At 34.7% G+C, this 552,006-nt stretch overlaps 15 protein-coding genes and 2 pseudogenes across 44 annotated transcripts; 6 read left to right on the forward strand and 11 right to left on the reverse strand.

Annotated features, from left to right (window-relative positions):
- Nucleotides 1–9,124: 9,124 nt before the first annotated feature.
- Nucleotides 9,125–36,364, reverse strand: LOC143244130 (xibalbin-1-like). Of its 2 annotated transcripts, none has more exons than XM_076488260.1 (4): nt 36,277–36,364; nt 13,063–13,155; nt 12,741–12,801; nt 9,125–11,419 (listed from the first exon to the last, which is right to left on the reverse strand). In XM_076488260.1, the coding sequence occupies exons 2-4, from the start codon at nt 13,142–13,144 to the stop codon at nt 11,281–11,283; spliced, it is 282 nt and encodes a 93-aa protein (XP_076344375.1). In that variant the 5' UTR covers nt 13,145–13,155; nt 36,277–36,364; the 3' UTR covers nt 9,125–11,280. The 2 variants fall into 2 exon arrangements, with proteins under 2 accessions (XP_076344375.1, XP_076344374.1); XM_076488259.1 differs by lacking the exon at nt 36,277–36,364 and adding an exon at nt 23,646–23,795.
- Nucleotides 36,365–68,251: 31,887 nt separating this feature from the next.
- Nucleotides 68,252–78,583, forward strand: LOC143244128 (xibalbin-1-like). The gene is made up of 4 exons (XM_076488258.1): nt 68,252–68,405; nt 75,350–75,458; nt 77,391–77,439; nt 78,239–78,583. The coding sequence occupies exons 1-4, from the start codon at nt 68,358–68,360 to the stop codon at nt 78,366–78,368; spliced, it is 336 nt and encodes a 111-aa protein (XP_076344373.1). The 5' UTR covers nt 68,252–68,357; the 3' UTR covers nt 78,369–78,583.
- Nucleotides 78,584–87,839: 9,256 nt separating this feature from the next.
- On the reverse strand, nt 87,840–109,146 carry LOC143244131 (intraflagellar transport protein 22 homolog). The gene is made up of 6 exons (XM_076488261.1): nt 109,007–109,146; nt 106,608–106,690; nt 102,563–102,652; nt 96,573–96,671; nt 92,460–92,560; nt 87,840–91,547 (listed from the first exon to the last, which is right to left on the reverse strand). Exons 1-6 carry the CDS (start codon nt 109,043–109,045, stop codon nt 91,381–91,383), a joined length of 579 nt encoding a protein of 192 aa, XP_076344376.1. The 5' UTR covers nt 109,046–109,146; the 3' UTR covers nt 87,840–91,380.
- Nucleotides 109,147–111,401: 2,255 nt separating this feature from the next.
- LOC143244132 (lumican-like) lies at nt 111,402–120,202 on the forward strand. The gene is made up of 4 exons (XM_076488263.1): nt 111,402–111,528; nt 112,944–113,635; nt 116,945–117,093; nt 119,612–120,202. Exons 2-4 carry the CDS (start codon nt 112,971–112,973, stop codon nt 119,752–119,754), a joined length of 957 nt encoding a protein of 318 aa, XP_076344378.1. The 5' UTR covers nt 111,402–111,528; nt 112,944–112,970; the 3' UTR covers nt 119,755–120,202.
- A 330-nt stretch (nt 120,203–120,532) lies between these two features.
- Polr2J (DNA-directed RNA polymerase II subunit RPB11) lies at nt 120,533–131,522 on the reverse strand. The gene is made up of 4 exons (XM_076488264.1): nt 131,318–131,522; nt 126,322–126,411; nt 124,984–125,158; nt 120,533–120,680 (listed from the first exon to the last, which is right to left on the reverse strand). The coding sequence occupies exons 1-4, from the start codon at nt 131,368–131,370 to the stop codon at nt 120,645–120,647; spliced, it is 354 nt and encodes a 117-aa protein (XP_076344379.1). The 5' UTR covers nt 131,371–131,522; the 3' UTR covers nt 120,533–120,644.
- Nucleotides 131,523–139,841: 8,319 nt separating this feature from the next.
- LOC143244134 (uncharacterized) lies at nt 139,842–182,909 on the reverse strand. 2 transcript variants are annotated; one of them, XR_013024908.1, is made up of 3 exons: nt 182,361–182,909; nt 146,101–148,745; nt 139,842–141,695 (listed from the first exon to the last, which is right to left on the reverse strand). XR_013024908.1 is itself a non-coding variant. In XM_076488265.1 (2 exons), exon 2 carries the CDS (start codon nt 148,581–148,583, stop codon nt 146,658–146,660), a length of 1,926 nt encoding a protein of 641 aa, XP_076344380.1. In that variant the 5' UTR covers nt 148,584–148,745; nt 182,361–182,909; the 3' UTR covers nt 139,842–146,657. The 2 variants fall into 2 exon arrangements, 1 of the variants encoding a protein (XP_076344380.1); XM_076488265.1 differs by having other exon boundaries at nt 139,842–148,745.
- Nucleotides 182,910–189,421: 6,512 nt separating this feature from the next.
- LOC143244136 (potassium channel subfamily K member 18-like) lies at nt 189,422–220,065 on the reverse strand. The gene is made up of 2 exons (XM_076488268.1): nt 219,152–220,065; nt 189,422–190,885 (listed from the first exon to the last, which is right to left on the reverse strand). Exons 1-2 carry the CDS (start codon nt 219,573–219,575, stop codon nt 189,849–189,851), a joined length of 1,461 nt encoding a protein of 486 aa, XP_076344383.1. The 5' UTR covers nt 219,576–220,065; the 3' UTR covers nt 189,422–189,848.
- Nucleotides 220,066–229,373: 9,308 nt separating this feature from the next.
- LOC143244138 (flotillin-2-like) lies at nt 229,374–263,531 on the reverse strand. The gene is given in 10 exon segments (XM_076488269.1): nt 229,374–232,471; nt 237,068–237,214; nt 239,424–239,607; nt 240,931–240,983; nt 240,985–241,146; nt 242,610–242,729; nt 243,007–243,239; nt 245,543–245,757; nt 253,551–253,632; nt 263,038–263,531. Coding segments are annotated over 10 exon segments (1,275 nt in total). The 5' UTR covers nt 263,087–263,531; the 3' UTR covers nt 229,374–232,441.
- Nucleotides 263,532–271,577: 8,046 nt separating this feature from the next.
- LOC143235900 (uncharacterized) lies at nt 271,578–275,022 on the forward strand. Its single transcript, XM_076474117.1, has 2 exons — nt 271,578–271,724; nt 274,131–275,022. The coding sequence occupies exons 1-2, from the start codon at nt 271,713–271,715 to the stop codon at nt 274,527–274,529; spliced, it is 411 nt and encodes a 136-aa protein (XP_076330232.1). The 5' UTR covers nt 271,578–271,712; the 3' UTR covers nt 274,530–275,022.
- A 1,602-nt stretch (nt 275,023–276,624) lies between these two features.
- On the reverse strand, nt 276,625–385,413 carry LOC143244139 (uncharacterized). Of its 13 annotated transcripts, none has more exons than XM_076488281.1 (13): nt 385,010–385,413; nt 349,007–349,168; nt 307,330–307,375; nt 302,514–304,098; nt 301,426–301,805; nt 298,319–298,515; nt 294,652–294,708; nt 294,322–294,420; nt 290,349–290,520; nt 288,779–288,850; nt 281,276–281,359; nt 280,638–280,932; nt 276,625–278,526 (listed from the first exon to the last, which is right to left on the reverse strand). In XM_076488281.1, the coding sequence occupies exons 1-12, from the start codon at nt 385,265–385,267 to the stop codon at nt 280,646–280,648; spliced, it is 3,399 nt and encodes a 1,132-aa protein (XP_076344396.1). In that variant the 5' UTR covers nt 385,268–385,413; the 3' UTR covers nt 276,625–278,526; nt 280,638–280,645. The 13 variants fall into 13 exon arrangements, with proteins under 13 accessions (XP_076344396.1, XP_076344386.1, XP_076344389.1 ...); XM_076488271.1 differs by having other exon boundaries at nt 280,650–280,932; nt 290,349–290,517; nt 385,010–385,409; XM_076488274.1 differs by having other exon boundaries at nt 280,650–280,932; nt 290,349–290,517; nt 294,661–294,708; nt 385,010–385,408.
- A 67,919-nt stretch (nt 385,414–453,332) lies between these two features.
- On the forward strand, nt 453,333–454,643 carry LOC143245523 (sorting nexin-4 pseudogene; annotated as a pseudogene).
- A 5,091-nt stretch (nt 454,644–459,734) lies between these two features.
- Nucleotides 459,735–491,944, reverse strand: LOC143244135 (amyloid protein-binding protein 2-like). 6 transcript variants are annotated; one of them, XR_013024912.1, is made up of 16 exons: nt 491,832–491,888; nt 491,314–491,529; nt 487,484–487,572; nt 484,914–485,065; nt 484,342–484,465; nt 482,821–482,989; nt 481,688–481,744; nt 480,562–480,594; nt 478,462–478,529; nt 477,740–477,845; nt 476,258–476,382; nt 473,805–473,890; nt 471,129–471,319; nt 469,305–469,470; nt 462,762–465,388; nt 460,051–462,370 (listed from the first exon to the last, which is right to left on the reverse strand). XR_013024912.1 is itself a non-coding variant. In XM_076488267.1 (15 exons), the coding sequence occupies exons 2-15, from the start codon at nt 491,446–491,448 to the stop codon at nt 465,150–465,152; spliced, it is 1,740 nt and encodes a 579-aa protein (XP_076344382.1). In that variant the 5' UTR covers nt 491,449–491,466; nt 491,832–491,944; the 3' UTR covers nt 459,735–465,149. The 6 variants fall into 6 exon arrangements, 2 of the variants coding, with proteins under 2 accessions (XP_076344382.1, XP_076344381.1); XR_013024911.1 differs by having other exon boundaries at nt 460,051–462,695; XR_013024910.1 differs by having other exon boundaries at nt 460,051–461,864; nt 461,990–465,388.
- A 2,556-nt stretch (nt 491,945–494,500) lies between these two features.
- LOC143244141 (general transcription factor II-I repeat domain-containing protein 2B pseudogene) lies at nt 494,501–515,004 on the forward strand (annotated as a pseudogene). Of its 6 annotated transcripts, none has more exons than XR_013024919.1 (6): nt 494,501–494,549; nt 496,009–496,162; nt 496,469–496,613; nt 498,125–498,236; nt 499,087–499,429; nt 514,990–515,004. The product of XR_013024919.1 is annotated as a general transcription factor II-I repeat domain-containing protein 2B pseudogene, transcript variant X6 (transcript). The 6 variants fall into 6 exon arrangements; XR_013024917.1 differs by lacking the exon at nt 514,990–515,004 and adding an exon at nt 503,772–505,326; XR_013024918.1 differs by lacking the exon at nt 514,990–515,004 and adding an exon at nt 503,870–505,326.
- On the reverse strand, nt 506,437–520,234 carry LOC143244140 (rhomboid-related protein 2-like). Of its 5 annotated transcripts, none has more exons than XM_076488285.1 (9): nt 520,015–520,234; nt 517,817–517,929; nt 517,362–517,385; nt 516,092–516,262; nt 514,981–515,151; nt 514,387–514,529; nt 514,136–514,248; nt 510,897–510,997; nt 506,437–510,011 (listed from the first exon to the last, which is right to left on the reverse strand). In XM_076488285.1, exons 1-9 carry the CDS (start codon nt 520,097–520,099, stop codon nt 509,697–509,699), a joined length of 1,236 nt encoding a protein of 411 aa, XP_076344400.1. In that variant the 5' UTR covers nt 520,100–520,234; the 3' UTR covers nt 506,437–509,696. The 5 variants fall into 5 exon arrangements, with proteins under 5 accessions (XP_076344400.1, XP_076344403.1, XP_076344401.1 ...); XM_076488288.1 differs by having other exon boundaries at nt 520,040–520,186; XM_076488286.1 differs by having other exon boundaries at nt 519,890–520,027.
- Nucleotides 520,235–522,988: 2,754 nt separating this feature from the next.
- On the reverse strand, nt 522,989–534,544 carry LOC143244145 (mediator of RNA polymerase II transcription subunit 19-like). Its single transcript, XM_076488295.1, has 6 exons — nt 534,160–534,544; nt 532,107–532,263; nt 531,436–531,535; nt 526,919–527,027; nt 526,226–526,329; nt 522,989–525,626 (listed from the first exon to the last, which is right to left on the reverse strand). The coding sequence occupies exons 1-6, from the start codon at nt 534,341–534,343 to the stop codon at nt 525,561–525,563; spliced, it is 720 nt and encodes a 239-aa protein (XP_076344410.1). The 5' UTR covers nt 534,344–534,544; the 3' UTR covers nt 522,989–525,560.
- A 1,385-nt stretch (nt 534,545–535,929) lies between these two features.
- LOC143244143 (glutathione S-transferase theta-1-like) lies at nt 535,930–541,889 on the forward strand. The gene is made up of 4 exons (XM_076488291.1): nt 535,930–536,127; nt 538,548–538,635; nt 539,897–540,047; nt 541,387–541,889. Exons 1-4 carry the CDS (start codon nt 536,013–536,015, stop codon nt 541,711–541,713), a joined length of 681 nt encoding a protein of 226 aa, XP_076344406.1. The 5' UTR covers nt 535,930–536,012; the 3' UTR covers nt 541,714–541,889.
- Nucleotides 541,890–549,372: 7,483 nt separating this feature from the next.
- LOC143245524 (zinc finger MYM-type protein 1-like) lies at nt 549,373–550,606 on the reverse strand. Its single transcript, XM_076491887.1, has 3 exons — nt 550,205–550,606; nt 549,814–549,894; nt 549,373–549,558 (listed from the first exon to the last, which is right to left on the reverse strand). Exons 1-3 carry the CDS (start codon nt 550,604–550,606, stop codon nt 549,373–549,375), a joined length of 669 nt encoding a protein of 222 aa, XP_076348002.1.
- Between the last annotated feature and the right edge of the window lie 1,400 nt (nt 550,607–552,006).

The following is a 552,006-nucleotide window of genomic DNA, read 5'->3' on the forward strand; positions in this document are numbered from 1 at the left end:
TACATACGATCAATAGAAAGCCAAGGTTTACATTTCTCAAGTGACGTACTGTATAATATTGTGTTCTGAACAGAAAATCGTCAGTTTCACTCAGAGCATAATCTCGGTTCCTATGAGAAAGTTAACGAATAGATTGAATGAATTTGTAATGGTCCTCGTCGTGATTTAAGGAAATAAAGTTACAGGGGAAAAAAAATCACATTTTATTTAGACACCATAAATAATTAAAGTAATAAAACAAGAAAATATTTTAAATCGGTTATTAACTGACAATACATGACTTCTACACATTGACAAAAAAATATGTGTGATGTCATCACACATACACTAGTGTATAAAAAATGGGACATTTAAAAATGTATTTTTAGTCATAAATAATAAACTAAAATAATAAAACAAAAACATTTAATTCACTCATTTATTGACAATACATAACATGTACAGATTGAAGACACCTTATAATATTGTGACTTTACATGTGTATTCAGCGTTTTAGGCGTTAGTTATTATGAGTGTATACCAGCTGACACCACGAAGAAAATCTATCACAGTCTTGTGGTTATCCCATCAGTAAGTCTATGGATTTACAACGCTAAAATTAGGGGTTCGATTCCCCTCGTTGGACACAGTAGATAGCCAGATGTGGCTTTGCTATAAGAAAACACACACACACATCGAGTAGCACATAAGTTACGAAGTTCTTTTAGCTGCACGTGGCGTCAACGAACTGTTCATTGAGGTGGGTGACCAATAGCATTGTCCCCCCTTAAAGGAGTGATAAGTCTTCGGATTTACAACGCTAAAATGAGGGGTTCTATTCTCCTCGATGTACACAGTAGATAGCCCGATATGGTTTTGCTATAAGAAAACACACACGTCAATAGTATAATAGTGTATAGCTGATTTAAAATATTTATTGTTTTATTACTTTAATTATTTACGGTATTTAAATGTGACTTTACTTCCTGGATTCGTGGCATACTTTTTGCGTGGTGTCAGTTGAAATATTCGTCTTAATCACCAACCTAAGAAACGTTAAATATACATATCATGCCACAATATTTTATAAGGTATTTTTGTTTTATTATTTTTATCATTTATGGTATTTAAATAAAATGGGACTTTTTTTCCAAGCCAAAACTGTGATTTTTTTATCGATTTCACGTGCTCTACGTTTGTTTGTTTTTGAATTTCATACAAAGCTACACAAGGGCTATCTGCGCTAGTCGTACCTAATTTAGCAGTGTGAGACTAGAGGGAAGGCAGCTAGTCATCATGACCCACCGCTAACTCTTGGGCTACTCTTTTACTGGCGAAATGTGGGATTGACCGTCACATTATAATGCCTCCACGTCTGAAAGACCGAGCATGTTTAGTGCAACGGGGATGTTCTTTGTTACTGGATAACATGAAACTGTCGTTGTGTTTGGTTATTTTATATTGTGGTTGCTATATAAAATTAAAGGAATATTCTATAATTGCAGAAAAAATATTGTTACTGTCAATAAGCTCAGATTTGTTGCTGTCAAGAATAGATACAAGAGGTTTAACCACTTTCCAACACATATTTTGTGGCTTTGTTATAGTAGGCTAAAGATATTATTTAAAAGTCCACGTGAAAATAACCGAAACAACGTTTAATTAGTACTTGTATCGGTAGTTGTGACGTTTTCTAAATTAATTATTACGTAAAATATATTTTGTTTTAAAATTAATGAAATATGTCTTAATCATTTTTTAATATCTTGATCTTAATTGGTAATGATATATTTTCTCTATGTTCTGCTACCCGTGGGTGCATAGCGCCATCTAGTAGAGATTATGCAGTTTTATAAAAATCCAAAATTACATTTGTCCTGTATTACACTCCAAAGTTCTTTATATAAATAAATTCAGGAAACTGTTTGGTAAACTTCTTGGTCCCATCTTTACCCTCAATAGGTCAACACTAGCGTATAATTAAAAAAATAATGAATAGAGCTGAACCCATTGATTCTGTTTTTAATCTACCTTCGTTTGGTGATTTTAAACGCTGGATATAAACATACTTTGTTTTATTTTTTGCAAAAACTGGCATTCGGTGTTCACCAACTAAGCTTTGTTGTTAATAATTCAATATTTGTTAACAATAAACCTTCCTGTTACTAAACGCTTCAATGTTTATCAACAATAAGCTTTACTGTTAATAAGCATTAATATACCTAGACCTAGATTTACTGTCACCAAGACACATATATAATACTAAACAATAAACAATTTCTACACGTACGTGTGTGTTTGTGTTTTCTTATAGCAAAGCCACATTGGGCTTTCTGCTGAGCTCACCAAGTGGAATCGAACCCTCAGAGCTCTAAAAATGTTTCCTTTCAAGACGATTTGTTTGTTTGTTTGTTGAGAATTTCGCGCAAAGCTACTTGAGGGCCATCCCAAATTTAGAAGTGTAAGACTAGAGAAAAGGCAACTAGTCACCACCACCCACCACCAACTCTTTTACCAGCGAATAGTGGGATTGACCATCACATTATAACGCTCACACAGCTAAAAGGGCGAACTTGTTTGGCGCGACGGGGATGCGAACCCGCGACGCTCAGATTATAAGTCGCACGCCTTAACCCACTTGGTTAAGACGACATTGTAGATAAATGTGGGTATTTGTTGAAATGCTTTGTAGAAAGAAGTAAAATGTAGAATTAAGGTATTATTCGTTTCTGTGTACTTAAAAAGAATAATATTGAATATAGAAATGTCCTTTTCTAAATTATCCTTAAAAGTACAGTCCCTGACATACCGTGAAACATCATTGTGACCTCTTCCGAAATGTTGAGCCCCGGCATGGCCAGGTGGTTAAGGCACTCGACTTGTAATTTGAAGGTCGCGGGTTCAAATTCTTGTCACACCAAACATGTTCGCCTTTTCAGCCGTGTGGGCATTATAGTGTTACGATCAATCCCAATATTCGTTGGTAAAAGAGTAGCCCAAAAGTTGGCGGTGGGTGATGATAACTAGCTGCTTTCCCTCTAGTCTTACACTACTAACTTAGGGACGGCTAGCGCAGAAAGCGCTCATGTAGATTTGTGTGAAATTAAAAAAACAAACAAAGTATTTTAAAAAAACAAGATGTTTCAAATAACAGTTTAATTCACGGACATCTTTCGCAAGGATTTAAGGGGACAAATTCCATAGTTCTGAGGATACTACACCTTTGTTTTTTTAATTCGTTCTCGAAAGAATTCAAAGTGAGAATTTAAACCTAAACTTTGACTAGATATTTAAAGTTACTTCACATCTGGTTTTGAATTTCAGAATCTGTTCAACTTCAAAGAAAAAAATGCAAGATGACGAAACACCACATAGAACAAAATATTAACATTTTTTATTAAAGTAATGTTTCTTAAATTTAACAATAAAATGAATTTTAGCTAATCGGCGTGTATGATCTTTGTAATAACTGAATGGTATTTAAATGTTAAAGGTACAGAACAAATCTGGCTTCGATAAAAAGTGGTAAAGAATAAATAATTGGTTTATGCCAAATAGTTTTCTCCTGTCTCTGTGGGAGTTTGTTACGTTTTTTGAAATTTGGATTCCAAACTCCTAAACCTAAAAACTATATTCAGTTTTACAGTCTTTACATTTAGTGTTAGAAATATCATTATAAATATAATGATACAATAATTACAATATATAAAAAATATATTGTAATAGCTCACTAGATGGGGCCACAATATTAAGCTTGAAATATTGCGTATTCAATAAAAAGTTGTAAGCTATATTTTTAATACCTTAGGGCCAGGCATGGCCAGGTGGGTTAAAGCGTTCGACTCGTAATCTGAGGGTCGCGGGTTCGAATCTCCGTTGCACCAAACATGCTCGCCCTTTCATCCTTGGAGTCGTTATAATATTACGGTCAATCCCACTATTCATTGGTAAAAGAGTAGACCAAGAGTTGACGGTGGGTGGTGATGACTAGCTCCTTCCCTCTAGTCTTACATTGATAAATTAGATACAGATAGCGCAGATAACTTTCAAGTAGCTTTGCGCGAAATTCAAAAACAAACAATTAATACCTTAGATTTAGATGTTTGTTAAGCCACAAGAGCATGAAAAAGGACTTAAACAGAATGAAACCAGCTAGATTGGTGTAAAAAGTTGCTGATTGATAATCGAGTCTGTTGTGTGAATTTGTTTAGCGCCATAAATTTTGGGTTCTTGTTTCAAAGAAGTACATAAGTTATTAAGAAAACAGAATATGTTAGCAAGTTAAATGACAAGTGTTATTTCTGATATTAGACCTATCGCTTGGTTATTGTTAGCTTTTTTGAGAAACGTAATATCTCTAGAATTTTGAACTAAAGAAATAAAAAGCTTTCATTAATTGGACTGGGCTTTACATTAGTTTTTACTGAACAATAAAAAAAGATCCCGATAAATGATAGAAACCACTACAACAAAAAATGTTCTTGTTATAACGCGTTACGTATGTGGTTTTTGTTTCGATGTTATTGATGGCGTTCTCGATTTCCATTTTAACGTTGTATTTGGATACCGTAACGTTATTGAATGTACTACCACAAACATACTTTCATTTTATTTTCTTTCTTAGTAGTTTCCGATGGTAAAAAAATATCAGTTGACTGAAGCTTTATTGCTAAGTCAATATAATTAAAAATAAATCAGTAATAAATGTACATCTTTTTTTTACGAAATTTAGATTCAGGTCAAAATAATTCCTTGAATTTTGCTTAGATTAATCAAAGACGATTACTTAGATTTTTTCAACTAAGGAAGTGATTGGTGTAGTTTTGTTGTAGGCTGAGAAAATAGCTGGTAACGCAAGGACATTTTTTCAACTGTTTTCACTACCTATATTTATACAAAATCTTTCGCGTACGTTAGATATTTTACGTGTTGCACAAAACGAGATCTGCTTCCTCAGCTCTATAAAGCTGTTTTCTCCACAGTTTTCGCTAGGTTTGTTGGTGGAAATATCTGGGAAAACCTCAACAAAGGTTACTTGCCACTGTAAGGTGGCTAACTGCTGTTCCTGTCTAAACATGAACACTTCTCCAGTGTTTTGTGCAGAATAGACAGAGTCCACCAAGACGCTGAACACAACATCTTCGTGGCCGAACACTAATGACAGGCGACTCCTTCGTGCATTGTGTTGTGTTTTTTCTTGGTTAACAAATTAAAATCTTTATCAGTGTAAACACCATACTCTACGTCACGATATAAAAGATTGTTTAGTGCATATATTATTAATTTATTTATTTTGTGAGTGAATATTTTATTATTGTTTAGTTTTGTTCATATCAAGAAAGTTAGAAGCAATTATTTTAAAGTAAATGTTATGATGAGTTTAATTACGTGTTTGTAACACATTGATATCGAGATTATCGAACGTCACGTGAAATGCAAGTAATAAACATAAAAAGAGTGTAAGAGGAGGAAGAAAAGTAGCCAAAGTCATAAAGAAATGTAAGGAGTAAAGTATTCCGAAATGAATTTGTCCAAAGAAAAGTTGAGTTGACATGCGAGTGATAAATGCAATGGTTGTTATATTTAGAGTAAAATTAAGGGTGTTGAAAGAGCTAAGAAGGATAATTTAATTCAGCTAAAATAGTTCAAAACTAATAGAAGTAGTCTCGGTGGATTTTAACAAAAGTGGACAGGCTATTCTCAGAAGTACAAAGAGAGAAATAGGATCAGGCAAGTTTAAAAATATAGGATACAACCGTAGTAACTTGATGAAACTTAAGTGAATTATGATCGGATAGTTTGAAGATATTAACAGAGAAAAATAGTTTGGCTTGTCGACTGAAATTCTGAAACAACTGAATAGGCCTAAGTGGGGTACTTGTACATAATTTTCCCAGTAACGTAATTCTTGATCCCAATGTTAGTTAGAATATCTTCAACGTCATTATCGTTACACCTGTTTATGGATCAAATAAGTAAAAATTTAAGAATGAGTTATCGACTAAACTACTACAAAAGGATGTTTCTCTAACACCTGATATGTTTCTGGGGAAATTCTGCATAAGTACCCTAAATGGAAGTTTGATAGTAAGAAACGATATAATGTTTATGGTATACCTGTAGTAATAGTGTAAAGAATTAGTTGTACATGTGTTTAACTAGTTCCAAGTATATATTGTTTTGAAAGCAAGTGACGTGAGAGCTGTTCAGAAATACCAGACAGACAGGGCAGACGAGAAATTGCACGAAGGAATTTTGCTACAGAAAAGTCAAATGTCGTAGGAGTTGAAAGGCCTAACAATTAATATAGGCCTAATGGTGTATGTATTAGAGTGAAGCCAGCAGTGTGTTAAAAGATAGACAGCGTTTTTCGCGAAAGAAAGTTCCAAAGTAATTGAACTAGCCTCAGGGCACTTCGACACTACCCAAACGAACGTTTTTTTTAAAAACAATACACCTCAAGCGATCAGTTTGTAAATACTAGACTCTTCCTAGAGAGAAGTAAATGAATAAATGTCCTAGCAATAAGAAGTGGGTGTACTTCGAACGTGAGTATATAGTAAACGTGAAGGTCTTTCTACACCTTCCAGTTATAAGTGATTACACATCATCTCACAAGTAAGAGGCAAATATACGTTATATTATTTAAGTTATAAATAGGTAAGTACAATATTCTATAAACGGAAGGTATATAAACACCGTATTCTTTTTGTAACAAGTGGCTAAACACCGTATTATTTATGTGAGAAACAGCTAAACTAAGAGGTAAGTAGATGTCATATTCATTAAGTCAGAAATGGATAAATACCATATTATTTAAGTGAGAAGGGTATAAACACAAGTAAGGGATAGTGTACGTCATATTCATTAAGTTATAAACAGATAAAACACCGTATTATTTAAGTGATACGTAGATACCTTAAGTTTTGAGAGAGGGGGTATATAAACATATTATTCGAGTGAGAGATAAATACCACACTGTTTAAGTGAGAATGATGTGCAATTTCGAGCAAACTGCTGTTGCGCATGCCTAGGTTGAAACATTACATATCATTGATTGATAAGTACAGAAGTAATATATTTGCACATCTTGTAAATATATTATTTTGACCTTATCCTGTTTGTCTTTATTAAACTATTGATATTCCATTGAATACTTACTTATTTAACGTTTTAAATTCATAACCGTAGTATAACCCGCTTCACAAATAAATCTTGCTGTTTTTTGTCTTGGTTAACTACTGTTTTCTTCAAGACCCTCCCACTCCCTTTGATTTTCACGTTATTCTTTATTCTGCCATATTGAGGGGGTGTTTCTAGATTTTAGGGTCTTTCTTAGAATCTGAGGACACGTAGAAAGATGGGTTATTTATTGTACAGTTTAACTTAGTCACTTCCATAGAACACTTAAGGTTGAAATAAACTTCCAGTTTTTATTACCAGATGGAGTTTTGGCTACACTATTAGATGAGTGACGTTAATTAGAAGCTGGAACGTTTATTTTGTGAAGTTGTGTACGTTAAAATTTTACTAGAGGAAGATGATGACGATAATATAAAAGATTGTTTATTTACTTGTCCCAGAGTTCTCTGTTAGAATACTGTTCACAATGAGCCAAGCCCCCCTCAGCCCCCTAATATTGTTACCTACGTATATTAATAAAATATAGAAAACAGAATCGTCTTTGTTGCTTAACAATTAACATCAGAGACATAGATCTGTAGAACTCAACGTCTTCATTAAGACGGAAGTATGTGCCATGCGGAACATAGCAACCTACTGAATGCACTGAAACTTGTACGCTGTATTGCCGCTCCCTGTGTAATGCGATTCTATCTTGAACTTTGACAAAGATTAGACAACCAAATTGATTTCAAATTACAACGGATCATCAGGGATTTTATTTGATAAACTAAAGGTTTCACAGGTATTTACCCATTAATTTCATTTATCTTTTATTGAAAAGTAAAACATAGCATGCATGTATAAGTGTATTGTGTATAGGTCAAAACTATGAAGCATTTAGCCGGTGTTGTGTCCTCTGTGATATCATTTTGCATTGTATATCAGCCATTCAAAATTGTAATGATGATTGTGGCATACACTTAAAATTGTAACTTACAATCCAATTAATGTTATACTTATGATTAGATAATAACCTTACATGTTAACTAACCAAATATTTCTAAACAATTCTAGAATGAATTTTTAAATTGTCATTGGGCTATTTAGAAGTGCCTAATTTAATGTAATGTAGTAGTTACATTATTGTAACAGGTGCTTGTCACACTTATGATAATAAGAACAATATCACAATCACAGTTTGGCCTGTATGAATAATGTGAACTTATGAAGAAACCAGCCTTTCTGTGAAGGTTAACTGCAATTTAGACATTTTATTTTGGTGCTACTATGACCATTCAATATCCAGGCCGCGGGTTTGCTTTGTTCGAGCATGCGATTCCTGCCTCGAACGCCTTAAGCGTATGATCAATGAGCCGCTGACCATGGTGGACGCTCTGCTGCCAATCACCAGAACAGGCGCATTGTTTTGAAGTAATATTGACTGTAAACACAACATGATGAAAGATAGTGAGTCTGATAGTGACCTTACTTTCCTCAGAGTGTATTAATGGGATAATTCGTTTCTGCTATGTAAACTATATCTTCATGTTATATTTCTTTTGATTTGTAGCTTTACTTTTAATTGTAATTACATGTTCAATCTAAGCTAATCTTGATTTTCTTTATTATGTATTACCTTGGGTGGAATTTAGGTGAGCTTCCTCTTTTTCATAAACAGATTATTTCTAATTTGTAATAATGAATTATTAATCAGAGTATGAGTTTCCAATGAAAACTGCATTGAAAACGCAGTTCAAAATAGCACACCTTTTTGAAATGTACCTTGGTATTTACATTATTATAATTTACCATCTATACTTCATTTCATGTTGGTTGCATTTTGGGAAGCCCCTCCACAGTTTACCTCATCCCCCCCTGGGGCCGCCACTGACTGTTCACTAAAAAAACTACATTAAGGTTATTGATGTATGGAAATCGGGTTTACAAGAACTGAAATTATGCAGCAGTGATAATTTACATGTTAGTCGTGGCTTTTAGAATACCAAAACTATTAACGTCGTTCCATGCTCCATACCACGTGTTTATTGAATCACCAAGCAGTTGAGATGTACAAAGACAATATTAAAGAACAAATTCGAAAGAACAGGATTGAACAATATTTTACTCGGAATACAAAGTGTTAAATAATTGTAATACGACAATACAGAATTGTACATCAGTGCACAATAGGTAAATTCGAATGCAAAGTTTGTTATTGTGTAGCAACAACGCGCTGGTATTCTTTGATAGATTGTTTAGGCAGGGTATTCATGATGAAACTTTTTATAATGGACGGTGACTGCCTGTTATGTATACACAAGTGTAGAGGACGACGTTTCGAAAGTCTTCCGCCTTTCCTCTTCAAGTCCAAAGACGAAAGACTTTCGAAACGTCGTCCTCTACACTTGTATATACACAACAGACAGTTGCCGTCCATTCTAAAATGTTTCAGCAACGCGCTGGGTTCGTAAGAAATAGGCCTAAATGTTTAATTACAAAAACAATAGTAACTAAGAATATGCGGGATTTTCACACGGTCGTTTACTTTTACTGTTTATTTTCAGAAATATAGATGGTTAATAAATAGGTTTGTTCAAGTTTTGAAAGTGTTTAGGTTTTACCCGTATAATTCGCAATCCCTCTTTTGTCGATATGTTTGTATGCCTCACGGTAACGTTATTTTAGTCATCTACACTACTCGCATTTAAAAGTTGTTATAGTAATATTTATAAACAAGACTATTAAAGATAATTACTAACTACATGATAAAAAAACAACTAAAATGGAATTCTAAGAAATACAGTGGGACTCTATATTGCAGAATATCTATAATAGATGGCGCTTTACTAACGTGAATATTTCAGCACTTAAATAATTGCTAACTGATCGATTCATAACTTGAAATAAGTACTGTTCTTCTACTTATTGTTTAATCGACCGTTAAAATACTAATTTCTCTGCCTAGAACCGTATGAAAAATTTTACTAGTGTGTGGTTTGGCCGATTTCTTTTAACCTGAACTGTTGGAAACAAAACATATTTTAACACCCACACTGTTGGCGTAAATTACAGCAAGAACAGTGTGCTCGTGTAACGGGTTGAAGGTGAACATAACTCTTCCTATCTAAATACCTGCCACGGTTAAAATGTATATCACTGTGGGAAGGTTTCACTCTTATGTTAACACACTTGTTGTCTGTACTTTATATTTAAATATGTTTTAAATTTTTGTTTTAAAATTAAATTGTTGTGATATAAGTCAATAAGAACATTTAAAATTTACAATTAAGTCATTGGCCAATGGGAACATTTATAAACGACTGTCAATTAAAAATCAAGCCAATTAGACATTTAAAATTGACAGCCATTAGGATTAAACCAATCAGAACGTTTATAATTGACTGGTCAAGCAAAATATATAAAATTGACAGAAATTAATATAATATGATAAGGTTATTAAAAACACATTATTATTATTAGTGGTAGTAGTAATAGTATTGAGTGTAAGAACAGGAAACGTTGATTAAATATCTAATTATACACACACTCACAGTATCTCGTCGAATCTCAAGGTTAATCGTTAAGTTACCATTTGTACATAGTGTAAATAACTCTTATAAAAACAAGCCTCAAGTCTCCAACAATGACATCAGTTTTGCCTTTATTTTGTAAATATTAATTATTGGCAATTATTTTGTATTATTTAACTTGATCTGCGTATAATGTAACGCATGATATTTAAAAAACACTGTTTTAGTAGACAGTGACGCGATAGATTAGTCGACTTTATTTTTCTTAATAATAGTAATAACTGAAGTTTTGTAAATTACTAATTTTGTTAACTTGTTATTTCTTGGTTATTACAATGGAACCATTTGAACTTGTAGTTTAATACAACCCTGCTTTCACTAGTTACTCGGAGCTTAGCATTTTAATTTTTTAATCGTGGGATGTTAGTAAATATGAACTACAAACCTTGAAAGCTACCTGTGATAGGGTCTATACACTGGTGAGTGATAATATAGAAATAAAGACAAAAGTTTCGACCGCTAACAATTAAACATAACGGTCACTAATGTTCACAACAACTGCTTATGGTTCAGGCAAACAACTAAAACTGAGTTCAGAGAGCACCAGATAGGGGCGCCACTAAAAACAACAGAAATAGCAAAGAAATTATTTGCCCCATCCTTGAAACAGGCCTTGTCTTTGGCAGCGACAGTTAGTGCCCCAAAGGTTACATCGACAAGAAGACCCGCCACAGCAAGAATGGGGACGGTTGTCACAGCTTCCACTTCTGGGAATACAGCTTCTCCTGAAAAAACAAAATCGTTTGTTTTGTTTTTACATTAAAAAAAACATTTAGTTTTGTAAAACATTATTAAAAGATAAGTGAATCAAAATCTTGTTTTGGGAGAGAAATTATCAGAAAAATAAGATATCGCGTGAAATTATTTAGACTGTCTTTTCGACCAGTTGTTTTGTTAACTGTTATATAATACTAAATTGAAATAAGCCAGAAACTCCATTTAGAAACCCAAGCGTGACCGCCCTGTTGTATAATGTAACGGATTGGAAGTCCGAGGATGTCAGGTTGGAGATGCGGTGCTCTTAAAGTTTCGTATGTTTAGTCGTGGGTGCTTTATAAGAAAGGAAAAAAGTCATTCGATTCAGACTTGTTGACTCAGGTGACGTGGACTGATTTTGTTTTTCTCTTACTTGATGTTCAGAATTAGGAAAAATTGTGTGAAACCTAGAGGTCTCTGATCTGTTTTTTTATATTCCAGTGTGTGTTTAATACCATTTAGGAGAACAAATAAACATTATAGACAAAGTAATTGTTCAAGAAGGCCTTAGGGATTGTTGGTATCATTGTTTGTTTTTTGAATTTCGCACAAAGCTACTCGAGGGCTATCTGCACTAGCCATCCCTAATTTAGCAGTGTAAGACTAGAGGGAAGGCAGCTAGTCATCACCACCCACCGCCAACTCTTGGGCTACTCTTTTACCAACGAATAGTCGGATTGACTGTAACATTATAACGCCCCCACGACTGAAAGGGCGAGCATGTTTGGCGCGACGGGGATGCGAACCCGCGACCCTCAGATTACGTGTCGCACGCCTTAACACGCTTGGCCATGCCGGGCAGTATCATTGTTGGTATTGTTGATGGCGTTTTTTTTTTGCATTGTTAGATATATTGTTGATTGTTTTGTTAAACAGATTTTTTATGAAAAGCTTAGAATCGTAATAAGAAAAACTTTAACACAGCTCTACAAACATAAGTTTGTTTTAATAACCCTGACTCACACTCTTTCCCCTGCACTACCATCAAAATGAAAGGGAACACTAGGCACTTTTTTGGGAGGAACTGTTTTCTCTAGCTTGTTAAACTACGACCAGTTCTTTTAACCAAAATCTCTACAAAATGACATTTATAGGTTTGCTTATAATGTTGGCAAATATATTTCAACTTTAACAAAATATAGTGGTTTGTCCAGTACAGTCAGATGTAATTTTGTTTTTAATTACTTCAAGATGTTTGTTTTGGTGCATCGCAAAGAAAACACTTTCGTATGACCTGATAACAGATAGTTACATGAACTAATTCTAAACTAAAATAGTCGAATTCTTTACTTGTCTGCGTAGGGCAAGACGTCCTGAATTCGATCTCTGTACGACTCCAGCTTGTTCTCCTCTGTAAAGATATAAGAAAACTGGTTAACGTTATCGGAGCAGATCTTCTTACTTTAAAAAAACATAAGAAAGGCAAATGATGAGACATACCTATTACTGTATGTTAGATGTCAGTGTTTTAATTAACTTACGATTAAGTAAAATATAGTAATGTGAACTTTGAAATATTAGTTTTAGCAACTTTTAAATGTTTACTACTATCGGAAACCTGTATTTACCTTAAGGAAAAGACAGTTAGGTCTAAAATAGAGATAAATATTACCATCAAGGGAGTAAGGCGTGACAACGACTGTTTCTGCCACGAGGAGAACTCCCAAAATAAAGCTCAGGACTAAGCAATTCATGACGTCAGATTCTGTGGGCGAAATAAGTTCAAAATATTTAAGGTTAAAAACGTTCATGTGAACTTGTGATCAGAGCAAGGTTACCTACTTAGATCAAAAATAAAACTACACTTTTATGTATACAGCTAATTAAATATCCTGTTCTCACTTATGCGCCCACCAGTGGCACAGCTTTATGTCTGCGGACTTACAACACTGAAAGCCAGGTTTCGATACCCGTATTAGGCAGAGCACCGATAGTCATTTGTATAGCTTTGTGCTTAATTACAAAACAAGCTTAATTATGAATGTTAGGATATAGTTTTATCAGTTGGGTACTCTCAGTATTAACATTTCCGTCCATAATCCCAGCAAGGTTAATACACTTATAAACTAAGAAATGAGTTGCGAATCTTTTATACGTAAGTAATCACTTGGTAAAATAAATGAAGTCGCTGCTAATTCCAGAATATACAGATAATTATTTAAATTGACTGTGGTTGATATATAACGGGTTGTATTTTTTGTCTTGTTAATTCTTACGATGACATTTCTTCTATTTTCTGAGATCTTAAAAACGATTAAAGAACTGCATTTCATTGGAATAAAATTCGAAAAAATCCCATAATTTAGCCTGTCGCTTTTAAAGTTCTATTAACTTAAATTTCAAAAAATTGTGTTTGCTGGTTTGGTTTCATGCAAAGCTGCTGCACAATAGACTATCTGCACAGATCGAACCCTAAATTATGATGTTACATTACCGCGAGTTACTGAAGGACATTTTGAAAATACGTTCATAACTTTAGATTACAAAATTAAACAACTCTCTTCTTCAACTTGCGCACAACAATAATATTCTCACAAATATAAGCGTCTTGTACACAGTAATTTGCTACGAACATTACAGATTACTAAGAACTAACTACAATTTACAGGAAACGAAACTTAATGAAATCTATATTGCATGTCTTGTTCTAAACTTCCATTTACCAATTGCAGTCACTTTTAAAGTAAATCCATAAAAAGTCAGGCCTTCCTTTCTCCGCGCACGCACACATAGACACCGAGAGTCGGGAAACAGTTTTGTCCACAACGGCTTCTTAAACCTATGTTATTGCAGAAGCTCCTAATGTCGTGGATGGGTGTTGCCTATTAATTCATTATAAAAGTATCAAATCCCAACTATTCGCTTAAAGTAGACCAAGTGTTGTTGATTAGCTATTTTCCCTACTTTAACTTAAGAACAGTTAGATCAGTATTTTTCTAAGATATTAAAAAAAATTACTTCAATTTTTATGTGTATTAACCTCTACCCTTTGAAGGTTTATGGTACTGAAAATCGGGATTCGATACCAGTAATGCACACAGCGGAGATACACCAATGTAGTTAAAAGCGGCCTCACCTTATAAGAATGGACATATATGTAACTGTCTTATGTACGTGTCCGAAATAATACATAAAATGTGACGCCACGAACAAACATCCATTAAAAAATCTCAAACGTTGGGTATTCAGTACAATTATAAAAAGTACTGTATGTACAACAACTATTTCTTTATTACAGAACACAACTATCACCAAGACTGTACGTGAGGGTTTCATTATATCTTTTTGATGAAATTTGTAAATGTAGGACTAAAAATTGAAGTTCTTAAGAACAGCTTTTTTTTTCAATAAAGATGGCACTTTTAATATATTACAACATTGCAGCTTCTATCAGTATGATCCGAACACTTTTCTCGTTCTTTCCAGAAAAATCCTTTTGTTTTTAAGTTTTGTCAATGAATTTTGTATATTACGATTAGTAATTACTAGCACAAACAACTGCTCTTAGGGCATCATATCTGCTAGTAATACTAATATATAGCAAACAAAATGGTTAATTACAGGTAAGTCACGTGACATCTGCTTCACGAAAGACTTCTTTAAACCAATAAGCTAAACTTTCCAACACTATGGTTCAGTTAGGTCTTGTCATACGGAATGAACTGTTTGAATTAATTAATTAGCCAGGAATGTTAATTGGCATGACTGATTTGCTAATCTCGTAGATTAAACTGAACAGTCAATCGCTTCGAACGACCGTTTCACGTAGCCAAATTATGTTTAGCACAAGTTTCAGTCTTTGTTCTAAACTTGGCTCGGAAATTGTTTTCATACTTTTAGTTGGATTTTCATCTGCAAGTTACATTAAATAACATTTGGCATAAAGCGTTACTATTAACTTAAATTCCCGTGAAACAGTCTTAGCACAACGAAATATTTGTTCCGTCAAATAATGTTTGAGTGTTATATGGAAACAATTTTCCCATCTACACCAGTTCAAATAAACTTATAGTTCACCAGAACTCCTTATCTTTAGAGTTGTCTAGTTTTTAATTTAACATATCATATTTTATAGTAATATTTGGTATGTATAACGTCTGATCATAACATTCTTTACTGAGTTTGTACTTGATTCTTCTAACATTTTTGGTTTTTTATCAAAAAAGCAATCACACTATTTATGATGAGAGTTTTTTGTTTTGTTTTTTACACATCTTTTGCTATACGTTTGGTTACACTAAAACTGCTAAATAAACAAGGATGTATAATACATTCAAATAAACCCTGAGAACCCTAAAAGCGAACTTTTTCGAATTTATTCCTCTTGTTTAAAAAAAACATAGATACAAGTATATTCTCCCTTTCTGTTTTTCTAACAACAATAAAAAACAACAAAAACTACTGATGCAAAGAGACAGTCAGAAAACGTTCACGCACCTAGTGACAAGCACTCCCATTACGCGCCCGCAGTCGACTCCATTAGTTTTTTACCGCTCGTGGCGCCGAATAAAACATTTCGTTCTGATGTACTTCAGGGGTTTGGAAACACGCCAGGCAACCCTTCTCATGGAAAAAGCCACAAGAAAACATTCAAGCAAATAAAAGTAATATTGACTGGAAAACTTCAAGATGATGTATTTAGTCTGCTTATCTCGGCAACACAGTTGAATTTTTTTAACATTCTTCCTTAAAGTTGTGAAATTAAAAACGAAAGTAGTTCTTATGATAAACGTGTCTCTCACATTAATGGACAGTTTAGTTTGTTCTAGATCAAAATAAAAGTAAAATGGATGTCTAATACCTTACCCCTGGTTCTGTTATTCGTGTAAGAGAATTGGAGTCTATTACTAAACTTTGTTTAGTACATCAGCCATTTTTTCTTTGTATATATACATATAAATACGCCATTCTCTATATGGTGCACACAACTCCATTCACACTTATTTTGTTTTCATCTCCAGTTGTGACAACCAATACATGTCCTTTCTTATAACACGTTTGAAATTTGATGTACCTGGAGTGATACTTGTATTTTGAACAAAAGAACATTGATGTAAACTTACTTATCTTTAGCATCAGCATATCCACATTAATGTTGCAATAAATTGGTACAACACCAAATCTCTAGCAACAAGATGTGAACACAGATGCACTCCAAATTTTGGAAGTTTTTAAAGCTACTAATAGAAGAACGTTGGGTAGAATAGGGACTACTAATAGAGGTCGCGAATAAGATTATAGGGTCTGCAAATAGAGGTCAAGGATAAGGATGTAGCCTACTAACAGAAAAAAAAAAAGAACCGTTTAGACTACAAACAGAAGACGCTGAGAAGAAAACGGAATACTAACAATGCACAATAAACCAATTCAACTTTATAGAATCTATTAAGTTCTATTTACAGGCAGACTCGTATCAAGTACAGACCGACAATGTTGTTAACCTGAGATGTAATGATTGTAAGTACTGAGTTGGTTTAACTTTTATTTTATGATAGTGTACTTTTACAAAACTGATTAGAGGAGTTAGTTACCTTTTGATCAGAAATTGTAAAATGATGTTTGGAATATTCTTAGTATAAGTTTATAAAACGTCAATGACAACTACATATGTTTTATACTATTGTATAACAAGGCATTTCAACTTTAGCATGTGATCAGTGTGAGATTACACCGCACAGCACGTGTGTAGCACATGGTTGTTATTGCTTTAATTCCAGGTACCAATTTAATATGCTAGAGAGCAGTGATTCTCAACCTGTGTGCCACGAGTGATTGACAGGTGTGTCGCGGTGTTTTTGCAACACATTAAACTTTTGTGGGATTTTACAAGCAAGTCGAACACATCAGTTAATAAAAGCTAGTATAGAGACACTCTGAAACCTTCCAAAAAACATACGATGGTTTTCATTAAACTCGATCACTGAGTAGTTCATACTTAAATTTTATTCTCGACTGTAACGGTTCGACTGTTAGTTTAATTGTGGCGCAACAAGCGCTTCGTACGTCATAAATGATGCATCAAACTATCAAACTGCTTTCTGGAACACGTTCTCATTCTGCGATAAGCTACAGCTACTACACTGTAGATAGGAATTTTGTGTCAACTGCAGAACTTCGTGCTTATCGTGTATGAATTGGCTTTATCATTTATCCATGGAAAAATATTTAAGTCTGGTGCTGCAAAGAGAATGTGTTGAATCAAAAGCAAGGAATCGGACGAAAGTACAAAAACGAATACATCAATTACGGTTTTATCGCTTTGGAATCGGAACATTGTCAATTACCGTTCTGCCTACTCTGCAATGCAGCTTTATCGAACGAGGCGCTTGTTCCTAGTAAACTGAAGAGACACTTGGAAACAAAACATTCAGTTGCGAAGGATAAACCAAAAGATTGCTTCGAGAATCTCTCGGCTCAACAACATGAACAATCAAGGAAGCTTGTGAACTACATGAAGCTGTCTGATAAAGGATTGATTGCAAGTTATAAGGTTGCTCAATTGTTGGCAAAGCGCAAGAAAGTGCAAACAGAGTCCGAATCGGTCATTGCGCCAGCGTTAGCAGTGATCGTTGAAACTATGCTTGGAACAGATGGCGCCAAAAATGTTGAGCAAGTTCCACTATCCAATGACACAATTTCACACAGAATTGTAGACTTATCGTTGGATTTGAAGGATCAAGTTTGCGAACACTTCGAAGCGCCTGAAATTGAATAGTCTCTGTTATGGTCTCTTCAAGTTGATGAATCTACTGACGTTAGTGGAAAAGCTCAAATTCTGGCTTTTGTTCGATACATAAAAGATGGAAAAATCGTAAACGAATACTTATTTTGCAAAGATTTAAGTACTGCGAAAGGCCAAGACATTTTCGAGTTGGCGAATGAAAACATTTTGCTCTTCAAATTACACTGGAATAACTGTCAGCGTTTGCAACGATGACTGTCCTTCAATGTAAGGAAAAAAGAAGGGATTCGTCACTCTGGTGCGCCAACAAAATCCAAACATTAGGATTGTTCACTGCATGATTTACAGAGGCGCTCGCATCCAAATCTTTGCCGAAAGATTTGCAGTCTGTTATGAATCAAGTTATTCAAGTGGTAAATTTCATCAAGTCTCGGCCACTTCAATCTAGACTTTTCTCTTCTCTGAGGTGATGGATTCGAACTACAGAAAGCTACTGTATCACACTGAAGTTCGATGGCTTTCGAAAGGAAAGGTGTTAAAACGTCTTGTCCAACTAAAAACTGAAGTAATTTCTTTCTTGGAGGTTGAGGAAATAGGTTTTGAATTTTCTTTTCATGATGAAGTCTGGTGGCTGAAGGTTCAATTTCTCTCCGACTTGTTTGACAAATTAAATTATCTGAACTTAAGTCTCCAAGGACCATCTGAAAACATTATTACTGCAGTCCAAACTGAAGGCCTTCGATGAAAAGGTGACGCTGTGGAAGAATAAGATCTCGAAAGGAGTCCTGGATTGTTTTCCTTCTGTTAACGAATGTCCGTCAAAGAAGAAAATTGTCCCTCAAATTTTGAACACATTAAGCGACCTACGGTCCGCACTAAAACATTACTTCCCGTCACTTGCTGTCGGCAAATATAACTGGGTGACCTATCCATTCGGAATCAACGAGACAACAAATCTTACAACTGAGGAGGAAGAACAGCTCATTGATTTACGAAACGACAAATTTTATCAGTCATTGTTTCTCGAAAAGAGCTTGGATTCGTTTTGGATCTGAATTAATAATTCATATCCTGCAATCAGTTCAAAAGCAGTTGAAGTTCTGCTTTCATTTGCATCTTCGTGGTTTTGCGAAATTGGATTTTCAGCATTGACTGAAATAAAAGCCAGAAAGAGAGAGAGGCTTCTTACAATCAATGATGAAATGCGAGCTTGTTTATCTACGTTAGAGCCTTGCTTCAATTTGATTTGCTCTCGGAAGCAGGCACAAGCGTCACATTGAAAACGTATGTAAAAATAAAATTTAGATTTTTTTGTGCTATACCACAAAATCGTTAAAAAGCCTTAGAACGACACTCACGGCCAAAGCAAGCGATAGTATTGTCAATGTGCAGATGACATAAATATCGCTTACTCTGGCCGTGATTTTCATTATAAGGCTTTTAACGCTTGCCGTATAACGTGTATCTAAAAAAAATCGTTAAGGCTTTCCAGGTATGCCGTGAAAATTTTCAGGTTGTCGTAGTCAGCCGCAAGTCAGAAAAGGTTGAGAACCACTGCTATATAGGAAAGAGCTTTCGAGAAGTTTGTCGCCAAACATAAGTAATAGCTATCAAGTAAGTACCAATATATATAATCTTGTGTTTTTCCTTGGATGGTAACGGTCATGAGCTTGCTGCTTTACTGATTCGCGTTAATAGAAACCCATTTTCACCGTTTACGTTCCAGAATATTTTAAAATGGATTAGTTTGTTTCTTCAGGTTATTAATGGCTTTTTGGCTGATTTTGATAAACATTCTATGTTAATCTATAACAGTTTAAATCACCTCGCTGTCTGATGGTTATAAACAACAGCATCAGTAATTATCTCTAACTTTATGACAGGTTTTAGCTATGTACAAGAAAGATGAATGTTCATCGACAGCTGAACTGAGACAGTTTTTACTACCTTACACAAAATTAAGTGGACTGTAAAGATGTTTTAAAACTGGGAAACAAGTTCACATCTCACTAGTCTCTCACACACTCCTTCAGTCCTATATATACCTCAGAACTGAGATAATGTTAGAGTAAATATTGAAGAACTTATGTTCAGATTGGAGCTTATATATTCTACTGCGAAAAATTATCTCCACTTGTTTTAGAGGTTTTTTGGGATGGGCTACCTTTAGAATGTGTTTCTATTTCCAGTGCTATAAGTATTGATACCTTGACTAACTAGAACTCTATAGACATTTTAGAACTATTAACACATCTCTACTAACTAGCACTTTGTAGATAATTAATAACATAGCTCGAGTAGCTAGCACTTTGCAAACCGCGCTTGTCCTACTATTTATTGTGCTTATACTGAAAGTCCCAGGATTCATGGTTCGTTCCCACAGAACCACTATCCAGATAATGCTGACTTGGTGCGTCGTATAAGTTACAATTAAATCGTACTTTTCGGTTACATAATATTAACTCGAGGATAGTGATAGGTACAATTATTTTGAGATTAGGAACGGATATTTGTCTAATTCATCTCAAAAAATTTGATCGAAAGAAAATAACAGCATCTTATTAGTACCGCCTTCTTGTGGCGTGTAATACGAAGCTTACATAGACATTGAAGAGTAGTTTATGTTCTACACCCTGTTGACAACTACCCGCCTTAGAGACGAGAAGTTTCTACCCTCTTGACAGAATAAGTAACAAAAGGTTGACGAAATAAATTAGTAGTATCGGCCATTTTAGCTGATGTTTAATAAGTCAACTCTTAAGAGAACATCGCTAATGAGTCACCATGGCTACAACCTGTAGCTCCTGATGAATCACCGTGGTTACTAGCTGTAAATACCTAATGCATCACTGGAGTTATAAATTGCAGCTTCTAGTAAGATAGGTCATGTGTACCGTTGAAAAGACAAATAACGCGTGATATGGGTCGTGTATGTAGTTCAGTGGAAGAAAAACTTACTTATTTTATAAGTTCAAAGGACAAAACAAGTTTTCTATACTCTTTGAAACTTAGCAACCGTTTGGGAATTCACAGTTGATTACTAACCAACTTGACACTGTTTAACTTAACCGTTCGTTTCATTTTAAGAGTTCAAAACGTTGTTTTGTTGTCCGATAAAGAAGCAATGAAAGAATGTTAAGTCTTTGAACTTGTTGATTCTCAATTAATGCTTTCTATGAAAACATCAATAATTGGTCCCACCTGTTTCACGATTATTCCGAAATGTATACTTTTTGCAGCTTACATTACTACGCCCACTTCTTCCAAACAAATAGGAAACAGCATATGTAAACCACTAACCTCACCTGCGTAATTTGTGCCAATAAAATAAATATCTACAGTTGGAGAATGTTAAGACTTCCCGAGAATCAGAACAAACATAATCTAATTAATAGAAATAGCGGAGTTTTTGTACTTAATTTTACTCGAGATACAGATGAAATAGTTTGCACTAGAAGTGACGTCTAGAACAAATAAATGTTTGTAAATTGTAACGTAACTTGCACTTGTTATCGCGAAAAATGGATTCTTTTGTGACATTTGAAGAACGCTATCTAATAGCATCCAGCACAACGCGAGGGTTATAACACAGATAATAGTGCTATGTTCTATATCTTAACACAGTACAAGTCCAACAAATATAGCAAAGAAAAATATATTTATTATATTGTACTTTGTCGTTAGACATCACTGTGGAAATTACTACACTTACATAATACAACATCTATATAACATGAAAAATATTACGACTGTATAACACAACAGAAATATTGCATCTAAATAGTACAACACAAAATACTATGCCTATCTAACACAATGTAGGAATAATATTACGTCTAGATTACACAACACAAAATACTACGTCTATATGACACATGAAAATACGTTTCTATAACACATTGGAGATACCGAGTCTATATAACACAATACAAAAATACTAAGTGCATATGACATAACATGAGAAACAACTCTTTTATTTGTACTAGGATAGTTCAAATATATTGATTGCTAAATTAGCATAGACGCTAAAACCTTCTGTGTTCATGCAGTGTATTGATTATACATGACACAACCAATCAGCTAATAGTAGCGTCACTTTCACCTTTTATATCTGAAGATTAGAGTAGTTTCATTGGCATATTACGCAGTTATTAAGTATTTCTTTTAAATTAATAATAAAATTGCATAAGAGAAACAGAACAACAAAGACGGATCTTTATAACAAATTATTGAAACTGGTTAAAACTAAGTCTCTTTCACAAAGGAAATACTTTAACTCGTATTTCGATTCTCGCTTCTAAATATACCCAAGTTTCGGCTAGAGAGTGTCAGTAGATTGTCCCCGACGTAACTACATAAATTCGCAAACTATCCTATCCGTAAAAAAACTGTTCTACGGTCAATAGAGCTAAGATATGGACACTTCTATCGTAACGTAGCAAAAATAACACTAAGGTGTTATAAGTACAATGAGTTAAAACACTATCCCATCTTAACAGTACCTACAACTACAAAGTATATCATCCTATAATCAGTGTAGCAACAATAACTTTTTCTCCTATCCCTGAATGCAGCCAATGTTAATACTGATATCATAAATACAGCGAAAATAATATTTCATTGTAAATAAAACCAAACTAGTAACTCTTCCATATCCTATACAGAAGATTATCTCGTTGTTTCCTCTTCTGGCCTCTTTAAGATGACTTTTATCAAGACGTTTCACCATACGGCTTCTTCATAGTTATTATCGAAACTACTCTTATGTTACAAAGACTCAATGTCGGTTCTCGTATGTTTTGTTCCCCGGCGGGACAAAGTTAAATTTATAGATTTGGTTCGATTCCCGCAGCGGATATAATAAATACCGCAGTGATGCTTTTCTTTAGACAAACGGTAACTGTTAAAAGAAAAACAGTGCAAGTAATATTTATAGTTTTGTGGCTCACCCCGGAAACTAATCGGTGAATGGGATGGCTTATAACGTTAAAAACTGGATTTTTGATAGCCATGGTTGGCATAGTACATATAGCTTTGTTTATTTCTGATTGTTAAGCACTAAGCTACATTAAGTTTTGAACTTCCATAGACTTTAAAGAAAGGCTGAATCACGTTGAACGCGTAAAGAAGTTTATTAGACGCTTGTAGAAGAGTTTATATATAATATATCGTTATCGGTTATCGTTATAAGTTATCGGTTATATATATATATAACCATGTTTAACACAAGCAGCATAATATAATCAAATTCTTACTGTTAACACGCTTTTAACAGGTTTACCAACAGGCTCGTGTCGCTGATATTAAGGTTTCGATATCTGTAGTGACAGGCCATTATGTAACTTTGTAATTAGTAAAAGGAAATCAAAATCTAAGAAGTTCTATTAAACGAAAGTCTTATCGTTAAAGTAACTACTTGTTGTATTGTCTAACATTGAATGACTTTATGGGAAGGTGTAAGGTAACGTGTTATTTTGAAAGTTAGTACTTTCTTTGACAAGAGACCTACTCACTCTTTATGACGTAGAGGTGGGTGACAGTTCTTCTAACTGGAGGATTTCAGCCTTTGGACAGTCTCGTCACGTCGGCGTTAAGTGTCACCGCTGGTCTATGAAAAGTGGAGAGTTTCTCTATTTTATACTGTTGTCGCCAGGGTATCATTCCTTCTGCGCATGTTTGAGATAGCCAATCGATAGAACTTTCATTGTTGCCCCTATCTAAAAGTGAATATTCGTGTTTATTGGCACAAATTTCACTGCATTGTCTCATTCCGTTCTATCTCGGTGTTTAATAATATTCATACCAGTGCACTTCTAGTCTCTATTTACTGGTAAACCTAACATGTTGGCAAAACTTAGTGTTTCATAGCCAATCATTTGTTATCACTTAATGATAATATTTTACTCGTTTAAGTATACATTGAAGTATAACATTTTAATTGAAGTAGTAAGAATTTAAGATGAAATAATTCACTAAAGAGTATTGATTGAAGCTACGAAAAAAGTTACAGTAAACAAACGTACTGTAGCATAAACACTGAAACTACGAAACTAATTAAAATGAAGAAAAACGTGGTGACGAGAAGCTAAGACAGTGGTTAGAAAGAAAATAAACAGTTTGAAATGCTATTGTATAGTGATATATGTATATTTAGCAAACCAAATGAAACCGTGAAAACTGTATCGCTGCTAACATCAGGAATGCGTTTCTGCTTATGTTGAAAGCTAACTCTATAACTACGTTGTGCACTTATTTGACGATCCCCGCTAGTACAGCGGTAAGTCTACAACGCTAAAATCAGGGGTTTGATTCCTATCGGTGGACTCAGCAGATAGCTCGATGTGGCTTTGCTATAAGAACATGCACACACATACACACACTTCTTTGAGAAGAAAAACTGTTTTATGTTCAAGTAACGACCTAACACCCATCAAGAACCAAACCTATATCTACAAATGAAATATAATTTTAAAAATCTTAGTAAAAAAAAAAGTAGGTAAATGATCCATGAAACCTGTTTTATCACTGACCGTTTGATCAAGTCCCCAGTGGCACACCAGTATGTTTTCCGACTTACAATGCAAGAAACCGGGTTTCGATATCAATTGTGGGCAGAGCCCCAATAGCCCATTCTAAAACCTTGTGCTTATTTGCAAATAAACAATTATTTGATCATCATATATCTCTATTACAGATAGGTTATCTGTTATCTGCCCCTTACGGGTATGGAAACCCGGTTTCTAACATTGTACGTCCGCAGACATGCCATTGGGAGATCTCTGTTAAAGGCGAATGTACATTTGAAATAAGCTTTAGGTTTGTTTGTTTTTATCTTTTAAATTATTCACGATGTTCGAGTAGTTATTAAATGAAGTCATAAGGATTTAGGTATCAACCCGGAGAAATAAATTATACTTGAAACATTTGGATATTAAATATTGTATATAATAATAATAATAATAATAATATATTGCAAAATGAAATGTCGATACATCCTCTCAACTAAATCTTTATGGGTCTGTAATACAAGTTACGATGCCTCTTTGAGCACCATTTTTCTTCATAGAATTTTTTGATGTTTTAGTGAATAATCTTGTATTAAGAATGTTGTTGAAAGCTTCATTTGTAAGTGTAATAGAAGTAATAACCTATTGCAAAACAATTATGAATAATAACTTGAGTGAAAACGTTTTTATTCAACGCTGTTTTGAAGTTTTCGAATCTGTTTTTATTTATAAAAGCCTATAGTGAAATAAATGTTTCTTTTAAAATGCTTCGTAGAAGTTCTCTTGGATACATAATATAGAACATTATCTTTCCTATTAAAGCAAGCATAAACGTGTTTTGTTATACATATATAAATATTCATAGGACTATGAGTATACCAGTCAGTGTGGGGCATATTAATTAACCAAAGCAAAAAGTGTAAAATAATTAATATCCTATGAGAGAAAAATAAAGAAAAATCGAGCAATTCGAAAAGTGGTCGGGCGTACTGTCTGGATAGGAAAGCCGAAAAGCAAACACTAATTTGATATATCGAAGAAATGTATAAGATATTTCTCAAGTCTCAAACGTTCTCTGTTTGCACAAATAATAGATTTTTTTAATATGAAAATCTAGTTCCCAGAAGACTCGGTAGACATGATATGGTTGTGTTATGTAGCCCTGCCAGCTGAGTGGACTTGATGATTATGATGTTGTTGTGTACGAAAAGGTGGTGGCAGTAAGGGTGCTTTCTGTTATCCGCTTTCAACACCCAACTCTTAATATCCTTCCATACAGTTTCATGCTGTGAAGTAATTGATGGTTACTGGACGCAGAAGTATCTAACGAGATTAAGTTGTAAGATCACGGGTCAAAGTTGGAAGAGGGTATAACTCAAACAGCACTTTATATCAACGTTATGATGGTTGTAGTATAGACTTTATCTTGTAGTACTGCTATAGTAGCGGCCATTTATTTTCATTGCATCCCATTGTAGAGTATTAGCGCACTCTAAGAGATAAAAGATGTTTGTGTACGTTACAGAAAAAACACAAATAAACAGACTAGATTCACTTTAAAACCAATTTTAAACTTTTGATATGCTTCTTAATCAAGTAGATGTGAGAAAAAAATGATTAAAAACCTGGAACTGTTTCACTTTAATTGTGTTTTTTGTTTAGTATAAGAATGTGGCGTCATCTATGATGTAATTTATGTTAAAAAATTAATACTCATTAGCAGCGGTAATAGGGTGAGCGGTTGTGAGCTCCCCATTAACTTGCTAGTTGTTCCAGTCTATCATCCCACAAAGTTTGGTTGAGATTGGCTCAGCGATCCAGTAGTTCGATAATGAGCAAACAGACTGATACACACATTGACCTTTATATACATTGATTCTTTAAATATAGGAAAACAACACGAGTAGAGCAAAGCGAAACAGCGGTTAGACTTTTTTTATATACTTCAAACAGAGGAAAAAACGACAGTTTGTTGGACTTTTTTCTTTCCTACAATTTTGTTTTTAAATAAAGGAAAAACAACACAAGAACGAGAATATAAACCAGCGGTGTCTTAGACTTCCTATTCGTACAAACATACTTCAAATAGATAAAAAACAAAATTCGACTCTCGCTTTGTTTAACGTATTTCTCTGAAGTATGAGTAAACCTCGATTCTGTTGGCACTTCACGTACTCAAAGCCAACACTTGTTAATTCAAGACAGGTTGAAGATCGAATCTTGAAACTAGACGAAAGACTGTAAATGATATCTGATTTCCTTGTTCTTTATGACAGTATTTTTATGCATATCTGTGTATTCGGTTGATTGATTTATTGATTATTTTGAATTAAGCACAAAGCTACACAATGGGCTATCTGTGCTCTGCCCACCACGGGTATTGAAACCCGATTTTTCGCAGTATGAGTCCGAAGACACACCGCTGTGATGCCTGGGGAGACCTTTGTGTTCGGCCTTCTTATTCGTATTAATATTTAAATTTCACTTTTCTATTTCACAGCAAAATACTTAGAGCATGATTTGTGTGGGCGGTGAGGTGGAAGATGTGTGGAATAAAAAGTTATAAACTTAGAATTACGTCAGTCAACCTTTTGTTATTGTTTTCTATGAACATGTAAGCCTAACAATAACATAAATGCCATTTCAGACCTTTGCTAATGCATTAAAATGTATTCCAAAGTAATTATATCCGATTTACAGCCATATGTTCACTTAAATGTAAAACAGATTTACAATGCGAATAATCTGTATTGGATAGCCATAGTTGACACAGCAGAGATAGCTCATTTTGTAGCTTTGCGCTTAAAAGAAACAAACCATTTTAATTGTGTTGAAAATGCGAAATATTTGCCTAAACTCTAGTTTTAAGAATAGAAAATAAGAGTACTTCTAGTTGAATATTCTTATGTTAGTTATTTCATATTCAAAATAGAGTGCAAATTTCAAGATGTTTTTAAAAATGATGCCTCTGTAAGATTTCCTTTTGTACTGGACATTACGCCACTGAAATGAAAGCAACAATGTTTCACATATAAAAACTGTCATAAATAAATAGTTCCATACATAATTATTTCTGAGAAACCAACTCAACTGTCTCATGAATACATCGAAATTAAAATATCACAAAAGATACATTTACGTTTAACATGTAACAGATTACTAATAGTCAGATTTAAACACAAATAAACAGACTAGATTCACTTTACAACCAATTTTAAACTTTCGATATGCTTCTTAATCAAGTAGATGTGAGAAAAAATGATTAAAAACCTGGAACTGTTTCAGTTTACTAGACTTTAGAAACTCCAAAACTTTACAAATAAATAAACGAAGAAAACAGTCTGGGAATACAATAACCGTTTCGACACCCAGTTTCATGTCTCTTATTAGACTTCAAGGACTTTGATCTATATTTATTTTTCGAAAAACGTCACAGTGGACAATTTCTGTGTATATTGCGCGGAATCGAAACCTGTATTTTAACTTTGAAGGTATGTAAAATTATCTCTCACAGAGATCTTTGAAGACTAAAATGGACGCATTAATCCACCAAAACTAGTTTCTAGTCTTCGTACCATTATTTTGTTCCAAAAGATTGTTTCATTGAGTAATGTACATCGTATTATGTATGTTACACCACATTAACAGTCTCACTGTAGAGGTTCTCCAACAATTACCATTCTTCCATGATAATCATTATGAACCGGAACTTTAAAAAAGACAAAGCCTAGATTAAATGAAGTATTTACATCAAAATCTTAAATTTTCTCTTCACCATTGAGAATAAAAGCACGTAATAATTACGTACCACGGCACGTGTTAATTGTACACCTTGGCATGTGTTAATTGTTTCACAGTACGTGTTGATGCTGCGCTACAGTACGTATTAACCTGTTTAGAGTTTACTGTTGCGAAAAATGTGTCATTAAAGATATTTTAGAATAGTGAGAAATAACACTATTCATATACAAAAGTACCTTAGATATGGTGTTTACAGGCACTAGGTGTTGTTATTGACAATCGATAGCGGCTCCTGGACAATTTGAAATCCATCTTAAGTTATGCAAACTGCTTGTGGCTTCCACGCGCTCAGCTTTCAAAGACACTCCAGCTACATATCATGAGGCCGAGCGAATTCTATCCATGAATAGACAGGAAATAAAACTGGCACTGAAAATTATTGGAGCTCTGATTTTTCTTCCTTATTTTTAAGAAAAGGAAAAGGCTTTGCGTTAACACGAATATTGGATGAATTGAGAAATATCCGACAGACAATATATCATATAATAGATATATTTACCTCAATTCGTACTTCGATAGACATGTTCACTACATCCTGCATCAGGTGAGTCTAGTGAGAAAGAATTTAAACTATATTAAGTGTTTGTCATCAGACTCTACTCAGACAAAAGGAACCCAAATTACGGATAAAACAGGGAAACTAGTAATGAGTCTGTCAGACGCCACTGGTGGGCTTGAAAATCGCTACTGTTCGATCCGTATCTATATCTTCACAGGTGTACACTCTGGAAAACCAAGTTAAGATATGTGTAAAGTTCTTCTGCTCTCGTATAAAAATTTAAATCTTGCTGAAATAAGACTACAATGCACTTTGTTACTGAATCTTCGCTCTACTCTGGTTTTATTGTTGAGGGAAATCACGAAGTGCGTCTCGTATGACATGATTATTGTTTGTGTTTAGGTATTTCGTCTACAATAAGATTTGTTTTGTTCATTCATATATGTGGTAGGTGTTCCAAAATTTCAACTAACAGACTTGAAGGAAACCAGCTATCATTTGCAATATCTTTTAAAAAGTGGCTCTTTCACATAATTCTTGGTTTAGTCAGCTTTATCTGGTCTTGCTATTGAAGTACTTATGAAGGTGGTAAGGGTGTACCACACCCTTTTAGTCGTGCCGGCGTTTTAATGTGACGGTCAATAAGATTCGTCAGTAAAAAAAAGTAACCCAAGAGTTGGCGGTGAGTGTTGATGACTAGCTGTCTTCCCTCTAGTCTTACACTGCTGAGTTAGGGACGACTAGCGCAGATAGTCCTCGTGAAGCTTGGTGCGAAGTTCAAACTAATCATAATGATAATATTCTTTGTCTTGTCAACTGAGGACCAGTGACGACATACAAAACGTCACCAATCAGTTCAGTTGTTCCGGCATTGTTTTATTTTCTTTTGAAAGGTAACATACTGGAAAACCTTGGTTTGTCTCTCAAGAAAGTAAAAACAGCTGACTTGCTGGGCCTTCTGAAAGCTCTTCAAGAAAGGCCACACTCTGAACCTCAACCACGCCTCTTATTTCTGGTAAGCCTAACTTGTCGCATGCTACAAATTAAAACTTAATATCGCGCGTCAGTTTTCTGTTTAATGCTGCGCTGGGTTATAGAGTATATTTTAATTAGACAGCTCTCGAGCCCACTAATCTTTCCTATTTTACCAAAACTATAAATTACGATATTAACAAAGTCAATACATTTTCAAACGTGTAATATCAAACTGAATAATTTATAATCTCATTATATCAGTGGTTATCCTAGCTAGGATAGAAACACTATTGATGAATGCAGTGTTACTAATAATACCGATAACAATAGTTACGAAAATGGTTTTAAATATTTCATGCCATATTTGACTTATCCTCTAGGTGTTTCTACTCTACTAAGTGGAATTATTTTATAGTTGAGCTTAACTTATTCCCGCTAGGGGTGTTTACTCTTAATAAATATAAGAATACTGCAAACTTCAGTCCAACCTCTAGCGTCACTCTTTTTAAGAGCAATTGATACTTAAGAGAATGAAGAGTTCCTTACTATATGCTGTGGAAGTCATATAATGTATATGTTCTCCTCCTGACTGATTGTGGAAAGCTTTCTTAAAGATGATATAGATACTCTGTGATTCCTATCCTCTGTTCGTGTCTCGCACAATGCAACGTTCAGAATGACGCCATTAGTAAGGTACTGTATTATGGATTGTCTCAGAAGTTCATCTTAAGTGTTAAGCTCCTCTTACAAGTGTCAATCGAGTAGATTTATTTCTAACCTTATGGAATACTTAAACAAGTTTCTTTTGAAGAAAGACTGTCACTTTAAGTACTACTGAAACCACGACAAAATTAGATTTTGTAATGAATATACTATAAACTTCAAGACAGGAATCTATTTCAGAGTGAAGATTTGTTTAGCTACAGAAACTTTAAATAACGAAAATATTTCTGTTGCAACGTTATATGGTAGGCCACGCATACCTTATTCAAATGGATTAATTTTTATAACTTAAAGAAAATTTGGTATTGTAAAAAGTTAGAGTAACAATCATTGATTTCATATTGTCCTGTATCAAAACATCGGGGCCCGGCATGGCCTAGCGCGTTAAGGCGTGCGACTCGTAATCTGAGGGTCGCGGGTTCGCGCCCGAGTCGCGCCAAACATGCTCGCCCTCCCAGCCGTGGGGGCGTTATAATGTGACGGTCAATCCCACCATTCGTTGGTAAAAGAGTAGCCCAAGAGTTGGCGGTGGGTGGTGATGACTAGCTGCCTTCCCTCTAGTCTTACACTGCTAAATTAGGGACGGCTAGCACAGATAGCCCTCGAGTCGCTTTGTGCGAAATTCCAAACAACAACAACAACAACAACAATCAAAACATGTCCGTGTAATAAAAGCGCAGATAGCCCTCGTGTAGCTTTGCGCGGAATTCAAAACGAACAAAAACAAAATCAGTATAATTTCTAGTAAAGTGATAGTTGATATCTGTAGGTCTCGACATTGGTCTCTTTATGAAAGTTGACATCTTTATTATTATTACAATAGTAGTTTCTAACACGTCGGCTTCGTCGTTACTGTTGTTACGGTGCTAGTTTCTAACACGTCGGCTTCGTCGTTTCTGTTGTTACTTTACTGTCTATAAATATTGCTGTATTAAACTTGTTACTTCACGATTTGTTCTCGTGTTATCGTTAGTATTTCACGAACTCTCCTCTTGTATATATGTTTGGTCTTTTAATGTATAAAACAAATAACTTTCGACTTTGAAGGTTCTGGACGGTTCCCTCTCGGTATCAGTCGACTGAGAAATGATTCTCCAAGTGACTAACACTGATTATTAAAATAGTCTTGTCACCATCCGATTATTGTTTAAGAAGCCGTACATCTGGTAAACATAAAATAAGTATCGATATAACTGTATTTGTAAATCATAGTAGTTTCAGAACACAGAACACTTTCTATGTTGGTTATAGTTTATACAACATTTTGTTGTTGTAGTTTGAGGTGCTTCATCAAAGTTGAACGTATGTGTTTAAAGCTGCTGATTTCGACATGTTTCATGTTGAACATTTTGTACATTAATGGAAAAATAAAATGTTTGGAATTATTTGATAAAACTATTTTACAGTAGAATACACTGCACAACAATTTTTTTGAAAAGTTTTGCTTCCTGAAAAGTGTTTTTTGCTGATTGTGACAGGTACCTTGTGGGTATGCACGAATATACTTTTGGTTTTGCTTGATCACGTAGGAACTCTGAGAAATACAGCTAATTGTTTAAAGGCAATAACGTATTTAATTGCGTTTATGTTTCTAATACGCTATTAACTTCAACATAATTGTTTTGCTCGTGATTTTCGTTTGTATTCAACGTCCGGTACATCACGTTGCAGTGTCCAACAGTAGTCAGCAAGCATTGACGGATTCCAGTTGCCCTGATATCGTTTTTTCCATTGTAGCAATGTCCTCGTGAAACCTTTCACCGTGTTCGTCACTGACAGCACCGAGATTTGAGGGGAAGAAGTCCAAGTGTGAGTGGAGGAAATGAATCTTGAGTCATATGTTGAAATTTATTGTTTTGTATGCTTTGAGAAGTTTGTCTATCAGCTAAATGTAATGTGGAGCTCTGTAATTGCCAAGAAAATTGTCAACAAAGTTTGTGAAGGCTTTCCAGGCAATCTTTTCCAGCCCAACTAACAGATCTTTGAACCGCTTGTCACTCGTAACATGTCTGATCTGATGGCCAACAAAAATGAAATCAATAAACAAAGAAGGCGAAGGTTTTCGTTATTTAAGATAGATGTTCCCAAATTTCACGAAAGTCCCAATTTTATGTGAAGAGGAGGCAAAAAAATCTTTGCCGGGTTGATAAGCGGTTCATGTGCCACATTTTTCTGTCCTAGAACTAACTTTTTATGGAGTGGCCAGCTCTGTCTAGAATAATGTGACTCTTTGGCACGACTGTCCCATTCACAGATGAAACAACAGTACTTTGTATAGCCGAGCTGCAGTCCCAGTAACAGAACAACGACTTCCAGATCTCCACAGATATTCCAGTTGTACTTACTGTACTGGATGTGCTTCAGCAACATTTCCATGTTCTCGTAGGTTTCATGTGTGCTGCATAGCCAATAGGTATTGAAGGGTGAACGTTGTCATTGTGTAACAGAACAGCTTTTAGGCTTAACATTGAATCAATAAAGAGACGCTACTCTTGCGGGTTATAGTCACAGCCCAAAGCAGAGAACAATCCTTCGGTGTCAACACAGAAACACTGTCAACTTGTGCAAAGAATTTAGTTATATCATCTTTGTGGCTTCGAAAAACGGTAATTTTCGTACCTGGTGACAGCAAACACCATTCCTGTAGTCCCGAACCCAGCAGATCGTTTAATTCTGACTGTGTTATGAGATGTGGATCGACTGAGGAGCACAGTTCAAACTCCGGATCAATGTCACTGCCAGTTCCCTGCATTGCAGTTTCTTCATCTGGTTCGTCTGAGGTTTATTCCTCTGGTGGTTTCGGAATTGGAAGACTGACTAATGTGTCTGGTTTCTCTACCAAAAACAAGTCAGTTGAATACCCTAATCTGCCTTCAGCAATGAGACTCGTGCCACATGACGACAAATAGAAGTAACAGTCCGTCACATGGTCTTTTGTTCTCGCCATATCATCGGGACGGCAAACAGCATTGTCTTTTGAGTGCTTCTGAGCCAAGCTCTGAGACAAACAGCACATGCCACACAACAAATGTGAGGCGCCCATTCCTGGTCTTGATCACCAATTTTACAGCCAAAGTACAGATGATATGCTTTATTTACAAGAGCAGTCATAGAGCGTCTTTGATGAACAAGCGTATACTCGTCGCAAATATAGCAAAATCATGAATGTATCGCGGCTATTACAACATTGACGAGACATATTGACCGACACCAATCGATCTATAAATCGTCTATAACATCTAACATACTTGTTACAGTGCTACTGAGGCAATGCTACATTCCGAAACAATACGTACACACTATAAGGTTTATATTAATCCAGTGAGCAGCATCTGTGTATGCAAGCCACTTTTATAGCCTGCTGAGACAGCGTCAAGCTGGTTCCGGCCTGCTCGGGCTGCATACTTTGACAGAACAGCTTCCAACTTGGCCTGATTTCATGCCTGGACATGCTCAGACTGCACAAAATATTGTTTATTTTGGACACAAATATAAGAAAAAAAAACATGACAAAACTGAAGATTTCAATGAAACTGTACGTTATGGGCAAATATGGTTGTGATTTTCGTGATCAGCAGCCAAAAATCTATAAGGAACACCCAACAATGTTCAAGAAACAAAAACTGTTGTGCAGTCATATCATTATGGTGCTTTCTATGATATTGACAATTATATATCTTTTGTTCAGCTGTTGTTGAAAATGCCAATCACAATACCCGAAAGTGTTTATTTGTGAGAGATCTGTGGTATCATGAAAGCATGCGGTAACACCAGCGCCTAGTTTAGTATCTGTTTAAATACATGAAGGAAGTCGAGATAAACAAACTGATGTAAAGGTTTCGTACCAGAGAATTAAGACAGTACACTGTACTTAATACGATAAAAGTTGTTCCGGTTTCAACTCTAATCTGATCCTTGCCACACTGGGTTTAACACATTAAACTGACCCTTTCCACTTCGGTTTCAGCACATCAAACTGATTTTGGTCACACCGGTTTTAACCCGTTAACTTAAGTTTGTTTGCGCGATTCTAACGCGTTAAATTAATTTTCGCCACATCGGTTTTAATACGTTAAATGATAGACGCTCGCTGCTGTACTCACCTCGACACTATTCGTCTAGATAGGATCAGAAACTGGACTTCAAATACACTAGTTTGTTAAGTAGGTCTACCTATTTTACTTTGCCTTTGTAAACAATTTACTGGAGATATTTAAGAGAGAGAGAATGTAAATAATCTTTATATTGAATGTTAACAATGAAAGATCGTCTGTGATCAACCAGACGTGTAATAACCCAGACCAATAGTTCGGGTTGCTGTTGACATTTGTCATCAGGATAAACTTCTGTTAATGGAACTGCGGAAGTAAAATCCATGTGACAGTAGGAGAAACATCAGTCACAAAGAAATCGATTTAAAAAAATCACCGAGAGATAGAGAGTGGGATAGATGTCTGAATCATACAGCTGTCTAATCAATTCCTTCATCGGGCCTGACTGTTTTTCTGTGCCCAGAGATAAATAAAAAATACTTCGCATACCAGAAAGTCATTCTAATGCAATTGATTTTACTTTCTGTCATATTCATACTTATCAGATAGAGTTAACTGGAGCATTTGATACGACATTGGTAAGTTTTGGGTCCAGTATCTTTCAAGTATATATCCTAAAGTTGCGAAGAAATTGACACAATTAAGTTTATCGAAGTGGAATGAGAGCAATAAAAACTACAGGTAGCGTTGCTAAAGAGCTGGGGGCCTACGTGATGTAGGCACGTGGTAGTGTAATAGATGTCACATGGCTTTAAATGTTAACGACTATGTTCATCGAGTAGGTATTTAAATTACTAACAGAATGTTAGTATTACATAGCTATGAAACTGTGTTTCGTATTTCAGGTAGTGTTTCATACCAAGTTGTGAAACTTGTATGTCAGGTAATGTTCCATATGAAACTGTGAAATCGTTGCTTTATTTTGGATAAATATAATGCTTTGAAATGCTATGCAGGTGTTCATATAATGTTGACTAGCGCTATACGTTTGTTCATATAATCTAACAAATGCTATACGAATGGATATTTTTTTTCATATAAACTACATAAGGTCTGGTGTCGTTTTCATAAATTGCACTGTATCCTGTTTAGTATCGACTTTCATCAAGACTTCGCCAAATATTGATAAGAAGAATCCTAATTAGAACCAATTGGCCTTAGGACCAATGATGTTTTTAGAACTTAAGAATAGTCCCATGAAAGTTTACATAATATATTTTTAGTGAGTTCATACATCAGATGTTTTTTGTTCTACTTTTCTACAGGTAAATATCAAATGGAATACATTTAGCTATTACCAACACACGAATACAATGTTGTATGATTTATCACACAAGTACCAGATGGTATGACTTACCATCATATAACTACAAGATTGTATAACTTATTAAACATCTACAAGAAATTCTCTTCCCACCAAATCGAAAACGTATTTACTCACATAGAATATTTTTATCACCTAAAAAGTGGAGTTTGAAGCTCTGTCAGCTGTCGTTAGTTCGTTTAGTGGCTAGGCTCTCTGTATAATGCTACACTTTAACGAAACTAATTGAACTAGTATAATGTTAAACGAAATCGATATACTTACAAAACTTACTAGGGTAGCATTCTGTGAGTGACCAGCTTGTCAAGGTGTATGAATCTTGTGATGAGTGAACAGCTTGTCAATTAGTGTGAATCACACTAACGTATGAATGATTTTATAAGCGGCCTATCTATAACGTGTTTATTTGCTTTAGACGTCTTTAAACGACATTGATATTGTTGTTCTAACTAAAAGCACTTTCTCCAAACAGCTTAAAGACTTTAAAGTCTAACTTCCTCATCTCTGTCACGCACAGAAACGCTGCTTCAGACATATATGTAATCAATGTGTACCATAGTAAAGATGAAAACCCTTTCGTTTTAATGCTCTAACTTGGTAGACGTTTTCTGGAACTTTAAGCTGATCATCATCTATCTATCGCATCAACTGGTAAAAACACAGTAAAAGTCTAGAAATTCTTTAGCGTTCAGCTAATGGTATTTTTATCCTTTCAAATTATGTATAAAATTACGATAAAGGTATATAACTTTTACCGTTTCCTTAGTGGGGATTAAAAAGCACAGTAAAAAAAAAGTTTTCTGAGCTATGTGTAACATCTCGCAAAATATATTGGTTTCTACATTTTCGTGTCTTTCACTTCGTTTCATTACATGTAATTCTCGAACGATCTGTACCACATCTGTCTAAACCCAACGTTAAAACGAAGTTTCTGATATTGATAAGATGTTAAATGTGTTTTTTACCCTCTTGTTTCCTGGTACTTAATAGCAGGCATGCGGTTGAGGGAATGCTAATTACGTGTTTTGAAGGCGACACCAGTAATTTTCTTTATTGGCCTAAAAACTAGATCCGTTCGTTTACACGAAAGTGTATTTGAGTGTATTAAAAAGTTATTTTTCTCTTAAAGCAACATTGTTCAATGCTCACAGCTACATTGTTCAAAACTTACAATAACGCAAGGTAACACTGACCATTCTTGTGACCAAGAAATGTTTTTCTACTTCGTAACAACTCACTTAGAGCTAGTTATTGAAAGAAGCATTAACGTTACACGGTAAAAGAAGCCATATTCTATCGCAGAAAAAGTAATGACTACCTCTTCATACCTAAGTTGTTATTTTTCCTTTCCCGATAGTAAACGATGAGAAAAAACTGATTTTACTCAATTTACCAATCGTGAATATAATCTTCAAATATATAAAGTATGAATGTGTGCCTCTCTCTATGGTTCTGTTCGTATGCACGGCCACATCTTTAAAGTTGCAAACTCCAAACACGATATGGCCGTAAATAGTGGCCAAAGTGACCAATGTAACAGTTTTTGACAAATAGTACGACCAGTAAGTACTAAGCGAAAATGGTGTGATGTTTTCGGTAATGTGTGATCAAGAGAGCTATGATATATTTCTTCTCTATATGAAGATTTCTAACCGTTCTATCCAAGATTTGAAACTACTACAAAACTTCGTCCAGCTTTCATTTGCTTCTATTCTAATCTCTTCGTCACTCTTCATAGCAGGACCAAAAATGCGGTGTACAAAGAAACTTCACAGTACATCAGTATATTAGAATGTGAATAAAGAATCAAATCACTTAGTCATTTTCAACCAAGCAACGTCGAGTATTCTGGTATTAAAAATGAAGAAAAAATAGCTCTTTGAAATTCAGTTCTCTTCAAACAGCATCACTTCATTATTTGCTGAAAGTCGTTGACGTGAACAGAAATGGAAATTTCTTAGCACAAAATGATATTTTTGGTTCTACCTGAAGACCACATTATCTAACTGTAAGTGAAATGACATATTTGACATAAATATACCGCATTTTCTCTCTTCCCTCGTCTGTAATATGATTTCAAGTTTTATCTTGTGTTCCGTTTGAAGTCCGGATAACAAAGGCAACGGATGCAACTCTCTGAATACGAATGTGAGTCTGTGACGTAAATTTTAAGGAGCGACGTGTACCAACTGTAGCATTGAATTTTTTGTTGATGGTTTTTGGCGCTCAAAGAAATTGTAAAAAGGAAACTGCTTTCCTGTTAGTTTTCGTTGGAGATTCTCAGCGAAAGCGTGTCCATCCTTTTGCCGAGCTATGCGTGTTTTGATGGTAAAAGTTTTGAGCTTCTACAGGAGAAAATTAGAAAGTTAAAATTACTCTTTCAATTAAAGGAATTTAAGAAAAGTTGAATATGTTATACTAAAACGATTTTTGAGTCTCACCACGTCGTTAGAGTACACGTCAATCATTAACATGATTTTCTGGCCTAAAATGTGACATCACTGGCATGGTCTCAAAACGTTATGTACAGTATACATAAATAAACAGGTGGATGGAGAATCGAATAGAAAGATAAGTAAATAAAAATGTTCCCATTAACATAACGGAATAGAACAAGCCTAGTGTAATAATTTTAATACGTCTCTGTGTGTGTACTGTACGTGTGTAATATCTATCTACACTTACACGTCTTCTTTGTAGTATCTATATTACCTTCCACGTCATCTTATGTTTGTTAGGACATCTTTTTATAAAACTATCACTGTTTATCCCTGTGTATTCGAGAACCATCTTCTCTTACAACAGGACAAAACGAGGATTTTATCAAACTGACAGACACAAACCTACTGTCCTGTAGTAAGGTATTTAATAATTACAACGGAAGGTCTTACGCCAGACGGCTACTCTGTCATATAGCTCAATTTTCTGTTTTTTTGTATATTGATATAGATATCGACGTGTAGCGTTTATTTCATCATAACGATAGAATTTATGCAAAGTAGACGTTCGTTTCTTTGTTACTTAACACGTTCTAGTTAAAATGTAATCTTTACTCTTGAAAACGTAATACAAGTGTGTTTGGATATATACGTATGTATATGTCAGTTTAGTGTATGTACAATTGAGATGTGTTAAAGGTGAACTATGCAACTAGGCCTCTCCAAAGCTTGAATTTAAATAGGATTATAATAAGTTGTTTTGTTTTTTTTCGTCGTGACTGGTAATAACTGAAATGATGTGCTATCGTTTCGAAGATATACAGAAGCCCCCTAGTGGCTCAACGGCGAGTCTGAGGGCTTAAACCTGGTTTCTAAACTCCTGGTGGGCACAACACAGGTTGGACTTGTAAAGCTTTATGTTTAGTAACAAACGAAGTTTCAGATCTCTCACGTCTTTTCTCTTTAATTATTTTCTCCACATTTCTTCAAGAGAAAATTTCGCGCATCAATTAAGATTTTTTGTTTTTTCAACTTTTGGCCCACGAACGTTTAGCCACCAGTTCAGCCAGCTACAGACTGTCAGTATTTCACTACATTTGTTCAAATATGGAACTTCAAACTGTCAGTTTTTTCATAATTAAAATTGTATTAGGTAGGTTAGTTTACAATGCAAATATTTTTCTGTTATCTAGGGCCCGGCACGGCCAGGTGGTTAAGGCACTCGACTCCTACTCTGAGGGTGGCGGGTTCGAACTCCCGTCACACCAAACAGACTCGCTCTTTCAGCCTGGGGGTTATAATGTGATGGTCAATCCGATTATTTGGTAAAAATGTATCCCACGAATTGGAGGTGGATGATGATTAGCTGCCCTCCCTGTAGTCTTACACCACTAAATTAGGGATGCCTAGCGCAGATAGCCCTCGTGTATCTTTGCGCGAAATTAAAACTAAACCATTCTCTGGTAATTAATTTTATTTTTATCGCGAGTATATCTGCTCTGAACATTTGAAATTTATATTTTCCCACAGGCAGTGTATACATTTATCTTAAGTGAAGAAGAAAAATAGGTTCCTTGAAATTGGACTGACTTTTGGTTTGTTTGTTTTTTTAATTTTGCGCAAAGCTACACGAGGGCTCTCTGCGCTGTCTGTCTATAATTTAGTAGTGTAAAACTAGAAGGAAGGCAGCTAGTCATCACGACCCACCGTGAACTATTAGGCTAGTCTCTTACCGTCACATTATAATGCCCCCACGGCTGAAAGGGCGAGCATGTTTGGTGTGTCAAGCGCCTTAACCATCTGGTTTTGCAGGGCCCTGACTCTTGGACTTTCAGAAATGTTTTCAGTAAGAAACGTAGATTTATTTAATTTTTTTGTCTCTGTGCAATATGTTGTATCCCCAATTTTCTCGTAGTTGGATAAAAGACGTAATATCATTTTCACTTTACAAACATCTCAGTATTGTCATAATCAAATCTATTTCGAAATTTTCGTTTTTGCTTGTAAGATATAATGATCAAGATTTTAATTCACATCAGCGTAAGGATAAGGAGTGAAAAAAAGGTCCTCTTTATAGTTCAAATCATCGATAAGAGATAGTAGGAGCAGCAACACTAACCTTAAACCAGTTGTAACGTAAGAAAACCTACAGATACTGTACATGAACAACTCTGACCAGGCCTAACTGTAAACCAGTTGTAACCGAAAACGGATATAAAAAAACTACAAAATATATAAAACGTTTTTACTCCTTAATCTATATTTTAGCATCTATTTTATTTAATAAATGACGTTTGTAACAGATTACTAGGATGTTTTGTGTTCAGATGAAAAAATTACCGCTACGACTACTAGAGGGCACTATGCCACTAGTGTACATGATTGTAGAGAAATATCAAACAACCTAACAGTTCAGTATCATTAAGCTGTCGCATCCCTCGAATAACTATGTTAATAAAATTTCGTGAATAATAAATGTATTCAGCATTCTCTACTGAATTGCTTTTTTGTTTTCTTAGATGATTATTTTACATCTGTGTGTATTGTGTTTCTCCACAAGAGTGGTTTGTTTGGTAGCCATTACATTTTTCTTCGCCATTCCTACCTTGTACCGTTTTTTTTAAAGGTTCTTTATTTTCAGGTGGTTTTTATACAAGATTATTTTGACTGAATAAAAAAATATTCATTTCGTTTACTTTAATCAATCCCATTTCCCTGATGAAAAGAGACAATAACATTTCTGACGAACCATGGTTTTTGCTCTCACGGTACACAGTTTTAATCAGATGACAAAAGTGCAAAGTCAACAAAACTTCGTTTGTCAGGTTACTTCTTGTTTCCATATTAGAGGCTAGATTTCCATTTTTATATTCTCACAAACACTAAATTCGTGGAGTAATCTCTGAAGCTGGTTTGTTTTGGTAACAATTCACGTCTAGTTACGACACACCACAAGTTGTTATTATAATAAAGAATAAGTGAAAAAAAAATTTAATTCAGGAAACTTCGAAAGAGGAAGTTAATAATATATTTTTTATATTTGTCAAAATTCTTATTAAGCTTTTCTGTTCTAAACTTATGAGCTATCGACGTTGAAGAACTACTGAGCCAACGAATTGTTTTTATTACATTGATAAAATATCAAGACATTTTTAGATCTTCCGTAAGAAAAGTCGCTTTTTATATATTTAGGTGTTTCTTTTTGTCTTGTATGTTCCCAAGACTTCATCTGGGGCTAATATTTGTATGATGTTTATATGTTCGTGAGATTGCTAAATTTTTCGTTCACTAAAGGGGTGAGATATTATCTTTTTATCCTCGTTTTGTTGTTTTTCTAGTGTTCTTATCTATAGGATTGGCATGCACAGGTTGACTATCAGGTAACGTATCCTTACACACTTCATTATGATATAAATTATTACATTCTATATAGTGACTTAACAAACCCCACACTCTTATTCTTTCTGAAAACCTTTTTCCCACGAGAAAGTACATGATATACCCTAATTAGATGACCTCGGACTTCCCAACGGTTGGAACTTGTGGCAAAGAATTTCAACTTGTTCATTACAAGTCAATCCACTTAACTATTAAACGTGAACTAGTTTTTCAGGCCACATTAACAAAATAAAATAATAAACGTTCTTCCGTAACTATAAAGCATAACAGTACATGAAGTGTCAAATTTCCGAGAGAGTAATCACGTCAGCACCAAAGCTTGATTCAGATTTAATATGGTGCCTTTTACTCCTCATGAAATACCAAAAATCATTGCATTTTTGAGCAAAGTACTAAAAATTTAATGCATTGTAATATCTGTAAAAATAAACTAATAATTTGTCTTTTTTTTCCATCTGCTAGTAACGTTCTAACATGTCGTAGGTTTCTCTTAATGCTAATACAATTACCTTACGCTTTATCACCTTTGGTTTAGCTTTATTAAGATAAATGTTTTCCCTCTTTTTTTTCTTAAACAGCAGTTTTAAATTTCTGATGACTCGACTTTCCTACATCACCATTATAGGACATACATTAGTTGCTTAATTAGCCAACTCGTGGATCCACCTCATCTGCATTAGCAGAGCTTTTTAGCTTCTTCTAGTGACTTCCTTTATCATCCACTAGGTGCAGTTACTCTCGGCATCAGATAGTTATGAGAACCATGCTGTCTGATAAATATTACATACACGATCTTAAGCTAGGAAAAACAAATAAACAGATTTCTCTTTTATCCAAGTGACAGCTAAAAACTAAAGTTTTTATAAATTTTCGTGAGCTAGTAAAGATCACTATTTTTTGGGGGGAGACAGAAGTGATATTTGAAAAATTAATTCCATATATTTTTCTTAGTAGATGAGCTGTAGCCATAAAGCAAAAGGAACAGATACTATAAGACGGATATAGGTGAGAGGCGTTGACAGTATCTACACTGGAACGAGGTTTGTTTGTTTTGAATTTCGCACAAAACGACACGAGGGCTATCTGCTCTAGCCGTCCCTAATTTAGCAGTGTAAGACTAGAGGGAAGGTAACTAGTCATCACCATCCACCAATTCTTGGGCTACTTTTTTACCAACGAATAGTGGGATTGACGTCACATTATAACGTCCGCTCGGCTGAAAAGGCAAGCTTGTTTGGTGTGGCGGGGATTTGAACCTGTGACCAAGAAGGATAATTTCCCATGTTCTCCATTTATGGAAGCGTTGCTAACATAAAAATTAAAAACATTGCATAAAACATTTCTGACAAGCAAGAACAGATACTATTAACAATACCAAAATTCTGGTTTTGAAAACCTATTGTTACCCGAGTGAACAAACAAGGAAAGAACTGATATCATATGATAAAAAAGATACTATTTGGGACGTAGTTTTGGAGTTCACAGTTTAAATGAGCAGAAAATGAATTGTTTCTTACAACATGGTTCACATCTTCCTGACTGGTCTTGTATAGCCCCGCACAAAGGAAGAGAGGAAAGTGTTTACAGAATTTACTTCTACAACGTAGTTTAAATTATACAACTTTCATGTGGGTTTATGTCTTTATAATGAGTTTTTGTAGTTTAATTATTTTAAATTACAAGTTAACCAGGGTTGGTTTTCACACTAAATAATTTACTCAAATTTACATTGACACGTCTAATATTGTTTGTTTCTTTGAATTTTGTCCTTAATTTAGCAATGTAAGACTAAAGGGAAAGCAGCTAGTCATAACCAGCCACCGAAAACTTTTGGGTTACTCTTTTACCAATGAAAAGTAGAATTTACCGTCATATTATAAAGCCCCCACAGCTAAAAGGATGAGCATGTTTGGTTTAAGAAGTATTCGAACCCGCGACCCTCAGATTATGAGTCGAGTGTCCTAACTAGCTGGCCATGCTGGGCCTATCTAATATTGTAAAGTTGACTTCTAACATGACAACTAAAAACAAAGACGTAAAGAAAACATGTCATTTGACTGTCGAAAGATTGGTATAAAATATTGATTCTGCCTTTATAAAGTTGTCGAACCAAGTAGTCAATACTTGAACATAATTATTGATCAGTTATTATTTTAATAACTGCTTATTAATTTGTATCTATCTCGAGTAGTTGTTGTCTTCAGGTAAATTCACACTTTTAATGGCAGAACAGCCACTAAAACTGTTTTTGAACAGTGTTAATAAATCATATTACACAAACACTTTACATTTGATTTATGCAGCTATTTAGAGAACAAACTGTATTTGGAAAGGCAATTTTTTATCGTGCTATAATGGATCTTGCTTATATAATACTTGAAACACTTTTTTTATCACGCGATGTGCAATTCTCAATTTCGCGAAATTTTTATCCTGTATTTACGTAAATTTGTAATAGGGTCACGATTTTTCCGGTTTCACCTCCGTTTCCTGTCGCAGAGAACTTTTTCTCCATTCTCAGGGTACAGATATAGCTTCATGAATACGTCACGTGCGGATCTAATGCACTTGGGTCACGGGTAATCGGTTAATGCTATTAACGTTTTTTTTCTTTTATACCCTTGCATAGATTGTCTTTCTCTTGTTTGTTAATCTTCGATGAATGCAGTGTTCTAAAACATTTAATGTTATGTTTATTTCAGTTTTAAAATACAAGTTACTACTGCTTTATATTGAACAATATGAAAAAAGGCTTGAAACTGAAAAGATTTTGCTCAAGTAAATGAAGTAATTTAAGCCAATATTCAAAGTTTTAAAACACATCTTTAAAAAGACTTAACCAATATTTGATAGTTGTTTAGTTGTATAGTTAAATATTTAAAACCTGATATAGATTTAGATGTATACACAATTTAAATTTTCTTGGATTCTTTAACAACGTATAATTAGATAGATTTGATAGCTTTTTCACAAATTAAGAGATATTGCTTCTTTATGGAGGGTTCCAGTACCCTGTAGTCCTGGAATAAGGTTAAGAACATTTTTCTTATACCTTAAATATTCTAAAATTCACTACAACAATTAAAGAGGAAGAGAGAAACTAGACGGATCCTAAGTTCTGAGTTATGTTAAATACAAAGCTACACAATGGGTTATCTTTCTACTGCACAATGGGTTATCTTTCTACTGCTCAATGCGAATTTTAAAACCCAATTTTTAGCGTTAATATTTAGTAATCATTTTAAAATAACTCTACAAATAAAAGCATTTGTGAAGATATGGTTTTCGCATATACAGCATGTTTGATATTGTCCAAACTAAAAAAATATCTAATCAGTCTTCTCACTATAATGGATATATTTCAATCATGAAAGCCTTTTTCTTTTCAAATTATCTAAATCGATTTGAAATAACAAAATTTATATTGTAGAGTATGGTATACTGATCTTAGTTAATTCATCTCATATGTAAACTTATCTATAAATAATTTTATGACAGAACATTTCATTCTTCTCATAGTAACCTGTGATGGTTTCACAATAATGGTATAAAACTCCATTTGTTGTTGTTTTCCTTGTTAAGGTGGTTGTTTTTTTATTATCCTCTGTATCACTATTCTTCGTTGGTAGATTTTTTTTCTTTTAATTTCGTAGACTTTAATGACTTTTCGCAACTACTGTTTTGATATTTAAAGTGAAAGTACTTATATCTACCAAACTGACTAAGAACCATATCACCAGTAGTGGTGGTATCACTTAAGATACTTCAAACATTCGGTTACTGACATGTTATAAAACACGATTTGACAGTCAGTTCACTATTATATTCAGAGAGTTGGACAAAGCCTTTATGGCAGCGAGTAATATTGACAGACTCCCTACCCTCTGGGCAATAACTGAAGACACAAGACAGCTATACATCTTAACATCTAAACGACTCTGGTTTGCATGTGCAAATTTGTTAAAAACTTCATTTCATACTTGAAATATACAAATATCACAAGAGGTAAACAATGATGAAAGTTAGGCACCACAATCCAGTATAAGATACCTCATATAGTCAAGGTAATTTTACGTTTCCATTTATCATAACGATATTGTTGAAATAAATAATATTGTCTTTAGGCTATACTCCCAGACAGGTTAGCATGCGCATAATGCAGGCACTATTGTTGACCCCATTCCAACCTAAAAATGTTTTTAAGTCACACTTAAATACTCACTTTTTTTATTATTAACTCTAGCAGCTGTTGTTACTAAAACTGTATAGTGTGTACTTCCAGGCTTCGGTCCACTGTAAAATATAGGTGTTGAACTGTATAAAAAATGTGTATGTGTTTATAGAAGAGAAATGCCATTACTGTAGAAATAATAAAGTTGTTTTCATTGCTGTAAGTAAACTGTGTGCCCACGTAACTGAAACATCCAGTGGATCTCAGGTTTCTTTCATCACTACATCCAAGAACTTGTGCATACTTTCATGTAATAAACAGCTGTAATGTTATTTTTAAATTGTAAAACGACGTTATTTTCAAGTTATATTACTAAACTTCAGTTGTTGTTTTTGTTGAATGTCATTCAAAGATACATAAGGGTTATCTCCGCTTGTCGTCCCTAAATTTGAAGTTATATAGACTACAAGGAAGGCTTTGTCACTACCACTCACCGCTAACTATTGGGCCATAGCATACCTTAAAGTTCAGCTGATGTTTTTGACTTATGTTATAATAACTGAACTCACCACCAGTTTCAACACAAGTTAGTGTTCATTTTATACATAAATGTAAACTAAAGCTAAAGTACTTTCTTTATCAACATTATGCGGTAAGTACAAGTAAGATCGAGCCACGTAGTGGGGAAATCACTTCAAATTCCACATTGTTCCCCTACTTCTGGTGCCCCCTGGCGAGAAGTTAAGGATGTTTATTGTGTGCAAATTAAATGCTTTTAAACGCTTACGTAGCGATTGATTTGTTTTGAATTTCGCACAAAGCTACAGTCTAATTTAGCAATGTAAGACTAGAGGGAAGGCAATTAGTCACTAACACCCACCGCCAACTCTTGGGCTACTCTTTTACCAACGAATAGTGGGGTTGGTCGTCACATTATTACGCTCGCACAGCTGAAAGGGCGAGTATGTTTGGAACCCGCGACCCGTAGATTACGAGTCGAGTGCCTTAACCACCTGGTCATGCCGGGCCCTAACGTAAGGAAAAAGTGAAATACGTTGAATTAAAAAAAAATGTATTGCTCCGGATTGACAAGACTCGGTTTGTTTTAATTGTAAATCTTTGATTAATTAACTGGTGCATAAATTAGATTCAGTCTCTTTTGTACAGACAGTATTAAGAACTTTGAGTGACAGCGAGGTAGAAAACAACCTAAACTTGTAAAGAATGTCTTAAATGTGTTTTAAGTCCTTAAAATCGATCACAAGGAAAGCGAGTGTAAATTTGATTTACAGATTAATTACGAAATATTATAAAAGCAACAATTAAAGAGAACCTTGCAATTTTCTTTTAAACGGATCATTATATTTTCAGTTTATCTTAAAAACTTATAAAAATATTATACCAAACAAAAACTGCGTTGAAAGTGTTTTTTGTAAAATCGGACACCTTTATCGTGAATTTGGTGTAACGCCGCGTCTTGAAGTAACCATTTCTGTTTGGTGTATTTTTTTCTTTCCACTCACTGATTCGTATTAGTAAACACGATATGGTTTCACTTGTGACAATTACAGTTTGTGTAGTATGTGAAAGGAGAGCCTTAAGCATTTTACGAAAACATAAGTTTGTTTCAAGGGGAAGTAAGAACACTGTTATAAAGTTTGTTACACACATCACCAACACTACATGCTAGTTTATAAATGTATAATAGTATTCATGACCGACGGAGTACATTTTACTGTGTGTCTTGTAGTTTTATCCCATCCCGAACTTTTTCTCTTAATAACTTTAGAAAAGGAAATTCTAAAGGCTTCGGACATCCGAATGGCAGGTCGAATCTTTTTGTGAGTCCATTATTTAATAAGTTCATGGTTTGATACCACTTAGATTGCAAAACACGTTTTCACTGAAACTGTGAAGTTAACCGACAGAACTCCACAAAAGCATGGTGGAATTTTGTAATGATCAAAATTTTCCTACAGAAAGAAATAGTTCTAGAAATAACAACGCTTCTCATACTGTTTCCTGTTCATTAGTTTATCTGTTTTTTGTGTTTTTAATGAAAAAAAGTTATTATATTCCAGGCTGGGAAAGAATATATCACAATTAGATTACTTTCATATAATATTCATTTCTTTATGCTGTAAAATAAGAAACAATGATTACATATAATTTTAAACGGTTTATTTATATTATCTAACGTAGCTTTATAAGTAGGACTGACGTCAATTTCGTTGCATTCTTAAGGCCACATGAGGTTCGAGGATCGAAACGGCCCCGATGAACCTATCATATACTTTGATCACAGTCTGCCTCCCCAGTGGAATATCTGCATACTCACATCGCTAAAAACCGAGTTTCAATATCCGTGGTGGGCAGAGCACCAGGTAGATCATTGTGTAGCTTTGTACTTAATTCTAAACAAACACAATCAAAACGAAAGATTAGTTACGTGAAGTTTAATACTAAATATCTATATTGTTATTATGCGTACTTTCTTCTATTAATCGTACAAATAAAAACGAAATCACTTTACAATACTTCGCTCTGTGTTAGAGTTCTAGATAACTAGTCGGGTTCAAGTCTGTCCAACAAAATGTTTACCACACTTTTTTAAGTTGTGTGTGCGTCAGTCCCTTGGTGTGACAGGTGGGTAGCACGGTGTTGCTGACTGCAATAAATTAAATATGTAGACCATTAAACGCAGCTGTTCACCCCACAACGTACATGTAATTGTTGTTATTTTATGCTACAGCCCATTACGTCACATTTCGAAGCAACGCAAACAAACATTCCGTGGTTATAAACCGAGTATTTTAACAAACAAATTTACGATGACAATAACAAGATAAGTTTCTAGAAATTAATTCGTGGTCATTAAATAAAGAGAAATGAACAATAATCGCGTTAGTGAAACATGTCCGTAATTTGTCTTCACTTTTAAAACCACGTACGTTGAACTGCACGTAACTTGTTTTGTTACTGAAAAGTGCAAGGTGACTGACAAATGCTTTTGTTTCTGACAATAAATTTTAACATTTCTGGAATGTCACAGGAGGAACAGTTGACATATGGAATGCATTATTAAGTGAAAACAGATAAGACACTAGTTAAAAACTAATTTTATAGTTTGTAGTACTGCTAAAACTTTACTCACCTGGCAGCGTTTAACATGCGTATTCAGTGAGGTGATTGTAATAATTATACATTTCTCACAGAGAGAACTAGCTTTCTGTGAAGCTGTTGATATGATAAAGAACCATGGAAACAATGTTTTACAGGTCAGCTAGACTTGTTGGCTAGTAGATAAGTGAAGAGTTTCACTGCTTCATTAACAAGGGAAAAAAATGTGTCATTATTTGAATTCTGAAGTCTTTAATTAGTCGCTATTGAAATGAACGTGTTAAGGAGCATTCTACAAGAGTATCTTTAATCTTTGAAGTTCTTTGTCAATATTAGTCCTAAGCTTTTTCGAACACTAAATGGTACTACATGGTTTGTTTTGAATTTCGCGCAGAACTACAAGAAAGCTATCTGCGCTAGCCGTCCCTAATTTAGCAATGAAAGACTAGAGGGAAGACAGCTAGTTATCATCATCTACCTCTAGATCTCGGGTTACTCTTTTAGCAACGAATGGTGGGATTGACCATCACATTATAACACTATGAGAAAGTTATATTAGCGACTTTAATTGGAGGAGCCTGAAACGAAGTGTGCAGTCTATTCTGTAGATGAGCCAGAATTATACAGATTTTTAATTTCTTTAGCAGTTTGGTAAGATGTGTTTGTACAAATAAATATAGTTTATCTGTACTTTTTGTAACCTAATGATTCTGTTCAATGTCATATGACAGCCACTTCTTCCATTTACAGTAGATACTGGTAGGACATTTGGTTCTTCAAGAGAAACATCTCGATGGTTTCCGTAGACTACTCAGTCGAAGAAACGCTTCAATAAATTTTTACCACATGATTTATAATTTAAATAAGACAGTCAATGTAAGAATTGGTTACTGCTTAATCTAGAATTAAAATAATCCAGCCGATCAATAGCAGGTTTTTTACGTCATGTTGTATGATTAAAATAAGTCAGCCAACCAATATCAAATTTTTTTACAATGCATTTCTCAAAGGATAAACCAACTGAAAATTAACAAACTCGGAAACTTTCCGAGAAAAAAATATAACATCATTAATAGAAGCTGGGAATAGCATATGATCTTCTTTCTAGGAATGATGTGTACTTTTTTACGACCCATTTAAAATAAATATATATTCTTCATTTCTGGTGCTTAAAATTCATAGTTCAAGATAATAAGGGTCACAAGAAGTGTCATTCAAGCTTGTAATGTCGATTCTGTTTTATACAACTTTTATCAGATGAACGTTTCAAGTGTCTTGCTGGCTACATAAATTAGATGATCAGATTTATTTTATTTTTAATATAAAATATAACGTTTGACATAATACCCAAGAAAACAGTCCACTTACACTCCCACCAACCTTATGTGTATTATTGTAAAGGAAATTACGTCTAGAGTGTTTTATCCTGCACATTTGTTTCCTTTTGGAGACTGTCCGTTCATTTATCTGATTAATAATAAACGGAAAGTCAGTACTGTAAAGATAGAAGACAAGAAGTATCTAAGTGTAACTTTTCTGAATTACTTCAGAATGGTGAATAATAAATGATTACCAGAAAACAGATAAAAAGTACACAAGGACAGATCTGTTTCGCTGTCACTGTTGGTATAATAGCATTAACTTAGCCCTCAGATTTTCTGAACTATACTAGGCTGGTTTTTCTTTCGATACATTATTTATTGTTATTATTTTAGCGTTGTACTCGTTTTGATATAGATCAAGTATGGTGTGCTTCAAACATGACTCTCTTACGACAGATCTTTTTGCAATGGAAACTACGCTGCAGAACAATTTGTCAATATGCATGGACATCAGGTAGAGTATCACGTGTTGTGGCTTTGTGGTGGACAGTGAAGATGTAGAAAAACTCCGAAATATTTTAGTATAACATAATCTCTGTGAAAGCAAGGAAAGCGAACTAAAAATGACTAAATGGAATTTGATTTTACCACACTGCACATCTACATTGGAAGTGATATGGAAAGCAAATTCGAGAAATTCCAGAACCATGAAAAATAGTCATTAGGTGGTGTAAGTAACCAAGAAAAATTTCGAAATGACTAAAGGATAACTTTATCTTATTTTTAGGATCACGTCGTATTGCCTCTAATTTTAAAATTATTGACTTTAGCCTAAAATAAATTTTAAGACTAATTTAAATAATTTGAAATTAACTGGTTCTAAAAAGAAGTGTGTGAAAAGAAACAAATAATACAGAAAACAGGTAGAACAGGAACGAACTGAAACAAGTCTTATGTGAGGAATGGGTTAGTAAATGAATAAACTGTAGGTGGCAGCACTTCACACAAGTGATATTAGAAGTGACACTGTAATGTTCCTGGCTCTTGAGATGGATGAAAAGCGAAGACTGGAAGAGGAGGAGGAGGGGTGATAAACAGGAAAGTTGTGAGCTAGTTCAAGAAACTTTGATTTCAAAGAAATCATTGGTTTCTTATCATTGTAATATGCTAGATACAGAGATAACGTTATCAGCGTTATTTAATAAGGATGAGAGCATCGCTGACGTGTCAGTCACGATAGTTAAGCGTCTAATTGGCTGGAATAAACCCATCTTTGCAACTATATGGCATTTACTGTCTCGAAAACTTGACTCTCTCTTATCTGATCTTTAACATTCAAGGGCTGTCCTGTACTAACGACTTGGTTGACAGAGAGTAACTTAAGAGGATAAAAACTGATGTATTTAACAAACCTGAAACGCGTAAGGTATATGTAGATATGTAATATTACTGATGTTGGTGTTAAAGTAATCTTTGTGTAGACACTAATTTGCAAGCAAGCAGCTTATAAGATGGTGTTTATAATATACAGATCATATCACAACTAACTTATTAATTCTAACCACAGACCACGATAATACTTATCGTGAACTTTGACCTTTACATACGTGTAGTTTTGGTTTGCACTCACTTCACTTTGTTTTAAAGACAATTAGCAAATAACGAACATTCGGACAAACAGGCTGGTTCCCTTACCAGATGGCGTTTCGATCTACTTTATGCTTCTTTTCTGAGAGCAAATAATCAGTGGAGTTAGTTATATTTCTGAACCTTGTGTAACCATGAAGTTCTGATCTCTAATCTCAAGCTTGTAGAGATAAATTTGTATTCATGGGCTGATGACCTTCAATATCGGGTTTATATAGGTAGATTTATATCTGTGGGCTGTCGATCTATAATCTCAGGTTTATATAGATAATGTAGACGTATTTTTCTTCATGGTTGTATTACTTTCAAAACGTTTGGTCAGTGCATGGGTCCTCCCCTGCTTATTTAGGGTGTTCACCAAGCAGAGCAGTTTGAAAGGTTTCTCTTTTGTTGTATAGACATTTAAAATGAGCCAGCTTCTACTGTCATGTCCAGTGTACACATCGACAAAATTAACGTCTTCAACCACAAACATTCTTACATAAACGATTTAGTTGTTGTAAGAAACAGAAAATACTACCGGAAAAAACTGTCTCCATCGACCGAGATAAAACAATTTTAAAGGATCCTGGTAATGAGAGTAGAAAAACAAAGAACTTAAAATTACATTAAACTTTAGAAAACATTTGACGTAAGCCTAACTAAAATAGATTAGAAGCACAGATACACACACAATATTGTATCATAAGAATCGGAGAGTGAAAGTTATTTGTATCGCACATTATCTTAGGTGTATGTCTGTTTCTACCGAGATGTATCGCGCATCCTCTTAGATGTATGTGTGTTTCTATCAGGAGGACAGGTCAACATCTTTTCTCCCAGTATCATCATCTCACATTGATGTAGGAAAGATTTCTAAATTATCTTCACTATGCTCCCACAACCACGATAGTTTGTTTCTGCCACTCCCACTAAAAACAACAAAAAAGATAGGTCTTTGGCTACCTATCACCAAAATGTCAGTTAACTCATCCGTACGGAATTAAAACAAATCTTAATTAGCAATATACTAGAAGAAACTCCTCTTGAGTACTAAATCCTGTCTTGCTAACAAACCAATAGACCCAGATGACATGTTATTTATTCCTAATATATTGGTTCAATAACTTTTATTATTAGATCGAGCATGATGCTGTCGTCTCGGAAGGAGGAATGTAGGGAGTGTTTTTGTTTTTTAAATCGAAGACGAAAGCAAAAATCTATGTCCAAAGAAAAAAAGTAGATGTGTACTCTTCAATCTGCAACCTCATTTCCGGGTTAGTTCTATCTTTAAATCCATGAGTAGCTTCTAGAAATTAAATTTCCGTTCTGTAAGTTCTCGCCAGTAAACCTAAACATAATCTTTTCGACCTTGACGGCAATTACAGAAAAACTATTATTAACTGGTACATAGACATTTCTTTTGGTTTTGCTGTCAGAGTCTAAATATATAGCGTTACGTTGTCTGTGTCATAATTGAAAATATAAACAGAAAAACACATGAAAACATAGCCTTAAATACACAGTTAATACGGAAATATTTATTGACTTCAGGAACACAGTCCAACACATCAAAATGTGTTGGTTTGGAGAAACTCAAAGAATGTAGCTAGCACATAACCAAGTACTACTTTCCAAAACTAAAAGTAAACAGTTTACGCATAAAAAGTATTGATTTGGAGGAAATCAAAACACAATTAACATATCAAATATTAACTTTAAGGGACTGAAAGTACACAGATAACACATAAATGTGTTTAACTTTAAGGTACTGAAACTACGTAGTTAGCACATAGCAAAAGTGCGAATGCCTGAAATTCTGTTAGTACAAATGTTCTTAAATCAAATAACAACCGTTTATTTGTCCAAATTATACATTATTATTGTTACATAATAAACAACCAGGACTTATTATCCACGATCAGATACAAATAACAAAACAAACGTCGTCTTGCAATAACTTTCGTGATCATTTCTTCACACGTGAAGAAGGAAAATCATTGTAGGAAAACATTGTAATTATCTCCGAGCTTCTATTAAAATAAAACTAGTTTTCTAACCGTAATTGCCTAACAATTAAGAAAGAAGAAAAAGTGTTAAACCACCATGTTGATGAACAACAATTACTTCAATACATATAGATCACTAACTTGATACGCGTGTAGCGAGGCTAAAGGGAAATAAAACAAAAGTCTTCAGTGAAGGCTTTACGTGAAATATACTTGTCTGTCCCTCGTGATGACAGCTGTAAGCCCATTGAGAGAGGTAGGTCTTCTAGCTAATGCAATTACCAGCTCTGCTAGCCAAACGTTCTTCGACTTAGAACACTTAAGTAACGTGGAAGTGGGTGAGGGGTCGTTTCCACCAAAACGATATTCCCCGAAACCAGGATCAATAACCCATTCTTTAAACTACATCCTGCTATACTCCGTAATAAGGGTGACAAACCAGAAAATAACAACACCAGAAATTTTATTCTACTATTATGTTGAAGAGTTGCTAATGGAGAGGCATAGCAGCTTCTCCTCCTGTCCTTTCTTATTACAAGAGTTCAAGAAATCTACTGTTACAGATGTCGATTTGTAAAGGTTTATTAAAACACTGTTTCTTGCTGTAGATTATATTGAGGTAAAAATAAAAGATGAAACATTACAAGATGTGCAACAGAAGTTGCTAAAAACAAATATAAACACACTACGACAGTCGAAGATCACATGTTCCATGAAAGCACAAAATTAGCATGAAAAAATATTGAATTCCAAAGACTGATAGTGCACAGTTTATACATAAAAATATTACCTTCTATACGCTAAAAACACACAGTTAAAGAAAGTCGAGTTTTTGTTAATAGTTGATCACGTAATACAACAGCTGCACCACTACAGTTTTTGTTTAGACGATAACGTAATACCTACAACAGTTAGGTACACAGCATACACTATTTCTGGATGATGCGAATTTATTTTCTAATCAAACTGTTGTTTCATGTTTTAAATGACATGTTCGTGTACAGGCATTACTATTAGTGCGCATGCTAACCAAAACATTGAAAAATTGTAATTTTTATGTGAAAAAAACCCTTTAAGAAAATGTTTCTATTTCTTCAAGATGTTGCAAGTCCAGCCACTTTCTGGTTTAATTTCCTCCTCTAACGAAACGTTGATTATTGACGACATACATTGTGACAGGCATTCAAATTGAATCGGCTTTCAAAGGGTTGATTTGTTTTGAATTTCGCGCAAAGCGACACCAGGGATATCTGCGCTAGCCGTCTCTAATTTAGAAGTGTAACACTAGAGGGGAGAGAGCTAGTCGTCACCACACATCGTCAACGAATAGTGGGATTGATTGTCACATTATAATTCCTCCGCGGCTTATAGGGAGAATATGTTTAGTCGGACGGAGATTCGAACCTGTGACACTCGGTTTACGAGTTTAGTGCCCCAGCTACTTGACCATGTGGGGTCGTCTTTCAAAGTGAGCCCTATTATTTTCCCATAATCATAAACTGAGTAGGGAGAGTTCTCCCACCCCTAACGTGACCACGACCGTTTAAAAAGTTCTACACTTTATAATTTTCCTTCAGCTTGTAGCACACTTCTATAAGTTACGAAGGATTTCCCTGTCAGAGCTATAGTGCTTTGTAAAAGAATCAACATTTTCCATGTTATAGAGAAAGCATTTGTTACAAGCTTTATATATACAGTTTGTTTATTATTGGACAAATCCAGTTTATTCCTCATTAACAACAGAAGAGAAGAAAATCAGAAAATCACTTTGAAGTTAGTATAACTGATGACGAATAGTTTCTGGAAGTGATAGTGATGCATTATATGGGCGTATAATTTGTAGTTCTGGTGCTGGTGTATTATATGGACGCTTATTTTATAGTGCTGGTGTATTACAGGGATATCTATATTTTTTATCATATTTGGTTTTCTCTATAATTCAGTTCAAGTTTATTGTGTATAACAAACACTTTATTCTAATCTTCAAATTCCAACTTTTTTCAAACCACTTCGTGTTCTGTTGGTTGGTTGTTATCATAAATGATAGCACTTGCAATACAGTACGTAACTATTTCCACGTTTTTAAGGTGCTAGAGAAAGCTTTTCTTCTTAGTTGATAGCTTAGTGATTAGCGTATCGAGCTGCGGAAAGGAAAGTTCGAGTTCCTACTACGACGCCGCTGAACACGTTCGTCGCTCTTAACAATAAATGCTTTATAAGAGTAATAATCAATACCTTAATTCGGTTAAAAAAACTCAAAGTCCTTGTGGCGGCAGGTGTTATAATCTTGTCTTCATTCAGGTAAGTAGTTCAAAATTAGGGTTAGCTAAACCCGAATCCTAGGTGTCACTACCTTTCCGTTTACTACAAGTGATTCATAAGGTGCTTTTCATATTCTCAGTACCAACACTGTTCTCTTAAATTAATGCACATACATTTTAAAATGTCAACACATGGTTTAAGTTTTATTTCCACAGAAAATACATCGTTTGCTCATAAACAACACGAGTAAACAGATAAGTATTCCCTTTACATCCGGTAAATTTTACGGGATAATCCTAAAATATCCAGGTGTCTTAATTAATTAAAACCTTAAAATATTTGAGAGAATTTCTGTTTATGTACAGAGAAGTTAATTAAATTTATTTTATATATATACTTTAGTTTGAAGAAAATCTCCCATGCAAATAAAATTAATATTAAGTGAACTATATTTTAAGACATTTTAAACATTTTTGCTAGTATGAAAAATTCATATTTTATGTTTCGTATAATGTTATGTACTTAGTACTTGCATATAGTAAAATGTCGGGGGTGAAGGTTTGGTATGGCCAGGTGGTTAAAGCACTCGACTCTTAATCTGAGGATCGTGGGTTCGAATCCTCGTCAAACCAAATATACTCACCCTTTCAGCCGTGTGGCTGTTATGTGACGGTTAATTCACTTACATTGGTAAAAGAGTAATCCAAGAGTTGGCGGTGGATGGTGATAACTAGCTCCCTTCCCTCTAGTCTTACACTGTTAAATTAGGGACGGATAGCGCAGATAACTCTTATGTAGCTTTGCGCGAAATTCAAACAAAACCAAGTGAAGATGAACTCGACACAGGTTCAATATTATATTTTTTCTTTATTTCTACATAGTTACAGTGGGTTGGAGTTATAAAGCTAAACTTCGAGGCTCGATTCCTGTGCAGATATTTATATATTTAAGTTTCTCAGTAAATCAGCGATAAGTTTACGGATTTACAATGCTTAATTCCCCACGTTTGTCGAACGTGCAGATAGCCTATTCTGTAGTTTTACGCTACAAAAAACACAACACGGGTTACGGCCCTAGCGTATTTTAATGTCATTAATCTGTTTGATTCCCATCTTTAATATTTTAAAATATAATCTGTGCTCGTCTTCTAGAACAGATTTAATAAATTCGTTAACTTATAAAAGTAGCCCGCGGAATTCTGGGTATTAGTTTTCCGTGTTTGGAACGAACCTCTAAATGTTAAAGTCAATTAGCATTATTTACAAACACAAGTCCTATTCGCTGTACACGCATTTTCTCTACAACAGAAAGGCCATTAAAGGAATTCTAAATTATATTCTTAGCTAATGGTATTTTGACTAGCGTGTAAAAGGGATATTAAACGAGTAAGGTTTAATATATAATAAAGTTTATAATATACTTAAAACGACCATCTGAAAGACAAATTGCAATGTTTATGTTTCGGACAAGTTAACAAGTGCCAGATATGCCAAGAAACAACTGTTCAATTTAGGAGAGAGCGAAGTTAGCATCTGTTGTACAACCGAGAATTACATGATGGGAGAGATAGGCCTTTTAATAATAATAATACACTAATTACGTGCCTCGTATACAAGATTAATGAACAGACGAAATTACGGTTCTGGTGGTTATTCTAGTATTAAATACCTGATAAAACAAAGTGTGTATTACTATAATACGCTTTATTCTGTTCAAAAGGTTTAAATAACTGGAAAACATTGTACAAAACGAGAAGTCCGTAAACTGTTAAACAAAGTCATAGAAACATTGTATTTACGTAGCACTTATGGTGTTAGAAAAACATGTATGATTAAACATCATTAAAGACAAAAATAAGAAACGTTAAAACACAATATTTAACGTGATAAACCGTTGAATCACTAGAAAGAATGTGTATAAGTAAGCGGATGTTCACATTTATGGATCTGGTTATGAAATACAAAAATACTGTACATATTAACAAGAGATTGTTTTCATACTGAAGTTGGATCTGTGGTAGAGTTCTGGATTTAAGGGCTCCTGACTCGGGTTCCAATCTGTGCGAAACCACAAAATATTTCACCTCCAGTGTGCGTAATAAGAGTAACTATTAGTCTACTGACGGCTCTGCTGGATTATCTAATGTGGTTGCTCTACTTTTATTTTTACTTACGTATGATACATAGAATATTTAATTGGTTGTTTTTTGACGCTTTCGTGTAATGTATTGAACGATCTAAAAGAGTGACGTCTCGCGCTTGAGACACAAACAGTTCAACTTGTGTGTTTACATTATATAAATCCCCGGACACCTGTATCTATACATAACGTCATTTTTACATTAAAAGATCGCATTTATGTGCAGGAACGTGAAAAATGTCTTCAGTAAAGCGTGATTTCAATAATTTCTTTTAACATAAATAACAGCTTTTAGACAGCGCCCTTAACTACTGAGTAACCCTAATTCTCGAAACTAAGAACATAAAATCCAACTTTAAGAGTTTAAGAAGATTCGTCCCTACGATTTAAAGTGCTTTCTGATCAAAATACGTTTTGTCATTTTTTTAAATCGGTGTACAGAGTAAAACAATGTTATGAAATGGTATGTCATTAGATGGTTTTTTTCGAGTATTCAGTAAAAATAATGGCATTTGCAGTTCGCGTAAATATTTTTTTTCAACAATGCTTGCTGTAGTCTACGTTCACTGATAGAACTAACTTTACAAACAACGTTTGAGTAGAAACTCCAAAACTCGTGTTTTTCCTTAACATAAAAATAAGCTTACTTGGAGAATTTCCTCGATGACTAGCTTACTAACTGAACCACTGATAAACTCGCAACCTTACATTGAACTGAATATCTCATTAGCTTAATAATTAACTGATTTTGGTATTTATATAAAATCTAATTTTCTATGTTATACAAGAAACTTACAGATTCTACAAAGGTCTTAAATTTTAAGAAATTTTTAGCTATTTAATTTCGAGTCCTGCACGTCACAATTCATGCTGACTCTCTTGCACATGTTCCTCTTCTAATGATGTAACAAGTTTACAAATTGCAATTTTAAGACTTAGCTTCGAGTGGCTAAATAGATGTTCTCAGAGTAATTCAACTGAACTTCAACGTTTTGCGGAACTGTTTTTAAATTTCTCATATTTCACATACGTGTGTGTGTGTGTATGTGATACATTTTGTTGACCAACTGACCAGTAGAATTAAATTCAAAGACTTTTCAACATCTTGTTCAGACTTTATGAACATTCAACTAATAGACCAAATAACAAGTTGTTATGTATGTTCTACATCATTGCTCCGAGTACAAAGTGGACCAAGCAAGTCTTTATGTCCATTCTACATCATTGCTCCGAGTACAAAGTGGACCATACAATAAGTCGTTAGGTCTGTTCTACATCATTGTTTCGAGTACGAAGTGGACCAAACAAGTCTTTATGTCTGTTCTACATCATTGTTTCGAGTACAAAGTGGACCAAACAAGTCTTTATGTCTGTTCTACATCATTGTTTCGAGTACAAAGTGGACCAAACAAGTCTTTATGTCTGTTCTACATCATTGTTCCGAGTACAAAGTGGACCAAACAAGTCTTTATGTCTGTTCTACATCATTGCTCCGAGTACAAAGTGGACCACACAACAAGTTATCATGTCTGTTCTACATCATTGTTCTGAGTGTAAAGTGAACCATACAACAATTTGTTATGTCGGTTCTACATCATTGCTCCGAGTACAAAGTGGACCACACAACAAGTTATCATGTCTGTTCTACATCATTGTTCCGAGTGCAAAGTGAACCATACAACAATTTATGTCGCTTCTACGTCATTGCTCCGAGTACAAAGTAGACTGGACAAGAAGTTCTCATAAGGTTTCAGACTGTTATTCGTTCTTCACGAAAACTGCAATTCCAATCTAATGGTCTCTTGTATCTTTTGTGACGTTAAAGTTTCTCATGGTTTGAAGCTATAAATAAAATACCTAATATTTTCAGTTTAGTTTATTTCCTTGTTTAGTCAATTATTCCAAACTTTCAATTACTGTGATAGCCATGAAAATTAACATTGTTTCCTTCAAAGCCAAATACGCGAGACACGTATTAAATCATCCATGGCTTCCGTTTGTTCATCAACACGTAAGCATGAATAAGAATGATTATGTTGAGCTGTCGAGAATAATAACAGTACGTTATGAAAGTTTACAAAGCTTCGCTCTAATCAAACCAGTAGAGAAAATTTGTGACATCCAAATTAGTTTAGTTACGACAGCAAATGACGCAGTCGTTTCTATTTTTGGTTGAGTAATATCTTTTGTGAAGTATACTGAAATATGTTCTAAGTATTGTAACGGTGACTCAGTGGTCTGTGAAGAAAGTGTTTACGATTTTTTAAACACAGAAACAAACCCTCACTGATTAACGTGTCCTACCCATTAAATAACATTTATGCAACTATTTAACAGATATAAAAGTGTATTTAGGGTATTCCATGATAAAGAATATCCCTGAACCAAGAATTATACAAGTAACGTCACCACTCGTATTCAACTTCTAATATCCTACAAAGAGAACCAGATATTTCTGTTAAGCCTAAAACGTGGATATGTTGTTATAATGAAAGTGATTTTATCAAAAGCTGCTACCTAGAAAGGTTAAATCTATAACTACGTTATATAATCCTAGTTACGTTAATTTTAATGTATTAATTTATAGTTAATAGCCTGGTTATTCTTTTGTAACCTAGCGGTCATAGTATGCTTTTAAGTCTCAGTGGACTGGTTATATTCCATACTTCCGGTGTATTAGATATATCCCCAACTTCTAGTTGAATTAATAAGTGATACTTACAATAAGGTAATTGTAGAATAAAATCTAACAGTTTTGGTTTTCATTTAATACTAGTGTCGATCTCCTTCAAACTGTCACGTGGACATAGCGTGAAATCAGTAGCATTCTGTTCAAAGAAGCTGTATTGATTCTGTGTATTTAGGGTGATTTTATCTAAGTACGCCCGTTTCAAGAAAAACAAAGCATTTAAATAAATGGCTTTTCTGATAGTTTACTTTAGAAATTGCAAAATAATTAATTTCGTTAACCCAGTAAATTGGGAATTTGGTTTAGTGCATATATGTTAGGAAGTAATTAGAAACTGCGTGTTATTTAATTTAAACAATATATAAAACAAATAACAAAAAAGTCCTGAAACGGCTTTTACTATTCGTTGTTACGGATTACCAGCCTTTTCCAAGCTGGCACAGAATAATTTTCATTAACCATAAGACATAAGTGTAAGGACTATAACGTATTTAACATTGTATTTTTTATCTAGATAATGAATGCAATGTTAAAATATATAATTAACCTAACACTGATGATTGATGACAAGTTTAATTTTACTGTTTATTGTTTAAACTTAGTCCTGAAACAATAAATTCAGAATGCCCGTTTCGGACCGTAGTCTAGTGAAAACATTTCAAGTCACTAGGTTTATTGAATGAACGTTTACATGTTTTATGAACTTAGCGCGAAGCTACACAAGGGCTATCTGAGCTAGCCGTCCCTAATTTAGCAGCTAGTCATCACCATCCACCGCCCAACTTTTGGGCTACTATTTTACCCACGAATAGTAGGATTGACCGCACATTATAACGCACCAACGGCTGAAATAATGAGTATGTTTGGTGTCCCGGGGATTTGAACCTGCGACCCTCAAATTACGAGCCGAGCGCCATAATCACCTAGCCCTGAACGACCGAACATGTTTTCTCCTATTTCGATAAGAGAGGTATAGATGTTTCAATTAAATGTCACATAAATCACAAATAGTTAAATTCACTATTGTATTAAAAGGAACAGGATTAAATATTGTTGAGGGACACAGAAATTGATTAAACACACGGTTAATGTGAAAAACTGTGTGCCAAACTATACAGAAAACAAACTAGTTTTTAATTAAAAACTCTAAACTTTATAACAATTTTTAAAGAACTTTCCGGAGAAAAGTAATTTGTTTTTAATGTGAATTTTTCTTTGTCATGTCTGGTAAAGAACGTGTGATTAATAGTTTTCTAATAAAATCAAGTTAACTTGGTTAGCCTACGATACTATCAAAGTTTTTATGGGCGATTTTCACATTTTTCCTAATGTTTAAGCAAGTAGTTCTAAATATATTTAAATTTAAACGACGCTAAAGTTTTTAAAATGTGCGGTATTAGAAAATATACGCTATTATTTATCACTTCTGTAAATCACTTGTAATATTCCTGACCAATTATGTAAATGAACTGTAATAATCGGTCTGTCATTAAAAGAACTAATTTTCAAAGTTTTCAGATTCAATAAACTAACTGTAGTATTGTATCAGTTGTATATTATTTTCGGATTCAGTAAACTAACTGTAGTATTATATTAATTGTCTATTATTTTCATATTCAATAAAATAACTGTAGTATTGTAATAGGTTTCTACTATTTTCAGATTCAGTAAAATAACTGTGATATTATATTAGTTTTCTGCTATTTTCAGATTCAGTTAACTAACTGTAGTACTATGCTAGTTGTCAATTATTTTCAGGTTCAGTAAACTAACTGCAGTATTGTATTAGTTGTTTATTATTTTCAGATTCAGTAAACTAACCTTTTAGAAACTGGCTATTTTTGTGTTGTTTGAGACATAAACGTGAGAGTGTACAGAGAATGACGCAATATATATATGAGGTCTGTATGAGAAAATATTTTTTTCAAACGTTTTGTCGCTGCCGAAAAGAATAGTTAAGCTAACAAAAGAGAGCTTTGTTCATTCGTTCACGAGTGAAGTAAAACTGGGACAATTACCACGAGAGGGCTCTAGTGCAATATTTACGGGAATTTTCTAAAATGAATAAAAATATTTTCTTCTCGAAAACTAGTGTTTCATATTTAATTAGTTACTGTATTAACGAATTCATGCAAGATGAAACATACATTCTTTGTACAGCTGTTCAACCTTTTATATCCGCACGTGTAATGTGAAATTATTCTTATTGTGGAACGTTTATTAAACAGATGAGAACCTGACTGTTACATGCACAGACATTTACTTATATACAGTAAAAGCAAATAAACACAGACCTACTCATTCAAATTTTGATTTTAAATAATTGCCAACGATTCTAGTAGTGTTTGTAGCTAATTGAAGTGATTGCTAAGTTTTAGTCACATACACACCTACAGTCATGTGAAAAAGTTAGGATACCCTATGAAAGCCTGTGTATTTTTGTAAAATTTTTGGATATATAGATTTTTAATCTCAATGTTAACAATACTGAGAGACTATAGGAATATAACTAAACAATTAAAACTGAAGAAAAGACTTTAAGATCTTCTGTAAATGTAATTCTACAAAAATGCATATTCTAACTGAAGAAAAAGTTAGGACACCATACCCACTAATAGCTAGTGTTACCCCCTTTGGCTGAAATAACTGCAGTGAGACGCTTCTTGTAGCCATCTACCAGTCTCTGACATCGGTATGAAGAAGGTTTGCCCCACTCCTCAATGCAGAATTATTTAAGCTGTGAGATGTTTGAGGGGTTACTTGCATGTACAGCCCGTTTCAAGTCACCCCACAGCATCTCGATGGTATTAAGATCTGGGCTTTGACTTGGCCATTTCAGGACTCTCAATTTCTTAGTTTTCAGCCAGTCATTGGTGGATTTACTGGTATGTTTTGGGTCATTGTCGTGTTGCAGGGTCCAGTTCCGCTTCAGCTTTAATTGTCGTACAGATGGTCTCACATGATCCTCAAGCACCCTCTGATACACAGTAGAATCCATGGTGGATTTTATGATTGTGAGCTGTCCAGGTCCTGCTGCAGCAAAGCAGCCCCGAACCATAACACTTCCACCTCCATGCTTCACAGTTGGTATGAGGTTCTTTTTCTGGAATGCTGTATTTGGTTTACGCCAAACATGTCTTCTGTTCTGATGTCCAAATAATTCAAATTTGGACTCATCTGTCCAAAGAACATTATTCCAGAAGTCCTGGTCGTTGTCTACATTCTCTCTAACAAACTTCAGTCTGGCCTTGATGTTTCTCTTAGAGAGCAAATGTTTTCTCCTTGCACACCTCCCATGCAAGTTAAACTTGTGCAGTCTCTTTCTGATTGTAGAGGCATGCACTTTCATATTAACAGTAGTCAGAGCCTGCTGTAGGTTTTGTGATGACATGCTAGAGTGTTTGAAGACCTCTTTTAGCATCTTGCGGTCCGCTCTCGGGGTGAACTTACTTGGACGACCAGACCTGGGCATGTTGGCAGTTGTTTTGAAAGCCCTCCACTTGTTGACTGTTTTCCGGAATGAAATGGCTCACTTCAAAATCTTTTGAGATCTTTTTAAATCCCTTACCAGACTCATAAGCTGTTACAATTTTCTTTCTGAAGGCCTCAGACAGCTCTTTTGCTCTCACCATGGTGCTCACTCTCACTTCAACAGTCAGGAGCACACCAAACTAAATGTCTGAGGTTTAAATATGGCAAGCCTCATTCAAAATACTGAGTAACGATCTTCTAATCATGTGCACCTGGGTGATACACCTGTGTGTGAGTTGAGCCATTTTAAGTGGGAATATATGTGGTGGTGTCCTCACTTTTTCCTCAGTTAGAATATGCATTTTTGTAGAATTACATTGAAAAGTCTTTTCTTCAGTTTTAATTGTTTAGTTATATTCCTATAATCTCTCGGTATTATTGTTAAAATTGAGATTAAATATCTATATATCCAAAAATGTTACAAAAATACACAGGCTTTCATAGGGTATCCTAACTTTTTCACATGACTGTAGGTGTGTATGTGACTAAAACTTAGCAATCACTTCAATTAGCTACAAACACTACTAGAATCGTTGGCAATTATTTAAAATTATAATTTGAATGAGTAGGTCTGTGTTTATTTGCTTTTACAGTAAAGCCTCATTTTAAATTCTTTTTCAAACCAAACGTGTAAAATTAAACGTTTTGTAGTAAAAAAACAATTTGTTTGTTTGGTTTGACTTTCGCGCAAAGCTACCTAAGGACTATCTGCGTTAGCCGTCCCTAATTTAGCAGTGTAAGACTAGAGGGAAAGCAGCTAATCATCACCACCCACCGCCAACTCTTGCGCTACTCTTTTACCAAAGAATAGTGGGATTGACTGTCACGTTATAACGACCCCACGGCTGAAAGGACGAGCATGTTTGGCGTGACGGCGATGAAAAAACGAGAGATATTTTTCAGCTTTGAGGTGAGCAACACTTTAAGTACAGATGTCTAGACTGATCACACTTCATATATCTTCCATAAGTAACGTGGTTGAAACACAAAATTCACCATCACCAACTTTAACATTGCAAAACTTCTCACTGTATTGATTTTTTTCTTAAAGATTAATGACTCCCCAGTGATGGGGAGAACATAAACAACTCATTTTGTAGCTTTATGCTTAACAAAGATTTTTTATTGTTTTTAATTCAGCGCAATGCTACTCAATGGCTATCAGCGCTAGCCGTCTCTAATTTAGTAGTGTAAGATTAGAGGGAAAGTAGCTAGTCATCACCCTCCACCGCCAACTCTTGGGCTACTCTTTTACCATCGAATAGTGGAATTGACAGTCACATTATGACAGTCCCCACTGCGAGCATGATCGATTTGAGAGGGATTTAAACCCACGACCCTTAGATTACGAGTCGAGCGCCCTGACCACCTGGCCATGTCGAGGCCTTTAACAAAACTGAACTCGGAAATGAATACAATAAGTTAAACCGTTTTTAGTTCACCTTTTGATATATATATACTCTTCAAAAAAAGAAACACAAAAGGGATATTTTTGTTATTTTAGAGAGAAATATATGTAATAACGTTACAAGCTCAGAGTATGTGACGTTACACGTGTTAAGGCACTGATTGTCAGACCAAAATGACAATAAAAGTTGTGTACTTTGAAAACGGAGGAAAACATCGGATTTTTCACCAAAACGCATGCGTGTCCAATGAATTTGTTTGAGAGATCTGCATGTTCTGCAAGTGCAACATGTGCAAAATCCCTATAAAAGTGACGGGTTCTCGGTTTCCATAGCTCAGTGTTAAGCCACCGACACGCAATACAGTTACGCCAAGACTGAAGCACAACGCAACAACGCCATTGGTCGCTTGGAAGCAGGCGAATCTCGATCAGATGTTGCCAGAGCTGTGAATGTCCACCCAAGCACCATCACAAGGCTATGGAATCGTCACCAACAACATGGATCAACTCGTGACCGTCCACGATCTGGCAGACCTCGTGTGACCACGTCCGCACAAGATCGCTACATCCGGTTACGTCACCTTCGGGATAGGACCACCACTGCGACGTCTACTGCCTCAACCATACCAGGGCTGCGTAGGATATCCGATCAGACCGTACGCAACCGTCGACGAGATTCTTAGGCCACATGTGCAACCCATCATGGTGAACGTCAACGACGTTTTTCAACATGACAATGCCCGTCCTCACACAGCCCGACTCACCAGTGTCTTCTTGAGACACCACAACATCAACATTCTTCCCTGGCCCTCCAGATCACCAGATTTAAACCCCATCGAACATCTTTGGGACGAGTTGGACCGACGTCTGCGACGGCGACAACCTCAACCTCAGACTCTACCTCAGCTTGCAGCAGCTTTGCAGGCTGAGTGGACAGCCATTCCACGTGATGTGATTTGTCATCTCATTGCTTCCATGGGCAGGAGATGCCAAGCAGTTATTGATGCTCACGGGGGGCATACTCGTAATTGACGTTAAACTTCACCAAGTGAGTGTGGACTTCGCCTTTGCAGACTTTGGATGTTCAGCAGTGAATGTGCAAAGTTTCACACGTGTCATACAGAACTACCCGGAATAAACTTGTTAACAATATGTCTCAAATTTTGCCTTTTGCGTTTCTTTTTTTGAAGAGTATATATATATATATTTGGAATATAAACCAAGTGTATTGTATTTCGAAAGATTTTAGTCTTATTTGTCATTAACTATGCAGAGAGTCTTCAGAATTATAATAAAACAACTGATGAGACATCTCTTTTAAGTCGTTTAAATTCTTTGTAGATAAAAATGTTCAGTAAATGTTTGTTTTTTAAATTACAAATACACTGCTCGTGATATCTGTGTGTTTCCATAGTAGACCTGAAAACATTGTTTCAACTCTCGCTAGCAATGTTTATATTAGGATATCTACAGCCTGTGCTTGAGGACTGAGAAACAGATTAATTCCACAGTTAATTCTCTCAATCAGTGTTACTAACAGTGGTACTAAACTTTTTTAAAAAGGGGACGTTTATGAATTAACAAGCAACATTACCCGTCCCCATTGACCAGAAAATTTAATTTAATCTATTAATCTAAATTACTTTGTGAATTTTAAAATAGTTCGTTGTGTTGTTCTCTTGGTTTCTCTCAGAGCCACTTGTACCGAAAATCTACATTTTTATTAAGTTACATCACATTTTAAAATATGAATAATAGTGTGATTATTTATAACAATTTAGGGTAGAATATCATGTTTGTGAAATAAAATACGGTATCAACATTATTCATGTCTGTTCTCCAGTCATTTCTAAAGTGAGTGTTGAGCTTTGACTGTGGGCAAAGCTTTTCAAACGGGAGACAGACAAACGTTTGGTCAAACACCAGGGTTCGTAATATATATGTACGTATACCCTTGACTCTTGTCTTAGTCAACATAATAAAGTAATGGTTTCTTTCACTAAGAGTTTCAATAGGTCGTGAGTAACTATAACATAGCTTTTACTTCAGTGTTTAACTAGTTATCTATCCAGTCGCTGATTCCATATTTTTAATTTGTAGGTGTAATTTACGGTTGTAGTGTGAGGGTAATATTAAATAAGCATAGAACTGGTGGCTCAGCAGCCGTCACTAAAAAGTGGGCATGCGTCAATGTTATCAACCAATATAAAACGAGGACAGGTTTTACTGTGATGATTCGTCAATACCACCAGCTAGTGGCAAAACGTGAGGGCATCAAAGTAAGTACATTGTGACCTTTAACCCTAAAGTTATATGTACAAATTAGAATTGAAACCAGTATTGTAAAGAAATTTTCACTTTTTAATTACTTTTAATTTGTAGTTATGGGTTAGTTTGGATTGTAGTTATGGACGATTTTAGTTTATAGTTATGGGTTTGTTTCGGTTGTGATAATAAACTACTTTAGGTTGTAGTTACGGATTAGTTTAGGTTGTGGTTATTGATTAGGTGAAGGTCTGTTTTTAGCAGATATTTTCAAACGTAAAATCAAATTAAACGTTTTTTGTTGTTGTTGTTTTGTTATAACTTTAAGTTCCATTTCTTACCGAACCTATTATTAAACCTAACGCTTTCCAGGAAACCAAATGAACATTCAAAACTATATTTATTTAGACTTTGACCAATTTAGTATATTTTCAGGACATGTTTTTTTCTTTTTTCGTACAGTACTAATCACGAGGAAATTGATTAGCAAAATCTTATTTGTGACGTAGAAAACTTCAAGAAAAATCGTTAACAGAATAACACTGATCAGTTTTATCAGAAGAGCAGTACTACTACAAATGTTCTGATTGGTTTTATCAAAACATCAGTACTACTACAAATGTTCTGATCAGTCTTATCAAAACATCAGTGCTACTAGAAATGTTCTGATCAGTTTTATCAGAACACCAGTACTACTACAAATGTTCTGATCAGTCTTATCAAAACATCAGTGCTACTAGAAATGTTCTGATCAGTCTTATCAAAACATCAGTGCTACTAGAAATGTTCTGATCAGTTTTATCAGAACACCAGTGCTAGTACAAATTTTCTAGTTACTTCTATCAAAACACCAGTGCTACAACAAATCTTGTGATCACTTTTATCAGAATACCAGTGCTAGTACAAATGTTCGAATCACTTTTATCAGAACATCAGTGCTAGTAAAAATGTTTGGATCAGTTTTATAAGAACATCAGTGCTAGTACAATTGTTTGGATCAGTTTTATAAGAACATCAGTGCTAGTTCCAATGTTTGGATCAGTTTTACAATAACATAAGTGTTAGTACAAATGTTCGGATCAGTTTTATCAGAACACCACTGCTAGTATAAATCTTCGGATCAATTTTATCAGAACACCAGTACTACTATAAATGTTCTGATCAGTCTTATCAAAACATCAGTGCTAGTACAAATGTTAGGATCAGTCTTATCAGGACAACATTGCTACTACAAATGTTCTTATCACTTTTATCAAAACACCAGTGATAATACAAATGTTGTGATCACTTTTATCAGAAATCAGTGCTAGTACAAGTGTTCTGATCACTTTTATCAAAACGCCAGTGCTAGTACAAGTGTTCTGATCACTTTTATCGGAAGACCAGTGCTACTAAAAATGTTCGGATCAATGTTATCAGAACACCAGTGCTAGTACAAATAATGTTTGGATAAGTTTTATCAGAATATCAGTGCCAGTACAAATGTTTTGATGAGTTTTATCAGAACACCAGTGCTGGTACAAATGTCGGCAAAATACTCTGTTTTTAATATTCACTGGCTCTTTAACTTTTTTTTTCAAATCAACAAAACTTTCCAAGAGTTCTAGTGTATCAACCTTACTTATCACAAAGTATAAAACTTTGACACCAGGGTTCACAGTCTGTACAACTATCATTAATATACTGCACAAAAATCTGCCCCACGTATCCCCTGGTGGATCACTGCGATAAGTTTGAGAAATTATAAAAGATGAACTCCGTGATTCGAATCCACGTGTTGGACAGGACACAGACAACCCTTTGTGGACTGTAAAAACAACAAAAATCTACCCCACGAACTTCCACATTTTTTTGAAAGATTAGAAGAAATTTGACAACCAATATTTCTGATTTCACATTTTAGTTGCAACAGCAACATTTTAAATAGTATGTTGTATATACGTATTGTTGTTGTAAATGTAACAACATGCGGGATCTAATCTCGTCTTTAATGCAATGGTCAATCACTCACTGTTCGTTGGTAAAAGCGTATACTCAACCATAAGTTGGCAGTAGGTGATGTTGATTTCTCTCTAACCTCAGAGTGTTAAATTAAGGACGGCTAGCGCTGATAGCCCTCGTGTAGCTTTGTGAAACAAATATTTAATATTTTTATTCTAAACATTGAATCAATTGAAAACGATTCATCCGCTTTTATTTTTATCTCTTCAGTTTATCGTAGTCCTAGCGGTAGGATTCCAAATAATAAACTGTAAGGGCAGAGTTTAACTGTTGTTGTCTGTATGGTTACGGTAGAATTGAAATGGTTTTCTGGTGGGATACGGTGGAACCAGGTGGTTTTCTGTTGGAACATAGTAGATATAGAATATTGAGAATTGTGAGATATGTTAAAACTAAGGTAGTTTTCTGGTGAAATACGGTGGAACTAGCATAAATTTCTGGTGGGATACGGTAGAACTAGAATGATTTTCCGGTGGGATACGGTGGAACCAGGTGTTTTTCTGGTGAGATACGATGGAACCCTACGGTTTTGTGATGGAACCCTACGGTTTTGTGGTGATGGAACCCTACGGTTTTGTGGTGGGATACGGTGGAACCAGGTGTTTTTCTGGTGAGATACGATGGAACCCTACGGTTTTGTGGTGGGATACGATGGAACTATGATGTTTAACAGATCGTCAACAAATGAGCTGTGGAAACAAATACAGCAGTTAATCGTTCTGGAAAACATGGTTGGCCTACAAGACAATGTAAACATGGTTCCCTTACACAATTTCTTGTTATGTTTTCTTTCAGAAGAGCTAATATAAAACTCGAATTTTGTTTCTCTGTTCACATGTAACATCCACGTGTACAAAACCTCCAGCGACTTTTCTAACAAGTTTCATCCAAATCAACACTATCTTTATGGAACAATGATGCTCTTTGTTGTTCCAGTCAGTAAATGTATTCCCTCTATTATCTTGATATAGCTCCGCTCACTGACGACAGTAATCTAAACTGATTGGAACCACAGAGACAAGGAACCCTGGGATCGTGCTCTAATAGCTTTCGACAATATAAAATAATGATAAGGGGGGGAAACTCTTCAGAGAGTGCATTCAGTGTGTGTCACTAAGGCACAAAATAACTTGATTGGGTTTCAAGTAAACGATATATATAAGGTAAAGTATTCAACAAGCTTTTAAGTTTTGACGAAGTTAATTATTCTGTTCAACTCTTGTCCACATGGTTTTATAGGTGACTTTATTTTTCAACCTTGCTTTTGAAAGCTCTTATGGCTAATGTGTCTGCTTCAATATCAACATGCAATCTTCTGTTTTCTGGTTTCTTGCAGCTCCATTTGTCTCGTCTTTTATCGGTCGTATATAATTTGTCTTAAAACTAACATCGATAAACCAACCATTTTGTTTCCTCACAGGTTCATCAGTTTCTGTTTCTCCCATGCTTTAGAAATGTGCTCGGTTACAGTAACTAAAATATATTCAAGTGTTCAGTATTATTAACTCCATTAAAAATTATTTCTATCAGTTCGTAACACTATTTAAAATTAATTCTCTAAACTCATAACATCGTTAAAATTTGTTCGTACCACTTTTTAAAACTATTATTATATCTTCACTGCACCAATTAAATATTTTCTATTAGTTTTGTAACACACTAAGCTAATTTTTAAATTCGTTATATCATGTTGACGTGCTCTAAATTTGAGAACACAGCCATCTAGATATCTACCTTCATAGGCTATTTAGGTAGCTATCTTTATAGGCTGCTTAGGTGAAACCTTTCTAAGAAACAAATGGACAGCAACTGATGCCTTTAGACCGACATTTGTAGAGAAAGTCCTGAATGAAACATCTTCCTTTAACATCTGTGTTATGTTTGAAGACTAGTCCTTCAAGCGACACGCTGAATAATCAGTTGCTGCCCGTTTCGCCTTACTTCGAACGAGCTACTTCTCCAAGCTTCGTCTTCGTTTCGATTTTGTTTTTATTTGCAAAAACTCACCTGTCACCGTAGAAACTAGTGAATCAGTTCAAACAAGAAATATACCGTGAACCATAAAGTGGCCTTCAGATTTTATTTTAAAAAGTGTATAACTTTAAGTAGTGTAAAATACGGTTCTATATTAACTCTTACCTGCCGAGTTACTTCACTCATTGACAGGTGGTAAAAAATGTTTAAAACATTGCTGCATCCAAGAGCTCTAAGGTGACCAAACAACTTGTGCCCAACAGGGAACTTACAAAGATGTCTATAAAACCTTTCATCCACGGGTTTTCAGCCAGCACCATTAAAACCGGTTTAAACAACATTCGCCGAAAAAGTGTTTCAGTTATTATTATCACCCATATCGTTATGCAAGTGCTGATCGATAAACACATTTATAAGCACAACGAGTACGTGTGCTGTTGCATATTCGTGACAGTACATTAATAATGCATCTGAAATAGTTTAAGATGACGTCTTTATTTGTATATCTCTCAGTAATTTAATTTTTTTCCTCCTAATCTCATATAAAATAAAAAAAATTATGGACTTTATTGTGATTTGTTTATTTATTGTATTTCGCTCCAAACTACTCTAGCAAACCCTAATTTTAAAGTAATAGTATAAGGAAGGTGGCTAGTCAACAATATCTGCCGCCAGTTCTTGGCTACTCTTTTACCAACCTTAATAGGATTCACCATCAATTTATAACACTATCACGGCTGAAAGGACGACCATGTTCGCTGATGGAAGTTGAAGTCGCGACCCACAAATTGCGAGAGTTCTAACCACTAGATGACGTTGTTATGTGTCTTGTATGATGTAAACTTCCAAATTTCGAATAACTAAAACACTTTTGGAAGAATGACACATTGAGTTTTATACAGGAAATCTTTTCTCAGGCCACCTATTTCAAATCTAAGTCTACTGAAAAGATTAAACTTCGAATTCTAGCAAGAGCCAGTAAATTAAATAAAGATTTTTTTAAATTTTTGATATTATTCAGTTTAGACTGTCATATTTTTGTGAAATAAATTGCACTAGGCATCATTGTTCAATATCAAATAGTCGGAAGCCAGGCTTGGCCTATCGATAAAGTTGTGGATAGTGAATCCAAGAATCCAACAGTTTATCGGCTGTTGTTGAGAAAACGATTCTGTGATTTGGGTCTTTTGGTACTCTATCTGGTGGATCTAAAGTTTTAAAAATATATTTAAACCATAATTTGAACACTTAGTTACTAATGATAAAAACCTTGCTGTTTACTTTTTATTATACAGACCCCTAGTGGTTCGGCGAGCAGTCTATAGGGTCTGGCTCTAAAATTTGAGTTTCGGTGTCCGAAATGCACAGAGCACATACAGACTATTGTGTAGCTTTGTGCTTAACAACAACCAGATTTTATTGTATTTCGTGTATTTTGCTCTTTAAAGGAAAGGAGAGAAATACATAGCGTTGTAAGTCTGTAAGATTCCCGCTGACTCACCAAAGGGCGTAAACAGTTTTCTAAGCGTGAATTATCATTTATTTACAGGCAACTGTGAAAGGACAACATAGGTTTATGGAAATGCTTCTTTAGTATTTTTGGATAGCGCAGAAATCTGGCGTAGAACATTGTAAATTATCTCAATCGAACACTGGTAACCTTGAAAGCTTACTAAGTGTGTTAAGCCTAACAAGAATGGTGTATAAATTTAAGAATATATAAATTAATTTTAATTAAAATGTCAGTAGCGTTGAAACCTCAATAACTGTGGGAAGTCAAATTAGATGAATGATTAATTCTAATAAACATTGTTGGAATCAGACAACAAGGTTTGTTAACATGGCAACAAGCAATTAAGGAATAATCTAATTTATTGGCTAAAATGCACAACTCTGGTCGTTTTATACGTGTTTAGAGGTTATAATGAAAATTATATAGCTTCAAATTAGTTTTGACTCTTAAGCTTTCTCTCCATGGGTGAGCTATAGAATTAAGGGTTAATTAAATCTCTCTATTAGATCAGACAGCACGTGCACGGTATCAGGTGGGCCCTTTGTAGCGTTCATGCAAAAGTTTGGAACAAATGAGCTATTAAATGATTGATTTATTGAAGTTTGATGGGTCTGGCATGGCCTGGTGATTAGTTGCGCTGGGATCTAAACTCGTTTCCGAAAGCCTGTGCCCTCTTAGCTTTAGAGAGTCACCATTATTTGTTGGTATAAAGTAGTTTTAAGTGTCTGTGGATGATGTTTACTGTCTGCCTTCCATTTAAGCTACCACTTCCAAATTAATAACGACTAGCACAGATAGCTCTCGAAATTCAGCAGACAAACAAAATAGGTTTTCTGTGCTCTGTCTATTACGGGGAATCGAACCTTAGACTTTTGCTTTTTTCACAGTTTGTGTTTCTGCATCAACACAGTTTGATTCTTGTTAATCAAGTTGTTTTAGATGCCTGCAATTCGTGTGAGTACAATTAATTTTTCAGTGGCTGATGTTTTATACCGAAACGAAGTTAACGTTCAGGTTATTAATACAAATATTTTAAAACAAATTCAAATTATAGATGGAGCTGAAAAGTTACGAAGTATTATCAAAATTGGTGTGGTAAGTGATTATTACAATGTTTGAAAATCAGTCTGTCAAGTTTGGCCAAGATGTATAGTAGTCATTGATTCTAAGTTCGATACGCGATTTTGCTGAGAACACTATATAAACGTGACATTCAGTCCCATTGTTTGACTGAAAGAGAGGACAAAGTAGCCACATCAGATGTTACTGGCTGGTTGCCCTCTTTCAAATCAGTTGTTTCTTTCCTTGTTAACTAACGTTAATTTTTACAGGTACTGAGTTTTATCTGCTCCTCATATTTTAGTGTTTCTTCCCTTGTTATCTAACGTTTATTTGTACAGGTACCGAGTTGTATCTGCATCTCATATTTTCAGTGTTTCATCCCTTGTTAACTACTGTTTGTTTTAACAGATTCCGAGTTCTTTTTGTTCTTTTGGTACAATGTTCACCAAACCCGTTGCTGTTACAGTGCTTCTTATAGGAGTTATGGTTGTCATGGTGACGACTTATTCCATTTCCGGTAAGCAAAAACAAAGAAAATTAATCCTACATATTAGGTGTTTCTTTTCATGAATCCCATGTTTGTTCCTCTCTTATTAACATAATTCACTTTAATATGTAGTACTCGAACACTGATCTGTAAAATTAAGTTTATAAATATTGTTTTACAAATATCATTAAATGTTAACTTAGTTTTTAAACAGCCAGTTGGTATTTTATGCGTGAAGCTGATTTTTAGATGTCATACTTATGTTTCTTTTTATGTCTAATATTCTATTTTGACCAGTTTCTTAAATTATTAAGAGACCGCATTTGTAAACAAATTTAAAACTTTACAGGTAAAAATATAAATTGGCAAACTACTGCTGTACATCTTGATGTAATAATTGTCGTATTTCCTGGCATCCAAGACGCACCCACATTTTTATTAGTTAATTTTGAAGGAAAAAAAACTAAATATAAGAATAAGCTCGCACCACTTCCACCAATCTTACCAAGATGTTTCGTGGATTGTTTGGTGACTTATGGCACATACATCCTCTTGCCTACTTCTCGTTTTTTGTGAGTTATATGCTTATCATATCTACCTTTGAAAGTGTATACCTTATATTACCACTGAAATATTTATAGTATGTCAACCAGACAAGTAAACCTCAAATTATCCACAATATCTTGTTCATTGAAAAACAGTTGATTTAGAATATTCTAGTGAAACAGTCCTGGAACTTTACATAGTTGTTAAAGCTTATATTGCCAAGTCCTGCCATGAGCTATCTGACGACCGTGAATTGCACAAAAGTACATGGGCGCTGCGCCCAGCAAATTAACTAGTATGTTTTTTATATGAAATAGCACGAATAGGCATTCTCCAAGTGTTTGAGTCATGCAGCAAATTAATGTAATTTACGACTACTAGCCTTATCTTGGTGAATCTTTAACCTACAGAACCAGTATTTTTGTATTATACAAAGGGCACAAAACGTTGGTCTGAAAGCAAGCAATAATCATGAATCCCTTCAAAAAGTTTTGCAACAAAAGATGTACCGCTTTTGAAGAACAATTTCACACATTGCCGGTAGAAAATATCAAAATACATGTGCGACACCACGCACTGTCATTTTCTCCTGCTAGGTATCGTTCATACCATTTTCAGTAGTTGGTCTTCTCTTTCTATATATATGTCATGGAAGCAGCTTGTTGCATGTGGCTTGTATCACTTTTCCAGGCAGAAAACCTGCTTGACTATTTTGCTTTTGCTACTGAACTATCACCTCTTACAAGACTTCACACTTTGCTTACCAGCGTAGAATACGACTTGTTGCAGACTTTTTTTCCTGGTTGGTCCTGGTGCATCTAGTCGATCAGTTTTCCTTTGTTTCTAATGCCATTTTGTAAAACGTATTTCCCAGTCATAGAAATTTTAAATACCTAAACTTAATACATCTTAATGATCTGAAATTGTGAATATTTTGTGTATAAATGTTACATATCTTTCAATTTTCGATGTCATCACCCTAAGTATGTAAACAATAACAGTATGTAGTTACGATATGTATTGTTCCATCGTGACTTAATATCGGCTGGGGTTATCACAAAATTATTTGCATATACAAAATCATTTTAACATAAAGTATTCAAACAGCCTTCTGTTTGCTGACTAAAATTCCTTCTTTTATAAACAATCTATTCATCATTTGCTCTATATTTTCATGATTATTACGCTGTTAATTTGAAAACTTCATATTATCGTGTGCGAATTGGAAACAACTAATAACAACAGAATGCAAGACAGTACAGCCAATGTTAAGTGAACAAAATAAGATTTATTATTCAATTTGTGAGATTTTACTTTAGAAATAAACTACGTTTTTTTATTAACAAAGTAACGAAATCACGTCTTTAAAGTTACACAAGCCACGCCTACCAGTTCACTTCCTTTCTTGTTTTACAGATGATGACTACGATAGAAACTTGGCTCGATTCTTATACTACACAAGAAAGTAAGTTTTAAAGGAAGATATAATGAAAGTTGGTCATATTAGTTGACTACTATACAAAGATATTTCGAGGAAAATACGTTTTTAAAAACCGTATATATGTCATTCCCGTGCTTGATGTGCATTCATTTCTGAACAATCTTTAATCATTTTATGGAGCTTAAAGCTGAACGAAACTGAAATATTAAATTCCTTGATCAATTACCGTAGTTCTTTAGAATGAGAGTTTATCTATAGGATGGTGCAAAGTAAAAATAAAATTTAACGTGTTTTGTGTTCATGTTACAGAATATGTAAAGAACAAGTGATAGAAATACGATAGTATCTAACACATCCACAATCAAAATTAAACTCCTTTAACCAGAAATACTCCTATAATAGTAAACTCCGTTGGCCACAAATTCTCCCTTAATACAAATGTTCCTAGAACCAGAAATACTCCCTTAATAGTGGGCCCGGCATGGCCAGGTGGTTAAGGCATTCGAGTCATAATCTGAGGGTCGCGGGTTCGCATCCCCGTCGCGCCAAACGCCCTTTCAGCCGTGGGTGCGTTATAACGTGACAGTCAATTCCACTGTTTGTTTGTAAAAGAGTAACCCAAGAGTTTGGCGATGGGTGATGAGGAATAGCTGCTTTCCCTCTAGTCTTCCACTACTAAATTATGGACGGTTAACGCAGATATCCCTCGTGTAGCTTTACGCTAAATTCAAAACAAACCATCAGGTCTTACCATATGTTCTACCCTGGTAGATTGACGACATGGAAAACTTTTGTTTGTTTGTTTGTTTGTTGTAATTTTCAGGAGAATCTGTGTTAGGAGAGGAGGCAGCTGTGACGAGAGACCCGACGACTGTTGCTTTCAGTCCTCATGTCGTTGTAACCTCTGGGGGACCAACTGTCGCTGTATGCGTAGAGGACTTTTCCAGGGATAAAGCCAATTCTTTGGATGTTCCATTTCACAGACAGGATGACTTGTCGATTGTTCCCGAATTAACCTTCTTATTAGTTATAATATTGACATTTGTCTTGTAGTGCTTTTACATTTCTGTTTCACTTTATCTTGGTAATTAACTGTAACTGAATATATTTACTTCTAATCCATAACTTGGTAGTTGGTATTTGAAAATAAATCCATCCGAGATCACAATGATGTTTTTACTTAATCTTACCAAAACCATTTCTTCTGCTGTTTGCTTTTGATAAATAAGACACTTGCTGATGGCAAAGAAATAGTTTAATGTAGTTTAAATTGTAAAGAGAAATAACTTACACAAACACGAGCCTTCAAATACTGATATTACAACAAAGACTAGAGAGGCTACAATTACTTCTAAAATAAGTGAATTAAAAACTTGAACTAAAAAAAAGACTCTGAATGCCTACTTAATGAAAATTTTGTGAAGCAAACAATTTATTTCTCTTCTGATATAAGTAACACAAACCTAAGCCATACTTTACAATACACATTACATGACCAACACCTACTGTGACATACGTAATACAGACCTAAACCCTACACTAGCAGGACAGTTGTAACTCAACATATGGTACCGAAACACTTATGTAGCAGGACAAGTATGATTCAACATACAGTACTGACACTCTTACGTAGCAGGATAGGTGTGATTCAACATACAGTACTGACACTCTTACGTAGCAGGATAGGTGTGATTCAACATACAGTACTGACACTCTTACGTAGCAGGATAGGTGTGATTCAACATACAGTACTGACACTCCTACGTAGCAGGATAGGTGTGATTCAACATGCAGTACCGACACACTTACGTAGCAGGATAGATATGGCTCAACATACAGTACCGACACACTTACACAGCAGGACAGGTATGGCTCAACATACAGTACCGACACTTTTGTAGCAGGACAGGTGTGACTCAACATACTGTACCGACACTTGTGTAGCAGGACAGGTGTGACTCAACATACTGTACCGACACTTTTGTAGCAGGACAGGTATGACTCAACATACTGTACCGACACTTGTGTAGCAGGACAGGTGTGACTCAACATACTGTACTGACACTTGTGTAGCAGGACAGGTGTGACTCAACATACTGTACCGATGCACTTATGTAGCAGGACAGGTGTGACTCAACATACTGTACCGACACTTGTGTAGCAGGACAGGTGTGACTCAACATACTGTACCGACACTTGTGTAGCAGGACAGGTGTGACTCAACATACTGTACCGACACTTTTGTAGCAGGACAGGTATGACTCAACATACTGTACCGATGCACTTATGTAGCAGGACAGGTGTGACTCAACATACTGTACCGACACTTGTGTAGCAGGACAGGTGTGACTCAACATACTGTACCGATGCACTTATGTAGCAGGACAGGTGTGACTCAACATACTGTACCGACACTTGTGTAGCAGGACAGGTGTGACTCAACATACTGTACCGACACTTGTGTAGCAGAACAGGTGTGACTCAACATACTGTACCGACACTTGTGTAGCAGGACAGGTGTGACTCAACATACTGTACCGACACTTGTGTAGCAGGACAGGTGTGACTCAACATACTGTACCGACACTTGTGTAGCAGGACAGGTGTGACTCAACATACTGTACCGACACTTGTGTAGCAGGACAGGTGTGACTCAACATACTGTACCGACACTTGTGTAGCAGGACAGGTGTGACTCAACATACTGTACCGACACTTTTGTAGCAGGACAGGTATGACTCAACATACTGTACCGATGCACTTATGTAGCAGGACAGGTGTGACTCAACATACTGTACCGACACTTGTGTAGCAGGACAGGTGTGACTCAACATACTGTACCGATGCACTTATGTAGCAGACGTCACGTAACGTTCGATGACGAGAAACCCACTTGAAGTAAAAATGTATTCTCAAGACGGCTGGTGTGGATATTGAAATAAAGTACAGAACAATGTTTCGAACTTTTGAGGTCATCTTTAGGTTAACAAAGATAGTTTGCAACTGACCGTTGCCGGGCACGTCTGGACTTCTGTTGTTCACCGCTTTAACTACATCAGTTCGTTAAGTGTCTACTTTCTCTTAACTCATTTATGTAACCCATACAACTGATAATCAGATGAGGTAACCATAGCAACTAGAACCTTCTTACAAGACTATTAACAGTATTATTAAATAGTGTTATCTGTTCTATCCACACATCTGATAGGATGATATTTTTCGTCATTAATGACACATTAAGTTTCACTGCTTCAAGAGTTATTGCCGTAACATTGAATCTTTCGCACAAAGCTCTCCGCCGATGGCTATCTGTAGAATCAGAAATAGAAAGTATGGAGCCCGGGAACTCCGGTTTTATTCAGGGGAACTAAGATAAAATAAAAGTGATGTTGTTATTGTATCCAGTAAATCTGTCGTTCCAATCTTATCTTTAATACGCTGGTCAGAGAAGCAGGCTCACAGTTGTACTGTTGTTATATTTTCTACGCTTACTTTAAATTATCACCCAAGTATTAAAAGCATATGAATGTCTGTTGGTGTTTGGGTAAGAAAAGTTCATGCCCTGGAGGGTCAGGTTCTCTATGACCTCTTCCTCCTCCCCGTACTTGTGTTCTTGACGGATTGGTATTTATAACTGTAGAACTGAATATTATTTTGATCCTTTTCAGGGCAATGTCCATGTATTGTGGCTCATATATAGTGATTATTTTAGTCTATCAGCAGAATGTCAAGTTTGTTGGTGCCATTTTATTTTTTTATTTTTTAATACATATACATATGTATGCATATATATTTTTATTATTTATTATTATTGTTATTATTAGTATTTAATATATATTTATTTATTTATTTTTATATTTAAAATATAAGTTAACTGGTGTGTTTTTCTTATAGCAAAGCCACATAGAGCTATCTGCTCAGCCCACCGAGGGGAATCGAACCACTGATTTTAGCGTTGTAAATCCGGAGACATACCGCTGTACTAGCGGGGGGCAAGTTAAGTGGGAAGAGATATTTAGGACTAGCTTCATCATGTATGAGGTACCTGTCTAGTTCGCATAGTAATTCGTTTTTCATCCAATTCTTATTAAAGTACATTATTGTACTATGTAGGAGTCTATCTGATATGGTTGGTATGTTCGAGTATTTGTGAATGAACTGAGATGATATAGTTCTTGGAACTCTATATGCAGTTGTGAGGAGTGTGTTTTGGATTCTTTGTAGTTTGGTTTTAATTATTTTATTGCTTACAGTTATCCATGCTGGAGCTGCATAATCTATTACAGGTCTAATATATGTTTTATAGATTTTTAGTATGTTATCTGTAGATGCTCCACTGTTTTTACCAGTTAGACTCCTAGCATAGTTAGTTTTTCGCCAGACTTTAATTTTAATTTCGTTCACATGATTGATCCACGTTAGTTTTGAATCATAGGTCAGACCTAAAAAGTTTGCCGATGGGGCAATCTGGAGTAGAGTGCCATTCATATATAATTCTGGCTGTTGTATTTTGTGTTTTGTCAATTTCGTAAAGACTATGAGTTGTGTTTTTGCTGTGTTTATTTTATTCTATATTTTTGACAGTATTCACTTATTCTATTTAGTTGCGGTTGTATGTTAGTGGCTGCTATCGTGGGTGTTGCGGCACTTTTCCAGACTGCCACATCATCTGCGAACTGTGAAGAGAATCCATGATTGGGATCCCTCAGTGGCATATTGTTTACATAATGATGAAGAGTATAGGGCTAACCACCCCTCTCTGAGGGACACCAGCTTCAGGAGTAAAGTATTCAGGAAATGTTCCTTCAACATTTACTCTACACTTTCTATTTTACGAAAAGTTAGATAACCAGCGAATAATTCCTCACGGTAGTTCCATTTCATTCATTCGGAACCTTAGACCATCGTGCCATACAGTGTCGAATGCTTTCTCGATATCAAGGAAGCAAGCGACAGTACATTCTTTTTTATTGAAGCTATCTATTATGGTTTCGGTTAATCTGATTAGGTGGTCTGTTGTTTGTCTAAATTTCCTGAATCCATTTTGTTCTTTTGGTAATTTTGATGTTATCTCCAAGAATGTGGAAAGTTTATTACTGATTATTCTTTCAAGAATTTTGCCTACACAGCTGGTCAGGCTGATTGGTCGGTGGCTATTAGGTTTATTTGCTGGCTTTCCTTCCTTATGGAACATTAATACATTTGCAAGCTTCCAAGTAACTGGCCTGGCATGGCCAAGCGCGTAAGGCGTGCGACTCGTAATTCGCGGGTTCGCGCCCGCGTCGCGTTAAACATGCTCGCCCTTCCAGCCGTGGGGGCGTATAAAGTTACGGTCAATCCCACTTTTCGTTGGTAAAAGAGTAGCCCAAGAGTTGGCGGTGGGTGGTGATGACCAGCTGCCTTCCCTCTAGTCTTACACTACTAAATTAGGGACGGCTAGCACAGATAGCCCTCGAGTAGCTTTGTACGAAATTCCAAAACAAACAAACAATCAATCCAAGTAACTGGGATGTATCCTGAGGATAGAGATAGATTAAAAAGTGAATTTAGGTGGTTAAACAATTTCGGAGTGCCCTTTTTTAGAAGAATAGCTTGTATTTCATCTTCACCTGGTGCTTTGTTTTTTATTGTTTCGAGTAATTCTTGAAGGGATATTTCATTTGTTAGTAACGTGCTTGCGTAATCTGCGTCGGAACTTGTATTTGTATGAGTTATGTTTATTGGAAATATTGGTTCAAATTGATGTTTATTGTTTAATATGTGATTAGTGACTTTATTGTAGAAATATGTATTCATATCTGGATCAGTGTGAGTTTTTAAAGTATTTTGAAGTTGATCTTTGAAAGCTTCGGCTATTTCTTTATTTGTGTGTGCTATAATATTATTATGTTGAAGTGAAGGATATTTCTTTGTGTCTGTATTTTCATTGCTGAGTCTTTTAAGATGTGACCAGAATTTTTTCGGGTCAGTTTTATCATTTAGTTTTGAGCAGTAGTTGTCCCATTTAAAAGCATAACCAAGTCGGGCCTAGTAATTTAAATCCCGGCATTAGTCAAGTATTCTAATGCCCAGTGCTGACCTCTATAGTAGAATTAAACTAATATACTTTAAACTAATTTATACGTGTTAACGATTTAATCAAATTTCACACAAAAAATTACCGAAATAATTCCAACTACCAAAAGGAATTTTTGTTTTTTTTATGCGACATGAATTTGACGAAGTTATTTTTGTCCCAGTTTCTTGATGCTATTATTGTCGTCAGTTTTTAGTGTTATCTCCAGTTTTTAACGGTGTTATCTTCATTTTTGTTGTTGTTCTTGTCTCTAATGTTTTGATGAAATTATCTGCAGTTTCTTGTTTCCAGTATTTTGGTAATATTGTTTCTAGTTTCTTGGTGTTGTTGTCTCCAGTATTTTGGTGAAATTATCTCCAGTTTTTTGGTGGTGTTCTCTCTGGTACTTGGGCGAGATTATCTACAATTTCTTGATGGTCCTCTCCTAACGACAACGTTTTAGTTTCACTAGTAAACTCAAAGTTGTGAAATCAGACCCGAAAGTTTGTGTTCTGTCACACTTTTACCGTTTCTAATCCATTTGTTTGTTCTAAAAATGGTTTCTTTATTAATCTTACCACAATGTTCCTCCATTATGTATGTGTGTGCGTTAGCATCCACCCCACAGAGTTGGCTGTATCGATTATACGATAGCTGGAAACTGTCCGACGGTGTACAGGAATTATTGTTTTGGGATTTTTGCCCAAGATAGGGGATAAAACACCCTGAAATAGAGTACATTTGTATTTTTATAGACTTTTGGCTTTGAATTTAAAGATACAAGTTCTTAAGCAGTTAAATGATTCAATTATTGCCTTACATGAAGCAGGGCATATAATTAAAATCTAGTTAGATCATTAGGGATTTAATAACAAAAAAGATAGAAGGAGACATTATCTAACATTGTCCTTTGAAGAAAGGAGACATTACCTAACATTGTCTTTTATATAGTTTTTGTTTCCTTCACCTAGTTTTCATTGAACTAAGTGAAGGTCACCCCCAGCCAACTGTGGGCTTCTACTCTTGTGCCTATATGCGCTTGTTTTCGATAGGACGAGAAAAGGTGTAGACTTTCTATTCAAAAAAAGTTTATTTCCCTATATCTCAATATGTTTCATAAATTTTCTTTTGTTATTAAACAAAAAGCTAGACAATGGGTTATTTATCTCCTGTGAACAGCCGGCATCAAAACCCAATTTTTAGTGTTATAAGACCTGTCCACCGCTCAACCAAAGGGGAAGATTTTTGTGAGATTTTTTAAAAAAACGATATCTCGTGAGTTTCAGCTGCATTTAATAATAAGTTAATATGCATAATTATATACTGACTTTTCTCTGTGCTGAAATACCTTTATTTTACTAAATTACGAGCTTTTTGAATGTTCGGTTGTTTCCCGATGAATTCTCGGGTGATAGGGTCGTAACAAAAATAAAATTATTTTAACGTAGAGAAAATGTCCGTGTATATTTGTTTGTTTTTGAATTTCGCACAAAGCTACACGAGGGCTAACTGCGCTAGTCGTCCCTAATTTAACAGTGTAAGACTAGAGGGAAGGCAGCTAGTCATCACCACCCCCGGCCAATTCTGGGGCTACTCTTTTACCAACGAATATTGGGATTGGCGATCATATTATAACGCCCCCATAGCTGAAATAGCGAGCATATTTGGTGTAATGGAGATTCGAACCCACAACCCTCGGATTACGAGTCGAGTGTCTCAACCACCGGGCCATGTGTACAATTATACATATTAATTTACCTATGTTGTGCCAGTCACCATTACACAAATAAAGACTGGACCATAGTCCAGTTTACCACTTGCTATTCAGTTAAAACGGTTTCAAGATATTCAACCCTTCATCAACAACGCTGGACAAGAACTATATGTTACATATGTATGTGTCTTATGTTTTTCACTTGTTACTGTGAACTCGGCCTATTATTCTTGCCTCTGGCTTATCAGAAGCTATTCTTTATGTATGTGATTCACCAGTCGCGTGGCTGCAAGATGGTAACTTCTCCAAACGACGACATGGTTTAGAAAACTGCTAAAATGAATTATGTTATTCATGTCTACATTAACAGACGGGTAAATTAAATAATTCCACTATCATATCCATAAAGAAATAGTTAGTACTTTTAGAAATAAATGTAGGCCATTTGTTTAACACTAATAGCGGATTTTAATAGTGCAGTTTAAATAACTGATTTTTCCCTTCATTTTCGAACGATCAGGTGTTGACATAAAAGTTTTGAAGAAAAATGTTTATCCAAGTATAATAGTTTTCTGCAAAAACCTTGTACAACGTAATTTGCGTACCTTCTTGGATTAATAAGTATTTAATTAAATCAAATCTCAATTTTAAACAATGCAAAAAACTAATGGTATATTGATAATATAAGTTACTTTGAATTTTTAAAGTTCCGGTTGGAAAGAGCAGGATATAGTTTTAACAAATACCACGTAACTTGAAAGCTAAAGGTGTTATAAATTATTTGCGTTATTTTACAAGTTGCAAAATCAGATACTAGATGGCACTCTGAAAGTTTTTCTCTTAATAGATAAGGTGTCGTAAAGTTAATCATTGTAATCATAGGTTTCCATGTAGGAGTTTGAATGGAAAACTAACTCTTGTTTTAATTTACTAAACATTGTAGTTACTTATTTTTTTTTATGTGGAGCTATAGTAGTACGGTTAGTTACCGTTGTCCCACCAGAGCATTACTACTAGTCAATATATACTTTTGGATAGCAGGTCTTAAAAACTGTAATTCAAGTGAGGGCACCCGTTTTTGCAAGAAACTCGTAGTTTTATTGAGAAGTATTATTCTCTCTTTATGTTCATGGTTATATATCTTGTGCTATATTATTACAAACAATGTATATACTAGTGTAGCCCCAATTTTTGAATATATCAACACTGACGAAGTCTTTGCTCAAAACGTAAAAATATAACAAAAAGAATGAGTGTAACTGTTCTTAGAAAGCAAATAATTCAGATTTCTAACTTTTTTAAGTAGGCATAAACAACATTAATATAATTACACTATTTAGTAGTGACAATTTCTTATTTGAAAACAAACAAGTAACATATATACTTTTTGTATTTTTAACTTGTTTAACATCTCCATCTTCAAGTATCAAATCTACCCACACTGTGGATGCAAGACATTCATGTTTCGTGCCTAAATGAAACAATACACGTGAGAAACACGCAGAAAACCTGGTGCAGATTCAAGAACGGTTTTTAAAAGAAACGATCCTTATAAAATGGCAATTCGAGGTTTACTGAAACTTACAGAACTAAAATTGTTCGCTGGTCTCACGTTATTTTGTAAAATCTGTTGCAGATACACAGAATCAATATTCAGAACTGTTCATATCACTACACAATATTCAACAGCTTCCTACTTATCCACTATCAATGCTAATTAAAAAAAACAGTCATAACGGAGTCACTAAGTTTGTAGTGTTTGAAGAAAGTTTTAGTTTGTTAGCTTTTTAATTTTGTGCAAAGCTACATATCTGCGCTATGATTTCCTAATTGATAAATGAAAGACTAGAGGGTAGGCAAATAGTTATTGTCACCCACCACCAACTCTTATACTATTATTTAACCAATGAATAGGGGGATTTACTGTAACATTATAATACTACCACAGCTGAAAGGGTTAGCATGTTTGGTTGGACATAGAATTGAACTCAAAACCCACCTGGCCATGCTGGGCCTATTTGGAGAGAGAGAGAGAGAAAACACCAATACAAAAAATACTTCCAACTACAAAGTTTTGTAGATAATATACTTTTTAACACACTTACTTACCAGAATGACTAGCATTCAGAAATACTGTAGTGCTAGGAACAATGCAAGTATTGGTGAAAAAACTCTTTTGTAAGTTTTTATACATTAATGTATAATAATAAATTCATTACTCATTATGAGTTTTTACTTCAATTTTTCCACACTTTTAAATAAAGTAAATATATTATCAAACTTTTATTTATTGTTTGATTATTTAGAATTTCCTGCAAAGCTACACAAGGACTATCTGCCATCCCTAGTTTATCAGTGTAAGACTATAGGGAAGGCAGCTAATCAACTCCACCCACCGCTAATTCTTGGACTACTCTTTTACCAACAAATAGTGGGACTGAGTGTAACTTTATAACACCCTCATGGCTGAAAGAGCGAGCATGTTTGATTTAACAGGGATTCAAACTTGTTACCCTCAGATTAAGAATCAAGTGCCATAATTGACTGGCCATGCAGGGCCATAACTTTTACTTTAAAAAAGTACTTATTGTATCTATAATATAATGTTTTTTTTGCCACTTATGTGTTTTTAACTTTATTCACCCACACATATTAGTACTCTAATCTTTATTTCAAACCTTTCATATTAAATTTCTATTTTGTTATTTACAAAAGTAACTGTAATGCTTGCAAACACAAAACCTAACAACATTAATTATAAAGTGTATGATACACAAATAATATAGTCTTCAATTATTGTTTTTGCAATTAAATAAATATTTATTTTGCTAAACCTTTCTCTCAAATTAGTTTAAATGAAATATCTATAAAACTTTAATCAAACAGTAAGTTTTTACATCTCAGAAATGTTTGCATTTCTTTAACAAAACATGCCTATTCCACAAGTTTTAAAGAAAATATAGACACTAATAAATAAATCTTAGCCATTAGAAAAAATGCTACATATAATTCTTTCCACTTACAAAAACAGTCTTGTGACATCAGAACAACTTCACAATTAATTCTTTGTTGATTATTCTAAACAGACAATATTTCTACATCAAGTTGCATATTCTAAAGATGACAAATAGAATGTTTAAGTGAAACTAGGTCAAAAAATATTAAACATCAACTACTCAGAGCTAAAAATCTCTCATCTTTTCCTACTTTTTTCTCAAACAAACCCTGAGGCATTTAAGACAGACTCCAGCTGCGAGTTGTTTTTTATCAAAAAGAGAACAATATTAAAACATACAGAACACTTAATCAAAGATTCCTTTATTTCAGTCATATTGCAACTGGTCCATGTCCTCAAGTTTATATTACTCAAACATCCATATAAATATAATAATACTGTCTGTCATATGTCCATATAACTACTTATCTATATAAATATAACAGTACTATCTTGTTGTATGTACATGTAACTACTTATCTGTATAAATATAATAATACTCTATTGTATATCAATATAAATGTAACAATAGTGTCACTTGTATGTCCATGTGTCTACTTATCTATATAAATATAACAGTACTGTCTGTTGTTTGTCCATGTAACTACTTATCTATATAAATATAATAATACTCTATTGTATGTCAATATAAATATAACAATAGTGTCACTTGTATGTCCATGTAACTACTTATCTATATAAATATAACAGTACTGTCTGTTGTATGTCCATGTAACTACTTGCAGGGATGGTTCATTAAGTCCCTAAAGGGGATACATACACATTTGTAGTTTTTATGGGTGTTTTTTTACCACTACGTTGTCCCCTGTTGATGGATCTTCATCAAATCTGACATGAAGGTTTGTTTGGTCCATGCAGAGATGCATGTAAAGTTGTAGTCTCATATGTTTGTGGTTTTTCAGTTTTCATGGGCATTTTTTGATTTTTTTACAATTCCATATAAGGAAAGCAACTTTCCATGTCCCCAGATAACCTTCTTCATCAAGGCCAGGCACAGAAAGGTGGTTAGACCACTTGACTCACAATCTGAGGATCACAGGTTTGTCACCCCAAACATGCTTGCCCTTTCAGCCATGAAGGCATTGTAATGTGACAATCAATCCCACTATATATTCATTGGTAAAAGAGTAGCCCAAAAGTCAGCAGTGGATGATGATGAATACCTGTCTTCCCTCTAGTCTTACACTACTAAATTAGGGACGGCTAGTGCAGATAACCCTCGTGCAGCTTTGCATGAAATTCAAAAACAAACATACAAACCTTTCATCAATAATGAAATTAAATAAAATCCACCCAGAGGACAGGTTCTCCAGCTAGTTTTAAATATCTACCAAGCTTCTTTTATATGAAATGTATTTTGGTCAGTAAAAAAATTTTAAAATTAAGGAAAATAAGTTAGTTAGGAATGTCTCTTGATAGTTCCTGTAGGTTCTTTGCAGTGAGTTACACTGATTCAAACGTGGCATTGATGTTCAGTGAACAACAGATAATCTTACACGTGTTTTGTAACAAAGTCCATAAAAGTCTAACACTAAGTGACAAGAAGTGTCGCAAGAGGCCTAAATTCTTTGCCATATCTTTTATGTGTGAACTTTCATGTTTAGTTGTGGAAATGTAAATATGCACTTCAGTTTTATTGTCTATTACAGTTAAAAGGTAAACTAGTTTTGAATGCAGAGACAGTTAACAGAAGAGGTCTTAAGCTGGAAATCTTAAATATCAGACATATTTATCTAAGCCTAATGACACTATTATGTAATATATTAGTAGCCACATAAATCAGTCTCCAATTTTCCAGAAGATAATGAAATAACTGTGGCTACAAAGATTCCAAGAATGAACTTAATATTAGCTCAGGCCAACAACAGACTGACTGATAGTGTATCAGACTGAACAGCTAAGGGTCAGTGGTTTACATTTTATTAAAATTAAAAAAAAAATACAAAATTATAAATGCTCCTCAGCTGTAGGCCATGGATGCATTATAAGAATGACAATCAAATCCAACTATATAGTGAGACAAGAGTTGATGGTGTCTGGCACTGACCTGCTGCTTTCTCTCTAATTTGTCTGTTCAAAATTAAAGATGGCTTGTGTATTTTGCTCTAGTTTAAGGTTATGCAAAATAAAAAATAAAAACAACCAAACTTCAAATGAATAATAGTATGGATTGTGAAAAAACAGTTTGAAGAACTATGGTAAACACACTTCTAACAGTAAATATAAACCTGTGTTCCAAAAAGTGAGGTAAACAAACACATTTCTAACAGAAAATAAAAATCTGTGCATTCCAAGAACCAAGATAAAATTAATTTATGATGGTTATCCAACTTTATTGTCTAACCTACTTATATCTCAGTATCAATTAGCTAGTTACCAGAACAGATCCACATAAAGCAGTTGCCACTAGTGGTGATGACAGCTGCCTAGGCTGGATGTATATTATCAAAGGTAGTGTTGTTGTATTACACTACGTAATGATAAGGCAAAGGACCACTTAACATTATGGCATGTATAATAACATACAGAAAGCTGCAATATGTTACATATATTGATAATTTAAAATTTTCTCAAAAATAAACTGACAACATCTGGATGTGTCATAAGTGGAACAACAGCATCAATTCTGGTAACTGCAGTTTTAAACCAAATTTTTTACATGTTTGATAATGTTTCACTTGGATTTTACAAAGCACAAAAGTATATTCTATTATATTTATAAAACATATATAAAAGTGACTGCTGTGTGTCTCATAGCAAAGCCACAGTGGATTATCTGCTGTGTCCACCAAGGGGAGATTTGAAACCCTGCTTTTAGCATTGTAAATTTGACGACTTAAATGTTTACACCAGGGGACATATATAAATGAAAGTAAAAACATTTCAGCATTTTTAATATTCAATAATTATTTTCTGCTCTGACTTCATGTATTTAAATATTAAATTTCAGCACATACTTCAAAATTATTTACCGTTACACGTCTCTTCAGTTTTCTTGTAATCCATTCTGGGCTTCTTTCAGAAACATCAAAGTCGTGGTCTTAGACTTTCTACATAAAGGCTTTGGTTGAAATAATTAAAATGTGTGCTATGTCAGTTGTCGTAAAATAAACTCTTACACAACCATCTCAAGAAAGTAAAAATTATAAAAATTAGATGACAATAGTCCTTGAACTTCCTTCACAAGTCCCGTGAATAGTGATTCATTATATTGAGTTCTTCCTGGTCCCGTCTGTCACTAATGTTATTTAACAATCGCTGAAGAAAAGTGGTGAATTCTTGTCTCACAAACTCAGCATTGTCTTCAATATTTGACTGAACCCAAGAGACTCGAGTAAAGAGGCTGGCTGATTTGAACACAAGAAATTGATACAATAAATGTTCCCAATACTCAAAACAAAAGATAAGCATATTAATAATAATAAAGATCTACACAGTTTATCTCACAAATACTTTACTGAGTTATACAGATGTTTATACTGACTGTCATAATAGCATTTTCTTTGGAATGATGCAAGCTACAATGTTATACTAATAGCAGGTAATGAATCCTTTAGAAATTTCAACCAAAAAGTCGCTTTTTAAGAACGTAATAAAGCTTGATATCTACATACATGTTTTGGGTGACTATAAGCCTAAACTGCATGGTAACTTTTATATTCACATTTTCCAGACGAGTTCTTACTGTGGATTAATTCTAGAAAATGCAAGCTTCACAAATTTAATAAAAACCTAAAAGTATATCTTCCAGGAGTCAATTCAAACCAAACTCATTACAGATGCTTCTGTATTTATTTACTTTTAACCTAGGGTAATTCTGCTATTCACAAAGTTCACATCGAACAGTTTCTAATATCACATAAATCAAATATCTACATTGAACATTAAGATGTTTTTACAACTTCCAGTAGATTTCTGTGTGCATAAAGTAGCACCAGGTAAGAAATACTCCTACTTTCTACAGTTTAACTTCCTAGAATTGTCACTATAAATAAAAATGATTAACTTTGTTACTCTTAGAGTACGCTCCTCCAAACCTTATAGTTCATATGGTAGCTCTCAACTGCCCCTCCGAAACTTGTCGTTCATATCGTAGCTCTCAACTGCCGCTCCACACTTTGTTGTTCATACAGTAGTTCTTAGCTGTCCCTCAAAACCTTGTCGTTTATATAGTAGCTCTTAACTGCCCCTTCAAACCTTGTGGTTCACATGGTAGATCTTAACTTAAACATATTAGCAAACCAAAAGTTTCAACTTACATAGCTGAGAAGAATGACCACGCGGTCTACCAGGTTGCTGACGACAAAACACAACACAATGGCTGTCTTTCAAACCCTGTCCTTGAACAAAATGTGAATACCTGAAACAAAAAAAATATCTTCAACTACACAACAAAACAAGTACACTAATGATGAACTCAGAAATCAATTTAATCTTTATAACTGAATTTGATAAAAAACAACACTACTATATTATTATCACCCATTACTTACACAACATGCCTGTATCGTCAGGATAAACAACAACAATACTATACATCTTATCCATTACTTTCACAACATACCTGTATTGTTAGGATAAACAACAACAGTACTATACATCTTATAATTTATTACTTACCCAACCTGCCTATATTGTTAGGATAAATAACAACAATACTATGCATCTTATCATCCATTACTTACACAACATGCTGGTACTGTCAGGACAAACAACAACAATACTATACATCTTATCCATTACTTTCACAACATACCTTTATTGTTAGGATAAATAGCAACATTACTATACACCTTATAATTTATTACTTACCCAACCTGCCTATATTGTTAGGATAAATAATAAGAACACTATACATGTTATCATCCATTACCTACACAACATGCCTGTATTGTTAAGATAAATAACAATACTCTACATCTTATCATCCACTACTTATGCAACAAGCCAGTATTGTTAGTATAAATAACAACAATACTATACATTATTATCTATTACTTACACAACATGCTGGTACTGTTAGGATAAACAACAATACTATACATCTTATCATCCATTACTTACACAACATGCTGGTACTGTCAGGACAAACAACAACAATACTATACATCTTATCCATTACTTTCACAACATACCTTTATTGTTAGGATAAATAGCAACATTACTATACATCTTATAATTTATTACTTACCCAACCTGCCTATATTGTTAGGATAAATAATAAGAACACTATATATGTTATCATCCATTACCTACACAACATGCATGTATTGTTAAGATAAATAACGGTACTCTACATCTTATCATCCATTACTTATGCAACAAGCCAGTATTGTTAGTATAAATAACAACAATACTATACATTATTATCTATTACTTACACAACATGCCGGTACTGTTAGGATAAATAACAATACTATACATCTTATCATCCATTACTTTCACAACATGCCTATATTGTTAGGATAAATAACAACAATACTATGCATCTTATCATCCATTACTTACACAACATGCTGGTACTGTCAGGATAAACAACAACAATACTATACATCTTATCCATTACTTTCACAACATACCTTTATTGTTAGGATAAATAGCAACATTACTATACATCTTATAATTTATTACTTACCCAACCTGCCTATATTGTTAGGATAAATAATAAGAATACTATACATGTTATCATCCATTACCTACACAACATGCCTGTATTGTTAAGATAAATAACGATACTCTACATCTTATCATCCATTACTTATGCAACAAGCCAGTATTGTTAGTATAAATAACAACAATACTATACATTATTATCTATTACTTACACAACATGCTGGTACTGTTAGGATAAACAACAACAATACTATACATCTTATCATCCATTACTTACACAACATGCTGGTACTGTTAGGATAAACAACAACACTATTCATCTTATCATCCATTACTTTCACAACATGCCTATATTGTTAGGATAAATAACAACAGTACTATACATCTTATAATTTAATACTTACCCAACCTGCCTATATTGTTAGGATAAATAATAAGAACACTATATATGTTATCATCCATTACCTACACAACATGCCTGTATTGTTAAGATAAATAACGATACTCTACATCTTATCATCCATTACTTATGCAACAAGCCAGTATTGTTAGTATAAATAACAACAATACTATACATTATTATCTATTACTTACACAACATGCTGGTACTGTTAGGATAAACAACAACAATACTATACATCTTATCCATTACTTTCACAACATACCTTTATTGTTAGGATAAATAGCAACATTACTATACATCTTATAATTTATTACTTACCCAACCTGCCTATATTGTTAGGATAAATAATAAGAACACTATATATGTTATCATCCATTACTTACACAACATGCTGGTACTGTCAGGATAAACAACAACAATACTATACATCTTATCCATTACTTTCACAACATACCTTTATTGTTAGGATAAATAGCAACATTACTATACATCTTATAATTTATTACTTACCCAACCTGCCTATATTGTTAGGATAAATAATAAGAACACTATATATGTTATCATCCATTACCTACACAACATGCATGTATTGTTAAGATAAATAACGGTACTCTACATCTTATCATCCATTACTTATGCAACAAGCCAGTATTGTTAGTATAAATAACAACAATACTATACATTATTATCTATTACTTACACAACATACTGTTAGGATAAATAACAATACTATACATCTTATCATCCATTACTTTCACAACATGCCTATATTGTTAGGATAAATAACAACAATACTATGCATCTTATCATCCATTACTTACACAACATGCTGGTACTGTCAGGATAAACAACAACAATACTATACATCTTATCCATTACTTTCACAACATACCTTTATTGTTAGGATAAATAGCAACATTACTATACATCTTATAATTTATTACTTACCCAACCTGCCTATATTGTTAGGATAAATAATAAGAATACTATACATGTTATCATCCATTACCTACACAACATGCCTGTATTGTTAAGATAAATAACGATACTCTACATCTTATCATCCATTACTTATGCAACAAGCCAGTATTGTTAGTATAAATAACAACAATACTATACATTATTATCTATTACTTACACAACATGCTGGTACTGTTAGGATAAACAACAACAATACTATACATCTTATCATCCATTACTTACACAACATGCTGGTACTGTTAGGATAAACAACAACACTATTCATCTTATCATCCATTACTTTCACAACATGCCTATATTGTTAGGATAAATAACAACAGTACTATACATCTTATAATTTAATACTTACCCAACCTGCCTATATTGTTAGGATAAATAATAAGAATACTATACATGTTATCATCCATTACTTACACAACATGCCTGTACTGTTAGGATAAATAACAGTACTATACATCTTATCATCCATTACGTTCTCAACATGTCTGTATTGTTAGGATAAATAAGAACAATTCTCTGCATCTTATTATCGATTAGTCTAGGAGAACATGAATACATAATATACTAAAGCATGCCATTAGTGAAGTAAATCTTTCCTTGACTTATGTATCCTACTGTACTTACATCAACAAAGTTAACAGAAAATTGTCTTTAAAAACTGTACGAGTTGATTACGAAAAATTAAATACATAATTCTGAAAAACAGCTTAGTTCATATTGTGGTAATTTATGTTTTTGCATCTTCTGAAGATACAGGACTTAAACAGGATATCATGCACATGTCAGGCAAATGGTTTACTTACTGATTTAAAAGATTAAACTACAAGCAAACATTGGATAAGTTTTCCCAACAAATTCACAGAATCTTATTAATATTAATAGATACATTTGTTAATTATAAAATACAATGACTTCAGACTCACTAATAAGTCACTAGTGGGTATAATACATGTGTAATTAAACTAAATGTGCTAATAAAATCAACTTAATCAATGTGTATCAGCCTGTACATCTTTAGTTTAGAGATGTAGACACAAATTTACAGGGAGACAGGAGGGTGCTCCACTGGAAGGTGCAAAAATATACCCACTTAAAAACAGATTGTAATTTTCACTGAAATGTGCATTCTAATTGTATCTGAAGCTTATATTACAGGTTTTAAATATGTTTTATACACACATGGGTGTACTATAGAGAGTATGGTTATCCACACAACATCACCTGAAATAGATGGAGGGTACATTCTATTACCAGTCTCTAATGAAAAGCTTCAGAAATTAATTTAAGGCAGTGGTGTAGTTGAAAGTGCTGTAAATCTGCATTTACACATTTCTCACTTATTTCTTTACAACAGCTAAGGTAAAGAATGACTCACCACATATCCATTTCATTCTGTATATTCCTCATGTCTGGATTATAGACAAAAATTATTCCATTGGCATCTTTAAGCAATGCAGGCCAACAGACTTCATATCTATTTGTAGAAATAGAAAAACAAGAGCACTTCTGATTATTCAACATTCCAAAGTATATGGAAAAGGTTTGTACCATAATGTAACGTTCTGGAACAACGTGGAACCTATTGGTCCACCTTGACTATTCCATCCTCTAAACTGAACTAATACTATTAATAAGAAAATTTAACATATAAAACTTATTCATATTGTTATCAAGCTTCCTCATAAACACATTTAAATTTACTGTATCTAACAACATCTGTTAGAAGTACAAAACTGTCTTAGCTGAAGACACAGTTTGTCCCCTATGCCAACATTCTCACTATTAAATATTATAAAAAGATAATGCATCAGTACTATCATTTCACTTTAATCACTTTAATCAAACCCCTAACTCTTTGTTTTATTAGACAAAAAAATCTGAGAGATCTTAACCATTTATAATATGACAACACTCTGTCCAAGGCACCATTCTAGTAACTCTTCTCAGAATCCTTTCAAACATGTCAATGTCCTTCCTAAGGTAAGAAGTCCAAGACTGAACACAATATTCCAAATGTAGCCTAACCACTGACCTATACAATGTAATTATAACCTCTTTAAACTTGTATTCAATATTTCTGTAGATACAACCTAAACTCCTATTTGCCCTACTACTAGCAACTGCACACCACTTGGATGACTTCAGAGACTGATGAACCATTACACCAAGACCCTTGCCTTCATGGCACTGTTAAGGTTATTTCCATTCAAATTATACTTATAATTAAAATTAGTATAACCCACATAGAACATCTTGCATTTATCGTAATTAAAATTCATCTACCATTTATTTGCCCTACTCGATATCCTTTTATAAATCAGTAATATCCTCTTCACAGCCAGCAACACCAAAAACCTTGATATCATCAGCAAACTCAACTAATCTATTGACCATTCCTTCATCTATGTCAGTGATATAAATAAACAAAGAGCAAAGGTCCTAAGATTGAGCCCTGAGGTACCCCACATGAAACAGGTACATGACATTTTACTGGTATACTAACAAAATATTTCCTAGCACAGTGAATGACTTTAGTCTCAAAACTTACAGTGAACTAATAAACTATAGCTCTAAACTAACATAAAACAAAATTGAATAATAAATTAGTTGAATAATTTGCTGAGAAAAACTGCTATAATTATAAAGTAAATACAAACATTATTATTTATGTTTGTACAAGTAAACATTTCATGATGTCATTTTCATCTTCATGGCTTTTTCACATGATAATGGATGCTTTTATAATACTCTAATATAATTCATATAGAAGCAGAAAACCTTAAAATAAGATAGTTAATTCCTGCATCCCTTTGTTAGCTGATAAAACGTGCAGTCATTTACTAAGACAGTAAAATGATGACAGCAGAATGTTATAGAAACCTTGTGACATTAATCTAGTTTACCAGAACTCCATTTGTAACAACCCTCTGCTTTCTTACATCCAATCACTTCTATCCAATTTGCTAACTTATTCCCCCCACACATACAGACAATTTTTCACAAGTGTTTTATGTGGCACCTTGTCAAATGTTTTCTGAAAATCTGGATACACCAAATGTACATCTTTATCCTCAACTATGAAACCATGTTAACTATCCAATAAAGTTCTAACCTTTGTTAAATTACTTTACAAAAACATCTTTTAACAAACTTTCCAAAACTATTCCCACAACTGATGCAAGACTAATAGGTCTATAATTGTTGGGACAATTTTTTTTACCAGTTCTCTTGAAAAGAGGAGTTCCATTAGCCATCTTCCAATCCTCTGGCACCTGCCCACTAGTTAAGGATTTAGAAAACAATAGTAAAAAGTGTCTTGCATATCTGATCTTAAAACTCCTTCAAAACCCTTGGGCAAAATATTATCTGACCCATGGTTCTCATCATTCTTTGAACTCTCAATTTTTTTCTGAACCAGCTCAGAACTAATTCACTCAGCTTATTTCCATTTATCAGCTATTCAAGATGCTTAATACTGCTTAAACCAACCAAATAAAAATTAAATTTAATAACCCAACCACTTCATAATCATCAGATACCAGTGTTCTTTTATCATCCCTCCAGGGTTCTACCCTCATTCTAACATAATGTTTACCATTAATGTGCTTACAGAAATCCTTACTGTTAATGTTTACATTTTCAGACAACCTTTTCTCATACATCATTTTTGATGTCCTAATTTCCTGTTTCACCAACTTTTTTTCATCTTCTTGTAAACCTCCCATCATAGCATCCAATTTAATGATCTAGTAACAAATCAAGTAACTCATGTACTATTAAAATCACTTTATACAATGATGCTTAGATCATATCTCAAGTAAAAACCTGCTATTACACCCACAAGATATCAGGGAAGCATATATCCTTTACTTTTACTGTAGTGCTGTAATTATGGACACAATAATTTATCTGAAAAGTCCATAAATACAAACAACTAACAGTTATACAACATAAAAATAAATTTATGAGACAAATTAATGTCTCATATTAATATCATCCTTATCACCACATAAAAAGTCAGGTAGACTACATTTAGTACAGTGTAGCCCTAGACAATACGATTGTCAGGTAGATTAACTGTAGTACACGGTAAAAGCTGACTGCTGATTATCCATGAAATCCAATCAGAAAATATAATATTTTAGTAGCTTCATATCAAACTTGTCACACCTAATAATGCAAGTCTTAAAAATGCAAATAGCAAAGAAATATCACAGTTGGAAGGAGCACACAGGAAAGTTAGTTCAGACATACCAATAGAAAGCATCAGTTGGAAGGATCACACAGGAAAGTTAATTCAGACTTATCAATAGAAAGCATCAGTTGGAAGGATCACACAGGAAAGTTAATTCAGACTTATCAATAGAAAGCATCAGTTGGAAGGATCACACAGGAAAGTTAATTCAGACTTATCAATAGAAAGCATCAGTTGGAAGGAGCACACAGGAAAGTTAATTCAGACTTATCAATAGAAAGCATCAGTTGGAAGGATCACACAGGAAAGTTAATTCAGACTTATCAATAGAAAGCATCAGTTGGAAGGATCACACAGGAAAGTTAATTCAGACTTATCAATAGAAAGCATCAGTTGGAAGGATCACACAGGAAAGTTAATTCAGACTTATCAATAGAAAGCATCAGTTGGAAGGATCACACAGGAAAGTTAATTCAGACTTATCAATAGAAAGCATCAGTTGGAAGGATCACACAGGAAAGTTAATTCAGACTTATCAATAGAAAGTATCAGTTGGAAGGAGCACACAGGAAAGTTAGTTCAGACATACCAATAGAAAGCATCAGTTGGAAGGATCACACAGGAAAGTTAATTCAGACTTATCAATAGAAAGCATCAGTTGGAAGGAGCACACAGGAAAGTTAATTCAGACTTATCAATAGAAAGCATCAGTTGGAAGGATCACACAGGAAAGTTAATTCAGACTTATCAATAGAAAGCATCAGTTGGAAGGATCACACAGGAAAGTTAATTCAGACTTATCAATAGAAAGCATCAGTTGGAAGGATCACACAGGAAAGTTAATTCAGACTTATCAATAGAAAGCATCAGTTGGAAGGATCACACAGGAAAGTTAATTCAGACTTATCAATAGAAAGCATCAGTTGGAAGGATCACACAGGAAAGTTAATTCAGACTTATCAATAGAAAGCATCAGTTGGAAGGATCACACAGGAAAGTTAATTCAGACTTATCAATAGAAAGCATGTTCTATTAGTTGTCTCTTTTTTTTTTCTTTACTTCAATATCAACTAATTTGGGGCAGTCAGTATTTTTGTAAAGTCTAGAATATTTTCACATGAGTAACTGGCCAAATTGGCCACCATATGGGATGAACATGTTCAATAACAGTGGTTCAAACACACGACATGCAAGTTATAAAACAAGTTCCTTAATCACTAGACTCTCTATACTGTACAACTAAACTTTTCTATTTGAAACAGAACAATTAAAACAAGAGCCAGCAACCCAAAACATGAGAATAGATTTTGTGTAGCACACTAATTCACAGAAGAAAAAAATATACAAAAAATATTATTTCACTAAAAGGTAAACATCATTAATTTACAACTACTACTTTATTAAAGTGTTAATAAACCTTACTTATATATTATTAGAAACTACTAATTAGATTATCACACAATATGCCTTATTTACATATTATTAGAAACTACTAGTGAGATTATCACACACATATACCTTATTTACATATTATTAGAAACTACTAGTGAGATTATCACACACATATACCTTATTTATATATTATTAGAAACTACTAGTGAGATTATCACACACATATACCTTATTTACATATTATTAGAAACTACTAATTAGATTATCACACACATATACCTTATTTACATATTATTAGAAACTACTAATTAGATTATCACACACATATACCTTATTTATATATTATTAGAAACTACTAATTAGATTATCACACAATATGCCTTATTTACATATTATTAGAAACTACTAGTGAGATTATCACACACATATACCTTATTTACATATTATTAGAAACTACTAGTGAGATTATCACACACATATACCTTATTTATATATTATTAGAAACTACTAGTGAGATTATCACACACATATACCTTATTTACATATTATTAGAAACTACTAATTAGATTATCACACACATATACCTTATTTACATATTATTAGAAACTACTAATTAGATTATCACACACATATACCTTATTTATATATTATTAGAAACTACTAATTAGATTATCACACACATATACCTTATTTACATATTATTAGAAACTACTAATTAGATTATCACACACATATACCTTATTTATATATTATTAGAAACTACTAGTGAGATTATCACACACATATACCTTATTTATATATTATTAGAAACTACTAGTGAGATTATCACACACATATACCTTATTTACATATTATTAGAAACTACTAATTAGATTATCACACACATATACCTTATTTATATATTATTAGAAACTACTAATTAGATTATCACACACATACCTTATTTATATATTATTAGAAACTACTAATTAGATTATCACACACATATATACCTTATTCATATATTATTAGAAACTACTAATTAGATTATCACACACATATACCTTATTTACATATTATTAGAAACTACTAATTAGATTATCACACACATATACCTTATTTATATATTATTAGAAACTACTAGTGAGATTATCACACACATATACCTTATTTATATATTATTAGAAACTACTAGTGAGATTATCACACACATATACCTTATTTATATATTATTAGAAACTACTAATTAGATTATCACACACATATACCTTATTTATATATTATTAGAAACTACTAGTGAGATTATCACACACATATACCTTATTTACATATTATTAGAAACTACTAATTAGATTATCACACACATATACCTTATTTACATATTATTAGAAACTACTAATTAGATTATCACACACATATACCTTATTTACATATTATTAAAAACTACTAATTAGATTATCACACACATATACCTTATTTATATATTATTAGAAACTACTAGTGAGATTATCACACACATATACCTTATTTACATATTATTAGAAACTACTAATTAGATTATCACACACATATACCTTATTTATATATTATTAGAAACTACTAATTAGATTATCACACACATATATACCTTATTTAAATACTATTAGAAACTACTAATTAGATTAGTCACACATCATAAATTATAATATTGTAACCTAAATTTAAACAGAACAATGTTGGAATACACAAAGGGTCTTAAAGTTTGAATGTTGGTCAATGACATCCTACAGAAAAATGCTGACAACTATATTAAAGCTTACTTCTGATCTCCACTGCAGTCCCACAGTTCAACTTCCGCCTTCACATTCTTCCCTCCGATGTTGATAGGATCACTTTCAAACTCCAATATGCTAACATGAACATTTCAAACTATCATTATGTTCATCAAACAGAAAACTACTTTTTACATATGAGATAAAAGTAGATGTAACTAATTTATGATAAAATTAACAACACTGGGATTCTGAGTTTTACATATAACATAAAGTAGGAAAGAAAACTAATTTCACTGTATCATTTTGTCAGAGGTAAGTAGTTCTAAATTATGTCAAAAACAAGGACCTTCATTTCACTGTATCATACTGTTGAAGGTATGTACTTCTAAATTATATTACAAACAAGGACTTTTATTTCATTATATTATATTGCTAAAGGTATGTACTTCTAAATTATATTAAAAAAAGGGCTTTTATTTCATTGTATTATATTGCTAAAGGTGTGTACTTCTAAATTATATTAAAAACAAGGGCTTTTATTTCATTGTATCATATTGTTAAAGATATGTACTTCGAAATTATATTATAAACAGCTTTTATTTCATTGTATCATATTGTTAAAGGTATGTATTTCTAAATTATACACTGCTGGCCAAAATCTTAAGGCCAATAAACATAAAAAAAAAATATGCATTTCGCATTGTTAGACTCAATTACTTATTTGAGCAGAGCTTTGAAAGATGAAAATAAGAAGGGAAAATAAAAATAAAAACTTTTTAGCATTTAATAGGGAAATTGTGAATGCTATGAAATTAGCCTAAATATTAGCTGGTCAAAAGTTTAAGACCATACTAAAAAGAAGTCCTAAACAGGGTAGGAAATGCCCAAAAAGAGGTCTCAGTAGTAAGTTGCACATCCGTCATTGGGAATAACTGCAAACATTAGCTTTGGCATGGTTGATATAAGCGTTTGCAGAAGGCTGGATGGAATGTTATTCCAAGTGGTGAAGGTGCCTCCACGAAGGTCATGCACTGTTTGGAATTAATGTCAATTTCTATAGACGTCCCTTGCCATCCACCCCCAAACATTTTCAATGGGGTTCAGTTCAGGCTAACACACTGGATGGTCCAAAAGAATCACGTTATTCACCATGAAAAAGTCCTTTGTCCTGCAGGCATTGTGGACTGCAGTGTTGTCCTGCTGAAAGATCCAGTCATTTCCACACAAGAGAGGGCCCTTCAGTCAATAAGGATACTCTCTACAACATGCCAATGTAGCCAGCTGCTGTTTGATGCCCTTGTATAACCTGAAGCTCCATTGTTTCATGGCAGGAGAAAGCACCCCAGATCATGATGGAAACTCCTCCATGTCAGGTATAAAATGTCTCTGGTGAGATATCCTTATTGTGGCAGTAATGTTGGAAACCATCTGGACCATCCAGGTTACATTTTTCTCATCAGAGAACAAAACCTTCTTCCACTTTTCTATGTCCCAGGTTTGATGCTTCTCAGCAAAGGATAACCGAACTGTTTCGTGGTGTGGAAGGAGGCATGGCCTTTGAAGACGCTTACAGTTTTTAAAGCCCTTCTCTCATAGATGCCATCTTATTGTTCTTGAGCTGCATTCTGCATCCATAAGGGTCTTAATCTGGTTTGACAATCAGCTGGTGTCTTGCCAGACAACCCGTTAAATCATCCTGTTCAACACCGGCAAAATTTTCTTGGGCCAACCACTTGAAATTCTCGTTCCGTATCCCTCAGGGTCTTTTAAGAAATTTTCAACAGTAGTTTTACTACGCCCAATCTCACCAGCAATGGCACGTTGAGAGAGACCTTGCTTTTGCAGCTCAACAATTCTGCCATGTTCAAACTCTGTCAACTCTTTAGCCTTTGCCATGTTTTTACCCAATATAACACAGGAGATGTCAGTGGGAGATGTTGATAACGCTAATGCTTGAACACAAATGACTATATTTCGTTATGTGTTTGCAGATTAATGCTTCATTTCAGTATGGTCTTAAACTTTTGACCAGCTAGTATTCAGGCTAATTTCATAGTGTTCACATTTTCCCTATTAAATGCTAAAAACGTTTTTTATTTTTATTTTCCCTTTTCTTATTTTCATCTTTGAAATCTCTACTCAAATAAGTGGTTGAGTCTAACAATGCAAGATACATATTTTTTCTTTATGTTCATTGGCCTTAAGATTTTGGCCAGCAGTGTATTAAAAGCAAGGACTTTTATTTCATCATATCATATTGTTATATGTATGTACTTCTAAGTTGTGTTATAAACAAGAGCTTTTATTTCATTGTATCTTGTTGTTATATGTATGTACTTCTAAATTGTATTAAAAACAAGGGCTTTCATTTCATCATATCATACTGTTATAGGTATGTACTTCTAAATTGTATTAAAAACAAGGGCTTTCATTTCATCATATCATACTGTTATAGGTATGTACTGTACTTTAAATTAGATTAAAAACAAGGGCTTTCATTTCATTATATCATACTGTTATAGATAAGTACTCATGTACTTCTAAACTATATTATAAACAAGGGATTTTATTTCATTGTATCATATTGTTATAGATGTATACTTTACATTATATTAAAAACAAGGAATTTATCATTTCTCTAATAAGACCTTTCTACTCACCAGTCTAGAACTTATACTGATCTTTCCATAATTTATCTGTGTGGCTTGTAATTACTTATTCAGAACCTTTTTACTTAGTTTCAGAAAAACATTCTCCAATACTGTTAAACAACCATTATAAAACTCAAAAACACTCTGAAACATGGAATGTTTCTTATAACCAGAATCTTTATGTTTTAAGCAGGTTAACATACTTATAATATAAGCAACTAACAGTTACACAAAACAAAAAAAATGTACATTTAGATACAAATATATATAGCATGTCTATGACATACAGTATCTATTTATAAGGTCATACATACACCTACCCAAAATATACTTGTGATGTTTATGAAATATCTGGTTCATTTTCTTCTATTTCAATAAAAACTGACAGAAGCAAAGCTACACTCTCTTCTGATGAATATATTGTAAAGATCCATGAAGTACAATTTATTTAAGCAGCAACTGAGCATAATATTAACAAAATCATCTTTAACTAGTTTAAAGAGATCCCAAACTGGTTATTTGTTTTGAGTGTTGTGGTGTTAGAAATATTATAATAAAACATACAGAATGTTTAGTATCTCACTTCAAAATGATATTACCAAAAAACTGAAACTTAAATTATTATCTTTTAAACTTAAGATTACTTTCCTATATTAAGGTATTTCATATTGTATAATACAGTTTTAAAACAACACTTCATTAAACAAGCAAGCACTTTAGGGTAGCTCTGAGCTCACACAATCCTATTAATAATACAATCAACTGTTTATTTTCACAAAAACTTTAAATTTCACTTTAAAATTATTAATGCATTTCAATAACAGTTATCCTCACCCCCCAAAGTTATAATTTTCCTGTACTGAAATGTATTTCGCACAGGTACTTACCTCCACTCACAAGATTAGCTATTCTTATTTAGTGCTGACCTCTATATGCAAACATTTTCTTTTCTTTTATTAATATATCTTCAGACACTGATAAGACATTTACAAAACATTGTGAACATACCTTAGAAAGGTTTACAGGCCTCCTTAAACTTAATGTGCAAGTTTGAAATTTTATCTTTCTCTTACAACAATAAGTCAAAACAGTTATCTTTTAGATCCAGATTTCTTTTTTAGCATCATTTAAGAAGAAACATTATCTTTCATCCACCACTCACAGTCAATACCTTATCTTTCTTTTTCTCATATCCAATAATCTTAATTAGCAAAATAAATCAAGTTTTCCAAGGTTTCAAAATAACCAAACATTTTTAAACTGAAACAGACTATAAGTACAGAGATCATAAGTGAATCCATCCAGTGCGTATATCAAAACATTTGAAACAAAATACATTTTAAACTGACATTTTTAGTTTTTAGAATCACCATAAACAATAAGGTTCATTGGAAATGTTAGAGTAAATTTCACCCAACTTTACTATAAGCTAATCTTACCGAACTCCTTGGGTTGGTCTGTAGTCACCAGAAGAGCTTTCAGTTGCTTCGGCCAAAAAATTACACAATAGACTCTTTCCACCCTGTTAAAGTAATCATAAAAAATAAAGTATACATCATATCCATACTTTTTTCTTCAGCATTGACACACTAACAACATTATCACATTCCATTTGTTAAAAGATATATCAACTATTTCAGGTACACCATGATTTATTTTACAGTAAAGATCAAGAATCACTCCATGCCTAGATCATCTTTGAGACTGAGCACCTGTCACATTTCTTCAGCAGTTTATTTGTTTTTATAACAAGGAGCAACACTTTGAGTTAATTAAAAAGGAATGACACGGGTATTAGTTTAATACAAAAATACACTACCCTATAACACAAATACTTTCAAAAGTTGGACCATTCTTATTCAGGGGCAAAATGAACCAAAAAAGATCTACCTTTTGAAATCACTCAGGGTATCGTATTTTTGTGTTAAACTGGTTTCTTAAAGTTAAGTGTATTACTATCACTAAGACTATTAAATACACATCTGGCTTTTTCTTAGACCTAGTGGAGAAAATCAAAAATTAATGCTTTAAGTTCCAGAAGTTTAAACTGATGCATACAATAGCAGGTTTATAGAACTATAGCATAACAAAAGGGCTGTTAAAAGATATTAGGAAATCCAAAAAAACCTGGAAGAAACAGTTGACTGATAATATTCAATGATTTTTTTCTAAAATATGTAAGCAAAACATCAAAATGTGGGCTGAGCTCTTAAAGAATGCTGATGGTTATGTGTTAGGTGAAAACTATGATATGACCAAGATTTTAAACCTCCATGTTTGTGTGTGTTAGCGATAATTCTAAATCTGAAAATTCTAGAGAAAATAACAGAGACCTAGATCAAATCAGTACTACTCCTTTGGTGGTAAACAGAAAGATGAAGAGACTAAAAATATATAGCACTGGGACCAAGAAGTTTTTTTTTTTTTGGTGTTTAATGGGAGGTCAAAAATAAAACACTGAAGCCTCTTTCTTACATTTCTTTAGTTCAACAAAGAGTGGACTGTATAATTGCTAATTTTACTCCTACTTTTAAAGAAGTTACTCTAAGCATTACAGACCACTTTTAATGTTACTTTTGTAGCAAACAAAGTTTTAAAGAATCTTATAAAGAATTTTACAGTATAATGTACTGAAATTTTGCATCATCAAGCATGGTTTCACTGAAGTGAAATCACTCCATACTAATCTGTTATCTAGATAATAGAAATGTTATAGCCTTGATGTCCTTGGATTTTCAAAAAATGTTTGATAAGGTTCAACCTAAAAGATCAGCTAAGAATAAGAAAACCTACACTGTTGTGAACTGAGAAAAGACTGGTAACTTGTATTATAAGAAGGCTGGATGAAATAAAGTAAAAATATGTTAGTAGCATGGGTGGGGTTCAAAGTGTAAATGCCATGAACTATCATATTTGCTTGATATATATTTAATGTCACAAACATTCATCTTATCCCACACTTCTGATCTGGCAACAGTTTGTGGCAAACACTAGATACAATATACATGGATACTAATGAAAACTGTAGCTTGATTTTAGAAGCCGTGGAATCTGAAGATGATTATAAAAGAATGTTTAACATCAATCTTAAGACACAAATCATTACCTATCACTCTAATCTGTCTTTGAATCAGAATACCTGTGTAAAGTTGGACAGATATTCAATATTGAGTTGGCACGATATTCACAAATTCAGATAAAAAATATAATAAATGCAACAAAATAATACAAACATGTTCTATATTTCAGCACTCATAGTGCAGAATCTGAGTGTTGTGCCACCCGACACTAAATAACATTGAATACATCTGCCACAGCTCTATAAACCTCATGTACCACTGGATTCTCAACATCGCCCTTATAAGCGTAACAAAATTCAAAGTTTTGTCTCTCACAATGCAAATTCCTAGTGACTTGTTACTCTTAATTCAATAGCACTGCATAGCCCTGCCATAGTCATATAAAGCCCACATGGCACTAGGAGAGTATGCCACTTGGTTTATGCTACATTTGTTATATTTTCGATCTTAATTTATGATTATAATGCCAGATCTGTCCAACTTCAAACAGGTAATAAGAGTGACGTCATCAGTTCACACATTTTTTAAATGCAAATACTTTTGTGATACATGTAATATCCTATTTACATCATACTTCTACATTTGACGAAAAGCTTGCCATATTTCGTTTAAATACACGTATTAAAAACAAAATTATCATTCTATACTAATTTTTATTTTAAAATTTAAGCAGCAGGCTACACCATACACGACATATACAGAAATTGAATAAATTGTTTGGTGACTTTTATTTTTCGTACTTGCACTAATATTCTTACCTCACAAGGTCCAATGGCAAGTATCTTCACTTTAAACATTGTATTATATTACTTTACAATTTTATTTTGAGTATTTCTAGCTGAAAAAACGTTTCAGACCTAAAATACCAATGCTAACGTTTATGGAATGCATACGCCCTCTATCGTTAGATTCACATAGTAAATAAACGAAAGTTTAGAAGTACAATAATATAAAAAAAGAGTTTCAATTGTTAGTAAAACAAAAATATATTAAATAATGTAATAAAAAAATGTGGAAAATGAATGAAGGGAAATAAGTGAAAAATTATATTAATACACTGTAAAAATCTTATCAAACATTTTACTATGACCACCGGTATTTTGAAAGAATAATATAAACTGATTTTCTTTGACCTAAGGCGGCCTGGCATGGCCAATCGCGTAAGGCGTGCGACTCGTAATCCGAGGGTCGCGGGTTCGCGCCCGCGTCGCTCTAAACATGCTCGCCCTCCCAGCCGTGGGGGTATATAATGTGATGGTCAATCCCACTATTCGTTGGTAAAAGAGTAGCCCAAGAGTTGGGGTGGTTGGTGATGACTAGCTGCCTTCCCTCTAGTCTTACACTGCTAAATTAGGGACGGCTAGTGCAGATAACCCTCGTGTAGCTTTGCGCGAAATTTAAAACGAACCACTTTGTTACTTTTGTGACAAGCTATCGTTTTTAACCAAATAAAATAAAATCAATAAAAGAAATTATGTTATCACTAACAATAAAGGCCCGGCATGGCCAGGTGGGTTAAGGCACTCGATGGCCCGGCATGGCCAAGCCTGTTAAGGCGTGCGACTCATAATCTGAGGGTCGCGGGTTCGTATCCCCGTCGCGCTAAACATGCTCGCCCTTTCAGCTGTGGGGGTGTTATAATGTGATGGTCAATCCCACTATTCGTTGGTAAAAGAGTAGCCCAAGAGTTGGCGGTGGGTGGTGATGACTAGCTGCCTTCCCTCTAGTCTTACACTGCAAAATTAGAAACGGCTAGCACAGATAGCCCTCGAGTAGCTTTGTGCGAAATTCCAAAACAACAACAACAACAATTGATCTAACGCATGTATGAAGCACTGAATATATGTTATTCATTAAGCCAAGTTTTCTAACAGCTGTGGTAAAAACTAGTAAGGCTAATACGGCTGAAAATTATAAATATGAGTTCCAGTTCCCTGATGTATATGAAATATAGATTGCTTATTGTGTACCATTCCATTGTAAACAAACAATTAGAAATGACAAAGCTATAAATACAATTTGTAAAATTCAGCACCCTCTAATCCAACAATAATCAATAATATACAACTGAGTCAAGCCGAATATAAACGCTTAATTATTTAGATTAGATAAATAACGTTTACCGAATTAAACTAAAAAAACTAAAATATGTTAACCAAAGTGTTCATTTGTAATTATATTTTTACTATTTAGTATTCGATTATTTTACTATTCATATCAAAAAATTTATGTTCGTCAGAAATGTTTAATAAATCAAATTCGTTTAAATCAGAAAAAAAGATATAAATAAGAAATCCGATAGAACATTTCAAAAGTTGATTGTTGTAATAATATCAAAAGTTTCCAAAATAGTCTTCATTGATTATACACTTAAACATTAGCTAATTGAAAAAAAAAAAAATTAAAATCAGGTGTGGCTCGTATATTCTAGGTTCAGAAAGGGTTTTTTTTATTTTCGTTAGGAAGCTCTTTAAATATATTTCTCGTTTTTCCCTCCACATCCTTTTCAGATGCTTTTCTCCCATGAAGGCTGAATTTTAAATTCTAACACAAAATTAATATCCTATATGTTGATTATTCTCATAATATGGTGTTGTATTAAGCTTTCCTTTACACTGTTTTATTTTTGACTTCTAAAAGATCCTGTACCAGTGGCATAGCGATAAGTTTGGAGACTTACAACACTAAAATCCAGGTTTCGATACCCATGGTGGGTAGAGCATATAGCCCATTGTATAGCTCTGAACTTAATCACAAATAAACTAAAAAACAAAAGGCATTAATTTTGTTTTGAGCGTAATAGTTTTAGCTGAAACTAAGAAACAATGAGCAAATAATTATTAAATAACGTTCATAAGAAATAATCGATGTTCTGAATGAGTGCAGACTCTTATCAATTAACTTATCTGCAAAGAGGAAGAAGTTAAATATACTCCTTCCTATAGTGACTTTAGAGGCAAAGAAGTTTTATGTTTGTTAGTTTCTCTGTTTGTTTTTTGAAGGAGCCCTTTACCTTGTAATAATGTGTTTTAAAATAGTAACGTTATATGATTAAATGTATAATGTCTTAGATAAATTGATACACAATACTTAAGATATATATATATATATATATATACAATATTTTTTGTTACTTCACGGATTTCTTATCGTATCAGTCGAACATCTGTTGTCCTCATCAAACTTTCTCAGTGAACTATCTACGTATGCAGAAATTTGTCAGTATATTAACTGGGTTTGTGCAGCCACGTTCTAAGATACCCCTATACTTCAGATTGAGGTAAGTTACTTTTAAACTTTGTGAACGTACAAAGGGCAGACATACTCCACACTCAGAAACACACAAATAAACCCGCTCCCCTTTCAAACACACGCACGCAGGGCTAATTCTGGTAGAATAAAACATGGCGTTTATCAACTATCCCCTTTCTTATTTGTTTTAAAGTGTTATATAATTTGTTTGTTGTTATACACAATACTACACTGTGCCCACAGCAACTATTAAACCCTGATTTTAAACGTTGCAGTCTTAGAAGCTAACCACTAACACAGTTTTTTTTTTTATCATCAAACACACCCATTTTATCTTTGTAGTTACAAGCATTGCCATTCGTATAGTAACCTTTGCTATTTATATTTCGTTTGAAAACTTTAAAAAATGTACATTCTATCAAAGAAGAATTATATTTAAAACAAACACAATGGTTTTCAACACGAGCAAAAAACAATCACCTTCAGGAGTCTTTTACGGAAAAAGTCTCACATCAGATACCCTCTCGACAATAATCAAAAATAGAACTGTGACGTCAGTCGTGCAACAAGTTCAGTATGACGTTACGGTGTTAATGTTCGGTCAAAGAGGAATGAAAACAGAAACACTTCCAACATTTTGAATTGTTGGATACAAATATGCATCTTTGAAAACAGTTTTAATCTATATACCCACTATAAACACACATATCAACGCTAAGATTTAAAGTAAGGTTACCTGTCATTTTCGTATCGACCAGGATTTGCTTTAAATATTGGTTTTATAACCAACTTTGTTTTAACTTCTTTGTATATACATTTTGTCAACAATGAAAGCAAGTTGAATATATTGCATACACAACTAATTTTGACTTGGATTCTACAAACTTATTATTAATGTTTGTTTAACTTAAAGACACACTATTTTTCACCCGTAATTTAACTCTAAACAGAACAAGTAGAAAATTACATGCTTCTCTCCAAACAATCTCATTTTACCATCTGGTGACAAAGTTCTAAACAGTAAATTATATTAGTTAAATTATTTAACAGACGATTTTTAGTAATTAGGTCATCGCTTCATTCATGGTTTGTATCACTTATAATTTTTTTTATTTCTCTAAAATGTTTTGTATTTTACACAGCGTACATTTAGTTTTGACATTTGTGTTCTTCCACACATCAAATTAAAATGTTCCATTTAAATCAGATTAATATATTTTCATGCATGACATTTAACCTTACAACGAAAAAAGTTTATTGCTAACCAAACAATACTTTGCCATTTTTACCCACTGTTTATAAAGTACTTCGATTTAGTAAGTGGTGTAGATGCGATTTATCGTTTGACAGTACACAATGTAAGACTATAAAAAGTAGTTAAATTTGATTTCTGCACTTTACGTATTTTGTTGTTTATTAACGTCTCTCACTTTGTGTTTACAGCGGTTAAAATCACGTGCAATAAGAAGAATGAAATGTCTGAGTCTCTTTCTCTCTGCCATATTGGGATTATCTCTTACAAAGGTAGGGGCGAATCCCTGCCCGCCTCCAGAAGAGATATTTCCATGTACCTGTGAGCCTGGGTCGACAGGCTATCCAGTAATTCGCTGTAATAAATTAAAGAATATCACACAACTTGGGTGGTTATCTACAATCTCCAAAGGTCAAGCTGTAGAAAAATTGATCATTTCTAACTCTTCTTTGCTAGGCCCGATTCCGGGTGATATTTTTAAAGGAATTACACTTTCGGCTTTGCTCCTAGAGAGAACTAACGTGTCAAAGATAGGGTCGGCGGAAGTACCTGCATTCCAAGGCCAGCAGGGTTCTATAGTGGACATTTTGATATTTGCAGTTGGTCAAGTGGTGAATGTTACTTTCGCAAATATGCAAAAACTTGAGTATTTCTCAATGTCAGGATGCGCTATCTCGAACTTAGGACCTCACTGGTTCCTTGAAGGACTGGAAAATATGAAAGATCTCTCTCTTTATGATAATGGTATTGAGTCAATTGGCAATCAAGCGTTCTCAAAGCTGACGGGTTTGGAGTTTCTGGATCTTTCCTACAATCAAATCAGAGATGTTCAGAGGCGGATCCTCCCATGGCCTGCCTCTCATCTCTACTTTATAGAATTAAGGTAAGTGTTATCATATTTCATCAATTATCTTTTTCATTCACATCTTTGAATATCAGTATTCTTCTTAAAACAGCCGTCAATTATGTTAAGATCACACCCGGCAATTATTTCTATTGTTTTATAAATAGTCAAAGTTTTATTTTACGAATTTTTAATGAGAAGTAGTATGAATGTAAATGAAACGTTCAGCTCCAAATTTATAATATTTTAGTTCGATGAAATATGAGTGTTCATCTTTTAATATTTTATTTATTTATTTTTACTTTAAAATAACTTTGAAAAATAAATACAAGTAACATGAGGCTAAAGTAATCACAGCTAAAAAAATCTTATTTATAAAGGAAAAATGAGACTAAGTCCTATAACCTAAGCATTTTTTTTTTCAGGGACAAACTAAAAGAGTTTACTATGTATAATGTCGAAAAACACATTTAAGACACTTTATATAAACAACATAACGTTTTATATACTTCCAGTTCAAAGATAACAGGATAACACGCACACAATTATATTTTCTTAACAAATAAGAACATGTTGACAAAAACTGGGATTGCTTGTTGAAATTTTGCGTATGTTTGTTTGTTTTGAATTTCGCACAAAGCTATTCGAGGGCTATCTGTGCTAGCCGTCCCTAATGTAGCAGTGTAAGACTAGATTGTTTTTTGGAATTTCGCACAAAGCTACTCGAGGGCTATCTGTGCTAGCCGTCCCTAATTTAGCAGTGTAAGACCAGAGGGAAGGCAGCTAGTCATCACCACCCACCGCCAACTCTTGGGCTACTCTTTTACCAACGAATAGTGGGATTGACCGTCACATTATACGCCCCCACGGCTGGGAGGGCGAACATGTTTGGCGCGACCGGGATGCGAACCCGCGACCCTCAGATTACGATTCGCACGTCTTAACACGCTTGGCCATGCCGGGCCGAAATTTCGCGTAAAGCTAGCGCTAGTCTTTTCTAATTTTAAAGTGATAGATAGAATGAGAAACAGTTAATTAACGTCACTCAGTGCCAACTGTTAACAAATGAAAATCAGTATTAACATAATAACTCCACCATTGAAGAAAAGTCAGAAATATACACAAATAATTTGATCAAGTGAATCACCCTAACCCTAACTATCAGAATGAGGTTTTGTTGTACAAAACAAATATTACTTTCTTTCCCATATATTTCAGAAATTGGTCAAACGCCATATTGTTGAATTTCTTAAATTAACCTTGGGCTAAACATGACACAATGGTTAACGTGTCCACGCTTTAAATTCAATGATTCATGGTTCTCGGTGTCATGCCACAAAAACGAACCCTGCTATTCGTGACCATGAATGCCACTGTAAAAAAAAACTGTTCGACAAGCAAGAGTAGATTAATATTTGGCGGTGGGCACTGTTAAATAGCTGTTTTTCCTCTAGGCTATTAGTTCAAAATTAGAAATACTGTGTGCAGAGTCCCTTTGTAATTTTGTGCAAAATGTGAAAGAAACCAGCCAAATTAGACGAAATATATTTGCTTTTTGAATTGTTTTATGAATACGGATTGTTGATTGCATTATATTAAAAATGATTTTGAATAGGTAAAACAGAAAGTCACGTAACACTTACAACTGATATAAATGCTTAGTGGAAACAAATGTATCAGAACTGAATTTTGACATTACTTGGCGTTTATTAAGTAGTGTGATGCTGCCGAAAACTGATCATTTATAGGAAAAGTATCCAACTGCCCTTTCTGTTGTCTATTATTCACGCAATCAGATTATAGAAGTGTGTTTAGGTCAGAGATTTATAATGAACTTTGCACATTACTAATTTTTATAGTGGAAACTTTGTTGCAGGACTATTTTCATAATGCACATTCATCAGATAGAGCATGACCAGACAGGGCAACATGAACTATAATGATGTAGGGAGGCTTAAACACTGTTGTAACATAACATACTCAACCCTCTGCATTCAAATGGTAAACACAACCTAAAATACAATATAAATCTGAAAGCAACGTATCATTAGTCTTGTGTTACGTAAACTCTCCGATAAACATAATCTTTCAATTCACAATAGAGGTGCTAATACAACAAAACGTATTGTAATATCACACTAATTAACAAAGTAGGCTTTGTCGCCTAAACAGTTAAACTTAGAAAGGCCTGGAATCAAACGCGCAATTGATGTAACTTGTGCTTCAGACAAATCTTTATATTGATGTAACGTTGTTCTTTCACTAGCGAGTTCTTTTAAATTATTTGGTGTATATAATTCAAAGTCCAGCCGAAGTAACGATGATAAATTATTTGGTTCCTTTTCCAATGCTTCTAAAACAGTGGTTCTTAACCTGGGTTCAATTGAAACCCAGGGGTTTGGTGAGTCAGTCTCAGGTGTTCGGCGGAGGTCAAGACTGTGTGTGTGTCCGTTCCGTTCACCCCACTTGTATGATTAGTGACGTCATGCTCCACTTAGCCATCATTGGCTGCAGCTGATCACGTCACATCACTTGGCCTTAATATCTGTGCTACAGGGAACTTTGTGCGCTTAGCAGTCGACTTGTGACTGTAGTAATCGTACGTCATTTATGATTTTTTCCCTAATCTTTCAATCCCTTCATACTAACTATATCGAGCAAAAACAGAAAGTGGTCGGACGAATACGTACAATATAGATTCAGGTGTATAATGGAACATGATGGGAGACAGCATCCTCCATGCATGATTTTCAATGCCAAGTTGAGCAATTCTAGTCTTGCACCAGCAACACAAGAACACAACGCTTGCTGAACTCAAGGTAAAGAGAGCCAGATTCGATGAAAAGGCTACTAATGGGCCAGCAAAGAATGATGCGAAGCTATTATCACATTTAATGTGTTGCCGTATCATAGTCAAACAGCAAGAAAAATAAATGAAAGCATACATTATATTTAATTTGGTTAAGAACGATAGCTTGTCACAAAAGTAACAAAGTGGTTCGTTTTAAATTTCGCGCAAAGCTACACGAGGGTTATCTGCACTAGCCGTCCCTAATTTAGCAGTGTAAGACTAGAGGGAAGGCAGCTAGTCATCACCACCCACCGCCAACTCTTGGGCTACTCTTTTACCAACGAATAGTGGGATTGACCATCACATTATAACACCCCCACAGCTGAAAGGGCGAGCATGTTTAGCGCGACGGGGATGCGAACCCGCGACCCTCAGATTACGAGTCGCACGCCTTAACACGATTGGCCATGCCGGGCCCTCGAGTGCCTTAACCCACCTGGCCATGTCGGGCCTTTATTGTTAGTGATAACATAATTTCTTTTATCGATTTTATTTAGCGACAACAAAATTCAACATCTACCAAACGACTTTTTCATCGAAATGCCAAATTTGCGAGAAGTATACCTAGCTGGGAACGAGATTACTACGTTGCCAGAAGCCACATGGTCGAAGGTGTGGAAGAAATTAGTAGCAGTTTGGTTGGAAGGTTGGTTTGCTTAATTAAAGAATTTAACCAGTATAAAAGCCAGTATCTGCCATTTTACTCTTAATTTCTCGAAATCAGAGGAATTATAAAGTCAAAATGTATTTATCCAACTAGAATAGTCCGATTGCTGTGTACCTGTTATGAATTTTGGGACGGAGGTGCCATGAAACCTTGTAAGTGTAGTGAGTGTTGGTATAATAAGCCTACAGTAAAGATATGGTGTGGGATCTCTCAGCCTAGAGTCAAATGCATAAGATTTATCACGAAAGTAAAAATGTATATTAAATTTTAAACTTAAATAATTTTTGAATTAAGCTATGTTCGTTATATCATTAACGTTTTAATAAAAAAACAAACTCTTTAATCAACGGAGACTCTAGGAAATTAACAAATATTTTTTCAAATTTTCTTGTATGTACATTTCATTTTATACTTTCAGTACTGACAACAGTATTAGTTTGTACTTTTAACATGAATACCACATATCTGTATTAACAAATTTATTTAAACTTAGTACAAATTACTTTTATTTATAACTCTTACAAATATATATACAATGCTGACCAAAATCTTAAGGCCAATAAACATAAAGAAAAAATATGCATTTTGCGTTGTTAGACTCAACCACTTATTTGAGTAGAGCTTCGAAAGATGAAAATAAGAAAAGGGAAAATAAAAATAAAAAAGTTTTCTTAGCATTTAATAGGGAAAATGTGAACACTATGAAACTACTCTAAATACTAGTTGGTCAAAAGTTTAAGACCATACTGAAACGAAGCGTTAATCGGTAAACACGTAACGAAATTTAAGAGAGAAAAGCTTTAAAAACCATAAACGTGTTCAAAGGTCATGCCTCCTTCCACACCACGAAACAGCTCGGTTAAATTTTGCTGAGAATCATCAAACATGGGACGTAGAAAAGAAGGTTTTGTTCTCTGATGAGAAAAAAATTTAACCTGGATGGTTCAGATGGCTTCCAAGGTTACTGGTACGATAAGGATGTCCCACTGGAGACATTTTCTACACGACACAGTGGAGGAGGTTCCATCATGATTTGGAGTACTTTCTCCTTCCATGGAACAATGGAGCTTCAGGTTATAGAGGGGCGTCAAACAGCAGCTGGCTACATTGGCATGTTGGAGACAGCATCCTTATCGACTGAAGGCCCTCGCTTGTGTGGAAATGGCAGGATCTTTCAGCAGGACAATGCTGCAATCTACAATGCTTGCAAGACAAAGGACTTTTTCATGGCAAATAACGTGATTCTTTTGGACCATCCAGCGTGTTCCCCCAATCTGAACCCCATTGAAAATGTTTGGAGGTGGATGGCAAGGGAAGTGTATAGAAATGGACGTCAATCCCAACAATGCATGATCTTCGTGAAGCCATCTTCACCACTTGGATTAACATTCCAACATGCCAAAGAGAATATTTGCAGTTATTCGCAATGACGGCCGTGCAACTCACTACTGATACCTCTTGTTGGGCATTTCCTACCCTTTTTAGGACTTCTTTTGTTATGGTCTTAAACTTTTGACCAGCTAGTATTTAGGCTAATTTCATAGTGTTCACATTTTCTCTATTAAATGCTAAAAAAGTTTTTTATTTTCCTTTTCTTATTTTCATCTTTCGAAACTCTACTCAAATAAGTGATTGAGTCTAACAACGGAAAATTAATATTTTTTCTTTATGTTTATTGGCCTTAAGATTTTGGCCAGCAGTATATGTATATAAATATAATACAAATAGATTATGCCGTTGTTGCTAAGCAACATTACATAAAAGCCATTGTTGGACCGTAGTGTTACCAAAACAACTGGCTTTTCTATATATTTATTAATATAACCGATTTTTACCAATAATTATTCCATGAATACACCACGAATTCATTTGATGAATGATCTTAACTTTGATTCACAAAGGAACTTATCGACGTTTGACTGTACTTTTCTACCCCTTTCTTGATTAAGCTTTATTTCGAAAAAAAAAATGAGCAAGGAATCTTACACATCAGTTGTTTACTTGGTGTCTGTTTTTATCCCAATACAAATACGAAAATCAGCGGATAAGAATTCTCTGATTTTAATATTTTCAAATCTTGTTTCTCAACATAGAAAAACTGGGTATACTGGCAAGAAAACATTTGGGCTTGTTGGTCAAATACTCTACTTCATGAACGACTCCTGCTATTCGCTCAGTTACTCTTTACGCTGATCAATCTGAGCTTCCACTATGAAAGGTATCTGTGACCACATTGAACAATCTTCCATCGTTAACACTAAGTGTTGAAGCCTTCCGAAGTGAGAAATCAAGTCAAAAAACTTTTTATCTAACCTTAACCTTCTCTTTGGTGCTTACCTATACGTCCCCAAAATAACGTATTAAATTTCCCTAAATGAACGATATTTGTTTCAGCCTTGTTCATCACTTAGTGCTACAAGTTTCGGTTGTGAGAAATTTTCTGCTAATTCTAATGGTTTCTATGATAGCATGTTACCAATATTTCCTTTCTCTTTAGGCAATCCTTTGATCTGTGACAACAGAATCGCCTGGATTTACAAACGGGATTTCCCCGATGACTTCTGGGGTGAGTGTACAGGGTCTGGACGTCTAGATGGGAAGCAACTTCAAGATCTTACCTTAAAGGACCTGGTACACTAAGTGGTATCATTCATGATAGAAGCTTCTGTTTCAGTGTTTCACAGAGCCAGTGTTTCAACAGACATCAACCACAACAGATTCACAGAGTCAGTGTTTCAACAGACATCAACCACAACAGAGATTCAGAGTCAGTGTTTCAATGGACATCAAACCACAACACTTTTTTTGGGGGAAGGGGGGGAAGTACCATTAAAAGCTTCAAGTTGAAAAAAAGGATGTTATTGTAATTTTAATAGAAATTTACGTTAATCTCTAATAAAAGTGTAGAAAATATATCAGATTCATTATTTACTCACATTTTTGTATGATTAACTGCATAATAGTGTTCCATACTGGAAAACATACATTCTTCAAAAAACAAACAAAGGAAACATACCCACGCAGGTTCTTTGATAAAGCACTGAATTATGTTAAAAGGACTATCAGCAATAAAATAATCAATATGTAAGTAGGCTATATACAATAAACTTTGTGAAAAAGGAAAATATCTCCAAAACTTCAATTAAAATCTGACACAATAACATAAACAAAGTATCACCCAGGCAGTCATCTTAATCTATAGTTGTCTTGGTTTAAAAGAAATATTATTTGACACTGGGACTAGATGTGATCTTGTCTTGTTAGTTCAAGAAAATAATTAAACTCTTAAAACTTGTTTTGGTATTACACGTATCTGTTTCATCATTGTTAACGTGAATATACACTTTATAAATAAGTTATTTTATTGCTTTATTTCCATAAACATGTATGAAAGTTGTTTCTTAAAACTATCTGAAAGTAATGTTATAATGTTTTTATTGCATTATATCAAAATATATTTAACAGTTAGGACACTGTCAAGTATTTCATGACAATATAATAACACCAAATGATGGACAAGATTCTTTGCCTCAATCAGGACACTCCTGTCTGTCTCTCACAGCTTCCTGAGTAAATTAAAAGTACCTCATTAGTAAAACACTATTTTATGTGAAGAAAGTTTAGGCTCGAGGTAAGAATAACTACATATGGGTTATAAGTACTGATTTTTATAAACTGACTTTCTGCTTCAAAATTATAATTACTACAGGCATTGAACATTTTGTTTATATTAATTTATTACATCATCTAAATATTCTGAAAGAGGAATTTGTCCTAGTAAACAGAGAAAATAAAAACAATAATATATATTTACTGAATATATTGTAAACTATCATGTAATCACAGCTTAATTGTTTGTATTTTGAGCATTAAATTAAAATATATACTATGAATAGATTCAATGTGTTAAATAATGTGGAGCATGTGCTACAAACTGATATATGTTTTAAGGATTGATGCAAACCAATATGCCTCTTGCCATTTTTGAAATAACAGACTAGGGGATGAAACATACAATTCAGTCACAGCACTAAATCCCAACTCTTGTCTGACCAACTTCACTGACACTATAAAGAGTACCCAAGCTCAAGGAGACATCACCTGTAACCACAAACCATCTCACAATCAGAGCAGGTCAATACTAAGGCTACACCTAGCTTAAAATGAGATATAATTCTGGAACCCACATGTGAAAGGAAAGGTGAATATGTCACAGCACATTTCCCACGTTCAGTACGGATGAAACCTTTCTCACAATACCAGGGCTCACCAGGCTGGCTGGGACATGACCAGAGATAGAAGTGGTCTAATTACTATACACTGCTGGCTAAAACCTTAAGGCCAATAAACATAAAGAAAAAATATGCATTTTGCATTGTTAGACTCAACCACTTATTTGAGTAAAGCTTCAAAAGATGAAAATAAGAAAAGGAATATAAAAAACTTTTTTAGCATTTAATAGGAAAATGTAAACACTATGAAATTAGCCTAAATACTAGCTGGTTAAAAGTTTAAGACCATACCAAAAAGAAGTCCTAAACAGGGTAGGATATCCCCAGCAAGAGGTCTCAGTAGTGTATTGCACAGCTGTCATTGCGAATAACTGCAAATATTCGCTTTGGCATGATCGATATAAGCGTTTGCAGAAGAGCTGGTTGGAATGTTATTCCAAGTGGTGAAGATGCCTTCACAAAAATCATGCACTGTTTGGAATTAATGTCAATTTCTATAGACGTCCCTTGCCATCCACCCCAAAACATTTTCAATGTGGTTTAGTTCAGACTAACATGCTGGATGGTCCAAAAGAGTCATGTTATTCACCATGAAAACATCCTTTGTCCTACCGGCATTGTGGATTGCAGCATTGTCCTGCTAAAAGATCCAGTCATTTTCACACAAGTGAGGGCCTTCAATCAATAAGGATGCTGTCTCCAACATGCCAATGTAGGCAGCTGCTATCTGATACCCTTGTATAACCTGAAGCTCCATTGCTCCATGGAAGGAGAAAGTATCCCAGATCATGATGGAACTTCCTCCACTGTGTCGTGTAGAAAATGTCTCAGGTGGGGCATCCTTATCGTACCAGTAACAATGGAAGCCATCTGGACCATCCAGGTTAAATTTTTTCTCAACAGAGAACAAAACCTTCTTCCACTTTTCTACATCCCATGTTTGGTGCTTCTCAGCAAAACTTAACCAAGCTGTTTCGTGGTGTGGAAGGAGGTATGGCCTGTCAAGACATTTATGGTTTTTAAAGCGCTTCTCTCGTAGATGCCGTCTTATTGTTGTTGAGCTGCATTCTGCATCCATAAGGACCTTAATCTGGTTCAACGATCGGCTGGTGTCTTGGTGGGCAACCCATCAAATTCTCCTGCTCAAAGCTGGTGAAATTTTATGGGCTGACCACTTGAAATTCTTGTTCCGTATCCCTCAGGGTCTTTTAAGAAATTTACAACAGCAATGGCACGTCGAGAGAAACCTTACTTTTGCAGCTTGACATTTCTGCCACATTCAAATTCTGTCAACTCTTTAGCCTTTGACATATTTGTTCCCAATGTAACACAGGATATGTCAGTGGGAGATGTTGACAATGCTAATGCTTGAACACAAATGACTAAATTTCATTACGTGTTTACAGGTTAACGCTTCAATTCAGTATGTCTTAAACTTTTGACCAGCTAGTATTTAGGCTAATTTCATGGTGTTCACAGTTTCCCTGTTAAATGCTAAAAAAGTTTTTTATTTTTATTTTCCCTTTTCTTATTTTCATCTTTCGAAGCTCTACTCAAATAAGTGGTTGAGTCTAACAATGCAAGATACATATTTTTTCTTTATGTTCATTGGCCTTAAGATTTTGGCCAGCAGTGTATACATTCAGGATCTAAAACTGTTACGGTGTGAACCTGACTAAGTAATGGAATACAATTATTAACATTTTTATTTAAGTGATTTAAAAGTCATATTTTTAATATTATAATTATAAACACAAAATTAATTATTTTATTTTCCATACTAATATTTATATTCATTATTATTTGAATCAACTCTACAGTCATTCTGAAGAATTAACAAACCAGGAAGCTAGTCCTAATATTAAGATTGCAAGTACACATCTGACATTATATTTGTTGGACTTTACAATAAGCTTGTTTCAATTCAACTGTCCTTTATCAACTAAAACTGAAAAACACCTTTAATGTATTATTATAAATTCCACTTGTTTCTATTGATTTGTCAAGATGCCAAAGATCTGTGCTTAAATTATTATTAAACAACAAGTCATTTAAGTGACCAGGAACCAAAGCTATGTTAGGCCTTTTCCAAAATTGTTTGTGAAACCTGTTAATGACTGATTTTATGTTGATGATGCCCTTAAACATTTTGTTTGTAACATAGTAATGTTCCATTGTCTCAAGTTTTAGTTAGGCCTTGACAAGCTAATTCTGTTTAACCTTGAAAAGGAAATTACATTATAAGGAAAAAAAATTCCATTGTTTTCTCCACAATGTGAATCTAAAATTGACTATGTTCTTAAACAGACAAGATATACAATCAATTTTAGAGAAAGAATGAACTAACAGAAGTAAATCTCTTTACATTTTGGTAAACTGACATTATGATTTAGGATACGTGAAACATGGTATATTTTAAAACTGATTTACATTTTAATAGAATCTGCTGTTTTAGAAATTACATGAGTAGAACTTAATTAAAAACAAGAGTCAGGACAACATTTAACATTTACTTCTACTTACACCACTCACACAATATCCAACAGAACATGTGTCAATGGAAACATTTTGAATAAAACCCTTCATGTTTTTACCTATATGATATTGACATAAATACACAGGACATATCAAACAAATTTAATGTATGTTGTTTTTTATTTCACCATGACAACAAGAAATCTGAAAATTTTGAATATGATTCAGGGTCTTACTAATGATCACAATGAAATTGTTAACACATTCTAGCAACCACATGTGTACTTTATAACACATGTTAATAAACTTAGGACTTCTACATAAAACAGCAATTCATATGAACTTGGTACCAGACTTACCTTAAACCTTTCTTCCAAGAGTTATAATTCACTAATAACATCAATAATAATATTAGTAAATGTTTATTGATACCACATTTACCTTAAACCTTTCTTCTAGGAGTGATAACTAACTAATAACATCTATAATAATATTAGTAAATGTTTATTGATACTACATTTACCTTAAACCTTTCTTCTAGGAGTGATAACTCACTAATAACATCTATAATAATATTAGTAAATGTTTATTGATACTACACCAACCTTAAACCTTTCTTCTAGGAGTGATAACTCACTAATAATAATAATATTAGTAAATGTTTATTGATACTACATTTACCTTAAACCTTTCTTCTAGGAGTGATAACTAACTAATAACATCTATAATAATATTAGTAAATGTTTATTGATACTACACCTACCATAAACCTTTCTTCTAGGAGTGATAACTAACTAATAACATCTATAATAATATTAGTAAATGTTTATTGATACTACATTTACCTTAAACCTTTCTTCTAGGAGTGATAACTCACTAATAACATCTATAATAATATTAGTAAATGTTTATTGATACTACACCTACCATAAACCTTTCTTCTAGAAGTGATAACTTACTAATAATAATATAAGTAAATGTTTATTGATACCACATTTACCTTAAACCTTTCTTCTAGGAGTGATAACTAACTAATAACATCTAATAATATTAGTAAATGTTTATTGATACCACATTTACCTTAAACCTTTCTTCTAGGAGTGATAACTCACTAATAACACCTACAATAATATTAGTAAATGTTTATTGATACTACACCTACCTTAAACCTTTCTTCTAGGAGTGATAACTCACTAATAAGATCTGTAATAGCATTAGTAAATGCTTCTTGGGGGGAATATTCTGGAGTTGTTTGTACTCTTAGTAAAAACTTGTGTTCCAGGGGATGTGGAATTTTATATCCTGCAAACAAGACCTTTGGATCTTTCAAAAGCTGGCTAGAGAGAAATGAAAATGATAAATTATGGTCTGATATAAAATAATTTAATTGTGAAGTAATGAAAGTTATGAACTATCCACTTACACAGAGAGCTCAATAGTACCATAGAGATTTGATATCAGAGTCAATGTCTATCACTTGTATTAAAATGTTGCTATGAAAACTGTTATTCCTTTGATCCTACATAGTAATCTGTCATTCCAGTTTGGCAAATACACAAGGACTGTAAACAGCTGTCACTAAAGAGTCTGCATCAACTGTTAGCAAGCTCTTTTTTAGCTCGTATCATGGCTGTTCTTCAGTGCCAGTGTTACGGTGTCTAAACGTGAAGAACTGTTTTCTGAAATCTATTCTTCACTTCTGTCAAGTATTTGCACTTAAATGTTGTTCTGTTTTTAAAAATAATATACAACTTCTGTTGCATAGTATTTTAATAAACCATTTTGTTCTCCCACTAAAAAACACAATTTACAGTTAATACTGAAGTAAAGAAACTGAAGGTAAAAGGCTTTAAAGAATTAGTTGCAAGTTATTTAAAACACAAAGTACAAACAATGGAGTTAAACAGAATATTAGCACAAAAAATAAATATTCACATTATGGCTTCACATTCCAGAATGTAAGTTCAAAGATAAAACCAACATCACACCTGACAAGTGACTGATACAGTCTATGAAATATGCATCATCAACTGGGAAAACATATTAAAATTTATCTTTAAACCTGGAACTAATTACTTACATTCATGCATTCATTAAATATTATGTTAATATTTGTATTAACACTTACACTAATATTTGTGTTAATGCTTATGTTAATATTTGTATTACCACTTACACTAATATTTGTGTTAAAGCTCATGTTAATATTTGCATTAATACTTACACTGGTTCTTATGTAATATTTAGATGAATACTTAAATACCTAATACTTACGTTAATACCTACACTAATACTTACACTAAAACCTAAGTTAATACACCAATATTTAAGTTAATACCTACACTAATACGTTAATACCAACACCAATACCTATGTTAATATCTACACCAATACTTACATTAACACCTAAGTTAATACTTACACCAATACTTAAATTAATATAAATTAATACCTACACTAATACATCAATACTTATGTTAATACCTACTCTAATACTTACGCTCTAATCATGTTGCCAAGAGTGTGATCTTCTTTGTTCACTGTGAAAATAGCAGCATTTGGAACCTTCGTGTCTTTTTCTATAGTAATTCTGGAAATGTTTTTATAATGTGTATAAGTTGTTTAAAAATTAAAACATCAGAAAGATCTCTATTATAAGGAAGACAAATGGTGATACAGTTATGATACACAGTATTTGTATGTTTATATATATTTATGATACATAGTATTTGTATGTTTATATACAGTTATGATACCCAGTATTTGTATGTTTATATATATTTATGATACATAGTATTTGTATGTTTATATACAGTTATGATACACAGTATTTGTATGTTTATATATATTTATGATACATAGTATTTGTATGTTTATATACAGTTATGATACACAGTATTTGTATGTTTATATACAGTTATGATACACAGTATTTGTATGTTTATATATATTTATGATACATAGTATTTGTATGTTTATATACAGTTATGATACACAGTATTTGTATGTTTATATATATTTATGATACATAGTATTTGTATGTTTATATACAGTTATGATACACAGTATTTGTATGTTTATATACAGTTGCAATACATAATTAAGACTACATTGAATATACATGTGGAACAGTTTTTATAAATAATAGCACTACTTCCCTTTTAAACTTAAATAAGAGACCATACTTTTACTGTTTATAAACATTTCATTCAGATTGTATCTGGTGTGGTACAAAGTACTTAATAATCAGTTGATCTAACAATAATGAAATGTTTCATGTGTGTCACCACTAATTTTGATTAATTTACAGAAGGCATACAACAAACCATCTAACTTGGGTCAGAAAATCATAATAATATTAGTTTCATGTGAAACTCTTAATAATTGTATGCAAGGTATAATTAAACATCTGGAAAGAGTATAAAATAAAATGCTATATTTAAGATGTGTGATAAATACTAAAACAATATTATAACAATGTACCTAAGCAATAATGTCAAACTGTTTATTTCATATTTTTGGGAGACTGTAAAATGGATATATTACTGCTGCTGTCTAATTACCATATATCACTGTTATATCTTCATAACTTTCTCGAGTAATTACTAAGAATAATGTTAAAGCTCCAATTTTATCTGTTAAGAAACAGAAAGTTTGCTGAAGAAATCCATTGATATAAATAAAAACAAGTTATATTCCTTAAAGAGGAGACTACAGGTTATCTTATACCTGTGATCCATATAAGCAAAAAAAATATTGTCTTAAGTGTGTCAGTGAGTGTTGCCAACTGGTTGCCCTTCCTTTAGTCAGTAGTTCAAAATTAGTGACAGTGACTGGTAGCCATATTAAGTTTGCTATAACAAAGACAAAGTAAGCAAGTTTGGTGGCAACCCTTGACTGCTTGAATAGTAGATGTAATACAGTAATAATTGAAAACCCTAATTCTGACTAGTTAATTATTTTTGTGACAATTTATTTAATCATAATTTTGTTTAACTGGTCAGGAATACTTGAAAATGCTAATTTCAATTACATAACCATAATTTTTGTGACACTAATCAATATAATTGTTTCTCATAAGTAACTGATCAAATCCATCAGTTCTAGTAAGGCATGATTATGATAACAGAAATGTGATGTACTTTATACCTTTGGCCAATTAATTTATCTGTCACATAGAATATTTATATGTGCATATTGTTACATTTAAGCTACTTGAAGTATAGTGTTTTACTTTGAATTGGAAAACATTTTAACACTAATTAAGGACCAAAAATTAAAAAACAAATTTTGTGGCTGCATGAAAAAGTTGGAAAAAAACTTTTAAGGTTACACCTGAGTTTTATATTTACTGTTCTTGTTACAAAATACAGTTGTTTAGACCTGAGTGATCAGGAAGTTATCAACTAATTAATCTCTGAGCTCCTTAACCATTTCTTTCAGTTAATCTATTATTGTCATGGGACTTAGACACTTGGGAAAAGGAAATTAGTAATAATTGGAAAAAATTAATTTTCACCAGTTGACAATATTTTGTACACCCTGACACACTAAGTCAAGCAACCATAAAATAATAGGAAATCATAATACCAATATTTTGATTATTTGAATAGTTAGAATCATCTAAAACAGCAACACTTAGGGTCAATAATTTATTTGGTTATTTTTGTGAAAGTGAGTTAATCACACAGCTGTAGTGTTACCTTGACCTAAGCCTTCCAGTCACTCAGCCTGATATGCTGGGTATCAAGACAGTAGCAAGGAAACTTATGATCAAATTAAGTGTTCCACTCTTATGTTTGTGGGAAAACAAAGCATCAGGTTTATTTTTATCACTGCAACATCCTAAAAGAAATATTTCTTTTAAACCTTTTTTAATGTAACATTTACTTCACCTTACAAAAAAAAACAATGAATATTTCTACAAAAATGTAACTTGAAGCAGATGGATATGGCTAGGTTTTAGAATAGATATTAATGTTCCTATTAAAGTTAAAAACTCTGTTAAGTTTCATATCTTAAATAACATTAAAAAAAAAAGTCATAAACACATTTAAAGGAATGTGAAACAATGAATTACTCAGCCAGACCGATATCTTAAATGAAAAATTATCAAAGACATACAGGAAATAAGCTGTTGGACCTGTGAGGGAAGGGTGAATCATTTGATAGAGATGAGCTTGACTTACTCTTTCTGTACAACTGAGTCAAAGTGAATATGTAAAAAATATTTTACAATGTTATGTTCAAAATTCATTAAATAACTTTACTATCAATGTGTCAACAAACACTGCATGAAAGCATGTTAATAATTTAAACTTTCATGTTATTTAACTTTTTAATAGTAAACAAATCCCAAACTTCATTATTATCTCCAAAGTGATACGTCCAAGCTCCAGTTTCTCCTTCACTACAAACTTTTGTAACTTCTAAGTAAGGTTGCTCCAGTTTCCAACCAATTGGAAACACAAACTATAGATAATTACAATCATCTTTATTTCCTAAGATATAAATAAATTTGTCAAACTAACCAAGATGAAGCCTGCCCCTGAATTTAGACATTTTTTACTAATCAACATTACAAGAGCCAGATTCTTGTTTACTTAGAACTTATGACTTTTCATTCATATTTTTCCTCATATCAACCATTAGGATACAAGAACTTATGAATTTATGTTTCAGATTTGATGTTTTGTACTGTAACAATTTTTTTTAACCCATTTATAACTTATTTAGACAGCACACTAGTTTTAGAGCATTCCATTTTAGTGCTTAATATATTTTCTGTGTTGTAAAATGCACATTTAAAAACACATTAATATTTCTTTGACACCCAAGTTTGTGAAACCAAACAAGGTTCAGGAATGAATGATAAATATTTATACTCAAATACAAACAAACTCAAGTAATTTGCATATACTACAAATTCTTGTTTTTTATGTGGATTTATCCATTGTCAAACACTTTTTTTAACAAATAGAAATAAATTTTAAAATTATAAACTTCTCAGCTTAGCCTAACAACACTCATAAAATGTCTAAAATTACACAAGTACGTAACATGATATTATATCGTGCTACATCAATTCCACAGGAAACAGCTCATGGGCCTCAACTTTAAGTTGTTGTTTTTGACATGAGACACAGATTATAAACTGAAACTGTTAAGTACTAAGAACTTAATACTACAGCCTGTGTAGAAGAAAAAATGTCAATATTCATTTTATTACAGATTTTCCAGCTGTACATTCATGATTTGTCTATAGTTAATGTAGAGAAAAATAGATATAAGCTATAACATTTTACAAAACAAACAACAACAAACACCTCTGATTTTAACTTAGAAGAATCTAGAGGTTATACAAATGGAAAATGAAAACTGCAAGATGAAAATGATATTTATTTTTAGCAAGGATATCAGGTTTCACTCAGACTGCTCAAAAAAGCCTTTGGATATACACAAATCTTCAGGAAAAATTATATATTAAGAATTCTTGTAACAGTTAGTAAAATTCTAAGATTATAGATAATAGGACTAAAATGAATAGGTTCAGGGCTTTAGTTAAGATGGAACACCATGAGATATGAAAGTTAGTAGAAGTAGGCTATATTTAGTTTTTGTTACTTATTTTGAGCAAAATAAAGGAAACAAATAATGAGAAGAAAAATGAAGATTTATAGGTTTTAACAGTTTATTTAGGAAGGTGCAATGTCATAAACAAAAGCAATTTTGGATTCACCAAAAGAAAACCTTGCCATACCAAACTGTTTTCTTTTCATAAATACTACATATTACTTCAAGAAAAAGCATGACTTCATGGGTAGAGATCAGAGGAAAACTGCTATAATAAGTCAGGATGGAAAGTTGTCTCACCATTATAGGATAAAAACCTCTTTACTCTCTCAAAAAGACAACAGAGAAAACAAAATTTACAATGTTTAAACAAATACCTGTGCGACCAATAAGATAAAAACTGATTTCTTTGTGATATGTTTAGAAGATAAGAGACGTTTAACTTTTGGAACAGATAAGCTAAATAAAGATTTAAAAAATAGGCTAATAGGATGACTTGCAAATAATTTTCTTGTTTATTTTTATTAAGCACAATGCTACATAACGGGTTATCTTGTGCTGTGTCCACTGCTGTTACATAAATCCAATTTTTTGAGTGATAAGGCCTTCCACAAACCACTGAGACACCAGTGTATGTGACTCATGTCATGGAGCGATTTGCACAAAGCAATACGGGAGCGTAGCACATTCGATTTAAGACAGATTTACGAAAACTAACAATTTTCTCTAAAATAAATGAAAATGGGTGTGGAATTTGCTTTCAAACGTAGTTCTGTGTTTAGAACTCCAAGACCTAAGAAAGCTTGCAAACGATTTTTAAGTGAAATTATATTTATAAATAAGCCCGAGGCTGGCAATACATTATCTTCGTCTTTTGAGTGAAACGCACGTATCGCAGAAAATCAAAACATTAAATAACTTACTTTTTTTCTCCTTCGAACAAAAGAAATGACTCAAATGTAGGAGGTGCGTTCATTTTCTAACAAATACTTTAAAATTTATTCACTCCTGAGATCCTCACAAATCTTTTCTCTCCATACGTGATAAAAATACAATCAAACCCAGTTTCGTACTCTTCCCTAGCGCAACCTAACGCTAAATTGAAGGTGTATAAAATCGTTGAATAATTTGGAACAACAAATTGTCGATTTTTAGTTTGTTTATTTTCTTCAAAGAAGATAAGCATCAAACAGTGAAAATTTAATCCTGGGATAAACCATATTACAAATCAGCTTTTTTTATCCTTTCCAACATCCTATTTCTAGACTAACTTCCAATTATTCAGTTTCATCTGATAGGACATTGAAGTGCTATATATTTTAGTTTATATTTAAAGTTTATTTAATTCATAATTAAAATTTCTAATGCTCTATTTTAACCTGATATTTAAAAAAAAAGAAATATTTGGGGGTGTTTCCAATAAATATTTCAAAGACACCAGAAATAGTTACTCAGTTTACTAGATATAAAAACTATAATTACTTTTGTCACTTCTCGTTGCCTTGGAATATTACTCTGAAGAAAAAGGAGCATGTTTTGTGTGTTAGTGATAAATTTGTTTTATATTAGGTGATCTTATAAAACTTTAACATAAATAGAACTATGTTTTGTGTCTGTTATCACTAGCATAAGATAAATTAGTGTGTATATAATGTACTGTATGTTAGAATACTCATTACAATATTTAAAGTTGATATAAATAATTGGCCAGGTGGTCAAGGCACTCGACTCGTAATCTGAGGATTGTGGGTTCGAAGCCCTGTCACTCCAAAGACGCTCGCCCTTTCAGCCGTGGATCGTTATAATGTTTCGATCAATCCCACTATTCGTTAATAAAAGAGTAGCCCAAGAGTTGGGGGTTGGTGGTGATGGCTAGCTGCCTTCCCTCTAGAATTCCAATGCTAAATTAGGGACGGCTAGCGCAGATAACTCTCATTTAGTTTTGCGTGAAATTCCAAACAAACTAATAAAAATAATTGTTCGTTTTTAATTTCGCGTAAAGTTACTCGAGGAGCATGTTTGGTGTGACGGCAGTTCGAACCCTCGACCTTCGGATTACGAGTCGAGTGCCTTAAACCACCTGGCTATGCCCGGATCTCTCGGAGAGTTGATTCTATTCGACAACAACTACGTAGTGATTGATTCTTTTAGATTTACACGCCAGTTTAGATCTATGTGCATTTAAAGAGGAATTTTTGCTCTACGAGCACGTCTCCTGATAACATGAGTGTTGTTTTTGTTCGAAAAATAATTGTTTTTCTTCACAGAAAATTGAAATTTGTTGTCCAGTCTCTTTTCTCAATTCAGACAGATTATAATTCATTTTCTGCCGAACCTCTTGTTAGAGTAGGCATTCTTTTTTATCCTTGGGAAAATAATTAATTTTAAATACTACATAGATATACCTTATCTTCACATATAATGCAGTAGGCCGAAATAATGTTTGATTTGTAGCGATTTCCCACAAGTGATATCTGAAAAATAAATAAAAGGTTTGGAGGTTTCTACGCATAAATTTTTTTTCTTACTATTTATGGTTTGCTTTTTGTCAAGAGCAAAGCTACATGGTGACTTATCGGTCTTTACCTACCATGGTTATCGAAATTCTATTATTAGAATTACAAGTCCAATGGCTTACCGCTAATTCACTGGGGGTTAATATATTTAAACGAAACCAATCTCAGTTTTGTGGACGACAGTTCGTGCTCTATGGATTTTTACCTTAAAAATTTAATTAATTATTATTTTGCTTACCAACACAATTTTTCTTTGGCAGGCATTTAAAATTTTATAGTTGTTTGTGTGTTAAAAACCTGGTAAAGAAGTAAAGAATCTCAACGTTTGTTTGTTGCCAAGTCTGAAGTTGCACAAAAGGCTATCTGTGTTCTACCTACTGCGGGTTTGAAGTCAGATTTTTAGTGTTATAAGCCCTCACACTTACCTGTAAGAACTCAAATCATAATCAAACGGTTGACAAAGGGAGGAGGATGGGTGCTCAGTAATTAATGCACTACTGAGGTAAGGGTTTATGGTTCTTGCTACTTTGTAATAATTGTCTGTACGGTGGAGACTGGGTGGCTAATAAGGGCAAAAATTAAGAGTGGCTCTTAACAACACAATCTCTACTGTGGTGTTATTTTTCAAATTTTAAGCTTTTTTAGGGGTGATTACCATGCCCATAACTGGCTGCAGATAGTGAACAGTAGTAGATGTTCAGACGTTGTGGGTTAAAGCAGTTATTCTCAACTGGGTAAATGGCTCACCCAGAGGTTAATGAGATTAGGATGTATTTGAATGAAAATAACAGGATGAATGAAAATGATTAATTATACAACAAATTCAAGAACTAAAAACAAATCACTGACTGTCATTATTCATTCTAATTTTAGTTTGATAAATTCATTTATGTTTTGTTATATTTGTGGTTTATTTAATTCATAATAAATATTTTTACATGTTAATTTCACACTTTTATGTCTTTTTCTACGAATTGGGGCGAAAGGGCTATTGTGAAAAAATGATATTGGAAAAGGTTGAGAAGCACCCAATACCCAATCCGTGACAGCTGTCTCGTGATTCTTTTTTCTTTCTTTTTTTTTGTATCTGGTAGATATAATATCCTCGTCGCTTTATAGTGCTATGACTGGAGACATGTTCCTTTAAAACTTATACCTTTTATACTTTGCTAGCAAATACTATGGTTTTTAATAGCTTTATTTAAATTATTAATAATTTGTATAAAGATGAAATCTGTTATTATAGCCATTAACAACTGATGCAATTTATAGTATTTACTTAAACCTATTCTATTTGTCCATTTCTGTTAAAGTACTAATTTATCTCCCTTTTATCTTTTCAACTCTCTTTAACATTTATTTGTCTAGTTGTCTAGATAACTGTTCATAAGGAACTTCAATATGCTACATCAACGGATGGAAAAATTATTTGCAATAGCTACGGATTAACAACTTATTTTTTTATAAAGATATACCATTGTGTGAAATCAATAATCTAATTTATTTATTAACTTGTGATATGTGTGGGTTAGAATATACAGAACAAAATTCTAATTTTACACATCTAAAAATTAATAGTTTGTTTGTTTTGAAGTTGAGCAAGAAGCTACACCACGGGTACTTAAGTTCACTGACATATAGCTGTATTACTGAGGGGCCTAAAATAATATGCATACATCGCAAACTAACAAGGGTTTTCCACATTCTCTCCAAATACATATTTTTAACAAACACCCATTTGCCAGTGTAAAAGTACTATTTAAAAAGTTACAATAATAATTTACTAACGGAACAAGACTGTTTTAATTCAAAAGAACAAATTCTTTACTTACACGGATTAAAGCAGGATTCTAAAAAAATGCCAATCTTCAAACAGGACTACTTCTATTAGACATTTATCTCAAATAGACATTTGTAATATATATATAAAAAGTTATTTATTTTCTTACTTATGCGTGGATTTAAACTTCAGTTTTGACGGGCCCGGCATGGCCAGGCGTGGTTAGGCGTGCGACTCGTGACCTGGTGTCCAAGGCACTCGGATCGTAATCTAAAGGTCGCGGGTTCGCATCCCGGTCACGCCAAACATGCTCGCCCTTTCAGCCGTGGGGGCGTTATAATGTGACGGTCAATCCCACTATTCGTTGGTAAAAGAGCAGCCCAAGAGTTGGCTGTGGGTGGTGATGACTAGCTGCCTTCCCTCTAGTCTTACACTGCTAAATTAGGGACGGCTAGCACAGATAGCCCTCGAGTAGCTTTGTGCGAAATTCCAAAACAATCAGTTTTGATACATTTACTAATATTTTATGTTTAAATGGCACAAAAGGTAAAACGTTAATCAAAATGTGAATTACATTTTGAATTAAAAACATTAGTATTAAAGATCTTACTTTGGGTTTAATTAAGAATAAATTGGAATTATTTTTCCAAGATATAAGCTCACGAACAGGGTAAAAAAGTCGTATACAGTGATAAGTCTAAAATATAAAATTAACGATGGTTTATTTTTCTCATCTAATCCACAGAAGTATTCAACATTAAATATTTCCTGTTAAGTTGCTACAACTTAATTTTCACTATCCAACATAACCTCTACATTTTCAAGCATGAAACATTTATTCAAGGCCTTATTCCTGAATAACCTGATAATCTACTTTATAATTGATAATTTTAGTGATTCATTTAATAATCATATCATTACAAGTTGTTTAGAAATATTAAAGATCAAGATTTAAAAATAATTTTGGAATTAAATGGTTTAAATAACCAAAAATTTAAATATTAAAGCTTATTTTCCTCGTTGTGTGTTTTTTAATGGAATTATTTCTTCTTAATTATACAAATTAATTGTATACATTTTATAAATATACTGCATTTACGTAAATGGAAAGTAAACGTTTCTTCTATTATTTCTAAAATAATTTTTCATTACTTCTATTGATAAACTTTGTAATTTTGGTTTTATATGTAGAAAAAAAAAACAATGCGCAAATTCCAATTAACGAAATGAAAACAACTGAAACATTTGCAAAAGCACATTAAATCATATTGCTAATATTAAAAGGCCATAAAATGGAATGTAAATATTTATTTTACATACTTCGATTTACCAGTTCGGCCCGGCATGGCCATGTGGGTTAATGCGTTGGACTCGTAATCTGAGGAGCGCAGGTTCGAATCCCTGTCGCACCAAACATGCTCGCCCTTTCAGCCTTGGGGGCGTTATAATGTGACGGTCAATCCCAATATTCTTTGGTAAAAGAGTAGCCCAAGAGTTGGCGGTGGTTGGTGATGACGAACTGCCTTCCCTCCAGTTTTACGCTGCTAAATTATGGACGACTAGTGCAGATAGTCTTGGTGTATCTTTGCGCGAAATTTAAAAAAACAAACAATTTATCATTTTTGTATACAATTCCGAAAATACTTGATTAGACTTTACTTTTACAGGAAACGGTGCATTTAACAATATTTGATAAAGAAACCAACAAGAATTTAACTTTCCCATCCTTGTGCTACTTACTTACCCCACATAGTGTAGTTCGGTATGTCTTAATAAACGAAATAATTACTTCGAGCTAAAAACATAATTGACAGTAATAACATTTCATTATAGTGTTCAAAGGATAGCAATTAAATTAAAAATTGTTAAAATATAAATCTTTTTCAAAGGAAATAGTTATCTTATTTCTATCTTGTGATCCTGAGGGATCGCTAGCATTTCAATGATATCTAAAGTCTATAAAGACTAGCTTTAAATGTTATTTCAAAAGTTACTTCCAGGGTGTGCCGGACCGGAATGGCCAACCGCAAGTACTGTACTTGTTTCAGCTTGCCTGGTTTATATATGAATGAGGTTTACAAGGGAGGATGATGGGTTAGTGCAGTTAATACTGCACTACTGAGGTAGGTGGTTTATGGTTCTTGCTACTTCCTAATAATTGTCTCAACCGTGGAGATTTGGTGTCTAATAAGGGCAGAAAGTAACGGCGTTGTATAACAACAAAATTTCTATTAAGATTTTCAAATCTTAAACCTTGTAGGAGTGACTACCACGCCCATAACTGGGTGGGCAAAGTGAACTGTAGTAGATGTTGAAACGTTATTGGGTGTACCACCGAACACATAACCTCTAAATGATCTATGATAGCTACCTCGTCATTCATTTGTTTTTGTTAAACTGTATCTGGTAGATGGAATACCTCCTAATGCTTTTAGGTGCTATTACCTTGAACATTTTCACTCAACAGTCATGCCTTTTGAATTGTTTTAAAATATTATGATTTTAGTTTTATTCAAATTTAAATTAGTTCCAATTTGTTTTAATTAATAGTTTGCTGTGAATATTGATTTTCATATGAATCTTCATCATTGTTATATATAGTGTTGGCTTATCCCCTATATAACAATTGGTACAATTTACAATAGTAAATCTAATTATTTACTAATTTCATCTTAAAGATCAAGAAATTAAACGCAAACATTACCTTTATTTCATGTTAAGGATTTTTCTTGCCTAACTAACTAACGGGATTTTCTCGTCGATAACGAGAACTAAAATTTTCTATTCAAATATTTTTAACTTCAGTTTTTAAAGGAGTTTCGGAGAAAAGCAAAACTTTTTAAAGTGTTTATTGTTCACTATTTTTTTATTGACTGTAAAACTCGCACAGTGTTCTAGATGCGTATCTTTACTGGTGCAGATAATAGTCACTTCGATAAATGTTAGGCTAAATAAAATAAATGAATCAATGCGACTGAAAAATAAGTTTAATCCCACATATGGTTTGAAAAACAGGGCAGTATAGAACTGTCTTAGTTAGTGGGTACTCCAAAGCTTTAAATACGAAAACAACAACAACAACTATAAGCCAGAATACATATATTATTCCCCATTATCTTAAATATGTAGCACTGCCCAGAAATAATGTTTTAGTTTTAACCCTTCTCTAAACACATTGTCGAATTTCGCGCAAAGCCACGGGTGGAATATTTGCACTAGCTATTCCTGCTCGAACACTCAACACCACCCATCGCCAACTTTTCAGATCGAATTATGGAATATGACTGTCATTCCTACGACACACGCATTCCCCCAAATTGCGAATAACGGAACCTCATATCCCTAAATACTGGACACTGCACCCTCCACTTCCTTTTCATTAATATTACTTGAAGGCGTACATATTTATAAAACAATAACGAAACATTACACTATGCAACTCTTTGATAGTATATGTTATTTCTTAATTGTTTATGTTGTAAAAATACAGAAAATGGCCATTATTCCCTTCAAACTTTGCTTTTCTGACTTAGGTTAATTTCTAAATTTCATTATCCATTTTCCCTGTAAAAACGAGCAAATTTGCACATTTTTATTTACAGAAGATCTGAATAAAACAACAAATGAATCAAGATTAACATGTATTTATACTAGTTATACAAGAATGAATAAAAATGTTTAGCAGCGAGTAGTTTTTCGAGATTTGCGACTGTAGTGTAAATCAGCCCCCAAATATCGTCTCCCATCATATTTTCGTTGTACGCTCCTTGGTAGCGGCGTTCAAAGTCCAGTATATTTTGGTGGAAGCACTTACCTTGCTCCTTTGAGTATGCTTCCATGTTCTCCTTGAATTTATCAAGACGAGCATCCAGGATATGGAGTTTCAGGGACATCCTGCAGCCCATTTTTCCTTAGTATTCACAGGATCCTCAACCAGTTTCACATCATTTTCAGCCTTGTGATTGCCCAAGAAGCCCCAAACCACGTGACAAAGCTGCCTCAAGCTTTTGTTTCCTTCCAACTGAGCTTCTTGGAGAATTCTTTGCACTCCGGGATCTTCATTTGTGGTCCAACGAAGACACCAGCTTTGATCTTTGCCTGACAGCTTAGGGAAGAAGTCTGGAAGGTACTTGAAGGCTGCAGACTCATTATCAAGAGCTGTGACAAATTGTTTATAAGACCCAATTTTATGTGCAATGGTAGGAACACCTTCTGGAGGTCCACTAGTGGCTCACACCTGACACTGTGCCTCCCCACAGAGAACTCGGTTCGTTGTGGCCAGTGCTTCCTGATGTAGTGCACTGAGGTGACCTTGCTGTCCCAAAGGCAAAGGTAACAGGGAAACTTGGTAAAGCCTCCTTAGAAAGACCCATCAGGAATGCCACCATTTTGAAGTCTCTGATAACATCCCAGCCATACTCATCATACTTCAAAGCAAATATTGTTCGTCTTACTTTCTAGTTTCTTACAGTGCGCGCAGATAAAATGACGTGCCCAGGATTTGTCTTGATGCCCGACTGGCATGCCGAAATATGCCTTGTAGGCTTAAGATATTTTAGCATATGCTGTCAGAGTACATTTTCGCTCTTGCCTTGATAAATTGACCACATACATAGTAGAATGTGTATGGAGAATGCTTGCAGCTTCTTGATGACATCTCTGATAAAGTCAGAAGTGGTGAGCCCGTGTGTGTGTGTGTGTGTGTGTGTATATAGTATTATATATATATATATAATAAAAAATATATTATATATAATAATATATAATAAAAAAATAATTATATAATATATTATATAATAAAAAATTCTCGTAAGTTTTACAATATTCGAGAAAGTTATTGAAAATTCTCTATCAGCTACTCAGCACTGAATCTATCTGGAATATTCTGGAAAATGGGGAAATTTGAAATGTTTATTACCCAAGTCGCAAAAGCAAAGTTTGAAGAGAAAAATAGGTCTTTTTTATTTACTTTAGGCTTAAGCAATTGGGAAATAATACTTTCTGCCAAGGAACAAGAAAAAGTAAATTTGTTACATAGTGTTATCTGTATCACAATTTTCGTTTCATTAATATAAGGGAATTAATATTTCATTAGATGACACTTAAAGAAACCCGTATAACTAATGAAATTAAAGCAAAGCAACTCGCGATATGATAAAGAACTTTTATTATCCATTTTCTTTACAAAGCGTGGAAAGTCAGCAATCCAGATTAGAAACAAATAAATATTACAAAAAATCTCCAACAAGCAAGAAAAACAATGAAATAATATGCTCAGTGAATATGGCCATCTACTCGTTGGTAAACATTTTCGTTAGATGAAAGGAAATGCACTCGTCCAAATAAAACAATTTAAACCCAAGAGTTTATGTAAGTATTCTCTAAAGAAATATCTTAATTTTTGTTGTATATAACATTTATTACCGTGCTTTAGGATAAAAACAAACAAAATTAAATGCTTTTCAATCTAGTTTCATAGAAGTTATGGTCACGTTTATTTTAAAATACAATCACTTAAAACTGTAAATTAAAACAATACAATTTTCGAACTAGATATTACAAACGTTCTCCGACCCGACTTGTGCTAAACCTAAAATATCTTTCGTAAATATAACACTTAAAACATTTTAATAAATGGCAACATTGAAACAAAAATATCTAAGAACTAAACTGCTTTTTCTCTGCTAACTCAATGGTTACATTTCAAGCATAAAAACACCAGCAATATAAAATTACATAGCATAGCGTCTGACGCATGCGCTATAACAGACTAATATACAAGCTAAACCACAAAACTATTGTTTGCTCGTGACAATATCGAACAGTGCTCGCTAATAATTAGTTTTCAGCGAAATGTTACGCGAATTTTTAAGTTACCGGTTTCTGAAACAAACAAATGAAAAACGATGAAAATGCAGCCAATATTTATCACCATAAACAGATGAAAACAACAACAAAACACACGCTCCCTAAATATAAAAGAGGGAGGTTCTTACGTCCAATGAGCGTGATAGAACATATATCACAGACTGTATTTGGAAATTGTTTTTCTTGCTGAAACACCTATTTACATGTCTAATTATATCGTTGTTTCACAATATTCACACCAGTCGCTTCTACATAACTACTTTCGTCAGCCCCAGTGCTGAGAACCACCCGATTCAGCAGTGAGAACTTAAATGTTATCCAGACAAGAAAGATAACTACGGCAAAAAAAAAAGTGTTCGTTTTGTTTGAAGCACTGTTGGCCTAATTTGCTGTGTCCACCACAGGGATCGAAACCCTAAATCCTCGCGTTATTAAAGTTTTGTGGTTAGTTTGTATTGGTTAACATATTTTACATGGTATAACCATGTTTTCAACAAACACGTAAACATCGAAAAACGAACAGAAGTGACTACAATCGGTTTTGCTTCTTGGATAGGAACCATTTAAAAAGTTCAGTGCTTTTCACAAAATAAAGTACGATTACCTTTAAAAGAGTAAAGGAATATAAACAAAGCAATATTATGTATATATGTATATGCAGGAAAACTTTCTACTCAGATCATTAATAAAATAAATCATCCGAGATTCAATACAGAAAACATGTTGGCTTTTTTCCTATGATACATTCAAACACTTAACTAAAACTCTACTTGGTTTAATATGAAGTTTCTTCTTTACATGGTATTGTAGTAGTTTCAGCATGCCTGAGGATGGCATGAGCTTTAGAAGACGCGTGGTGCTGAAACACGAGCAAATTCTTACACAAAAACTTATTAAAAGTTCTAGTTGGCTGTTGCAATGATCCGGTTACTGTTCTAAGAAGTCCATCTCGTGCATACTTGTGCAGTTTAAACGGGTTTTATCAATTAAAGTTCAATGTGGATTGTACGAAAAAGAGACCTAGGAACTCTTGTCACCTCTTTACAACCTTACCACGTGTAAGTGTCATTGATACCTTACACTTGGAGATTCCAAACTATTTTGAAAATCGGCAAGATTCGTGGTAAGTAGTGCCACCTGTCGAGTTATAAGACAAGTATGAAATAAATTGAAGTTAAATAATGTATCGAAAATCATTTTTCTTAAAAGATCGTAAACATTCACGATTGACTTATCTAGGGGTTTTAAAGGTAATGCACAACATAAATTAGAATGGATTTTAAAAACTCTAAAAAACATTGCAATTATGAGTTAGAAATTGCAGGTTTGTACCTAGGATGCAAAGCTTATGAATCAAAACAAACAACATACAGTAGTGAGATCAGTAAAAACGCTGCCCCCCACACTCTTGAGATGTTCTATACAACCTGGTGTGAGTTACTCGACTTAAAAGTATGTGGGCTAACAGTTTATAACCCTAGCTGCAGGAACCATTCAGCACCTTAAAATTAATTTGTTTTATAACACTTGTAGTAATATGTAATTCAGCTCGTCAGTCAACAATGTACTGATTATAAATTAACTGTTTCTACACTAATAACCTGCTATATGAATGAATAAACAAGATTGACAATGAACTGTGCTTACAATACATCCATTCGTTATCATCTCGAATCACAGACAGCTGTTAGCTTTAAACAAATTACCTTTATTCACATTAACATAATGTAACTTTCTTAAATTAAAAGGTTCCATATGTATGATCAATTAATCCTTATCAATTGTCTTTGGGCATTTTGACAATTTAGAGAAATCAAGGGCACTAGGCAAAAAGAAAAGTTCAAAAAGCTTTCTAATTAAGTTTACATTAAAGTTTTACAAAACAAAACTAAGGTTTTTCCTCAACATAGGTACTAGGTTTCCATACACAAACATACATGAACATGCACATGTCATATATTACAATGCCTCCTGAATACAATTACTATATGGTCACTTGGAAAAATGTGTGAATGTTACAAAGCTTGTCAAATTATCAAACAGGGAATCTGGTGTCAAGCCTTTCTAAGTTTTTAATGTCCTTTCTAACACTGATATTAAAGCAAACACTGTGTAATTAAAATTGATAAGGTATTCCTGTATTAACACTGTCACATTTCAAATGTGGTAAATTCTAGTAACATTTAACCCATAACTCTACACAAGTTTCTACCACACACTGTTCACTTAACTTGGTTTTTCATCTTAAATTTACCAGTTTGCATCAAAACTTTTCAAATGATATTCTTTGGACTTAAGTTTATGTTAAAAGTATGATGAAGCCTATTTAAAACCCAAACAAACAAACAGCATTATAATTAAATAACGTTGATAGCATTTAAGTACCTTCAAACATCCAGAACATAAAATTCAAACAAGTATATTAAACTAAAGCTACAGCCTATAATAGCAGAAAGAATAACAAATATTTAGCTAATTCTTGTCACAATAAGACCATCTTACACACACACACACACACACACACACACACACACACACACACACATTACAGAGAGGAGAGGATGACATTTTAATCAATTACTCTGAAGGTTGGTTGGTTAAAGTTACAATAAGATTGTCTTATGAATGTATGCTATTGGATTAATTATTCCTACATTTAGTATCATACTAAATAACCAAAAAAAAAAACACTAAGACAACACAAAGTCACCATTTATGTTTGTCTGAAATTTTGACCAGTGGATAGTTTTGATACTGAAAGGAATTACCATCACAAAAGATAACTTAGATTTCAAAAGTACAAGAATATAATATACACAAGAACCAACTGAACCATAAGGGATACTTAATATCCATGCACATGACACTTTGTAACATCAGCATAATCTAAGATTTAGTCATTTTAAACCTATCAGATTAATCAATCCACTAACTTTAACCACCTGTTGAGTAAAACCTGAACTTCTAAATAACATGAATTTATTCCAAAACCACTAAAACATGTTAAAATTGAAGACATTTTAGATTTTGTAGTGCACCTTTTCAATTGCTCACAACAGTTTATTACAATAAAAAATCATTTGCAATATTAATGTTTTCTCTAAATGACAGATCTAGAATTTTATTTTTCAATTTAAACATTTTGGATAACAGTAAATTTTACAAATGCCTTTGAGATACACACAATTATTTGTTCTAATATAGCTATTTTCGGTTTCTAAATACAATTATGTCTACTATAAAAAATCTAACCTAGAATGTTTTCAAACAATGTACAAGATTTTAATCATAAATCATGTTTCATTAGAGTTAAAATCTTACAAATCAATCTTAATAAAATATAAAATTCTGAGAAAATACACACCGTTAAACTAGCTATATGTTATCTGAGAATAATAAATTATTTTAACTTGAGTTCACATTCAGTTTCACTACCATACTATACCATGGTAACTTTCAATAATAGACTTGGGTTTTAAATGAAAAATTAAACAATTCTTGAATGGTATCATAATATGTAAAGAATTACATCAGATAAGTTCCAGTCCAAAAACAACTGCAGATAACAGCAGTCCCCACTTAGCCTTGCATACATTTTCTCCTCAGTTCACTTAAAAGAGCATATAATTAGGCTTAGTGAAATTTTATGGTCCAAATTTTGTGACTGAAGGGGAAGTTTTTCTTCTTTACTACTGAAGTACTTAAGATCTTATTCCAAGTTTATTTTCTATACTGACAGATTTCATTTCTTGTTAATTCATTAGATTTCACTTAGAAAGCTTTGAGATAGTTTTTTTTTAATAATAATAATAATATAGTTTGACCTTTCAGGTACTTAGCATTCAGGTTTAGTGGAAATAATCCATTAAATACATGGCAATTCAGTAATATTTCAGGTTCTCCCTAACACCCATACACAAACTTACTTGGTAATGTGCAACAAAACAGGTGCAAATTCAAATACTAACACAAACTAAATTCTAACAGCAACAAAAACACTGACAAAACCTGCAGCTAGAATAACATCACACAGAATTAAAATGAAAGTTTATCACCTGTGTTTGTGTATCATCTAAATGTATGATCAATTTTCTTGCACTTGTCTAATTCATTCTTCTATCTTGGTGTTTTTTTTTTGTTGTTTTTACAAGGTTACTTCAACAGTTTGTTTTTTCCTGCTTTCCTAGTTTTACTTGTATAAAGACTCAGTTTTCTATGGAATATTTAGTGCTTGATTGCAATTATGACGACTACAAAATTCGTATGTTTAGCAAACTTCTCACAGGATGAAATATACTATAGAAGTTCTAATTTGTAAGTGCTATGTTTGAGATTCTGTAAAAACATACCTTAGAAGAGTGTGCTGCCTAGAAATAATATATATAGGTAAATGATAAGGTGAAACCTTACAAAGATTGATAACAATTTAGTAGCTCAAGTTAAATGAAATTCATAATCTCTTCAAACAAAATTTGTTGTATATTTAAACTCTAGTAATGTCAAAACATAAGAAACAATAGTCTTGTACTCCATACACAATTATATGCCAACTTACAGTAAAAACAAAGTGTGCATCAACCAAAAACTATGTTTTTAAGTATAGAAAAATCATTGTTTATGTGAGAGCAGTTTCATGATGCACTTCTCACCCAGTTTCATGATTGTTAATCTTAATTTATAATAAAAAAACAACAGACAAAATATGTTTAACCCCCACCCCTTCTTTGAAAAACATTTAACAAAAGACTTAGAATGGAGTGAAAACTTTTTCAACAAAAACATTCTTTCAATGTTTGAACTATTTCTCTCATTTATCATTCAAACTTAAACTTTCATAAAAACATAACATTAATTGACTAAAAACATTTTCTCTCTGTCTTCGGTTCCTTCATAAGGAACAAACAACAAAAAATTGCATCTGTAGAATATTCTTTATATACAAATAAAGCTGACACCATCTTCCAAACATACAAGTACTTGTGCAAAATTTACAACATACTAAGTGTTGTTCTGAAGGTGCCAGACACTGATACTTTGTAAAGAAATCTTTTAACAGCACCACTTTAAAGTTAATCCAGGAACCTTCATTTTCAAAACTGAAGTGAACAGGCCATAATCTCATCTAACAGCTGCCATGTTCAACAGAAAGGGATTGGATAATAAGTACATATACAAATGCTTGTTTCACAAACACTAAAATGTTTCATTATGTACACGCATATAGTTGGACTACCAAGGGCTTGAAAATAATTTTCTTGGCCACTGGCAAGTATTTGTCAGTTTCTCTTAAAGTGCAAACCATGCTAGAAAACATTATCTTAACATTTTCTTTCTTTGTAAACGTGTAGACTTCCCTTTTTTTTTTTCATTAATTTTAAACTACAGTTTACAAGTGGGCTGAATTATCAAATGACAAAAAAATGCCAGTAACCCTTGATGGTCAATGGCTAAATACTAGAACTCAGTGGGTTTTTTTAACAGCTTTCCACACCTAATTTTGAGCCCTGCCACTAACTATTAAAAAAGTCTTATTCCTTCTCACCGGTTTCCAAAATCACCACTCTTGTTGCAGTGACCAAAGAGTTCCAGTTGCTGAAGCCTAAAGTAGGAATCCAGGTAATATATGTACCACGTCTTCTCTACACTCAAGTCTTGTTACGTTATCACAGTTCAAACAAAAGCACCACTGTCTGCATCCTGAAAGATTTCCTATCAATGAAACACAAAACCATTCCGTATCAAATAACTGTACATGGGCACAAGTTGCAACAGTAAACATTTCATTATCACCATTTAGAGTTTACAAAGAACAAAGTCCTGCTGTGTAGTGATGAAAAACCAAAGTTCCTCATGGAAAAGTATACTGTGTACAGTTCACTTTTCTAGGAATGACATCACCTTGGGTAAGATGAAGTAACTATAAAACTTCTAAACTCTGGTAGATTTGATTGTGACATATCTAGGTTAGGATGATTGTGAATACACCTATTAAGTTAACCAACAGATGAATTCTCCACAGCACACTTGAATTATTTATTTTAGAAACCACTGACATACTAACTAGCATCTTTACTACAAAATAATGCTAAGTTAGTTTTTTCAATCAAGCAACTGGGAAAAGTCTGGGCTAGTCGATGAGTGAAAATGGTCATCTGATATGTGATGGCCTGACAACCCAGGAGTGCTGGTGTTATGTTTATCATCAGAAAGAGGGCTTCCTAAGGTATGATGATGAGCCATTGCATTTGAGCTGAGAAGAGCAAGACGAGAAAGAGGAGTGGGGTGCTGAGTGTAGGAACTCATGGATGATGGGGCCTGGAAGCTACTATAATGTCTCTGGTAGCCATGAGAGAGCCACCTTGGGGAATGAGCCAGTGGAGCTGGAACTGGGGTGGGCGGAGCAGAGTAGAAGGGCCGACTCTCTTGTTCAGAGAATTGTAGCTGACCGGGAGTGCCACAAGGAGATGGACTTTTTACATGCCCCATCTGAGAATTGTTGACAGGGGGACTATGCATCGTCGGGTGAATCATACATTCTGAATGGGGTGCAAGAGTTGGAGATGGCTGGTGGGGGTACACTGAAGATGATGGGTGACTCAACATGCTGGGGGGTGATGGGCTAGAAACAGACGATGGCTGAGTAGATGAGGGAGTTCTATGGATCCCTCCTAAAGACAAGTTTGCAGATACCTGAGGAAGAGGAGAACTGCGAGGAGGAACTGATTGGGAATGTGATTCCGGTGTTGCTTTTGGAACATTTTGAAAGGGGCTAGGAGTAGGCCTTGGTGGACCATTTTGAGATTGAGAGGATTTGCCAAGATTGATAGGGTTAAGAGAAGGAGTATGGGTTTGAGGAGACCCATGAGCAGGTGGAGCTGAAGAAGATTCATGAAGCGAAAAAGATGAAAACTGGTTTATGTTAGATCTGGAGCTGTGAAGCATTGGACGAGGTCCAACAGGACAGGAACGTGAACCACCTCGAGAACCATAACGACGAGAAGGCAGCTGACCAGTGTGACGTTGCATGTGAGTTTTCAAGTTTCCCTTTTGCGAAAAAGTTTTTCCGCACATAGTGCAAGGAAAGCGGTCATCCTTGTTGTGGGTTCTTACATGGGTGTGCATATTTCCACGCTGAGAAAAGCATTTTCCACAAACTCCACATGCAAATGGCTTTTCTTTGGTATGCACACTCCGTACATGTGTCTTCAAATTTCCTTTCTGGGTAAAGCATTTACCACAGGAATCACATGAAAATTCCTTCTCTCCTGTGTGAATCTTCATGTGTGTATCAACATTGCCCTTTTGAGTAAAGCTTTTACCACAAACCTGGCAGGAGTAAGGTTTCTCTCCTGTGTGAATCATCATGTGGGTCTTCAGATTTCCCTTCTGAGTGAAGTACTTGTGACAAACAGGACACAAAAACTGTTTGGTTGGTGCTGGCCGAGGCCGACGGGGTTGGTGTTGGTCCATCTGGGAGTCAACATGATTTGCCTGACATCTTACAGGCATAGAAGGTGGGGGTGGTGGTGGTGGAGGAGGAGGAGGTGGTGGAAGAAGAGCAAGAGGAGCCTGCTGAGGATGGCTGGAGTTTTGTGCAGTCAAAGTAGGTGACTGTGAAGTTGTTGGTAACTGCTTACGTTCAGGTGGAGCACTCAATGGTCGGCTGATACTAGGGTGAGTAGACATGTTACATGAGGTGCTACTACTGCAGGCTCCATCAGACTTCAGACTGCTATAAAGAGAGAAATACTGCTGGCAAACCTCGCATGGGTAAGGTTTATCCTTAGCATCTGGGTGGGGGCACTTTTGTGAATGCTCGTTAAATGATGACATTTTTTCTATGTAGCTGGACGCTGCAGCTAATTGAGAAATGCCTGTTCCAAAATGAAGAGGGTTTTTCTTAAGAAAGAGGTCAGTTAAACTAGCCTGGTATCCAGGAGGCCAACTTTTGTGACTAAGAGATGTTGGAGTCACCCAAGGATATGTACTATTCTGCATGGTACTAGTAGGAGGGTTGCTGTTCATGAAATCCAGGATTTTTGAAAATTATAGGTTACTATGTAATGGTAAATGAATGATGAATCTTCAGGTTTGTTCTGTGGCCTGTTCAGTCTTTAAAATATTGTGATCTGCATCTATCTTGTGGTTTACCGATATCCAGTCATCCAACATGATCAAGGTCGTAACCTGCAAAAAGTCCATAAAACTTTTGTCACAAAATGTTGCAGATTTTGATGTACACTGTTAAAAATGCATTTTTCTTCCTATTATTGCAGACCTTGTTATTGCATAGCTACTGGTTACACTATGTTAATACTAAGCTACAAAACTTGAAAGCCAACCACCTGTAACTATTCTACAATTGCGTTAAAAATTCTTCTAGTAAACAAATAATATAACTTTGAATTATGAATTCTTGTTTAAAATCTTCTGTTAAAACCACTAATGTTGAACATGTTTTTACTTTACCCTTTGTCATTAACTAATTATATTTTGCTTTTAAAAAAGTCTAAAGTTTACCCTTCCCAAAATTGAAAATGTATTTCTGATAGATATTCATTACTCTCACTTCCAGCTCTAATTCAGTACTGCCCTCTATATGCAAACTTTCTTGCTTCCCACTAGCTTTTAGGCTCCCACCTGATTTCCCATGACAGTCCTGCACTGTTACATCTAAATGAGTATGCACCTTTCTGACATAAAACTGCAACACCTCCTTCTATCACTATGCCACCAAATAGCACAGCAGTATGTCTGTCGTTGGTTGATTTGGTGTTTTATGGCACAAAGCAACTAAGCTATCTGTGCCAAACATCTGGTAAAAAGTTAGTAAAATTCATAAAAGGAAATTAAGGTAAAACAAAAAAACATTAAAACAAATCTTTACATCTAGTCTACAGCAGTAAGAGAAAAACTACAGTAATACAAGTTCTAAAGGACTTTCTATATCATAACTTGCCACGAAGATTAACAAGCAATCTCGAAAAACACCATTGGTAACTTGAAGTGGGCCTTTCCAGTCTTGGCCATTTTCAGAAAGTAAAAAGTTTCACAACTTGTAGCAAAACTTTAATTATAGCTCACTAGGATGACTAACAGGTAGTTCAAACCGCAGCGTTTTCACCTGAAGATGGCCTTTCCAGTCCTAGTTTCGAGCTATTTGACATTACGGCCATCTTCTAATTTAAAATCGAACTAGATGTACTTTGATTCTAAAAAGGTCTAATGCATAAATTAAACCTATATAGCATTAAAAAAATTAATAGCCTTTAAAACCTAAAATTAATTCCAAGGTGGACAGTGCCACCATCATCAATAACACTGTCTAATGGTACAGATAAACCTTGGGACAGAACATGTTTAAAATGTTGCCATTATTGAGAGTCATAACGACAGCAAGACAGTAAAATGTGGCTTATTGTGACCTGAGTGTTACACAGACAACATATTGGTGAATCAGTCCCAGATAAAATAATTATTATTTAAAAACTTGTGACCAATGCATAGTCTTCTTAGAACAACTTCCTCTTTCCAATCCTTATGGTAGCAAAATGGCCAGAGTCCAATAGAAAGTTTTATTTGGAAAAGCTTGTTTTCACATTGCTCACTCAAAGTCAACTGGCACGGAGTTGAGCCTTGAATACAGAACCATACTCCATGTATGGAACAGGCATAGCAGTGATAGTGCCAGAGCAGATGGATTTAGCTACTGTGTCAGCGAGCTCTTTCCCATGAATACTAATGTGGCCCGGTATCCAGAAAAACTGGACAGAAGTAGATGTTAAAGAGAAATGGGCTAGTCAGTTTTAAATATCAGCAAGAACAGGGTGTGAACTAACGTGAAGCAATTCCAGGGCCAGTTGAAAACTTAGCAAATCAGTATAAATAGTGTGATTTTAAAACTGGTTAGCTTATATGTGATCCAGGGCAAGAAAAATGGTGTACAGCTCAGCAGTGATCACAGAAGCCGCAGAGGGATTCTGTGCACACCACTGAACCCCAACAAACCATGGCAGAGCCCACACAGTTCACTTATTTCAAACCATCTATATAAATAGGAATGGAAGGATGGTTTGAAAGATGTTCAGCAAATACCAGATAGTATTTCCAGTCGGGAGTGTCTGATTTTCTCAGATGACTTTAAGATAAGTCACATTTGGGGACTGTAAGAAGCCATGGTGGGATGGGCTGACCAGTGGATACAGCAATGTTATCCAAGGATAGGCCCCATTCATCCAACTGCACCTGAATAAGAAGGCCAAAAGGAGCAATGGCAGATCGTCTGTGCTGGACAAGAATGAACCACCGAGGAAGGAAAACACCACTCCAGGTGGGATGCTTTGGTAAGGAACAAAGTTTCAAAGCATATAGTAAAGACAGTTGCAAATGGCAGAAATGCAAAGAAGGTTCATGAAACTCTATGTATAAGCTCAGAACTAGGGAAGTGTGGAAAGCCCCAGTGCAGAGCCAAAGTCCTTGATGATAAATACGCTCTAGCATCTTTAAGGCCGATGGTCTGGCAGAGTCACAGACCAGTGATCCATAGTCGAGTTTCAATCGAATAAGAGCATGTCTTTAGCATAGAACATCAATCCACTCCCAAAGTGGTGGAAGAGAGGACACGGAGGATGTTCAGTACTCTTGTACATTTGACCCATAGCTGCTTGACGTGTGGTATAAAGGTCAGCTTACAGTCAAAGATAAGCCCCAAGAATCTGGTCTCAGGGACCACAGGCAGCACAACTTTACCGATACGGAGATCAGGATCAGGGTGAATACCCCATCGATGGCAAAAGAGCATGCAAACAGTTTTAGAGAGAGAAAAGTTAAAGCCATTTGCTGTGGTCCACTTCAGTAAACAACTGAGGGCAGTCTGTAGCTGCCTCTCAATATACATGTTTGACTGACATGAGATGTGAGAGTCGTTGACATAGTCCATTTGCAACAGTAAGAGGGAGTTGTTCAGTGATGCCATTAATCTTTATACTGCAAAGTATGACCCTCAAAATACAGCCCTGAGGGACCCCAAGTTTGTGTGGAAAACAATGAAAGTGTTGAACCCACATGAACTTAGAATCTCTTGTTCATTAATAAAATTTGAATAAAAATGAGCAAATATATATGGAGGTCTTGCAAAATGCCATACCTCCATGTTGTATCATAAGCCTTCTTAATATCAAAGAATACTGATACAAGATGTTGTCATTTGAGAAAGGCTTCTCTGATTGATGTTTGAAATTGAATTAAGTGGTCCATGGTGGACCACTGTTGTCAGAACACACACTGGGTGGGTGAGAGAAGGTTGATTCTAGGAAACAAACAAGACAAGCATTAACAATCTCCTCTGAGGTCTTATAGAGACAGCTTGCCAAAGCAATTCAACAGTAGTTTGAAGGAATCTTGGGATCCTTCCCAGGCTTAGAGAAAGGTAGTGGCACCAGGCATCAGGAAAACATTCTCCTGCCAGATCCATTTAAAAACAATCAGAAGAATAGCAAGAGAAGCAGAAAATAGATTGCACAGCATTTCATAGTCTACATCATCAGGTCTGACCGATGTACTGCCAAATCAATGAAGGGCCAGTTTGAGTTCCACCAGTGCAAAGGGATGATTACAGTCAGACAATCAGCTTGAAAGGAAAGAGGTGATCTCTCTACCCAAGTCTTGTTAGCTAAGAAGGTGGAGGAAGAAGTGCTAAATACCCAGCAAAAGCTTTCACCTAGAGTATTGGTGATGCACCGGGTACCAGCTATTTCCTGGCCCTTAGAGAGCAAGAATTATATTACCCACTGACCTTTCAAATCTTGTCCAATATGACTTTGGAAATGGGGGTAGAAGATACACCAGTTGTGAACTAATCCAAGATTCTTTTTGGCTTTAACATCTTACCCACCAAACATGTGCACGAGCCTGGTGGAAAACTATGAGGTGCGATAGTGTGAGATACCACACGAAAAGTATATCAGGCCTGTTTTTGAGCCTTCCATGCCATGTGAAAGGCAGGATTCCACCACGGATGAGGATATCGTGAAGAATATCTTTGTTTTAAAAATACACTGAGCAGCTGCTTGTATAATACAGTCAGTTACTGCTGCCATACAGTTATCTATTGATGGCTTACAGATGATGTAAAGATTAAGTTCTGCAAGAGCAATGAAAGAGGGCCAGTTTGCCTGATCCAGGTTCCACAGAGGCATGTGGGTCAGGTTACATCGACCATGGCCAGTCTTTCTCAAAATTATAGTAAAATAATCACTACCAGTTTATGGTCAATCCTCCAAGAAAAATGGGAAAATAGTGAATGAGAGCAGAACAAGAGACCAATAGCAATAAAGGACTGACTAGGTGCATGAAAATAAGTATAACAGAACTGCTATTGAAAAGAGAAAAGTTATGATCAGAGAGCATATGCTCAACAGAGGGACCCCTCCTATCAATATCAGCACATCCCAAGAGGGATGATGTCTATCAAAGTCCCCCAGGATTAAAAAGGGAGAAGGCAACTGTTCAATGAGAGCATCAAGGTCTGATTGATTACTGGTCTCTCCAGATGACAGGTAGAGAGAACAAACAGTGATGATACAATCCAAGGAAACACTGATGGCTACGGCTTCTAAGGGTGTATTGAGTGGCAAAGACAGGATGGGCACCTGCTGATCAAGCAATAGTGCCACCCCGTCATTTCTGTACATTGAAACCTGCCAAAAGGTGACTGTATCAGCAGGTTTTGGAAATCTTTCCTGAAAGGAAAGGCATGCAAGATAGTAGGAAGCAATCAGTGTTTTGACGTCATCCAGATTAGAGCTTAAACCTTGACAGTTCCATCATATCAAGGTGGCCATTTTTATTTGTGTGCAAGCAAATTGGGTGGAGAACCCTTCTGTTTTCATCCATGTCTTTCTTCTAGGGAGGTCTATTGACTTCCAAGGGTCTGGCTCTGGGTTGTTTGGGCAGGTCTTTGCTGTTGGAAAAGGATTCCAGCAACTAAGGACATAAACAAATGATCGTTTTGCATCATGGGGTGGGAGAAAAAGATGTATGTAAGGAAATGCCCAAACCCAGAACCAAAGGAAACGGATCTTGGGATTTCCAGTAATGTATGTTAGGGAAAGAGATGGGTGGTGAAGTTTATTCATCAACTTCATTAACCATGGAAGTCAAAAGACTTTTCATTTGGAGGCACAGAGATCTGTCTGCACTCCCATTAGAGTAGTGGAACAAAGTGCAGCAGCATATGTCCAATATAAAGTGGTGGACAGCAACCTTCGAGCCTCAGGGTAAGTAATGTTTTGGATTGATTTTAAATGCTACACATCTCTTACTTCCAACCATTTAGGGCAAAAACAAAAGTAGGATGGGTAACTGCCATTCAACTGATGTAATGAGGGTCTGTTTTACACTCGTAGGTATTGTGGTCCTTGCCACCACAATGAGCACATCAAGGAACCATGACATGATGTCTTCGAGTAACCAAACAGCTAACACTGGAAACATCTGAAAGAGTTTGCAATGTATAGCTATACCCTGCAATTAAGGTAACCTGCCTTGATGGTGGTAGGTGGACATGGTGATGTAAATGTCAGAATGAGAACACTGGTTAGCATCATAATTCCATCTTTGTGAGTGGAGGTACATCTCGCTGCAGAAACTCTTTGGGTAGAGAAACCAGCGAGAATCTCTGACTCTGGGATGTTCTTCAAATCCCTCTGAACAATAACTCTTTGAATAAATATCAAACACTTAAATGAGGTTAAAAATATTAATGGCCCATAAAAAAACTAAAAACTTTATCAGACAGTGTCACCATCACCAATAACACTGTCCAATGTTACACACAAACCCTGGGACAGAACATGTTTAAAATAGTGCTGTCGTTGAGAGTCGTAACGATGGCAAGAAAGTAAAATGTGGCTTACGGTGATTTGAGTGTAACACAAATTATACACTGGTGCATTAGTTCCAGATAAAAGAAAATGATGAGTTAAAAAACTGTGACCAATGCGTAGTCTAGTTAGAACAACTTCCTCCTTCCGAACCTTACAGAAGCTAGATGGCCAAAGCCCAATTCATGGTTTTATTTGAAAAAGCTTGTCACGTTGCTCACACCAAGTGGACTGCCAGGTGGTACGGAGCCGAGCCTTGAATACAGGACCATAGTCCACGTACGGAATAGGCACAGTGGTGATAGTGCCAGAGCAGATAGATTTAGCTGCCATGTCTGCAAGTGCATTCCTGCAAATACCAACGTGGCCTGGTATCCAGACAAACTGGATAAAAGTAGATGTTAATGAAAAATTGGCCAGTCTGTTTTGAATATCAGCGAGAACAGGGTGTGAGTCAACGGGAAGTGATTCCAAGGCCAGCAGAGAACTGACGGAGTCAGTATAAATAGTGTAGTCGGAGTACTGATCAGCTTCAATATGATCTAGGGCAAGAGATATGGTATGCAGTTCAGCAGTAAACACAGAAGCTGTAGAGGGTATTCTGCACGTAACCACCGAATCACAAGAAACCATGGCAGAGCCCACAGAATTACCTGATTTGAAACCATCTGTATAAATTGTAATGGAATGGTTGTTCGAAAGATGTTCAGTAAATAAAAGACAGTACTTCCAATTGGGAGTATCTGCCTTGTTCAGAAGATTTAAAGAAAGGTCACATTTGGGGGCTGTAATAAGCCATGGGTGGGATGGGCTGATCAGTGGATTCTGCAATGTTATCCAAGGACTGACCCAATTTATCCAATTGTGCCTGGATGCAAAGGCCAAAAGGAGCAATGGCAGACCATCTGTTCTGAAAAAGTAAGACCCACTGAGGAAGGAAAACGCAACTCTAAGTGAGATGCTTTGGTAAGGAGCGAAGTTTTGAAGAATACAGTAAAGACAGTAGCAAATGGCGTTGGTGCAGAGAAGGTTTGTGAGATTCCACGTATAAGCTCTGAACTGGGGAGATGCAGAAAGCCCCAGTGCAGAGTCAAAGTCCTTGATGATGAATGAGGTTCAGCATCTTTAAGGCTGAGGGGTGGCAGAGCCACAGACCATTGATCCATAGTCGAGTTTTGAATGAATAAGAGTACGATATCTTTAACATAGAACATCGGTCCGCTCCCCCAACTGGCACTAGAGAGGACACGGAGGATGTTCAGTGCTCTTGTGCATTTGACCCGTAGCTGCTTTAAGTGTAATATAAAGGTCAGCTTGCAGTTAAAGATAAGCCGCAAGAACTGGGTCTCGGGGACCACTGGCATTGAAACTTCACAGATACGGAGTTCAGGATCAGGGTAAATACCCTGTTGGCGACAAAAGTGCATGTAAACGGTTTTAGAGTGAAACATTAAAGCAGTTCGCCATAGTCCTCTTAGTACACGATTGAGGGCAGTTTGTAGTTGTCGCTCAATATATCTCATGTTCGATGACTGACACAACATGTGAAATTCGTCGACATAGAGCCTGTTTGCAACAGTGAGAGGGAGTTGTTCAATGATGGTATTTATCTTTATACTGAGAAGTGACACTCAAAACACAGCCCTGAGGGACCAAGTTCCTGTACAAAAGAACAGGAAAGTGTCGAACCCACACGAACATGGGTAAATGGCCACTTAACCCATATATATATATATATATATATATGGAGGTATTGCAAAATGTCATACCTCCATGTTGTGTCATAAGCCTTCTCAATGTCAAAGGATATTGAAACAAGATGTTGGCGTTTGAGAAAGGCTTCTCTGATTGATGTTTCAAGTCTAATTAGGTGGTCTGTGGTAAGAATGCTGTTGTCGGAACCCACACTGGGTGGGCGAGAAAAGGTTGATTCGAGGAACCTAACAAGACTAGCATTAACCATCTTCTCTAAGGTTTGCAGAGACAGCTCGTCAAAGCAACTGGAGGGTAGTTTGAAGGAATCTTGGGATCCTTCCCAGGTTTAAAGAAAGGTAAGATAATAGCCTAGTGCCAGGCATCAGCAAAAACATTCTCTTGCCAGATCTGGTTAAAAACAATTAGAAGAAAATCAAGAGAAGCAGGAGAGAGATAACGCAGCACGTCATAGTGTAAACCATCAGGTCCAACAGATGTACTGCCAGACCGACGAAGGGCCATTTTCAGTTCCAATAATGTAAAGAGACAATTATAGTCAAAGACACAGTCAATTCGAAAGGAAAGAGGTGAACGCTCTGCCCGAGTCTTGATGGCCAAGAAGGTGAATGAACAAGCAGAAGTGCTAGATACCCAGCAGTATAGAGTATTGGTGATGCTCTGGACATCAGCTACCTCATGGCCATCAGAGAGTAAGATGGAGAGAAGGACAGAATTGTAGTGCCCACTGACCTTTCAAAGCCTGTCCCATAAGACCTTGGAACTGGTGGTAGATAATATGCTAGTTGTGAACTTAATCCAAGATTCCTTCTGGCTTTGACGTCTTACCAACCTGGCATGTGCACAGGCCCATTGGAAAGTGATGTGGTTCGAAAGTGTGGGATATCTACGGAAAGTATCCCAGGCCTGTTTTTGAGCCTTCCGTGCCAAGTGGCAAGCAGGATTCCACCACGAACGAGGATATCATGGAAAAGTGTCGAGGTTTTAGGAATACACAGCGGCTTGTATAATACAGACAGTTACCGCTGCCACACAGTCATCTATTGATGGCTGATTCACAATGGCAGGATCAAGTTCTGCGAGAGCAGTGAAAGTGGACCAGTGTGCCTGATCCAGCTTCCACCTGGGCATGCAGGTAGGGTGGCATCGACCATGGCCAGTCTCTCTCAAAACTATAGAAAAATAAACACTGCCTAGGAGATTGTCAACCCTCCATGAAAAATGGGAGGATAATGAAGGGGAGCAAATTGAGAAATCAATAGCAGTAAAGGACTGACTAGGTGTATGGAAACAAGTAGAAAAACCAGTATTGAAAAGATATAGGTTGTGATCAGACAGCATACGTTTCACAGAGCAACCCCTCCTATCAATATCATCACTTCCCCACAGGGGATGATGTTTATCAAAGTCCCCCAGGATGAAAAAGGGAGATGGCAACTGCTCAATAAAAGCATCAAGGTCTGATTGATTATATGTCTCTCCAAGCAACAGGTAGAGAGAACAAACAGTGATGGTATGACCCAAAAAAACACAGATGGCTACTGCCTCCAAGGGTGTATCAAGTGGCAAAGACACAGTGGCCACATGCTGAGCAACCAACAGTGCCACCCCTCCATGCACTCATCCATCACACAGCCTATAATTTCTGTACAAAGAAAACCACCAAAAGATGACTATACTGGCAGATTTCAGAAATGTTTCCTGTAAGAAAAGACACAGGATGGTAGGAAGCAATCAGTGTTTTGATGTCATCCAGATTAGAACGTAAACCTCAACAGTTCCATTGTATCAAAGTGGCCATTTTTAATGACAGGTAGGCGAAGAGGCTGGAGAACCTTTCTGTTTATGACCACGTCTTTTTTCCTTACTGTCCCTATTCGGAGGAGGTCTATCAACCTCCATGGATGCTGCCCTGGGTTGATTGGGCAGGTCTTTGTTGGAAGGGGATTCCAGTGACTGAGGATGCTAACAAATGATTGTTTTGCATTGTGGGGTGGGAGAAGAAGATGTATCAGAAGAAATGCCTGTATTTGAAACCAAAGGATGTGGATCTTGAGATTTGTTGGAATGTGTGGAAGGAACTGAGATGGGTGTAGAAGTCGATTCATCAACCTTTTTCACCATGGAGGTCAAAAAGCTTTTCATTTGTTTTGAAAACAATTCTCTTGGAGGCACAGAGATCTGTCTGCACTCCCACTGTAGTTGCAGAATGAAGTGCAGCAGCATATGTCCAAGATGGAGTGGCAAACAGCAATTTCCAAGCCTCAGGATAACTGATGTTATGAGTCGTTTTCAAACGCTGCACCTCTTTTTCCTCCAACCATTTTGGGCAAGAATGAAAGTAGGAAGGGTGGGAACCATTGCAGTTGACACAATGTGGGTCTGTGTGACACTCATAGGCATCGTGGTCCTTGCCACCACAATGACCACATGTCAGGGAACCACGACAGGACGTCTTTTAGTGGCTGAACCTCTGACACTTGAAACATCGAAGAGGGTTTGGAATGTACGGTCATACCCTGCAAATTAGATTGATTGATTGATTTAGTGTTTTATGGCACAAAGTAGCGAGGCTATCTGCGCCAGACATTCTGTAAAAATGTAAAAAAATAAATAAAAAATAAATGTAGTAATAGACATAAATGGAAATGAAGGTAAAACAAAGTATAAAACCAATGTTGACACCTAGTCTACAATGTTAAGATAGAAGGCAGAGTATAAGAAGTTGTAAGGTATTTACTCTAGCAAAAAGGTAATGATCATAACCCACCAGGAAGACTAACAGGTAAGTTCAAGAAACACCATCAGTCACCTGAAGTTGGCCTTTCCAGTCCTGGTTCTGGGTTATGTCATAGCAGCTATTATCAAAATGTAAAAGAATAAAAGTTTTAAAAGACACTACGCAAAATCGTAATAATGAGTAACCAAATGTCCAGTAAAAAGATAGTCAAGTAAATGGAGTAAAATTTGTAAAAGTAATTGAAGATAAAAGCAAAACGACAATTAAAACGGAAAATGGTGTAAAAACCAATGTTGACATCCAGTCAACAAAGTTGTAAAGGACTACCTGTAGCAGAATGGTAATGATCATAACCAGCCAGGAAGACTAACAGGTAAGTATAAAAACCACCGTCAGTCACCTGAAGTTGGTCTTTCCAGTCCTGGTTCCGGGTTATGAGTCAATATGGCCAGTACTAAAAAGTAAAGTAGTAAAAGTGCGAAATGATATGCAGCAAAAGTATAATAACAATTTGCCAGGACGACTAACGAGTAGTTCAAACAGTAGCGTTAGTCACCTGAAGTTGGCCTTTCCAGTCCTGGTGTCGAGTTATTTAATGTTCTGGCCATTGTCCAATGTCAAATTGAATGAGAGAGATTAAAACTGTAAAAAAGGAACCACAATTAAAAAAGGGGTAATGAATAAATATGCAACACTTAAATGAGATTAAAAAGATTAATGGCCCTTAAAAAATTAAAAACATTATCAAGGTGGACAGAGTCACCATCACCAATAACTGTCCAATGTTACAGACTGACCCTGGGAAAAAATGTTTAAAATATTGCCGTCGTTGAGAATTGTAACGATGGCAAGAAAGTAAAGCGTGGCTGATAGTGATTTGAGTGTTACACAAACTACACATTGGTGCATCAGTTCCAGATAAAATAAAATGATGAGTTAAAAACTGTGACCAATGCGTAGCCTAGTGAGAACAACTTCCTCCTTCTGAACTTTACGAAAGATAGATGGCCAAAGTCCAATTTTGGGTTTGATTTGAAAAAGTTTGTTGTTGCGTTGCTCACTCCAAGTGGACTGCCAGCTGGCATGGAGCCAAGCCTTGAAGACAACACCATAGTCCATGTACGGAATAGGCATAGGGGTGATGGTGCTGAAGCAGACATATTTAGCTGCCATGTCTGCAAGCTCGTTCCCGCGAATACCAACATGGCCTGTATCCAGAAAAACTAGATTGAAGTAGCTGCCAATGAGAAATGGGCCAGTTGGTTTTGAATATCAGCGAGAATAGGATGTGAGCTAACGTGTAGCGATTCCAAAGCAAGTATAGAACTAAGCGAATCAGTATAAATAGTGCAGTTGGAGTACTGCTCAGCTGAAATATGATCCAGGGCAAGAGATATGGCATACAGTTCAGCAGTGAACACAGAAGCTGTAGAAGGGATTCTGCGTGCAACTACTGACCCATAGCAAACCATAGCAGAGCCCACTGAATTACCTGATTTGGAACCATCTGTATAAATGGGAACTGAATGATTGTTTGAAAGATATTCATTGAATAAAAGACAGTACTTCCAATCTGGAGTATCTGACTTTTTTAGGTGACTTAAAGAAAGGTCACATTTGGGGACTGTAATAAGCCATGGTGGGATGGGCCGACCTGTGGAATCTGCAGTGTTATCCAAGGACAGACCCAATTCATCCAATTGCACCCGGATGCGAAGGCCAAACTGAGCAATGGCAGATCATCTGCTCTGAAAGAGTATGGCCCACCGAGGAAGGAAAACACAATCCCAGGTTGGATGCTTTGGTAAGGAACGAAGTTTTGAAGTATATTGTAAAGATAGTTGCAAACGGCAAAGTTGTAGAGAAGGTTCATGAGATTCAATGTATATACTTTGAACTGGAGAGGTACAGAAAGCCCCAGTGCAGAGTCAAAGTCCTTGGTGATGAATGGGGTCCAGCATCTTTAAGGCCGAGGGTCTGGCAGAGCCACAGACCATTGATCCATAATCGAGTTTCGATCTAATAAGAGCACGATATACCTTTAACATTGAACACCTATCTGCCCCCCAACTGGTAGAAGAGAGAACACTGAGGATGTTCAGTGCTCTTGTGCATTTGACCTGAAGCTGCTTTAAGTGTGGTATAAAGGTCAGTTTACGATCAAAGATAAGCCCCAAGAACTTGGTCTCCGGGACCACTGGCAGCAAAACTTCACCGATATGAAGTTCAGGTTCAGGGTGAATACCCCGTCGACGGCAAAAGTGCATGCATACAGTTTTGGAGAGAGAGAAATTAAAGCCGTTCGCCAGAGTCCACGTCCGTACACAATTGAGGGCAGTTTGTAGTTGCCGCTCAATATATCTCATGTTTGACGACTAACATGAGATGTGAAAGTCGTCGACATACAGCCCATTCGCAACAGTGACAGGGAGTTGTTCAGTGATGGCATTTATCTTTATACTGAAGAGTGTAACACTCAATACACAGCCTTGAGGGACTCCAAGTTCCTGTACAAAAGAACGGGAAAGTGTCGAAACCACACGAACTTGGAATCTCCTGTCCATTAAAAATTTTTTAATAAACATGGGTAGATGGCCACGTAACCCATATGTATGGAGGTCTCGCAAAATACCGTACCTCCATGTAGTGTCATAAGCCTTCTCAATGTTAAAGAATATTGATACAAGATGTTGGCAGTTGAGAAAGGCTTCTCTGATAGATGTTTCAAGACTAATTAGGTGGTCTGTGGTGGAGTGCTGTCGACGGAACCCACACTGGGTGGGCGAGAGAAGGTTGTTTGATTCAAGGAACCAAACAAGACGAGCATTAACCATCCTTTCTAATGTCTTACAGAGACAGCTCATCAAAGCAATTGGACGGTAGTTTGAAGGAATTTTGTGATCTTTCCCTGGCTCAGAGAAAGGTCAAATAATAGCCTGGTGCCAGCCATCAGGAGAAACATTCTCCTGCCAGATCCAGTTGAAAACAATCAGAAGGACATCAAGAGAAGCAGGAGATAGATGGTGCAGCATGTCATAATGAATATCATCAGGTCCAACAGACGTACTGGCAGACCGATGAAGGGCCATTTTTACTTCCACCAGGGTAAAGGGACAATTATAGTCAAAGAAACAGTCAGTTCAAAAGGAAAGAGGTGATCGCTCTGCCCGAGTCTTGATGGCCAGGAAGGTGGAGGAACAAGAAGTGCGAGATACCCGGCAAAAGCTTTCACCTAGAGTGTTAGCGATGTTCCGAACATCAGTCACCTCCTGACCATCAGAGAGTAAGATCGAGAGGGGGACAGAATTGTAGTGCCCATTAACCTTTCGAATCCTGTCCCATATGGTCTTGGAACTGGTGGTAGAAGATATGCTGGTTGTGAACTTAATCCAAGATTCCTTCTGGCTTTGCCGTCTTACCCACTTAGCATGTGCACGGGCCCGTTGGAAAGCAACCCGGTTTGAAAGTGTGGGATATCTACGAAAAGTATCCCAGGCCCGCTTTTGAGCCTTCCGTGCTAAGTGGCAAGCAGGATTCCACCATGGACGAGGATATCGTGGAAAACGTGTCCAGGTTTTAGGAATACACTGAGCAGCTGCATGTGTAATACAGTCACTTACCGCTGCTACACAGTCATCTATTGATGGCTGATTTACGATGGCAGGAGTTAGTGCTGCGAGAGCAGTGAAAGTGGACCAGTCTGCCTGATCCAGCTTCCACTGGGGCACGCGGGTAGGGTGGCATCGACCACGGCCAGTCTCTCTCAAAAGGATCGGAAAATGATCACTGCCTAGTGGATTACTGTCAACCCTTCATGAAAAATGGGAGAATAATGAAGGGGAGCAAACTGAGAGATCAATAGCAGTAAAGGACTGACTAGGTGCATGAAAATAAGTATAACAGAACTGCTATTGAAAAGAGAAAGGTTATGATCAGAGAGCATCTGCTCTACAGATCGGCCCCTCCCATCAATAATAGCACATCCCAAGAGGGGATAATATCCATTAAAATCCCCTAGGATTAGAAATGGAGATGGCAACTGTTCAATGAGAGCATCAAGATCTGATTGATCATATGTCTCCAAGGGACAGGTACAGAGAACAAACAGTGATGGTATGACCCAAGGACACATGGATGGCTTCGGCCTCAAAGGGTGTGTTGAGTGACAAAGACAGGGTGGGCACGTGTTGATCAACCAACAGTGCCACCCCTCTATGTACTCGACCATCAGACAACCTGTCATTTCTGTACAGAGAAAACTGCCAAATGGAGACAGTATCAGCAGTTTTGAGAAATGTTTCTTGTAAAGAAAGACTTACAGGATGGTAGGAAGTAATCAGTGTTTTGATATCATCCAGATTAGAACGTAAACCTCAACAGTTCCATTGTATCAAGGTGGCCATTTTTAAGAACGGGTAGGTGAAGTGGCTGGAGAACCCTTCGGTTTATGACCACATCTTTTTTCTTTACTGTCTTTAGTCGGAGGAGGTCTATCAACCTCCATGGATCATGCTCTGGGTCGGGTGGGCAGGTTTTTGTTATTGGAAGGGGAATCCAGTGACTGAGGATGCGAACGAATAATTGTTTTGTCTCTTGTGGTGGGAGAAAAAGATGTATTAGAAGAAATGCCTGTATTTGAAACTGAAGGATGTGGATCTTGAGGTTTGTTGGAAAGTATGGGAGGAACAGAGATGGGTGTGGAAGTCGATTCATCAACCTTTTTAACCACGGAGGTCAAAAGGCTTTTCATTTCTTTTGAAAACGATTCTCTTGGAGGCACAGAGAGATCTGTCTGCACTCCCACTGTAGTGGTGGAAAGAAGTGCAGCAGCATAGGTCCGAGATAGAGTTGTGGACAGCAATTTCCAAGCCTCAGGATAACTAATGTTATGTGTCGTTTTCAAACGCTGAACCTCTTTTTCTTCCAACCATTTTGGGCAAGAATGAAAGTAAGAGGGGTGAGAACCATTGCAGTTTACGCAATGTGGGTTCATGTCACAGTTATAGGCATTGTGGTCCTTGCCTCCACAACGAGCACATGTCAGGGAACCACGACAAGATGTCTTTGAGTGGCCGAATCTCTGACATTGGAAACATCGAAGAGGGTTTGGTATGTATGGTCGAACCCTGCAAATGAGATAACCTGCCTTGATGGTGGCAGGTGCACGTGGTGAAGTAAATGTTAAAACGAGGGTATTTGTTGGCAGTGTAACTCCATCTTTGCGAGTGGAGATGCGCCTCACTGCAGAAACTCCTTGAGTGGAGAGACCAGCGAGAATCTCTGACTCGGGAACGTTCTTCAAATCCCCCTCTTGGGCAGGTCTTTGCTGTTGGAAGGGGATTTCAGTGACTGAGGACGTGAACGAATGATTTTTTTGCATCTTGGGGTGGGAGAAGATATATCTGAGGAAATGCCTGCACCTGGAATCAAAGGATGTGAATCTTTGGGTTTGTTGGAATGTATGTAAGGGACAGAGATAGGTGTTGAAGTTGATTCATCAACTGTTTTAACCATGGAGGTCAAAAGACTTTTCATTTGTTTGGAGAATGATTCTTTTGGAGGCACAGAGAGGTCTGTTTGCACTCCCACTGTAGTTGTGGAATGAAGTGCAGCAGCATACGACTGAGATGAGTTGGTGGACAACAGTTTTCAAGCCTCAGGATAAGTAATGTTATGAATTGTAACATCAATAGATATATCCCCACTGGCCTTTGAATGCAAGAGGAGTTCACTGAGTTGAGATGTGGATGTTTCCACCAATGTGTCACCAGATCAAAGCTTATTTACTAACTTTGGAGAGCCAGCAAGTCCTTCTAGTCCCTTCTCAATGAAATGGGAGACATTTGCCCTAAACGTTTGTTTGAAAGTGAATGCAATATAAGAAAATGAGGTACAACAGGTGGGACAGATGGTGAGGTTTCCTGCTCAGGATCTTCAAGACATAGTCATTTACCTATAGACTATTTTTTCACTATTTTATTAAGATTTTTAATTGGAGTATTCATAATAAAGAAAGAAATTTCAATGCCCACTGACCCCACCCACCATGGAGCCCTATGAGAGAATGCACTACAATGTCATACAAGGACACTGCAGCAATGCCAGGGTTTCATGAGCACTATACCCCAACACCAGCATCAGATACAATCTCCACAATACCTGTTGAGAACATCCAACACTGGTGCTTGGTTGACCCTAGCCCGAGTTGACCAGCTGACTGATCCAAGGGTCACCACCCCTAGGCAACTCGCCTACAGGAATTCAAGGCCAAAGTAGTGTGTTAGGGTTGGGCACATCAACCACCAGGATCTTCTCCTCCCCTTCATGGGTTGCCATACACAGCAAACAAGTGGGTGGATATTTAAATCCCAGAAGAGGTAAACTGAAAGAACAAAACCTTCCCTGAGAGGTCACCTCACCACATACAGGAAATCACACCGAGGGGTCTTATGCATATAATGTGGCTATAGCATGCAAGATTATAATGAATGGTTCAATTCCAATTCAAAATTGGGTGATGCTGGAAATTTGGTTTCTAGGCTATTTTGAGAGGAGGGTCCTAACAATATCCATCTCAAGCTCAGTGAGACAGGATAGGAAAGTATCTGCCCTGCAACCAAGCAAAGACTTGTGTCAGCTGGTTCTGTATCAATCCAGCACCAGACCAACTGGGAATACAATTTCCAGGCAGCACTAGGATGGAGTAATACCAACCAGAGGGTGAACTGTACTAAACAGACAGAATGCCTTTGCCATATTTTCTGTGTGAAATTGGTCACACTGTAGAGGCAAATTGCATGGTCCATCACCCCAATGGCTAAGAACTCTTGAGTGCCAAGTTCTCCCATGCTCTACTAGAAGAATGGGGTTGAAATAACGTTGGAGTGCAGAGTAGTACATTGAGTAGCCATAAAAACCCTATTTTTAAAAGCAGGCCAAAACTAGGTTTTAAACTAGGATGGGTAGGAATCCCATACCTACTTTATTCATGATATTCCATGGGTCAGTATTGTCTGAATTGTTTAGGAAAATTAGCAGTATTGGATATTTTGAAAAGTCTTGTGGAACAACCCATCTCACTGGCAAGTGCTGTAGCAGGCCCGAATGGCCCTACCCTGTGCAGATTCTGGTTAGCCACACTTTTGCAGGCAACACATGCCACTGAGTCTGATCCCAATAAAGGACTAGAATTCTCTGTCCAAAGAAGGTATAAGAAAACGACACATAGTTGGAGATAGTACAATGTGTGAAAAACAGTGTGGGATAACAACGTGAGAAGATATCCACATGCCAGCTCAAGCAATCTCCTTCAGCATAGGGGTGAACAGCTGGAAATGTCATTGTTCTCCATTCAGTAAAAGTAATATTAGAAAGATCATGAGTTGATACAGAATCTTGTGGAAGGAAGGTGCAAGATCAGAAATTACAAAAGCCACACCAAATAACAATGGATCACATGAACAGAATAGAGGAAGCAACCAAGATCCATGCTGGAATAAAGGTGAGATAATGAAAGCGAGATGGAGTAAACAAACTATCCCACTCATGAATGAGATATTTTAGGGAAAAACTGCAATCTAGATAGAAACAAATACAGTTGTGATGGAATAGAATGAGAGAAGAATTAATGGCATACAGATCACAATGCTAAAAACCACAAGCAAATTGGAAAAAACAAGTAAACTTTAAAGGACAGGTGGTACAAGGAACAAAACCAAATGTTCAAATGGAGGTTCGGTAAGAACATGGAGAACAAAATTAAGGCTGAGTCAGATAGGCTAGAAGGAGGGAGAGGTTGATAGACATGCAAAAAATGAAAGAGCAGACAAAGTAAGGAATGAGGAGAAAAACCTGGCTGACATGGTAAAATCAGAACGTAGCCTGGGAAAGTTGTTCAGTAAGTAGCAATAATTGATATAGATAAGCCACAGGAAGAATTGACAGTTGAAGAATGGAAAGTTTAGAAGGATCAGTGTAGAGACCACCAGCAATAAGTATGCCACTTCTGCTTATAAACTTCTATGGAGAACAGGTTAACAGAATGAGACAGCAGAAAGAAGAATGAAGTTGGAAGGTTCAAAAGAGGCAACCATGACTAGGCCAATTAATAGGGTGCTACCAAAAGAATTTAATAGTGAGTGTTTGCCACAAATACAGGAGAGAAAATTAAGGAAAAACAAATACAGTCCTGACCAAACACATCCACTGCAAAAAGATGAAGAGCAGGAGTTCAGAATAAGAGAAGTTTCACACTGTTTAAGTAGAAAATGCATCAATATGAGGGGTGCTCAGACAAGAATAAAACCATTGAAAAACAAATGAATTGAGGGATCACTCTGTGGGTAGTATCTGATTGGGTTTTCAAAAACAATCCACAACAAGATAGAGGGCACTCAAAACATAGCAGGTCATAAGAAAAACTCATAGAGAATGAAACAAAGAAGGACAGGAGATTAGAAACAGTGATTTACATTGTCCAAATGGATTATTACCAATACATATACCCAAATACAACTGTATATAAATGTTTAAAGGCCTAACAAGAGAAAGAGGAATATCCTCCATAGTATTGGATCTGTCAAGCTACCAGGTTAGATCATTACAGAGAAAGAAAAGATGGACAAGAGATTCTGAGAAAGGTTCCACTGGTCATGTCTACTATAAAAAATCTTGTAACATCCAACAATCAGCCATAAAGGAAATCCATAGATCCACAAATTGAGATGTGTTCTCATTGTTCCTGAGCCCAGAGGACAACCACTAGTGAAACTGTCAACACAAAAGCTTATGTACAAAGAAATGAGATGAGTTAACATGAAGGATGGGAAACCACAACTGGCAAAGAAGGAGCTTGAGAGAAATAGGACAGAAGGGGAGACAAGAAAAAAAATGTAGGTGAATGGCTTTTAGCCCATAACTCCAAAAATCTTGTGCCCCCCAAAAACACTACCGTGAAGACAAAGGTTCCTGAGATAATGGAGAGATTAATACAGCTGGACAAAAAGTAGGAACCATGCCAAAGAATAATAATACACCAATGTAGATGAAAAAGATTATAAGAATCCACTGAAAAACCCTCAAAGAAACAGTGGATTGTTTCAAAAATAATGTAGGAAAGTTAATGTATGTAGGCCTGTAAAAGGTGCACTGAAGAGAAAAAAACTATAGTTTGGGAGTCCAAGAAATTGGCTTCAGCTTGACCATAAGTCAAGGCATAAGTTAATCAGATTATGAGATCAAGACATGCTGGATCAGAGTGAAATGGAGACAAAAGATCTTCAGTACAGACTTGCACATCAATGGAAGTAGGAAAAAATAATACCCTGAAGCAAGGAAATAATAATAAAAATAGGAGAGGGAGAGAAGATAGCATCCATAAAAATCCATGTCAAGAAAAGATGCAGACAAACAGCACTGAACAAAGTGTTGGTAAAAGCAGGAGAAAGGATGTCTGTTAGCTTCAGAAACAGGAACAATTCAAGATTCCATTACCTGCCCCCAATAAAAACTCGACACTGTCACTGTTTCCTTAGATTGAACCACACCTTGATATTCAACACTAGAAAGAGTAGAAATCACCTTTGTTTCGTAATTAGTGACATGAAAATTATGATCCACAAAGTTTGCAGATGCAGCCAAAGTCTTCAAAACCAAAAAAAGCAACAATTCCACAATAAAGGGGTTTTAGATATCTTGTACAAAATATGTATGTTAAGAAATCTCCAAGCAAATAGAGTAAAGGTTGCAACACACAATAGAGAAATGATTACTGAATAAACAGTACAGAGGGTGCCAGCTGCAACAGGCAGTTTCACACTCCTATTGGTTAGAGGGATGTCAAATACTCCTGCAAACACAAGTTTAGATGGAAAATTTAACACTAGTGATGACAAAAAGGTTTGCAGATAGCATGTAGCACTAAATCAGAGAAAACTACATGCGAGAGGTTGCAGATCATATTGGAAGTGCACCTTCTGCTTCGTTAGGTTAAAAATAAATCCTTAAATGATGATAGAAGTTGGATAATGGCCAACTTATTTAAAATAAGAGTTTTCAAAAGTTTACAGTACTACAGAATCCAAAACTAAATAAAATCTGATGGCTGTATTTGATAAGAAAATTGATCATGAAAAAGAGTTTATTAACAAAAACAATGAATCATAATATTCTACGTTTACGCAAAATTAAACTTTCAACCCAAACAAGCCGTTTTTGTATATATATTTCTCTACAAGTGGGTTTTCTCAACATCACTGAAAATTAAACTTCTTGTTATTAAAAGGACTCCTGAATGAAGGTTTACAATGATATATTATTCATACATCTAAATCCACCACTAATGAAGCTGACAATATCCTATAAACAAAGGAACTTTTGATATCAAATTTCTACAATACACAAGTTTTCATTAGTATAACATTCTTTTGGCCAAAATCAAACCTGTACTAAAAATCTACAATTACAGAATTCTTTACTTGCACAAAATCAGCTCTGGCATTCTTTACACTATCACCATACAACTTCCTATTTCCCCTTCCCAATGGCTCTTTCACTCTCCACAAGTGAAACTATTTGTTTGCTTGTAGTATGAGCACAAAGCTACACAACAGGATATCTGTGCTGTACACAGTGTCCTGTATTATAAGGCTGCAGACATACTGCTATGCCACATTTGAAAAATGCATATAATAAATACACATTTCAGAATACCACTTTTAGCAGTCTCTATACAATATTAGACATAGATACTGTGATTTCCTAGATGAATTACACCACCTACAACTTATCGAGGGGAATCAACCTCAAAACTAGGCTAAAATTATTGATTTAATCAATTCTGGAAAGAGAAGAACTTAAGTAAGTAATGTTTAAGTTGTCATTACTAGGCTAGAAAATCATGACACAGTCAGTGGAGCAAATTAAAATGTCAAGCCACAACAAACTAATTACTGAAAAATAAAACATTTTTGTACTCCAAATGTGCCAAATTAGGTTTATATATTTGAGTAAGATGGAATGATTCCTTTGTTAAAAAAAAAACACAAAGCTAATTAACAGTGTTCAAGAAAAGTGACATGAGTAAGCCAACAAAGTTACATGAAGGCATAAAAAAAACAAACTTGCATACATTACATGAATATTGTCTAAATCATACAAATGTTAGGTTCATAGCACTTTATAGGTTATTCAAAATCTTAACATAATTACTAAGGATAATTTTAATTATCTAAACTTTGAATGAAAAAGCCTTACAAACACTAGTAAATTAAGCAATTACCATTAAATTAATAAGCAGATTCTGTATAATTAAAGTGGATGTTTTGTCTGTGGTAAAAGTGTAGCTTGTGTAACATTTCACTGTATTGTAACAGTTATATATTTTATACAGTTCTAATTGCATCATATTTACACAAGTCACACCCTCTAACATCCAGCCCCATAATGACAGAGTTCTTTAAACATACTATTTGTTTTTTGTTTCACAACCTTTGACTGCTTTTCTTGCATGACAGCTGAAACTTAAATTCTGCCAGAAAATTGATATCCTATAAGTTGATTATTCTGAAAATACAGTCTTGTATTACGTTTTCCTTCATGCTGTTATTTTTAAGGTATTTCTTATCAATCACCTTAAAACTCCTGATATTGTATTATTTTACAAACACAAAAGTATAGAAAGAAAATCCATTATTTTACTATTGGCTTAGAGGAAGTTTTGTTCATAGTGGCAGAAAGGTACTTCTGCAGACTTACAATGCTAGAAAGCTGGTTTCAATACCCATCTTGGGCAGAGCAAATATATCCCATTGTATAGCTTTGTGCTTAATTTAAAAAGAAACAAACTAACATCTAACTCTCTGCAAGTTGTGCTGTTGACACTGTTTACAAGAAGGGGAAACAGTTTAGCAACACCATTTCCATTTCAACAAAATAAGTACTTCTTATCAACTATTTTATTCCACAATAAGTGTTCCTACATCAACCCACAAAACAGCATTGATTAGGGGAAAGTTCTTTATCAAATAACTTGTCAAAAAAGAATTAAAAAATGGCTCACAGGAACTTAAAATAAGACACCTTTGAAACTTACAGCCAGCAATGTTTCTCTTGCTTAGGTCTTGCATATATTACAAAAAAAACATTCTCGTGTGAAATTACAAGGTATACTAAAGAATGTTTCTTACAACATACAAAGAAACTGGAAACAATTTCCTCTTAAACATAATGTCCTCTAGTAGGTCAGTGTTAAATTTGTGGATTTACAATGCTACAATCCTGGGTTAATGGTTGCCCACACTAGACAAAACACAGCTCATAGCAACATTTATGTTTAAGACCCTACATTCAATATCTACTTAGCAGAAAATTAATTTGTCATATGTGAACAGTCTTTAATAAAATACTAATTACTTTTTATATTCTTCATACTGCATCACTATTTGTGAAAGCATTTTCTTAAGTCACTAACTTAAATTTGACTTTTTTCTTATAACATCACCACACCATCAGGTTAAAGTCAATTTTTATCTTATCCTTTACTTTTTCATGCAGTTTTTTAAAAGGCGACATTGAGTGTAAAATGTTGCATCCACTAAGCATATTAATTTACATACTAAATGTAGTTTAACCACTAACAGCTAGAGTTCACTGATGTTTTTTTCTATTTCCTCAAACTTCTGGCTATAAGCCAAGAAACTTGCAGCGTGTGTCATGAAATGTGACATCATATATCTGCTAACCAATCGCAGGACTGAAATACCTCTACACATCTTACAATTGTCAATTTGCTATAGCACCAGACCAACTTCAGTCACTAGATATGTTTTTACCAATCTTCATCTTGTGTCAAAAATGTCAATGTATGTTTAAAACCTCACCTACACAATATATAATAGCTCCCAACATTCTAGATCATACTGGATGGAATAAAAATATTCATAAATAAATTAAAGCATGTTCTGTATTGTATGGCATGTTCTAACCAGAATCTAGTAAACAAGGAATATGACCAGGTCTCAAAATGATGTCACAATTGTACAGAAAGCAGTGCAATTTACATTCTATGGAAAATTAGCTGGAAAGTATTTTTATCATGACTTATGATCAAAACCCTTCAAAAACATAAACCATCACCAAAGCAATAACATGATAGTTTCTTTTAAACTAAAGTTTGAGGTAATGTACCTAGATAAGCTGTAGTATTTTGTAACCTTCCTCTAGGGTACTGTTTGTTGTAATGCACCTAGAGAAGCTGCATTTTTTAAGTATTTATGTAATGTATCTAGATAGTGTTTTAGATCCCAGTAACACAGGCTCTGAAAAATCCAGAGTGCCAAGTCACCATGGCGACTACAAATTTCATTATTTTCTCCCATTTCCTTCATGTGTACTACTGTGATAAGTAAAACTTTAACCTAGGACACTTCTGGACTCATGTTCTTTGAGTCTGAAGCCTTCCATTTCCTGGAACAAGTAGTAGTGAAGTTATGTTAGGTTTACCAAAAGGCCTTTGATTATCACTGTCAGTGTTGCAGTTGTGAGTAGATAATACATATTCTGAAAAGTTTGTCATGTTTCTTTCATTCAATGATAGAATCCACCTAATTATATTTATTTAGCTTGCTATTTTAATAATTTTATATACTGAACCTACGTTTTTGGTCGTAAAAATGTATGTCTTGTACCATAACCACACAACCAACTCAATACATGTTCCATAACTTTCTTACATCAGACCTGGCTCCCAGATCTGAAAACATCTATCTAGGCCTGCTGTGATGTAAGGTATGTAAACAAGCTGTAGTGTTTTAGATCCTGGAAGGACAACAATATTCATAAGTAAAACATCTGTGCTGTTCTTTACTAGACAACACACCTTCCCTCCCCTACATCAAAGTAAGTTCAAAAGACAGCTGCTATAACAGAAAAAATATGGGTAATCCTCTCATTTATATACCTGATGATTTCAATGTGTTCATCCCCCCTTTACACAAGGGTGAGATTCAACAGAAATACAAAAAAATATATAATAATTCTATAGACATAGAGGAGGGATAAGCGACACTCTACAGATGCACTCTGAACTCGACAGTGACCCGCTCTGTAGACCCGCAGCGGGGCATCTACACTGAACTCGACAGTGACACAGAAGGATGGCTATATTCAATACCTATGTGTCTTCTTTAAAACAGCCTCAAATTTGATAAACAGACAACCATCACATTCCAAAGCAACTAATTCAGCATATAATCTCCCTCTACACCAGATCAATAAATAAATAAACATCCTCCAACAGCAGACTGAAAAAAAATCCAGTTATCAGTGAAAAATTCAAGAGAAAACCATCTCTCCCTTTACCAGACTGACATAATAAATAAACATCCTACTAAGATAACAAGGTAACAGACTAAACATCCAGTCATCAATGAAACATTCAACAGGAAGACTGAAAAGAAACAATGAAAATAAGCCATGGAGTTACATTTAAGCTATGTATTAATTTACGGCTAGAAATAGGCAAATACGATTATTCAAGCTCATACACAGAGAGAGGAAAGAAAGCAATTTAATATATTTTTTAAACCACCTTAAAACAACCATCACAGAACTAGAGCTACAAGTAATAAAAATGGTTTATAATTTATCCCAGAAAAAAAAAGTCCTCAAACTGATTTTGCCAAGATTTCTTTTTGGGACTGTGTGTGTACATGTACACATACCTGTATTACAGAGTTGTTCTGTATAACTATGCTATGAAGTAAAGTACTTTGAGAATTACCTCAAACATGTCTAGTTGACACAGAAGAATACTTTTGGAAGCAGAACTGCAAAAATAACTTTTGTCAACTATATTTTGAAGGGTTTCATGAAACAAATGTACAAAACATTACCAACCAGCTGTAGAAACTGTCAGGATCTTGATGAAGGGCTTCATGTAAAAGATGCAAGACAGGTAATGAAGAATGTGGGTAAGAAAAGGCACAGATGGGAAAACTGAACACTAGTATGTTACTAGAGACAGATGCTCCCTTCCTTCCAATAGGTGGAAAGGACTTAAGAATTTGAGAATAAAAAATAGAATGACCACAAGCCATGGCAAAGGAATCCTAGAGTTGGAGGATGAGGGCCTTGAGTGGGAATGAAGCTGATCCAGGAATGACAAGTATGTTTGGAAAAGAAAGAAAACCAAACAAGCATCAGGGTTAGATATGTTGTATGGAAGAAGTGGAATCAAAAGACACAGAAGAAAAGTAATAAAAAATCTGAATAATTAAATCCACAAAGATGTGTAGAAAGATCATTAGAGCTTAGGGTAAACTCAGGAGGTGAAGAGAGCTGATGAAACAGCCACTGTCCTCACTGTCAGATTCAGGAAAAAAATGTATTTTAAATGAGGCAAGAAAGGAATAAAAAATTCCACATCACAATGAACTGTAGTCTTATGTCTTTCACAGCCAATGAGTCTCCAAGTGAGTACAGAAAAAGTATGGGCAGAGTTAGCAACATTGCCAGAACCTCAGAAGGATTGGTTGATTTAGTGTTTTATGGCACAAAGCAGCTAGGCAATCTGTGCCAAACATTCTGTAAAAAGGTAAAACTAAAGTAAGTGTAGTAAAATTCATAAAAGGAGATGAAGGTAAAACAAAACAGCATTTAAAAACATAAATAGCATAAAACCAATGTTGATATCTAATCTACGATGTTAAGAGAGAAACCACAGCAAGGAAAGTTGTAAAGGACTTTCTGTAGCATAATAGTAATTATCATAACCTGCCAGGAAGACCAACAGGAAAGTACAAGAACCACTGTCAGTCATCTGAAGTTGGCCTTTCCAGTCCTGGTTCCTGGTTATGTGTCATTACAGCCATTATCAAAAAGTAAAGTAATAAAAGTTTTAAAAGACATGAAGCAAAATTGTAATAATAACTCGCCAGGATGACTAACGAGTAGTTAAAATGGACAGTTCAAACAGCAGCGTTAGTCACATGAAGTTGGCCTTTCCAGTCCTGGTTTCAAGTTTAATGCTATGGCCATTTTCTAATTTCAAATCAAACCAGAGATATTGTGATTCTTAAAATGGAAGCACAATAAAAAAGGCTTAATGAATAAATATAAAACACTTAAATGAGGTTAAAAATATTAATGGCCATTAAAAAACTAAAAAATTTATCAAGGTTGACAGTGTCACCATCACCAATAACACTGTCCAATGTTACACACAAACCCTGGGACAGAACATGTTTAAAATGGTGCCATTACTGAGAAGCAAGAAAGTAAAATGTGCCTTATGGTGATTTGAGTGTTACATAGACTACACACTGGTGCATCAGTTTCAGATGAAAGAAAACGATGAGTTAAAAACTGTGACCAATACGTAGTCTACTCAGAACAACTTCCTTATTCCGATCCTTAGGGAAGCAAGACGGCCAAAATCCAATATAGGGTTTAATTTGGAAAAGCTTGTTTTTGCATGCTCACTCCAAGTGAACTGCCAGCTGGCATGGAGCTGAGCCTTGAATACAGGACCATAGTCCATGTATGGAATAACCGCTGCAGAGATAGTGCCAGAGCAGATTGATTTAGCTGCCGTGTCTGCAAGCTCATTCCAGGGAATACCAATGTGGCCTGGTATCCAGAAAAACTGGAGAGAAGTAGATGTTAATGAGAAATGGGCCAGTTGGTTTTGAATATCAGCAAGAACAGGGTGTGAAGCAATTCCAGAGCCAGTAGAGAACTAAGCAAGTCAGTATAAGCAGTGCAGTTAGAGTACTGCTTAGCTTCAATATGATCCAGGGCAAGAGAAACGGCATACAGTTCAGCAGTGAACACAGAAGCTGTAGAGGGGATTCTGCGTGCAAACACTGAAATGCAACAAACCATTGCAGAGCCCACAGAGCCACCTGATTTGGAACCATCTGTATACATTGGAAAGGAAAGATTGTTCAAAAGATGTTCAGTGAATAAAAGATGGTACTTCTAATCGGGAGTATCTGCTCTTCTCAGATGACTTAAGGAAAGGTCACATTTGGGGACTGTAATAAGCCATGGTGGGATGTCCAAGGACAGACCCAATTCATCCAACTGCACCTGGATGCAAAGGCCAAAAGGAGCAATGGCAGATCATCTGCTCTGAAAGAGTATGTCCCACCGAGGAAGGAAAACACAATCCCAGGTTGGATGCTTTGGTAAGGAACGAAGTTTCGAAGAACATAGTAAAGACAGTTGCAGGCGACAAAGGTTCATGAGACTCTACATATAAGCTCTGACCTGGGGAGGTGCAGAAAGCCCTAGTGCAGAGTCGAAGTCCAATTGATGAATGGGGTCCAACATCTTTAGGGCCAAGGGTCTGGCAACTGTTCAATGAGATCATCAAGGTCTGATTGATCAAATGTATCTCCAGGTGACAGGTAGAGAGAACAAAAAGTAATGGTATAACCCAAGACAACACGAATGGCTACGGTCTCCAAGGGTGTGTTGAGTGACAAGGACAGGGTGGACACATGCTGATCAACCAACAGTGCCACCCCTCCATGTACTCATCCATCACACAGCCTGTCATTTCTATACAGAGTAAAATGCCGAAAGGTGAGTGTATCGGCAAGTTTCAGAAATGTTTCCTGTAAGGAAAGACATACAGGATGGTAGGAAGCAACCAGGTTTTGATGTCATCCAGATTAGATCGTAAACCTCGACAGTTCCAATGTATCAAGGAGGTCATTTTTAATGATGTGTCAGCAAATGGGCTGGAGAACCCTTTTGTTTACAACAACATCTTTTTGCTTTACTGTCCTTATTTGAGGGAGGTCTATTGACCTCCATGGATCCTGCCCTGCATTGATTAGGCAGGTCTTTGTTGTTGGAAGGGGATTCCAGTGACTGAGGACACAGACAAATGACTGCTTTGCATCTTGGAGTGAGAGAAAAAGATGTATCCAAAAAAATGCCTGTACCAGGAACCAAAGGATATGGATCTTGGGGTTTGTTGGAATGTGTGGGAGGAACAGAGATGGGTGTAGAAGTTCATTCATCAACTTCTTTAATCGTGGAGGTCAAAAGGCTTTTCTTTTGTTTTGAGAATGATTCTCTTGGAGGCACAGAGAGATCTGTCTGCACTCCCACTGTAGTTGTGGAGCAAAGTGCAGCAGCATATGTCCAAGATGAAGTAGCGGACATAAATTTTCAAGCCTCAGGATAAGTAATGTTATGAGTTTTTTTCAAGCACTGCACATCTTTTTCCTCCAACCATTTTGGGCTAGAACGAAAGTAGGAAGGGTGCGAACCATCGCAGTTGACAGAATGTGGGTCCATGTCACATTCATAGGCATCGTGGTCCTTGCCACCACAACGAGCACATGTTGGGGAACCACGACATGATGTCTTTGAGTGGCCGAACCTCTGACTTTGGAAACATCAGAGAGGGTTTTGAATGCATGGCCGTACCCTGCAAATTAGATAACCTGCCTTGATGGTCGCAGGTGCACATGGTGATGTAAATGTCAAAACAAGAATATCTGTCGACAGTGAAACTCCATCTTTGCGAGTGGAGATGCACCCCACTGCAGAAACTCCTTGAGTGGCGAAACCAGCGAGAATCCCCAACTCGGGGATGTTATTCAAATCCCTCTCAACAATAACTCCTCGTGATGAATTCAAAGTAGCATGAGGTGTAACCTCAATAGGTATATCCCCAACTGCCTTTGAATTCAAGAGAAGTTCACTATGTTGGGATGTAGATGTTTCAACCAATATGTCTCCAGATCAAAGCTTCTTTACTGACTTTGGACAGCCAGCAAGTCCCTCCAGTTCCTCCTGAATAAAAAAGGGGGACAATTGCCCTAAAGGTTTTTCTGAAAGAGAATGTAATATAAGAAAATAAGGTATGTGTGTTACAGATGTTGAAGATTGCTGCTCAGAGTCTTCAAGACATGGTCACTTACCTATTGACTGTTTTTTCACTATTTTATCTAAATTTTTTGAAGGAGGATCCACAGGAAAAAAGAAAAATTTCGGTGCCCACTGACCCCACCCCACCATGGAGCCCTACGAGGGAACGCACTACAATGTCATGCAAGGACAATGCAGCAACACCAGGGTTTCATGAGCACTATACCCAAACACCAGCATCAGGCACAATGTCCACAACACCAGTTGAGAACTTCCAACACTGGAACTTGGTTGACTCCAGCCAAAGAGGACCAACCGATTGATCCAAGGGGAGGCCACCCAAAGGCCACCCATCTACAGGAATTCAAGGCCAAAGTGGTGTGTTAGGGTTGGACCCCTCAACCACTAGGATTCTCTCCTCCCCTTCACGGGTCACCACATCACATAAGTTTACTTGTGTGCTAATACCTTTTTGTGTGGTAGATAGCATAAACTAGTCCCAGACTTAAACATCATATAGGTAACACAACTGTCAGTGCTAGTAATATGGTGAATAAAACAATGTCTGTGTGTACAGGTACTATCCTGTGACAATTAATAGCAAGAAATCAACTCGGCACCAACAGGTCAAGGTTTAAAACAATTAATAGCAAGAAATCAACTTGAAACTGACAGGTCAAAGTGTAGAAAAGTATTGCTCTTGTGAACTAAAAGAAAAGAACGTACTTCATGTGAAGTAAGATTACAAAGTCAGAAGAATTAATTTTCTCCACTACACACACACATTTCTTTCTCAAATAGGGCTTAAGCTCATGAAAGCTATGCAACATTACAACAGAAAGTTAAGAGTACAAACACACAGCTTCTTCCCCCCCTCCCACTTCCTTCATTTATCAGTTCAGTTGATCACCCACCATGCTAAAAGCAGTATCATCACGTGGTTTCCGAAGTTTCACCATTAGCCAATCAAATCACTTAGACACTACATGTGTATCCATGTGCTCTCAAATCAGTATATGCCAAACTATATAACACACAATGAATAATAAAAGTCTGTATCAAAACCAAAAGAGTGGACAGTATATTCTACTGAAAGTTCTATATATGTATCTATATAGTCATATCTCATACAGTCCTGTTGAATCTGCAGTCACACCTCACGCAATCTGACGGACGTATCTTGCAGTCAATATACATACACTGTGTAACACCGAGAAGTGCAGAAAAGATGACTTAAGAAAAAATATATAAAAATCTACAATCAAAAGTGTTAAAATAATTACTGCTGGTCTAATTATTCTTACATAACTTTTGTTTGGAACACAAGTCTATTAAATTATTTCTGCCCAATAAGTCACTGTTGCATAACAAAAACATTTTCATACCAAACAGAAATGTTAAAAATTAAACATCTCCAAAGATCAGTGCCATGTTCTAACCACAACATTTCAGACATGAAAAAAAAGTTCCCAATTACAGCACAGCTGAAGAACAAATACACCCCCAATATATTATAATGTATAAAACTAGGGTAAATTTAAACTGTATCAAAAAATTCTAACATTCAATACAAAATGTTATTAAAACAATTGCTTTATGAATTTGTACACACATCTTCAAACATAATCAAAACCTAGTTAGGGTTACTCTTCACAATAAGTCATTATACAACATTTACCAAGTAAGAAACAAATAAAACTACAATGTGATTTTTACTCAAGTTACACAATGCATTGGAATATACTATACTCTAAATAATAATGAATCTTGAAAAATAGTGATACTAAAAAAATAAATGAACAGGATGAGAAACAAACATCGAAAATCTTTCTAACACAAATGTGTCAAGACAAAAAAATATATGATGTAAAGCTGTTACAAAAACAAAAGTAGAAAAATGAAAATATCTTATTACACATGCCAATTTTTCCTACATAATATAAAATTTACAAAGCATTTGGTTCTGAATCTTCTTTGCCCATAGGATATGTTCCAGATTTAACAAGAGCATCGAATAAATTAGATTTCAAACTTGCTGTCATGATTCCAAAAGACTGTAGATCTTGATATTCACTGATACATTTATTGTATTAAATAAACAGGAATGAACAAGCAGTTGCTGCAAGTATTTTGTAACAAAAAGACAACCTATGACAGACTGCTTCGAAAGATGTACCTTTCTTCATCAGAATCAAATTGATGATGAAAGCACTCGTTATAGGGTTTTGTATTATGTTAAACTGACCTTCTGAACCTACATGTTTTACTAACATCAAGAATTGTGTTGCAGCCATTTTACTGTAAGAGTCTGTGAACTTTAACATACGGTAATGTAAAGAACTAGTCAGTTAATTCTGTTACCAATGAGCATTGACAAAAGTGTTTGTCTTGCAAAATCATTAATTACTTGAAATTATGATTAAATCAAATAATCTTGCAAAAACAAACAACCACTTAAAATTGGCATTTCTCTTTATTACTGATCTCAATCATTCCAACTACACAAATCTCAAGTGATAATAATTCATAAGTCTAACAATCAGCTATCAAATTCTACTAATCATCCACTAGAATGTACCGTGCAGATGAAAATAACAAATGGCTACAGATACTTCATAGTCTGTAACTGACAGTGGCAAAATAAGGGGCTACAGATACTTCCTAATGTTTCTAATCGAGAGTAGCAAGACAAGAAGCTATGGATACTTCCTAAAGTCTCTAATAAACAGTGGCAAGACAAGGGGCTACAAATACTTAATAATGTCTCTAATTGACAGTGGCAAGACAAGGGACTACAAATGCTTCCTAATGTCTCAAATTGACAGTGGCAAGACAAGGGGCTACAAATACATCCTAAAGTCTCTAATGAACAGTGGCAAGACAAGGGGCCATGGTTACTTCCTAAAGTCTCTAACTAACAGTGGCAAAAAGTAAATGTTTCATTATCATCTACTGAAAATCACAGAGGTTAACATGTCAAATGCCAGCCTCAATAGTTGTTCAATATAATATTTATTTGACACCAGAGTATTCAACTATTCATTTTATCCTACACTGCTGATTTAGTGACAGAGTAACTACAGCATACATAGATATGAAAACACCTGCAGTTTTTTTATAAAGTTTTTAAAACTACAGAAGCTACATGATGAACAAAAGCATCTTTAGTTTTCAGATAATCACCACCATGCTCACAGACTTGTCAGAGTACAAGTTGCACATAAAAAATACAAACACCTTTACAACTTATCTGATTTTGCATATGGTAATAGATTCCTACATTTTATTAACAGCTTGCTACATTTTGTGGAGATGCACTTGGTAAATTCATAATTACAGTCAATATTCTTTCTCTAATACAGAGTCAGTCTGATCAACAAAGCCCATACATGTAGGTCTTAATGTTGAAATAAACATGATAACACTGTTAATGAAACATAAGATGCCACAGTTTTTATACACCAGCCTCTTTGTTGTTTTCTATTAGAACACAGATGCAAGAATAAACTTTGGTTAAAAAATGTTCATATCTTCATAGTTATTAAATAACCTTCTATCACTATGAACCTTCATGTTCTTACATAACCTCAGCAACCATTCCTACCTAAATTTTCTATTTGTATGTGTTAAAAATTCTGTGTTATCAATAATTTATTATATATAATTTAATAATTACTAATCTTTTTAGATTATTTTTTATATGGAAATATATCAACAGAAATATTTTGAGTGTTATATTACTACAAACATTTAAAAGTACAAAGTGGATTTAAATTTTTACTTTTGTCAGGGTGGGTGTAAAAGGATAGTCTTGAAAAACCCAATGTTTGGTTGCATTACTGTAGTTTCGAATGTCACTGATTATTTTTCAAAGTGGTCATAAGATTGTCAAATATTTTCAGTTTTGTATGAACAGTGCTATACAATATAAATATTATGAAAGAACAAAAAATTATAAAAATTAACTGGAAAAATGTCATCAACATAGTATTTTTAAAAAGTCATATTATACTTTTATTACGCTAACAACTATAACTTCACACGTAAAAAATACTTTAGCTTTCAAAGTTTCATAACCAATATTATAACTACCGCATAAGTATACTTTAGTTCCACATTCCTAGTCCTAAAAAGTAAATTTGAATACATATATAGCATAGGTCGCCCTCGATTCTAATCGATTAACTGACATTAACACAGTTAAATTTACTTTCAATCACATGAAATATTAGCGTTTTCATGCATATTTCGCACACACTACGACCAAATACAGAACTAGATTGGTCTACACTAGATTAGTCTTTTCATGTATAATTAAGGTTAAGCCTAACAATAATCGTAGGTCTATTGTAGCATAATCAAATTTATATTCAGATCTAAGTAGTAAAGGCGAAAGTTTAAGCTTGTAAAATCTAAACAGAAATGCTACCTCCAACCTAACTTAAGATTTATATTCTATGCTTATTATACATCTGTTGTAATTAATGTTTAATAATGATATATTAAAATTTTATAATTTGTTTGAAATGTGGTAAATTGAATGCTAATTATATTATTAAATACAGTGAAGATTTCCCTTACTTGCCAAACAACCCTAACGTTACGTCGGTTAAGCGGTCATTACAGACCAGAAGTTGCGTTGTAGACCCAAAAATCAGAAAAAATTCTTCCTAAATACGCAGTCAACAAGCTGAACCATCTTAAATTGTGGCGCGGAAAATTTCATTTAATTTATTACCGCAATCGAGCAGTAATATACTAATAGTAGCTTCCTAGCTGCCGCTAGTCTTACGTGGACTATTAAAAACCAAAATGGTGAAACTTCCCAAACGTGCCACAATGACAGCTCAAAATCGCTCGAATAAAGATAGAGGCCTTCGTCTCGTCTCATCCGATGAATACCACATCAAGTAAAAAAAACAAAAAACTTTTCCAGACATATAAAAAAAAAGTCGTCGCTGCTCCGCAGTCTTCTTGATAGAGGCTTGTGTTTGGCCATGGTTAGGCGAGTGTCAGAAATTTCTGTTTTCCTATAAACGTATTAATAGTTCATTATTATTATACAATAAATCCAATTATCTCTTATTTTATGTAAATAATGATTAATGCCGTATAATAATGAATAATGTTACAAAATATAAATGACTTCAGGAATTTTCGTGTCCTTCAAGAAATGTCGCTCAAACTGAAAGCTCCGCCTTGTTTACATTACAATGCTTCCATCTTGCGGTGGAGATCAAATTTGTGAAAATAATAAAGTACTTTTCTCATTGTAGTAGTGAAACTATTTTGAAGGTATTTTTTATTTCAAAGGTATATCTTTTATTTAATGCATAGTAATAATTACAATAATTTAGAGCAAAATTTAACCTTTTGCACTTGAAAAAAGTATCTACTATCATCAAAAGGTATCTACTAAATGATAACTACGCTTTCATGATAATTCTTATGTATGGAGAAGTTGATAAAAATGTATTTTCACCTGTTGCTAGTATTTTTTAAACACTCTTCACTTTACAACATTTATTTGATACTATATTCTTCATTTTTGATTTAAAAAGTCAACAGGTGGCACTAACATACTCTATCTAAGGAATAAGTCTATATTTTAGCGTGTTTTTTCTTTTCTTTCTTTTTCTCGATATTCACACAAAGCTGTTCAAGAGATATCTGCAATAGCTCTCCACAAATTATAACTGGCATATTAGAGATGAGGCAGCTGGATAGGCAGTTGAACAACGATTGGTCAACTGAATAATGGAGTATGATCATCACTTTTATAAAACACCCACGATTCCAACTTGCATCGTGTAATTTATTTATTTTGGGGGAAATGGGACGCGAATTTCAGATCCACAGATTCATTTTCCAACACCTTATTATTTAGGCTACGATCGTCTCCTTCATTCAAGCGGTTCTCTGTGTTAAAATCCTCAGTTATTTCAGTTGAAATATATTAAAAAATAAGGGTATAATGTGTAATTATTCTATTTATTATTTCATATAAACATCTTATTTTTCATATCGCGAACACTTGTTTTAAAATCCTAAGTGTAATTTCATCAATACACTTTAATATTCAATAAGATCAGAGAACAATTAAACCACGTAAGAATTATTATCGACTGCATGAAATAATTCTGAAAAAAAGAAAGGATAGCAAGCACTTGGCAGTTAGTTAAACTTGGTTATGATATTTCTTAAAGTGCTTTTCCACACTACAAGAAGCTTGTTTGTTTGTTTTAGAATTTCGCACAAAGCTACTCGAGGGCTATCTGTACTAGCCGTCCCTAATTTAGCAGTGTAAGACTAGAGGGAAGGCAGCTAGTCATCACCACCCACCGCCAACTCTTGGGCTACTCTTTTACCAACGAAAAGTGGGATTGACCGTAACTATATACGCCCCCACGGCTGGAAGGGCGAGCATGTTTAGCGCGACGCGGGCGCGAACCCACGACCCTCGGATTACGAGTCGCACGCCTTACGCGCTTGGCCATGCCAGGCCCACTACACGAACCATATTTGTGAAAAATGTTATGGATTTTAATTGGAAAGCGTTGACAACAAAACCATATTAAGTTTTAATAAAAATATGTTTCGGCGTCAATTAATTAATTGGTTGAAATATTTTCATCAACGGTTAAAAAACATGTAAAAATGTATCTTGCAAGTAGTGTAAAAACGTCATTTGATATCTACATTTTAAAATCTAATCGTTAATTCTATTTCTCTTGAAATCACACAATATCAAAAAACAAAAAACGGCGATAAATCAAATGGTGAGAATACGAATAATTCCTACTTACACGATTTTAAGTTAAATGTAGTTTTATGTATTAATCAGTCAATACTACACGATCCAATGGAAAACTTATACATTGATATTTTATAAAGTGCTGCAAATATACAGCGAAATTATTTTTGTTTGCACAATGTTTTGCATTCACTCTCTTCATAAGAATCTGTTAACGATAAATCGTGTAGTAGGGTTAACTAGAAAAATTGGAGATGTGTAATCCGTTGTTTATAACGGCGAGTGCCGGTCCGGCATGGCCAGGTGGTTAAGGCACTCGACTCATAATCCGTGGGTCGCGGGTTTGAGTCCCCGTCACACCAGACATGCTCGCACTTTTAGCCGTGGGGTCGTTATAATGTGACGGTCAATCCCACTATGCGTTGGTAAAAGAGTAGCCCAAGAGTTGACGGTGAGTGGTGATGACTAGCTGCCTTCCCTCTAGTCTTAAACTACTAAATTAGTAACAGCTAGCTCAGATAGCACTCATTTAGTTTTGCGCGAAATTCAAACCAAACCAAATCAATCTATGAAAGCATTCAATATTTACACGTTTTTCCCAATTGAAATCTAAGCAGACAGACACAGGACCTCTTTTATTCAATTATGGAGTCACGTCGCAATATGATTTATTTGTGCTCAGTACAGATAAAGTGGAAATGTATCAAACTCTGAACCATTGATTATAGAATAAGCACGCAGCAGACAGCAACTAATTTACTTTTTATTTTATTATTACAGCAATGTGCAAATGTACTAGAGCACATTATCATTTTATGAGATTCACACACAAAATAGTTATTGATTTACTACTAAAAGAAGCAAATTAAGCATACGAATAAAAACTGTTTGTTTGATGTTAATAATTAGCATTGCCATCAGTAAGAGATTAACCTTTTTTTGTGTGTGTGCTTATTTTCTGAATCTGTAAGATAATCTACTTATATATTATTAATGGTTGAGGTTCCAACTTGTCGAGATCTTGTTACATGTTAGTTTGGCACAATGTTTCGATCTAATGACACCAACTTCTAATCTACTGAACTCCGGTTCCATGTTTAATCCATTTCTAGCTTTTATAAATTTGCTGGAGTAAGGTTGTTATCAATATATTAATAGAATGTTTCCACAATGACTCCACGTTGTTTTATTCCTAACTGAATCAATTAACGGTTAATATATGTATAGATACAGGGGTGTGTGTAGTAAATAAATGTATGTAATCATGATCCGTAAATTTTGTCGTGTTCTGAGAATGATTTAATATATTTAGAAATAGATTAGGGACGAATATGAACGAGACAGTTCACTAAAATTGGTACGTGTGTATGTTTTTCTCATAGCAAAGCCACATCCGGCTATCTGCTGAGCCCACGGAGTAGAATCGAACCCCTGATTGGAGCGTTGCAAGTCCGTCGACTTACTGCTGTACTAGCGGGAGGGCAACTAAAATTGGTAAAAATACAGTAAACAATCAAATGAATGTGAGCACATACACAATAGTTATTGTCCGAAATAATCACAATATCTCTGTATTCTATCGAAAACCAACCTACCACTTACGTTTATTTTCGGATTTGTGTTGAAAAGTGGTATAAAAAATACTGCATACACCAATATGGCATGTGACAGATTTACTATTATATATTTATTTTAATATCGATGTTTCAGTGAATATATATTTAGAAATGCGTGTAATTTATAGTTAAACCTGTACTGCGAAATTCTTGCGTATTTATTAAAGTTGTAGTGTAAGAATCAGCAGTCATATGTGTATGTAAATGCCAGTGTTGTGGTTCAAGCCGAAATTTCTAGAATCTCGCACAACGCTCATATAAGGTAATTAACCAATGCTCCAGGAGTTAGTCCATATTATTGATTTGCTACATTTGATATACTATAAACCTCGACAGCTATAACTGCAATTAACGATTATTAATAAAAAAACTTCAAATATTTGACCAGGAACATTTATAGATTTTAAACATTACGAACTGTTTAACTTCAGTGGATTAACATCGGCCTTCGTATTTTTACGAAGAAATCATATAACTTCAGTGGTGAAAACCTCGCGTGTGATCAGCCTAGAACTAACTAGTTTCCCTTTGAGTGAATTGTACTGATATCAACTCGAAATTAATTCACTCATTGTGAACGATCAATAAGAAATCAAGAAAGTTCCAGATCAGATAGAAGACTCAATATTGTTTGTAAATTTGCAAAACTTTTGTATATAAATAATAATTGGTTATTAATTCTTATTATAAATTGTATTATTGTTTATGTATTAAAATATATTTGTATCAAGAAAGAAAACTGTGAGTATCAATCTTATTGGCAAATATCGTAAATTTGATACTTGTGGACATTTAATTAACTTCTCAATTTAAACCATCATTTATCTCAGTTTGATTTTAGTTTATTGAATTTTGCGCAAAGCTACACGTGAGCTATCTGCGTTAGCCATTCCTAATTTAGCAGCGTAAGACTAGAGGGAAGAGAGCTATTCATCACCACCCACCGCCAACTCTTTTACCAACGAATTATAACGCCTCAAACTGAGTTGGCCTGGCAAGGCCAGGTGGTTAAGACACTCGACTCGTAATCCGAGAGTCGCAGGTTCGAATCACCGTTACATCAGACATGCTCGCCCTTTCAGCCGTGGGGTCGTTATAATGTTTCGGTCAATCCCACTGTTCGTTAGTAAAAGAGTAGCCCAAGAGTTGACGGTGGGTGGTGATGACTAGCTGCTTTCCCTCTAGTCTTACACTGCTACATTAGGGACGGCTGGTGGTGGTATCCCTCGTGTAGGTTTGCGCGAAATTCAAAACAAACAAACAAAACTTCCGTAAGTTCTATTTAAGACCCAGTCGGTTAGGAGAGGCTAGAACAAAAACTAAATTTTATAAGTGATTCTCATAAGGCTGATGTCAAGCTATAACACTTACAATTACACACCTGATTTCAAAAAAATCACGTTGACCTAATGCATTCGAAACGTTTCGCGACCTCAAACTGAACACAGTCTGTTGAACACACCGAAACGAGGAAACACTTTCACTGTAACGTTTATTAATTTTTACTTTTACAGTTTCAAATGTGAGTTCTTGAAGAACAAATGTAAGATATACAAAAGTAACAATACCGTTTCATGTTGTGTTTGGTTGCTGGATAATGCCACTCGAGGACTATCTGCGGTAGTCGTCCTAAATTTTTAAATGATAGATAATAGAGAGCACAACTAGTCAACACCAGTTACCGCCAGTCTAGCGAATTTATTTTGTAATCAATATTAATATTATATAATTCTATATGTTTAATAAGAAAAATAACCCTATTGCTTTTGTAATTACACATAAAATCTGTTTTTTGGGTCTAAGTTATCATAACATAGTGCTTTAGCCATGAGGATACAAATTTCTGAATATATTAACAAAATTGTTCTATTTGTTTCAGAACAAAGCCACATTGAGCCATTTACTATGTATGCTGCAGGAAACTGGACCTTAAATATTAGGGTAGTAACTTCGCAGTCTTACTATTGTACCAAAGGGGTGATATAAACAAAAAGAGCTAAAAAGTCACTTATCTCATTGTGACAATCCACCAGAAACCTCCTTCTTGAAGGACACGTTGAATCTTCTTTTGACAACGAGTACAAGAAAGAGGAATGCTTTACCAATACCCATAACAGTTGTGTTAAAAATAGCGTTAAGAAGGTTTCAGTATATATTGTCGTCTTGACAACAAATATACATTTGATAAATTTAAAATATTTCTATAATTCGCGTGAGAATGTAAAGATTTGTAGACATGAAAATGAACATTCAGATAAAAACTTTGAAAGAAATACAACTTCAACAATACAATTCGTGTTGTATGGGTATTGTTACTTGGAAGACGAAAACCAGATGTACTTGTATATATTAGTTATTGTAATAATAATTGTGTGTGTGGGTGTTTTTTTTTATAGCAAAGCCACATCGGGCCATCTGCTGAGCCCACCGAGGGGAATCGAACGCCTGATTTTAGCGTTGTAAATCCGTAGACTTACCGCTGTACTAGCGGAGTGCGAAAGAATAAGGAAAACATTGTATTGTACTGTTACTTGGAAAATGAAAACCAGTTGTATTTATATACTATTTATTGAAATAATAAGAAAATATTTGTATTTTATGGGATAATATACTATTGTGACTTGGAAAAAAAAACATTTGTTTTTAATATTATTTATTGAAATAATGAAGAAAGATTTGTATTGTACGAGATCATATGCTATTGTTATTTAGGAAACGAAAACCAGTTGTATATTGTTTATTGAAATAATGAGGAAAGATTTATGTTGTATAGGATCACATACTATTGTTACTTGCAAACAAAAACCAGCTTTTTTATTATTTATTGAAATAATGAAGAAATATTTGTTATATAGGATCATATACTATTGTTATTAGAAAACAAAAATATTTGCTCTTAACATAACCCCCCGCTAGTACAGCGGTAAGTCTACGGATTTACAACGCTAAAATCAGGGGTTCGATTTCCCTCGGTGGGCTCAGCAGATAGCCCGATGTGGCTTTGTTATAAGAAAAAACGCAAAAAAAATACGCTTTTAACATTTATTGAAATAATAAGGAAAGATTTGTGTTGATGGAATCATATTGTTACTTTAAAATAAAAACCAGTTTTTGTATTATCTCGAAGTAGCGAGGAATGATGTTATATCACGTTACATACTAATGTTCCTACACAGGTTATCTTTGAGAATGATTAATCCTAGCTTTTGTAGAGGCTGCTTATCTCTATGGATTTTATACTATGATCTAAAATATCACATATACAAACGTAGGAGATTTCTCTTTACTGAAAGTTGTTACTTAAAGAATAAAACACGTAACTTCCACATCAACGTTTTTCTTCAACATTGTTTCGTTTTTAACAAGATACAAAACCATCAAACATTTCAGGAGATACTTTTACAAGTTGGGCTTCTCGAGATCATGTTACCATGATTATAGTACTGGGTAAGTTACCTTTCTTTGTCTTAGTTCAAGATGGACAGGTTTACTGACTTTTTTCCACGTTATGCAAACTTGACCTGTTCGACAGATGACTTGCAGATTCAGAGAATTTCGTCTTGCTACGTTTTCCCATTTTTCGCGTCTCACATACATATATGTCAGATTAAGTCTTTTGTACAGGCTGGTAGGGGACGCTAGGTGACTATAGTAAGACCTCGGGAAGACGTTACAGTGTTGCCAGGTATTAGTGATGTTTTAGTTGTCATCCTCGTTGTCCGAAAGTATCCCAATCCTCCGACCAATACACTTGACAGACTTTGTAAATTCTTCCTGAACCAAATTGAAGGACATTGCTAAGAGGGCCATGCCGAACAGCAAGTAGAGGGCGCACAAACCTAAGGTTAGTTGGGCGTCTTCAGAGAGTACTGCTGTCCCAGGAACTAGATCCCCAAATCCGATTGTCGTTAAGGTGATAAAGCAGAAGTAGGAGCTGTCCAAGAAATTCCAGTCTTCCCAGATGGTGAATAGAAAAGCACCACCACAGATGTAGCCAATAACAATGGCAGAACACAACCAGATAGGCACACTCACTTCTTCTTCATTCCCATTTTCTTCAGAGTCACACTCGTTTTCTTCTTCTTCAACGTCGAACTCTAGTGTATCTTCCTGTCTTCCCCAGTTACACTGTTCTGGCTGATGCAGGTTTCCCCGAGGAAGGTTATATGAGGAATCCAGATGCCCTATGGAAGGGTGAGCGAGGTCAACTGGTATGTCTTCTCTGCTGTGAATAACGTATTTGTTGGAAATCACAGGGTTCCGGCAAGGAGTCAGTTGATTCTGGTATAGTGCTCGCTGGGTTGAGGTGACGTTTGTGGGAGCAGAGTATTGAGGAGATCCAGCAGTCACGGAAGACGGAGATGCAGGAACAGTTGGGGAGCTAAGGGGTGACGTGGGACTACGGGAGTCACTATCGGACATAACGGTACCCGGGGCGGTGTAGTAGCTGCTCCGACTGAGTGTGTCCAGATGAGTTTCCTGTGTGGTTTTACTGATATCTCTAAGTGGACTCCGACCCGACAAATAACGACTTCTATGTCGGAAGGATGATCGCGATTTCTTCTGTGGCTTAATGCAAAGATAGCAGCACACCTTCCAGTAGATGAACTTGAAGGAGTGGGCCATGGCGTCTCCAATGTTAGACAGGCATAACAGCATCAGCGGAATACCCACAATGGCGTAAATAAGAGTAATCAGCTTTCCCCATGGGGTCTTTGGGGCAATGTTGCCGTAACCTGAATGAAAAATACAAAAATATAAATAACTTCATGATAACCAACGAGTTGATCGATTATTACCTAAATATTAAAAAAACTGTGTCTCAATATTCAAAGTAGTGTAAAAAATATACTATAATGATGCACGTGGTTTTAATCCTAAATATCATAGTTGATTTATAATAATCACCACTCCTGACACACACATCTTTGATGTAGCCACAAGAGAGACAGCGCCCCTGGTAGCTAAGGCATAATGTGTTGTTATTTAACATTTACTATTGATCATGTTCATACCAATGGAGTGTAGTTATAGGCGTGGTAGCATCGCTAAACCACTAGTGGCTTAGCAGTAAGTCTAAAAGATTATAATGCTAAAAATTGGGTTTCGATGCCCATGGCGGGCACAACACATGTAACTCATCGTTTAACAAACATACGTGTAGGTTAACTTCCACAGGGCCTATTAGTTCCAAAGGAACCGTGAAAATTTGCATTTTGAAATGCCAAAGTTGAAACTGTGGATTATATATTCTGCAACGCAAAAAAAGATTTAATGGTAGGGGCAGCAAAATTAGCCCCAGAGTCCTTTAAAGTACCTTATGAAACCGGTTCAGATACTGCATTGCACAATAGTCAATACAAAGAACCAATCAACTTGTGTGAAACACTCATAAAAAAAAAAAGCAAGACTGACTAGGAAGTTTAACTCCATTACTGATGGTATTTTGTGTTGATGTAATTTATATGTCACAAGACGCGTTGCAACCAATTTGGTACATAAGAGATTGAACAAACGTGCTTAAAAATCCGATGGGGTCAAATGGACCATTAGATGAATTATAGGGGTAAAGTCACAGCTTTAATACTTTTTTTTCTGTTTACATATTAACTTGGTGGATTAAGATCGCTGTCCTTAAGTTTTGCTTATGGCCACAAGGTGGTGAAGCAACAGTTGTAAGGGAGCATTGAAATAAGTGTATAAAAAACAGTCTAGAAACTGAAGAAAATATTAAAATGTCTTTATACAAACCGGGCCCGGCATGGCCAAGCGCGTTATGGCGTGCGACTCGTAATCCGAGGGTCACGGGTTCGCATCCCCGTCGCGCCAAACATGCTCGCCTTTTGAACCGTGGGGGCGTAACAATGTGACGGTCAATCCCACTATTCGTTGGTAAAAGAGTAGCCCAAGAGGTGGCGGTGGGTGGTGATGACTAGCTGCCTTCCCTCTAGTCTTACACTGCAAAATTAGGGACGGCTAGCACAGATAGCGCTCGAGTAACTTTGTGCGAAATTCAAACAAACAAACAAACTTTATACAAACCATACGCATGTCCGATAAAATCTGGAACTTTGTTTATTTGGTAGCAAATACAAATCTACTGAATAGGTTACTTATGCTATACCTATTGCATGTATCGAAATTTGATTTTTAAATTATAAGCTCTCATACTTATCTCTGAGCTACTGGCGGACCAAAGCCTAAAAGAGTTGTAGAAAAAGAAATTTTTAAAAATTCCTAAGAATATAAGTTATCAGAAAAATACAAATTTCCATAATTTTGGCCCAATCTCTACTTTCCTTTTTTTTTTTTTTACTCCGTCGACTTCTTATGATTTTTAATTATTATTTTTTTTTAATTTCATGCAAGATAAGGTCCTTCTTCAATGTAACTTAGTACATGCGCAGTAGAGTGAAATGTTTCTTTTGTATTAAGTAATTTCCAATACAAAATGGTAGTGATTTGACCGGTTGAATCTGATGAGTTTTTAGCTACTTATTATGTGGACTAAATATTCTAGCCGAAACTGTTCTGCGCAGAGAATCACTAACTATCAGATGAGGACCAGGGTTGCCAGATTGGCCTTTTTATGACCAACTTCAAGATATTTGGCCTTTTCCCACCGTGTTTGGTCATGAAAATTTAGGTATATCCTTTTTTTCATATTTTGGTCAAATATTTTTGAGTAACGTTTGGTCAATCTTATTTTGTTTGTGTTTTTGTTCGTTTATTTATATATATATACCTCTACGACGGCCCGGCATGGCCAGGTGCTTAAAGCACACGAATCGTAATCTGAAGGTCGCGGGTTCGCATCCCCGTCGCGCTAAACATGCTCGCCCTTTCAGCTGTGGGGGTGTTATAATGTGACGGTCAATCCCACTATTTGCTGGTAAAAGAGTAGCCCAAGAGTTGGCGGTAAGTGGTGATGACTAGCTTCCTTCCATATAGTCTTGCCCTGCTAAATTAGGGACGACTAGCGCAGATAGCTTTGCGCGAAACTTAATGATAAACAATAACGGCTATTAATCACTTTCAGCAAAATAATGAAAAAAACAACATGGAAAGGTAGTGTGTTTGGCAGCATTATACACACCGGACTGAATGTACTTAATTAATAAAAAATGTGGTTGGTGTTTCATTACAGGAAGATTTAAAATAAAAAGTTAAAGGTGAGAAGTTTCCTTTACTCATTATTACTTATTACTTATTATCCAAACACATTTATGCCTAGTAGTAAAATTTCTTTGTGAAAACCTGGATATTAGATCAGCATTTTTGGATTAGTTCCACCACCATCGGCAACAGCACAGTCCATTTATGATGCATTAAAAACTGAATTGAGTAAATATTATATGAATTTAGAAAACTGCATTGGATTCGCGAGCGATGAGCCTGTTTCTATGGTTGGAAAGAAAAATTCTGTCTTGATTCTAATAAAAGAGGTAGTACCATTCAGCAAATAAATTCATTTGCCACTCATTGACACTGAACATTCAACAGGCGTTTGCAAAACTTCTATCTAGTGTTGGAGTCCTCATAACTGAGATTCCACTCTGGTTTTCCAATAGTGATTTAAATAGAGAATTGTATAAATCTATATTTGAAGCACTTAATGCTCAATATGAATCTGAAAATAGCTATCGAGCATTCCTGCCATTTCAAAAGGCTTCTAAGATTAGATGGCTTGTCAGAAGGAAAGTCATGCTGTCAGAAGGAAAGTCATGCTTACTATTTTACTTAACTGGTATGAGCGTAAAGCTTATTTTCAGCATCAAAATACTGCGGCCGCCCTGATACAAAGTACAAAGCCTGAATTTTGAAAGAAATCCTGTATAATGACATAAATTATTTTAATTTTGTGTTTGCTATACCAATTGTAAAACAATTTGAAACTGTAAATGCAATGTTTCAAGTCACTTATATGAATTCTCATACTCTCTCTAATGAGTTGATGTTACTCAAAAAACACTATTTAACGAACTTGACAATCTTGATAGAAGTGAAGAGGATTTAAAACAAATTGATTATGGGGCCAAAATGAATCAAGAAGTTGAAGCTTATCTAAATAAACTGAAAGATGGCCCATACGAACGTAAAGTTGTTGAGGTTAAAAGAGGATATAGAATGTTTGGCCCAACTATTGGGCTACTCTTTTATCAACAAATAGTGGGATTGACCATCATATTATAACGCCCCCACGGCTGAAAGGGGCGAGCATGTTTAGTGTGACGGGGATTTGAACCCGCGACCCTCAGATTACGAGTCGGATGCCTTAACCACCTGGCCATGTCGGGCCTCTAGAATGTTAATTATTGAAGCAACAAGTAAGTAAACAAGACATTACTTGACTTAGCTGAATTTTTCAGAAATCTTTTATTGCCTAATTCCCACTTCCTATTGAGTCAAACAGCAAAAAGTAATTTTAATGACCTACCTAAGTTGTATTTACATGCTGATAATTTAGATGGAATCGAACAGCAATATAGGAAAGTTAATTTAATTGACTGGCGACAAGAAAATATTTTTTGGGAACAATAAAATTAAAAAAAATACTGTACAACTTTAGATGGGTGTCTCTAAGCACTGTAACTTTAGGCAGCTGTCAACTTATGCATTAATTTCCTTGGTAATGCTGTTATTGAAAAAAATCTTTTATTTGACGACTGCCGTCAAAACAAAACCAAGAAATATAATTCAAATTAATTTCCTGTGTGTAGTCATTAGAATTAGATCCCATCAAATGTGTTATGAGGATGTGGTGAATGATTATAAAACTATCATTCCCAGTAATAAGTTTGCTATTTCCAAACAAAACGAATAACTTGCCTTACAGGAAGAAGAAAATGAAGACTTAACCATTTTCTTGTAATCTGAGATGTTATTTTAATTCTCAGTATATTTTAATTTTATTTTAACTTTTTTATTATATATTATAATAAATTTAATAAAGTATATTTTAAAGTTCGATTTTTGTTTTATAGTATTGTTTTGTATAGAGTTTAGGAGTTGCCCTTTTTAAACCATTAATTTGGTCATAAATCTCCCGAACCCTGATGTTGGCTTAATATTCTCATGCTAAGATGATGGACGTTGTAATTTATGCTTGTGACAATGAGGGCTTTTGTTTTAAATTATAAGAGGAAGAATAAGCGCGAACACTAAAAAATAAATGTTATAATAGGAATAAGTAGTACGTTATTGACACAAAGTTAATATTTTCAGGCTGAACAGTAATTTAAGGATTTGCATGGCTAAAATCAGTTTTGGAGTTAAGCCTAAGTAGTGTTAACTATTCCGTTGATGTTTAATAATCATTCCTTATTTTTCAACCTGTGAGTTACCAGATGGTGCATCTCACTATTGAAATATTCAAAATCTCACCGGTATGTTTCTTTAAGGCATTTTACGATAGAAATAGAGAAAAAGCTGTACGGATGTTCTAAACACGCTAGTGTTTAAAAAACACTTGTTCAACACATGGGAATTATCGTAGCAATAGTATGCCTTATCTATTTTTAAGTTATTTTATGTGGTGGGTTTTAAAATAGTTTTTCACCATCTTCTGTTATAATAAATAGCCTCAACCCAGAATCTGAGGAAGTTCTTACGCTATACAATACTACAAAAATGTAGCTTTAGTTTTCTTTAAAAACAAAACAAAACAAAAACAAGCACTCGTTTATATACGAATACTGTAAATTTGGAGTTTTTTTCACGTATTAGTTTTTGAAGTATTATGGTACATGACGTTAGTTTTATTGTTCATAATTTTTGCTAATATTAAATGAAGAGCTCACAAGTTTTTACGAATGGATCTTAACAGCAAAATTGCTAGAAATTAATTTATAGTAAAAACTAACATTTACGAAAGCAAAAGAACCAAATGCCCAACATTTTATCTCCACCTAGCGAACACTGTTGTTTATCTACAAGTAACTTAAAGAGACGTAGCTAGGGTAGGACAGGATGGGGATTTAGTTACACAGGACGTAGTCGGAAGAGAGTGCTAAGCCTGCTATTCAATAATTTATGCAGAACTATAAATAGTGGATTATTTGTTTGTTTCTGAATTTCGCGCAAAGCTACCCGAGGGTTATGTGCTCTAGCCGTCCCTAATTTAGCAGTGTAAGACTAGAGGAAAGGCAGCTAGTCATCACCACCCACCGCCAACTCTTGGGCTACTCTTTTACCAACGAATAGTGGGATTGACTATCACATTATAATGCCTTACGGCTGAAAAGGCGAGCATGTTTGGGGTTACGGGGATTCGAACTCAGATTACGAGTCGAGTGCCTTAACCACCTGGCCATGCTGGGCCTATCTACAAGTAATCGATACTATATTATCTATAAATAACACTGGGGAACACTTTTTCAGTAACTTTGAGTTGCATTGGATATTTTAACTGATTCTGAAGGAGTTTTAGGCGCTGATTTCAAATCTGAAATTAGTTTTTCTCTACAAGCTCTAGTTTGTATGCAATTTGAGGTTAATGAAATTGTACAAATGTGAACTTGCGTAAACCATGTATAAGCATTTTCACGTCCATATATATAGATAGCTTCTAATATTTTGATCATTCTTCTTTTGTTTCATGGCTTCCAAAAATAGATATCATTGCAGAAACAATCCTGATGCCTTCTGCTACATATGTGGATGCTACACACTCAATCGTCAGAGACGTAACATATCCTCGTTCGTCAAGCGTGCCTACAAGGCATATTTTGAAGTTCATCTTGGTGATCAAGACAAGTAATGGGCTCCTCATGTTGTGTGCCACAATTGTGAGGAAATGCTTCGAGACTGGACCAAAGGAAAACGCAATGGTCTGCCTTTTGGTGTTCCAATGATTGGCGCAAACCCACCAACCATGTAACTGACTGTTATTTCTGCATGGTAAACACAACGGGTGTTGGGAAGAAAAACCGACATAAAAGATTACGTATCCGAACATTCCCTCAGCTATTCGGTCTGCTCCGCACTCTGAAGAAGTTCCTGTTCCAGTTTTCAAAGGCTTGCCTTCATTGGACGATAAAGACATTGGACATGATACAAGCGAACAAGACAGTTGTGACAGTGAATTGTCAGAAAGTGTACACAATCGGAGAACTGTTCTTCAGACACTGAACCTTTCCCCGTCCCCAAGCCTCTTCCCAAGGCTGAACTGAATGATTTAATGCGGGATTTAGGTCTTTCAAATAAAAATGTCAAATTGCATAAAATCTGTAGCTTGCAGACAAAAACCGACTTCAGATTTGAAATCAACACACTCAAATTGACTATAGAAAGGTCTTTTTTTAAATGCAACAAAATGAGTGTTCCCCAGTGTAATCGATACTATTTGTTATCTACAAGTAAACGCCATTCCGAATATCTAATATTATTTTGTTTTTATTAAAAGTGTTCCCAAAATATTGTTGTTGTTTTTTAATTTCGCACAAAGCTATCTGTGCTAGCCGTCCCGGGCCCGGCATGACCAAGCGCGTTAAGGCGTGCGACTCGTAATCTGAGGGTCGCGGGTTCGCGCGTGAGTCGCGACAAACATGCTCGCCCTACCAGCCGTGGGGGCGTTATAATGTAAGAGTCAATCCCACTATTCGTTGGTAAAAGAGTAGCCCAAGAGTTGGTGGTGGGGGGTGATGACTAGCTGCCTTTCCTCTAGTCTTACACTGCTAAATTAGGGACGGCTAGCACAGATAGCCCTCGAGTAGCTTTGTGCGAAATTCCAAAAACAAACAAACTAGCCGTCCCTAATTTAGCAGTGTAATACAAGAGGGAAGGCACCTAGTCATCACCACCCACCGCCAACTCTTGGGCTACTCTTTTACCAACGAATAGTGGGATGGACTGAAACATTATAACGCCCCCACGGCTGAAAGAGCGAGCATGTTTGGCGCGACGTGGATGCGAACCCGCGACCCTCAAATTACGAGTCGCACGCCTTAACACGTTTGGCCATGCCGGGTCTGAATATTATTAAAAATATATATCATAATACACTCCATGTGAAACAGAACTTTCTTTTTCTTTTCTTTTTTTGCATGTGTGTTAGAGTATACCTTTCTTCAAACTTGTGTATTTTAAATACCTTAACACTCCTAATATTGAATGAATGTTTTTATATATTGATTATCATCTATTAAATTGTAATGTAGGTCTTGTATTTTCGTTTGGCATAAGTTAGCTAAATAAACACACACAGTACCGAATAAATTATGTTTTAAATCGCTGATTACGATAAAGAGAATTTAAGTGCAAAATATTAAAAAAGTATCTTTTTTAAGGAGCGAACCATTTTTCTCTGAAATCACCCAGTCAATACATCGAGGTGAGTTAGCTAAGAATTACACTTCTAACAATTGTAACTCTTCCCTATTAAGTGATTAACTGTTTCACTGTTTTCTGTGCTAATTGCCTCATTCTTTTGTGTCATTCAACAGCGTTAAAATAGTTTCTTGAGCTCTATTAGTCGTAGTAACTTCTAAAAATTGCTTAGGGCAAGCATAACATGTCTACTTCAAAGTAATGTGCAACGTGAGTTATGTGTAATTTCAAACATTGCACACATTTCCGAACAAAGTTAAATGTTACTGTTTTCGTATGTTAGTTTGATGTTAAAAAAGAAAAAGGCACCCAAATACTTTCACGGTTCTTTCATGTTTTAATTACAGCACAAAATCAAAGTACTAGTAAGAGTGTGTCGAATTAGTCTCGGAACATTTTACAGCGAATATCTTCTGCTGATGTTGGCAAGATTTGTCGGAATACTGCCATGGAAGATTGTGGTCACGCTGAAACGTGGACACGAGATGAAATGACAGCGAGCTTATTATCACGAGATCAGGGCAGTCTGCGAACAAACAAATGTGCGATTTTCTTCTGTGTTATTCCTTTATCACTCCTACGATACTTTACACACAAATATCAACTCTTGTTTCACACTGCCTAAAATACACTCGACTACGGCAGTTCCACTAGAAACAAACAAAGAGCTGGAAAAATCTATTTTTAACGGGGAAAGGGAAAAGTAGTTCACGAGCTCCCCACTGATATACCTCCAGCTGATAGCCGAACTTCGACCCACTAGATTAACACCAATCGTTAGATAGACAGAAGAAGAATTTGCTCTAATAATCTTCACTGCTCACGATCCAACATCTACTTTCGTGATGGTATCAAGAATATGCACACAAGGTACGGAAATGTGTCAAGGAACACCAGGCTGAGAACCAAAACGTGTCAAGAAACAAGATGCATGGTACTGAGACGTGTCGAGAACTGTAAGTGTAATAAAACTAGAGGTGGCATACGAAAACGTAGATTACAGGTTGATTACATAAACTCCAAAACAAATTTCTAAAGACCTGCTATTGTGTCTTTTCTTGTCAACATACCTTGTTGTTTAACCCACGTTAATCCTATAAATAAATACATAGATATTTCAGCTCAGTCACTCCTTCCTTATAAAATGTATTGTTGAACACAAAGAAATTCATAAAATTATTTCAGTTTGGACCTGGCGTGGTCTAAGGATTAGCATGACTGGATTGTGAATCCTGTGAGTCATGGTTCGCGTCCCTTTCTCGAAAACTTCGCTCCAAACTTTAAGAGCCATGGGTAGCCTATAAGAGCGACAGTCAAAATTCACTCTTCGGTCAGACGTGAGTATTTCAAGAGTTGACGCTGGACACTGCCAATAGGTGTCTTTGCTCAAGTCTACCATTTCGAATTTAGAAAAGACTATGCGAAATTAGTTCTATTTAAACGCACAGCATTCTTCACGGCTCCGTTCCTCTGAATTATCTATTAATAAACATCCTCCCAATCGCTTCCAATCTCTGTCATTTATTTTGTGAACGTTACTCATTGAAAAAAAAAAATTCCTTTATATATAGGCTCATTAGTCTTCGGTGAGTTCCTTCTCCTGGAAATTCTTCTAACAATTTATTGTCAGTGTGTTTAAATTATTTGCAAATTGCTAGTGGCCAATAAAACAGAATTCCTTTCGACCGCATTTGGAATACTCCGCTGTTTATCTAACACTGTTTTGTTTTGTAAGATCACAATAACTGGTGAATAAAATATTTACCGAGCTGCGACATCTAGATTTCAGTAAAACAACTATTTATTTCAATATTCAGTATCTCAACCTCGTAACGACTATTGCAGGAAAAAGAAAACTTAACAATAATTATAATTATAGCAATAAATTTGCCAATTTTATTAATTACGTTTAACAATTAATGCTTAGAAGCACTTTCCTAAAGTTTCTTTAAATTAACTGCAAAACCACTACTCGAGGGCTATTCGTGCCAGTCGTTCCTAATTTTAATGCGATGGATTAGAGAGAATACCTTTAGTAAACGTCACCCACCACCACCTTTCGGGGTGCTTGTTAACAACACAATTAATGGGATTGACTGTTAGTTATAACACTTCATGCCTGAAATGCGACCATTTTCGGGAACAAGATTCGAACCCCTGACCTGCAGATTGCGAGTCGAGTGTCTAACCAGCAGACAAAGTCGAAGAAACTGTCATATTAATTTACTTGATTAGCAGATAAAATTTAATCCTGTTGTGATAAAACCGTACTATACCTCCTTATGTTATACTGTCATAGATGGCGTTCAAAAATTCCAATAATTCACGAGATCTATCCTCAAGATAATGGCTGATAAAGAGAGGAAATCAGACGAAGGGAAGTGTCGGTTTGTTGTTTTTAAAAACAGCAATTAGAAGAATGTTGGTGGAATTCTGTCTTCTCTTCAAACGAGTTACATCCAACGAAACAACATGAAGCACGCACTACAACAACACTGTTACTATTCGCGAGACACACATGATGAAACGCCAGTAGTTTTACATGTAGTCTTGTAAATGACACTGATGTAATGATAAAGATGGTATTTCTAGCCTTAGTTGAGATCCGATTGTTAACTCTAGCAAAGTAAACGCTAAATTTAAACTAGAAGATCGCTAAAACAGGACGAGGCCTCATTGTTTCGGAAATAAAATTAACTGAAAAAGCAAAAGGTGGAGAAAACTTACACGTACCTTTGGTTGGGGAGAATTTTGAAAAATGCTGTTAGACTGGACCAAGCAGTAGAATTGTACATCCGGGACTCATGTAGAGTTCTTTAGTCGTCGTGAGTAGATATTTTTGTAAAATAAAACGTTTCGAATCTTAATAACAAAATTATTTGAAGACAATCGGTAAATTTGTGTCATTATTCACAGTCTTTAATTTAACGAAAACTAAGCGAAAATATATAAAGTAAGCTTACGTAAGTCGCTAAATCTCTAAATTTATCTATCCCTCTAAACACACAGCCATGACAAGATGAGTACTTGTTGTGTGGTACAAAAATATCTCCATTTACCTAAACCCATGTTAATATACCAGTAAGCCCGGTCACTATACAATCCATCTTAAAACACACAGAACTTTACAGCATCCTTCTAGGGTTAGGTACTACCACTGTTTCCTGTAAGACCGTATTTTAGAAGTGGGGCTTACAGCATCATTCTCGGGTTAGGTTCTACCACTGTTTCCTGTAAGCCCGTATCCTAGAAGTGGGACTTACAGCGCCCTTCTAGGGTTAGGTGCTACCTCTGTTTCTTGTAAGACAGTATCCTAGAAATGGGACTTACAACCTCCTTCTAGGGTTATGTACTACCACTGTTTCCTGTAAGACCTTATCCTAGAAGTGGGACGTACAACCTCCTTCTAGAGTTAGGTACTACCACTGTTTCCTGTAAGACCTTATCCTAGAAGTGGGACGTACAACCTCCTTCTAGAGTTAGGTACTACCAGTGTTTCCTGTAAGACCTTATCCTGGAAGTGGGACGTAGAACCTCCTTCTAGAGTTAGGTACTACCAGTGTTTCCTGTAAGACCTTATCCTGTAAGTGGGACGTACAGCATCCTTCTAGGGTTAGGTACTATCACTGTTTCCTGTAAGACCGTATCCTAGAAGTGGGACTTACAATGTTTTCCATTCACTCATTCCATTTTATCTATTTATTATTTGTCAGTTGTTATTTTTGCAATAAGTGACAGAAACATTACTTGTTCTGGATTGTATAATAAATGTTTAGTTCACTAGGCTATACATACCGGATCTGAAAAACGTGAATCACTACGATACAACCAAGGACACCTGATCTTTCACTTCCCTCTTCCATTGCACAAACCAGAGAGAATACAGCTTGAAATGTCACAACAAATAAAACATGTTCACTATCAAATATTCCACCTTGTAGTGGAACATCAACCTCTCTCTTCAGGTGGTACTTACATGCTACAAATCAGGTTTAGATATCACACAGTGGACACAGTAAATGTAATACATTATGTAGCTTTACGTTTAACAATTAATAAACTTTTAAATTGATGCACTAAGCGCTTGTAGATATGTTTTCACTGCTTTACTCCTCTGCCAAGCACGATTACACTAAAAACGATTCAGGGGTCAGCTAGTTTTTATAAATCCTTATTGCTTTGAAATGGTACAAGATATTTAGGAAAGGATTAAAGGAAACTAAGTATGCTTCTTGAAAGTTTAAAGTAAACCTGCTAATATATGTGCCATAAGTAATTTGAGAATTGCTTAATGAACTCTGAAAGTTTTACTTTATGTAGGAATATAAACACACAACTTAACGACCTGCACATTAAGGTGCAAGTTAAAATGATAAACAAAAGGTCGTTAGAAAACCACGCATATATTATCTGTAACAATTAAAGATCAACCCAGCAGGGGTATCTTTAAATCGACCGGACGTTTCATGTGCTACCGCTCAAAATACTAAATGTGGACGGCCTACTCCCAAATTCAAAGCCAGGAAATCTTCTGTAGTATATATAAAAGCACGTACAACCTAACCTCTTCTCACACACATATATCTGTGTGTGTTGTCGTACTACATGGTATGTGTATATGTGTCTTGGGTAAACGTTTGATAGCGGTTTTTAACTTCATTGAAACTCCATGAAAATTGTTAACTTTATTAAAATATATGTAATTTAGAATTTATCAGCTCCTCGGTCAGCCATATTAAATATTCTCAGTTTGACACAATGCAAGAATGCATTTAAACTGTAATATAGAACAAAGGTCAAACTGAGACTTTGGGGTACGAAGAACAAGGGTCATGGAGGTCTGGTTCTCAGTGGATTTTGAGGGGTTAACATATATTTTGGCTACCGTCCCAAATATTTCGAAACATTATAAAAGGTGTTTCGGTTCGAGAGACTCCAATTCCTCTGTTCCTGCGGAGTTTACGTAAGCTAGAACTTTCTTCACGTGGGGGAAAACCATATCACTCGCTAGACGTCATTTTGCACACGTAGTTTCGGACAGAGACTCTGTTGGTTGATTGATTTGGTGTTTTATGGCGCAAAGCACCTAGGCTATCTGCGCGAAACATCCGATAAAAAGTTAAAGAAAATTTATTAAAATTCATAAAAGGAAATTAAGGTAAAACAAAATAAAGTTTAAAAAAAACATAAATAACATAAAACCAATATTTACATCTAGTCTACAACGTTAAGAGAAAAACTACAGTAATAAAAGTTGTAATGGACTTTCTGTAGCATAATTGTAGTTATCATAACTCGCCAGGAAGACTAATGGGTAAGTACAAAAACCACCGTCAGTCACCTGAAGTTGGCCTTTCCAGTCCTGGTTCCATCTTACTTGACGTGATGGCTATTTTCAAAAAGTAAAGTAATCAAAGTTTTAAAAGACATGTAGCAAAATTTTAATAATAACTCGCTATGATGACTAACGGGTAGTTCAAACAGCAGCGTTAGTCAACTGAAGTTGGCCTTTCCAATCATGGTTTCGAGTTATTTGATGTTACGGCTATTTTTCAATTTCAAATCGAACTAAATGCACTGTGATTCTTAAAAAGGAATCACATTAAAAAAGGTCTAATGGAGAAATTAAAAAACTTAAATGGCATTAAAAAGATTAATGACCTTTAAAAAACTAAAAACATTACCAAGGTGGGCAGTGTCACCATCACCAATAACTGTCTAACATTATGGACAAACCTTGGGACAGAACATGTTTAAAATGGTGCCATCGTTACGACTCTCAAGTAAAATGTGGTTTATCGTGACCTGAGTGTTACACAGACTACATATAAATGCATCAGTTCCAGATAAAAGAAAAGGATGAACAAGTTAGAAGTCTAGTTAGAACAACTTCCTCTTTCCAATCCTTATGGAAGCAAGACGGCCAAAGTCCAATATAGGGTTTTATTTGGAAAAGCTTGTTTTCACGTTGCTCACTCCTGATCGTCTGCCAGCTGGCACGGAGACGAGCCTTGAATACAGGACCTTAGTCCATGCATGGAACAGGCACAACAGTTACAGTGCCAGAGCAGATAGGTTTAGTTGTGGTGTCAGCGAGCTCGTTCCCATGAATACCAACGTGGCCCGGTATCCAAAAAAAAATGGATAGAAGTATATGTTGACGAAAAATGGGCCAGTCGGTTTTGAATATCAGCAAGAATAAGATGTGAACTAGCATGAAGCGATTCCAGAGCCAGTAGAGAACTAAGCAAGTCAGTATAAGTAGTGCAGTTGGAGTACTGCTTAGCTTCAATATGATCCAGGGCAAGAGAAATGGCGTACAGTTCAGCAGTGAACACAGAAGCCACAGAGGGAATTCTGCTCACAACCATTGAAACATAACAAACCATGGCAGAGCCCACACAGTCATCTGATTTCGAACCACCTGTATAAATGGGAATAGAATGATGGTTCGAAAGATGTTCAGCAAATAACAGACAGTATTTCCAATGCAGAGTGTCTGCTTTTCTCATGCGACTTAAATATAGGTCACATTAGAGGACTGTAAGAAGTCATGGTGGGATGGGCTGACTAGTGGATACAACAATGTTATCCAAAGACAGACCCAATTTATCCAACTGCACCTGTATACGCAGGCCAAAAGGACCAATGAGAGATCGTCTGTTTCGCAAAAGTATGGTCTACCAAGGAAAGAAAACACAACCCCAGGTGGGATGCTTTGGTAAAGGAACAAAGTTTAGAAGCATATAGTAAAGACAGTTGCAAACGGCAGAGGTGCAAAGAAGGTTCATGAGATTAGGTATAAGCTCTGAACTGGGGAAGTGCTGAAAGCTCCAGTGCAAAGCCAAAGTCCTAGATAATGAATGGGGTCCAGCATCTTCAAGGTCAAGGTTCTGGCAGAATCATAGACCAATTATCCATAATCGAGTTTTGATCGAATAAGAGCACTATATACGTCTTTAGCAAATAACATCGATCCACTCCCCAAGTGGTGGAAGAGAGGACACGGAGGATGTTCAGTGCTCTTGTACATTTGACCCATAGCTGCTTGATGTGTGGTATAAAAGTCAGCTATGGTCAAAGATAAGCCCAAAGAACTTTGTCTTAGGGACCACAGGCAACACAACTTCACCAATACAGAGTTCAGGATCAAGGTGAATACCCAGTTGGCGGCAAAAGTGCGTGCAAAAGGTTTTAGAGAGAGAGAAGTTAAAGCTGTTTGCTGTGGTCCACTTCAATAAATGACTGAGGGCAGTCTGTAGCTGCTGCTCAATATACCTCAATGTTCTTGTAGAAAATAAATAGAAAGTGTCGAACCCATACGAACTTGGAATTTCCTGTCCCTTGAAAAATTAATAAAAATGGGCAAATGGCCACGTAACCCACATATATGGAGGTCTCGCAAAATTCCATACCTCTATGTTGTATCATAAGACTTCTCAATTACAAGAATATTGATACAAGATGTTGTATGAGAAAAGACTTTTCTGATTGATGTTTCAAGTTGAATAAGGTGGTCTAATATGGAGCGCTGTCATTGGAACCCACACTGAGTGAGTGAGAGGAGGTTGTTTAATTCGAAGAACAAAACAAAACGAGCATTAACCATCCTTTCTAAGGTCTTACAGAGACAGCTTGTTAATGCAATTGGATGGTAGTTTGAAGGAATCTAGGAATCCTTTCCAGACTTAGATAAAGGTAGGATATTAGCCTGGCACAGGCATCAGGAGAAACATTCTCCTGCCAGATCTGGTTAAAAACAATCAGAAGAAGAGCAAGAGAAGCAGGAGATAGATGGTGCAGCATTTTATAATGTATATCATCAGGTCCAACTGATGTACTGCCAGACCAACGAAGAGCCAGTTTGAGTTCCACCAGTGTAAAGGGACGATTATAGTCATAGAGACAATCAGCTCGAAAGGAAAAAGGTGATTGCTCTGCCTGAGTCTTGATGGCTAAGAAAGTGGAGGAAGAAGCAGAAGTGCTAGATACCAGGCAAAAGCTTTCACATAGAGTATCGGCGATGCTCAGGGTATCAGCGACTTCCTGGCCATCATGCAGCAAGATCGAGAGGGAAACAGAATTACATTGCACACTGACCTTTCTAATCTTGTCATATATGACTTTGGAACCGGTAGTAGAAAATATACTGGTTGTGAACTTAATCCAAGATTTCTTCTGGCTTTGACATCTTACCCACCGAGCATGTGCACGGGCCTGCTGGAAAGCAATGCACTTCGAGATCGTGGGATATCTACAGAAAGTATTCCAGGCCTGTTTTTTGAGCCTTCCATGCTACATGGCAGGTAGGATTCCACAACGGTCAAGGATATCGTGCAAAACCTATCGAGGAGTTAGGAATACATTGAGCAGCTGCTTGTATAATACAGTCAGTTACTGCTGCCACACAGTCAGTCGTCTATTGATGGCTAACAGACGATGGCAGAATCGAGTTCTGCAAAAGCAGTGAAAGAGGACCAGTTTACGTGATCCAGCTTCCACCGGGGCACGTGGGTCGGGTGGCATCGACCACGGCCAGTATCTCTCAAAATTATAGGAAAATAATCACTGCCTCGTGGATTATTACCAACCCTCTATGAGAATTGGGAGAACAATGAAGGGGAGCAAATTGAGAAATCAATAGCAGTAAAGGACTGACTAGGTTCATAGAAATAAGTAAAAGAACCAGTATTGAAAAGAGAAAGGTTGTGATCAGAGATCATACGCTCTACAGAGCAACCCTCCTATCAATATCAGCACTTCCCCAGATGGGATAATGTCCATTAAAGTCCTCTAGGATGAAAAAGGGAGATGGCAACTGTTCAATGAGAGCATCAAGGTCTGATTGATCATATGTCTCTCCATATGGTATGACCCAAGGAAACACTGATGGCTACAGCCTCCAAGGGTGTGTCAAGTGGCAAAGACAAGGTGGGCACATGCTGATCAATCAACATCGCCACTCCTCCATGCACTTGTCCATCACACAGCCCGTCATTTTTGAACAAAGAAAACCGCCGAAAGGTGACTGTATTGGCAAGTTTCAGAAATGTTTCCTGTAAGGAAAGGCATACAGGATTGTAGGGAACAATCAATGTTTTGATGTCATCCAGATTAGAATGTAAACCTTGATAGTTCGACTGTATCAAGGTAACCATTTTTATTTATGTGGTGGCAAACTGAGTGGAGAACCCTTCTGTTTACGACCACGTCTTTTTTCTTCACTGTCTTTATTCAAGGGAGGTTTATCGACCTCCATGGATCCTGCCCTGGGTTGATTGGGCAGGACTTTGCTGTTGGAAGAGGATTTCAGCGACTGAGGACGTAAACGAATGAGCGTTTTGCATCTTGATGTGGGAGAAGATGTACCTGAGAAAATGCCCGTATCCAGAACCAAAGGAAGTGGATCTTGAGATTTGCTGGAATGTATGTGATGGACAGAGATGGGTATTGAAGTTGATTTGTCAACTTTTTTAACCATGGAGATCAAAAGATTTTTCATTTGTTTTAGGAATGATTCTTTTGGAGGCACAGAGATCCATGTGCACTCACACTCTAATAGTGGAATGAAGTGCAGCAGCATCGTTTTGCATCTTGATGTGGAAGAAGATGTACCTGAGGAAGTGCCCGTACCCAGAACCAAAGGAAGTGAATCTTGGGATTTGCTGGAATATATGTGATGGACAGATATGGGTATTGAAGTTAATTCATCAACTTTTTAATCATGGAGGTCAAAAGACATGTCATTTGTTTTGAGAACGATTCTTTTGGAGGCACAGAGAGATCCATCTGCTACCCTGCTGTAGTAGTGGAATGAATAGAGAAGCAATGGACAGCAATTTTCGAGCCTCAGGATAAGTAATGTTACGAATCATTTTCAAAATGCTGCACCTCTTTTTCTTCCAACCATTTAGGGCAAGAACGAAAGTAGAATGGGTGAGTGCCACTGCAATTGACACAATGAGGGTCCGTTTCACGCTCATAGGCATCATGGCCCTTGCCTCTGCAACAAGCACACGTCAAGGAACCACAACATGACGTCTTTAAGTGACCAAACTGCTGACTCTGGGAATATTGGAGAGGGTTTGGAATGCATGGCCATACCCTGCAATTAAGATAACCTGTCTTGATGGTGGCAGGTAAATATGGTGATGTAAATGTCAGAATGAAGATATTGGTCGACATCATTATTCCATCTTTGCGAGATACGTCTCACTGTAAAAACTTCTTGAGTGGAGAAACCATCGAGAATCTCTGATTCGTGGATATTCTTCAAATCCCTCTCAACGATAACTCCTCGTGATGAATTAAAAGTAACACGAGGTGTCGCCTCAATAGGTATTTCCCCAATTGCCTTTGAATGCAAGAGAAGTTCACTGCATACAGATGTGGATGTTTCCATCAATATGTCACAAGAGCAAAGCTTCTTTAGTGACTTTGGAGAGCCAGCAAGTCCCTCTAGTCCCTTCCAAATGAAAAATGGGAGACATTTGCCTTAGAGGTTTGTTTGAAAGAGAATGTAGGATAAGAAAATGAGGTACAACAGGTGTTATAAATGTTAAAGATTGCTGAATCTTCAAGACATGGTTGTTTACCTATGGACTGTTTTTCACTATTTTATTTAAGTTTATAACTTAAATCCATAACACAAAAAGGAAATTTCGGTGCCCATTGACCCCACCCACCATGGAGCCCTATGAGGGGATGCACTACAATGTCAAACAAGGACATTGTAGCAACGCCAGAGTTTCGTGAGCACTATACCCAAACACCAGCATCAGGCACAATGTCCCCAACACCTGTTGAGAACATCCAACAATGGTACTTAGTTGACTATAGCCCAAGTGGACCAGCCAATTGACCCAAGGGGGCCACTCCAAGGCCACCCGTCTACAGGAATTCAAGGTCAAAGTGGTGTGTTAGGGTTGGACCCCTGAACCATCAAGATCCTCTCCTCCCCTTCACGGATTGCCACGCACGGCAAACACGTAGGTGGATGTTTAGATCCCAGAGTAGGTAAGCTGAAATAACAGAACCTTCCCTGGGAGGTCCCCTCACCACGTACAGGATATCACACTGAGGGGGAACAAAAGGTGCACGTGCTGCAAGATGTATCACACCCAAATATTGCCATCCCATGTTAAATATCTTTCAATACCCGTATAAAAAACCATCTCACATTTCGTGTCCTGCTGTTTATAGACCAACATCAATCCATCAAAAACAATTCATTCTTTAGACAAAATGAATTGTTTATATTGAAGTTACACAATGGGCTATTTGAGCTGTGTCAAACAGGGGTATCGAAATCAGAGTTTCAGCGTTATACGATATAGAAATACAACTAGGAATTCTAAAGAATGAATATTACAGATTGACAAATAGAGTATGCACGTGTCCAAAAACATTTCTAATATTTTTACTGGGAGTTTGAAGCTACAATAGAAAAAGCAATGTAGCAATTAAAAGAAACATCATTTTGCAAGTTATCTTGACGAAAAAAAATTTCAGGAACAACCTGAGAACATCCTACGTGTAATTGCTATCTGCCAGAGATAGGAAAAAACAAAAACAAGAGCTTAGGCTTAGCAATCAATTATAAAGGCAAACAGATTACAACCGCGCCTGTTCCGTTCCTGAAGTCGCAGATAGCCCTCGTGTAGCTTTGCGCGAAATTCTAAAACAAACAAGCTGTTCCTAAAGACAGATGTTTTCACCTAAATAATTACTGATGTTTTGGTTAAGCCTATCTTACCTACGAAAGCTAAAAACTATGTACAAAAAAAAGTTTCGGTAGTTATAACGACGATGTTGATGGCTTTTCCTTCTACTTTCTGTAGTAACTGAATCTCTAAAGACCAGAATACTTTGAAAAAATTTTATTTCCTTTGTAGTTGGGGAAGAACTTGTTTATTTTGAGGTTGGAAAGGCACTATTCTAAATAAAATGTTAAGTTGATTTCTGTCAAAAAAACATTAACCACAAAAACACACACGAGCACACTAAATGTTAACCCTAACACAGTCGGAAGTATTAGTTATTCTATTGATTGTTCTTCTTAAACCACTGACGGTTTTAATAACAAAATATATGTTTATAAACCCAATGAATAAAACAACCAAGATTTCCTGATGTCATGGTGTAGAAACTAAAAGATGATTTTAAAAATAATTGAAGTTTTAAAAGCTTGTGTCGAGTGGTGGCCTTCTCGTCACTAAGATATTGCGAGACGAACAGAGTGTACAAAGCTTTGATATATTTGTTGTTTTACCTAATAAACGGTAAAAAAACATGCGTACAGTTTTTTCCTGTAAAAGACACGATCTATAAGATTATCGAACACTTTTAAGACACGGGAAAAAATCAACAAAGATTCGACCTGATAAGTTCATCGTCAGATCAATTGTTTTGCGTTTTAAGTAAAAATGTTAATAACCGTATCATCCGTCTCCACTCTACATCTTCCATCGACAACATGAAATATGCGGTTTGTTTCAGTGCAATGCTAAACAACAGACTATCTACGATCCGTCCTCCATAGGGAATCTAACTGCGAATTTTGGCGTTATAAGTCCTTACATTCAACGCAGACCCACTGGTACACTCAGATATTTCTAAGTTTAACTACAGTATTTTTTAAAGTGTCCTTACAAGAGTTATCTCATTTGTTGTGGACCTTTTATTGTAAAGCACAGTCATATTTGCTTGTCTGCTGTTTAATTACGGAAAATCGAACCCCGAATTTTAGCAGTACAAGTCCTTAAACTCACACGGAGGGGCGTCGTTGTTACTACACATAATATTTACAATAGCTGAAGACCAGCAGATACAATCAAAACCAAAACTAAAATTCCACATGTAGGAGCAAGTGAGAAGCGCCGTGAACACCACAGTTTAATCGATTTCTTTAGTAATATACCTTTCGGAAGAATACACAGATAAGAGAAGTATATTACTTGTAAAGAGAGACATTACAATCAAAGAATTACTAAATAAAATGCTGTGAAGAAGTTATAACATCGATAGACTTAGTTACGTGAAAAGTGACACAGACTGAACACGATTACAAAAACTATACAAAAAGTCCATATACTTATTACGCTACATAACTCGACGGGATAATATATACCTGTTGACACATACTTTTTAAAATAATATCACTGAATATGTTATGGATTTACCTCTCACATAACGATTTCAGTAATCCAATTTTTAGCCAAGACAGACGTCACAACGCCTATTAAATGTTTGATTTTTGAACTTTGGCGCGCGCCGTTACACAATAACTATCTATGCAGAGAGACAACAATATGAATACCTCAACTCTTGTCTGATCCAATAATGAGATTTTATCTTCATTCGTTACAGCGCATCCGAGGACCTAAAAGTACAGAACAGGTTTTTGCGACAACCGGACGCGAACCATGAGCCCATAGATTCGCGTTAGTAGACAAATCTTAAACAACAAATTATTCTTCCCCTTGATGATTACAACAAACTCTTCAAGTGACTCTAACGACAGTGTAAAGATTAACTAAACAATGAAATTATCCAAGTGACCATGATGATTGTGTAAAGATTAACTAAACAATGAAATCATCCAAGTGACCATGAAGACTGTGTAAAGATTAACTAAACAATGAAATCATCCAAGTGACCATGAAGACTGTGTAAAGATTAACTAAACAATGAAATCATCCAAGTAAAGATTAACTAAACAATGAAATCATCCAAGTGACCATGAAGACTGTGTAAAGATTAACTAAACAATGAAATCATCCAAGTGACCATGATGACTGTATAAACTAAACAATGAAATCATCCAAGTGACCATGAGGACTGTATAAAGATTAACTAAACAATGAAATCATCCAAATGTCCATTGGGGCTATGTAAAAATTTACGTGCCACATCTCACGTGTTTTTAAGAGTATAGATTTTTATTTAATTAGTCTTCTGAATTTGAGTTTCTTAATTAACCGATTATTTCCACTGTTGCATTGATTTACCACATATGGAAATGGAATCTGATTTCGATCATATAGCAGGACATGTAATTTAAAAATACCAAATTGCAAAGCCCTCTGCTTATGCAATTATACAGGATTTAAACACAAGTATCCAACTCCTATTAAGCAAAATTATTTTTTTAGATTTTATTCGATTATCAAACAACTCTAAATTTAGATCTAGCCATGAGGTGGAACGTGCATTTCAGGTCTTCTAAACTGTTCAACTGTCCTGAAGACTACTCAAACGACATAACACACGGACTCAAAATCTTTTCTGTGAAGCTGACTTGACAGAACATTAATGTACAAGAACTTATTACGTCATTTACATCAGCAGTTCTTTTCGAAGAAAGAAGATAACAGTAAAAATAGTCTCTTCTGCCCATCTTGAGAGTCTTCGGTTGTATCACAATACCATCTGTCAGCATGTTGTTTAGGATAAAATGATCCAGAGAATTTAATTTTCAATGTCTGAAGGATGTTTTTTTTTTATTAGTGTTCACCATTAAATCAGAATTTATTAATTTATTAAGCTTTACGCTTCGTAAGTTTGTGGACTTTTGGATGAATAAACTAATATTTTTGTATCGCGATTCTCTCAGTTTAAGAGGTTTAAAATCGTCCTCTATCGAAGTTTTATTTATTTATTTACCTATGAAAATGGAAAAACGAAACTTTCTTCTCCCTCTACGATATGATACATTATTAGATGTAACTGTTACAAAAAACTTGCAATGGTCAATAGCGTTGAAAATTATGCAATAATAAGTGGTCCCCTTTGATTAGCCTAAAACATACATTCGCCGTGATGGTGATAAAGGTGTAATTTTGTTTGCCCGAGCAACTTATATGTATTTAAGAGCACCATCCGGTCACGAAAAACCAACCCTTCTCAGCATCGCGCCAAATTTCGAAACATTATGTCCGAGAAGAAATTGATTCTTAGAAATAAACTACTTAACTTTACTATTCAGAATTGTTTTTTTAGATTTGAAATCCATGATGTATGAAAAAAGATACAGCTGTAATAGCAGTAATGATCTTAAGAGGTTTCAGTGTTCCCATATCCTCCGAAATCAATATTATACACTTTGCTTTCTTCTAATCTAATGTGATTTTGACATCTCTTCTTTCTCCACTTTCATCATCATTTCTTCACTTCCAGTTAACATAATTGACTTTATTCAAGCATGCATCCAAAGATAAGTGGTATCTATAAACATTATATTCTCTTTCTATGTTTATGTTCCTGTAAGACATCTTACATATGCCACTTTGTTTCATTTTAATCAGAAGCAGCAGCTTTCTTACATTGTATTTTTGGATTACACTTACGTAATCTGGTGCCTCCAATTATTTTCTTAGCTCTGACATTTTTTTCCCTAAATTAGGGCTACTTTTTCGCAATCGGGAGTCTTTAAAACAGTTTTTTGAGAAGTTAGCTGATGAATAAGTGAGGCTGACATTCGACTGATGGCACCAAAAACGTTCTTTAAGAATGGAAGAGGTAAAGTACGCGATTTTTTTTCTTGTGATTAATGATCGTGAAAGTAAATGAATTTTCAGAACATTTTTTTTCTTCCAGAAACACAAATAAATTTTTTACCTCTTTTCTGGTATTTGAGTTTCAGAAGTTTACAGAATACTATATGTTGTATAACAACAACTGTTTTGTTTTAAATTATACTTATAGTAGAAGACGCTTTCTGGATTTCGGAATTATAGGCCTAGTCAACTTTCATGGCTTTTAGGAACGTATGATTGGTTTGGTTTGGTTTGTTTTGAATTTCGCACAAACCTCCAGGAGAGCTATCTGTGCTAGCCGTCCTTAATTTAGCAGTGTAAGGCTAGAGGGAAGGCAACTAGTCGTAACTATCCACCGCCAACTCTTGAGCTACTCTTTACCTACGAATATTGACGAATATTGGGATTGACCGTCACATTATAACACCCCGACGGCTAAAAGGGCGAGCATGTTTGGTGTGATGGGGATTCGAATCCGCGACCCTCATATTACGAGTCAAGCGCCTTAACCACCTGGCCAGGAATGTATAGACAGTAAGATTTCAGGGTTATATGCTCTTAGGCTTGACGGTGCCGCTTTTGAGCAGGCAACTGTGGAAGTCGAATTATAACTTAAATTCGGCGTCCGAGTTAATTGCTAAAGCAATAAGACTGTTCATGGGATTTCTTATTTCAAATAAACAACTGTATTTTGCTATGTACAAGCCTCCAGAAGGCACTAGAATGTAGCAAGATAAAGATATATATACACAACTTTTTTTCATTTACCATTCGTTAAATAAATGTTATATCAAATAACAGTCGTTTAGCAAGTGTGGTAGAATAAGGCAGACAAAACACTCGACGCCAACTCTTATCCAAGCTCAGTGAAACACAATTGTTACTTACTACCCTAAAGTCCAGAAGACGATGTTTTTCGTATGTGTTTGTTTGTTTATTGGTAACGAAACGCGAACTAAGACTCATATCTGTCACGCCAACATTAGGCCACGCTTGGACCCATTTGTAAATCAACAACTGAAAAATAGAAAGTAAACTTAGTCCTGAAAGTGTGTAGGGCAACTTCTTGCCCTTACAAGAATAGTTCTATCAACCATCATTCTTTCCAGAATAAATAAAATAAGACTAATTTGTGATTAAACACACTTGAAATAAAAATGGATCTCAGAACGGCTGGTATGGGTATTAACACGTTTCGACCTGAAGATGACCTAGGAAAGTCGAAAATTTGTTCTCTGCTTATCAATAAAAGTGTTCATACCCGAACTAGCTGTTCTGAGATACACATACTAAAACTGAACGTGGGAATAAATATCTGGACGTATCCCCCCCTCACATTTCAACCACGTCATTTTATTTGTTTGTTACTAACCCCAAAGCTATACAATGAGTTATTTGCGCTGTATCCACCACGGTTATCTAAACCAGATTTTTATCGTTTTAAGTCCACAGACTTACCGCTGAGCCACTAGGGTGATCTTGTCTTGATTGTGTGAGTTACTTGATTTACTGAACGTTTAATCTTTCACCAGATCATGTTATCTGGTCATTCCTTGATCACGTGACGCTTTCTTCCACTTTAGACTGCCTACATGGTATTACGATAACGTGATTTTCGTTTTATAAGTACGAAAGAGGAATATTGTACTTCTAAACAGGGTGACCATAAACCCATCTGAAACTGACAGGCGTTTTTCAGAAGGAAAAAAGTATAGGACGATGAAACAAGGCTTACCCCAGGAACTCAGAATTAAGTTTGATTTGTTAGGTTTAGATCAAAGTCACATGGGGCTGTCTTCTGTGTCCACATCGGGAAATCAAACCCCAGATTTTGTCATTGTAAGTACGTTGACTTACCGCTGTCCCACCAGAGGACTACTCAGTAATAAACATAGAAACTTATAGCACTAAAATTCAAGATTCGATCCCGGTGGCAGGAATAACACAGATAACCCAGTGCACAACTCTGCGCTTAAAACAAACAAGTGAAATTTGGGGGAAAGATCATAAAATAAAAAGTAAAGAATATCTAAGATAAATGCAGAAACACAAACACGAAATATCAAAATAAATATTAAAAGATTTATAAAGGATCCAAGTAGATGGAATGTCAAAATGTTAAAAGCAGGAAACACGCTACCTACATTTAAACAATGTTATGAAAGAAAGGGGAAGTTTGGAAATAACAGAAGTTTACGAACTGAGGATTTGACAGTAACAAACATAGTTCTGGTTTCACATCGAGACAGTGGCTATGAAAAGACACAGTTTACTGATACTACGAATGAAAGATAAGTAAGCCTGGCAGACATATGGGCCCACCTGCTGGGATCCATCAGATAACGTTAACAGTTTGTTTTTTCCAAGCTTTCTTCCACCTTCATGGAAACCCGTCGTCACCCACACTTGTACTTTACATATGCAGCGTCTTGTTGAGCAGACGTAAACTAATCAGGCTTTGAAACGTTACAAAAAAGAAGTTCCAACACAGATGTGAAACAGAGAACGAATAGCACGTTAGTGACGAAAGGAAAATCGGCCCGCTTCGAGACATAAAAAAACACGAACTTGGCATAAATCAAAATTTCAAGTCTTTGGTCATGAAATATTGAGATAAATGTTTCGTTTTAATACACTAACCAAGAAAGGTAACCTCATTTATACACGACTTATTTCGATATTTTATCAGCTAAAAATTTAAATCGGTCACTAAAATACTGAACTAGATGTGTGTGTGTGTGTTTTCTTATAGCAAAAGCCACATCAGGTTATCTGCTGAGTCCACCTAATTTTAGTGTTGTAAATCCGTAGACTTACTGCTGTACCAGCGTGGGTCACTAGAATGGTTTTGGAATTTCGCGCAAAGCTACTCGAGGGCTTTCTGCGCTACCCATCCATAATTTAGCAGTGTAAGACTAGAGGGAAGGCAGCTAGTTATCACCACCCACCGCCAACTCTTGGGCTACTCTTTTACCAACGAATAGTGGGATTGACCGTCACATTATACGCCCCCACGGCTGGGAGGGCGAGCATGTTTAGCGAGACGCGGGCGCGAACCCGCGACCCTCGGATTACGAGTCGCACGCCTTACGCGCTTGGCCATGCCAGGCGGGTCACTAGATGGGTAAGAATTACCTAAAAACTATTTTTATATATTATGCGACACTTAAACAAAAGTAGCCACATTCATCTCGTACATATTTTGTGTGAATAGGATTTTAATCGTTTTCGCCTATTCAACAATCTTAAAGAACTGCCTTTCGATTTTCGTATGATTAACGTTCCCTGGTGGAACAACAGTGAGCTTGGGGACCTATAACACCAAAAATCGGGGTTCGATCCCTACATCAAATGCGGTCCAAATGATTGATAATTCCTGATGGATCAACAGTAAACTTGAGTGGTAATAACGCTAGAAATGTGGGTTCGCTCCCTGAGGTGGCCAAAGTATACATAGTCCATTGCATTGAACGTCAAAAAAAATATTAACGAAGTGAACCCACGACACAGAACAAACTCCTCTCTGTCTGCGGTTGATGTTTATTTTATTTTGTCAACCTTGAATCGCTGATAAAACTAATCTGTCACCGACAAGGGAAGGTCGGAATGTTAAAAACCATTTAAGTTAGCACTTACAATTACTGTACTTCTTCTCACAAGAACTCAAAAACTAGCTAAACTTACGTGATCAACTACGTATCAACTTCAGCATGGGCGCAGAATACAGATGGTTGAGCACGTTGAGTCGAGTGTGATTCCACCGAATATTGAGCAGTTAGAGGGAAGGGTAATTAACTTATAGCGCTTTTTAATAAACGAACAAAATTTTCATACGCTCAAAGCTGTTGTGGTAAGATCGATTAACTTGGCGATAGGGACTGTAACGACGTGGTAAGGCTCCAAAATAGTTTTAATACGAGATTTTCAAATTCTCTATGGACGGTATTTTTGGCCATGAATCCTCACTTGTTAAAGATAAGTTATTTTTTATCGCCAACATTGAGACGGAGCCACTATTATGATTTCATCTACATAGAACTGAGGATTTTGGTGAAGTTCGTTGAAAAGATGTAGTGCGGGAAACACAAGTGTTCGTTCAGGCCGGTATTCTAAAGCTGAGTACGTCTCACATCGTGCAGTTGGCGACTGGTGTGACACTAGTTTAGTGTCAGTACAGAGTAGGCCCAAGTGAAACGTCAGAGTGTCGACAAATCATATGTTGACACGTCATGCCTCCCGCAGATTCACGAAACATCTCGTGAACCTGACACTCCGTGTGAATAAGTTACCAACTTAAAAAAAAATACATCATTTCAGATTTTAAAATATTAAAGGTAACCGCAAGATCTACATTCTTCCCAGAAACGTGGGGAAGAGGGGACGTGACACCTGACTTATGAGATGTCACAAGAAGACAGTAACAGAATATGAGCAAACTACTGTTCAATGTGAACTTCGATTACATCATAAATATTAAGATTAGGCGTTAGCGGAACTCCACGAAGGACTACCAGCCTTTGCCAGCACACGAACCGTTTTTGTTGTTCTTCCGGGTTCGAATCCCCATCGCACCAAACATGTTCGCCCTTTCAGCCGTGGGGATGTTATGATGAAGTTACGGTCAATTCCACTATTCGTAGATAAACGAGTAGCCCAAGAGTTGGCGGTGGGTGGTGATGACTAGCTGCCTTCCCTCCATTCTTACACTGCTAAATTAAGGACGGCTAGCGCAGATAGTCCTCGGGTAGCTTTGCGCGAATTAAAAAAAAATTTCTTCCTACCACACCGAAACACCCTGCTTTAAAGTCCACTCCAAGCAAAAGTAATCGAAAATGGAACTGAGGGGAACATTAATATCCCCGACACTCCAACTGGTATAGCTTCTTCCCTCCAAAACTAAATGTTTGTCACGTTAAAAAAAGGAATTCTCGAACTCGATGGAGAAATAAATAAAGAAAACTATGAAGAGGGGAAAAGCAGTCCATGAAACATAACTACAGTCCACATTCAACACAATTACAGTAACCATGATCTTTTTCTCTGTAAGACTCGTGACGTACTAGATACCCGACAAACAACAGAATTACGAACAATTCGGTGTGTGATCAGTTAACCCTAATACTAGCACAAACAACTCACCTATAGTTGTTATTACAATGATTGAGTACAACAAGGCACCAGAGAATGACCACTGAAGAGGAGGATCATCTTGGCCATCATAACCTTCTTTCCTGACGGCTCGGACAAGGGTCACCTCGAAGTTTCTGAGGGCGGCTGCCGCCCGCTCTGTCCAGTTGATCTCGTATAGGACGCTACTTTCGGCCGTGATGTCCCACAAGGCTTGCACCACGGCTGTCCGCTCGGCACGCATTTCTTCTCGCTTGGCGCGTTCGTTATAGGCTTCTAAAGCTTCGAAAGTGAAAGCTCCCATGATCGTGTAGCCCACTACCAGCCCGCACAGTCCGATGTGCGAGAAAAGAAAAGTTGTTCCTGCTCGACAGTAGTAGCGACACTTAGCACAGCGGGTCTGTTCCCCTCCCATTGTTCTGTACGATAATGTCATCGATCACTCACAGTATCTCTTCACATTAACTGTTTACACATTTGTCCTCGACAAAAGCTTGTAGTATATAAGGAATCACAATGACACAACGAGAACTATCCCACCAAAAAATTGTAACACGTCACAAGCTTTACAATACTATACATGATCAACAAGGGTTAATACTCTGGGATCTTACAACTGAGTTTTAACGATAAAACCATATAAAATTTGTTGTGCCATTCACTAGACTCCTGTTTAAGAGAAACATGGTTTTGGCTGTAGTTGGTTAACTGATTTTAACATCGAAGCGACAGGTTTCTTGCTGCAAATGTGTCTTCAGGGTCCTGGCTTCAACAAACTTTCAGACGACTTCAGAACTCCAGGAAACTCATATAGTGAAACTTCTTCTATTCCTCCACGTGCGCTTGCGCCACCCTCCACTCTCCCTCTCGGTATAAATAAATAGTAGTAGAACGAGACTATTCAGTTTTGGTACTTGGACTAAGACGCACGCGACACGTCATCACGTGCCAGTGCGGTAATGAGTTTGGAAATTGTGCACGTCGGGTTATTATTTACGGTTAGGGCCCGGAAGACAGCACGTATTACAGACTGACGTTATGAGAGAATAAAGACACCGATGGAAGTTTCCTTCCGTTGATTAAACTAGTCGCCGTCCATAATGCTAATGTGATTCGGGTTTATAGACAACCAACTTCCGTCCTGGCAGGAAATATTACCTGAGTAGCTAGCTGTCCAACGAGAAACGCAACAGAAGAAATAGACGTACCTGACACATTTATGTCCGTGTGTGTACAGAGGACACGACTATGTGTCTGCACAAACTTGATTCTGAGAAACTTTCCTTATCCTAGCGAGTAACCCCCACGTTGGAGTGATTAAACCCTTGTAGATGGCTATTTATAGGTGAGCTTTCGTTTCTCTCTCGTGTACTACATTAAAACAAAATATACCATAGCTCACTTAGAACTTTTAAGACTACTAACTCAATTACAAACTTGTTCAGGTCCAACATAGAACTATTTTCAAAAAAATTAAAATTAACCAATAAAACATAAAAAGCTATTGTGATTACAAGTTTACGTTGTTTGATATTAAAACAGTCTCCACTATGAAGCATAGTAAACACGTAAACTGTTCAATATTTAAACAAGGTCTCCACTATGAAACATAGTAAACACGTAAACTGTTCAATATTTAAACAAGGTCTCCACTAGGAAACATAGTAAACACGTAAACTGTTCAATATTTAAACAAGGTCTCCACTAGGAAACATAGTAAACACGTAAACTGTTCAATATTTAAACAAGGTCTCCACTAGGAAACATTGTAAACACGTAAACTGTTCAATATTTAAACAAGGTCTCCACTAGGAAACATTGTAAACACGTAAACTGTTCAATATTTAAATGACAAAGTCTACACTATGAAACATAGTAAACACAAACTGAATAATATTTAAACAACAGTCTCCACTATGAAACATAGTAAACACAAACTGAATAATAATTAAACAACACTGAATAGTATTTAAACAACAAATTCTCCACTATGAAACACAGTAATCATGGCTCAATTTATTTCTTGAGCACACAAGCTGGAAAGAACAATTTGATGTAATTTACACACAATATAATCATATAACACATGCTGTGTGTTTAATTGCATCTTTAGAACCTAACACTGATGAGTAATTAATAATAGCTTTAATAATAATAATGTAACGGAAATGTCCTCTTAACGTAGTCAATAACATTAAACAATAATGTCTCCCACATTAGGTATGTTTTAATATTTTGATTTTAATAATACCTTGTATGCTTCATTCGTATTCCTGAGCAAGCTTAATAAAATTGTATCCAAGTAATAACAGCAGTGTATTATAATACAAATAAACAGTCTTTATTACATCGTAACACTTAAGCCTAACTTACAATGAGGTGAGAGGCAGAACCACCTTCACTTTTTCACAGTGGTAATGAAACTTTTTCTGATGCATTTTCTCTAACAGAAACCGAATTTTTTTTTAAGAAAAGATAACTTGGATGCCTAATCTATTCTCTAATTTATTGCAGGAGACTAGTTTTGCCAAAGGTACGGCTCATCAAAGACTGAGGGAAGAGCGAGGTAAACAAAGATGTTACTTGTGGTGAGTACAGTGGTATACATCTAAACTGAAACTTTCAATAGTCAAAAAGTTATTGTTACGATAGTTTTTATAGCAGTTTTGATATTTTATGTTGTAAATAAAATAGCTACAGAACCCACCCACTCCTCATTTTAAACAAAATTAATACCACAAATATAATAGTATGTTCATTGTAATACAAACCAAAACAATTATTTTTAGAGGGATATCTAAAACTGGTAAATTACTCGAGAAAACATGTGAGAAACAACAACTATGCACAAAAAATCTTTGTACACCTTGTGTGGAAAGACCACTTTCATGGTTCTGTCAATTTTAAAATGCATCAATACATCACATTGTTAGAGATTACCACCACCAAAAACAAAACTATTAACCAGGAGGCCTTAATTTTAAAAAAATCCAAATAAAAATTCTGATTATTGTCTTTGACAACTCCCCCCAAGTTGGAAAACAGCAAGTTAACAGACTAACAACAATAAAATCTGTGGTGGACAGAGTACAGACAATGTACTATGTAGTTTTTCACTAAAACATGACTAACAAATATACATAATTGATTTTGTAAATTGGTTCAGTCAAACCTATAATATCAGGGGGAGTACTCCTTACAACTCCTCCCTACATCAAAATTTTCAAAAGGCTCCGTCTATGACAGAGATGATAAAAATGTCAAATATTAATCTATATTATACACATAGGCCCAAACCTAGCAATCACTATGTACTTAAAAAAATACCAAAATTTATAAAGTCAATTAGTGTTTTAGTTTTTTCAATCACATTAATACTTTTAAAAAATTAAAAGAAAATAAACTTGCAAACTAGCTAGATATTACAGAACAGAGACAGGTTTCAGTTAATGTAATTTCTAAAAAGAAACCTTTTTCTACAGCAAGTTTCAAACTCGTGTAAGAGCTGGATTCAGTGACACAGACTTTTATATTGGTAGTTAGGCCCTTGTTAATAAACAAGCTCAAATAGAGGGTCTTTTGTCTTCTGTACTCCTACTTCCAAGAACAGTAATTTAATCTAATACAATCATTCTTTATACCAAACACTTCCAATTCCAGAAATAGAATCCTCTTTTCTTCATACTCCCCAACTTCAAGTATGACCCTTTATGCCCTGTACTCCCACACTTCAACAATGGCATCTTAACATTGTAGAATGACCCTTTATGCTCTGTACTCTCACACTTCAACAATGGCATCTTAACATTGTAGAATGACCCTTTATGCCCTGTACTCTCACACTTCAACAATGGCATCTTAACATTGTAGAATGACCCTTTATGCCCTATACTCAACCAGAGGTCAATAAGACACATAACCAATTTCATTACACATATGCAGTATTTTCTGACCAAGTCTTCTGGCCAAATCCTAAGAGAAAACAGAAATCACATTTGAAATAAGATTCAACGAAAGACAGACAATCCACTAATAATTATTTTTCTTGATTTAAGCGTGGATTTTGTGCCTACATTTTTTATTCAATAGAAAGAAAATTTTTATTTTTTGGAACATTGGTCTTTAGCTTCAACCTTTTAACCTCAATGTCAGCCAAGGCAGGATGACCTGTTAAAGTGTAACTAAAATCTGTCATTTAGAACTCGAGTTATTGTGCAGGATGAAGATATCTGACCATTCGCTGTTAAGCACAAAGCAGCCAAATGGATTATCTCTGCTGTGGTTGTCACAGATATTGAAATCTAGTTTTTATTAATATTATAAGCCTTTAGACATACTGATGAACCACTTCAGAGCAAATGTAAATGTCAACACATGAACGGAAAATGTCATTGTAATGTCCCCAAAAATTTTTCAGTCATGGATGGTGTGAAAAATGTAATTCTTATAACCTGTGCAATATTTACCATTCATTATTTGTGCTTTATGAAAATAAGGATAAAAAAACAATTTGCACATGATAGATACCTTGTCAGTCACATCAGACAGAAACTACATGATTCACATTCAAATAACCAACAAATTAATTTATAATCAACAAAAATGTCTACAGAAGAAAACATAAATCCTGAGTGTGTTTGCATTTTATTAAAGACATGAAAGATATTTCATAAAGATAAACTATGACACCAACAGTTAGTAACAATTATGTTATGAGACAATAATATATGTGAACTTACATTTTATACATGTTTCACAAACTCTGTATGTACCGAGTACATACCACCAGTTTCCAAACTGGCCATGTTCATGATGATGCCAAGCTAGAAGTCATTCCTTTTTTTTGAAACTAGAGCAAAAAAATGACACATAAAACATGTAGCCTGATTTTGTGACTGAAAGACTTGGTTAGTGACATTAAAACCTATGATTATTTTTAATGACTTTCATTCTACCTTATATATATAATACCAATAAATATAGTCTGGCCTAGCTCAAAGCCAAAGTAGCTCATAATATGTTTCACCTTTATGTGCAAGGAAAATATTGTTATATGTTTACTTTACATACAGGGACAATACTGTCACACATATATTTTACATACAATACTATTACTGTCCCATATAATAGATAATTCTTGCATTAATTTAATACCTGAAAATACTGAATACTGAAATAAAATACAGTAATCTTATCTCCACAGTTAAATCTGTACTGTTATCAGTTGTATGATTATATATAATAATAGTCAAAATGTTTATATAATTGAGGCTAAGTCAACTGCTTTTATTCAAATGATGCTTTAGTGAAATTATAATTCAAGTCCACCTTTTGAAAGTGCTCTAGTTATAGGGTTTTTATTCATTTCTATCATGACTTCTTGAACCTACATGTTTTTATAACATCATGGATGTACCACCACGTGAGAAACATCAACTCATTTTAGGTAAATATAATCTTTTATTTCCTAACACAGACATTTTAGGTGATCCAATGCTTAAGTACCTACATGATCACTTAACCTTTATTAATGGACACCACATCATGACAAAATCCATCACTGGAGCTAAAATAAATGATGTCATAGCTATGAATCGTCCAATTTTTTATAATAATTTACTTTGATACCAACGACCTGAAACAATCTAATAAGACTTCTGAGGACTGTTTCTCAGAACTTTAAAACACAATACCACATATTTTCAGCCTCAGACCACACATTAAACTAATTACTTCTAGTTTAATATATAGACATGTGAACAGACACACTTTCACTGATTACAACACAGTAATTAAACAACTGGAAAACAAAATTCAACATTTTAATGAATTAACCAAACACCTATGTAGACTTAACCCCAACTTGCCTTCATTACCTACATAGACTTAATACCACTCACTAATTTTCTTGCACAAGATGGACTTCAACTTTTCTGGTATTTTTACCCTGGTCTCAAACTTCAAGTACTTTATTTACTGTAACAGTCTTCCACTCATGTCTTCCTCTTCTAAATCATCTCCTATTCCTACTTCTAATCGTTATATTCAGTAAGTTATGTATATAGAACAACTTAACCCCTTATAAAAAGATATATGTACAAGTCTTAACATGTGCTACCAAATCACACCATTCAGAATAATGAATATGTTAAAAAACATATGATAAAAGTAGCCAGAACTGACATTTCTTCTTACAGCATGTTTTTTGGACAAAATGGTCAGAGTGAAAGTTGTTAGATTTTGAAGTGTCCACTTCTCCTTCAAACCTATTAGCAATAGTGGGGCACCTTATGAGATAAACCTATTGAATTTACTGGGGCACTTTATGAGAATTAAGACTTCTATAGCTTACATGTGTGAGGATTGCTTTGTTGCCACCATGTGCTAAGCTTCATGTCACTGATAGGAGAGAGGACTAAAGTTTTTAAGACAGCTTGGTCACTATGTGTTACACTTGGTGTTACTGATAGAAGACAGGATTAAAGATGTCAAAACAGCTTGGTTACCATGTGTTATACTTGATGTTATTGAGCAAAAAGAGGACTAGATATGTTATGACAGCTTGGTTACTATGTGTTATACCTGGTTATTGGTTGAACAGAGGACTAAAGATATTAAAACAGCTCAGTTACCACGTGTTATACCTGGTCATTGATCAAAGAAAGGACTAAAGATATTAAGACAGTTTGGTTACCATGTGTTATACCTGGTTAATGGTTGAACAGAGGACTAAATATGTTAAGACAGCAAAGTTACCATATGCTACACCTGATGTTACTCATCAAAGAGAGGACTAACGATGTTAAGAAAATTTGGCCACCAGGAGTTACACATTTCAACTGGTGCCATATTTCTTCTTGCCTTTAGTTCTGAAATGAGATTTTTGTTTTTAAAGCTCTTAATGAACAATTAAACCTGAAACATACCACAAGTGGATTCAGTTGTATTGCCAATTGTCTCTCCAGTAAAAATGAGCAAAACTTTCACTAGTAAAGCATCAAAAGTCTAACAGACTCTGATAAAAAATATTAATGGTTGTAATCAACTCATTTGTTAATATAAATAGCATTTCAACCACTAGTACATCTGTTGTATCCCAGCCAGCCTGGAGAGCCCTGGTATTGAGTAAAAGACCTCATTGGTACTGGTTATATAATATACAGTGTGGTTCACATGTTATTATACATCCACTTTGTCTTCTTTACTTTTACTTGGGTGTTTTTGTTAATAATTATTAATTTGAAGGTAGTATTGTTTCCTAATAAAAGTCTGCAACAAAACATTAACGAAATAACTTGTGTCCCTGATGTACAACTAAGACAGGTGATTCAAAGTTTGTGTAAACTGGCAATACAAAAAAACAAAGATAAGAAAAACTGGTGACCTTAGTACTAACATCACTACTTACCTTAGAGGATATCATGACCTGTTACATAGGAATCAGTCCATGGCCATATGTTGGCTAAGTATAGCAAAAAAAACAAAACAACTAATTGAATAATCTGAAAACTCACAACAATGTGTTAACTGTGTTCTCAACCTGAAAATACATGGGAAGTGATTAAAATTAGGATTAAATGTATGTTTAAAGCTTTTAATAAAAACAGGTGGATTAGAAAATAAGACTTGAGAAATTAAGTGATGTATGAGGCCTATGAATAGCATTCAGAGAATGTAGGATATCATTAATTACTTTGTCATACGACACTAATATTAGGCTTATTATATCTTTTAACACTATGTTCTTCATTCAGTACCTGAGGGTTTGTTAATAAGGGTATATAACAGTTTTTCAACTAGGCTGTGTTCCTAGATCCATTACAAATAACATATTTCACTGAACTCTGATTTAAATAGGATGTAACTAATGTCCAATGACAGATATGATTAATTCTAATCATGCTTTGCCAACTTAAAAAGGGCATTCACACCTTACAACAAGAGATACAGCTGAGTGAAGAAGACAGGTTTAATATTCTCTGTCTCCTTCACCCAGCTAAACATATTAAAGTTTGTGATTTTAAGTCAACAAGCCAGGAACAACCTCAGCATGATTTATGTAACTGGCTGTTGTCAAGTGTTGCTCTTGAGCTAATTGCCCAGTAAGTTTATTTTTGACTTAAAATCATAAATTATACCAAAACTGTCACCAGAGATTTTCATCTGGAATGGACTACATAAGTACTTCTCAGTTTTCCTACAAATTGTAACAACCACTAAAGTCTTGGGGTAACATTTGAGCTTAACTTGCTAAATTTGAGTCCCAGTAAAGATTTTAAATACATTTACAATAACATGAAGTTGTAGACAGAAGTACTGTGTGTGAGGTGTGATGTTAATGTATTAAAGTCTGCCAGTATATTAATGTACTTACACTTTTAACAGAAAAAAACATACCATCCCCTCTGGTGGTTCTAATGCTTAGTTTCTCTGTTCCAAACAAAATTGATTTATTGGTCTTAGACAATTCCCTCCTTTGGAATATTATCTCAAATTTTTGTAATGTCATTTTCTGTAGATGATCCAACTAATGATGGCCAGTCAGAGCCAAATCTCCCTAAATATATCTATCATAATTACAAATAGCATACTCATTTACCTTTAACTTTCTCTGCATAACTTGCACAACTATACGATTTTCAGACAGATGTCTCTCTACTCCAGCAATATTTATTTCATACTTTATTCAACCATTAAGAGTTTTCTCCACTGATCACATCACTTGGTGTTAGACAGGATATAACTCATCTGTTGTCCTGTCAGTCTCATTGGACTGAAATGAAAATAAACTAGAAAAACAAATAGAAGTTGGAAAATACAAAGTCTTAATGTTCTCAGAACATATTGCCATTGAATTAACTGTCAACAAAACAGGGAAGAAAGTTACATAATTAGATGCAGGTATGAAAGTCAATTTGTTATCTTACCTTGGATATTCCATTCACAATTTCTATACACTAGAACAACACATACTGTTTGTTTGTTGAATTTTGTGCAATGTTACTCGAGGTAATTCTGCACTGACTATCCCTAAGTTAAAAAAATGATAGACTAGAAAATAGAAAGCTTGTTAAAAACATCCACCACCAACTCTTGGGCTCCATTCTGTGCAACAGAAAGTGGAAGTGATCATTACATTATAACACCACCACAGCTGAATGGGTAAGCATTTTCACTGATGGGATTCGAACCTGTGTTCCCAAAACTCCAAGCTGAGCAACCTAACCATCAGGCCAACAAGGATGTACTGCTGTGATTTTCCTTTTGTTCCCTAATAACTTTTCTTCCCCATCTGGAGTTTTTTTTTTTATAGATTGAGTATTAGAGTAAGACACAAACCTGTGTATTGTAGGTACAAAAATATAAAATACAATTCAACAGAATGGATGACACACTTGGCTAGAATTTTTATTGTTCATATTCATATAATAAGAAATATATCATAAGAAGCAGATTTTCTTTTTCATGGCAGATTATCTTAACTTTCAACATAACTACCAAGTGATGGTCAAAGTTAACTACTTGAAAATAATATGATGTTCATTTTTCCACATGGTTACCAGATTGACCAACTTGAAACTGATATTTGTGCTCATTTTTCCACATGGTTACCAGGTTGGCCTACTTGAAACCGATATTTGTGCTCATTTTTCCACATGGTTACCAGGTTGGCCTACTTGAAACCGATATTTGTGCTCATTTTTCCACATGGTTACCAGGTTGGCCTACTTGAAACCGATATTTGTGCTCATTTTTCCAAGTGGTTACCAGATTGACCAACTTGAAACTGATATTTGTGCTCATTTTTCCACATGGTTACCAGATTGACCAACTTGAAACTGATATTTGTGCTCATTTTTCCACATGGTTACCAGGTTGGCCTACTTGAAACAGATATTTGTGCTCATTTTTCCAAGTGGCTACCAGGTTGGCCTACTTGAAACAGATACTGTGCTAATTTTTCCAAGTGGCAACCAGGTACTGATGAAAGTGATATGGTGCAAGATTCTTTATTCGATATGAGTAACCTGTTTCAAAAATGTAAGAAGACAAAACAAAAATGTGTACTGTTATTTCTTAACAATTCCATTCTTCTGTAGCAGCAGTCAAATGTTTTTCACCACAAGAAAACCAATGAACAAATCTTTAATCCTGTATTAATATTACTTAAGGAGTCCATAAATTGAAACTGTATTATGTACTAAATATTAAAACACAGTAAGTAAAATCAGTGTAAGATCCAAAATGTTTATTAAAACGATGAAGCAATGACACTGCCAAATATTTCACAGTTATAGATACATATAATAAAAAGGTTGAATTCAAGCATACACTGTGTTGAATGTAGTGTAGCACAAATTTTAAATACCTGTAAAATCACACAGAAGTTAAGACTAGCACAAAACATAAATCATATTCTCTGAAAATTAAAAACCAACAATTAGACGTACATCTGCTCAAGGAAACAATTTACATGCAACGATATGAATATAACCAAAAACATGGAATTCTACCTGACACTATAGTTATCAGATTAATATTTATTTATCATTCAATTAATACTTGTATTAACACTTAATGTGATAGAAACATCTCATCCTGAAGCAAGAAAAAGCTGTTATGAATAAATTACTTTGTGTGAAACTCCCCTTGGGGTTTTAATTCAGAGAAAATGGATGTTCCATGTAAATACAACCTGTTAGAGTAGACAATAAACTGTCTTGTAATTTAAATATTTATCTACATTGCATTCTAAATGAGTTGATATAAAGAATTCTCTTTAGACAAATTTAACAAAAATAACCAAAGTTTGTCATACACACACAATATGAAATAGCTCCCTGAACAACTTGGACATCTGTATTTCTTGTTTGTTTCCTCAGCAATCAGACAAACAGTATACAAAAACTACAACAAAAAACACCATTAAATATTAACCACTTATTTGTTACAACACCTTTTTTTGGACAACTAAGTTTATGTCATGTGTACAAAAATTACCTTTTCAGTGTATAAATCTGTTTGATATTCATAGGTACAAAACCATGAAAAGAAATTCTCACTGGATATAACTTCTAATTTGTACTAGTTGATTAAAGACTGAGAGCATTCAACAAATAGCATTTTTGGAGTAGACTGTAAGCCAATCAGTAAGGATTACAACTTTGAGACTATCAGAATCAATGAAATCTGACTCAAAATTTACCAATATAAAACTTATTATTTGACAAAAGTTAAAACAACTGTGCTGTTTAAAACACTGACATAAACTTTTAAGCCTAAAAGAAATTCTAAGAATAATTTTCCAACACTGATATACATGCAATAACACACAAATTTGAACCATAAAATTGTTCGAGTCAAAACTTCCATTTTTTTCCCCTTTTTCTCACAAACTTCTTTATTATGTAAATATACTTGGTTTGAAGTTAAGCTAGGTGCAAAACATAAGTGTGTGTGTATAACTGGCTGAAAAAAAGAGGTACAATTAATAACATTATAATTTTTTTAATTAATAACAAAAGAAGTATTGGAAGTAAATCACAAGATCTATTGAAAGAAAGAGATCTTTCTTAAATGAGTAACAGTTGGTGAACAAGAAAAGTTCAAAATAGTAGATTATTCTTTGATAGATTATATATTCAGCAGTTTAGCTGCAAGTTAATAATAATTATATTATGCTAAATGTTCTAAACTTACAGTTAAAAGAAAGACTAAAATGGTCTTACTGGTGGGAAGAGGTAACACATAATTAAAACAAGTTTATCTAGTCTGAGGCAAACAAATAAACCTTGGTCATAAGAACTGTTTGTGGCATTTTAATTACATGCCAAAAAAATATATTACTTTTAAAAAGGCCTGGTATGGTCTCAATTTAAAAGTTAAAACTATTATATTTTGGTTCTTTTATTTGTTGTTGTTTTTTCAGCATTTTATTTTCAAATGTTAATTGTTTTAGCTAAATAGTTTCTCAGTTTGTTTGTCCCAGACAAAGCAGCACTCTTGCTTTAATCATGAATTATCGTCATTGTTTTATTTTTATTCTATTTTTTTACTTTCAGCACATATTTCTGGATTAATTCAATAGAAGCAAAGAAGTTTATGAAATACATATAAATAAAACCCAACATTTAGAAACATCTTGTGTTTCCGATACAAAATGAGAAAAAAATTTAGATTTTTGAAACTGTTAACTGCATAAAAAAACTCACGTGAGCATTAACTCTCAATGAGCAGTTTTTTGGTTTTGTTTTTCTAATTTCCAGAGCATTTTAGGTTCATAGAGCATATGGTTTCATGTGAAAAAAAATATACAGATGATTACAAGTTTAAAATGTAGTTTCCTTTAAATAACATACTGCAAAATCAAATACTGAAATATTCAAGTACAATAACAACGAATAATATTTATACAGTTATATCTACTAAAGTAAAATTACAAAAACTCAGAAAAAAAACATTATAATAAATGGCCTTTCACTCAACTAGATTGTTTCTCTGAAATATTTGTAGTATACATGTCCATTAACCAAGATATTAAAAAGAAATATAAATTGATAGAATACATATATATATCTTTTGTTTGGTAAAATATTCTAAATAAGAAAGAAACATTTTGAGATATAAATAGAAATAATCTCCATATATTCCTCAGAAATATTTTGAAAATTTGAGTGAATCCAGTAACACTTTTGAGTAAAAATGTAAGATACAATTAATACTATTAAAAATCAGGATTTCCATACAACAAAAAATTCCTTTTCCTCAAAACTTACTTCTAGGTCATGTGACCTAGTTATTGATAAGCCAGGTTAAGTCTAATAAGGCCTGCTGTGGTGAAGGTTTATGGATATTTTAACATTGACTTATCACCCTATATTCTGTGTCTTTTCATCAACAAAAAACTATTTAGTAGTTGAAATTCTATTCTCACAATGCTGTGTATGTTTCAAAAGAAGTAGCTGTAAGAATAATAAAACTGTAAAAATAACAAAAAAAAACAACATTACTGTGGACTGGCCTTAAACTAATAAAGATGACATGCACTACAATATAACACAAGATATTCCATCTTCTAGCTGCTAGGATATGACAGAGGCACTGCGTTAAATATGGCAGCATTTTGAAGTAAACAGTTTTGTACCATTCTGTGGCAATCAAAGTGGTGAAAACTTTTGCAAGTTACTTATTTTTCCTGGTTTTATTGACCAGTATGACAAACCAAATTAACACTTGACAGAACATCAACATCAGACTAATAAAACCTTTGCTAGTGCACGAGGTTTGATCGACGTGTGTGGATCATTTTGCACCCGGTATCTTTGACAATACCTGAAAAGAAAGAAAACAAACTCACTCATCAAGAAAATGCATAATTTTATTTGGAACATTTTTTCATAACTTAGTTCTTTCCTCTCTTACCGAGGTTACTGTACCAGTATGATACTGTAAGTTTGCTGTCTTAACGAGGTTACTGTACCAGTATGATACTGTAACTCTGCTGTCTTAACGAGGTTACTGTACCAGTATGATACTGTAACTCTGCTGTCTTAACGAGGTTACTGTACCAGTATGATACTGTAACTCTGCTGTCTTAACGAGGTTACTGTACCAGTATGATACTGTAACTCTGCTGTCTTAACGAGGTTACTGTACCAGTATGATACTGTAACTCTGCTGTCTTAATGAGGTTACTGTACCAGTATGATACTGTAACTTTGCTGTCTTAATGAGGTTACTGTACCAATATGATACTGTAACTTTGCTGTCTCAAGGAGGTTACTGTACCTGTATGCTACTATAACTCACTATGCTGTCTTAATGAAGTTACTAATGAGATATTATCAACACCTTCGTAAAACAACAAAACTACTGTTTCTTGAGGGCTAAGATTGTTTGTTTGTTTTGAATTTCGCACAAAGCTACTCAAAGGCTTTCTGCACTACCCATCCATAATTTAGCAGTGTAAGACTAGAGGGAAGGCAGCTAGTCCTCACCACCCACCGCCAACTCTTGGGCTACTCTTTTACCAATGAATAGTGGGATTGACCATCACATTATAACGCCCCACGGCTGAAAGGGTGAGCATGTTTGATGCCACGGGGATTCGAACCTGCGATCCTCAGATTACGAGTCGAACGCCTTAACACGCTTAGCCATGCCAGGCCTTAGGGCTAAGAATAATAAACAAAACTACTGTTTCTTCAGGGCTAAGATTAGTAAACGAAACTACTGTTTCTTTAGGGCTAAGAAGAGTAAACGAAACTACTGTTTCTTCAGGGCTAAGAATAGTAAACAAAACTCTATATGCTCTCTAGTACAATTTGGGGCATATTATTTTCTCTACACTTTTAACACATGTTCCAGTGATTAAAATTACAGAGCAGTTAACATATATATTTGGTATTTCATGAAATACTTAGATGTCATATACAAGAGTTTATAACTTTAATGACTAGACCAGTTTAGTACATGTTGATCATTTCATGATATATTGAGGTAATGTTTGTATGAATCAAATTACTAATCATTTATAAGCAAAGTCTCATAAAAGGCATAAATGTAATTTGTTAATTTTCATGGCCAAAAAAAAGGGGACGGCAAAATTACACGAGTATTGACTGTTCTCTTGTGGGCCTAATATTCCTGGGCCCCACAGTTTGACTGTCCCTTCTATAATATAACTTATGAGACAGTAAATAGTTTTGGAATCTGTGACATTTAATATGTTTAGGGGAAAAAAATGTTTTTACTCTTTTAAAAGAAGGTCAAAACGTTGATCTCTACTTTATTTTAATAAAAGTTTTAATACCCATACCAGCCATCATGAGATACATCTTTGAAAACAGTTTCAAAATCATGTTACCTACATGGCAGCTTTTACCAGTTCATGTGCATTTCTGTCCATTTTAAGTTCCACCTAAATGATTTCACATAAAAATAAAGTTGAATAAAATAAAAATAGTTATTTCTTCAAAAAAAAAAGAGAAAAATAGTACTGAACACCCCTCCTAAATGTTTTTATCAGTGAATTACAACAAATGAGGTGGATGGCCAATTGTCATCCTTGTTTAAATTTTCAAATGGCAATTGCCATTAAAACAATTGAAAACCAACAGACAAACAGATTATTCAGTGAATTAACTATAAACTTCTTGTACAGATCTCATCCTTTATATAGAACACTAACAGAGCTCCCAAGAGCTAGAGTGATGTATGAATAAATGTTGAAGTTGGAAAGAAACGTCCAGACTATAGACCAATAAGAATAATATCAACTAACAATTATTTCATGTCAGTGTATCTCCTGTGATCTGTACAGTTCAGGTCCATGTCTGGACGTTTCTTTCCAAAGTAGTGGTACTGTATGAACAGCTGTTGTTATTTATTTCATTGAATAATGAAACCTTCAGCAAAAGAGACAATTTAGAAAACATATAATTGTGTGGAGAGGGATAAACAAAAATTATATGTTGTACATCATTAACTAGTGTTTTAGTAGTAAGTTTTTAATTTTCTTTATAAATAACCGTGGAAAAATAAAGCAAGGTTTAGATTTGACCATGATAATAAAAATACAACTTTTAAAGTTAGAACTGAAAAACTACTGCCAAGATAAAACCAATGAGAAACCCTCTTCATTAGAGACATTAGTTTTACTTAGATAAAAACTTAAATATTCTCTCTAAGAGGAGAAGTAAACAATAATATGTTGTATCAAAAGTGTTTTAAAAAAGATGTAAACCTGAGTCACAGCCAGACTGAGTGAAATGCACAACTAGTTAAACCTAAGTCACAGCCAAGACTGAGTGAAATATACAACTAGTTAAACCTAAGTCACAGCCAAGACTGAGTGAAATGTACAACTCACTAAATGTGAGTCACAGCCAAGACTGAGTGAAATGTACAACTCACTAAATGCGAGTCACAGCAAGGCTGAGTGAAATGTACAACACATTAAATGTGAGTGATGTTTTTACACACACCAAGGTGAGTTATTAAACAGTTGTTAAATAGAGCTAAATAACCTAAATATACTCTTCAAAACAAGAAATGCAAAAGGGATGCTTTTGTTATTTTAAAGAGAAATATATGTAATAACGTTACAAGCTCAGAGTATGTGATGTTACACGTGTTAAGGCACTGATTGTCAGACCAAAATGACAATAAAAGTTGTGTACTTTGAAAACGGAGGAAAACATCAGATTTTTCACCAAAACGCATGCGTGTCCAATAAATTTGTTTGAGAAATCTGCATGTTCTGCAAATGCAACATGTGCAAAATCCCTATAAAAGTGACGGGTTCTTGGTTTCCATAGCTCAGTGTTAAGCTACCGACACGCAATACAGTTACGCCAAGACTGACTGCAGCACAACGCAACAACGCCATTGGTCGTATGGAAATAGACAAATCTCGATCAGATGTTGCCAGAGCTGTGAATGTCCACCCAAGCACCATCACAAGGCTATGGAATCGTCACCAACAACATGGATCAACTCGTGACCGTCCACGATCTGGCAAACCTCGTGTGACCACGCCCGCACAAGTTCGCAACATCCGGTTATGTCACCTTCGGGATAGGACCACCACTGCGATGTCTACTGCCTCAACCATACCAGGGCTGCGTAGGATTTCAGATCAGACCATACGCAACCATCTATGAGATGCAGGAATCTGACCTCGACGTCCAGTCAGAGGCGTCATCCTAACCCAGTAACATCGTCAAGCACGGCTGTAGTGGACTCGGGCACATCAGGTATGGCCTCATCGATGATGGAGGCATGTTTGGTTCAGCGACGAATCACGTTTTATGCTTCGTAGGCAGGATGGAAGGACCCGTGTTTAACCTTCGCCGATGTGAACGTTTTGCAACAAACTGTGTGCAGGATGTTGACAGATTTGGTGGTGGCAGCATCATGATGTGGGCTGCCATCACCTACAATGCCAGAACAGACCTTTTGCACATTCGAGGAAATCTTACAGCTCAACGATATGTCGACAAGATTCTTAGGCCCCATGTGCAACCCATCATGGTGAATGTCAATGATGTTTTTCAACATGACAACGCCCGTCCTCACACAGCCCGACTCACCACTGTCTTCTTGAGACACCACAACATCAACGTTCTTCCATGGCCCTCCAGATTTAAACCCCATCAAACATCTTTGGGACGAGTTGGACCGACGTCTGCGACGGCGACAACCTAAACCGCAGACTCTACCTCAGCTTGAAGCAGCTTTGCAGGCTGAGTGGACAGCCATTCCACAGGATATGATTCGTCATCTCATCGCTTCCATGGGCAGGAAATGCCAAGCAGTTATTGATGCTCACGGGGAGCATACTCATAATTGACTTTGAGTGACGTTAAACTTCACCAAGTGAGTGTGGACTTCGCCTTTGCAGACTTTGGATGTTCAGCAGTGAATGTGCAAAGTTTCACACATGTTATACAGAACTACCTGGAATAAACTTGTTAACAATTTGTCTCATATTTTGCCTTTTGCTTTTCTTTTTTTGAAGAGTATATATTGTTACACACACACACACACCATAGTGAGTTATTAAACAATTATGTAGAGATAAATAAACTAAATATATTGTGTCACATACACACAGTGGGTACTTATTATACAGTTTTACTGTACAGCTAAATAAACTAAATATTCTGTGCCACACACTTATTTTGTTTTTATCTTTTAAAATACTTCACCTTGCCTAACGAAACAAGTCCTGGCAAATTTGAGATAGTGTATAAACACAGATACTATTACAGTTACATAACGATTAGTGCTCCTATAACATATAACTACCAAAATTATCTGATAAATGTATCATAAAAAAATACCATACTTCCTAAAACGAGATATTTACAATACTTTTCAAAGTTATAGATATACACACACTAATGCGGTAGTGTTCTCACTTACCTTAGATAAATCCACTCCTGTAAGAGCATGGACAGCTGGAGGAACCTGGCTGACCAATCTGTTTACTTCGGACACTGCTCCATCACTCCCACTGACCAGAACAATCTCGTCAGTTTTACTGAGTGGAGCTGAAATTTCTGCTGCAACCTGAAGATAACATTTACAGATAAGTAAACATATCTACAGATCTATGTAGATTGAGTACTACCATTTTTTGATAGACTGTTTAGGTAGATTATTCATGATGAAATGTAGCTGAATAAACAGCAACTGTCTGTTGTTGAAACAAGTGCAAAGGATGACATTTCATAAGTCTTCTGTCTTCAGGTGCACGTGTGCGTGAGTCTTTATAGTATTTTGGTGGACTGTGGAGGACCTGTTATAATTAGTTGGTTTATCCCTGTTTCTGATTGGTTGAGAGACTTCTTGTGGGTTCAACCAATGGCAACCTCCAGTATGGAATCTATATTTAGTAAAGATTTTATTGTGTTAATGTAAAGGAATCCTTTGATTTTTATTTTCTTCCCAAATTTCTCTCTGTCAAACATTCAACTTTTTTTCCCAGTTTGTTTCCAGTTAGCATGTTGTGTTTGGCAATGGCTGAATTTTGTCTTGTACTATCTTTGTTCTTTTATTCTTGTCTTAACACAAAAAAACCTTCACTAAACAAAGATTACAGATTACAGGTGATTAACCTGTGGCTACCATTGGTTGAATTTACAGAAAGTCTTTCCACCAATGGAAAACAGGGATAAACCAGCCAATCATCTATTGTAAACACACCAGTAGTGCATTTTAAAAAATGTCCAAAATCTTAAGTTTTATTCAGAAAATTTTGGACCTGGTACATGGTATTTTAGAAGCTGTCACAGAAGTTTCTTTCTATCATCCTGTATCAACACTTCTTGTCTATCCTTAAACAAAGCTCCAACAAGCATGTAGACTCCAATTTTATTCAAATTGCCAATGTTGTATTGTTTAAGTTATAGGTATAAAGCTATGATATAAGATATAATGCTATGTTATTATGAGAGAGTAGTAGTTTAAGGTGGTATTAAACTGTCTTGCACCATTTTAAAGGAACCAAATTTACAAATCTCCTTGTACTGCTGGTAACCTTGGTTCACCATAAGACAAGTAGTTTGTCCAACATTATCATTTTAAACGTTTATTTGGTTAACAGTCACCCTTTCCATAAAGACATTCATTCAGTCCTACTGTCAAATTACAGTGAAACAACTATTAAGTGATATAAGAGAAGACGTTAGTTTCATGTTAAACCAACAGATGGCATCACATACAATCCTTGCTAAGAGGCACATTAAACAAAGGAGAATATAATGATACAGAAAATTGCTTAGTGACTATTGAAATATAAACTGAATGTATATTTCACTCTTTCTTAGTTTTTAGATTTTCTCTCTTTTCTTTGTGCAAATCATACACTAACTTTAAAACAAGAAGTTTATTCAGTAAAGGGTACTTTAGTGGAATATTTTATACTGCAAAAAACAAAATGAGAGTAAGTAAGTTACAGATTTGTTACAATGTAGTGTTAGTTTCAGACAGCTATATTCTCATAACTCCTACTGGTAAGTCAAATAAAACCACAAGAACATTCAAGTGAATCTTCCTTTTATGCAAGATGTGTGAATCAGTGTAAACACTTCCATGAGCGATTGGTTTTGCACTACAATCAGTTTAGATATATTACCAAGTTAAAATGTTTGAAAATAGTTTTTGGCAAAAGTTTATGGAAATCATGCAGAATTATACAGAAATTTATCAGAACTCAAATAACTACATAAAGTCTATAACATTTTTCAAACTCTAACATTGAATTTAACTTAATGCAGAAAAAAAAATGAAAATGAAATCGAGAGACAGAGGTAGTGATACTTTAAGAGTAAAGTAATCAATTTGTATGACAAAAACATCAGCTAAACTTTGAATATTTACATGAAAAACAGTAGTTTTAAAAGAAAGATAAAAGAAACATTTTTTTTCAAATCATGAAATTTAATTTTAGCATCTAAATTATAGAGTGCATGCATACAAATACAAGTTCATTAAATTGTCTGTTATTTCTAACTGGATAAAACTTATCATTGCTAAGAAACATTTAGATATAATAAGTCCAAATTATCCAAAATTCGTTATGGCGAGAAACTCACTTGGAGTAAAAATGTATCTCAGGACAGCCGATATGGGTATTAAAATAAAGCAGAGAGCAACGTTTCGACAATCTTAGGTCATCTTCAGATCAAAACGTTGTTCTCTGCTTTATTAGTAAAAGTGTTAATACCCATACCAGCCATCCCGAGATGCAAATAATTCAAAAGTTAAGAAAACATACCTTTGGTAGAGCTTCCAGTACAATACTCATAACAGCAGCATCACCATACTGCTTATAAGCTGCTGCCTTCATCCTCATTCTTTCTGCTTCTGCTTTACCAACTGCTTCTATTGCATAACCCTCAGAAGCACCAATCATCTTAATCCTTTCTGCCTCTGCTCGAGCAACCTCCACTGTTTGAGTCCTGACCATAAATATTTTTTTCACTGTTATTCAAAAAGATTTCAGTTTTGTTCTGGATTTTTCTTCCAAATAAAAGTGTCTATTCCAAAGTCAACAGTTTATAACTGACTGTATATCAATATAGATATCTATCTATATATATGTGTCTGAAATAAATAATATAATGTTGTGCCACCTATTTAATGGTACCTCAAGCAAAAGTTCATAAAGTATTTTCAAGTTTAGTATATTAGCAATTTAGACTATTAGAAGAATAAGTACAGCATGTGCAACAACCATTTCTTTATCACAGAACATAACTTTAAATAAAAGAACTCTGCTCACAGCAAGAACACAACTTTCACCAAGACGGTATGTGAGGGTTTGATCATGTCTTTACTGATGTCATTTTTAAACATACTACTAAGAAACCAGAGATCTTAAAAAAAAAACTATTTTTTTAATAAAGAGTACCACTCTTAATGTAATGTATAAAAACATTATAGTTTATATCAGCAAATTCCAAACAGTTTTTCCATGCAGAACTTTTCAGAAAAATCCTATTTTTTAAACAAAATGTTAATTTTTAAGTTTTTCAAAGTGGTGCAAATACTACAATTAATAATTACTAGCACAAATAGTGATCTATGAGGTAGCATTTCTGCTAGTTCTTTATAAAGTAGCATTTACTACAAGAAAAGCTGTAAATATGGCATAAAATAAAAAACATTTAAAAGTCCATTCTTGTTACCACTACCTTTTCATTTCTATACTACCTAGTTTTTTTTGTTTGCTTGAAAGTCAATTTGTTGAAAATATTATATGTAATATCTAAATAATCAATTTACATCAAAAATTACTGATAACATGACTGGAAATTCATTAAATTTTCAAAAAAATGTTTATGGAAAGCTACACAAAGACTATCTGCACCACCTATCTGTACTTTTGAGCTTACAGACTAAATTGAGGAACCAATTTTTGCAGCAACTGGACACAAACCATGGGCCCATGGATTCAAGTCCAACATGCTAACCACTAGACTACATCTGTCCATCTAAAAAAAGAGGTGTGTTTTCAATAACAAATGATATTAATATTTGGCACATTTGAGATTTAACTTTCAAGAATTTCACTTTTCACTTGATGCGACACACTTGACATTTAATCAAGGTTTCAAAAGCAAAAGTATTTCATGTATTACACTTGTCTCATGTGGTCATTCTAGATCTATTACAACTTTTAGATTCTGGTATAATTAATCATTCTAAAAATAAACAAAATCTTTCTTTACAGCAGAACATTAACCAGTACACCCCACACACTATGTTACCGTTGAACATACCGTTTACCCTGAGCCAACATCTCTACTTTGTAAGCCTCTGCCTCTGCAGGTAACCATTACAGTAGCCGTTAGTTCTTTCTCTTTCCTCTGAATCTCCTTTTCTTCCACAGAGATCTGCTTCCTTCGTTCAACAATATCAATCTCAATTTCCTCGTTTCTTATCTTTTGCTTCATTTTAGCTGCTTGTAGTTCATATGCCAGCTGAGCCTCTGCTTTCTAAATAACAATAAAAACCACTTGATATTATCAACATAAAATTGATAAAGAAAATGGAGAAGAAAAAATAGAACAATGCAAACTAATAAAATAAACATGTCTATCTTTTATTATTCCTGGTTCCTCAACAATGTATCTATTTTAAAGTGGTTAATTTAAAAGTCTAACTAATGTTATTAACCTAACAACTCGTGTATAATGCCACAAAGATACGTGAACTTCAGATTACATAATTTAACAATTACTTTGAGTCAACAACAGTCCTTATTAATGACACATTACTTACTCAGATTCTCTAAGTTTTTTCTGAAGATTAAAAAAAAAAAAAAGCCTCATAAGTCAGTGAAAGGCTTAATCTATGTCCATTCTTACTATATAAATCAAAAGCATACAATCAGTAAATGTTTTTTCAACCTGATTATAAGTAGAGATGTCACCAAGACTGAATGGACAGGACCAAGAATCAATCTGTTGAAATCAAAGCCAATATTTATATGATCAACCTCATAACACTTCTGAAGAAACACAAGAACCACAATTATAACTGTTCTGTTGATTATAAGGTTGTCCACATAAAAATTATATTGATCTCAATGTTTCTCTAGTCTCTTGAGTAAACGGTAAGGTTTTCACTTTGTGTGCCACTTTAGCTGTTCTATACACAGTAAAAGTGTTCTTTTGGATTTCCATGTTGTGTAGATAAAATCACGTGGTTTTGTAATTCTACTGATATAATAATTACAAATGATTATAAGAGATTTAGAAAAAATGGCTACAAATAAGTTATTTAAGAAAGAAATGGATTAGATCAACAAAAGGGTAGAAAATAACTATAAGAGAAGTAAACAATAATGGTATAGCACATAAGAAAAGGCAGAAAAAAATTCAAAATAGTTACAAAAAATAAAGATGAAAAGCAGAGAAATTTGATGTTGAGATAAATGGAAACAAATATTGAAAACTGATAAGTAAGAGAAAGAAGGGAAGTGAGAGACGTCTGCACAACATGGACGAAAAGACGTTTTGATAGAACAAAGAAAAATAACTGGTCAAGGATAGGAAACAAAATGAAATGATGGCTTAAAGAAAACAGAGTAAGGATGTAGGAGATAAGAGAGATTAATATAAGAATAGAGAAGAAGGAGAAAAAGAGAAATTTTGCAGAAAGATGAAGATGAAGAAACTAGTGGTAAAGAAGATGAAAGAGAAGAAACATTATAACAGCATGACTTAACATAATGTTCAAATTTACATTAAACAAATGTTTCAATAATTTACTTGTTTATTACAGTATTTAACTGGCAGTTTTATTAATCTCTTTGATAAAATATAGCAGCTATATTCTACAATGTAAAAAGTAGAATAAATGTGATCCAATTTCACAAGTAACTACCAACATGATCATATTACTAACAATCCACAGAGCTTCACACTTTGACATGTTTATGAAATATTTTTCGCACCTTTGTGTTCACTTCTCCATCAAAATTGTTCTTCTGTAGTTGATAAAGACGGTGAGAATCTTCTATCTTCGTGTTGGCCCCGTATTTAACATCCATTGCAGACTTCTCACATTCAGCTTCCTGTGCAGAGACACATACATCATTCAAGTATGTCTGTGATCGTTTCAAGATTTAAATTACTTATGTCACACATCCACATTTTTATGAATATTTTGGGTAATCAGTAATTATGTTGCAGTGAAAGTTTGGTTCTGTAAGTATACAAAAACATGAAAGTACCTCAGGCTGCTAGAGGTTTCCTCTTATCAAGTTAAAAACATTTTAACAAGTACTCTACAGAACCATGTTTTGTTAGTTACTATCTTTTAATTGCTAAACATTTTTGTAACACAGTTACTTGTATTCCTGCATCTCTCTCTGCTTGAGCAACTCCAATATCTGCATCTCTTTTCACTGCTGCAGTTCGTGACTTCCCAAGAGACTCAAGATACTCGACTCGATCAAAAACATCCTTGATGGTAAAACTGAGAATTTCAATGCCCATTCTACCAATATCTGGAGCTGCAACCTCTCTCACAAGAGAAGCAAACTGATCTCGATCCCGGTACACTTCTTCCACTGATAAAGTACCTGGAAAATAGAAATTCCATTTTAAATTCTCATAGACTGAAAACTAAATCATTCTCAGAAATATCTCCATGTAGAATCTTCATTAGAACAGATCATATGCAATAATGTTTATTTCAAGAATGTAACTAATTTTATAATAATTATGTCAGTCACTGGAACAATTACAATAAATTATTAGTTTGTTTTGTAATTTTTACACAAAGATACTCAAGAACTACCTGTATGTAGTTGTCCCTAACTTTGAACTTGATAGACTAGAAAGAAAGATAGTTTGCCAACAGCAGCCACCATCACTATTCCTGACCAACTAAACAGTGGGATTTGACCATCATCCTCACAGTGAACCCAACACCATCACATCTTGGGCAACTCTTGACTGACTAAACAGTGGAATTTGACTATCATTCTTACATTGCACCCAGAATTAGGAAAATGATTTTATAGCCACAGGATGCAAAGCATGAACCCTTAGATTCACACTCTAACCATGTCCAGCTTCTTTCCATCAGGACAATAACACAAATAAAATGGTTCCTTTTTCATTTATTTCACATGCACTCACACACTGATGGAGCTATATCACAAATATAACATTATTGTAATTATTAAGAACTACTGCTTAAAAATATACCAACCAGATGAGAACATAATTATACATTATAGAAACTGGTCAAGATTAGTAACCCAATTCAACAGAAAATTATAAGCTATATACATTAAACTGCATTGAATCACCAACTGGGTACCCTGGTTATTAATTCATGAAGTTAAGAGAACACATAGGTTCCAAAAACAAAAAGCAACTTTAAAAGACAGAACTGAACTGGAAATGATACTGTTTTATTAATGATCACCAAAATCCCAGTAATAATGTTATAAGGCTTGTCTATCTCAAGAGCTTTGAGGTTCCTTCTGTATCCAAATCACACTCTATGCCAGCAAAGAAAAGTTTGTTAACCAAACCAAAGTAAGCGTTTCACCAATGATGTGTGGTTTGCCCTGCTTTGCGATCAAGTACGCAACTTCGTACGATGCCGTGAGGATCAGTTTGTTGATGGGTACAAAGCCGAGAACAGGCAAAGTAGCCTTTTCATAGAACCTGGCTCTTTTTACCTTGAATTAAGCAAGCGTTGTGTTCTTGTATTTCCCATCTCCATGCAGCTTTAAGGAGCGTTCTCTTAGTTTTGCCAGTGCTAGACTAGAATTGCTCAACTTGGCATTGTAAATCATGCATTGAGGACGCTGACTCCCATCATGTTCCGTTATACACGTGAATCCATATTGTACATATTCACCCAACCACTTTCTGTTTTTGCTCGACATAGTATGAAGGGATTGAAAGATTAGGAAAAAAGTCACAAATGACGAACGATTACTACAGTCACAAGTCGACTGCTAAGAGCACAAAGATCCCTGTAGCATAGATATTAAGGCCAGGTGATGTGGCGTGATCAGCTGCAGCCAATGATGGCCAAGTGGAACATGACGAGTGGGGTGAACGGAACGGACACACACATAGTGTGTGTGTCTTGACCTCCACTGAACCCCTGAGAGTGACTCACTGAACTTCTGGGGTTCAATTGAACCCAGGTTAAGAACCACTGGTATACATTATTAATGGAACATTTAAGGGTTGAAACTTTGTAGAATGGAACATCGTCCTCTACACTTGTGTCTCCACAACACGCAGTTGCCGTCCATTCTACAAAGTTTCATCACAAATACTCTGCCTAAACAACCTATCAAAGAATTAAAGGGTTCTTTAAATAAATTCCAATTGTCGTAAAAAAAACAGCTACTAGGCTGCTAAAACTTTTCTTACTAGGAAACAGGACTAAAAATAGCCATAGAATCTTCTTTACAACTTCACATATTAAAGGAATGACCAATACTCAGAATGAAGAACAAGTTGAGAGTTTCTTTTAATATTTATTTTGACAGTTTTTATAAACCTGCCATAATTTATAGTTTCATATGTGACACTGTTGGAAACTTAAGTTGCAAGACAAGGGTTTCCATCAAACCTTGGTATAAAAACTAATTCACACACATGACACTTTTGGAAACTTGTTTCAAGATTAGGGTTTCTATCAAACATTGGTACAATAAATAAATCACACATACTACTTGTAATTTATGAATTTGTAAGAAATTAAAAGTGCAATAAAAATTATTCAGATTTTAAAAGAAATCTGAAGAGTAAAATATCTCAGACTTCAATGTCTCCTGATAAGCATTTAACAAAGTAAAATACTGTGTATATAACAAGTCCTATATACCAACTGAAGTTGCGATAAACTTACCAAGGATAGCCCGCAAGTGCCCCTCTAAAGTCTGCAAGATGACACACTGGATGTGATCAACATTTTTCCCCAAAAATTGCTCAGCTGCTGTTGAAAGGAATTCCTTTTCTGTCATGACCTTACACTGGGCAACACCTGTAACTGTAAGTGGAACACCTTGGGCAGTTTCAACATGTTCACATCGAGGGGTCAAGGTCATGACCTCCAAACTCAACCTGCATAGAATCACATAAACCAATAATAATGTTGATTTTATATATTTTCATACAAGGAACATTTATGTATATATATATGTTTTTAACTAATTTTTAGCATAAAATTTGTGGTGGGTTCCTTTTTGAAATTATTTAATGAACATCAGTGGTAAATTTTTCTTTCATTGTGTAAACATATCATGAGTAAAAACAACACTATTTTATTGATATAATGAAAGAAAAAATCTTTATTAAAAATTATTTAGTGGTAGACCAATGACAATGTGTATACAAATCACAGATTGGGTGTTTCTTCAGTGGTGGGCCAATCTTAAAACCTAAATAAATTACAGATTGTATTTTAACTTCCTTAAGGAAGTAAAGTGTGGTTCAATTTAACACAATTGTGATCAAACGAAATTCCCGAAGGAATAACAACAGCGTGCATTCGTTTATTACCATACACCAACAGGCGAATAACTAATAATAAAACTCAGCTTTTGTCATGTGACTGTTTTAAACACTGGTAGAGCTCAGTTACACCTTTACACTTTAGAATAATGCTCTTCTTCTGATGTTTTGAGCGGATGCGGATGCTATACTTCCTAACCGAGACAAGTGTGAAACGCGATACCCGCATATTGCAGTTTACACCAAATTCGTTCGTTTAACAAATTTTCTTTCGCGATAAAATATAACAACACGTACGTTCAGTTTAAAATATCTACAGAAAGAAAAGGTTCAACTTGAATGGAAGCAGATCTTCTGGCCATAAAAATAATTTAACGATGAACTCATTCTAGTAAAAGAAAACGCTGTTGTATTTTATCAACAACGAGGCGAAGACGCGTGCACACGAAGACGGGCTTCGCCGTACATGTACATCTTATGAGGCTTAGTTTGACACATTTCACTGAACCGAAATAAACCAGGACAGGGAGCAGCTTTGATCTTATAGCTTTTTTTAACGATTTTGTTTTTTTCGTCCACTGTTTGGGTCCCTACCATGATCGTAACGAGCAGTGTGGAAGCAGAGGTCATATCTTCGATATTTTTTTGTCTTGCTTGTTTCACTAATACATGTAATTACATCGTTACCTTAAATCCCCAATGAAACCATCATAAATTATACGTATATTAGCTCTGTTTACGGTGATGCCCCCTCCGAGAAAAGAAATGAAATATTCATTGTTAAACGAGTTATAAATCAATGTTACACAATCTGTTAGAATTACACTCTTATCAATGTTACACTATCACAAATTGTGTTAAGACAGTTTTTATCAGTTGTACACTTCTTGTATTCCACCACCGTGCACAAAATAAACAAGTTTTATGATGTACAACCAATAAAAACATGAGCGAACTTTAAAAACGTAGTTGTAATTTTTTAAAACAATACTAAAAAGCACGTGTTTTGTGTCAGGGACTTGAACTGTACAATAATCTGTTAACGATACAAATAATTTACTAACGGAAACAACTCTATAGAACAAACCAGAATAAATAAACTTAGAATTATAATTCTAATATGACGTTAAATATTTTCGAGCGGCCTATGTTGGTAACTTCAACAACCTTATTAAGAATGATTGGTTTGGTTTGTTTCGAATTTCGCGCAAAGCTGCACGAAGGCTATCTGCGCTAGCCGTCCCTAATTAAGCAGTGTAAGACTAGAGGGAAGGCAGCTAGTTTTCACCACCCACCACCCACTCTTGGGATACACTTTTACCAATGAATATTGGAATTGACCGTAACTTTGTAACGCCCCATGGCTGAAAGGGCGAGCATGTATGGTGTGACGGGGATTCTAACCCGCTGTTCTTTGGGACTTGTAATGTAACTTTGCAAAGTAAAAATAGAGATATTCTTTTTCCAGCATGAATCCAGTTTCTAGCGATTCCTACACGGAATGGTGAAATAACAGCTACACTGTCGCACGTTTTCAGTGTCTTCACTCGTTAATACTAAGGTTTGAGGTAGTTATGTTTATATACGTAAGTAAATTATCATAAAGGTAAACGATGCTATACCACAATTTTGTCAGTTTCACTCGCAATCTAAAGATTATTTAAGTTAAACTTAAATTGAACATCACATCAGTGACCGGACTTACTAAAATTCAGTTCATTTCATGAGGGCAAAGGGAACATATTAGGGTTATTTCTTTGTGTGTGCGCGTGCGCAAATATTCGATTTGCAACAAGCAAGTGAATGACAATTTCACGCCGAGTTTTTCAAATGTATTAATGTCGTAACACTTGTTATAAACGTCACTTAAACACAAACAAATTAATGTTTACAATGTTAGGTTCGTACAATGTATTAATACTGTAACGCTTGCTTTACGTGTCACTTAAAAACTAAAGATTCTGTTTTGTAATATAAATAAACTTTCAAACTGGTAACTGGGTAGGTAGGAGGGGGTGGAGGGAAAGACGAACACGATTAAATAAAACGAAACGAAAATAGACATCTCAAATTTAAATGCACTTTTCCACTTGTGTAATAAATAACAGAAATACTGACAATTTGAATTCTGCGATCTAACTTTCAACTCACAACGCTAATCAACGAGTCATAAGTTGATGGAAAAACGAGTTTATCAACTTCGCGTCAGCTGAGACCTTTTAAACCACAAACCGATTTACTATTATATTTTAGCGGAGCAATAAGAAAATTACATCGGGTTCGGATTTCTGGTGATTATAAGAATCCATTACATTTTAAATCCTCAAATACCAAGAACATGGAGGCGTATCAGTTAAGCTTTTTCAGCCACTATTTTCTTGCGGTTTTATAAATGTGTCAAATCATACAAAAGATAAATAAATAATAACCGGTTTATACTGCAGTAGTTTCCGTGAGGGTGTGTTTGTAAAGACAAACGTGCCAAACACATGTCGTCGCAATAACTTGTTGCAACGGATGCGTATTACAAAACATGATTCTGGTTATCACAAAACATCAGTTCTTGCCAGCAAAACAAAACTAAAACCTCTACGATCGACTGAGCCGACGTCAAGTCAATTTAACAGCCTTAGATATTCTCAGGCTCATCTCTGTGATACTGTGAGAACGGACGAGTTCTGGAAAATTAGTTGATATAATAACTTCAAAATAGAAACGTATACTGGCAATCTTACCTCTATTTCTTGTAGATCTACCAAACATGTTAACTGCACTATTAGTTAAAGCTCTGGAATAGTTCATTTATAACAAATCAGTTACAAATGTTATATTTCTTAATAGATTCTGAATGCTACTGTGTTACATGTAACACTCTCCTTTAACCATATTATTTTCTCTCTCTAATTACCTTCAGATTCTACACATTACATTATTACTTGGAGTGTCTCCACCTCTAAACACATCATCTTTTAGATTCTACGTCACATCGTTACTTGGTGTGTCTCCACCTCTAAACACATCATCTTTTAGATTCTACGTTACATCGTTACTTGAGTGTCTCCACCTCTAAACACATCATCTTTTAGATTCTACGTTACATCGTTACTTGGGTGTCTCCACCTCTAAACACATCATCTTTTAGATTCTACGTTACATCGTTACTTGGTGTGTCACCACCTCTAAACACATCATCTTTTAGATTCTACGTTACATCGTTACTTGGAGTGTCTCCACCTCTAAACACATCATCTTTTAGATTCTACGTTACATCGTTACTTGGAGTGTCTCCACCTCTAAACACATCATCTTTTAGATTCTACGTTACATCGTTACTTGGTGTGTCTCCACCTCTAAACACATCATCTTTTAGATTCTACGTTACATCGTTACTTGGTGTGTCTCCACCTCTAAACACATCATCTTTTAGATTCTACATTACATCGTTACTTGGAGTGTCTCCACCTCTAAACACATCATCTTTTAGATTCTACGTTACATCGTTACTTGGTGTGTCTCCACCTCTAAACACATCATCTTTTAGATTCTACGTTACATCGCTACTTGGAGTGTCTCCACCTCTAAACACATCATCTTTTAGATTCTACGTTACATCGTTACTTGGTGTGTCTCCACCTCTAAACACATCATCTTTTAGATTCTACGTTACATCGTTACTTGGTGTGTCTCCACCTCTAAACACATCATCTTTTAGATTTTATGTTACATCGTTACTTGGTGTGTCTCCACCTCTAAACACACCATCTTTAGATTCCATGTTACAACGTTACTTGGTGTGTCTCCACCTCTAAACACACCATCTTTAGATTGCATGTTACATCGTTACTTGGTGTGTCTCCACCTCTAAACACACCATCTTTAGATTCTACGTTACATCGTTACTTGGTGTGTCTCCACCTCTAAACACATCATCTTTTAGATTCTACGTTACATCGTTACTTGGAGTGTCTCCACCTCTAAACACACCATCTTTAGATTCTACGTTACATCGTTACTTGGTGTGTCTCCACCTCTAAACACATCATCTTTTAGATTCTACGTTACATCGTTACTTGGAGTGTCTCCACCTCTAAACACACCATCTTTAGATTCTACGTTACATCGTTACTTGGTGTGTCTCCACCTCTAAACACATCATCTTTTAGATTCTACGTTACATCGTTACTTGGAGTGTCTCCACCTCTAAACACATCATCTTTTAGATTCTACGTTACATCGTTACTTGGTGTGTCTCCACCTCTAAACACATCATCTTTTAGATTTTATGTTACATCGTTACTTGGTGTGTCTCCACCTCTAAACACACCATCTTTAGATTCCATGTTACAACGTTACTTGGTGTGTCTCCACCTCTAAACACACCATCTTTAGATTCCATGTTACAACGTTACTTGGTGTGTCTCCACCTCTAAACACACCATCTTTAGATTGCATGTTACATCGTTACTTGGTGTGTCTCCACCTCTAAACACACCATCTTTAGATTCTACGTTACATCGTTACTTGGTGTGTCTCCACCTCTAAACACACCATCTTTAGATTCCATGTTACAACGTTACTTGGTGTGTCTCCACCTCTAAACACACCATCTTTAGATTCTACGTTACATCGTTACTTGGTGTGTCTCCACCTCTAAACACATCATCTTTTAGATTCTACGTTACATCGTTACTTGGAGTGTCTCCACCTCTAAACACATCATCTTTTAGATTCTACGTTACATCGTTACTTGGTGTGTCTCCACCTCTAAACACACCATCTTTAGATTCCATGTTACAACGTTACTTGGTGTGTCTCCACCTCTAAACACACCATCTTTAGATTCACGTTACATCGTTACTTGGTGTGTCTCCACCTCTAAACACATCATCTTTTAGATTCTACGTTACATCGTTACTTGGGTGTCTCCACCTCTAAACACACCATCTTTAGATTCTACGTTACATCGTTACTTGGTGTGTCTCCACCTCTAAACACATCATCTTTTAGATTCTACGTTACATCGTTACTTGGAGTGTCTCCACCTCTAAACACATCATCTTTTAGATTCTACGTTACATCATTACTTGGTGTGTCTCCACCTCTAAACACATCATCTTTTAGATTCTACGTTACATCGTTACTTGGTGTGTCTCCACCTCTAAACACATCATCTTTTAGATTTTATGTTACATCGTTACTTGGTGTGTCTCCACCTCTAAACACACCATCTTTAGATTCCATGTTACAACGTTACTTGGTGTGTCTCCACCTCTAAACACACCATCTTTAGATTGCATGTTACATCGTTACTTGGTGTGTCTCCACCTCTAAACACACCATCTTTAGATTCTACGTTACATCGTTACTTGGTGTGTCTCCACCTCTAAACACACCATCTTTAGATTCCATGTTACAACGTTACTTGGTGTGTCTCCACCTCTAAACACACCATCTTTAGATTGCATGTTACATCGTTACTTGGTGTGTCTCCACCTCTAAACACACCATCTTTAGATTCTACGTTACATCGTTACTTGGTGTGTCTCCACCTCTAAACACATCATCTTTTAGATTCTACGTTACATCGTTACTTGGAGTGTCTCCACCTCTAAACACATCATCTTTTAGATTCTACGTTACATCGTTACTTGGAGTGTCTCCACCTCTAAACACATCATCTTTTAGATTCTACGTTACATCGTTACTTGGAGTGTCTCCACCTCTAAACACATCATCTTTTAGATTCTACGTTACATCGTTACTTGGTGTGTCTCCACCTCTAAACACATCATCTTTTAGATTCTACGTTACATCGTTACTTGGAGTGTCTCCACCTCTAAACACATCATCTTTTAGATTTTATGTTACATCGTTACTTGGTGTGTCTCCACCTCTAAACACATCATCTTTAGATTGCATGTTACATCGTTACTTGGTGTGTCTCCACCTCTAAACACACCATCTTTAGATTGCATGTTACATCGTTACTTGGTGTGTCTCCACCTCTAAACACACCATCTTTAGATTGCATGTTACATCGTTACTTGGTGTGTCTCCACCTCTAAACACACCATCTTTAGATTGCATGTTACATCGTTACTTGGTGTGTCTCCACCTCTAAACACACCATCTTTAGATTGCATGTTACATCGTTACTTGGTGTGTCTCCACCTCTAAACACACCATCTTTTTCTCTCCAATCACAATAATTTATTCATGATTGATACCAAATTAACTATCTCTTTTTGGTTTTAATTATTAAATATTCATAACACCTGTATACTTGTAATATTAGCTTTTACTTACAATAAATCTAATTATGATTATTACCATCTAAAAATTAACTTATTCAGAGATTGCTTTATTTAACTAGGTCACACACACACACACACACACTAGCACAGTGACTAAATTAAACTTAGCAATATGAATCAGAGAATCGTTCATCTCAAGAACCTTCTCAGACATTTCCTATTATTCCAGAATTGAAGAAAAACAAGACAATTTCACAAATACATCCTTTATTCATGACCACGGTTTTACTGTGGTCCTACTAAATGATTTGTGTGTGAAAGGTACAGTTGTACTGTTTCTTCTCAGTTCTGCACTCATGGAGTTTCACCAAGTACCAAAGTTTCAAGTATTAATTTTACTTCCTGTCATGATAAACATAAAAACATTTGTAATTAAAAATGTTCTTCTAATTCTCAACCTGAGATCTATAAGTAACCCAGAAATGGATAAAAGTCACATTCAATTCAAACAACCACTTGTAGAAATCTGCTGATTTTAAATTTTTTCCAGGTTTTTATGAATTCAGTCACCATGCTTTTAATAAAGCATAAACTCAAGTTTCAGTAAAACATACAGTCCTATATAGCCCACAATCCAAACAATGCTATAGCAATTTCACACTTCAACCACTTGAAAACATTAAAGCAATTTTTCATTTATTTCATTTTATGAGAACTTCTTACAATTCATCAGAGGTCTAAAGTTATTGAAGTGGTGATTTTGTATGTGTCATAAAAAGTGAATAAAAATGTGTCAGTATGTTATCATTCTACCAAATTTGGTATTAATTACAGGTTAATAATTACGAAAGACAGATAAATTAGATTATTTATTAAACCTTCCATTATATTCAGAGTTTAGACACTACTACCATGTTTCAGGTCATACTGACCCAGTACAATTTCAAATAAAATCATCAAAACATCCTTAAACTGATAGAATATTTTTATCTACATGCTTTATGTTAAACATTAGAAATTAATCAAACTTTCCTCATAATAGTGCCAAAGATACATATAATTGCATCATATGAAAATCAGTTCTCGGTGAAACAGAGCTGAAACATAACACAAGGGTTAGAGGAATCAACTATAACTTGACCATCCTACCTTTGTACATCGGTCACTAACCACCAGGCCCATGCCCAACCTCCCACTACCATCTTCTTTCCCATTGATCCACAACAGCCACCTATGAAACGAGAAAGTTATTACTTATTTATTTCAACTGTACAGTACCAACAGATCCAGACAAATTACATATTACTGGTGGACTATAACTGTCTGTCTGTCTGTACGCACTGTCAAGTTAGCCGAATTGAAGCTCCATACTCCATTGAACTTTCTAGGGAGATATCTCACTATGGGGATAAGAAAATGGTCAAAATACATTCAATATTACATAATAAAGGTAGATAATGTCAATGTATGTATGTCACCATATTACAGTCATAACTTATATTACTAACACTGTCAATATTTCATTAGAATTTCACAAAGTGTAACCAAACAACTCAAAAACTGTTGATACGTTGGTAAGAAATAGGCCTAGGAAGAATGTTTGACTATTACTAAAGGGTGCAAATGTATAATATGTTCATCACACTACATTCTGAGCTGAAAAGGCTTTTCATTAATGAGAACTAGTAAATGTTTGTATAGGGGACATTAAAAAAGGCAGGGGTAACTCATGAATAAAAATTACACTTTTCAGACGTTGTGAAACAAGGATGCGTTTTTTTTAAGGGTATGGGGTGTCAGAGAAGAATATTGGATGGTTTGAGCATCCTGTTAACGTCACTGTGTTTGAAAATTTATGTAACCGATTGTTAGCAGTGAATATGTAACTGACGTTTTATAGAAAACCCGTCAAATGTTCACAACAGTGGCCGAGTATACCCAGCAATGGAAACTTGTTCGCTATTTTGGGTTAACTCGTTATATATCCCTAATGTTAAAATACACACCCACACATACATATAAATTTTCGTTAGTGCTATAGTTAGTAGATGTGGTATTTTTGAATCTGAAACTAGTTTAAGCTAAATCTGGTTTCAATTCGTCGTCCGAAAAATACAGTAAATCTCATTTTCTCAATTATCAATAACATCTGGTTATTGCAGGATTTATTTACCTTGTAAAATAAAACACGAATGTTGCTTGAATATACATATAATAACAATCATTATTTTGTTTCATTTAAATACAAGATAAATGGCCGTTTTAAATATATTCAAATAAGTTACACGCGGAGCTTAGGACATAAGAGTTCGAGGTTTTATCTCAGAACGGCTGGTATGGATATTAATACTTTTACTGATAAGGAGAGAACAACCTGAAGATGACCTAGGAAGGTCGAAACGCTGTTCTCTCCTTATCAGTAAAAGTGTTAATACCCAAACAAGCCGTTCTGAGATATTTTTTATTTCAAGTGGGTTTCTCGTCGTCAAAAGTTCGAGGTTGACTATGCAACACAGAACTGTTACTCTCACTAGCGTAAAATGTACCGCCGGTCAATAAGTGCGTCCCATTTATTGCGCATGCCCAGGACTCAAACGCAGTGTACGTTCTCACGTTGTCCAAAAATAACAGAATGAAGACAATTACCGCTCTGTGAAGTAACCGCGGCTATAGTTATTGGCGTCACTGTTTTTAATTTATCCTTTCACTATCAACATATTACGATTAAATTAAATGAATCACTTGTAATAATTTTCGATTTCTGTAAAGTATAATGTATCTGAGATACGTAATATGTTTAATGACGTCACGATTTTCAGTTTACGTGACATGAATTATGACGTTTTTCTTAATTGTATTTAGTAATTTTTTATAACAGGCCGCTTAAAAATATTGAAAAGTTCATCGTGTCTTGAAATTTTTATAGACGAGATTGCTATGTTTAGATATACTACAATACCAGCTTTTATAATTATGTACAAGTTAACATAACATGTTTGTTTACATTTAGTCTACGTTAGTCAGTAATGGGCATGCGCAGTACTGTGGACGCGCGTGGTTGAGCAACTAATACTTCTGCGTGTAAATAGGTCATATATAAACTATAAAATAATATGAACTTTCAAACTATTCCCATCCTAAAACTTACATTTTAAAAAGTATAGAATTTTTGGTTACTCTGTTTATAGTATTCCATTTCTGGTGTAAAACAAAAATGTGTCAAAACCTGATTATACATGAAACAATGTAGTTATTATAACAACGGGAACTTCTGTGATTACTATTCAAAAAGGATATCTTACCAAATCACACTTAGACTACTAATTATATAAAACAAATATCTGTTTAATACAGACCAGATCTTTGTCTTCCTAGATGGAGGTGTGTAAGAATAAAATATAATCTGTTTAATACAGACCGGATCTTTGTCTTCCTAGATGGAGGTAGTGTAAGAATAAAATATAATCTGTTTAATACAGACCGGATATTTGTCTTCCTAGATGGAGGTAGTGTAAGAATAAAATATAATCTGTTTAATACAGACCGGATATTTGTCTTCCTAGATGGAGGTAGTGTAAGAATAAAATATAATCTGTTTAATACAGACCGGATCTTTGTCTTCCTAGATGGAGGTAGTGTAAGAATAAAATATAATCTGTTTAATACAGACCAGATCTTTGTCTTCCTAGATGGAGGTAGTGTAAGAATAAAATATAATCTGTTTAATACAGACCGGATCTTTGTCTTCCTAGATGGAGGTAGTGTAAGAATAAAATATAATCAGCAATCGTATTGATTACCGATGAAACTTTATTTGTTGTTAAGCTACACAATGGTAAATCTGTAAAGTGACCACCACGAGTATCGAAACCTGGTTACAGCATCATAAGCCTTCAAACACACTGATAAACCTCTATTAAAGGAATGTTTATTATTATTTAGTTATTACAACACAAGTTAATAGTCTACACTAAGACTACCAAATCTACGTCAATTTAATAAATATCTGTTATCTACTAGTATTCCTGACCAAGGCGCAGCACCCGTGTAGACTATGGTATGTATTTTGATAACAATGTAGGACGAACCAAACTACACTCCAAGTAATTAAAAGAAAAAATATTTTTACTGATGTTTCACCTTCGTAACTTTCTGCTGTACTTCAATTACCAATACGTGTTTCTTGGGTTCCAAACCGCAACGTTTTCGATAGCAGATGTTGCTGCTATTGGCCTTATATAAAGTTAGCTAACAAGCCTACAATGTGCATCCCGTCAACTATTTACACAAACTTAGTAACCTACCTACCCTAAGAAACAGGCTAACCAAATTAGCACATAAATATTACAAGAAATCAGAACACAAAAATTAATCAATTGCATCATTACGCAAAATAACAAGTATCCCCCCACGAAACACATCTCACCATAAAATGTATTTCAACAAACACAAATCACTTAACATGCCCAATAACACATACATGACCTCCAAAACATCTTAAAAACAAACACTAAACAAATTGTTATGTATTAATCTTCAGTAATATGTCTTTTTTTTTCAGCTTCGGGCACAGGACAGGTAGATTATTCGGCGCCTGTCCTGTTTTATCGGAGTACTCCCGTTTCCTCCCCACAGTAAATTCTTAGGCTCTTGGACTTATTAATTCCAGCCGTGGCGTTGGATCCCAAGAACCCAGCCACACCATGATCCTGATCATGGGCCGTTTGAGAGGAGAATAATTTAAGAAGTGTTTCATATAACACCTCCTGCCTTGTTTCTTCTCGGTCTTCCTTCATTGGTCAAACCATAGACCATCACAACCAACGACATGCCGTCGGCCCTGCTGATCTTCACTCTGCCACCCTGAACCGACCAGACGGTTCAAGCTTTGTCAAAACTAATCAAATAACTCATGGTAAGACACAACTAACAAAAACTTCCGAAACAAACATAAACCAACACAAAACATGAAAATAATAACTAACCTAAATCGCAAGTGGGGAAAAAGGAGATACCGACATCTTCGCCCCCAAATTGGAAAGGCGACTTTCCTTTAAAACTTAATACCATATCATAGCGTAGTGATCAACTCAAAATTCCAAGGATGGGGTTGGAAAGGAAAGAACGTCCCTGAACACCCCAGTGGGGGAGAGAATTCCCCAGTTTCTCTCTCTTCAAACTAAGCCCCTGCCACAAACGTGTACAATACGTATCTACTACCATTCCCACATTAATATAATCTTTACCTTTCTATTCGCATACTACAATAGAAGTTATACATTAATAAAATACTAAGAGAATGAAAAGGTAGATGTGTCACAGAGTAAACAAGTAATTGAGTCCCTTTAGAAAACAATCGTACAAGAAGCCAGTAACACTTGTTTAATGGTACCAGACAGAAATCGATCAGTAGAACGCCTCCTTGCGGGTACAAACATCGTTAAAGTTACGTTATTTATTACAAAAGTTTACTTCATGTCTGCTGTTCTGAAGACATAAAATCACATTATACATAACTAACAAAAATCATAAAAACTAACCAAATACATGTAGTGAAACCTGTCGCTAGTAATTTATTTAAAAAAAAAACGGGTCATTGGGATCGTTTTTTGTGAAGGAGTCTAAAACGTACCTCTGGATATATTGAGAGGAGGGGAAGGGGGGTATACAAGTTATCTACAGTACTTTAAACATAAAAAACTCTTGTTATTCAAAAATATTAATAACTAATTACATTAAATACATATAATTTTGATAAATATATTTGTTTACCACTCACAATGTCAGTAAACGTGCACCAGCTGTCTTCTAATTTGACACTGAATTTATTCTAGAACTAATGCAACATTCTGTATATTATAATATTTTGTTGATGGTGTATCAACATCTTCTCTGGATACTTTTGTTTATATCCCACATTCTAATATGTATAAAAACATATATTTACAATGACAAATTTAATGGTTTGGTTACGTCCAGTTCATGAACACAAAAAATGAACCAGTACTTTATACCAAAAAAAAAAAAAAAGGACAAAAAGTGTAGAAAATTATCTTACTTGTATAGCTAACATTTAACAATTTGTTTACCATAAAATAATTATCTCTGAAACATCACATTGTAATTTTAGTAAGAAATATCAAAATAATTCAGTTCAAGAAATGTGAAAATAACAAACTGTAAAACTATGATTATGTTAGAAATGATTGTCCTATTATTAATGTGTCCTACATAATTTTGTAAATTTTTCATACCAACTGTTCAACAGTATTTGTCTTTAAGTAGTTAATATTCTTTTAAAATCCTTGTATTTGTAGACAAACAAAATGTTTCTCAAATCTATTATATATATAAACTTCACCATGTTTTTCTAGTATTAGAATGGATTAATTCATTTTTTGCTGGCCTTATTTGAATCAAACTTACCTCAGTAAGTATGAACCATATGCCAAATATAATAACATAAAACCCAACAGGCCAAGTTTGTCATCATCAAGAAACAGCATAAAACCATTTCCATGTCTCATATAACATGTCAAGAGTCAAACTAATCCACAGAAGAGTCTTGAGAGAGATGAGTTCAAATAAGCATGTTTTACCTATATTCATGTATTTCTAGTCATCCAACAACATAAGCCAGAACTACCATAATAACTCCAAAGGCCATAAGACAAAGAGTAAACACAAGGAGTGGAGGCTGTGTGATAGTTAAGCCTCTGAAGTTTTGGAAAGGATGATAAACCATTGTGTCTTCATGTATTTCTAGTCATTCTCTTGTTATATTGATGTGAATTTTGATCAACAGAAATTCCTTTTGAGTTGGTTTTGTTTAATACACTGCTAAAGCCAATTTTAAACTTCCAATGACAGTAGCCTTTGTGTTCCTTCACTCCAGTTGGTCTCATTAGACCAGTGTAAGCAGTATAAAAACAAGGAATAAAAAAAAATACTACATTCATAGTTGGCTTTTATCTTATTTTTCTCTTAATCCAGCTTATTTAAAAGTTTGTTCATTGGTTTAAAATCATTCCATTTTAAAATGATGCCTATTTTGTTTGATATGAAGTGGTAGAAGGTATCATTTGACAAGAGCCTTCAATTTATCTTTAGTTATTTGGTTCTCTTTCTTATAGTAATCTACTTTTGAGTTACCATTGTTTTAAGCCTCAAATGGCTGATTATGTTGATATTTTTAAAAAACTACCCCTTCCCTCTATGAAACCAAAACTAAAACCAACAATCTACATCTTGTCAAGCTTGTAACTTAAAGTAAGAACAAGTTAACAGCAAGGGTCAATTTCATAAATACATTATAACACTGTGACTTTTGAAACATAGCAAAAAATTAATATAAAAGATCTTGTTTCTTTACACCCCCTAATTTACACTAATGAGACCCAAGTACAGAAGTTACACCTTGGTGTTAAAATTTATTCCTCAAATCAACATTAGTTGTCAATGCAAGGAGCAACATTTCTGATAATGACCTTCACCATAAGTTTGTTTAAAAATTAAACAGTAATGGATTACTATCATATTTTAATTATGAATAACTTTGATAGGTTAAATTATATTCTGTCACCATGTTTGTTTTTATATGTCATGTATTATCAAAATATTTTCATACAATACAAAAGATGTGTAAAACTTTTGATTACTTTTACATGTTCTTAAAACCCAGAAACACCTTGAAATACATCAATTTTTAGTCTGATTTGGAATTCTTCTATTCATATAATAAAAACAATATGTGCCCATAACCACTTCTCACTAGCAATTAGTTTAAATAAGTATGTTTTCTCTAAGTCTATTGTAAATCAAGATAACCATGACAAACATTTCTTAAATTACAAAAAACAGAAACAAAATTATTGAAAAGGGAAGTAAGATTATTAAAAGACAGAAAACTTTATGACATTTCTAAGTATGTACCAGATTCTGTATATGCAAGTTAGAGTTCAATTTATTCCAGCAGAACATTACACTCTTTTATGATTGGCTATTGTATCCCATGTAAGTAGCAAAACCAATCACAATATTCTCAAAATACAAAAAGTTTCTGTACCACTTGTACAGTTTTCTTATAAAAATACAATTTTTGTAGTAACTGATAGATACTTGAATATTTCCTATTTACACTGCACAACATTGCTAATGACAAAATTTCAAAGAAAAACAAAGGCTGTTTCTTTACCAGTTCATCAGTGGTGAGTTTCACACGTTGCCCATCTTGAATAATTTTATGTTACAACACTTGTTGTAAAGAATAGTTTTCTATTACAGAACAGTAATAGAATAATTGTTTATTACTTTCATTATCTCACCAGCTAACTTTTACAATTATTTTACAGTTTTGTGCATGTAACTGCAGAGGCATAATTCCTAAAAAAATTACAGTGTAACTACTTTGGTACCAAAATCAACTCGGTGTCTTATGTTTATACCAATGATTTACTAACATATACTAAAAATCAAACCATGATGTGTTTATACAGTTTATAGTTAATCAAATCTACTGTCTGTAGCAAAACATATGTCATGCCCTTTATACAATATTTATTTTATCAATGTTCCCTGTGCTGAGATACACACTGCTATATCTTTTGTTTCCTAATGCACAAGCTTACAACTATGACAAATTATATATTGTAATCTATAAATTAAGATTTTTTTCCATGTTATGGCTTATTAACAACAGTGACAATTTGTGCCAATCTGATCAATTGATTACATATTCTTTGACCAAACAACTTATCAAATAATCTAAAACCTGTTTTAAATACCATAGTACCCAATGTTTTTTAATTATTTTTTAAGACCCAGTCTCCCCATCTTTTTATGGGAAATTCTTGGAATAATTACACTCCTATCAACAGACTACAAAATCATACTGTGTCAAATTCTAACAATAAACTGTAATCCAATATTTATCTCTTTAACATACTTTATTAAAATTGTACATACATACATATTATATATATATAATGCTGCATTCATTTAGTGGATCCCTACTACAACCTTTATATGTGAACAATGCCATAATTTAAAGAACTGAGAAGTGAAAGCAAAGGAGAATGTATTATTTACCCACAATACCTCTGCTATATCCAGTGCTAATGAGTGTTTTTTCCAAGGCTCATCATGTTTGGATGCAGTAGATATTGTAATGGTTTAGACCCAACATATCTTTGATTTTCAAGAACAGCAAATTTGTGGTGTAAACAAGATTAAGTGAATTATAATTATCTCCAAAATCATTTTAAATATTTATATATACGATTAATAGGATATGAATTAATAACTTTTTTAATTTTAGCCCTGTTTATTTATTTAATTATTATTACTGTCTTTATTTGAATGATATTTTACTATCATTCACAAGTACTAAATGTTATTTTATGCTTTATTATAAGTCAATAGCTTAAGATTTTTTTCAAAACTTTCTATATAACTTTGTACTATTAATAAAACAATCATCTCTTATAAAGAATTTTGTCTCCATTATGATCTTAATCTCAACTAGTTTGGGGATTGAGCAGTATTTTAGTAAGCCACTCAGGACGTGTACTCTTATTTATTTACAATACACAATATCAAAATGGTGGCACTGTGTGTTAGAAGACTGAAGACAAACCATAAAATAACTTGTCACTTTAAATACAAAAAAAAAAATATTTTACCATATTTATCATTCTTTGGCCATTGTTTTACTGAACTCATTTTGTAGAGATGAGTTTTTCCAGAATTTTAGTAAAAAGCACAATTTGCTGAGACTTGGACATTATTACAAATATTTTATATGTCTTTACTTTCCAGAGGGAATTATTTGTTTCTTTGTAAAATTCTTAACAATAAACTATCAAGATCCTGATATCTCGTACACTGCACTACTGTTATTAAAAGTGTCAACCATAAAACACAATTGTCAGTCAATAATCCCAAGTTTAAGTCTGTCAAAGAGAACCTTTTACAAAGTTATTAGAGTTCAGAATGGTTGATAATGCTGTGCTTTACTTACTTACATATTGCCTTATATTGTTATTTATTTATGAAATCCAATTTCTTAAGTATACTAGCTAAATAATCATGATTTTGAATTTTGTAACACCAAGATATGCTAAACCATATGTGCATGGCTTGTATACAATTGCATATGAAACAATATGCATGAGTTTCAAGTTACCTTTCACTTAAACTGTTTAATTTAACGGTTTAGCTGGTATAATTCATGGGTTCCAAGGTCGCAACTAAAATTTTAAAAGTTCTTATATACAGTATAAAACAAAATATTTTGAATAATTTAACAACTGTATCATAAATTATTTTTACTTTATTACCCTCTATAGAGTATGTAAAAACTTTCAAAATCCAAGATTTATTGTGGAACTATTACAATAAAATGACTTAGCTGTAATACAAGGTCTACTTTATTACTATTAACAGTATTATATTAGTCACACTCTGTTAATATTACATAATTATTAATTATCCATACTGTCAGCTTGTACTCTAGAATGCAACATTTAACAGCAGTCTTTATATTTACATAATAATCTGGCTAACCAAGTACTGGAATGTCTTAATGCTTGCACACGATTACGAAATAACATTTCCAAGTATAAGAAATTCTAAATACCTGAAACAATAAGAGCTTCGTTTGGTCCAACAGTGTGAATGTTGCCCATTTTGTTTTTTCAAAATATTAAAAAAATAAACTAAGATATAATAGGATCTACACCAATGTCGAAAAACTGGTACAAACTCTTACTCTTAATTAAAATTTAGAAGAGCAAAAACATTATTCGATAAGCTAACGCCTTGCGAAGTTACGTTAGGTTATGCTCCACCAACGTTAATAACAGTCGCTAAGACTTTCGTGGATACAAATCGCCAATCAGAAAATTAGATGCAATTCATTTTCATCCGCAACGTCTAGGTTCAGTTATTTGTTATTTTCTTCTATCTTATAAGTTAATACCTTTCACCGTAATCATTTTCTTTTTTAAATAAACACTTTTCGTAATATACGAAGCACACGCCCCGAAATATTTTAATTCAAGGCTACAGTTAGCCTATCACTTCTTCTACTCTACGCAGCGTCCTTATCAACCTGAAATACCACCAGTAGATGGCACTACAACAAACTGATTCATATGGGACTGTTAATTTCTACATTTCTAAAGTGTTTGTGTTTTCTTATTGCGAAGCCACATTGGGCCATCTGCTGGACCCACCGAGGGAATCGAACCCTTATTTTAGCGTTGCAAATCCGTAGACTTACCACTGTACTAGCGGGGGGCACACTTCTAAAGAGAAAGAACATAAATTATATTTGTTTCTTTGTAATTAAGCCCAAAGTAACACAATGGGATATGTGTACTCTGTCTCCCGCAGGTATCGAAACCCAGTTTATTGAGCTGTGATTCCACAGACATACCGCTCTGCCATGGGTTGGATGAAATAAATTACGCAGGTTGCTTTTTGCGAACAAGATTAACTTGTTTCTTAACACTGTAAATTTTTGGGGCATATTTTAATGCAAAAACAAAGAGAGAGATTAAAAAAATTTAAGCTTTAAATATTCACATGTTTCATACAAACAATAAAATCAGAATATAGTCCTAATAGATTTATTTGTCATCCAATCAATGGGGTTACGAATTACAAAATACAAAAAAAAAAGAATAATTCATTTCAGGCAATTTTTCAGAATATAAATTTTCTAATAAATAACGTGTTTAGTAAGTTGGATCCTTCGTTCTAATTGTAAGCATGTTATAGATAGATTTTTACTTTCGTCATTATTCTTTCTACTCATTCTGGCAGTGGCCACCCACTACAAGGTGTAGCCATCTGTCACAGACATTGAATTCTGTTTATCTGCGGCTTTCCTCGTCTTTATGACGCCCTCTTTCTCTTTTTGGACTGCTATTCTGTAATTATTTTTGTCCATCTGTTGTCTTTAATCGAGAGATGTGTCCGGCTTATTTCCATTTTGATTCTGGAGTGCAGTTGGAGATGTCTTTTATCTCAGTATTTCTTCTGATCTCTGAGCCCAGAATGTTCCCTGGAACTTCATCTTTATCATCTTTCTTTCCATTGATCTTTGAGTTGTTTGCAGTCTTGATTTAAACTGTATAATGAGTGTCCAAGATTGGTAAAACACATTGGTAAAATATTATTCTTTTGAGGGTCGGTAGTTTTCCGTTTGAAAAAAATCTCTCGGTACTTCATCTCCAGCCAACTCTTATTATTATACTTATTTCCACTTTTGTTGTATTTTTTATCTACGTTCTTTGTTCGAGGCATTTGTAAGTGCTCACTCTCTCAACAATTTCATTTTTTAATTTGATTTCACTGTTGTCATTTACGTTTGTCATGTACTTTGTTTTCCCCTTACGTATTTTAAGGCCGATCCTTGTGCTTTCTTCATTCAGCGTGAGGAATTGATGTTCCATTTATTGTACGTCTCCTAAATAAAGCCACATCACAAATCTATAAGATTTTCTCCGTCTATATTGATGTCATGTTCCTCTAGCTTTGATTTTTTAAAAACTTCCTGTAATGTTGTTGTAAGTAGCTTAGGAGATATAAGGTCTCCTTGTTTTAGGCCTCTGCCAATCAATGAATCGTATAATTCTTGATAGTCCACGTGGATTCTTATTGTTACTTCAGTAATGGTGTCTTTATGAATGTGTGTGTATATATATATATATATATATATATATAGGATGTTGCTTGCAAGCTGTCTTCCCTCAGTAGTTAAAAAACAGGGACAGTAGCAAAAAATCTTAGAAGTTTTGTTTTTGAATTTTTACCAAAGTACACACGAGGGCTATTTGCGCTAGCCGTCCCTAATTTAGCAGTGTAAAATTAGAAGGAAGGCAGCTAGTGATCACCGCCTACCGCCAACTCTTGGGCTACTCTTTTATCAACAAACAGTGGGATTGATTGCACTTTATAGCACCCTCACGACTGAAATGGCGAACATGTTTGGTGGGACGGGGGATTTGAACCTGTTACTATTGTTGTAAAACAAGTGAATAAAGCAGGTTGTGTTAATAACGTTACTATTGTAGTAAACCAAGTAAAGGAAGCAGGTTGTGTTAATAACGTTACTATTGTAGTAAACCAAGTAAAGGGAGCAGGTTGCGTTAATAACGTTACTATTGTAGTAAACCAAGTAAAGAAAGCAGGTTGTGTTAATAACGTTACTATTGTAGTAAACCAAGTAAAGAAAACAGGTTGTATTAATAACGGTACTACTGTAGAAAACCACAGTTCATGTTTAAAAGCTATGTTCGCCCTTCCTACTCAGAAAACAATTTATTCGTCAATTAATTTTCAGTTTTACCTGGCGACTTTACTGTCTGTGTTTTCATGGTATTGTCTGGTTCTTTCGTAGTCCGTAACAATGCTACGAGCAGCGTTTTACGAAAACTTGTTTGCTTGTTTTTTGTTGTTGTTATATTCTAGTTACACAGTAAAGACATGAATATCGGTAATAACATACTTAAGTTTTCCACGTTATTAACCTAGTTTCAAACGTTGTCTTGTTGCTTCTATAGTATTCCAGTTGCCGAGAATCGACAATAATAATTTTTATTTAGAGACGTTATTGTTAAACGTTTTTATTTAATATAATTAAAGTAATTATTTCCATTGTTTAGAGTTTGAATTTTCTCGGAAGTCGTTTAAATGTATTTTGAAATTTTGACAAGTTTTTACTAAAGTGAGATTCTATTAATATCTCTGTTACCAAAGTAGCTGTTGTTGTTTTTAATAACGTTTAAATAGCTCCTTTTAGTTTGTTTATATATTTGTTTCTGAACTAAATACAAGTGCTGATCTGTTGACTGCTGTTTACTTAATGCTTTTCATAATACAAAATATGATGTCCCTGATTAACAGTGCTTAGCGTGGTCAGACGTTGAACTTGAGTACGCTGTAAGAGTGACAGTCAAATCCTGTTATTCGATCTGGCAAATATGTAGTGTTTTCCAGCTGCACTCTCTCTAATGTGTTACTTGAAAAGAGAGAGACCAACGCTTCGACTGCCCTCCTATAGTTTTAACGCGATTTCTCAAGACTATAGTGAGACCCGCCACGACACGACTCGGCTATTACTGTCTAGTACCTCCAGCAGACCTGATGAGTTCTGGTATTAGGCAAGAAGCTTCGTCTGCACTGGATATAGCAGATAACGTGTAATTTAGCTATTATTACATTCCTTATTTTTTTAATTCGTATTTTCTGAACGCAGGTGTTTTAAGATTGTATTTTGTGAGGTCATTGCATTATTTGCGCTTTTTGTTGAAGATAGCCACGGGTTTCTTAAGATTATAGTACGTGCGCTCATTGTGTAATTTCTGTTGTTTTATAAAATCGTGTTTCGTTAGTTTGTAGTTAGTGTTCTTTGTTTAAAACGATTATACACAAACTGTACAAAATGACACTCGTTTCGATATAACAAGCATGTCATTATCAAGGACATCACAATGAACTGATAAAGCTATAGATGATATTACATCTGACAGATATGTAATTTTGACGAGAGTAGCACAGTTATAACTATCCTACAACACACCAGGTGACAGGTTAGGTGTACAATGTATTGGCTGAACTGTAGCTGGAATATTTCTAGAAAGACTTACGTCATATCCCAAAATGACACAAAAGTGGTTTTGAAATAAACGGAAAACACCAAATTCAGGAGGAAAACCAATATCATAATACTTTAAAGACCATATGGCGGCGTTCCTCTCAACAAAATATTGGAGTGGCATGGATAAAGGAATGTGTGGTGTGCAAACACCGATTCATTCAACACATGACTTCTCACGTGTAGCTAACACTTAATTAAGTTTTATCACCGTAGCAGTAAAAGTGTATAAAAATGTCTGGAATTAAATTAGAAGCTATCATAACATTGTTGAACAAATGTTTAAGTTTTCGGGTGAATGATGGCGCTGGCACGATCTTTTTATTTATTAGTGAACCGCATTGAAAACAATGATGTATAGGAATATTTCTTCACTTTTTTTGGGCTCAGAGTCAAACCCGAGTCCTCCCACAAGCAAGATGAATACCTTATTAACTGATTTAAAGAATAAACTTCCAAGTAAAGCACATTTCAAGAGGGTAAACTGCGAGAGATGTTAACTATATTGATTTTATTAAACAAGTGGTCTCGTGAACTTATAATTTTTTCTTGTCATTTTAAACTAGTTTCGCCTCATGGTGGCTCATATATGAATAGTATCGTTAGATTGCAACATAACTTAAACTTGAATTAATTTATATATTTAAACAAAGCTGGGCAATGGGCTTTCAGCATTGTGCCACCACAATAATCGAACTTCATTTTATAGCGGTATATGTCCTTGATATATTTTCTGTTAGTCATGAAAGTGATTCTATACTCCGTAACTCTTCCTCCTTCTCCTATATATCAAAGTAAGTATGAAGACGTATAATGCTGGTACCCCATGATATTTCATGTGTAGCTGTGTGCTTAAAATCAAAAAATTCTTTAAAATAACAGTTTAAACACCGAATTCTGACAAAGCTATAAAAACAGGCAGGCCAAAAATTTGTGATAAAGCTTAAGATAACCAGAGATTTTTTTGTTTTTGTTTTTTTACATTCCTTTTAATTTGCTCACTTTGGATTCATAAACAGAGGTATGTAAAAGTAACATTTCAGATCCGTCTTTTCTCTATGATAGGTTATTGCCCAATAGTTCTTTTGGGTAATGCTAGAACTCTCTTTTTGTTTGTTATGCCCCCGCTAGTACAGCGGTATGTCTCCGGATTTACAATGCTAAAATCAGGGGTTCGATTCCCCTCGGTGGGTTCAGAAGATAGCCTGATGTTGCTTTGCTATAAGAAAAACACACACTGTTTGTTACAAACAAACCCAGTAAATATCAAAATAACCTTTACAGCATGAAACACGATCGTCAACTGCTTGATGGACGAACAGCAACACAAAAACGAAACCATTTCATTAGCCGGTTTTGGTATGGGTGTGTGGAGAAGATAATAACCCCACTCCCGATATCACACGTGTCTTGAAGTAGATTATCAAAGAAAGGTTTCACTTTTTAAACAAGCCTGAACTCGCCCGATTTAAGATTATATATAGTTCAATAAAATGCCGCTGGCGTTTTGAAGTGGTTATTGAGTTTGTTCACATCTAAATGACACATCTTATGCGTTCAATATGGCCGCCTCTTCGCGACGAAATATTAACTCACCTCTTTCCCTGCGTTGTCCAGTCACGTCAGATACAACTCGAAGAAGTATGGTTTGGAGTTACAAGTGATGTTTAATATTGTTCTCTTATGTGAGGTCTTCCAAATGGACTGTTTTAATATTTAACACTGACACGCACTTTTACTAAAATATCGACGATAACGTGAAAGTTCTAATAGTTTGTTTATTTAGAATTAAGCTCAAAGCTACACAATGGGCTATCTGTGCTCTGCCCACCATTGGCATCGAAACTTAGATTTGAGCGGTTGTGATTCCGCAGACATTCCGGTGTGCCACTGAAGGGGAAGGGCAGTTCAAATAGTTACCATTTGCCTGGATATTAACAGGTAATAAATCGGGCAACATGGGCCCTCAAGTAAGATGGCATTAACTTAGGGACCGATCGACATTTTAGGGGCTTTCTACCCCATTCCCCCTCCTCGCTAAAGCCTGTCTTAATACACAGAAAGATCGTTGGATAAGTAGAATAAATTTCTACTATTAGTTTAATCCACATGTTGCAAATTTATATTACAACATGAAACAATTTAAAAACTTTTATTTAGAACAAGTGAAAAAACAATAGGTTTACCAATATTCGCAACACAAATTCATGTTGAAACAACTTACTGTAACTAAACAGAGTTTAGTATACGTTATTTTCTATTTTATTATTGTTACAGTTTACCAATATTCGCAACACAAATTCATGTTGAAACAACTTACTGTAACTAAACAGAGTTTAGTATACGTTATTTTCTATTTTTATTATTGTTACAGTTTACCAATATTCGCAACACAAATTCATGTTGAAACAACTTACTGTAACTAAACAGAGTTTAGTATACGTTATTTTCTATTTTTATTATTGTTACATGTTTCTATTATTTATGTTGAGTTTCTTTACTCTAAGAATAGAACTGGAACGTAACTAATAACCCAGTTAGAAACTGAAGTAAATATAAAGAAGGGGGTCGTAGAATCAACACAAGAATAATTGTTGGGATATCACATGTTGACAAACATAGAAACTTTACGAAAAATTACTAGCCTAAAGGGTTCGTGGTTTACACCTCCTTTTTATGTTTATTGTTATTTGTTTACACTTATGTATGTCATTGTGAATAGTTACAAATTGTAATAATCTCTTTCTGTTTAAAACAATGATATTCGGACGAACTTTGGTAGCTAGATAAAATAATATTGCTTGGAATACCAATTTCATTAATACATCCTGATTTAGGCTCAGGCAGATTTACTGAGATAAACGTTTCGAAAGCGCATAGCTTTGATAAATTTAATTTCTTGTTCCTGTCGTGAGTGCATTATCTGTGACAACATTCAGTAGAAGATTCTTTTATACAGGAACATAATGATTACAGTTCAAAATTAGTGTTACACCTACAGTACAACATTAGTGTTACATTTATAATACAACATTAGTGGTACATCTATAGTATAACATCAGTGGTACAACTACAGTACAATATTAGTGTTACATCTATAGTACATTATTAGTGGTACATCTACAGTACAACATTAGTGTTGCATCTACAGTACAATATTAGTGTTACATCTGTAGTACATTATTAGTGGTACATCTACAGTACAACAATAGTATTACACCTACAGTACAAAATTAGTGATACATCTACAGTACAACATTAGTGATACATCTACAGTACAACATTAGTGTTACATTTACAATACAACATTAGTGGTACATCTATAGTATAACATCAGTGGTACAACTACAGTACAATATTAGTGTTACGTCTACAGTACATTATTAGTGGTACATCTACAGTACAACATTAGTGTTGCATCTACAGTGCAATATTAGTGTTACATCTGTAGTACATTATTAGTGGTACATCTACAGTACAACATTAGTATTACACCTACAGTACAAAATTAGTGATACATCTACAGTACAACATTAGTGTTACATTTACAATACAACATTAGTGGTACATCTATAGTATAACATCAGTGGTACAACTACAGTACAATATTAGTGTTACATCTATAGTACATTATTAGTGGTACATCTACAGTACAACATTAGTGTTGCATCTACAGTACAATATTAGTGTTACAACTGCAGTACAATATTAGTATTACACCTACAGTACAAGATTAGTGGTACATCTACAGTACAACATTAGTGTTACATCTACAGTACAACATTAGTGGTACATCTACAGTTCACAAACGATGTCAAACTCACAGCACGGTACTAACTCATGTCGTAACTCAGTTGTAAGTTTTAGTCAGTAACCAGTACTGACGTCGTGTAACTGAGGTGTTGATAAATCCTGATGGTTTGGTTTTTGTTGTTTTTTCCAGTCCTAATACAGATATATTTATATATAAGTTAGCAAGAAATAGTGGTTAGAAAAAATCGTTTATTTTTAATTGGTTTGTGATTTAAAACGATTTAAAAGAGACGTCACTCGGGTTTAAAACAAACGGACAGGAGCGGAAATAATGAGCACCGTTAGCTCGTTGGTATCAAATAGTTTTCTCAAGTAAAAAACGTTTCTGAGGTCATCACTGACCAAGGATGATTGTTTGTTTGTTTGTTTTGGAATTTCGCACAAAGCTACTCGAGGGCTATCTGTGCTAACCGTCCCTAATTTAGCAGTGTAAGACTAGAGGGAAGGCAGCTAGTCATCACCACCCACCGCCAACTCTTGGGTTACTCTTTTACCAACGAATAGTGGGATTGATCGTAACATTATAACGCCCCCACGGCTGGGAGGGCGAGCATGTTTGGCGCGACTTCAGATTACGAAGCGCACGCCTTAACGCGCTAGGCCATGCCAGGCCCGACCAAGGATGAACCGACAACAAAGGGATAAAAAATAAAACCGTTTCGATTAAAAACACAGGATGAACCACCCAATCATAAGGGACTGAGAAGTCGAGAAGGAACACCACGTTCACGTGACAGCGTGCAACAAGTGGTATTTAAGAAAGCTTGTTTCTTGGTCGAACGGAAACGGTCGTCAGCTGTCCGTCTAGGTTTCACTTTTGTTGTCTTGGACTTATTATGTTTCTTAAGGTAAGTAATTTGATCACAAAACTGAACACGAAATTTTTAAGTCCTCCTATTTGAAGTTAAATTCGAATGTTTACGTTCTGTTTAAAAATCAGCTATACTTGAAGAGATGACTTATTTAAACCCGAATTCCTTTCACTTAACTTGCGTAAAAAAGAAAAACAAAATTATGTGACCACTCAAATCTCTTCGACTCTTGGTACTTAGGAAGAGATAATGTGGGCAATTTTTATTGTATTACTTGTTTATCAAATTTACTTTAATCAGTGTTTATCCTCCCCTGGTTAAGCAGCATGGCTAAAGGCTTGTAACCCTAAAATCTGAAGTTCGAGTCCTTGTAATAAACACAGTGCTGATACCACTTCGTGTAGCATAGTGCTTTAAAACCATTTATATAGTCTAATATTGCGGTAAGTGTTAAGGATTCGAATCTCTTTTATTGTGATACGTAATCAAAGATTACTTAAATTGTTTTGTTTTGTGGGGTATCTGTGCTGTGCCCACTTCGAATATAAAAACTCAGTTTAGAGTATTATATAGCCTTCAGAGTAACCAAGTGGTTACCAAGGGGAACAAGTACCTAAGTAAAGGCTTTCTAGAAGGTGAAAATGAGAAACTAAATTACTTCGTTTGTTATTTTGTTTGTTTTTTTTAATTTCGCGCAAAGCTACAAGAGGGCTATCTGCGCTACCCGTCACTAATTTAGCAATTTAAGACTAAAGGGAAGGCAGCTAGTCATCACCACCCACCGGCAACTCTTGGGCTACTCTTTCACCAACGAAAAGTGGGATTGACCGTCACATTATAACGCCCCCACGGCTGAAAGGGCAAGCATGTTTGGTGTGACGGGGATTCGAACCGGCAACCCTCGGATTACGAGTCAAGTGCCTTAACCATCTGGCCATGATGGGCCTGTTTGTTATTGTAAGAGTAAGGAGCGAACCTTGAATTTAACGCTATAAGATTTCAAACTTGTAATTCTTTCACCTGAGAATAACAGAACCTTTTTATAATTCTATTATATAACTTTAAATGTACGTTCCCCTGATTTCCATACTTTAATACGATGAAATTTCGTAACTCTAGCCTAACAGACAACTTTCAGAAATCTAGTATATCCGACACGAGGTACATTTTATACGCATCAGAAAATTGTGATGTGGTTTACCTGACTTGCCATTATTGAAACTGACACTCTTTGCGCAAGCTCGTCTTGATGACAAAAGTGTGTGTGTGTGTTTTCTTATAGCAAAGCCACATAAGGCTATCTGCTGAGCCCACGTAGGGTAATCGAACCCCTGTTGTAGCGTTGTAAATCGGGAGACTTACCGCTGTACTAGCGGGGGCAATGACAAAAGTAAAACTGTGTCTGTTCCTAATTTTAAGTAAAAGTTTACGTAGAAATCTAAATTCCGTTCCCTAGCAACCGCCACTTTTTGGTTTACTCCGAAATTCTGTATCCTAGCAACCAATGCTTGTTAGAGGTTCTCAGAGAAATGCAGGTTATAACGTTTTGAAAACTTTTTCTTTTCTGTGTAACATACTATTTTTATAAAACAAGTTCTTATTAATAATAAATTAATTAAATAAATTAGTCATGATATTTCATTTATAGGGACAACGACTGATTTAACTAATGTGAGGCTATTTGTAATTCAATTTCATTCGGTCTTCCTGAAATAGTTGGGTGTGACCCAGTGGTTAACGTAGCGGCTTCGTATCGTAGGTGCCAAGGTTCAAGACATAATGTTGTCGAATTTGCTCCTTACTTTGTGCTGTAAATACGCGATCTGTTCTCTTATTCAGTTCAGAGAGCCGAGGAACGCCCTTGTGGCGGCGGGTGCTACGGCTGGCTGCCTTTCCTTTGTCAGTAAATTAGAATCAGGTGTAGCTATACCAGAACCCAGGTTGGAAAGGCTAGTTATTCCTTCTTGGAGTGATCACCTTGGTAAATATGTGATTTGAAACATCAAAATCGTCTTTTCAGTATAACATGGAATTGCTTTCAGTTTAAACTGGTAATTAATAATCAGATATTAAAATATTTCGTATTTACTGCCGAGGCATCTAGTAGCTAGCGCTATCATAAGAATAAAAAAATCAGTCGTTTTCTCTCGCACAGGGGTCCCAACATGGCCAGGTAGTTAAGGCATTCGACTTCTAACCCGACACTCGCGGGTTCAAATCCCCGTCACACCAAACATGCTCGCCTTTAAGCCCTGGTGCGTTATAATGAGACAGTCAATCCCACTAGAATAGCCCAAGAGTTAGCGGTGAGTCGTGATGACTAGCTATCCTCCCTCTAGTCTTACACTGCTAAGTTAAACTCGAAAATTCTCTCTCACACACACAAAAGGTTTCAACAGACAAATATTTTACAGTGTAATTTGGTGTTTCTCTTTTACTCAGATGACTTCAAGTCTGCTTTCAACATTGACTTTGATTCTAGCTACGGCCATGTTTACAGGAGCCGAGGACACAGTTTTGACATTACCTCTTCCAGAGAACACCAACCTCGTGCTTGGACCTGTTTCTACCCCCTTCACTTGTCGAGGTAGAGAGTATGGCTACTACAACGACCCGAATGCCGCTTGTAAGATTTACCACATCTGTAAACCTTACATCTCAGCAGATGGGCAACAAATGTTTGCTCACTATAGCTTCTACTGCATGAATGATACCATCTTTGACGAAGCGAAGGTGGAATGTACCTCACTGAAAGAAGCAACACCCTGTCCAACTGTAGAAACACTCGACGTGCATGCTAGCACTGACGCCAAATCAAAACGTATTGGTAACGCCCCCTAAAATTTCCTAAATTTTAAGACACTAAAAAAAAACACGAAAATAGCTCCAACTGCTTGACAAAGAACACTTGAAAAGGTCGTCACGTTCCGTTATGTGTGAAAGCAGTTGATGCCATTTTGAAATTTATAATGTTAAAAGTTAGTGCAAAATGTATCTCATACAGGATAAAATCTTTACTGCTTTAAATTTGTATCACAAAAGTTAGTTATGATTTAGTTGCACGTAAGAAACAAAATATTCGAATTTTTGATATAAATAAGTCTCCATATGCATCCGAAATTCGAATTTCAGTTTGATCAATAATAATAATATAGAAATCCAGAAACTGGCTAATTTGTATGAACTTTGATTGCTGAAAATAAAGACAAAAACCAAATAGAACATAAAAGGCATAATCAAATGACTCACGAACTAAGAACACGAAAAATAGGCTAATAAACATTTAAGCTTATGAGAATTAAAAATACAAACAATAATTATGAAGTTTGATTTAACTGCCAGAAGGTGATGAAATACTTTAGTGTGAATTTTAACGTAAATATTAGATCTCATGAATATAAGTTATTATGAAAGTAATGTTTCATAAAGGATAAATTCCCTCCACACCTTCGCATAATTGCAACGTAAGTTTCTGACAAAACAATGATTAACTTGTAGCTAATACTGTTGGTACAGTGCTGGTAACAATGTCGTAGCAGTGGAGGTTGAATTATTTTACAATATAATGAATATTAAAATAGGAAGATTATAATGATAATTTTTAGTGAATTTGCCAAATAAGGAATATAATCTATACTATAAACATTATTTGAATGTTAACATAAAGACGGAACCATGGAGAGAAAACACTCGGATACGAAAATTAATTTGACCTCAAAAAGGGGTGTGTGTGTATTTATAAAATTCACACTATATTATTTCGTTACCTTCCGGCAGTTAAATCAAACTTCGTAACGTAAATTCGTGTGTAAAAAGAAATCTTGAATACCCTGAAATCAACCTACAATTATCAATAATTACACATCCAGTGTTTTCATATCATGTGATAGTAACACTCCTACCCTGAACATAACCCTTTTCTGGTTGCTGCCGCGATGGGTAGTTTTAAGCCTGTTTCATTTCTATGAATGGTGCATCTAAGGTTAGGGATTTTCCATTAATTAAATCACAGTAATTTTTAGTTTGCTTACAAATACCAATTAATATACAATGAAAGATATTCTATGATAACCTTCATGGTAGATGGAGCTACAAATAAACCTACAATGAAAACTATTATACAATAACCTTCATTGTAACGTTAGACAAAACGAAATATATCTTTGTTTACAATGAAATTTGTTAGTACTTTATTATATTCATTGTAATAAAATCCTATGCATGGTTTATTTACATTTTACCAATTCATTAGTAATACAAATACAATTATTCTGGGGCATGTTTCGAGATTTTGTTCCATTTGTGGTGGCCCGGCATGGCCTAGCGCGTAAGGCGTGCGACTCGTAATCCGAGGGTCGCGGGTTCGCGCCCCCGTCGCGCTAAACATGCTCGCCCTCCCAGCCGTGGGGGTGTATAATGTGACGGTCAATCCCACTATTCGTTGGTAAAAGAGTGGCCCAAGAGTTGGCGGTGGGTGGTGATGACTAGCTGCCTTCCCTCTAGTCTTACACTGCTAAATTAGGGACGGCTAGCACAGATAGCCCTCGAGTAGCTTTGTGCGAAATTCCAAAACAAACAAACAAATCCATTTGTGGCTAATATTTTAAGGTAAGTCAGTAAGTCCACTGGAATTATTGTATGATAACTTAAGATTGAGCTCATAATATTATGTCATTCCCGATATTTAAAATTATTAAACGAACACTTTTAAAGGAAAATAAAACTCCAATACCAGGGAATTGTCGAAAAAAATAAAGTTGTACCTACTACTAATCTTATCGTGTTTACAGGATATTGTTTTCTTCTATTTTAACGTGTGTTTAGGCTGTTCTTTATTTTTGTGTACATGTATTTTTTATTTAAAAGCGTTTAAAGATAACTTTCGCAGCTATCAATGTTATGCGGTTGATAGAACAGGATAAAATGGAACTGGACACTTTTTCAAAGCATTTTATTTAAAGTATACACTGAATAAAAACGTTTTTTCACTGTACAAATTATTGACTGGTGTCTCCTTTTTGGATTCTAGTATTAAGAAAAAGATCCTTGGAGAACAGGTTTTATATAAAAATCTGCTTTATAAATAAACACCAGGTGGAATTTCACCGTGTTTTATATAAGATATTTTACAAACAAACACCAGGTGAATTTCACCGTGTTTTATATAATATATTTTACAAACAAACAGGTGGAATTTCACAGTGTTTTATATAAAATATTTTATAAATAAACATCAGGTGGAATCTCATTGTAACAAGTTTTCATTCGATAAAATGAGAAAAAAAGGCAACAAACTCAAGTTAGAAAGTTAATACATTCACCTAATATTATGAAACCCGCAGGTGATTTATAGAAACAGTGAAAGTGATAAAATTATGAATGTTTTACATTGGATGTGTTACATGAGTTAATCCCTAACAACATAAGATGCTCTAACCTTGAACAAGTAACAAAACAAACAACATTATCCAACTTTGTAATGACGAAGTGAAAATGCTTTCCTTTTATTCAATTATAGAACCATCTGGTAGCAGGCAATTTTTCCATATGTCAAGAATCTTTCTACTTGACTTGACCAGTTGCTGCACCAAAGATTTCCTTGTGCAAATATGTAACATTTGATAAGTTGTAGAATGTAATCCAACATTACATTTAGTTGTGGTATGAAAGTCAAACTAGCTGCAGAGAACCTAAACAATGTGGATTGAAGAAAGACTGCATTGTTGTATGAACAGGTCATCACAAATACTGTGGGAACAGAGAAGCTTTTCAAAGTGCTTGCATGTGTACATTGTTGTTTTTTCCTGCTGTTACCTAGACTGGTAGCCTGCTTCTTTTGGCTGCAATCTCAATTCACATTTCTCTATCCCATAAGACGTTTTGTGAGAATTCTCTAATATGGCTGATGGGCTGGTAGAGTGGATTACAGAAGGGTCTCTACTCTTACATTGATTCTGAATAACATCATTTTCTAAAGAAATCAGTGGAGGAGGTGGAATGGAACCAAGAGGATTTCCTGGTGAACAGTTTTTATTCTTAACTGTTGCCACACTATTGGTTACACCACATAAGAAAGGACTCTTTGGTGGAGGATATAGGCTACCAGTTGACACAAAGGGAAGGATTCCATGAGATGCATAAAGAAACGAGTAATCGTTTTGTCTGAGGATGCAAGGATGAAGTTTGCGTCTCTCTACTTGAGAAGCAATATCTGGGCGTGGAAACCATTCGAAGGCGCTGAGCATGTTCGGTCTCCTGAAACGGGCCGTACGGCAGGAAAGGCATCACAGAATGTAGTGAAAAATATCGATGGAAGATCTGATCATGACCACAACCTTGGGAATTACCTAGCAGTCTGTATGGATCTCGAGTTTCAACAGGTGCACTGTTGGTCATAGAAACTGTTGGTTTGGATGGTAATGATGTATAGGGAAGTGGCAGTTGTTCCAAATGTGATATAGACAGTGATCCAATATTACTTTGTAGTGTAGGTGTTTTATTTATGGCACTGAAGTGAGGATGAGGCATATTTTGAGGCAAGTAATTATCTGAAGTTTGAGATTCAGTACTTTCCACTGTTTTTGCCCTTTGATGTTCTGAAACAACAGAATTTGTTGTTCCAGAGCTAGAATTCAATGGCATGTCTTGTTCTTCTTCAACTTTAATGTCTGATTTTGGGGTGGTAAAATTAGTTACAGTCTTGACGTTGTGTTTATGTACTTGAACTGGAGATCTTGAAGTTTCTCTCACTTCTCTTGGTTCTTTGTCTCCATGACTCTCCCTTTTCCTGATTCCATTGATGTTGTGAAGATGGTGAAAACCACGTTTTTCCCTGTCCCTAAAACAAACAAAAGTCACTCAGTAAAGAAAATGTGGTACATCAGTAACTGGGAACACTAATCATACAAAGACACTTTAAAACAGCAACAGTTTCGGATATGACTATTAACTATTTGTTCTTATAATGAAGATATGTGTGTAACAATGGAAACAAACAATCTTTCATTTTTAGCAATAACAGCTCACTATTCCACTGCATGTAGAGAAAACATATATAATAGTCAAATGACTGCCAAGTTATGTATCTCCTGAAATAGTAATTGTACAAAGAAAATATTGTATGTGTGTGTATATTTGTACACACACACACACACACAAATATATAGATACAAAAATGCTTATTTTCAAGATTATATTACAAGAAAATTAGTCAGTTTTGACAATTCTTAAATTTCATACTGATATAAACCTTGACCTGTCAGTTTCTGTACGTGTTTAGCAATTAATCTTAGGAAACAAACACTTATTAAGAACAGTGACATTCAGCACAAGAAATCTCTGCAGCTACTTAGCAAAGCTGAGTTCTCTATTGTACTGAATATACAAACTGCATCAAAACAAAATATTTTTGCCAACATTGCATGGTAGACAGTTTCTCTTACTCAAAACGAATGCAATGCAACTTGTTCAAATAACACATGGAATGACAAGAGATGGTTATAAATGGCCCACTAGACAAACATGTTGCATTTCCGGTCTGATTCCAAGTGATTTGTTTGACTGTAAAATTTATATTTATTTATCAACAGTTTTAAAAAATGTACCAGATATCTGCTAGTTTTCAGTAACTCTTGTGTACTAGTATTACTTATAGTTTGTTGTTTGTTATTTTAGTAATGAAACAGTGTGTAGTTTTTGTTCTCATCATATTGCAAAGCTAGGCTATCTGCACTGCATCCACTTACTACAGGACAACACCTTGCAGACAGGGTGTTTCTTCAACAGCTATGAGCTTTGATAATGTGTTCATGCCTTCTCTGATAGCCTTTGATAACAGTGAGCCTTAGTGTTCAATGTCTTCCTTGGTAACCTTTGAAAACAGTGAACCATAGTGTTCAATGTCTTTCCTGGTAACCTTAAAAAATGATGAGTTAGCTGTAATATCCAATGTCTTCCCTGGTAACCTTTGAAACTAGTGAGTCTTCATGTTCAATGTCTTCTCTTGTAACCTTTGAAAACAGTGAACCTTAGTGCTCAATTTCTCCCCTGGCAACCATCTATAACAGTGAAGTTTACTGTTTAATGTCTTCCCTAGTAACCTTTGAAAACAGCAAGCCTTAGTGTTTAATGTCTTCCCTGGTAACCATCGATAACAGTGAGATTTATTGTTCAATGTCTTCCCTAGTAACCTTTGAAAACAATGAGCCTCAGTGTTCAATGTCTTCTCTGACTCTAAAGCGTATTTTTGCAGATAAAACACTTTTACTTCGTAAAATTAGTATTATCAGCAATAGGAAGGAAATAATTATATTTAGCATCTTAAATAAAATTACTTTTTATTTTAACTAGTGCTTTGAGTAAAAGCTTTCTTCAGGAATGATTCTATGTATCATATCAGAACAGTGACTAAAAGAAGGAAGTTAAATATTTGGAAAACTTAGTTACTCCAACAGTCAAGTGTTTGACCCCAGTTTTATTCATTTTGATATGTCAGTTACACTACTTAGAAAACTTAGTTACTCCAGCAGTCAAGAGTTAGACCTTAGTTTTATCCATTTTGATATGTCAGTTACAGTATTTGGAAAACTTAGGTACTCCAACAGTTAAGAGTTAGACCCTAGTTTTATCCATTTTGATATGTCAGTTACAGTACTTGGAAAACTTAGGTACTCCAACAGTTAAGAGTTAGACCCCAGTTTTATCCATTTTGATATGTCAGTTACAGTACTTGGAAAACTTAGTTACTCCAGCAGTCAAGAGTTAGACCCTAGTTTTAAAAGATTTATAATGATAATAGCTTCACTTGTAGATTGTTTTCAAAGTGAAAGATAAACAAGACTTTTGTTGTTGTTAGAATAATAAGCATATTAACAGTATACTTTTATATTAGTTTTTTGATATAAAGGATACACACTCACAACCAGGTTCACCTTACACACATACTCTCACCACCAGGTTCACCTTTCTTTATCTTCCTTTACTTTTCTCTCTTTTTCTACCTCTACTCTTCTGTTTTTTTCCTTTTCTTGTTCCTGATCTAAGTTTCTCTCTTGCCATTGTATTCTTACAGGTTCTTGATGTGCTTCTGCCTTAAGTCCTCCACAGGGGGCAATACTTGTCACACTTTCATCCGGCTGTAAGGGTCTGAAGGAATGGAGTCGATTCCAGGGGTCCTGATTTACTACAGTAGGATGCCCTGTTGTGGTAAGATCTACACTGCCAAACATTCCTGAATTAGCAGCCCCTGCAAACACAATAGCAAAATCTATACAACATAAGACCATGAAATACTTGTGCTAAACTACCCACTACAACTCAAATATTCCAAAATTATAATCACTAAATTTAATACTTTAACAAAACTTTATTCAAACCATGTACAATAACCAGTTACTTTCCACAAGACTAAACACATGCACATTTTGAAGTCAATCTAAGGATAGCTAAATATTTTTAAGGAAGCAAGAATCTCTTTTTATCATTGTGTTTGACATAACATTTACTCAAAATAGACATTAAAACTCTGAAAACTTTTATTTTTCTCCATAATTACTACATTATAAGGTGTACCAATGTTTGATACAAACCTGCTGTTCCAAATTCTGGGTAAGAATTGGAAGAATCATTCACAAATCCATGATAGCCAGTATGAACAAAGGATGAAACACCACCTGAAGAGAGAACAGTAACTTTATATCTTAACATATTAGGGATAACAAGGATTGTAGCAATTGGCCCATCACTGCTACCTTCACTCATTTCACCAAGCATCCATTTACCTACACCCAGATATGACTTCTTAATATTTGTAAATCTGTCAAATCTAGTCTAGGGAAAGAGATAAAACAGTCACTACTGTCTAAAGAAGTCTAACAGCCACATTTCTGTTTCATATTTTAACAATACTAATTTATTTTAACTGGTTGTTATCTTGAGGAATGAAGAAATGAAATTTTAACTGTAAAACAAAATATGTTGTTTTAATTAACAGGCTAATTAAAAGGAAGGGCACTTTCACAAAACTGTAGAAAGAGATGCTGTTTTAATCTACAGAGCAATCAATAGGCCACTTTCACAGTCTCATTTGATAAAGTTCACCCTTAAGCTTAATGTTTAAACAAAAATACATTTAGTTATATTCTGTTACTTTAATTCTGAAAGTTAATTTTTAATATTTATAAGAAAAACAACAATTGAAATAAGTATTCAGTATCCCATTTGGTTGGTTGGTTATAGATTTGGTGTTTTATGACACAAAGCAGCGAGGTTATCTGCACCAAACATTTGGTAAAAAGTTAAAATTAAACTGAATTTAGTAAAAGGAAATTAAGGAAAAATAACACAAAGTTTAAAAAAACATAAATAGCATAAAACCAATGTTTACATCTAGTCCACAGCATTAAGAGAAAAACTACAGTAATACAAGTTGTAAAGGACTTTCTGTTGCATAACTGTAATTATCATAACTCGTCAGGAAGACTAACAGGTAAGTACAAAAACCACTGTCAGTCACCTGAAGTTGGCCTTTCCAGTCCTGGTTCCAAGTTATTTGACATAATGTCCATTTTCAAAAAGTAAAGTAATAAAAGTTTTAAAAAACTTGTAGCATAATTTTAATACTAATTCTGTAGGATGACTAACGGGTAGTTCAAAGAGCAGCGTTAGTCACCTGAAGCTGGCCTTTCCAGTTCTGGTTTCGAGTTATTTGATGTTATTGCCATTTTCCAATTTCAAATCGAACTGGATGAATTTGATCCTTAAAATGGAGTCACATTACAAAAGCTCTAATTTATAAATTAAAAACTTAAATGGCCTTTAAAAAACTTATAAACATTTCCAAGGTGAACAGTGTCACCATCACCAATAACACTGTCTAACATTAAGGGCAAACCTTGGGATAGAACATGTTTAAAATGGTGCCATCGTTGAGAGTCGTAACTATGGCAAGAAATTAAATTGTGGTTTATTGTGACCTGAGTGTTACACAGACTACATATTGGTGCATCAGTTCCAGATAAAAGAAAATGATAAGTTAAAAACTGTGACCAATGCATAGTGTAGTTAGAACAACTTCCTCTTTCCGATCCTTACAAAAGCAAGACACCCAAAGTCCAATAAAGGGTTTTATTTAAAAAAGCTTGTTTTTACATTGCGCATTCCAATTTGATTGCCAGCTGGCACGGAGACGAGCCTTGAATACAGGATCATAATTCATGTATGGAACAGGCACAGCAGCGACAGTGCCATAGCAGATAGATTTAGTTGCAGTGTTAGCAAGCTCGATCCCATGAATACCAACGTGGCCAGGTATCCCAAAAAAACTGGATAGAAGTATATGTTAACAAGAAATGGGCCAATAGGTTTTGAATATCAACAAGAACAGAGTGTGAATTAACATGAAGCGATTCCAGGACCAGTAAAGAACTAAGCAAGTCAGTATAAATAGTGCAGTTTGAGTACTGCTTAGCTTCTATGTGATCCTGGGCAAGAGAAATGGCATACAGTTCAGCAGTGAACACAGAAGTTGTAGAGGGGATTCTGCACACAATCACCAAACTACAACAGAGCCCACACAGCCACCTAATTTTGAACCATCAGTATAAATAGGAATGGAAGGATGGTTTGAAAGACGTTCAGCAAATAACAGACAGTATTTCCAATCTGGAGTGTTTGCTTTTCTCATTGACTTAAATATAGGTCACATTTGGGGACTGTAAAAAGCTATGGTGGGATGGGCTGACCAGTGGATACAGCAATGTTATCCAAGGACAGAACCAATTTATCCAACTGCACCTGGATACGAAGGCCAATAGGAGCAATAGCAGATCATCTGTTCTGAAAAAGTATGGCTCACTGAGGAAAGAAAACACAACCCCAGGTGGGATGCTTTGATAAGGAACAAAGTCTAAAAGCACATAGTAAAGACGGTTGCAAATGGCAGAGGTGCAAAGAAGGTTCATGAGACTATGTATAAGCTATGTACTGGAGAAGTGCAGAAGGCCCATGTGCAGAGCCGAAGTTCTTGGTAATGAATGGGGTCCAGTATCTTTTAGGCCAAGGTCTTGGCAGAGCTATAGACCAGTGATCTATAGTTGAGTTTAGATCAAATAAGAGCACTATATATATCTTTAGCATAGAACATCTATCTAAATCCCAAGTGGTGGAAGAAAAGACATGGGGGATGTTCAATGCTCTTGTGCATTTGACCCATAGCTGCTTGACATGTGGTATAAAGGTCAGCTTACAATCAAAGATAAGCCCCAAGAACTTTGTTTCCGGGATCACAGGCAGCACAACTTAACCAATATGGAGTTTAGGATCAAGGTGAATACCCCATTGGTAGCAAAAGAGTATGGTTTTAGAGAGAGAAAAGTTAAAGCCTTTTTTTTTGTACACTTCAGTAAATGACTGAGGACAGTCTGTAGCTGCCTCTCAATATACCTCACATTTGATGACTGACATGAGATGTGAAAGTCATCGACATAGAGTCAATTTGCAACAGTAAGAGGGAGTTGTTCAGTGATGCCATTAATCTTTATACTGAAAAGTGTGACACTTAAAACAGAGCCCTGAAGGGCTCCAAGTTCCTGTAGAAAATAACGAGAAAGTGTTGAACCCATACAAACTTGGAATTTCCTGTCCATTAAAAATGTTTTAATAAAAATGGGCAAATTGCTACGTAATCCATATATATGGAGGTCTCGCAAAATGCCATACCTCCATGTTGTATCATAAGCCTTCTCAATGTCAAAGAATACTGATACAAGATATTGTTGTTTGAGAAAGGCTTCTCTGATTGATGTTTCAAGTCAAATCAGGTGTTCCATGGTGGAGCGCTGTTGTCGAAACCCCCACTGGGTGTGCGAGAGGAGGTTGTTTGATTTGAGGAATCAAATAAGATGAGCATTAACCATCCTCTCTTAGGTCTTACAGAGACAGCTCATCAAAGCAACTGTACAGTAGTTTGAAGGAATCTTGGGATCCTTCCCAGGCTTAGTGGAAGGTAGGACAATAGCCTGGCACCAGGCATCAAAAAATATTCTCCTGCCAGATCTGATTAAAAACAAGAGATAGATGGCGTAGCATTTCATAGTGTACATCATCAGGTCCGAATGATGTACTGCCAGACCTATGAAGAACCATTTTGAGTTCCACCAGTGTAAAGGGACAATTACAGCCATAGGAAAGAGGTGATCCCTCTGCCCGAGTCTTGATTGCTAAGAAGGTGAAGGAAGAAGCAGAAATGCCAGATAACCTGAGAAAGCTTTCACCTTGAGTATCGGCAATGCTCTGGGTATCAGCTACTTCCTGTTTACCAGAAAGCAAGATCAAAAGGGACAAAATTGTATTGCTCACTGAACTTCGAATCTTGTCCCCTATGTCTTTCGAACTGGTGGTTGAAGATATGCTGTTTGTGAACTTAATCCAAGATTCCTTCTGGCTTTAACATCTTACCCACCAAGCATGTGCTCGAGCCTGCTGGAAAGCGAGGTAGTGCAAGAGTGTGCGACACCTAGAAAAAGTATCCCAGGCTCGTTTTTGAGCCTTCCATGCCATGTGGCAGGCAGGATTCCACCATGGACGAGGATATCGTGGAAAACGTATTGAAGTTTTAGGAATACACTGAGCAGCTGCTTGTACAATACAGTCAGTCACTGCTGCCACACAGTCGTCTATTGATGGCTTACAGATGACAGCAGGATCAAGTTTGCAAGAGCAATGAAAGAGTGCCAGGTTGCTTGATCCAGCTTCCACGTGGGCACATGGATTGGGTGGCAATGACAATAGCCAAACTCTCTTAAAATTACAGGAAAATGATTTCTGCCTTGTGGATTATTGTCAACCCTCCATGAAAAATGAGAGAATAGTAAAGGGCAGTAAATTGAGAGATCAATAGCAGTAAAAGACTGACTTGGTGATGAAAATAAGGAGAAGAACTGCTATTGAAAAGAGAAAGGTTGTGATCAGAGAGCATGTTCTCTACAGAGCAAACTTTCCTATCAATATCAGCACCTCCCTAGAAGGGATGATGTTCATTAAAGTCCCCCAGGATTAAAAAGTTCAATGAGAACATCAAGGTCTAATTGATTATATGTCTCTCCAGGCAACAGGTAGAGAGAACAAACAATGATGGTGCAACCCAAAAAAACACAGATGGCTACGGCCTTCAATGGTGTGTCAAGTGGCAAAGACACGGTGGGTACATGCTGATCAACCAACAGTGCCACCCCTTCGTGCACTTGTCCATCATACAGCCTGTTATTTCTGCACAAAGAAAACTGCCGAAAGGTGACTGTATCAGCAGGTTTCAGAAATGTTTCCTGTAAGGAAAGACATACAGAATGGTAGGAAGTAATCAGTGTTTTGATGTCATCCAGATTAAAATGTAAACCTAGATAGTTCCATTGTATCAAGGCAGCCATTTTTAGGTGGAAAACCTTTCTGTTTATGACCATGTCTTTTTTTCTTTACTGTTTTTATTTGAAGGGGGTCTATTGACCTCCATTGATCCTGCCCTGGGTTGATTAGGCAGGTCTCTGCTGTTGGAAGAGGATTCCAGTGACTACAGACGTGAACAAATGATTGTTTTGCATCTTGATGTGGGAGAATAATATGTACCTGAGGAAACGCCCATACACAGAACCAATGGAAGTGGATCTTGGGATTTGCTGGAATGTATGTGATGGACAGAGATGGGTATTAAAATTGATTTGTCAACTTTTTTAACCATGGAGATCAAAAGATGTTTCATTTGTTTTGAGAATGATTCTTTTGGAGGCACAGAGAGATCCATCTGCACTCACACTATAGTAGTGAAATGAAGTGCAGCAGCATACATCCACGATGAAGTAGTGGACAGCAACTTTCAAGACTCAGGATAAGTAATGTTATGAATCATTTTCAAAATGCTGCACCTCTTTTTCTTCCAATCATTTAGGGCAAGAATGAAAGTAGGATGAGTGAGAGTCATTGCAATTGATGCAATAAGGGTCCGTTTCATACTCATAGGTATCATGGCCCTTGCCACTGCAACAAGCACACGTCAAGGAACCACAACATGACATCTTTGAGTGACCAAACTGCTGACACTGGAAACATCTGTGAAGGTTTGGAATGTATGGCTGTAACCCTGCAATTAAGATAACCTGCCTTGATGGTGACAGGTGAAGATGGTGATCTAAATGTCAGAATAAGGACATTGGTCTGCATGGCAACTCAATTTTTACAAGTGGAGATATGCCTCACTGCAGAAACTCCTTGGGTGGAGAAACCAGCAAGAATCTCCAAATTGGGAATGTTCTTCAAAGTCCTCTCAACAATAACTCCTCGTGATGAATTCAAAGTAGCATGAGGTGTAACCTCAACAGGTATATCCCCAATTGCTTTTGAAAGAGGAGTTTACTGTGTTGAGATGAAGATGTTTCCACCAATGTCACCAGATCGAAGCTTCTTTACTGACTTTGGAGAGCCAGCAAGTCCTTCCAGTCCCTTCTGAATAAAAAAGGGGGACATTTGCCCTAAAGGTTTCTCTGAAAGAGAATGTAGAGAAAATGAGGTACAACAGGTGGTACAGATGCTGAAGATTGCTGCTCAGAAACTTCAAGACGTGGTCGTTTACCTATGGACTGTTTTTTCACTATTTTGTTTAAGTTTTTATTTGGAGAATCCATAATAATAAAAAAGGGATATTTCAGTGCCCACTGACCCCACCCACCATGGAGCTCTATGAGAGGACCCACTACAATGTCAAACAAGGACACTGCAGCAACACCAGGGTTTTGTGAGCACTATACCCAAACACCAGCATCAGATACAATGTCCACAACACCTGTTGAGAACATCCAACACTGGTACTTGGTTGACCCTAGCTCTAGTAAACCAGCCCAAGGCTGCTCGACTACAAGAATTCAACTCTAAAGTGGTATGTTGGTTGGACTCCTCAACCACCAGGATCCTCTCCTTCCCTTCATGGGTCGCCATGCACAGCAAACACGTGGATGGATGTTTAGATCCCAGATGAGGTAAACAGACAGAACAGAACCTTCCCGGAGGTTCTCTCACCACGCACTGGAATCCACACCGAGGGGCAGTATCACGGAATCATGAAGATTAGAACTTAAAATTAACACTGGTTTTGGATGATTTGAAATAACAGCTGTTTGATGATACTTCTTTCTTACACCTAGGAAGTTTTAGGCATCATCTTGGGAAGTACATTAAATCCAACCCAGAAAATGAATTTATTTTTATTATTATTTTGGGTCTTGGGAGGATGATACCCTTTCTAAAATGTTGAATAACAAGTATAATTGAGGACAGTGAGCAATTTTTCTTACAATGACACTCTGCCATGAGGGATGAATGACCATGGGATGAAATAGTTTGTCCAGTTGTTCCTCTCAAAGCTACAAGTAGGCTTGTTGCACTAGTTGTCCATATTTGAATATTTGAAGAAAAGCAGGTGGTCAACACCACTGTCAACTCTGGTTAGGCTGAACAGTTGGATTTGACTGTCACCTATGGCCCCAAAGTGCAGAGTAAAAGGTAACACAGAATTTCAGTCCATAACAATAATCACTGACTTAACATTAAAGTTAAAGTGGCAAAGAAATATTTTATTTCATCCTAAACCATTCCTTACAATTCTTCACATCTGATATTTGAACCTCATTAACAGTCTAATACTTGGATTTGTAACAATGAAATACAAGTCTCAATGCTTTACAAAAAGAAAACATATCTGGTTATTAATTTTACACTACATTAAAACCCTAAAGATGGCAGGATAAAACAAATGTGGTTCAACCAAGTTTTCTAGCACTCTAAACCCCAATAAGCAAATGTAATGTTAGTGTTAGTTCCAAAATACAATTCTCACAGAAGGAAAATTCTTATTTTATAAATTACAATGTTGAACTCTTTACAACATAACTCTTACCTGATGATTACTCAGTACTGGGGGTTGTAATTATTAAAATCAGAACTGGTCTACTTTTTTTTATGGATTTTTTAATTAATTATACAGTTCCATAGGTTACTAACAAAACTATTACTCCAACTTTATTGTGTTTGAAGTACTGTTACTCTACCTATGTTAGCTGCTGAAGTGAGAATGCTGTTTATAGGTGCACCTTCATGTGGTATTCTTCCATGAGAGGAATCTGAAACAAATGCCAACATTTTAATAACATTACCCTATAATATTAAAATATTTAATCAGGTGATAGTTAGTGCTTATTATGCTTACTGTAAAATAACTCTCCATATATAACGCTACACATTTCACCTGTAACTGCTGATTGACAATAAAAGGTCATTAAACCAAGTAACTGACTTCTGTAGCTGAAACTAAAAGAATATCCCAATGTTTTATATAGATACATGTTTTTATTTGGCACAAATTATGTTAGCCATTCTTGTACATATTTATTAAACATTATTAAAAATGTGGAATCACTTATTTACTTAGGCAGCAAATTAAATAGAATGTAAAACAGCTGCTAGATGTCAACGACTTCAGGATTCAGTAAAAGGTCTCATCTCGAGTGGGGTACAGCAAACAACTTGAACATTGCTTTTATGCACTTTTCATCTAAAATTCTGTAATGTGTTACTACGTACTAGGCCTAACCATCTTTGTCCTCTTATAGAGTATTAGGTACAAAGTGAAAAGTTTTATTAGAACTTAATACAACGAGAGGTAAACAATACCGACATCATTTAAGGGCAGAAATCATTGGAAAGTATCAGCAGACAGTTGATTACATAAAATGTGTCTACAATCACAATGTATCATTAAGTGAGCAGTGTAACATGTCAATATAAACCAGTGGAGAGCATTTATCATGAAATTATAGTGTAAACCTACTGAAATATCCTAACTTCTCCATGACTACATCAAACTGTAAAAAAAGTCTCGAACCACTTCTCCTGATGTCTCAAGTGAAGATAAGTTGATAATTGTTTAATTATCAACAGTTTTAAAGTGCAAGTCTGTCCTGTTAACAGCAACTAATGGATGCAACAGCATTAGATTTGTTAATATCATACTAAAAGGATATCAGATTCTAGGAAATTTATTACAAATATGAAATACTGTTTGTAAAATCCTTCAAATAAAATATTTGGAAGATGATCTACTTTTTCTTTACAGCATTTTGACAATGTTTTTCTAGCTGTCAGGCAAGAATGTACTCAAACATTACCTCATTACTGTAACATTTCATTAACTACCATGACTCACCAACACTCAGCTGCAATGTTTTGTTACCTACCGTGACTCACCAACACTCAGCTGCAATGTTTTGTTACCTATCATGACTCACCAACACCAACAGTGATGTTTCATTACCTACCATAGCCATTGCTGACTGTGTGAGTAATATTATATGCATCATCTGTGACAGTCGGTGCATCAAAGACAGTTCGGCCTATTGGTGTGCATTAAACACTTTGGAAGTATACTGCTAGTAGCTGCAGTGCAAAGTAGGTTAGTAAATGCAACATGGTGCTAATTTAGTATTATTTTTTATGCTAAACTCTAATTTATTTATAATTACACAATTTTTATGATTATTTTATATGTTTTGATATGTATATAAAATAGTGATAAACCAAAACCACCAGCCAGGTTACACCACTCATACAACCAATATTTACCTAAATATGGTAGCACTGGAGAAGTTAAAAGGGAGAACTCCTGTGGTCGAGGAAATAGGTGACTGGGGGATCGTATAACATCAGGAGGAGGGTTTCCACTAGAGGTCTGATGTTGATGCTTATATATTTCCCAGGCAACATGTACATGCATGGCACACCACCTTCCTGGCTTCTGTGAAAAGGATTCAATTGTTTAATGTGTCTTTCACAAACCATCCAATATTTATGTTTCCTCTATTTCTATCTACAACAGAGATCATTACTTTTATTCAAGGATATTACAGTCTCACTGCTTTTCCATTGCTTTTTTATACACAATACAGAACATTACTTTATTGAAAGGTATAATAGTTTCTTATTTTTCTTAACATACTGAAACTCTCAGATTTTAGAAACAGAATTAACATTTTTCAAAATTTTCAACGCTGACTGAAGGATGGAAACCATTTTTAAAGACAAACACAAACTCCTTCAGATAAATGTTTATTTATTCTACTCAAAGTTTCAGTTTACAGAACTTATTTCATGTTATAGTAACTGGAAAGAATATAAAACTAACAACAATATAATGGACTAGTAAATAAAAGTGTATTGATGGATTAGATAGAGTCACTGTTGGTAAGTGTTAAAAATAAATGAATACTAGAATATAAAATAAAGAAAAATAATGGTATTAAAGAAGCCAGACGTTGTTAATGAAAGGGTATTTGGACCAAATAGAAAGAGATTCTTGAAATTTCTGTCAAGAAAGTTGATCCAATAAGATGTCTCATTCATTACACTGTGTGCACTGATGTTATGTTCAATAGTAACACAAGTATGTCCACTGAAATAATCATGTAGTGGACGATTGCAGTCAAGTACGTATGTGGCTGAACACTATGAACACATCATTTCACAGACAGTGTTTCTAAGTTTTCAGGATTTTTCTAAGATATTGGTCTTAGTAAATCACTTTTTTGGATTTGAATGAATTGTTGCTACTGAAGGCTGAACCAGTAAGTGTGTCCTTCACTTTCTGTATGATGTGAATATTCAAATCTTCTAACACTTGAGGAATAATATTAGCTAAAACATAAACAGTTAAAGGTTTATCAATAAAAAGCATGTTCCTTACAGGTTTAAAGTGTTTTGACGTGGTCCCTTTTTTTTATGCTGTTCTTTGTTAAAATCTTGGGTCTAAACTGTTGAATATTTTAGTAATGGAACCATTTAGATAGCCATTGGACAACAATAGCTTTTGATATTTCCTTCTGGCTTGTATCTTACCACTCATGGTGTTACATATTTTAAAACTCCTTACTGAGTCGACTGATAACAACAACCCATTTGGTACATAGTACAAGTTATAATGTACAATAACGGGATTAACTAATAATTTATAATATATGTTAGTAATAAGTTTGCTGTTTTTATTTGTGACTATGGTGGGTATAGACTTCCAGACATTATCAGTATGGATAAGTGTGAGTTTTGTTTCAGATGTTCATTATAAATGAATTCTATAACTCTTAAAGGAGAAAGGATTTCATGGTTACATACACTAAAAGTGTCCTCAATAAATTTGTACCACCTAGCTGATTCAAGATTAGTTTTGAAATTCCACTGAGTAACAGCTGATAATTTAAGAAAGACAAAACAATATTGTTGTTCATAGCATCTAGAGACATGCCAAAACAACTAAAGACAGAGGCTAAAACAACAGCAACATTGTTGTCCACAGCAACTAAAGACAGAGGCCAAAACAGCAGGAATATTGTTGCTCACAGCAGCTAAAGATAGATGCCAAAACAGAAATATTGTTGTTCATAGCAACTAGAGATCAAAACAACAGTTTGCCATAGTGACACCTTTGAATTGTTTATAAAAAGCTGAACTGAATTTAAAGTAACTGCTGCTGAGAACAAATTTTGGAGAGTGTTCAACAAGTTCTGTAGGAGCATCATTGGTACTAGAAAGTGCAGTCGATCTAAAAAACCTCATAATTGAGCTTATACTTTCTTCTACAGGAATGTAAATGTACATAGAGACATCAAGAGTAAATACGATAGTGTTCAAACGTATCTGTAAACCATCTACACATAACCTATTGAGAAATCTGTTGGTGATATTTAGGTGTGAAGGGAGACTTTAAAGGAGAGGGTGAAATAGCCAAGACACAGACACTAATGATGACTTGTATATGGAGACTGTTGGTCTTGGAGGTAATGTCAGATTTATGATTTTTAGGTAATTTAGAGTTCAGAGTTTGGAATGAGGTGGTCTTAGATTGTCTAGAAGTCACTGGTTTAGTGGTCTTACTTTTAAAATTGTTCAAAATATCTTGAATATTTTTTTCCAGTTCTTTTGTTGAATGATTCACAATTAGATGGGCCTTTATCATTTCTACATATGTAGATGTATCCATTAACGTAAAACCATTACACTTGTCACTCACTTTAACAGTTATACAAGCATTTCTTTTTAACTCAGTGATAGCTAACTGCTCGTTTTTTAAAAGACTGGATCAAAAACAATAACTATTTTAAAATAACTTTTAAAAGTGGGTTTAGGAAATAGAACATGCTCTGGGATGAGTGGGTTTAGGAAGTAGAGAACGTTATAGGAGGTGTGGGTTTAGAAAGAAGAACATGCTCTGAGAGGAGTCATTTTAGGAAGTATGGCATGTTATAGGAGGGGTAGGTTTAGAAAGTAGAACATGCTCTGGGAGGTGTGAGTTTAGGCAAATCATGAGGTCCAAGTGAAAAATTACACTGTGGTTCATCCATATTACTACTGAAATAAGGAATAAGGATATATTTCATTAAATTTTTACTTGTACAAGCATTATTAAAGAGATGAGTAGATATCAAGAATTACCTTGTTAGTAAATCAAAAAAGTGATTTAGTTAAGACCAATGGCTTAGAGAAATCCTGCAAATTTAGAAACACCATTTATGAAATAACACATACACATACACAGGTGAACCCAGTCACTCAGTTGAACACCATCTACAAAACGGCATGCACATATACACAGGTGAACCCAGTCATTCATTTGAACACCATCTATGAAGTGACATGTACACATATAAAGGTGAATCCAGTCATTCAGTTGAACATCATATACAAAGTAAAACATACACATATATAGGCAAATTCAATCATGATCCTTTCAGAGTAATTTGTGCCATTTCAAATCTTGACAACAAAGAAGCCACTACTGAACATTACATCAATGCATTATTGATGAGATACCATACTGAATAAATACGTAAGGGATTTGTTTTAATTTTCTTGAAAGAATATTTAAAGAATCTATTTTGATTCAATCCCAGAATCCTTCCATTAACAAGTACAATGTTTGGCTCTTATAATATTATTTTTCTTTGTAGCACTTATTTTCATGATTTGTGACTTTAACCCTTTTTACAAAACTTTTATTGCACTTAAACGTGTGCCATCCCATCGTATTGTTGTACTTTTATATTCTACTATAATTTACAATCAGTTTTGTGGCCTGTGACATTCATTGGCTCATGAAAAAGGCATATCTCAAAACGTTGGATAAAATATATAAACATTTATCTGAAGGTGTTTGCTGTATTAATTTAAAATACAAGTAACAGTTAAGATAATTAACCAAGGTATTGGTCCTTTCTTTCAGTATGTGGTACAAAACATTTTAAAATTAAATCTTGTTGGTTAGTAAAAGAATCAACAGCTAATAAACCTCAATAAAGGCTGATATAACTATAGTTCTGGTATCTATTGGGAAACCTTATATAAAGTAGGATAATACAGACAAATAGTTGTTATTCACTTTACCATAAATGTACAAAAGTAACCTTACACACAGGACTTGAATAAAACTTGACTTTACTTAAATTAGTTTGTAAAATTACTTGTTAGTGTGTATAACTAAATACAGTAATAGCACTACACACACTAAATATTATGTATCTTAAGGGTATAATTTAGTCTGATGCCAAACCTTTGGTTGGAAAGTGGGAACATGAGATGGTGGAGCATATGGAGTGACACCACTACCCAAAAAAGGAGAGAATCCTTTGTAAGGGTTGGATAGTCCTAGCTGTAGAAATATTATAAACCACGTACCTAGAAATGTTACATCTTCTAATAAAAATACCCTTCTTAATTTTTGAAAATTTTACTCTACAACTTGTGACTAGTATAACTTTATTCCATTCTATACTTAAATATACAGTCTGACTGTGACTAGCGTAACTTTATTCCATTCCATACTTAAATATACAGTCTGACTGATTTCTGAAATAAATTTATTAAAGAAAAAATGAAATACCTTACTTACTGGGCTTCTTCCATAATATTGTGTTTCCAGCTTCGGGAGCTTATCAAACTGAAAAAACAAATCCATGAAATACTTTAAGACTTAAAAAATATTCAAAGGACTTTAATAAATATGTTTATTCTAATGAAATCCTACAAATTTAATTAAGAGAAAAAAAATACAAAATATTAAACCTGAAAATTTATGTACACATATTTGTGTCTTTTAAATAAACTGACATGTTTTCTTATTATATTACAGGTTTACTGTAACCAAAGATAAAATTTAATTGGTTATATCCTCTCTCATGAACTGCAGCTTCTCCTATTCAAGGCTCATCAGCACAGCTTGGGTTAACAAACGAAAGAAATTCAGTTAGGCTTCTTATAATGGTGATGTTTATGCAATATTCATTAAGTTAGAAGTTCTTTTCAATTCATTATATAGTAGCCTAAGTTAATTTAAGTTTGAAAAGTATACCATGGCATTGTGCCTAATTGATTATTTAATACTACAGAGCAAACCATCTATTTAATTATTATATTACAGATTTACCTTTCATAAGAAGAAAATAAATTTATAATACAATCATTAATCAGTTAGTTGATCAGCTGTATAGTAACAAATAATAAAGTATATGCAATGCCACAATTTTATTTATGTTAATATATGATATATTAAAAAGGACTCAAGTCTCCCATTAAATATTTTCCATTTTGTCATGTGTACAAATTTCAAATATATTTCATAAAATTTTCATCAATATAAACATTTTTAGTAAGACTCAAGGAGGGCTTTATAACCAGGGAAATGGGCTATCTTCACTCACCAAATTAAGAAAATTTTATTAAAATTATTCAGCCCTTAAATACAGATTTCCTACTCACAGTCACCTGACATTAGCATACATACTTTTGCTTACTATAAACTTCTCCCAAAAAACTGACCACACATCACATTCCCACACATTCAGGTTTGTCAGGTATTTTACTAGAAGTTACCATAAAACATCATTAAAAGTTTCTATAAATGTTGTACATCTAATATAATGGATGAGATGAATCATCAGATGTTGTGGGAATTAGAAGATGAAGTGTAAGTTCATGGAAGTAAATCTGATGATAGTGACAATGAAGATTTATATGAAGATGAATGATGGTCTTAGTGTATTATCATGTATAAACTATTAAAAAAACTTGTAAAAATGTTTGATACATCAGTAGTTGTTTACTGGATTTAGAAAATATTCAATACATTTTGTACAACTGATGTATATATAAAAAACAAATTTTCTTCACTTTAACCTTTTAGAAATTGGATGACCATTATGTTCGAGCAAATACAGTAAATAATTTGTCATTGTTTTAGTACTTCTCAGCATAGATTGTTCAACAGTATTACAAGTTTTAATTGCGATGCCACAACTTATCACAACACAAAACATGGATTTTAATAATATAACAAATAAGATAGTAACTGCAAGTTAAGCAATGATTGTATTCTTGATAGTTCAACTGCTAAAAAACAAAACACCCCCAAAACATTAGCACTATCTTAGTACAAGATAACCAAAATTAGTAAAAAAGTGTTCAAAAAACAAGAGACTTGGAAAAAGACACATTAGTTAAATGCTATTCTCTTCTGCTTTCTTTTGTTACAGAAATACCAATCTTAAGAAAAATTGATGGATATTAAAAGAATTCTTTCTTACATTATAAGACAGCATTTTCAACAGAAGTAACCTCATAATATTATTATAACTAAAATCAGTCTTTGTTAAGTTTTTCTTTGCTGTTTATATATTGATGTATATACGATTCTAGTCAGTTTGTATTCTTTTCTTTTGTTGTTGTTTAATCATGAAAGTTCTATAATATAACATACCCTTAGTAACAGTTCTTGGTTTCAGCAGAAAAAAGTGGAGTTGATTGAAATGTCTTGATTTATTATTACTTTTTTTGGAACAATTTTATACAACAGCAAATACACAAGACTGAGATGGTTGTATTGTCTTGAAGTTTTTACATATTCTGTGATAATTTATGTATGCTGAATATGAAAATGATATCCCTTCTTCTCCATCACATGCAGATATTTCAGAAAATGTCATATATACCTTTACACAAGTGAATCATTTTTATTAAAATCAGGTCACATTTTGTCATGTTTACAACCATTGGCTATAGATTTATCTAGACCAATCATGATGTGAGTCTTATCAATCATTCTACAACCCACAAGAAATACACCACTAATATATAACAGATTAACAGGCCAAGAACATGTCATTTCTGGATAGTATTTGTTTGTGCATGCACTTTGACATTTTAAAAAATATATTATTTATTCATTGCTATGGAAACACAAGGTTGTGTACATGCCTCAAACATATTCTATTTGTGGTAAATGTGTTGTGAAGAAACAGAAGCAAAACAATACAAAATTCATCAAAAAAGTTTATTATGCATATTTTGGAAAACAACTTTGGGACCAAAACAAATCAAGGGCTCCATACAAAGTCTGCAATATTTGAGACACTGGGTAAAAAAATAATGGCCACACAGAGTCAGCCTGATATCAGGATCAAAGAAACATTGAATGTGAAAGTTGGACTTGCACAAAGAAAATCCTATTACCTCTATGTCAATTAAAACTGGGCTTGATGAGGTAGTTTCTAAAAATCTTAGACAAAGATGGCAACTGTTTCAAGTATCTATGTGAAAAGTTCCAAGCTCATTCAGAAGGGATTTTGGTCGAGCTTCAGATTATGAAATTGACTTCAGATGAACAGTTCAAGAGGACAATGAGGAAGGTTGAAAAAAAAGCATGGATTGATTTTAGAGATGTTACTGACAATTTTTTATGAAACAACAAGAAGCCAAATTATTAAAATATTGTCATTAACACACTCAATAAATTCAAAGAGTTGGATCGTAATACGAACTTGAAAGTTCATTCTTACACTCACATGCTATTTCTCTGAAAATCTTGGTGTCATTAGTGAAGAACAAGGGGAAAGATTTCATCAAGACATCTGGAAATTAGAAAGAAGGTATCAGGGAAGATGGACATTAATAATGGCTGATTATTGCTGGCCATTGAGATAAGATGTTCTGGATACAATATATCAAAGAAAGACCACAACATGTACTTTTCAGATTAAAAGACAAAGATTTCACAAAAATCAGGATGAATATTCATTTGACATCAATGCTCTTCCCTTTCCTTCTGCTTTTTTGTACTTGTGTTAACAAACACAATAATAAAAGATTCATCGAGGTAAACAAAATAATAATTTGATCCAATTACTTTTTCTTCCAAATCTGTAAAAAATCATTATTATTTTTGAAATATACATAGCTAATTATAGGAAATCCATTAGTAAAATTAAAACAACCTTTACAAAGTTTAAATTTGCAGGCCTATGCTATTAATATCTTTTTAAAGTCTTGTCATGTAAATAGTAATAAAAATATCTTTATTGAACTTAAATATTGTATATTTGGTATCCAATTGATGAAATAATACAGTCAAAGTAGTACAAGTTTCTGTCTTATGATACTGCATACTTCTAATTGGGTTACCTTGCTCATTAATGGGGTATTAAGATTTAGGCTTACCCATCTCATTAATAGAGAAGTAGGATTACATTGTTTATTAGTGAGGCAAGTAGGCTTACCTTGCTCAATAATGTAGCAATAGGTTGATGCAGGAATGGTGGTGGTGAGAGAAATGAGCCATGTTGGTGCATGTGAGTGTGCTGATGTTGGTGGTGGTGGAACTCTGACGTCATGTATGGAGGAGGAGGGATGTTGATAGACCTATTGTGTGAAGCTAGAAACCGTGTGTCCAGTTCTCGACGCAACAAGTCCTGACCTGAAGAGAAGATCCAATGATAATTACAAAAACAACTCAAAATCCTATTTTACATAAGGTTTCCAAATTAAATTCTCTTTTATAATTTTATCATATTTTTCAAATACTCAAAGCAGATATTTTGTAACATACCATACTTTTCCATTAAAACACCGAATCAATAACACGAGATTCACTTGACTGACCCAAAATCCTATGATCTTTATTCTTTTGCTCATTGTTTTCTCACTTTCATCTTCTCTGCAACTGAACTGATACCAAATATTTTTGTGCAAGTATCTTAAACATATTTTTAACTTGCAAGTTAAAACATGTCTCTCATTCTGGTGTCTCCAACAGGACACTTGAAGGAATGTGAACTTTGTCTGGTCTCTATATTCCAGCCTGTACTTGCATCCCATCAGCAGACTAACTTATACAAACAGACTCAATGTCTAATATAGATCTAATACTAGTTCAACTTATATATTAAGATTGTAGACAATAGAAATTGTCTTTCATTTATTTACTTACAACACTGTCTATTCAGTAATACTTTCATTCAGTGAACCTGATCTTAAAAACATTTAATACATAACTGTTCTCATTACTAATCTGATAATGTTGTGACAATATCACAGAACTTAAATAATAAAGTTTTTTGTTATGCTTTATAAAATATAATTATTGTCACCTGGATATCTATAACAAGTTATTTAATAGATAATAAACACATCACTTTATGTCATCACTAAAGTTTTCTGTAACCAGGATATCTATAACAAGTTATTTAGTAGATAATAAACACGTCACTTTACGTCATTACTAAAGTTTTGTGTAACCAGGATATCTATAACAAGTTATTTAGTAGATAATAAAACGTCACTTTTTCACTAAAGTTTTGTGTAACCAGGATATCTATAACAAGTTATTTAGTAGATAATAAACACGTCACTTTACATCATCACTAAAGTTTTCTGTAACCAGGATATCTATAACAAGTTATTTAGTAGATAATAAACACGTCACTTTACGTCATCACTAAAGTTTTCTGTAACCAGGATATCTATAACAAGTTATTTAGTAGATAATAAACACATCACATTACATCATCACTAAAGTTTTCTGTAACTATCTATAGCAAGTCACTTTACAGCATCTTTTCCTTACCTACTTTATAATTTTGTACACTGTACTATGTGCACTTTTCCCAGTGAGGTAATCAATAAGCATTATATTCTTTCTCTGTTGTCCACTAGTTTCCTTTTGTAAGTGATGGTCAATACAATTTAGGCATCAAATATTCTATGCTATAATTAAATATGAGCATTCTATCTCTTCTTATGTCTCATCAGCAAGCTCATTAATATCCAACCCATTATTATACCACATTGATGTGGAACAAAAAAAAAGTTAAGAACTGTACACTGTTTTTTAAATTATTTGCAAGCAATTCAACTCAGGCAATACTGAAGGGTTCATTATTATTATTGCCTGTGAACTATGAAATCATTATAAGAACATTATTACATTGTGTATTACAATGAGCAAGAACAGTTGTTTTCATCTTGAAGTTTTGTTATGGGTTTGTTCAAAATTTTCACATTACACTTCTGCATCCTCATATACTACACAATGTTCAAAATTGACCAACATTTAGCTTTTACTTCCCTGTTGTAAATAATAAAGCTAGATGCTTGCACACCCATATATTTAACATCAAAAAGTTTTAATGCTGTTCTACTTTCATGACACCCACATTGTGAAATACTTTCACATATACATCTTAGGCCTATAGCTCCATATACATCTACACAAGTTTACTTATATTATTCTATCTTACATGTATTTTAACACTCTAAACTTATTAAATCTAAATCTATTTGATCATTACTTCTGTGAGGATTTGGGAAAATACTCTTTTTTAGGGGGGAGGGGTATGAAGATTTTTTTTTTTTTACTTTAATTAAAATTCAGCCATTTGTCATTTGAGTACTGATAAGTTTTGACAGCATGATTAGTTACAAGCTTTGCTGCCAGTTGATGATAAGATGTTTAGTTATGAACTATTACTGCCAGTTGGCCATACATAATGGTTTAATACCAAACTAGAGGAACTTTAATAAAACTCTGATAAAATTATGACATGATTCTATGGATTAAATGTTTTGGTTTTTCTGCACACATTTTCAAAAACGTTTCTTGTTTTAGAAAAATATATATCACAGAAAGAATGGCAATATGATGTTACTAGAGCAGTTTTCTTTGAATGAAATGTAAATGTGTTGACTACATTAGCAACTAATATATATAGGAAGCAGTAGATAACTTGCATTTTAGTCTTATAGTGTTGTGATATTAGCGATATAACCCAGTACCCCCACAAAGGAAAGATGCATGATATTAACAATATCACCCTGTACCCCTATGAAGGAAAGGTGTGTGATATTAATGATATCACCCTGTACCCCCATGAAGGAAAGGTGTGTGATATTAATGATATCACCCTGTACCCCCACGAAGGAATGGTGCATGATATTAATGATATCACCCTGTACCACTGCGAAGGAAAGGTATGTGATACTAACGATATCATCCTGTACCACCACGAAGGAAAGATGTGTGATATTAATGATATCACTCTGTACCATCATGAAGAAAAGGTGTGTGATATTAACAATATCACTCGGTACCACCACAAAGGAAAGGTGTGTGATATTAACGATATCACTCTATACCATCATTAAGTAAGTGTATTTCTCTTCACACTTTCCAAACTTTGCCAGTTTAAAGTTTCAATGAAGTAATTAAACATTAAAATACATGATTTATTGTGTTTCTGAAAATAAACCTAGAACTGAGACAGTTGTTTATCTATAGATAAACAGTTTCAAGCTCTGCAGCTTGTCCATGGTTTTCTTAGGTACCTACTTGGAAGAGAAAAGAGAGATTCTGCAGCAAATGGAGGAGTGATGCCAAGAGAAAGGCTTGCAGAGGGTAGTGACACTGTTGGATGAATGACAGGAGCAAACATCATTTGGTGTGGGTTAAATGAAGAAAAGTTCTGAACTGGCACAGATAAATTATTTGGAGGAGGAGGGCCTAGTTTAGGTAATCCAGGTTCCAGGTAAGACCTGTTGGCACTAGCAAAGACAGAACTATCTTGAGCAGGAATTACTCTTGGTAGCCCAGGTTCCAGGTAAGACTTGTTGATACTGGAAGAAACAAAACTATTTGGAGGAGGAATTGGTCTTGGAGGTAGCCCAGGTTCTTGGCAAGACCTGTGGATACTGACAAATACTGAACTGGCACTAGACAATAAAGAGAAATAAATAAATTACATGAAGCTTCCACATCATTATTAAGTTTTAATTAAAGGATACAAATTCTGTTTTGGAAATACTGCTTAAGAAATGTTACAAGAATCTCAATGACACCTTCTCTTATAAGAAAGAGAAGGAGAGAGGGAGAGATAAATCTGACAATTCTAAATGTCTCTTAAAAATATTAACACCCTGTTAATGTACAAAACAATCACAAATAGAATTCCATTTATATTTTCAGAAGTCAAGTGTCAGCATTCTTTCTTCATACATTGACAGCTGAACTCTCGCTAATAACAATAATCAATATGAAAAAAATCACAAGGATCATTAATTATTTGTAGATCTTTAGAACATTAGTCAATTGTTACTTTTACAATTGAAGGATGTTTTGTTTCTTTTAAAAAATGTGTTTGGAGAAATTAGTCATACAGTGTTGTCTTAAATATAAAATATGTTGGGAAAACATTGAAACTGCACTCCTAACTCAGAACTAGTATTCACTTATTCTTACATTTCTGTTTTTCACTTTTGCCAAAAAAAATTGTTTCACTTGAAGTTATTTTGTCTGAGTTCAACAATACAGTTATACATATTTAGCATAGAAAGTTAAAACTAATCACTAATGTATCAAAGGGGAAATAACATTTATTTATCAAGTATACTTCAAGTACCTGCAGTATGCAGGTTACTTACCCTGTCCACAAGTTAAATCTAGAAAAGCTTGAACTGATCAAGCTGGTACTGTCTAACCTTGCAGTAGTATAGCATGGAGCACTATATTTGGAGCTACTGACCAAAGTACTAGGTCTCTCCTTTTGTTTGTAGTGGTCCAGACTAGTCAAGTTTTTGCTCAACTGGCCAGCTAATTTGTTTTGTTTTGTAAGAGAAAAACTTAGCTTGCAGTTTGAATTAGTTCTCTGATGAGAACTTGGTTCTTGCACTAATGAATGGCAGTTGAAAAGATGGTGATGGCTTTTGGCAGTGGGTTCATCTGAACTGAAATTATGCAACACTACAGACACTGGTTGTTTTGTTGTGACAGTTAATGAAACTGTCAGGGGATATTGGGTGGCTGATAATGTAGTTAGAGATGATGATCTTTCAGGGAAATGTTCTGAAGCTGAGATGGAGTATAATGTGGCAGAACCTAAAGATTTATTTAATAAATGGTGGGGCTGTTCTACAGTCTGATAACCAGATGAAAGTTCTTTGTATGGATACACTGTTTGACAGGTGTCAGTAGGCAGAAAAGTGCCATTGTCTACATTCTTTAAGTTAGGTGTGGCAACACTTTTAGGATGATGTTCATTGTCATCTCTGAGAGACCTCTGGAAAGGCAATGGACTTCGAGGATTTAGTGCCACATAACCAATATGCTGAAAATGTGTACAACTGTTTTGAAGCACTGGTGATGTTGAGTTTGTAATATTCTTTAAGGTAACAGCTTCAGTGTACACAAAAGATTGCTTGTTTAAGTATTCTTCTGACTTGGTTCTGGATACTGCTGGATGTGCAACAGGTATTAGTTTCTTGGGATATAAAACTACTGGATCTTTAACACAGTTCTGTACAGAATTAAAATCTCCTATTGAACCTAACAATTTCAAAGCATTGTATTCTCCTTCACCATTTTGAAAAGAATGTTTTACTGGCTCTACAAGATTTTGCTGATGAACTCCTGTTGTTGGATACAATGAATCCTGAGAACAATTTACAGATTCAGAAGAGAATGATAGACATGATGCATTAAAAAAATTTGTTTTTTGTCCAAGTGCTTTTACAGGTTCCTGTCTGATTGTTGGATGTAATGCATAAACATGTGTAAATTGTTGTTTAGCATTCTGTACAATATTGGATGATTCTGATGTGTGAGATACATCCAATAACTCTCTAACTGTTAGCACATGGTTATTTACAACTTTAGCTGATATTTTTTTATCCAAAAGAACTGAAAGATTAATTCTTTTCTCACTCTTCTGCACAGTTTGGGATCTTTCTGTCTGAAATGAAGCTATTTTCCATCCACTTATACTCTCCGACTCAATCAAGGTTAGATGATCACACAGTGACTTATTACAAGATTGTTTCTCACCCTCTGGTTGAGTTTCTTTGTTACTTTTTACAGGTGAAGAATTTCTCTTGTTAGAATTCTCTTCTACTAAATGACTGACATTCTGTGAATGTAATTCCCCAAGGTTCAGGTCAGGTGAAGACCCAAGGTGACTGTCAACTGTTTGTTTGTGACTGGATCTATAACTACTGCTAATTCTGTGTTCCCCTGTAAATAAAAGCAAGGTTTAGGAACTGAAAAATGCCACACAGTTTCCATGCTCTGTAAAACACACTATAAATAAGTATTCTAATTGCATCAATTTCAGATAGGGCTAAAATTACTGCACAAACTGTTGTACAACTCAACTTATCAACAGAATCAGAAACTTTACTCACAGATTTGTACAGGACAGAAAATAATTGACTGACCTGGCTTGTCTGAAATAAAAATTCAGAAACATATACTTGGAAATTCAATTATATTTTGAAGACTTAAATATGTATTTTTACAAATATAAATGATCCAAGTTAAAGGTAACTACTTTATTACAGCTTTTAATAGTATTTATTTATTTATTTATTTATAATCTGGTTGTATTTTAATACTTGAAGCCAATTCTTTCAAAATAAGCTGGTTACCAGCAATTGCTAACAAACGTTTCCAGTTGTGAAGATTAAAACAAATATCAAACACAACTTTACAAAAATGTAAAGTTAATAACCCAACTAAATTCGACATATCACATGGTATGCTTGAAAATGATGTATGTGATATGTCAAAACTAGTCAGGTAATTAACTTCATATTTCTGTAAATTTGTGTTATTTGTTACGTAATTTGTACTTATAAAGCTGTTGTTCTTTACAACATTTGTACATAACACAAAGTACTACTTAAATGGATTAAAAATGTTTTGTCTCTTCTTCTGAGAGATAAGGAATGATATAATGAACTCTATATTACATCCAATTTATCATCCAGTGGACCAAAGACTACAAGAAACTTTAGTACAGACAGTTAATTTTGACGAAAGACCATGTGTACCATTATTTTAGGCTGGTTAGAGCCCTCCTCTTTCAGTCGGAGTTCACATACAAGTTGGTTAATTTGGATTTCTGTGAAATAGAGCAAACTGAAAAAAATGTTTTCCAAGTTTTTTTTTCGTTTTTTTTTAGAGCAAATCTGCTTAGACCATCTGGACAACTATTTGACAGAACCTATCACACAGCTTGATTAATGAAATCACAATTTAAAATACATGGACCAGTCTGCATTATCACAGATTAGAACAAGCTGTGCCCAATTCAGAGTAATACTGGTAGAACCCTCAATACAGTGAGTCCCAATACATAAGCAAATCTGATTATTAATGCCATCTATCATTCCTTCTTGTGTCACTAAGTGGCAGCTGTTTACAAGGATGAGTAGAAAAAACAGATCACTATAAAAGAGGAAAGAGCAATGTATACATTTCAACATGGTTGTGGAATAGCTGTCTGAAATCTGTACACCATGTTTATAAAACACACACATTTGTTTACTTCTAATGTCAACTAATATGGCCTTCTTTGAGTCATATTTGTACTTTTTAACATAACTAACAAAGCCAACTGTTGTACTTTTCATGTTGTAAGACTTTAGGTTCTTTGATCTACTTACAGTTTTTAATCTTAAACTGACATACTAGACAGAAGACAGCTACAGTTAACAGCAACCAGCACCAATCCCTTGGTTACTCTGGTTTAACCAAACACAAGGAAGAAATCACAACTTCTATAGCACACACACACTGCTAGAAAGTGCAAAGCTTGGCCTTGCAGTACCAGCACACAAATTATGAATCCTTTGATTCAGAGTTTGGAAGGCTAAAGACTGAGCAACAACCAGCTTTTATAATAATGAACAGTTTCCTTCATCTTTACTACATATAAGAGTTGTCGGCTTGAATTATTTCTATAAAAGCAACATTATACACATTCTGTTAACTTATGATGATGAGAAACCCACTTTAAGTAAAAATGCATTCTCAAGATGGCTGGTATGGGTATTAAAACTTTAATTAAAATAAAGTAGAGAACAACGTTCTGACCTTCTTAGGTCATCTTCAGGTTAACAAAGTGAATTTGCAAACCTAAGAAGGTCGAAACATTGTTTTGTACTTTATTTTAATTAAAGTTTTAATACCCATACCAGCTATCTTGAGAACACAGTTTGTTAAATTAATTTTTAAACAAATAAAACTACTGATTCGTGTTTTGTAATGACTTTTACATCTATTACAATGAATTCCACATATTTCTTTCTTAGAGTTTGATCAGCTCCGTTTTTACGTCTTTCTAATTGCAATGTTTTACGCACTCTCTTATAGGTTATACTTTCAAAGTAACCAGAAGTTGTCACACACACAAACACAGGGGGAAAAAAAAACAACGTTAAAAATAGGATAATAAATATTCCGGCAGTCAAAATGCGATCTGTGATGGAGTTAACAGGATTTGTTTGATTTGTGCTCGACCATCAGGGCTCATTTCGTGTCTGACTCTCGAGAGAAGCGTAAACTAACCGATCGATATCGATTAGTCCAGTACCAGTTTCGGTTCTTACAATCAGAGAAAAGAAGTCCAGATAAATGGTTAGCATCAATTTTATTGTTTAACATTTCCAACATATACTGGAAAGTGTCTGTAACTGAGTTTAGTTACGTTAACTTATATTAACCTAACTAAACTCAATGAATTTCTGACTAAAAGGACTAGTGCTGAAACGGAAGGGGATATCTCAGTGTGCAATAGATCGTTAAAAAATAAGAACAGATCACACGTAACTGTCCATCTATTTTAATCATTTTTCAATCATACTTAACGTTTTGTTTTGAGCTAAGCTCCACGACCATTTTATTCGAGGGTTGGGCAACGAGCGTCACTCGTTACTACTTTATCACAATCTTAATACACCATAATTAGGTATTATTATAAACTTCACAACTACTACTTTATCATAGTCTTAATACACCATAATTAGGTATTATTATAAACTTCACAACTACTACTTTATCACAATCTTAATACACCATAATTAGGTATTATTATAAACTACACAACTACTACTTTATCATAGTCTTAATACACCATAATTAGGTATTATTATAAACTTCACAACTACTACTTTATCACAGTCTTAATACACCATAATTAGGTATTATTATAAACTTCACAACTACTACTTTATCACAGTCTTAATACACCATAATTAGGTATTATTATAAACTATTAACTGGGAAATAATACTATACATAATAAAACTATTGCATTTGTAACCTAACTTTAAAGAAAACAATGATGGGAAGCGCAAACGATCTTAAATTTGAATACTGATAAGCGGGACTCAACAGGAAATATCCGACGACCACCGGTCTATTTAAAAGTGGATAGTGCGGTTTGATTAACATAAGACTTACTTATTACAGTTGAAGATGTAAGGTTACCAACATCAGTGTCTGGTACCTGCAAAAAAAAAAAAAACATCAGTTACTTTACCGAATCAATGTGAGTCAACGCTATCCCCGAAAAAGAGGGACAAAAGAAATCGTTTTGTTATCCAAACTTTCAATATCTACGACAAAGACAAAACATGTTATCGGTAATATACAAATACAAGAAGCCACTTTTAGCCTTGAAGATATTATCACGAAAACAAACTGAAGAACAAAATCAGCCACTTGTACTACGATCGATATCATAAAAAAGTTGACATGAAAAGTACGTTACGTCATAACATTTTATCTCTAAGTGAAACGAACATAGGTCAATATTGTGAAGGTAAAAAAAATAAAAAAATTCAACTATAAGTTTCATTACGCCGTTTGTCTTATAAGTGAAACAGTGACAGAGTTAGGGGTCGTCAATAAATAACAACAGTTCTCGAAATGCGATAATCTAGACGTCCATATCACACCTCATCCCATCCCCACTACTAAATTAAAAAAACTACATAACAGAAGTTTGGTCAAAAAACTTCTGTTTAACTGCAAAGCTGATTATCAGGCCGTGGGAGCGTTATAATGTGACGGTCGAATCCATTATTCGTTGGTAAAAGTAGCCCAAGAGTTGGCGGTGGGTGGTGATGACTAGCTGCCTTCCCTCTAGTCTTACACTGCAAAATTAGGGACGGCTAGCGCAGATAGCCCTCGTATAGCTCTGCACGAAATTCAAAACTGACTATCAGCGCTGTGAGCACGGCAGAGTCAAACCCCAAATACTAACTTACTGTTGAGTGTCAGGTGGGAAGGAGTTCTTAAAAGAACTGATAACATTTGGAAAGTAACCAATGTCGATAAACAGTTGAAAAATATGTGTGTCTGGATATGGGAAAGGTATGTAAAGAGTATGAAAACTGAACTACACGTTTTCTACCTTCTCACTTCGAAATTAAGTATTTCTAATTTTGAAAATTGTCGCGATTTTTTAGTCTTAACTGGAATACCTGCGGATTTAATAAAGTCACGAATTAACGTTCCAAACAAATGTAACTTCAGCCCCAAAAGAGAATGAAGAATAACTGTGATTCTTTAACTACGAAGTTGTTTTATGAGCACAGAGCCACACAAATGGCTACCTTCTTTCTGTCCGCCCTGGAAAATCTAACCACAGATTTAAGTACTTCGTAAGCCGTAGACTTACCGCTGACATACCAGGGGGACAGACATATTTCACGACGCTGTTGTCTTTGAAGAAAAGTCTCAAAATAACTAACTAGAAAAAATCCCACACTTTGGACTTCACTGTGGCTCCGCCGTAAATCTTTGAGTTTACAACACTACAAATTGGATTTCGATATCAACAATGGGCCGTGAATTTGTTTGTTTTTGAATTTCGCGCAAAGCTACTCGAGGGCTATCTACGCTAGCCGTCCCTAATTTAGCAGTGTAAGAATAGCGGGAAGGCAGCTAGTCATCACCACCCACCGCCAACTCTTGGGCTACTCTTTTACTAACGAATAGTGGGATTAACTGTGCCATTATAACATTTTTTTATTTCGTGATGTACATGAAGAAAAATAGCCCCCTCTGTATGAGCTGTATGTTTGCGGATTTACAACGCTAAAAACTGGGTTTCGATAGCAGTGGTGAGCAGAGCACAGATAGCCAAATGTGTAGCTTTGTGATTAAGTTAAAACAACAGAAAAATAATAAATGTTACGTACCAACGATAAGTCCACTTACATTATTAAATTTTGATTTATGGCCCAAAGAACTGCACCGCTAGATAAAATTTGAAAAAAACAAACAAACAAACAAGAAGATCATTTATAAACAGCGCTAAAATTTGTTGTTGTGTTTTCCTGACTTCTTATAGGACAGCTTTGTTTGCAGGAAATTACACAGGCACATATCATGATTAATGACACAAGGATCTTCCATATCTAAAGATAGTTTAGCAAAGCCGATTTTACAACCTGTGACACCACAGATCAGCTTCTAAATGCCATCATAGGTTGATGTTGTCAAGTAGACTTAGTTTCCTAGCAAGAGACCACAGAAACATTTCTGAGTTTAATGTATGCCAGTTTATTTGTTTTTCTCTGGTAAAAAATATACCAAATCTCATATTTCTTTGATCCGCTGAAACAAAACCAACCTTAAAAGCCACTCTATATAACATCTCAATTCCGTCTTGATCTCAATCAATCAATGAATTCTTTAAACATATTCGTTTGTACCAGTTACAAAATTAATCATGAATGTTTTAATTTTCATACTCAAATAAGAAATGTGACCTCAGATTTAAAAAATATATATAACAGAATATATTCAAGACATTACAGAGAAAAAAACATACTAAACTGATCAGTAAAACCACAAAAGGGTCTGAGTGATATTCGCCTGATCAATAAAACCACAAAAGGGTCCGAGTGACATTCGCCTAGTTAGTAAAACGACAAAAGGATCCGAGTGACTTTCACCAAGTCATTGAAGCCACAACAGGGTTCCAGTGTTATTCATCTAGTAATTAAAGCCACATTACAGTAAGAGGCGAATGACTTGCCGTAAGCGATTTAAAAAAAAATCTCAAAAACTATCGCTCATCTTATAAATACGATTTGTAAAGAGAGGTCAAGGGTGTCTGATAAGTGAATGTATTGCTCCTTTGTTTTGTTTTTTAAGTGTTTACTTGTTAGGGAAATGCTTTTTTTTTTTTCGGAAAATCAAAATTATACACTCCTGGATAGCTTCACGACCCACTGGAAAGAATACAGACACAAGCTTCAATATGTTTTCTATTTCACTTTTAAAATTAGCACTGAGAAATATATACAAGTTAAATACGAACTGATAAGTTAATAATTTTTGTTTAACTTAAACAACTTATATTCTAACCATCAATTTTCTGCTTAACAGAACAAAAGAAAAGGATATTCATAACACGTGTTATCAGATAATTACAGATAATGATGACGGATTCGGACGACAGATGTCACCTCTTTCTGCTGATGTCACAAGTGAATTTGAAGCCGTACACTTTGAATTTAATTCTCTCAGTTTTGAATTAAATAAACATTACAGCATAGAATTATCTCATTTCCTGATTAAACATTTTATGTGTGTAATTTTATAAGGTTAAACATTAAGTACATCTTTATAATAAATAAAAGCTGTATAACCAAATTGTCGTACAATGTAACTATAAAGAATTCAGAACAAAAGAAATAATCGAAACTACAATACTGTTGTCAATATAAGTATAAATTTTGATGAAAGGGTGATTAGCGCAACATTTTTTATACATTTTATATCGGAGGAATGGGTAATACACTGTGTGTATTAAGATAGGAACTTTTGAAACGACACCCATACAACTACTCAAATTTATAGGATTCTAGTGATGATGTTGGAGATTAAGAATGTATGAACTACAGATGTTGATGGTGTAAAGTGTGTTTATGAGAAAATAAACAGTAACTTATCTCACTTTCTAAGTTTCACTCGCGTGAATCAATAACTGATTACAACGAACTGTAAAATGTGTGTATTATATTCTCAATAACTTATTACAATGAACTGTAAAATATGTGAATTATATCCTCAATAACTTATTACAACGAACTGCAGGATGTGTGGATTATTTTCTCAATAAATGTTCGCCAAGATCTGTGAAATGTTGGGATCGGATCCTCAATCCAAGATCAAAAAGCACATCGGGAGGAACCAAAATAGTTAAGCAACAACCTTTTGAATTTTAAAAAAATGTTGCCCAAGGCTAACAAACTATTGGACCAGCATTACAAACAGTCAAAATGCCTCAAAGTAAAACTAAACTACAGTTTGCTCTCAAGTAAAGAGCATAAACGTTTAATATAAAGAACTGTACGTAAGATAAGAAAGGCTTCAAAGAAACCTTTCTACTGATAACCATAATTTTTAGCGAGGCTTAACTGTACGAACTGCATACAATTCAGCAACCAAAACGTATCAGTGTAACTGAACAGTTCCACGATATGTGAAAGTACAGTGTAACTTTCAGAGGCAATGGAGAAAACAAAAACAGCTGGAACAGTATCAGCTATACTTTTCTATTTGATTAGTGCTCTTCGCTACAGCGTGAGTAAATGAGCGAGAAAGCGATTATTCGCCTTCTTGAAGCCCCTTTAGGAGATGTTAATGCCTGCTTTGATGTTCCCAGCGGGCTTTCAACCAATAAAAGTGCACTCTCACAAGATTACACTGGAGTGGGTAATTAGTAGTTTATATGTTAACTGGTCACGTGACGAGTAGAAGACCGCCTTTCTTCTTTCGCTCCCAACACACTCGTATCTTATAAAACTGACTCCAATTCTCCAGAAAGTTTTAGAAGGCTGCTACTTTAAATCTATGTACCTACCATCATCTATAAAGAACAAAGAAGCGACGTATTAAAATATCTGCTTTAATAACAGTCAAACAAACAAAATAAATTAACTGTTCTATAACAAATTATCTACTCCCATCATCCTCGAGTTACTTTATAACATGTTTCCACACCATATGACTCAAAACCTTACGATTAACACTATGGTCAGATCATTACCTTTTATTTTCATATTTAATGTTTCCAGGCAACATAAACTTCCGTTGATTGACTTCTCTACTATCACACTTTTGTTTCAGTGTTTTTGGGCTACAACTTTCACGTGAGCCATCAAATTTTAATGTTTATTATAGATAACACACGCAAAAAGTCCTTACTTTCATGTTATTTCTTAATGGAACCGAAAAAACAACAACACGAATCTATTCCTTATGTCAGAGAAACGGGTATAAATTTCAAAATTGGGGAGGAGGTGAGGTGGTGGCGCTGAAGATATGGGATGAAGAGTGTATAGTTTTTAAAACTGGTGGTTAAATATGTAGAAAATATTCATTTTTTTATGTATTTCAAATATATATGAAGAAATCAAGTCGGATTTCAGGAGGGATCAGTAGAAACATTTTACGTTGAATTTTAAGGGAAGAAATAAATGTCTAAAGAAACTTCACATCGGATTTCTAGGGAAATACTTCAGGGATACCTTTGGTAGTGTGAATATTTTGTGATAGCAAAACCACATTGGATTATCTGCTGTTTCTACAGCGGGGAAGAGAACCCCTGACCTTAGCGATGTAAATCCGAAGACTTGCGCTGTCCCAACGGAGGACACCTTTTGTAGCAAATCCACACTAATATTTAACACAGAGTGGAATTCAGTCCTTGCTTTAAAGGAAAATTGAATATAATTAGGCTTAACATAACTTGTGTGTGTGTGTTTTCTGAAAGCAAAGCCACATCGGGCTATCTGCTGAGCCCACCAAGGGAAATCGAATCCCTGATTTTAGCGTTGTAAACATACCTTTTATTCGGTTTTAAAAATGCATCAAAGTAAACTCATTTTTAAATATAATTTATCTTTTGTTATAACTATTATTTTTAATTATATTTTTATTATTTTTCAAAAGTGTCACCGTAATTCAAATTATTCATCTCTATAGGTTTAGAGACCATTTAACTTCACCATTCCTAAATTAATTTAGGCTGCTGTATGGTAAAGTAAATTGAGCTCAAAACCCCACAGATATTACATAAATTTCACCATTATAAAAGGTCTAATGGTATTTCTTCAGTTTGCTGACCCAAGCTGTGCTGATTAGCCTTAAATAGGAAAATACTATAAAAGTAGTATATAACATATATATACACAAGTTTTTAAACTATGCTTTCGTGGATTTGGAATAACAAAGCAGAAGTTTCATGTAATTATATATATACGTTATCCCATGTTAGTGTGATACACAGTTCTTCCAGGAGGAAAGCGAGAGAACCAACATTACAAACATACAACTACTAACAACTCGAGTACTTCTCGTCTCTTATTGAACAGCTTTTTATTTTTTTTTTTACAGTCCATAACAATTGACTAAGTTTCCTGTCACCTTGTGACGGCTGTTACAGCTGTTGGGCTACTGACTGATCAAGTGGAAATGACACCGTGTTTGCAGATAGTATAGTGTCACGCAAAGGATATAATACACAAACTTTGGAGTAACCCAGCTTTATCTCCATAGCCCCAATAAGGCTCGCTTTACTAGACAGCTGTTCATTCTATTTAACTTTACTTAACTCTAATTAGGCTGACTGCGAACCTAACTATACTACACTACTGTTTTATTAAACTTTATTTAGCCCTAATTAGGCTAATTCCGGACTTAAGAAAGCTACACGACTGTTTTATTCAACTTTACTTGTACTACATATATAAGTGACTGAACGCGAAATGCAAATCTACTGCATATATGAGTAGGGTGGGATTCGATCAAAATAATGGCGTATGGCTAGGATAAAACGTACAGGTATCCTTCCTCCCTACACCTCTCCACTTAAGGGTGAGTAAATAAAAACGTTTATTTCCTCCATTGGTTACTTTCTACCGTCCCCCGCTGTTACAGCGTAAGTATTTGGATTTACAACGCTTAAATCAGGGATTCGATTCCCCTCGGTCAAATCAGCAGATAGCCCAATGTGGCTTTGCTATCAGAAAACACACATGCTTTATACTATAGTTTTATGAATTACAAAATAATAATTTCTGGACTTCAAAAATAGTAACATCGCCTTAAATTCGGGCCAATACATTGATATTCGGTTTAGTTTCAGAACAAGCGTAGCAGATGAAATTTAGTCTTTGTCATTTTAACAAATATGTACAAACAGCTTGTGAAATATTTTGAAATACGGTTGATACGACACATTTAAATTAGATTACACGCACACACGTTACGTTAGTATATTCAAACGTATCCATTAAACTGAGTCTACTACAGGGCTGTTCTCTAGCTACTACGCCTCACTCGTATTTAGAACGTGGTTTGAGGGAAATTATCTGATATAGGCGGCAGTTTATCATCACCACTCCCCGAAAACCATCTTTGACAGCAAAAATGGTGTCAATTTTGAACATAAAGTCGCGTGAAATAATATAAATGAGTGATCACGAGCTGAGATTAACATACTAACTAACAGATGAATCAGTAGTGAGACCTAGCGTAACAAATGGACATTACTGAATACGTACGGTCAAGAAGCTTGTCGCGAGAATACAGTTCAAGGTAATATTAGAGATAATCTACTACTAGTGGCAAGAGTCCGTCCTCTGTCTTTATACGTAAGGGGATATTCTAATATTTTTCTTTCTTTCTTTACAGATGTATATGATGTACACTTCGAAAATGGATTTTTTTTTAATAGAATATGTAATCAAAATATTAATCGTTCCGACACGCAGCCCAACCCATCATATCTGAATCATAACAACAGTGTATATTAAATCAAAACACTACTCTTGGGTGTCTGTTGAGTTTTATTGCGTCGAACAAAATGACTTCTAGGAAGTGGATTATGGCAGATGAATGTCAGATTTGAAATTATATTTTTTTATATCTCCAGTTTAACATCCGAACTAAACCGGTGGAAAAAAAAGTAAAATATCTGCAATCGATAGTGACGTTTGTTCGTTTGTAAAAGAGATTAGTGGCTTAGAGAAAACTACACCTTCTGGTACAAACAACACCACTGGTAAAACGGAATTCAACGTAATGATGACAAACACGTGTTTAGATAATACTGTATATATACAGCCGAAATTCATTTGACACGTGGTTATTCACAAGTTAGATTTGCTGTTGTTATCACAACAAATGAAGCCAGTGTATTAGGGGTTTGTTTGACCCAATCCCCAGTTCTCTTGCAATCATCCCTAAACCATAATACAAGAAGTAAATCGTGATGATGAGAAACCCACTTGACGTAAAAATGTATCTGAAGATAACCTAAGAAGGTCGAAACGTTGTTCTTTACTTTATTTTAACAAACGTTTTAATACCCATACCATGCTGAAGGAACGTTACACAAAAGCCTGTAGTATTTTCATTTCAGACAAACTTCATTCTGTCTATGTGACGTTCCAGAATTGTGTCAATAATTTTCAATGACCATGATCTCCATTGTCTAGTGTTTCTGCTTTTCATGTATTCTTGTTAAATCTATTGTTATTATAGTAACTTAGAGGGTTATAGGGTTTCTATTTCATTATATTATATACGCAAGTAAATCATCTGTTTGTATGCTTGTTAAGCCTATTATTAAAATATATCATTAAACTACATACTAATTTTTTGTTTGTTTGTTTGTTTATATATGTAAAAACGGCTAGTTCGGGTGAAGAAAATTTTTTACGTAGAGGAGCGAACAATGTTTCGACCTTCTTCGGTCATCGTCAGCAAGCAGATAAATGAAAACTAGATTGAAAGAACACAAACATACACTTTCACACGTTTTCGAACACTACAAGTCAAATAAACACAGCATAACCATAGAAAACACCCAAATACTAAATAAAGAAACAAACATAAACAAACGCAAAATTAAAGAAACCTTACTATACAACAACTTAAACCCAAAATAAACCAATACAAAGGAACACCTTTATACCTATATTAAAAATAATATAATAAATAATATAAAATTATATATTCAAACATCTAAGCACGCCCTCTACATTCCGACACTCAGTTACATAACCTCTTTCAAGCATGTGGTCAGCTTCCGGTCAGTTACCTATTCCTTTCTTTGTGAACCTGACGATGACCGAAGAAGGTTGAAATGTTGTTCGCTCCTCTACATAAATGTTCTCAACCCAAACCAGCCGTTTTTACATATGTATTTTTCTCTATCAGTGGGTTTTCTCGTCATCACTGATTGGTATTGACGGTAATCGGTGATTTGTCGCGATGATTGCAAGTATGTTTTTACAGTTAAGGACTATCTTAAGCCTTTAAACGGCTCTAAATAAACTGATGTACAACATATATAACTGACATTAAACAAAGCTACTTACAGGCGTGACGTCTAGTGTTAGGTACAGAAAACTCCACACACACATATATAAATAAAAGGTACTTAGTACAAGTATTAAACTTTTAGTAACTGTTATAGTAAATTCAGACATACTTACCTTGGAATATAAGAAAACGGTATTACTGTCTGTCAATTACCTCACCTCCTTAAACATCGTGAAATAACATTTTCATCATGTTTTTACCAATTCAAAATGGACTCTGTTCTTAATCTAACGGTTCTTTTATTTTACAGTCCTAAATTCAAGTCAAACTTAAATATTCGCCTAATCTCCACTTTCCTTCGGTAACAAATCTGTAATAAAACCTCTTGTACAAAGACGGTCATTAGACGTACTTTAAGTACCCTTTTACGAGGTTGATTAACTCGCGTGACAAATTAGGTTATCTTTCACTAAATGCTGTGTCACTCAGGGACGTTGTCGTACCCTTCACAATTCTGGTATAACCAGTTTCACGCACAGGTTGTCTCTTGTGGTTGATTTAATTTGAAGTTCTTACTATAATATATTACCATTAGACTGAGTCGTGAGTGCGTTATCGCCATGACAGGTGATTTCGTAGATTGTTTACCAGTTAAATCAATACGCTGGGAACTGAACTACACTAGTTTACGAGCATCGATGTTATTACTGTACATTCCCACAACCTTGTAAACTATACATCAAACTGACAACATTAGTTCCAGTCCTGTGGTCGAATAAACCATTAACGTGATAGGGATGGTCTTCACGACTAGTTTCTTATTGCCACTGCACGTGGTGTCTCATGACGATGGGCCCATTAAATGTAGACTTTTATTGTTGTTGTTGTTTCGTTTTGGACGAGATATTTGAGACAAGAGCACCAAAACGTAAAAGTCTCTTTTGTGAGGAATGCCGATTCGTATTCGATGTTTTTCTAGAGTTCGTGCCAAGATTCGTAACCCTTACAGACAAGCCGATCACCTTGATATTGGAAGGAAGGTTTCATGAAACGTATTTTAAAGATTAATTACTATGCTGGAGAGACGTACCTGTATAAAGAAGAAAATGTTACTTTTATTTTTAAAATGACTGCAATTCAGTTTTAAAGTTGATAAATAATGTAGCGGTAATGAAGGTTTACTCTAATTTTGATGTGTCGAAGATGGAAAAAACAAACAAGTAAAAGTTTGTGTTGAAGATGAAAAAAAAACCAAGGGTGGTTTGCAAAGTTGCACACAAGCTATTAGTGCTTTCATATCATGTTTAAAGATGCCCTAAGTTAACGTCGTAAGTGTGTGTGTGTGACAATAACTACTGAAGATCCATCGCAATGTAACTAGCTAATCAAACAAACAGTGTATAAACATTTCCTCAGAGATTATTAAAACTGTCTCCCAAGTATTACAGATCCTTTGGAGTACCATTTATAACAATTTAAACAACTGTTTTTAAATGAGCATAGGTATGTAAAAAGATCTAATTACGTCATTTTCACGTCGGCCAAGTAGTTAGCGGTCCGGGCTACTGACATTAAGTTCTATCGTTCTCCTCCAGCTACTGCATAACAAGTTAAGAAATCGCACTCCGCACTTTGGAATAATAGATGTTATAAAAGTGACTGTGAAAACCTGCTATTCTGTCTGATAAAAGGAGCCTAAGGTCTGTATGGGCGCTGTTGTCTATCTGTCTTCACTCTTGTCGATAATTTCAAAATTAGGGACGGCTAGCTATCGTGTAGCCTGCACTAACTTCAAGAAACAAACAAACATTTTCAGTTATCTTACGAGGCATTTGTTATAATTAAGCATACACTTAACAAGCCCAAGTATGTTTAATTACGCGTATGATGATTAGACGTTATTTGCTTTAGCGCAGGGCAAGCTGTGCAATATCCTATCCGGGCTATATCTATCGCATGAATCGAACCCACATCCTAGGACTGTAAGTTAATAAAGCTTATCGCCTAGCCGTTGAAATGGTGACGTGGCATCAGTAATTGTACGCTAGCTCAACTGTCACACAGAAATTAGTTTTAATTACAATACAATGTTTATAATGTTTCCTCATCGTACATAACTGAGTTTTAGCCGTTAAGACACTTCCTTTGGCATCAACTATTATTTTACAACTCACGCTGTGTGAACTTTATTCCTCTGTAACTTCCAGTTTAAAATATCTCTTTTTACTTAGGTTTCTATTGTTTGGTTGTTTTAAAAAAGTCGTCTAAAGACTGCTTCAAACCAGGATTTTATAAATGTCGTACCTAGATTGCCACCATATTTTAGATTATCTTTCTGTTTCCTAATTGGTTTGTTGGTTGTAGTAAGTATGAATGTTCATATGATAATACATCTGCCATTTACAAGTGCAACTGTAGGATCTAATCGTGATAGCACCCTGCCCATCTTGTTTGTTCTTTATTTAGTTCTAAGATCAGAGAAGGCGACAACTGACTTTCCTCTACAAGAAAGCTGATTAGCTTCACTAAGATTTTTCAAATGAGATTAATGAGTAGGTCTAGAACATTTAATTTTCTTTGTGAATTTTAGCTACCATTTGTTCGTTAACTACCTCTAAAAACTTCAAAATTTTAGGCCTTTATAAACTTCACCAGCACGCCACCTAACAGTTAAATCATCTCGGATCTCCTCATATTATGAGCATACTAATGGACTAGATGACACCATAAGCAAAGCATTAATTTCCAAGGGGTATCTTCACGCAAGAATGTTTTAGGTCGAGTGAGCTTAACCGTGCATTTAACTGCTATTTCAGTGTTTATCGTACAAACAGATAAACATTATATGTCACACATATAAAATTATAGGCGCGCTGTCTAAAGGCAAACACTTAATAAATATTCAAGTACGTGAAAGACACTAACAAGAGCGACATTATCAATTACGCTTATATTTCAACTTAATACAAAGTATTCAGTGAATTCATGTTCAAAATCAAATAGTTTCTAATATTTTTCACTTATTTTCATTATATTTCTGAGGGAATATAAATTATTCTTGGATTTGTCCTAAGAAAGTCTACGTTCAGAAACCCGTCTATTATAATTGATTAATTATAATTATGAAGCAATAACGACGAACATAGTATTACATGACGTGATACACATACTTCATTAGGTTAAATATTTGATAACTTCTTTCTTCACCAATTATCTTATTATCGTTACATTACTAAAATACAGCAGTGCCTTCGTTAATCAACAACTGCTGTTAATACAGTAAACTATGTTCGCAACCTCAGTGTTCAATTCTCTCTATATAAAAAAAACCTAAACGCATTTATGGCCTCATGGCCTGCAAATATAATGAAAAGTCCCATCTAGTGATTTTTTATACATTTTTACCATATTAGGATTAGAGATAGTGCGTTATATATCTGACATACCAAGTGTGTTCTGCTTTTAAAAAACTGAATATTTTCTGCATTTATTGATTAAGATCAACTTTTATTGTTGTAACTATAGTGTTTGAGTAAAAGAAACTTTAAAATTTTTCTTTAACTGACTAAGCCTTCATCAACTTTAACTTACGTAACTGTAATTTTACACGCATTCAAACCACTGGAGGGATAAATGACATCACAAAAACCATGTTCCTATTCTACTGAAAAATGTAATACTATAACCATGTATAACTATACAGTAACTTTAAAAAAATCACTTTTTAAGTGTTATTGAATACAATCATTAACACTGTAATAGTAACATGAGGAAGGTCGTTACGGGTTAAGCCCAAATTAGAGCCTTGATAGGAAAAAAAAAAGTTTCTTTTCACGTTATTTAATCACATCTAAAAAGAAAATACGAGTAACTTTACCAGTTGTCAAGATTTTCTTCAGTCTGAAGTAGACACCAGCGATTACTAAGCAAATTGTGGTAAACCGAGTTACAAAATAAGTAAAATCAACATTCGATTAAATAATGCGTAACTGTTAGCGTTAGCCCACGGAAATAACGTCTTACGATGATAGTCAATATAAAAAAATATATATTAATAACCAATATTTAGAGCACTAAGGCCTAAAGATGAATTATAATTTGTCAAATCCAGAAATACATTATAAGATAATCCAAAGTATCGCCTGTGCTTCACCGATAAACCAGTCTACGAGAGTGAAGACTTGCACAGTAAAATGCTAACCGCCATCGCTATTGTGGTATTCGACTTGACTCACGCGATCGACAGGCTCAAAGTCAGGTGTTATCACTCGTTTCATATAGGTTAATCGGCACAAAACAAAGAAGCGTAGACTGTAACACGCTCCTTATTTCAGGTCAACGTTGTTATACTTAATAAACTCAGAACACAGCATAACTTCCCCACGACATTTGATCTGAATTGGAAACTTTCTACCGTTCTTGGTGACGCTTCAAGTTAAAGTAGTCATAGAAATTCTGACAGATGGCGCTATACGATGGAGAGTTGGCAAGTCTTAGACTATCACAATTGCATAACAAGTGGCGAGAGATTTAAATTCACAAACACTTGTCCAACTGAAAATTCTACACCAATTAAAATCATAATTGTAACGGCCATGTGTATTCCAATATTTGTTCGAAAGATTATAAAAAATGTATAATTTTTTATATCGATATGTCAAGTTTACTTAATAATTCATTAACCAGGAATCTATAAACTGTGAGGTTACAAATATTGATAAACCATTTGTTATACAAACTTCCAATAACTATAAATAAACAGGTCAGCAAATACATCAAAAGTTAAAGAATTAATGTTTGAAAACACACTTCCAAACATGCGCGCGCTTTTGGCCATGGGGGCGTTATGGTTCTCAACAAGTAACATGAAAAAAGAAAGCAAAAGAAGAGATCTTAACTACAAAATAGCACACGACATAGTTAGAACAACAGAGAGATTAACCAAGCAAAAAGTCATGAAAACAAATAAATGTCTGTACTGCCAGCCCAAAGAAACAACAAAACATGCTTTCTATGACTGTCCATACGTTAAAGTATATTGGAGTAAAATATCTGATATTTTCCTCACGGACCTGATAAGTTACGCTACAGTTCCCTTTAATATCCCACTACCAGTGAAAAGCAACCAGAAATTCTCCTTTTTCTTTTTGTTAAGTGAATTTAAATATCAGATATGGTCCGCAAGGTGTAAGACAGTGTACGAGAATGTAAAGGAAAGCGTTCCGGTGGTAATGAAAAGAATAAGAGCTAATACAAGAATAAGGTTAAAAATCGATTATTGGAAGAGGAATATAACAAGAGATGGGCCCAGGAAGAGTCGAAAATAATGGAAACAAAAGGCGGTTTCATGGATCTAAGATTTAAAAAAATTCACTATGTTGAGACAAGCATCACGCGCTGACTTCAAGTGGACGACGAAGGAGGGAACCACGGCGGTCCAGCCATCGCTGGAGGTGCAAACCTGGTTAGCGAGTCTGTTTGTTAGGTGCTAGGACAAATGGCTTATGGACCGTAAAAATAGTGACTTTGACTGCACATGTGAAGTTGTGTAGTGTGTTCCCCAAAAGTGAAATCAACATACGACAGGAAATCAAGAGGTTACTACGACGAAGAAATTCTACAGTTACAGACTAAGGTAAGTAGGGTAAGTATTTTCTATAACCTACGTTGTGCTGATTGGGGTTGCAGGATAGGCTGGAGATATCCCCTATCCTCTTCCCACAGTAAGGGTTTAGTTAGATTAGTCAGTGTGTTCTCTAAGCTGAAGAAACGGAGGCGTGGTCCAGGAGATGGAGTTAGGAGGCCTACCCCGAGGGTACGGATCACATCCGGGGGCCTGACGCGGTTAGCTATCGCGTTGAGGGTTTGTCATACTGGCGGGTGTTGGGTACGAGGAGGTGAACCCAGAATTCTCAGGTCAGTGACGGGAGCCGACTCTTTGAGAAAGGAAAGACCTACAGGGTCAAGTACCGACTTGGAGAATGGCGACCATACGAACTTGATGACCCGGAATAACAATCCGAAGTCGCTCAGCATAGGTAAGAGTTTAAATTCTGAGCAGAAATCGAATGTTGGCCACAGCCGAGTTCCGACGGCAAGGCCAACACGTAAAGTTAAAACGTTTATGTCATTGGCAAATGTACTACTTAAAATAAAAATACGTAATAGTTACCCTAGCACAGGGCTCTGGGTGTCAGAGAGCTATCTTATGCACCAAAGCCTCTAGAGTGTTTAGAGCAAACATCTGTGGGAAGATGATGTTGAAAAAATAGGAGACTATAGGTAAATTTTAGTTAGGGTTACGTAAGCGTGTTGACCACAGAAACAATGGGGCGTTATGACGCCACGGTCAATCCCACTATTCATTGGTGAAAGAGTACGAAAACATTAGGGAGTGGTGATGACTAATTTCTTCCCGGCTACTTTTTACGCTTCTAACTTAGGGACGGCTAGCGCAGATAGCCTTCAAGTAGCTTTGCGCGAAATTGACAATTAACCAATTACTTAAACAGTTTTATATATCAGTTATTTTCTGAGAAAAAGACGAGTGTATGTTTCCTGTTATCAGACTCTATTAAAATAGTAATTATCAGCACGTGAGACACACGCATCCCCCAGAAAAGTGTAGATGTAGAGATCGCAAGAAAGATAACATACTATCACATAACGTGACGACTGCATATAAGTAGGCTTACGTTACTCGTTACTCAGTTATGATTCGGAGAGTTACAGTCTACTAACAAATAAAACGTTTACATAGATTTCGTAAATAGCGCTCTATATCACCATATAATTTCAATACTCTACCATAATTTAAAACTTTATTTTGTTGCGACTACAATATGGTCCCTCGACTTTGCTTTTTTTGTTATTGTAAAGGTTTTATATGCTGGGCAGTTTACGTAATAAACAGTTCTAGTATTAAGCACGAATTTTATGTCTATCTTCTCTTGCTGGATAAACTCTATCATAAACTACCAGTTTTATCTTCTTTCACTGGATATAATTTACAGCAGGGGACTTCTTGCCAACTATCAGTACTCTGTCCCAATATGGGGTATTTCTTGTTGTACGTTACACATTTCGTCTGTTAAACCAAAACCCAGAAAATTACAAGGAGCCTTTCTTGTTTTGAATTAGTTCTTAATGAAATTAACTAATCAGGTCTGAAGATCATTCTAAAACTGAAACACATAGCTTTAGGTTGCAGAGTAATTATTGTAACACACACATATTAACGTGTTACATTTATCCTAGCAAGTAGATGTTACAACACACTCATACAGCATCATGCTTGAGCCACCGTCTTTCACACTTTAAAACAACCCACGATCCACTATCAATGTAATTACTTCGTGTCATTAGTTTACTGGTGTAGGACTAATGAGAAATGTTCCCTCCCTCGTTCTGAATGCAATAATCGAAAACAACGTGAAGTTCTATACGCTAGTACGTCTTGTGAGTCAGCTCAGTACATACGCCCGACGAGGAACTTGGATATAGAATAGGTAATCTCTTGTTCTCTTTATTTCTGCTGTTACAGTCTATAGGTTTCTCGTTGACCAGACATCCTAATGTATCCCTGGTTTTATTTAACAACTTTCTTTACATTTCGTCTGTTGAACATTTCATTTTTTATACTGTTATTTCGCAAAAACAAGAATTTCTCTTTTTCCAGAATAACGAAGTAAATTTATTCGTGTTACGAGCTAACTCGAGCGAGTCGCGAGGTACAAACCTACGCAGGATGGAGCATAACGAACCCAATAAATGAAAAGGAAGCTACAAATAGAACCTCAAATCTTACTCCTTGATTAACCTATGTCGGTAAGCCAATACACTATTACAAGTATTTATACAGTCCACTACTGTTCTTAATAACTTCACACCCTTTACTAAAAATAATCACATGAAACAGAACAGAAGTGGATGCTTTGCATTTTACTGGAGGTATATGTGTAGGGGTGGGGTGGCTATGGCCTGCCTTGTGTATTAGATTTTAAAATAGAATAGTTTGACGCATAAGCTCGGTCAAACATAGCTATGAAAAAGAGGGAATCCTCAACAGTTGTGGCTGTAATTAGATCTCAAAAAAGTCAAGAGACTCAGCTATGAATTAAAAGTCTGTACTTGATAAAAACAAACAATACTAAGAGCTATTCTATAAAGCACTGTGCTGCGGCTTATAACACGTTTGTACAAAGGTAAGCTATATCAAGTATTATATTAAAAATAATGTAACTATACGTATTCAGTCATATAACGTAAGATGTAACCGCACTTGCTAATTGTCGCCTTCTACTCATATTAAGAACAAGGCCAGCAAGAACATGTTTTTATCTATGTAATAAAGTGAATGAAAGATTCAACTCGAACAGCATCTTATGCAAAACGTGGCTTACACGTACAGGTCAGAGGCCTCAAGGTTAAACAAAGTCGTTCTTATTTCACAAGTACTGACAACCAGTGACCAGCGCATGCCGTTCACACAGCTATTCATACAGCGGTATAGAATATACAAACCGATAGGCTAACCACTAGGTCACTCTTAGTCCTAATTCAATAAATGGCTGGTACAAAATATCAATGTGGTAGGACTAATAATAGCAATATATGTTCGGAATTTCACACAAAACTACACGAGGACTATCTGCGCTAGCCATCCTTAACTTTGAAGAGATAGACTATATGGAGTGTAGCTGGTCAACACCAACTGCCAACTCTTGGGCTTCTCTTTTACCACGAATAGAACGATTGACCGTAATATTATAGGGTCCTTACGATTAAAATAAAAGGAGGAATACTCGGTGATGGGTTTCTAACCACGGATTACGAGCTCCAATCACAAGGACTCTATAACATATGACTGAACCGTACAAATATTCACGAGTTTACATGTAACAAAAAGTTGTGTCGTAAAGATAAAACTATAAAATAAATTCTGTAGCTTTCTATAAACGTTGCGGTATGTGACAACAATTCTGATAATGTATTTTACTAACTTCATTAATGTATTCAAGCCTAATGAATCATTCGATTTATCACTTGTTACTTAGTTTTACTAATTTCGGGGAATTCCATCTTTCATCAGTAACTCAAGGTAAATAAAAAAAACGAACGTATATTTATATAGTATTTAAAGCATTATAGCTACTAATTTATCCTTCTAAATTATTCAATAGACAAACTAATTGAGATGAACACGAAGCCTTGTCTATCATTCGATTTGAGAGTTTAATAACAGGTAATGCAATCAATGTTTTGAACAAGAAACTCGACCCCACATTATTCGAGTATAAAATGAGAGGTTTAACAAATCACTTTAGGCCTACATTCGTCTACTTACTAACAGTGTATTGTTTGTGTTGTTTCTTCACGGATAATTATTAATAAAATTTTCTTGGTAAGAAATAAAGAATACCGCATAACAGTATGTCAACCACTACATCTGTTATATGCAAAAACAATGAGGATTTCGCTCAATCCTAGGACTCATCAGGCTAGCTGGGATACGTGGGACACAATAGTTTTTAAAACATTATTTCTTTCACCTTGCAACAATAACTCGCATTTGGCAACAAAGATGAGTTAATGTAATGTTGCTCCCTAATGAACGTTCACGACAATGAACCGTAGTTAAAATATCTGCTACGTCTCAACGTAGCAACAATGCAATGTGACTATTTTTGTAATTAATCCAATAAATAAAAGAATGTAGCAACAAAGCTACTCAAATGTGACTAGCCGTCCCTAATTTTGTAATTAATGGGAGGGCCAATAAACGCGGGCGCGAACCCGCGACCCTCGGATTACGAAAGAATGCCGGGCCGTTATTGCTTAATACAAGAAACCAAGTGCGTGAGATCGAATATTGTTAAAAACGTAAAGGTAATTAGCCGTTACGAAGTTACTATAAAAAGTTATTAAAATGAACTCTATTAATATAATTTCCTAAATAAATACAAACTTGCTAAAACGTTCTGTGCAAACAACATTAATGTAGACAAAGTAAACAATATTAATTTTAGTACATCATGTTTTGTATTTTAGTTAAGATTAGTAAAGCTACAACATGTAGACAAGACAATGTTAAAAACATGTTGTTCCACTGCTTGAACTCATGTGTCAACATATCATCGTTGCGACGTACAAAAACAACTTAGATAAAACTTTCTATCATCACTAAATCCCACGTGGCCGTTAACTACAACGTGCTTTAAGTATAGAGATTAGTTCGCCTCAACTGGACAGCAGTCAGATAAATCGAGGGTCGCAAATATCTAGCAGCTCATAGGCCGTGTTGGTCCAGTCGCTCAACGTAGTTTGAGAATACAGAAGAAAAAAGTAACAGACGATCCCTGACCACGAACGAAAGTTAGTTTTATTAAGAACGTAAGGTATATCAAATGAATAAATATTTTACAAAGTGTCTTTGTTCATTCAAAGTAATTACCCGGAATTGTTCAACAAACCGTACAAGTCGAAGTTTTTTCCACTTTGCTGTCTTAGTCATCAAGTCAAGACTAACTATATCTTTATATCACAAATAATGCGCTACAAAACTTCAAAGTTTGGGCTTAGCTGTTGAAACAGTGATTAACATGTGTTTCAGCTTTCACGTCTTCAATTTTAACTTCATCAAATAAACTAAGTATTATGGAACAAAATTAAAAATCTGTGAAAACTAAGTTTTCCTATGCAACAGACACACGATACTGAACAACACAATTACGTGAGACACGACACACAACTGCAATGTGACATCGCGTGAAGTGTCTGGATGTGTGACAATATCTTGTCAAATGATAAGACGTGAACTTACACAGAACAATGTGACATTACGAGGAACAGGTCTGGACGTGTGACAATAGCTTGTCAACAGACGAGACACGACACTACACAGAACAAAAAGTATCACATTTGGTATATGTTGAAATGTTTCAAACAAGTCGTAAAAACATAGTAATTTACGAAACCATCTGTGTCTTTATTTCGTCCTAAAATATTTTAACCTGGTGCAACAAAAACCTGGTTTAGAAGTAGATTTGTTAATATTCAAAACATTAAGCTAACTACTGAACCCTTTCTCTGATCATTAGTTCAAAATTGGGCCCGGTTGCACTGGTTGACAATTTAGTACACAGTAAAACTTCTAATTCCAGTGCTAACTACAGCTTTTTAATGATTAATTTAACATTCACTTAAAAAATTAAATAAAGTTACTCACTCACGTTTGAATTTCATTTTTGTATCTTGTGTCAAACGTGTTTTATCGTAAACGTTTCGTCAGATAGCTCTAAATGTTTGCCTGAAGAACATTTCTCATCAGCTGCACGTGTTGTTGTTCAAAACAACAGTTTTATAAATGAACTTGAGATGTTTTGTTGTCGTGGCAACAAATCCTTGACAGTATGGTATTTTTGGTCCATTGTCTACAGTAGTACCAGCTACGAATGTCAATACAGCCACAACTTTGCAAGCTATCTCCTGGTGATTACGCACCTTATTGTTTAACAAAATGTGTAACCAAGCGCATACGTTAACAAGAGAGGTACCTGCATTGAAATCTTTCTTCAGAGAATAAGATACTTACTTCGGTCACGAATTACTTTAGAGGATAAGGTATTTTCTCCTGAGAATGTGTCACAAGTTTATTTATAAAATTAGATACCTACTTCTACTGAGAATGAGTTAAATGTTTCCGTAGCTAATACGTTAGTTTATTCAGTTAGAGATACAAGCAAGGCTGCTTATATTTCTGATCGTTCCAAACATAATCTTCCACAGCCACACATCACAGAAGTACTGAAAAGGGTTAAAAACAAGAACAAAAAACACAGACGACATGTAAACACGATTATACCATCACCAATCAATACGCATGTCAATCTCCCACGTTGAATGTTCTGTTGCTTGTTCTAGAGGCCTTCATCAAAAAAGTATATTGATTTAGTGCACGTGAATCCAGTAAGGTCGGTAGAAAAGAACGCAGAGAAAACCAGATATTTTCTAAAAGTACTGCAAGACGGTGATTGGATGACTCGTGGAGAGAACCTTATATTTGGTTTTACACGCATTACTTCTAAGCCTAGCGGACGACTCGACTGTTAGAACCAAAGACGTGGATGGATAACCAAACCCGTGACTCGAAATGATTATCAGTAAATTCCAAATAACTTCGTGTTCTCCAAATTTCCTCCAGCAGATATGTTCAACACTGAAGTGTGTTAGCGAAACTCCAATAAGTAACAAAGGTAAAATTGAAATATAAATGGGTTTATCTGAGGAACGTGACACTTTCCTGCTTTAGTGAAGACAACACAAAGGTACTTTTATTTTGCAGCATGATGTCTTTTCTTCCCTAAGTTTAGTGCTTGGTGTTTAGGATGTTCGACTCGCATTCTGCAGGTTGTGGTTTCGAATTCCCTTGGCCTAGCATGATCAGGTGGTTAAGGCACTCGACTCGTAATCTGAGAGTTGCGGGTTCAAATCTCCGTCACACCAAACGTGCTCGCCCTTTCGGGTGTTATAATGTGATGGTCAATCCCACTATTTGTTGGTAAAAGAGTAGCCCAAGAGTTGGCGGTGGGTGGTAATGACTAGTTGTCTTCCCTCTAGTTTCACACTGCTAATTTATGGAAGAGTAGCGCAGATAGCCTTTGAGTAGCTTTGCGCGAAATTCAAAACAAACCAAACCAGAAAATGCTGGCCTTTTTATCCGTGGAGGGTGTTATATGTGACGGTCAATCCCTTTATTCGTTGGTAAAAAGTAGCCCAACAGTATTGACTAGAATGACACCTATAATCAAATAGTGAGATTAATTATTACACATTTAAAGGTTCAGCATAAGATAAAAGCCTGCACTTTTCGACATCCTGATTTAAACTAAGTTACAAAACAAAGAAGGAAACCTCGATCAAATAGCCCTATTAGAAAGGTTTCCTAAGTGTAGATTTTAAAAAGACCTAAAGGTTGGAGTAGGTTTTACAGGAACACAACGGAATTACTTCCGTTTAGTAGACGTCAAACAAACAGTAGTTAATCAATTTGAACAAAAATCCTTGTAAAATGTATGTAAACAGGAAAAGCTTGTCTTTATTAAATGGATCAACAGATTAGTGCTGTTCCGAGATTTAGGACTAAATCCTGGCCGTCTCAGGAACATCCGATATTTTCCACAGTACCAAGACGTCAAAACATTGGTTCCTAACTTTGTTGTATAAAGTGTCCAGGCTGTTTACACGAAGCTTGTGTTGTCATCTTTACATAATACGTTTTTGAGAACATCAAAAAAACAAAACTCCATCATTCCATAAAATACGCAAACCAAAGTGAATAATGTTTCCAAAAAATATAAATTATTGAAGAAAAAATATTCATTTCAGAAACACACGATAGAGAACAAAATTCCGCCGTTACAGTAAATGTATCATTAAACAAATTCCACTATTCCGGAAATAATGCAATATAAGTGAACAAACTTCGCCATAACGGAAAGTATGTATAACTTCATCATTCCGGAAGCTACATGTTCAAAAGTGAATAAAATAAAATCAGATTACAGCTTTCCTGTTAGAGCATGAAAGCTGAAGGGCAAAGAATAGTGAAACAACATTGAAAATATGTCTAAAAAGGACTCATCGATTTAAATAATATATAAAAAGATTAGTTTGGTTAGACCGTGAAAGGTTTGTTTGTTTATAACTTCGTGCAAAGTTACACGAGGGCTATATGCACTAGCCGTCCCTGATTTAGCAGAGTAAGACCAGAAGGAAGGCAACTAGTCATCACCATCCACTGCCAACTCTTGGGCTACTCTTTTAACAATGAATAGTGGGATTGAGCGTAACATTATAACACCCTCCACGGATATTCTGGTTTGGTTTGTTTTGAATTTCATTGATTTCTCGCAAGTGAATCTTGGATACTACCTATCTTTCTTGATGGATCAAATAGGTCAAGGCAATTATTCAACAGTATCCACCGCCGACTCTGGCGCACTCTCGTATGACTGAATAAAATTATCTTAGATCACTCTTACCCGCAGCACTAAAGTACAAGCTGTGAACCACGAACTTTAAAAGCATGGGCGAAGAAAAGTTAGTACTAAATCTAGATGAATAGATGGGAAGGCTGAAACACATTCTTGATAATGCAATATCTAGAAACCAAACCTAATACTAATTAAATATTTACTTACGTGACCTACTAAATAAGGCAATACATAAATAACTGATACAAGCGTTAAGATGCACACAAAAGATAAATAGTTATTTGTTTGAGTCCTAACGAAAGATACTTCACTGATAAAACCGTACCTTGAACGCCATGTTGGAATCATAAATATAGAGGTGACGTAGATTTATGGGTCATGGTCGCGAGAGAAATATAAACTGATCTGTTCTATCCGGTTACTTTAAAAGAACTTTCTTGTTTTCTCAGAAGAGAAGAAAAACTCATCCAACCAAAAACGTTTCAAATTATGGTAAGCGTGGTCCATCTGTGAGATGGATGGTTGTGAAAGAACTACAAAAATAATACGGCTCTTATATGTAGTTCTGGAAAAATAAAGGAACGTCTTAATAAAAGAAAGACCACAATGATGTTACAGGTTCAGCTAAACGAAACACATATTTTTGTAGATTTCTTGTTCACAGAAGGGTTGAGCTAACATAACATTTGTGAATTTACCTTCATATGGATAAACTCCCTGTAAAAGTGTTGTTTCTAACGTCGTTCCGACAAATACTAATAACACAGAAATCTGTTTACTGTCAAATATACAACCTGAAACTGTACCGACGTACATAACAAGGACGTTAAAACAGTATTTTAAGTACAATACGTCCTGTTGAAAAGGACGTTAAAACAATATTTTAAGTATGAGATAATACGTCTCTACTGATAAGGATATTAAAACAATATTTTTAAGTATAATACGTATCTGTTGAAAAGGACGTTAAAACAATATTTTAAAATAAGAGGTAGTTGATCTCTAATTATCAGGATGTTAAAACATACCCTGGTGGTTTTAGTTTTTTCTCTTACAGAGTAACTTTTTCAGAAATCTGTAGACAACAGAGTTGGAACGGTAAAAAGTCCAGATCAGCTGTACATACGCGTTAGTGCACCAGTGTTATTGTACAGAGGTTTTACCAGATGTTTCGTGTTTCTGTTAGTAGGTGTATGATAAATATCGCCTTAGGTCGAGCGTCGGGAAGAGGCGTGTCAGAAATAGAAAACAGAGCCACCTGTATTCCATCCAAATGTCTATGTATATAGAAGTGTATTGTGAAACAGTGGTAGGAATGTATATTTTGAATTTGACAACAATATTAGTCAATAAAGTATCCATCAAGTCATACCTACACGTCTTTATTTGACAGTCCAATTGGCAGTTTGAGAAAAAACGGGTGATTATTTCTACAAAGTACTGTGAAACTAAGGTTAACTATTTATTTATTTCCACAAAGTAGTGTGAAACTAAGGTTGACTATTTCTTTCTTTCCATAAAGTACTGTGAAACTAAGGTTGACTATTTCTTTCTGTAAAGTACTGTGAAACTAAGGTTGATTATTTCTTTCTACAAAGTACTGAGAAATTAAGGGTTAACCTTTCTTTCTATAAAGTACAGTAAAACTAATGCTTATCCTTAATTATAAATTATATACCACCCTGATTCTAAGGGTGATTTACGTACTTTGCGTAACGTCCCCTAATTGGGACAATGATAAGTCTTCGGATTTACAATGTTAAAATAAGAGTTTCAGTTAACCTCGGTGAACACAGCAGATAATCAGATGTGGCTTTGCTATAAGGAAACACACTTTGTATAAAATATTGTGAAACTAAATCGTTTCTTACTCACTGTTTTTCCTACATAATAAGTAAGCCTAAACTGGTCTATTATCTATGTATTACACATTTAAACAATCGTCTACTTCATCGCAAGTAGACCCTTGCATAGCCAGGTGGTTAAGGTGCCCGACTCGTAATTCGACGGTCGCGGTTCGAATCCCCTTTACACCAATCATGCTCGCTCTTTCAGCCGTGGAGGCGTTATAATGTGACAGTCAGTCCCACTGTTCGATGGTAAAAGAGTAGGCGATGGGCGGTGATGACTAGCTGCCTTCACTCTAGTCTTACATTGCTAAATTAGGGACGGCTAGTGCAAATAGCCCTCGTGTAGCTTTGCGCGATATTCAAAACAAATCAAATCATCTAGTCTTACACTGGTAAATTAGGTACGGCTACAGGAGATAGCCCCTCGTGCAGCTTTGTGCCAAATAAAAAACAAACAAACTCATCGCAAGTTAATTCGACTGAGTTTTGTTTCAGAAAACAAGACGTGAAGCTGCTTGGTTATATAATCAAACAAAAATGATAACTTTCAAAATATACATCACTATGTGCGCACGAGATACAGTCGTCCCTAACTTAAACTACAGAACCAGAAGGACATGTTGTTGAATTGATAGACAGGATAGTAGGGCTGCTAGACAATATTACCCAACGTCAATTTCTGGGATACCTCTAACAACTAACAATAAGATCAACCGTCACGTTAGAACGCTCCCAGATGTTAGCGTGTTAAGTGACGGGGGTTTGGGGTTTGATCTCGTGAACTAGTAGCAGTTTGCCAGTCAAGCACCCTAACTGTCAACTGCATCCGGCTCTGTAGACATTTTACTCTGCTTTTTGAATCTATAATTTTTATATTAACCTGAAAGTGCAAATCGTGTTCATCGACACGACTCAAACCCTGGGATATCCTAATCGCAGCCCTATACGATATCCGATAGACCACGTAACGTAAAAATAAAACTAGTCTTTACTTCAAGTACTGCCCTTACCTCAACAACATAATCTTTCTGTTTATAATTCTTCCAACTTGAATATGTAGTCATCTAAATGTATAATTCTTACTTTACAGAGTTATATTTCTGACTCCATATATTTCCATGTTATATTAAACATGGAAAACCCATGTTTAAAGATCAATCCTGGACGTCATATGTTTATTTCCTATTAAGCACAATGCTATACTATGGGCTAACTGTGCTGTGCTCACCATGGGTATCGAAACCCGGTTGTAAGCGTTATAAATCTTCAGATACATCGTTGAGTCACATGGGGTTCAGCTTGCGAAAGTTCAACCTCCACAGTCTTTTGAACCAAGACACATTTATAAAAATTTTCAATTCAACAACTGAAGAACAATAAACGTTTCTCAAGATTACCGAATGCTAGAGCAGACATTCTAAGCACCGCACAGAGTGCTACTGACGGATTACGAAGACGCTGCTCATATAAAACAATATCCGGATCCGGACCAGCCACAGAACAATGTAAGTCCATAGATGGCCTCCGAACACTATAAGTATTGTAACACAAGATCTTAATACTGGTGATACGCCCGGAATACAACAAAATATATCGATTGAACAGATCTTCAGAGAAATGTCTCTTGACGTTCAAAACAAACTGGAAAAATCAAAAGAGATCTGATATCATTGTGAAAATTTTAGTAAATGCCGGAAAGAGACGAAGCTGAAGTTCGAACCCGCTGAGAAAGAAAGAACAGTTCCACGATTACCAAACAAAATAAATCAGCTCGCTGAGCGAAACCTCTTCGTACATTTACCTTGAATGTAGTTGGTAAACTCTGAGCCATTGCACACTTCCATAACAACAAAGGTGTGAGAACCTACGTATGTTTATACACCAACATGACAAGCTGTTCTGCTTTCGGAGTGAGTTCTATACGTAACTATATTTTGTGCTCAGGGAAACTAATCCTAAAATTTTAGTTCCAGTGAATATTTAGACAGAAATGAAAGAGAGCTGACATTTCGGATTGTATACCGATATCTACTTCGGAGCTGTAGCCGAAACGCTATCCCCCATTTCTTTCAACAGGCGGTTGTAGTCCATTAAAGCATTAAAACCTGCAATTTTAATTTTTTTAAATGTTTCAAAAAAAAAAAACAACCTTTGATGGTTTTTCTTTGTTAATTAATTGCGCCATTTTCCAGTTGATAACCTTCCATTAGAGAGGACTTAAATTGTGGCATAACTGAAGAGAAGTTATGACTGACACTGTGGCATAGCTGGTAGCGTTTCTGTAGAATATGACCTCAAGCTGGTAAGCTGGTACTGTTTGTGTATGATATAACCTTCATTGTTGACTGCATCAAGCTGGTAGTGTTTCTGTAGGATATGACCTTCATTGTTGACTGCATCAAGCTGGTAGTGTTTCTGTAGGATATGACCTTCATTGTTGACTACATCAAGCTGGTAGTGTTTCTGTAGGATATGACCTTCATTGTTGACTACATCAAGCTGGTACAGTTTCTGTATGATATAACCTTCATTGTTGATTACATCAAGCTGGTACTGTTTCTGTATGATATAACCTTCATTATTGATTACATCAAGATGGTACTGTTTCTGTAGGATATAACCTTCATTGTTGATTACATCAAGCTGGTACTGTTTCTGTAGGATATAATTTACACAGTTAAATACTCGAGGAGTATATCCACTAATACCTATGTTGTTGTTTAATTTTTAACATTACGTATTGTATAACTGTAACACTACCCTCAAGTTGCCGTAAATATTAATACACATCTCAAAGAACTGACTGAGAAACAACGGTAACATGGTAATGATAAACTGCTGTACCTGTGATTACTTTTTCCTTTACATGAACTTCATTTATTCAAGTATTATAGTAGTCTTTGGAACGTGGTTATTTATTCTGCTAGGTAGTTAATGTATTCTGTAAATCTATCATCCTGTTAGGCATAGCTAATTCTGCAAGCAAAAGAGCCTTGGGAATATTATCTCTCATTAACTGTAGACAACTCAGTCAAAGCGTGATTGTAAGAAATCTCTGCCAAGAGACACTTCTCTAATTGTATTATAAATCTCTTCTACATCCTGTTATCCCAACAGGTTAATAGCTGTGAAAAATGGACGTTGAAGAGAAAGACTTCTTATCAGGGGGTCATCTGTTTAATTCCACGAATGAAAACAGTGAATAAAGAGTTGTCGGTTTCTATTACCATGTTCTCAAGACAGATTATTGTACATAATTTATAGCATTGTACGCTTACATTATTTATTATGGAAAGCAAGACTTTGAAACTGTGGAAAGCGCAAAGGCTTCGACATTCGGTATGAAATTTAGAAAACGTCTATAACTAGAATAAAAGATGTTCGTACGTAGATTAGTGAGTTTAAATACTGAACCATCGGAAAATGCGCCATTAGCATGCCAATCCTTTCTTAAGAAGTGGGAGTATAAGACGACATTGATGTTTTATTATATTAGTAATCTGGAAGATTTAACATCACATGAACTTCCCTCATCGTGTATCGAATTAAAATTTTTCAGTTTATAAATAAAAATTTGTTTTTAATTTTATCCTATGTATGTACTTACTAATCCATCTTCCTATCTATGTACGTACTAACCAATCCATCTTTCTATTTATGTACACATAAATCCATCTTTCTGTTTATGTAAATACTTATTAATCCACACATCTGGCCATTTTCACGCGAACTCAGTAAGGTAAAGAAATAGAAGAAAAATAAAAACATGAACATTACAAACAAGCCAGCTCAGCCTGAAGACAAGTTAAGAAATGTCGACAGAACAAAGAAGCCTAAAGATAAGTTAAGAAGTGTCAACAGTACAAAGAAGCCTGAAGACAAGTTAAGAAGTGTCGACAGTACAAAGAAGCCTGAAGACAAGTTAAGAAGTGTCGACAGTACAAAGAAGCCTGAAGACAAGTTAAGAAGTGTCGACAGTACAAAGAAGCCTGAAGACAAGTTAAGAAGTGTCGACAGTACAAAGAAGCCTGAAGACAAGTTAAGAAGTGTCGACAGTACAAAGAAGCCTAAAGACAAGTTAAGAAGTGTCTTATTTTCTAATATTATCAGCCCCCCTTCCCGTTGGGTAATGATTATAATTAAACAAACGCATTCTTTTTCAGGATAGTATTCAGACAGTCTCCGGTCTCAGATGCAGTAAACCTTGCGTATTTAGCACATTCATTAAGGTACATGAATACAATCATCTCTTCACCCACTCCGGCTTCTTGTAGTAATAAAAACGATGTTCACTTCACCATTACTCTGGAGGTACTATTTTGGTCGTCATGGTAACCCAAAAGTCGAGGTCTGTAGTAGAAGAGAATGGAAAACAGTTCTGCGTCCAAACGCGAGTAATGGACTGAGGGAGCACCGTAGGATGGAAACCATAAACGTTCCAACTAACAATATACTGGTTAACGAAAAAATATCTTTGGTCTATGTTATTTAGTGATATCTCTTCTCGGATTACATCTATCCACAAACATCTGATAGTAGAAACAGCTGGACATCAACATAATAACCGATTGCACGGGTTTAAACAGTGCACCTCATGAGGTTTTTGGAGAAAGTGACAAAGCGAAACATTTGTTGATGCTCAGGGTTTGGAAACATGAATCATTTCAATAAACTTATGATAACACTTAAGGTTAAAATGTCCTCTCGAATTCGTGACGTCATTTGTTAACTCTGACTGTGGCTACTTCTAACTTGCGAGGAATTTTTTATGAGACTCGCACTGTATATAACACACCCACATTCAACTGGTGGAGGCCGACTCTACCCTATACGGCGAATCAGTAGACTAAGGCAATTTAGGTCGTACGAAAATAAAATTATTTTCAACACCCTTGGTTCAAGTCAACGCCTGATGAGACTTGGTAGTGTACGAAAGGCCTCACTGTCAATTGATACAACAGTTGTGGTGAGTTTGACATATTCGTAAAGTCTTAGGAATGCTTGTGAAAACAACAAGGGGAAGCTTTGTTTTCGGCATTTGGCGTGCGCTTCAATAAATCGTTCTCGGTCGCAGTTAGTCCTAACGACACTTAAGAAACATGACCGAGAGTATAACTTTATTAGTCAGCAATGTTGGCTCCAAAACAAGTAACGAAAATATACCGTGTTGCAGAAAGCCCACAGACTGCCTCTAGCCCGTGACAGTGATATTCACAAGCGAAATCCGACGAAGCCTTTCGCTAATACCACGGTTCATCAGACCGGATGGGATACGACAGACAACGGTAGTGGTCCAGCTGCTAACATCAAAGTATTGATGAAACAAGGCATTATAAAGGAAATAGAATTTGAACATTGTATTAAATTTGTTAACTTTATTTATGTAGGAGGCTTACTTCGACCACAAATTAATATAAATGTATCTTTTGAGTTAACACATTCTGGGGAATTCGCGAAAAGTTACGGAAGTGCTGCCATCTTTGGACTAACAGACTAGTGGAAAGAAACCTACTAAAAAGCAGTCCTCAATTTGAGCTGATGGATTGATATTATATTGTGAAATACCTACACACAGAAATGTGCTACTTTACAAAGTTTTACTCTGCACTCTTACAGGTACCGGCATCACATTGAAATTAATTTAAAAAATGAAAGTAAATGTTTGGAGTAGAAAATAGCACTCTATTTTCATGAAGAGCTTTCTGAGAGCGTCATCTGTTGCAAACAAAATAAGTTAACTAAGAACATAAATTCAGATTTTATTGTTTGTGTATGAACTGTCTACACAAGAAAGTAAAATAGATTCACGAAACAGGTGTTTCAAGAAAGACTACTTGTAAAAAATAAACAATTAACATAAAACCGTTATGTTTTTAGGTCTGAATTCGTAACCGTACAAATCTCCCTAACTTGTGATAAAAATTTACCGCAGATCTAATGGTGTTAATTTTCAATTTTCATTGCTATGTTCTCTCAGTTAGGGTGTAATAATAATAATAATAATAATAATAATAAATTTATTAAGCAATAAATTAGACACAAAAAATCAAATATCAATATAAAACCATCAACAAAGAGTTAACTCGTCCTGTGATGGTTAAACACATAATAATGTAAAATCAAAACTTACAAAATCAATATAAAGTTCCCAGAATATTATAATCAGTATTTAAGATCCATTGTTTTAAGTATTTCTTTTGATTAACACGATTAATAGAAGATCTTATACTATAAGGAATAAAATTATGAATACGAGGTGCCAAATAAAGATATTGATGAAGTGTAACTGTTTTACGTGGTGTGGGTACATTAATTGGAAAAAAAAGATTGAAGTCGTGTAAAATATGAAGTGACTTTAAAAGGCCTATTAAAAGAAACATGCAATGTAGATAAAGCTAAAAAATATAAATAAAGTTTATCATATGAAAGTGGGGAGTTAAATTTACTGAAATCGGTATCAAGCCTATGAGTAAAAATAAGAGAGAAAACACTTTTGCAACTTGTGAATAGGAATTAAAAAAAGTCTTATATGTGCCACCCCAAATTGAAATACAATATTGTAAGAAAGATTGAAAGAGAGCATAATATACACTTAACAAAATATGATAAGGAGCACAATGACTAAGTTCAAAAATTAGCATAGAACTATATTTTAATTTATTAACTAAAGAATTAATATGAAATTGCCAATTTAATTTTCGATCTAAAATAATTCCTAAATATTTAACAGAGGAAACTTGAGTCAATTTGGGACACTTACAATTAGGTAAGTATAACAATCACTAGAATGATAAAAAATAGAAGGAAAAGCTGGAATGACACCATAAAGGTTAAACTGAAGAAGAAAAGATTTAGATATATTTAAGGATAAGTCATTACAGAAAAGCCAATTTTTAATTTTATTAAGATCACTAGAAATAATGGCTTCATTAATTAGATTTGGCTTACTATAAACAACAGCAATATCATCGGCATAGGCTTGGATATCTCCAAAAACTGTTGGTAAAGAATATCATTTATATAAATGAGAAATAATAAAGGGCCCAGAACAGAACCTTGTGGTACTCCAACATTAATTGTAAGCCAATCACTATAATTATTATGGATACAAACTGATTGCTTTCTATTGTGAAAGTAAGAAAAAAACCAATCAAAAACAATGCCTCTAAAACCATAATAAGATAATTTATTTAACAATATTTTATGATTAACAGAATCAAAGCTTTGGCTAAGTCAAGAAAAACAGCAATTGGATGAAGATCAGAATCCAAAGCTTCTGTAATATTTCCCACAAGTTTAGCAACAGCAACCTCCGTTCCAAGCCCAGGCCGAAAGCCAAATTGAGAAGGAGACAAAACTGAATGTCTATCAAGAAATGATAAAATTCTAATCTTCATAGATTTTTCAAATAGTTTAGAGAAATGTATTAATAAGGAAATAGGTCTATAATTCGTAAAATCAGAAATATTACCAGATTTATAAATAGGAATGACCAATGATAACTTTAAAGCATTAGGAAACTTCCCTTGAGTAAAAGATAAATTAATTAAAAAAAGTCAAAATTGGTGCAAAAAGATTAGCATTAGCTTTCAAAATCTTAACCGAAACACCATCTACACCATTAGAAGCTGAATTTGATAAGGAGAAAATATTATTCATAGTTTCAGATACAGTAACAGGATATAGGTAACAAGAAGAAGAAGGAGCAGGAGGCATGCCCTGAGAACAAAATTTAGGATTGGAGCAAGTAGATTTAGCAACATTAACAAAAAAATAATTCAAATCAGATAAATCAGTAGTACCAAAATTACAAAATTTCTTATTATTTTTTTTTAACATCAATAATAGAGTTAACAATATTCCAATTCTGTTTAATAGTTTTAGCATTCTTAAACAGGTTATGATAATAAGTCCATTTAGTCTTACGGGTCAAGCTAACAACATAATTCCTTAAACACTTAAATCTAATCTTTAGATAAATATCATCAGGAAATTGATGTACTTTCTTTTTTAACTTATCTCTTTTAATCATTAACAAAACCAATTCACTGGTAATCCATGGCTTAATTTTTCTAAACTTTCGTGACACAGAAACAGTAGTAGTACAACTTTGAATACAATCAGTTAACACTTCAGCAAAATTATCATAAGCAACATTAACATCAGAACAATTCATAACACAGGACCAATCTGAAAAATTCAAACAAGAACTCAATTCATTAAACTTAATCTTTTGAACATTTGAGACATGTTCTAGATCCGATAAAATGTCTATACATAAAACAATTGGAAAATGATCGGTCAAAAACTCTCAACAATATAAGAATAACAATTTTAATAGTATTTCCACTAATTAAAAAATGATCAATACAAGAATTAGTAACATTGGTTATCCGTGTAGGAGAAGAAATAATAATACGAAGATTGTTCTCAGACAAAACTTAAAATATGCATTTTTATAACAAACATCATCAAATGCCAAAACATCTATATTAAAATCACCAACAAGTATATTAATATCATATTTGTATAAATTCAATTCTAATGAAAGCTCATCAATAAATTTCAATACAGGCAATCTAGGAGATCGATAAACAACAAAGAGATTAAATTTCTTATTTTGAATCATACAAAATAAAATTAAAGCATCAGACTTAATGTACTGCACTTCTTTTATCATAGTCAGTATCTCAAATTTAACAAAACTGCCACCCACTAGCCTTATTTAGACCAGAAGATGAAGAATAAAAGGAGTAACCTGGAATCGAAAAGGAAACAAATCCATCCTCAACAAACCAAGTTTCAGAAAAAGCTATTATATGAAATTTAACAACGCTTGATTGTAAAAAAACAAGAAATTGGTCAAAATTTTGAGTAAGACTTCGAATATTAACATGTATTAAATTTAAATGACCAACAGAAAAAACATTTGGTAAATCAGAAAGAGAAGACAAAGTTGGTGTAACACCAACAATATCATCAAAATCATCAGCCATTGCAGTATTTATAAATTATTAAGATCAATCAAGCAACGTAAAACAATGGGCTGAGTAGTTTCTGATTTCCTAATAAGAATATTACCATTCGATACCCAAAGGGTAAAGGGTCCAAAATTAGCCGAAAACTAACTTATCTTAATAGAACTTTCAAATAGGTTCTCATAACTGATCTATTTTGACAGGGATTTCAATTCTCTCTGTAAACTTTCTTGAGCAAACAATAACAAAAGATATAAAGTACACAAAATTATGATTTCTCTGATAATTTTTCCCATCATGTTTTTCCAGATAATTTTTCCCATCATGATTTCTCTTATAACACAATGTAACACAAATTTTGTTCTTGGATAGTACGTGTTATTTCTTAATTGCTTATGTTGTAAAAGTACACAAAATGGCCATTATTCCCTTCAAACTTTGCTTTTGTGACCTGGATAATGAAATTTAGAAATTAACCTATTTTCTATGTAAAAACGAGCAAATTTGCACATTTTCATTTACATGAGGTCTTAATAAAACAACATGAATCAATATTTACATGGATTTATACTAAAGTTATACAAACATGGACAAAATTGTTTAGAAGTGAGTAGTTTTTCGAGATTTGCGACTGCAATGTAAATCACTTTCACGTATCAGCCCCCAAATATAGTCTCCCATAATGTTTTCGTTATACGCTCCTTAGTAGCGACGTTCAAAGTCCAGTATATCTTGGTGGAAACGCTCGTCTTGCTCCTTTGAGTATGCTCCCATGTTCTCCTTGAATTTATCAAGAAGAGCATCCAGGATATGGACTTTCAGGGACATCCTGCAGCCCATTTTCCGTAGTATTCACAGGATCCTCAACCAGTTTCATATCATTTTCGGCCTTGTGATTGCCCAAGAAGCCCCAAACCACGTGACAAAGCTGCCCCATGCTTTTGTTTCCTTCCTACTGAGCTTCTTGGGGGATTCTGTGCACTCCAGGATCTTCTTTATTTGTAGTCCAACGAAGACACCAGCTTTGATCTTTGCCTGATAGCTTAGGGAAGAAGTTTGGAAGGTACTTGAAGGCTGCAGACTCCTTATCAAGAGCTGTGACAAATTGTTTATAAGACCCAATTTTATGTGCAATGGTGGGAACAAAACCTCCTGGAGGTCCACTAGTGGCTCACACTTGACATTGTGCCTTCCCACAGAGACCTCCGTCCGTTGTGGCCAGTGCTTTTTGTTGTAGTGCGCTGTGGTGTTCCTGCTATCCCAAAGGCAAAGATGATAGGGAAACTTGATAAAGCCTCCTTAGAGAGACTTATCAGGAATGCCACTATTTTGAAGTCTCTGATAACCTCCAAGCCATACTCATCATACTTCAAGGCTTCTAGCAAGGTTTTGACGCTGTTGTACTCCCCGTTGAGGTGCACCGAATGAGCCAGGGGAAAAGACGGATTTTGAGCAGCACATTAAAGAAAGTTCTTGAAAATTCGAGAAAATTCTCTTATCAGCTACTCAACACTGAATCTACCAGGAATGTTCTGGAAAATGGGTAAATTTGAAAATTTCATTACCCAGGTCACAAAAGCAAAGTTTGAATAGAAAAATAGGTCTTTTCCATTTACTTTAGGCATAAGCAATTGGGAAATAACACTTTCTGCCCAGGAACAAGAAAAACTACAAATTTTGTTACATAGTGTAATTTTTTCCCATCATGTTTTCCCAGATAATTTACTTCCCATCACAATTTCCCTGATAATTTCCATCATAGTCACATCCACACTGCTGCGTTTATTCTACTTGAACCATTTCAGTTTGCAATTACAAATAATAAAAGGCATAACGTTCATCTTCTGATGTTTCCATGGTGTTCTACATCTGTATGCTTAGATTTAAACAATAAATAGCGTAGAGAAAACACCACCACCAAAGTACAAAACAAAACAATCGCTCCTTTTAAAATACTGGTAAGAGGAACGTGAAATAAATTATCGGTGAGAAACGTTAAATAACATCACGGCTTCACAGTTTGTTTGTAAATCTTATTTCGCCAATATCTCGTCATAGCACGTGCAGTTTTAACTTGACGCACCTCTGACAAAAACACACCACGAACAGAGAGAATCCATCCTAAAAAAATCTCAGCGATGTTCCTCGATTTGTAGCGTTATAAGACTTTAAACTATACAACAGGTTTGTTCAAGATAATTCACAAATGAAGTCACGTGTGGTCCAGATAACAAGGATGGATTATTACTGTCTCCAACCTGTAAAGTGATCCAGATGACAAAGATGGATTATTACTGTCTCCAACCTGTAAAGTGATCCAGATGACAAGGATGGATTATTACCGTCTCCAACCTGTAAAGTGATTCAGACGACAAGGATGGATTATTACTGTCTCCAACCTGTAAAGTGATCCAGATGACAAGGATGGATTATTACTGTCTCCAACCTGTAAATTAGCCTAGGTGACAACAAACCAACATTTACTTACAGACATCTAAACATCCTAAATTACATTTTCTTTCCTCCTATCTTGTTTTTTTTTTTTTTTTTCCATTTGGCAAGATGCCAGACCCTGATTTAAGAAACAATTCGTGTTATCTCTTCAGCTGAAGAATCGAGCACGACGTTACGCTTTACCTACAACAGTAAACACGTTACGCAACGTCGAGAACGAACGATAAGTTCGCAGTAATGGAAAATTAACGACGAAATTTTGTGTTTGTATGTTGTCTTGAATAAAACTAATCTGGCCAAACAATTAAATAACTAGATTAATAACAAAAATAAAGAAAACAGTGGAATTTCAAGGCTTACTAATTGTTGTAATATTGTTTTGTTTTGTTTTGTTTTGTTTTCATATTTGTAGGACAAAAAATATTGCATTGGTTAGAATCCAATTAACTACGTCGATGCGGTCAACAACGTGTTATTAGATGTGGACTGACTGGTCAGAAAACACGACTTTAATGTAACTTACGTTGACTTGTTTGTTAGGAAGTAACAACATGAGACACTAATGTAACTCCCATTCACTCCTATTCTTGACAATTATATAGTATTCTCTATTCCATTTTTATGGCAACTCTAAGACAATCTAACCCGTTTCTAATTTTGAATAATTGACCACTTAAAAGTCAGCCAGTCAGCAACACCCAACCACCCATTAATCATGCTAATTGATTGACTGCCGCTTTTGCAACGCACACACAACTTAAAGTGCGACTTAGTTTTGTAATATTGCGCGGATTTGAACCCGGATCCCCAGGGCTGAAATCCAGAGTTCTACAGTATAGGAATAACCCGTTTCCTCTATTCTCAAGATCAGAGGTTCTCAACGTTTTGTCCTTTCGGGTACCAAAAACAATCTCACGAAACCCCACACTAGGCCAACTTGCGGAATCTGATCCTTTAGAGTACAACAGCGATATCTAGTGAATGTTAGTTGATTAAATTTTTAAATATGGAACTATTTTCATTTCGTCGAATATATCGTTCTTTCTTGTGTTTTAAACTATAATGTGGAAACTCGATATTTACCATCGAACTACAAGGTAAAGAAGACTTGAAAAAGGTTCACGAACGACTGAGATAATTATGTACTGTAAGTGTATTCACAGTCAGAACTTAAGATAAACACATCCAACTTAAAAAACAACAACGAAAACACGAACTCATAGCAGTTTGGAATTTTCTCAACGCCAGACAACGGTTCGTTCGAAATACCATTTTGTAAGATAAAGAGTTATAAACGGTCACAAGCATTATAGATAGACATTTGTTTCAGGTTGTTTGTTTGTAATTAAACACAAAGCTACACAATGGTCTATCTGTGCTCTATCCATCACGAGTATCGAAATCCGGATTCTACCGTTGTAAGTCCGCAGACATACCGCTGTGCTACAGGAGGAAGACTTTTTCGGATAAGATATGATTACTTGGGTGCAGTTTTGAAGGACACAAGAAATTATTTTTGTGTATTAACGTTTATATAACTACACAACGAGTACTTGTGATATGATATAACCATTAATTCTTAAAATTGAAAGGAAAAAAAACCCTCAAAATATCTCTCACATTACCTTGGAAACGCATTATCTGTTTAAAACTAATTATAATTTTTTACAGTAGTTTATTGTTTATTAACATACAAATTGTCCCACTATAAATCAATCCATTAAAAACAACAAAGAAACAGAAACACCCTTGTTTAATATTTTTAATTTATAACTAAAATATTACGACCACAAACCTAAAGGGTAAAGATTCGACACCATTTATTACTGTATTTATCACCCCTCTTTATGTTCAACAATGGTGGTTTATCAGAAGATTATTATACCCCCCCCCCATAAAAATTTATCAGGTAATCAACATGCCCCTGCATTCAACCGTGGTGCTGTTCTGGTTGATGGATTTAAAGTTTAGGGTTTCTGAAGTCAGTTTATCAAGAAACATAAATCAAACAGGATGCTGGAAATCAAAGATTGATCGTGGAATTTCTACGCGCAAAAATATAAACAAACCACAAAACTTTTGCCCTCTTGTCCCACTTCACTAATGTCAATTCTCCAACGTAAGAAATTCGAATAAAAGTTTCCAATAATTTCAGTAAAAACCATGAAGTCCAAACCGGTCATTATTCGCATTGTTGTGATTTTAAACCTCACGTGATATTAAAACAATGCAATGTTGTGCAGACACACACACAAACAAAAAGAGATAAAAAAAAAAAGAATGAGGTTTACGGCTTTAAAAATATAAAAACGGTTCATTGGTGCCGGTGTGAATATGTGTCAGTGCTGCTTGTTGCTCACTAGATAGCGCCACAATAGTAGGTTGATGATCTTTATTTTAATAATAGAGAATTATAATAGTCGACCTTCAGTTTAAGGTACATCTGTGTATTCTTCATTTCTAAACATTTTATTGTGTAAAAAAGATACAGTTGGATTTAGAAACAAAAGCTATAGAACGGAGTTATCTGCTCTGTGTCAGCCACGGAAGTTTAAGCCCCACCACTTGATGGTATACATCTTGAAACTCATCACAGTTAAGCCACCAGGGTTAGTTTTGATTTTGTTTTTGAATTTCGCGTAAAGCTACATGAGGGCTATCTGCGCTAGCCGTCCCTAATTTAACAATGTAAGACTAGAGGGAAGGCAGCTAGTCATCACCACCCGCCGCCAACTCTTGGGATACTATTTCACCAACGATTGACCGTCATTTTATAACGCCCCCACGGTAGAAAGGGCGAGCATGTTTGGTGCGACGGGGATTCGAACCCGCGACCATCAGATTACGATTCAGACGCCTTAACCTACCTGGCCATGCTGGGCCAAGCCACTTTGGAGCACGAAAATTAAAATATCCACTATGTAGTTATGGTTACGAAATAAAGAGTAATAAAGGATAACTTTAAACATATGTTTGTTTTCTTGTTTTTAGGCACAAACCTCACAATGGGCTATTTATACTCTGCCACAGTGGGTATAGAAACATGTTTTTCAATTATTATAAGCCCTCACAAATATCGCTAAGCCAATACGGAGCAGATACATAGCATAATCAGCATTTCAATAATTTATTTGAAGTTGTATTTACCTTAATTTTAAATGTTTATGAATAAATGTATATAAATATATCAGCCACAGCTGTTATCTCGAAGTTGTTTAAAATATACAATTTCAACATTGAGATATCTTTACGGGAAGTGCAATTTTTCAAAAATTCAAATATAATTTTAAAACCTAAAAAAAGTTTTAAACAAAATATTAAGTCTATTAAAGAATGCAAATAGCTACTGAAGAATTTCTCTTCTTTTTCTTATTCCATATATTTTCAGTTGCTGTACGCCTTTCTTTATTCCTCAATTTACAAGCTAATTTAATTTCTTCGTGCGTGGCAAAAATTTTCACATAAATCATTTTACGATTTAGGCTTAATGAAATGGAATACTATAGATTTTACTAATTCGGCTTAATGAAATAAGGCACTATATACTTTACGAATTAGGCTTAATGAAATAGAGCACGATATATTATACGATTTAGGCTTAATGAAATAGGGTACTATATATTTTACAAATTCAGCTTAAAAGACACAGATTACTATATTTGCTCGTCTACATTTTTTTCCACTAAAATAGCTCGGAATGAAAAGGATTTAACAAAAGCAAGATGTTTATTAAAAAACTTTTAAATAAAACAATATATCATTTTCAGCTATGATAACAGAGCTAGTGCACTCTGTTGGGTATATCAAATTTAAGGGAAGGTTGAAGAAAATTATTAATTTATCATGTTAGTTGATTATATTCGCAGTCACTTTTCCCGCAACCAAGCATCGCTGTACTTCGTAAAGTTTATTAATTTAAGAAACAGTGTTGTATATTTTAATCTTATGGCCTAGCAAGTTTCTCTTGTATACTTTTCGAAACTGTTTATTATTATTATTATTATTATTATTATTATTATTATTATTATACTACCAACAACTGTCTTTTACTTAGTGATAAATAAAGCTTCACGGTTAGATTGTACTATTGTTAAAAAAGCATGTTTTATGTAACGAACGTTTAAAGATGCTGTCATACAACGCATATTAGTTGACAAATAAAATAAAATTAAAGATCTAGTGGAAGGTTTCTTGTTGAAACCTCTTTCATTTCTAAAATAGGTAAAAAAATAAATACATGGAATTTGTTTTTTCGATACCCATATAACACTGAGTGACAGGGACGTAGATCCTGGGAGGATGTGGGATACATCCCTCTTCATTTTAGGTGGGGGATATGGTGCATACAATCATCCCCCCTACAGTTTGGTCTCTTTAATTGTTTTATTGCATCACAGGCCTACAAATTCTGTGTTTGTTCTTATGTTCTTACCAATCGAATTACATAATTAGGCCTAGATGTAGGCTTTTTCAGTAGCCGAAATCTTTAATATAGTTGTGCTTCTAAGCTTTTAGATCTAAGCGATAGTTCGTAAGTATCAGTCAGTAGGCCTAAGTATACATGCAAGTATCGTGGCAACAAGATTACTCTGTGACTGCATGTTTACAGCTTTCAGTTTCACGTTGGAAAAACCATCTTCCCCATCGGATGTAAAAAATCTACGATCCTACTGAGCGAGGAAACGGAGAAGATAATCCTTGCTCAAAACGATAATATTTGGATAAGTCATGTCATAAGAAGACGAGAATAAGGTAAACCGTTATTCAAGTCCATCAAATCCTAGTTAATGGTTTAACGACTTCAAAATTAACATTAGATTTTTTATTTTTTATGCTCTTTAAACGTAAGAGTTGAGTCTGAAAGTAACCTGTTTAGATACCACGGTACATACACGTCACCTATAATCACCCAAGAGGGTTCAGGGTTCTTCGTAAGTTTATTGGTTTCACATGGGCTTTTTTTTGTGGTAGTATTCTTGATTTTGAACTGATATGTCAAGTGAGTTACACACTAATGAAAACACAGTAGTGGTGATTTGATATAGTCGTGATTCTTAATATTTATATTCGACAATGTTCACAATCGGATAGAAATGACCACGTTAACCTGAAGATGACTTAAGAGGTCGAAATATTGTTCTGTACTTTATTTTAATTAAAGTTGTAATACCGATACCAGCTGTCTTTAGAATACAGATGACCATGTCACGTGTTTGGTGAACAACGATAGTCAACAATAATGAAAAACATCGAAGCTGTTTAAAGTTGATGGCCATTATACAACAAGATTCGTCAGGTAGCGCTGCTTATCACAAAAAGCCACATGATATTTATTTTTCGAAACGAGAGCAAATCGATAGGTTGATTGGTTAGTCTTAAGATATTTCGATCAGTTCGTTTATACTAGTGGTTGTAAGTAAATAAAACAAAAGAAACAGTTTTCACTGTTATTCATCTTCTAATGTGAAAAACAAAGAACTGTCGCTCCTCGATATAATTATTTGTCACTCACCTCGAGATTTACGTTCCAGTAGTCCAAGTTTGATTCATCAGTGAATTTGTCCAAGTCTCCGATGAAGTCAGAATGAATACTGTCAGGCTTAGACTTCAAGTGGATGTCGGGACTCTTGGTCGGGTTCGGTGTATTTTCATTCTCAGTATTTAATATCGTATTCTGTGAAGAGATTACAACATTAGTTCAAAGTCACCACCGTCGTGACTAAAATACTGTTAAATGTTTACCATCAAGTTAACCAGAAATAACATACATCTGTTCTGATTAAGCATTATCGAAATCCGTCCTTTAAGCGACACTGAAGAGACTCATAGAACAGGAAACATGTCAACAGTGAATAATTTTGAGTTTCAAAACTAATCGATAGGTGGAAACTATTAACATATGATAAAACATGATACAAGACTGGCCCAAATTTATTAATCGATTTGTTCTTTTTTTTCCCGAGCTTTTAGCCTTTACTCATTGTATATTGTTATATGTTCCATTCTTCAAAATATAATGAACACTCAACTCTCCCCATATGAGACATTAAATCAAAGTATCCACCAACAGCATTCAGGGTTCTTCGTAAGTTTATTGGATTGATTTCACATGGGCTTTTTTTTGTGTGGTAGTATTCTTGATTTTGAACTGATATATTAGAGAAAGGGCAGTATCTACCAACAACTGGTTGGTTAGAGTAAGAACAGCAGCTACCACCAACTGGCTGGTTAGAGAGAGTAAAAAATTACTCGAATCGAACGAAGGGATTTGTCTGTAATTCTTAAAATGCTGGGAGATGTAAAGTACGTTCAGTGGAATATCAAGGTTCGAACCTTGATCCTTCACATTCACAGCTAATCCTAGGTGTTCTCATTTACGGCTAAATTGGCGGTTTTTGTGTTTCCATTAAAACAAAGCCACATTGGGCTGTCGGTTGTGTCCACCGCAGGAGATCGAACCCCGAACGTTAGCATTGTAAGTCCGTCGACTTACGGCTGTCTCATCGAGTGACAAAAGTTAGAGAAGGGTTTCAGAAAAAGACATACTTCAGTATAGAACTAAACTAACTACCAACTCTCAAACTATATAGATTAATATAACACAATATGATATTTTACTTTTGGAAAGTCCGATAATTTACACCGCTAAAAATCGGGTTTTGAAACCTGTGGTGAACAGAGCACAAACAGCCTACTGAGCTTAACAACAAACAAACAGTTTTCCCAATTGATAAAAATATGTCAAATAGAAATTAACCCTGATCGATATGAAATCAATATATCAAAAAAACGAGATAACCATACATAATTCAAGTTTATTTTTATACAAACATTTAATGCGTGAATGAAAATTACAGAACTTGATACTTTTTGTAAAAATCTCATGTTTCCTCTAGTCTGGTGTGCTATATCTAAACGTCTGTTAAATATTTATTTTTATTACCTTCGTTCGTTCGTTACTTATCGAGAAGATTCAATCAGAATATTTGAAATTAGATTTTCAATTTTATTTATCCAAACTTTGTGGAAGAAGAAAAAAAAAATACTACAACGAGACTACCATGAAACAAAAAGACGTAGTTTAGTTCCACCAGAACAATTTACAAAGTATGTGATTTTGTACAACATGTTACTTGGTCTGTTCACAAAGAGGTTGGTTTGAACATTCTTAAAGATGGGGAAATTCATCATATTACCTCCTTTTATCTTACTTCTTCTAACCTAATTCATATATTTTACATTTATTTATTTGAAATAATTAAATATATCAAAGTTTCAATAATAAAAATCTAGGAGTGATGTTTCATCTTGAAAATACTTTATGAACGGTTCCGAAGAACTCTTCCTATCCCCTTGTGTCTCCTTAGTGTCAGAATGGAGAATTTATTGTTCTAAAAAGAAAAGAAAGGACATCTTCCACCTTGGCAAATTTGAGGTTACTTGAGGTAGTTGTTGAGTAGGTTTATCTTGAGATAAGATCCAAGGTGAGTCGATGAGTAGGTTTATCCTGAAATAAGATTCACAGTGTCTTGATGAGTAGGTTTATCCTAAGATAAGATTAATGATGTCTTGATGAGTAGGTTTATCCTGAGATAAGATTCACGGTGTCTTGATGAGTAGGTTTATCCTGAGATAAGATTCATGGTGTGTGTTGTTGAATAGACTTATCTTGAGGAATACTTCAGCCTATGGTAATAATTCATTGCACACTTATGCTCATCTACTGGATCTATGTTCTTGCTTGCGCACCTGCATATACGCATAAAAGAATTAATATTTTAAATTATAATATGAAGGCTATGCATTAAATAAAGGTTGGGATTTTAACCGCTGGCTGTTTTTGTAACTTCCGAGTCTTAAAAGTTAATTAGTTATATTCAAACAAAAGTGAAAATATTTTGATATAATTCTAGCCTACAGTAATCTCGTGCAAATAGTGATATTAAAACTCGCCGTCTTAAGCACTTCTCTTTGAAAGCTAATTAAATTCTTCAAATACACTTGTTAAGTATCATTATAAAATACGTGCCTTTTAGTAGCAACGTTGTCAGTCATGAATAACGTATTATATTTATAACGGTTTAACAAAATATCCTAATAAGAAGGATATAATAAAATATCCTAATAACCAGAGAATATGTTAGAATATCTTATTTTCAATTATATCAAATAATAGAGTAAAATATCTTAATCCAAATATATTATAATAAAATACTGAAATAGCTTTTGTGCAGAAGTTTAACCACGATGGTAAGAAAAACAAAAAACGTGTCATACACCTCGATACAAGTTCAAACTTAGTTGTAAATCAAATGGACTGACTGAATGAGAACACAGAGAGGTTTTTCTTCGACGGTGAGATATAGACAAACTGGACATCAAGTGTCACGCTGTTACAACAAACGCGCAACTACATTTTGACCTTAACCAAACGAGATACTTAAAATAACGAAACATTCATTCCACGAACAGAACAGTGTTCCTATTCAACTCGTGTGAACATTACGTCAGATGTAATATACTCACCTAAAGCGTACACACGCTCAATATGCTAATAACCCTTCAGATCAGAGGGTCTCTACATACCTAGGGTTCTCAATCAAGTTGATTACAAAATCTCGAACATTCCCCCTTACTGGAAAACTCTCATTCGAATATACATAGAAAGAATATTAAACACCTTAACACTGCTATGATATCTTTTACATCAGGATTCAGCCACGTGAAATGAGAAGGGCAGGAAAATAATGTTTAATCGTTTCCGTATTGTTCAACAACTTTGTCGTACAATACAGTTAAAGAAAGCAGTACGTGACAATCTCCGTATTGTTACATAACTTTGTCGTACAATACAATTAAAGAAAGCAGTACTTAACAATATCCGTATTATTAAACACCTTTGTCGTACAATACAGTTAAAGAAGGCAATACGTGAAGGTCTCCGTATTATTGCATAACTTTGTCGTACAATACAATTAAAGAAAGCAGTACTTAACAATCTCCGTATTATATTAAACACCTTTGTCGTACAATACAGTTAAAGAAGGGAATACGTGAAGGTCTCCGTATTATTAAACACCTTTGTCGTACAATACAGTTAAAGAAAGCAGTACGTGACAATCTCCGTATTATTAAACACCTTTGTCGTACAATACAGTTAAAGAAAGCAGTACTTAACAATCTCCGTATTATTAAACACCTTTGTCGTACAATACAGTTAAAGAAAGCAGTACGTGACAATCTCCGTATTATTAAACACCTTTGTCGTACAATACAGTTAAAGAAGGGAATACGTGAAGGTCTCCGTATTATTAAACACCTTTGTCGTACAATAAAGTTAAAGAAGGCAATACGTGAAGGTCTCCGTATTATTACATAACTTTGTCGTACAATACAATTAAAGAAAGCAGTACTTAACAATCTCCGTATTATTAAACAACTTTGTCGTACAATACAGTTAAAGAAGGCAATACGTGAAGGTCTCCGTATTATTACATAACTTCGTCGTACAACATAGTTAAATAAAGTAATATGTGAAAATCTCTCTAATATTATATCAACTTGTCGTATTTCATGTTTCATTTCTTTAAAATTAAGCACAAAGATACACAACGGGCTACCTATGCTTTGCCCACTACAGATATCAAAATTCGGTTTCTCGCGTTGCAAGTCGGCAAACATGCCGTTGTGCCATATAATATAGTTAAGTCGTGTGGCTATGTGCTACCAGGTGGCGTTGTCTTTTTTTGTTTTGTTTTATCAACCCATCACAATCAGCCAATGGTAGCTGTCTTATAGTAAACCTAGAATGTATTTTGTGAACAGTTCTTGAACTGTAACCGTGATTTTTAAGACACTGATTTTCTCAAACTAAGTCGCTACAAATCTTGTGATAACAAAATGACCGCTAAACAGACAAACAGTAGTACTATGTTTATTAACAAAATGTCCCTCGTAAAAACTTTATGGTAATAAGAAAAAGGCTTAGGGATTAGAGGTTTCTATAACAAAATATTTTTATGACGTTTCTGTACTCGTGTTAGTTACAGCAGCGTTGGTTTATAAGAAACGTCTGGTACCCAGGCTATTAACAGAAAACTTAACCTTCTTTACAAGCGCTTGTAGGAAAACCACTACATTAAATCAATCCTCTGACAGCGTTTCAGAAGTTCATATTATTATCCTCGATGTCTAGGTGATAACACGAGGTGACGTCAGGTGGCTGAAAGAGAAGTTTTAAATCAACACCTGGTAGTAAGGACAAGAAGTTTCTTTGTCAGCAAGAAACAAAAACAAAACAGCCCGAGATGTGTAACGGAGAAAAAGGTGTCACTGACCAGAAGTGTTCCCTTTTCACTGCCATACGAAACGTTTAACTTGGTTTTATTTTTCGTGTCCTTCCAATCGAAACGGTACATATCTGTGTTCTGGTTTCGTCATCTTTTGTACTTGTCGTTTACAACAATCAAGTAAAGATATCGTTTACAACAATCAAGTAAAGATAGCCCTTATCGTTTACAACAATCAAGTAAAGATAGCCCTTATCGTTTACAACAATCAAGTAAAGATAGCCCTTGTCGTTTACAACAATCAAGTAAAGATATCGTTTACAACAATCAAGTAAAGATATCGTTTACAACAATCAAGTAAAGATAGCCCTTATCGTTTACAACAATCAAGTAAAGATATCGTTTACAACAATCAAGTAAAGATATCGTTTACAACAATCAAGTAAAGATATCGTTTACAACAATCAAGTAAAGATATCGTTTACAACAATCAAGTAAAGATAGCCCTTATCGTTTACAACAATCAAGTAAAGATAGCCCTTGTCGTTTACAACAATCAAGTAAAGATATCGTTTACAACAATCAAGTAAAGATAGCCCTTATCGTTTACAACAATCAAGTAAAGATATCGTTTACAACAATCAAGTAAAGATAGCCCTTATCGTTTACAACAATCAAGTAAAGATATCGTTTACAACAATCAAGTAAAGATAGCCCTTATCGTTTACAACAAGCGGTTGTTTGCGTTTTCAATTGAAATTTAAGTTATGGGTAATTAATGTTATAGTTGTGTGCCAGTTCATTAAAATTACACTTAACACATTCCTAGCGTTAAGAAAGAAAGCTACAAACTTCAAAACTTTTACACAGTTATCACAAGTGAAGCTGAATCTGAGTTGTTATTGGTAGCTAGTGGTGTTTTCTAACGTTTCACAAACATAAGTTGAAACTTCGGATTCGACTTCCTAGGGCCACAGTATACGGTATGACAGAGAATTTAACACGTAATTTCATTTGTTAGATTCGAACCTGTGTTGCAGCAAAGCTCACTTTCTGTGGTCGACTTTATTCAGTTGTCAAAGCCCGATAAACTTGTGTTTTAAAGGTTGTTTCAACTGCGAAATAGAGTGATATCAACAGACTATTGCTGGAAATATTTTTCTTTATTAACGAAATGTTTTTTTTTTTATTTTGTCAAATAACCAACATGGGCTAAATTACGGTAGAGTCATCCATATATATATATATATGCATACATACACATAAACACACAATTCTATAAGTAAAAACAACCCTTCTAAGGTTTCCCAGTCTCCACTAATGACAAATATTATCATAAGACCGTTATATATAAGAACGATAGTGTATTTATCTGGGGAGCTAGTGGGCTTGTCTCTGGTTTGTATACATTGACTTTCAAAAGTGTAAACTGCAATTCATTTTATACAACCAACAGTTAGACCTTCAACCAGAACACTAGAGTGAACTTATCATTGTAATAAAGTAAAAAGAAAGCTATCACCAGTAGAAAGTTGTTGGTGAGTAGCTTGTGGCACGTCACGATAGCAGGCAGTTGTTGGTGTGTAGCTTGTGGCACGTCACGATAGCAGACAGTTGTTGGTGTGTTGTTTATGGCACGTTGCAGTAACATAGCTGTTGGTGTGTTGTTTATGGCACGTTACAGTAACATAGTTGTTGGTGTGTAGCTTACGGCATGTCACGATAACAAACGGTGTGCATCTTAAGGCATGATAACAGACAGTTGTTGGTGTGTAGCTTACGGTATCCGATAGTGTACCCTAATTTAAGTTATAGACTAGAGAGAAGACAGTGAACAACACCTACCACCAACTCTTGAATAGGTGGATTTGACTCTGATAATGTACAATGATACGGGATGCGAACCTCAAATCCCCAATTTTACAGTCCAGCACGATAACCATTATACAATGAAACGCACATCAGAATCTCCAAACTCTGTACACACACAGTAGCGAATATTTGCCCCATGCATATTTTTTACTCAAAATCGCAGCTTACAAAATACCAGGCACCAGACAACTTCAGACGAAAAGGCCCTTGCCCTACGAAACATTATCTGATCAGAACAAGAACTGAAATCATTTGAAGTGAGTTCACTTGGTAACGAAACTAAAACTTTACGAAAATGCTCTGAAACTACCTACCTACTTTACCTTCCATAATTTGGTGTTCTTTTTAATCATTTTAAAAAAAATGTAAAACTCTGGTCCATCCACCAAAACCCAAGATAAGTCACGTGACCAACGTACGTGTGATATATTTATCACTGAAAGGAGCGAACAGTTTTCCAACAGCTTCAGTCATTGATTTAATTCGATTTAAGGAAATAATAATGATATTGTAGACCCAACCTGTTGATATTCCAACACTGACTCATGTTAAATCTTATTACTTTTCTACACTGAGTTACGTTAAGCCTAATAATTCTCCAACACTAAGTCATGTTGAATTTGATTGCTCTACAATGTTAAGTGAAGAACATAATCCCACTTTTATGTTTTTAACAATTAAGTAAATATCCCTTGTACTTAGTGGTGTTGGAAAACAAAGAAATATGGATCAACACTAGATATCAGGACCATCCTGATATAAGTGGTGTCCATATTCTGGCAAGTAAAGTGCAGTGAATTGAACAGCTGAAAGTTCAAAAACATAAAAGTCAGTGGCAAAAGCTGTCAACATGAGTCAGGCAACAGTAATGCAACATAATCAAGAAGAATGTCCGTCTGTAAAACAACACAGATCACGTGTACAGAAGTTGTTCCCAAGACATGTTAATATACCTATATAGTTCTGCGTGTTCTGAACGTTAACATCAACGCTGGAAACTGTTCTACTCCCACGCTTTATAGATTATAGAAAACTCGGGCAGTCGTAGTGTGATTTGAGCATGATAGCCTTGCGGTAGAGCCTTTTGCAGTGAAACTAGGCTTGAGAATTGACTCTTGTCAAGATGCATGGTCGTCAGATGGAGTATGACTAAACGAAGCGACATGGACTTCAATGCAAATATAATGTGCTAAACGTCTGTACAAAAGATCGTAGAGAATAAAACTCTATTTCTCTATCTCACAGTTTATCTAACTCTTTCTTCTTGCTTATCTCTATATATATATCCATTTATCTGTTAATATACCCATGTATGTTTCTCTACTTCTCTATACATCTTATATATTTCTCTTTCTCTCTCATTATCAATTAGTCAACCATACAACGCTTATTATTATCTTTCTATCAGTCGTCTACGCAACAGCCACTGTTTTAAGGAAAAACCTGTTTGTTACCATGTTGCAAAGCATGTTTCATAAACTACAGAAGTAATATTATACCTGGTTTATTTAGTTACTCGGTTAATTTGTACAGACCTGGCGGGAAACAGCTCTCTCTATTTTCTACATTTGTTGATTTATGTTGTTCGGTTTGGTTTGCTGTGTTTTGAATTTCGCGCAAAGCTAGGACGATCTACGCTAGCCGTCCCTAATTCAGTAGTGTAAGACTAGAGGGAAGGCAGCTATTCATCACCATTCACCAACAAGTCTTGGGCTACTCTTTTATAAACGAACAGTGGGACTGACCGTAACATTATAACGCCTCCACTGCTGGAAAAGCGAGCATGTTTCGTGTGACGGGGATTCGAACCCGCGACCCTCGGATAACGAGTCGAGTGCCTCATGTTATTCGGCAGAAGGAAACATCAGCACCACAACAGGTTAACAAGACTAAACTGAATTTAGTGGCAGACTCGTTGGAAAGGGTTGAGAATTAGAAACGCCCCCTACATCTTCATCTGAATGAAACTGACATATTCTTATAAATAACCGAGAATAAAATCTTACCTTACAATCATTCTCTTGATTAAAAAAAATAAATAAAACAATTTCAGTTATTTAATCAAGTTGTGAGAAGAAATTCAAACTTCTTAAAACAACAAGAGTCAAAGATATCAAAGTGCCAGCAGAAAAAAGAATGAAAATTGTCATCAAAATATCTCTCACTCAAACAGAATTACAAACCAAAAACTGAAAGTACTTAATTCATCAAAAATATAGAACACACTTCATATTACTGAGAGAAAAAAGCAATAGTTGAAAGAGAAGTCACGATTATAAAACAATCTTTTAACTGCTGCAAAAAACAAACAAAACAGAAACAGACGTCAGTTCACGTTTCATCTCATTTTTCCCGTCAATAAACGGAGACAACAATTTATATTTCCTGTAGCCATTAGAAATACAGCAGAAAAGTTTACACCTCGTCTGTAAAATAAAACGACAATTTGCTTTTTACTTTGTACATATCTTATTCTCCATTCAAATAAATATTATGTTTACTGCCATAACAGTATATATATGTTACGTCTTTAGATTTAAAACACAGTATACATTACGTCTTTATTGTTTTAGATAAAAATACAGTTTATATTACATGTTATATTTAAATATAAAAGTATTTATTACGTCTCAGTTGGGCCCGCATGGCCAGGTGGTTATTAATGTACTCGACTCGTAATCCGTGATTCGCGGGTTCAAATCCCCGTCATACCAAACATGCTCGTTCTTTCAGCCGTGAGGATGTTATAATGTGACGGTCAATCCCACTATTCATTAGTAAAAAAGTAGCATAAGAGTTGGCGGTGGGTGGTGATGACTAGCTGCCTTCCCTCTAGTCTTACACTGCTAAATTACGGACGGCTAGCGCAGATAGCCCTCGAATAGCTTTGCAGAAATTAAGAAACAAACCAAACGTCTTTGCTATCTTTACAAATAAAACAGTATATATTACGTTCATATTGTTTTTAGATTTAAAACACAGTATCTATTACGTCTTCGTTGCCTTTCCGTGTAAAACATTACACATTACGTCTATATTGTCTTTATATATAAAACACTGTGTATTATATCTTTGTTGTCTTTACATGTAAAACATTATATATTAAATTTTTACTGTCTTCAGATTGGTTATTTGGTGTTTTATGGTGCAAAGCAAGTAGGCTATTTGCGCCCTGTCTTTAGATATGAAACAGTGTATGTCTTTGTTGTCTTTACACGTGAAACAAAATATATTACGTGTAAAATAGTGTATGTTATGGCTTTACTGTCTTTATATGTAAAATGAAGTATAGATTAAGTGTTTATCTTTAGATATAAAACACGGCATATATTACGTATTTATTGTCTTTACATATAAAATGCGGTAACAGAAATAACGTAAAACGAATGAAAGGTAGTAAAAATACCTTGTTAACGTTTACTTAATTTATTATTTTAAAACCTACATTTTATGTGGAACGTCTTGAGTTTGCACAGAGCCAAGAATTATTCGGCGTGCGTATATTATAAAAAGTTCCTCAACGTTCACTAACGTGCATTGCCCTATTAACGTTACTTTACTAAACTAAAATGTAGGCACAGTTTTACTTTAAAATTTTGAAAGGAGTTAATTAGGATAACTGCCACATAGTTAATTACAAATACTTTTGGATGGCTTTTGTGGCTTTCAGAACATTCTTGACGACAAACCAACCTTCGATATTCACTAAGAATTACATACATCATACAACTTACAAAACGTGTCATTTCAATTTGCATCGATGCTTAGCGCGATATTAGTTCTAATTACTGCATTACGCAACGTTCTGTAACAATTAAATAAGTTGTTGTAATATTTCATAGCAATCCTTACGTGATAAATTTAACTTACATTAGCACAGAATGATTAACAGAGGTGCACGAGGTGAGTTTAAGATATTATAGTGCTCGAGGTGAATTAAAGCATTGTTAGTGCGTGAGGTTACGCAAAGTGAAAACGACTACAAATATAATCCCTCGGGAACTGTAGAGATACGTCTATTTTACGAGAAATATCTCGTGTTTACAGTACTGGTTGACTAGAAGGCTTGATAAAATCACAACGTAAGTTAATTATAATAATAAGACATTTTAACTATCCCCCCACCTCACGAGAGTACAAAGGTAGGTCATAGAGTTAAGGTCTTCTGACTAATCACTTCACCTGCATAACTTTGAGACACTGGTAATAGCTACGTTTAATGAAATGAAGAATTCTTAATGGTATGAAAAAAAAACAAACGACAAAACTTTGTTAACCAGAATGTTTTTCCTTTTCTTATCTTTCGCCCCCCGCTAGTACAGCGGTATGTCTCCGGATTTACAACGCTAAAATGAGGGGTTCGATTCCCCTCGGTGGGCTGAGCAGATAGCCTTTGTGGCTTTGCTAAAAGAAAAACACACACAAACTTCTTATCTTTCAAATAGCAAGCTGAGGAGGATAGGGGCATAAAATATGAAGAATGACAATTGGATTAAAGTGAACTTTTCTGATAAAACCCTATAATAAACTGTTGTTACATCTGATATTCGATGTATCCCCAACTTCATCGGAGCCCTATTTCATTAGTTACCCTTTAACAACGCCGTAGTACAGCTAGGTAACTCGTAACTATGTGTTCTAAGCGCAGTTTTTTATTTTTTGTTTTGAGCCTAATTTATTAGAATAAAATATCACGTATAGTGAATGATGTGCTTGTACAAGTTCTACATGTTAAAAAACACATTAAATACGAATTATTAATAAACATACAGAAATTATATTTGTTAAACAAGTAATAATTATTGAAGGTAATAGGGTTTATATTCACGTTTTGAAAACCAGTAAAGAAGTAATAGAAAAAGGATGTTTAATAATATATAAAAATAACGGCTGAGATAAACAGGCTTGTTTAATAATCTATAGATAGACCTTCTGTTTAATGACCTATAATTAACAAAACACATCGTTATCAATGGGATCACTCGAAAATAGAAGTAACTTTGATGTACGGAACACTAGAGACTGAACTGACAGCATTATACAGTAGAACATAATGACACATAGTAGACTCTGAACTAAGAACATTATCCAGTAGACTGAACTGACAACATTATACAGTAGAACATAATGACACATAGTAGACTCTGAACTAATAACATTATCCGGTAGACTGAACTGACAACGTTATACTAGGGCTGTTCAAAAAATACGCCGACTGTTTAAATTGCGCGGCTCCAGTTGGTTCCAGGGGAATTCGCTTGGTGTCGCTAGGTTTGCACAGATCAGCTGATTACGACGCCATTTTCCGATTGCAGATGTCTTCATTTGTGTATTAGCTACGCGGTTTTAAGTGAAGTGCAATTTTTTCGTTTGGCGGATTTCAGAATGAATGACCTGAAGGAGCAACGACTTGCTGTGAAATTTTGTGTTAAACTTGGAAAATCTGCGACTGAAACTTTTGCTATGCTTAACACGGCTTACGGTGATGTTGCTATGAAGCGTACGGCATGTTTCAAGTGGCATGAACATTTTAAGGATAGTCGACAGTCCATTGAAGATGATGAGCGTCCTGGACGTCCTTCCACGTCAACTGACGATCCACACGTCAACAAAATCAACACCCTGGTGCGGGCAAATCAACGTCTGACTGTCAGGGAGCTTGCTGAAGAGTGTGGGATATCAGTTGGATCTTGTTACGAGATTTTGACCGAAAAATTGAAGATGCACCGCGTTGCGGCGAAATTCAGCCCTCAAAACTCGCGAGTTTTTGGCCAAACACTCGATCACTGTTCTTCCCCACCCCCCTACTCACCTGACCTTGCTCCTTGCGATTTTTTCTTGTTCTCCAAACTCAAAAGACCCTTGAAAGGAAGATGATTTGAGACGATTCCCGAGATTAAGGCACATGCGACGTAGGAGCTGGAGGACATTACAAAAGAAGCGTACCAGGACTGTTTCAACAAGTGGAAACACCGTTGGGATAAGTGTGTGCGTTGGGGTGGAGAGTACGTTGAAGGAGTCCCAGACCTGTAACTTCTAAATAAAGTACATTTTGTTTTATGACGTCAGTCCGCGTATTTTTTGAACAGACCAGGTACATTAGAACATAGTGACATATAGTAGACTCTGAACTAACAACATTATCCGGTAGACTGAGCTGACAACATTATACAGTAGAAAATAATGACATATAATAGACTCTGAACTAACAACATTATCCGGTAGACTGAACTGACAACATTATACATTAGAACATAATTATATATAGTAGACTCAGAACTAACAACATTATCCAGTAGACTGAACTGACAACATTATACAGTAGAACATAATGACACATAGTAGACTCTGAACTAACAACATTATCCGGTAGACTGAACTGACAACATTATACAGTAGAAAATAATGACATATAATAGACTCTGAACTAACAACATTATCCGGTAGACTGAACTGACAACATTATACAGTAGAACATAATGACATATAGTAGACTCTGATCTAACAACATTATCCGGTAGACTGAACTGACAACATTATACAGTAGAAAATAATGACATATAGTAGACTCTGAACTAACAACATTATCCGGTAGACTGAACTGACAACATTATACAGTAGAACATAATGACATATAATAGACTCTGAACTAATAACATTATCCGGCAGACTGAACTGACAACGTTATACATTAGAACATAATGACACATAGTAGACTCTGAACTAACAACATTATCCGGTAGACTGAACTGACAACATTATACAGTAGAAAATAATGACATATAGTAGACTCTGAACTAACAACATTATCCGGTAGACTGAACTGACAACATTATACAGTAGAAAATAATGACATATAATAGACTCTGAACTAACAACATTATCCGGTATACTGAACTGACAACATTATACAGTAGAAAATAATGACATATAGTAGACTCTGAACTAACAACATTATCCGGTATACTGAACTAACAACATTATCCGGTAGACTGAACTGACAACATTATACAGTAGAAAATAATAACATATAATAGACTCTGAACTAACAACATTATCCGGTAGACTGAACTGACAACATTATACATTAGAACATAATTATATATAGTAGACTCAGAACTAACAACATTATCCAGTAGACTGAACTGACAACATTATACAGTAAAACATAATGACACATAGTAGACTCTGAACTAACAACATTATCCGGTAGACTGAACTGACAACATTATACAGTAGAAAATAATGACATATAATAGACTCTGAACTAACAACATTATCCGGTAGACTGAACTGACAACATTATACAGCAGAACATAATGACATATAGTAGACTCTGATCTAACAACATTATCCGGTAGACTGAACTGACAACATTATACAGTAGAAAATAATGACATATAGTAGACTCTGAACTAACAACATTATCCGGTAGACTGAACTGACAACATTATACAGTAGAACATAATGACATATAGTAGACTCTGAACTAATAACATTATCCGGCAGACTGAACTGACAACGTTATACATTAGAACATAATGACACATAGTAGACTCTGAACTAACAACATTATCCGGTAGACTGAACTGACAACATTATACAGTAGAAAATAATGACATATAGTAGACTCTGAACTAACAACATTATCCGGTAGACTGAACTGACAACATTATACAGTAGAAAATAATGACATATAATAGACTCTGAACTAACAACATTATCCGGTATACTGAACTGACAACATTATACAGTAGAAAATAATGACATATAGTAGACTCTGAACTAACAACATTATCCGGTATACTGAACTAACAACATTATCCGGTAGACTGAACTGACAACATTATACAGTAGAAAATAATGACATATAATAGACTCTGAACTAACAACATTATCCGGTATACTGAACTGACAACATTATACAGTAGAAAATAATGACATATAGTAGACTCTGAACTAACAACATTATCCGGTATACTGAACTAACAACATTATCCGGTAGACTGAACTGACAACATTATACAGTAGAAAATAATGACATATAATAGACTCTGAACTAACAACATTATCCGGTATACTGAACAGACAACATTATACAGTAGAAAATAATAACATATAATAGACTCTGAACTAACAACATTATCCGGTAGACTGAACTGACAACATTATACAGTAGAAAATAATGACATATAATAGACTCTGAACTAACAACATTATCCGGTATACTGAACTGACAACATTATACAGTAGAAAATAATAACATATAATAGACTCTGAACTAACAACATTATCCGGTAGACTGAACTGACAACATTATACAGTAGAAAATAATGACATATAGTAGACTCTGAACTAACAACATTATCCGGTAGACTGAACTGACAACATTATACATTAGAACATAATTATATATAGTAGACTTAGAACTAACAACATTATCCAGTAGACTAAACTGACAACATTATACAGTAGAACATAATGACATATAGTAGACTCTGAACTAACAACATTATCCGGTATACTGAACTGACAACATTATACATTAGAACATAATTATATATAGTAGATTCTGAACTAATAACATTATCCGGTAGACTGAACTGACAACGTTATACATTAGAACGTAATGACACATAGTAGACTCTGAACTAACAACATTATACAGTAGAACATAATGATATATATTTATATGTAATTGTATATAAATGTAGGTACTTAGAGGATTTAAGTATATTATTTAATTCACTTCGCTTCTACAATATATACACCAGTTAATACTAAATACAATATCACAAAACTCATATACTACTCAACACTAATTTCAGTGTTATTGTGTTTAAAGGCTGTAACTTAATGGATTCATTGGTGATTGGTACTGCTACGTATCTAGTTCGTTAAAATGAATACAATTATTGTAATTGACATGACTTTATAACATTTGAACTCAGATAAACCTGCTAGAAGGAGGTAACCAGTTAACAGTGAAGTTATCCAGCACTGTAAACCTGACAGAAGGAGGTAGCTAGTCAACAGTGAAATTACCTAGCACTGAAAACTCAAATAAAGGAGATAGCGGATCAACAATGAAGCTATCCAGCTATTTAAACCAAATTAAACGTCGTAACCAGTGAAATGTGACCTAGAGTAGGTATGAAAAGCCACTGAAATGCACTGCACTTAAAATAAGCCATTTTAAAATATGTCGTCTGACCAAATATGTGTTTTCTTATAGCAAAGCCACAATGGGCTATCTGCTAAGCCCACCGGAGAAAATCGAACCCCTGATTTTAACGTAGTAAATCCGTAGACTTACCGCTGTACTAGCGGGGGACATCGTCTGACCAAACACACGATTTACTCGTGTATATTATGAATGTGTTTATAGTTGTTTCTTCTTTGCCTTATGCATCTATAGTTAAGAAAAACACACGTTGGGCTATCTGTGCTATGCAAACCACGGGTTTCGAAACCCGATTTTTAGGGTTATTAACCATCAGACGTCTTACACACAAACAATTTATGAAAGATACACGAGATAATGATAGATTTAAAAAAAAATATTCTTTGTTAATATAGGGAGAGAGAAATACTATTTTTTTCTACCTATGATGAAAGCAAATCAAATTTGTTTTCCTTCGTTGTTTCAGCTTGCTTGCAGTCAAACGGTGATTACTGGAAGTAACACTTTTAATAGTTATAATAAAACCTGAACACCAGTCTAACTGTTTCTAATTACACTGCACAACAAAGTTTTTGCTTCTTGAACACTGTTGGTTGTTCCTTATAGACTTTTGGCTGCTGATCACGAAAATCACATCCAAATTTGTCCATCACGTACCGTTTCATAGAAATTTTCAGTTTTGTCATGTCTTTTATTATATTTGTGTCCAAAAGTTTTCGTTTCTGTAAGAGACCTATGAATAATGTTTTGTGCAGTCTGGGCATTTCCAGGCATGAAATCAGGCCAAGTTGGAAGCTGTTCTGTCAAAGTATGCAGCCCGAGCAGGCCGGAGTCAGCTTGACACTGTCTCAGCAGGCTATAAAAGTGGCTTGCATACACAGATGCTGCTCACTGGATTAATATAAACCTTATAGTGTGTACGTATTGTTTCGGAATGTAGCATTGCCTCAGTAACACTGTAACAAGTAAGTTAGATGTTATAGACGTTTTACAGGACGATTGCTAGCAGTGGAAAAACGATATCAGGGCAACTGGAATCCGTCAATGCTTGCTGACTACTGTTGGACACTGCACGTGATGCACCGGACATTGAATACAAACGAAAATCAGCAGCAAAACACTTTTAATTATGTTGAACTTAATAGCGTATTAGAAACAGAAACGCAATTAAATACGTTATTGCTGGTAAACAGTTAACTGTCTATTTCTCAGAGTTCCTACGTGATGAAACAAAACCAAAATTATATTTGTGCATACCCACCAGGTACCTGTCAAAATCAGCAAAAACTTTTCGGGAACCAAAACTTAAAAAAAAAGTTGTTGTGCAGTTTTACAGATGCATCGTGTGATTGAACTCTTTATTTTTGTTTGTTTTTCGAATTTCGCACAAAGCTACTCGAGGGCTATCTGCGCTAGCAGTCCCTAATTTAGCAGTGTAAGACTAGTTTTGAGCCAAATATACACAAATATCATGAGACACTAATAACGTCCGTTGGATGAACCGAAATTATTGGACAGACGACAACATCATTCTCTTGTGTTTGAGTTTCAATGTTTGTCTATTTATTTCCGAAACACGACTAAACGCCAGAATTCCGCGAATCCAGGGTTTGATCCTTCTCGCTCTCAAAACAAAGTATATACTTTTATCTTTTCAGGTGAACATGCATTCAACAAATTCGCGAATATGTACTTCGTGTTTTCAAACAGGCCAACAGACTTGCAGAAGGTTACTTTATTACATTTCTGACATAAGATCAATTCCTGACAGAAACGTGCTTTTTCGTCAAATCACTGATGCATCAATAAATCAAAAATCACTTCCAGACTTCACTAGAAAATTTTCCTGCGTTTAGTCAGTTTTTTAGTTACGTTTTCAACTCGCACTTTTCAGACTTCAGAATTACCAACAAAAGTGAACGATAGATAAATACTAGTTTATTTCTCAGAAAACAGTTACAGACAAAGTGACGGTACTGTCCAGAAAAACTGTTTCAAACTGTGTTATTTTACACACAAGATCTCACCAAATTGAGCAGTTTTGCAGAAAAGTGATAGACGACACAAAGAGAAGAGACATACACCAGTTTCGTCCCATAATTCTGTCAGAAGAATGAAAATATTAAATAGGAAAAATACAACAAAAGTATACCGTTACTTCAACACGGTTGAGCCGCACGTCTCAAATAGTATCTCGTCATTCATTATCTTCAATCATAACGAGTTACATTTCCTTATTTCACCATTAAACTGTTTATTACACATGAAGTGCTGGATAAAAGATTTATACGATTATCACAGATCGTATATAGTGCTTAGCTCTCCAAGTATTAAAAAAACAACAAAAATCGTCTCGTTTTTAAAATAACCTGTTTAGTCCAGAAATATGAAAGACCTCACATCTACAATTCTGATTATCTGCTTTTTTACAACAGTTGTTTAACGTCTTTAAGACAGAACTGTAAAAAACAGTCTACTCTGAAAGACGACATAACCAATCAGCGTACGTGTTTAAAACGTTGTTATTACAGCATGTCTCGGAGCTGCAACATTTATTGTATATATACAATATTTACACAATTTATCAAAATATTGGGTTTGGTCCTTATACACTTAATCGTGTATTCATATAATTACTGAATTATGTTATTTAGGTCTCATTTCGTCTTTTGTTTCTACTTAATTAAATAAAACAGTTTCTGTTTGGAGAGTGGGAAACTATTCGTGAAACCACTATTGTAAACAGTGGGTTATTGTAATCACTTTGTTTTACTGTCATGTCTTACTGTCACGGTTCTCAAACAAAGTGTCTGTTCTTATTCGACTTGCTGTCATCTCTTACTGTCACAACTCTGAAACAAGCATAAACTACTCTCATTCGACTTACTGTCAAACAAACCAAAAATTCTCATTTGACTTATTGTCGCAGTCTTCAAATAAAGAGAAATAACTTTAGTTCTACTTGCTGTTATATCATACTAACACAGTCCTCACACAAAAATTTCTTTCATTCCTTAGGCACAATAACCCCATCGCACGCGCTGTTTAACTGGTTTTACGTCACCAATTGAAAATAACGAAATCCTCCGAGAAAAAACAACTGACTTAAGATCGTGAATTGGAACCCCTCAGGAAACAGTTGATATATCTTAAAGAAACTGTACACTCTCGTAAAGTTTAGATGGCTAAGTTTTCATCGGTTGTCAGTAATCATTCCAGACTAAGCCATACAGTACACACAAAATCTAGCGGTAACATTGTATCTATATACGTTTCATTGATGACTAAAAGAGACATTATGAAGTGAAATGGTTTCTATAGAAAAACTAACAAATAACAACCTATCATCAAAGGCGAAAGAATTCACTTGAATGTTTGTTGTTGTTGTTGTTTTTTTTGGAGGGGGTTACCGACGATTAAGGAAATCCAATTTACCATACTAGCCGTGACAATGAATTCAGAATTCAAACAGTGATTTTCCATTATAATTATACAAAAGTTCTTTTTTCCCATTCAAGTGGATGTTTCGATACCAAGTTAAACTTGGGAGCACGTGTCCCCCAGTTCCTTTCACCTATATCTAAGATGAAACAGAACCATCCTTGATACTTATATACAAGTCTCTATTCCCCATTCAAAGGGATATTTCGCTACTGAGTCAAAACTAGAGGCACGTGTCCCACGGTTCCTTTCACCTAAGCCTATCACGTTTCCTGAACATAGTTGAACTCACTGAGGACTCTTCTTAGCCGTGACTAAACATTTAAATATAAACCTCACTGTTCTGGATGCAGCTGATTTGGTATCTTCAGCTTGCATCTAGCACTTGCACAACGGTTTATATATTTATCAGCTTACAGAACTGTTTGATTGCTTTTGAATTTCGCGCAAAGCTACACTAGGGCTATCTGCGCTAGTCATCCCTAATTTAGCAGTGTAAGAAAAGAGGGAAAGCAGTTAGTCATCACCACCGTCACATTATAACGCCCCCACGGCTGAAAGGGCGAGAATGTTTGGTATGACGAGGATTCGAACCAGCGACTCTTAGATTGGGAATCGAGCGCCCTAACCACCTGGGTGAGCCGAGGTCTTTACGTAACTGTAGTTCCGAATGATTTCTTTACGAACGAGACTCTTCTAACAGTGTTAATTAGTAAGGTGAACTTACAATACTAGAAACTTGGTTTCGATACCCGTGATGAGCAGAGAACAAATAGCTCATTGTGTAGCTTTGTACTTAAACTTTGGTTTTTTACCAAATGAAGAGTCAAATTGCATTATTATCTGTTTCACATATTCATTTTCCTCACTTGATTATTGGTTTTTTACTGTTGATTTCACCTAACATGTTCAACTTCACAAAACGTAAAATATATGGGACGTACACACGTTATATTTTTAGATAAAACTAAAAATATTTAAGTGGAAAACACCTTTTTTTTTTTTTACTTAAACTTTACGACGTCACATTTTTCTGGTCTGACGTCACGAGATCAGAAATAGAATGTTCACATTCCTTTGTTCTTCCAACTTAGTCAACGAAAACCTTTTATCTGTTATATTGTTAAAAACAGCGTCTCTGTTTAATAGGTTTGTGTTACTGTGTAGCAGATTTTATTTACTCTGTGTTTTTCAACAGAAACAAAAACGCAATGTTTTTTTGTTACAGCCATGGACTTAGGTTTACTCCACACAAATATTGGCCACAATAGCACTATAAACTTGATATTTACGTTATAAAATAGTCACTATTTCGTACAAATATTATTTATTATTTAGGCGAGAAGAGCTCGGTTTCGTTAAGTATAGAAACATGTCAAACCTTTCGTTTATTTAAACCTCAAAACCTCGAACCAACTTGATAGCACTAACACTGACAACACGAACACGTATGATTTGACCAGGAAATTGATTCACCTCTCGCTAGGGGTCAATATTTTTTCCTGAGTGTTATGTCAGAGTTCGCTGATGCGTAACTTGCAGTTTGTTTTCGTGTTGTGGTTAAACAGAAAGCTATATAATGACCTATTTCTACTGCACCCCACTGCAGGGATCCAAACACGATTTTTGAGACATAGTCCAGATACTCACCGCTGGGCTCCTGAGCCGTAAGGTAAAGATCTTCCTTCATGCTATTACTAAGTTCGAAAACTATTTTTTTTTAAAAAGATAATATTCAGATTCATGGAATTTCAATCATGTGTCAGTTTTCATTATTATAATTATTTCTTGTCTAGAAAAATAAATAATATAATCCATCATATTATAAAAAAGTCCTGAAACTGATAAAACAAATAACAGTAATTCCAGATGTAATTGTCCTTACTGCAGGGGCCCGGCATGGTCCGGTGGTTAAGGCACTCGACCCGTAATCCGAGTCTTACGGGTTCGAACATGCTCGTCCTTTCAGTCGTGGGGGGCGTTATAATGTGACGGTCAATCCCGCTATTCGTTGGTTTTTGTTTGTTTGGTTTTGAATTTCGCACAAAGCTACTCGAGGGCTATCTGTGCTAGTCGTCCCTAATTTAGCAGTGTAAGACTAGAGGGAAGGCAGCTAGTCATCACCACCCACCGCCAACTCTTGGGCTACTCTTGGGATTGACCGTCACATTATAACGTCCCCACGGCTGGGAGGGCGAGCATGTTTGGCGCGACGGGGATGTGAACCCGCGACCCTCAGATTACGAGTCGCAATTACTTATTTTGTTATTTAAATAAATATTTTTGTACTCATAAATTAAAAACAAAACCAATTTAACAACTGGAAATTAAACGTGGTACTTAGTGGAATACATAAAACGAAACTGAAACCGTTTAACAATAACACATGCTTGCGATATTTTTTTTGTCTTAAAATGTTGGCACGTTCTGCAGTAATTCCTGTACTCTGAATTTGAAAACGATATCCATTCCTCTCAGTCTCACGTACAGAAGTTTCACAAAACGTCATATGTACTTTTACATAAGTGAACCATTTTTTACTGAAATCAAGTTACATTTTGTTGTACTTAAAATGTTGACAGCCACTTGCTGTAGATTTCTTTAGGCCAATATTATCGTTGAAATCTGCGTAACTTTTATAAAGTTACAATTTGCAGGCCAGTGTATTTACTGATTTCATGTTTCAGAAACGAAGTATAAAACAAAAATGGAAAAAAATAATATAAACGTTCGAGGAAAGATTTCTTTCGCACTTAAAGTTAAGCACTCCGTCTTAGTCTGTTAGTCTCTTCCAAATAGAAAATTCACTGGTAAAAGAGTAGCCCAAGAGTTGGCGGTGAGTGGTGATAACTAGTTACCTTCCTTCTAGTCTTACACTACTAAATTAGGTACCACGCGAATGCGTGGTAGTTCAATCGGCACCAGATCTAGGGAAGTTACCTTTTTCTCAGCTTCATCAAATACCTTGGTGTTATTTTCCTCTGTTCGCAATACCCGCAATTGCTCAACTGTCATTGCAGATGCTTCAATCATGCCAGATACTGTCGCTGATTTTGCTTGGAATGCACGGTTTGGTTCCTCTAATGCAGCTGATGGATGCTGAGCCATCAACAATCCTAAAACTGTTTTTCCTTTGTCAAATCTGTCTAGTAGACCTCGTGCTTTCACTGCTACATCTGATTTTTCATTTGCTAATTCAGACAAAGAATCAACAATGCCACTGTAGTGATCATTAGCACATGTAATTGCAGATAGGCAGCACAACCAACGTGTTGGACAGAGTGGGCGATGTATTTAACTGGACCATTATGGCTGTCTGACGATACAATATTTTCAAAGATTGTCTTGTATTTGCCTGACCTCTGAAGCAAGACACCAAGTTTATGTACCCACTGGATAGAATCTCGAACACATTCACAAGCTTCAACTGCATGTTGCATTATTAAATTAGCCTTTCTGTCGTGGTATTAGTTGTGCGTCTGGATGATATGGCTTTCCACACTGTATCTGTGGAGTGTCAGATTTTTCATTACTGCACAAACTTGTTTCACAACTATCTGGTGGCTCATGATGTACAATAGTTGCACAAGCATTTTCAGACTCGTCCTCTGATGAACATGGTATTTCCTCTGTATGGCAAGTTTCTATTCCTTTGCTTGAAGTTGTTGGATTATCTGCATCTGCATTGTCACTTGTAGTACTAGTAACTGGCTTGCAGAACTGTCTAATATCGGAAAGTTTCAGACGCTTGCTTGTCATAATTGGAATCTGTTTCCCAGATGACTCAACAGGCTAAAGTACAGTCTTTATTGAAAAACTCTAATGTACAACGAACGATGATAGAACAGAATGGAAGTAGGACTGAACTGTACAATGTATTTAAGTCGAACGCGCGAACCTCACATTGACTACCGAGCCGACTGACCGCCTGGACATCGCTGGGACAATAATGTGTGCTAGTTACAACACAAGTAATTGCAAGTTTCTCGAAAAATACTTAAACAATCACAAATATATTATATTTCTGTTAAAGCTAATCAAAAGACAAACACATTGTGATATAATGTATATAAGCACGTCTATTAAATAAAAACACCTAAACAAAAACTAACAATACAATTCGAGTAGAGGCTTCAGGCCGTTGAAATCGCTTCTTTTGTGTTCTAATTATACAAGAAAATACAATATTTTTACTATCTATGATAAGAGAATATATTGTTCTTTTACCATAAAGCACCAGCACTTTATTAGAAGGCGGTGATAATCTGAAATATCATGGATTAATGAGGGCCACAAACACAGGTCTAATGAGCCCTGTTGTAAAATCGAGGCTCAGACTAAACGGAGCGGAGGAGGGTGATGTAGGGCGCGTCTGGATCCGAGCGGCCCGAACCTGTCGTTAACCGTGGTCAGCGCATTCGGCAGCTAAGGAGAGTAAGGCGTTCGACAATAAAACCGGCTAAACATACATAAGAACAAATAGCGTAGGAAAACCGCACAATATACACATAAGATTGATGCAGCTACAAGCTACAAATGGCCTGCTAGATCTAGATTACAAGAGTTTACGCTTGGGAGTAATATTTTCGAATTTCATGCTCTGTTCAATCTGTTGTGATGAAAATTTTACTTAATCTTACACTACGTACAAGACGTAGGTAGATTCTGTGATAGTGCTTGCAAGCCTTGCATGTATACTTTGGCCTACTGACTGATACTTACGAACTATCGCTTAGATCGAAAAGCTTAGAAGCACGCCTATATTAAAGATGTACATTTCGGCTACTGAAAAAGCCTACATCTAGGTTTAATTATGTAATTCGATCGGTAAGAGCACGAGAATCACAAGAACAAACACAGAATTTGTAGGTCTGATGCAATAAAACAATTCAAGAGACCAAACTGTAGGGGGGGAGGATTGTATGCACCATACCCCCACCTAAAATGAAGGGGGATGTATCCCCCATCCCCCAGGATCTACGCCCCTGGATCCGAGGCAAACTAGAATGAACAACGTGAGCGTTTGAAAAATCATTTTAAATAAATTCCTACTCATTTCTGAAAAAAAGTAATAATTCGAATAATTAGTAAGCATATTTTTCTCGAGCAAATATTTCATGTGGTTCTTTGCAGTAAAATGATGACGTAAGAAGAAACTAATGATGCGAAGCCATGACTGAGGTAAATAATGTTTCTAAAGATACTAAGCTTACCTATACACTTAATATCTTAAGCCTGAAAGCAGTTAAAGTGGCATCTCCTGGAAGGTAGTTTAATAATATTTTAAAGATAAAAAATACTCAGCTTTGCTGTTTCTTCAAGTTATTCAATAATAGCTCCTTTTCAGGTTATTGTAACATTGCAAAATATTCAGCCTATCTGTTATCAAAAAACATTAAAAAGGTTTCCGTGGGGTTTAAATTGAAACTTGCAATTTTTTTAAATGGACAGACCATCCTGCTTCGCTAGAGTCATCACAATAGTGTGTGAACAACGAAGTTATAAAACAAAACCTTTTCTCTCCAGACAATAAAAAACAACTTTTATTTCAACTATGTTTTGCCATCATAGTTTCACCAGGAATAGTAATAGTAAAAGAAATAGCCAACGTTTCATTACGAGCAGTAGTGGTACAAGAGATAGCCAACGTTTCATCAGGGCTAACAGTAGTATAAAAGATATCCAATGTTTCATCAGGGCTAGTACTGGTACAGGAGTTAGACAACTTTTCATCAGGGTTTAGTAGTAGTACAAGAACTAGACAACGTTTCGCTAGGGCTAGTTGTGGTACAGGAGTTAGACAACGTTTCATCAGAGTTTAGCAGTAGCAATGTTTTGTCCGAGTGAGTACGTAAACTGCAGACTCCATATAAAGAGGTAACTAGCTCAGTTCAGTGACAACTTTCATATCTTAATTGTTGTTCAGAAATGCTGTTAGGTTTTCTTCTTGGAATATAAGGATTTCTGCTTGTTCCAGATTTTTATTCGGAGTTTCTTGCACATATTTGTTCATAATCTTGAGCAGATAGACCAGAGTAAAGCCATAGGGTATCTGACCGAACAGTGAGTGTCTTTTATACTTCACCCACGAGCCAAAAGCTATCATCAGGATGTCTTTACTGGCGAAACTGTAAACGTGAATATAACAGTGTATTTGTGAAACTTACAACTGTCTTATTTTTATCCAATTCTGTAAAACGTATTTAAATTATTTTGTATTAATTATAATACCTTAATGATGTTACAAATTACAAATTAAGAAAAAAATAGTTCGTTATTCGTTATCACGTATGTCTTACCTCCCCCCCCCAAATAATACACAGGTTCAATAACTGACAACTTCTCCCAGATTTCAGCAGTTCATAACATGAAATGCCAAACTTTCATCATTAGTTTAAAGGCATTACAAAAAGTTTTCGTTAGGCTTAGCGATCACGGTTCCATTAGGCTTAGTGATCAAAACTTTGTAAAACGGCAACCTGCAGGTAAAGTCAAGCTCAGAACGTTTCGAACACGCACTAACACAGGAGCTTTTAATGCTGTCTAAAGTAAACAACATTCAAAGAGGCATGACAACAGCCCCGGAAATGTAATCACGGCAAACATTTCTGATTTCATACAGGTCCAGAGAAACACAATAACATCGCGTGCATCAGGAAGAAACACATTATCCAATGATAATCGTCATTAATTTTTGTGATAGCAGCTCGGTAAGATAACCAGAAAGTTTGCAAACACTACACTAGGAAAAAAGAAGAACAAAGTGGTTCAAGCCTCGAAGAATCTGTCTTCGACAATTCCTGTTGTGAGATACTATCCACAACAGAATCGTGTGTAATGCTCAACCAGTTCTACGTAACTGGCTACCCAGATCAACCGATTGACAGTCTCGATACTATATTTTTGGAAAAATTTGTTCAATCACACAGTTATTCCCTCTGAAAGAAATAATGTAACGACGGAAAAATGGTAACAATAGAATAAAAAGTTCCTACACAAAGACCCAAAGTGATGATAAATAATTGGTAGGAAGACAAGAACAAAGATGAACTCTCAAGAGTTATCAATACAATAGATTACTAAGAATTACACTCAAAACTAATCAGGTAATCTGATCTCATGCTGAAACCATGTTGTCATTTCAACTCCCGTGACCCTGACCTCACGCTAAGATAGCCATTATTCTAAGCAAAACATGTCGTTTCAACTTTTGTGATCCGATAGGTCTAAAGGCCTTTGACGGTTGTTTGAAAATTTTCCCCTACATTGTTTGTTTGTTTGTGTTTTGTTATAGCAAGGCCACATCGGGCTATCTGCTGAGTCCACCGAGGGGAAACGAACCCTGATTTTAACGTTGTAAATCCGTAGACTTAACGCTGTACCAGCATTGGACTACATAAGATTGCGATGAGTTCAGATAATGAAGTCACTGTATTATATAAACGTTTACAAGCCGTTATTTATTAAACCTTAAATATCATTTTTATTAAAAGACAAGTATTTTATCTAAATAAAGAAATTATCTTGATTTCTTGTACAGGTTGTCCCGAAAATTGGTTGTCATTGTAACAATGGGAATATTAACAATGATTTTCTTGTATTTTCATAGTTAAGTGATGGACTTGTAGAGGACAGGTACTTTGGGCTGAACGTCTTCTACACGAATAAAGAAGATATTATATATCGATCTATAATATAGCTTATTGTATGAGGGATCCAAAGGTTTTGTCGATCTGTAATATAGATTATTGTATGAGGGATCCACAGGTTATGTCGACCTATAATGCATATTATTGTATGAGGAATCCAGGCTTATGTCGATCTGTACTGGACAGCATCCACATTTTTTGCTGTCGTGTCAGACATTACTTGTTATGAATCAATACTGATGAATATCTGCTCACTTTATCTCATACAAAACGAAACCGAAAACCGCAACAAATTAGTGTAGGTCGAAATAATTTGGTTTGAATAATTTATTATTAAATTACCATTCTCCGGTGTTCATCAAACCTACAGCACTGTCACAGTTGTGGCAGTCTCTATTGTGAGAAAACTGTATAGCTATGTTATCTTACTAACTGTAGACAGATGTCTGTGTTAATCAAACCTACAGCACTGTCACAGTTGTGGCAGTCTCTATTGTGAGAAAACTGTATAGCTATGTTATCTTACTAACTGTAGACAGATGTCTGTGTTCATCAAACCTACAGCACTGTCACAGTTGTGGCAGTCTCTATTGTGAGAAAACTGTATAGCTATGTTATCTTACTAACTGTAGACAGATGTCTGTGTTAATCAAACCTACAGCACTGTCACAGTTGTGGCAGTCTCTATTGTGAGTAAACTGTATAGCTATGTTACCTTACTAACTGTAGACAGATGTCTGTGATTATAATGTAAAGAATCATCTCGGCCGCAACCAGAGTACACCAATTACAGAACAGATTCAACGATTCCTTCATGTCTTTGTTGAAACATAGTTTGGTCACGTGTTGGTGGTAAACGCAATTATCGGCTAGAACACTTGGATTACTGGTACTACCAGAACCGTCACGGGGTGTGGTTCATTCGTTCCTATACGAATTTCGGCTTCGTTTCCTGTAGTAGGATACACAGAGAAAATCTTGCTGTTTTATTAAAACTGCAAACTGTTTACATTTCTTCCTCAGCATATAAACATTACGGTTCCTTAAGGAGAACTAATGAAGTAATGAGAAGATAACTGACTAGTTATTAAGCAGGAGAGCAGGCGAAACATTAAGTTATAATGGATTTTGTTTTCTTAGTTTGGCCACTGATTATTTAGTTTAAACACTGGAATTTTAGTGAATAGAATATGTTTCTATATTTTAAAATACACAAAGTATTCCACAACTCGTTACTTGATCAACAATATAGTTGTTTGTATTTTACAAGTCGCTACCTGACATTAAACCTCAGTACATAAACACACAGAGATGATGTATATGTATGTAATGTATAAACTAATGTATATGTGCTAATACATTATGCATGTAAACAATAATTCAGTCATATTTTGACAGAAGTCAGCAATACTTAAAACACGGTTAAAAGTATTAATTTGGCCTAAATCCACAAAAAGATAAAAACTACACACCTGGATCGCTTTTTAATCTACGAATTTGTTGTTTCCAACCACGTACTTTATTAATACGAATTCGTGCGACTAATATTCTTACCTATACATGTTTTTATAAACATGACATACAGCCTATTAAAATGAACCGTACAGTGCCATTAGGGACCAATCCACAATCACCATGATTAAAAAAATGATTGTCGAACATTGTTTCATAATTTCCAGACCCACTCCTTTTATCGAACATAAAAATATTGAAACATGACAGCAGTTATGAAAAAAGATGGGAATAAGTGTCGCGTCATACATAAGTTTGAAAGACAAATCACCGAAAAAATAAAAGAAAACTTGTTAATTCTATCGTACATTTGTTTAAGTTCCAGCATATTCTACATCATCGAAATTACAATGTTTGTTAATTTTAATGATGAATTTGTAAATGATCCCTTAGAGTAAACTACGTGTCACATAACTGTCGTACCCTAAGACCAGCGAGAGCCCAAACAAAACAAATGTTTTGAGAAGAAAGTCCATCTTAAAGTTTTGTTTAATCACTGTTCCTTATACTTTCGTTTTTGGACAGGGTGTTTCTGAACATTTTATACTCTTCAAAAAAAGAAACGCAAAAGGCAAAATATGAGACAAATTGTTAACAAGTTTATTCCGGGTAGTTCTGTATGACATGTGTGAAACTTTCCACATTCACTGCTGAACATCCAAAGTCTGCAAAGGCGAAGTACACACTCACTAGGTGAACTTTAACGTCACTCAACGTCAATAACGAGTATGCCCCCCGTGAGCATCAATAACTGCTTAGCATCTCCTGCCCATGGAAGCGATGAGATGACGAATCACATCCTGTGGAATGGCTGTCCACTCAGCCTGCAAAGCTGCTGCAAGCTGAGGTAGAGTCTGCGGTTTAGGTTGTCTCCGTCGCAGACGTCGGCCCAACTCGTCCCAAAGATGTTCGATGGGGTTTAAATCTGGTGATCTGGAGGGCCAGGGAAGAACGTTGATGTTGCGGTGTCTCAAAAAGACAGTGGTGAGTCGGGCTGTGTGAGGACGGGCGTTGTCATGTTGAGAAACGTCGTTAACGTTCACCACGATGGGTTGCACATATGGCCTAAAAATCTCGTCGACGTATCGATGAGCCGTAAGATTCCCTCGAATGTGCAATAGGTCTGTTCTGGCATTGTAGGCGATGGCAGCCCACATCATGACGCTGCCACCACCAAATCTGTCAATATTCTGCACACAGTTTGCTGCAAAACGTTCACCTCGGCGACGGTAAACACGGGTCCTTCCATCCTGCCTACAAAGCATACGAGGGCTGTTAAAAAAATACGCGGACTAACGTCATAAAACAAAATGTATTTTATTTAGAAGTTACAGGTCTGGGACCCCTTCAAAGTACTCTCCTCCCCAACGCACACACTTATCCCAACGGTGTTTCCATTTGTTGAAACAGTCCTGGTACGCTTCTTTTGTAATGTCCTCCAGCTCCTTCGTCGCATTTGCCTTAATCTCGGGGATCGTCTCAAATCATCTTCCTTTCAAGGGTCTTTTGAGTTTGGAGAACAAGAAAAAATCGCAAGGAGCAAGATCAGGTGAGTAGGGGGGTGGGGAAGAACAGTGATCGAGTGTTTGGCCAAAAACTCGCGAGTTCTGAGGGCTGAATTTCGCAGCAACGCGGTGCATCTTCAATTTTTCGGTCAAAATTTCGCAACAAGATCCAACTGATATCCCACACTCTTCAGCAAGCTCCCTGACAGTCAGACGTCGATTTGCCCGCACCAGGGTGTTGATTTTGTTGACGTGTGGGTCGTCAGTTGACGTGGAAGGACGTCCAGGACGCTCATCATCTTCAATGGACTGTCGACCATCCTTAAAACGTTCATGCCACTTGAAACATGCCGTACGCTTCATAGCAACATCACCGTAAGCCGTGTTAAGCATAGCAAAAGTTTTAGTCGCAGAGTTTCCAAGTTTAACACAAAATTTCACAGCGAGTCGTTGCTCCTTCAGGTCATTCATTCTGAAATCCGCCAAACGAAAAAATCGCACTTCACTTAGAACCGCGTAGCTAATGCACAAATGAAGATATCTGCAATCAAGAAATGGCGTCGTAATCAGCTGATCTGTGCGAACCTAGCGACACCAAGCGGATTCCCCTGGAACCAACTGGAGCCGCGCAATTCAAACAGCCCGCGTATATTTTGAAGAGACCTCGTAAAACGTGATTCATCGCTGAACCAAACATGCCTCCATCGTCGATGAGGCCATACCCGATATGCCCGAGTCCACTGCAGCCGTGCTTGACGATGTTGCTGGGTGAGGATGACGCCTCTGACTGGACGTCGAGGTCGGATTCTTGCATCTCGTAGACGGTTGCGTACGGTCTGATCAGAAATTCTACGCAGCCCTGGTATGGTTGATGCAGTAGACGTCGCAGTGACGGTCCTATCCCGAAGGTGACGTAACCGGATGTTGCGATCTTGTGCGGGCGTGGTCACACGAGGTCTGCCAGATCGTGGACGGTCACGAGTTGATCCATGTTGTTGGTGACGATTCCATAGCCTTGTGATGGTGCTTGGGTGGACATTCACAGCTCTGGCAACATCTGATTGAGATTCGCCTGCTTCCAAGCGACCAATGGCGTTGTTGCGTTGTGCTTCAGTCAGTCTTGGCGTAACTGTATTGCGTGTCGGTGGCTTAACACTGAGCTATGGAAACCAAGAACCCGTCACTTTCATAGGGATTTTGCACATGTTGCACTTGCAGATCTATCAAATAAATTTATTGGACACGCATGCGTTTTGGTGAAAAATCCTATGATTTCTTCCGTTTTCAAAGTGCGCAACTTTTATTGTCATTTTGGTCTGATAATCAGTGCCTTAACACGTGTAACATCACATACTCTGAGCTTGTAACGTTATTACATATATTTCTCTTTAAAATAACAAAAATATCCCTTTTGCGTTTCTTGTTTTGAAGAGTATATTATACTATACACAATTGGCCCAGCATGGCCAAGCATGTTAAGGCGTGCGACTCGTAATCTGAGGGTCGCGGGTTCGCATGCCCGTCGCGCCAAACATGTTCGCCCTTTCAGCCGTAGGGGCGTTATAATGTGGCGGTCAATCCAACTATTCGTTGGTAAAAGAGTAGCCCAAGAGTTGGCGGTGGATGGTGATAACTAGTTGCCTTCCTTCTAGTCTTATATTGCTAAAATTAGGGACGGCTAGCACAGATAGCCCTCGAGTAGCTTTGTGCGAAATTCAAAACAAACAAACAAACTGTACACAATAAATTTTTCTCGTAAAACAGAAAGCGCTTTTCTATCTCTTTCAAAAACAGAAAAGTAACGATTTGTATGAAATGTGTGTCAGTGTACAGGATATGACGTGGTGCTTTGTATGAAATGTGTGTCAGTGTACAGGATGTGACGTGGTGATTTGTATGAAATGTGTGTCAGTGTACAGGATGTGACGTGGTGATTTGTATGAAATGTGTGTCAGTGTACAGGATGTGACGTGGTGATTTGTATGAAATGTGTGTCAGTGTACAGGATGTGACGTGGTGATTTGTATGAAATGTGTGTCAGTGTACAGGATGTCACGTACAGTTCAACAATTTATTAGTCCTAAAAATTATGGTATTGTGCTAGCGCCATCCAACAACGTTCATGTAGAGAGAGAAGTCGTGGTTTGTCCTAACAAAAAATTCTAGTTTAAAAGTAAAATGATTTATCTCATTAATTGGAAATGCGTGTTGTTTTTTGTTTTTTTTTAGTTCACGGATTCAACCTTTCGAGCAATAAGAGGTTTAACATTTATGTGCTTAAAGTCAACTCAACAATCGTTGTGGTACTGTTAACATTAAATAATAACTTCAACAATTCCAAACAATGGTCTAATTGAATGAAGCGTCTTGTAGTGTTTCCTTCAACAATGCTTCTTCAAGTGGCACGCGCTAAAGCAAGATTTATATGACAGAAGTTGGTAAAGGTGAAGGAAGTATTGAACTAGTAATAACCGCCTGTCTGGCGAGATGTAATGAGAATTGAAAGTATAAAACAATTACTCGACAATTTGCTTAGAAGCGTGAAACTACCGATACGCCCTTCCGGCAGGAGCAAGTGGTTAGGGCGCACGAGTGAGAGTGTGTGTGTGTGTGTGTTTTTATAGCACAGCTACATTGGGTTATCTGCTGGGTTCACTCTGAGGAATCAAACTCCTGATTTTAGCTTTGTAAATCCGTAGACTTATCGCTGTACTAGCGGAGGACTAGGGCGCACGACTTGTTATCTGAGGATCGCGGGTTCAAATCCTCGTCACACCAAACATGCCCGCTCTTTCAGCTGAGGGAGCGTTATAACATTACGGTCAATTCCACTATTCGTTGATGCAAACGTTGCTCAGGAGTTGGCGGCGGGTCGTGATGACAAGCTGTCTTCCCTCTACTCTTACATTACTTAATTAGAGAGGGCTGGCAAGGAAGCCCTCGTGTAGCTTTGTGCGAAAATTCAAACAAACAAAACAAATCGAAAAGTTAACCAACGCAAGTAACTTTACAAAACATTGATTACTTGCAACTTTAAATGTCTTAATCTTTTAAACATTTGTATAGAAAATTCTAAATAACAATGGCCACTGAGAATGATAAATTCTGTTAATGATTAAATCCTAGTAGAGTTCTTTTGCCACTAGGGGTCTTTGTATTATGGATTCTTATATTTCTACTACCCTTGTTTCACAAAATAATTGTACATGTTAATTCGGGCAAGCCGTTTCTTGCTGTATTTTCAATTAGTAACCCATATTTATTCATATGTTATCGCGTGTTATAATCAATGTCCGCTTGATGACTTTGGAAATACTGTTTTGCTGAGCTTTATAGGATTTATTCTGAATTATTTAACACAAACACTAATTAATCTTGATGTGTAATATTTATTTATCCAGTATAAACATAAAAACAAATTACAAATGAACTTTGATTTCATCAATATACAATTATACTCTATTAAACAGTGAAATAAAAAAGCTAATCCTTTTTTTGATCGTTTCCAAAAACAGCCCGATATCGAAGGGATTAAACAGACAAAAACGTTAAATAGCCCCTGAACTTATTAGATTTTTTTTGGCTTTTTGTGACAGTGATGTATTACAAGGACTGAAGGAAATACCCAAAACATTGAAGTAAGCCTAAGACAACTAATACGCATGACAAAAACGGGGTTTCCTTATCCTTATTTGAGTGTAAGCACGTGCTAATTCGTGTTTGTATATAAGTTGACACGATGGATCCCTCTCATAACATCAAGAAAGCTGGTAAAGTCCCACGTGAAACTTCTCGTAGAAATTACGTTTCAAGTACCTGCCCTTTTCTTCACAGTAGAAGATGGTTTTTGTTATGAGAAACTTTAATGATGTATTGTCATCAGTTGTTAAAGCTGGTTCACCATCATTAAACGTTTAATAAAGCATAAAACGCAGCTTTATTAACAAAATTAACTCTTTGTTAATATTCGTTTTTCTCTTTTGTTTTCTTTTACAGGTAATTCCTATTATTTGTTGCCCTGGTGGTTAGGGGGCGCTCGACTCGCAATCTGTGTGTCGTAGGTTTAAATCCCAGTCATCCTATCAGCCGAGAGAGCATTAAAACGAAACGATAAATTCCACTATTCGTTGGTGCAAGAGTAGCCCTGGAGTTGGTGGTGGGTATTGTTGGCCTTCCACCGCTCCGTTAGTGAGGGTCACAAACAAAAATCTGACACAATATCACCATAAGCACTTCCAGCGCCCAAACGGTCGTAAGCGGCCTCGGAATTCAAAACTAACGTTCTATTGTTTGCCACGACGATAAAATCCATTCAGATTTGGTTTTAAAAACAAGAAAGAGAAAAAAATGTAAGAAGTGATTTGCAGCGACGAGCCAAAGACACACCACGTTGCCATGTAAACTCTGTGTTACAGGACGAAGAACCATGTTCATTTATGAAAGTTTTGTTAAAACTGAAGACTTCCCAACTGTTTAAGGGGTCTATCAGAACAGTAAACGTTTGTAGGGAAAAACACTCGAACGTAGTATGGGTTTGAACATAATTTTGCCACATACTTTAACCGCTGAGATTAGGTTTACAATATAGCGACTATATATATAGTGAATATAAGAACGCAAAACTTTTTCTATAGTTTTATGTAACTGAAAATAAGACAAGCTGGCAGATGGACTATATTATATACAAGTAATATTAGGTGAACAAACAACGAATTATACTGACAGCAGACCAGATGGTTACATTAGTCCGACAAACGTCCTAGATGCCATTAACCCCTCGGTGTAACGTTTCAGTAAGAAATACGATTAAACCCATACCTAAATTTGATTTTGTTTCATGTCTTAAGATCACCTACTACATGTGGCATAGTGTGCAGCTTGAGGAAACGATTCCAGTATATATACCTCTAACACGCCAAGCGCGCCCTCTCTCAATTCAGCTAACTGAGATCTGTTAAGAACAAATCAACACTATATGATTACCATTTAATCAACTGATGATTTATAATGTTATTTTTCCCAACATGTTTATGGTGGAACTTTTAAGAAGAACGGTACTAATTATACAGTTGTTACAGAAAATGAACCGGACATTTTTGTTATTGAAGTATTTCAAGAAGTACGATGTGTATCGCTTTATTCTTAACAATCCCATTACGTGCGACCTAACAGAATTATTTAATATATATGTTACTGACACATTATTCTCATCGGATTATCTTAAACAGACTAAGAATAAAATAATATGATGTTAGAGCCGTATCCACGAAATATTTTAAGGATACGCTAATGTCTTTGGAACCAGAAAAAAAAATTCAAGTTCCAAAAAAATTCCCTTTTTGTAGAATTTCGGAGATTAGAGCTAAATACTAATACCATTATCCTCCGGTTCACGGTTTTACATCTATGGACGTCATAACCTGGCAACTATACTTTAGGTTGATATTTTATTATTGTATCAAAAACCGAATGTTATTATCTATACATTCCATGTAACTGTTAACCCTACGACGAAATTATTACTACATGGTTTAATTTCACTGTGATTAAAAACTTTCTTTTTTCAGGAATACATACAGGGGATTGACTAACATCTCGTGATTTATTGTACGAAGTACTTTAATTCCCAGGATCAATTTATATTTAAGGTAATTATTGAGAAATAGAATACCCACGATCCAATCAGTGATGAAGATAGATTTGACCAAAAGCAAAATATACACTTATATCATACACTCATATTTTAATGTAGTAATTGACAAGTTACATACACACATATCTGAGTGTAGTAATAAACAAAGGTATATACACTCGTATCTTTAGCTACGTAATTTTTAACACGTACTTAAAAACTTTAAGAACAGAATTTCAGTTTAGAGATTAATATTTTAGGTTAAACCTCACCATCGATAAACAAGCATGTGAAGGTTTGATAGAAGAAAAACAAAACACGAGATGTTTCTACATCAGACCTTGTCTTATCTCCTTATTACTGACCATGTGGTAAGTCATTAATGTCAACAAAACAAAGATGAAGACAGAGACCGAAATGTGTTTACTTACCTCCAAATCCTCAAGGTTAAGAAAACTCAGTATTTTAAATCCATCGATTACATCTTCTTCAAATACACCTTCTTTATGTCGTTTTTCCCAAGTGGTTTTCTGTGGTGTGGATGAATGGTTTGGACTCTCAGTGTCTTCTCGGTCTTTTTTCTCCGGAAAGTCCCGTTCCCGGCCGCCATTTAGCTTAACTCTCTGAGAACGCGTGCCACGTTCTCGGCGACGACACTGTTGAGTTTGCTGCTTGCAGTCGTTTTCCATGGTGTTTACTTCAGAGCCAAACACACATAGTTATAACCACACCGACCTACCGTCTTCCCGACATCGCGAACGACTTCAACGGAATGCCCAAGAAGTTGTTGGCGTTTGATACGTACCATAATCGCCTGCGAAACCACCCGAATATTGGGACGAAAGGGTGGATGATACAAAGCTGGCGTACGCAGGCGTACATGAGCGGATGTCTTTCCGCTCGAGGAACTTAGAGCTTACCGCAACAGTTTCCAAGCGGTATTTATTGTACGTGATTATGCTAGAGGAAAGAAAAGTTGGTTCTCCTACATCCTCTATGAATATGTATATATATGTAACAGTAATCAGCTATTTTTTTAATAATGTTAACTGTGGTTAAACTTTACATGACACAGAAGACAGTGTTCAACACAAGCATATTAAATAAGTCTGTCTGTTAGGTCCTGGTACCTCCTTGTCTGTTAGGTCCTGGTACCGCCTTGCCTGTTAGGTCCTGGTACCTCATTGTCTTCTTCTTTTGTGCAGTTTATAGAAATAAACATACAATAACGCCCTCTTTTCTTTCGGCAACATTCTCGCAGTGTTAACAACGAAGCCGAAAGACAGTGCAATGCCACCTCTACTCACCACATTGTTTTCAGTCGTGCGGTAATCAAAGTAAAATATACAACAAACAATCTTTATTTCTCAAATTACACGGGTCTACATGTCAAGAAGCTCTTTCTATTTCAACCTGAACTAACTGTCTCCATTATAACGAAAGTGGCTGACCTTCGGTGTAACCTTGAACTTTGAAATTCACCAAAAGATAATCGATTAGGAAACACTGAGCCAGATAAAAGCTTGTCATGATCTTTTCTTAGTCCCCCCACCTCCCACAGAAACAATCCTTCATTGCCTGGCATAGATTGGGGGGGGGGGGGGAAGTAACAAATAAAAATAACTTTTTGTGTTTGTTTGTTGTTTTTTAATGGGGGAGGGGTAGTTTTTACGTTAGTGAGTCAAATGTACATGGAACACGATTTCCTGAGAGATGAAATTGAGGAACCTTTCTCTAAGAACCCGTAATAAGAACACATTTTTAATATTTAACGTTTATAACTTTCTTTCATCACCAAATCTCAATTTTTGGGACCGCCAATAATTAATTCTGTTAATTAGCTTTCTTTTTTTACTTTCAACATACAGTGGAGTAAAACAATTACTAACCTCTCTCGTTTTTGTTTTTCTTGGGGGGTAAAGGGTAAAATATTATAACTTCAATACTGGAAATTGCCAGATTTTACCAGTAGGGGACGCTGGCAAGCAAAACTTTCATATTCCATTGATTTTTATGCAGTATCTTGGTATTACAGATTTTTGTTTCACAACAAATTATTAAAACAACATAGCGATAATAAAGCTGATTAAAGAACAACCATTACTGCGTGTATGTATCTCTACACTTACTGTTATGGGTCGCTGTGAAACATATATATATATACATGTGTGCGTTTATTAAACAATTAGGCTTAGACACAAGTGGTTTAATCGTATTTAGATCAGTCACAGATCCCATTATTTCATAGAACCATGTCGCAATAGTGACTCATGCACCTGCTATTTGTATAAAATAATTTTGATTATTATTGACTTCGTCTTCAGTGATAAGTGTTACACGTGTAAAATTCTTTTGAATTATTAGCTTACATATATGGATTTAGGACTTATCTAAATACCTTCCGAACTTCGTGAAGCCCAAGAGGGGCTGTTAATCCCCTTTCTCTGGCGTGTTAGCTGTGATTCACGTCAGGCATACAGGTGTCACATTGAAATGATAGGGTTTTTTTCGTACGTGCAATAAGTTGCTGTTCTAATTTAGCAGTGTAAGACAAGAGGGAAGGCGACTAGTCATCACTACCCACAGCCAACTCTTGAGCTACTCTTTTACCAACGAATATTTGGCTGAAAGGACGAGCATATTTGGTGTAACGGCGAATCGAGTCATGCGCACTAAACACCTCGACATGCCGGGCCGTATTTAATTATGTTCCGTTTGTTCTATAAAGTTTGTTTCATTTAATTATACGTACCAGTTCTCGTCAATAGGTGGTTTATTTTTGCTCAACGTTTTTAACAGTGTTAACTGTGATCAAGAGTTCATTAACTATGACAAACAGTTTTTAATAGTGTCAACTGTAGTCCATTTTTAAACAACGTCATCATCAGTATGACATGAAAACAATTAACACTTCCTAAACACAAACAGTAGAAAATTAAAACGGTAACAAGTTCAACACGGTTTGTTTGTTTCTTATCAAGCCACACAATAGGTCAGTGGTGCACAAAGTCCGGCCCTCGACGAGTCGCCAACGGGAAAGTCAAACACAGAGAGTTCGCGCGCTTAAAGTTCGCACCTGCGCGAAGATTAAGCGCTATAGAAAAATATGCAATAGATTAGATACTGGATGGTTCCATATTTGTGTTGAGCAATAAAGAAAATTTAATAAGCAAATCTCGTTAATACATAGGCATTTAATCATTGGCGCAATGACGTAATATTTCCGTAATTACGAAATCTCACGCGTTCCAATTGTTCTTCGAGATTTACTTACGAGCCATATTTTGATATTATTTCGTAACAAAAATGGCAGCTAATCGTAAAAGAAAAGTTGACGACGAAAACCAGCAGTTTCATGATGATTGGAGTGCGCAATACTGTTTTGTTCAACAACAAAAGAACGTGATTTGTCTGCTGGGTTATTCGACAGTAGCAGTGGCAAAGGTATCCAATATAAAGAGCCATTATGAGTCGAAGCATAAAGATTTCCACAACATTGTCGGTGATGAACGAACAGCTTGAAAATGAATCTCTGCGGCGGTCGCTGAATCACCAGCAGAACGTTTTCTCAAAGCAGTAAGCAGATTTAGGTGCAGAATGTGAGGTCAGTTACGATATTTCGTTGATGATAGCGAAATCTGGCCGACCGTTCACTGATGGTGATTTTGTAAAGCAGTGTATGATTACTGCATCGGAAAAGTTGTGTCCGGAAGCAGTTCGCAAGCTACAGACGGTGGCTTTGAATCGTATCACAGTTCAATGAAGAATTTCACACCTCTCAGCAGACGTGACAAGGCAGCTTACAAATAAAACAGCCAACTTTGTCTACTTCTCTTTGGCAGAAGACGAGTCGACTGACATCAGTTCAACAGCACAGCTACTAGTTTTTGTTCGTGGTGTGTCGTCATTGTTTGATATCACAGAGGAACTAATCGGCATGGGTTCCATGAAGGGTCAGACATCTGGGTCTGCTCTATTCGAGGAGACAGTACGACTGTGTAGTAGTGTGTTATTGGATTTCACGAAAGTGGTAAGTGTGACAACTGATGGAGCACCAGCCATGACCGGAGAAAGTACCGGGCTGGTAGCACTGTTGATGAAGGATCGAGGAAAGCAGAACAGACAGTTGGTGAGTTGCACTGTATTATTCACCAACGGAACCTGTGCAGTAAAGAACTTGGTTTTCAGGCACTGATGGCATTGGTGACGAAAACCATTAATTTCATCAAATCACGAGGGCTCAATCACGGTCAGTTTCGAAGTCTTCTTGAAGAAATTGATTCAGACTATGGTGACCTTGTGTATCACTATGAAGTACGCTGGCTGAGTCGAGGGAAGATGCTCAGAAGATTCTGGGAGCTGATTGATGAGGTGATAGAATTCCCCAGAAGTGATTTCCATGACAGATCCAGCATGGCAAGCTGATTTGACCTCACTGGTCGACATGACACAACACTTGAATGATCTGAATTTGAAGTTGCAAGACAAAAATCAGCTTATCTGTCAGCTTGCAAATTACGTCTCAGCTTCCAGGACAAAGTTGCAGTTGTTCCGGCAGCAAGCAGCATCAGGAAACTTCGTGCATTTTCCCACTTTTTAGTCACAGCTACAAAAGAATCAGGACATTGACACACAAGTTTATGTTTCGAAGCTAGATACCTTGATTCAATCCTTCAACTCACGGTTTGATGACTTTGACCAATGCAGATTGTTGATGAAACTTTTTGCTGATCCGTTCAGTGTGTCAGTGGATGACTTGTCAGCAGAATATCAGCTCGAACTTACTGATCTCCAGGCATCTGATGAACTGCGTGCTATTTAACGACAAAACAGTTTGCTTGACTTCTACAAAACATTGTCTGATATATTTGGTAATCTGAAAGAGAACGCACTTGTTCACACCAACATGTTTGGCAGCACGTACTGCTGCGAACAGGCTTTCTTGCATATGAAACTGAACAAAACCAACACTCGCAATCAGCTGAGTGATGATCATCTGAAAGCAGTCTTGCGTCTTTCAACGTCAAACATCAAGCCAGACATTTCTAAGCTCATAAATGACATGCAGCACCATTCATTGCACTGACTTTATGACAGTTGATATATCATAACATTTCTTAGAATAATGTGCAAAGTCTTTAATGTAATCATTATTTGTGTGTTCTTAAATGTGATGTCCATCTTGTGTAAAACAACTGTGGGACGATTTTAATCTTCACTTTTGTGGCCCCTCAACAGTTACGAGAAGTCTGTTTGTGGCCCCTGACTCAAAAAGTTTGTATACCACTGCAATAGGTTATCTGTATTATACCCATCAAGAGTATTGAAACCTGTATTTCAATGTTACGGAGAGAACAGTCAGACCAATATCCATAACACACAATCTAACAGTAGGTTTTAAAGTATTAATTATGACCGACGTGGGTAACACAGATTTGAACAGGAAGTTTTAACACGTTACCTATGAAGTTTTAATATGTTAATCATAATAACATTACTCACAAACACGTTGCATCATTAAACAACGTCTAATTTATCCGATGTTTTAACATTTAACACGTACATTATTATCATTTATTTATTAACATTATTATCAAATTTTACCAATTCGGCTGTAAAATGATTACTGTACTGTAACAACATTATTCCAGCATAGTTTACAGATAGATTATCATAATTCACAGATACTTTACAACACGATTATTACAAGTTAACGGTCTTTACAAGATGACTAGAGTTTAACAGTCGAATATCTTGCAACAGAATTGCTTCAATATAATGGATACACTACAACAGAATTACTTCAATCTAACGGATATACTGGAATAGAATTACTTCAATCTAACGGATACACTACAACAGAATTACTTCAGTCTAAAGGATATTTCACAACAGTGATGACAACGTTATAACTTTATTTTGTACGGTATTTGTTTGTTTGGAATTAACTACAAAGCTACACAAAGATCTATCTCTGCTGTACCCACAACGGGTATCCAAACCCGATTTCTAGCACTGTGCCACTGGAGGGGACTTGTACAATATTAATACTAAGCATACAGCTTATTTGTTACAACCCTTTTTTCTTCAGTATTCGGTTTTAATACTGCCAACGAAACAAGGTAGATGTAAGTTTTATTACGTGTTTTGTTGGCGTTTCTAATGTTTAAAACCTGTCATCAACTCTGCGAGGCACTTCATATTGTTAACATCGGGAGAATGTGGTCATACTTTTATTGCTTCTTGTATACACTTAACACCTGGCGTGTAATTCATCAACCTTGTTGGTATTCATTTTCCGTCGACAGAATTAACGTACTAATAACAAAAAACAGACCTTAATGAGTTTCTATGTTTAGTTTTTCTCAACAAATACACTGAAATCGTGTGTTGTGTCTACGAACAGTTCGTGAATATAACAAAACAAATTACAACTTTCTTTATAACCCTTTATTTTTTCTACACGTATTCCTTTCCCATTAACTTAATATTTTACTGAGCTTTATCACCTATAATTAATTATCCTAACCTACAGTTTTATATCACAAAGTGATTATTAATTACCAAAATACAATAATTAAATTTACTGATAATAAAAAGGACGCAATATTAAGTTAAATTATTCTACAAAATACATTATAGTTAACACAAAAGAATATGAAGTTAACAGAATGTACCATTGAGTATTATAGTTAAAATTTATAAAAAATTTAGTTAACGACAGGTTACATTGTGTATTATACTTAACATTAAACAATATGAGCTTAACGGAATGTACCATCGTGTACTATAGTTAACACTAAACAATGTTAGTTAACGGAATATACTATTGTGTATTATACTTAACACTAAACAATGTCAGTTAATGGAATGTACCATCGTGTACTATAGTTAACATTAAACAATGTTAGCTAACGGTATTATCATCGTGTATTATACTTAACACTAAACAATATGAGCTTAACGGAATGTACCATTGTGTACTTTAGTTAACACTGATATTTTATTTGTTGCTCGACCGAAAATGTTCAACGCAACAAACAGTCGTTTTCGTTTATTTTGCGAAGAGGGGCCATCTTAACATCTAGAAAACATAAGTTATGCTGCAGTTAAAACAGTTTTTATTATTCTAACAAGATAATTTTTCTCATGGAATGAGCTGTCACCAGTAGTAATAAAGCAACACGTTAAAGGGGAAATCGATAATTTCCTGGAATGTTAAAGTTGGCTTTAAGTCTTTACTTTTTTAATGGCTGGTTTGAAAAAACAGTTTTGAATGACTAAACGAACCTTTGTTGTCCGTTATCAGCGTTAATATTTAGCTGACAGTCAAGGGGGGGAATAAAACAGTTAGTAAACAGTTCATGTCATATACTACTTGTGTATGTTCCAATAGCAGGACTCCACTGTCATTTTTATAGCGTATAGACCGCCCCAAAGCGCGGTGTGCGTTTTTATGGTAATAGATTGCGAACCATAAATCTTTGCATTCATAATCTTGGCACGCTGATCATATGGCCACGCCTGGCTTGAAGAAAATTTATACTTCATTTGAAAAAATGTTGAAGAACTTCATATGACAACGTTCACTCCAATATACAACTACATGCGACAACATTCAAACTCATAAAGAACAAACCTGGACAAGAAATGTGCAGTCAAATCATTAAAATGTGTACCTCATGGTCCGGCGTAGCCAGGTGTTTAAAGCATTTAACTCGTAACGGGAGGGTCGGTGGTTCGAATTCCCATCACACCAAACATGCTCACCCTGTGGGGGCGTTATAATGTGGCAGTCAATCCCACATTTTGGTAAAAGATGACCCCAAAATAGGCGGTGGGTGGTGATAACTAGTTGCCTTCCTTCTAGTCTTACACTGCAAAATTAGGGACGGCTAGCGCAGATAGCCCTCGGGTAGCTTTGTGCGATATTGAAACCTGTGCTCATTTAGTTTTTTAATTAGACGTACTGATTTTGTATATATATTTAATTTTTGCTGTGATATTTTCAGTAACTTCGTTTACACATTGTTGGCAGCATTTATATTGTTCATAAACTGAAGTTCTTATGACAATATTTACCAAATCTAACAGTTTCTCTCCCGTGGTAACCAGGAGAACAAAACAAAACGCACAAATGTTAAGTACATTTAAAACTAAGACTGAAAACGTGTCATAAAAGAAATAAAAATCAGAAATTATTTTAAATTTTTTTTCCGCATAAAGGCTTAACAAAAACACAAATAGAAGAAAATAGAAAGAAAGAAAATATGTAGGCGAATGAATTGATTTGATTGATTTCGATGAGGGGAAACGAATCAACTATATAAGATAGATATAGAAATAAAAGCAGATATTTAGTAATCAAACAAATAATGAAAAAAAAAGAATATATTAAGATATTTTTACAGGAAAGAGGAGAAAATCGAATTTAATACGATGAAGAAAATTAAATAATTTTCCAACAATGTTTTTATCCTTTCTTCCCGTACCACTTGAACTTCATAATTATGTTCTCTCTCTGTTCGTTATTGGTGATCACGTAGTTATCTCTGAATTCATGTTGACGAAATATCTCGTGAGGTGAATAAATTGATAGGTTTATCTAGGTGTCTCTATATGAGCGAAAAAAGTTCGATCGCATATTATTAAGCCAATAATATAATTCAGGTTTTTTAACGAGATATATATCGCAAGTGTTATGTCTTGTTTTTGTGGTTTAGATAAACTGAGATGCAAGGAAAACGTTATAAAACATAAAGACAGATATAGCTCTATATGTAGGAACCCCAAAAACTTAAAGACAGTTATAGGTGCATATAGGAACCCGAAGAACTTAAAGACAGATATAGGTGTATATAGGAATCCCAAGAACTTAAAGACGGATACAGGTATATATATATATATATATATAGGAACATCAAGAACTTAGAGATATAGATGTTTATAGGAAAACCAATAATTTAAAGGCAAATATAGGTGTATATAGGAACACCAAGAACCACTGAAGAGAGGGCTAGTATATAGCCACCGAACTGCTAAAGAGGGGTATACTATATAGCCACCGAACTACTGAAGAGGGGTTTATTATATAGCCACCGAACTACTGAAGAGAGGGATAGTATATAGCCACCAAACCGCTAAAGAGGGGTATACTATATAGGCATCGAACCACGGAAGAGGAGGTTAGCCACCAAATCTCTGAAGAGAGGGATAGTAAAGCCACCGAATCTCTGAAGAAAGGAACCACTGAAGAGGGTATATAGCCACCAAATCTCTGAAGAGAGGGATAGTATATAGCCACCGAACCACTGAAGAGGGGTCTTCTATATAGCCACCGAACCGCTGAAGAGAGGGCTAGTATATAGCTAAAGTTTTCTATTGAAGAAGAAAGATGACAGAAGATCGATATGCATAATTTAAGAGATCAATTATGTTAGTAATCTATGTAATCCATGAAGAGAATACAGGTGCAATATATTGTGATATAATTACTTAACTACCTTGAAATAAAGGTAAGATTTCCACAAGTACAGATGAAATAAGAATTAACAAACCGTATTCTTACATATCTACCCCTTTTTTATTTGGCTGGATTATCAGTTCTGTTTACATTTGGTTGATAACAGATAGTGAGGGAAAGACTCAAAGATGGAAAATGGATATTTTTTGTTGTTATTTCTGTTCTTCGTAGGAATATTGAGTCTGGATCAACGGACTCTAGTAAGATGCAAAAAAGATCCAAAGGGGTATAAAATTGAATTTTTATTTTATACACTGTTATATTTTTGTTATGCCATTGGAATAATTAGTTATATACTCCACACCAAAACAAAAAACAGTGAAACACATTCTTTTCAGGAATATTTAGACCGTTAGAGACAGACGAACGTACATATTGCTTAGAGTTTAGTTCAAAGATAACAAAAGTAATTGTATCCTACGAATTAAAACATCACGAAACCACATACTGCTGCATACCATATATTCCCGGCATCAGGAGAAAAATAACCAACATTTGGCAAAAACTAGTAACAAAATATGACATTCCAGTTAATACCAAATTTATTCAAAAACCCGGCAGAAAACTAAGGTCTATACTATGTAAAACTACACTGACAAACACCACACCAACATTATTTATAAAACACAATGTGATAACTGCCACGACTTCTATATTGGAGAAACAAGTAGAAAAATGGAAACCAGATTCAAAGAACGCAAAAAGTCACCTTCGTACGTTTTCGAACACTGCAAGTCAAATAAACACAACATAACCATAGAAAACACTCAAATACTAAATAAACAAACAAACAAAAACAAACGCAAAATTAAAGAAGCCTTACTTATACAACAACTCAAGCCCAAAATAAACCAATACAAAGGAACACCTTTATACCTATATTAATAAATATAATCAAACATCTAAGCACGCCATCTACATTTCTACACTCAGTTATACAACCCCCTTTAAACAAGTGGTCAGCTATTGGTCAGTTACCTCTTCCTTTCTTTGTGAACCTGACGATGACCGAAGAAGGTCGAAACGTTATTCGCTCCTCTACATAAAAATTTTCTTAACCCAAACCAGCCGTTTTTATATATATATTTTTCTCTACAAGTGGGTTTTCTTGTCATCACTAATTTCAAAATTGGTTTATTTTATTATTACACTAGTATGTTGGCTTACGTGGAAAGCCATCCGAAGGCTATCTGCGCTAACAGTCCCTAATTTTGAAGTAATAAACTAGGCTTACAAGAGGAAAGGCAGCTAGCTCGTCATAATTTTCATCACACACTGTTATAAATGTACACTGAATGTACTGACGTAATTCGATTCTGGTAGTTAGTTTATCACGTGTCGTTCCAGAATCTCGTTATTTGTTATACTTGAACTTGATTTGCTTAGTGATGTCATACTTACTTTAAGAAAAAACTTAATGCAAATTTATTGAATACTTTCTTACAAAAGTGATTTTCACTGTTTCTCGGGGATATGATGACTTACCCTCATCTAGTGACGTGGCAAATACTATTCCACCCTAATGTCAGTTCACTTTAGTCTTAGCTTGGACCTTCACTAGCTCTTAAAATCAAAATATTTCGTTGCACGACAGAGAATAAAATTACCACTCCACTTTAAATGATTTACGATTCATTCACTAGAAGGCATAAAAACAACAAAAGAACACAGACGCTATAGCACACTGACACATCCAGAAAATGTTATAGAAACAAGAAAGTGCCCATGTGGCAAAAAACATAACTTGGTTAAGTAATGGTCACGATATACTGTTTTGATTTTTAGTGCTAAAGCAGATGTTAAATATCTCTTTCTCTTCATCGTTTCAAGTGGGCTCTCTTAGACTCTGTATTTATGGTGAGAAACAAATAATTCGACCAGAATCCACAGTGTAACAAAATAATTACATTATTTTACCGATAACGGTGAGCTAAGTAACAAATAATATATAACTAACTTATTAACAACACCAGTTCACTGGTCATGGCTTTAACATACTAACCACAACACTAATTCACTAGTCACTTTGTTAATATACAAACCACAACACTAGTTCACTAGTCACTTTGTTAATATACAAACCACAACACTAGTTCACTAGTCACTTTGTTAATATACAAACCACAACACTAGTTCACTAGTCACTTCTTTAATATACTAACCACAACACTAGTTCACTCGTCACTTCTTTAATTTACTAACCACAACACTAGTTCACTCGTCACTTCTTTAATTTACTAACCACAACACTAGTTCACTAGTCACTTCTTTAATATACTAACCACAACACCAGTTCACTAGTCATGGCTTTAACATACTAACCACAACACTAGTTCACTAGTCACTACTTTAACATACTAACCACAACACTAGTTCACTAGTCACTACTTTAATATACTAACCACAACACTAGTTCACTCGTCACTTCTTTAATTTACTAACCACAACACTAGTTCACTAGTTACTACTTTAACATACTAACCACAATACTAGTTCACTAGTCACTACTTTAATATACTAACCACAACACTAGTTCACTCGTCACTTCTTTAACATACTAACCACAACACTAGTTCACTAGTCACTTTTTAATATACTAACCACAACACTAGTTCACTAGTCACTTCTTTAATATACTAACCACAACACTAGTTCACTAGTCACTTCTTTAATATACTAACCACAACACTAGTTCACTAGTCACTTTTTAATATACTAACCACAACACTAGTTCACTAGTCACTTCTTTAATATACTAACCACAACACTAGTTCACTAGTCAATTCTTTAATTTACTAACCATAACACTAGTTCACTAGTCACTACTTTAATATACTAACCACAACACTAGTTCACTAGTCATTTCTTTAATTTACTAACCACAACACTAGTTCACAAACCACGACTTTAATTTTCTAACCATAACACTGTAAACTGTAAAAGTTATTTCTAAAGCCAACAGAGACAAACTTAATGTTCTACTTGTAAATCGACCATAAACAAACTTGGTTTGTGAAGAAATCGATGCATGAGAAATAAGCGGGGTTACGGTACAATATGAGCGTATTTTTTGAATCCAAAAACCTGATGTTTTGATGTGAGTTAATATGAGCTGTATCAATCATCGTCACGTGGCAGACAGAACCAGTTCTTCACAACTAAACTAAATGATCGACTTCATTTATTATTCACTTCGGCCAGATCGTGTGCTAACTGTATTCATGAATTTTCCCACATCCGGGTATTATTAGTACCGTCGTAGTTATTCGGTACCGATTTTCACTTTTTCTTTTCTTCTTTTTTTTTTTCTTTCTGTTTTGGTAAATGGCTCTTAAGTGAGATCAAAACAAGGGAATAACTCTACCCTCTTCCCCGGAAGTATAATAATATTAATAAAATCTGTCTTTTTCCTTTCGGAATGACTGATCATCTGGAGCCTCAACTTCACTTTTTTTTTCGTTACCAGTCTGGTTACCAGTCTTCATAACGTTCAGTCAACTATAGCTCTGCTTTAATCCGTTATTTTTATAAAGGGACAGAGAGAAATGTAGAGATATAGATAAATAAATAAACAGAAATGTAAACAGACAGACATGTTGATAGATATACAGAAAAATATATACATAGGTAAACAGACAGATATGTTAACGGACAGAGAAACATATAGATAGATAGGTAAGCAGACAAACATGTTGGTAGGTAAACAGAGAAACATATAGATAGATAGGTAAGCAGACAGACATGTTGGTAGGTAAACAGAGAAACATATAGATAGATAGGTAAGCAGACAGACATGTTGGTAGGTAAACAGAGAAAATACAGATGGGTAAATAGACAGATATGTTGACAGGTATACAGAAAAATATATAGATAGGTAAACATACAGATAAATAAGTAAGCAGGCAGACATGATGATAGATAGATAGACAGAGAAACATATAGGTAGATAGGTAAATAGACATGTTGATAGATAGACAAATAAACGATAAACAGACATTGACACTTACTTTACAAGTGTTGGCTAGTCGACAATCGGGTTAGTAAACCATTTTTTATATATAAATGTACGTGGTCTTTTGTTTTAAACACAGAGAAAGCGTTTTTATAGTAAGCAACGTGCCACCTATCGGTCTTATTACCTTTATTAAACTGATAGCTAGCTTTCTATTTTTGTCTATGTTTCTCAGAAAAAAGCTTGTAAATAAAAATATTGTTCGTCCTTAACGGACCCGAGTAAACATTTTTCTATTAACACAGTATTCTATATTTTTCTGTTAACGTGGTATTCTGTAAACGTGTATCATAAACTGCTCTCATCAATTACTTAAAATATAAAGTAGCTACATTACTAGAGGGGTTTTGGTTTGGTTTGAATTTCGCGCAATTTAAATTCATAGAATAAAATTGTCCCGTAGAAGAAGCATAAAACGTCACACAGTTACACTCTTGCAGAGTCACACTGAAGGAGACTACACATTCACACTAGCTTAAATAGTCACACAGAAATATTTTGTTACCAAACTGGAGCTTAAATATTTAACATCTGAAACCAAACGTAGTAACCATCGTTGTGCATGTAGTGGGGTTACCAACTTATCGGATTAAGTTAATCTAATTATTATACCTTTAGATCAAAACGTAAACCAACTACGCAGATCAGAATTGAAAAGAAGATTTTATAAATGAAATATTTTAAATATATTTAGCAAACCGACTAGAGGTACATCACGCTATAAATCAATACATACACACACACACATACGAAAAAAAAAGTAAAACACAAAGTTATCGGTCGGTAACCCTCGTTGAAAGATCGCGGACAGTTACCAAGGCTATCGTAAATCTCTTAAGATGGTCGATCCTCGTAAGATATTATTGGAATTACGGCCGAAAGTATCAGTAACAGCGAGGGTACCCAATTGATAAAACGATGCGTTTTTATATTTATGAGTAAAAACATAAGAAACGTAATTTAATTAGCTGTGCTGACTGCTTAATTGATTTGTAGTATCGCTTTAGTAAATAGTTTGCTCTGATTGGCAGTTAAAATTGATGACAATTACAAATCTCTAAACTTTTATTCTGCTTAGAACGGCAGTAGATAGAACACGTGTATGGATATATAATTTAATAAATATTGTTATTTATGTCCTACGTGTATTCAAGCAAGTTAGTTTTGGCTTTGCCACAAAAATAAAGATTAGTTTAAAAACAGTCCTTGTGAAACTCATTAAAGAAAAGTAGATGTTAAACATAAGCTTTATAGTACGGAAATACGTAAACTCACTCCATCATAAACCAAGTAAAATATATAAACATGACCCATGCAACAAGCTACACAATTATACCTGCCGTTTGAACTATGTTAAGTTTCCTAAAATGTGTTAAAGAGAATTTGCGTTACTACGTTTTCACGTGTTACGTTACACAATTATCTCGGTTCTTGTGTTATAATGCTAAGGTCTGGTGTTATGTAGTACTTTACATGGCAAGTGTTGCGATCCTCTTTAATGTTAAGCTATCTTGCTGCATTCTGGTGTTATGTAATACTTTACATGGCCAGTGTTGCGATCCTCTTTAATGTTAAGCTATCTTGCTGCATTCTGGTGTTATGTAATACTTTACATGGCCAGTGTTGCGATCCTCTTTAATGTTAAGCTATCTTGCTGCATTCTGGTGTTATGTAGTACTTTGCATGGCAAGTGTTGCGATCATCTTTAATGTTAAGCTATCTTGCTGCATTCTGGTGTTAGGTAGTACTTTACATGGCAAGTGTTGCGATCATCTTTAATGTTAAGCTATCTTGCTGCACTCTGGTGTTATGTAGTACTTTGCATGGCAAGTGTTGCGATCATCTTTAATGTTAAACTATCTTGCTGCATTCTGGTGTTATGTAGTACTTTGCATGGCAAGTGTTGCGATCATCTTTAATGTTAAGCTATCTTGCTGCATTCTGGTGTTATGTAGTACTTTACATGGCAAGTGTTGCGATCATCTTTAATGTTAAGCTATCTTGCTGCATTCTGGTGTTATGTAGTACTTTGCATGACAAGTGTTACGATCATCTTTAATGTTAAGCTATCTTGTTGCATTCTGGTGTTATGTAGTACTTTACATGGCAAGTGTTGCGATCCTCTTTAATGTTAAGCTATCTTGCTGCATTCTGGTGTTATGTAGTACTTTACATGGCAAGTGTTGCGATCATCTTTAATCTTAAGCTATCTTGCTGCATTCTGGTGTTATGTAGTACTTTGCATGACAAGTGTTACGATCATCTTTAATGTTAAGCTATCTTGTTGCATTCTGGTGTTATGTAGTACTTTACATGGCAAGTGTTGCGATCCTCTTTAATGTTAAGCTATCTTGTTGCATTCTGGTGTTATGTAGTACTTTACATGGCAAGTGTTGCGATCCTCTTTAATGTTAAGTTATCTTGCTGCATTCTGGTGTTATGTAGTACTTTACATGGCAAGTGTTGCGATCCTCTTTAATGTTAAGCTATCTTGCTGCACTCTGGTGTTATGTAGTACTTTGCATGGCAAGTGTTGCGATCATCTTTAATGTTAAGCTATCTTGCTGCATTCTGGTTTTTTTGTACTTTGCATGGCAAGTGTTACGATCATCTTTAATGTTAAACTATCTTGCTGCATTCTGGTGTTATGTAGTACTTTACATGGCAAGTGTTGCGATCCTCTTTAATGTTAAGCTATCTTGTTGCATTCTGGTGTTATGTAGTACTTTACATGGCAAGTGTTGCGATCCTCTTTAATGTTAAGTTATCTTGCTGCATTCTGGTGTTATGTAGTACTTTGCATGGCAAGTGTTACGATCATCTTTAATGTTAAGCTATCTTGCTGCATTCTGGTGTTATGTAGTACTTTACATGGCAAGTGTTGCGATCCTCTTTAATGTTAAGCTATCTTGCTGCACGCTGGTGTTATGTAGTACTTTGCATGGCAAGTGTTGCGATCATCTTTAATGTTAAGCTATCTTGCTGCATTCTGGGTTTTTTGTACTTTGCATGGCAAGTGTTACGATCATCTTTAATGTTAAACTATCTTGCTGCATTCTGGTGTTATGTAGTACTTTACATGGCAAGTGTTGCGATCCTCTTTAATGTTAAGCTATCTTGTTGCATTCTGGTGTTATGTAGTACTTTACATGGCAAGTGTTACGATCATCTTTAATGTTAAGCTATCTTGCTGCATTCTGGTGTTATGTAGTACTTTACATGGCAAGTGTTGCGATCCTCTTTAATGTTAAGCTATCTTGCTGCACGCTGGTGTTATGTAGTACTTTGCATGGCAAGTGTTGCGATCATCTTTAATGTTAAGCTATCTTGCTGCATTCTGGGTTTTTTTGTACTTTGCATGGCAAGTGTTACGATCATCTTTAATGTTAAACTATCTTGCTGCATTCTGGTGTTATGTAGTACTTTACATGGCAAGTGTTGCGATCCTCTTTAATGTTAAGCTATCTTGTTGCATTCTGGTGTTATGTAGTACTTTACATGGCAAGTGTTGCGATCCTCTTTAATGTTAAGTTATCTTGCTGCATTCTGGTGTTATGTAGTACTTTGCATGGCAAGTGTTACGATCATCTTTAATGTTAAGCTATCTTGCTGCATTCTGGTGTTATGTAGTACTTTACATGGCAAGTTTAATGATTATAAAAAACGAGAATTAACGAGAAACTTTAAATATTTAGTATCTGTAGCAATGTTATGATGAAATAGATATTCATATCTTTAGATATGGAACTGAATATCTCCCCGATAACAACTCCAGTATTTACTGAACCACAAGAATCAGACCTAAATCACTTCATTTTGAAATAATAAACCTCGTTGGAGTCGTGAGAACTCGGAGAATTTACGAGAATCAAACAGTTAGGTTTAGTATTAGAACGCGACATCTCAAAACAGAAATACTACATCACAATTGGCCAAATGATGTCCTTGATACAAATAGAGACAGCTGAGAAAGTGGTGTAATGCAGAGAAGCCAGAACTAATAGGCCACTTTTTATACCGAGGTCAAGAAAATTAAACTTTCTACTGAAATAACATAAAAAAATATTGTGGATGTTATCTTGGACTTGATGTCTTTGTTAAAAGAATATTGTGAGTGTTATCTTGAGTTAGTGTCTTTGTTAACAGAATATTGTGGACATCTTCTTGGAGTTCGTGTCTTTGTTAAAAGAATATGGTGGACGTCACTTTGGAATTGGTGTCTTTGTTAACAGAATATTGTGGATGTTATCATGAAATTGGTTTGCAGATAAAGTGGAAGAATATTTTTTAGAAGCTGATAACCAATTGACAGAGCGCAGAACGTGATCTAAAGAGTTCCCGGATGATCACAATGATTAAATTTTATCCCCTGTGGCTCAACTGTAAATCTGGGGCATAGTACGCTAAAATCAGCTTTCGACACACGTGGTGTGCGAAACACAGATAGCCTATTGTGTAGCTCTGTGCTTAACAACAAGTGCTAATATCTGTACTTTTAAATTTCAAACCATTTTCGGTGCAGTAGAGCGAGTGGACAGCTGGAACGGACCGTCTGGACTAATAAGTATTTATTGTCACGTGGGCAAAACAACAACAAAACATAATGGTTAAAATATCACATGATCATTAAACCTTCCTTTTTACATTCAAGTTATCTTCATCTTCTAAAAATTTACAATGTCGAGTTTTCGTCTACTTCTAACATGGTGATGAAGAGTTTTCGTCTACTTCTAACATGGTAATGAAGAGTTTTCATCTACTTCTAACATGGTAATGAAGTGTTGTCATATACTTCTAATATGGTAATGAAGAGTTTTCGCGTACTTTTAACATGGTAATGAAGAGCTTTCGTCTACTTCTAACATCGTAATGAAGAGTTTTCGTCTACTTCCAACATGGTAATGAAGAGTTTTCGTCTACTTCTAACATGGTAATGAAGTGTTTTCTTCTAGTTCTGACATATTTTCTTACCATTCTTCCAAATCTCAATGTTATTGTCACGCGCTCTAACTAATCGACACGTAAAAAAAAATCGATAATCTTAAATCATAAAACTTCAGTGCATCTATTTATGTTTTCGTTCATTTTAATTACATCCGTCTCTTCTGTCGGTGCCTGATGAACAGAAGACGTTTCCACAACACGAAATATCCCTTACTGATAATCACAGAAGAAATAATATGTTAGTAACAAATATATTATAATTTTAGGCCTAGTGAAAAAAGCCACAAAAAGGGAGGCAAGGCAGGGAATGCATGTGTAAATGCATGTCTAAGTCGGCGTGCATTACAACTCTTAAACCAACGAACTTTGCCGATAATTACAATGTACGCCTGGAGGCCAATGATTTCCCCGTTTCACTCCATCAAGCGAAACTTACTCTAACAGTGGTGTTATCTTTCTTCCCCTTGTACTTCATTACTCGCTAATTTAAAGAAGCTCCACGCTTAATAAGGACCACTTATTACCATATCAATAATCTTTCAGATACGTCAGGACTGTAATTACCAGGCATGTCCAGAAGATTAGATACTGATTCCAACACGAGTCCCTTAGTAACTACCTTTCTTCCAAAAAAGTAATCAAACTCTTGACAGATGTATGGATATGTACTTCCTCATTGGTACTTGTGAGCTTTATGTCAGACGTTGGAATCGTTTAAACTAAACTTTTTCAAAAACAATTTCTGTAATACTGACCAACCTTTCTGCCCAAATAATTAATTTATTCACATTCAAATATCTGGTCAAGCTTCTAAAATACGATGAGTCAATCTTTAGCCAAAGAATAATATTTAACAAGGTTTACATTAATCAATGGCCTATAATCGTCACCACGTGATGACAAAGCCGCATTTCTAATGAATAAAAAAAAACCATGATGGTAAAGTACCATCAATAATGAAATAGTAACACAGAAGATTATGATGGTAAACTACCACCACCAATGCAGTATCAACATAGAATACCGTGGTGAATAAGTACCATCAACAATGAAATACTAACACAGAGGATTATGATGGTAAATGCCATCACTAATGGAGTATCAACATAGAATACCGTGGTGAATAAGTTTGTTTGTTTGTTTTTTGAATTTCGCACAAAGCTACTCAAGGGCTATCTGTGCTAGCCGTCCCTAATTTTGCAGTGTAAGACTAGAGGGAAGGCAACTAGTCATCACCACCCACCGCCAACTCTTGGGCTACTCTTTTACCAACAAATAGTGGGATTGACCGTCACATTATAACGCCCCAACGGCTGAAAGGGCGAGCATGTTTGGCGCGACGGGGATACGAACCCGCGACCCTCAGATTACGAGTCGCACGCCTGAACACGCTTGGCCATGCCGGGCCTGGTGAATAAGTACCATCAACAATGAAATACTAACACAGAGGATTATGATGGTAAACTACCATCAATAATGGAGTATCATCATAGAATACCGTGGTCATAAAGTACCATCAACAATGAAATGAACACCGAAATCGTTTTCTTAAAAACAAGCCCAACTCTTCACTGACATTATTAATATAAAATGTCTCTAATCATTTCTTTTTTCAGGACCTTGCCAACCTATCTTTTCAGTAACACGATTATTTAAGTCTATCTATCTATCTATTCACCACTCGATTCCATCAAGGAACATAGGGCCGCAATCACTTGCGGATTCGTCAACAGGTTTTTAAGTGAGTAGGTTGTTAGCCCACTGCACCGATCCGTCCCTAATTTAGCAGTGTAAGACTAGAGGGAAGGCAGCTAGTCATCACCACCCACCGCCAACTTTTGGGCTACACTTTTACCAACAAATAGTGGGTTTGACCGTCACATTATAACGCCCCCACGGCTGGGAGGGCGAGCATGTTTGGCGCGACGCGGGCGCGAACCCGCGACCCTCGGATTACGAGTCGCACGCCTTACGCGCTTGGCCATGCCGGGCCGATTATCTAAGTGGTGCTACCATTTGACAGCCTATCTAATAATATTAATATATCATTCTGTGCTATTTTGATAATAATAAATAATTTAGGTTAAAGGACTTTGGCTATTTTTGTAAGTGTACTGTAGACTTTTGACTGAATGAAAGCACGTAGATGGTTAAATTTAAATATAATTTTTAGTACACTGACGATTATTTGGTTTAGTTTGGTTTGAATTTCGCGCAAAGCTTCTAGTGGCTATCTGCGCTAGCCGTCCCTAATTTAGCAGTGTAAGACTAGAGGGGAGGTAGCTAGTCATCACCACCCACGGCCAACACTTAGGCTATTCTTTTACCAACGGATATTGGGTTTGACCGTCACATTATAACGCCCCCACGGCTGAAAGGGCGAGCATGCTTGGTGTGACGGGGATTCGAACCCGCAACCCTCGGATTACGAGTCGAGTTTCTTAACCACCTGGCCATGCCGGGCCCTGTCAAATCTAGTGGAACAATTGCTTTTATAAATGTTTTCTCAAAGTTCTTGATTTTTTCTTATTCTGTTAAGAGTTGACAAACTTGAACCCTTTAATGTAAATAATATTCTCCTGCATGAACGACATATGTGTTTAATTTCCTGTTTGTATACCTCATTCTGTTTTAAAAACTCGTAACAGGAGCATGTAGTGATGGTTCTAATAATGAAAAAACAAAACAAGAAATAAATATTTCGTAAGCTACGAATAACCAATTTTGATTTATATGGCATATTATAAAATATTTCGATTAATCGACTTCCTCTGTGACATACTTGTCTGTTTACTTCATTCAGTTTCCCGATAATAATAAACGTGTTTTCGATAATCTTTCCCGGCCATCCATGTCTTTATTTCGACCAAATCTTCTGGAAGTGATCCAGTTACTCTTGCAACACAAACACCGTCAATAAGTATTTGTAAACCATCTTCTACAGTTAGCCAGTAATCATAAGAAACTTTATTTTCGCTCAAAATTTATTGTTATAGGAACAAACTAAAGGAATAATGTCTTACAAATTAATTCTGCTTTGCTTTACATCTATCCAAACTATCTTAAAAACAAATTTCATCTACTATGTTGGTTTATAGTAAAGGTCACTGCTATAAACAAACAACAATATAGAATCCTGAAGTCCGTAACTAATGCAAACATTAAACAGAATGAATATATTGACAGTCAATCGAATAAACCAGTGAAGTTTATACGGGAAATTTTTCTCTGATTCTTCCAATTTCGAAGGACTTGATGATATAACAAACTCTAACCAGCAAGACTGTGTTAGGAGTACCATAAATAGCCAGGCGTGGCTTAAGTAAAAATATTTTTTTTTTACAGTGGTTTAAACTTGTCAAACTCTGGTCTCGTCACGTTTTTTCATCCCGTAGTTGTACATTCCCATGTCTACAAGTTGGATACGTGTAACACCACTAGATATTAATCAAGTTTGGTCATGTGAACGAGGGGAGAGTGGCTAGGACTAACTTCTATCGAGAGTGACACACGTTCTTTCCTCACTGACTATTAGCAGTGTTGCTTCCTCGTTGGGCGCCATGTTAGTGTTAGCTTTACTCTAGCAGCGAAGTGCTACTATGTGCTTTAAAAATGTCTAACTAAAGTATATTCGTGTTGGTCAGTACGTAACAATGTGTATAAACAACTATTGTATGTTGCAAAATGTCAACTCAGACTGACACACTCAGAGTTCATTGTAACATTACAGATAACCCTCCACTTCATCAGAAAACAAACATCAAATCTTCAGTTATGTACAGAGGTACCCCAGGGCTTTGTGAGGAAAACAAATATGACTAGTAACGTTTCAGGGCTAATATCTTCCAATAGATGCACCTAACTTGAACATTTTGAGGATAAAGTTATTACACAGGTTTATTTTGCTGATACCAACTCATGTGATAAACCCTATAAAATTGTACTTGGCCAGAAAAGTTCCATCTAAAGGACTACCGTGTATTCGCAAGGTGAATGATCGCTAATTGTAACTGTTTGTCTTGTTTTGAATTTTGCGCAAAACTACACGATGACTATCTGCGCTAGCCATCCCTAATTTAGCAGTGTATGTCTAAAGCAGCTATTCATTATTACCCTCCACAATCTCTGAGGATACTCTTTTACCAACAAACAGTAAAATTGACCGTGACATTATAATTCTTCCACGGCTGGAAGGGCCAGCATGTTTGGTTGGACGGGGATTCGAACTCTCGACCCTTAGATTGCGAGTCAAGCGCCCTAACCACCTGGACATGTCGGACCACTGATTGGGAACACTGCAAGTTAAAACATTTGGAGAAAATTAGTTGTACAAACTCTCGCGGCCTGGTAGGGCTACGTGATTAAGGCACTCGACTCGTAATATAAGGGTCACAGGTTCGAATCCCCATCACACCAAATATGCTCCCCCCTTTCAGAGTGGGGGCGTCATAATGTAACGTTCAATCCCACCGTTTATTAGTAAAAGAGTAGCTCAAGAGTTGGCGGTTGGTGGTGATGACTAGCTGCCTTCACTCTAGTCTTACATTGCTAAATTAGGAACGGCTAGCGCAGATAGCCCTCGTGTGGCTTTGCGCGAAATTCAAACCAAACCCAAGTCTCGCTTATTTTTCGATGTATTCGAGGTTCATTTATTTCAGAATAAATTCGAAACGTAGATTTTTAAGTTTTCAGTAGCTACAGACAGCAGTTTGACTTCAATACAATTTTTCTAATAACAGAAATCTTTTCTCTTGTTTTTGTTTCGATAGTACCACATTATTTGTTTTTATCATCATGAATGTTTAGTTTTCTCTTTCTTTCAGCAAATCTGTTCTAGGAACAAAAACAAGTTGTGTTTACAAGTCGGTTTATTTTTGTTTGATCAGTTCTTACAAGTTGGTTTATTTTTATTTGACTAGTTTTTGCAAGTTAGTTTATTTTTATTTGACTAGTTTTTACAAGTTGGTTTACCTTTGTTTGATTAGTTTTTACCAATTGGTTTATTTTGTTTGATTAATATTTACAAGTTGGTTTACCTTTGTTTGATTAATTTTTACAAGCTGGTTTATCTTTGATTAGTTTTTACAAGTTGAGGTTTATTTTTGTTTGATTAGTTTTTACAAGTTGGTTTATTTTTGTTTGAATATTTTTCCAATTACCTCCAAATGATAGTCGTAATTAATTTACATAACTTATACTACAATTACAACAATAAAAACAGGGTTAAGTTTGTTTGTTTACTTTCGCGCAAAGCAACACGAGGGCGATCTGCGGTAGCCGTTCCTAATTTTGCAGTGTAAGACTAGAGGGTAAACAGCTATTCATCATCACCCATCGCCAACTCTTGGGCTACTCTTTTACCAACGAATAGTGGGATTGACCGTCACATTATAACGCCCCACGGCTGAAAGGGTGAACATGTTTGATGCGACGGGGAGTCGAACACCTTAACCAACTTGGCCATACCGGGCCAACATGGTTAAGTAAAAGAAAACTTAGAAAACTACATACAGTTAATTTAAATCCAAAATAAATCAACTACAAACTACTAACCTGGACTTTGCTGTCTTGTATCACGACTATGTTCATTAACTATACTTATATCATTGCTTTAACGTTACTGATGCATTTGAAATTTATCATAGAAGGTTTATGTGGCACATCTTTAGTTATCCTGTCGCAGATGGTGGGACAGCGTGCGTCCCATAAACCCTAACAAATAATTCTATAAAAATTCACTTTCAACGACTAGCATCGTATTAGCGACACTATTATCAGTATATTATCTAGCTTGTAAATACAGGCGTCAAGGAGATCTGGGGCACACCCAAGAGATCTGAAACGTTTTGTAGCGATCAAGACTTAGAACTTACGCATTAAGGCAGCACTAGGATGGAGGGTTAAAGTGGTTGTCGAAGACAAATAAAAAATGTGAGATTAGAACTCCTTCGGGGCGTATTCTAGAAACCATAGAAGTTTCACAACGATCAGAGATCGAAAAGTTATACGTTTGTTCGTAACAGATGCGCTGACACGAGCAACTTGGAGTTATAGATTATATTAGATTTCTTCCCTTTGTTCTATGATAATAAGTTTATTGATAAACTGGTTTCGAACTGTTCAGTGAACACTGTCACGTATAACATAGGTTTAAAAAGTACGTGATCATTGCAACCGAGAGACAAATTCGTTACCGAGAGTCATAAAAAAATTATATATGGATAAATAATAATAGAGATAAATATTATTCATACGATGAAACAATGGTTCACGTGCGTAAGAATGCTGCTTTAATTTCCTCTAAAGGCCAATTATTGAGGTATTTTATGATAGAGTTATTTCTAATAAAAACTATTAATAGATCAGTATTGTCTTGGTAAAAAGCGAGGTTTCTTTGCTATTAACTGTTATTTTTTAATATGAGAATATCCGTTCCTTTTTTCCATTAAAGTGTCTTAACACCAGGAATCTCTTGTTTTTTATAACTCGGTCACGTTAGAGAAACAGGCGAATTTGTCAGCTTGATTTAACAGCGACACCTGCTATGAATTAAGTTTCTGAAATCCTGGATTTAGAAAACAGTCTGAAGATGAATTTACTCCTCCTGAAAGAGGATGGAATATTTTAAGAAAAATAAGGACATTTTACTGTGTTGTATCAATAACGGATAATCAAAACATAACTGAGGGTTGAGTGGAGAATGTTCTCGGCGTTATAATCTAGAAGGCGTAACTTATTAACAAGCGACAAGATGTTATTAAAATTCTAAAGAAACTCCTAGAGTGAAAACAATCACTCGCAATAACAAAACAGTTCTCTCCAAAGGATGAGAATCATATATTAAAATCAGGCCATTTAACGATTTTTCTAGACAGGTGCGGTTAGTATTATAGTATTCATCAGGTTACGTGTGTAATATGGTGAGTATTTAAATATTGTTTACGTTACGTGTGTGATATGGTGAGTATTTAGATACTGTTTATGTTATGTGTGTGATATGTGAGTATTTAGATATTGTTTACGTTACGTGTGTGATATGGTGAGTATTTAGATATTGTTTACGTTACGTGTGTGATATGGTGAGTATTTAGATACTGTTTATGTAACGTGTGTAATATGGTAAGTATGTAGATACTGTTTATGTTACGTGTGTGACATCGTGTGTAGCTACTATTTGTGTTACGTGTCTGGTATGGTGAGTACTTAAATATCTTAAATACTGTTTATGTTACGTGTGTGATATTATGAGTATTTTGATATTGCTTATGTTACGTGTAATATGCTGAGTATTGATTCTGTTTATGTAACGTGTGTAATATGGTGAGTATTTAGATACTGTTTATGTTACATGTGTGGTATGGTGAATACTTAAATACTGCTTATGTTATGTGTGATATGAGTGTTTAGATTCTGTTTATGTATCTCAGAACGGCTGGTATTGATATTAACACTTTTATTGATAAGCAGAGAACATTGTTTTGACCTTTCTAGGTAATATGCAGGTTAACAGAGAAATTGCAAGTCGTTATGAGATACATTTTTATTTCAAGTGAATTTTTCGTCATAAAGAAATACTGTTTATGTTACGTGTGTCATACGGTGGTTACGTAGATACTTTTATATTACGTGTGTGATACGGTGAGTACGTAGATACTGTTTATGTTGCGGGTGTGATACGGTGAGTACGTAAATACTGTTTATGTTGCGGGTGTGATACGGTGAGTACGTAGATACTGTTTATGTTGCGGGTGTGATACGGTGAGTACGTAAATACTGTTTATATTACGTGTGTGATATGGTGAGTACGTAGATACTTTTATGTTACGTGTGTGATATGGCGAGTACGTAGATACTTTTATGTTACGTGTGTGATATGGTGAGTACGTAGATACTTTTATGTTACGTGTGTGATATGGCGAGTACGTAGATACTGTTTATGTTACGTGTGTGATATGGCGAGTATTTAGATTCTGTTTATGTATCTCAGAACGGCTGATATCAATATTAACACTTTTATTGATAAGCAGAGAACAACGTTTCGACCTTCCAAGGTAATATTCAGGTGAATAGAAAGTTTGCAAGCTGTTTTGAGATACATTTTTACTTCAAGTGAATTTGTCGTCATAAAGAGACACTGTTTATGATACGTGTGTGATATGATAAGTATTTAGATACTGGTAATGTTACAGGTGAGAACCTACGAAAGAAAGGTAAGTAGCAAAAGTCCTTCCCATGTCCTACTCGAAAGTATACAATATAATCAAGAAGGAACTACGTCTGAAAAAGCAACATATTTACGTGTACATAAGTTTATTCTTTCACTCTTTGTATACCTCAAGAATTTGGAAAGTTGAAGTGATATTTAAGTTATTCTGTGCAATGATGTAAAGTGACATCTTCGGATGCAGCCGCTATTGATTTCTATGTAATCAAACTTATGAAACGGGCACTGGGAAGCCGTCGTCCATATATAGTATATGGATTATGGAAAGCCTATAGATAAGAATAGTGTGCCTTGAGCATTACATTCTCTCGACAGTAGTTTTGTAATGGAAACATAGCTGTAGAGCTATTGTCACGAGATGCGGTTGTTAGACAGGAAAAGACCTGACGTGATGAAGTTTCTAAATCGTTTTGCTATAACTTACTAAACATCTATAATCTTGAGTTATATATAAAAAGAAGTTGAACGACGATAGAGGGAGTTAGTTAATTAAAGAAAAAAACAACGTCTTATTTCTACTGAAAAACATCCAATGTGATACTAGGCAGACATAACAAACAACAACAACAAAACTAGAGGTTGGAGATTTGAGAGAACTCCAGCAAGTTAAAACTTCACAGAAAGTATGAGAATTAAACACTTCAGTTGAATTTTCTGGACGAATAAAGCTTAGTTTGATAGGTAATCTACCCGTTACGAAAGTAAAGTATAATAATTCCTTTCTCTTTTGTTGGATAGCAAATCATATTAAGTATTTCTAGCTATCCATTGAACTTGTAGAGTTTAATATTATTTATATATTTCTCTAGCTATTCAGTAATATTGTAGAGTTTAATCTGAATATTATTGATATATTTCTAAGGCTGTTCATTAATATTGTAGAATATTATATCATTTATATATTTCTAGACCTGTCTGTTCCTACTGTAGAATTTGATATTATTTATATATTTCTATACCTGTTCAATAATATTCAAGAGTTTGATATGAATATTATTTATATATCTGCCATTAATATCATAGAGTTTGCTATTATTTATATAGTTTTATCTGTCATTAATATCGTAGAGTTTGCTATAATTTATATATTTTTAGAACTGTCTGTTCATATTGAAGTATCTGATATTATTTCTATATTTCTATAGCTGTTCAATAATATTGTAGAGTTTGGTATGAATATTATTTATAAATCTGTCATTAATATCGTAGAGATTGATATTATTTATATAGCTGTTCATTAATATCGTACGGTGTAACAGTATTTATATATTTATAGAGGTGTCTGTTACTATTGTAGAATCTGGTATTAATTATATATTTCTATAAGTGTTTGTTCATATTGTAGAGTTTGGTATTTTGTTGCTGTTGTTTCTGTTTGTTATGTCTGTCTAGTATGACATTGGATGTTTTTCACGTAGAAATAAGACGTTATTTTTTTTTTAATTAACTAACTCCCTTTATGTTAACCTGTGTTTACCATGCATGGTTAGAGTGCTGGGCTGTAAACCTAACAATCCACAGTTCGCGATCTTTTGTTAGAAAATTGCGCTTCATACTTTGGGGTTGTAAGTGCGTTATAAAAATGACAGTCAATTCCAAATACTCATTCATATAGTTGTATCCAAACAGTTACCAGCTGTTGTCTGACTAGCTGCCTTACCTATAGTTTACATATTCACAATCAGAGTCGTCAATGATCAGATAATCTTCGAGTAGATTTGCTCAAAATTGTGAAAAAAAAACCCAACAAGAAATCGATTAAGTCTTATCTCAAATTGATTTTATATTAGAGGTAAAAGCCGGGTGACCAGTAAGAATGTTGTGACCCAAGTAGCGTCAATATATTGTTATTCTGAACTTATGGAAAATTTTTCTAATTACATCATTCCAAGACTTTTTGTTTATTTATACTATAAACAATCGTAATACAAATTTACTAACATTTGAGCAATAATTTAGATTATGCTGAACGTTTCAAAATGAAACGCTCATAACAAGAAACTGCACCATTTTTATTTAACTATAATTGTGAATGGTTCTAAAGAACTTAAACTAAGTTATAAATAAAAATGACAAAATGAAAGAAACGGAGAAAGAAGTTCACAGAAAAAGGTGAAAAATTGCAGAATGATAGAAATAAAGAACTGCTTACAAAACGAAAGAAAATAATCTAGTCTTTACTTATCAAAAAACTTATAAAATAATACAAGCATTTTGTTGGTTTCCAAGCAACAAACGACAGCTGAGATCCCTCACAGAAACTCGTGCAGCGCAAGTGTAATCAATATACGAGCTTCGTGGCGCGTTCCATAACGTGCTTATAGAGCCAGAAAATGAAAATGCTACACATTACACATAAAGCAATGGTGAAATTCACTATTTATGGAAGGTGTCACCTTCTTTCAGAATCTAGTAAATAAACGTTGCTGTCATGATAACGACATAGTATTATTAAAGAGTTAAACATTATTCATGATTCATCATGTTTTGAAAGTTAGCCGTAAGAACATTTTACCTGTTGACTGGTCTATTTTGAGTACATGTGGATACGCTCTTACCTGCCTAATGAGTACCGTATATATATTCTATCTTTAGACTAGTTGATATGAGAAAACGTAAATACTTTTAATCTCTTTATTGGTTCACTTGAGTAACCATAATAACTTCCTATTTCTTTATTCGTTGATTTCAATACTCGTAAATCCTTACTGAGCCAATTAAATACTGAATAATCAAAAGTAAAACAAAAATTAAAGATAGACAAAATAAAATTGTTCTAGTGAAGATTGTATTAATTTATCTCTACAATGTTATGGTAAAGATTGTATTAAATTACCTCAACAATGTTCTGGTAAGGATTGTATTAAATTATCTCAACAATGTTCTGGTAAGGATTGTGTTAAGTTATCTCTACAACATTCAAGTAAATATTGTATTAAATTATCTCTACAATATTACTCGTGAAAATTGTATTAAATAATCTCTAGAATGTACTAGTAACGATTGTATTAATAAATCTCTACATGTTCTTGTGAAGATTGTATTAAATAATCTCTACAATGTTCTGGTAAAGATGGTATTCAATGATCATGAAGTTGCTGATGCTCAGAGCATTCCCAATACTTTTGATGAATGTTTCTCTCATATATCTAGCTCTTAAAACTCATCTCCTTCCTTCTTAGCTATTAAAACACGCTTTCTTACACTGGTGGAACTCAAACTTGCGCTTCATTGGTCTGGCAAATACATCAGTTGGACCTGATGATATACATTATGAGATGCTACGCCACCTTTCTCCTGCCTCTCTTACTATTCTTCTGGTTGTCTTTAACTGGATATGGCAGGAGAATGTCTTTCCTGATGCTTGGCACCGAGCTATTGTACCTCCTATTCTTAAATCTGGGAAGAATCCAAAGATTCCTTCGAATTGCCATTCCATTGCTTTGACGAGTTGTCTCAGTAAGACCTTAAAGAGGATGGTTAATTCTCATCTTGTTTGGTTCCTTGAATCAAACAACCTTCTCCCAACCACTCAGTGTGGGTTCTGAAGACAACACTCCATAACAGACCACTTAATTTGCCTTGAAACATCAGTTAGAGAAGATTTTTTGAAGCAAAAACATCTTGTTTCTTTTTTTTCGATTTAGAGAAAGCTTATGATAAAACATGGAGATATGGCATCTTGCAAGATCTTCACTCATACTGATTGCGTGGCAATTTGCCATTTATTATTAAGCATTTTTTAATGAACCGCTGATTCCAAGTTCATGTGGGCTCAACACTTTCCCGTTTTTTCCCACAGGAACTTGGAGTCCCTCAGGGCTGTGTTCTGAGTGTCACACTTTTCATTATAAAGATTAATGCCATCAGTGAACAGCTATCCCCTACAGTTGTAAATGGTCTTTTTGTTGATGACTTTCACATCTCATGTCAATCATCAAACATAAGGTTTATTGAGCGGCAGGTACAAACTGCAATCATTCATATACTTAAGTGGACCACAGAAAATGGTTTTCAACTTTCTCTCTCTAAAACTGTTTGTGTACATTTCTGCCGCCAACGGGGTATTCATACAAATCCAGAACTTTGTATTGATGATGCTGTACTTTCTGTCGTCTGTGAGGCAAAGTTCTTAGGTCTTATATTTGACTGTAAATTAAACTTTATTTCCCATATCAAGCAACGTCATGTCAAATGTATAAGAGCACTGAACATCCTCCATGTCCTCTCTTCCATCTCTTGGGGAGCGGATCGATTCTCCATGCTTAAAACTTATCTTACTCTTATTCGATCCAAACTTGACTATGGGTCTATAGTTTATGGTTCTGCCAGAACCTCAGCACTGAAAATGCTGGATCCTATCCACTATCAGGGGCTTCGGCTTTGCACTGGGGCCTTTCGTACTTCTCCAGCCTAAAGTTTGTATGTGGAGTCCCATGAACCTCCCTCTGTATATTTACCGTTTGCAACTGTTTCTTATGTATGCTTCCAAACTTCGCTCTTTACCACAGCATCCTACTTGGGGTTGTGTTTTCCATCATCAGTGGGCCAAACTTTTCTATAATAACAAATCTGCCATTGTTCCTTTTAGCCTTCGTATTCGGGCACAATCAGAAATATTGGATATATCTTTGAATAGGATAGCAGTATCAACAATTCGGCCTCTTCCACCATGGTTAATTACTATCCCCAACTCTGACCTATGTTTGAGTTGTATGAGGAAGGCTGGTACTCTTGATTGGAAATATCGCTCTTTATTTGCTGAACATCTTTCAAACAATCCATCCATTCCCATATATATGAATGGTTCAAAATCAGATGACTCTGAAGGTTCTGCCATGGTTTGATACTGTTCGGTTGTCGCACACAGAATTCCCTCTATAGTTTCTGTGTCCACTGCCGAATTATTTGCCATTTATCTTGCCCTGAATCATATTGAAACTATGGAATACACGAGTTGTATGATCTATACTGATTCACTCAGCTGTCTATTGGCCCTGACATCATCCCATGTCAGTTACCATCCTATTCTTATCAATATCCAAAACAAACTGGCCCATCTCTCTCTATCATCTATCTCTGTCCAGTTTTTTTGGATGCCAGGTCATGCTGGTATTCGTGGGAATGAGCTAGCTGACAGAGTGGCAAAGACCATCTGCTCTGGCTCTATCACCACCATCCCTTTTCCATACATGGACTTTGGTCCAGTTATCAAAACCCGACTATACACCAGTTGGCAGTCGACCTGGAGTGAGCAATGAAATAATAAGATTTTTCAAATCAAGCCTTCTTTAGCTCTTTGGGCATCTTGTTTCTGTAAAGATAGAAGGGAGGAAATTGTTTTGGTTAGGCTATGCATTGGTCATAGTTTTTTAACTCACCACTTCCTTTTATCTGGTACTGATGCACCAATGTGTGGTCTGTGCGGCACTCAGGTCACAATCGTACATATCTTATTATCATTCTGTCGTTACAACCAAGAAAGACGACGCCATTTTAAACATATTTTTAAGGTAGATTTGCCCTTGATATTAGCCAATGTCATAGGTGATACTGGCCACCTTACTCATGTTTCTACGTTTTTAAGAACCATTGGTCTTTTAAACTTAATTTCAGGTTTTTATTGAACTACACACTGTTTTAGCATGATTTCTTTTACACATTATAATTTTATTTTTACCTGAACTGGAAAGGCCAACTTCAGGTGACTGACAGCAAGTTTGAACTTAATGCTTCAGTCTTCCTGGCAGGTTTTAATTTTATATATTTCACGTATTTTTATCTTCATTTCCATATACCATCATAGTGTACTACATCTTGTTTGGTACAGATAGCCTAATAGCTTTGTGCCAATAAACATGAAATACTTCCCTGTCTACCTGGTAAAGATTGTATTAATAAATCTCTACATATTCTTGTGAAGATTGTATTCAATAATCTCTATAATGTTCTGGTAAACCTTGTATTAATAAATCTCTACATATTCTTGTGAAGATTGTATTCAATGATCTCTATAATGTTCTGGTAAAGATTGTATTAATAAATCTCTACATATTCTTGTGAAGATTGTATTCAATAATCTCTACAGTGTTCTGGTAAAGATTGTATTAAATTATCTCCACAATGTTTTGGTGAAGATTGTATTAAGTTATCTCTACAATGTTCTCGTGAAGATTGTATTAAATTATCTCTACAGTGTTCTTGTGAAGATTGTGCTAAATAATATCTACAATGTTCCCGTAAAGATTGTAGTAAATTATATCTACACTGTTCTGATAAAAATTATATTAAATTATCTCTACAATGTTCTTGTGAAGATTGTATTAAGTCATCTCTACAATGTTCTAGTAAATATTGTATTAAGTAATCTTTACAATTTTCTAGTAAAGATTATATTTAGTGATCTCTACAATGTTCCGGTGAAGATTGTACTACAAACAGGTTGTACTGCAATCACAAGAGTTTAGTTCTCATAAGTTTATTTCACAGGTTTTAGTGATCGAGTAGTGATATGTTCAAGTTAGATACTGTCAATGGAAAAAATAGAATCAAACTTTTTATCTTGGGTCATTTTGCTTCTCAACCGTTTCGGTTGCTCAAGAGATGTCGATTTTGATAAGAAAAGGTATTTATAAACGTTTCCGATTCACAACATCCATATTTTTCTCTTCTAGAACAACATTTACTATATTATTTCTGTAAGGATTTATACAGAACGACACTCAAAACACATCGTCTGCGTGTGTGTGTGGAAGAGAGTGGAGTGAATCAGAAGTATATGTAGGTAAGCAGGCGGTAAGTGTGGAGGTGTAGGGACATTCTCCCTCGGAAATTTGTTAAAATTTGAATGGCAGTTTGATTCTCTTTTGATGTAGTGATGGACAAGATGTGACGGAAATGAGGAAGAAAAAACAATCAAAATGAGCTAAAACATATTTGCAGTTAAACCATATAACATGAAACCTGTTTGTTTGTAAGTATAAGCTATACAGTGGGCCATCTGTTCTATGCCCACCAAGGGTATCAAAACTACGTTTTTGGCGTTATAAGCCTTAAACGAACTGCTGAGTCACTGGGGTGACTTTGAATGTGATTTACCCAACTTGGTAATGAACCTGGTATGGTCCGGCATGGCCAGGTGGGTTAAAGCGTTCGACTCGTAATCTAAGGGTCGCGGATTCGAATCCCCGTCGCACCAAACATGCTCGCCCTTTCAGCCGTTGGGGTGTTATAATATCACAGTCAATCTCACTATTCATTGGTAAAATTAGGGTCGGTTAGCGCAGATAACTCTCGTTTAGCTTTGCGCGAAATTAAAAAAAAAAATGAACCTGCTGGTCAGCCTTATGTCCGCAATATCATAAATGCAATAAATATGGTAATTCTCAGCTAACAATGAATTATTTGTAATGAAGAATTAATTAAAATGAAAGTTAAATGAAAAATATCTCACATTTTTCGTAATATCCATCATATATTGTTTTAGTGATCGAGTAGTGATATGTTCAAGTTAGATAATGTCAATGGAAAAAAACAGAATCAAACTTTTTATCTTGGGTCACTTTGCTTCTCAACCGTTTCGGTTGCTCAAGAGATGTTGATTTTGATAACAAAAGATATTTATATTTATATTTATTAAATGATCAGCTTAAATAAAAAAGGGCTGAAACTATCAACCAAGCAAACTCATCTGGCTGCACCAAACTCTTCTGGTTGCATCAAACTCATCTGGCTACATCAAACTCATCTGGTTGCATCAAACTCATCTGGCTCATTATCGTGTTATTACCACTAATTAAAATGTACTCAATACAACTGGCTTTAATTCAAAGTGTAACATCTCTTAATTAAAGCGTAATAAATTCAACTGAAAACTTAACACTTCTACGAAAAGTGGGGCCTAATAGGCCCCAGAGCAACTTGAAAGGTTATTAATATTAGGCTAATAATTTTGTATTTAAATGAAATTGCCATTTAAATCCATTAATGAATGGATTAACGAGATTCCCACTGTCCCTATCTACTATCTAGCGAAACCACAGTCAGGGGAACGGGCTTGGAGAAATCAGGACTAGAAATGTCTTTTCGTAGGAGTGTTAAAGTATCTTAACCCAAAGCTTAACTACCCCTAATTAAAACGTAATCAATACAACTGGCTATGGCAACTCAAACTGGCTTTCAAACAAAGTATATTTATCGTGTAATTATTCCTTAACAAAATGTAACTTGGTGTAAATAGAAACAGCTTACAGTTAATGCAGAAATATTACTTTAAACACATTAGTGGAAATAATTTTGTCATTTGTCTCTTGAACTTTTAATATGACTTCGATATTAATCTTTTAATAGCTGTGTTTTAAATTGTTCCTTTCAACCCACGCATACTTTCGAAAATGCTCCCCTACAAGTGGTTCAACTATTATAACGCTCAAATTCGGGGTTTCCTCCCTGTACTGGCCACATCTTTGTGCTTAAAACACAGAAACAGACATTCTCAAATTGATTTGATTTGTTAAGATGTCGATCTGTTCACATTTCCTTCCGTCCGACTCACGTGTCTACCATTTGACTGCTGCCAAAGCGTTTCGATTCTTGATATAAAAAAACAACAAATAAACTAAGCTTTGATTGTTATCTAACATACTAAATTGTTAGCGACAAATATTCATAAAACAGAAGTAGACATATATCCATTTCAAAATTATAGTTTGTCTCTCAGTCAATCTGTATGTAACTCACAGACTTATTGATATAGAAGTAACACGGCTATGGTATTAATCAAATAGAAAATGGTTGATCAACCTAGATTCTGTTATTTATCTAAAGTTATTTATTGACATTGTAGCCGAAGATTTATGCAAGAACTAAAAGACCTGGCGCAAACATTTGTTGTTGTTTTTTTTTACATTTTAATATTCCCCGTTATAATCCTAATCCCTAATCCAGTACGTATACACAAATCTAGTATTTTTTGATCTGGATTTCGTGCAAAGCTACACAAGGGCTATCTGCGCTAACCATCCCAAATTTAGTGGTGTGAGATTAGTCTTACACTGCTAAATTAGGGACAACTAGCACAGATAGCCCAAGAGTAGCACACTGCTAAATTAGGGACAACTAGCACAGATAGCCCAAGAGTAGCTTTGTGCGAAATTCAAAAACCAAAACAAACAAACATACTAACCGAAAGTTTCTAAAATTCTGACCGAAAAAACTTGTAAAAGTACACGAAAGAATAATTAGAAACACATCGCTCTTGTGTCCTACAGAATATAACACTTCCACTCGAGATGCAGCTAATGGAAATCAATATTATTTTGTGTAATGCTTTAAATAACAAACTACATACTTCAATAACTTGTGATATAAACTATAATAATATTTCGTATCTAGTTAGGAGTTCCTATAGCAAAATACACGTGTTGAATCTGCTGTTCACCCACAGCACTACTAATAAAAACACATACCCAATCTCAGGTATGTTTCACTGTGCGTTCTCATGGGTGTGTGTGTGTTTGCACATATTACTAAAAATGTGTGCGTTATTATTTATGTTTATTTTCTCGCTAACCTACTTCCTAATACACCTCCCCACCAATGATACACTCCGAGTGTCTCTCACTTTGACAACCGTTGTACTAAAAGGGAAAGAAATAAGTTTTAAAAACAGGATGCCATTATTAATCTTTTAAATAGTCCGTTTAGTTAAAGTAGTGGCTAGCTTTGAGTGAAAAAAGGCATTTCTTGACCAGCCCAAACAGCAGGGACAGAATGCTAATGTGTATATAGTATGTATAGAAATTGTATATCACGTATGCGAGCACAAATATATATTTGTTTCTCCTTTCCATATCAGATACACATTATATTCTGTACCATTGGTCATTGAACGATTCACAGTAAACATAAGTCACCAAACGTGTGAGAGTGGATATTGATTACTAAACGTTTGAGAGAGAACACTGGTTATTGAGCGCTTCAGCGTGGACATTGGTCACTAAACGTTTGGGTGCTTCCAGCTGAAAGGAATCAGTTAAAGGATCTGCATAGAACTAAAATATCTAAAAGTTTCTCATCGAAAAAAAGAATTCGGTGCAAATTCATGGTCGGTAAAGACGATTTTATTCACTCCGCTACATTAGCCAGATAGTTCTGTGTTCGTATTGAGAGATTCTTTATCACCTAGAAAAGAAAGCTGTTATAAATCGGAAAATTATTTTTGTTGTTGTTTAACGCTTCTCTCTTCATCTTGTACCGGTTTCGTACGAGGTAGAAGCTGACCAGTAGAGAAGAAAGCTATCAGATCAAACCTTGAACTGAGTATAACTTCGGGGATCAGGAAAGAATGGTGTTGTCCGCGCTGAAGAATATAATTAAAAATGTTTCTTATTTTACTTTAATTTCCATAAGAAAACAATGAACAGTAAAACCCTAAGTATCCTACAATTTTTATAAAATGATTATCTTTAATAAAAGAAACTCGATGGATTTATGGATCATTAGCTTCCTAGCTAATTAAATAAGGACTGTGCAATACATAACAACCATCACTATCACTGTTGGCCATTAAAATGACATATACGCACAACGCGTTATCCAATGAAAATATTTAATAATTTTGTTTTCGCTCCCCAGTAGCACAGTATGTCTGCGGATTTGACATTAATAGTTTACTTTTCAAAATGGTTCCGTCGTGAGGCTATCATGCTCAGTCCACACAACTTCCTCCTATAGGCTTTCCATACATTACAAATTGTACAAGAATGACAGCTTACGAAAGTTCATTTTAATCATTATATCGCACAGAAATACATAAGCGTTACATCACGCCACCTTACCGATATGTCTTCCTGTGGAATAGCATGAACACCTGTTTCATTCTCAGCTGGTTCAGGCATGCGTGGTAGAATGAATAAGTCACAAAAGCAACTGCTGCACACGTAATACGTGTCGCTTTTCCAGACAGAGTTCATTCTTCATTCCGTTGTGTACTTTTACCTGGGTCACTTATATGGCGTTTGTCATTGACCTTTCATTTCATAGATTATCAGCTGTTGCAAAGTGCGACGTTTTGCTTACCACGGCTCGAGTACGACTTGTTGCAGGTCTCTTTCCAGATGGTCTTGATATCACAAGTTGATTCATATTTTATTATTGTGCAATGCCATTAAATGCAAGGAATATCTCCATGTTAAAAATTCTAAATCCCCTATCTTAACACATCTTTTTGACCTACAATACTGTGCAAAAGTTGGGATAATATCAAAAATTAGATTTCAGGCTACTTTCAAAGATTAATGGAAAATAAATCACTAACGAAACATCAACATTTAACTAATCTTCATGTTTAGTACAACAGAAACTCAGTAGAAGTGCTTGATTTCAGCAAACAATTAATATTTTGTGCGTCCCCATGTTACTTTAATAATTGCAAACATTTTCAGGCATTGGTGAAACTGAGTTAATGAAACTGCCCTTTGGAGTTTACTCTAAATGTCTCTAATATATTCCCAAAACGTTTCTTTGGAAGTAACTTTTGATTTGTCAGGTTTTTGATCTATCAAATCTCAAATCTCTTCAGCTGGGTTGAAATCGGAGCTCTGTGGGCGCCATTGCATAATTTGAATGACTTCAGCAGCTTCTTAGCTAAGTAATTTCCTCATAGGTTGGACGAGTGTTTGGAGATATTATCTTCTTCGTAGTAGAACCCTTTGCCAATAATATACAAACCTCTGGGCGTACCATGAAGGATCAGTATTTGATGGTACTTGTGCTGGGTCCATTATCCCACCTACTTTATAAACATCTCTTGTCGTCTTAGCAGAAAAACACCCCGAAACCATCACAATGCCTCCTCTATGCTTCATGGTAGGTGCTATACATTGAGGTGAATATACCTTCACCTTTCTTCTGCCGGACATACAACCTATACTTTGAACCACATATTTGAAAACTTATACTCATCCGTCCATAAAACCCTTTTCCAATCATCAACACTTCAGTTTTTGTACGTTTTAGCAAATTTCACTCTCTTGACAATACTTGGAGATTGAAGTAAAGATTGTTTTGTTTTTTTTAACAGCTAAACAACTAAATATTCTGTTTTCGTTGAATCTTCTGAAACTGTAGATCTGGGCACTTTTCTGTCATTTAGTACATGATCGTTTATCTCATACCTGATATCAGTAACAGTCTTCCTTCTATCTCCCGAAGATTGCATAAACAAAGATACTTAACATCAGTATCATCGAGTTTAGGTGTTCTGTCTCTTCCTTTCCTGTTTTCAAATTTTCACGGTATAACGATCTAAGGTGTACTTGACAGTGTTTGGGGAGCATGTCAAGTCTGTAGCAATTTGTCAGAGAGTCCAACCAGCATCATGCAAAACGTTTAGGTGACTCTCTTCTCCACTAATAATACTATACGCTTTTTTGACCGTGGCATGACAACAAAATTAATGCAAAGTGTTTAACACTGTTTTTGTCAAAATGTATTTGTGTAGTGCTGTTAAATTGTTTTTTCTAACACACACTGGTACCAGATGCTAACTTCTTCCCATATAGTTAATACACTGCATGGGGTATCATGACAGTTATTTCAGACCCTACATTTGATAGCTATATTCATTCAAACAGAACCCTTATGACGTCCTTGGTACAGTTATATGAGAATTCTAAAGAATTATAAGTATTCTTACCCTGGCTCATTCAATTGTCAACAGGGATCATTTAAACATTATCATAGTGTTGAAATTTATATTCTGTAATGGCATCGAAGAGATAACCACATAAAATGAAAAGAATGACAAAATATTACCTTGTGCTGACACTTTTACACAGTGCTGTAAGTGTATAATTGCTTGTTATTTTTAAAATTTGTTTTGTATTCTTCTCAAATCAATCAGTTTTTCTTGATACACAGCAGTAAATAATGTTAAATTGTAGTTCTGATACATTACCTACACAGCAGTAAATAATGTTAAATTGTAGTTCTGATACATTACCTACACAGCAGTAAATAATGTTAAGTTGTAGTTCTGATACATTATCTACACAGCAGTAAATAATGTTAAGTTGTAGTTCTGAAACATTACCTACACAGCAGTAAATAATGTTAAATTGTAGTTCTGAAACATTACCTACACAGCAGTAAATAATGTTAAATTGTAGTTCTGATACATTACCTACACAGCAGTAAATAATGTTAAATTGTAGTTCTGAAACATTACCTACACAGCAGTAAATAATGTTAAATTGTAGTTCTGATACATTACCTACACAGCAGTAAATAATGTTAAGTTGTAGTTCTGAAACATTACCTACACAGCAGTAAATAATGTTAAATTGTAGTTCTGATACATTACCTGCACAGCAGTGAATAATGTTATATTGTAGTTCTGATACATTATCTACACAGCAGTAAATAATGTTAAGTTGTAGTTCTGAAACATTACCTACACAACAGTAAATAATGTTAAATTGTAGTTCTGATACATTATCCACACAGCAGTAAATAATGTTAAATTGTAGTTCTGATACATTATCCACACAGCAGTAAATAATGTTAAATTGTAGTTCTGATACATTACCTACACAGCAGTAAATAATGTTAAATTGTAGTTCTGATACATTATCCACACAGCAGTAAATAATGTTAAATTGTAGTTCTGATACATTACCTACACAGCAGTAAATAATGTTAAATTGTAGTTCTGATACATTAGCCTGATACATTACCTACACAGCAGCAGTGAATAATGTAAATAATACCCACACAGCAGTAAATAATGTTAAATTGTAGTTCTGATACATTACCTACACAGCAGTTAAGTTCTGTTTGTAGTTCTGATACATTATCCACACAGCAGTAAATAATGTTAAATTGTAGTTCTGATACATTACCTACACAGCAGTAAATAATGTTAAATTGTAGTTCTGAAACATTACCTACACAGCAGTAAATAATGTTAAATTGTAGTTCTGATACATTATTCACACAGCAGTAAATAATATTAAATTGTAGTTCTGATACATTACCTACACAGCAGTAAATAATGTTAAATTGTAGTTCTGATACATTACCTACACAGCAGTAAATAATGTTAAATTGTAGTTCTGATACATTATCCACACAGCAGTAAATAATGTTAAATTGTAGTTCTGATACATTATCCACACAGCAGTAAATAATGTTAAATTGTAGTTCTGATACATTATCCACACAGCAGTAAATAATGTTAAATTGTAGTTCTGATACATTACCTACACAGCAGTAAATAATGTTAAATTGTAGTTCTGATACATTACCTACACAGCAGTAAATAATGTTAAATTGTAGTTCTGATACATTACCTACACAGCAGTAAATAATGTTAAATTGTAGTTCTGATACATTATCCACACAGCAGTAAATAATGTTAAATTGTAGTTCTGATACATTTCGTTCAACTTCGACTTTATGTCAGTTGTGCTTGTCATGTGACTTGATGAGTTGAATGTTTAAATTCGTTTTAGCATAACATTCACAACTCTTTAAAAGTAAGTTATATAATCTGTATTAACTATAGCGACAGCACAGTTTACCGTAAGATAAAATCAGTGATGGTCAATACACTATAGCGTCACAGTGTGGACGAGAAAATACTGATGAGATTGTAATATTGTTTGTCTGTAGTTAAGTGCAAAGTTGCGCAATGAGATATCTGTGCTCTGCCTGCCAGAGTAATCGGTTTGAATTTCGTGCGAAGCTACTCAAGGCCAATCTTCGCTAGACATTCCTAATGTAACAGCGATAGACTAGGGGTAATAATTGTTCTACATCAGTGGTTCTTAACCTTGTTGGAGGTACTGAACTCCGGAAGTTTCGTACTTGCATTCTCTGAACCCTTCGTAATTGGTAAAATAAAATATGATTTTTTCAAATTCAAAACATATGTAGATATTTTATTAGTGCACAAAATGAACCATGCATGAGTTGCACATAATATTACTATGTTCAAAGAACAAAACCAACAAAACATGAATTTTACACAAAAACAAAAACATAACTCAATGAATATTTGCTGCAAATCAATGTGACTTTTGCTGTTGCCTTTCAGAGACAAGTTCAGAAATGCGCGGCTTCACCTTGGCAAGTGCCACTCTCATATCGTTTTCGCAACAAAGTCTGTTCATTTTCTTCGCTTTTATATCTACCATCGTCGAAAAGGATTGCTCGCAAAGATACGTTGTAACAAACGGTATGAGTATCTCAAGAGCTTTCTTAGCAATAAGAGGATACGCTACGATTTGGTGACACCAAAACGTTGAGAGCGTTGTTGTTCTGAAAAGTTGCTGTTGAACCTGGCTCTGCTGAAGTTCAATGATTTCGTCGAGGTATTCATCATTGACATCTGTTGTCACAACACTAAAGGTGAACGACTGTCTCACCCATGCTGGATATGACTCTCTGGTGGGGAAGTATCCGTCGAGAGACTTTGCGAGCTCATCTAAGTGCATGACAATCGCTTGCTTCAGTTCCCCGGGAACCGAAATGTCTCAGATTTCAGACACATCTTCGATCTTACTTACACAGTCGTCCAGCAGGGGAAAGTTTGCAAAGATATCATTCTCTGTTCGTCGTTTCCATAACGGTAGCGTTTTTTGAAAAGCCTTCAGATTTTCTTCCGCTTCGATGATGTTGACTCCACCGCCCTGCATCTGTTGATTGAGTGCATTGAATATATCGGTCATGTACGCCAAAATGAGAATGAACTCAGATTTTTCGAAGCAATATGCATGACAATGTTGGTGCTCTCGCAAAAACAGGGCTAATTCCACACGCATGGCAAAAACACGATTCAGCAACTTTCCCCGGGATAACCACCGGATGTTAAAATGATACAGAAGTACCTCGAATTCAGAGCCCATTTCATTACACATCTCTTTATGTGGTGCTTCAGGACACTATTTCGCACAAAGTTCACACATTCCACTACAATTTTTAATACTTCTGCCAGTTATGAAGGCAAGGTTTTTGTTGCCAACACATGCGTGTGCAGAACACAGTGCGTTACATTGATGTGTGGTGCATCGGCTTTCACCAGCGCACCAAAACCAGAGTTTCGTCCAATCATGACTGGAGCTCCGTCCGAACAAACTGCAGAAATCATATCCCATGAAAGATCGTTGTTTCTGAAGAAGTCATCCACAAGTTTCTTCACGTTGGCTGCCTTACTTCTTGTTGTAAGAGGCTTACAAAATAAAAAATCTTCTTTTATCTCGTCGTTCTTCACATAGCGCACGAATACAACAAGCTGGCTTAGATTGGAAACGTCGGTGGTCTTGTCGAGATGAAGGCTGAATTTTGCTGGGCTTGAAATCAGATCTGAAACTACTTAAGCCAAGATGTCATTGCTCATGTCATGTATTCTGCTGCTGATGGTGTCATTTGAAAGAGGAATTTGGAATAACTTATTTTCAGCAACTTTTCCCAGCATGATATTCGCCATCTTCAACGCAGCTTGTTTTACGAGTGCTTCACCAATGGTGTGTGGTTTTCCCTGCTTTGCGATCAAGTACGCAACTTCGTACGATGCTGTGAGGATCGGTTTGTCGATGGGTACAAAGCCGAGAACAGGCAAAGTAACCTTTTCATCGAACCTGGCTCTTTTTTACCTTAAATTCAGCAAGCGTTGTGTTCTTGTATTTCCCATCTCAATGCATCTTTAGGGAGTGTTCTCTTAGTTTTGCCAGTGCTAGACTAGAATTGCTCAACTTGGCATTGCAAATCATGCATTGAGGACGCTGACTCCCATCATGTTCCGTTATACACGTGAATCCATATTGTACTTATTCGCCCGACAACTTTCTGTTTTTGCTCGACATAGTTAGTATGAAGGGATTAAAAGATTAGGAAAAATCACAAATGACGCACGATTACTACAGTCACAAGTCAACTGCTAAGCGCACGAAGTTCTCTGCAGCACAGATATTAAGGCCAAGTGATGTGACGTGATCAGCCGCAGTTAATGATGGCCAAGTTGAGCATGACGTCACGAATCATATGAGAGGAGTGAACAGAACGGACACATACACAGTGTGTGTTTTGACCTCCGCCGAACCCCTGAGACTGACTCACCGAACCCCTGGGGTTCGATGAACCCAGGTTAAGAACCACTCTTCTAGACGTTCTTAATGTAACAGTGACAGGTTAGAGGTAATAATTATTCTAGACGTTCTTAATGTAACAGTGACAGTTTAGAGGTAATAATTATTCTAGACGTTCTTTATGTAACAGTGACAGATTAGAGGTAGAAATTGTTTTAGACGTTCATAATGTAACAGTGACAGATTATAATTAGAGGTAGTAATTGCGTTAGACGTTCTTAATGTAACACTGACAGATTAAAGGTAGTAATTGCGCTAGACATTCCTAATATAACAGTGACAGATTAGAGGTAATAATTATTCTAGACGTTGTTTGTTTGCTTTTGAATTTCGCACAAAGCTATTCGAGGGCTATCTGTGCTAGCCGTCCCTAATTTAGTAGTGTAAGACTAGAGGGAAGGCAGCTAGTCATCACCATCCACCGCCACCTCTTGGGCTACTCTTTTACCAACAAATAGTGGGATTGACCGTTACATTATATCGCCCTAACGACTGAAAGCGCAAACATGTTTGGTGTGACGGGGATTCGAACCCGCGACTTTCAGATTACGAGTCTAGCGCCCTGACAAACTGGCCATATTTCTTATAAAGTATGAGATAAAATATTTTCCTAAAAACAGAAACCGAATAACTTATTTCTATACTCCAGTACAGATGTACTTCAAAATGTAATTAGGCTTTTATTTTGGAACTTTCTTGGTCTCAGTGTTTTAAGAGTACTTCAGAACACTTCACTACTGTATATAAATGTGATTTAATTTTTCCTGTTTTTTGTGTGTGTGTGTGTGTATTTAATGGAACTAGAGGCATTAAGTTACAAACTGTTTTTTACTGTCGTCTTTATAACACTCACTTTATCAACATGGTCTTTAACGGCGTGCCATTTTGATTATATAATAAATAGAATGGTTAAAATGTATTTGGGCTTTAGGAATGAGTAGATCTGTCTTATTTGTTTTGTTCTACTCTCACTTCTTAACAATATATGTCGATCTGTGTGCGAACCTATTGGTACTTGTTTGTCAAGTGTCAGCTACGCGGTCTTCAAATTAATTGTCTAGGCTCCAATATTAAGTAACTATGGTAATAAGTATACTGACTATTAATTTGTTACTTGTAGATAATGTTTGGGTAAACAGGACAACGAGTATACTGACTAATATTTATAGGGCGTTGGTGTAAGTACAGTGAAACCATAGCAACACCTATACCGACTGCCAATATTGATATAGATAAATTTCAAACTAATGCTAATTTCGTACTGTTGTTGCAGTTTTACTTACACACACACATACACATATACATATATATATAATTCTAAGCCTAATATGTACTTGTATTTAGTTTAAAACGGCCACTTCTTTGGTAATATGTATTTAATCACAAGAGCAGCGTAACTAAAAATGACAATATTTTAAATTTAGATTTGTTTAATAACAAAGCCACGTTGAGCTATCCGTTGTATTTACAGCAGGAAATCGAACCTTGAATTTTAGTTTTCTAAGTTCGTGGAGGACTTTAAACTTAGAAATAGGTAAAACAAAATTACGACAAGGAACCTACTTTGAAACCATAAACTCTGAAGACAGCTTGAATGGGTAATGAAGAAAAAGATCATAAAACACCAACGTTGTTTATGAAATAATGTTTAATAACTCTTTAGAATTCTACATCGGAGAGACCAGAAGAAAACTAAAAACCAGATTTACCGAACTTAAGTAAAAACAATTATTGTAACACACAAAAACAAAATATATATCTTAAAAACGCTGTAATTTTAAACATAGAACCAAATAACAACAACAAAAACTGAGAAAGAAGCAATATTAAGTGACCAATGCCCAGAGGTGCCAAGATACCTTTATTAAGTTCCGGTCATCTGACCTTATTGTTCCAAACTGTGTGATGATGTTAAAATGTTGACGATACATGATTGTGTTAGGCTCGGCATGGCCAGGTGGATTAAAGCGTTCGACTCCTAATCTGAGGGTCGCGGGTTCGAATTCCCGTCGCACCAAACATGCTCGCCCTTTCAGCTGTTGGGGCGTTATAATATCACAGTCAATTCCACTATTCATTGGTAAAAGAGTAGCCCAAGAGTGGTGATGACTAACTGCCTTCCCTCTAGTCTTACACTGGTAAATTAGGGACAGCTAGCGCAGATAGCCCTCGTGTAGCTTTGCTCGAAATTTAAAAGAAAATCATTGTGTTAAACGTGTAATAGAGTTTTCTTCACTAGCAGTAATGGATGTGACTCAAAGCACAGTGACAGTGAAACCTGTTCCACCCAGGTAATAGTTATACGACACCCGTGCCACATCTTTCTTTACCCCCTACAGTATACTCTATATGTTAATGTCATAGATCGTAAACTGACACATAAAATAAGAAGGACTAATTAAGCATTATGTAAGTACATTTATTTTAATGTATATATATCCGTGTTCTATTGTTGTCACGGCATCAAGATAGTGACACGAGACAAAAGGTTTTGTCAAACGTGTATTACACATGTGCATATGTACATTAGCTAGTTTAATTCAGTATTATTTATTGTTAGTGCTAAGTGGAAAGGCAGTAATTCACCTGCGATATATAATACTTCTACAAATAATATTTAATAGCATACGAGCCAACTACGTCTACCATATGCACTGCCGAAGAGACATTTCGCCTAATATCAACGTTCATGAAGCCGGATGAAATCCAGTACATAAAGTACTGCTCTTCACGTTATTTATATAAAAAGAAAGATGAAACATTTGACGGGTCGGTCACTTTATAGTTTGTTATCGTAACAAACGTTTATTTTCTTGTGTTGGGACTTGTTGGATGACAAGACAAATGGAGTAAGTGGCAATCATCTTTTAAAATAAAACGATCTGTTATTACTGTTTTTGTTTTCGTGTACATATTTGTATCATATCCACTGACTACTTCGGCCACCCATACATGCGGAATCTACCGACCCCATGATTTCATGGACAATATCTATTATAGCCAATCTAAACATCTCTCAGACTTTTCCGCTGGATCTAATTGTTTCTCGTTTGTGTGTTGTTCTTTTTTTTTTTTAATTTCGCGCATGAGTGTCATGTATATTAAACAACCGACTAAAGTTTGGTTTGTTCTGAATGTCGCACAAAGCTACACAAGGGTTATCTGTGTTAGCCGTCCCTAATTTAGCAATGTAAGACTAGAGGGAAGGCAACTAGTCTCCACCACCCACCGCCAACTCTTGGGCTACTCTTTTACCAACGAATAGTGGGATTGACTGTCACATTATAACGCCCCCACGACTGGAAGAGCGAGTATATTTGGTGTGACGGAGATTCGAACTCGCGACCCTCAAATTACGAATCGAGCACCCTAACCACCTGACCATGTCGGGGCCTATACCGTCTGACGTTCTATCTTTATTGTGAATTAAGCGTGTCAAACAAAACATTTTAGGTATTACTGCTAATTTAAATTATTATAGCAATTTAGTACCATTCATTTTATACAGTGAATGTAAATTTGTTTGTTTTAGTTCATAAGCACCATTGAAAAGATGGTAGTAAGTGGAGAAGGGGCTTACTTATGCTGAAGCTACTTCCAAATGTACCTTAGCCCCCCTGTAGCCCTCGCAACCAATGAACACTGCCAACTGTTCACTTCATGAATACCGAACATGTGTATCCCCAGATTAGAGTTCTGCCCCCTCATTAGGAAGACATTGACGCCGCTCCAAGTTCATATTAGCTTTAACTTCGCTCTTTCAGTTTAAATTGCTGCACTGACATTAGGGTAATGTCATTGGTAGTCACCTAGTTAGGGTTAGCTTTGAGTCTGACATTTGAATCACGTGAACGAAAGTAGTCTAAACACAGTTTCCAATTATACAAGAGGGCTTTATACAAGGAACGAAAGAAATTTCCGAGCAGTGTTTCAATTGCCGTAATAATGTGGACTACATTAAGTGACTCGTGTAATTATTACTATTTTTTATACTAAAGTTGTGTACAATGCAAAATTAAGGTAGATATTAAGAACAACAAATTATTTATCTATTTATTTTAATCGATGATTATATATTATTATTTTATGTAAATTACGCTACGACAACAAGTGAACGTAATTAAAGTCAGAGAAGAAAAATCGACATTACTATTATAAATATAATAGTGTCATGATATAAAAAACTGTTTGGTGTAAATATTATTAAATAATTTATTTTGTGAGTGAATATTTTATGATTGTTTAATTTGTTCACAGCAAGATAGTCAAAACAAATATTTTAAAATAATATTATGACAAGGTTAATTGCGTAACTCGGTAAGAGCCATACGTTGTGTTTATAATTCACTGATATCAAGATTATAGAACGTCACGTGAAATTTATTGATGTTGAGCATATATACCGAGCAGACGATTCAGTAATAAATATAAATAGTACGAGATGAGCAGTAAGCAGCAAACAAAGACAGAGTAGACGAGAAACAAAGGAAAAAAGGTACGTAAAACCGACGGTGGAAGTAAAGCCTAACGGTTTATATATTAGAGGGAGACACATGTGTTAAAATAGTTTATTTCTTTAAAGAAAGTTATAAGATAATTGAACCTACCTGTACGGACGTTGACAAAATTAGACGATTATTTGAAAGCAGACCTACAGATAGACATGCATACAGATATGAAAATCAGAAACTTTTTAGAAATAGGCTTAAATACGAAAACGGAGAAGAATATTTTGGAAGTACAGGAAGGGTCAGGTACATTTTCGACCTCTTCCTCCCTAGTGAAATGGGTGCTGCTCATTTATTATTATTTTTTTAATTTGCCACCAACAAGTCACAGGCACGTACTGTAGAACAATTCTTAGCCTAACAATAACACACACACATAATTAACAAATGTTTTTGATCGATAAACAATAAAAAAACAAAACTCCATTCGAAGTATGTTTTGGAAAGCTTTAAATTGTAGATAACTACAGTTGTATTATATGTTCTGATGATTTCATTAACCAATATGATAGATAAATCTTTCGCTTAACTACTTTATAAATTCGTTTAAATCGTTGTAATACATACCTGAGTGAAGAAAACGCTACACAACGAAATGAAAGCAACACCTCCAAACAAGGAATAACAAAGGATCTTATATCACCAGAAAACTTTAGTACAGAAATATAAAGGGACCTTACATCACAAGAAAACGTTAGTAAAGGCACAACAATGATGTTGTAACTCGACAGAACATTAACTTGTATACCTACTTTTGTTTAACATTAGTTTGTGCTGTTTTTTTAATAACATAGGTATTGTTATAGTTTTATGGTAATAACAATGTTGTAGCCATTAGTGCTGTGGCAACAGCTTTGTAGTAGTATTATTATATATGTATTATTGTAACAGTAATATTGTGGTAGTAATAATATGGCAGTAATATTGCAGTAGTTGTATTGTGACAATGGTATTGTAACAGTAATACTGTGGTGGTAGCATTGTAGCAGTAGTGTGTAGTAATATTATTTTAGCTGAAGTATTATTCAAGTATTGTATTTTGGTGGTAGTATTTTAACAATATTATGTTAGAGGTAGTGTTTAACAGTATTATTGTAATAGTACTAACATAGCAGTTATATAGTAATTCAATAATCCAACATTTATAGGATTTTAAAATCAATTATACAAACATATAACAAATAAATAAATATAATACATCAAAAACACCACAGAAGAACAGATAATTGGCTTTTATTGGTCAAAACTCCCAAGTTATCACATAATCACTCATCACCTTGTCTTTTACAATTTTTCTGTGATTGAGAGAGAAGGTATCGATTATCCCTGTCTCTGTACTGTTTCTCCATTAATTCTTGCTGATTAAATACACATGAAAAACTACTAACTGTCGTTAAGAGATTGTTATGTTTACCACGCGGAGAGAAATTGCCTATGACAAATAAATTAGGAAAGAATCGTGGAAACCTTCGTTGATCTACACATTACTAAATAAATAAGACAGAACAACTCAGCTCCGTGGAGATCGATACTTTCTGTTCAGATTAAGGACGAGAGAGGACGTGAAAAAGCCACACCAGCAAACAACGCCGTGTAAGTAAAGCCGATCCTATCGAATCATTTTGTGGCTGTCAGATGATTGCTATTTATATCTGTATATAAAGTTTGACCGCGATTACCGCTTAAACATCAGGGCAAACATGAACAGAAACGACTGGTTACTAAGAGTCATCTATATCATGAAGAGTAGAAGGGGTTGCTTTATTATTTCTTCTTTTGTCTTATTAAAGAAATATGTTACAAAACTGAAATACATATTACTTTAAAAAAAACTGTTTACTGACAACTGGATTAGGCCTAATAAAGTAATGTCAGTTATGAAAGATATGTGGATTGTACATATGTTATAGTAAATAAAAAGAAAAAAAAAAAGGCAATCAAAGCTGTAATATTTGCGTTTCTTTTGTATTTTAATGAAACGTTTATTTCAGTTGTAAAAAAAGTCGTCTGATGCCCATAGTAGGTAAATTATTCGTTTGAGAAGATGATTATTAAAGTGTTCATTTTCAAACCAAATTTATTTCATTCTTTTATTTTGAAACTTCTAGATACCTTGCGCCATCTAGGGGACATATATATCACCATTGTTTCTTTCATAAAAGATTTACAACTGCTGATAATTCTATCTGCACGTTTCGAAACGAATGAAATCCCAGGCACACAAAAAATAATTTTATTTCTCTTTTATCGCTAAATAACACTTATACAGCCCGAAACGACGTTGGTTTATCGAATTTTTTTTATTTTCCTAAATGTTAAATTTTAAAGCTCATTTGAAGTACAGTATCACAGCAGAAGTACAGTCAAGTATGTTGTTTTTTTTTGTCACGGAAAGAAGGATGAAACTCCCTCGATGACGTATCCGTTAGGTATAAGCTATCCAGGGACTATGAGTGATAGACTAGAGGGAAGCCAACTACTCAACGACACCGACCGCCAATTTTCACATTACTTTTTTCTGGGAGGGCCGGCATGGCCAGGTGGGCTAAAGCGTTCGACACGTAATCTGATGGTCGCAGGTTCGAATCCCCGTCGCACGAAACGTGCTCGCCCTTTCAGCTGTAGGGGCGTTATAATGTGACGGTCTATTCCATATTCGTTGGTAAAAGAGTAGCCCAAGAGTTGGCGGTGATGACTAACTGCCTTACCTCTAGTCTTACACTGCTAAATTATGGACGGTTAGCGCAAATTGCCCTCGTGTAGCTTTGCGCGAAATTCAAAAACAATTTTTTTTTTTTTCTGACCTAGCAGAATAATTTGATTATTACTCCTTTACCGTGCCCTCGACCACAAAATGAGAAACTCTCATTTGCTGGGACGAATTGTCAACCATGGATCTTCGGATTTATAATCTGGTTACTCTATCCACTAGGCCACGTTTTGCTCGTGTATATATCCATGATAAATTCAAGGTAGGTTAAAACAATTAATATCTAATTTATTTTATCCGTTACGTAGGCCCAAAGTTGCTCAGTTGTGAGCTCAATACTTTTAACCCTAAAAATAAAGGTTCTATTTGTCTTAATATACAAATAAATAAATCCAGAATGAAGTGGTCCTTTCAGTGATCATTAGTCGACCTCAATCATCTATGAAGATGTAGTACTGATCAGTTAACAAATAATAATGGATTATTAAATATGCATACACACCCTCCAAAATCAAATTTTTATTTTTTATAAATAAAATTTGATGCCGAAACATCATTAATAAAGAGGGTACACACTTGACGACAGAATACACCATAAACTTACTATAATGGAATTCTTGCTTATATGATACTGCAAAAACCTTTTGATTACACGATGAATAATCTCCAACTTCGCGAAATTGTTATCCTGAGAGCATGTAGATTTGCAATAGCGATAACGATTTTTCCGTTTCGCCTCCGTTTCCCTTCGCGGAGAACTCTATTTTATTCCATTCTCAGAGTGCAAATATGACGTCATGAATACGTCGTACGCAAATTTAATGCACTGGCGCCACGAATAATTTAAATAGTACAACTGATCTTCCAAAAAAAACTTTTAGACTAAATAGGTAAATCTAGAAACATCATCACGATTGCTTGAAACTCGCCTTGAAAAGAATGTAAAAGGTTTTAACTCAAAACAAACGTAATTTACTGTTATTACGTAAGCAGAAACACGTGAACCTTCTTGTCTTTATAAATAAGAATGTTTGTTTTGTTTTGAATTTCGCGCAAAGCTACACGAGGGCTATCTGCGCCAGCTATCCCTAATATAGCAGTGTAAGACTAGAAGGAAGGCAGTTGGTCATCACCGCCCACCGCCAAATCTTGGGCTACTCTTTTACCAACGAATAGTGGAATTAACCGTTACTTTATAACACCCTCACGGCTGAAAGGGCGAACACGTTTGATGTGGCGGGGATTCGAATCCGCGACCCTCGGATTACGAAAATAAGAATGTAAGGAGCATCCATTCAATTGGCTGTAATCATTATGGGGTTAATTTTATACCCATCTTTTTATCTAAGCAGAGATGCCAACCATTTCGATTTGAACGTAAACATTACGAGTTTTGTGTATACATTACGACTATACGCTCATACAGACAAATATTACGACTTGTTGCAACTTCCAAATTATTATATATTATATAGGCCTATACAATAAAGTGATAAATTGTTCCCCCAGGGCTTGAAAGGGGTGAAAATACAATTTCTAGCAAGATACAAATAAATTTTGACAATAAATAAAAGACATAGTCCAAATGGTTACTTGCGATAATCATGTTTGTGCTTCAAATAATAAAAAATATTTGTATCTCCGACGTCTACCAATAGTTTGAGTGCGGTGCGTCTCCATACTGGGTACGTAGAGAATCCATAGTTACGTCATCAGTGCTTGTCAGCCAATCAGCGCTCGCGTAGATGGGTATTTCTCGTTTTCTACGCGGCATAGAAACACAAATGCGATCGTTCACAAGATGGGAAAAAAGAGGCCTTGTTCACCAGATTGTCTTGTTTCTGGCAAATCTTCAAGGACTAAAACTGTGAATCAAAAATTTAGGAAAGAGTATAGTGCAAAATATCCGGTCATTGCATCGAAAGTCAGTAACAGTCATACATTTTGTACAATTTGTCACATCAACATTTCTGTGGCGCATGGCGGGATAAACGATTGTTCCAGACATACAAAATCGGCATCTCACCAACACACGAAGACAAAAACGATGTAGATAACGACATTTATGAGTAAGAATTCAGAATATGAAAAAGAATTTCAAAAGAATTTTTCAAAATTTATTTATTAAATACACAAAACACAGTTATAAATGAGCAATCTATTGCAGTAATAAATAATAATAGTTATAATAATATATAAAACAGCTTAGAAACATTGGTCAGACCTAGTTGCCGCAAATGATAAAGGGCTCTGTCTACAATCATAACGCTTAGTCATTTGAAATAGTTGGCATCTCTGTCTAAGTAGCTTTCTCTTATCTGTATTTAAATGTCTCAATTCTTTATTTAAAACTATTTAATATTATATTAAAAATAAAATCAAAGATCAACTTCTTACTTTGTAATACTCCAAATAAGTCACTTTAATGTCTTTCAAAATATTTCTTTCTCTTTTCTGTCTTTAATGTCTTCCACACTCAACTGTCCTCCTTTCCATGAGTTAAAATTTCTAAATACTATCCAGTTTTCTACCAGCTAAGACACATACAGGTAACCAAACGTATATAAATGAATTGAACATTTCTTTTAGCAGACCCTCCTAGTGGCATAGCAGGAAGTCTGTGGTCTTATAACACTAGAAACTGGGTTTCGATAGGTGTAGTAGGCACAGCACAGATAACCCATTGTGTACCTTTGCGCTTAACAACAAACAAACAGCAGTCCTCAGTGGGACATGGGTAATCTACGGACGTACAACGCTAAAATCCTAGGTTTGACTCACCGCGGAAGATACAGCAGATTGCCCTATGTGGCTTTGCTTAAAAATAAACAAACAGTTATACAGCAGGTCAGCGGTAAGTTTAAGGACTTCAAAGACACTAACATCTACAGTTGGATTAGTGGAAAGAGTGAAGACAGCCCATTACTTAGCTGTATACTGAACAAGCACTTTATAAGATAGAATTCCGTATGAATCCGTAGTACGGTTATCACGCGATTCTTATTTTGTTTTTCTAGGCGTTGAAATTCTCAATTAGTGGAGTCTTTGTTTTACTTTTTTATTTTTGTAGTAAACTTCAAGGATTCAGAGTTTTTGTTATGAAAGGTCTGCTTCAAAATCACTTTTTATTTATTACATTTGTATTCTAAAATCACTGCTTATCCAAAAGAAACTATCACTTCATTTCTCGAATTCATGAAAAAAATACAAAGAAAAAAATAATGAATTATAACCACCAATTACTTACTGCTAACAAATGTTTTTGCCCGGCATGGCCAGGTGGTTAAGGTACTCGACTCGTAGTCTGAGGGTCGCGGGTTCGAATCCCCGTCCTACAAAACATGTTCGCCCTTACAGTCGTAGGGGCGTTAGAATGTTATGCTCAATCTCTCTATTCGTCAGTAAAAGAGTTGCCGATGGGTGGTGATGACTAACTGCCTTGCCTTTAGTCTTACGCTGCTAATATTTGAATGGCTAGCGCAGATAGCCCTCGTGTAGCTTTGCGCGAAATTCAAAAACAAATCAAACCTTTTGTGACATAGAAGGAAAGTTTTGGCGAGAGTAAGCAAGAAGGGCGAGTTTTTAGTGAGCTCCTGAATACACAGGAAAATTACAGGCAAGACTTCAAACCTTCCTTCTGAATGAGCTATCTACACTTATCTGGGCGAAAGAGAACACTAATATCTACAGTTAAACGCGAGGAAGCCTGGTCGACGAAAGTGCGGGTCGCCAAACACAGAGCGATGCCGACAACCGCTAAAGAGAATAACAACATGACGCATGCTCTACCAGCGACCTGAAAAACAAGCAAAGTAAGTCTAGTTCATTAAGTGGCCAGAAATTAGACTTAGTTTTAAATGCAGAAATTAATTCTTCATTAATGGCCTTATGCAATGTGGACAAAACACAATTAACATTTTTCGATAATGATAAAGACAGTAATTTAAGGAAAAAACGAATAGCAAGAAGAAAAATAGTTAACAAATTCCAGTGAAAATTCTGAAAATGAAAAAGGGGAAGAAACTCCTTATTCTGTGGTAAAAACAGTTTCCTCCACCGCTACAAATACTAAAAACAAATTAACAAACCCAAATAACACCATGAAAAACAAGAAGATTTTACACTAGTGTTATCAAAAAGAAAAAGACGAAATTCATCACAAAATGATAATCTACAGTCTAAAAACATAACACCAAAATCTAAACAACGTTAATACTCGATTATAATCGAAGGTGTACCTGACACATACAACCAACCGTAACTTGCGGCGGAAATCAGACGATGTAAACCAGGTGTCGAAATAGCCAGTGTCAAGCGTCTACTCAGGGGCGGTGTCCTTGTTCGAGGATAAAGGACCGCTGACATCAACAAGCTACTAAAAAAGTGGCCGAAGGACGCTTTTGCACCTGGAATCATTAATATCCACCTATCAGCTAGCAAACTACAAACCAAGGCAATCGTAGTTTGTGGGGTGCACTATACAATAACCATAGAAGACATAAAACATGCACTAGACGATCAAAATATACCTTACAGCAAAGTAGAAAGAATAATTTCCAAAGTAACAAACAAATCAATAAACTTAATAAGAGTAGACACAGAACAAAATTACAACATTCTGGAACTAATAAACAATTATATCACTCTATGGTACCAAAATTTTCAAGTAGGACAATCGAAAACACGAGCAAATGTAGTTACACAATGCTACAATGGTCAAAGATATGGTCACGTATCAGCGGCATGTCTGGCAACACCGAGGTGCTGTGGATATGGCGGTGAGCACCATATACCTGTGTGTAAAAAATAAGAAAAACCTAAATGTCGCAACTATGGAGAAACACACACAGCGAACTACAAAGCTTGCGATAAATACAAAAAAATAAAACAACGCATCTATGAAATAAATACAGCAAACTCGATTCCAAACGTTACAACAAATACAACTGCACAACAAACAAACACTGCTACAATAACAGGTACAGTGACATATGCACAAAAACTGAAGGAAAACATCACACATCAAAAACCACAAACGAAAGAACAACAAAACTCAACCAAAACAGTAAATAATACACAAGAACTTAACAAAAACACAGACACATCAAACCACCAAAAAAAACAACAACTCGTACAATAAAAGAAAGCACAAATGACGAAACAAGTTTAATAGTAAATATAATTAGAAACATCTTTACATATTTCATTGCAGAATACACAAAACCATCCCAAACTAAAAACTGCATTGATCTTGTCATGAGCACTGCAAAAAAACATCAAAAAACACATACCATACATACCACAATTAATTACAACAATCACTGGATACTTACTAAAAACATAAATTCACAGTAGTATATATCAACATCCAAGGTGTACTTGCTTCCAAGAAAAACGAGATCGAAGACGTAATAAAATATACTAACCCTGATATTATTATTCTAAGTGAAACCCTGATTTATCCTAACAATATATTTAAAATATAGAATTATACAGCAATTAGAAAAGATAATGTGTGTGTTTTCTTATAGCAAAGCCACGTCGGGATATCTGCTGAGCCCACCGGGGAGAATCGAACCCCTGATTTTTCGTTGTAAATCCGAAGATATACCGCTGTACTAGCGATAAAACAAACAACCATAACATTAACAGAGGAATTATGTTGATGTATAAAAACATCCTTTCTGTTACTGAAATTAAAACGAACAGCAATAATGACAATATAATTGTTGATATTCTGCTACATAACCACTCAATTGTAACAGTAGCAGCTATTTATTGTTCACCAACAAAATGCATTAATATGAACCTATTCCACAACATCTTTTCCCACAACCAGAATACAATTGTAATAGGTGATCTGAATAGTAAACATAAGAACTTTGGATATAAATCCACCAACACAAATGAAAGACACCTATTACAATTCACCGATGAAAATAACATAGCCCTAATAAACGACAGTACACCCACGTATACCACAAATACAAGTGATATCTGCCTCACCTCCTGTAATATCAGACAAAAGTTATTAAATTTTAATGTGGGAAAAGATGTTGACAGTGATCACCTACCTATATGATGCGTCTTCGATCTCGCTCCCCATAAAGATATAACCTTTAAACAAGACAAATTCGACTTCAAAAAATCCAATTGGCAAGAATATAAAAGAATTAGATAACATAGTACCAGATAATACTAAACATACAGTCAACAACAAAACAGAAATTGATAGTTGTAGTCTAATAATGACGGAGTGCCTACTAAAAGCAGCAACGGACACCCTACCAAAGAAACATAAAACTATAAATAACGCATGGAAACCAAACGAACAACAAATAACACTGCTAAAACAACGAAGACAATTATGAAGACAGATCATGGCAACAAGAGATGAAGAAATAAAAACACAACTAAAGAGTATTAGAAATAAAATCAGAACAGAAATTAAATTGTTAAAACAAGAAAAATGAGATAACTCCTGCTCCCAACTGAATGAAAAAACCGACCCTAGGAAATTTTGGTCGCATTTAGAAAGACTCACCAACGAAGCCACAACAAGAAAATACCCAACACTAGAACAGAGTAACACATTAGAGCACACCAACAAAGAAAAAGCAGAAATCTTCAGACAACTACAAAACACTTTCAAAACACATAACGACTCAGACATGAACAACTATTTTTACAATACTGTAAACAGTCATGTAACAAACGACACAGAATTATACAAATCATATTTCTCAGTCAATATTAACAACAATAACACCAATAACACAAATGACTATAATAATCTACTGCTTACCAAAAAATCACTCCGAATTTATTTGACTATCTATTAGAAATATTTAATTTATCATTTTACTCTGGCTGCATCCTAGTTTCCTGGAAACAAGCCAACATACTAATGTTCCATAAAGAAGGAAAGCCAGCCAATAAACCAAACAGTTATTGACCAATCAGCCTGACCAGCTGTGTAGGCAAAATTCTTGAACAAATAATAAGTAATCGACTATCCACATTTTTGGAGATAACATCAAAATTACATGAAGAACATAACGCATTCAGAAAATTTAGATAAACGACAGATCACTAAGCTAGGTTAACTGATACAATAATAAACAGCTTTAATAAAAAAAAAGAATGCACTCTCGCTTGCTTCCTCGACATCGAGAAGGTATTCAACACTGTATGGCATAACGGTCTCCGGTTCCGTATGAAATAAATGAAACTACCGGGAGGAATTAGTCGCTGGCTCTCTAACTTTTTGGAAAATAGACAATGTAGAGTAAACGTAGAAGGAACTTTCTCGGAGCTCTTCACTCCAGAAGCCGGCGTCCCTCAAGTAGGGGTTGTTAGCCCTATTCTCTTCATCATGTAAGTGAACAATATGCCACTTAAAGATCCAAATCATGGATACTCGTCACAGTTCGCTGATGATGTAGCAATCTGAGAAAGTGTACCAACACCAACAATAACAGCCACAAATATACAACCACAATTAAATAGAATAAGCGAATATCGTCAAAAATATAGAATCATAATAAACACAACTAGTAGTATTCGCAAAGTTAACACAAAAAAGCACAACCAGAGATCTATCTATATTAATGGAGCACTTCTCCAGACTGCTACATCTGCAAAATTTCTAGGATTAACGTATGATTCTAAAGTTGCATGGACAAACCAGGTAAATGATATAAAAACTAAAATTTGGCGAGAAACAAACTATGCTTGGAGTCTAACTGGTAAAAACAGTGGAGCAACACCTGAAAACATCCTTAAACTATACAAAACATATATAAGACCTGTAATAGACTATGCAGCTCCAGCATGGATTAATGTAAGTAAAGAACAATTGAAAATCAAACTACAATCATTACAAAATATACTACTTACGAAAGCATAAATAGTACCTAAAACCACCCCTTCAAAGTTTATGCATAAATATTTAGACACACAAACAATAACAGATAAACTCCTAAATAGTACAATAAAACATTTTGATAAAAATTGGAGAAAAGATGAACTATTATACTCGACAGGTATTGCATATATGATGAAGATAGTTCTAAACACCTCTTCCCCATTCATTTATATATTAGATCATTAAGATTAAAAATATTTAAAAGAAATAAAAAATATATAAATAAAAATAATATATATATATATAATAAATAAGTACCAAAATAAAAACAGGCCACCGATGAACTGGACATTAGTGAAGAAGCTGATGGTGGAAAATACACGGACATTACCTTGTAAGGGGCCCGAGTAAATGTAGGTGAAACTGGCCCTGATGTAATAATTTTTAATACACCAAGCAGTTCACACCAACAAGGAAAAGGAAGGAGGAAGAGGTCAAGTGGACCTGAACCTCCTTGGTATACACACTTACAAACAACGAGAGAGAGGGAGAGAGCGTGTGGCAGAATATTTTTACCTCTTATGGCTTAACTCAGTTTAGGCAGTGACGTATGGGAGGCGTGCTTAAATGCTATTTTTATGTCTCTGATTTTCAACTTGCGATAGATAAATTAAGAGGAATGTGAAAAAAATACCAGTTAACTTTAGGCTTATCCATTTCTAATGATTCCCAAGCTTGAGGCATTTTGAATCGTTATAAAATAAAATAATTTATTTTGTACTTTTTCCTGTTCAGTTTCATTGCGTCATTATGTATTTACATTAATATACTTATTGATCTACAGGCGGAAGTACACCACCAGTACAAAAACATAATTAATAAAATTCGACTGTTTCTCTCTCTCTCAAAATGTCATAATAAGACTGGTCGAGCAAGTTAAGTCATCAAAGAGAGAGAAAAACAAAAACTAGTGCTTGTGGTATTTAACAAAACGATTTACTCTTTATAATAATTCAACAAATTATTTTGGTACGTATCAGAAGAAAGCCGAGAAAGTTATTAACTCTGCCATCACCAGCACAAAAAGCGCTAATAGTGTTTGAAGCAACTTCTCTTAACTGTTCCTACTTTATTCACCATGCAAAATATCTCAGCATACATTTCTTGTGAAATAACTTATATTTGCGAGTTTTTGAACAATTAGGTTTGATACATTTTAATACTTCTAACTTACTGAAAATCAAACAATCCACGACTGAAATCTGACTATTATTAAATTAAAGTTACAGGAAAAAACCCACCCAGTGACACAGTGATATGTCTGCAAACTTCTAATGCCAGAAACCACGGTGAGAAGAGCATAGTTTAAAAAAAAAATTCAGATCACGTGAGACGTTTGGATCTCTGGTGCGATTATTATCAAGTACCGCAAAAGTTTTAACTTGTGATAAACTAATATACTTAATCAATGAGTAAACTCAAACAGAAACTACTTAACATTGCTTAAAATCAACGCATGGTATTTATGTAAATATTTATAAAAGAAACACAATGAAAATGAAAAAAATCTTCGTTTTCACACAATTATTATTATTGTTATAAGCAATGTCATCGCAAAATGCGCCAATACTATTTGAACTACCTACTTTAATCTTATGGCCAAGTGGTTTAAGGCGTTCGACTCGTAATCTGAGGGTCGCGGGTTCAAATCCCTGTCACATCAAACATGCTCGCCCTTTCAGCCGTGAGGGTGTTACGGTAAATCCCACTATTCGGTGGTAAAAGAGTAGCCCAAGAGTTGGCGGTGGGTGGTGATGACTAGTTGCGATCCCTCTAGTCTTATACTGTTAAATTAGGAACGGCTAGCGCAGATAGCCCTCATGTAGTTTGCGCGAAATTCAAAAAACAAACAAATAAATAATAGTCTTATGTCATTCCTTGTGGAAAAAAAAATTGTAAGCAACATTTATTCTACAACAGCTTGTATATAGGAACTTGTCCTTGCTCTTTGTTATATATTAAAATTTAAAAACATAAATCAGCGAAAGGAAAACACTTTAATTACTTGCTTTTATTAACTTTAAATAAAAAGTTTTCTAGTTAAGTAATTAAAATTTTATTCATAAATATGTTTTTAACATTTCCTTTGCGCCTTAATCAGCGAATCCGTAGTTTGAACGAATGTAATTATTTCAAATCTCGAGTAGCTTTGCGCTAAAATCAAAACAAACCAAACTATTACTTATCTCAACTGTTAATTTTATGCGGGTAATCAACACCACAAACTTTTAAAAAATCACTTAATCTGAAACAAACATTGGACCTAATAATTAGGCCTTATAATAAAGTTATACGACAAAAAAACAAACAAACAAAAAACTAAGCTCAGTCAGTGCCTTCAGTTCCACAACCATAATCGAAAATGGTTTTGTTGGTTTTTTGTTTTGTTTTTATCCCACCAAATGTACTTTCATTTATCAAAATAGTTATTTCAAATAAAAGTAGGCCTAAGACTAGTATAACTAATAAGCACAATAAATGACTAATAGAAGAGTTTTAAAGGAAATTCGTATGTCAAATTTTAAGCTTTTATTATAGTTTGTTAAAAGATTTAAGCCTATGCTTCAAATATGTGTTAACCTGTTGACTGCCAATGATTTCAGCTGCTACAATACAATTCTAATGCTTCTTCATTTTGTAACTCTTTTCGTGACGCCATTTTGGATCGAAAGTGTAACAATTTGTACGTCAAATGCATGTATGGTTCTGACATCTAGCGTTGAAGTTAGATATTATTGAGAACGAATTAACTCGTCCGTGACACTGTGTTACCGATCGGCTTGGACGAGTTATCTCGTCTACGATACAGAACAAGTTAATAAAATGCTGCTGCTTTGAGTTCACGTTTATAAAACCAGATAAACTTAGCATCCGTTCTAAGAGCAAAACTAAACTTCAATGTACGTTATGTATATATTATATAAAGTGACGTATGTACTAGTCTTTTTGTTCAATCAAACGAATCTTTCTCTCAACATTAATATGAATCTGTTAACAGATAGTGGGAAGAAAGGTATAAAAACTCGTAGATATTAGAAATAAGAGGTAAAGTAATCATAATAAAACTTAAACTATCAATAGCACTCACCTAAACCTTCCATGTACTTTTCGTGTTTTTCATGTCGGTTTATTTATTATCAGTGGAATTTACTAAAAGAAAAGGGACCTCTCTTTTTTTCTCTGACTAAACTTTTAATAAATAAAGAGAGGAACGGGCAGACATTCAAGAAATATAATAAATAAATAATTTTAAACTTTTAGAGTTAGAAGAATAAAATGTTTACGTATCTTGATGACAGCTCTAGATCACATTATTAATGTTTTGCAATGTTAATATCAACTAGAAATATTTTCATAATTAAGTTTTACAAGTTTCAGTCAATACGTATCGTTGTTTAGAATTAGAGCAAAAATTAAACTTCTGTTAAGTTTATGTAATTTTAATAATATTTCGTGAATGGAATTTACTCGAGAGTTAATCTTTAGAAAATATTAATAACTGTCGACGTTGAGTACATATGTAAAAACGGCTGGTTTGGTTGATTTTGTGTGTGTGTGTGTGTGTAGAGGAGCGAACAACGTTTCAACCTTCTTCGGTCATCGTCAGGTTCACAAAGAAAGGAAGAGGTAAATGACCGAAGAAGGTCGAAACGTTGTTCGCTCCTCTATATAAAAAAAAAATCTCAACCCAAACCAGCTGTTTTTACATATATATATTTCTCTACAAGTGGGTTTTCTCGTCATCACTGATTGTCGACGTTAAGGCCAGAGTTTCAGTATTCTAGTGGAGCATATCATGGTTTTTTTGAGTTTGTGTTACATAAGTTGTTAGGCTAAAGCATAGAAAATACTTAGGCCAGTAACTTTATGTTTCAAAAACTTATGTATAATAGTAATTGTTTTTAACATTTAAACATAAGTCAACTACAGCCTTTAGTTATTGTCATTTGTGTCAACTTAGGATTTGTTTCACAAGTAAGTAAGCACGATTTTGTGTTTATTATAAACAACCAAGTTCAATTTTTCAAAACATTCGTGAATCATTAACTTTACAAGTAATTTAGTATTTATTGCTGTGAACAGAATTGTTGTGGAACAGTGTCCTAATTAAAATTGGACTTACACTACAAAGCCACAGTGCAGAAGTTTATAAGTAAGCATTATTGGTGCTATGTGATACATCAAAGGCTTTAAAGGTATAAATATGCCTTGTTATATTGCTAAAGTATATCCTGTGACCAAACATAAATAGGTGCTTCGTATCTTATCTGTCTCATTGATACACTGATCATTGGCACTGTGTAATCCATATTCCTCCCAGCCTGTGTGTTAGTATTTAGTATGAAATTAAAGCTAGTGAGAGCGAATTCCTTTGAAATGTTAGTCTTTCGAAATAATATAATGTCATTATTTATGCCTCTGGAACAAAAACTATTGGAAAAACAAAACTATTACGTGACAACCTAAGTCATGTTTAGCGGAATATTTGTTCATTATTACATTGTTACTTTTTCGGAAATCGTGAACTGCAGGCCTGTGTTGACTGATGTTTAATATTTACAAATATATATATATAAATTGGGAATTACAATATCAACTTAATGGATCGAACATTAAAGCGCTTTGGTTAGTGTTTTTTTTTTCAGTAGCATGAAGAAAAGAACTTCACTGAGGCGTGTGTCTCATGGTTACCGATTATGCATCTAAGTGTTTACAATCGTATCCTTAGGCTACAAAAACGTGCTTCAGAATTTAGGACCTTGGAAACGTTTTAACAATGACCCACTACTCCATCAAAGTAATCCAAGCATAAGCAGCAGATGTTCTTGACTAGCTGCCTTCCGTCTGGTATATTAATTTGTGTAACATTACTTGTAAAAAAACAAATTAAAAAATTCGATTTTCTAGCACAGTGGTTCCTAACCTGGATTCAATCGAGCACCAGGGGTTCGGTGAGTCAGTCTCAGGTGTTCGGGGGAGGCCAAGACACACATACACAGTTCCGTTCACCCCACTCGTATAACTCGTGACGTCATGCTTCACTTGGCAATCATTGGCTGCGGCTGATCACGTCACATCACTTAGCCTTAATATCTGTGCTGCAGGGAACTTAGTGCGCTTAGCTGTCGACTTGTGACTGTAGTAATCGTGCGTCATTTGTAATTTTTTTCCTAATCTTTCAATCCCTTCAAACTAACTATGTCGAGCAAAAACAGAAAGTGGTCGGACGAATACGTACAATATGGATTCACGTGTATAACGGAACATGATGGGAGTCAGCATCCTCAATGCATGATTTGCAATGCCAGGTTGAGCAATTCTAGTCTAGCACTGGCAAAACTATGAGAACACTCCTAAAGATGAAGATGGTGAATATCATGCTGGAAAAGCTGCTGAAAATACGTTATCCCAAATTCCTCTTTCAAATGACACCATCAGCAGCAGAATAGATGACATGAGCGATGACATCTTGGCTCAAGTAGTTGTAGATCTAATTTCAAGCCCAGCAAAATTCAGCCTTCATCTCGACAAGACCACCGACGTTTCCAATCTAAGCCAGCTTGTTGTATTCGTGCACTATGTGAAGAATGAGATAAAAGATGATTTTTTTTATTTTGTAAGCCTCTTAAAACAACAACTAAGGCAGCCAACGTGAAGAAACTTGTGGATGACATTTTCAGAGACAACGATCTTTCGGGGAATATTGTTTCTGCAGTTTGTTCGGACGGAGCTCCAGTCATGATTGGACGAAACTCTGGTTTTGGTGCGCTGGTGAAAGCCGATGCACCACACATCAATGTAACGCACTGTGTTCTGCACACACATGCGTTGGCAACAAAATCCTTGCCTTCAAAAGTAGAAGTATTAAAAATTATAGTGGAATGTGTGAACCTTGTGCGAAATAGTGTCCTGAAGCACCACATCTTTAAAGAACTGTGTAATGAAATGGGCTCTGAATTCGAGGTACTTCTGTATCATTTTAACATTCGGTGGTTATCCCAGGGAAAGGTGCTGAATCGTGTTTTTGCCATGCGTGTGGAATTAGCCCTGTTTTTGCGAGAGCGCCAACATTGTCATGCATATTGCTTCGAAAAATCTGAGTTCATTCTTATTTTGGCGTACATGGCCGATATCTTCAATGCTCTTAGTTGTCTCAATCAACAGATGCAGGGCGGTGGAGTCAACATCATCGAAGCGGAAGAAAACCTGAAGGCTTTTCAAAAAAAGCTACCTTTATGGAAACGACGAGCAGAGAATGACAAATTCGCAAACTTTTTCTTGCTGGACGACTGAAATCGGAGACATTTCTGTACCCGAGAAACTGAAGCAAGCAATTGACATGCACTTAGATGAGCTCGCAAAGTCTCTCGACGTATACTTCCCCACCAGAGAGTCATATCCAACATGAATGAGACAGCCGTTCACGTTTAGTGTTGCGACAGCAGATGTCAATGATGAATACCTCGACGAAATCATTGAACTTCAGCAGAGCCAGGTTCAACAGCAACTTTTCAGAACAACAACACTCTCAAAGTTTTGGTGTCACCAAATCGTAGCGTACCCTCTTATTGCTAAGAAAGCCCTTGAGATACTGATACCGTTTGTTACAACGTATCTTTGCGAGCAATCCTTTTCGACGATGGTAGACATGAAAAGGAAGATACTTTGTTGCGAAAATGATATGAGAGTGGCACTTGCCAAGGTGAAGCTGCGCATTTTTGAACTTGTCTCTGAAAGGCAACAGCAAAAGTCACATTGATTTGCAGTAATTATTCATTGAGTTATGTTTTTGTGTGAAATTCATATTTTGTTGGTTTTGTTCTTTGAACACAGTGATATTGTGTGCAACTGATGCATGGTTCATTTTGTGCACTAATAAAATTTCTACTTATGTTTTGAATTTGAAAAAAATCATATTTTATTTTTCCAATTACGAAGAGTTCAGTGAATGTAAGTATGAAACTTCCGGGGTTCAGTACTTCCAACAAAGTTAAGAACCACTGTTCAGAAACTTCCGGGGTTCAGTACCTCCAACAAGGTTAAGAACCACTGTTCAGAAACTTCCGGGGTTCAGTACCTCCAACAAGGTTAAGAACCACTGTTCAAAAACTTCCGAGGTTCAGTACCTCCAACAAGGTTAAGAACCACTGTTCAGAAACTTCCGGGGTTCAGTACCTCCAGCAAGGTTAAGAACCACTGGTCTAGCAAAAGCTTTGTTCCTATTACCCCTACTCCGAAAGAATTACTGCTGAGCTGCAAAACGTAAACCTTACAATTACATTAATATTTCTGATATTACACGACACTATTACGTTAAATCGATCTTTGGGCGGTTTCTTTTGGATTATCTGATAAAGTAATGCCAAGTGCTAAAGAATCTAATTTCTTCAATAAACACATGATATCGTCATGTTCACTTGTAAACCTAACTTTAAATACAAGATCTGAACAGAAATTCGTGGATTAATTGTATCAGTATCTTTTTTATTTAGCTTTGATCGATAAACAAACACATAACTTAGATGTAATAACTCTCACAAATAAACTAAATAACTTTTCTCAGGCTGAACTGAAACAATCAATCAATATTCAGTGCTTAGCTCAATAACTGATTGTCACTGAACTGACTGATTCATTACTAACTACGAATATTTATAGCTGGCTCTGTGTATACGTGGTAAGATAAGTTCTTCGATTCTTAATCTCCATGAACTTTGCAGATCCTGTTATAATGCGTTCTCTAGCAAACACGAAGTTGAAACATTGAAAATATAGTTTACAATTATATTAAAACTTCCCTTCTCAGATATCTTGGTGTGCATAGTAGATGAAATATTTTAATATTTCAGAAATATAGTTATACTGCACATAAAAAAAACATTTATGTATAAAAATGTAATATCGCAAATTAAGGAGAGTGTACATTATGGTTTTAAATAGTCTGAAACTTAGTAAAATCTTATTTTTAATCTATAAGTCATTTAAATGTAGAGAAATATCAGACTTATTATGTTTACCAACAAGATTGATACACAAAACTTACTTTCTTAAAATAAATATATTTTAATATACAGATAATAATATAATTCATAATAACAGTTATTAAAAATAACTAAAATAACTAATTATTTACATATATAGGATTTCCAAACTTAAAAATAATATTGTCTACTTTCTTGTTTGAAACTTTCCTGATATCCTATCGAGGGTTCATGATGAGCGAATTAATTCCGAGATAACGTAGATACAATTCACATAACAGGAAGCTAGCCAGCTGTCTCATGCCGTTTACAAGCTGGCTTTTCACCGCTGAAGTTATGTAATGTTTTTGTAAAAATATTGATGTCCAATGTGAATTCAATGAAGTTGAATGTTTTATAACATTATAAATTTGTAAATGTTCGTGGTTAAATATCTATAGTTTACCGATTAATAAGCATTAATCCGAGTTTTCTAATATACAAACGGTAACAAAACAACAGTATATATTTACCTCAAGTGGGTTTCTCATCACGAACAGTATATATTATCTCTTGGCACGTTATTTATAAACGTTAGGCAAGGTTCTCGAAATTTCAGTTGACAACAATACTAATATTCATATACATATACACACTATTCATTCTTACACTTAAGAATCTTCTATAAATTTAGTGAATAGGCGGGAATTTCGCAATACACTTTTAACGCTATAAGTTACCTGGCCCGAGATATCCAGGTGATTCAGGCGCTCGACTCATGATCTGAGTGTCGCGGGTTCAAATCCCTATAACACCAAACATGCTCGCCCTTACAGCCGTGGTGGCTTTATAATGTGACAGTCAATCCCACTATTCGTTGGTAAAAGAGTAGCCCAAGAGTTGGCGGTGGATCGTGATGACTAGCTGCCTTCCTTCTAGTCTTACGCTGCTAAATTGACAACAATACTAATATTCATATACATATACACACTATTCATTCTTACACTTAAGAATCTTCTATAAATTTAGTGAATAGGCGGGAATTTCGCAATACACTTTTAACGCTATAAGTTACCTGGCCCGAGATATCCAGGTGATTCAGGCGCTCGACTCATGATCTGAGTGTCGCGGGTTCAAATCCCTATAACACCAAACATGCTCGCCCTTACAGCCGTGGTGGCTTTATAATGTGACAGTCAATCCCACTATTCGTTGGTAAAAGAGTAGCCCAAGAGTTGGCGGTGGATCGTGATGACTAGCTGCCTTCCTTCTAGTCTTACGCTGCTAAATTAGAGACGGCTAGCGCAGATAGCCCTTGTGTGTCTTTGCGCGAAATTCAAAACAGACTATCAGTTTTATGCATTTCTAAATACATATTTAATAAAAAAATCAATATTAAAACATATATACAATAGTAAATCCTTTACATTAAGTATTAACCGCGTTTAAATAATAAAGAAGAAGAAAACATAATATTAACTTTTTTTAACTAGTGTGTTTTTGTAACATTTCTCTTGGAATAATCTACCGTTTAACTATGATACTTGAAACTAATGGTGTCTGATTTGTCGAGACAGTAGTTTCAAATCAAAATTATTTCTGGGAAATATATCATAAATCATTAAATACTGAATGTTATCCACTCCATATATCCCCTCAAAAAGAATAATCAAAATTGGTTTATTACCTTAGTTCAATTTAAAATAAATGGTTACAAATTCATTCAAACAAAAATTATTAGTAACTTTTTGCTCGGTGTCACTGACAGAGAGCGCTTTTGTTCTGCCAGCACATCAACATGACAGATCAGACGTTTGAAAAAAACACCTCATTGAATGCGATTGAAAATTCAATGATGGATTATAACTTTAAATCGCCATTACTTTCATCGGTAGATATATCTATTCCGGTTTTCGAAAAGCGCGTAGGAGAAACGTCTGCATCGGTAATGATACCAACAGACGGGTTTGTTGCATACCAAATTATAACCATAACTAAAAGTAAGCCTAAAAATTCGGATTTTGAACTGAGTACTTACAACGATGAAGGCCAGTCTTGTACACTAGAAAAACAATGGATAGTATGGAGAAGGTACAGAAATTTTGAGCTGCTGAGAGGTCATCTCGAAGCTACCTACCCATATATCATTATCCCTCCTTTACCTGAAAAGAGTATTTCATATGGATGGCAGAAAGTATCAAATGAAAAGCTCAGTTTAGATTTTCTTGAGCGAAGAAAAGTTAGTTTGATCCGGTTCCTTCATCACGTGGCTGAACATCCCATACTTTCAAACGATAAAACTTTCTTAGCTTTTCTTCAGAATGAAAACTGGATGAATGCAACCAAAAGTATGGATGCTTTTGGAAAGGCCAGCCAGACCTTGCGCTCACTCCATGCTAGTTATCGGCTTAAAATGCCAGACAGGTTTTTTGAAGAAACTAAATGTTTTGCCAATGGAAACCATTCAATTATTTCTAATTTACTGCACGTTAGAACCAAACTTGCTGAAAGAGAGTTTGGCATACATAAACTGCATGCAAACTATGGACGCGTGTTTCGAGAAATAAGTAGCTTCCAGATTGCAGTAAGTGAAGAATTTCAGACCATTGCAAGATACATGGACGTTTATGCTGCAGTGATAGACACAATGCTAGAAGAGGAGGAAAATATTATAGACAAAATAAAAGAATACATGACTTACATGGAAGCTATCACAAATGTATGCTGTCAGCAAGAGTTAATACAGTTCCAATATGAACAACTTGAAAGCTCCATTCATTCCAGAGAATCTCAGCGGAAGCAAATAACCACTGGAGATCACACTTCTGGTATCTTTCAACTAATTGGAAGATCATCAGTGAACCAGGGCAGCAGACTTCAGGTTCTTGACAGAGATATCCAACAGCTAGAAACCCAGATGCAGTTACTAATTGGTGAAAACAAATCCTTCAAACAGAAAGCTCAAGAAGACATAAAAAGATTTCATCAACAAAAACAACATTTCTTACAAGAGGCAATGTTTGGATTGGCTGTTCATCGAATCCAAACGTATCGTAAGAATTTGGCTCTCTGGCTTAAAATTCAAGAATGTTTTTCAAAAATCCAGTGAATTTCATAACAGAGATTTTTTTACCATGATTAATGGATAATTTATAAAATGAGTTCAGAAATATCTTTTAAGGAGATTGTTAAGTCATATTTTATCAATGGTAAACTGGTTAAAATGGATAATGCTTTATTTAGATTATTATGTGTATTTGTTATGCCTGTACATTTTAGGTAATTTGTTAAGTGGGAACTGAAAGGTTAATCATAGATATATATGATTGTCTTTTATTTTGACAGTGTAAATTTTTTTTTCAGTACAAAGAATAGGTATGTCTGCATGATAATGTTTTATTAGGTTTCATCTCATTTCTTTATCTGTTTAAATGTTTTACATGTTTCTAACTAGAAACATTTAGAAGTTAATTCACCAATTTTTCTTAAAGATGAAGATTTAGGGGTTAATTACTACACTTCAAGCAGTGTCAGAAAGATGTTTTTGAAATTGTTCATGCTTGTACAAAGGAATTTGTGCCAATCATATGTTTTCTGGAGTATCACACACTGTTTTTGCTATAATTGAATGTTCTGTAAACACTTAAAATTTAGTGTGAAACATGACTGGTGTATTTAATACGTTACAAATATCTTGTTAAAAAGATTTAGTGTAAGTTATAGCAACCCAAAACTTCGTAGGTTTAGGGAAAAATATTAAAATAATCCAGGAATGGGTTATGCTAAGCTCAGGTTATTTATGAGCAGAAAATATTTAACTGATTAAGAATATAACAATTTTTTTTTTTAATTTTGCAGATGTAAGTTGTGCTGAGTTATGCATAAAAGTGCCATACAGCATCTGAAGTTATTTGTATGCATATTTGAAGATAGTTTTATATAAACTTTTAAATCATGCATTAATATGAAGGAAAAAGTTTATAAGTTTAAATAAACCACATTTAGTGAAAATACTTTAGAAAAGTTTTATTTTTTCAAGATTTCCCCTTAAGCAGAAATGTTTCTAAATGAGTGGTTGCTAAAACATTTGTTTTTAAGAAAATTTAAGAAACTTGTTCCAGACAAACAGCATTAGTTGAACGGTGCCCTGTAATGCATGTGTACATAGAAATCTTTCTGTGTGATAAATATATGTGTATTTTCAATTGATTAGATAGCTTTGAAAGTATTCATATTTTTTAGTTTACAAAGTCTAATTTGATTGATATTTATCAAAATTTGTGACTCAACATAAATAGCCCTATTATACTTCATTTATCATTAAAAAACACAAGTTGAATCAGAACTGCATTATTTTTACCCATTTCTACAGTTCTGGTGATGTCAAATATAATAACATAGCAAGAGAAGGATAAGTTGTCTTAGTTGCACACACCAGATTTCTACAATTCTGGTGATGTCAAATATAGTAACATAGCAAGAGTAGGATAAGTTGTCTTAGTTGCACACCAGATTTCTACAATTCTGGTGATGTCAAATATAGTAACATTGCAAGAGAAGAATAAGTTGTCTTAGTTGGACACCAGATTTATACAGTCTGGTGTGTCAAATATCATAATAATGTAGCAAGAGAAGGATAAGTTGTCTTAGTTGCACACCAGATTTCTACAATTCTGGTGATGTCAAATATCATAATAATATAGCAAGAGAAGGAACAAGTTCCGTGTGATAATATTCTTTGTTCCTAAAACTAAGAAAGGAAAGACTAACATGAAGCACAAACATTTTTCTTCCAAACTACAAAAATAATCAAATTAAGAATGATATAATGTTTCTAAAAGGGGAAATTCCCTAATGGAACTCCTAACCTTAAAATGTTCCAGGACATTATGGAGTACCTGTTGGTCTTAACCATGACATCCTCTATATTATGTCAGTTTTAAAATTATTGTGGCTCACTAGAAGAATTGATAATTGTGAGGTTATGTATGGTGTAACAAAAAAAATGTCCATTTTATCAGGTGTTCTCTTAACCTGTTTTCACTACTGTTTACTATATGTTGCTTGCAATGATCTTATAAGGATATTTATAGTCATTTAACAGTAAATGTACAATAATTAGTCCAGTGTTTTTAAAAAAAGCATAGCTTGGAGTTCACAGTTTTGGAAGCTTGTCTACAAAGATATCATTAGGCACATGCATGTGAGGTTTGTGTTCTAATTCTATTTCACAGTAGCCCAAATCTCCAGTTGTCTGAAAAGAATCAGAACTATTATGCTAAAACACACTAGACAATGCCTCTACTCATCTGTGAATGAACACAAGTTTTTTATTAAAGTAAGCTCTGAATAGATGTTAATTTGGACAAGTTACATGTGTTTTTAATGTACTTTAGTTCCATACCAAAGTTGGTTCATAATGCTGCATTTATTATATCTTTATAAAATTAGATGTTTGAGTTTCTGTTGCAAAATATTTTTTTGCATTACTGATTTAGTGGTGATAGAGTTTTAGTAGTACTTGAGTGATTAAAAATGAAATTAAAACAAATTGTCATTTTTTAGTTGTCGAAAGACATACAAGTAATGTTAGTTTAAAAAATGGAATTACTTCATAAAGAAAGTATTTATCTTTAAAGTTTTAGCAGCTGTTTTTATTCTCTTGCATACTTTTAAAGGAATATTCCAATTTTGTAAATGTATTTTAAATTATTTTATAAATATATATATTTTTTTCCTTTGCTAAGTTGAACTATTGAATATGTATTTCTTGTCTGTAGTTTTAGGTATTATAAACAGGCTTCATATTTGCAATAAAACCATGTTAGTTTGCAGGTGCTTTTAACCATAAAGATATTCCTTTATGTATATATAATTTTCTCTTTTGTTATGACTACAGGTGTTTTTGTATACTGTATAGTATAAAATCTATAGTCTGAGTTGGAACTTACTTTGTTTTGGTAAAAAAAAATGTTATTGAAAAAATGTTGAATCAAGTTCCTGATACACTTTTAATTATGAATGTATTCTTGTTAGCAGTATGTACATGTTTTCTTCTCTTTTTGTATATCAACAATGTTTTTGAATACTACATAATACAAAACATACCTTGATAATGAATGGTTTTATTTGGGTTAAAAATAAGGTGTTATTGAAAAATAATCAAGTTCAACACAGACCTGTATCTTACATTTACACCAGTGTATGGTACAATTAATACAGAGTTCAACTGTGACAAACAGACCTTTATGTTACTTTAATACCTGTGTTAGGGTATAATTACAGCTTCTAAAACTATCTGTCTTTGATAATAAAAGACTGGCCAATTTGTTTGTTTAAACCACACCTTTCCATACAAGTGACTAAAGTAGATACAAGTATGAACATTTCAGGAATATTTTTTCAGTTACATCTGTAAATATTTTGAATTGGAATCAGTAAAGTGTCAAAAGAAATACAACAAATCATTACTCAGAATTCCACCATTTAACCATACATGATGTCTCTTTGATGCTAAGTTATTCTTATTATTTGCTTCTGTAGATGAAAATATAAGATACATAGTTAAATATTAACATTAGAGCTGGATTATTAGTGGATGTAATAACTGATCAGTTTCTGAGCCAATGAACCAATTATTCAAGTAGTAGATTCATCTCGTAGGGCTTGGAGTAACTGAAAATAGTAGTGTGTCTGTGTTTTCTTATAGCAGAGCCACATCAGGCAATCTGCTGAGTCCACTGAGGGGAAAGTAGTAGCAGTCAGAAACACTAACCGTCACAAATTTATTGAAAATAACGAGAAATCATAGAAGCCATATTTCAATGACTTGGATATGTAGACCAATCAGAAACACTAATTTCAACCACTTGGATATGTAGACCAATCAGAAACACTGATTTCAATTACTTGGATATGTAGACCAATCAGAAACACTGATTTTAATTACTGGGATATTTTCATTAATTTACTCACCTGTCATTCCATCTATTTTACAGAACATTAATGAATTGATGGCTAAGTTCTAAATTAACAAGGTTGATGACTTACAGAGAAATGTGTGTTACAAGAGATAATCAATTTTCACTGGTAATTAATAAGTTTTACCAGAAGTGCAATTATGATTCATCGTTAAACCTGAATGTACATCATAACATTATCTCAGGTTTCAATATCAAACTTAAGATATTGTTGGAAAGTACAAATGCCCTAATTTTTTATTTTATTTATTTATCCCAGATTCATTGCTAAGTGACTTAAAATTCATTTACAAAAATGTGTGAATATAAGATTGTAAGAAATCTCTGTATTTCTTTTATGTACTACATTTTTCTTAATGTTGAAAAATGACAATGTGAATAATTTCTATAAACTGCACCAAATATCAACATGTTTCAACTGAGATAAAGAAAACAGTACAGTTTTTTAGTACTAAATTTGTAAGTGAATTAGTTTTAAGATATACATAGTAAAAAAGCATGTTATATGAGTCGGTATACATCAGCCAAAATTAAGAAACTATGTTGAACACACCAATTGGTAAAGCAGTTTGTTTTAATCTATTACTTTATATATATAAGTGAGATAAAGCTTGACATATTTCCAAGTGAAAAGCAGAAAATACATCTGAGGCAGAGTTACAAGGAATTTATGTTTTTGAGGTCTGTTCAACATTTTATCAGTACTTATCCTACAAGAGAATGGCATAAGTTTGTGCTGATACATTTAGAAAACAACATACATAGTGGCCTTTTGCATAAACTAAAATTCAGTAGAAAAACAATAGTTTTAATATTTTGTTCTGAAGTTCCACATGTGTAAGGTTTTAATTCTGTCACTTCAGATTTCAAACGATAATCTCCAAACTTCACATTTCTAAATGTTACTAAACTTTACAACGATTATAAACCTCCACAGCATGTACAACTACTACCTTACAAATGGTAAGGCCAAAATTTATTTATGTAACTCTAAGGGGTCTACATACTTCTAAAAGAACTTAAAATTGGTATTGTTAAAGTTGTGTGTCAATTTAAACTAAACGTTTTTCACAATAAAACTGTGTTTAAAGATTTTGGAACCATTTTCAAAATATCTTTAAGTGCCATCCCTAATTACAATAAAGTTTATAAATCACAGAACTGACTGTTTTCTATTTAGAACAATGTAAATTTTTTACAAGGAGACCTTTCTTACCAGACAGATTTTTAAACTTTTTTAATAGACAATTTTTTTCCACCTTTAACACATTTCATGTATTTTCACTCAACTTTTAAACAGGGTACTACAGAATCTTAACTCTTTGTTCTTTTTGCAGATACCATCAAGTTCATTGTAATTACTATATTTATCAAAAACTAAATCATTATAAACTGAGTATGCACAATTAAACCTTACCGAGTTGAGGCATAACTGGACTTATGGTACAATTATACCCAATGGAGATGCATATGGTGATGTTACACCAGTGGAAAGTAGCAGTGTAACTAGGCAAATGGTAGAGATTTAACTTTGTGAATGGTAAATCAACATCTTTTATTACAACTATGTACATTATAACTGTAGAGAAGTAAGTATTAATTCAGTTACAACTTTGAACATTAGATTTGATTCTATTCTTTCTACACAATTCATATTAAACACACTACTCTCTGTGCTAAAGTTCTCCAAACTAGAAAAATAGTTAATTTTTAGTACAGCTGAACATCATTATTATAGGATGTGTTAAATTGTCAATTTTTGATGAGCCTTGCACACCTTAATGTTGTGTGTACTGATGATAATCAGTCAACAGTGTTGTGTTTGTTGTTGTAGTTTACCTACTTACTGTTGTGTGTACTGATGACAATCAGTCAACAGTGTTTTGTTGTAGTTTACCTACTTACTGTTGTGTGTACTGATGACAATCAGTCAACAGTGTTTTGTTGTAGTTTACCTACTTACTGTTGTGTGTACTGATGACAATCAGTCAACAGTGTTTTGTTGTAGTTTACCTACTTACTGTTGTGTGCACTGATGACAATCAGTCAACAGTGTTTTGTTGTAGTTTACCTACTTACTGTTGTGTGCACTGATGACAATCAGTCAACAGTGTTTTGTTGTAGTTTACCTACTTACTGTTGTGTGCACTGATGACAATCAGTCAACAGTGTTTTGTTGTAGTTTACCTACTTACTGTTGTGTGCACTGATGACAGTCAACAGTTTGTGTGTGTTGTTGTAGTTTACCTACTTACTGTTGTGTGCACTGATGACAATCAGTCAACAGTTTGTGTGTGTTGTTCTAGTTTACCTACTTACTGTTGTGTGCACTGATGACAATCAGTCAACAGTTTGTGTGTGTTGTTCTAGTTTACCTACTTACTGTTGTGTGCACTGATGACAATCAGTCACACAGTGTTGTGTGTGTTGTTGTAGTTTACCTACTTACTGTTGTGTGCACTGATGACAATCAGTCACACAGTGTTGTGTGTGTTGTAGTTTACCTACTTACTGTTGTGTGCACTGATGACAATCAGTCAACAGTGTTCTGTGTGTTGTAGTTTACCTACTTACTGTTGTGTGCACTGATGACAATCAGTCAACAGTGTTCTGTGTGTTGTAGTTTACCTACTTACTGTTGTGTGCACTGATGACAATCAGTTAACAGTGTTGTGTGTGTTGTAGTTTACCTACTTACTGTTGTGTGCACTGATGACAATCAGTCAACAGTGTTTTGTTGTAGTTTACCTACTTACTGTTGTGTGTACTGATGACAATCAGTCAACAGTGTTTTGTTGTAGTTTACCTACTTACTGTTGTGTGTACTGATGACAATCAGTCAACAGTGTTTTGTTGTAGTTTACCTACTTACTGTTGTGTGTACTGATGACAATCAGTCAACAGTGTTTTGTTGTAGTTTACCTACTTACTGTTGTGTGCACTGATGACAATCAGTCAACAGTGTTTTGTTGTAGTTTACCTACTTACTGTTGTGTGCACTGATGACAATCAGTCAACAGTGTTTTGTTGTAGTTTACCTACTTACTGTTGTGTGCACTGATGACAATCAGTCAACAGTGTTTTGTTGTAGTTTACCTACTTACTGTTGTGTGCACTGATGACAGTCAACAGTTTGTGTGTGTTGTTGTAGTTTACCTACTTACTGTTGTGTGCACTGATGACAATCAGTCAACAGTTTGTGTGTGTTGTTCTAGTTTACCTACTTACTGTTGTGTGCACTGATGACAATCAGTCAACAGTTTGTGTGTGTTGTTGTAGTTTACCTACTTACTGTTGTGTGCACTGATGACAATCAGTCACACAGTGTTGTGTGTGTTGTTGTAGTTTACCTACTTACTGTTGTGTGCACTGATGACAATCAGTCACACAGTGTTGTGTGTGTTGTAGTTTACCTACTTACTGTTGTGTGCACTGATGACAATCAGTCAACAGTGTTCTGTGTGTTGTAGTTTACCTACTTACTGTTGTGTGCACTGATGACAATCAGTTAACAGTGTTGTGTGTGTTGTAGTTTACCTACTTACTGTTGTGTGCACTGATGACAATCAGTCAACAGTGTTGTGTGTGTTGTAGTTTACCTACTTACTGTTGTGTGCACTGATGACAATCAGTCAACAGTGTTCTGTGTGTTGTAGTTTACCTACTTACTGTTGTGTGCACTGATGACAATCAGTCAACAGTTTTGTGTTTGTTGTTGTAGTTTACCTACTTACTGTTGTGTGCACTGATGACAATCAGTCAACAGTTTTGTGTTTGTTGTTGTAGTTTACCTACTTACTGTTGGGTGTACTGATGACAATCAGTCAACAGTTTTGTGTTTGTTGTTGTAGTTTACCTACTTACTGTTGGGTGTACTGATGACAATCAGTCAACAGTGTTGTGTGTGTTGTTGTAGTTTACCTACTTACTGTTGTGTGCACTGATGACAATCAGTCAACAGTGTTGTGTGTGTTGTTGTAGTTTACCTACTTACTGTTGTGTGCACTGATGACAATCAGTCAACAGTGTTGTGTGTGTTGTTGTAGTTTACCTACTTACTGTTGGGTGTACTGATGACAATCAGTCAACAGTTTTGTGTGTGTTGTTGTAGTTTACCTACTTGCTGTTGTGTGTACTGATGACAATCAGTCAACAGTGTTGTGTGTGTTGTTGTAGTTTACCTACTTACTGTTGTGTGTACTGATGACAATCAGTCAACAGTGTGTGTGTGTGTTGTTGTAGTTTACCTACTTACTGTTGTGTGTACTGATGACAATCAGTCAACAATTTGTGTCTGTTGCTGTAGTTTACCTTCTTATCTTTGTGCTGATGTAGTAACATTACATTATAAACAATTGCACAATCGCAGTGGTATTGTAAAGGTAATTTTCTCTCTCTGTGTACTTTCTTTATTCTTTATGATTAAACTTTAATAACTAATAAATCAAGATCCACAGAAGAATAAGTAGCGAGAAGGTGCTGAAAGAACATGGAAAATGAAATGCAAAACATTTTGACTAAATAACTGTACGTCACAGACCTGTACCACACTATTCATAACCAACCACTGCACAGTCGTTTACATGCTGTGATAACACTGAGAGACACATACTCATGTTCAAGAAGTCGGGTCTTCTTCCATTCTCTTGTGAAAATCAGTTTGGATGTCATGACATTGTTTTAAACAAGGGCACTTTTAAAATTACATCTTTTTAAATAAACAGCTGTGTGGAATCAAATAATTCAAACCTATTAATAATTACACTAAATGGCTTATAAAAATAGACCAGATTAAGCTATGCACATAATTATCAACTACCTCCCCCCCCCCCACCAAGAGCAATAGGCAGAGGGGGAGGGAGAGCCCATAGCAACAGGTGTTTTTAAATCATTCCTATTTACTCTTAAGTATGATACACAGCTTCCTTCAAACAAATGTATTAGGTACACACAGACAGAGTAATCTTAAGTTTAATAAATGTAACAATAAAATTATCTGTAACAAACTGTTTAAAGTTGCACCTTAAAGTCTAGAACATGGTACTTTCTAACAGTATCATTTGTGGTTTAACGCCGATGGTATTTGATGATACTAAACATACAGTATCCTTATTACTATTATAACAGTAGGAATATATTAATTACAGACGTGAATAGTGTGTTCACGTTCTGAGAGTTTTGAGGCATACACAGCACTACAGATGAACAAGCACTGATTCTTGAGCCCATGGATATATATTCTATAAACATAACTTTATTTATTTATCTGTGTGTGTGTGTGTGAGAATTAATACTGTATATGTACATATGTATACTCTATGTATAAAACTACATATATCTGGCTAGTTTAGTATATACAGTAAACACTCAAAAATCAATGAAGCATTTCATACTTACCACAGTAATAAAAATGTTAGAAACATAATCAAAATAAGGTCTTAAAGAAACGCAGTTGAGACAAACCTGGGTACAATTAAGCTATGCCATTAACACAGTATCTTAAGTTGTGGTTAGACTAACAGTCCTTCCTGACAGTACACACATTGTGATTCTGGGATACAATGAGGACAAAAAAAGCTGCTACTTGTAGAATGAATATTTTATGTAAGTATTTGGTGAAACAGTTTTGTTATAGAAATACTCTGACAATGTGATAATCTATAAATGCAATATTTCCAGAACAAACTGCATTGAAACACTTAATATTTATTAATTTTTGGTGAGAAATGACAAGTTTTCATTAACAGACAACTCATGATATTTCCTCTTTATCCACATTATCACTAAAATTGACAACAATTAATAAATATTGTTTGTTTCTTGTTTAAGCATAATGCTATACATGCTGTGCCTGCTACATGTACTGGAACACACTTTTTACAATTGTTAGTCTTCAGACTTACTATTTAGCCACTTGGAGAAACCTGAGACGACAACATAGTTCTGAGAGACCAATTTACGATTGAGGCACAGATATTAAGTTTAATTAAATAATAAAACCCCAACATCTCTGATGTCATACCTGTGAGACATCAATCTTTTCATTTAACCAGATACAAGCAGAAAATTACTTACTGGTCAGAAACTTTTTTATCCAAAAAATATTTATATGATCTATGTGTAGTGTTTCCTGTACAATCCATTTATACAACACAATTGTTTTTGTGAAATGTAATTAACAATATCCATTCAAAATTATAAAGTGTTAAGGTATTAAATTACTGATCTACCTCTGTTTTGTTTCTATGTCAGACATGTTATAAGGAACTGGTAGGCAGTACCAAGTCAGTACTGTTTATTATTCATTTTTTGTATGTACTGGAGATAGTATGGGGAACTGATAAGCAAGTCTAAATAGATTCATCACTGTTCAACTTTTATATGTACTGGTGAATTTATAAGGAACTGCTAGGCTATATCAAGTCAGTATATAATACTGCTCAGACTGTGTGTGCTGGAAATACCATATTTGTAAGAAATTCAATAAATGCATAGTATTTTGAAACATACAATCAGAGTGAAAAATAAATTATTTCTGCTGGATGTTGAACACCTCAAACATTTCTAAAGCTGTGAGTAATAAAAAAATGCTTATTGCATCCAAGAATATATCTTTACAGAGAAAACTGACTCCATCACTCTAAGCTATGGAGCATTGGAAACAGGTTTTCTGGAGGAACTAAGTCTGTCTGTAGCGACAAGGGACACTGGTGCTTCTCACTTTCTGTGCTTCGATCACGTACCTCATTCCACCTCTGTAAAATCTGCTGGTAGTTCATGTACTTCTGAGGCTCACCAAGAAAGGTGTAAACCCGTAACAACCCACGGTAGTCATATTCCAATCCACTGTATCCTTCTCCAAACAGCTTTACCCCTAAAATGTTAAGAAAAACAATTGTAAATTACACAGAAATGAAATGTTCTCTCTTCATTATAAAAAAACTTGAATCATGATTGTATTTGAACCAACAGTCTTTAAATAATAACATCACACTTCTTACAAATATAAGAGGAACTACAAGCATAGCATTTGTTTTATTACCCATGCAATTATATTCTGTAAGAATATACAAATAACCCAGCAAAAACTAAGAGAACATGAGATCTACTTTAGGATGACACATCATTCTAGTAGTTTGTGTGATGTTACATCAGAATAAGGCTGAGAAGTAATAATGTTTTTTTTTTAAAAATACAAATCTTCCTTCACTGACCCTATGTTGAGGGCTTCCAGTAATAAGAAACATCAATAGCATCTCAGCTGAATGTCACTGCCATTAAGGCCTTTTGCACAATACCAGAACTTTATGATTTTACATTTCCAGCCAGCCTGATGAACTATAAATAAAGTCCTGGTTGGCTATAGCATGCAGTCAAGATACTATTAAGTTTATTCTTACTAGAAACCCCTACAGGTGGAGTAAAGGAGAACTTTAAAAAACAAGTTATCTGTAACATAACCATACAGACTACTGATGAATGGCATGCTATCCTGTGAAAGCATACATTTTTTGAAGAAGTAAAAACTGCAGATACATGCAATTCAAATCAATGTCCTTCCTATCACAACAAAACAACAGAATTATGGTGTAAATAAAAGGACACAGGACACAAAGAGAAACCTGACCTTTGTATCTCAGAATGGCTGGTATGGGTATTAACACTTCCTAGGTCTTAACCTGAAGATAATCTAGGAAGGTTGAAATGTTGTTCTCTCCTTATCAATACTTCGAGTGGGTTTCTCGTCATCAAGAAACCTGACCTTTTCATTCATTATGCCAAAACTCATCACCCATCCCTTAAATTTACTTTCCCAATTTTTCACCATAAAACTAACTTTTTAGACATCACTACTGATAATTCCACACCTACATTTACTATTACCATACACTACAAATCCACTAATAACCATTCCTATTTACATTTTAATTCTTTCTATCACTCTGTGCACAAACAAATTACCCCTATGGGACATTTCCTACATTTGAGACATCTGGGCTGCAACAACACTGACTTTAGGTGTAAAGCCAATAACTTAACTCATTATTTTAGACATCAGAACTACCCCAATAACACTGTTGAAAAGGCTAAATTTGCCAGATTCACCTTATCACAAGTTGACTGTCTCCACTATAAGGTCAAACCACATACTTACAGAGTTCTTTTAGCTCATACATACCATTCTTTAACCAGACAGACTAGCAGTATTCTCCAATGAAACTTCACCTTACTGACAAGAGACGACACATCTCACAACAGTTTTTACTACCTTACCCTTAATTTCTTTCAAATGTGAGAGTACATTTCAAATTACAGACTGAATTGTCTTCACTCTCACAAATTAACAAAACTCGTCTGTGTGGATGAACTATTTGCCTTACATGCGATTATATCACCAACTTATGAACTCTCTCCAGTTCTACCTTTACCTTTCTCATAAAAGGCCAATTCATCTGTACATCAGAGTATATTATTTATTGTGTTCATCATGCTAGATGTAAGCAACTCTACACTGGGGAAACTATATGGAGATTTGGTGAAAGATCCCATGAACATCTCCAACTTGTACAAAATAGCATGCTTGACCACCCAGTTTCCAAATACTTCAATTTCCTACATCACAATGGAATTGACAATATGAGTGTACCTGTTTTATTATGTACCCCTCACAAAAAGTATGGTTGTGAAAGCACAGAATGTCAACTTATATTTAAACTAAATTCTCTTGCACCATACAAAATTAATGAATGTTTTTTCAAGTGATTATAGCTTCCATCTATATCTCTGCCACCTCCTATGTATATTTCCCTGATCATTATTATTATTAAATTACTATTTTATCATTTTTTGAGTCTATGCTTATTAATTTTCTGTATTCTTTTAATTCCAAAAAATTCTATTTCTATCACTTTGATACTTGTTTTCCATTTGTAACATTGTTTATAGAACTGTTTCAACAATATTTTTTATTAACATGCCACATAAGTAATTTAGAATTTCTACATTCTAAACCTTCAATGATTCTTTCTCAACTTTTGATCTCTGTCACATAGCTTAAACTGCCTCATGAAGGGCTTTTGCCCTAAACGTTGCAAATAATAATAAAGTATTTTATTTTATTTAGTTTAGGAGAAGAGATTTTCAAAAATTAACAAAGTTTTCCAAGGGGTGGGGTGAATAATATTACCTTTGTGCAAACCTTGGGATTGAGACAATTTGTTTCATACTATTTAGAAGTTGGTGTGACCAGTGATTTTAGGAGGAGTTGCATGGCATGCAGATGCTGAACCTTAAATGTGCAGAGCATACTAAAAATAAATACTAACATGTACAATAATGAAAAAAGTAATATATCCCTGTCCACGTTATTGAATTACTACTAGTAACTATCACTACAGACTTCAAGCATCCAGATTTTAAGTACTCAAGTCACATTTGATCCCATATAATTAGAACCCAACAAATAAAATGTTAGTACTCAAGTCACATTTGATACCATACAATAAGAACCCAACAATTAAAATGTTTCAAATTTGGATATGTTAAAATCTTGCATCAATACCAAGTTGTACAAATAATTTTTTTCTAGCTTTAAAGTCCAGATAACTAAAGGTTTTGATAGAAATTAAACAGATTAGAAATATCTTAGCTAGAATTAGCTATAATATGTATATTATATATATTTTTTGTAAATTCACAGTAAAATACAGTCATAAAGATAAAAACATTCTAAAACAACTATTTCTCAGTCATAAAATATATATATGTATGGGATTTAGTTTTCAATCATTTCAATATACCAAAAAAGGAAATAGATGAATAAGCATTTTGTTGGTTACTGACAGAAAAAACAAAGTTATGAAAATAAATAGAAAAGTTTCTAAACATTGATAAAACTACAGACTTTTTGACCATCACTGTTGAATATTGATACAAAGTGATCTCTTGTTTGGGTAAGTAGCAAGTAATACGACCTCAAAAGTTTATCCACACCAAAAGTTTGTAAAACATACTAGTATACTGAATAACTCCACACTCAACATAAGATACCAAATTATGAAGTGGTAAAGTACCATACTAAAACTGATTCATTATGAAGTTCATTGTTCTAATCAATCAATTGATAATAAATGTGATAGTTTTTTAATTTATAGATTTGAAGATTTAGAGTTTTTAACATTAAATCATCCATCACCATTAGAATTAGTGGTCTGTTCTCCTATTCGCGATGACAAGAAACCCACTTGAAGTAAAAATGTATCTTGAGACAGCTGGTATGGGTGTTAACACTTTTACTAATAACACAGAGAACAATGTTTTGACCTGAAGGCAACCTAAGAAGATTGAAATGTTGTTCTCTGTGTTATTAGTAAAAGTGTTAACACCCAAACCAGCTGTCCCGAGATATATTTTGTTCTCCTATTGCTTGTACACCCCGCTAGTACAGAGGTAAGTCTATGGATTTACAATGCTAAAATCAGGGGTTTGACTCCCCTCAGTGGGCTCAGCAGATACCCCGATGTGGCTTTGTTCTGAGAAAACACACACCCTGTTGCCTGTATTTTGCCTTATAGTTTTACTTAGCACATTTTAGACAGAAACCATTCTGATATAGGTAGTGTTTTAAAGATTTTTAAAGTTATAGTAAACAGCCATTATCCCAATATCTGCATAAGCTATCATATCTTATGTATATGAACACACACCTTAATGTCTACAAAGACAACATTCTGGTTTATAACAGATAAATATCTTGAACTTACTTCGTTGGTGGTATAAAACAAACTAACCTATTTCTATTGATCTTAAGTATAACTCCTCAGCTCTTTCAAAGAGTTCCATGTCGTAATTATACAGTGAAGCAAGGTGGCCAACAGAAAGAGCAACCTCATAGTCATCAGGGCCCAACAACTCTTTCTTAATGTGGATTGCTTTTAGATGCATTTCTTCAGCATCCTACAGATAATATTAATACTTGTAATTAAAACAAAACACCAGCCTCAAAGCATATCTGTTTACTACCAAGAAGTGATGAAGAAAATAATTAAACAAAACAATTACTTTAACCAATTACTTTGTGACAAAAAAAGATTTGAAGAAGAAAAAAATCATAAGAAATATTTTATTCCTTGCATCAGGTTCATATATCTGGATCATCCATAAGTGTTTTATGCTGAAAGGTGACAAATATTCATACTACACACTGGAGTAATTAGGGTATAACATTATGAAGTCAGATATTTCTATAACTTGTCTTGAATAAAACTGACACAAAACCATTTAAAATTACCATCAAGTTTAAAAATTACAAGATAAAATAACTTGGTCATGTTGGTCCTTTTAAAATGAACTGGATGGAGCCAAGAGTACAGATGATATCAAAGCAGAATGACCTTCAGTTTTGGACATAATTTATGAATCCACAGACTCTTTTGTTCTTCAACAATTTTTCATTTGATGCACTTCAATATGATGTAGTTTTCAATGGTAGGATAAAAACTACAACTTTATCCCTCCCACCAAAGATTCCAACATATTGAGAAGTAAACTAAATGAAAAAATGTAAACAACAACAAAAACCAAGAGTGACAAGACTTTGTTTTCTTAGTTATTTGAAACCACTTCTATGTTATACCAATGGGAAAAAATAATCAGTGTAGGGAAATAAAAAACCACATAACAAAATGAAACATATTGTGATTTTTCTCTTTTACGTGTTAAGAACTGAAGTTGACAAACAATGTTCACACACACTGGAAGACGTACATCTTATTACTTTATCAGTCCAGTGGGTTGTTTCAGTCCTAACTCCAAATGAACAGTAAAGTATCACCATCATTAATTATTAAAAATAATACATAGAGAAATAATTCATTTATAATTTTTATGGTCAGTTAGTTTTTCTTGTAGTAGTTCTGTAGCAAATGTAATAAGGTGTAAATAAGAGTTGATTTCCATCATACAGGGTGACCCAAAAGTAATATGACATTTTACTTAGTACAAGAACACTGGAAGCAGCAATTCCTACACTGGAGTTATGCCCTTTGAATCGAACTATTTCAACCAACATATCCCAAAAGACCTTTCCCATTCACATTGCTATTGGTATTCATTGTTGGTAAGGAAATGTATTTCAACTGTATTTATTATGGACTCCTACTTCCTTTTCACCATTTTGTGTGTATACAGGTACGTGTGTACGTATGGACATAAGTATGTATGTAAGTGTACGTATGTCTGCAACATGAGGAAGTTTCTTCTGAAACAATATTTATTCCTTTGATAGATTGTTTAGGCAGAGTATTCATGACGAAACTTTGTAGAATGGATGGCAACTGCCTGTTGTGGAGACACAAGTGTAGAGGACAACATTTCGAAAGTCTTCTGCCTTTCATCTTCCATTCCAAGATGAAAGACGAAGACTTTTAAAACACTATTCTCTACACTTGTGTCTCCACAACAGGCAGTTGCCATTCATTTTACAAAGTTTCATCAATATTTATTTCGTTAAATTTAAACACCATAAACACAAGTACTTTCAGAAGAACCTAATCTGATAAAGAAAGAAACAAAAAAATAAAAAACAAGAAAAAAAGGCATTTTTTAATACTTACATTAAACTTTTTCATAGATTGATACAATCTCCCTAAGTTCCCATAATGCTTTGCTGTTTGTACATTCATTTCCCCAAAGGCTTGCTGGGCGAGGCGGAGAGCAGAGAGATGTAATTCCTGGGCTTCCAGTAAAAGCTTGTGTTCTATAGCTTTGTCTTGATTGTCAATAGCTATCTCTTCAAGTATCAAAGCTAATAAAAATATCTTAATTTAACTAATATGTAATCACATGCACAATACGAGGTCTGTTCAAAAAATACGCGGACTGTTTGAATTGCGCGGCTCCAGTTGGTTCCAGGGGATACGCTTGGTGTCGCTAGGTTCGCACAGATCAGCCGATTACGACGCCATTTCCCGATTGCAGATATCTTCATTTGTGTATTAGCTACGCGGTTTTAAGTGAAGTGCGATTTTTTCGTTTGGCGGATTTCAGAATGAATGACCTGAAGGAGCAACGACTTGCTGTGAAATTTTGTGTTAAACTTGGAAAATCTGCGACTGAAACTTTTGCTATGCTTAACACGGCTTACGGTTATGTTGCTATGAAGCGTACGGCATGTTTCAAGTGGCATGAACGTTTTAAGGATGGTCGACAGTCCATTGAAGATGATGAGCGTCCTGGACGTCCTTCCACGTCAACTGACGGCCCACACGTCGACAAAATCAACACCCTGGATACGAGCAAATCAACGTCTGACTGTCAGGGAGCTTGCTGAAGAGTGTGGGATATCAGTTGGATCTTGTTACGAGATTTTGACCGAAAAATTGAAGATGCACCACGTTGCTGTGAAATGTGTGCCTCAGAACTCGTGAGTTTTTGGCCAAACACTCGATCACTGTTCTTCCCCACCCCCCCTACTCACCTGACCTTACTCCTTGCGATTTTTTCTTGTTCCCCAAACTCAAAAGACCCTTGAAAGGAAAAAGATTTGAGACAATTCCCGAGATTAAGGCAAATGCGACGAAGGAGCTGGAGGACATTACAAAAGAAGCATACCAGGACTGTTTCAACAAGTGGAAACACCGTTGGGATAAGTGTGTGCGTTGGGGAGGAGAGTACTTTGAAGGAGTCCCAGACCTGTAACTTCTAAATAAAGTACATTTTGTTTTATGACGTCAGTCCGCGTATTTTTTGAACAGCCCTCGTACCCCTCTGTACAATACTCATACCAAATAGTTTGATAATCGAAGCTTTCACATTTTATCTAAACTATACATGTTGTTCTTTAAAGTATACATATGAAGATGACAAAATTGTTAACCTGAATAACAGAATTTTCTCTTATCAGTAAAAACACCATTTTAAATGTATCTTAACTAAATTCTATGTTCAAAGGCAGAGAAGATGTGCATGTAGGTTTAAAAAACAAACAACTTATTCAGTTTCATCAAACAGTAATCCAGAAACCAATAACATGTGATATCCACGTTGGTTCTCACTTTCATCCCATTAGAAATGATGCTCAGAATACATGAAACAAATCTATTAAACCCTTCTGGAAAGTTGTCACGATTATCTCTTCTCTCTTAAAATATCTAAACTCATACTTACCATGTAGCAACAAGTTTTAAAAAAAACAACTTTCTTTCATCTTAGAACACAAGTTATTTGTTTTGTTGTGTTTTTACTGTTTATCTGAAAAGTTCCAATTTGATTTATATTAATTAATATATTTCTTTCATTATTTTATTTTGCAGATTAAAGTAGTTACCATTTTTGGCTATAAATTTTTAAAAACATCACAAAAACTAACAGTGACCTTTTCAATACTACCTTTGTCAACCCACATGACAGTTTTTCTAACAATGTTCTTGGTTGATATCTACTTATATCTAATAAATATCACTCCTTTGCAATAAACAGTAAGCTGTTTTATTTATGGACATTTTAAGGTTTCAGTCATCCAAATTTTTACGAGTGCCTAAATCATTTGTTATTAAGAGTTAACTAGTTTTATGTGATGTCTTGTCAAAAAATAAAATTTTCATACCATTCAGAAAGTTATAATTTAACATAATATCTTTAAGTTTCCTTATTTCTCTCAGCCAGAGCTTTTACAATATACCATACAATACTGCTGATGTCACTTTACTTATTCTACAGTAATGTAAATAATTCTCAATGTTTTCTATGTTATCTGAGATAATATTGGTGGCTATAAACTTTCATATACATCAATTACATGACTTTCCTGTTAATATTATGTTATTAATATGAATGTGTTTCTTTTTATGCCTTCCTTCCTCATAGTTTTTCAATTAATCTGACCTTAAATGCAGAACTTGTTTCATGGCCTTAATACAACTAATCTTTCCTAAAGAACAAAAGAGGTAGAAAAACCACAAACATTCACATCAAATTTAAAATATATCAAAACAACTTTTAAAAATAAGAGTTTTTTTGGACCATATTCTTCATCCATTATATATGAGAAAAACTTGACCTCTTAATTTGATCTTAATGCAATCATCAGGTACAATTTTGATTAGTTTGTATCTTATAAAACTCTTGGAAGGAAATTGGAAATAAAGGAACACTGGAGGAGACAGAGGGACAAGAAGTATATATACATGGATAAAAGTACTTGGGGAAGTTTCATTTTGTGATGTAGCCTAACAGGTAGAAAGAGTTTACAACAACGAAAATGCTCTTTTCTTCAAAACTATTTCTATTACCTTTCACTCTCTTTGAAGATGCCAATAGAAGATGATCCTGAGGTAGCAGGTGGTGCATGATATCCATGGCTTTTTCTGCATGGTCTCTGAAATCAGTAAAGATACTTATGTATGCATCCAATGTACCTTTGAAAGTTATGTTTTATGAAATTGCAAAACGTGTACTAAAATTTAAACAAATGTTATAAGTAAGGTTTTAAATACAAAGCAGTATCATGTGTATATAAAATTAAAAACACAAACACTTCAGACTTTGTTGTTTTCTTTTCAATTTAAACATAAGAATATGACATGAATCAAAAGAAGTTACAATAATTAGCATGAAAAAATGAATACAAGTTTTTTTTGCTGTTATTAATTCTTCTACTATGGTTGGGTGAATTTTACCCAGCCCATAATATCCAACATAACTATAAACTATTGTACATTTCAAAACGTCTATGTATCTTTGTGAAATTTTGCAGATTATCAATAAATATTATAAGGCATTTATACATAAAGTATCAGCCTTTGTAACTAAGTTTTAAATCATTTTTAATTAATTATTTGCTCAAGTAATTTTTTTTAATTTTTGAATACTAGCTATCCAACATGCAAAATAATTGATTTTTAGATTAAAAATACTTTTATGCATAAGAAATTTGTCAAATTTCACATACAAAATCTCTATAGCCTCCAGGAAAATATTAAATGTTTTTGTTTTTTGTTAAATAAAAACTTTATATCTTATCTGTTGTTTCCATTATTGTATTTCTGTATTGGTTTGGTCGATTTGACAGACCTTGTAACCAGTATAAAAATTAGGAAATTATCCTTCTAGAATTACTACAAATTATAACATAAAAACACAACTGTTTAATCTAAATAGCCTAAATCCCATAACATTATACATATACATGAATTATTTTTATTTTGTTGACCTTTCAGCAGTATTAGATTGATATTATGAAAGTTGAATGGTGCAGGCATGTGCACTCATGTTACAGTATCCAATAATATAAAACTGCCCTTTTCAAAGTGATCTATCTTGATTCTGTTCTCCTGGATCAGCATTTTGTAAAATACAGTTGTATTTTGGTTATAATACATTAAATATGTATATGTATTGTTTCTATTTATGAATAAGATCTTTATTTAGTGTTCTATGTTTTAAGAAAAATAACTGAATTTTAAGAAGTATAGAAAACAATTATCACTTCCACTTACAAGCTTTGACTTGTTTGCTGCCTCCCATAATTTGCTAAATTTTGTCAAGTTTTACATGTAGAGGATGTAAACAAACTATTCTGTTTATGTTTTATATATTCATTTTGAAATAAACAATGATATATTATTATACCAATACCACAGAATTTCACTATAATTTAACAGGTTTAGTTACTTTGGGTCTAATGAAATATGATTTTTTAAGCTCCATAATGTCTTACTTTATGCTTGGATTCTATCATGAAATGAAAGGGCTTCCCCTGTAAACATTCTGCATAGGGTGCAAAACCTGCATAGCAGACATTCTGAACTTTTGATTGGTCATACGCTTGTCATTGAGAACAATACATGTATGTAATCAAAAACTTTCCAAAATGGAAGAGGTGGCAGGGCGACCTTTGTTGATTTGCTAAGTATAATAATATTTCAGAAAACAGAAACGTCAAAAGGTTCTTATCTTATATTCTAGGTTTTCAGTACTAGTAATTGGAATTTCCAATTAATAAGAAACTATAAATTTGTGTTTTAACATCACAAACAGCTAATTTGAATCAAAGCTACATTCAATGTACCATACGACTCACAAAAATTGGTATTCAAAATTTTTGTTTTAATATTTATTTTTAAACTAAAAAATTAATTAATGAATAATTCTATAATTTGAATAATAATCTATCTACAATTTGACACCAAACTTAGTAGATCAATAAAATTATGAATATTAAGTCTACAGATGTGATGACATAGTTTTTGACCAACAAACATAGGAAGAACCATTAGACATAACTCAGTACTGCTAAAACTAAGTTTCACACAGATAAAAGCAACATTCAAAACTAAATATATCTTTATTTATAAACATACATACACACATTTTACAATAGAATTACTCCATTGTCCTATGTTTTAATTCATTTATACTATTATTTGTGAATAACAAACAACCCATAACATATAATTCAAAATATTTTATTCTATCTTTGATTATAACATAATAAGCTTATATAATGGTTTACATTTACTCAAATTGATAACAAACAGTTCTTTAAATAGCTGCAATGACAAAAAAAGGAAGTAGGATTAACTGTATATAAGATACAACAATGAACCAGTAACGTGTTCAACTGATTAAAGATCAACAAGTATTAAGACAATACGAAATAACACTAATTTAAGTACAACATATGAAACTTCCAAGTTAGATCTGAAACTTTGTGTAATTCAAAAATAATAAATCTTCACTTTACCTTGCAACTTTGAAATTACCAGAACTATATTCATGGACATAGGAAGCATATGCCAGGTCTTCATGAGCTATGGCCACATGTAAGTTATAGCCACCAAAAGCTGTTTGCCAAACATCCAGTGCTTTCTGAAACATTACATATCTCAGTGTAATTTCAGATACCAATTAAACATTATAAGAGTTCATCTCATCTATAGTAATTTAGCAATTTCTTATAAACAGTGAATGTTGATACTTCAAATACTCCATGTGCATAGGTATGAATTTAAATAACAATTATAATACAACAAACCATAACATAACTGATTTATCTTAATTCTTTCTTAAAGCTGGTTACTGTTGTTTCTTGTCAACACAGTATAATAAAATCTTTTCTTATTTTTGTTCCCATTTTTTCCCTCACTTTTCAGAACAATAGACAAAATATCATTAAGAAGATTATCCAACAGATGAGTCACTGATTTCTAAATCATAACAAAATTGTTTCTTATCAAGCACAAAGCTACACAATGGTCTACCTGTGCTGCGCTCATCACATGTATAAAAAAATATACCACTGAACCAATAGAGGATTTCGTAATAAATAAGAATGGTATATTAAATATTCTTCACCAAGTAAATTTTTTGTATCTCAGAATAGCTGTTATGGGTGTTAACACTTTTATTGATAAGGAGAGAACAACATTTCAACCTTCCTAGGTCATCTTCAGGTTAAACAAAAGAGTTTGCTTATCAATAAGTGTTAATACCATACCAACTGTTCTGAGATAAATTTTTATTTCAAGTGGGTTTCTCATCATCAAGAAGGATGAATAAATTTTTACTTCTGACCTATGTAAATAGTTTTCTCTAATTAGCAGTTAATCATAATTAAACTTACACATTACCAGACAAACAAATGTACAACGTCTTGCTGGACTTCCTTCACTAAACCTAAAGAAACAGTTTCCAAAACTTAATAACACCAAGTGTCATGACCTCTAGGCTTAACCATACTGTCCTAGTTTACCCCATAAGAATCTTTAATATTCCTCTACTGTTTTTATTATCTGTCAAATTACAAGGAACAAAGTTTGGTTAATCAGTGTTTTGTAATTTACATTTTCAAAATTTCCCAACAGACAATAACTTATTTCTAAATGTGCTTGAATTATTAATAATAAATTTAGTTTACCATTTCTTTGTTTTCAGTATTAAGAAAAAAGTATCAAGACACTCTAAACAGCTAGTGAAAATTTATCTTAGATAAGTTACAAGTTACAAAGTACCTTAGCCTTTAGACTATGAGCTACACCTTCTCTAGTACACTATGAGCTACACCTTCTCTAGTACACTATGAGCTACACCTTCACTAATACACTATGAACTACACCTTCTCTAGTACACTATTAGCTACACCTTTCCTAGTAATAATATGAACTGCAACTGTAGAGTTTAACTTTGCTGGTATGTTATGAACTACAAGTGTAGACATTTATCTTACCTGGTACACTATTACTGACTTGTTAATAGAGTCAACATTTAGCAAGTAGAAACCATAGTCTAGCAGAGTGTCCCCAAATTTAGGATGCTTGGGATGAAAATTAACCCTACAGAGTGAAAAATGTACACACTACAAACAAAAACTTCTCATACAAGAAACAAAATTTCTGAAAATATTTGTAATTGTTTAGTTCTTACTGGATAGGCAATGTTGTTTTATCTCACTTTCCCTCATGCTTGGGCAAATACATAAAGAAAATAAACATACTTGAACAATATCAAACAAGCTTCCTTCCATCAAGCTACTCTGTCATTTACTAAGTTATTGAAATAACTTTTAAATTAAGGTTTTATAAAAATATTTCATAAAACAGCAGCTACAAAGAAATGCAACTTTCATTTAGGGAGAAAAAACATCCATTAATAAAAACTCATATGTTTGATACTTGATTATCATAATTCTTACATTAATCAGAATAAAGTTTCAAAACATAACGGAAATTTCATTATAGCTCTTCAGGCTTTGTTCTTTTTTTCTGGCCACTATAACTCACATAGACAACAAGTAAAGATATGTATCCTGTTGTTGGAAGACATTTAATAATGTCAACAAATATTATTTTACCCTAATTTCAAATTAAAAAAACACACTATTTTTAAATTTGTATACTAAAACACATGAGTGTTTCTATACTTCTAATACAAATTATTACAAGTACTTACCTAGCTGTGTGTAATGCTTGTTTGATTAGGAATTCTGCTTTTCTAAACTCTCTTTTCACAACACAAGTCTATATAATAAAAAGGGCCTATGACAGTTTTGGAATATACACTATTTTACAATGTTAATTACTTCTTACAAATTTTAAAAGACTATTGAAAATTAAAAGTTTTACACAGTTATGAAAATATTTAGAAACTTTATCACAGATTTAACAAGTTCAAGTTAAATACAAGAAAGAAAAATGTATGGACACAGTACCTACTTGCGAAAATAGTTGTGATGATTATATATTAATCAGTGTTAACAGTTGGTAACTTTAATATATTACCAGTAGCATCATATCCTGGCCTGGCATGGCCAGGTGGTTAAGGCACTTAATTCGTAATCTGAGGGTCGCTGGTTCTAATCCCAGTCACACCACATATGCTTGCTCTTTCAGCCATGGGGGCATTATAATGTGACAGTCAATCCCACTATTTATTGGTAAAAGAGTAGCCCAAGAGTTGGTGGTAGGTGGTGATGACTAGCTGTCTTCCCTCTAGTTTTACATTGCTAAATTAGGGATGCTAGCAAAGATAACCTTTGAGTAGCTTTGTGCAAAATTAAAACAAAACAAAACACAAAGCATCATACCCATGGGTTGGTATGACCCATCCCCTCCAAAATGCTTTTCATATGTTCTTTTAATAATCTGAAATAAAAGTATAAACATTTGACATAATGTGTTAAAAATATTTGTTTGTACCAGAAACTAATAAATTAATCAAAGTAACAATTAAAATTCCATAATAAGAAAACTAAAAGGCATCCTAATTATACTGTTTGTATGACTGTTGTTACCAGAGTTGGCCATGTAAAATCAACAATAACTACAAACTGCTATATCTCTTTTTGGAACTCCTTAAAAGTGGTTCATGAAAAAGAGCTACTATATTTCATGGATGTGGTAAAACTCTGAATGAAATGATACCTTATGTTTTCTTACCAATTTTAGAAGTAGCTACACTGTAAACAAACACTAGGTAGAAATCTTCAGTTAATCTCATGTGGTAAACAATAAATTAATCATAAACATAAAACCCAGTGTCCTTTAATGTTATTTTTCAATCAAAAGTGAGTATTATAAGGGCAGAAAGGCAAGACACTTCCACAAACATACAAGTTTTAAAACTAGAAGTAAAACTACAAAATTGAATTTGCTGAATGAAGTTTGTAAAAACTGAAACATCACAGTTTCATTTTGTTTCTTTTAAATGTAAAACTACGAGAGGATTTTTATGTTTGCATGAATCAAAATCCAAAGTTTAATGTCTCTCAGGCTTACTGCTGCCCATATAATGGAGGGGGAGGCACAGAGACAATTCTTTTGTGAAAGATCCCTCTCTCCAATATGGCTGATAAAAGTATGATAAAAAAACAGTATTAAGTTGCAAATTCTGATAAATTGTAAAAAAAAAAAAAAAAACATAATTATTCAATCAGGTTATCAAACTCTAACTCACTTAAGGTTTCCCAGTTCATGTTATAAATTTTCTCAAACAATTTCAAGCAAAAACTTCATTTTGATTTATTGAGCCATGCAGTGCAGCTTTAGGACTTTGCATGGCTAAACAAATCAAAGTGAAGTTTTTCGAGAAAATTTATAACGTGAACTGGGAAAAGTTCTTTTTTTCTGGATGAGTTGGCACAGAATGACCCAAGAGCAAGTTATCTCCAAATTCTTTATCAGCTATTCTTTTAAACAGTTCACAAAAAACAGCTAAAAATTATAAAAACTTAAAATGAGAATCCCTCAGACAAAGAAACTATAATTCTAGGCATTTAATAGGAAAAATAGAAATCAAGTGTATGGACTAAAGTAATAGCAATAAAATCCACAATTCATTGCCTATTTTTATTAATATTAATAACATAATTATATTAATATTGTTATTTTTTAATATATAAAGATTATGTAACATTACTATTTCTCACATAAATGTAACATATAGACAGATTGACTTAAAACAAGTTTACTATTGGCAATGAAGGATTAGCAATAAACAAAATAATTCACTGAGGCCCGTACTTTTACTTGACTGAAACCAGTGTTTACTCACTTTTGCAGCCTGACGAAGAGTATCAACAACTACCTGTAAATTAATAAAAGATTGCTAATTAAAACAAATAAAAAGGTTTAGGTCTCAAATATAATTTAACACCAAGACTGAAACTGTAAAAGAAATGGTTCTGTTTGTTTATTGTTAATTGCAAAGATACATAATGGCATATCTGTTCTGTGTCCACAACACACCTTTTAGAAGTATACTCAATTTGGAGCACTCAGAAGCACATGTATGGACTCTTATTACTAAACATAAAATTAAAATATAATTTTTGTTAACAATAATTCAAATTATTTTTATTACTTGCTATTAGCTTCAAATTTACATAAAAATCATAATTTGACAAATCCTATTAAATTATGAGTGTGTGTTTTCTTACAGTAAAGCCAAATTGGGATTTTGGCCACAGAAAGGAACTAATCCCAAATTTAGAATTATAAGCTGTCCCACTGGAGGACATTAAATCATGTACTATACTACAAAGGTTATTCCAGAATAAGCCTTTTGAGTTCTAAAAATACTTATTAATCCATTCAAATTTTGAAAATGAGAAAATGAATATGGTAAAAGACCATCCACCTGTATAGTAATGAAAATTGAATTACAACTGATGCAATGCCATATTCAAACACTATCACTGGCACAAAGCAAAATGCTGCCTTAACAGCACAAAGTGATAATATCCATATAATTAATTTTACAACAAACACAGTGAAAGAACAAGGATTAAATAATATCAGTATTTTCATGCCTGGACTAACTTAATTAAACATGTATACCAAAGACATTTATATGCTATTACATCTACCTTTCTTAACACCAACCAAGTAGTTCTGTGGTAACAATATTCAAACACCTTATACAGATCATAACATTCAAACACCTTATACAAGCCATAACACCAGCCAAATAGTTTTGTAGTTAAAACACACAAGCACCTTATGCTGGCCATGATACTCAACACTTGATACAGGCCATAACAACAACCAAACAGCTTTGTAGTCACAATGCTCAAATACCTGACAAAGGTCATAACACCAAACAGGAGAAATGTTGTGTTCTAGAAGTAATGTAGTAAAAACAAACATATATACAGTTTATGAACATGTTATGACCCCACCTTTGGTGATAACTCTGAATGCAGTTCTTTTAAAGCGAGAAGACTCCAGTCATATGCCTGAAAAGTAAAAAAAAGCATTTCTATGAGGACAGATGGTACTTTACAGAACCTAAATACACACTGGTATTAGATATAGTTATTAGTCATAATTTACAGAACATAAATTTATACTGGCATTAAATATGGTCATTAATCATAATTTACAGAACCTAAACTCACACTGGTATTAAATATGGTCATTACCCATATTTTACAGAGCCTAAATTAACACTGTTATTGGATATGGTCATTAACCATATTTTACAGAGCCTAAATTAACACTGTTATTGGATATGGTCATTAACCATATTTTACAGAACCTAAATTAACACTATTATTGGATATGGTCATTAATCATATTTACAAAACCTAAATTAACACTGATATTGGATATGGTCATTAATCATATTTACAGAACCTAAATTCACATTGGTATTGGATATGATCATTAATCACATTTTATAGAAACTAAATTAACACTGTTATTGGATATGGTCATTAACCATATTTTACAGAGCCTAAATTAACACTGTTATTGGATATGGTCATTAACCATATTTTACAGAGCCTAAATTAACACTGTTATTGGATATGGTCATTAACCATATTTTACAGAACCTAAATTAACACTATTATTGGATATGGTCATTAATCATATTTACAAAACCTAAATTAACACTGATATTGGATATGGTCATTAATCATATTTACAGAACCTAAATTCACATTGGTATTGGATATGATCATTAATCACATTTTATAGAAACTAAATTAACACTGTTATTGGATATGGTCATTAATCATATCCATTTCAGGATACTTATAATGTTTCTATAGCTAGAAAAGAAAGGATTAATTATACACTTTTCTCATAAAATATTTGGTACAATTACTTGTGAAAAGTGTAAAAAGAAGAAATTTATCTCTGATAGTTACTTGACCTACAGATAAACTAATGTCTATTACTGATTTACAGCGAGGTTCATCTGAAATATGTCCAGCAGTATATTTTGTAACTAACACATAACATTCAAATGACTATTTTGTCCAAATTAAGATAGATACCTCAATGCAATTTCTTTGTTGCTACTTACTTCACTGTAATTACTGCGACAAAATGAGAGACATGAAAACTCTGTGTAAATCCCAGCAAGGTTCACTGAATGATTACCATTCTTAAGTTTGTGAATGAATTTCTGAGCCTTAACAAATGTGTCTTGTGCCTCTTGTAGTCTGCAGTATGTATTCTGTACATGAAGCAACCTGGAAATGTTATAAACCAGTATTATTTCCAGCAAATCACTCTTTATGGCTGTATGGCTTTATGTGACTATTTTACTATGGAAAATAGCTGTTGCATCTAAAAGGGACTACTGTAGTGACAGTTACTTGTGGATTACATTCCTTACTAAGTAGTATTAACATTATAAAGTAAAATTAAAAACCTTCAATGCAACAAAACTTTACAAAGCACAAATTAAAATATCATTTTTAAAAGAAAGGACCTAACATTCAACAGCTGTTGGTTGGTTACCTCTTCATATATCACAAGCATAATGAGATTACTAGTCTTAACAAACAGTATAACATACCTGTACAATATAGATTAACTAGATCTATTTGGATAATAATTTAGTGTAAATTTTTGTAATAATAAGATACATCTGAACAAAGAAGAACTTTTGCAAAAGAATTAAACAGATGTGTATACAGACACCACAGTAAACTGTAAAAAACACTTAATTTAATAAATAAAGAGGCAAACCAACAAACCCTCAAATGTAGTATATAAGCTACACAAAAGGCTATCTGCAATCTTTCTACCAGCTGGAATTGCACCCCAGATTTTAGCATTGTAAGGTCAAAACTTACCACTGACCCATAGCGAGATGAACCTTACAGTACATGCAATAAATAAATAAGTATATATACACTTATAGAGTAGAGTGGAGATCTTTGAGATTTTGCAAGAAACAGCTTGAATGATTATTTTTAAGATATGTTTCCTTAGGCAACAATGATTTAGCATACAACCTCGTATTTTGCAGGGAACGGACTAAAGGCTCACTTATTCAAAGTAGATTTTAATTTGTTGATTGACAAACTTTCTCTAATCCTAACAATTCACTTCTGTTGATTTTGTTTATTATTAAGTGCAATATGTATAAATTGGTTACATGTGGTGTTGCAACCACTGGTATCGAAACCCAATTTTTAGGACTTTTTGCTTTTCAGACTTACTGCCGAACCACTGGGTGGTTGAGGGTGAGACAAATTTTCACTGATCTAGCTACTAATTCGAAAATTGCTGGCACACACAACTTATCAAAACTTACAAATGGCAGTGATTAATGCAGATACAAGTTTTTATTTCACTAATTCCCATCAGTTTGTAAAGAACCCCAACTTCATCCTTAAAAATCCTTGTAACTCTGTGAGAATCAAGAACATCCTTGTAACTCTAGAAACATAAAGGCTACTAAACACACACTCAAGCATATCTTGAAACCTGTAGGAGCTTTAGGAATGTTGCACATAAACATTAAATAAGTCCTCAAGTTCCACATGTATCAAAGTATTTAGTTTTATGACTGAAACAAACAAGTTAGCCTAACCTCAGGCAAGCTGCCAAGGCCATAACCCAGCACTTTGCATCATCCTTCTCTTCACACAGTTTTAGACAGGAAACAACCACTTTTTCACTTTCAGGGAACCAGCCTGCATCACTGAGAAATCCTCCTGTAGTAATAATAATGTTTTAAACCATTATTAAACAACAAGTTAACAATTCAAAGACTATCATCCATCAAACTCTAGGAAAATAAGTATGATGAACAAGCCAATAATTTTAAGACTTTACCAACTCCCAAACCTTTGTAAGTGTAACCAATACGCTAATAATTTCAAGGCTTTATCAACTCCCAAACCTTTGTAAGTATAACCAATAAGCTTATAATTTCAAGACCTTAGCACTCCCAAAGTTTTATAAAATGAGTATAACAGAAAGCTGATAATTTCAAGGCTTTATCACCCCCAAACCTTTATAAAATAAGTATAACAATTAACCTAATAATTTCAAGACTTTATCACCCAAAACTTCAGAAAAGTTATCTTAGTAGACAACATCTGAGTATTAAGAGTAACTATCTGAGAATATGTGCACAGAAGTACAACAAAAAACACATGCCTAAAGTAAGACCCAATTTGACAGTGCTCAACCTCTGATCCTCCAAAGAAGTGGATGTCACAGAACATCTTTGACAATATGCCTTAGTTAGTTGGAAAGCTGTTCGAGCTCCATGATCCATTAAGGCTTGGAAACAATGGTGAAGCAGATGTCTACACAAAAAAATAATGTTGTTATTTCTTTTCTTGCAGAAACTTATCTAAAATTAACTAAAGGTGTTCAACTTCTATAGTAATATCTTTATGGCATAACTTAACAGAAGCAAAAACTGAGAAAGGTTTGAAACAAAAATAAACCAAGTCAACAAATACATATTTTTGCTAGCTCTAAAAATATGGTCAATATGGCTGCCTCCACCTCCATAAAGGTATTTATTGTCAAAGTATAAAATTTTCTTTAAAACTGTAGGTGAAATATTCAAAGTATTATACAAATGCAAAATATTTTAACACCTGAACTCAACTTCCATTACACTGTATAATCATAGTGAATAAAACAGTATGGAAATGTTTTAGAAAAAACACTTTCTGTACATGTAGTAAAATGGTTTTGTTTGTTTTTGTTTTTTGAATTTTCACAAAGCTACTCAAGGGCTATCTGCACTAGCCATCACTAATTTAGCAGTGTAAGGCTAGAGGGAAGGCAGCTAGTCATTACCACCCACCACCAACTCTTGGGCTACTCTTTTACCAACAAATAGTGGGATTGACCATCACATTTTAAAGCCTTCCCAGCTTAAAGGGCAAGCATGTTTGGTGTGATGGAGATTCAAACCTATGACCCTCAGATGATGGTTAGAATGCCTTAACCTACCTGGCCATGCTGGGCTAAAATGGTTTGCCATAAATCAAGTTAGAAGTATACAACAGAGAACTACATGCAGCTCAAAAAATGTCTAAGGATAGTGTTGTCGCCAGAAAGATTGTGTCCTAAATTCAAATAAATCACTCAAAAGTTCACATTTTTCTGAACTTAAAACACATTTCTGATAGATATTTACTTCCTCTCACAAAAAGCTTCCTAGTAACTAGTGCCATCTCTAATCATGCAGAAGTTAATCATTTGATGATTTGTCTTAATAAACCAAACCAAAACACACTAGAAGTGGAGAGGATGAGTGAGAAATGTGATAAGAGGTAAGTATTTATCAGAAATACATTCTTAGTTTAGGAAAAATGTGGACTTTGAACAGGATATCCTACTTCCTCTCACAAAAAGGTGCAATCCCTATTGAACTGTTTGAGGGCTGGTGAGAAGGTGATCCTCCTTGAGGAAGTAGCCAAAAGAGGACCATTATGTGTGAGAAGGAATTAAAAATAACACATCAGGTGGTGAAGGACCACAATACTTCCAAGCAGGGTATAATCTTTGCTCTTTAGTAATATTGCATCAAAATGGAAAGGACTGGGAGTTGAAGAGTACCCCCCCCAAAAAAAAAGAAAGAATGGGACCTCCTGGTGGAGAGTGGCAAAAGTGTAAGAGACCATAAGTGGGAGTTCAACCTTAACCAACACTTGGTAACATTTGGAATTGTACATGAGATCTATAGCAGGAAGAGGGTTCTCATGGGCACACCTCCAACACCAGATCCATTGGAAATTACACCTGGCAGATGGTAGGAAGGAGGACAGCCCAGGTGGATGTTCATCTCTGGTCCAAAACCAGGCAGCATTGGGAATTTTATCATTAAGTCCATTGTGTGAGAAGGGTACCCAGCTTTATACAAGTCATTTGTCTCCTCCAGCAAAAACCAATACAAGATCCACCAAGAACTGATATCCAGCAGGCAGCTGGAAGAAGGACCACAAGTTTGAGGTTGCATTTTCCATACACAACTTGATGGCATTGAGAGTTTATTGTCCAGTCTGTGGTAGAAGGAGGATTCCAGCCAAACATGAGGATTTTTGAGGTTGGACCATTTCTGACCAACACCTGATCCTTAGGAACTAACATCTTGAGGATGGAAGGAAGGAGGATTTTTATTTCTTTCTATATTTTGTTTGTCTCAGCCAGAGAGGTAAATTGTAGTGTATACAGGGAGTGGACAAAAAGAAGTCCTCCCCCCTGAAAATATTGTTGACTTGTTATATCTTTTATTAGACAACAGAAAGTTATGTAAAACTATATGTCTTAGAATGCACTGAACAAGATCTTTTCAAGTATGATTAAAGGTTCCTAAATCAGGACTATTTCATCATGGCATAATTCATGAAAAAACTACTGACCAGTAAGATATAAAACAAGTAAAGGAAGGGAAATAGTTAGTAATTCAACTTTTACAAAATACAAGAAAACAAGTTATTCCAGCAGCATTTTTGTTTGGAATTTTTGTCTAATCTAAAAAAGTTTTCAAAAATTACTAACTGATAACAGCAGCCATTAGTTGGATTAATGTGATATTGATATTATTTTTTCATTTTTCTGTATCTTGTATGTTATTAAAAACCTGTAACCATCTAAGTCATGAACTCTCACGTGATTTCATACATATTTTAGAAAAATATATTTGAAAGAAAATAACACCTTTTCACCTAACAAATTTCTTAAAACAATACATGCAAAATACATACCGTTTGCTTTTCATAGTCAGCATTCTTTCAAATGTATCAAGATGGTAGAATTCAAAGCCTAATTGGCAAAGCAACCCTTGAGAATATAACTGTTCAAAACAAATATAGGTTTTAAAAAATACAAACAATTTTTTTCTAAAATAAAAGTTGTTCATATATGAGCTAACACAGGGTTCTACAACATGTAAAATAATGTCCTTATTACAACAAGCAACATCTTTATGTTAATAATATGTAATTATATTGGTAAGGTCACCAAAAATTAATTTTTTAGAGTGTTAGGTATGAAAGCAAGATATTAAAATTTTTTCATAAATTTTTAACACTCCTTTCCAAGTTGTATTACAAGTTTTAGTATATTTATAACTCACACAGTAATTCAAAATGGGTAAACAAAAATTGTAATTTTTAGTGTATCTAGATGAATGTTATAATATTAATTTATCATGGTGATAAACCAAAATCGTTTTTTAAACCTCTTCATAAGTCCCAGATTCTCAGAACATTTATAGAAACTTTCAAGAAAGAAAAACATATTATCATATTCATAGACAATACAACATGATAGTAAAGTGATATTTGTTCTTAGAAGCATAAGTCCTAGAAGTATCCCCTGTGTTGGAGATTATTTTACTGTTCATTGTGTTAACTAACCGGATAATTTGTTGTATGGCAGGGATTCCCAAATGTTCATAATTCACATCCCTCCTCAACAGTTAGGCAATCTTATGAACCAATTGGGGAACTACTATTCAAAATATTTCAGTAAAGTTAGTAAAGTTCTTATGAATAATTTAATACATTTTATCATGATTGATTTTCAGTCCTCTGCTCTTGAGAATATTTCCTTAATTCAAAAACTACTAGATAGGCTTACAAAGAACAGAGATAAATTAATGTTACTTTTGCAGAATGAGCACTAAATATATAGAAAAAAAGGCCTTTCATCTGTATTTGGAAATATCTGGTATAATGTTTGCTTATCTTCATTTAGTGAGATTGGTTACTGAATGTAACCATTAATCAAAGACATAAAAAAACTGTTCTAGATACAATGTATACAAACTCCGAGTTTTAAAGTATAAATTATTGTAACCAGGTTAAAGGCTTAGGTGAGATATAACTTAGAATTATGTATATTTGCAGTCTTCTTTTAAGGGAAATTTAAACTGCCTGAGAAGAGTATATGCACTGGAAAGAACCTGATAATTAGTGTTATTTTCTAATTAATTAATTAAGAACCCTTTATGATACTTACAAGCAATAAAAAAAGTAGCAGTCAACCTCTGTTTAGTCTGAAGTTTGAAATTAGTGACAATATCAAACAGACTTTTTTTTTTTCTTTTTTTATAACAAAGACAAGAAAAGTAAGTCTGGTGGCAATAGGAGTCTAATCTAAGACCCTCAAATCCTAGGTCCCCACCCAATTCCAAATCACTAAAGCCAAACAAATTTGATGTAAAACAGAAAAAATACTTATATGGCCAAGATTGAATAGAGCCCAGACAATTACATAGCTCTATAACCAACAAAAAAAATAACAGTAATAGTTCAACTGTTTGAATATATGGGATGATCAAAAATAGTAAGAGTTAGGAACTCCAATTTTGATTTGTAATTTATTTTAATGAAACTTGGATCACTGTTAGCTTTGATTAATTCAAATGTTGAATCACAAACAAATCAAATCATGAACATCAACATCAATTAGTCGATAATTTTTATTACAATCAATTTAATATCAATTGAGTTGCTTTATGAAATAGTCACATTTATAATTGGTTAGTTTACACAACACCCTTTAATATCTAATTTCTGCTCATAGGTAACAGATTATATTTAAAACTACCCAGCTATAACAGAATGTAAAATGATAATTGGTTCAAAAAATTTTGTCATAGACAAAACATTAATTTAAAACCAAAAAATGATTACTCTATATGATTACAAGAGACTTCACACTGATTTTTTTTAAGGTCTTGTATACACTACCCTTGATAACATTTGTTTAAATGGAAAAATGATGAGGTTAAAATAGAAACGCATGTATAAGAGATGAAAATAACTAACAGAAAACTAGGCTAGGAATTTCTATCAGCCAAAATTTACTTCTGTATGATATAACAAAATGTTTCAGTTTCTCCAGGATAATTCTACTTTTTGAAATGATGTCCCAGTGGATTATTTTGGGACATTGTAAATAATATGATTTTATTTCAACATTAATATTTTCTATATGTCTCCAGTGAATTAAGCATCCAATACTAATTAATCAACACAGACTAATTTTTAACCAAGTACAGAAGTTAGCACACAACTCAGAAAGACTCAGCATTTGCCTTTGGATTGGCTATGTGACATGTAGTATGATGTAGTAGATAATATGTCATTGTTGATTACATCAAAACAGAGAATCCACTTGCTTTCCTTGGATTGGTTATATGACAGGATGCATTAGATGATGCAATTATGGTATACATCAAAACGGAGCATCCACTTGCTCTCCTTGAATCGATTATATGATAGGGTGTAGTAGATGATGTAACTTCATTATTAATTACACCAAAACAGAGCATCCACTTGCTTTCCTTGGATTGACTACATGATAGGGTGTAGTAGATAATGTGATGTCATTATTGGATACATCACAATAAATTAGTCACTGAGGATATGATTTTTCCAGATACCAAAACAAAGAAACAGTTAAAAAAAAAAAAAAACAGCAGATTCCGATTACAGCAAATGTTAAATTTTTGTATAATGAAGTGTTTATTTAAAGTAATTCAAGAGTATACATAACTTAATTATCTGGAAATACACTTAATGAAAAAAAAAAAGTTGCCAAAAATATTATTTTGTTAGAATGGTAGCTGTGACAACAGAATGGAAATAGAGTACCCTATATTTATTACATGTACAACTGATTGTTTATAATTTTCTCTATGAAAGGGGAATAGGCAGCTTTAAAAAAAATCAAGAGCTGAGTGTGTTCTAGTTTTACAATTTCAAATGTGTACACATTATTCTCTACTTCATAGCTATAAACTTACAAACAGAAGGGTTGCATGTATGTGTGCTAATGCTTTATTTTTTTTGTTTAATACTGATAAACACAATTTTCTTCATTGGTTCACCTAAAGACGACCAAAGAAGATTGAAACATTGTTGTCTGATTTATTAATAAAAGTGTTAATACCCATACCACATATCCTGAGATACATTATTTTTTATTTCATTCTTTAGTATTCTGCATAAAGAAAAGTGAAAGGTTTTTTACTGCTTCAACCTCATACAGTTAAATGTACTTTGTTTTCAGGTTTGTTGTAGCAAATCTCTCCCCAAGCGGCATAGTCTGCAGAATACAATGCTAGAAAATAGGTTTTGATACCTATTATGGGCAGAGCACAGATAGCCCATTTTGCAGCCCTGTGCTTAATTACAAAGAAAAATATTTTGTACAAACAATTAATACCTTAACGCGTATTTTATTTCAGATGTTTTTATAAAATACTTATTACAATCTTATGTAACATCAAATAATAAAATGTTGATTGCATTCAAATGACACTAACATATTACGTGCACCCTTAAAAAAAAAAGTTAATTTCATAAAGTTCTGTCCTAAATTTTCTTAATTTTATAAATGTAATCAAATATAAATTTCGCAATCTGTTTGCAATGATAAGTAAACCTTAAAGTTAAGTGGAATTATTGATAATAACATCCTATATTTTAATTTTATATCAGCTAAGTTTCTAATTTGTTTGACTCAGTTGAGCGAACCATATGAGGTACATAAATGTATCAATATAATTAAAAAATTCGCTTACTTTATAAAAAACATCAAACTGTACGTTCTTTGGGCAAATTCGCAGTTCTGTCTGAAACCTTCCATAATGACAAACGACCACAGAAATACTTGAATTATAAAGAGAATCAGGAATCCAGTTCAGAGCGGACGCCATTTTCCCTCGGGCTGTTTACTTATGTTTTCCGCACAAGATACATATAAGTATACATATTTGTACAAAACACGCAAATAGGATCTTTAATAAAGATTTTATATGAAAATTAAATAAAACGGATTAAACACAAGAACAATAATATCAACAATAAATAAGTGAGGATTAATAACAAATTTCTGTTTTCATTATTTCACATTTTCTTTGACAAATACTACAGGTATAACAACGTTCTCAACTAAAAGATATATTACTTCTGTTATTATTTGAAACAAAATGTTAACTCGCCTAAATTTAATTATAATTATTAATTTAACTCCTTTTTAAACGTATACAACAGATTAAATCTCTTGCAATAATTATAAAACAAACTATCCGGTAATTACCATGAATTAAATGTAAATTAAATTCATTATATATATATAACATATTTTTAAACTACTGACTGGAGAAATAGTCACAGAAATTAGAAGAGGTTGGGTAACTATTTTTAATGAGATGCCAAACTTTTTATCTTAGCAACTCCACTTGAATACCATACTGTATAAATATTGGGTTGAGAAATAATTCGTGAGCGTTTTTTCAAGTTAAAAAAATATATTCATAAATGAAACGCTTTCGCAAATTATTTCATGTCATTTGGTAGATAATTTTTTGCTCTAATAGATGGTGTGTTTGATTTTCATATGTCTTTAATTTTTGCTTTCATTTTCAGCTCATTAAATGGAATGTCAAGTGGACAAAATCGAGCATTTTCGACACCATCTGCTTTTCGCATTTAATTTCTTGCAATTTCGTTTACAACAATGCATACTATATACCTAGGTATTACATGAAATAAAGTATCATAATAAATGTTTTGGGTGTAATGTGTTCATGCATTGAAGTATTGTATAGTCTTGCATGTAATGCTTGAATGAAATTATTTAAAAACGCTCACGAATTATTCCTCAACCTAATATATTTAGACTTTTATTAACATTTCAATATTTATTTTAAATATATAGTCTATCTTGTGGAAAAATTATATCACTAATGTAATAAAAAAAATTAATGGCAGTGCCAAAACAAAACATTAACAATAACAAGTTATAAGCCCTCCAGTGACACAGTGGCATGTCTGCGAATTTACAGTGCTAGAATTTGGGCTTCAATTACCGTGTTGGGCAGAGCACAGATAGCCCATAGTGTAGCTTAGTGAGTAATTAGAAACAAACAAAATATAATTCTTGATGACGAGAAACCCAGCTCTTTGGCTATTCTTTTACCAACGAAGAGCGGGATTAACCTTAACATTATAACGCCCCCACGGCTGAGAGGGCGAGCATGTTTGGTGTGACGGGAGTTCGAACCCGCGATGAGTGAAAAAAAAAGAAAACAAATTATATCTGTAATGACAGACACTCAAATAATGAGTTAAAACAATCTGTATTTCTATTTTATAGAGTCTTGAATCAGCTTGCATTTCGTACATTATTATTATTGTTCAGTTTTTTAAAAGAATTAATACTTTATGCAAAGTAAAAATCACAGTTGACATATTGTTCAGGCCCATACGTAGAAAAAGGAGGAAAGTCTAATTTATGAGATCAAAAGTCAACTTGTGTTGTGCGAAACACACTCAGCATGCCAAGAATGCTAATGCTATGTGGTTCTGGGAACAAGCGACTATTTTAAGACATAAAATTCTGTTGTTTCATTACAAGTATATAGATTATGTAATCTCTAAAGTGTTAAATAGCACAACCAGCCCCGCTATAATTGTATAAGCATAATATTTAATATCACAATTATGCGAGTTCTCCTACGTTGTTCCATATTATTTGCTTTCACTCATGGATTTTAAGTGCACTTGACTTGCAATCTGAGGGTAAGGGACTCGAATTTCACTCTTTCAGCCGTATGAGCGTTATAATAAGAGGTCAATCTTACTATTCGTTGTTAAAAGAGTAGCTCGAGAGTTGACAGTGGGTGATGGTGTCAAGCTGTCTTTCTTCAAGGCTTTCACTGTAAAATTAAAGAGGACTATCTGTGCTAGCCCTCGGTTTGTGCAAAATTTAAACAAAAGAAAACCACTCACAGATTCTTAGAATATAGTAGTCAGAGAAGTTGCTTGATGATTAATGAAAGTTTCTGGAATTTTAAATTTTCAGGGTTCAGTATGATATCTATCACGGTCTTCTATTACGATTTGTCAAGATAACAACTGGAAATTCGGAACAGTGTTTGTTTATTTTAAAATTTCGCTCAAAGCTACACGAGAACTATTTGCACTAGGCGTACTTAATTTAGCAGTGCAAGACTAGAGAGAAGGTAGCTAGTCGTCACCACCCACCGCCAGCTCTTAAGCTTCTCTTTACTAACGAATAGAGGAATTGATCTTCACACTATAACGTCCACACGGCTGAAAGGGCAAGATTCGAACCCGTGACCCAGAGATTACGAACCGAGTGCTCTAATCACCTGGCCATGCCGAGCCTTCGGAACAGCGTGTCAATGCGTAGCAACGCCTCTTATAATAATAAATTTACATCACATTTATACTATAAATTTAACTTAGAATTTCCTCATTATAATTTATGTAGAGTGTATGTTTGAAAATATTCGTTTGAAAAAGGTTATTCTAGTTTTTTGTTTTTGTTTATATTTAAGCATAAAGCTACTAATGATTTATATATAATGCTATTGAAATCAGATTGTCATACGTTTGAACTAATAGTACCTTTTATTAGTTAGTTTTTACGTATGATCGTAAATTATTTCTCATCGGTTTAGTCTCTATTGCGATATGATCATACTACTGTTTCATAAAGTAAATAAGAATTGGTTGACGCAAAACATTTTCTCAGAATATTTCTGAATTTTTGGTCATATTTAATGTTGAAATATTTCTAATCTAATGGCAAAATTTTGCTTCGTTAATTTGAATTGGAAATTTAAATATAATAATTAAAATAAATTTTATATAACACCTATACTACATGTTTTATAGATTTTTATCATATATTTATATACTACCGCCGTCTACTGGTAAAATGTAGTATAAAAGCTTTGAGTACGAAAGAAATTTTCTCTTTCTATGGTAAACCGGTGGATGAAATGAGGTAAGTTTGTGGTATTGTTTATGGCTTTGTTTGTTAGATAGAGGGATGTGTTAAGTTTGGGGATTTTATCATGTTAATAATTATTTTATATTATAGTAGGATTTATAACGATTGTTGTAGGATGGTTATGTGTTTTACTTTGAAAGATAACTTTATTTAGTTGTACTAGGTACTAACTGCAGACAAAGTTGGATTCAGTCTGGAATTTTTAAACGTAGGATGTATTAATAGAACATTTTGCAACCAAAGGAGGTTACTGACGCTGTTGTTGTCATAAACACTATACAAATGTTTTTTTTTGTCTTGCAGTTATTTTAACTATGGGTTCTTAAAACAACTAATTTATGCACACGTACGTGAATAACTTGTACTGAAAGGCGGATGCTTATATAAGCAGTGCTTTCTGTAAAATTAAAAAGTCTGTGTAGCTGCAAAGTAACCAATCAAGTCCTCATATTTCACTGACGGTGAGGAAGTCTAAAACGTTTTTTCATTTATTTTTAAGATAATCGTAAGACTATTTCGTAAAACGTAAACTGTATGTGCGTGTGTAATATGAAAGCTGTAAAGTTTATTATATATTATGATTTATCTGTTGTTAGACGCACATTTCTACAGACTGGAAAAATGGAACATTATGAAGGTTGTGTTATTTGTCTTTTTATAGAAGCTATTTTAATAACTTGGGTATATTAATATTGAACCATCTACAAAGACGAAACTATCAAAAGGGTGTATTTTATTCAACACGATAGTCTGAATCCCAAATGACTATAATTAATTAGTGGTATCACAAACTGGCTCAATGGAGCTGATCTAAAGGTATACTCTACTGAAAAAAAACTACATCAGCAAATAGAATTGGAAGTAAGGTTAGTGTGATGTATTTTGTGACTTAATTGGTTTAATGTACTCAGTATATTAGGCCTACCGTGTACGATAATCGATTATATATAGTTTGATAGTAAAATTTTAAATTTCAATATATAGTTCATTGGACGAAATAAATCGTTTAGTTAGTTAGCTAGAATTTTCTCGCTGACGACTGGTGGATCAGCGACTGGTAAAATCAGTTGTTACAAGTTTAAATCTAACTAAGCGGAAATGATGTTTATTTTTAAAATCAACTTTCAGATACAACTACATCTAACAAAGAAATAATTGAAATGTTTTAAGAGGGTTTCAACATTTAATGAACTTGTTACTTTAGTATTAATAAGAATGTATGTAGAAATAAACCCTGAAATTGATCCTCCTTGCTTTGCCTGATTAGAATATGAATCTTTTCTGGCCAATTGGAGGAGAAATAGATTTCTCCTTTTAAAACTCTCAAGATGTTATCTTGAGAATCCTGTCGGGAGATACAACTTATTTAACATTAAAAATTTCCTGTTTGATTTTCAAATGAGGAACTAACAGCTAGATATTTTTGATCAACTCATCTTTTGTTCAAAAACAGATTATTAGCAATATGGGAAGTCAAGAAGTCTTAAGTGGTCAACATGGCAAGTTGAAACCTATGAAAATAGTTACAATAAAATCTGTCAAGCTTTTGTCATGAAGAGTCAAGGAGTGGAAAGTGCTTGAAATATTTTGACTGATTTCAGTCAACAGTAAGTAAACATTGCTTTCTGACTTTGTTTTCACTTAATTCTACACTTATTCTGTTAAACTAGGTAATAGTAAGATGGTTGAAGTTTAAACTACTGTTATAACCAGTATTGCTCCTTAATGTAATGTTCCTCTTACTTCGCCAGGCTAGAGAATATTTCTATTCTGGCCTCTTGGAGGAGAAATTAAATACTCTTTCAAACTTTCGAGCTGTGTTTGACGCTTGTGAATTCTGTCGGAAGTTACAGATACTGTAATAAATCTTTTAGATTTGAGTGTTTGATTGCACTTCAAATTTCCTATTGCAGTTCTGGCAGGATATGAACCTCCTGTGGAAAGGACTTCACTAACACAAAGAATACAAGATTGATATGTAACATGATGTAGCTTGGAAGATGAGATGATGGAGACAGAAGAGGAAATCTTCAAGAAGAGAAACTTGTTTCTAACCTTGTAAGTGTTTTCTTTCAAATTAGCTTCTTACAAGAACATTGCAGTGAAGTTATGGAAGTGATTTGTTTTGGTTTAAAAGTTTGTATGTACTGTAATTTGTTGATGTCATACATGTTGGAATATCTCTTGGCAACAATGCTGATCTGGGTTTGTGGTTTTTTTAGTGATACTCATTTTGTGATTAGTTCAGTTGTTACTATAAACCTTTGTTTTAGCAAATTGAACATTGTTTAATTGTTAGGATGTTACAAAAAGCACCATAGAAACTTAATCATGAGACCTGAAAAATTCACACAAGCTCATCATTGTTTCTAATAGGAATAAAATTGAAACCTATTTTACTTTGTATAAAAGTAAGGTAATGTTTGATAAAGGGTTAAAAACAAAGTATCTAGACAGTAAATGAAATAAGGTGGAATATATTAATTTCATTCTCTAACAGGCAGATTATCTAACCTTTATACCCAGTCTCTTGGTGATTACCTTTTGTTCCAGGTAAAATGGAGTAATTTTCTTTCAAAACTTAGAACTATGAAAATATTAAATTGAATTATTAGCCATAATACTTCTTGAATGTGAGAAATTTCCATGTGAAGTGAACTGTTCCCATTAGAAATATTTTCAAGTGTTTCCTGGTTTGAGTTCTTGTCTGTATATCTTTTGAGGCAAGAGTCGCCCTTCCAATTCTTAAAATGTTAGGGTGCTGTTTATAGCCTCGTATATCAAACAAGCTAGGTCTGATTATATCCTGATTCACTCTGTGTGAATTGGACATCAAACCTGCTACAGTATTGAGATTGTTTAAAATCCTTCATCTTCCTACTGTTGATCTAAAAGTTTAAATTGGATTGTAGAGCCTAAAACCTTTCCTTTGACATTTATTTTCATATAAGATGTGTGGTTTATTGTAATTTTGTTCTGAACTCCTGTTTTGGTTTCAAATGTGCTGTTTCCTATAGGTATGTTCATTAATGATCAGTGAATTAGATCTCTTAATGTTTATACATGTGAAATTGTAATGATTGATTAGAACAAATTACTTACTTTTTTCTGTAGGAAACACTAACTATAATTGTACTAAGTTTATAAAAACTTAGTACTACATAACTGGATTGTGGTACAATTTTCATATATAGCAATGAAATATCCAGTTTTATTACTAGATAAAACCTAGACTAGAATTGTCATCAACTGTAGAAAGCTGCCTACATTCCTAATACTGCTAATGAAATTTCCTTGATTTTTGAATAGCTCTAATCTACAGGATTGTTTCAAGTGAGGTATTAGCTTTTTTAAAATGTTTTTAATGCTTTATAATATGAAAAGATGTATTGGAGATTTGTTCTAATTCAAAATTAAAGGATTTTATGTTCTAAGAAATGTTAGAAATAGTAAACAAGTGACCTATACATAATGTTATATGTAACATCTTAAGTAATATCTTGTACAAAATCACTTGGCACATTTTGTAGCTTTTTACTGCTCTTTAAATTTTGTAATTCTGTCAACAGGATATGAACCTCTACTGTATGGCAAAACACAAGACTGTATAGCAAGGTAGCAGGAAAATCTATATAGAGAATAGTTGGACTATTTGAGAAAATGGTTTCAGACATCTTTTGGGTGAGTTTTTCTTCTTCAGGAATCCTCTGTGTGTGTGTGTGTGTGTGTGTATGTATATAAATTGTGACAATTTTGAACTATATTAGTGCATATCTGAATTAAAAACCCTTTGACCAAATGCGTTAAGACATGTTGACTTCAATCAGTTTGAAGCAGTTGTTTTCTTACTAATGGAAGAATTAACTTGTGCTGTCTGATAAAGGACTGGTTTTAAAACCAGTCTTTTTAAATTTAAAGTTGCTTGTTTGGAGGACAAATGTTTTCAGTCTCTTGTTTCTTGCAACCTTTCTATATAGTTGAATTACTTAAGACGTAATGCTGTTCCCCACCAGAATTAAACTCAGATTTGTATAATTACATTATAAAAAAAATTTTCTTAAGAGGCATGTCTTGGTGACTATGGTTTTTCAGATCTCCAGTATTTCATCCTTTTTGAGGCAAGAGTCGCCCTTCCATCTTTTTTAAAATGTTGGGGTGCTGTTTATAGCCTCGTACATCATATAAGCTGGGTCTTATGCTCTGATTCACTCTGTGTGAATTGGACATCATACCTGCTACAAATATTTTAAAATAGTTTCTCTAACATAATCTCTATAGACGTAAATATAAAACTTGTATTTAGCAAAAAAATCTGAATTTGTAGTTTCATATAGCCTGGATGGTCAGTTTTACATACTAATACATGGTAATTCCATTGTCATTAATTTTATTGTTTCCTCTCCTTGAATAGTTTCATATTCTTGATTCAATACTGTAATTTTTCAAAATATGAAAACTCGTACTGTCCTTCCTTCAATGAAAGAGTAGTTTTTGAGATTTGAGACTAATGTAAATCACTTTCACATATCAGCTTTGCTGTGATTGAGGAACACAGACAGCAGCAATATCTCAATCTGTGATGTAGTAGAACAGGTCCCCGAGAAGCACCAGATTTTGTTGGATACTTCTACCCTGCGAGTGGCTTCTTCAGGCTATCCAACCCCACTTTGCAGCTGCCAACATCCGACTACTGCCACTGCACAATAGGAACATCTGGACCAAAGTCCGGAAACAGAACTGGGCTGCAAGGCGTCTGCATGGCCTCGGGGCAGGGAGCTGGAACATCCTCAGAACCCCCAGCTGCTACAACGCTAGCAGGGGAGGCCAGGAACCCCTGCTGACCCAACCTGTACAGGGGCATTATACTTGACAAGGTTGCTATTAACTTTAATTGCATGAATTATGTTTTCAAATATTAATAAAATTAGTAATTACCCTTGATAAGTTTATATCTACTGAAAAATTCATATTAGTAATTACCCTTGATAAGTTTATATCTACTGAAAAATTCATGTTTGATAGAAATAATTAAAATGTCTTTTCGAACTCTTAAGTTACACATAATTACAATGTAGCACATAATTATTCCTACTTTTCACTGAAGTAGGATTCATTTAGTCCTCTAGTTATGTTCCCAAAATGTAGACTTTTGTGATGACTTGTTTATCTTGTCAACCTCATCTTTCAGTGTAAAAAAAACAACAAAAACACTGCCACATGGTTGAGGTGGCACTGAGACATAGTTGACCTTATCCACGTCTTTAACTGTCTTAATACGGTAAAGCTGCATTCACATTTGCAGCTGGATACAGGACATACAAGCAAACTTTTCATGAAAAAAAAAAACACTTCACTAAACATTTGCTGGCTTATTTCATGCATTTTACAGTAAGCATCCTTTGCACCTTTGAGAGATACTGCTTTTGTCGTTCCTTTGAACATGGGCAACTGAAACTCGAGCCGTTGTGCAGAGATATCTGGATAGACGTTTATAACCAAGTTGTTAATCTTGCAAGATGTGATCATGTTCTAAAGTGCCATATATTGTCTTAAGTTATTGTTGTCTGCATTGAATCTAGTTGTCAGATGTTCTATGACTGTCCATAAATTAAAAATATTAGCTTCTATAATAATTTCTAGCTGCAGAATGGTGTGCTGAGCCATCACCTGTTCTCCTTCTGGGGTCTCTGTGAATGCACGGTAGTTCAGTAGGCAACAGATCTAGAGAAGTTACCTTTTTTCAACTTCAAATATCTTGTAATCTTCCTCTGTTCTCAATAACTGCTATCATGCCAGATACTGTTGCTGATTTTGCTTGGCATGCACAGTTTAGTTCCTCTAATGGAGCTAATGAATGCTGAGCCATCAACAATCCTAAAACTGTCAATCTGTCCAGCAGACCTCATGCTTTCACTGCTACATCTGATTTATCATTTGGTAATTCTGACAAAGAATAAAAAATGTCACTAGTTATCATTAGCACATGTAATTGCATATAAGCAGCACAACCAGCGTGTTGGACACAGTTGGCAGAGGTATTTAACTGGACCATTGTGGCTGTCTGACGATACAATATTTTCAAAGATTGTCTTGTATATGCCTGACTTCTGAAGCAAGACATGAAGTTCATCTACCTACTGGATAGAATCTTGAACACATTCACAAGCTTGAGCTGCACATTGCATTATTAAATTAGCTTTGTGTGCTCTGCAGTGAAAAAAAACAAAACTGACGGTCGCTTCTCTTATTTTTGCCTGGCATCCACTGTACGCACCACTCATGTTAGTGGCTCCATCATAAGTTTGTGCTCTAAATCCTGACGGTAATAAATTGAGTCTAGTCAGTACATCAAGTATAGTCGAGGATATTGTTTCACCAGTTATATTGTAAACACTAGAAACAAATGTCTCGTGGACGTCAAGGTTCTCGTCTATGTATCGTACACATGTTGCTTCCTGTTCGGCACCTGTGACATCTTGAGTGCCATCAACCATTTATGCAAAAATTTTACTTTGCTGCACTTCGTGTGCTATGTTCCTCAGTAATTATACTATCTATGATAAAAGAATATATTCTTTTGCCATAAAGCACCAGCACTTTATTGGAGGGCAGTGATAATCTGAAATTTCATGGATTAATGAGGGTCTAATGAGCCCTGTTGTAAAATCAAGGCTCGACCAAAGAGAGCGGATGGAGGGCGTGTTTGGATCCAAGCAGCTCGAACCTATCGTTAACTATGGTCAGTGCCTTCGGTAGCTAAGGGGAGTAAGGCATTCGACTTTAGAAATATTACAGCAATGACTACTCCCCACGTATTATCAACAGCACACCCATAAGAGCTGGAATAAGTACCACAACCCAAAAAAGGTATACTATAATATGTATTTCTAGTACTACAAACATACTGGAACCATATACACCAACTTACCTTTGTCACTGATACTGTGTAGGAATAAATGAAAAATAAATACATTACCAGAACAATAAAAAAAAAAAAAAAAGCAACAAAAAAACACTAAATTAAAGCACCCCTAATGACATTGCATAGAAATTGTTTAAAGGCATTATGCCAAAATAAAAAAAATTTACAATACGTACACTAAGGTCTATATTAATCCAATGAGCAAAATCTGTGTATGCAAGCCACTTTTATAGCCTGCTGAGACAGTGTCAAGCTGGCTCTGCCATGCCCAGACTACGCAAAACATTGTTCACAGGTCTCTTACAAAAACGAAATTTTTTGGACCCAAATGAGAAAAAACAAAACTGGAGATTTTGAAACTGTATGTGATGGGCAAATTTGGATGTGATTTTCATGATCAGCAGCCAAAAAATTATATATAAAAAAAAAATACCTGAGTGTTTAATTAAAAACTGTTGTGCAGTCTAATCAAGCAAAGTGTGTATACATGTTTTTGGGACACCCTGTATATACATTTTGTCTTTATTAGTGTTTGTAATAGATGGTACTTTTACCATGGAATAATGGCATTAGTAACTTGTAAAGAGCTTGGATGTGAAATGTCTTCTATATTTGTTCCTCAAATTCTTTTTGACTTCTCTCTGACCAAGATGATCTGTGATGTGGATGATCTCTATTCCTGGTTTCTGGCACCGGTTTCAGGTCATTTTATACCAGTGAGAAAGTGATTTGTTGGCCTATTCATAGTGCAAAATGCCTAATCTGCTTCTTAGATACATCCATCGTATTTGATTATCTGAAATAATAGAGTTGGGTTTTTCTTTTATTTGTCTAAGTCTTTTTATGCATGTCTACTACATAGTTTGGTCATTAGTCATATATTTAACAAGATATATTTAAAATATCCAGTGATGCCTCACTTCTCCCTTTAGAAAATTATCTGATTAAAAAATAAAAATCTACAAAGTTTTGTTTTCCTTTCATTTTACATTGGTCACAACTCTTCTTTTCTTTAATAGTACTCACTGGTAAAATATTAGTGGAACCCTTCTAAGTGGTTTAATCACAGCCCCCCTTTTTGTTTACATAATCCCTAATTATATACACTGGAACCTCTCTAATCAGGCCAGTTTGTCACAAACCCAAAGGTGGCTGCTTTAGAGGGGTTTCAATGTATACACTAGTTTGTTACTGAATTTCCTTTGTTACAAAAATGAAACTGTAGTTCAGTGAACAAGTGTTTGTGTTATCATTGGTTTATCTCAGGGGTGTGCAACAGGCGGGCCACAACCCGGCCCGCCAAGCCATTTAGTGTGGCCCTAGTTGTAATCTAACCATGTGGCCTGATCTGTAATCCAACGCAAATGGAATATTTTTAAAAGCATCGATCCTACGGGATTCCCAGGCTTCGACTCGACAAACTTCTAAAATTATCTTTGCCAGAGAGGAGCAGGCCGAATTCGATTGGTCGGCCTCCTTAGGGCATGAATAGGTGACGTGCACTAGCACTATTGTCTACGACTCAACGTCATGTCCTGAACCTCGCCTTCGCCCGCTGGCGACAATTTTCCCTAACCTCTGCTGTCCGTCATTCATTATTGGTGAAAATTTTATTACCTTTTACAGTTACTACTAGAGATTGAAGGTAAATTGATTATTATTTAGCATATTGTTGTGACTTTACTGAATTTATTAAAATTTTTGCTTTCAGATGCATCTGATTCTATGTACAGTGTGACCTCGTTATTCGCGGGGGTTACGTTCTTTACCCTCCCGCGAATATTGGATGCAGTTTTAAAACGTATGTATGCGATTATATACTATATGAAATGCTTCCCAAACACTAATGATACTTATACTCATTGATGCAGTAATAATGTAGCAATATTGCATACTGTTATGTATTTCACTAAATTGTACCGTGCGTTACCGGGCTGTGCTTTGCCGTTTGCGTTGTTGGGGAAGCTGAGGCAGTCAGCCAATAGCAGTCCAATCTTGTTTGGTGAAGACGACAATTGATAAAAACGGCTTGATTGAGTAAATACAACAGAAATCTCCTCGAAAAGCCCTTTCAGTCTCTGTGACCTACAAAAACGCAGTTCGCGCATAACCCGCGAATAGGCGAGGTCACACTATTTTGCTATTCTCAATTAATTTAAGTACCGGAAGGCTGTGATCGGGATGCCAATTTAGAAACATGTGTTTCTGTCCATAAGAGGTTCCATGTGTAAATAAATTCTATGTTTTTTTCTACTTTCCTATTTTCGTGAGAATAATTTTTGTTTTGATTTCAGGGCTAGTAAAATGTCAGCAGTTGAGAAAAATGTCGTCCAATGCGTAAATTATATTCGAACACGAGGATTAAATCATCGACAATTTAAAACTTTTTTAGATGAGCTGGACAGTGAGTATTCAGATGTTTTGTACTTCTCTGCTGTACGTTGGCTTAGTAGAGCTGCTACTTTGAAGAGATTCTGGAATCTGCGAGAGGAGATTAAGTTCTTCATGGAGAGCAAACGTCAGAATGTGGACTTCTTGAGCAATGAGAACTGGCTGAATGACTTAGCATTCCTCACAGACATTACACAGCATCTGTCTGATTTAAACTTAAAACTACAAGGGAAAAGTCAACTTGTGAATAAGTTGTTTGAGCATATTTGTGCTTTTGAGAAGAAATTGGAACTTTTCCAGGTTCAGTTGAGAAGAGCCATATTGACCCATTTTACATGTCTTGCAACCAGGAAACTGGAATTTCCTAATTTGGATTGCACCAAATATGGAACCAGTGTACAAAAGCTGCGTGATGAGTTTGCAAACAGATTTCCAGATTTCAGACAAACTGAAATTAGATTGAAATTGTTCGCTCAACCTTTTGATTTTGCAGTGGAAGACAGTCCTGATGATTGCCAAATGGAACTCATTGAACTGCAGGCTGACATGGACACTAAAAGGAAATTCTCTGAAAACAGTTTGCTAGACTTTTACAAACTCTGTGTACGTGAAAAGTTTCCCAATTTGTCCCGTCATGCACAAAGAATTGCCTCCCTTTTTGGTAGCACCTACTGCTGTGAGCAATTTTTCTCCAAAATGAAGCTCATCAAAACCAAATGTAGAAGTCAGCTGACTGATGAACATTTGACCAGTCAGTTAAGAGTGGCAACCACTTCTGTCAAAGCTGATATTGACAAGCTCTGCAAGGACTCTAAATTTCAAGTGTTGCACTAAAATGATCACTCATGCAAAAATAAAATATTATTGCTTGCATTTTGAGAATTTTTTTTAATTTATTGTGCATGTACACGAATAAGCTTGTTTTTTAAGTGGCCCTGCTTGATTGATGAAGTTGGTTATATGGCCCACTGATGAAAAATGTTGCACACCCCTGGTTTATCTTAACACAAGACTTGGAGTCTTAAAAATATCCATAGTCCTATCTAATATAAACAATTACTATAGAAGGAAACTCATACCAAGAACTGCACTGTAGTTTTTAGAGCTGAGTGAATGAAGTTATATGTACTGTTGCTGATATATGAGAAATATTCAGTATTGTAGAGGGTTTACCTCCCTTGTGGTCTAGATTAGACATAGTAAATGTGCTTAAAGATGTTTGCCCAGTGCATACTTCTGTGTGGATTTGTATGATAAACTCAAACACTAAGTTAGCATAAATGATGTTTATGAAAACAAATGATTCAAATTTAGTGGGTCCACTTTGACATCTTATGATAACCAGCATTTGTGTATATTATTAACACAAGTATTAACAAACTTGTCCTTTAAATGTGTTTTGGAAGATTGTTATCTTGTGTGTATGCATATAAAGATTATTAGGAACTATTGTATGGGAAATGTTTTTTGTATATTTTGGTATTGCATTTGTTTCATTAGTTTAAGTTTTGTGTTAAATGCTGGAAAGTGTTGATAATTTATAATGTACACAGCCTTATTGGGTGAAAAAAGTATCTGAAATGTAGGTAGTGTCAGAACCCTGGTCAATTAATTTTGAGCCATGTTTTACAGCTGGTTATCTTAGTAATCTTCAGCATAGGAAACTTAAATCTGGGTGGGTTTTTATTTGTCAGTGCACTTTAACACTTGTAAAAACTTAGTTTTACTAGTTAAACTTCTAAAATATTAATTTTAAAGAGATTCAATTTAGGAGAGACAAAAGCTTTTACTGTTGACTCAACAAATTGTGCTTCTGACATTACATCTTAACCCTACCCTTTATGTAGTTTTGCAACTACAATATTTGGGTTGTGTGCTGTGTAGCAAGAGCGAAGTTTAAAATAATTAGTAACAATGTAAGGTCCAGGTTATTACATAAAATAGTCATCAACATTCAAGCATGTTCTTCATAAGGTTACTTGAGTGTAACTTGTTCAGCTGCTAAGTTTAAGGTCTAATATGCACGTGGAAAAAAGTTTTGAACTGTTGGTCCTGTAGAAGAGCCACAAATGTTGGAGCTGATGAATTAAGTTCAAATTATGCCATATCACCAAATTCATGTTCCACACAATCATCCATGAGTGCATTATATAAGTAACAGTAAAAACTGTTGCAGATGGGAAGATACTGTAGACAGACTCCCCAGCTTCTGGGTGTACATAACCTTAGTAGCTTTGACATAAATACATCTTGAATTTTGTGATAAATTACCTGTTTTACAAGGGATCTGAGTAGTCAAACAAAGCTCTAAATGTTTGTGTGTAGAAGCCCTATTTATTATAAGCTAGATGTTTTGATTAAATTGGAAATTGCTTCAGACGTAACTTGTGTAGAAGATACTTGATAAATAGTTGGGATGGCAGAAGTAATTAGATATCCCTCTGAATCTTGATTTCCTATCCCAGTTATCTCCATTTTAACCAGAGACAATAAGAATCAATACATTCTTATTAATAAGTCTTCATTAACTCTGGATAAACTTGTAGTTCTGATGAATACACTGACAGATAAAATTATAAATTTATTTGGTAAATTCAGAACACATCTAAAATATTCCAAAGAAGGCACTTTCACTTCAACACAACAAAGTAACTAGAACTGTAATGACATAACATATCTAACCTTTGCTATAAATATTAATACTGGTCACTAACTAATCAGTGCCAGATGATAGAAATTTGAATAATGCAAGATCAAATCTATAGTGGATAATTTCAATGTACTAGAATTGGTTGTACAAACTAATAAAAATAACTACACCTCCAAAAAGGACATCAATTATTGTAATTTGTAAATTTTAAATGGCCACATCACAATGTTCATTAAAATACTTTTAAGTAAAACCAGTGTTAAGGGCTGACAAAAAAATTGTATACAATTCATGTAACTTTAATTCATATACAAGGATTATTACACAAAAAAAGGTACATTTCTACCTAGTCCAACTGGTAAACATTCTGACTTCAAAGCAAATGAAGCACTATTTTACTACACAAAATCAGTGCTCATTAGTCTTGTGGAATCCGATGCCTGATTATCATGTTTTCCAATACAATCCGATCACTATTAACCAAGATTAGTCAACCTTCATCCTTATTGAAGATTGTCTGTAACTCTTACATCTGCTAATAAATTATTGAACTGTGTTTATGGGAAGAAAACTAAAAAGTAGTTATTCTTTGAGAAAAGCAGACAAGTTAGAAAATCTTAAAATATTTTTACCTCTGACATTTTAAACAAATATTTGTAAAGTTTCTATATTTCATGTTCCACAACACAGACAGTATTAAAACCTGAGTCTCATCCTTATAAGCCTTCAGTCATGAGCAAAGTTACTACTAACCAAGTCAAAATGAAATATATTTAAATTTGAAAAACTTAAACATAATGTATGCAATTTCATTTTTTAGTAGATTATAAATTCTGTGAAGTAAAAATTTAAAGTAATAGTTATGTCCAACTGTAAAATTACTTCCTAAAATATTTAGAATAGAGCAGTGGTAAAAAAAACACTGATGACAGTCCCTGTATTTATTAGATGTGGTACTTACTCCACCCATTTTTAACAAATGAAAGATCTAGCTGTTACATTTTATGAAAGATTAATAACATACTGATACAGATGTCCTTATGTATTCTGAAAAAACAAAAGTAGCTTATATATTCACTCTGGTATTTAAAATAAGAATTTATCTAAATATTGGATTGGTCTAACTTACAAACAGCTGAACATTCACAAAAGTAATATAGAGTGGTAATAGTTTATATCTTTCCACTAAATTGCAAGTATACATTGTATTTTTATTTTTTGAGGCATATTATTACATCACTGAATCTAATGTATGAAGATGAATGATTAAATCTTATACTATAATACTAAAATGTTTTTATGTACAATAACTTTAAAAGGAAATGCTTCAGATTTCATGTGTGGTTTTATTTTTAAGATTTACAGTTAAGTTTAAAGACAAAACAATACATACACTATTTACCTTCATAACACTTTACTATTTTTCTAAACATACCAATAGTTGATAAAATCTCAGCCCTATTGCAGTTATTATTACTCTAGTAGAAACAGGAAGTAATGACAGTTACTATGCTATCAGCTCTGTAATCTTGCTGAGCAATGAAGTCTCTACATCATTACAAAACTAAAATTTATGTAATGTAATCTTTTATCTGGACTAGAAATATGATATACAATAAACTACACAAACATTCACATGTGGCATTACTTTAACTTGAAAGTGCACTAATTTAAATAAAATCTATGAAACGTAGAAATCACCAATTGTAGAAATGTCTAAACGATAATGTTTTACCTGATGACAAAAGATTTAAAACATCTTCCTTTACACTTGTGTTTCTATAACAAATACTCTTCCTACATTCAACCACGTTTCACCAATTTAAAACAATCCATTAAAGAATAAACAAAATCTGTTTATTAGGTCCCAACAGTTTTTCTGTGAGTGTGTGTATATGACGTCCATCTAGCCTGACTTACAACTACAGTTTTTATGGTTACCAGATGCAACATCCACATAAACTCACTTGCAATTACAGGTTAACATATGCAGTAGTCTGCTTCCTCCAACATTTACATTTTTCTGATGAAACAAAAAAAAAAGTTTCACAAGCTTTCTAGTATCAGAATTCAAATTATAAAGTTCTTTTATACAAAAGTAGAAAACTCTGAATGCAGTTAGGTTTTACATTCTGCTTCCAAAACTTGTAGTTTTGGCCAAAAGTTAGGCATAACACAGTACAAAACATGAATTGCTTTAGATTCAAGTTTTTATGTTGATAAAAATAGTCATATTTCATACATGTGAAAAATATACTTGAGTAGCAGAACAATGTTTTAATATTAAAATTTTGTACTTTGTGTAAGTGGATGAATTTTATAAGATGATAACTCACAGATCATAAATTAATATACCCAAGTTCTGACGTAGATAGGGTGAGGCACAAGTCACTGCAAGATAAAAACAACCCAACCATGAATCTAAAAATAATGTAAATTAATATCTTAACAATGTGAGGTTACAGGAGTAAATAGTTTTTATCTATTGGACTTTAAAGACCTTATCATCGTATTTGTGCCATGTCTTCAGTTTCACTTTCATTGTATTGTAATACCCTGGCAACAAAGTTAAATATTGCATGTTGATTTAAAAGTACACATTTTCTTGGACAGTTTATAAATTTAAATTAGACCACTTGTTATACAAGAAATGACAACAGAGCTAGACATTTAAAGAAAATAGTTTAACATTAGACAGTTTTACAATTACCTTAATAGTTTTTAATTGCATCAATCTGTTGCAACTTTCAACAAAGTTAGGTACAGAGATGACAGGTGATAATTTAAAGACACAGGTGTAAGAGTGCTTCAAAAAATAAATAAAATAAAAACACGTGTCTTTTTTCCATACCTGTGGCGAATTTTTTTACTACCAATATGTTTAATAATTTAAATTTATTATATTAAAAAATCTTGAGCAAAATGGATGTTGATACTAAGCCGCCTTAATAAATTTTTCATATTTTAAATAACAGTTATCATTTGAGTACACAAATAAAAACAGTGAATCTATCATTACACTATTAGCAAATTTCACACTGTTTTAAAACCAAACTTAACTGTTATGTTCACAGGGCAATATTTCTGTACCGAAACAAAAGTGTGGTAAATGGTACTCGTAACACACCACATTGCAAGTTAAAAGCAAGCGCAAACAATTCGGGAACAAAATACAAAATCATTTTGTAGAATCCTGCATAGGAAAATAATTATAATAAAACACGTTCCAAAGAATGGCAAAAACTAAAAGACCCACATAAATGGAGAACATTACCCAACCAAGTTTCTTCTCCCAACTGTATATTTTCAGATTTTTTAGAGTTATTACCCCCAGAAGGAGTCCTGCTAACGCACCCCCAAAGTGTGAAGCATAGCTTGTGCGACTTTCCTCCTTGCCATAGTAACGGTAGTAGAGGGCAATCCCGATATCACTGCCACTAAAAACAAACAAAGTCACCAGTCGAAGCCAGGCAAATTCCATTTCCTTAAAATTCTAGAAAATAAGATATATATGTTTTTATCTGGGATAAACATCAATATGAATCATCTCAATAAAGATGTTTTTAAGATTAGTGTTAATTGGTCCAATACAACAAGAGGTTGTATGGGTTTTTGAAGGTCTTTTGGTTACCAGCGTATAAAACGGTGGATGATATTAGTGATGTAGTTCATTTGTAACTTATGCTGCAATTTGTTTTAAAATTATGCAAATAACTAAATATGATGCAGCCAGAAGGTGAATAGCTATCAAACATTACCTAGCGAGCGATACTGTTTATGTATCCTTCAGACTCATCATTTAGTTAACTAAATGAATTTAAGTGGACAACATTGATCTTTATTATTTAGTGAACCAACTGATTTTTGTTAATATTAAAGTTTTTTTTAAATACTTTACATTTTACCTTTGATCAAATCAGTATCACAAAAATTGTAATGGCATTCTAAACTGTAATGGTTACCCCAAACTGTCTAAAAACATTACAATAATTGTGATAACATTAAACTGTAATGATTACCTCAAACTGGCTAAAAATGTTACAATAATTGTAATGACATTAAACTGCAATGATTACCTCAAACTGGCTTGAAAAACATTACAAGAACTGTAATAACATTTTAAACTGTAACAGTTACCTTAAATTGATTGAAAAGCATTACATGTATAGTAATAACATTCTGAGGTTCCTAAATGCAGACCTTTATTATGTAAAAGGTAAATAATTAGTTTCAGTTTGTGTCTTTCACTCTGTTCTTCAATCACTTTAGTTTACTACTACAAAATACTCTTCAGTTATCTATATTTAGTTTACAAAGAGACATTACACTATCACTAGTAAACAAGACACTAGAGTATGGATTTTAAACTACAACATACTATGATAACATTAGCCAGATGTGCAGCTATGAGGGCATACACGCCACCAGAAGCTCCAGCCAGATATGTATCAGGATCAGACAGTGACGAAGCCAGAGATCCTAAACATAAAGTAATATGTCATGTGAAACAATCAGTCATTTACCACTTCATTACAAGTTACAGACCATTACTTGTACGTGGGCCTACAGTGTCCTTTCCTAATTTAGCTTCTACAAAAAGTTTTTAAATAAATTGTTGTTTACTCCTTTAATTTTGTGTAAAGTTACTTGAAGACTATTTGCACTTGCTGTCTCTAATTTTTGAGTAATAGACTAGGGAAAAGGCAACTACTCAACACCACTAAATACTGGAACATTCTTTACATATTTATTGAAGGGTTTTGATCCTATGAATTGCAGATTGTAAACCTAGCACACTAACTACCACACCACTTTTAAATGATAGTCACAAGGTTTTCTTATTTTACAGTTAAGGAGAAGACAACACTTACAATTCCTAACCCATGTGCAAATTTTGAATTTTATTTTCCACAATGTTTTTACTGTAATCATCTGCAATCCAGATGGGAAACACTCACCCATACCAGCGTTTCTCATCAAGCAGATAACAATATTCAGTGATGAAACAAAACCGATACAGTCGTAAACTGGAAGGATTTTTCATTCTATGTAAATTACACACACATGCATCAGTATTTCTTAAGTTTAGTTTGCAACCAGATAATTCATCGATTGATTGATGCTTTATGGCTCAAAGCAATGAGGCTATCTGCACAAGTTGTAAATAGAAAATTTAAATATTGTACAAGGTAAAAATAAATGAAATTAAAACCAAATAATATTCCAGAAAACGTGTTAGATTCAAATAGAATGAAAAAGGCTAATGACCCATGAGATTTAAAAAAACAATTTAGTAAGACAGTATCCATCATCCCAGTTGATGCTGTTGAAAATGGTGCCACCATGCACATTCGTCATGACAGCACCACCAGAAAACCAAAAGAAAGTTGATCGCTGATACTAGAAAGGTTAAGAAACTGATCTAGGTTACTCTTGGTAATATTAATAAAACATTCAATTCATTAACATTTAACAAAACAACTCACAAGTCATCAAAAAATTATTGTTGCAAGTAATTACCTACTCTCAACTTTTCATTTAAATGAAAATTATTTTTTTTATAAATATATGAAACTTGATATCCAAGAGAAAAGTATAAAATCATCAAAAAGAGTAGACAATACAATAAATTAATAAATAGAAATATATAGTAAATCCATAACTTTAAAATGTTAAGTGAAATCAATATCAATGGATATTATCATAGCCTTCCAGGAGTCATATGAAATTGAGTTGAGAACCCTAACCATCTGGCCATGCTGGGTCTAATATTGATAGTATTAAAATTCTCTTGGCTAATCAGTACAGAAATTCTTGTTAAGTGTTAGGGGAAAAAAACAAGTGAAGACAGATGGCATTACTGAAGTTTGCAGATTTGTCTTAATAAATGAGTATTTTGTTTAGTTTGTTTCGATGCACTATCCGTCCCTAATTTAACAGTGTAAGACTAGAGGGGAGGCAGCTAGTCATCACCACCAACTCTTGGGCTACTCTTTTTACCATTGAATAGTTGGATTGACCATCACATTATAATGCCCCCATGGTTGAAAGGGTGAGCATGTTTGGTGCGATGGGGATTTGAACCCACAACCCTTGGATTATGAGTCATGTGCCTTATCCATCTGGCCATGCTAGGCCAATAAATGAAAGGTAGATAATACAGTTACAAAGTGGTCATACATTTTGTTATTTTTTATAGAGGTTAATTTTTAACTTTAGAAACTAACTTTGTTTTGTCATTTTTCCTGCAACCTATTCTTAAGGAATCTTACCCAATATTTATTAATATTAGCAACTACTTTTAGTTGTCATTAATTAATTATAAAAGTATTTAAATAGAAAATCCATTGTAATTATATTCACTATTTTTAACAGATGAGTAGGAACTGTTACCACCATATAAAGTAGTTTGAAAGTTTATGGAAATACAAGGCATTGTTTTCAAAGCTAAAAAGTAGACCTTTTCATATGCATAAAATTAATTGACATTGTTCTAAAATATTAATATCATAATGCTGAGTAGGAAAATATTTTTTTTTCTTATCTTTAATAATCCTTATGTTTAATTCTGCATGTTGAAACTATAATACATGGGTTGGGTACATTATATTAAAATGATTTTAGAGCCTCCCTGTAAAGTTATAGTTCATGCTGCAATGTGTGATCATGCTGTAACTAGTAACTGTGCACCTTAAAAATAGTTCTGTACAGTATTTGCCATTGCAAAAGGCCATGTTATAAAACTGTTATGTCCAATGCACACCACTCCCCAATGTATGCTCACATAATTTACACAAGAATGACACTTTAACTTGTCTGATTACACAAAATTCCTTAGTAAAAAAATGAATATTCATTCAATTCTGCTGTTGTTTGAAGTTGAATAGGAGGTAAATTGGAAAAACATACTTTGGTAAGCCTATATCCTTCATTTCCAACTGGAGGTCTTTCTTGATTGTGTTGTATACGTTTGCCTGGAGCATGTGGAAAATTTTTGCCACTAACCTTTACATTCATGGATTTTCACCTGTTACAAGACACCACACTTTTTTTACCATTCTGGAGTGCAAATTCTTGCAGATTTCTTTCTTGATAGTTCTGTAACCCTAAATTGATCCATATTCCTCTGTTTCTCAATGACTTAGAGTATAAGGAACAGCCTCATGTTAGATATTCTAAATTCCAGATCCAAACACATCATTGTGATCCAAATATATGAATATTTTGCATCAGAAAAGGCTGTTATATACAAAACTGAAAACAACTGGTGGCAAAAATACTTCCCACAAAATGCCAACGTCAAGATGTAGCTCTAATATATGCCATTCTACTTTGACTGCGATTGTCATGACTTATTGATTTTTATCTTACGAAACAATTTTAATATAATGTATTTAACAGTGCATTAGTTGCACAATTCTTTTAAAGTAATTCCTAATCAATGAAAAACTTAGGATACAATTATCCACATAAGTAATTAATTTTATATTCTACAAAGAGCTATATCAATAATATCCATCTGCTGGTACGTCAATGAAATACGTAAATTGGTACATTAGAGTATGTACCCACTAGTTCACCAGTAAAATGTTTAAGGTATTAAGTTAGATCACACACCCGCCAGTCCACCAGCAAAATACAGAAGACCCACTCTCCACCACTTATGTACCATCTCCAGAGGAACTCCCAGCAACAACTGAATCATTATGTTGAAGAAGATGTGAACAGCCCTAGAAATAACAAATAATCGTCTCTTAACATGTTTTAATTTTCTTCACTGGCATGTTACAAAATTATTACTACAAAAACTTCATACATATTTAATATGAGAATATTTTTTAATTTGTGAAACCTATGTTTATACACACCCAGCATGAACAAGCATGTATGTGATGAACCTCCAGGCCTCTTTGCGACGATAAGGGTTGTAGATGAGGGAACTGTCAATGGGAACGGGAAGAGAAGCACTCAGCTCTTTCAGTTTTACACAGTAATAAATAAAGACACCCAGCTATGAAAAGAAGACAATTATTAATTAGGATAAGAATAACCCTCACTTTGTTCAGACACAAATAAACACTTGTGATAGTATGTTTGATATAATCACAGTATTTCATGCTTGTGATATTATGTTTGATATAATCAGTGTTCATGAAATGCTTTCCATAAATAAACTTTACTAAAAGTTGGGCTTTGAAACAACAACTTTACAGGCATGTACAACTGTAATTACCACAGCTGGTTACTACACTTTCTGCAAATAAAGTTTATATGTATATATTCTACATAAAAGTGAGGCACACATATATCCTATATGCATGTTGATAAAAATAAACATGAAGTATATGTACGTAAATATACAAACAAACACAAGTTGACTATATATATATGTATGTATGTGAAAATATAAACAAACATGCTGTATAATAGGAGTCTCATGGTTTGAGTTTTATTTTTCTTACCTCTCCCAGACTGGCTATTATCATGAACAGTGGAGGAGGCATACAGCTATACTGCTGCAAGTATTTTCTCACCGTGGTGGCTCGTTCCGATTTTGGTACTACAGTCATTGCCAGAATTTTAACAAGTCTCTGGAACTTTGGTCTAGCTGAACCCAATTCCATTGTATGAACCTGTAATTATATGTGTGTGTTGATTAATTAATGTAAACCTCAGTCTTTGAGAAAATGATGAAAAAACATTTTAAACAAACAAATTATTTGAGAACCATATATTCTAAAACACATCATATACTTATTCTAATAACATATTTACAAAACTTCCCAGTTCTATAACATATTTGATTAACAAAACAAATATTAATAAATCCAGTGACTGACTGTTTGTAAGTTACCACTGGAATATTCCATAACCAGCAGTAAGGCTTTTGTTAAAAGTAAAACACATTTATTAAAACAGCTATAACTGAAATCATAAAAGAAAGATATTACATACACTGTTAGCCAAGTTTAATGTGATCACATCATTAGTCACAAATTATACACACACAGTGAAAGAAAATTCCCATCCACATGTTAATTATCTTCTTAAATAACTCATTTAAAAATATATCAAATACCCTTAATTCACCTTATTAAACACACTGACTAACTTATCAGGTACAATTACTGCACTCAATCACCCAGATCTGTGAAAAATAACAATATAAATCTTATTTTCTGTATAATTTTTCAGTATTTTTTGTATTTGTGTTAGATATTATATATATTTGTGATGGATAACTCCAGGACTTGTATGTGTGGATGTTTCCTCAAATAAAACAATAAAACTATATGAAATATGTTAATTTCATCTTGTATTAACCACCACTACTGTTTAAGAAATATCAATTTTAAACTTATTATGATGATTACAATATTACAGTGTACTTAACATTCATTATCTAGCTCTACTATGTATCTTTTGAAAACTAAATCTCTTTTCATACATTTACATTCTTTTTAAATTCCACAAGAATATATTCGTTCACATGAAGAAATATGTTTTTCATTTATTCTTCATAATTCTAGCTTACTGATCGAGTAAGCTTTCGTATTTAATTTAATTTCCTACCATTTGGAGAAACTCCTTGTAGCTCAGCATTCGATTATTATCCCAATCAGCTCTTTCTAGTATCTCATCAAGGACCCCTTCGGGAAAATCATCGCCGATCTCGGATGCATCTGACTGAAGAAGTACCTTCAGTTCATCCAGTGGTATCCACCCATCATTATCTGAATCGTACTAATAAATACCTTACAGTCAGAAAAAAGCTATATAATATGGGTTTTCATTAAGCGTGCAATACAATAAGACTTGTACAGTCTAGTTTTCGATATAAATACAGTATTAATCACTTTTATGAGACTGGTTGAATAGCATGAGTTTTTTGTTTTAAATAATTCAATAGTAATTCCCTCAATCTGATGGTAAACACAATTGTAAGCCAGCTGAGAGACTTAAAGTTTACTGAAAATGAATGATGGTAAAAATTAATTTTTATATAAACCTCCAGAAATTGTAAAAAAGGGCATGGGGACATTGATAATGAAAGCTATGAAAGAACACTCAAAATAGAAACCTCAATGACAGTTCACAGAGTAATAAACTAATATGTACATAAAACAACTTAAAGTACTGAAGGAAATTTAAGTAATACAATTAAACTAAAAAACACAGCACTGGTTCACACTATTTGTCTAATGTTCAAATTTTACCACATACCAGTCAATTATTTACCACACAAGTTAAATTATATATAAAAATGAGAGATACATAAACTTCTATTTATTGTTTGTGTGTAATACGAATATAACAGTTACTCAGAAATACTTGTGCTAGATACAAGAAATCAGAACAAAAGTATAATTACCCCCTGATGAAAAATGTGGGTATGTTTGAATGTAGTTTTTACTGTCTCAAAAACAAAAGCATAGATAGTAAGACTGACAGAATACAGAAATAATATATTAGTTAGTCCTATGGCATCTTAAACATTATTTTAAATGTTTTACAGAATTCCTAAAAGAAATTCTATACTGACAAGGATAACAGAGAGACTTTCAATGACATTTTTCATCTTCTGAGTGCACAGTTTATAAACAATGTAGTGGTAATATGTTACCAGTAATGTATATCATAGAATCAACATGCAACACAATGGTTCAGCCAACCCTCATTTAACTACAAACCTTATGGTGGTGCTGTATGTCTTTTTACTTACAATTAAATCTTGTAGTTACTTTAGAGAAGAGCCATATAAATGGGTGTTGATATGTTTATTCAGTATCATGTAATCCTTTCATTGAAATGTATCAAAGGTAAAACTGTAAAAAAGTCTTACCTTTTCAAAGATAGATCGCCAGACCTGTAGAAAAAGGAAAAATTCACTATATCAGAAGAAATCATATAATAAACAGTAGTGATCAAACATTATCTCATTCACGGTATCAAAAAGAAAGCACATTATAAACAGTACAGGTGAAACATTATCTCACTGACTATGTCAAAAAGAAAGCATATTATAAAGAGTAGTGGTCAAACAGTCTGTTCTAGCCCAAGAAAAGAAGTCCAACAAAAACTAAAGTAATTATTGATATATAAATGGTTTAAGCACTTAATTGTATTTTAAAAAAGCTCTACAATTACATCCAATTATGTTCTTTCCTTGACAGAAGTGTAATAATGTGATTTTTATGAATACTTTGCAACATTGAGAACTAAATTATATAATACATTAATAATATGAGATACTAACATCAAAACCTGTGATTACTCTAATAATTACCAGAAACTTACTCTGTCCATCTCTACATTGTGGTGATCTTTGTTTGTACTTCTCGAAGGTTGAGTTTGCCAACTTTTGTCAGTATTCACATGCATTTTGCTGATATTTAAAAGGAAGGCTTCTCCTACAAGAAGAGTTGAATGTAAATGATTTCTCTACACACAAAAGATACAGTTTTTTTACAAGACAGAAGTAGTTTGTATGGAATAATGAAGTTTACAACAGAGCAGATCATGATAAGGAAAGGAAACATTTCTTGTAGAAACTGTTCTCTTGTAAAAGCATTGCAGGAATCAACCAATTACAGATGAAATTTGGTCTACCAGATTTTCTTATCAACCTTTATATGACAAATTCTCCCAACTCATAGAGACAATCAAGTAAAACCACAATAAAAAACATCAAAGCACTCACCACTTTATACACTAAGTTATCTGAAAACATCAAAAACAAGGAAGAAACCTAGGTAAAGAGAATTCTCAAGCCAAGCTCTTTTTAGCAGAGAAATCAGTTTACAAATGAGTACATAATTAACTCCTTATATCATATATTCTAATAAAAAAAACTAAAAATTCTAAACTGACAGTATGCAAAATACAACTGATTTTTTGCTGCTACTAGGTTTTCATATAGTGATTTATTTCATATAACATGCTATGTCACATTAAATAAACAACAGCAGTGGACTAGTCTTTGTGAGATGATACAAGAGTTCCTTTGAACAAGCATTATAGTCCATCTCTCCCCCACAGGCTGTAGATGGCTGTCAGTGCTGGTATGGGCCTCATCTCATAATCAAATGGCAAAGCCTCCAATAAATAACAACATGAACATATACTTAACAAAGAGAAACACATAAAATAATGAAACTGTCAGCACACTTTAGCACTTTCTACATGTTTACATTAAGATCCAACAGTAGAGTTAATATTACACACAGAACACAGGAAGTTCTGAGAGAGATTTTTTAAATCAAAAGTTTTGTAATCTTTATCAGGATTTTTGTCATACTGATGAAAACAATCACAAGATTGTCCATCTTTTTCTTTTTTTTTACAAACAGTTTTGACAAAGTTCAACACTAGATGTCAGTTATTATCAAGTCCAACATTTATGACAAAACATGAAAAAAGTGGAAATTGTTTTGGAAACAGATATGTTAATACACCTCTTCCAGAAAATTGCAAGAGATAATTAACAAAAATAAGATACTTTAAGATTTCTGTTTGGAAATATTAATGATAAAAGTTGGGAAATATTTTTGTAGAAAATGTTCCCTTATCCAAACTTTCTTATCTTGACAATAAAATTAAGAAAAACAAAAGCCCTTTACTCTCCAAATATATTTTTTTTTTATTTCTTCCAACACTTGGCTATCACAGCTTTCACTAGTAGTACAATAATTGTCTTTTATTCCTGAATGAAAACTGTTTTAAATTTGATCTCTCTTTTTTTTTGTCTTAAACAAGAGTATATTTAATACATAGTAAAAAAATAATATACCACATCGTTTGTCTTAGTTAATATGGTTAAATTGTTTGAGCCATTATTTTATAAATATTCAATTTGATTCCCCCCTCAGTTAATGAGAAGCTTCATCTAGAGTAACACTTTGCGACATAAAATAGTAACAATAGGTGTTAAATAACTATTAAAATTTAAATACCTACTTATGTATACCATATAACAATAATTTTACCTATCACTAGTTCTACGACCGAACAACGTATGAAGACACTGGTAAGTTAAATAGTATAATAAAACAAAAAGAGTTGTTGAAACATAACTATTCATTAGTTTAATTGTTAAACAAAAACTTAAAAGGCGAAGGATATTTAATAAATTAAAGACAAGCATAAATTTATATGTTACGTGTAATAGAATATAAAATATTAAACTTGAGGCGCAACTAAAGTCGTGTATTTTAGTTTTTAATACGTAAGAGTATGAGGACGAAACACCTTAAAATATTAAGGCTCTTGTATGTTTTAAGTTCAAAACGCACACACTTCGTGCGATTTTTTCGATCTCTTTATTTATTATGTAATAAAAATTTAAATTAGGAAGTCTAAAAAAGTACTTACGGGTGCCTGAAAATAAAAAAATAAAACCCCAAAACTGGTTCACCTACTTTTCTGCTAAGGTTTAGTCTTTGTGAATTTTGAGCAAGCAATACTATTTGTAAAGAAAAACAAAAGCATAATATTACCAGTATATTCGCACCGTTGACTCACCACTCCTGTGGACGTATTACATCGGTCCGTTGAATTTGTAGCTTCATAACCAGATTTCATTTAGCATGCGTGATTGCATAGAAAGCGCCACTAGATGCTGGTAGCGATATCGCGACAAAAAGCAAAATACGAAATCTGTAAACCTATACTTAGTACATACTCAGCCAAACACTAAACATAATTAGAATGTTTACCAGATTTTATAACAAAGTAATTTCGTGAAAATTTTACTAGTGGATAATGAATACAAGGGACTATCTCATAATCTTGCAAGGTTGCATAAAATCGTGTTACTTTAGTTTTGAATATTACGATTTATAGGAATTTTCTTTATGAAAAAAAAATTATCACCCTCTGGATATCCATGTTTTTTGTTGTTTTTTTAAATTTATCAGTTTAGCTCTTGCATAATAAGCTTGTCGTAAGTTGCTTTTTGTTAATTTATTTTCTTCAACAAAACGTAAATTCATAAAAAAAAGATTATGTGGATTACTCTCCTTTGATTTTCGACATAACCTGCTACACAATTTACGACTGAGCAGAGATCCTCAGAAGAGCAAAATCGCTAAATGATTTGCTTGTTTCTTGAATTTCACGCAAAGCTGTACGAGGACTAACTATTCTAGCTTTCCCTAATTACTAATCATCACCCACAGCCAAATCGTTTTTCTTTGGGAAATATAAATTTATAATTTAAATTATTTGTCCCTGATACAAAAGGTACAAGCTTTAATCTTTTCTACAAACCTGTTTGTTTGGGAATTTCGCACAAATCCACTCGAGGGCTCTCTGTGCTAGCCGTCCCTAATTTAGCAGGGTATGACTAGAGGGAAGGCAGCTAGTCATCACCACCCACCGCCAACTCCCGGGCTACTCTTTTACCAACGAATAATGGGATTGACCGTCACATTATACACCCCCACGGCGGGGAGGGCGAGCATGTTTAGCGCGACGCGGGCGCGAACCCGCGGATTACGAGTCGCACGCCTTACGCACTTGGCCATGCCAGGCCTTCTAGAAACCTGATAAACATTTCACATTATTTTACCTTTCCCTTGCGGTATTAAACCTATAACATTTCAGTATATTACTCAATGCAAATTACCAAATAAAAATAATATTTAAAGTACCTTACAAAACAAATAAGACTTTAAAAATCAGAATAATTAGATTTGCATCAGTTCTTTCTCAGTGTAAATGAGCTGCTATCTACAAACTCCACCCTGCCTTACTAGATATATTTTTCAATACATTTGCTGAAAGGGCTAGCATATTTGGTGTGACGGAGATTCGAACCTGCGACTCTCAGATTATGAGTACATTGCCCTAGGGCCTGGCATGGCCTAGCGTGTTAAGGCGTGCGCTTCGTAATCTGAGGGTCGCGGGTTCGCGCCCGAGTCGCGCCAAAAGATGCTCGCCCTCCCAGCCATGGGGGCGTTATAATGTTACGGTCAATCCCACTTTTCGTTGGTAAAAGAGTAACCCAAGAGTTGGCGGTGGGTGGTGATGACTAGCTGCCTTCCCTCTTGTCTTACACTGCAAAATTAGGGACGGCTAGCACAGATAGCCCTCGAGTAGCTTTGTGCGAAATTCCAAAACAAACAAACAAACCTTCATCAATTTAGTTAAACGTAATCATGAGAGACTCGTATGTAAGCCAATCAAAACATTTGAATTTTTCAAAATAGATGCTGATCACAGTTTCATACCTGGGATAATATACAAACCAAGTATTATCAAGAAACATCTTAACGCTGTGCTCTAGGTTAAATTGTTTGTTTTCGAATATTTATCACGAGCATCATTTAACAGAGGGAAGGGAACTACAGAAGCAGTCCACCAAGCACATGGAGGAAACGACAGTTTCCGAGACATTTCTAGTCAATCTGGAGGGTCTACACGAGTTAAGCAGGTTTTTCCCCATCCCAGTTTTTTTATTTTGTTTTGTAGAATGACGCTCAAAAAACACTTATTTCCGCTTCTTGGACTTCTCTCACCAAACAAACAGTTGGATTTGACCGTCAGTATTATAAAATAGCTACAATTACATGCTGATTTCCTCTTCTACTTTTGCATATTTCCATAGTAACGGAGCTGTAATGTGATTCCGTAGATTATAAAATTACCCTATTGAGTAATGCAAACAGCAGTACAGTGGTATTTAATAGATGGCGCCACACACAACACTCAGAAGAAAGCAAATAATTTTCTTTATTATTATTACAGATTGAAATTACAAATTCACCTGCTCAAGAGATTTACTTTCTAGTGGTTAAATACTAACAGTCAACAGATTGTGGTTATTCTTTATTTTGCCGAGTATGGATAATATCGTGATAAAAACTTAACTGTTGGTCAACAGAGAAAGATATCAGTAATTATCAGGTCAACAACGTACTTGACTCCCACATCAGGCATTACTTATTAAAATTTGAATGGTTTATATGAACAAAACTAATATCATTTTTATATTGAAATTTGTATACCATGACAATCTACTGTACCCATTTTATGTCCTATCCTCCAAATATTCAAATAAAATGCACCAGCTTCCTGTGGTTTATGTAAGAATGTACCTATCTTCTAGGCAAAGCTTCTACTGTGCTACATGGTAAACCTTTTAAACATTTTGGGTATGGCAGTATTTTTTTCTTACATTACTGAATACATAACTACGTATTTGATTTACAAGGTTATTTATGAAGAAAAAATGAATCGAAACAGATCGTACTATGCAAACTAGAAACATAACTTATGTAAAATTTGAATAGTAGCTATTTCAAATGATATTTTTTAAAATAAATACCCAACAAGTGTGCACTAAATAATTCTTACAGATGTTTTAAGGTACTACAGTACTTCTCTGTACATATTACAGTAATACACAGTTTCTTGTCTGAATAATTCTTGCTTCTAGGTTTAGAGAAAACACCACATTGATGTTATGGATTCTTGTATAAAATTTTTTATTTCATGATTATACTTACAAAAGGTGAGGAAAAGACTTATTTACATTTAATCTTCCCAAAAAACAAACAAGCATTTTCATTAATAGTTTATCAGAGATAACCTTACATAAATCAAGTTTGATAAAGATATATGACTTTGCATCATAAGAACTAACCTTTTGGTACTAATAAAACTATAATATCAGTTTAAAAGATACATCAAGTATTGAGGAAGCCAGTCAAGAACCATTACCAACTCAAAAATTAAAAAACATTGGATACAATTAACATTTCAACCTTTATAAGTTTTCAGGTAGAAGAAATCAGATCAGGCCTAACTGGAAACAATTTCTTCAATACATAACATGATAGGTGTTTATCTCTCTAGCACAATTTTTCAATCAATGAAAGAATAATAAACTTGGGATCAAACAAAAACATTTCTTAATTATTCAATAAAATAGGAAGTATAGTAAGTTCAAAGTTAAAAAAAATTGGTCAACATTTTATAATGATTTCTAATCTCAATCGAGTCTCTTCCAAGTGAATCGGACTTGATAATGCAGTTTGAATTACAAAAGAAAATTGTTTCTCCTTAAAGACAGCAATTCAAGTTAATACTGTTGTTGACACACTGCAAGACCTAAACTAGCCCATATTTCAAGCACATAACTGAGTTTCAATGTACTTATAACAGCACAAAAATCACTTGTTTCTTGCACAATGTAACAGTAGTTATTATCAATCAATTCCAAATAGATATAAATTCAGACATTTCCTAAGTATTATAAGATAAACACACATTAATTTAATCCAGTTAGAGCAGTTTTAACTTGAACACCAAAGGAAAAAAGGATAAAGTAACTAGAATTTTAAACCAAGCTTTACATGCAGAATCATTTCAAGGACTTAATGTACATCTGTCTGTCAGGTGTCACAAAGTATGATGAAGAACTGGCTGAACAGATATGGATAGTTTATATGGATTAGCAATCAACCGAATAGTTCACGTGTGGCAGACAATAATAAAGCAAACAAAGCCAATGGCATACAATGGTGATGTTTAATGCAGTACTCGGTATAAATACCATGTTGAATGGAATATTTAAAGTGCAAAGGCTCAGAATACTAGCAGATAAAACCATTCATTTCATAACTTTAGAAGCCCAAAATAACAAGTGTATTTGTTAGTTATTAATAATTAACAAATCTGTGTTTCTTTCCAGATGTTTTTCCTCTATACTATTTATTTTGTTTAAGAGTTTTCCCTTCAGCTGCTATTTATAAATCAACCAATTTTTAATCAAGATATAAATTATGGTTTGCTAAAAAATTCTGTACTTTTGCTATGTTTTAATGTGGTAACATAGACGACATTCAACCAGTACACAAACTCTAGAATTCTTACTAATCTAAGTCTGACTGCACAACATGTCAACATAGTAAACAGATGACATTCAATCAGAACACAAACTCTAGAATTCTTACAACTTTAAGTCTGATTACACAACATGGTAACATAGATGACATTCAATCAGAACACAAACTCTAGAATTCTTACTAATCTAAGTCTGACTGCACAACATGTCAACATAGTAAACAGATGACATTCAATCAGAACACAAACTCTAGAATTCTTACAACTTTAAGTCTGATTACACAACATGGTAACATAGATGACATTCAAACAGTATACAAACTCTAGAATTCTTACTACTCCAAGTCTGATAATTAATGAAATCTATCTCAAGAACTCATGCTCTGCTTACAACTTAAAACTGTTTTAATTTGATGTCTGTTACTGTTCATATTTGTTTGTGGTATTCATTTCTACAGATCACAGATGGTGAAATTCTTATTCCAAAATATTTGATAAGCATGCTGGAAGATTTGGATTTTGTCCTTGTTAAATATCTCTGACAAACCAACAATCCATAGTCACTGCAAATAGCAGAAAATATATTATGAACAATTTTAATGATGGATAGTTTAAGTGCATTTGTCATGGGATGACTGTGGTATTTCATTAAAACGTCTCTAATCGATGTCCCATTCTCCTCATGGAGACTAAGTGCTTCTCCACACTGTCAGTTACTTTGAATGAATTCTGTTTGAAGGTCTACCACCTTCCAAGTTAAATTCCTGTATCATGTCCTACTCTAGACAATAACTTGGCAAAGTAACCAGAAATAACAAATAGAATATCAACTAAGGAGAAGTTAGTTCTTCACAATTTGTTTTCATTGAGCAATAAAAGTACCTGTGTAAACAGACATGGTTCTATACTAGTAAAAAAATAACTCGATAAAGAAATATAAAACATTAACTGGTTACAGACACACCTTTCTGATTTAAAGAAAATATATTTCAGTTTACAAAAACGGTTTAATACTTACCTGTTCTAGAAAACTTTCTTAAAAGAAAAAAAGATAAAACCTTTCTGCTAGAGAAGTATCAGATAATGAGAACAGTTATTATTAAAGACCAGAAATTAACCTGGGAATAAAACACAACTGGAATATCACCTGAAAGTAACTACACAACTGGAACTGTGTATAAACTATGGAAGACAGTCAAGCTAGCAGAGGGGCCACATGTGAAGGGTTAGGAGTACATGATCCTAGTTCTGGACTGTGTTTCTGTTAATAAGAAATAAAATAAAACTTTAACAACAAAACAATTACTTTCATTAAGGATCCTCTTTGTGCTATTTAATTTAGAGCTAATGTTGAAATTCAACAAACTGGTTACAAGTATCACTTCAAGAAAGCATCTCCACTTTTACATAACAGAACAACCCAGTAGATTCTTTAGTTTTTCTTCCAAATACCTCAATGGTGTAAAGTTCTATTTTGGTCTTATTAAACAATATCTGCCTTCAGTGTCCCAGTAGTGAACCTAAAATGCTTATAAAACTAAACATTAGGCTTTGATACCTGTGGTAGACACATGTGGTTCATGGTGTAGCTTTGTACTTAACTACAAAACCAATAAATAAAACTAACATTTAAGAAAGGTGGAACCACATGTAATATTGCTTCTTCTGAAGTTTCAAATTATTTTAAAAAAACACACAAATGAAGTATTTAAAAACTAGTTTAGGTTAGAACTTGTAAGGTTTGTAAAGTATTTCCATATTATTTTAGTCTTTGAAATCTGCATAGACAGTGGTGGTTCATATTCCTGTGTTTTGCATATTTTCCATAAAGAATTTAAGGAGAATCTGTTGAGAACTTACTTTTTTCCTTTTCTTTTCCTTTTTTTTCTTTCTTCTTTCTTTATCCTCATCGTGTCGTCTCTGCTTCTTATGTTTCTTTTCATGGATGCTTTCAGTGCTGACATCTGAACAAGTTGTTTAGTATTTGTTATTCCTACAACACACTATGTGAGAACTAGAATTATTATATCAGACTAGGTAATAATGGAATTTAGGATGTTAGACTAGGTAACAACTGGAGTTAGGATATCACACCATGTAATAATTGAATTTAGGATATTTTACGAGGTGGTAACTAGAGTTGGAATATCAGAAAAAGAAATGAGAAGACTTAGGATATCAAAGTAGATAATAACTGGAGTTTGGATACCACACTGGGTAAGGACTGGAGTTAGGATATAAGACTAGGTAATAATAGGGTTTATGATATCAGTACACTGCAATGTTATACAACAGTTATTCTGCTAAATAAAAGAACTATATTTAAACATGTTCCAATAGTTCTCGTATCTGGTGTACTTAATATATTATAGGATGGGATTTCTATAAATATTTATACATACTGTTTAACGCTAATACTTCTATAAGAATATTTTAATGGCTATGTGAAAACAAAATAGATTATTGTTTGCAAAAAACAACAGAAATAATGGTATTGAATATTTATTAATAATAATTATACTTTTAGCTACCATTTTAATGGTTGCTACATACCTTGCTGTGATTCATGAGTTGGGGTATCCCCAGTTTTGTGTTTATGTTTTTTATTCTTGTGTTTTTTTTTCTGAGGTTGATGACTCATCATTCGGTACTGCTCAGGAAGCTATGAGAAACAAAAATATCAACAACTGTGTAAAATGTTCTATTCATTTCTGAGTTGTATTAAACATCAAGTCATGATATAAAAGTTTTAAAATGTTTAATTACTTAAAACATTAATTAATGAGCTGGGTGAGTTCTGCATGGTTATGAATGCAAGTTTAATTAACAAATCCTATAAACATACTGTCAATGTTTTGATAGCAGAAAGCTGCATAATGATGATCTGTTCACTGCTGAGGAGCAGAACTAAGTTTTACTCCTGTAAGTCTGAAACATTACACTGCACAAGAATTTTTTTGAAAAGTTTTGCTTCCTGAAAAGTTTTTGCTGATTGTGACAGGTACCTGATGGGTATGCACAAATATAGTTTTGGTTTTGCTTCATTACATAGGAACTCTGAGAAATAAACAGTTAACTGTTTACCAGCAATAACATATTTAATTGTGTTTATGTTTCTAATACGCTATTAAGTTCAACATAATTAAAAGGGTTTTGCTCCTCATTTTCATTTGTATTCAATGCCTGGTGCATTACGTTGCAGTGTCCAACAGTAGTCAGGAAACATTGACGGATTCCAGTTGCCCTGATATCGTTTTTACATTGTAGCAATGTCCTGGTGAAACCTTTCACTGTGTTTGTCCCTGACAGCACCAAGATTTGCAGGGAAGAAGTCCAAGTGTGAGTGGAGGAAATGAATCTTGAGTGACATGTTGCACTTCATTGTTTTGTATGGTTTGAGAAGTTTGTCTACCAGCTGAATGTAATGTGGGGCTCTGTAATTGCCAAGAACATTGTCAACAATGTCTTTGAAGGCTTTCCAGGCAACCTTTTCCAACCCAACTAGCAGATCTTTGAACCGCTTGTCACTCATAACATGTCTGATCTGAGGGCCAACAAAAATGTCCTCTTTGATCTTGGCCTCAGTTATTCTTGGGAACATGTGTCTTAAATAATGAAAAGCTTTGCCTTCTTTGTTCATTGGTTTCACAAAATTCTTCATAAGTCCCAATTTTATGTGAAGAGGAGGCTAAAAAAATCTTTGCCGGGTTGACAAGTGTCCTGGAACTAACTTTTTACAGAGTGGCCAGCTCTGTCTAGAATAATGTGACTTTTTGGCACGACTTTCCCATTCACAGATGAAACAACAGTACTTTGTATAGCCAAGCTGCAGTCCCAGTAATAGAGCATTGACTTTCAGATTTCAACAGATATTCCAGTTGTACTTGCTGTACTGAATGTGTTTCAGTAACATTTCCATGTTCTCATAGGTTTCTTTCATGTGTGCTGCATGGCCAACAGGTATTGAAGGGTGAATATTGTCATTGTGTAACAGAACAGCTTTGAAGCTTAACAGTGATGAATCAATAAAGAGACGCCACTCTTGCGGGTCATGGTCACAACCCAAAGCAGAGAACAATTCTTCGATGTCAACACAGAAACAGAGACTGTCAACTTGTGCAAAGAATTTGGTTATATCATCTTGGCAGCTTTGAAAAAAATAAAATTTTCGTACCTGGTGACAAACACCATTCCTGCAGTCTCGAACCCAAAAATTCGGCTTTTGCTTTTGACAGACCCAAATCTCTGACCAAGTTGTTTAATTCTGACTGTGTTATGAGATGTGGATCACCTGAGGAGCACTGTTCAAAATCCAGATCAATGTCACTGCCAGTTCCCTGCATTGCAGTTTCTTCATCATCTGGTTCATCTGAGGTCCATTCCTCTGGTGGTTTCAGAACTGGAAGTGTTGTCATGTGGCATGGGTCTCATTGCTGAAGGCAGATTATGGTATTCAATTGACTTCTTGTTTTTGGCAGAGAAACCAGACAAATTAGTCAAACAGAAGTAACAGTCTGTCACATGGTCTTTCTGTTCTCGCCATATCACTGGGACAGCAAATGACATTGTCTTTCAAGTGCCTCTGAGCCAAGCTCTCAGAAAGACAGCAAATGTTGCACAACAAATATGAGGCACCCATTCCTGGTCTTAATCACCAGTTTTACAGCCGAAGTACAGATGATATGCTTTCTTCACAAGAGCTCTCATTGAGCATATACTCGCCACAAATATAGCAGAATGTATCGTGGCTGTTACGACATTGATGAGACATACTGACAGACACCAATCGTCCTGTAAAACGTCTATAACATCTAACTTACTTGTTACAGTGTTACTGAGGCAATGCTACATTCCGAAACAACACGTACACACTATAAGGTCTATATTAATCCAATGAGCAGCATCTGTGTATGCAAGCCACTTTTATAAGCCTGCTGAGACAGTGTCAAGCTGGCTCTGGCATGCCCAGACTGCATACTTCCACAGAACAGCTTCCAACCTGGCCTGGACATGCCCAGACTGCACAAAATATTATTCATAGGTCTCTTACAGAAACAAAAATTTTTGGACACAAATATAAGAAAAAACATGATGAAACTGAAGATTTTGATGAAATGGTATGTAATGGACATATTTGGATGTGATTTTTGTGATTAGCAGCCAAAAATCTATAAGGAACTCCCAACAGTATTCAAGAAGCAAAATCTTTGTTGTGCAGTGTTACTGATGACAGAGTGGTACATGTAACATTCTGTTTTTGTTTAAATTTTGCTGAAAATACTTCATTTTCTCATAAACTTACTATACTATTTTTTGTCACTAAACATTCCAAAACTAAGATAAACAAGATATTAGATTCCAGAGACAAACATTTTACTTACATGCAGCACTTTGACATTGAAGACCTATTTCTATGAAATATTTCTGTTCAAGAATAAATATATTTTATAAATTTTTAAATAATAACTCTGGCCTTTTTATAATTTTTTGTACAATAATAGTGTGTAATGATTTGCCTACAGGTAGTCCATTTTTATTTTGTAGTATTTTTTATGGAAGCTGCAAAAATTATAATTTTTTTTTAAAATGAAAAAATACAATATACAGTATTTCACATTAAAACTCTTTGTATAGTTACAATATGGATTACATAATTTTCCATTAATCTAAAGGCCTTTTTTAAAAGTGTTTGATTGAAACATCAAGGTAATAATGTACAAACAGTTTTTAACATGATTTATCTTCTAAAGTCTACTTTCATCATTTCATCACCTAGTCTCTATTTATCTAACATTCTCATACATTCAGTTTACCCATTTGAAACTGCCAAAATGTGACAGCTGACACATGACAGATTACAGAAAGTACAAATCCATAATATTTTTCACATCTTATCAATCAAACAAATTTGGAAAACATTGTAATGAAGTAACTTCTAAAAACACTCTGCATCTCTGTACAGTACCTACATGTGGCATTTTAAAAAATAACACATTTAATGTAGATATGGTAATAAATGAACACTAACACTGAAGGCACATAAACAACTGTGTAGCCCAGACATCACTAGGTTCTCTTTTTACAATCTGATTCTTACTGGACTGAATTAAATTGTACATTGAGTTCAATATTTGGCTAAATGATTACACTGTCACTGCATTTTATTCCACTATTGTAATGTGTAAAATTTCAGAATTAATATGTTTTTAACTCCAAGTATAACAATTCAAGAACACATTAAAAACCTTGTTACAACTGACCTTGGTTAGTTTCTGTTATGAGATTGTCTTTACTTACAAAAAAATAAATAAAAAAAATCATTTAATATTAACTACAGTAACACAATAATCAGTTCTAATTAAACATATCTTAAGAAACACCATCTTTAGAAGGTTACAAATTGACTACACTTACACTTCATATATCTATCACAATGATAGTTTATAATAATTTACTGTTTTTATTTAATATAAAATTAATGAATGCAGAGCTGAAGTACCAAAGAATGTTTATTTGAAAGATCTTGACATTTCCCAAGTATTCCTCACACTAGCTTTACTGAGTGTTTACTTAAGTACCAGTTTCATATTTTCTTCTTCAACAAAGCACTAGCTAATGTTTTTAACCACACTTGTTTATACCCCCTTCACACACACACACACACACACAAATCTTCAAGTAATTTGGTACAGAAAACAGGTTACATTACATTAGTTAGGCTGACTTGTTAGTGAAGTCTCATCTTGGTATCTATATATGGTTTTGTACTTTTCTCTTAAATTGATTTTTTGAACCTGTATGTTTTTTCTAACATCATAAATTGCCATCTAAAAGTCACCTTAAACTTTATGAGGAAAAACCTAAACACTCAGTTTTACTGGATTTCTGCAAGTATTTCATGCTATTTTAAATCATGTCAACTGTTTCTGAAGTGCAACTAATAATACTTTGAACTTATAGAATGTACTGTTTAAGTTTTTTCTCTTCAAATTATAAGTCTTACTTAAAATTAGCCTGATATAAGAGTATAACTGCTATGAAACTCCAGGGCAAGCATTATTTCAACTTACGGGTCCAGGGTGAAGTCTGAAGCCAGTCAACTGGGCTCCGTATAACGGCACCAACTCTTTTCCACAAATTGGAGGTTTCTCAATCAATGAACGTAGAGAACTGAAATTAAGATGTAACCACATTATAACCTAAGTTTATATAATTACTCTGTTATAGTTAAAATAGTAGAGGTTTGTTTGAATGGATAGACTTTAATTAACAGATCACGGTTGATATTACCATTACATGTGATAATGAATCCTGTACAAGCTATCAGATGTCCAGATGTATCTGTGATTTTCAATCACTAAAATGGATGCACTTAAAGGGTGTTACATAACTGACACTCCTTTTTGCTACTGGATAGTGGATTTGAAAATGTTTAGTCTTTTGATGTAGGTGGCTTTTTATCACCACATAATGATAGATAAAAGATACAAGAGATAATCCTTTGATTTGAAACACTTATGTATTATAATAACTATCTCATAAATTAGAAACACTGAGTAATAAGTATTTTTATAATCATTTTGTATCACAAACACAATTCTTAAGTTTAAGCTACTTATCTGATTGTTTCAAATCTTTGAAAATCAACTTGTTCTTTAATTATAATCAATACTATCAAGAATTTGTACTAATTTCCAACAAAATACAGTTAAATAAAAAATAATATTAAAAGATTAATAACCTATTATCTTGATGTCCAGGTGTATCAATGTTCCCAGGGAGGGTTGGAAGAAATGCACTAAGCTGGTCTTTCATCTTACGGCCACAAAACTTGTTATAAGAATGTTCCAGGTTATGATAGGACATCAAATTTGTAGCTCCTGTCCGTTCACTTTGTGCTACAAATTATAAACAAGATCATATAATATTTATTTGTAATAGATTTGTAGAATATAAATAAAAATGTGATTATTGATAATTGTTGTTACAAACAACAATAGAAACTACTAGGTAAAAAGAAATAAAAAGACCTAACAATCAGTGTCTCGTTCTACCTTAACTTGTAGAAGAAAATGTGTTTAATGGTCAGAATTATAATTTTAAAGCTGAAACAATATCTTTAAAAGCGAAGTATTTAACAAATTTAATCAGTACACTTGAAGTTGCTGTAATAACATTTGCTGATGCACTGATAACAATATTGTATTGTTAATTGTTACTTTTATTTACTTTATTGCTACTTTTGAGATGCAGGTAATTACAACCAGATGAGTTTGCTTCCACACAACCTAAACTTGTTGTAGAAGATTACCCATAATAATCTTTATTCAGTAATGATATGACGTATAAAGTATTAAATTACAAGTCAAAGACATTGTGCAGACTCTTGTAAACTGAACAAAATTCTGTTACTGTAACACTGAATGTGAGGTAAATCTGATAACTCATTTAACCTTCTTCAGAGAGTTCACTCTGGTATTTATGACAGTTAAGGGCTGTGTCTAATATACCTGAACATGTTTTCCAAGGACTTTCAACAAAGTGCCACAAGGAACACTGGTAACAAAAATCATCTCTGTGGGTGTGAGGACAGGGCTACAATAAAAGGAGTTCAGTCAAAGCTTATAGTATTTTAGGTTGTATCTACAAAAATATTGAATACAAGTCCAAAGAAGTTATTTCTTTTTACAGTTTCCTGGCCAGCCTAATTTGGAGTACTGTATTAAAGCTGGGACTCCTTATTTAACGAAGGACACAGTTGTTGGAAAGAATTCAAAGAAGCACCTGTCTTGTAAAAGTGTGTTTTCTCAGGGTATTCCCCTTTCTAAGGCACTCGGATGTATTCATCCTAGCCATGGCATTAGATTTACCAATCTTAGCCACTCCATGACCCTGATCATGGGACATTCTTCCATCATGTTATCGACAGTACACAGACAACATCATGGCACTGGCCCCATTTGCCTTCTCTCAGCTACCTTGATCTGACCAGATACCTCTATCCACACTCCTCTGAAATAACTACAACCTTAAATATCAACCAAGCACACAAAACAAGCTATATCTAAAATCAAATCCAAATTCTCAAAAATCACAACAAAAATTCTACCATGAGCAGATCAAAGGGGGATATTAATATCCCTGAACACTCCAGTTGGGAAAGTTTACCTTCTTTCAAAGCTAAATTACTGACAGAATTTATGTTTTTTTTTATTCAAGGAAGGCCCACTAGAGTGATTCCTAGAATGAAGGAATTGTCATATGCTAACAGGTTATGGTTCATAATATTACTTCCTATTCATAAAAGAAGGGCTCTAATGGATACAATTGACATGCTCAAAATTAGAGAACTGACAACAGACTTACATCATTGTTTTTCACAATTTACTGTAATGTATAGGGGTGGTAGGGCTAAATGAGATCTAATATTTGGCAAGACAGAAGTTATCTACAAAATAAGCAATTTGAGTTTTTTGTAATAAGGTAATCAACCTTTAAAAAATATTACCCTCAGATGCAGTACTGGTAGACACAACAGTATTGGAAAAGTTCAATTGTGAATACTTACAAACTCAAAGTTAAATATAGGAAAATGGGTTTTTAAACGAAATTTCACGAACTGTAAAGCCACGATATTGTCTTGTAAATGTTATGTTCTACAGTGATTTATCCCTATACTGTTATAGTACAAATGATATGATGCAGACAAGTTAATTTACACGTACTAGTATTAATGTAACAAGTTAGTTAAACATATTAAAAACTCTGAACTACACACTGGAAGTGGAACGTACTATTACTCGGCGGTTCCTTCATAAGATAGAATGGTCCACTATGCACGATTGCAGGTGTTTTTCCGAGCGATATTGTAGTTTTCAAAGTTCCTGTAGAGTCTTGACGAGGAACAACTGGTGACCGAGAACCCCTAGGACTCGATTTTGGAGAATGTTGATCTAATCTTAGAAACACTTCGGCCATTCTTGTTACATTTGTCTGAGAAGATATATACTTTTCTTCACCATTAAATAATTAAGTCAATCGCAACATTCGTACTATTAATCATTTGACAACCAGACACATCTCACTAATTACACTAAGTCCCCGTGTCTCTAAATGTTTAACATCTGAAAAATTCTGTACATAACAAGCCAAAAGATGGCAGAAGCATATCTCTCACTTAGGGGATCATTTTTTATAAAAATCCTGAACTACACCAATAACTATTAAATCTTTTAAATTTGTTAGAGTCTAAAACTCACTAAATTTGAATTTAGTTTTTAAGTGTAACACATAAAATCAGTTAATAAGTTATCGATATTTTGTTACCAATTGTTACTAATTTTATTTATATTACTTCATTTTGTCATCAACATTATAAATATTCTTTGATACATTGTTCAGACAAAGTTTCTTCACTATAAATATTGTTTGAGTAAATCACAGAGCCATACAATAGGCTATTTTCATTGTACCCATCGCGAATATTGAAACCAAGTTTTCAACATTATAATTTCTCAGACTTACTGCTGAGTCATTGGAGAGCAAATTTATAAATATCCAATAAAGATAAAACAATTGAAATATTTTATATTCATCTGCAAATAGACAGCAAGTTCATCACAATAGCTTACTCTAGTTTTACTTTTGCCCCCGCTAGTGCAGCGGTATATCTCCGGATTTACAAAGCTAAAATCAGGGATTCGATTCCCCTCGGTTGGCTCAGCAGATAGCCCGATGTGGCTTTGCTGTAAGAAAACACACACACACACACACACAGTTTTACTTTTGTCATCGATATGAAACACGTGTCTTAATTTCAACACATTAAAGTGATTAGTTCTGTTAAAGCTAATTACAACTTGTTATTCATGTTCTCACTCTATTCTAGTTATATAACTGGCTCATAAGTGCATAAAATGAAGTACTGAATTAGAATTTTAAATCTGAACAACATTTTATGCGGACCCCGTATGGTTGAGGTATATTAGAGGCTCATTTTGTTAATTTTTCAAGGAAGTCATGCAGTCAGTATTTCCTACCGTTATAACAGATTTGTCTGACTGTTGGGACCTAATAACGGGTGTATCTTTTGTTTATTACATGACCACAGCTGAAGATGCGAAGCTTGCTCAATGAAATCACGTATCGGGTCCTGGACATTTTGATTGGTAACTTAACACGCAAAGTCTGCTAGTGACTTATAATTTCGCTATGTAGCAATAATTCTGGCCATAAACGATGTTTATAATTGAGTAACTACAGACTACTTAGTAATTTCAACTAGATATACAATTAAAAAATATTTGAAATGAATATTCTTGGTCTTTTCAGATTATTAATTTGCTCTAATCTGTACACGAAGCCATTATTTTAAACAAGTATAATTTATTTTTCAGTCAATGTTTTCAAATATAAAATCAGTAGATTCCTCGTTAAAAAGTTTGTCAACACGTAAATAAGAAGAAATACCTCTCTTTTAACTTATACGACCACATATTAGGTTATGGCATATTTGGAATAATTTATTTTAATCTACAAATATAATTTATTTATATCAGCTGCTAATGTGATTGTATTAGTAGCGCCACCAAAAATATCATTGTTTAAAGTTTAATTAGAAAGCAAGTTGGATTTTAATAGTTTTAATATGGGAGGATTGAAAGTGTATTTTGATTTGATGTCACAACCTGCTCGAGGTGTTATTTTATTTTTAAAAGCAAATAAGATACCGTACATTTCATGTCCTATTGCTCTGCGGAAAGGTAAACTATCCATCTCTGCCATTAGTTTTATCAGTGGCAAGTGAAAATCAAATAAGGATGGAGTTAGGGTAGAGTTCTAGAGTAGGTTCAGGTTGTCAAAAAATCTGTTATTACTACTAGTAATAATAATAGTCTTAGAAAAAGTTTCAAATATTTATATTTCATGAAAATGATATGTAAGATCAAGGCAGAATAGATGTTTATGAGTGTTATTATGAACAAATGACAGATTTATCTCTCTCAGTCTTTGTAAACTGAATTATCGTTTTATGTGAATTTATATTAAGAATTTATCAACCCTTGATACGCGTAGGCATATGAAGAAATTTAAGATCATATTCCAGTATACCATGTACATGATAGCAAGAGATTTGTTGATTTATCTAGGCCACTTCATCCACTAAAGATAACTTTAAAAACAAAATACTTAAATCCATTCCATATTCAAATATTACCCAGCCTTAAACTAAATTAACTGCATTCACCACATACTAAAGCAATCCCATTTCAGAGGCCAGTCACCATGTTAGTATTACAAAAATGGAACTATCTTAACTAAGAATGACTCTTACATTTCCAAAATTGATATTTGTATCTCCTAGTCCTGCCATTCTCACCATTAGATACAATAAAGCTGGTTCATCAACAATCAATTTCCTCAACAATCTTAAATACCTTAATCAGATTATTTCTTCTTTTTTTTTTTTTTCTAAGAAAAACAATTTCAGAGTCTTGAACCAGTTCTCATATGACAACATTTCCATTCTAAGTGTTTTCCTAGTAACCTCCCAATCTTTTCCAACAGTTCAATGTCTTCTTAACGTAAGAAAACGAGACTGAACACAGTACTTCAGATGTAACCTACCCAATGCAATATGCAAAGAGTGCAGAACTTCTTTTGACTTGTATTCAGAATTTCTGTAGATACAACCTGAAATAATATTACTCTACCACGAGCAACAACACATGACTCGGATGGCTTTATTACACCAAAATATTTTTGTTTCATAACAAGGTTATTCCACATGAAAATTATACCCACATGTGCTACTTTGTATTTATTATAATTAAAATCTGTCTATCATTTATTCACCTACCTTGGATTCCATGTGGCAGTTCTTGATTTTTTGCAAGATGTCAACTGTCAACATTATGTTTAATTATAGTTTATGGTAATCAGGAATAGGATGGAAATTTTGAAATGGGTCTGGAACTGGGGAAAGCTTTGAAACCTTTGGTCTCTGATACTAGAGTTACTTCAAATAAGCATTTGACAAGATCTTTAAAATTGTTTTCTATTGAAAAAAGAAAAGTTTGGGAGATTCTGATTGAAGTGTTTAAGATTGTAAAAGGAATTAATAGTGTTGATGCATCAACATTATTTATACTTAACAGCAAGAATTAGAGAACTAGGGAACACAAATATAGATTTAAGCAAGGTAGAAGCCATCTTCAGATAAGAAAATTTTATTTTTCAAATATGGTGGTTGGCCTAGGAAATGAGTTGTCTTTGGATGTTGTGGTAATAAATTTAGGCAAGCTTGAAAGAAAGTTTGATAGATACCTGAATAATAGGGGCTGGCTTTGTTTTTTTTATTTAATAGTTTCAATTTAGCTTAGAGAATTGGATAGCCAAGATGGACCAACAAGTCTCTTGTTTTCCATAAATATTATGTTAACTTGTACTTTGTGAACACATGGACTCATCAGGTGATGTTATGATTATATTATAAAATCAATTCTAGTCAAAGAAAATACTTTTTAGTTGAATAAGTAGAAACTTTTGACTATGGCTAACCTTGCAGCTGGTTTGAACCTCAGTCCAAAAGGAGTGCTTAACATGTTTAGCTGCTGATAATGTGAGACTCCTGTCAGACACTTGTCTTGTTAAATCAATGTTGTACAAAATATTGAGCTTATTTGTAGTAGATACATGTTTTGAAATACTTTTATCAACATAAATCAGTAGGGAAATAAAAAGATCATATTCAAAAATAGATATATATTTTTCTTAATGAGAAAACTGAACACTGTATGCAGTTATTGTTACAACTGTTCTATCAGTGTTAGTCATCTACCTAACTCTAATTCAGTGTCACAAGTCAGCTGTTATAGTATTAATCAATGTTAGTCATTTACCTAACCATAATTCACTGTCACAAGTCAGCTGTTGAAGTATTAATAATGACAACCTTTTATTATTCCTTAAATTAATTTTTTAATCTGAAGAAAAATCCAAAAAAGGTTATTTAAGCATGAATTATCAAATTGTTTTTGAATTTTATAGTGTTTTATGATATTGGAAATTCTATAATCTTCAAAGATATTTTTACCAGTTCCATAGGAGTTTGTTTTAGTGACATATTCAGGGCTGCTTTACTTGAAAGTATCATTAAACTTGTTGTTGTTTTTTAATCTAGGTGAGCATTTCACACCAGAGTTTACCAAAATAAATCCCTTACAGCGTGTTCCTGTAATTGACCACAATGGGTTTCGTCTTACAGAAAGGTAAACGCTTATAATAATAAGTAGAACATTGAAAAGGGGTTAAAGTAAAGAAATTACACATGTGGAGAGATATCACTTTAAAAAAAATGTTTATTTTCTAAGTAACATTTCAATCAAACTTTCTCTCTCAAGCCAAGAATAAGCACTTTAATTTATAGACTTGTTTCAGGCTTGAAGGAGAAAGTTTTCTTGAATTATGATCAGCAAAATAAGTAATATATGTTGAACTTCAGTGTTTACAAATTGTAATCAGAACTATGCTACACTTAGTCACTGAGAAATTGTGAACAAGTGTTTGTCCTTTTTTATATTTCTAAATGCATTCTTTTTTATATATATAATTTATCCCCAAACTTGTCTTTAGTAGTAAAAGATAACCAATATTTTTCAGAAATTTGAAACATTAGTTCAATTAAACAGGTGTCTGTCATAAAGATACAGGGGATAAGTTTTTTCATTATCTGCACAGAATTCTAAGTAAAAAACACAATTTACTTCCAAACTTTCAAAATAATAAATATTTATTATAAAAAAACAAATACTACAAGCATGTATGTATGTATATTTCAATGCTTGCTGTTAACTTGACAAGGATAACTCCATAAAGAAAGAAGCATAGATTGTAAACCTACTTTCTCTTGTATAAATATACTGTTGATTACTTTGTTGATCAGTCACTAATTAGATTAAATTATTAGTAGCAGTAACTTTACATAAAAATACAATACCTTGTAATCTGAGTGGTTTTGAAAGGTGGTCTTTTTTTCTTCTTCAGGGATTTGTAATAAATTGACTTCCTGAACCTAACATTATGAACATTTTTTGCATGAAACAAACTTTAGAATTAACTAAAAAACTAAGTTTACCGATGGTTGACAGAGATAACATTTAATAGAGGAACCAGTGTAACAGTAGCTGTACAGTTAGTGAAGTCTCACTCTAAAAACATTTGCCCCAGATTCATAACTTTGTTAATGAGGTGTTAAAATAGATATTTATTTTAGCAATGAGAATGGTATGCCCCTCTCAATTTAAACAATGTTGTATTATTTGATTTTAAGCCGATCAAATAAGCATTGGTTTATCCTCAAAATAAGCAGAAATCAAATCATTAAACCATTAAATTACAGTTATGTTCAATATGAGTTGTACCAACAGTACACATCTCATTTTACAGAATTTAACATTCAAGAAGGGAAAACATTTGTGATTTATCACAAATTAGAATAAACACTTAACTGGGCATATTACCTATTTATAGTGTTGCTATACTCAAGTATTTGTCTCGAGAATTTTGTACCCCTGACCACTGGTACCCCCAAGACAGTAAGCTTCGGGCTCGAGTGGATGAATTTTTAGCTTGGCAGCATCTAAACCTTCGACTGAATGGTTCCATGGTCTTCCGAACTAAGGTGTGTGGTTGTTTTTATTACTTTGTGAGAAAACAATTACTGCTAAATGAAAGGCAAAATGTTTTTCTAATATTTTTTGTTTTATAATTTTTAAAGAGAATGGTTCTGTAAGTTAATATATTACCACTAAAGTATTGCAAATTACTTTATCTAGTATATTAGTAGTTTTAATTTGTTGTCAGTCAAGATAATAAAACTCTCAGGTATTTGAGGAACAAAACACCTAAGAACTACTGTTTAACAGTAAATTCATAATAACAAAATTATAGACAACATATTTTGTTTTTATATTTAATTGGAAAATCTAGTTAACAGTTCATTTTGTTATACATTTTATATCCAGTCAACCATGTGATATTCATTGTTCTTTAACACATATAAGTGAAATAAAACAACTTCCTCTATTTAAACATCTTACTGAGCCTATAATTATGGTTTTATAAACTTTACAGATATGTGGAAACTTAATACCTTTTACTTTGCAGGAACTGTTTTTTATAAAAAAAAAAAAAAAGTCTGTCTTAAAGTTTATTATGGGTCAAACATTCTAAAATCAAGGTAGTGCTAACCACACATAAGTGTTTACTCTGTATAGTTGCCATGAGTTACTTTCACAAAACTTTTAGTTATGTTGTTTCATGCAACAACCAGGGGCTGCTCTCATCTCTTAATAAAACAGTTAATTACTGTTAATATTAATGCTAATTTGATGACTTAATCATTAAATAGATTTGGATTTTTATCTTGATGTTTATTGTCTTGTATGTGAATTTCTGAAATCAAAGAGAAATAGTATGGTATCTGTTATCCTGATTATCTATTGACAGTTTGTCATGTGTAACTCCAATAAAGATATTGGAGTCCAATCATTCATTTATTTTGGGATGATTTGATTTGATTTTTTCTCACCTTTTCAATAGAAATAATATGTACACACACGCACACACATATTCACAAAATCTTATAATTTTCCACTCAGTTGTAAACATTTATCTGGAACTTTATGTATATTTTTTCCCACATAATTATCTTTGCTCAAGTAAAAACTGTTTAAATCATAGTTTGATGTTTGATCTACCAGCATCAATCTGTTGAATATTTTATAAAGTGTACCAGTAAAAAATTAAAGTCATTGCCAACTGAACAGTTTTATTGTCTAGTTGTGAAGAGCTGCAAGGCCCCCTTTCCCAAAAATGTTAGGTAAAATATGTAACAATTGAATTCTCATTGATATACACACACACACACACACACACACACACACACACACACACACACACACACATACATACATACATACATACACACCAATAAGAAACATTCTTCAAACAATTCACAGGTCATCGAACCTAGGATGACAGGTACTCCAGTTAATGAGAAGAAACTGAACCAGTTTCTTGAAGGTCTTGAAACAAATCTGAAGCAACTAGAGACTATGTTTTTGAGAAACCATCCTTTCCTGTGTGGAGAGAAGATCACCATTGCTGATTTGCTGGGATCTTGTGAAGTGGAGCAGCCTTGTGCAGCAGGATTTGACGTGTTAGAGGATAAGCCAGTCGTGGCTGCCTGGATTGAGAATGTAAGAAGCTATCTGGCTCCTCACTACGATGAAGCCCATCAAGTGTGTCAACAAGTTAGAAATTATGTGGATAAGTCCAAACTGTAGCTTACAACGTCTGTTTGATATGACACAAAGTTGCCTTTAGGTTTAGGTTTAAGAACTTTGGAAATGATTTAAAAAAACAAAAAATGATGATAAATATGGTAAAGTTTTTGTATAATTGGTTTATAATTTGATAAAATAAAAGTTAATAAATAAATTTTAAATTGTTTAGACAGGCAGATAGTCTTGTATGTTTGTTTTCATTTGGACTATGGTGACACCATTTTCTATTGGTGTTCTTAAAAATTCAATACTTTATTTGGGATTCATAAGCGACTCATTTTTAAAGAAATTATGTAAAACATTTGTATTTTTTTAGTTTAAGAAATATTTAGAACAATAACACTAAAACCTCTACAAGGTGTAAAGTATTAGATTGTTACCTTATATTGTCCTTATTAACAACTTTCAGCAAGAGTTTGTTGTAATTTACTCGAATGCGCATGCGTGGAAGTATAATTGATAAATCACTAACTTGAAAAGTGAATGTGTAACCTCCTTGTTTGTTTGTTTGTTTTTCTTTTCTTTTCTTTCTTTTACGTGCATAACTTGGACGTGATCTCCATATATTAATGTTCAAATTTTTGTATCAGAAGTAAAAATTGGAATAAGGATATTTGTTGGAAATCACTCAACGCTGTCAGTAATCAAACAACCGTTTGAGCGGGATCTGGCTGCATAAATGGTCTTACGTTAAAAAACAACTTCAAATACATCAGAACATGTGGCGTAAAACTTTTTGGTCATGCGCTGATTTTAAGTAAGAAAGGTTTAAATTATTTTAACCGTAAAGAGAGTATGTTGACACGACTTCTTACGAGGCATTGTGTTCGATACCAGACTTCCTTACGTCGATTGAATTTTAATTTTTAGCCATTTAAGTTAATAATCCTAACTCCCCAAAATATAATTTGTCAGTGACGTGAATAAAATTCATAACCATTATAACTTAGTTTATACCATAACAGTCGTTATTTATAAAATATGGTGGTATGAAAACCGCCTCGATTACAATAAGTTTTACGAGCCCTACTACTGGGTGAAAGCGTTAGTCTGTACTGGATATGTGGTTGACGTAAGTTCGTAGAATTATGCATACTTTATAAGGGAAAGGCACGTAACTGGGTGATTTTCGTACTACTTAATAAATGTTTCTGATTCACATCACGTGTTGTTTATTATTTAATAATATATCAGATCCACCTATCTTACTCTAAATGCCATAACGCGTATATCCTTTCCTTATCTCATGTGTTTGTTTGTTTGTTTTGAATTTCGCACAAAGCTACTCGAGGGCTATCTGTGCTAGCCGTCCCTAATTTTGCAGTGTAAGACTAGAGGGAAGGCAGCTAGTCATCACCACCCACCGCCAACTCTTGGGCTACTCTTTTACCAACGAATAGTGGGATTGACTGTCACATTATAACGCTCCCACGGCTGGGAGGGCGAGCATGTTTGACGCGACTCGGGCGCGAACCCGCGGCCCTCAGATTACGAAGCGCACGCCTTAACGCGCTAGGCCATGCCAGACCCTATCTCATGTGACTGAAATAACAATTATAATGTAACGCTACCTATTTAAAGGAACCACAAACAAAAATAAAAAAAAAATTCAAATTGTGGGTTTTCGAGATTCAGGTAATTAGAAAAATAACTACAGTATTTTCCAGAACTATATCTTTATAATAGAACACAACTTTAAATAAAACTACTGTCCTCACAACAATAACACCACATTCACGAGGACTGTATTTGAGGATTTGGTTATATCTTTATGTAATTTTTAAATGTAGTACTGAAAAGTGAAGTTCTTTAAAATATTTTGGCTAACCGACTCACGCCCTCACAGCCGTGGGGGCGTTATAATGTGACCATCAATCCCACTTTTCGTTGGTAAAAGAGTAGCCCAAGAGTTGGCGGTGGGTGGTGATGACTAGCTGCCTTCCCTCTAGTCTTACACTGCTAAATTAGGGACGGCTAGCATAGATAGCCCTCGAGTAGCATTGTGCGAAATTCCAAAAAAAACAAAACAAAAACAAACAAACTTTAAAATATTTATTGAGTAATATATAAACACATTACGGTTTATATCACCACAATCAGAACACTTTTTTCCATGCAGAATTTCTCAGAAAATTCCTTTTTAGAAAATGCTCACAAGTAAATATTAACAGAAAGAGCGTCTCGTAGGGTGGCATTTCAGCTAATTATAACTGAGTCACGTGCAGGACGTCTTTCTGTGGATGAAAACCGTTTAGTAAAGAAATGAATGAAAACATGCCACTTATAGAGAAAGGTGGTCTGGCGTAGCCAGGTAGTTAAGGCACTTGACTTGTAATCCAAGGGTCGCGGGTTCGAATCTACGTCACACCAAACATACTCGCCTTTACAGCTGTGGGAACGTTATAATGTGCGGCCAATTTCACTATTCGTTGGTGAAAGAGTAGCCCAAGAGTTGGCTGTGGGTGGGGATGACTAGCTGCATTTCCTCTGTCTTACACTGCTAAATTAGGGATAGTTAGCGCAGATAGCTCTCGTGTAGCTTTGTGCGAAGTCAAAACCAAACACAGAGAAAGATAGTGACAGAAACGTTCTTAAAAGTGTAAATCTAACAATATAAATAAAATATACAAGTTTTATATAGCTTCAGCTAACAATTCTCGTCGATATTAAAATTATCTCATCATTGTTTACAAGTTGTGTTTGTTTGTTTTTGAATTTCGTGTAAAGCTACACGAGGGCTATCTGCACAAGCCGTTCCTAATTTAGCAGTGTAAAACTAGAGGAAAGGCAATTAATCATCATCATCCACCGCCTACTCTATTACCAACGCATAATGGGATTGACAGTTACATTATAACGCCCCCACGGATGAAAGGGCAAGCATGTTTGGTGTGACGGGAATTTGAACCCGCGACCCTTGGATTACGAGTCGAATGCCTTAACCACCTGGCCACGCCGGGTCTACAAGTTCTAAAACAATAGCATAAACGTTATGAACGTGCGCAGAACTAATAGTTTAAAACTGTCATGTAATTTTGCAACAAACCCTTCAAAGTTGGTGTCGTTAAAAGTATGGTGCAAGTTAATTATGATATACAGAAACCTTTTCAACTAATTTACGAAATCTGCTACTATACCCTAAAAGTGTTAAATAACTGTAAACAGTGACTAAAGTTGGCTAGACATTTGTCGTTGAGATTCAATCAAGTCAACAGATACGGGAACGCCAACATCCAGGGTTCCATTCCCCACGATGGACACAACAGATAACCCAATTTGTCTTTACTATAAAACATACAAACTTGAAAAAAACAAAAACTTCACTCACAACTAACCTGTCTACATCTCTTCTCCTCTTCTCTTCAGGAATTTTGGAGTCTGTACTGTTCTTGCCGATAATAATACTGTTTGGAACAAAATTTAAAATATCGACATCTTCTGAAACAGTAACAGACGTGAATTTCTCGGATGTTGGCACAATGCTTAAAACGACAGTCATTTAGTGAATAGTAATACAGTCGGACAGTCTTCTGTAAAAAATAGAAACCTAATTTATTTTCCTAAAATATTTTTGGCCCCCAGTGGCACAGTAGTATGTTTGCAGAATTACAATGTTAGAAACCGGCTTTCGATACCCTTGGTGTAACTTTGAACTTAACTTCAAACAACCCCCCCCCCAAAAAAAAAAAACAACAACACTAAAATATTTACAACGTGTCATTTGTTGGCATATATTTCTAAAAGTGACTGGTAGTCGTTGAAACGTCGGGGTGTGATTATATTTTACAATTTGTTTAATATTTTATTTAAGCACAAAGCTGCACAATGGGCTACTTACGTGATACTCACTGCAACGACCAAACCTCTACATTTATCTTACCACTGAACCATCGGTAGCAAGCTTCACTGGGAACTTTGTCTAAATTGAGTCTAACAGTCATTAATTTCCTTGCTACAATATTCACTCTCTGCAAAGTTTGCACATTTTGTTTGTTTGTTTTTAAATTTCGCGCAAAGCAAGCCGTCCCTAATTTAGCAGTGTAAGACTAGAGAGAAGGCAGCTAGTCATCACCACCCGCCACCAACTCTTGGGCTACTCTTTTATCAACGAATAATGGGATTGACTGTGACACTATAACGTCCCCACGGCTGCAGGGGCGAGCATGTTTGGGGTGACGGGGATTCAAACCCGCCACCCTCAGATTACGAGTCGAGTACCTTAACTACCTGGCCATATTGGGCTAGTTTTAAAAGTCACAAAATTAGTGTAATGGTCTCTGTCAGCGTGTAATCAAAGTGATTTAGCATGACTTCAGATTAAATACATCTGTTCAAGCCACAACTCACATAGTGATACGACATACCAACCATGAAGACCAAGGATCTTTTTAAACAAGTCTGGAATGAAATGGTAGAGAAGTACAGAACAAGAGGATGTTACAAGTAAATTTAAAAGTTCCTGATTATTACTTTGAGTACAGTGAAGTTCATCATTAAGAAGTTGAATGTTCTTTATACCATCCAGATTAGGCCATCTTCCAAAGTAAACAGCCATACAAGAATGAAACTGGTTAGGGATGCAATCATGAAACCAACGGTGACTTTGAAAGATTTGCAAAGTTCCATGTCTGAGATTAGAGTCAATGTTCTTACATCGACAACATACCAATACCAACACAAAGTTGGCCAGTATGGGTGAGTGGCAAGAAAAAAGCCATCACTGAAAAATAATCGTCTTGATACTCGTATGGAGTTTGTGACAAAGCATGTAAGACATGTTTTAGACATAAGGCAAAAGGTCATGTGGTCAGACATAGAAAATATTGAGTTTTATGGTCTAAATTCAAAGTGTTATGTCTGGGGCAAACGTAACATAGGGCATCACCCAGTCAACACCATCCCACCTGTCAAACATGGTGGCGGCATCGTATTAGAGGGATATTTCTCATCATCAGGGACTGGAAGGTTGTCAGGACTGAGAGGAAGATGCATGGTACAAAGTACAAACGAATCTTAGAGGAAAACCTGTGTGAGTCAACCCTTCCTGTTGCCGTAACTTCTTCATCACCTTAATCAACTTTGGTTAAATACCAGAAGTGATGGAAATAGAAAATGAATGGTTACTTTCATGAAACATCATTTGGAGGGGTGCTTTGTAAATACTACCGAGACCTTTTGAAAACTGATTTAGATGTTGGTGGTGTTTTCATAATAACTCCGTTTATTAACTTTCGAAAAGCAACTAGAAACTCGACAAACATTCTAAATCCAAGAAACATGCTTAAGTTGTACATAAAGTTCGTGATGGTGGGTCTTAAAAGACTGGTTACAGCTTTACTTGTTCAATAGTCGACTCTGGAAATGGTCAAGTGGTTAGGGCGCTCACCTAGCAATTTGAGAGTCGTGGGTTCGAATTCCCGTCATACCAAACATGCTTGCCCTTTCAGCCGTGTGGGCATTATAATGTGAGAGTAAGTCTCACTATTCGTTGGTAAAAGAGTAGCCCAAGAGTTGGCAGGTGGTGGTGATGACTAGCATTCTCTCTAGCCTCACACTGCTAAATTAGGGACGACTAGACCTTGTGTAGCTTTGCGCGAAATTCAAAACAAACAAACAATAAATACACGTTATGCCAGGGTACAAAATGTCTACTACTTAGCAAAAGAAAAACCCCATGCTCTACAAAGTACGAACATTTTGTGTCTCATCTTCTTATGCTACAAGACGACTTTCTGAAACAATGGGTGGAAAATCAGAGCGATCGGTTGATTAAATGTAAGCAAAACCACAGTTTGCATACTCCTGACCAGTATTTCTGAAGTTTTAGATGATTTTGATGAGATTTAATGACAAATGTCACCCTATAATGGATGTTGAATCGTCAGTTATTAACAATATGAGCCAGTTGTGAAATCTGACTGACTACATGATTGACTGTGGTGAAGTAAAATAAACATTCTTGAAGATTACCGATCTAATAACCACTGATTTTGTAACCATTATGAGTTTACTTGATAGAGGCTTATGAAAAAGAACCTGGGTTACAAGAAAATAACTTCCTGTGCTTTCAATGGTGTCGTCAATGTTTTAGAAACAACAAGTGGTGTGATAAAATGATTTTCAGAGAAAGCGGGAAGAAAAATTCCTTACGTACATGGTAAAACCAAACTTTTATCTATAGCCTTAAACAGTGGTAGAAATAAAATCGTGTCTGTGAAGAGTGTTCTTCGTATCAAAGACATATATTTACTATTCTACAAATCATCAAAGCGTGAGCGCTTGTTGCACGAGTTTCAGAGGTCAATGGAAGAACCAGAAATAAAATTCTATAATAAGTCGATGTGTCCTGGGTCAGTAATTACAAACCTTTTCGTGTCATCTTAACTTGTTACTGCTCAACTATGATGTCCTGTGAGCACCTAAATAAAGATGGTATAGACTTAGCATCATTAGCAGGAGATATCTTGTTGTAAATAGACAATCCCCCATTGGTACAGCGGTAAGTCTACGGATTTACAATGCTAAAATTAGGGGTTCGAGTTCCCTCGGTGGATTCATCATATAGCCCAATGTAGCTTTTCTATAAGAAAAACACACACATACAAAGCCGCAAATGGGAAAAATTTAGTGTTATTGTTACCATAACAGTTTTAATTAAGGTATTATTTACAGTATCTAATGTCAGCAATGTTTAGCAAAAAGAAAACATAAACCTCTAGTTAGTTCCTGAACTTGTGGCGTCCAAGATAGCACATCTTGAGAGATATATAGCAGTGGCGGCGCCAGGATATTTTCGTTGGGGGGGGGGGGCTGAGGTAAACTGTGGAGGGGCTTCCCAAAATGCCATCAATATGAAGTATAAATGGTAAATTATAATGATGTAAATACCAAGGTACATTTCAGAAAAGTGTGCTATTTTGAACTGCGTTTTCAATGCAATTTTCATTGCAAACTCATACTCTGATTAATAATTCATTATTACAAACTGGAAATAATGTGTTTATGAAAATATGCCTATATGTAAAAGAGGAAGCTCACCTAAATTCCACCTAAGGATAATAATAAAGAAAATAAAGACTAGCTTAGTTTGAACATTTGGCAGCAAATGTGTCTATAATAGTATCAATATCGAGTTGTTTTGCCCTCCTGGAGTTTACTGATGTGACAGCAAGGTTGCTGGTGCGGTTGTTACCACTGCTGTTGCGCAAGTACGTCTTGAGAAGCTTCAGGCATGAGAAACGTCTCTCACAAGCAGCTGAAGTGACAGGCATGGTCACAGCGATGCATACAAGTTTGTGGAGATCCATGAAGGCATTCTTTTATGACTCCAGCATGGTTGCAAGCTCCAATGCCCTTATCTTTCTTCCTGGCAATTAGCCAGTTCAACTGGTGGACCTCCACTGCGAGGTCATCCTCTGCCACACCATAGTTTGCTGCCATTCCTAAGAGTGCTTGCTTGTCCAGAAATGTAGAGTGTTTGGGGCTCAATGCAGTTGTACCCATCAGAACACTGCAGGCATCAGAGGAGAAACTTCTATTCAGCTCGTTGAGCATCCTGTCTATGATGGAATAGAAGGTACACTTCTGGCATCTGGTGTTGGTTCATCTCTTTGGCCAGTACTAGATGTGATTATGAATTCGTCCAGGTGTCTGGGGAGATCACTGTCCACCTTGATGCATCGTCTCAGTGCATATTCCCAGTTTCTTACATATATCCTCAGCAGACTCTTTCAAGTCTTTCAATGCTGCTTCAATTCTCATTTCTGAGAGACCAGAGATGACAGATTGTACTAGGTCCTCTTTAAAGGCCAGCTGCAGGTCAGGTGACTGGAGGTGGTCTGATAGCTGTTTTGTCATCAGCAGTAGTTTTTATATGGCCACTAGACTGGTTACGAACTGCTGATCTAGGAGGATGCACAGGCCCTTTGATTCAGTGGCTCTGTGGACATTGTTCCCCTCCACAAGACGCTTTAGGGTTGTCACAATGGCAGGGAGGGTTCTTTTCACAGCCAGACAAGCAGCATGTTGGCAGGCCCATCTTCTGTTTGATTGTCCCTTCAACTCTATGTGCTGGTTCACGGGTTCAAGCTCCTTCTATACCTTCAGAAATTCTTCATGCACAACCGATGTAGAGAATAATTTGTACAGCTTCTGAATTGTCACAAAGAACTCTGCTGCAGCCTGGACATTGTGCACACAATCAACTAGCACAAGGTTGAGCCTGTGTTCATAGCAGTGGACATACATAACCTGAGACTTCTGAACCTCTCCTGTATGCCACTGATGTGCCTGACATGACTGCAGCTCCATAATAGCACTGGCCAATGCAGGAATTATGATCAATACCACATTTAGCCAGAGTCCCCATGATTTTTTTGAGCAATGAATCTGCATCCAGACCCTCAGCAGCTGTGAAGTCCAGGAACTCCTCGTGAAGGCTCTGTTGGTGGAGGTACCTTACCACAATGGACAGCTGTTCTTGTTTGCTCACATCCTTTGTTTCATCCACTATTAGAGCAAAATGCTCAGTTTCCATGACCTCTTTGCTGATATTCTTCCTGATCATTCCGGCTATGATGTCAAGCAGTTCACTTTTGATATCATGGTGCATGTACTTGGCATTGTCAGGACCACTCAGCTTGTTCTTCACGATTTCATCATACCTGGAAATCATGTCAAGAAGTTCCAGGAAATTTCCCCTGTTATCTGACTGACTACCTTCCCTGTGACCTCTCTGGGCTTTATTCTGGCAGGCTGTGTAGAGCAGTGCATCTATCATGGCTCTTATGTAATGTTGGCTTTCCTCCACAGTTTTAGCATGGCTTGCATCGAGAGCATGTTGAATCCTTGCACCCTTTGTTTTCTGCAATTTAAACTCTGCCCAGGCTTGCATGGCAAACTTGTGTCTTGCAGAGTTATCATGGGACTACAGCGCATGATTTTCAGTGCATTCAGTACGTTGCTATGGGACACATGACACATACTTCCGTCTTAATGAAGACGTTGAGTTCTACAGATCTATGTCTCTTTGATGTCAATTGTTAAGCAACAACGACGAATGCGTTTTCCATATTTTATGAATATATGTAGGTAACAATATTGGGGGCTGAGGGGGGCTTGACTCATTTGGGGATCAAGCCCTCAAGCCCCCCTTGGCGCTGCCACTGATATATAGACTCAGTGTGTAGATTTAAGGTAAACAAACTCTACTGATATCTTTATAAAATGATTAAAATCCTGTCATTCGAGCGTTTTCGAAAGGTGGACATTTTGTATTTCAGTATAATCTCAGTTTATTCATGAAGAAACATCTATCTTTCGAAAGCGCTCAAGTTATAGTTTTTATGATTTTCCATCAAGACTTCGTGTTTTTCTGACATTATGACACTATTCCTGCAGCTGTAGAAGATCTCGAAACGAAATCTTGAAAACGAACCTGAAAGTCAAACATTCAGAAACGTTAAAAACTTGTTGATGTTATGACGTTTTGAAAATTGAGTACCGATTCAGTTATTTCCCTCAGAAACACACGTGATTCCTTCCAGTTAATGTGCAGTTTGACATATAATGATGTGAAAAGAGGATGTAACTTCTTTGATAGACAGGATGCTGATGTGTTGGTTGTCTTGAAGTCCTTCAAGTACATTGCAAGGGAACAAGGAGATGAATATAAAAACAAACATCGGGTATGAAAATCTTAAAAACGATATGAACACCTGGTGGTTTGCACCAATTTCGGCTACTGGAGTTGAGCGTTCTTTCAGCGGCATGGATTGTATTCTGAATAAACTTAGAAACTGGATGGGGCAAGATATTTCGAATCTGCATGAGGATAAGTATAAACAGGTTTAATTTAACGTTGTTGTTAAAGCTTATCGAGTTATGACTACGAAAAAAACAACCAAGATGCATTTGTGTTCTCTAAGAGGGGATACAGTGAACCAGTATTTTATTTCTATTTTTTTGCATTTTCGTAAAAATTACATAACCAGTAATGATAAAATATACCATTGTATCTCAAAACGGCTGGTATGGGTATTAACACTTTTATTGATAAAGCAGACAACAACGTTTTGACCTTCCAAGGTCATCTTCAAGCTTGTTTGTTTGTTTTTGAATTTCGCACAAAGCTACTCGAGGGCTATCTGTGCTAGCCGTCCCTAATTTAGCAGTGTAAGACTAGAGAGAAGGCAGCTAATCATCACCACCCACCGACAACTCTTGGGCTACTCTTTTACCAACGAATAGTGGGATTGACCGTCACATTATAACGCCCCCACGGCTGAAAGGGCG

This window comes from Tachypleus tridentatus, chromosome 2 (assembly GCF_004210375.1).
Source record: "Tachypleus tridentatus isolate NWPU-2018 chromosome 2, ASM421037v1, whole genome shotgun sequence".
Classification (NCBI taxonomy): Eukaryota; Metazoa; Arthropoda; class Merostomata; order Xiphosura; family Limulidae; genus Tachypleus; species Tachypleus tridentatus.

Excerpts from the sequence above, each read along its gene's own strand:
- LOC143244131 (XM_076488261.1), bottom strand. The coding sequence starts at position 109,045 with ATGTTTAAAGTGAAGATACTTGCCATTGGACCTTGTGAG. Across the intron at positions 106,691-109,006 it reads TTGCCATTGGACCTTGTGAG|GGTGGAAAGAGTCTATTGTG; the intron begins GTAAGAATATTA and ends TTACTTTAACAG. Across the intron at positions 91,548-92,459 it reads TGGTCATTCTTCTCAGCTAT|CCAGCCTCTTTACTCGAGTC; the intron begins GTAAGTTGAAAC and ends TGTTCAAATCAG.
- LOC143244132 (XM_076488263.1), top strand. The coding sequence starts at position 112,971 with ATGAAATGTCTGAGTCTCTTTCTCTCTGCCATATTGGGATTATCTCTT. Across the intron at positions 113,636-116,944 it reads CTCTACTTTATAGAATTAAG|CGACAACAAAATTCAACATC; the intron begins GTAAGTGTTATC and ends GATTTTATTTAG. Across the intron at positions 117,094-119,611 it reads AGTAGCAGTTTGGTTGGAAG|GCAATCCTTTGATCTGTGAC; the intron begins GTTGGTTTGCTT and ends CTTTCTCTTTAG.
- LOC143245524 (XM_076491887.1), bottom strand. The coding sequence starts at position 550,606 with ATGCAAGCCTGGGCAGAGTTTAAATTGCAGAAAACAAAGGGTGCAAGG. Across the intron at positions 549,895-550,204 it reads TAGTGGATGAAACAAAGGAT|GCTGCAGCAGAGTTCTTTGT; the intron begins GTGAGCAAACAA and ends CACAATGTCCAG. Across the intron at positions 549,559-549,813 it reads TGCATGAAGAATTTCTGAAG|CTATCAGACCACCTCCAGTC; the intron begins GTATAGAAGGAG and ends ATGACAAAACAG.
- LOC143244130 (XM_076488260.1), bottom strand. The coding sequence starts at position 13,144 with ATGAATTGCTTAGTCCTGAGCTTTATTTTGGGAGTTCTCCTCGTGGCA. Across the intron at positions 12,802-13,062 it reads CACGCCTTACTCCCTTGATG|AGGAGAACAAGCTGGAGTCG; the intron begins GTAATATTTATC and ends ATATCTTTACAG. Across the intron at positions 11,420-12,740 it reads GTCTTGCCCTACGCAGACAA|GAGAAGCTGTATTCCCAGAA; the intron begins GTAAAGAATTCG and ends TTGTTTTTTCAG.
- LOC143244134 (XM_076488265.1), bottom strand. The coding sequence starts at position 148,583 with ATGAACAGCAACCCTCCTACTAGTACCATGCAGAATAGTACATATCCT.
- LOC143244136 (XM_076488268.1), bottom strand. The coding sequence starts at position 219,575 with ATGACATTATCGTACAGAACAATGGGAGGGGAACAGACCCGCTGTGCT. Across the intron at positions 190,886-219,151 it reads CATTGTAATAACAACTATAG|GTTACGGCAACATTGCCCCA; the intron begins GTGAGTTGTTTG and ends TTTTTCATTCAG.
- LOC143244128 (XM_076488258.1), top strand. The coding sequence starts at position 68,358 with ATGATTCGTCAATACCACCAGCTAGTGGCAAAACGTGAGGGCATCAAA. Across the intron at positions 68,406-75,349 it reads CAAAACGTGAGGGCATCAAA|ATTCCGAGTTCTTTTTGTTC; the intron begins GTAAGTACATTG and ends TTGTTTTAACAG. Across the intron at positions 75,459-77,390 it reads GACGACTTATTCCATTTCCG|ATGATGACTACGATAGAAAC; the intron begins GTAAGCAAAAAC and ends CTTGTTTTACAG.
- LOC143244145 (XM_076488295.1), bottom strand. The coding sequence starts at position 534,343 with ATGGCCGAAGTGTTTCTAAGATTAGATCAACATTCTCCAAAATCGAGT. Across the intron at positions 526,330-526,918 it reads AACTCATGAATCACAGCAAG|ATGTCAGCACTGAAAGCATC; the intron begins GTATGTAGCAAC and ends CAACTTGTTCAG. Across the intron at positions 525,627-526,225 it reads AGGAAAAGAAAAGGAAAAAA|AAACACAGTCCAGAACTAGG; the intron begins GTAAGTTCTCAA and ends TCTTATTAACAG.
- Polr2J (XM_076488264.1), bottom strand. The coding sequence starts at position 131,370 with ATGAACGCACCTCCTACATTTGAGTCATTTCTTTTGTTCGAAGGAGAA. Across the intron at positions 125,159-126,321 it reads CTTGGCAACATGATTAGAGC|CCAGCTTTTGAAAGATCCAA; the intron begins GTAAGTATTAGA and ends ATTTCTCTCTAG. Across the intron at positions 120,681-124,983 it reads TCCTAGAAGAAAGGTTTAAG|GAAGCTGTGAGAGACAGACA; the intron begins GTAGGTGTAGTA and ends TAATTTACTCAG.
- LOC143244135 (XM_076488267.1), bottom strand. The coding sequence starts at position 491,448 with ATGGCGTCCGCTCTGAACTGGATTCCTGATTCTCTTTATAATTCAAGT. Across the intron at positions 487,573-491,313 it reads AGTTTGATGTTTTTTATAAA|TTATATTCTCAAGGGTTGCT; the intron begins GTAAGCGAATTT and ends TGTTTTGAACAG. Across the intron at positions 478,530-480,561 it reads CTCTTCGTCAGGCTGCAAAA|ACTTGTGTTGTGAAAAGAGA; the intron begins GTGAGTAAACAC and ends TTTATTATATAG.
- LOC143244140 (XM_076488285.1), bottom strand. The coding sequence starts at position 520,099 with ATGAAATCTGGTTATGAAGCTACAAATTCAACGGACCGATGTAATACG. Across the intron at positions 516,263-517,361 it reads GGCGATCTATCTTTGAAAAG|TACGATTCAGATAATGATGG; the intron begins GTAAGACTTTTT and ends GGTATTTATTAG. Across the intron at positions 514,530-514,980 it reads TAATAGCCAGTCTGGGAGAG|CTGGGTGTCTTTATTTATTA; the intron begins GTAAGAAAAATA and ends TTCTTTTCATAG.
- LOC143244139 (XM_076488270.1), bottom strand. The coding sequence starts at position 385,267 with ATGGAAAACGACTGCAAGCAGCAAACTCAACAGTGTCGTCGCCGAGAA. Across the intron at positions 349,169-385,009 it reads TTAACCTTGAGGATTTGGAG|AATACGATATTAAATACTGA; the intron begins GTAAGTAAACAC and ends ATCTCTTCACAG. Across the intron at positions 304,099-307,329 it reads TACATCTTCAACTGTAATAA|GGGAACACAGAATTAGCAGT; the intron begins GTAAGTCTTATG and ends TTTTATTTACAG.
- LOC143244143 (XM_076488291.1), top strand. The coding sequence starts at position 536,013 with ATGGGAGGATTGAAAGTGTATTTTGATTTGATGTCACAACCTGCTCGA. Across the intron at positions 538,636-539,896 it reads GGGTTTCGTCTTACAGAAAG|TGTTGCTATACTCAAGTATT; the intron begins GTAAACGCTTAT and ends ACCTATTTATAG. Across the intron at positions 540,048-541,386 it reads CCATGGTCTTCCGAACTAAG|GTCATCGAACCTAGGATGAC; the intron begins GTGTGTGGTTGT and ends AACAATTCACAG.